We start from the raw sequence: 576,716 nt of genomic DNA, 5'->3' as shown, positions 1-576,716 counted from the left end.
ACTCTCCACCTTAATGAGGAATTCTATCATGTTATGGTCACTCTTCCCTAAGGGACCCCGCACAACAAGATTGTTAATTAATCCTTTCTCATTGCACAATACCCAGACCAGGATTGCCTGTTCTCTAGTTGGTTCCTCAATGTATTGGTCTAGAAAACCATCACGTACACACTCCAGGAAATCCTCCCCCACAGTATTATTCCTAATTTGGTTTGACCAATTTAATATGTAGATTAAAGTCGCTCATGATTATAGTTGTAACCTTTTTGCATGCGTCTCTAATTTCCTGTTTAATGCCCTCCCCTACATCTCCACTACTGTTTTAGGGCCTATTGACGACCCCCACCAATGTTTTCTGCCGCTTGGAGTTTCTTAGCTCCACCCATACAGATTCCACATCGTGATTTTCCGAGCCAATATCCTTCCTCACTATTACATTTTCCTCCTTTACTAACAACGCTACCCCACCTCCTTTCCCTTTTTGCCTGTCCTTCCTAAATATTGAATACTGTTCGGTTCCCATCCTTGGTCACCCTGCAGCCATGTCTCCATAATCGCAACTATATCATAACCGTTAATATCTATCTGCGCTGTTAATTCATCTACCTTATTGTGAATGCTCCGCGCATTAGGACACAATGCCTTTAGACTTGTCTTCTTAAGATTGCGAGTCATGGTTTTATTTTGCACTATGGCCCTATTTGTTTTTCGCCCTTGTTTTCTCTGCCTTCCACGATTGCTTCTTCCCTTTCTGTCTTTTTGTTTTTATGCTTGTTTCCCCCTCCTCTGTCGCCCTGCTCAGGTTCCCATCCTCCTGCCATTCTAGTTTAAACCTTCCCCAACAGCACTAGCAAACACCCCCGCGAGGACATCGGTCCCGGTCCTGCTCGGGTGTAACCCATCCCGCTTGTACAGGTCCCACCTTCCCCAGAACCGGTCCCAATGTCCCAGGAATCTAATCCCTCCCTCCGAAACCATCCCTGCAGCCACGCATTCATCCTGTCTATTCTCCTGTTCCGATACTCACCAGCACGTGGCACTGGTAGTAATTCTGAGATCACTACCTTTGAGGTCTTGCTTTTTAATTTATCTCCTAACTCCTTAAATTCACCTTGCAGGACCTCATCCCTTTTTTTTTACCTATGTCGTTGGTACCAATATGGACCACGACTACTGGCTGTTCACCCTCCCCCTCCAGAATGCCCTGCAGCCGCTCCGTGACATCCTTGACCCTAGCACCAGGGAGGCAACATATCATCCTGGAGTCAGGTTTGCGGCCGCAGAAACGCCTATCTGTTCCCCTTACAATTGAATCCCCTATCACTATAGCCCTGCCACTCCTCTTCCTCCCCTCCTGTGCAGCAGAGCCACCCGTGGTGCCACGAGCTTGGCTCTTGCTGCTTTCCCCTGATAAGCCATCTCCCCCAACAGTATCCAAAGCGGTATATCTGTTTGAGGGGGAGATGGCCCCAGGGGACTCCTGCTCTACCTGCCTAGTCCTTTTACTCTGCCTGGCGGTCACCGATTTCCTTTATGCCTGCGTAATCTTTACCTGCGGTGTGACCACCTCACTGAACGTGCTATCCTCGATAGTCCCAGCATCGCGGATGCTCCACAGTGAATCCACCCACAGCTCCAGCTCCGAAATGCGGTTAGCCAGTAGCTGCAGCTGGACACACTTCCTGCACACATGGTCACCAGGGACACCTGTAGTGTCCGTGACTTCCCACATAGTGCAGGAGGAGAATATCATGGGTGCAAGCTCTGCTGCCATGACTTGCCTTAGATTTACACTGCGTTCACCTCTCGGACTCTCTTCCCGCACTCGGGACTCTGCTTTCACACCGCTCTCCCACTCGGGACTCTGCTTTCACACCGCGCTCCCGCTCTCGGGACTCTGCTTTCACACCGCGCTCCCGCTCTCGGGACTCTGCTTTCACACCGCGCTCCCGCTCTCGGGACTCTGCTTTCACACCGCTCTCCCGCTCTCGGGACTCTGCTTTCACACCGCGCTCCCGCACTCGGGACTCTGCTTTCACACCGCGCTCCCGCACTCTGGACTCTGCTTTCACACCGCTCTCCCGCTCTCGGGACTCTGCTTTCACACCGCGCTCCCGCTCTCGGGACTCTGCTTTCACACCGCGCTCCCGCTCTCGGGACTCTGCTTTCACACCGCGCTCCCGCTCTCGGGACTCTGCTTTCACACCGCTCTCCCGCTCTCGGGACTCTGCTTTCACACCGCTCTCCCGCACTCGGGACTCTGCTTTCACACCGCTCTCCCGCACTCGGGACTCTGCTTTCACACCGCTCTCCCGCACTCGGGACTCTGCTTTCACACCGCTCTCCCGCTCTCGGGACTCTGCTTTCACACCGCTCTCCCGCTCTCGGGACTCTGCTTTCACACCGCTCTCCCGCTCTCGGGACTCTGCTTTCACACCGCGCTCCCGCTCTCGGGACTCTGCTTTCACACCGCGCTCCCGCACTCGGGACTCTGCTTTCACACCGCTCTCCCGCTCTCGGGACTCTGCTTTCACACCGCTCTCCCGCTCTCGGGACTCTGCTTTCACACCGCGCTCCCGCACTCGGGACTCCGCTTTCACACCGCTCTCCCGCACTCGGGACTCTGCTTTCACACCGCTCTCCCGCACTCGGGACTCTGCTTTCACACCGCTCTCCCACTCTCGGGACTCTGCTTTCACACCGCTCTCCCGCACTCGGGACTCTGCTTTCACACCGCTCTCCCGCTCTCGGGACTCTGCTTTCACACCGCGCTCCCGCACTCGGGACTCTGCTTTCACACCGCGCTCCCGCTCTCGGGACTCTGCTTTCACACCGCGCTCCCGCTCTCGGGACTCTGCTTTCACACCGCGCTCCCGCTCTCGGGACTCTGCTTTCACACCGCTCTCCCGCTCTCGGGACTCTGCTTTCACACCGCGCTCCCGCACTCGGGACTCTGCTTTCACACCGCTCTCCCGCTCTCGGGACTCTGCTTTCACACCGCTCTCCCGCTCTCGGGACTCTGCTTTCACACCGCTCTCCCGCTCTAGGGACTCTGGTTTCACACCGCGCTCCCGCACTCGGGACTCTGCTTTCACACCGCGCTCCCGCACTCGGGACTCTGTTTTCACACCGCTCTCGGGACTCTGCTATCACACCGCTCTCCCGCACTCGGGACTCTGCTTTCACACCGCTCTCCCGCTCTCGGGACTCTGCTTTCACACCGCTCTCGGGACTCTGCTTTCACACCGCGCTCCCGCTCTCGGGACTCTGCTTTCACACCGCTCTCCCACTCTCGGGACTCTGCTTTCATACCACGCTCCCGCTCTCGGGACTCTGCTTTCACACCGCGCTCCCGCTCTCGGGACTCTGCTTTCACACCGCGCTCCCGCTCTCGGGACTCTGCTTTCACACCGCTCTCCCGCACTCGGGACTCTGCTTTCACACCGCTCTCCCGCTCTCGGGACTCTGCTTTCACACCGCTCTCCCGCACTCGGGACTCTGCTTTCACACCGCTCTCCCGCTCTAGGGACTCTGCTTTCACACCGCGCTCCCGCACTCGGGACTCTGCTTTCACACCGCTCTCCCGCTCTCGGGACTCTGCTTTCACACCGCTCTCCCGCTCTCGGGACTCTGCTTTCACACCGCTCTCCCGCACTCGGGACTCTGCTTTCACACCGCTCTCCCGCACTCGGGACTCTGCTTTCACACCGCTCTCCCGCTCTCGGGACTCTGCTTTCACACCGCTCTCCCGCTCTCGGGACTCTGCTTTCACACCGCGCTCCCGCTCTCGGGACTCTGCTTTCACACCGCGCTCCCGCACTCGGGACTCTGCTTTCACACCGCTCTCCTGCACTCGGGACTCTGCTTTCACACCGCTCTCCCGCTCTCTGGACTCTGCTTTCACACCGCTCTCCCGCACTCGGGACTCTGCTTTCACACCGCTCTCCCGCTCTCGCGACTCTGCTTTCACACCGCACTCCCGCACTCGGGACTCTGCTTTCACACCGCTCTCCCGCACTCGGGACTCTGCTTTCACACCGCGCTCCCGCTCTCGGGACTCTGCTTTCACACCGCTCTCCCGCTCTCGGGACTCTGCTTTCACACCGCGCTCCCGCTCTCGGGACTCTGCTTTCACACCGCGCTCCTGCACTCGGGACTCTGCTTTCACACCGCTCTCCGGCTCTCGGGACTCTGCTTTCACACCGCGCTCCCGCTCTCGGGACTCCGCTTTCACACCGCGGTCCCGCACTCGGGACTCTGCTTTCACACCGCGCTCCCGCACTCTGGACTCTGCTTTCACACCGCTCTCCCGCTCTCGGGACTCTGCTTTCACACCGCGCTCCCGCTCTCGGGACTCTGCTTTCACACCGCTCTCCCGCTCTCGGGACTCTGCTTTCACACCGCGCTCCCGCTCTCGGGACTCCGCTTTCACACCGCGCTCCCGCACTCGGGACTCTGCTTTCACACCGCGCTCCCGCACTCTGGACTCTGCTTTCACACCGCTCTCCCGCTCTCGGGACTCTGCTTTCACACCGCGCTCCCGCTCTCGGGACTCTGCTTTCACACCGCGCTCCCGCTCTCGGGACTCTGCTTTCACACCGCGCTCCCGCTCTCGGGACTCTGCTTTCACACCGCTCTCCCGCTCTCGGGACTCTGCTTTCACACCGCTCTCGGGACTCTGCTTTCACACCGCGCTCCCGCTCTCGGGACTCCGCTTTCACACCGCTCTCCCGCTCTCGGGACTCTGCTTTCACACCGCGCTCCCGCACTCGGGACTCTGCTTTCACACCGCTCTCCCGCTCTCGGGACTCTGCTTTCACACCGCTCTCCCGCTCTCGGGACTCTGCTTTCACACCGCTCTCCCGCACTCGGGACTCTCCTTTCACACCGCGCTCCCGCTCTCGGGACTCTGCTTTGACACCGCTCTCCCGCACTCGGGACTCTGCTTTCACACCGCGCTCGCGCTCTCGGGACTCTGCTTTCACACCGCTCTCCCGCACTCGGGACTCTGCTTTCACACCGCGCTCCCGCTCTCGGGACTCTGCTTTCACACCGCGCTCCCGCACTCGGGACTCTGCTTTCACACCGGTCTCCCGCACTCGGGACTCTGCTTTCACACCGCTCTCCCGCACTCGGGACTCTGCTTTCACACCGCGCTCCCGCTCTCGGGACTCTGCTTTCACACCGCTCTCCCGCACTCGGGACTCTGCTTTCACACCGCGCTCCCGCACTCGGGACTCTGCTTTCACACCACTCTCCCGCTCTCGGGACTCTGCTTTCACACCGCGCTCCCGCACTCGGGACTCTGCTTTCACACCGCGCTCCCGCTCTCGGGACTCTGCTTTCACACCGCGCTCCCGCTCTCGGGACTCTGCTTTCACACCGCGCTCCCGCACTCGGGACTCTGCTTTCACACCGCTCTCCCGCTCTCGGGACTCTGCTTTCACACCGCTCTCCCGCTCTCGGGACTCTGCTTTCACACCGCTCTCCCGCTCTAGGGACTCTGTTTTAACACCGCTCTCGGGACTCTGCTTTCACACCGCTCTCCCGCTCTCGGGACTCTGCTTTCACACCGCTCTCCCGCACTCGGGACTCTGCTTTCACACCGCTCTCCCGCTCTCGGGACTCTGCTTTCACACCGCGCTCCCGCTCTCGGGACTCTGCTTTCACACCGCTCTCCCGCTCTCGGGACTCTGCTTTCACACCGCGCTCCCGCTCTCGGGACTCTGCTTTCACACCGCGCTCCCGCTCTCGGGACTCTGCTTTCACACCGCGCTCCCGCACTCGGGACTCTGTTTTCACACCGCTCTCGGGACTCTGCTTTCACACCGCTCTCCCGCACTCGGGCCTCTGCTTTCACACCGCGCTCCCGCACTCGGGACTCTGCTTTCACACCGCTCTCCCGCTCTCGGGACTCTGCTTTCACACCGCTCTCCCGCTCTCGGGACTCTGCTTTCACACCGCTCTCCCGCTCTCGGGACTCTGCTTTCACACCGCTCTCCCGCTCTCGGGACTCTGCTTTCACACCGCGCTCCCGCTCTCGGGACTCTGCTTTCACACCGCTCTCCCGCTCTCGGGACTCTGCTTTCACACCGCTCTCGGGACTCTGCTTTCACACCGCTCTCGGGAATCTGCTTTCACACCGCTCTCCCACTCTCGGGACTCTGCTTTCACACCGCTCTCCCACTCTCGGGACTCTGCTTTCACACCGCGCTCCCGCTCTCGGGACTCTGATTTCACACCGCGCTCCCGCACTCGGGACTCTGCTTTCACACCGCGCTCCCGCACTCGGGACTCTGCTTTCACACCGCGCTCCCGCTCTCGGGACTCTGCTTTCACACCGCGCTCCCGCTCTCGGGACTCTGATTTCACACCGCGCTCCCGCTCTCGGGACTCTGCTTTCACACCGCTCTCCCGCTCTCGGGACTCTGCTTTCACACCGCGCTCCCGCACTCGGGACTCTGCTTTCACACCGCTCTCCCGCACTCGGGACTCTCCTTTCACACCGCGCTCCCGCTCTCGGGACTCTGCTTTCACACCGCGCTCCCGCTCTTGGGACTCTGCTTTCACACCGCTCTCCCGCTCTCGGGACTCTGCTTTCACACCGCTCTCCCGCACTCGGGACTCTGCTTTCACACCGCGCTCCCGCACTCGGGACTCTGCTTTCACACCGCTCTCGGGACTCTGCTTTCACACCGCGCTCCCGCTCTCGGGACTCTGCTTTCACACCGCGCTCCCGCACTCGGGACTCTGCTTTCACACCGCTCTCCCACTCTCGGGACTCTGCTTTCACACCGCGCTCCCGCACTCGGGACTCTGCTTTCACACCGCTCTCGGGACTCTGCTTTCACACCGCGCTCCCGCTCTCGGGACTCTGCTTTCACACCGCTCTACCGCTCTCGGGTCTCTGCTTTCACACCGCGCTCCCGCTCTCGGGACTCTGCTTTCACACCGCGCTCCCGCTCTCGGGACTCTGCTTTCACACCGCGCTCCCGCTCTCGGGACTCTGCTTTCACACCGCTCTCCCGCACTCGGGACTCTGCTTTCACACTGCGCTCCCGCTCTCGGGAATCTGCTTTCACACCGCTCTCCCGCACTCGGGACTCTGCTTTCACACCCCTCTCCCGCTCTCGGGACTCTGCTTTCACACCGCTCTCCCGCTCTCGGGACTCTGCTTTCACACCGCTCTCCCGCACTCGGGACTCTGCTTTCACACCGCTCTCGGGACTCTGCTTTCACACCGCGCTCCCGCTCTCGGGACTCTGTTTTCACACCGCTCTCCCGCTCTCGGGACTCTGCTTTCACACCGCTCTCCCACTCTCGGGACTCTGTTTTCACACCGCTCTCCCGCTCTCGGGACTCTGCTTTCACACCGCTCTCCCGCTCTCGGGACTCCGCTTTCACACCGCGCTCCCGCTCTCGGGACTCTGCTTTCACACCGCGCTCCCGCTCTCGGGACTCTGCTTTCACACCGCTCTCCCGCACTCGGGACTCTGCTTTCACACCGCTCTCGGGACTCTGCTTTCACACTGCGCTCCCGCTCTCGGGACTCTGCTTTCACACCGCGCTCCCGCACTCGGGACTCTGCTTTCACACCGCTCTCCCGCTCTCGGGACTCTGCTTTCACACCGCTCTCCCGCTCTCGGGACTCTGCTTTCACACCGCTCTCCCGCTCTAGGGACTCTGTTTTCACACCGCTCTCGGGACTCTGCTTTCACACCGCTCTCCCGCTCTCGGGACTCTGCTTTCACACCGCGCTCCCGCTCTCGGGACTCTGCTTTCACACCGCGCTCCCGCTCTCGGGACTCTGCTTTCACACCGCGCTCCCGCTCTCGGGACTCTGCTTTCACACCGCGCTCCCGCACTCGGGACTCTGTTTTCACACCGCTCTCGGGACTCTGCTTTCACACCGCTCTCCCGCACTCGGGCCTCTGCTTTCACACCGCTCTCCCGCTCTCGGGACTCTGCTTTCACACCGCTCTCCCGCTCTCGGGACTCTGCTTTCACACCGCTCTCCCGCTCTCGGGACTCTGCTTTCACACCGCTCTCGGGACTCTGCTTTCACACCGCGCTCCCGCTCTCGGGACTCTGCTTTCACACCGCTCTCCCGCTCTCGGGACTCTGCTTTCACACCGCTCTCCCGCTCTCGGGACTCTGCTTTCACACCGCTCTCCCGCTCTCGGGACTCTGCTTTCACACCGCTCTCCCGCTCTCGGGACTCTGCTTTCACACCGCTCTCCCACTCTCGGGACTCTGCTTTCACACCGCTCTCCCACTCTCGGGACTCTGCTTTCACACCGCTCTCCCGCACTCGGGACTCTCCTTTCACACCGTGCTCCCGCTCTCGGGACTCTCCTTTCACACCGCGCTCCCGCTCTCGGGACTCTGATTTCACACCGCGCACCCGCACTCGGGACTCTGCTTTCACACCGCGCTCCCGCACTCGGGACTCTGCTTTCACACCGCTCTCCCGCTCTCGGGACTCTGCTTTCACACCGCGCTCCCGCACTCGGGACTCTGCTTTCACACCGCTCTCCCGCACTCGGGACTCTGCTTTCACACCGCGCTCCCGCACTCGGGACTCTGCTTTCACACCGCGCTCCCGCTCTCGGGACTCTGCTTTCACACCGCTCTTCCGCACTCGGGACTCTGCTTTCACACCGCGCTCCCGCTCTCGGGACTCTGCTTTCACACCGCGCTCCCGCTCTTGGGACTCTGCTTTCACACCGCGCTCCCGCACTCGGGACTCTGCTTTCACACCGCTCTCGGGACTCTGCTTTCACACCGCGCTCCCGCTCTCGGGACTCTGCTTTCACACCGCGCTCCCGCTCTCGGGACTCTGCTTTCACACCGCGCTCCCGCTCTCGGGACTCTGCTTTCACACCGCGCTCCCGCTCTCGGGACTCTGCTTTCACACCGCGCTCCCGCACTCGGGACTCTGCTTTCACACCGCTCTCCCGCACTCGGGACTCTGCTTTCACACCGCGCTCCCGCTCTCGGGACTCTGCTTTCACACCGCGCTCCCGCTCTCGGGACTCTGCTTTCACACCGCGCTCCCGCTCTCGGGACTCTGCTTTCACACCGCGCTCCCGCTCTCGGGACTCTGCTTTCACACCGCTCTCCCGCACTCGGGACTCTGCTTTCACACCGCGCTCCCGCTCTCGGGACTCTGCTTTCACACCGCTCTCCCGCTCTCGGGACTCTGCTTTCACACCGCGCTCCCGCTCTCGGGACTCTGTTTTCACACCGCTCTCCCGCTCTCGGGACTCTGCTTTCACACCGCGCTCCCGCTCTCGGGACTCCGCTTTCACACCGCGCTCCCGCACTCGGGACTCTGCTTTCACACCGCTCTCCCGCTCTCGGGACTCTGCTTTCACACCGCTCTCCCGCTCTCGGGACTCTGCTTTCACACCGCGCTCCCGCTCTCGGGACTCTGCTTTCACACCGCGCTCCCGCTCTCGGGACTCTGCTTTCACACCGCTCTCCCGCACTCGGGACTCTGCTTTCACACCGCGCTCCCGCACTCGGGACTCTGCTTTCACACCGCTCTCCCGCACTCGGGACTCTGCTTTCACACCGCGCTCCCGCACTCGGGACTCTGCTTTCACACCGCGCTCCCGCTCTCGGGACTCTGCTTTCACACCGCGCTCCCGCTCTCGGGACTCTGCTTTCACACCGCGCTCCCGCACTCGGGACTCTGCTTTCACACCGCTCTCCCGCTCTCGGGACTCTGCTTTCACACCGCTCTCCCGCACTCGGGACTCTGCTTTCACACCGCTCTCGGGACTCTGCTTTCACACCGCGCTCCCGCACTCGGGACTCTGCTTTCACACCGCTCTCCCGCACTCGGGACTCTGCTTTCACACCGCTCTCCCGCTCTCGGGACTCTGCTTTCACACCGCTCTCCCGCACTCGGGACTCTGCTTTCACACCGCTCTCCCGCTCTCGGGACTCTGCTTTCACACCGCTCTCGGGACTCTGCTTTCACACCGCTCTCCCGCTCTCGGGACTCTGCTTTCACACCGCTCTCGGGACTCTGCTTTCACACCGCTCTCCCACTCTCGGGACTCTGCTTTCACACCGCGCTCCCGCTCTCGGGACTCTGCTTTCACACCGCTCTCCCGCTCTCGGGACTCTGCTTTCACACCGCTCTCCCACTCTCGGGACTCTGCTTTCACACCGCGCTCCCGCTCTCGGGACTCTGCTTTCACACCGCGCTCCCGCACTCGGGACTCTGTTTTCACACCGCTCTCGGGACTCTGCTTTCACACCGCTCTCCCGCTCTCGGGACTCTGCTTTCACACCGCTCTCCCGCTCTCGGGACTCTGCTTTCACACCGCTCTCCCGCACTCGGGCCTCTGCTTTCACACCGCTCTCCCGCTCTCGGGACTCTGCTTTCACACCGCTCTCCCGCACTCGGGACTCTGCTTTCACACCGCTCTCCCGCTCTCGGGACTCTGCTTTCACACCGCTCTCGGGACTCTGCTTTCACACCGCTCTCCCACTCTCGGGTCTCTGCTTTCACACCGCTCTCCCGCACTCGGGACTCTGCTTTCACACCGCGCTCCCGCACTCGGGACTCTCCTTTCACACCGCGCTCCCGCTCTCGGGACTCTGATTTCACACCGCGCTCCCGCACTCGGGACTCTGCTTTCACACCGCGCTCCCGCACTCGGGACTCTGCTTTCACACCGCGCTCCCGCACTCGGGACTCTGCTTTCACACCGCGCTCCCGCTCTCGGGACTCTGCTTTCACACCACGCTCCCGCTCTCGGGACTCTGCTTTCACACCGCTCTCCCGCACTCGGGACTCTGCTTTCACACCGCTCTCCCGCTCTCGGGACTCTGCTTTCACACCGCTCTCCCGCTCTCGGGACTCTGCTTTCACACCGCGCTCCCGCACTCGGGACTCTGCTTTCACACCGCTCTCGGGACTCTGCTTTCACACCGCGCTCCCGCTCTCGGGACTCTGCTTTCACACCGCTCTCGCGACTCTGCTTTCACACCGCGCTCCCGCTCTCGGGACTCTGCTTTCACACCGCTCTCCCGCACTCGGGACTCTGCTTTCACACCGCGCTCCCGCTCTTGGGACTCTGCTTTCACACCGCACTCCCGCTCTCGGGACTCTGCTTTCACACCGCTCTCCCGCTCTCGGGACTCTGCTTTCACACCGCGCTCCCGCTCTCGGGACTCTGCTTTCACACCGCTCTCCCGCACTCGGGACTCTGCTTTCACACCGCGCTCCCGCACTCGGGACTCTGCTTTCACACCACTCTCCCGCTCTCGGGACTCTGCTTTCACACCGCGCTCCCGCACTCGGGACTCTGCTTTCACACCGCGCTCCCGCTCTCGGGACTCTGCTTTCACACCGCGCTCCCGCTCTCGGGACTCTGCTTTCACACCGCGCTCCCGCACTCGGGACTCTGCTTTCACACCGCTCTCCCGCTCTCGGGACTCTGCTTTCACACCGCTCTCCCGCTCTCGGGACTCTGCTTTCACACCGCTCTCCCGCTCTAGGGACTCTGTTTTAACACCGCTCTCGGGACTCTGCTTTCACACCGCTCTCCCGCTCTCGGGACTCTGCTTTCACACCGCTCTCCCGCACTCGGGACTCTGCTTTCACACCGCTCTCCCGCTCTCGGGACTCTGCTTTCACACCGCGCTCCCGCTCTCGGGACTCTGCTTTCACACCGCTCTCCCGCTCTCGGGACTCTGCTTTCACACCGCGCTCCCGCTCTCGGGACTCTGCTTTCACACCGCGCTCCCGCTCTCGGGACTCTGCTTTCACACCGCGCTCCCGCACTCGGGACTCTGTTTTCACACCGCTCTCGGGACTCTGCTTTCACACCGCTCTCCCGCACTCGGGCCTCTGCTTTCACACCGCGCTCCCGCACTCGGGACTCTGCTTTCACACCGCTCTCCCGCTCTCGGGACTCTGCTTTCACACCGCTCTCCCGCTCTCGGGACTCTGCTTTCACACCGCTCTCCCGCTCTCGGGACTCTGCTTTCACACCGCTCTCCCGCTCTCGGGACTCTGCTTTCACACCGCGCTCCCGCTCTCGGGACTCTGCTTTCACACCGCTCTCCCGCTCTCGGGACTCTGCTTTCACACCGCTCTCGGGACTCTGCTTTCACACCGCTCTCGGGAATCTGCTTTCACACCGCTCTCCCACTCTCGGGACTCTGCTTTCACACCGCTCTCCCACTCTCGGGACTCTGCTTTCACACCGCGCTCCCGCTCTCGGGACTCTGATTTCACACCGCGCTCCCGCACTCGGGACTCTGCTTTCACACCGCGCTCCCGCACTCGGGACTCTGCTTTCACACCGCGCTCCCGCTCTCGGGACTCTGCTTTCACACCGCGCTCCCGCTCTCGGGACTCTGATTTCACACCGCGCTCCCGCTCTCGGGACTCTGCTTTCACACCGCTCTCCCGCTCTCGGGACTCTGCTTTCACACCGCGCTCCCGCACTCGGGACTCTGCTTTCACACCGCTCTCCCGCACTCGGGACTCTCCTTTCACACCGCGCTCCCGCTCTCGGGACTCTGCTTTCACACCGCGCTCCCGCTCTTGGGACTCTGCTTTCACACCGCTCTCCCGCTCTCGGGACTCTGCTTTCACACCGCTCTCCCGCACTCGGGACTCTGCTTTCACACCGCGCTCCCGCACTCGGGACTCTGCTTTCACACCGCTCTCGGGACTCTGCTTTCACACCGCGCTCCCGCTCTCGGGACTCTGCTTTCACACCGCGCTCCCGCACTCGGGACTCTGCTTTCACACCGCTCTCCCACTCTCGGGACTCTGCTTTCACACCGCGCTCCCGCACTCGGGACTCTGCTTTCACACCGCTCTCGGGACTCTGCTTTCACACCGCGCTCCCGCTCTCGGGACTCTGCTTTCACACCGCTCTACCGCTCTCGGGTCTCTGCTTTCACACCGCGCTCCCGCTCTCGGGACTCTGCTTTCACACCGCGCTCCCGCTCTCGGGACTCTGCTTTCACACCGCGCTCCCGCTCTCGGGACTCTGCTTTCACACCGCTCTCCCGCACTCGGGACTCTGCTTTCACACCGCGCTCCCGCTCTCGGGAATCTGCTTTCACACCGCTCTCCCGCACTCGGGACTCTGCTTTCACACCCCTCTCCCGCTCTCGGGACTCTGCTTTCACACCGCTCTCCCGCTCTCGGGACTCTGCTTTCACACCGCTCTCCCGCACTCGGGACTCTGCTTTCACACCGCTCTCGGGACTCTGCTTTCACACCGCGCTCCCGCTCTCGGGACTCTGTTTTCACACCGCTCTCCCGCTCTCGGGACTCTGCTTTCACACCGCTCTCCCACTCTCGGGACTCTGTTTTCACACCGCTCTCCCGCTCTCGGGACTCTGCTTTCACACCGCTCTCCCGCTCTCGGGACTCCGCTTTCACACCGCGCTCCCGCTCTCGGGACTCTGCTTTCACACCGCGCTCCCGCTCTCGGGACTCTGCTTTCACACCGCTCTCCCGCACTCGGGACTCTGCTTTCACACCGCTCTCGGGACTCTGCTTTCACACTGCGCTCCCGCTCTCGGGACTCTGCTTTCACACCGCGCTCCCGCACTCGGGACTCTGCTTTCACACCGCTCTCCCGCTCTCGGGACTCTGCTTTCACACCGCTCTCCCGCTCTCGGGACTCTGCTTTCACACCGCTCTCCCGCTCTAGGGACTCTGTTTTCACACCGCTCTCGGGACTCTGCTTTCACACCGCTCTCCCGCTCTCGGGACTCTGCTTTCACACCGCGCTCCCGCTCTCGGGACTCTGCTTTCACACCGCGCTCCCGCTCTCGGGACTCTGCTTTCACACCGCGCTCCCGCTCTCGGGACTCTGCTTTCACACCGCGCTCCCGCACTCGGGACTCTGTTTTCACACCGCTCTCGGGACTCTGCTTTCACACCGCTCTCCCGCACTCGGGCCTCTGCTTTCACACCGCTCTCCCGCTCTCGGGACTCTGCTTTCACACCGCTCTCCCGCTCTCGGGACTCTGCTTTCACACCGCTCTCCCGCTCTCGGGACTCTGCTTTCACACCGCGCTCCCGCTCTCGGGACTCTGCTTTCACACCGCTCTCCCGCTCTCGGGACTCTGCTTTCATACCGCTCTCCCGCTCTCGGGACTCTGCTTTCACACCGCTCTCCCGCTCTCGGGACTCTGCTTTCACACCGCTCTCCCGCTCTCGGGACTCTGCTTTCACACCGCTCTCCCACTCTCGGGACTCTGCTTTCACACCGCTCTCCCACTCTCGGGACTCTGCTTTCACACCGCTCTCCCGCACTCGGGACTCTCCTTTCACACCGTGCTCCCGCTCTCGGGACTCTCCTTTCACACCGCGCTCCCGCTCTCGGGACTCTGATTTCACACCGCGCACCCGCACTCGGGACTCTGCTTTCACACCGCGCTCCCGCACTCGGGACTCTGCTTTCACACCGCTCTCCCGCTCTCGGGACTCTGCTTTCACACCGCGCTCCCGCACTCGGGACTCTGCTTTCACACCGCTCTCCCGCACTCGGGACTCTGCTTTCACACCGCGCTCCCGCACTCGGGACTCTGCTTTCACACCGCGCTCCCGCTCTCGGGACTCTGCTTTCACACCGCTCTTCCGCACTCGGGACTCTGCTTTCACACCGCGCTCCCGCTCTCGGGACTCTGCTTTCACACCGCGCTCCCGCTCTTGGGACTCTGCTTTCACACCGCGCTCCCGCACTCGGGACTCTGCTTTCACACCGCTCTCGGGACTCTGCTTTCACACCGCGCTCCCGCTCTCGGGACTCTGCTTTCACACCGCGCTCCCGCTCTCGGGACTCTGCTTTCACACCGCGCTCCCGCTCTCGGGACTCTGCTTTCACACCGCGCTCCCGCTCTCGGGACTCTGCTTTCACACCGCGCTCCCGCACTCGGGACTCTGCTTTCACACCGCTCTCCCGCACTCGGGACTCTGCTTTCACACCGCGCTCCCGCTCTCGGGACTCTGCTTTCACACCGCGCTCCCGCTCTCGGGACTCTGCTTTCACACCGCGCTCCCGCTCTCGGGACTCTGCTTTCACACCGCGCTCCCGCTCTCGGGACTCTGCTTTCACACCGCTCTCCCGCACTCGGGACTCTGCTTTCACACCGCGCTCCCGCTCTCGGGACTCTGCTTTCACACCGCTCTCCCGCTCTCGGGACTCTGCTTTCACACCGCGCTCCCGCTCTCGGGACTCTGTTTTCACACCGCTCTCCCGCTCTCGGGACTCTGCTTTCACACCGCGCTCCCGCTCTCGGGACTCCGCTTTCACACCGCGCTCCCGCACTCGGGACTCTGCTTTCACACCGCTCTCCCGCTCTCGGGACTCTGCTTTCACACCGCTCTCCCGCTCTCGGGACTCTGCTTTCACACCGCGCTCCCGCTCTCGGGACTCTGCTTTCACACCGCGCTCCCGCTCTCGGGACTCTGCTTTCACACCGCTCTCCCGCACTCGGGACTCTGCTTTCACACCGCGCTCCCGCACTCGGGACTCTGCTTTCACACCGCTCTCCCGCACTCGGGACTCTGCTTTCACACCGCGCTCCCGCACTCGGGACTCTGCTTTCACACCGCGCTCCCGCTCTCGGGACTCTGCTTTCACACCGCGCTCCCGCTCTCGGGACTCTGCTTTCACACCGCGCTCCCGCACTCGGGACTCTGCTTTCACACCGCTCTCCCGCTCTCGGGACTCTGCTTTCACACCGCTCTCCCGCACTCGGGACTCTGCTTTCACACCGCTCTCGGGACTCTGCTTTCACACCGCGCTCCCGCACTCGGGACTCTGCTTTCACACCGCTCTCCCGCACTCGGGACTCTGCTTTCACACCGCTCTCCCGCTCTCGGGACTCTGCTTTCACACCGCTCTCCCGCACTCGGGACTCTGCTTTCACACCGCTCTCCCGCTCTCGGGACTCTGCTTTCACACCGCTCTCGGGACTCTGCTTTCACACCGCTCTCCCGCTCTCGGGACTCTGCTTTCACACCGCTCTCGGGACTCTGCTTTCACACCGCTCTCCCACTCTCGGGACTCTGCTTTCACACCGCGCTCCCGCTCTCGGGACTCTGCTTTCACACCGCTCTCCCGCTCTCGGGACTCTGCTTTCACACCGCTCTCCCACTCTCGGGACTCTGCTTTCACACCGCGCTCCCGCTCTCGGGACTCTGCTTTCACACCGCGCTCCCGCACTCGGGACTCTGTTTTCACACCGCTCTCGGGACTCTGCTTTCACACCGCTCTCCCGCTCTCGGGACTCTGCTTTCACACCGCTCTCCCGCTCTCGGGACTCTGCTTTCACACCGCTCTCCCGCACTCGGGCCTCTGCTTTCACACCGCTCTCCCGCTCTCGGGACTCTGCTTTCACACCGCTCTCCCGCACTCGGGACTCTGCTTTCACACCGCTCTCCCGCTCTCGGGACTCTGCTTTCACACCGCTCTCGGGACTCTGCTTTCACACCGCTCTCCCACTCTCGGGTCTCTGCTTTCACACCGCTCTCCCGCACTCGGGACTCTGCTTTCACACCGCGCTCCCGCACTCGGGACTCTCCTTTCACACCGCGCTCCCGCTCTCGGGACTCTGATTTCACACCGCGCTCCCGCACTCGGGACTCTGCTTTCACACCGCGCTCCCGCACTCGGGACTCTGCTTTCACACCGCGCTCCCGCACTCGGGACTCTGCTTTCACACCGCGCTCCCGCTCTCGGGACTCTGCTTTCACACCACGCTCCCGCTCTCGGGACTCTGCTTTCACACCGCTCTCCCGCACTCGGGACTCTGCTTTCACACCGCTCTCCCGCTCTCGGGACTCTGCTTTCACACCGCTCTCCCGCTCTCGGGACTCTGCTTTCACACCGCGCTCCCGCACTCGGGACTCTGCTTTCACACCGCTCTCGGGACTCTGCTTTCACACCGCGCTCCCGCTCTCGGGACTCTGCTTTCACACCGCTCTCGCGACTCTGCTTTCACACCGCGCTCCCGCTCTCGGGACTCTGCTTTCACACCGCTCTCCCGCACTCGGGACTCTGCTTTCACACCGCGCTCCCGCTCTTGGGACTCTGCTTTCACACCGCACTCCCGCTCTCGGGACTCTGCTTTCACACCGCTCTCCCGCTCTCGGGACTCTGCTTTCACACCGCGCTCCCGCACTCGGGACTCTGCTTTCACACCGCTCTCCCGCTCTCGGGACTCTGATTTCACACCGCTCTCGGGACTCTGCTTTCACACCGCGCTCCCGCACTCGGGACTCTGCTTTCACACCGCTCTCGGGACTCTGCTTTCACACCGCTCTCGGGACTCTGCTTTCACACCGCGCTCCCGCTCTCGGGACTCTCCTTTCACACCGCGCTCCCGCTCTCGGGACTCTGCTTTCACACCGCTCTCCCGCTCTCGGGACTCTGCTTTCACACCGCGCTCCCGCTCTCGGGACTCTGCTTTCACACCGCGCTCCCGCTCTTGGGACTCTGCTTTCACACCGCGCTCCCGCACTCGGGACTCTGCTTTCACACCGCTCTCCCGCTCTCGGGACTCTGCTTTCACACCGCTCTCCCGCACTCGGGACTCTGCTTTCACACCGCTCTCCCGCTCTCGGGACTCTGCTTTCACACCGCTCTCCCGCACTCGGGACTCTGCTTTCACACCGCTCTCCCGCACTCGGGACTCTGCTTTCACACCGCTCTCCCGCTCTCGGGACTCTGCTTTCACACCGCGCTCCCGCTCTCGGGACTCTGCTTTCACACCGCGCTCCCGCTCTCGGGACTCTGCTTTCACACCGCTCTCCCGCTCTCGGGACTCCGCTTTCACACCGCGCTCCCGCTCTCGGGACTCCGCTTTCACACCACGCTCTCCCGCACTCGGGACTCTGCTTTCACACCGCTCTCCCGCACTCGGGACTCTGCTTTCACACCGCTCTCCCGCACTCGGGACTCCGCTTTCACACCGCGCTCCCGCTCTCGGGACTCCGCTTTCACACCACGCTCTCCCGCACTCGGGACTCTGCTTTCACACCGCTCTCCCGCACTCGGGACTCTGCTTTCACACCGCACTCCCGCTCTCGGGACTCTGCTTTCACACCGCTCTCGGGACTCTGCTTTCACACCGCTCTCCCACTCTCTGGTCTCTGCTTTCACACCGCTCTCCCGCACTCGGGACTCTGCTTTCACACCGCGCTCCCGCTCTCGGGACTCTGCTTTCACACCGCGCTCCCGCTCTCGGGACTCTGCTTTCACACCGCTCTCCCGCACTCGGGACTCTGCTTTCACACCGCGCTCCCGCTCTCGGGACTCTGCTTTCACACCGCTCTCGCACTCTCGGGACTCTGCTTTCACACCGCTCTCCCGCTCTCGGGACTCTGCTTTCACACCGCTCTCGCACTCTCGGGACTCTGCTTTCACACCGCTCTCGCACTCTCGGGACTCTGCTTTCACACCGCGCTCCCGCTCTCGGGACTCTGATTTCACACCGCGCTCCCGCACTCGGGACTCTGCTTTCACACCGCGCTCCCGCTCTCGGGACTCTGCTTTCACACCGCGCTCCCGCACTCGGGACTCTGCTTTCACACCGCGCTCCCGCTCTCGGGACTCTGCTTTAACACCGCTCTCCCGCTCTCGGGACTCTGCTTTCACACCGCGCTCCCGCACTCGGGACTCTGCTTTCACACCGCGCTCCCGCTCTCGGGACTCTGCTTTCACACCGCTCTCCCGCACTCGGGACTCTGCTTTCACACCGCGCTCCCGCTCTTGGGACTCTGCTTTCACACCGCTCTCCCGCTCTCGGGACTCTGCTTTCACACCGCTCTCCCGCTCTCGGGACTCTGCTTTCACACCGCGCTCCCGCACTCGGGACTCTGCTTTCACACCGCTCTCCCGCTCTCGGGACTCTGCTTTCACACCGCTCTCGGGACTCTGCTTTCACACCGCGCTCCCGCACTCGGGACTCTGCTTTCACACCGCTCTCGGGACTCTGCTTTCACACCGCTCTCGGGACTCTGCTTTCACACCGCGCTCCCGCTCTCGGGACTCTCCTTTCACACCGCGCTCCCGCTCTCGGGACTCTGCTTTCACACCGCTCTCCCGCTCTCGGGACTCTGCTTTCACACCGCGCTCCCGCTCTCGGGACTCTGCTTTCACACCGCGCTCCCGCTCTGGGGACTCTGCTTTCACACCGCGCTCCCGCACTCGGGACTCTGCTTTCACACCGCTCTCCCGCTCTCGGGACTCTGCTTTCACACCGCTCTCCCGCACTCGGGACTCTGCTTTCACACCGCTCTCCCGCTCTCGGGACTCTGCTTTCACACCGCTCTCCCGCTCTCGGGACTCTGCTTTCACACCGCTCTCCCGCACTCGGGACTCTGCTTTCACACCGCTCTCCCGCACTCGGGACTCTGCTTTCACACCGCTCTCCCGCTCTCGGGACTCTGCTTTCACACCGCGCTCCCGCTCTCGGGACTCTGCTTTCACACCGCGCTCCCGCTCTCGGGACTCTGCTTTCACACCGCTCTCCCGCTCTCGGGACTCCGCTTTCACACCGCGCTCCCGCTCTCGGGACTCCGCTTTCACACCACGCTCTCCCGCACTCGGGACTCTGCTTTCACACCGCTCTCCCGCACTCGGGACTCTGCTTTCACACCGCTCTCCCGCTCTCGGGACTCTGCTTTCACACCGCTCTCGGGACTCTGCTTTCACACCGCTCTCGGGACTCTGCTTTCACACCGCTCTCCCACTCTCGGGTCTCTGCTTTCACACCGCTCTCCCGCAGTCGGGACTCTGCTTTCACACCGCGCTCCCGCACTCGGGACTCTCCTTTCACACCGCGCTCCCGCTCTCGGGACTCTGATTTCACACCGCGCTCCCGCACTCGGGACTCTGCTTTCACACCGCGCTCCCGCACTCGGGACTCTGCTTTCACACCGCGCTCCCGCTCTCGGGACTCTGCTTTAACACCGCTCTCCCGCTCTCGGGACTCTGCTTTCACACCGCTCTCCCGCACTCGGGACTCTGCTTTCACACCGCTCTCCCGCTCTCGGGACTCTGCTTTCACACCGCTCTCCCGCTCTCGGGACTCTGCTTTCACACCGCGCTCCCGCACTCGGGACTCTGCTTTCACACCGCTCTCGGGACTCTGCTTTCACACCGCGCTCCCGCTCTCGGGACTCTGCTTTCACACCGCGCTCCCGCTCTCGGGACTCTGCTTTCACACCGCTCTCCCGCACTCGGGACTCTGCTTTCACACCGCGCTCCCGCTCTCGGGACTCTGCTTTCACACCGCTCTCCCGCTCTCGGGACTCTGCTTTCACACCGCTCTCCCGCTCTCGGGACTCTGCTTTCACACCGCGCTCCCGCACTCGGGACTCTGCTTTCACACCGCTCTCCCGCTCTCGGGACTCTGCTTTCACACCGCTCTCGGGACTCTGCTTTCACACCGCGCTCCCGCACTCGGGACTCTGCTTTCACACCGCTCTCGGGACTCTGCTTTCACACCGCTCTCGGGACTCTGCTTTCACACCGCGCTCCCGCTCTCGGGACTCTCCTTTCACACCGCGCTCCCGCTCTCGGGACTCTGCTTTCACACCGCTCTCCCGCTCTCGGGACTCTGCTTTCACACCGCGCTCCCGCTCTCGGGACTCTGCTTTCACACCGCGCTCCCGCTCTCGGGACTCTGCTTTCACACCGCGCTCCCGCACTCGGGACTCTGCTTTCACACCGCTCTCCCGCTCTCGGGACTCTGCTTTCACACCGCTCTCCCGCACTCGGGACTCTGCTTTCACACCGCTCTCCCGCTCTCGGGACTCTGCTTTCACACCGCTCTCCCGCACTCGGGACTCTGCTTTCACACCGCTCTCCCGCACTCGGGACTCTGCTTTCACACCGCTCTCCCGCTCTCGGGACTCTGCTTTCACACCGCGCTCCCGCTCTCGGGACTCTGCTTTCACACCGCGCTCCCGCTCTCGGGACTCCGCTTTCACACCGCTCTCCCGCTCTCGGGACTCCGCTTTCACACCGCGCTCCCGCTCTCGGGACTCCGCTTTCACACCACGCTCTCCCGCACTCGGGACTCTGCTTTCACACCGCTCTCCCGCACTCGGGACTCTGCTTTCACACCGCTCTCCCGCACTCGGGACTCTGCTTTCACACCGCGCTCCCGCTCTCGGGACTCTGCTTTCACACCGCGCTCCCGCTCTCGGGACTCTGCTTTCACACCGCTCTCCCGCACTCGGGACTCTGCTTTCACACCGCTCTCCCGCTCTCGGGACTCTGCTTTCACACCGCGCTCCCGCACTCGGGACTCTGCTTTCACACCGCTCTCGGGACTCTGCTTTCACACCGCGCTCCCGCTCTCGGGACTCTGCTTTCACACCGCGCTCCCGCTCTCGGGACTCTGCTTTCACACCGCTCTCCCGCACTCGGGACTCTGCTTTCACACCGCGCTCCCGCTCTTGTGACTCTGCTTTCACACCGCTCTCCCGCTCTCGGGACTCTGCTTTCACACCGCTCTCCCGCTCTCGGGACTCTGCTTTCACACCGCGCTCCCGCACTCGGGACTCTGCTTTCACACCGCTCTCCCGCTCTCGGGACTCTGCTTTCACACCGCTCTCGGGACTCTGCTTTCACACCGCGCTCCCGCACTCGGGACTCTGCTTTCACACCGCTCTCGGGACTCTGCTTTCACACCGCTCTCGGGACTCTGCTTTCACACCGCGCTCCCGCTCTCGGGACTCTCCTTTCACACCGCGCTCCCGCTCTCGGGACTCTGCTTTCACACCGCTCTCCCGCTCTCGGGACTCTGCTTTCACACCGCGCTCCCGCTCTCGGGACTCTGCTTTCACACCGCGCTCCCGCTCTCGGGACTCTGCTTTCACACCGCGCTCCCGCTCTCGGGACTCTGCTTTCACACCGCGCTCCCGCACTCGGGACTCTGCTTTCACACCGCTCTCCCGCTCTCGGGACTCTGCTTTCACACCGCTCTCCCGCACTCGGGACTCTGCTTTCACACCGCTCTCCCGCTCTCGGGACTCTGCTTTCACACCGCTCTCCCGCACTCGGGACTCTGCTTTCACACCGCTCTCCCGCACTCGGGACTCTGCTTTCACACCGCTCTCCCGCTCTCGGGACTCTGCTTTCACACCGCTCTCCCGCACTCGGGACTCTGCTTTCACACCGCTCTCCCGCACTCGGGACTCTGCTTTCACACCGCGCTCCCGCTCTCGGGACTCTGCTTTCACACCGCGCTCCCGCTCTCGGGACTCCGCTTTCACACCGCTCTCCCGCTCTCGGGACTCCGCTTTCACACCGCGCTCCCGCTCTCGGGACTCCGCTTTCACACCACGCTCTCCCGCACTCGGGACTCTGCTTTCACACCGCTCTCCCGCACTCGGGACTCTGCTTTCACACCGCGCTCCCGCTCTCGGGACTCTGCTTTCACACCGCGCTCCCACTCTCGGGACTCTGCTTTCACACCGCTCTCCCGCTCTCGGGACTCCGCTTTCACACCGCGCTCCCGCTCTCGGGGCTCTGCTTTCACACCGCTCTCCCGCTCTCGGGACTCCGCTTTCACACCGCGCTCCCGCACTCGGGACTCTGCTTTCACACCGCTCTCGGGACTCTGCTTTCACACCGCGCTCCCGCACTCGGGACTCTGCTTTCACACCGCTCTCGGGACTCTGCTTTCACACCGCTCTCCCGCTCTCGGGACTCTGCTTTCACACCGCGCTCCCGCTCTCGGGACTCTGCTTTCACACCGCTCTCCCGCTCTCGGGACTCTGCTTTCACACCGCGCTCCCGCTCTCGGGACTCTGCTTTCACACCGCGCTCCCGCTCTCGGGACTCTGCTTTCACACCGCGCTCCCGCACTCGTGACTCTGCTTTCACACCGCGCTCCCGCTCTCGGGACTCTGCTTTCACACCGCGCTCCCGCTCTCGGGACTCTGCTTTCACACCGCGCTCCCGCACTCGTGACTCTGCTTTCACACCGCGCTCCCGCTCTCGGGACTCTGCTTTCACACCGCGCTCCCGCACTCGGGACTCTGCTTTCACACCGCTCTCCCGCTCTCGGGACTCCGCTTTCACACCGCGCTCCCGCTCTCGGGACTCCGCTTTCACACCACGCTCTCCCGCACTCGGGACTCTGCTTTCACACCGCTCTCCCGCACTCGGGACTCTGCTTTCACACCGCTCTCTCCCGCTCTCGGGACTCTGCTTTCACACCGCTCTCGGGACTCTGCTTTCACACCGCTCTCGGGACTCTGCTTTCACACCGCTCTCCCACTCTCGGGTCTCTGCTTTCACACCGCTCTCCCGCAGTCGGGACTCTGCTTTCACACCGCGCTCCCGCACTCGGGACTCTCCTTTCACACCGCGCTCCCGCTCTCGGGACTCTGATTTCACACCGCGCTCCCGCACTCGGGACTCTGCTTTCACACCGCGCTCCCGCACTCGGGACTCTGCTTTCACACCGCGCTCCCGCTCTCGGGACTCTGCTTTAACACCGCTCTCCCGCTCTCGGGACTCTGCTTTCACACCGCTCTCCCGCACTCGGGACTCTGCTTTCACACCGCTCTCCCGCTCTCGGGACTCTGCTTTCACACCGCTCTCCCGCTCTCGGGACTCTGCTTTCACACCGCGCTCCCGCACTCGGGACTCTGCTTTCACACCGCTCTCGGGACTCTGCTTTCACACCGCGCTCCCGCTCTCGGGACTCTGCTTTCACACCGCGCTCCCGCTCTCGGGACTCTGCTTTCACACCGCGCTCCCGCTCTCGGGACTCTGCTTTCACACCGCGCTCCCGCTCTCGGGACTCTGCTTTCACACCGCGCTCCCGCACTCGTGACTCTGCTTTCACACCGCGCTCCCGCTCTCGGGACTCTGCTTTCACACCGCGCTCCCGCTCTCGGGACTCTGCTTTCACACCGCGCTCCCGCACTCGTGACTCTGCTTTCACACCGCGCTCCCGCTCTCGGGACTCTGCTTTCACACCGCGCTCCCGCACTCGGGACTCTGCTTTCACACCGCGCTCCCGCTCTCGGGACTCTGCTTTCACACCGCTCTCCCACACTCGGGACTCTGCTTTCACACCGCGCTCCCTCTCTCGGGACTCTGCTTTCACACCGCGCTCCCGCTCTCGGGACTCTGCTTTCACACCGCTCTCCCGCACTCGGGACTCTGCTTTCACACCGCTCTCCCGCACTCGGGACTCTGCTTTCACACCGCTCTCCCGCACTCGGGACTCTGCTTTCACACCGCTCTCCCGCACTCGGGACTCTGCTTTCACACCGCGCTCCCGCACTCGGGACTCTGCTTTCACACCGCTCTCCCGCTCTCGGGACTCTGCTTTCACACCGCGCTCCCGCTCTCGGGACTCTGCTTTCACACCGCTCTCCCGCTCTCGGGACTCCGCTTTCACACCGCGCTCCCGCACTCGGGACTCTGCTTTCACACCACTCTCCCGCACTCGGGACTCTGCTTTCACACCGCTCTCCCGCACTCGGGACTCTGCTTTCACACCGCTCTCCCGCACTCGGGACTCTGCTTTCACACCGCGCTCCCGCTCTCGGGACTCTGCTTTCACACCGCGCTCCCGCTCTCGGGACTCTGCTTTCACACCGCGCTCCCGCTCTCGGGACTCCGCTTTCACACCGCTCTCCCGCTCTCGGGACTCCGCTTTCACACCGCGCTCCCGCTCTCGGGACTCCGCTTTCACACCGCGCTCCCGCTCTCGGGACTCCGCTTTCACACCGCGCTCCCGCTCTCGGGACTCCGCTTTCACACCGCGCTCCCGCTCTCGGGACTCTGCTTTCACACCGCTCTCCCGCACTCGGGACTCTGCTTTCACACCGCTCTCCCGCACTCGGGACTCTGCTTTCACACCGCTCTCCCGCACTCGGGACTCTGCTTTCACACCGCTCTCCCGCACTCGGGACTCTGCTTTCACACCGCTCTCCCGCACTCGGGACTCTGCTTTCACACCGCGCTCCCGCACTCGGGACTCTGCTTTCACACCGCTCTCCCGCTCTCGGGACTCTGCTTTCACACCGCGCTCCCGCTCTCGGGACTCTGCTTTCACACCGCGCTCCCGCACTCGGGACTCTGCTTTCACACCGCTCTCCCGCACTCGGGACTCTGCTTTCACACCGCTCTTCCGCACTCGGGACTCTGCTTTCACACCGCGCTCCCGCTCTCGGGACTCTGCTTTCACACCGCGCTCCCGCTCTCGGGACTCTGCTTTCACACCGCGCTCCCGCTCTCGGGACTCTGCTTTCACACCGCTCTCCCGCACTCGGGACTCTGCTTTCACACCGCGCTCCCGCACTCGGGACTCTGCTTTCACACCGCTCTCGGGACTCTGCTTTCACACCGCTCTCGGGACTCTGCTTTCACACCGCGCTCCCGCTCTCGGGACTCTCCTTTCACACCGCGCTCCCGCTCTCGGGACTCTGTTTTCACACCGCGCTCCCGCTCTCGGGACTCTGCTTTCACACCGCGCTCCCGCTCTCGGGACTCTGCTTTCACACCGCGCTCCCGCTCTCGGGACTCTGCTTTCACACCGCGCTCCCGCTCTCGGGACTCTGCTTTCACACCGCGCTCCCGCTCTCGGGACTCTGCTTTCACACCGCGCTCCCGCTCTCGGGACTCTGCTTTCACACCGCGCTCCCGCACTCGTGACTCTGCTTTCACACCGCGCTCCCGCTCTCGGGACTCTGCTTTCACACCGCGCTCCCGCTCTCGGGACTCTGCTTTCACACCGCGCTCCCGCACTCGTGACTCTGCTTTCACACCGCGCTCCCGCTCTCGGGACTCTGCTTTCACACCGCGCTCCCGCACTCGGGACTCTGCTTTCACACCGCGCTCCCGCTCTCGGGACTCTGCTTTCACACCGCTCTCCCGCACTCGGGACTCTGCTTTCACACCGCGCTCCCGCTCTCGGGACTCTGCTTTCACACCGCGCTCCCGCTCTCGGGACTCTGCTTTCACACCGCTCTCCCGCTCTCGGGACTCTGCTTTCACACCGCTCTCCCGCACTCGGGACTCTGCTTTCACACCGCTCTCCCGCACTCGGGACTCTGCTTTCACACCGCGCTCCCGCTCTCGGGACTCTGCTTTCACACCGCGCTCCCGCTCTCGGGACTCCGCTTTCACACCGCTCTCCCGCTCTCGGGACTCCGCTTTCACACCGCGCTCCCGCTCTCGGGACTCCGCTTTCACACCGCGCTCCCGCTCTCGGGACTCCGCTTTCACACCGCGCTCCCGCTCTCGGGACTCTGCTTTCACACCGCGCTCCCGCTCTCGGGACTCCGCTTTCACACCGCTCTCCCGCTCTCGGGACTCCGCTTTCACACCGCGCTCCCGCTCTCGGGACTCTGCTTTCACACCGCTCTCCCGCACTCGGGACTCTGCTTTCACACCGCTCTCCCGCACTCGGGACTCTGCTTTCACACCGCTCTCCCGCACTCGGGACTCTGCTTTCACACCGCTCTCCCGCACTCGGGACTCTGCTTTCACACCGCTCTCCCGCACTCGGGACTCTGCTTTCACACCGCGCTCCCGCACTCGGGACTCTGCTTTCACACCGCTCTCCCGCTCTCGGGACTCTGCTTTCACACCGCTCTCCCGCACTCGGGACTCTGCTTTCACACCGCTCTCCCGCACTCGGGACTCTGCTTTCACACCGCTCTCCCGCACTCGGGACTCTGCTTTCACACCGCTCTCCCGCACTCGGGACTCTGCTTTCACACCGCTCTCCCGCACTCGGGACTCTGCTTTCACACCGCGCTCCCGCTCTCGGGACTCTGCTTTCACACCGCGCTCCCGCTCTCGGGACTCTGCTTTCACACCGCTCTCCCGCACTCGGGACTCTGCTTTCACACCGCTCTCCCGCTCTCGGGACTCTGCTTTCACACCGCTCTCCTGCACTCGGGACTCTGCTTTCACACCGCGCTCCCGCTCTCGGGACTCTGCTTTCACACCGCGCTCCCGCTCTCGGGACTCTGCTTTCACACCGCTCTCCCACACTCGGGACTCTGCTTTCACACCGCGCTCCCTCTCTCGGGACTCTGCTTTCACACCGCGCTCCCGCTCTCGGGACTCTGCTTTCACACCGCTCTCCCCGCACTCGGGACTCTGCTTTCACACCGCGCTCCCGCACTCGGGACTCTGCTTTCACACCGCTCTCCCGCTCTCGGGACTCTGCTTTCACACCGCGCTCCCGCTCTCGGGACTCTGCTTTCACACCGCTCTCCCGCTCTCGGGACTCCGCTTTCACACCGCGCTCCCGCACTCGGGACTCTGCTTTCACACCACTCTCCCGCACTCGGGACTCTGCTTTCACACCGCTCTCCCGCACTCGGGACTCTGCTTTCACACCGCTCTCCCGCACTCGGGACTCTGCTTTCACACCGCGCTCCCGCTCTCGGGACTCTGCTTTCACACCGCGCTCCCGCTCTCGGGACTCTGCTTTCACACCGCGCTCCCGCTCTCGGGACTCTGCTTTCACACCGCTCTCCCGCTCTCGGGACTCCGCTTTCACACCGCGCTCCCGCTCTCGGGACTCCGCTTTCACACCGCGCTCCCGCTCTCGGGACTCCGCTTTCACACCGCACTCCCGCTCTCGGGACTCCGCTTTCACACCGCGCTCCCGCTCTCGGGACTCTGCTTTCACACCGCTCTCCCGCACTCGGGACTCTGCTTTCACACCGCTCTCCCGCACTCGGGACTCTGCTTTCACACCGCTCTCCCGCACTCGGGACTCTGCTTTCACACCGCTCTCCCGCACTCGGGACTCTGCTTTCACACCGCTCTCCCGCACTCGGGACTCTGCTTTCACACCGCGCTCCCGCACTCGGGACTCTGCTTTCACACCGCTCTCCCGCTCTCGGGACTCTGCTTTCACACCGCGCTCCCGCTCTCGGGACTCTGCTTTCACACCGCGCTCCCGCACTCGGGACTCTGCTTTCACACCGCTCTCCCGCACTCGGGACTCTGCTTTCACACCGCTCTTCCGCACTCGGGACTCTGCTTTCACACCGCGCTCCCGCTCTCGGGACTCTGCTTTCACACCGCGCTCCCGCTCTCGGGACTCTGCTTTCACACCGCGCTCCCGCTCTCGGGACTCTGCTTTCACACCGCTCTCCCGCACTCGGGACTCTGCTTTCACACCGCGCTCCCGCACTCGGGACTCTGCTTTCACACCGCTCTCGGGACTCTGCTTTCACACCGCTCTCGGGACTCTGCTTTCACACCGCGCTCCCGCTCTCGGGACTCTGTTTTCACACCGCGCTCCCGCTCTCGGGACTCTGCTTTCACACCGCGCTCCCGCTCTCGGGACTCTGCTTTCACACCGCGCTCCCGCTCTCGGAACTCTGCTTTCACACCGCGCTCCCGCTCTCGGGACTCTGCTTTCACACCGCGCTCCCCGCTCTCGGGACTCTGCTTTCACACCGCGCTCCCCGCTCTCGGGACTCTGCTTTCACACCGCGCTCCCGCACTCGTGACTCTGCTTTCACACCGCGCTCCCGCTCTCGGGACTCTGCTTTCACACCGCGCTCCCGCTCTCGGGACTCTGCTTTCACACCGCGCTCCCGCACTCGTGACTCTGCTTTCACACCGCGCTCCCGCTCTCGGGACTCTGCTTTCACACCGCGCTCCCGCACTCGGGACTCTGCTTTCACACCGCGCTCCCGCTCTCGGGACTCTGCTTTCACACCGCTCTCCCGCACTCGGGACTCTGCTTTCACACCGCGCTCCCGCTCTCGGGACTCTGCTTTCACACCGCGCTCCCGCTCTCGGGACTCTGCTTTCACACCGCTCTCCCGCTCTCGGGACTCTGCTTTCACACCGCTCTCCCGCACTCGGGACTCTGCTTTCACACCGCTCTCCCGCACTCGGGACTCTGCTTTCACACCGCGCTCCCGCTCTCGGGACTCTGCTTTCACACCGCGCTCCCGCTCTCGGGACTCCGCTTTCACACCGCTCTCCCGCTCTCGGGACTCCGCTTTCACACCGCGCTCCCCGCTCTCGGGACTCCGCTTTCACACCGCGCTCCCGCTCTCGGGACTCCGCTTTCACACCGCGCTCCCGCTCTCGGGACTCTGCTTTCACACCGCGCTCCCGCTCTCGGGACTCCGCTTTCACACCGCTCTCCCGCTCTCGGGACTCCGCTTTCACACCGCGCTCCCGCTCTCGGGACTCTGCTTTCACACCGCTCTCCCGCACTCGGGACTCTGCTTTCACACCGCTCTCCCGCACTCGGGACTCTGCTTTCACACCGCTCTCCCGCACTCGGGACTCTGCTTTCACACCGCTCTCCCGCACTCGGGACTCTGCTTTCACACCGCTCTCCCGCACTCGGGACTCTGCTTTCACACCGCGCTCCCGCACTCGGGACTCTGCTTTCACACCGCTCTCCCGCTCTCGGGACTCTGCTTTCACACCGCTCTCCCGCACTCGGGACTCTGCTTTCACACCGCTCTCCCGCACTCGGGACTCTGCTTTCACACCGCTCTCCCGCACTCGGGACTCTGCTTTCACACCGCTCTCCCGCACTCGGGACTGTGCTTTCACACCGCTCTCCCGCACTCGGGACTCTGCTTTCACACCGCGCTCCCGCTCTCGGGACTCTGCTTTCACACCGCGCTCCCGCTCTCGGGACTCTGCTTTCACACCGCTCTCCCGCACTCGGGACTCTGCTTTCACACCGCTCTCCCGCTCTCGGGACTCTGCTTTCACACCGCTCTCCTGCACTCGGGACTCTGCTTTCACACCGCTCTCCCGCACTCGGGACTCTGCTTTCACACCGCTCTCCCGCACTCGGGACTCTGCTTTCACACCGCGCTCCCGCTCTCGGGACTCTGCTTTCACACCGCGCTCCCGCTCTCGGGACTCTGCTTTCACACCGCGCTCCCGCTCTCGGGACTCTGCTTTCACACCGCGCTCCCGCTCTCGGGACTCTGCTTTCACACCGCTCTCCCGCTCTCGGGACTCTGCTTTCACACCGCGCTCCCGCTCTCGGGACTCCGCTTTCACACCGCTCTCCCGCTCTCGGGACTCCGCTTTCACACCGCGCTCCCGCTCTCGGGACTCTGCTTTCACACCGCTCACCCGCACTCGGGACTCTGCTTTCACACCGCTCTCCCGCACTCGGGACTCTGCTTTCACACCGCGCTCCCGCTCTCGGGACTCTGCTTTCACACCGCTCTCCCGCACTCGGGACTCTGCTTTCACACCACGCTCTCCCGCAATCGGGACTCTGCTTTCACACCGCTCTCCCGCACTCGGGACTCTGCTTTCACACCGCGCTCCCGCTCTCGGGACTCTGCTTTCACACCGCGCTCCCGCTCTCGGGACTCCGCTTTCACACCGCGCTCCCGCTCTCGGGACTCCGCTTTCACACCGCGCTCCCGCTCTCGGGACTCCGCTTTCACACCGCGCTCCCGCTCTCGGGACTCCGCTTTCACACCGCGCTCCCGCTCTCGGGACTCCGCTTTCACACCGCGCTCCCGCTCTCGGGACTCTGCTTTCACACCGCGCTCCCGCTCTCGGGACTCCGCTTTCACACCGCTCTCCCGCTCTCGGGACTCCGCTTTCACACCGCTCTCCCGCACTCGGGACTCAGCTTTCACACCGCTCTCCCGCACTCGGGACTCTGCTTTCACACCGCTCTCCCGCACTCGGGACTCTGCTTTCACACCGCTCTCCCGCACTCGGGACTCTGCTTTCACACCGCTCTCCCGCACACGGGACTCTGCTTTCACACCGCTCTCCCGCTCTCGGGACTCTGCTTTCACACCGCTCTCCCGCACTCGGGACTCTGCTTTCACACCGCGCTCCCGCTCTCGGGACTCTGCTTTCACACCGCGCTCCCGCACTCGGGACTCTGCTTTCACACCGCTCTCTGGACTCTGCTTTCACACCGCTCTCCCGCTCTCGGGACTCTGCTTTCACACCGCGCTCCCGCACTCGGGACTCTGCTTTCACACCGCGCTCCCGCACTCGGGACTCTGCTTTCACACCGCTCTCTGGACTCTGCTTTCACACCGCTCTCCCGCACTCGGGACTCTGCTTTCACACCGCTCTCCCGCTCTCGGGACTCCGCTTTCACACCGCGCTCCCGCTCTCGGGACTCTGCTTTCACACCGCTCTCCCGCACTCGGGACTCTGCTTTCACACCGCTCTCCCGCACTCGGGACTCTGCTTTCACACCGCTCTCCCGCACTCGGGACTCTGCTTTCACACCGCTCTCCCGCACTCGGGACTCTGCTTTCACACCGTGCTCCCGCTCTCGGGACTCTGCTTTCACACCGCGCTCCCGCTCTCGGGACTCTGCTTTCACACCGCTCTCCCGCACTCGGGACTCTGCTTTCACACCGTGCTCCCGCTCTCGGGACTCTGCTTTCACACCGCGCTCCCGCTCTCGGGACTCTGCTTTCACACCGCGCTCCCGCTCTCGGGACTCTGCTTTCACACCGCTCTCCCGCACTCGGGACTCTGCTTTCACACCGCGCTCCCGCACTCGGGACTCTGCTTTCACACCGCTCTCGGGACTCTGCTTTCACACCGCTCTCGGGACTCTGCTTTCACACCGCGCTCCCGCTCTCGGGACTCTCCTTTCACACCGCGCTCCCGCTCTCGGGACTCTGCTTTCACACCGCGCTCCCGCTCTCGGGACTCTGCTTTCACACCGCGCTCCCGCTCTTGGGACTCTGCTTTCACACCGCGCTCCCGCTCTCGGGACTCTGCTTTCACACCGCTCTCCCGCTCTCGGGACTCCGCTTTCACACCGCGCTCCCGCACTCTGGACTCTGCTTTCACACCACTCTCCCGCACTCGGGACTCTGCTTTCACACCGCTCTCCCGCACTCGGGACTCTGCTTTCACACCGCTCTCCCGCACTCGGGACTCTGCTTTCACACCGCGCTCCCGCTCTCGGGACTCTGCTTTCACACCGCGCTCCCGCTCTCGGGACTCCGCTTTCACACCGCTCTCCCCGCTCTCGGGACTCCGCTTTCACACCGCGCTCCCGCTCTCGGGACTCCGCTTTCACACCACGCTCTCCCGCACTCGGGACTCTGCTTTCACACCGCTCTCCCGCACTCGGGACTCTGCTTTCACACCGCGCTCCCGCTCTCGGGACTCTGCTTTCACACCGCGCTCCCACTCTCGGGACTCTGCTTTCACACCGCTCTCCCGCTCTCGGGACTCCGCTTTCACACCGCGCTCCCGCTCTCGGGACTCCGCTTTCACACCGCGCTCCCGCTCTCGGGACTCCGCTTTCACACCGCGCTCCCGCTCTCGGGACTCCGCTTTCACACCGCGCTCCCGCTCTCGGGACTCTGCTTTCACACCGCTCTCCCGCTCTCGGGACTCCGCTTTCACACCGCGCTCCCGCACTCGGGACTCTGCTTTCACACCGCTCTCGGGACTCTGCTTTCACACCGCGCTCCCGCACTCGGGACTCTGCTTTCACACCGCTCTCGGGACTCTGCTTTCACACCGCTCTCCCGCTCTCGGGACTCTGCTTTCACACCGCGCTCCCGCTCTCGGGACTCTGCTTTCACACCGCTCTCCCGCTCTCGGGACTCTGCTTTCACACCGCGCTCCCGCTCTCGGGACTCTGCTTTCACACCGCGCTCCCGCTCTCGGGACTCTGCTTTCACACCGCGCTCCCGCACTCGTGACTCTGCTTTCACACCGCGCTCCCGCTCTCGGGACTCTGCTTTCACACCGCGCTCCCGCTCTCGGGACTCTGCTTTCACACCGCGCTCCCGCACTCGTGACTCTGCTTTCACACCGCGCTCCCGCTCTCGGGACTCTGCTTTCACACCGCGCTCCCGCACTCGGGACTCTGCTTTCACACCGCGCTCCCGCTCTCGGGACTCTGCTTTCACACCGCGCTCCCGCACTCGGGACTCTGCTTTCACACCGCTCTCCCGCACTCGGGACTCTGCTTTCACACCGCTCTCCCGCACTCGGGACTCTGCTTTCACACCGCGCTCCCGCACTCGGGACTCTGCTTTCACACCGCTCTCCCGCTCTCGGGACTCTGCTTTCACACCGCGCTCCCGCTCTCGGGACTCCGCTTTCACACCGCTCTCCCGCTCTCGGGACTCCGCTTTCACACCGCGCTCCCGCACTCGGGACTCTGCTTTCAAACCACTCTCCCGCACTCGGGACTCTGCTTTCACACCGCTCTCCCGCACTCGGGACTCTGCTTTCACACCGCTCTCCCGCACTCGGGACTCTGCTTTCACACCGCGCTCCCGCTCTCGGGACTCTGCTTTCACACCGCGCTCCCGCTCTCGGGACTCTGCTTTCACACCGCGCTCCCGCTCTCGGGACTCTGCTTTCACACCGCTCTCCCGCTCTCGGGACTCCGCTTTCACACCGCGCTCCCGCTCTCGGGACTCCGCTTTCACACCGCGCTCCCGCTCTCGGGACTCCGCTTTCACACCGCGCTCCCGCTCTCGGGACTCCGCTTTCACACCGCGCTCCCGCTCTCGGGACTCTGCTTTCACACCGCTCTCCCGCACTCGGGACTCTGCTTTCACACCGCTCTCCCGCACTCGGGACTCTGCTTTCACACCGCTCTCCCGCACTCGGGACTCTGCTTTCACACCGCTCTCCCGCACTCGGGACTCTGCTTTCACACCGCTCTCCCGCACTCGGGACTCTGCTTTCACACCGCGCTCCCGCACTCGGGACTCTGCTTTCACACCGCTCTCCCGCTCTCGGGACTCTGCTTTCACACCGCGCTCCCGCTCTCGGGACTCTGCTTTCACACCGCGCTCCCGCACTCGGGACTCTGCTTTCACACCGCTCTCCCGCACTCGGGACTCTGCTTTCACACCGCTCTTCCGCACTCGGGACTCTGCTTTCACACCGCGCTCCCGCTCTCGGGACTCTGCTTTCACACCGCGCTCCCGCTCTCGGGACTCTGCTTTCACACCGCGCTCCCGCTCTCGGGACTCTGCTTTCACACCGCTCTCCCGCACTCGGGACTCTGCTTTCACACCGCGCTCCCGCACTCGGGACTCTGCTTTCACACCGCTCTCGGGACTCTGCTTTCACACCGCTCTCGGGACTCTGCTTTCACACCGCGCTCCCGCTCTCGGGACTCTCCTTTCACACCGCGCTCCCGCTCTCGGGACTCTGTTTTCACACCGCGCTCCCGCTCTCGGGACTCTGCTTTCACACCGCGCTCCCGCTCTCGGGACTCTGCTTTCACACCGCGCTCCCGCTCTCGGGACTCTGCTTTCACACCGCGCTCCCGCTCTCGGGACTCTGCTTTCACACCGCGCTCCCGCTCTCGGGACTCTGCTTTCACACCGCGCTCCCGCTCTCGGGACTCTGTTTTCACACCGCGCTCCCGCTCTCGGGACTCTGCTTTCACACCGCGCTCCCGCTCTCGGGACTCTGCTTTCACACCGCGCTCCCGCTCTCGGGACTCTGCTTTCACACCGCGCTCCCGCTCTCGGGACTCTGCTTTCACACCGCGCTCCCGCTCTCGGGACTCTGCTTTCACACCGCGCTCCCGCTCTCGGGACTCTGCTTTCACACCGCGCTCCCGCACTCGTGACTCTGCTTTCACACCGCGCTCCCGCTCTCGGGACTCTGCTTTCACACCGCGCTCCCGCTCTCGGGACTCTGCTTTCACACCGCGCTCCCGCACTCGTGACTCTGCTTTCACACCGCGCTCCCGCTCTCGGGACTCTGCTTTCACACCGCGCTCCCGCACTCGGGACTCTGCTTTCACACCGCGCTCCCGCTCTCGGGACTCTGCTTTCACACCGCTCTCCCGCACTCGGGACTCTGCTTTCACACCGCGCTCCCGCTCTCGGGACTCTGCTTTCACACCGCGCTCCCGCTCTCGGGACTCTGCTTTCACACCGCTCTCCCGCTCTCGGGACTCTGCTTTCACACCGCTCTCCCGCACTCGGGACTCTGCTTTCACACCGCTCTCCCGCACTCGGGACTCTGCTTTCACACCGCGCTCCCGCTCTCGGGACTCTGCTTTCACACCGCGCTCCCGCTCTCGGGACTCCGCTTTCACACCGCTCTCCCGCTCTCGGGACTCCGCTTTCACACCGCGCTCCCGCTCTCGGGACTCCGCTTTCACACCGCGCTCCCGCTCTCGGGACTCCGCTTTCACACCGCGCTCCCGCTCTCGGGACTCTGCTTTCACACCGCGCTCCCGCTCTCGGGACTCCGCTTTCACACCGCTCTCCCGCTCTCGGGACTCCGCTTTCACACCGCGCTCCCGCTCTCGGGACTCTGCTTTCACACCGCTCTCCCGCACTCGGGACTCTGCTTTCACACCGCTCTCCCGCACTCGGGACTCTGCTTTCACACCGCTCTCCCGCACTCGGGACTCTGCTTTCACACCGCTCTCCCGCACTCGGGACTCTGCTTTCACACCGCTCTCCCGCACTCGGGACTCTGCTTTCACACCGCGCTCCCGCACTCGGGACTCTGCTTTCACACCGCTCTCCCGCTCTCGGGACTCTGCTTTCACACCGCTCTCCCGCACTCGGGACTCTGCTTTCACACCGCTCTCCCGCACTCGGGACTCTGCTTTCACACCGCTCTCCCGCACTCGGGACTCTGCTTTCACACCGCGCTCCCGCTCTCGGGACTCTGCTTTCACACCGCGCTCCCGCTCTCGGGACTCTGCTTTCACACCGCTCTCCCGCACTCGGGACTCTGCTTTCACACCGCGCTCCCGCTCTCGGGACTCTGCTTTCACACCGCGCTCCCGCTCTCGGGACTCTGCTTTCACACCGCGCTCCCGCTCTCGGGACTCTGCTTTCACACCGCGCTCCCGCTCTCGGGACTCTGCTTTCACACCGCTCTCCCGCTCTCGGGACTCTGCTTTCACACCGCGCTCCCGCTCTCGGGACTCCGCTTTCACACCGCTCTCCCGCTCTCGGGACTCCGCTTTCACACCGCGCTCCCGCTCTCGGGACTCTGCTTTCACACCGCTCACCCGCACTCGGGACTCTGCTTTCACACCGCTCTCCCGCACTCGGGACTCTGCTTTCACACCGCGCTCCCGCTCTCGGGACTCTGCTTTCACACCGCTCTCCCGCACTCGGGACTCTGCTTTCACACCACGCTCTCCCGCAATCGGGACTCTGCTTTCACACCGCTCTCCCGCACTCGGGACTCTGCTTTCACACCGCGCTCCCGCTCTCGGGACTCTGCTTTCACACCGCGCTCCCGCTCTCGGGACTCCGCTTTCACACCGCGCTCCCGCTCTCGGGACTCCGCTTTCACACCGCGCTCCCGCTCTCGGGACTCCGCTTTCACACCGCGCTCCCGCTCTCGGGACTCCGCTTTCACACCGCGCTCCCGCTCTCGGGACTCCGCTTTCACACCGCGCTCCCGCTCTCGGGACTCCGCTTTCACACCGCGCTCCCGCTCTCGGGACTCCGCTTTCACACCGCGCTCCCGCTCTCGGGACTCCGCTTTCACACCGCGCTCCCGCTCTCGGGACTCTGCTTTCACACCGCGCTCCCGCTCTCGGGACTCCGCTTTCACACCGCTCTCCCGCTCTCGGGACTCCGCTTTCACACCGCGCTCCCGCTCTCGGGACTCAGCTTTCACACCGCTCTCCCGCACTCGGGACTCTGCTTTCACACCGCTCTCCCGCACTCGGGACTCTGCTTTCACACCGCTCTCCCGCACTCGGGACTCTGCTTTCACACCGCTCTCCCGCACACGGGACTCTGCTTTCACACCGCTCTCCCGCTCTCGGGACTCTGCTTTCACACCGCTCTCCCGCACTCGGGACTCTGCTTTCACACCGCGCTCCCGCTCTCGGGACTCTGCTTTCACACCGCGCTCCCGCACTCGGGACTCTGCTTTCACACCGCTCTCTGGACTCTGCTTTCACACCGCTCTCCCGCTCTCGGGACTCTGCTTTCACACCGCGCTCCCGCACTCGGGACTCTGCTTTCACACCGCGCTCCCGCACTCGGGACTCTGCTTTCACACCGCTCTCTGGACTCTGCTTTCACACCGCTCTCCCGCACTCGGGACTCTGCTTTCACACCGCTCTCCCGCTCTCGGGACTCCGCTTTCACACCGCGCTCCCGCTCTCGGGACTCTGCTTTCACACCGCTCTCCCGCACTCGGGACTCTGCTTTCACACCGCTCTCCCGCACTCGGGACTCTGCTTTCACACCGCTCTCCCGCACTCGGGACTCTGCTTTCACACCACGCTCCCGCACTCGGGACTCTGCTTTCACACCGCTCTCCCGCTCTCGGGACTCTGCTTTCACACCGCGCTCCCGCTCTCGGGACTCTGCTTTCACACCGCTCTCCCGCACTCGGGACTCTGCTTTCACACCGCTCTCCCGCACTCGGGACTCTGCTTTCACACCGTGCTCCCGCTCTCGGGACTCTGCTTTCACACCGCGCTCCCGCTCTCGGGACTCTGCTTTCACACCGCGCTCCCGCTCTCGGGACTCTGCTTTCACACCGCTCTCCCGCACTCGGGACTCTGCTTTCACACCGCGCTCCCGCACTCGGGACTCTGCTTTCACACCGCTCTCGGGACTCTGCTTTCACACCGCTCTCGGGACTCTGCTTTCACACCGCGCTCCCGCTCTCGGGACTCTCCTTTCACACCGCGCTCCCGCTCTCGGGACTCTGCTTTCACACCGCTCTTCCGCTCTCGGGACTCTGCTTTCACACCGCGCTCCCGCTCTCGGGACTCTGCTTTCACACCGCGCTCCCGCTCTCGGGACTCTGCTTTCACACCGCGCTCCCGCTCTCGGGACTCTGCTTTCACACCGCGCTCCCGCACTCGGGACTCTGCTTTCACACCGCTCTCCCGCTCTCGGGACTCTGCTTTCACACCGCTCTCCCGCACTCGGGACTCTGCTTTCACACCGCTCTCCCGCTCTCGGGACTCTGCTTTCACACCGCTCTCCCGCTCTCGGGACTCTGCTTTCACACTGCTCTCCCGCTCTCGGGACTCCGCTTTCACACCGCGCTCCCGCTCTCGGGACTCCGCTTTCACACCTCGCTCTCCCGCACTCGGGACTCTGCTTTCACACCGCTCTCCCGCACTCGGGACTCTGCTTTCACACCGCTCTCCCGCACTCGGGACTCTGCTTTCACACCGCTCTCCCGCACTCGGGACTCTGCTTTCACACCGCGCTCCCGCTCTCGGGACTCTGCTTTCACACCGCGCTCCCGCTCTCGGGACTCTGCTTTCACACCGCGCTCCCGCTCTCGGGACTCCGCTTTCACACCGCGCTCCCGCTCTCGGGACTCCGCTTTCACACCGCGCTCCCGCTCTCGGGACTCCGCTTTCACACCGCGCTCCCGCTCTCGGGACTCTGCTTTCACACCGCGCTCCCGCTCTCGGGACTCTGCTTTCACACCGCTCTCCCGCTCTCGGGACTCCGCTTTCACACCGCGCTCCCGCACTCGGGACTCTGCTTTCACACCGCTCTCGGGACTCTGCTTTCACACCGCTCTCGGGACTCTGCTTTCACACCGCTCTCGGGACTCTGCTTTCACACCGCGCTCCCGCTCTCGGGACTCTCCTTTCACACCGCGCTCCCGCTCTCGGGACTCTGCTTTCACACCGCGCTCCCGCACTCGGGACTCTGCTTTCACACCGCGCTCCCGCTCTCGGGACTCTGCTTTCACACCGCTCTCCCGCACTCGTGACTCTGCTTTCACACCGCGCTCCCGCTCTCGGGACTCTGCTTTCACACCGCGCTCCCGCTCTCGGGACTCTGCTTTCACACCGCTCTCCCGCACTCGGGACTCTGCTTTCACACCGCTCTCCCGCACTCGGGACTCTGCTTTCACACCGCTCTCCCGCACTCGGGACTCTGCTTTCACACCGCGCTCCCGCACTCGGGACTCTGCTTTCACACCGCTCTCCCGCTCTCGGGACTCTGCTTTCACACCGCTCTCCCGCACTCGGGACTCTGCTTTCACACCGCTCTCCCGCACTCGGGACTCTGCTTTCACACCGCTCTCCCGCACTCGGGACTCTGCTTTCACACCGCTCTCCCGCACTCGGGACTCTGCTTTCACACCGCTCTCCCGCACTCGGGACTCTGCTTTCACACCGCGCTCCCGCTCTCGGGACTCTGCTTTCACACCGCGCTCCCGCTCTCGGGACTCTGCTTTCACACCGCTCTCCCGCACTCGGGACTCTGCTTTCACACCGCTCTCCCGCTCTCGGGACTCTGCTTTAACACCGCTCTCCTGCACTCGGGACTCTGCTTTCACACCGCTCTCCCGCACTCGGGACTCTGCTTTCACACCGCTCTCCCGCACTCGGGACTCTGCTTTCACACCGCGCTCCCGCTCTCGGGACTCTGCTTTCACACCGCGCTCCCGCTCTCGGGACTCTGCTTTCACACCGCGCTCCCGCTCTCGGGACTCTGCTTTCACACCGCGCTCCCGCTCTCGGGACTCTGCTTTCACACCGCTCTCCCGCTCTCGGGACTCTGCTTTCACACCGCGCTCCCGCTCTCGGGACTCCGCTTTCACACCGCTCTCCCGCTCTCGGGACTCCGCTTTCACACCGCGCTCCCGCTCTCGGGACTCTGCTTTCACACCGCTCACCCGCACTCGGGACTCTGCTTTCACACCGCTCTCCCGCACTCGGGACTCTGCTTTCACACCGCGCTCCCGCTCTCGGGACTCTGCTTTCACACCGCTCTCCCGCACTCGGGACTCTGCTTTCACACCACGCTCTCCCGCAATCGGGACTCTGCTTTCACACCGCTCTCCCGCACTCGGGACTCTGCTTTCACACCGCGCTCCCGCTCTCGGGACTCTGCTTTCACACCGCGCTCCCGCTCTCGGGACTCCGCTTTCACACCGCGCTCCCGCTCTCGGGACTCCGCTTTCACACCGCGCTCCCGCTCTCGGGACTCCGCTTTCACACCGCGCTCCCGCTCTCGGGACTCCGCTTTCACACCGCGCTCCCGCTCTCGGGACTCCGCTTTCACACCGCGCTCCCGCTCTCGGGACTCTGCTTTCACACCGCGCTCCCGCTCTCGGGACTCCGCTTTCACACCGCTCTCCCGCTCTCGGGACTCCGCTTTCACACCTCGCTCCCGCTCTCGGGACTCAGCTTTCACACCGCTCTCCCGCACTCGGGACTCTGCTTTCACACCGCTCTCCCGCACTCGGGACTCTGCTTTCACACCGCTCTCCCGCACTCGGGACTCTGCTTTCACACCGCTCTCCCGCACACGGGACTCTGCTTTCACACCGCTCTCCCGCTCTCGGGACTCTGCTTTCACACCGCTCTCCCGCACTCGGGACTCTGCTTTCACACCGCGCTCCCGCTCTCGGGACTCTGCTTTCACACCGCGCTCCCGCACTCGGGACTCTGCTTTCACACCGCTCTCTGGACTCTGCTTTCACACCGCTCTCCCGCTCTCGGGACTCTGCTTTCACACCGCGCTCCCGCACTCGGGACTCTGCTTTCACACCGCGCTCCCGCACTCGGGACTCTGCTTTCACACCGCTCTCTGGACTCTGCTTTTACACCGCGCTCCCGCTCTCGGGACTCTGCTTTCACACCGCTCTCTGGACTCTGCTTTCACACCGCTCTCCCGCACTCGGGACTCTGCTTTCACACCGCTCTCCCGCTCTCGGGACTCCGCTTTCACACCGCGCTCCCGCTCTCGGGACTCTGCTTTCACACCGCTCTCCCGCACTCGGGACTCTGCTTTCACACCGCTCTCCCGCACTCGGGACTCTGCTTTCACACCGCTCTCCCGCACTCGGGACTCTGCTTTCACACCGCTCTCCCGCACTCGGGACTCTGCTTTCACACCGCTCTCCCGCACTCGGGACTCTGCTTTCACACCGCTCTCCCGCTCTCGGGACTCTGCTTTCACACCGCTCTCGGGACTCTGCTTTCACACCGCGCTCCCGCACTCGGGACTCTGCTTTCACACCACGCTCCCGCACTCGGGACTCTGCTTTCACACCGCTCTCCCGCTCTCGGGACTCTGCTTTCACACCGCGCTCCCGCTCTCGGGACTCTGCTTTCACACCGCGCTCCCGCACTCGGGACTCTGCTTTCACACCGCTCTCCCGCAATCGGGACTCTGCTTTCACACCGCTCTCCCGCACTCGGGACTCTGCTTTCACACCGTGCTCCCGCTCTCGGGACTCTGCTTTCACACCGCGCTCCCGCTCTCGGGACTCTGCTTTCACACCGCGCTCCCGCTCTCGGGACTCTGCTTTCAAACCGCTCTCCCGCACTCGGGACTCTGCTTTCACACCGCGCTCCCGCACTCGGGACTCTGCTTTCACACCGCTCTCGGGACTCTGCTTTCGCACCGCGCTCCCGCTCTCGGGACTCTCCTTTCACACCGCGCTCCCGCTCTCGGGACTCTGCTTTCACACCGCGCTCCCGCTCTCGGGACTCTGCTTTCACACCGCGCTCCCGCTCTCGGGACTCTGCTTTCACACCGCGCTCCCGCTCTCGGGACTCTGCTTTCACACCGCGCTCCCGCTCTCGGGACTCTGCTTTCACACCGCTCTTCCGCTCTCGGGACTCTGCTTTCACACCGCGCTCCCGCTCTCGGGACTCTGCTTTCACACCGCGCTCCCGCTCTCGGGACTCTGCTTTCACACCGCGCTCCCGCTCTCGGGACTCTGCTTTCACACCGCGCTCCCGCACTCGGGACTCTGCTTTCACACCGCTCTCCCGCTCTCGGGACTCTGCTTTCACACCGCTCTCCCGCACTCGGGACTCTGCTTTCACACCGCTCTCCCGCTCTCGGGACTCTGCTTTCACACCGCTCTCCCGCTCTCGGGACTCTGCTTTCACACCGCTCTCCCGCTCTCGGGACTCCGCTTTCACACCGCGCTCCCGCTCTCGGGACTCCGCTTTCACACCTCGCTCTCCCGCACTCGGGACTCTGCTTTCACACCGCTCTCCCGCACTCGGGACTCTGCTTTCACACCGCTCTCCCGCACTCGGGACTCTGCTTTCACACCGCTCTCCCGCTCTCGGGACTCTGCTTTCACACCGCGCTCCCGCTCTCGGGACTCTGCTTTCACACCGCTCTCCCGCTCTCGGGACTCTGCTTTCACACCGCGCTCCCGCTCTCGGGACTCTGCTTTCACACCGCGCTCCCGCACTCGGGACTCTGCTTTCACACCGCGCTCCCGCTCTCGGGACTCTGCTTTCACACCGCTCTCCCGCACTCGGGACTCTGCTTTCACACCGCTCTCCCGCTCTCGGGACTCTGCTTTCACACCGCTCTCCCGCACTCGGGACTCTGCTTTCACACCGCGCTCCCGCTCTCGGGACTCTGCTTTCACACCGCTCTCCCGCACTCGGGACTCTGCTTTCACACCGCTCTCCCGCTCTCGGGACTCTGCTTTCACACCGCGCTCCCGCACTCGGGAATCTGCTTTCACACCGCTCTCCCGCACTCAGGACTCTGCTTTCACACCGCTCTCCCGCTCTCGGGACTCTGCTTTCACACCGCGCTCCCGCACTCGGGAATCTGCTTTCACACCGCTCTCCCGCACTCGGGACTCTGCTTTCACACCGCGCTCCCGCTCTCGGGACTCTGCTTTCACACCGCTCTCCCGCACTCGGGACTCTGCTTTCACACCGCGCTCCCGCTCTCGGGACTCTGCTTTCACACCGCTCTCCCGCTCTCGGGACTCTGCTTTCACACCGCTCTCCCGCTCTCGGGACTCTGCTTTCACACCGCTCTCTGGACTCTGCTTTCACACCGCTCTCCCGCTCTCGGGACTCTGCTTTCACACCGCGCTCCCGCACTCGGGACTCTGCTTTCACACCGCTCTCGGGACTCTGCTTTCACACCGCGCTCCCGCACTCGGGAATCTGCTTTCACACCGCTCTCCCGCACTCGGGAATCTGCTTTCACACCGCTCTCCCGCTCTCTGGACTCTGCTTTCACACCGCGCTCCCGCTCTCGGGACTCTGCTTTCACACCGCGCTCCCGCACTCGGGACTCTGCTTTCACACCGCTCTCGGGACTCTGCTTTCACACCGCTCTCCCGCTCTCGGGACTCTGCTTTCACACCGCGCTCCCGCTCTCGGGACTCTGCTTTCACACCGCTCTCCCGCACTCGGGACTCTGCTTTCACACCGCGCTCCCGCACTCGGGACTCTGCTTTCACACCGCGCTCCCGCTCTCGGGACTCTGCTTTCACACCGCGCTCCCGCTCTCGGGACTCTGCTTTCACACCGCGCTCCCGCTCTCGGGACTCTGCTTTCACACCGCTCTCCCGCTCTCGGGACTCTGCTTTCACACCGCGCTCCCGCACTCGGGACTCTGCTTTCACACCGCTCTCCCGCTCTCGGGACTCTGCTTTCACACCGCGCTCCCGCACTCGGGACTCTGCTTTCACACCGCGCTCCCGCTCTCGGGACTCTGCTTTCACACCGCGCTCCCGCTCTCGGGACTCTGCTTTAACACCGCTCTCCCGCTCTCGGGACTCCGCTTTCACACCGCTCTCCCGCTCTCGGGACTCTGCTTTCACACCGCGCTCCCGCTCTCGGGACTCTGCTTTCACACCGCGCTCCCGCACTCGGGACTCTGCTTTCACACCGCTCTCGGGACTCTGCTTTCACACCGCTCTCACGCACTCGGGACTCTGCTTTCACACCGCTCTCCCGCTCTCGGGACTCTGCTTTCACACCGCTCTCCCGCTCTCGGGACTCTGCTTTCACACCGCGCTCCCGCTCTCGGGACTCTGCTTTCACACCGCGCTCCCGCTCTCGGGACTCTGCTTTCACACCGCGCTCCCGCTCTCGGGACTCTGCTTTCACACCGCGCCCCCTCTCTCGGGACTCTGCTTTCACACCGCTCTCCCGCACTCGGGACTCTTCTTTCACACCGCTCTCCCGCACTCGGGACTCTGCTTTCACACCGCTCTCCCGCTCTCGGGACTCTGCTTTCACCCCGCTCTCCCGCACTCGGGACTCTGCTTTCACACCGCGCTCCCGTACTCGGGACTCTGCTTTCACACCGCTCTCGGGACTCTGCTTTCACACCGCGCTCCCGCACTCGGGACTCTGCTTTCACACCGCTCTCCCGCACTCGGGACTCTGTTTTCACACCGCTCTCCCACTCTCGGGACTCTGCTTTCACACCGCTCTCCCGCTCTCGGGACTCTGCTTTCACACCGCTCTCCCGCACTCGGGACTCTCCTTTCACACCGCGCTCCCGCACTCGGGACTCTGCTTTCACACCGCTCTCGGGACTCTGCTTTCACACCGCTCTCCCGCACTCGGGACTCTGTTTTCACACCGCTCTCCCACTCTCGGGACTCTGCTTTCACACCGCTCTCCCGCTCTCGGGACTCTGCTTTCACACCGCTCTCCCGCACTCGGGACTCTGCTTTCACACCGCTCTCGGGACTCTGCTTTCACACCGCGCTCCCGCACTCGGGACTCTGCTTTCACACCGCTCTCGGGACTCTGCTTTCACACCGCGCTCCCACTCTCGGGACTCTGCTTTCACACCGCTCTCCCGCTCTCGGGACTCTGCTTTCACACCGCTCTCCCGCACTCGGGACTCTGCTTTCACAACGCGCTCCCGCACTCGGGACTCTGCTTTCACACCGCGCTCCCGCTCTCGGGACTCTGCTTTCACACCGCGCTCCCGCTCTCGGGACTCTGCTTTCACACCGCGCTCCCGCTCTCGGGACTCTGCTTTCACACCGCTCTCCCGCTCTCGGGACTCTGCTTTCACACCGCTCTCCCGCTCTCGGGACTCTGCTTTCACACCACTCTCCCGCACTCGGGACTCTCCTTTCACACCGCGCTCCCGCACTCGGGACTCTGCTTTCACACCGCTCTCGGGACTCTGCTTTCACACCGCGCTCCCGCACTCGGGACTCTGCTTTCACACCGCTCTCCCGCACTCGGGACTCTGCTTTCACACCGCTCTCCCGCTCTCGGGACTCTGCTTTCACACCGCGCTCCCACTCTCGGGACTCTGCTTTCACACCGCTCTCCCGCTCTCGGGACTCTGCTTTCACACCGCTCTCCCGCTCTCGGGACTCTGCTTTCACACCGCTCTCCCGCACTCGGGACTCTGCTTTCACACCGCGCTCCCGCACTCGGGACTCTGCTTTCACACCGCTCTCCCGCTCTCGGGACTCTGCTTTCACACCACGCTCCCGCTCTCGGGACTCTGCTTTCACACCACGCTCCCGCTCTCGGGACTCTGCTTTCACACCGCTCTCCCGCTCTCGGGACTCTGCTTTCACACCGCGCTCCCGCTCTCGGGACTCTGCTTTCACACCGCTCTCCCGCTCTCGGGACTCTGCTTTCACACCGCGCTCCCGCACTCGGGACTCTGCTTTCACACCGCTCTCCCGCTCTCGGGACTTTGCTTTCACACCGCGCTCCCGCTCTCGGGACTCTGCTTTCACACCGCGCTCCCGCTCTCGGGACTCTGCTTTCACACCGCGCTCCCGCTCTCGGGACTCTGCTTTCACACCGCTCTCGGGACTCTGCTTTCACACCGCTCTCGGGACTCTGCTTTCACACCGCGCTCCCGCTCTCGGGACTCTCCTTTCACACCGCGCTCCCGCTCTCGGGACTCTGCTTTCACACCGCTCTCCCGCTCTCGGGACTCTGCTTTCACACCGCGCTCCCGCTCTCGGGACTCTGCTTTCACACCGCGCTCCCGCTCTCGGGACTCTGCTTTCACACCGCGCTCCCGCACTCGGGACTCTGCTTTCACACCGCTCTCCCGCTCTCGGGACTCTGCTTTCACACCGCGCTCCCGCTCTCGGGACTCTGCTTTCACACCGCGCTCCCGCTCTCGGGACTCTGCTTTCACACCGCGCTCCCGCTCTCGGGACTCTGCTTTCACACCGCGCTCCCGCACTCGGGACTCTGCTTTCACACCGCTCTCCCGCTCTCGGGACTCTGCTTTCACACCGCTCTCCCGCACTCAGGACTCTGCTTTCACACCGCTCTCCCGCTCTCGGGACTCTGCTTTCACACCGCTCTCCCGCACTCGGGACTCTGCTTTCACACCGCGCTCCCGCACTCGGGACTCTGCTTTCACACCGCGCTCCCGCACTCGGGACTCTGCTTTCACACCGCTCTCCCGCTCTCGGGACTCTGCTTTCACACCGCTCTCCCCGCACTCGGGACTCTGCTTTCACACCGCTCTCCCCGCTCTCGGGACTCTGCTTTCACACCGCGCTCCCGCTCTCGGGACTCTGCTTTCACACCGCGCTCCCGCTCTCGGGACTCTGCTTTCACACCGCTCTCCCGCTCTCGGGACTCCGCTTTCACACCGCGCTCCCGCTCTCGGGACTCCGCTTTCACACCACGCTCTCCCGCACTCGGGACTCTGCTTTCACACCGCTCTCCCGCACTCGGGACTCTGCTTTCACACCGCTCTCCCGCACTCGGGACTCTGCTTTCACACCGCTCTCCCGCACTCGGGACTCTGCTTTCACACCGCGCTCCCCGCTCTCGGGACTCTGCTTTCACACCGCGCTCCCGCTCTCGGGACTCTGCTTTCACACCGCTCTCCCGCACTCGGGACTCTGCTTTCACACCGCTCTCCCGCTCTCGGGACTCTGCTTTCACACCGCGCTCCCGCACTCGGGACTCTGCTTTCACACCGCTCTCGGGACTCTGCTTTCACACCGCGCTCCCGCTCTCGGGACTCTGCTTTCACACCGCGCTCCCGCTCTCGGGACTCTGCTTTCACACCGCTCTCCCGCACTCGGGACTCTGCTTTCACACCGCGCTCCCGCTCTTGTGACTCTGCTTTCACACCGCGCTCCCGCACTCGGGACTCTGCTTTCACACCGCTCTCCCGCACTCGGGACTCTGCTTTCACACCGCTCTCCCGCACTCGGGACTCTGCTTTCACACCGCTCTCCCCGCTCTCGGGACTCTGCTTTCACACCGCGCTCCCGCTCTCGGGACTCTGCTTTCACACCGCGCTCCCGCACTCGGGACTCTGCTTTCACACCGCGCTCCCGCTCTCGGGACTCTGCTTTCACACCGCTCTCCCGCACTCGGGACTCTGCTTTCACACCGCTCTCCCGCTCTCGGGACTCTGCTTTCACACCGCTCTCCCGCACTCGGGACTCTGCTTTCACACCGCGCTCCCGCTCTCGGGACTCTGCTTTCACACCGCTCTCCCGCACTCGGGACTCTGCTTTCACACCGCTCTCCCGCTCTCGGGACTCTGCTTTCACACCGCGCTCCCGCACTCGGGAATCTGCTTTCACACCGCTCTCCCGCACTCAGGACTCTGCTTTCACACCGCTCTCCCGCTCTCGGGACTCTGCTTTCACACCGCGCTCCCGCACTCGGGAATCTGCTTTCACACCGCTCTCCCGCACTCGGGACTCTGCTTTCACACCGCGCTCCCGCTCTCGGGACTCTGCTTTCACACCGCTCTCCCGCACTCGGGACTCTGCTTTCACACCGCGCTCCCGCTCTCGGGACTCTGCTTTCACACCGCTCTCCCGCTCTCGGGACTCTGCTTTCACACCGCTCTCCCGCTCTCGGGACTCTGCTTTCACACCGCTCTCTGGACTCTGCTTTCACACCGCTCTCCCGCTCTCGGGACTCTGCTTTCACACCGCGCTCCCGCACTCGGGACTCTGCTTTCACACCGCTCTCGGGACTCTGCTTTCACACCGCGCTCCCGCACTCGGGAATCTGCTTTCACACCGCTCTCCCGCACTCGGGAATCTGCTTTCACACCGCTCTCCCCGCTCTCTGGACTCTGCTTTCACACCGCGCTCCCGCTCTCGGGACTCTGCTTTCACACCGCGCTCCCGCACTCGGGACTCTGCTTTCACACCGCTCTCGGGACTCTGCTTTCACACCGCTCTCCCGCTCTCGGGACTCTGCTTTCACACCGCGCTCCCGCTCTCGGGACTCTGCTTTCACACCGCTCTCCCGCACTCGGGACTCTGCTTTCACACCGCGCTCCCGCACTCGGGACTCTGCTTTCACACCGCGCTCCCGCTCTCGGGACTCTGCTTTCACACCGCGCTCCCGCTCTCGGGACTCTGCTTTCACACCGCGCTCCCGCTCTCGGGACTCTGCTTTCACACCGCTCTCCCGCTCTCGGGACTCTGCTTTCACACCGCGCTCCCGCACTCGGGACTCTGCTTTCACACCGCTCTCCCGCTCTCGGGACTCTGCTTTCACACCGCGCTCCCGCACTCGGGACTCTGCTTTCACACCGCGCTCCCGCTCTCGGGACTCTGCTTTCACACCGCGCTCCCGCTCTCGGGACTCTGCTTTAACACCGCTCTCCCGCTCTCGGGACTCCGCTTTCACACCGCTCTCCCGCTCTCGGGACTCTGCTTTCACACCGCGCTCCCGCTCTCGGGACTCTGCTTTCACACCGCGCTCCCGCACTCGGGACTCTGCTTTCACACCGCTCTCGGGACTCTGCTTTCACACCGCTCTCACGCACTCGGGACTCTGCTTTCACACCGCTCTCCCGCTCTCGGGACTCTGCTTTCACACCGCTCTCCCGCTCTCGGGACTCTGCTTTCACACCGCGCTCCCGCTCTCGGGACTCTGCTTTCACACCGCGCTCCCGCTCTCTGGACTCTGCTTTCACACCACTCTCCCGCACTCGGGACTCTGCTTTCACACCGCGCTCCCGCTCTCGGGACTCTGCTTTCACACCGCGCCCCCTCTCTCGGGACTCTGCTTTCACACCGCTCTCCCGCACTCGGGACTCTTCTTTCACACCGCTCTCCCGCACTCGGGACTCTGCTTTCACACCGCTCTCCCGCTCTCGGGACTCTGCTTTCACCCCGCTCTCCCGCACTCGGGACTCTGCTTTCACACCGCGCTCCCGTACTCGGGACTCTGCTTTCACACCGCTCTCGGGACTCTGCTTTCACACCGCGCTCCCGCACTCGGGACTCTGCTTTCACACCGCTCTCCCGCACTCGGGACTCTGTTTTCACACCGCTCTCCCACTCTCGGGACTCTGCTTTCACACCGCTCTCCCGCTCTCGGGACTCTGCTTTCACACCGCTCTCCCGCACTCGGGACTCTCCTTTCACACCGCGCTCCCGCACTCGGGACTCTGCTTTCACACCGCTCTCGGGACTCTGCTTTCACACCGCTCTCCCGCACTCGGGACTCTGTTTTCACACCGCTCTCCCACTCTCGGGACTCTGCTTTCACACCGCTCTCCCGCTCTCGGGACTCTGCTTTCACACCGCTCTCCCGCACTCGGGACTCTGCTTTCACACCGCTCTCGGGACTCTGCTTTCACACCGCGCTCCCGCACTCGGGACTCTGCTTTCACACCGCTCTCGGGACTCTGCTTTCACACCGCGCTCCCACTCTCGGGACTCTGCTTTCACACCGCTCTCCCGCTCTCGGGACTCTGCTTTCACACCGCTCTCCCGCACTCGGGACTCTGCTTTCACAACGCGCTCCCGCACTCGGGACTCTGCTTTCACACCGCGCTCCCGCTCTCGGGACTCTGCTTTCACACCGCGCTCCCGCTCTCGGGACTCTGCTTTCACACCGCGCTCCCGCTCTCGGGACTCTGCTTTCACACCGCTCTCCCGCTCTCGGGACTCTGCTTTCACACCGCTCTCCCGCTCTCGGGACTCTGCTTTCACACCACTCTCCCGCACTCGGGACTCTCCTTTCACACCGCGCTCCCGCACTCGGGACTCTGCTTTCACACCGCTCTCGGGACTCTGCTTTCACACCGCGCTCCCGCACTCGGGACTCTGCTTTCACACCGCTCTCCCGCACTCGGGACTCTGCTTTCACACCGCGCTCCCGCTCTCGGGACTCTGCTTTCACACCGCTCTCCCGCTCTCGGGACTCTGCTTTCACACCGCTCTCCCGCTCTCGGGACTCTGCTTTCACACCGCTCTCCCGCACTCGGGACTCTGCTTTCACACCGCGCTCCCGCACTCGGGACTCTGCTTTCACACCGCTCTCCCGCTCTCGGGACTCTGCTTTCACACCACGCTCCCGCTCTCGGGACTCTGCTTTCACACCACGCTCCCGCTCTCGGGACTCTGCTTTCACACCGCTCTCCCGCTCTCGGGACTCTGCTTTCACACCGCGCTCCCGCTCTCGGGACTCTGCTTTCACACCGCTCTCCCGCTCTCGGGACTCTGCTTTCACACCGCGCTCCCGCACTCGGGACTCTGCTTTCACACCGCTCTCCCGCTCTCGGGACTTTGCTTTCACACCGCGCTCCCGCTCTCGGGACTCTGCTTTCACACCGCGCTCCCGCTCTCGGGACTCTGCTTTCACACCGCGCTCCCGCTCTCGGGACTCTGCTTTCACACCGCTCTCGGGACTCTGCTTTCACACCGCTCTCGGGACTCTGCTTTCACACCGCGCTCCCGCTCTCGGGACTCTCCTTTCACACCGCGCTCCCGCTCTCGGGACTCTGCTTTCACACCGCTCTCCCGCTCTCGGGACTCTGCTTTCACACCGCGCTCCCGCTCTCGGGACTCTGCTTTCACACCGCGCTCCCGCTCTCGGGACTCTGCTTTCACACCGCGCTCCCGCACTCGGGACTCTGCTTTCACACCGCTCTCCCGCTCTCGGGACTCTGCTTTCACACCGCGCTCCCGCTCTCGGGACTCTGCTTTCACACCGCGCTCCCGCTCTCGGGACTCTGCTTTCACACCGCGCTCCCGCTCTCGGGACTCTGCTTTCACACCGCGCTCCCGCACTCGGGACTCTGCTTTCACACCGCTCTCCCGCTCTCGGGACTCTGCTTTCACACCGCTCTCCCGCACTCAGGACTCTGCTTTCACACCGCTCTCCCGCTCTCGGGACTCTGCTTTCACACCGCTCTCCCGCACTCGGGACTCTGCTTTCACACCGCGCTCCCGCACTCGGGACTCTGCTTTCACACCGCGCTCCCGCACTCGGGACTCTGCTTTCACACCGCTCTCCCGCTCTCGGGACTCTGCTTTCACACCGCTCTCCCGCACTCGGGACTCTGCTTTCACACCGCTCTCCCGCTCTCGGGACTCTGCTTTCACACCGCGCTCCCGCTCTCGGGACTCTGCTTTCACACCGCGCTCCCGCTCTCGGGACTCTGCTTTCACACCGCTCTCCCGCTCTCGGGACTCCGCTTTCACACCGCGCTCCCGCTCTCGGGACTCCGCTTTCACACCACGCTCTCCCGCACTCGGGACTCTGCTTTCACACCGCTCTCCCGCACTCGGGACTCTGCTTTCACACCGCTCTCCCGCACTCGGGACTCTGCTTTCACACCGCTCTCCCGCACTCGGGACTCTGCTTTCACACCGCGCTCCCGCTCTCGGGACTCTGCTTTCACACCGCGCTCCCGCTCTCGGGACTCTGCTTTCACACCGCTCTCCCGCACTCGGGACTCTGCTTTCACACCGCTCTCCCGCTCTCGGGACTCTGCTTTCACACCGCGCTCCCGCACTCGGGACTCTGCTTTCACACCGCTCTCGGGACTCTGCTTTCACACCGCGCTCCCGCTCTCGGGACTCTGCTTTCACACCGCGCTCCCGCTCTCGGGACTCTGCTTTCACACCGCTCTCCCGCACTCGGGACTCTGCTTTCACACCGCGCTCCCGCTCTTGTGACTCTGCTTTCACACCGCGCTCCCGCACTCGGGACTCTGCTTTCACACCGCTCTCCCGCACTCGGGACTCTGCTTTCACACCGCTCTCCCGCACTCGGGACTCTGCTTTCACACCGCTCTCCCGCTCTCGGGACTCTGCTTTCACACCGCTCTCCCGCACTCGGGACTCTGCTTTCACACCGCGCTCCCGCTCTCGGGACTCTGCTTTCACACCGCGCTCCCGCTCTCGGGACTCCGCTTTCACACCGCTCTCCCGCTCTCGGGACTCCGCTTTCACACCGCGCTCCCGCTCTCGGGACTCCGCTTTCACACCACGCTCTCCCGCACTCGGGACTCTGCTTTCACACCGCTCTCCCGCACTCGGGACTCTGCTTTCACACCGCGCTCCCGCTCTCGGGACTCTGCTTTCACACCGCGCTCCCGCTCTCGGGACTCTGCTTTCACACCGCTCTCCCGCTCTCGGGACTCCGCTTTCACACCGCGCTCCCGCTCTCGGGACTCCGCTTTCACACCGCGCTCCCGCTCTCGGGACTCCGCTTTCACACCGCGCTCCCGCTCTCGGGACTCCGCTTTCACACCGCGCTCCCGCTCTCGGGACTCTGCTTTCACACCGCTCTCCCGCTCTCGGGACTCCGCTTTCACACCGCGCTCCCGCACTCGGGACTCTGCTTTCACACCGCTCTCGGGACTCTGCTTTCACACCGCGCTCCCGCACTCGGGACTCTGCTTTCACACCGCTCTCGGGACTCTGCTTTCACACCGCTCTCCCGCTCTCGGGACTCTGCTTTCACACCGCGCTCCCGCTCTCGGGACTCTGCTTTCACACCGCTCTCCCGCTCTCGGGACTCTGCTTTCACACCGCGCTCCCGCTCTCGGGACTCTGCTTTCACACCGCGCTCCCGCTCTCGGGACTCTGCTTTCACACCGCGCTCCCGCACTCGTGACTCTGCTTTCACACCGCGCTCCCGCTCTCGGGACTCTGCTTTCACACCGCGCTCCCGCTCTCGGGACTCTGCTTTCACACCGCACTCCCGCACTCGTGACTCTGCTTTCACACCGCGCTCCCGCTCTCGGGACTCTGCTTTCACACCGCGCTCCCGCACTCGGGACTCTGCTTTCACACCGCGCTCCCGCTCTCGGGACTCTGCTTTCACACCGCTCTCCCACACTCGGGACTCTGCTTTCACACCGCGCTCCCTCTGTCGGGACTCTGCTTTCACACCGCGCTCCCGCTCTCGGGACTCTGCTTTCACACCGCTCTCCCGCACTCGGGACTCTGCTTTCACACCGCTCTCCCGCACTCGGGACTCTGCTTTCACACCGCTCTCCCGCACTCGGGACTCTGCTTTCACACCGCGCTCCCGCTCTCGGGACTCTGCTTTCACACCGCGCTCCCGCTCTCGGGACTCTGCTTTCACACCGCTCTCCCGCTCTCGGGACTCTGCTTTCACACCGCGCTCCCGCACTCGGGACTCTGCTTTCACACCGCTCTCGGGACTCTGCTTTCACACCGCGCTCCCGCTCTCGGGACTCTGCTTTCACACCGCGCTCCCGCTCTCGGGACTCTGCTTTCACACCGCTCTCCCGCACTCGGGACTCTGCTTTCACACCGCTCTCCCGCACTCGGGACTCTGCTTTCACACCGCGCTCCCGCTCTTGTGACTCTGCTTTCACACCGCGCTCCCGCACTCGGGACTCTGCTTTCACACCGCTCTCCCGCTCTCGGGACTCTGCTTTCACACCGCTCTCCCGCACTCGGGACTCTGCTTTCACACCGCTCTCCCGCTCTCGGGACTCTGCTTTCACACCGCTCTCCCGCACTCGGGACTCTGCTTTCACACCGCTCTCCCGCACTCGGGACTCTGCTTTCACACCGCTCTCCCGCTCTCGGGACTCTGCTTTCACACCGCTCTCCCACACTCGGGACTCTGCTTTCACACCGCTCTCCCGCACTCGGGACTCTGCTTTCACACCGCGCTCCCGCTCTCGGGACTCCGCTTTCACACCGCGCTCCCGCTCTCGGGACTCCGCTTTCACACCGCTCTCCCGCTCTCGGGACTCCGCTTTCACACCGCGCTCCCGCTCTCGGGACTCCGCTTTCACACCACGCTCTCCCGCACTCGGGACTCTGCTTTCACACCGCTCTCCCGCACTCGTGACTCTGCTTTCACACCGCGCTCCCGCTCTCGGGACTCTGCTTTCACACCGCTCTCCCGCTCTCGGGACTTCGCTTTCACACCGCGCTCCCGCTCTCGGGACTCTTCTTTCACACCGCTCTCCCGCACTCGGGACTCTGCTTTCACACCGCTCTCCCGCACTCGGGACTCTGCTTTCACACCGCTCTCCCGCACTCGGGACTCTGCTTTCACACCGCGCTCCCGCTCTCGGGACTCCGCTTTCACACCGCGCTCCCGCTCTCGGGACTCCGCTTTCACACCGCTCTCCCGCTCTCGGGACTCCGCTTTCACACCGCGCTCCCGCTCTCGGGACTCCGCTTTCACACCACGCTCTCCCGCACTCGGGACTCTGCTTTCACACCGCTCTCCCGCACTCGGGACTCTGCTTTCACACCGCGATCCCGCTCTCGGGACTCTGCTTTCACACCGCGCTCCCACTCTCGGGACTCTGCTTTCACACCGCTCTCCCGCTCTCGGGACTCCGCTTTCACACCGCGCTCCCGCTCTCGGGACTCCGCTTTCACACCGCGCTCCCGCTCTCGGGACTCCGCTTTCACACCGCGCTCCCGCTCTCGGGACTCCGCTTTCACACCGCGCTCCCGCTCTCGGGACTCTGCTTTCACACCGCTCTCCCGCTCTCGGGACTCCGCTTTCACACCGCGCTCCCGCACTCGGGACTCTGCTTTCACACCGCTCTCGGGACTCTGCTTTCACACCGCGCTCCCGCACTCGGGACTCTGCTTTCACACCGCTCTCGGGACTCTGCTTTCACACCGCTCTCCCGCTCTCGGGACTCTGCTTTCACACCGCGCTCCCGCTCTCGGGACTCTGCTTTCACACTGCTCTCCCGCTCTCGGGACTCTGCTTTCACACCGCGCTCCCGCTCTCGGGACTCTGCTTTCACACCGCGCTCCCGCTCTCGGGACTCTGCTTTCACACCGCGCTCCCGCACTCGTGACTCTGCTTTCACACCGCGCTCCCGCTCTCGGGACTCTGCTTTCACACCGCGCTCCCGCTCTCGGGACTCTGCTTTCACACCGCGCTCCCGCACTCGTGACTCTGCTTTCACACCGCGCTCCCGCTCTCGGGACTCTGCTTTCACACCGCGCTCCCGCACTCGGGACTCTGCTTTCACACCGCGCTCCCGCTCTCGGGACTCTGCTTTCACACTGCTCTCCCGCTCTCGGGACTCTGCTTTCACACCGCTCTCCCGCTCTCGGGACTCTGCTTTCACACCGCGCTCCCTCTCTCGGGACTCTGCTTTCACACCGCGCTCCCGCTCTCGGGACTCTGCTTTCACACCGCTCTCCCGCACTCGGGACTCTGCTTTCACACCGCTCTCCCGCACTCGGGACTCTGCTTTCACACCGCTCTCCCGCACTCGGGACTCTGCTTTCACACCGCTCTCCCGCACTCGGGACTCTGCTTTCACACCGCGCTCCCGCTCTCGGGACTCTGCTTTCACACCGCGCTCCCGCTCTCGGGACTCTGCTTTCACACCGCTCTCCCGCTCTCGGGACTCCGCTTTCACACCGCGCTCCCGCTCTCGGGACTCCGCTTTCACACCGCGCTCCCGCTCTCGGGACTCCGCTTTCACACCGCGCTCCCGCTCTCGGGACTCCGCTTTCACACCGCGCTCCCGCTCTCGGGACTCCGCTTTCACACCGCTCTCCCGCTCTCGGGACTCTGCTTTCACACCGCTCTCCCGCTCTCGGGACTCTGCTTTCACACTGCTCTCCCGCTCTCGGGACTCCGCTTTCACACCGCGCTCCCGCTCTCGGGACTCCGCTTTCACACCTCGCTCTCCCGCACTCGGGACTCTGCTTTCACACCGCTCTCCCGCACTCGGGACTCTGCTTTCACACCGCGCTCCCGCTCTCGGGACTCCGCTTTCACACCGCGCTCCCGCTCTCGGGACTCCGCTTTCACACCGCGCTCCCGCTCTCGGGACTCTGCTTTCACACCGCTCTCCCGCTCTCGGGACTCCGCTTTCACACCGCGCTCCCGCACTCGGGACTCTGCTTTCACACCGCTCTCGGGACTCTGCTTTCACACCGCGCTCCCGCACTCGGGACTCTGCTTTCACACCGCTCTCGGGACTCTGCTTTCACACCGCTCTCCCGCTCTCGGGACTCTGCTTTCACACCGCGCTCCCGCTCTCGGGACTCTGCTTTCACACTGCTCTCCCGCTCTCGGGACTCTGCTTTCACACCGCGCTCCCGCTCTCGGGACTCTGCTTTCACACCGCGCTCCCGCTCTCGGGACTCTGCTTTCACACCGCGCTCCCGCACTCGTGACTCTGCTTTCACACCGCGCTCCCGCTCTCGGGACTCTGCTTTCACACCGCGCTCCCGCTCTCGGGACTCTGCTTTCACACCGCGCTCCCGCACTCGTGACTCTGCTTTCACACCGCGCTCCCGCTCTCGGGACTCTGCTTTCACACCGCGCTCCCGCACTCGGGACTCTGCTTTCACACCGCGCTCCCGCTCTCGGGACTCTGCTTTCACACCGCTCTCCCACACTCGGGACTCTGCTTTCACACCGCGCTCCCTCTCTCGGGACTCTGCTTTCACACCGCGCTCCCGCTCTCGGGACTCCGCTTTCACACCGCGCTCCCGCACTCGGGACTCTGCTTTCACACCGCTCTCCCGCACTCGGGACTCTGCTTTCACACCGCTCTCCCGCACTCGGGACTCTGCTTTCACACCGCGCTCCCGCTCTCGGGACTCTGCTTTCACACCGCGCTCCCGCTCTCGGGACTCTGCTTTCACACCGCTCTCCCGCTCTCGGGACTCCGCTTTCACACCGCGCTCCCGCTCTCGGGACTCCGCTTTCACACCGCGCTCCCGCTCTCGGGACTCCGCTTTCACACCGCGCTCCCGCTCTCGGGACTCCGCTTTCACACCGCGCTCCCGCTCTCGGGACTCTGCTTTCACACCGCTCTCCCGCTCTCGGGACTCTGCTTTCACACCGCTCTCCCGCTCTCGGGACTCTGCTTTCACACTGCTCTCCCGCTCTCGGGACTCCGCTTTCACACCGCGCTCCCGCTCTCGGGACTCCGCTTTCACACCTCGCTCTCCCGCACTCGGGACTCTGCTTTCACACCGCTCTCCCGCACTCGGGACTCTGCTTTCACACCGCTCTCCCGCACTCGGGACTCTGCTTTCACACCGCTCTCCCGCACTCGGGACTCTGCTTTCACACCGCGCTCCCGCTCTCGGGACTCTGCTTTCACACCGCGCTCCCGCTCTCGGGACTCTGCTTTCACACCGCTCTCCCGCTCTCGGGACTCCGCTTTCACACCGCGCTCCCGCTCTCGGGACTCCGCTTTCACACCGCGCTCCCGCTCTCGGGACTCCGCTTTCACACCGCGTTCCCGCTCTCGGGACTCTGCTTTCACACCGCGCTCCCGCTCTCGGGACTCTGCTTTCACACCGCTCTCCCGCTCTCGGGACTCCGCTTTCACACCGCGCTCCCGCACTCGGGACTCTGCTTTCACACCGCTCTCGGGACTCTGCTTTCACACCGCACTCGGGACTCTGCTTTCACACCGCTCTCGGGACTCTGCTTTCACACCGCGCTCCCGCTCTCGGGACTCTCCTTTCACACCGCGCTCCCGCTCTCGGGACTCTGCTTTCACACCGCGCTCCCGCTCTCGGGACTCTGCTTTCACACCGCGCTCCCGCTCTCGGGACTCTGCTTTCACACCGCGCTCCCGCACTCGTGACTCTGCTTTCACACCGCGCTCCCGCTCTCGGGACTCTGCTTTCACACCGCGCTCCCGCTCTCGGGACTCTGCTTTCACACCGCGCTCCCGCACTCGTGACTCTGCTTTCACACCGCGCTCCCGCTCTCGGGACTCTGCTTTCACACCGCGCTCCCGCTCTCGGGACTCTGCTTTCACACCGCTCTCCCGCTCTCGGGACTCTGCTTTCACACCGCGCTCCCGCACTCGGGACTCTGCTTTCACACCGCTCTCGGGACTCTGCTTTCACACCGCGCTCCCGCTCTCGGGACTCTGCTTTCACACCGCGCTCCCGCTCTCGGGACTCTGCTTTCACACCGCTCTCCCGCACTCGGGACTCTGCTTTCACACCGCTCTCCCGCACTCGGGACTCTGCTTTCACACCGCGCTCCCGCTCTTGTGACTCTGCTTTCACACCGCGCTCCCGCACTCGGGACTCTGCTTTCACACCGCGCTCCCACTCTCGGGACTCCGCTTTCACACCGCTCTCCCGCTCTCGGGACTCCGCTTTCACACCGCGCTCCCGCTCTCGGGACTCCGCTTTCACACCGCGCTCCCGCTCTCGGGACTCCGCTTTCACACCGCGCTCCCGCTCTCGGGACTCCGCTTTCACACCGCGCTCCCGCTCTCGGGACTCTGCTTTCACACCGCTCTCCCGCTCTCGGGACTCCGCTTTCACACCGCGCTCCCGCACTCGGGACTCTGCTTTCACACCGCTCTCGGGACTCTGCTTTCACACCGCGCTCCCGCACTCGGGACTCTGCTTTCACACCGCTCTCGGGACTCTGCTTTCACACCGCTCTCCCGCTCTCGGGACTCTGCTTTCACACCGCGCTCCCGCTCTCGGGACTCTGCTTTCACACTGCTCTCCCGCTCTCGGGACTCTGCTTTCACACCGCGCTCCCGCTCTCGGGACTCTGCTTTCACACCGCGCTCCCGCTCTCGGGACTCCGCTTTCACACCGCGCTCCCGCACTCGGGACTCTGCTTTCACACCGCTCTCCCGCACTCGGGACTCTGCTTTCACACCGCTCTCCCGCACTCGGGACTCTGCTTTCACACCGCGCTCCCGCTCTCGGGACTCTGCTTTCACACCGCGCTCCCGCTCTCGGGACTCTGCTTTCACACCGCGCTCCCGCTCTCGGGACTCTGCTTTCACACCGCTCTCCCGCTCTCGGGACTCCGCTTTCACACCGCGCTCCCGCTCTCGGGACTCCGCTTTCACACCGCGCTCCCGCTCTCGGGACTCCGCTTTCACACCGCGCTCCCGCTCTCGGGACTCCGCTTTCACACCGCGCTCCCGCTCTCGGGACTCTGCTTTCACACCGCTCTCCCGCTCTCGGGACTCTGCTTTCACACCGCTCTCCCGCTCTCGGGACTCTGCTTTCACACTGCTCTCCCGCTCTCGGGACTCCGCTTTCACACCGCGCTCCCGCTCTCGGGACTCCGCTTTCACACCTCGCTCTCCCGCACTCGGGACTCTGCTTTCACACCGCTCTCCCGCACTCGGGACTCTGCTTTCACACCGCTCTCCCGCACTCGGGACTCTGCTTTCACACCGCTCTCCCGCACTCGGGACTCTGCTTTCACACCGCGCTCCCGCTCTCGGGACTCTGCTTTCACACCGCGCTCCCGCTCTCGGGACTCTGCTTTCACACCGCTCTCCCGCTCTCGGGACTCCGCTTTCACACCGCGCTCCCGCTCTCGGGACTCCGCTTTCACACCGCGCTCCCGCTCTCGGGACTCCGCTTTCACACCGCGTTCCCGCTCTCGGGACTCTGCTTTCACACCGCGCTCCCGCTCTCGGGACTCTGCTTTCACACCGCTCTCCCGCTCTCGGGACTCCGCTTTCACACCGCGCTCCCGCACTCGGGACTCTGCTTTCACACCGCTCTCGGGACTCTGCTTTCACACCGCTCTCGGGACTCTGCTTTCACACCGCTCTCGGGACTCTGCTTTCACACCGCGCTCCCGCTCTCGGGACTCTCCTTTCACACCGCGCTCCCGCTCTCGGGACTCTGCTTTCACACCGCGCTCCCGCTCTCGGGACTCTGCTTTCACACCGCGCTCCCGCTCTCGGGACTCTGCTTTCACACCGCGCTCCCGCACTCGTGACTCTGCTTTCACACCGCGCTCCCGCTCTCGGGACTCTGCTTTCACACCGCGCTCCCGCTCTCGGGACTCTGCTTTCACACCGCGCTCCCGCACTCGTGACTCTGCTTTCACACCGCGCTCCCGCTCTCGGGACTCTGCTTTCACACCGCGCTCCCGCTCTCGGGACTCTGCTTTCACACCGCTCTCCCGCTCTCGGGACTCTGCTTTCACACCGCGCTCCCGCACTCGGGACTCTGCTTTCACACCGCTCTCGGGACTCTGCTTTCACACCGCGCTCCCGCTCTCGGGACTCTGCTTTCACACCGCGCTCCCGCTCTCGGGACTCTGCTTTCACACCGCTCTCCCGCACTCGGGACTCTGCTTTCACACCGCTCTCCCGCACTCGGGACTCTGCTTTCACACCGCGCTCCCGCTCTTGTGACTCTGCTTTCACACCGCGCTCCCGCACTCGGGACTCTGCTTTCACACCGCTCTCCCGCTCTCGGGACTCTGCTTTCACACCGCTCTCCCGCACTCGGGACTCTGCTTTCACACCGCTCTCCCGCTCTCGGGACTCTGCTTTCACACCGCTCTCCCGCACTCGGGACTCTGCTTTCACACCGCGCTCCCGCTCTCGGGACTCCGCTTTCACACCGCGCTCCCGCTCTCGGGACTCCGCTTTCACACCGCTCTCCCGCTCTCGGGACTCCGCTTTCACACCGCGCTCCCGCTCTCGGGACTCCGCTTTCACACCACGCTCTCCCGCACTCGGGACTCTGCTTTCACACCGCTCTCCCGCACTCGGGACTCTGCTTTCACACCGCGATCCCGCTCTCGGGACTCTGCTTTCACACCGCGCTCCCACTCTCGGGACTCTGCTTTCACACCGCTCTCCCGCTCTCGGGACTCCGCTTTCACACCGCGCTCCCGCTCTCGGGACTCCGCTTTCACACCGCGCTCCCGCTCTCGGGACTCCGCTTTCACACCGCGCTCCCGCTCTCGGGACTCCGCTTTCACACCGCGCTCCCGCTCTCGGGACTCTGCTTTCACACCGCTCTCCCGCTCTCGGGACTCCGCTTTCACACCGCGCTCCCGCACTCGGGACTCTGCTTTCACACCGCTCTCGGGACTCTGCTTTCACACCGCGCTCCCGCACTCGGGACTCTGCTTTCACACCGCTCTCGGGACTCTGCTTTCACACCGCTCTCCCGCTCTCGGGACTCTGCTTTCACACCGCGCTCCCGCTCTCGGGACTCTGCTTTCACACTGCTCTCCCGCTCTCGGGACTCTGCTTTCACACCGCGCTCCCGCTCTCGGGACTCTGCTTTCACACCGCGCTCCCGCTCTCGGGACTCTGCTTTCACACCGCGCTCCCGCACTCGTGACTCTGCTTTCACACCGCGCTCCCGCTCTCGGGACTCTGCTTTCACACCGCGCTCCCGCTCTCGGGACTCTGCTTTCACACCGCGCTCCCGCACTCGTGACTCTGCTTTCACACCGCGCTCCCGCTCTCGGGACTCTGCTTTCACACCGCGCTCCCGCACTCGGGACTCTGCTTTCACACCGCGCTCCCGCTCTCGGGACTCTGCTTTCACACCGCTCTCCCACACTCGGGACTCTGCTTTCACACCGCGCTCCCTCTCTCGGGACTCTGCTTTCACACCGCGCTCCCGCTCTCGGGACTCTGCTTTCACACCGCTCTCCCGCACTCGGGACTCTGCTTTCACACCGCTCTCCCGCACTCGGGACTCTGCTTTCACACCGCTCTCCCGCACTCGGGACTCTGCTTTCACACCGCGCTCCCGCTCTCGGGACTCTGCTTTCACACCGCGCTCCCGCTCTCGGGACTCTGCTTTCACACCGCTCTCCCGCTCTCGGGACTCCGCTTTCACACCGCGCTCCCGCACTCGGGACTCTGCTTTCACACCGCTCTCCCGCACTCGGGACTCTGCTTTCACACCGCTCTCCCGCACTCGGGACTCTGCTTTCACACCGCGCTCCCGCTCTCGGGACTCTGCTTTCACACCGCGCTCCCGCTCTCGGGACTCCGCTTTCACACCGCGCTCCCGCTCTCGGGACTCCGCTTTCACACCGCGCTCCCGCTCTCGGGACTCCGCTTTCACACCACGCTCTCCCGCACTCGGGACTCTGCTTTCACACCGCTCTCCCGCACTCGGGACTCTGCTTTCACACCGCGATCCCGCTCTCGGGACTCTGCTTTCACACCGCGCTCCCACTCTCGGGACTCTGCTTTCACACCGCTCTCCCGCTCTCGGGACTCCGCTTTCACACCGCGCTCCCGCTCTCGGGACTCCGCTTTCACACCGCGCTCCCGCTCTCGGGACTCCGCTTTCACACCGCGCTCCCGCTCTCGGGACTCCGCTTTCACACCGCGCTCCCGCTCTCGGGACTCTGCTTTCACACCGCTCTCCCGCTCTCGGGACTCCGCTTTCACACCGCGCTCCCGCACTCGGGACTCTGCTTTCACACCGCTCTCGGGACTCTGCTTTCACACCGCGCTCCCGCACTCGGGACTCTGCTTTCACACCGCTCTCGGGACTCTGCTTTCACACCGCTCTCCCGCTCTCGGGACTCTGCTTTCACACCGCGCTCCCGCTCTCGGGACTCTGCTTTCACACTGCTCTCCCGCTCTCGGGACTCTGCTTTCACACCGCGCTCCCGCTCTCGGGACTCTGCTTTCACACCGCGCTCCCGCTCTCGGGACTCTGCTTTCACACCGCGCTCCCGCACTCGTGACTCTGCTTTCACACCGCGCTCCCGCTCTCGGGACTCTGCTTTCACACCGCGCTCCCGCTCTCGGGACTCTGCTTTCACACCGCGCTCCCGCACTCGTGACTCTGCTTTCACACCGCGCTCCCGCTCTCGGGACTCTGCTTTCACACCGCGCTCCCGCACTCGGGACTCTGCTTTCACACCGCGCTCCCGCTCTCGGGACTCTGCTTTCACACCGCTCTCCCACACTCGGGACTCTGCTTTCACACCGCGCTCCCTCTCTCGGGACTCTGCTTTCACACCGCGCTCCCGCTCTCGGGACTCTGCTTTCACACCGCTCTCCCGCACTCGGGACTCTGCTTTCACACCGCTCTCCCGCACTCGGGACTCTGCTTTCACACCGCTCTCCCGCACTCGGGACTCTGCTTTCACACCGCGCTCCCGCTCTCGGGACTCTGCTTTCACACCGCGCTCCCGCTCTCGGGACTCTGCTTTCACACCGCTCTCCCGCTCTCGGGACTCCGCTTTCACACCGCGCTCCCGCACTCGGGACTCTGCTTTCACACCGCTCTCCCGCACTCGGGACTCTGCTTTCACACCGCTCTCCCGCACTCGGGACTCTGCTTTCACACCGCGCTCCCGCTCTCGGGACTCTGCTTTCACACCGCGCTCCCGCTCTCGGGACTCTGCTTTCACACCGCGCTCCCGCTCTCGGGACTCTGCTTTCACACCGCTCTCCCGCTCTCGGGACTCCGCTTTCACACCGCGCTCCCGCTCTCGGGACTCCGCTTTCACACCGCGCTCCCGCTCTCGGGACTCCGCTTTCACACCGCGCTCCCGCTCTCGGGACTCCGCTTTCACACCGCGCTCCCGCTCTCGGGACTCTGCTTTCACACCGCTCTCCCGCTCTCGGGACTCTGCTTTCACACCGCTCTCCCGCTCTCGGGACTCTGCTTTCACACTGCTCTCCCGCTCTCGGGACTCCGCTTTCACACCGCGCTCCCGCTCTCGGGACTCCGCTTTCACACCTCGCTCTCCCGCACTCGGGACTCTGCTTTCACACCGCTCTCCCGCACTCGGGACTCTGCTTTCACACCGCGCTCCCGCTCTCGGGACTCCGCTTTCACACCGCGCTCCCGCTCTCGGGACTCCGCTTTCACACCGCGCTCCCGCTCTCGGGACTCTGCTTTCACACCGCTCTCCCGCTCTCGGGACTCCGCTTTCACACCGCGCTCCCGCACTCGGGACTCTGCTTTCACACCGCTCTCGGGACTCTGCTTTCACACCGCGCTCCCGCACTCGGGACTCTGCTTTCACACCGCTCTCGGGACTCTGCTTTCACACCGCTCTCCCGCTCTCGGGACTCTGCTTTCACACCGCGCTCCCGCTCTCGGGACTCTGCTTTCACACTGCTCTCCCGCTCTCGGGACTCTGCTTTCACACCGCGCTCCCGCTCTCGGGACTCTGCTTTCACACCGCGCTCCCGCTCTCGGGACTCTGCTTTCACACCGCGCTCCCGCACTCGTGACTCTGCTTTCACACCGCGCTCCCGCTCTCGGGACTCTGCTTTCACACCGCGCTCCCGCTCTCGGGACTCTGCTTTCACACCGCGCTCCCGCACTCGTGACTCTGCTTTCACACCGCGCTCCCGCTCTCGGGACTCTGCTTTCACACCGCGCTCCCGCACTCGGGACTCTGCTTTCACACCGCGCTCCCGCTCTCGGGACTCTGCTTTCACACCGCTCTCCCACACTCGGGACTCTGCTTTCACACCGCGCTCCCTCTCTCGGGACTCTGCTTTCACACCGCGCTCCCGCTCTCGGGACTCCGCTTTCACACCGCGCTCCCGCACTCGGGACTCTGCTTTCACACCGCTCTCCCGCACTCGGGACTCTGCTTTCACACCGCTCTCCCGCACTCGGGACTCTGCTTTCACACCGCGCTCCCGCTCTCGGGACTCTGCTTTCACACCGCGCTCCCGCTCTCGGGACTCCGCTTTCACACCGCGCTCCCGCTCTCGGGACTCCGCTTTCACACCGCGCTCCCGCTCTCGGGACTCCGCTTTCACACCGCGCTCCCGCTCTCGGGACTCCGCTTTCACACCGCGCTCCCGCTCTCGGGACTCCGCTTTCACACCGCGCTCCCGCTCTCGGGACTCTGCTTTCACACCGCTCTCCCGCTCTCGGGACTCTGCTTTCACACCGCTCTCCCGCTCTCGGGACTCTGCTTTCACACTGCTCTCCCGCTCTCGGGACTCCGCTTTCACACCGCGCTCCCGCTCTCGGGACTCCGCTTTCACACCTCGCTCTCCCGCACTCGGGACTCTGCTTTCACACCGCTCTCCCGCACTCGGGACTCTGCTTTCACACCGCTCTCCCGCACTCGGGACTCTGCTTTCACACCGCTCTCCCGCACTCGGGACTCTGCTTTCACACCGCGCTCCCGCTCTCGGGACTCTGCTTTCACACCGCGCTCCCGCTCTCGGGACTCGGCTTTCACACCGCTCTCCCGCTCTCGGGACTCCGCTTTCACACCGCGCTCCCGCTCTCGGGACTCCGCTTTCACACCGCGCTCCCGCTCTCGGGACTCCGCTTTCACACCGCGCTCCCGCTCTCGGGACTCTGCTTTCACACCGCGCTCCCGCTCTCGGGACTCTGCTTTCACACCGCTCTCCCGCTCTCGGGACTCCGCTTTCACACCGCGCTCCCGCACTCGGGACTCTGCTTTCACACCGCTCTCGGGACTCTGCTTTCACACCGCTCTCGGGACTCTGCTTTCACACCGCGCTCCCGCTCTCGGGACTCTCCTTTCACACCGCGCTCCCGCTCTCGGGACTCTGCTTTCACACCGCGCTCCCGCTCTCGGGACTCTGCTTTCACACCGCGCTCCCGCTCTCGGGACTCTGCTTTCACACCGCGCTCCCGCACTCGTGACTCTGCTTTCACACCGCGCTCCCGCTCTCGGGACTCTGCTTTCACACCGCGCTCCCGCTCTCGGGACTCTGCTTTCACACCGCGCTCCCGCACTCGTGACTCTGCTTTCACACCGCGCTCCCGCTCTCGGGACTCTGCTTTCACACCGCGCTCCCGCACTCGGGACTCTGCTTTCACACCGCGCTCCCGCTCTCGGGACTCTGCTTTCACACCGCTCTCCCGCACTCGGGACTCTGCTTTCACACCGCGCTCCCGCTCTCGGGACTCTGCTTTCACACCGCGCTCCCGCTCTCGGGACTCTGCTTTCACACCGCTCTCCCGCTCTCGGGACTCTGCTTTCACACCGCTCTCCCGCACTCGGGACTCTGCTTTCACACCGCTCTCCCGCACTCGGGACTCTGCTTTCACACCACGCTCCCGCTCTCGGGACTCTGCTTTCACACTGCTCTCCCGCTCTCGGGACTCTGCTTTCACACCGCGCTCCCGCTCTCGGGACTCTGCTTTCACACCGCTCTCCCACACTCGGGACTCTGCTTTCACACCGCGCTCCCTCTCTCGGGACTCTGCTTTCACACCGCGCTCCCGCTCTCGGGACTCTGCTTTCACACCGCTCTCCCGCACTCGGGACTCTGCTTTCACACCGCTCTCCCGCACTCGGGACTCTGCTTTCACACCGCTCTCCCGCACTCGGGACTCTGCTTTCACACCGCGCTCCCGCTCTCGGGACTCTGCTTTCACACCGCGCTCCCGCTCTCGGGACTCTGCTTTCACACCGCTCTCCCGCTCTCGGGACTCCGCTTTCACACCGCGCTCCCGCACTCGGGACTCTGCTTTCACACCGCTCTCCCGCACTCGGGACTCTGCTTTCACACCGCTCTCCCGCACTCGGGACTCTGCTTTCACACCGCGCTCCCGCTCTCGGGACTCTGCTTTCACACCGCGCTCCCGCTCTCGGGACTCTGCTTTCACACCGCGCTCCCGCTCTCGGGACTCCGCTTTCACACCGCTCTCCCGCTCTCGGGACTCCGCTTTCACACCGCGCTCCCGCTCTCGGGACTCCGCTTTCACACCGCGCTCCCGCTCTCGGGACTCCGCTTTCACACCGCGCTCCCGCTCTCGGGACTCCGCTTTCACACCGCGCTCCCGCTCTCGGGACTCTGCTTTCACACCGCTCTCCCGCTCTCGGGACTCTGCTTTCACACCGCTCTCCCGCTCTCGGGACTCTGCTTTCACACTGCTCTCCCGCTCTCGGGACTCCGCTTTCACACCGCGCTCCCGCTCTCGGGACTCCGCTTTCACACCTCGCTCTCCCGCACTCGGGACTCTGCTTTCACACCGCTCTCCCGCACTCGGGACTCTGCTTTCACACCGCGCTCCCGCTCTCGGGACTCCGCTTTCACACCGCGCTCCCGCTCTCGGGACTCCGCTTTCACACCGCGCTCCCGCTCTCGGGACTCTGCTTTCACACCGCTCTCCCGCTCTCGGGACTCCGCTTTCACACCGCGCTCCCGCACTCGGGACTCTGCTTTCACACCGCTCTCGGGACTCTGCTTTCACACCGCGCTCCCGCACTCGGGACTCTGCTTTCACACCGCTCTCGGGACTCTGCTTTCACACCGCTCTCCCGCTCTCGGGACTCTGCTTTCACACCGCGCTCCCGCTCTCGGGACTCTGCTTTCACACTGCTCTCCCGCTCTCGGGACTCTGCTTTCACACCGCGCTCCCGCTCTCGGGACTCTGCTTTCACACCGCGCTCCCGCTCTCGGGACTCTGCTTTCACACCGCGCTCCCGCACTCGTGACTCTGCTTTCACACCGCGCTCCCGCTCTCGGGACTCTGCTTTCACACCGCGCTCCCGCTCTCGGGACTCTGCTTTCACACCGCGCTCCCGCACTCGTGACTCTGCTTTCACACCGCGCTCCCGCTCTCGGGACTCTGCTTTCACACCGCGCTCCCGCACTCGGGACTCTGCTTTCACACCGCGCTCCCGCTCTCGGGACTCTGCTTTCACACCGCTCTCCCACACTCGGGACTCTGCTTTCACACCGCGCTCCCTCTCTCGGGACTCTGCTTTCACACCGCGCTCCCGCTCTCGGGACTCCGCTTTCACACCGCGCTCCCGCACTCGGGACTCTGCTTTCACACCGCTCTCCCGCACTCGGGACTCTGCTTTCACACCGCTCTCCCGCACTCGGGACTCTGCTTTCACACCGCGCTCCCGCTCTCGGGACTCTGCTTTCACACCGCGCTCCCGCTCTCGGGACTCCGCTTTCACACCGCGCTCCCGCTCTCGGGACTCCGCTTTCACACCGCGCTCCCGCTCTCGGGACTCCGCTTTCACACCGCGCTCCCGCTCTCGGGACTCCGCTTTCACACCGCGCTCCCGCTCTCGGGACTCCGCTTTCACACCGCGCTCCCGCTCTCGGGACTCTGCTTTCACACCGCTCTCCCGCTCTCGGGACTCTGCTTTCACACCGCTCTCCCGCTCTCGGGACTCTGCTTTCACACTGCTCTCCCGCTCTCGGGACTCCGCTTTCACACCGCGCTCCCGCTCTCGGGACTCCGCTTTCACACCTCGCTCTCCCGCACTCGGGACTCTGCTTTCACACCGCTCTCCCGCACTCGGGACTCTGCTTTCACACCGCTCTCCCGCACTCGGGACTCTGCTTTCACACCGCTCTCCCGCACTCGGGACTCTGCTTTCACACCGCGCTCCCGCTCTCGGGACTCTGCTTTCACACCGCGCTCCCGCTCTCGGGACTCTGCTTTCACACCGCTCTCCCGCTCTCGGGACTCCGCTTTCACACCGCGCTCCCGCTCTCGGGACTCCGCTTTCACACCGCGCTCCCGCTCTCGGGACTCCGCTTTCACACCGCGCTCCCGCTCTCGGGACTCTGCTTTCACACCGCGCTCCCGCTCTCGGGACTCTGCTTTCACACCGCTCTCCCGCTCTCGGGACTCCGCTTTCACACCGCGCTCCCGCACTCGGGACTCTGCTTTCACACCGCTCTCGGGACTCTGCTTTCACACCGCTCTCGGGACTCTGCTTTCACACCGCGCTCCCGCTCTCGGGACTCTCCTTTCACACCGCGCTCCCGCTCTCGGGACTCTGCTTTCACACCGCGCTCCCGCTCTCGGGACTCTGCTTTCACACCGCGCTCCCGCTCTCGGGACTCTGCTTTCACACCGCGCTCCCGCACTCGTGACTCTGCTTTCACACCGCGCTCCCGCTCTCGGGACTCTGCTTTCACACCGCGCTCCCGCTCTCGGGACTCTGCTTTCACACCGCGCTCCCGCACTCGTGACTCTGCTTTCACACCGCGCTCCCGCTCTCGGGACTCTGCTTTCACACCGCGCTCCCGCACTCGGGACTCTGCTTTCACACCGCGCTCCCGCTCTCGGGACTCTGCTTTCACACCGCTCTCCCGCACTCGGGACTCTGCTTTCACACCGCGCTCCCGCTCTCGGGACTCTGCTTTCACACCGCGCTCCCGCTCTCGGGACTCTGCTTTCACACCGCTCTCCCGCTCTCGGGACTCTGCTTTCACACCGCTCTCCCGCACTCGGGACTCTGCTTTCACACCGCTCTCCCGCACTCGGGACTCTGCTTTCACACCACGCTCCCGCTCTCGGGACTCTGCTTTCACACCGCGCTCCCGCTCTCGGGACTCTGCTTTCACACCGCGCTCCCGCTCTCGGGACTCCGCTTTCACACCGCTCTCCCGCTCTCGGGACTCCGCTTTCACACCGCGCTCCCGCTCTCGGGACTCCGCTTTCACACCGCGCTCCCGCTCTCGGGACTCTGCTTTCACACCGCGCTCCCGCTCTCGGGACTCCGCTTTCACACCGCTCTCCCGCTCTCGGGACTCCGCTTTCACACCGCGCTCCCGCTCTCGGGACTCTGCTTTCACACCGCTCTCCCGCACTCGGGACTCTGCTTTCACACCGCTCTCCCGCACTCGGGACTCTGCTTTCACACCGCTCTCCCGCACTCGGGACTCTGCTTTCACACCGCTCTCCCGCACTCGGGACTCTGCTTTCACACCGCTCTCCCGCACTCGGGACTCTGCTTTCACACCGCTCTCCCGCACTCGGGACTCTGCTTTCACACCGCTCTCCCGCACTCGGGACTCTGCTTTCACACCGCTCTCCCGCACTCGGGACTCTGCTTTCACACCGCTCTCCCGCTCTCGGGACTCTGCTTTCACACCGCTCTCCCGCTCTCGGGACTCTGCTTTCACACCGCTCTCACGCACTCGGGACTCTGCTTTCACACCGCTCTCCCGCACTCGGGACTCTGCTTTCACACCGCTCTCCCGCACTCGGGACTCTGCTTTCACACCGCTCTCCCGCACTCGGGACTCCGCTTTCACACCGCTCTCCCGCACTCGGGACTCTGCTTTCACACCGCGCTCCCGCTCTCGGGACTCCGCTTTCACACCGCGCTCCCGCTCTCGGGACTCCGCTTTCACACCGCGCTCCCGCTCTCGGGACTCCGCTTTCACACCGCGCTCCCGCTCTCGGGACTCCGCTTTCACACCGCGCTCCCGCTCTCGGGACTCCGCTTTCACACCGCGCTCCCGCTCTCGGGACTCTGCTTTCACACCGCGCTCCCGCTCTCGGGACTCTGCTTTAACACCGCTCTCCCGCTCTCGGGACTTCGCTTTCACACCGCGCTCCCGCTCTCGGGACTCTGCTTTCACACCGCTCACCCGCACTCGGGACTCTGCTTTCACACCGCTCTCCCGCACTCGGGACTCTGCTTTCACACCGCGCTCCCGCACTCGGGACTCTGCTTTCACACCGCGCTCCCGCTCTCGGGACTCTGCTTTCACACCGCTCTCCCGCACTCGGGACTCTGCTTTCACACCACGCTCTCCCGCAATCGGGACTCTGCTTTCACACCGCTCTCCCGCACTCGGGACTCTGCTTTCACACCGCGCTCCCGCTCTCGGGACTCTGCATTCACACCGCGCTCCCGCTCTCGGGACTCCGCTTTCACACCGCGCTCCCGCTCTCGGGACTCCGCTTTCACACCGCGCTCCCGCTCTCGGGACTCCGCTTTCACACCGCGCTCCCGCTCTCGGGACTCTGCTTTCACACCGCGCTCCCGCTCTCGGGACTCTGCTTTCACACCGCTCTCCCGCTCTCGGGACTCCGCTTTCACACCGCGCTCCCGCTCTCGGGACTCTGCTTTCACACCGCGCTCCCGCTCTCGGGACTCCGCGTTCACACCACGCTCTCCCGCACTCGGGACTCTGCTTTCACACCGCTCTCCCGCACTCGGGACTCTGCTTTCACACCGCTCTCCCGCACTCGGGACTCTGCTTTCACACCGCTCTCCCGCACACGGGACTCTGCTTTCACACCGCTCTCCCGCTCTCGGGACTCTGCTTTCACACCGCTCTCCCGCACTCGGGACTCTGCTTTCACACCGAGCTACCGCGCTCCCGCACTCGGGACTCTGCTTTCACACCGCTCTCTGGACTCTGCTTTCACACCGCTCTCCCGCTCTCGGGACTCTGCTTTCACACCGCGCTCCCGCACTCGGGACTCTGCTTTCACACCGCGCTCCCGCACTCGGGACTCTGCTTTCACACCGCTCTCTGGACTCTGCTTTTACACCGCGCTCCCGCTCTCGGGACTCTGCTTTCACACCGCTCTCTGGACTCTGCTTTCACACCGCTCTCCCGCACTCGGGACTCTGCTTTCACACCGCTCTCCCGCTCTCGGGACTCTGCTTTCACACCGCGCTCCCGCTCTCGGGACTCTGCTTTCACACCGCTCTCCCGCTCTCGGGACTCTGCTTTCACACCGCGCTCCCGCTCTCGGGACTCTGCTTTCACACCGCGCTCCCGCACTCGGGACTCTGCTTTCACACCGCGCTCCCGCTCTCGGGACTCTGCTTTCACACCGCTCTCCCGCACTCGGGACTCTGCTTTCACACCGCTCTCCCGCTCTCGGGACTCTGCTTTCACACCGCTCTCCCGCACTCGGGACTCTGCTTTCACACCGCTCTCCCGCACTCGGGACTCCGCTTTCACACCGCGCTCCCGCTCTCGGGACTCTGCTTTCACACCGCTCTCCCGCACTCGGGACTCTGCTTTCACACCGCTCTCCCGCTCTCGGGACTCTGCTTTCACACCGCTCTCTGGACTCTGCTTTCACACCGCTCTCCCGCTCTCGGGACTCTGCTTTCACACCGCGCTCCCGCACTCGGGACTCTGCTTTCACACCGCTCTCGGGACTCTGCTTTCACACCGCGCTCCCGCACTCGGGAATCTGCTTTCACACCGCTCTCCCGCACTCGGGAATCTGCTTTCACACCGCTCTCCCGCTCTCTGGACTCTGCTTTCACACCGCGCTCCCGCTCTCGGGACTCTGCTTTCACACCGCGCTCCCGCACTCGGGACTCTGCTTTCACACCGCTCTCGGGACTCTGCTTTCACACCGCTCTCCCGCTCTCGGGACTCTGCTTTCACACCGCGCTCCCGCTCTCGGGACTCTGCTTTCACACCGCTCTCCCGCACTCGGGACTCTGCTTTCACACCGCTCTCCCGCACTCGGGACTCTGCTTTCACACCGCTCTCCCGCACTCGGGACTCTGCTTTCACACCGCTCTCCCGCACTCGGGACTCTGCTTTCACACCGCTCTCCCGCACTCGGGACTCTGCTTTCACACCGCTCTCCCGCACTCGGGACTCTGCTTTCACACCGCTCTCCCGCACTCGGGACTCTGCTTTCACACCGCTCTCCCGCTCTCGGGACTCTGCTTTCACACCGCTCTCCCGCTCTCGGGACTCTGCTTTCACACCGCTCTCACGCACTCGGGACTCTGCTTTCACACCGCTCTCCCGCACTCGGGACTCTGCTTTCACACCGCTCTCCCGCACTCGGGACTCTGCTTTCACACCGCTCTCCCGCACTCGGGACTCCGCTTTCACACCGCTCTCCCGCACTCGGGACTCTGCTTTCACACCGCGCTCCCGCTCTCGGGACTCCGCTTTCACACCGCGCTCCCGCTCTCGGGACTCCGCTTTCACACCGCGCTCCCGCTCTCGGGACTCCGCTTTCACACCGCGCTCCCGCTCTCGGGACTCCGCTTTCACACCGCGCTCCCGCTCTCGGGACTCCGCTTTCACACCGCGCTCCCGCTCTCGGGACTCTGCTTTCACACCGCGCTCCCGCTCTCGGGACTCTGCTTTAACACCGCTCTCCCGCTCTCGGGACTTCGCTTTCACACCGCGCTCCCGCTCTCGGGACTCTGCTTTCACACCGCTCACCCGCACTCGGGACTCTGCTTTCACACCGCTCTCCCGCACTCGGGACTCTGCTTTCACACCGCGCTCCCGCACTCGGGACTCTGCTTTCACACCGCGCTCCCGCTCTCGGGACTCTGCTTTCACACCGCTCTCCCGCACTCGGGACTCTGCTTTCACACCACGCTCTCCCGCAATCGGGACTCTGCTTTCACACCGCTCTCCCGCACTCGGGACTCTGCTTTCACACCGCGCTCCCGCTCTCGGGACTCTGCATTCACACCGCGCTCCCGCTCTCGGGACTCCGCTTTCACACCGCGCTCCCGCTCTCGGGACTCCGCTTTCACACCGCGCTCCCGCTCTCGGGACTCCGCTTTCACACCGCGCTCCCGCTCTCGGGACTCTGCTTTCACACCGCGCTCCCGCTCTCGGGACTCTGCTTTCACACCGCTCTCCCGCTCTCGGGACTCCGCTTTCACACCGCGCTCCCGCTCTCGGGACTCTGCTTTCACACCGCGCTCCCGCTCTCGGGACTCCGCGTTCACACCACGCTCTCCCGCACTCGGGACTCTGCTTTCACACCGCTCTCCCGCACTCGGGACTCTGCTTTCACACCGCTCTCCCGCACTCGGGACTCTGCTTTCACACCGCTCTCCCGCACACGGGACTCTGCTTTCACACCGCTCTCCCGCTCTCGGGACTCTGCTTTCACACCGCTCTCCCGCACTCGGGACTCTGCTTTCACACCGAGCTCCCGCTCTCGGGACTCTGCTTTCACACCGCGCTCCCGCACTCGGGACTCTGCTTTCACACCGCTCTCTGGACTCTGCTTTCACACCGCTCTCCCGCTCTCGGGACTCTGCTTTCACACCGCGCTCCCGCACTCGGGACTCTGCTTTCACACCGCGCTCCCGCACTCGGGACTCTGCTTTCACACCGCTCTCTGGACTCTGCTTTTACACCGCGCTCCCGCTCTCGGGACTCTGCTTTCACACCGCTCTCTGGACTCTGCTTTCACACCGCTCTCCCGCACTCGGGACTCTGCTTTCACACCGCTCTCCCGCTCTCGGGACTCTGCTTTCACACCGCGCTCCCGCTCTCGGGACTCTGCTTTCACACCGCTCTCCCGCTCTCGGGACTCTGCTTTCACACCGCGCTCCCGCTCTCGGGACTCTGCTTTCACACCGCGCTCCCGCACTCGGGACTCTGCTTTCACACCGCGCTCCCGCTCTCGGGACTCTGCTTTCACACCGCTCTCCCGCACTCGGGACTCTGCTTTCACACCGCTCTCCCGCTCTCGGGACTCTGCTTTCACACCGCTCTCCCGCACTCGGGACTCTGCTTTCACACCGCTCTCCCGCACTCGGGACTCCGCTTTCACACCGCGCTCCCGCTCTCGGGACTCTGCTTTCACACCGCTCTCCCGCACTCGGGACTCTGCTTTCACACCGCTCTCCCGCTCTCGGGACTCTGCTTTCACACCGCTCTCTGGACTCTGCTTTCACACCGCTCTCCCGCTCTCGGGACTCTGCTTTCACACCGCGCTCCCGCACTCGGGACTCTGCTTTCACACCGCTCTCGGGACTCTGCTTTCACACCGCGCTCCCGCACTCGGGAATCTGCTTTCACACCGCTCTCCCGCACTCGGGAATCTGCTTTCACACCGCTCTCCCGCTCTCTGGACTCTGCTTTCACACCGCGCTCCCGCTCTCGGGACTCTGCTTTCACACCGCGCTCCCGCACTCGGGACTCTGCTTTCACACCGCTCTCGGGACTCTGCTTTCACACCGCTCTCGGGACTCTGCTTTCACACCGCTCTCCCGCTCTCGGGACTCTGCTTTCACACCGCGCTCCCGCTCTCGGGACTCTGCTTTCACACCGCTCTCCCGCACTCGGGACTCTGCTTTCACACCGCGCTCCCGCACTCGGGACTCTGCTTTCACACCGCGCTCCCGCTCTCGGGACTCTGCTTTCACACCGCGCTCCCGCTCTCGGGACTCTGCTTTCACACCGCGCTCCCGCTCTCGGGACTCTGCTTTCACACCGCTCTCCCGCTCTCGGGACTCTGCTTTCACACCGCTCTCCCGCTCTCGGGACTCTGCTTTCACACCGCTCTCCCGCTCTCGGGACTCTGCTTTCACACCGCGCTCCCGCACTCGGGACTCTGCTTTCACACCGCGCTCCCGCTCTCGGGACTCTGCTTTCACACCGCGCTCCCGCTCTCGGGACTCCGCTTTCACACCGCTCTCCCGCTCTCGGGACTCTGCTTTCACACCGCGCTCCCGCTCTCGGGACTCTGCTTTCACACCGCGCTCCCGCTCTCGGGACTCTGCTTTCACACCGCTCTCCCGCACTCGGGACTCTGCTTTCACACCGCTCTCCCGCTCTCGGGACTCCGCTTTCACACCGCTCTCCCGCTCTCGGGACTCTGCTTTCACACCGCGCTCCCGCTCTCGGGACTCTGCTTTCACACCGCGCTCCCGCTCTCGGGACTCTGCTTTCACACCGCTCTCCCGCACTCGGGACTCTGCTTTCACACCGCTCTCCCGCTCTCGGGACTCTGCTTTCACACCGCTCTCCCGCACTCGGGACTCTGCTTTCACACCGCTCTCCCGCTCTCGGGACTCTGCTTTCACACCGCGCTCCCGCTCTCGGGACTCTGCTTTCACACCGCGCTCCCGCTCTCTGGACTCTGCTTTCACACCACTCTCCCGCACTCGGGACTCTGCTTTCACACCGCGCTCCCGCTCTCGGGACTCTGCTTTCACACCGCGCCCCCTCTCTCGGGACTCTGCTTTCACACCGCTCTCCCGCACTCGGGACTCTGCTTTCACACCGCTCTCCCGCACTCGGGACTCTGCTTTCACACCGCTCTCCCGCTCTCGGGACTCTGCTTTCACACCGCTCTCCCGCACTCGGGACTCTGCTTTCACACCGCGCTCCCGCACTCGGGACTCTGCTTTCACACCGCTCTCGGGACTCTGCTTTCACACCGCGCTCCCGCACTCGGGACTCTGCTTTCACACCGCTCTCCCGCACTCGGGACTCTGCTTTCACACCGCTCTCCCGCTCTCGGGACTCTGCTTTCACACCGCTCTCCCGCACTCGGGACTCTCCTTTCACACCGCGCTCCCGCACTCGGGACTCTGCTTTCACACCGCTCTCGGGACTCTGCTTTCACACCGCGCTCCCGCACTCGGGACTCTGCTTTCACACCGCTCTCGGGACTCTGCTTTCACACCGCGCTCCCACTCTCGGGACTCTGCTTTCACACCGCTCTCCCGCTCTCGGGACTCTGCTTTCACACCGCTCTCCCGCACTCGGGACTCTGCTTTCACACCGCGCTCCCGCTCTCGGGACTCTGCTTTCACACCGCTCTCCCGCTCTCGGGACTCCGCTTTCACACCGCGCTCCCGCTCTCGGGACTCTGCTTTCACACCGCTCTCCCGCACTCGGGACTCTGCTTTCACACCGCTCTCCCGCTCTCGGGACTCTGCTTTCACACCACTCTCCCGCACTCGGGACTCTCCTTTCACACCGCGCTCCCGCACTCGGGACTCTGCTTTCACACCGCTCTCGGGACTCTGCTTTCACACCGCGCTCCCGCACTCGGGACTCTGCTTTCACACCGCTCTCCCGCACTCGGGACTCTGCTTTCACACCGCTCTCCCGCTCTCGGGACTCTGCTTTCACACCGCTCTCCCGCTCTCGGGACACTGCTTTCACACCGCGCTCCCACTCTCGGGACTCTGCTTTCACACCGCTCTCCCGCTCTCGGGACTCTGCTTTCACACCGCTCTCCCGCTCTCGGGACTCTGCTTTCACACCGCTCTCCCGCACTCGGGACTCTGCTTTCACACCGCGCTCCCGCACTCGGGACTCTGCTTTCACACCGCTCTCCCGCTCTCGGGACTCTGCTTTCACACCACGCTCCCGCTCTCGGTACTCTGCTTTCACACCACGCTCCCGCTCTCGGGACTCTGCTTTCACACCGCTCTCCCGCTCTCGGGACTCTGCTTTCACACCGCGCTCCCGCTCTCGGGACTCTGCTTTCACACCGCTCTCCCGCTCTCGGGACTCTGCTTTCACACCGCGCTCCCGCACTCGGGACTCTGCTTTCACACCGCTCTCCCGCTCTCGGGACTCTGCTTTCACACCGCGCTCCCGCTCTCGGGACTCTGCTTTCACAACGCTCTCCCGCTCTCGGGACTCTGCTTTCACACCGCTCTCCCGCTCTCGGGACTCTGCTTTCACACCGCGCTCCCGCTCTCGGGACTCTGCTTTCACACCGTGCTCCCGCTCTCGGGACTCTGCTTTCACACCGCGCTCCCGCTCTCGGGACTCTGCTTTCACACCGCGCTCCCGCACTCGGGACTCTGCTTTCACACCGCTCTCCCGCACTCGGGACTCTGCTTTCACACCGCGCTCCCGCACTCGGGACTCTGCTTTCACACCGCGCTCCCGCACTCGGGACTCTGCTTTCACACCGCTCTCCCGCACTCGGGACTCCGCTTTCACACCGCGCTCCCGCTCTCGGGACTCTGCTTTCACACCGCTCTCCCGCACTCGGGACTCTGATTTCACACCGCGCTCCCGCTCTCGGGACTCTGCTTTCACACCGCTCTCCCGCACTCGGGACTCTGATTTCACACCACGCTCCCGCTCTCGGGACTCTGCTTTCACACCACGCTCCCGCTCTCGGGACTCTGCTTTCACACCGCTCTCCCGCTCTCGGGACTCTGCTTTCACACCGCGCTCCCACTCTCGGGACTCCGCTTTCACACCGCGCTCCCGCACTCGGGACTCTGCTTTCACACCGCTCTCCCGCTCTCGGGACTCTGCTTTCACACCGCTCTCCCGCACTCGGGACTCTCCTTTCACACCGCGCTCCCGCTCTCGGGACTCTGCTTTCACACCACGCTCCCGCTCTCGGGACTCTGCTTTCACACCGCGCTCCCGCACTCGGGACTCTGCTTTCACACCGCTCTCCCGCACTCGGGACTCTGCTTTCACACCGCTCTCCCGCACTCGGGACTCTGCTTTCACACCGCTCTCCCGCACTCGGGACTCTGCTTTCACACCGCTCTCCCACTCGGGACTCTGCTTTCACACCGCGCTCCCGCACTCGGGACTCTGCTTTCACACCGCGCTCCCGCACTCGGGACTCTGCTTTCACACCGCTCTCCCGCTCTCGGGACTCTGCTTTCACACCGCTCTCCCACTCTCGGGACTCTGCTTTCACACCACGCTCCCGCTCTCGGGACTCTGCTTTCACACCACGCTCCCGCATTTGGGACTCTGCTTTCACACCGCGCTCCCGCTCTCGGGACTCTGCTTTCACACCGCGCTCCCGCACTCGGGACTCTGCTTTCACACCGCTCTCCCGCTCTCGGGACTCTGCTTTCACACCGCTCTCCCGCACTCGGGACTCTGCTTTCACACCGCTCTCCCGCACTCGGGACCCTGCTTTCACACCGCTCTCCCGCTCTCTGGACTCTGCTTTCACACCGCGCTCCCGCACTCGGGACTCTGCTTTCACACCGCTCTCCCGCACTCGGGACTCTGCTTTCACACCGCTCTCCCGCACTCGGGACTCTGCTTTCACACCGCTCTCGGGACTCTGCTTTCACACCGCGCTCCCGCTCTCGGGACTCTGCTTTCACACCGCGCTCCCGCACTCGGGACTCTGCTTTCACACCGCTCTCCCGCTCTCGGGACTCTGCTTTCACACCGCTCTCCCGCACTCGGGACTCTGCTTTCACACCGCGCTCCCGCACTCGGGACTCTGCTTTCACACCGCGCTCCCGCACTCGGGACTCTGCTTTCACACCGCGCTCCCGCACTCGGGACTCTGCTTTCACACCGCGCTCCCGCACTCGGGACTCTGCTTTCACACCGCGCTCCCGCACTCGGGACTCTGCTTTCACACCGCGCTCCTGCTTCGGGACTCTGCTTTCAAACCGCTCTCCCGCACTCGGGACTCTGCTTTCAAACCGCGCTCCCGCTCTCGGGACTCTGCTTTCACACCGCGCTCCCGCACTCGGGACTCTGCTTTCACACCGCTCTCCCGCTCTCGGGACTCTGCTTTCACCAGCAGCAGTGAAGGAAGTGGGGGATGCACAAAAGGCCAGAATTGGATGAACACCGAGATCTCACTGGGTTGTCGGGCTTTAGAAGGTTCAAGGGGGCGAAGCCTTGGAGGAATTTGAACATGAGGATAAGAATGTTAAAATCAAGACAGTGGGGGACCGGGAGCCAATGTCGGTCAGAGAGCACAGGAGTGATGGGTGAACGGGACTTGGTGCGAGTTAGGATACGGGCAGCAGAGGTTTTGATGAGCTCAAGTTTATAGAGGGTAGAAAATGGGAGGCCGGCCAGGAGAGCGTGGAATAGTCAAGTTTGTCGATAACAAAGCATGAATGAGGGTTTCAGCGTCAGATGGACTGAAGCAGAGGCAGGGACGGTTGATATTACGGAGATGGAGGTAGGAGAAAAGGGGAGTTCTCTGTGACCTGGCTAACATTTATCCCTCAACCGAGATCACTAAATCAGATTATCTGGTCATTATCTAATTGCTGTTTGTGGGACCTTGCTGAGTGCAAATTGGCTGATGCACTTCCCTGCATTCCAACAGTGAAGACATGCCAAATGCTACTTCATTGGCTGCAAAGTGCTTTGGGACATTCTGAGGTTGTTAAAGGCGCCTATATTAATGCAAGTTCTTTCATTCTTTCTATTTATCTTTCAGCTGCTCCTGGGACAGAGGCATGCCTTCTGCTCTGCAGGAGTTACCAGCCCAAGCCCCAGTGCCAGGTTTCTTTATCCATCCCTCTGCATGGATGCCTAATGAGGCAGGAGACTGGGAATGCCCCACGCACTTCATCCCCATCTTAAACTGCATCTGTACCTACTCCAAGTGCAGGCTCAGTAATGTGCTATTGGGGAAGTCCTGGAAACTCCAGATTAGTACAGCGGGGGTGGAGACCTGATTTAACAGGTCTCTGCCCCTTTTTCCTCTTGGGAACTCAATGTTCACCAGATGCAAGGAAGAGGAAAATCTTTTGTGGGCTCTTGCTCACTCTAGAACTTGAACACATAATCTAGCCTAACATTTCAGTGCAGTACTGTGGAAGTGTGAAAGGGGCTGTTCTTCAGATGAAAAGTTAAACCAAGACCCTGTTTGCCTGTTCCGGTGGTTCAGGGTGGCTGTTCAAGGTCCCATGTCCCCATCCAAAGCAAAGTTGAGAATTCTCCAAAGCTCTGGCTTAACATTCTTTCCTCAACAAAAAACACAACTAGTCATTCAGTGCTGGTTGTGGGAAGTTGTTGGGTTGCTGTCTTTGCTTAAATAATAATAATCACTGCATTTTGGTGTATTTAATTGCATACTTGGAAAGATTTCTTTGAGACATGATGAGGTGCTTTACAACTGCAAGTTTTTCTTTATCTCTGCACCCAATTGTAGATAACCAAACGCATGCAGCCAATAATAATACTGATTTGTAAGTTGATACCTCAATGTTCTGTACTGAGGTGCACTTAATTTAACTTAACCCATTGACATTCATCCTTACCAAATGATTCCAACTATAATGAACATGGAAAGTAGAGGTGAAAGTGTTTCTTCTAAGCCTCCCTTAATTGCTTTTAATAGTTTTGGGCTAGTTTGATAAGCGAGAGGAATGTGGACCAATAGTACATAAGCTTTGTTTTAACAAAGAAAATTGGATTGAAAATTGAAATTTATATGATGATGAAAGGAACTAACAAAGTTAATCGGCCAAATTGTTCATTGCAGAGGCCAAATAGAAAGGGGCACAAATTAAAATTTGGAAGTTAAGAGTAAGAGGGTATCAGCATTTTGTTTTATACAAAACAGTATGGATCTGCTCTAATCAAGCCCAGTTCTGATGAAAGGTCATCGGCCTGAAACGTTAACTTTGTTTCTCTCTCCACAGATGCTGCCTGACTTGCTGAGTTTTCCAGCATTTTCTGTTTTTTATCAGATTTCCAGCAACTGCAATATTTTGCTTTTGTTACAGATCTACTCTAGCTTTATAGCCTTCATGGGCCAATGTCTAACTATATTCCCTGCAGTACAGTTTCTTTTCATGGTACTAGTGTCTGGCATACACTTAATATATAATATTATCAGAACACAACAGACTGCATCGCTCCTTTTTGACAGCCTATGACAAGTTAAATGGTATGATTTCTTTTGTCTGATGGACTAACCATTTCAATGTCAGATTTTACTTTGTCAACATATTCGTCCTACATATGCAGTGTTTCACTTCATAAAACATTTCTCTGTGAAAGCACTTTGTTTAGTATTTTTGGTTTAACATCTGTTTAGACAGTCTAACAAAAGTTTAGACTGCTTTATCTTCAAAAGCCTTCAGATATGTCAAATATATATACATTCCCATTGTTGAACATTGAGAGCTTCAATGGAAAAAGTTGCAAAACAAACACAACAGTGTAGCTTATATCATTAGAAGAATCATAGAATCATGGAAAATTTACAGCACAGAAGGAGGCCATTCGGCCCATCATGTCTACGCTGGCTGAAAATGAACCAGCCACTTCAGGTGCACATCCAGGTACTTTTTGAATGAGATGAGGGTTTCAGCCTCTACCACTCTTTCAGACGGTGAGTTCCAGACCCCTACCACCCTCTGGATGAAAATGTTTTTTCCTCAGCTGCCTTATAATCCTTCTACCAATCACTTTAAATTTATGTCCCCTGGTTATTGACTTCTCTGCTAAGGGAGATAGGTACTCTATGCCCCTCATAATTTTGTACACCTCAATTAAATCACTCCTCAGCCTCCTCTCTTCCAAAGAGAACAACCCCAGCCTATCCAATCTTTCCTCACAGCTAAAATTCTCCAGTCCTGTCGACATCCTCGTAAATCTCCTCTGTACCCTCTAGTGTAATTACATCCTTCCTGTAATGTGGTGACCAGAACTATACACAGTACTCAAGCTGCGGCCTAACCAGTATTTTATACAGTTCCAGCATAACCTCCCTGCTCTTTTTTTTAATTTTCTATGCCTCGGCTAATGAAGGAAAGTATACAGTATGCCATCTTAACTACCTTATTTACCTGTCCTTCAGGGATCTGTGGACATGCACTTCAAGGTCCCTCATTTCCTCTACACCTTTCAATATCCTCCCATTTATTGTGTACTCCCTTGCCTTGTTTGCCCTCCCCATATGCATTACCTCACACTTCTCTGGACTAAATTCCATTTGCCACTTTTCTGCCCATCTGACCAGTCCATTGATATCTTCCTGCAGTCTACAGCTTTCCTCCTCACTATCAACCACAAGGCCAATTTTTGTATCATCTGCAAACTTCTTAATCATGCCCCCTACATTTAAGTCCAAATCATTAATATTTATCACAAAAAGCAAAGGACCTAGTACTGAGCCCTGCGGAACCCCACAGGAAACAGCCTTCTGGTCACAATTAATATGGTCACCATTCACACCATATATGGTCCATAATTAATAGTTTGGACAAAGTAACAAAGATAAAGATAATGCGGTCCCCATGAATAAATAAATTATTGATGATAACTACTTTGGGAAATTTCCTCAACCAGTTGATGGATCTTTGTACATTTTTGTTGCTGCTTTTTAAATATAATGATTGTTTATTGTCAGGAAAAAGTTCAATCATTCCGAAAAATCGAGACATCAAACTATAGACAGGGATCCAGAGCTTTTTATTGCTTGGAGGGAAAGGTGGGATCATTTCTCAAGTGTTTTGTAATAAAGATTAAATCTTCACTTTCAATTTAGTGTTTAATTCACAAATTCTTTGAGTCATGAATAAAATGTGTAGCTTGAAATTTAGCAGCACAGTTTCACTGAAGCACGATGGACTGAATGGCCTCCTCAAATGCTGAAAATTCTAACATTCTATGGAAAGTTCTGCACAAAAAAAGTATTTTCTTAAAATAAAATGCATTGTGTAAGTTCGCAAATGAAAGACAGTGGATAAGTGCACTGCATAGCATAATGAAGTTGGATAACATTTTGGATGAATTCAGATGCAGCAAAAAAGACATATTTGGATTTCAGCTATTATCCATTCACTGCAAAGGCTGTGGCACAATATTAGTGAAAGTAGACAGGCCATTTTTCCGGTTGGAGATCATTATGTTGGAAGTTCTGTGCAGAGGTATATTCATTTTAACAATAAAATCTGCATCAGAGGTGTTTTTTTTAAACTGCCAATTATTTATTTTGCATATTGTAATTTGATAGTATATCCAAAAGAGACTCCAAATATGCAAATATTTTGTGTTCTGTTGAGTGAAATGTGTTTGAATTCTGTTTATGTGATGTCTTCTAAAGAAGTGCCAGGTTTGTGATCTTCAAGTCATTGAACATTGTGTTAAGGAACATCAAAAAAAATCTTAGAACTGTTATAGTACTTCAATATATTAATACTACTGTATAGCAATCTGTTATACTGAGCACTGACACTGGTGGGTAAGATTAATGTTATTTCAGTATTTACAGGAGTTCAAGATCAGAACTTGTCAAAAACAGGAATTGGTAGCAAAATATATATGTATAAACATGAATAATATTCTACAGTTGCCATAGAAAATTCAAAACAGGCTAACAATCATCAGAGTGCCAGTGAAAAGTTCTTAAAACTTCAAAACTATATACAAATAACTGAGTCAAAGCAAAGTTTCCAGCTATTATTTGATATTTAAACAATAAAATTGTCAGGTAGTTTGATCTTAAAAGAATTAACTCCAAAATGTTGTATACAAGATGAAAAGCTTGCTTTTTTTTCTTCATCTGGATCTAATTTGTATAGTACCCTTTTTGAAACTCATAATTTGAAAATTTAAATCTGCTTATTGGGGTTTTACCTTGTGAATCAAATACATCTATTAGAGATTTTGGCCTGAATTTAAAAAAAAATAAATGCCCATTTTCAAGCAGTCTTCAGGATGCTTGGCAAATAAAATGGCGAAGAGACTGTCTACCAAAACTCCACCACTAGAAATGGACTGCACGATTTCCCTTCTGTCACCTGATGTGACACTGGTCTATCCACTGGAAGCACTCCCCACCACATTTAAATGAAACGTAAGGGTGTGGATAAGTGCCAATCACCACCACTGTAAAGGTGGCAGCACTGAGCTCGTATGGTGCATAACAGGCGGGAAGAGATCAGGAAGGTGCAAAGTCACACGGTAGTGCAATTCTATTTTGGCTGGTAGTCACTTCCATGCTTTGAAGCCGCAGTTTCTGAGCATTTAAATGCATTTTGTGAAATGTGCTGCAAATCTAAAGGGAACTGTGCAAAATGAAATAATGGATTTCCCTCTGGAGATTCCATTGTTCCTGTGCGTTGAGGAGGAGAACGAGGAGGAAAGATGGAAGCCAGAAGAGTGTGGCATAATGGATGTAGGCAACACCTGACCTGCAGGTATCCATGTCTCCTGACCATGAAAGACCAATTTTGTATTTTTCCTATAAGCAGTATCTGAGAAGGCTAAGTTTTTCCCCTGATGCCAACAGAGAAATGCCTGCTGATGGAAAGAGGCTGCAAATCAGGTTCCATCAGGGGCACTGTCTTGGCTGTGGAGGTGGTGACAACAGCACTTAACTTTTATGCTTCCAGGCAGCCTCTGGTGATATAAGTCACAGCAGGCAGTCAGCAGTTTATCGCTGCAGTAGATACATAACAGCACTCCTCTGAGTTCATTCAATCCCACATGGACCCAGAAAAGCAGAGAAAGAGCCATCAATTTCTTCCAATTGGCTGGATTCCCACAATTGCACAGTGCCATTAATGCCACCCATCCAGCTACAAAGATCCCGTCTGAAAGCCCCATCAACATCATGAACAGGAAGGGATTTCATTTTCTAAATGTCCACGTAGTGAGTGATACTGGCCATCTCATTATGCGTGTCAATGTATGCTACCCTGGAGGAGGCAAAATTTGTTTATTCTCAGGCAATGCAGGATACCTGCACTGCTCAGCCAGAGCAATGTGACAGGGTGGCTGATTGGTGATCAGGCTATCTGCTTCAGCCTTGGCTGTTAACACTTTTTCAGAATCCAATGACAAGAGGCTGAAAACAGGCTCAATGAGGCTCATGGGTGCTACCAGGATCACTAGGCAACAGACCATCGGCATTCATGTCCTGCTCCCGGTGTCTGAGCAGGTCACTGGGAGCCCTGCAGCATAGTTTAGCAAAGGTTTCCAGAATTGTAGTGGTTTGCTGCATCCTCCATAATTTGGCCATTACAAAGGGGCTGGGCCTTCCAAGCACAGAAGCTAAAGAGAAAGGTGGTGCCAGAGCCCAATCCCTTGCTCGTGACTAAGAAGCTGTTTCTGATATTATAGAGTCGGCACTGACGGTCAGAACTATGTTGCTCCTACCATCCTGTGCTTCATTTTTTTTGGAGCATAACAAAGAGCTTTTGTCTTCCTGCCCTTACCTCTGCCAGCATTATCTCTACCACTGCTTCTGAGATTGTTGCAGCCTTGGTCATTGCAAACCTTTCACTTGGTGCTCCTCCTCTCAATGCTCATCTCTCCTCCTCTCCCTCCCCCACCTCTTTGGGTCACCTACTGTGCTTCTGGCCATTTCAGTGGCTGCAGCTCTTTAACTGCTTCAGCTAGTCCTGATTTACCTCCCTCAAAACAGTGGTCACACAGTCAGGTGTGGGATTCTGGTTGAAATCCTGCCCTGCATATGAAATGAGGCCCTCCAAGGAAAATGAGATCAAGTGCTGGTGGGATCGTGAGGGCAGGTGGAAGTCCGTGTTTCCCCCTCCCCACCCCCCATTTTACCACCAATCTCTGGAAAATCCAAAACTTTAAATTAACCAGAAATTTATGATTAACCAGGTTCCTTTAAAGTGCAAAGGTTAAATGAAGACATGTTAAAATTTGGGACCTGCTTACATAAGGATTACATAAGATGGCATGAGAGAGCCATAAAGGCTACTTGGTCTATCAAGCCTGGCCTTTGTATAGGTAATATCCTATTATGTTTATTCTTTGTTCTGTTTATGTTCCGTCCAAATACTCTCTGATCCTAAAGTTAATCACGTGAAATTCCAGAATGTCTACACACCTCCACTATCCAGTCACACTTGAGACTTCTTCTGCATATACAGTCTAAGTCAAATAGTAGGTTCTATCTACATCATCTTTGCCTTTCAGTATTTTAAAGCCTTCATCAGATTCCACTGCCCAATTTGTTTTTACTAAAGAGAACAAGTCCAACTCTAAATCTCTCCTTATAATCATGTTGGGCACCCAGTGGCAGCATCAAGCACCCACATTAATACTATAGCGCAGTTAGATTCCTATAATATGCCCTAACAATATGCCTCAGCCCTATCCTCAGAAGAGTACTCCTACTGGACCAGTGTAACATTTTGCGTTTCCTACAGCAGCCATCCTGTGGCCTCCTTGAGTGAGATAGCGAATCAGTACCAATTTTGTTGTGTGGGTCTATTCCTAATAGAAACTGGGTTGGGACCATTGGCGCACTCACTGCCTGGGACAATCCCAACCTACATTTAGCAGGAGCCAATTTGTCTCTCTCTTTTAAAAAAAATCTCTCTCCTGTGTCTCCTGTCCTGCTCTCCCATGGTCTTTTTGAAAACCCAGAGGCTGATTGAGAGACCTGTCTGGAACCCTTATCTCCCTCATGTTGCTCCCCACATGGCAGCTTCAATATTGTGGGAGGTCGAGTGAAAAGAAAACTTTTGAGAAGACAAAAAAGGAGAAAAAAAAGTAAAAGGAAACAAAACTGAAGGACAAGAGGGGAAAACAGAGTGAAGGAGAATACTAAAAATAGAATTCAAGACAAAATTGTCAGCAAAATTGAAGCCCATGGAATAAAAAAGGCAGTTGCAGCATGGATACAAAATTGGCTCAGTGGCAGGAAACAGAGAGTAGTGGTGAACGGTTGTTTTTCGTACTGGAGGAAGGTATACAGTGGTGTTCCCCAAGGGTCAGTACTAGGACCGCTGCTTTTTAAAAATATTTATTAATGACTTGGACTTGGGTGTAAAGGGCACAATTTCAAAATTTGCAGATGACACAAAACTTGTGAGTGTAGTAAAAAGTGGGGAGGATAGTAATAGGCTTCAAGAGGACATAGACAGGCTGTTGGAATGGGCGGACACATGACAGATGAAATTTACTGCAGAGAAGTGCAAAGTGATACATTTTGGCAGGAAGAATAAGGAGAGGCAATATAAAATAAATGGTACAATTCTAAAGGGGGTGCAGGAACAGAGAGGCCTGGGGGTATATGTGCACAAATCTTTGAAGGTGGCAGGACAGGTTGAGAAAGCGGTTGAAAAAGCATATGGGATCCTGGACTTGATAAATAGTAAACAATTTTACAACACCAAGTTATAGTCCAGCAATTTTATTTTAAATTCACAAGCTTTCGGAGGCTACCTCCTTCCTCAGGTGAACGATGTGGAGGCATGGAGTACAATAGAGGCATGGAGTACAAAAACAAGGAAGTTATGTTGAACCTTTATAAAACACTGGTTCGGCCACAGCTAGAGCATTGTGTCCAATTCTGTGCACTGCACTTCAGGAAGGATGTGAAGGGCTTAGAGAGAGTGCAGAAAAGATTTATTAGACTGGTTCCAGAGATGAGGGACTTCAGTTACGTGGATAGACTGGAGAAGCTGGGGTTGTTCCTCTTAGAGCAGAGAAGGTTGAGAGGAGATTTGATAGAAGTGTTCAAAATCATGACTGGTTTAGATGAAGTAAATAAAGAGAAACTGTTCCCATTGGCAGAAGGGTCAAGAACCAGAGGACACAGATTTAAGGTGATTGGCAAAAGAACCAAAGGCGATGTGAGGAGTTATGATCTGGAATACATTGCCTGAAAGGGTGATGGATGCAGATTGAATTGGGTAAATATTTGAAGGGAAAAAATTTGCAGGGCTATGGGGAAAGAGCGGGGGAATGGGACCAACTGGGATTGTTCTTAGAAAGAGCCAGAACAGGCTCGATGGGCCGAATGGCCTCCTTGTGTGCTGTAACAATTTTACGATTCTATGATTCTAAAAGTGGAGGAAAGAGAGAGCAAAATATTCAAAAAGGTGAGAGAGAAAAGCAGAAGTGAATAAGACCGAGGGAAGTGGAGGGGAGGGATGTCATGGAGGAGAGAGACACGTTTCTATACAGACTTACTACTACCAGTATCCTTACATGGGCATAAGATTTTTTGATGGGGTTCAGCTTGAAAAAGTTAGAAAACTACAGAATCAAATAATGTTATTCAACTTTAGAGGGTGATCTGTTACAAAATTGGGCATTTAATAATGTCCTTGCTCTGATGCATGACCTTAAACAACGTGGCACATTTTGCTCAGCGAGATTGGGGTCAAGACAATTCCCCTGACATCTGCTGGGTCACATCAATCAATAGTCACCCACAACCAGCATCATGCACTGTTCCCATGTCAAGCAATATTTGCCTTTTCCTTTCTCCAGCTGAATCTTTTTATCACTCCAAGAACATCCTAGAAAGTAAGGACAATCCCAATTCTTTTCCTGCTTAGCCACCTCCTTCAATCTCCTTCTCCATCCTCACCTCTAACACAAAGTGTGAGGAAATCATGGATTTCTTCATTAAAGATAGAATGAACTTGCATTTATATGGTACCTTCATGACCTCAGGATGTCCCAAAATGCTTCACAGCCAATGACATACTTTTTGAAGTGTTGCCACTGTCGTAATGTAGGGAAAAGTAGTGGCCAAATTTTGCGCACAGTTTGTCCTACAAACAGCGATTGAGCTGTCATGCCCTGTTTTGAGCTGTAATACTAAGGTGGTAGTACTTCTCCATATTGAAACCTCTTTCAAGCAGTTTTTCAATAGCAGCTACGTGAGTTACAGGCCTCTGGCAATCTAGCATTTGTCACTGTTTGAGGACAGGATCTGGCATGGCCTCAAGTCCATGGGTTGAAAACCCTGCAAACACAAACTGTCTAGTTCACATATGGAATTGCAACTTGACTGATTGCTGTCATGAAAATGAGTTGGCGCCTTCAAGGAAAGGATGTAAGAAAATTTGAATGGGGAGAAAAAGACTAGATCAGCCATCTTCATGGCAGGTCTAAAGCAAGGACGAAACCTGTTCCCAGACAGCACATATCTTGGTCAGTGCAGATGCTCTGAATCATTGCTTTGGCCTATTTTGACATTTCTTGCCATCACTTATTGGAGCCCTCCCTTGTTGTGATTGCTTCTCCTTTTAAACATGAACAGAGGAAATAGAGTGGAAGTGTCAAACAAAGTCTAGCCAAAAATAAAATACAAAATAGAAACTTGCTAGCTAAATATAGAATGAGGAAAAAGCTACAGGACATACAGACCTGGAGCAGAAGGTAGGAATGATGACTAACCCTTGTATGTAATGGAAAACAGTTTACTCATTCATAAGTTCATAGTAAACTCAGTGTATCCTGGACTTCAACGGCAAAATAACAGTTTAAAACAGGGTGAGGCAGCTCAAATTTCCTAACACTAATCTGACAGCCATTTTCCAAAGTGAAACCTCTTTTGGGCAGGTCGCCAATATAATTTTTGTAAGGTTCAGGCCTGTGACAGTCTAGCAGTTGTCAGAAAGTTGGGTTGAGAGTTGAGAAGGCCCAAGCTGGCTGATTTAGTGAATGTATCTGCTCTAACTGAATGTGGGTCATATTTGTATCATTAGTCACTATACTTGTTAGTACAGATTTAGTATAAGAACTAATAATACTTAAAAGATCATTCTACCCAGCTGGATGAACTGCTGACATATATCTAGGAAATGCAGGAAATAGAGCTAGAGTTCTGGATAATTGGTAAAATATTTTTAAAAATCAGAACATTAAAAAACTGAGCCTTGGATCTCCTTGCCTGAAGGAACTAAATACCTAAACTTTTTCTTGAATCCGAGTTTAACTAGGTCAAACCACAACATTCTTGAGGGAAAAAGTATGTTGGGAGGTTATCTGAACAAAGTCTCTGATTGAGAAGGATAAATCACTAACTGGAAATGTAAAGTGACATCCCAGAGACCATTTTATTTAGGACCAACTCAGCAAAATCACGTGATGAGGCGATTAAAATTAATTAATGGGCCATTGAATCCATTCCTGTAGCAATAAAAAGATGTTATGGGAAAGGTATAGGTCTTGACAGTAAAGATTATGGCACCCTCTGAGATTCTACAATTAGGGAATTCAGGATGGCATAGTTAATGGAATTTGAAGATTTTAACCGTCCCATAAAAGTGCAATGGATTTTTTTCCTGCATTTCAGGATAACGTGAACAGTTTCCATGAAAAATCCAGAGAAAGGAGGCTTTGGAGATGAGCCATTTAAGCAGAGCTAAATCATATGCTGCATCCACGTGGTCTTGAAATGAGGCATCTTCTACTCAGTTGGGTGTTATCCACAAGTAGGGATGGCAGTGGTTGGGACATGAGCAGGATGGCTTGTTGGAAACTATATAGGATTCTCTTACAAAAGGTATCATTTTGAAACTTAGCTAAGGATATGTGAACAATTTGAATCGGGAGAGAAATGCACTTGGTCCAAGTTATCGTCAAACTATTTTAAATGGGAAGTTTGTGGGATGAAGCAAATCTCTAAACTTTGGCATGGAGTTAAAATATGAAGAAGTCCCTTCAGAGATACAGATTTGAAAACTAAGAGCGAGGGAATTCTTTCAAAGATCTTTTCCCTCGGAAGTAGCATTTCCTGAGTTTTGTTTTATTGGAATATAAACTGTAGAGATGATTACTTTCCTTTTCTGGGATGGAGACTACTTTGTGGAATAGCTGGACATATGCTGCTCTTCATTTAGATATAAACAGACATTTACCTCTTGTATGATCAGATATAAAGAACGGTGCTTTTAAATAAAAATGTATTCTCAGCATGAGTTGCTGCAGTGTATCTTAGACGTAGTACTTACTGCAGACATAGTGTGCCAGTGGTGGAGGGGGTGGATATTGAACCTTGTAGATGGTGGAGAGGCTTTGAGGCTTACAAGGTGAGCACTCTTAGCACAATACCAAGTCTCTGTCCTGTTCTTATAGCCATATTGTTGATATGGCTGGTTCAGTTAAGCTTCTGGTCAGTAGTGACTCCCAGGATGTTAACGGTGGGGAACTCGGCAATGGTGGTGTAGTTGAAAATCAGAGAGGTGTAGTTGAGCCTTTTTTTTTGTTGGAGATGATCAGTACCTGTCAGTTATGTTGTAAACAATTTTACAACACCAAGTTATAGTCCAGCAATTTTATTTTAAATTCACAAGCTTTCGGAGGCTACCTCCTTCCTCAGGTGAACGATGTGGAAAATATCAGGTGAACGATATTTTCCACATCGTTCACCTGAGGAAGGAGGTAGCCTCCGAAAGCTTGTGAATTTAAAATAAAATTGCTGGACTATAACTTGGTGTTGTAAAATTGTTTACAATTGTCAACCCCAGTCCATCACCGGCATCTCCACATCATGTCAGTTATGTGGCATGGTGTTACCTGTCATTTATCCAGGTCCTGCTTTGGGCTGGCATGGTTGCTTCATTACCAGAGGAATTGTGAATGGAACTTAACACTGTTGAACCATTAGTGAACAGCCCCACACCTTATGATGAAGAGAAGGTCATTGATGAAGAAACTAATGATGGTTGGGCTGAGGACACTTCCCTAAGGTATGCCTGCTGCAGTCTCCTGGGACTGCGATGATTGATCTCCAACAACCATAATGAAGATGAAATTTCACCAACGGACCATTCCTGAGATCCTTTAAAGTCTAATTAAAGTGTTTGGCTTTTGATTCCATTGAACAAATACCACTGAAGTTTTTCAAACAGCAAATAATGCAAAGGAAAAGAATGGGGTCACAGTGTTACTTATGGGATGTTGGGACCTTTATGCACCCAACACAAGCCATGACAATGGAACCAATAAAGCCTTTCAACATTAGAATAAATTCTTCCTGAATTGGCACTGAAGTATTGATAATAGCACTGTTAGTAAGTTTTGTAAACTGAAAGTGCTCTCAGACCTGACTGGTAGCTGGAAATAATCCTGTTTCTGAGTCGGAGGATTATGAGTTTGAGCCCCACTCCAAGATCTGAGTGTGTTATCTATGTTAACACTCTAGTACACCACTGAGGGAGTAATGCATTGTCAGAGGCACTGTCCTTCAGATGGGCTTTCTCCCAAAACTATGTCTTGTGTCCATGGCTGAAAGGCAGTTTCCATAAGCAGACCAAATCTCCCAGGAACCAAAATCTGCACCTTTGTACATACCGCAATATGGGTTAGTATCCTCTAATTTAACAATGAACCTCCAATCACAAAGTCCTGGTCAATGTAGAAAACATGGTATTTCCATCATGTTCTTTTGTCTCTTACGAAATGTATAAAATAACACACTGTCAAATATATATATATATACACACTAAACTACATTGTCAGATTTATTTACAGATTAAATGATGCAATAAGATACTAAAAACAGCACAATAGTCAAAAATGATAACATTAGAATTTATCCACAAGGGGTTGATATCCTCTCTTTTTGGAATGTAGAATATGAATCTTAGAATCTGACAAGCAACAGAACTATTACATTAAGCAGTCTTTCATAGGCCTTCATAATTAAAAGTTGTATATGGCTGATGTGAATTTTCAGTTCGCCCACAGAGTTCAGATTTTTTCCAGAACTAAAGCTAATTAACCAGAGGAATGGATTAAACTGTGGGTATTTTTCATATTACAGCTATTTCCTTGATGTAAGCAAACAGGCTGAGAGTTTAACAAATCTTAATACTTGCAAAGTGAGGTGATAATTGTTGCTTGTTATTTCACTTGATGGTTCAGCATTTGGAGAGTTTAGAATCATCTATTGCACTGTCTGTCAATCCACTTATTTTTTTTTTAGCATTTCAAATAAGCTATTCCAGCTACTAAGAAACTTTTTTAACTGAAGAAGGTTTCTGAACAAAGCCTTGAACGACAAAGAAAATCCATTTTAGGACAGATGTTTCCCACTGACGGCCAGTTATGTACATTGGTTACTACACACACACAACAATGGGGACATCCAGAGACACAAATGGCTGAAACCATTTTTAAATTGGATTTACCCTAACTCTCTAACATCCTTAAAAGCTACAAGTAAAAGTAGGGTCAGTATTTTACAAGATGAGATTAAATGTGCCGAAAGGCCTTCCTCCTCTAAACGTAATTTGTGAGAAGACTTAGCATCCCTAATGAGTTTGTGTGACAAAAGTGAAAGGATTTCACTTTGTTTTGGAGTCCCTTTAAAGGACCACTTCTGTTTGAAACAGTACTTTTGAATTCCATAACCTTTAATTTTATGTCTAATAATGAATATGCAGATCTGAAATATTCACATCTGAAATGTAACCCTACTGTCTGTTTTGGTAAGTTGATCAGTAACTGGAAGCTGAACATCAGATGCTTTACAGTTAGTCATACTTGCAATTATAGAAACAGGTGCAAGGGAATTATTACAGAGCAATCTGTAGACTCATAGGTTGGGAAGTGTATTAGTGACTATGTGCCCATAGTCTGGTGGCTGGACATTTGCAGGTTAATAACTACCTTAAATCTTCTAATATACCACAGTGTACAATACATATCTTTCACATTAGGCTGTTAATTTTTAGAGAAATGTAATGTATGTATAATATGCTGTCAGCTTGCTGCCCACCTTTTGGCTTTTGAAAATTTTTGACCATGTATCCTTGCCAGTGTGACAATGCGGCAGAGAAGCTTGAGAGAGTTTAGTCTATTTGGGTCCATGTCAATAACATTTTACTAGTTTAATTCAGGTGTTGCACTTTAAGTAGTTCACTAAAGATTTGTTCCATCATTCTTGGGTCTCTCTTAAATAATACTCAATTTAATATCTGTATAATAATTCACCACCTCCCCCCACTTTATGCATTCTTTTAGGGGAGTAAAAGCACATTATATATTAAGATTTACAGTAGTTAGTAAATGGAACTTCAAAGATTAACTATTTAGGAATGTATTGCCCAATTTACATTACCAAACATATTCACTGAACTGTTTTACAAGTTTGTGACACTGTGACCTATGAATTATGACACCACAATGGCAGGCACAGGAGCTAACAAATACCTTTCTCATACCAATTTAATTTGTTTTAAAATTCTGCGGACGTTTTTGAAGTTACTCAGTACGAATGTGCATTTTTGCTGGAGATGAAATATAAAATTTAGAAGTAAAACCGCATGGCAATCTAAAAGGATACTTCTCCAACATATGGGAATAAATTTACTAGTGTGGTAGCAAATCAGATACTTGGGGAAAACCAGTCCTTTTCTTCGGACAAATGACACCATTTCCAGTGATCGGCCACAAATTACGGGCCCTGTTAAGTTTTTTTATTGTTTTACTCGGCTCGGGTAAATTATTTTTCTTCTTCACATGCTGACACAGACAACATTGCTATATCTACCTCATACGTCTCGAAGGGTCGAGTCACTTTGACACGGCCTGTTTAGGCTGTGTTGAACTGGACCAAATCCAATCTACCAACTGTTTACATTACACCTTTTCTGTAAACTAGGACATGTCCCAAAGAGTATCAAATGGCGAATCAGATAAACACACGGGCATGTTCTGTGGGATAAGAAGTCAGCGAGCATTTTAATCCGGTTACATACACCAGCTCGATTTGTATGTACTTGGATCTAAACTCGTTTCAAGCTGGCGAAAGGAGGTAAGAGGTTTTCTTTTCTTTAAATGAATGTGTACAGCTCAGTTAATGGTTTTGATTGGGGAAAGTTAGTAAAACTTAAAACAAATTCAGTTTCAAATTTTGGGCTATAGTTTAAGCCCTTACCTAGAAAGCTGAAAATACCTAGCAGATACAGTTCATCTGATAAAGGTGTCCTAAACATAGAAAATAATTATTAAATGGTAGGTTGTTTTTTAATTGAGTAACCTAGCCAACTATGAATCCAATTACAAAGGCTATCTGGATTTGGTTTCCTTGTGTTAGGAGATGAACTTATTTTTGATTTAAAGGTATATTTCTGACTAGATTCAAAACAAATTTCAATTTTGTGAAATGAGTGAATTATGATTCCAAAAGGGTGTTGAGAATGACATTATGTTCTCCATGAAATCTGAGAAGAGGTGTGTACAATCAGTGTTAACTAACAGGTGATATTGATTGTTGATATATAACCTGATATCGAACTACAAAAAAAAATTGTAATGCTATAGTACCAGCCGTATGATCCAGTATCATGTTTATTGTAGCTATCTCTTTTAACTGTTAATGACCTTTTGAAGTGCTTTGCATGCAAATCCGTCAACTGAGACATGGATATTTTGCAATCTTCTGTGTAAAGTTTATAGGAGCATAGTTTTAAGTTGTAATTAAACTTAACCAGGATGGTCATATCAAACTTATTCCAGATAAATTTGTTTCATGGCCTGAAGTTTTCACTCATTTACCTTGGAGAAGATAAGGCAAGGGAGAAATTTAACAGAACGGTCACCTGGAAGTTTGATTATTTGCCTCTCAAGAGAGGACAGTTCCGATCAATATAAATTGAGATTAGTCCATTGGAAGGAGCAGATTCAGTGCACTGAGTGATCTCTCCTTTTTCGAAGATTTTTGGAGGGTTAATTTGTTTATTTAATGAAAATGAGGTATTGCCTGTTTTTCTCAGTAATCAACAACCCACTAATGAAATCACACCATCTGAATCCACCTGCTTTTCCACCCAACATTTGACTGATAATAATTTGGATTTCAGCCATTATCAGGTAGAATGGCAAGCTGGTCTTGAACAGTTAGTTGCGATATGTTGATTAGCACACCAGCAGACACTGCAGGGGGACAGTTGAGGACTTGGATGAAGTGTTGGCCCAGCGTTTCAGGATTTCCGCTTGGTCAGCTAGCAACTTTGTATTTTGGGTCCATGCACAGTCTTTAGCTTGTCACAGGAGCGTTTCATGTCCTTTTGGTCAGCAGCTGATTGCAGTAGCTCAGCCTTCACCTGCCACCATTTTCCCTTCACAGAGTGAAACTTAATTTGAGCTTGCTGCTTTAATTGCTGGTATGTAGCCTGTTTGGACAGTATCCCCGCTGCAATCTACAAGCTCGGGGCCCACAAGCTTAAGAATAGACACTCCACCCTCTACAAGAAAATCTGGGAACATGAAACTGCACTGCAAGATTTCAAAGCTGTGGAAGCTACATCATTAAATAAATTTAAAACAGAAATAGACAGTTTCCTAGAAGTAAAGGGAATTAGGGGTTACGGGGAGCGGGCAGGAAATTGGACACGAATTTAAATTTGAGGTTAGGATCAGATCAGCACTGATATTGAATGGCGGAGCAGGCTTGAGGGGCCGAATGGCCTACTCCTGCTCCTATTTCTTATGTTCTTATGTTAAAGAAGCCAACATTGTGCACCTCTACAAGTGAAAAGTTGATCTCTTGTGATTTGATCGAAGTCACCGAGGAATTTTGCTTTCAGTAGCAGATAAAATTCTCGCCTGCATCACCCTGCATCATGCTTTGGTGAGTGAATGAACAACTAGTGGAAAAAATTTTCCCAGAAAGCCAGTGCAAATTTCAGTCTTGTGGCAGAACATCTGACATGATTTTTCTCAGCTGTCAAACCCAGGAAAAGTGTAGAGATGAGCACCAGAACCTCTGCAGGGTATTTATTGACTTGACAAAGGCATTCGATTCTTTGAATCGTAATGCAATGTGGGAGATTCTTCTAAAATTTGGATTCCCTGGCAGAGTTGCAAACATTGTTCGGCAATTACACATTGAAATGATGGCCCAAGTAATTGATCAAGGTCACGTGTCATCGCCATTTGTAGCCAGTAACGGTGGTGTCTTCAGCTTTCATCGGCTGCAAGTTGGAAGTAATGCAGATAACCGTTCTTTGCCGATGAATGTGCTTTAATTGCCGACATTCTTGAGGATATGCTATTTGACTGCTTTGCTCAAGCAGCACAGCATTTTGACCTCACAATCAACTTAGTATAATAATATAGTAATATACTGGCATGGATTGAGAATTGGTTAACAGACAGGAAACAGAGGGTAGGAATAAACGGGTCTTTTTCCAGTTGGCAGACTGTGACTAGTGGGGTCCCACGGGATCAGTGCTTGGGCCCCAGCTATTCACAATCTATATCAATGATTTGGATGAGGGGACCAAATGTAATATTTCCAAGTTTGCTGATGACACAAAACTAGGTGGGACTGTGAGTTGTGAGGAGGTTGCAAAGAGACTTCAAGGGGATATAGACAGGCAAAGTGAGTGGGCAAGAACATGGCAGATGGAATATAATGTGGAAAAATGTGAAGTTATCCACTTCGGTAGGAAAAACAGAAATGCAGAGTTTTTTAAATGGTGAGAGATTGGTCAATTTTGGTGTTCAAAGGGATCTGGGTGTCCTTGTATATGAGTCACTGAAAGCTGACATGCAGGTGCAGCAAGCAATTAGGAAGGCAAATGGTTTGTTGGCCTTTATTTCAAGAGGATTTGAGTACAGGAGTAAAGATGTCTAACTGCACTTATACAGGGCCTTGGTGAAACCGCACCTGGAGTATTGTGTACAATTTTGGTCTCCTTACCTAAGAAAGGATATACTTGCCATAGAGGGAGTGCAACGAAGGTTCACCAGACTGATTCCTGGGATGGCGGGATTGTATGAGGAGAGATTGAGTAGACTAGGCCTGCATTCTCTAGAGTTTAGAAGAATGAGAGATGATCTTATTGAAACATACAAAATTCTTACAAGGCTCGACAGGGTAGATGCAAGGAGGATGTTTCCCCTGGCTGGGGAGTCTAGAACCAGGGATCACAGACTCAGAATAAGGGGTAGGTCGTTTAGGACTGAGATGAGGAGAGATTTCTTCACTGAGTGGTGAATCTTTGGAATTCTCTACCCCAAAGGGCTGTGGAGGCTCAGTCATTGAGTACATTCAAAACAGAGATCGATAGATTTCTAGATATTAAAGGCATCAAGGGATATGGGGATGGTGCAGCAAAATGGCGTTGAGGTAGAAGATCAACCTTGTTGAATGGCGGAGCAGGCTCGAGGGGCTCCTATTTCTTATGTTCTTACGTTTTTAAAAAAAAAGACTGAAGTCACTGTTCAGTCCACACCTAGTCATCCAATTACACTTTCTGTAGTTACGATCAATAACATACTAATTATGGTCACGGACAAATTCTGCTACCTGGGGTAACATTCACAGAATGCCATAATTGCTAACATTACTCACCAGATTGGCAGGGCCTGCTCCCCCTTTGGCAAAGTCTGGCAACAAAAGTTACTATTTATCAAGTTCTGATTCTCACCTTGAAGACATGAATTTGTTACCACTGTCACATAAAGTGACTTAACTGTTTCTGCTTACACTGTCTACGACGTATTGCTGGCATCAAGTGGCAGGTTGGGGTGCCCAACACTGATGTCCTCAAACACTGCAATATAACTGGAATTGAGGCCATGATAAAAGGTCTAGTTGCGTTGGTCTGGACATGTTGTTCACATGCCTGATTGTAGAATTCCCAGAGCCATTTTCTGTGGTGAGCTGCAGTCCAGATATCATAATAGAGGTGGGCAGATGAAACTCTACAAAGACACACTAAATGCCACCTTAAAATCTTGCAATATTAGCCCCGACACCTGGGAAGACACGGCCACCAACAGACCACGGTGATGTCACATCTGCCAAGATGGTTTAAATGAATTTGAGGTTGTGAGGTTGCGGGATCTGGCACGCAAGGTAATTCAATTACCTGCTTCATCTTGTTTCCAATGTGATATTTGCGTTCGTAAATGTTTGTCCAGGATTGGGCTCTTGACTCATCAGTGCACCCACAACAACTGACTCATCCATCGACTTGAGGGGAGACTCCATCAATGAATGCATAGCTTTGAGTTTTCTGACTTCTGAGACTATGGGGGTGATTTTAAACCCCAAGAACGAGTGGGTTGGGGGCGGTTGGGAGTTGAAAATAGTTTTTTTTGGGTCATAACTGCAAAATTTTCGGACTTTGCATTCCCTGTGGGAAGTCTGTACTTTTACGCCTCGACGTTAAACCCAGAAATAAAGCCGGGTTGCGGTCGCAACCCAAAAAACAACTAGTTTCAACTCCCACCCACCCCCAACCCACCCTTTCTCGGGGTTTAAAATCACCCCCTATGATATTGTTAATTATGGACGAGAAAAAAGCATTCTGCCATTTTTCATTAAAAGTGGAATTTCCTTACCTTTGCTGTCGCAGTAGAGTCTAGTGTTGAGGAATGGAATGTATCAGAAGTATTAATAAATAAACATAGACATCACACTTCCGGACTATGGGAACATTCTCTCCTCTGTGTCCTGACATGGTAATAAGATGCATTTCCTCTGATAGTGCCAGTATTTTTATTTGATCCCAGGGCATAGTACTTGATTTGGTGCCTTTCTCACTGACAAACCTAATTTAATCTCTCCCGTCTTCTCTGCTAGAAAAACAGTGCAGTTTGACAACTCAAGAACTATTCCTTTATGTATAGAAACTCAGACTATATTTCCAAAGACTGTGCTGAAGTGTGAGTGACAGGATAATACCATCAAGAAAAAAACGGAACAAATGTCGTGAACTATATTTTTCCAGTTTGGAAAAAAATAAGTATGAACGTGAAAAGTTCAGTCCTACAAGGATTATTAACAGTACTTGGATGGAATGGACCATTTTTGCACTGTTTTCAAACAAGAGAGGGAAGGTAGATTTTGACTTTGCGCGATCGTTAAAACGGGTGATAGCGAATCGGCAGCCCATTTTATATCACTTCCAATTTTTATTTCCATTTAAATAAATGGAAACAAAAAACTGGGAGAAATGTAAAACTGGTTGTTGATTCACTATCACTCTTTTTACACTATCGCACAAAGTCAAGATCTACCCCAGGGTCTCTTAACTTAGGGCCAAAATATTTCACTACCTTATTCAATTTAGGAGACATGCACATCTCATGAAAGTCTTGAGTTTTGTCAAAGACTTTATTTGATTGTAAATTGAGGAAGATGAGTGGAATTAATAGGAAGAGTATCAGGATGACTCAAATTAATTGGAAAAGCCTCCAGTTAGGTAATATTGTAAACTTTTATGGTCACAAAGTAAAGGTTTGCATTTGTCCTTTAGTTTTTTTAACTGCTTCAACCATTACTGTCACTTTTTTAAAGAAAAAATCTTTGTCCAATAAGCCAGGTTATGTTCTGGGAAGATCAGGCTTTGTCAGTGGTGTTTTTCATCTTTGGAGTAGAACAGAAAGGTTAGCAATGGGAATAGTATTCCAAAGATGTTCTAGTTGACACCCAGGTTATCTAAATTTTAATGAAGAGCCATTTCCACTTTAAGAGAATGAGTTGGAGAGAGTATTGTAATCAGGATGAAATGCTTGTTTACTCGAGCAGTTAGGTAATTTTAAGCAAGTTGTAAGAGGTAACGTTAAATGCCATTAGTGCCAGGTGAATCTTCGCCTGAAGATCAACTGCTCAATCTGTGAAGCACTGCAACAAAATTGGATTTTGTCTGGATTACCTAAACTGGACTTTTTAAACTTATAGGGCTCGAAATTGGGCCATCTAGCGCCTGTTGTTTCGGTGCTATGCGGCCTCTTGAAGTGCCAAGATGGCGTCTTGGCTGCGCGTGCACGTTTCTAGCGTGACGTGCCCCTGACACCACCTTGGTATAGGTATTAGCGCATGCACAAATAACGAACGCCGGCTGTGTAAAGTCAGGAGAAAATGGATACAATCAGTGTGCAACGCTGATTTAAAGTGATAGACACCATTTTGGAACTTATCACTTTGCTCAACGCACAGTCTTAATCATGACCACCTGTTTTATAGAGACTTGGAGGACCCCCCCCCCCCCCCCCCCCGCCCTACCAACAGCGCTATTTAAAGGGACCATGCAGGGCTTACAGGTTAGTTGCTGGATTATTGCTTTTAGCTGCTGATGCATTTGTACCTGTTTTTGGAGATCTCCTATACTTGAATACTAGGACAGGGGGACATAGCCTAACATTTAGAGCCAGGACATGCAGGAGTGAAGTTAGGAAATGCTTCTACACGTAAAGGGTGGGAGAAGTTGAGAACACTCTTCTGCAAATGGCAGCTGATGGTAGCTCAATTGTGAATTCTAAATCTGAGATTGATAGATTTCTGTGAACCAAGGGTATTAAGAGATATGGGGCTAAGGCGGGTACATGGAGTTAGGTCACAGGTCCACCATGATATTAGTGAATGGCAGAACAGGCTCGATGGGCTAAATGCCACTGCCACTTGCTGCCTCCTGTTATGCGCCACCTTCTCCTGCAAGAAAGCGGGACGTGTGTCTGGATGATGTGCCTGTCATGGTTGAATAGCTGCCAGTGGGTTTGGCCTGTGAGTTGTGGGTGGGTGGCTTGCAGCAGTGGTAATGTGTAAGGGTGAGAGGAAGCATCTGATTGTAAGAGTTGAGTACTGATGGAAAGAGTTTGTTGGTATGTGGGGGATGGGGATGTCGTGTGTGGTGCAGTGGATGACAGTTGACCTCACTCACCTTGACCACTCGTGTCAAAGTATTGAACTTCTTCCTGCACTGCATCCATGTTCACGATGATGTGCGCCTGGCATTGACTTAACCCTCGTTGCCTCCCACTGCCTTTTGGGCATTTGTCTGGAGGTCCTTTTATCCACCACCCACCACCAACCCCCTGCCCCCCACCGCGGATATAGGATGTCCCTCCTTCTGTCTACCTTTTGCACCAAGGCCTCTACTGCATCAGCAGTGAACCTTGGTGCACGCACTCTCGCAGGCCTGGTACCAACTCAGATCAGCAGATTGGTGAGGTCTGGTGTGCAGATTGGAGCATGCTGCATTTAGTAGTGCGCAACCTTTATTCAATGTTTTAACATAAGTCATCAGTTTGTAAACATAGTGACGGGACCTGCATCTGCATTTTACATGTGTGTTGTCTGATCTCCGTTTAGTCTCCGTGCAGACAGCAGACTGTATTTTTTGCAAATAACAGGTACCGGCTACCTTTTAAGAGATTTAAAGTGACATCCACCCGTTAAGAGATTGGGGCTCCCCCTGCTGGTGAAAAGTGTGCATTTCCTTGAATCATCGTGTCAGGCCTAGTTTTTAACGCTGCTGTCAGGTAAGTCCTCAGACCAGACAAATGTCTCGTCTTGCCTGCGCAGGAAGCAACGGGCTAATCGCAGATTGCAATAATCGGGCCCGGTTTTGGGGGTTAACCAATTTAATCCTCATAATATTTTTGGTAATACTGGATTCAGCATTTTTTCAACCGAACTAGCAGCCTGGGATTAGTCTCAACAATAGTAATTTGAAGTGTTAATTACCTATTCAGAGGGAGGATCATTGTGTACAATCTCAAACATTTTGGACTATTGTGAGAAGATTGTTCCCTGCAACAGCTGAGGGTTCAGGTGTCATTCTATTCTATTTACACAGTGGGAGGCTTAGCTAAACCAGGTGCTGGGGAGCCTCCTATTCACACATTAAAGGATAAGCATTTATCACAGGGTAGGAAATGTGATTGACAGTTCAGTGGTCTGAGTCCTAAATCATTGACAAGGAAGGACAATTCATAGATGGATGTCTGCTGGTCTTTCTCTCTCTTTTGTCTCTTTCTCATTTCTTGCTCCCTCTGTGCGTGTCTCTCACTCACTCTCGGACAAGAAGCTGTCTGTGTTTTAATAGTCTGAACCAGTTCAGCATATGTTTAAGAAGACAATGAGTTATGTGTTTATTATTTTTCACAACCAAGGAGCATAAGGAGGTTGATTGCTCTCTTTGTGTAAACTGTATACTATTCTTTCATGTATTTTATGTAAATAAACCTGCTAATGGTCCATAGCTGTTCCTTGTCTTGATTAAAGTGCTTTTCAGTCTGTCTTCCGTAAAGAGAGGAGAATTTACATGGCGGTATGTGTCATATTTCACTCGCCAGTATACGGGCAGAAAAAGAGGCACTCTGGATAATAGGGGTGGGTGGGGAGACGAGGTTTACTTACAGGAGTGACCAGAGGTGCAAAATACAAGGGAATTATTTAGCATAAAACCCAAAAATTGTGACGAGTGCCTTGGGATGCCCTTTATGTTAAAGTTGCAATATAAATGCAAGTTGCTGCTGCTACTTCCACTCTGGGTGTTACTGTTGCACCAGTATGAACACAAAAACATCAAAACTTGAAGTGAGAACAATTGTGAGCAAACAAACTTATTAGAGAGGATAATTAGCTAATTAGACCATAAGAGACCATAAGAGATAGGAGCAGGTAAAAGGCTATTTGGCCCCTCAAGCCTGCTCCGCCATTTAATGAGATCATGGCTGATCTGATTTTTACCTCAACTCCACTTTCCCGCCCTTTCCCCATTTCCTTTGACTCCCTTGCTGATCAAAAATTTGTCCAACTCAGCCTTGAATGTATTCAGTGACTCGGCCTCCACAGCTTTTTGGGGTAAAGAATTCCAAAGATTCACGATCCTCTGGAAGAATAAATTCCTCCTCGTTTCCGTCTTAAACGGGCGACCCCTTATTCTGAGACTATGCCTCCTAGTTTTAGATTCCCCCATGAGGGGTAACATCCTCTCAGCAACTACCCTATCGAGCCCCCTCAGAATCTTGTATGTTTCAATAAGATCTCCTCTCATTCTTCTAAACTCCAATGAGTAATAACACTAAACTGCTGCAGTGGAAGAATAGCCCCTTATTTATTGTCAAACCCCTTATCTATGCTTTTGTCACCTTTTCTCTGATGTTCTCTTTGCCGGCCTCCTGTCATCCACCCTCCATAAACTCCAACTCATCAAAAATGCAATTGATGTATCCTGCCTTGAACTAAGTCCCGCTTTCCCACCACCCCCAACCTTGCCGATCTACACTGGCTCCCTGCCCCTCAGTGTCTTGAATTTAAAATCCTAGTCCTTATCTTCTGATCAGTCCATGCCTCACCCTACCCTTTGCTCTGCAATTTCCTCCAACTTTGCATCCCCTCCCTCACTCCTCAGTTCTCTCACGCTTACCTTCTGAGTATTCTCTATCCTTTTGTTCCACTACAAGTGCCAAAGTGTTCAGCCACCTCATTCCGCACTTCCCACTTGCATGCTGCATATTCTTGCACTCTTGTTTACGTAACTAAATATACTGTATCTGTAACTGGTAACGACTGTAATGCAAGGAGGCACCCTAGGGTACTATGAACTGTATTTACAATGTATGATGCGTAACTATTGATTGTACCGAGACCGTTGTTTTGTACTGTATGTACCATTGCAAATTCTATGACCTGTATTGTATTGTTTGAAGCGTGACTTGAATTGCATTCTATGCACCTTTACAAATTTTATGAATAAAGTTTATTTTGAAATATAAAAAAAGCTCTTGCACTCTTGTTTAGGAAAACACAGTTGACCAGTTTATATAACTGTGATGGGCAGGAACCGGCCAGCATTTTATTCATGACTGTATCATTGCGAGAAAAGGAACCCCACAATAGAAGGGAGCGGGTGAAAATTGGAGCTATTGACATGCTTCAAAAAATTGGCCCTGGACCACCACACCGTTATCATACCATTGAAGAGTGGCACACATTTGACAAACCTAAATCTTCAGGCAATCTTCCATCTTTTTCTTCACTCAAGAACTTAGTCCTTCATTCATACATTCTGCTAATAGGCACCTAGACTGGTGCTACTACATCATAGCAGTAGCTTCTGAAAACGTGTTCCGAGGAGTGTCTTCCAGCCTTCAATATGACTTTTTTTTCCATTGCGTTTCTCTTGGGCCATCTGAGGAGCAGCAGCTTGCAGTGCCGGAGGCAGAGGGCCCATCCACTTCTCAGCTCACTGTGTCACTCGTTCTACTTCCTGTTAGCATCATCCCAGGAATATTCATTCTGAATGAAAATGCAATTTAAAGTTCGTGCAGGAAGCGCTAGCTGAAGCACGCAGCACAAGTGAGGAGGAGCAAGTGCAGGAGGCAACAGAGGAGAAGCTGGAAATAGGCCTGAGGGCCCACTTCACATCGCCCTCAGAAGATGAGAACTGGGATTGGTGGCGTCCAGGATCTGCTTATCTGCTTTCTGAGCACCGTCAATCCATTGAACCCTTTGAGAGTTTGCAAAGAAACCTCACAATACAACAGCCAATATGAAGCAGTCCACTACCTGTATCTGTACAGTGCTCTTTGACTGCATCTCAGAACTGCAGTCCATCCTGGAGCGCTTGGCACCTCCTGGGGATCAGAAGGAGCTCCCCTTCAACAAAGGTCGTAAATGGGACTGCAAGCTCTTGGGAGCACCATATCTTATACTATGGAGACCTTGGGCTCTAATCTCTGTGAGTCGGTTCTTATGGGACTTTCCATGCTGGAGGATCATCTAGAAGCAGGGCTTCCATGACCATACAGCAGCACTTTGGCTATCTGCATACGGACAGACCAAACAGTCAGAGGGACTGCCCAGCAACAGACTATCTCTCAGGACAACTCATCATCCATGCCACCCAGGTGGCCCATTCAAAGGACTTGTTTAGATCCAATGGTGAGCAGGCCCAGGTAATCACCACAGCGGCACAAGTGGTGCCTGCTGACCCTGCTGAAGAAGGCGATGAGCCACTTCTATCCCAGGAAATCCCTGGAGAAAGCCAGCTGAAGCCAAATCACTTCCTTCTCCCTCTCGAGTAGGGTAGTGTGTAGAGTCTTGTTATGCATTATCACCAAGAGGAAACACTGGAGGAAGAAACATCAGAGACACAAAAATCTAATTTTCCTCGATAATAAATATGCCACTTGACCTTAGTGTTGTGTTTTTTTAAAATTCATTCATGGGATGTGGGCGTCGCTGGCGAGGCCGGCATTTATTGCCCATCCCTAATTGCCCTTGAGAAGATGGTGGTGAGCCGCCTTCTTGAACCGCTGCAGTCCATGTGGTGAAGGTTCTCCCACTGTGCTGTTAGGAAGGGAGTTCCAGGATTTTGACCCAGCGACGATGAAGGAACGGCGATATATTTCCAAGTCGGGATGCTGTGTGACTTGGAGGGGAAAGTGCAGATGGTGTTGTTCCCATGTGCCTGCTGCCCTTGTCCTTCTAGGTGGTAGAGGTCGCGGGTTTGAGAGGTGCTGTCAAAGAAGCCTTGGCGAGTTGCTGCAGTGCATCCTGTGGATGGTACACACTGCAGCCACAGTGTGCTGGTGGTGAAGGGAGTGAATGTTTAGGTTGGTGGATGGGGTGCCAATCAAGCGGGCTGCTTTGTCCTGGATGGTGTCGAGCTTCTTGAGTGTTGGAGCTGCACTCATCCAGGCAAGTGGAGAGTATTCCATCACACTCCTGACTTGTGCCTTGTAGATGGTGGAAAGGCTTTGGGAGTCAGGAGGTGAGTCACTCGCCGCAGAATACCCAGCCTCTGACCTGCTCTTGTAGCCACAGTATTTATATGGCTGGACCAGTTATGTTTGTGGTCAATGGTGACCCCCAGGATGTTGATGGTGGGGGATTCGGCGATGGTACTGCCATTGAATGTCAAGGGGAGGTGGTTAGACTCTCTCTTGTTGGAGATGGTCATTGCCTGGCACTTATCTGGCACAAATGTTACTTGACACTTATCAGTCCAAGCCTGGATGTTGTCCAGATCTTGCTGCATGCGGGCACGGACTGTTTCATTATCTGAGGGGTTGCGAATGGAACTAAACACTGTACAATCATCAGCGAACATCTCCATTTCTGACCTTATGATGGAGGGAAGGTCATTGATGAAGCAGCCGAAGATGGTTGGGCCTAGGACACTGCCCTGAGGAACTCTTGCAGCAATGTCCTGAGATGAGGGGCTGAGATGATTGGTCTCCAACAACCACTACCATCTTCCTTTGTGCTAGGTATGACTCCAGCCACTGGAGAGTTTTCCCCCTGATTCCCATTGACTTCAATTTTACTAGGGCTCCTTGATGCAACTCGGTCAAATGCTGCCTTGATGTCAAGGGCAGTCATTCTCACCTCACCTCTGGAATTCAACTCTTTTGTCCATGTTTGGACCAAGGCTGTAATGAGGTCTGGAGCCGAGTGGTCCTGGCGGAACCCAAACTGAGCATCGGTGAGCAGGTTATTGGTGAGTAAGTGCTGCTTGATAGCACTGTCGATGACACCTTCCATCACTTTGCTGAGGATTGAGAGTAGACTGATGGGGCGGTAATTGGCCGGATTGGATTTGTCCTGCTTTTTGTGGACAGGACGTACCTGGTCAATTTTCCACATTGCCGGGTAGATGCCAGTGTTGTAGCTGTACTGGAACAGTTTGGCTGGAGGCGCAGCTACTTCTGGAGCACAAGTCTTCAGCACTACAGCTGGGATGTTGTTGGGGCCCATAGCCTTTGCTGTATCCAGTGCACTCAGCCATTTCTTGGTATCACGTGGAGTGAATCGAATTGGCTGAAGACTGGCTTCTATCGGGAGGAGGCCGAGATGGATCATCCACTCGGCACTTCTGGCTGAAGATGGTTGCAAACGCTTCAGCCTTGTCTTTTGCACTCACGTGCTGGACTCTGCCATCATAGAGGATGGGGATGTTTACAGGGCCTCCTCCTCCCGTTAGTTGTTCAATTTTCCACCACCATTCACGATTGGATGTGGCAGGACTGCAGAGTTTTGATCTGATCTGTTGGTTGTGGAATCACTTAGCTGTGGTGAGATATTTTATTGCTTGAAGATGTGACTGTGCAATCATGGTGGGTCTGGTCTAGTAAGTGGCCATGATGTTACATGAGGTTGGTGTGACAGTTCATTGGGAACCTGATGCGGGAATGCTGGTGTTGGGACCTTTTCAAATTGTAAGCAATTGTTTTTTTATTAACCAATGACAGATTTTCCAGGTATGTTGCTGCTCAAGTGAATCCACAGGCTCTGCTTCATCTCCATTTCCCTTGGTCTCCTCATGACCCTTTTCCTGCCCCTGCTGATTCTTGCCCAGACAGCAAAACTGTGCAGCTACGATATGAGATACTTTTTTGGGGCTGTCAGCAGCATCCCCGGAACCAATTCAGGTGGCTCAATCATTTGAGCAATCCGGTAGTGTGTTCTATTTGGCTTCTGCTGGAGCCATGTGCCTCATTATGTTTTCTTTCAGCTGCTGTTCTGGAACAGAATCCCATCTTATTCAGAAATGCGATAGCTTTGGTGAGAGGAGCCCATATGCACACATAGTTGGCATTGATGAAGCCTTGCACCGTCAGGAATATTGCCACTCTGAAAAAGTAAAGAGGACACTCCTGCTGCTGTTCTTCATCATTAGGGAAAGTTATGGACTCGGTGGCCCTGGCAAACAATGCCAACGCGCCCTTCATCCATATGCAGCAGTGCACAACATTCTGGCTGACTTGGCATATGTGACACCCTGATAGGAACCAGTGGTGTACAAGTTTAAGGTGATTGTGATTTTCACCATTTATGAGCAGAGCAGTGCCAGTCCTAGAGGAGGCTTGGAGATATTACTGCAGGAGATGACAAGCAACTGCACAGCTGTTGAAATGTGAGTGACGAAGACAAGCTCCTCTGACATGTACAGGAAACAATGGCATGGTCTATACATGTGGGTTCTTGGATAGGCACATGCCTGCTGAACCCTGCCCTGCTCTTGGTTCTTAAACTCCTCTTCATCCTCCATCTCCCTCAGGTTAAGGGGAATTACAAAAGGAGAACCTAAGCTAACCAAAGGGTGCTGTTGCCAATTTCTGGCAAACCAGTCAAATTAAAACCAAAATCAAGTAATGCATTAAAGTTCCAATTGACTAAAATGAATAGCCAACATTAGGAATTACTACTCTCAATCCTTTTAAGAAATAAAGAATGCAAGAAATAGATCATTTGCCCATAAATCCCAGTCCTCCTGCAGACCATATCTATATTATCATAGGCTGCATCTCAGTCATTTACTAAGCAAAGATTCCCCATTAATACTCCCTCGGTATAGAGGGTATAATTTCAAAGTTTGTAGATGACACAAAACTTGGAAATGTAGTAAACAATGTGGAGGATAATAACAGACTTCAGGAGGACATAAACAGACTGGTGAAATGGGCAGACACATGGCAGATGAAATTTAATGCAGAGAAGTGTGAAGTGATGCATTTTGGTAGGAAGAATGAGGAGAGGTAATATAAACTAAATGGTACAATTTTAAAGCGGGTGCAGGAACAGAGAGGCCTGGGGGTGTATGTACACAAATCTTTGAAGGTGGCAGGACAAGTTGAGAAGGCTGCTAAAAAAGCATATGGGATCCTGGGCTTTATTAAGAGAGGCATGGAGTACAAAAGCAAGGAAGATATGCTAAACCTTTATAAAACACTGGTGAGGCCTCAGGTGGAGTATTGTGTTCAATTCTGGGCACCACACTTTAGGATGGATGTTAAGGCCTTAAAGAGGGTGCAGTGGGGATTTACTGGAATGGTGTCAGGGATGAGGGACTTCAGTTATGTGGAGAGACTGGAGAAGCTGGGATTGTTCTCCTTGGCACAGAGAAGGGTAAAGGGAGGTTTGATAGAGGTGTTCAAAATCATGAAGGGTTTTGACAGAGTAAATAAGGAGAAACTGTTTCCAGTGGCAGAAGGGTCAGTAACCAGAGGACACAGATTGATCGGCAAAAGAACCAGAGACGACATGAGGAAACATTTTTTTTTACGCAGTGAATTGTAATGATCTGGAACGCACTGCCTGAAAGAGGGTGGAAGCAGATTCAACAATAACTTTCAAAAGGGAATTGGATAAATACTTAAAGGGAAAAAAATTACAGGGTTATGGAGAAAGAGAAGGGGAATGGGACTCATTGGATAGCTCTTTCAAACAGCCAGCACAGGCACGATGGGCCGAATGGCCACTTCCTGTGCTGCACCGACAATGATACTATGATCCCAAAGGTAATTGAGCAGAACTTGTTTGTTCATCTCTATATCTCCACTATTCAACTCTGACCTGCTGCCCTCCACAAACAACAATGCTCCCCCCTAGCCACATAGTTGCTGTCATGTCATGTGGAATATTGATCATATGAGTCAGTACTTAGCATTATAACTTTCAATATTATTCTCAAACAATTAGTTATCCAACACTTTTCTTCTTTTGAAGGACTTAATTGACATTGGATCAACTATCTTACCGATTCAGTATGTTGTGATTGAATCTCTAGCCTGACTTGATGCTTATTATTTTTGAACCTGTTCTGTTGTTCTGTGCTCCCATTCCATGTCAAAGGGCCTGCGTATATCTATACTTTTTAGACCTTTCAGGAGGTCCCTCTTCTGTCTTTTCTGAATTAAATTGAGTTCAACTCTGTCCTCATAACGTACTCCTGAAATCATCCTTTCACTGAGCTACAATTTGAGGTACAAAAACAATATACATGATCCGGACTTCAGCCTAAACCTTGAAGCTGGCTAAAGGCTGATGGATGATCTGATGGGCGTATGGAGCCACTGAGAGAAATGGTGGGTAAGATTACAAAAGGGCTCCACTGGAGATTCAACAACAACAACAACTACTCGCATTTATATAACGTCTTTGAAATAGTAAAGCATCCCAAAATGCTTCACAGGAGCGATTTTCAAACAAAATTTGACACCGAGCCACATAAGGAGATATTGGGACAGGTGGCCAAAAGCTTGGTCAAAAAGGTAAGTTTTATGGAACATCTTAAATGAGGAGAGAGAGGCGGAAAGGTTTAGAGAGGGAATTCCAGAACTTAGGGCCTAGGCAGCTGAAGGCATAGCCGCCAATGGTGGAGTGTTGAAAATCGGGGATGCGCAAAAGGCCACAATTGGAGGAGCACAGAGATCTCGGTGGGTGGGGGGAGGGGTTGCAGGACTGGAGGAGGTTACAGAGATAGGGAGGGGCAAGGCCATGGAGGGATTTGAAAACCAGGATGAGAATTTTAAAATCGAGGTGTTCCTGGACCGGGAGCCAATGTAGGCCAAGCACAGGGGTGATATGTGAACTGAACTTGGTGCGAGTTAGGGTACGGGCAGCAGAGTTTTGGATGAGCTCAAGTTTATGGAGGGTGGAAAATGGGAGGCCGGCCAGGAGAGCATTGGAATAGTTAAGTCTAGAGATAACAAAGGCATGGATGAGGGTTTCAGCAGCAGATGAGCTGAGGCAGGGGCGGAGACGGGCAATGTTACGGAGGTGGAAGTAGGCGGTCTTAATGATGGAGTGGAAATGTGGTTAGAAGCTCATCTTGGGGTCAAATAGGATGCCAAGGTTGCAAACAGTCTGGTTCAGCCTCAGACAGTGACCAGGGAGAGGGATGGAGTCAGTGGCTAGGGAACAGAGTTTGTGGTGGGGACCAAAGACAATGGCTTTGTTCTTCCCAATATTTAGATGGAGGAAATTTTTGCTCATCCAGTACTGGATGTCGGACAAGCTGTGTGACAAATCAGAGACAGTGGAGGGGCCGAGGGGTGTGATGGTGAGGTGGAGCTGGGTGTCATCAGCATACATGTGGAACCTGACATCGTGTTTTTGGATGATGTCATGAGAGGCAGCATGTTGATGAGAAATAGGAGGGGGCCAAGGATAGATCCTTGGGGGACTCTAGAGGTAACTGTGCAGACGCAGGAAGAGAAGCCATTGCAGGTGATTCTCTGGCTACGACTGGATAGATAAGAATAGAACGAGGCGAGCGCAGTCCCACCCAGCTGGACGACGAAGGAGAGGCGTTGGAGGAGGATGGTGTGGTCAACCGTGTCAAAGGCTGCAGACAGGTCAAGGAGGATGAGGAGGGATTGTTTACCACGGTCACAGTCACATAGGATGTCATTTGTGACTTTGATAAGGTTTGTTTCAGTACTGTGGCAGGGATGGAAACCTGATTAGCGGGATTCAAACGAGGATAACAGGTAGGAGGGCTACTCCTCAATGGAGCTGGGACCAATGTCCTCGCAGGGAGGTTTGCTAGTGCTGTGGGAGGGGGGGGTGGTTAAACTAATTTGGCTGGGGGATGGGCACCAGGATATAGCATTGGAAAGGAGAAACAAGGGACACAAAGAATCGGGAGAGAAAGATAGCACTAGAGCAAGTAATAGTATAGTATTAGGTGGGATCAGACTAAGAGAGTACAAGAAAGTCTTGGGCTGGTTTGCTGTGCATGTGTGTAAATGCACGAAGTGTGGTAAACAAGGTTGGGGAGCTGCAGGCGCAAATAGCCACATTGGAATATGATGTTGTGTCAATAACGGAGACCTGGCTCAAAAAAGGGCAGGATTGGGTACTAAATATTCCTGGATACAAGGTGTTTGGGAAAGATAGGGAAGGAAAGAAAGGAGGAGGAGTGGCAGTATTGATCAAGGAGAATATTGCAGTGCTGGAGAGAGAGGATGTCCTGGAGGGGTCAAGGACAGAATCTATTTGGTTCGAGTTAAGAAATAAAAGAGGCACCATTACACTATTGGGTGTATTCTATAGGCCACCCACTAGCAGGAAGGATATAGAGGAGCAAATTTGCAGGGAAATTACAGAGAGGTGCAAAAGCTATAGAGTAGTGATAACTGGGGACTTCAACTATCCTAATATAGACTGGGATAACAATGATAATATAAGGAGCAAAGAGGGGGAGGAATTTTTGAAATGTGTCCAGGATAACTTTCTTAACCAGTATGTTTCCAGCCCAACGAGCAAGGAGGCATTGCTAGACTTGGTTCTAAGAAATGAGGCGGACCAAGTGGAGCAAGTGTCAGTGGGGGAGCATTTAGGGAGCAGCGATCATAGTATCATAAGGTTTAGAATAGCTATGGAAAAGGACACGGCCCACTCTAAAGTAAAAATACTCAATTGGAGGAGGGCCAATTTCAATGGGATCAGAACAGATCTGGCCCGGGTAAATTGGAATCAAAGATTGGCAGGGAAAACTGTAATTGAACAGTGGGTGGCCTTTAAAGAGGCGATGGTTCGGGTACAGTCGAGGCACATTCCCACGAGGCAGAAAGGTAGGGCAACTAAAGCCAGAGCTCCCTGGATGACAAAAGAGATAGAGAGTAAAATGAAACAGAAGAAATGGCGTATGACAGATGTCAGGTTGATAATAAGTGAGAACCAGGCTGAATATAGAAAGTTCACAGGGGAAGTGAAAAAGGAAATAAGAGGGGCAAAAAGAGAGTATGAGAATAGACTGGCGGCCAACAGAAAAGGGAATCCAAAAGTCTTCTACAGGCATGAAAACAGGTAGTAAGAGAAGGTGTGGGGCCGATTAGGGACATAAAGGAGATCTACTCATGAAGGCAGAGGGCATGGCTGAGATACTAAATGAGTGCTCTGCATCTGTCTTTACCAAGGAAGAAGATGCTGTCAGAGTCTCAGTAAAGGAAGATATAGTTGAGATACTGGATGGGCTAAAAATTGATAAAGATGAGGTACTGGAAAGGCTAGCTGTATTAAAGTAGATTACTCACCCGGTCCGGATGGGATGCATCCTAGGTTGCTGAGGGAAGTAAGGCCGGAAATTGCAGAGGTACTGGCCATAATCTCCCAAAATACCCGTAGATATGGGGGTGGTGCCAGAGGACTGGAGGATAAACCCAGCAACTACAGGCCAGTCAGTTTAACCTTCATGGTGGGGAAACTTTTAGAAACGATAATCCGGGACAGAATTAACAGTCACTTGGACATGGTTGGATTGATTCGTGAAAGCCAGCACGGATTTGTTAAAGGCAAATCGTGTTTAACTAACCTGATAGAGTTTTTTGATGAGGTAACAGAGAGGGTAGATGAAGGCAATGCAGTTGATGTGGTGTATATGGACTTTCAAAAGGCGTTTGATAAAGTGTCACATGGTAGGCTTACTATCAAGATTACGGCCCATGGAATAAAGGGGGCAGTTGCAACATGGATACAGAATTGGCGAAGTGACAGCAAACAAAGAGTAATGGTGAATGGTTGTTTTTCAGACTGGAGGGAGGTGTACAGTGATGTTCCCCAGGGGTTGGTGCTGGGACCACTGCTTTTTTTGATATATATTAATGACTTGGACTTGGGTGTACAGGGCACAATTTCAAAATTTGCAGATGACACAAAACTTGGAAGGTAGTAAAGAGTGAGGAGGATAGTGATAGACTTCGAGAGGATATTGACAGGCTGATGGTATTGGTGGACACGTGGCAGATGAAATTTAATGCAGAAAAATGCAAAGTGATACATTTCGGTAGGAAGAATGAGGAGAGGCAATATAAACTAGAGGGCAAAACGCTAAAATGGGTACAGGAACAGAGAGATCTGGGAGTACATGTGCACAAATCATTGAAGATGGCAGGGCAGGTTGAGAAAGTGGTTAAAAAAGCATTATGGGATCTTGGTTTTATAAATAGAGGCATAGAAAAGTATGGAAGTCTTTCACCTTTTGTAAAGGATTTTATAAAATACTGGCTCGGCCACAACTGGAGTATTGTGTCCAGTTCTGGGCACCGCACTTTCGGAAAGAAGTAAAGGCCTTGGAGAGGGTGCAGAAGAGATTTACTGGAATGATTTAAGGAATGAGGGACTTTCGTTACGTGGATAGACTGGAGAAGCTGGGGTTGTTCTCCTTGGAACAGAGGCGGTTGCGAGGAGATTTGATAGAGGTATTCAAAATCATGAAGGGTCTAGACAGTGTAGATAGAGAGAAACTGTTCCCATTGGCAGAAGGGTCAAGAACCAGAGGACATAGATTTAAGGTGATTGGCAAAAGAACAGGAGGAAAAACTTTTTTACACAGCGTGTGATTAGGATCTGGCATACACTGCCCGAGGTGGTGGTGGAGGCAAATTCAATCATGGCCTTCAAAAGGGAACTGGATAAGTATTGAAAGGAAAAAATTTGCAGGACTACGGAGAAAGGGCGGGGGAGTGGGACTAGCTGGATTGTTCTTGCATAGAGCCGGCGCAGACCCAATGGGCCGAATGTTCTCCTTCCGTGCTGTAACCTTTCTATGATTCTGTGTTCAAGGACTTTCGAGAGGAAAGGGAGGTTGGAGATGGGGTGGTAGTTTGCAAAGGCAGAGGGGTCAAGGGTGAGTTTTTTGAGGATGGAGGTGCTGACAACAGATTTGAAGGGGATGGGGCCAGTACCTGTGGAGAGGGAACCGTTAACAATATCAGCTAACATGGGGGCCAGGGAGGGAAGTTGGTTGGTCAGCAGTTTGTTGGGAATGGGGTCAAGGGAGCAGGAGGTGAGTCTCATGGTCAAGTTGAGCTTGGAGAGGGTGTGAGGGGAGATGGGGGAGAAACTGGAGAAAGATACAAGTTCAGGACTAGGGCAGGGGGAACCGTCGGGGAAGTTTGGCTTGGTGAGCTAGGGGTTGGGACGGAAGCGGCAAAGACAGCTGAATGGATTGTCTCAATCTTAGTGACAAACTAGTCCATGAGCTCCTCGGACTTGTTGGAGGTGAGGGTGGAGGAGGCAGGGGAGAGGGGTTTAAGATGGCTTGTAGTGGAGAAGAGAAGCCAGAGGTTATCTTTGCATTCCAGGATGATCCTGGAATAGTGAGCAGTTTTGGCAGAGGAGAGCAGGACCTGATAGTGCTTTATGTGGTCCAGCCAGATCTGGCAATGAATGGCTAAACCAGTTGTCCGCCATAAACGTTCAAGTTTGTGTCCCTTGGACTTAAAGGAGTGGAGATGAGGTCCATACCAGGGGGAACAACCAGGGTGGGAGAGAGTATTGGTTTTAATGGGGCCAAGTGCATCAAATTAGAGGTGAGGGTGTGATTGAGCAGATTGGTAGCTGCAGAAACATCATGGTGAATGGAGGGTCAAAGGCTGGACAGTAGGGAATTTGAAAGTGCCATTGTAAGTGACTTGGGGTAGAGTTTTTTCCAGGGGTGGACACAGAAGGAAGTGGGGTTGGGAGGGGAAAGGGGAAAGGGGGATGTGGGTGGAGAGGGATACAAGGAAGTGATCAGAGATGGCCTTATCTGTGATTAACACGATGGGAGCAGAGAGGCTGCATGAGATGGCAAGGTCAAAGGGGTGGCTGTGAATATGGGGAGGGGAGTTTATATGGAGGGAGAGATTAAGGGAGGTTAGGAGGCCAGTGAACTCAGAGGACAGAGACCATGATGAGTTAAGATGGAAGTTGAAATTACCGAAGATGAGAATTCACTCGGTGCAGAGGCTGAGGGAGGAAAGCAGTGAAGGTATCTCAGTAAGAATCTTGGTGTGGTACTTGTGTGGGCAGTAGAGAACGAAGATTTTAAAGGATTCACCATGTGTGATAAGGGTGGTATGTAGGCAGGTAGTTTTTAGGAAATAATTATGAGGATCACAGTCTGGATCCACCTGTTAAAGAAATAGGGTTTAATTGGTAGGTTAAGCACACACAACATATTAGCAAAAATTCTGATCCATGTTTTCTGTTTAATTTGTAAAAAATGTTTAAATTTTGGACTTCTGATTTATTATTGTGTGAGCTACCTATCTAAACATATCATCATACAAAATCCAACTTGACATTTATTGATTTCTATTTAAAGTCAATAATAATACTGAAGAAACATTTTATTGTGCTAATGATGAAGTTTATGTTCATGAACTGCTCCTTAGAACAGGGAAGTTCTGCATAAATTGTATCATTTTATGGTTTTACATCCTGGCTGAACTTGCAGAAATCAGTTTAATTCAGCCCTGAAAGATTTACTTTTGGCACTATTTACCTTTCATTCAGTACTACAGTGACATCATTGTACTACAAGCATTGGACGTTCTCCCCTGGAAAACAGTAATTTCCCTCTCGTAGAGTTTCCAGCTTTCTTTTCACAAAGGCCCCTTTTACACGCTACCTCCTCTGTGGCTGACTGTTTTGTAAAAGCCTGTACCTGCATATCACTGGCTCCTTTCTCTCTTCAGTGTCAGATTCCTCGCCAACACCAGAGACTTGCTCCATCAACATTCTGTATTGATGTATTTACAGTAACCTCTGATTATACCTTGCTCACTTCTGCATCCTGTGTTCACAACAGAAAGCCCAGAGGTCTTGTGCCAAGAGGCATGACTCAGTGCATTGAAATTAACCTGAAAGAAACCAGGAGACAGGACGCTGGTTATCTTTAGCAGCAGCCCCAAATCTGGCAAGTAGTTAAACTTCAAAACTCCAAACATTCCCAGCTGCTGGTGATATAAAACTTATCTGTGAACTGCAGCATTTGCTGTCTTCAATTAGGTTTCTCAATTGTATCAAGATAGTAGCAAAAATTACATTGATTCATTCTGGCTAGATTTGCATATACTTGTGATGAATTATCAGTGGAACTGCAATGAATCACGTGCAATGGCTTCTCTTCCACTCCCACACCGTTACCTCAGGAGTCCCCGAAGGATCTGTCCTTAGCCCCTCCCATTTCTCATCTGCATGCTGCCCCTTGACGACATCATCCGAAAACACGACGCCAGGTTCCACACGTACACTGACGACACCCAGCTCTACCTCACCGCCACCTCTCTTGACCCCTCCACTGTCTCTCATTTGTCACAAAGCTTGTCCGACATCCAATACTGAATGAGCAAAAATTGCCTCCATCTAAATATTGGGAAGAACAAATCCATTGAATTTGAATGTGGTGTATCATATTGTGAGTGGTTGATTTTTCAAGTTTGCGCTTTTATCTAGTTATCTGAGTGACTAGACGACTGCTTAATTTGTAACAGAAGCACTTGGATAAATGGGAACAATTAAAATATTTTGCGAGCCTGTGCCAGGGCTGACCCCGGGCTATTTAAATGGCTCTGACCGGGAAATGCAGGTGCTCTCTGGAGTGGCCAGGTGCAGCATATTTCAGGTGTGCTGCTCCTGTGTAGTGCCCAGGCGGGGGGCACCCAGGAAAATGAGTCCTTAAATTGACTACTGGGCCCCTCTCCCTCCAAAAGGGACACCAGTGGGTCTTCCACCACCACAACCCTAAAGACTACTGCCACCCTTCTGCTGGCAGTTCCTGGGGGTGGCAGAAGGCATGGAAATGGGGCAGCTTGCTGTAACTTACTTGCTATGGTGTGGAAAGGGCAGATGCAGCTGTCACAGCAGGGGTGTGGACAGGAAAATTGAGGTTGGAGCAGGAACAAAGTGGTAGACCTCACACATAACATGGTTGCTTGTTTTCTTGTTAGACCAGTTAAGCTATGTTGACATGAACTCATAGTTGGTCCATAGAGTTGCAAAGATGGGATTAGTCAATGAGTCACCCCTTTATCCAACTGGGTACAATAGAGCCCTTGCAGAAAACTGAGACTTTTGTTTCATTATGTAAAGAGGTGTATATTCCCTATAGAACATCAAGAATATATATAGGATTAAAGGATACTTGCTACTTTGAACCCACAGAATGATGCTGCAATTGTAATGATGCTACAGACTGACTGTCCAGTCACATAGAGCCTGCCAAGTCTTTTGTCTGTTCCCATTCGGTTTCCTATCTGCAGGCTTGATATAAAATCACTGGAGCTACTGCAATGCTTTCTCACAATTGGACTGTTCACACTGTGCCGAGACCTCACTTGGAGAACAGAAATGTTGAAGTTGTGGGGCTCAATTTTCGGGTGAAGGAGCGGGTGCGTTGGCAGTTGGGGGGGGGGGGGCTCCAACCCGCCGACTTCCGGGTTCCCCAGTGATGCATCCAGATGTGCACGCGCCTCCCGAATGCAGAAGTCCCACCGGCAATTAAAGCCAGCGGGATGATAATTTGCATAGTTTGTCCGATAGTTGAAGTACTTGAACTACTTGATTGACTAGACATTTTGACGGGTGCAATTTTGAAGCATTCTCAGTGTGTTTCCCATGCTGTGGGAAATGCTCCCTGTTGCAACAGACGTGTTTCAGCCAGCAGCCAGTGGGAGATGCAAATGCTTATTTGACAGGTGGGGAGAAAACCTCATTTATTGCAGCAGGGCACTCTGTCACTTCAGACAACGTTTTGGCTGCAAGACAAAATTCTCACTTTCCACCCAAAATTCTGCTGTTCAAACATATTTAACTACTTTGTGGACCCCCTCAAACTCACACCGTCAGGATGGGGGGGTGTGGGGCGCCATGGCTGCATTCACCACTACATCTGAGGACGAGCAACATCACCAGCCTCACCAGGCACAGCGTCCACCTCTGACATGTGGAACAACACAGTGCTGCGCCACAGGCACCTGCACAAGATTACGGAGGGCAACAACAGAGAGAGCGACATCGCAGGAAGCACTACCCTCGCAACAGGGTCCACAGATTGAGGCTCAGTTTCCTGGAACTCTCTGAGCAGTAGTGCATACGGAGGCTCAGAGTCGGTCGCCAGGTAGTCCCAGTGGTGGGGTGACTAATGGGGAGGTGAGGAAGTGCAGGTAATTTGAGGATGAGCTTTAAGTGGGTGTGAGGATTGATGTGATAGAGTAGTGTTGGCAGCGCAGAATGAGTTGGGGGGTGGGGGCAGCGATGTGGAAGACGGAATGTAGAAGAATCAGTGAGTGTACTCACTTTGGCTGACCTAGTCAGGTCATTGAAGCGCTTCCTGCACTGGATCCAGGTGCAGGAGATGCTGCTGCTGCTGGTGACCTCCTCTGCCACCTTGAGCCAGGCTGCCTTGGTGGCAGAGGCAGGGCTCTTCCTCCCATCCGCCGGGTAGAACACATTGCTCCTCCTCCTCACCCCATCCAGTAGCACTTGAAGTGAGGCATTGTTGAATCTTGGAGCAGCCTTTCCCCTCTGCTACTCCATTGTGGTGTGTGGGTGTTTGCTCCAGGAGCAGCCATTGGAGGACTGCCCCATTAAATAGAGCTCCACCAGCTGACAGCCTGCTCAGTCCGCCCTCTGTGCAGCTTTCGGACGGCAAATCCGGAAGCCATGTTCAGTGGCTCCAATTGACCCGCAATCGCATGGGAAACGGACGGATTTTATTGGGCGGGTTACCCAGGGGCCCAATCACCACCCCCCTCCCCCACCCCACCGCTGCCATCCCACCTCCCCGCTAATATCGGGGCCGTGATGTCTGATTAAGATATATCATACTTTTGTTTTACTGAAGTTGGATTGCATTAAGTATACCTAAGCATTGTGTTATATTTTACAAAAGTTTGATCATAAATCAATCTTCCACTAATTTACAATAGATTGCACTTGTTCAGTAAATTCTAAAAATTGCATTGTTACCATACCTTTTATGGGCTTTTATTTATGAATGATGTATGGGAAACATCGATTTCTCTTTTAAATGCAATGGTGAATCAACATTTAGGTAAAGTTGTTTCAAACTTAAGTCTTATCAACATTTGGTGTATGCTTACATCAGGACCATTAGCTTTTCATGTCCAGACATGGGCTCCTCATTCCATAAAGCTTTTTGGATCTGTGCAACAATAACGAAACAATGTGTCTTGTGGATAAGCAAATAAATCTTTAGTCATGAGGCCTGAGGCCATTTCATCGAGACCAAAATTTAATTGCAAAATTGTCAATGGGATATTTATCGCGACCTTTGTTCCAACTGAAATTCAGCGCAGCTAACACAAAAACATCAAATGAATTATAAGGTGCTGAAACACTAATGATATAGACCTACAAGTGAGCACCCGTAATTAACACTCTGGCAATTTCAGCTGCCTATTTGCAGATTATTCATTAAAGACTCCGAAATGAGCCGAAGTGTCTTTAATGAGCACAGCTCCTGAGTCTTTCATTTGAAGGTTTCAGTCAAGATATGTGACTGAACTTCAAACTGGATGAATACACATTAATCAAATTAAGTTACCAGCTGAAATATTAAATTATCTTTGAAATTTGCAGCGTACAAACATTTTTGGTCTAGGCTTGAACATGCCAGTGGAATCTGAAGTTGAGATCCGGAGCTTTTTCTCCAGAGTTCTAAGTTCAAAACCTGGTTTCAGAACGTTGTTTTTCAGCGTTTCAACATGCCTGATAATTTTACAGTAATGCCAGCGATCTAAAATGTGCATGAGATGAGTCATTCTCTGTGTGGTCAGTTTGTACTGGGTCCTGTTGGTTTTCAAGTGCAGCTGAGGCCATTGTGGGACACAGAGCATGAGGCATTCTCTCATAAGCAGCACCGTGTGCTGTCGCACGAGATATTTTTAAGTCGTACTTTCGGACATTTAATACAGGCAAATAGTTTGTGTGATGAAATGTTTTTAATGTTTTTTTCCTCTTCCCTTTTAATAAAATTTAAGTGCTTAGAGCAAAGTAATAATTTCAGTATGAACTTTAATCATATAGTGTGGCAATTAGAGTACAGTGGTGCAAAGCAATTCAGTTTTTAAAAAAATATATCATGCTGCCTAAAGACCACACCTATTATATAAAATTATATTTAATAATATAAATTAATAAAGTAAGTTGTCAATATGAATAAATGATACATTGCTTTTACAAGTGAACAAAATAGCCAAATTTCTAAACAGAATTCTCTGAATAAAGTGAAAGGATACTGGCTGGTACAGTTGGTTTGAACACTGCACTTTCAATTCTGGGACTGAGTTTTGAAAGCAGGCCAGATGGATTAGATGAAAGTTTCCTCTCTTTGAAGGCTATTAATGAGTGGGACAGTCTCAATTTAATCTCCAGTAGTTAGCAATGCACAGCACAAAAGAGTCCGTAATGTGGCATCAATTTGTACTAATTGAGCAGAGAAACTGAGTGAGAGAAGCTGATAGATGTGGGAGATGGAAATGTCACACTTGTCCAAGTAGGGAATGGTTACTGAAATTGTAGTTGAGGTGGTTCATTGCAGTGATGATGAAGGAAACTCTGCCATGTGTGCATAGTCCTTTCTATGACTGAACCATGGTGCTTGATGCTATCAGTGTGCACAAGCAGTAAAAATGATCCATTCCCCTCTGGTTCTGACGAAAGGTCATAGACCCGAAACATTAACCCTACCTTCCTCTGTCCACAGATGCTGCCTGAGGCGTTGAACGTTTTCAACATTTTCTGTTTTTGATATATGGTATTAAAAGCTCTTCAACGATACCAGCTTGGGGGAAAAAAACATGCAAAATTTCCATCTGCTGAGAAAACGGGAATAGAGTCATAGAGTTATACAGCACGGATAGAGGCCCTTCGGCCCATCGTGTCCACGCCGGCCATCAGCCCTGTCTACTCTAATCCCATATTCCAGCATTTGGTCCGTAGCCTTGTATGCTATGGCATTTCAAGTGCTCATCCAAATGCTTCTTGAATGTTGTGAGGGTTCCTGCCTCCACAACCCTTTCAGGCAGTGAGTTCCAGACTCCAACCACCCTCTGGGTGAAAAAGTTCTTTCTCAAATCCCCTCTAAACCTCCCGCCTTTTACCTTGAATCTATGTCCCCTTGTTATAGAACCCTCAACGAAGGGAAAAAGCTCCTTAGTATCCATCCTATCTGTGCCCCTCATAATTTTGTACACCTCTGCTCCAAGGAAAACAAACCCAATCTTCCCAGTCTCTCTTCATAGCTGAAGCGCTCCAGCCCTGGTAACATCCTGGTGAATCTCCTCTGCACCCTCTCCAAAGCGATCACATCCTTCCTGTAGTGTGGCGACCAGAACTGCACACAGTACTCCAGCTGTGGCCTAACCAGTGTTTTATACAGCTCCATCATAACCTCCTTGCTCTTATATTCTATGCCTCGGCTAATAAAGGCAAGTATCCCATATGCCTTCTTTACCACCTTATCTACCTGTTCCGCCGCCTTCAGGGATCTGTGAACTTGCACACCAAGATCCCTCTGACCCTCTGTCTTGCCTAGGGTCCTCCCATTCATTGTGTATTCCCTTGCCTTGTTCGTCCCTCCAAAGTGCATCACCTCGCACTTTTCCGGGTTAAATTCCATTTGCCACCGTTCCGCCCATCTGACCAACCCATCTATATCGTCCTGCAGACTGAGGCTATCCTCCTCGCTATTTACCACCCTACCAATTTTTGTATCATCAGCGAACTTACTGATCATACCTTTTACATTCATATCCAAGTCATTAATGTAGACCACAAACAGCAAGGAACCCAGCACCGATCCCTGTGGTACCCCACTGGCCACAGGCTTCCAGTCACAAAAACAACCTTCGACCATCACCCTCTGCCTTCTGCCACTAAGCCAGTTTTGTATCCAAAGTGCCAAGGCACCCTGGATTCCATGGGCTCGTACCTTCTTGACCAGTCTCCTGTGCGGGACTTTATCGAAGGCCTTACTGAAATCCATGTATACCACATCCACTGCGTTACCCTCATCCACACGCCTAGTCACCCCCTCAAAAAATTCAATCAAATTAGTCAGACATGATCTTCCCTTGACAAAGCCATGTTGACTATCCCTGATTAATCCTTGCTTCTCCAAGTGGAGACTAATTTTGTCCTTCAGAATTTTTTCCAATAATTTTCCTACCACTGATGTTAGACTCACTAGCCTGTAGTTCCCCGGTTTTTCCCTACTCCCCTTCTTGAATAATGGTACTACATTAGCAGTTCTCCAGTCCTCTGGCACATCCCCTGTGGCCAGAGAGGTTCTGAATATATGTGTCAGAGCCCCCGCAATCTCCTCCTTTGCCTCACACAGTAGCCTGGGATACATTTCGTCCGGGCCTGGGGATTTATCCATTTTTAGGCCTGCTAAAACCGCCAATACCTCCTCCCGCTCGATGTTAATATGTTCGAGTATATCACAGTCCACCTGCCGTATTTCTATGTCTACGTCGTCCTTCTCCATAGTGAAAACAGATGCAAAAAATTCATTTAGAACCCCTCCTACATCTGCCGGCTCCACACACAGATTGCCATTTTTGTCCCTAATGGGCCCTATTTTTTCCCAAGTCATCCTCTTACCCTTAATATACTTATAAAACATCTTAGGATTTTCCTTTATTTTGCTCGCCAGTGTTATTTCATGGCCCCTCCTTGATCTCCTAATTTCTTTTTTAAGTATCCCCCTGCACTTTTTGTACTCCCCTAGGGCTTCCTCCGTCTTTAGCCTTTTGTATCTGCCAAAAGCCCTCCTTTTTTTCCTAATCCATTCTCGTATATCCCCTGACATCCAAGGTTCCCTGGAGTTCTTGGAACCACCCTTGACCTTTACGGGAACATGTTGCCATTGTACGGTCCCAATCTCCCTTCTGAAAGACTCCCATTGCTCCGATGCGGATTTTCCTACAAGCAGCTGATCCCAGTCCATTTTGGCCAGATCCTGCCTTATCCTATTAAAATCGGCCTTCCCCCAATTTAGAACCTTTATTTCCGGCCCCTCCCTGTCCTTTTCCATGACCACCTTAAATCTCACCGAATTATGGTCACTCTCACCAAAGTGCTCACCTACTAGCATTTCTTCCACTTGGCCGGCCACATTCCCTAGAATTAGGTCCAGTACCGCCCCCTCTCTTGTAGGACTTTCTACATGCTGGCTCAAAAAGCTCTCCTGGATGCACGTTAAGAATTTTGTACCCTCTAAGCCTTTTACACTCTGAGTATCCCAGTTAATATTGGGGAAGTTAAAATCCCCCACTATTATTACCCTATTATTTGCACAATTTTCTGAGATTTGCCTACATATCTGTTCCTCTATCTCCCCCTGACTGTTTGGGGGCCTATAGTACACTCCCATCAAAGTGCTTGCCCCCTTTTTGTTTTTAAGCTCCACCCATATGGCCTCATTAGAGGAACCTGCTAATATATCATCCCTCCTTATGGCAGTAATTGATTCTTTAATTAATATTGCGACCCCCCCTCCTCTTATACCTCCCCCTCTGTCTCGCCTGAAGATTCTGTACCCCGGAATATTGAGCTGCCAGTCTTGCCCCTCCCTCAACCATGTCTCTGTGACAGCAACAATATCATGCTCCCATGTGTTTATCAACACCTTCAGTTCATCCACCTTATTCGCAAGACTCCTTGCATTAAAATAGATGCCATCCAGCCTTGCCCTCACATATTTGCCCTGTCTTCCAAGCTGACTTGTTTTTTTCTCTATATTTGGCTGCACATCACCCCCTATTGTAGCTCCACTCTGTATCCCATCCCCCTGCCAAGTTAGTTTAAACCCCCCCCAACAGTGCTAGCAAACCTCCCCGCAAGGATATTTGTCCCGCTCTGGTTCAGGTGCAACCCGTCCGACTTGTACAAGTCCCACCTTCCCCAGAAGCAGGCCCAGTGATCCAGGAAACTGAAACCCTCCCTCCTGCACCAACTCTTTAGCCACGCATTCATCTGTTCTACCCTCCTATTTCTATACTCACTAGCCCGTGGCACTGGGAGTAATCCAGAGATTACAACCTTTGAGGTCCTGCTCTTTAATCTGCTACCTAGCTCCCTAAATTCTTGATGCAGGACCTCATCTCCCTTCCTACCTATGTCGTTGGTCCCAATGTGGACCACGACCTCTGCCTGCTCACCCTCCCCCTTGAGAATGCCCTGTAGCCGCTCAGTGACATCCATGACCCTGGCACCAGGGAGGCAACAAACCATCCTGGAGTCACGTTTACGGCCACAGAAACGCCTGTCTGTTCCCCTTACGATAGAATCCCCTACCACTATAGCTCTTCCACTCTTTTTCCTCCCAGCCTGTGCAGCAGAGCTACCCCTGGTGCCAGGAAGTTGGCTGCTGCTGCCTTCCCCTGATAAGTCATCCCCCTCAACAATATCCAAAGCGGTATATTTGTTTGAGAGGGGGACGGCCACAGGGGACCCCTGCACTGCCTGCCTGCTCTTCTTACTCTGCCTGGTGGTCACCCAATTACTTCCTGCCTGTACAACCTTTACCTGCGGTGTGACCATCTCACTAAACGTGCTATCCACGACGTTCTCAGCATCGCGAATGCTCCTTAATGAATCCATCCGCAGCTCCAGTGCCGCAATGCGGTTTGTCAGTAGCTGCAGCTGGATGCATTTCCCGCACACATGGTCGTCAGGGACACCGGAAGGGTCCCTGATTTCCCACATAGAGCAGGAAGAGCATAACACGGGGCTGGGCTGTCCTGACATGACTTACCCTTTAACTAATTAATTCAAATTAAATGAATCCCACCAATTTCACTTCAATTAAAAAGGTATACTCAAGGGCCCTTGCTGAACAGCAGTCCCCCACTACACAACAGAGACCCGAGAATCCACAAACTCTCACCTTAGACAAATTCAGCAGGAAAATACTCACCAGCCAATCACTTACCTCTTCCTTGGTGACGTCCCACTTGGATTACTTTTTGCTTCTTATTTATCTTAGGTCCAGGAGTTAAGTCCCTGTGATGTCGCACAGTAGTTGTCTCTTGGTGCAGGTCTGCTGCTGCTTTTATTCCACAATCTCAGTCTTCTGCTCTCAGGTCCACTGCAGGAAAAGTTTGGAAAAGCAAGGCAAAGCAGAAACCTCCTTCCCCCACTTCACCAAACTCCCACACTTACCGAACTCTCAGCACACTGTGTAATATCCGCACACCGTGCAGTCCGCACTGACAGGCCCCTGTATTTCTACAGTTGAGACTCAGATGAGTCAGGCCTGCCCCACCTTCAGGTACCAATTGAATCTAGCTAACCAATTAACTTGCTACAGCAGCTCTCTGCTGAAGCCTGACAGAAACTTAGAAATTTAAACTTTTAAATTGACCTTAAACAGTTGAAGCAATATGCACTAGATTTAAATCATTCTGTATTTTACCATAAACTATAATGGATTCACGAGGATCTTGTTAACTACAATCCTTTGACATATTATTGATTATACAATTATTGTTCTGAAACAGATAGGAGTATAGTAATGTGTTGAAAGTTAACCTTCAACAATAATAACATAAAAAGGTGGAAATACACAGCACATTTATCACACATCAACAGAGGCAATGATACATTAATATTTGGGTATGGACACTTAACCTATTCTTCATCTTTATAAGATACTGATGGACCTGTGCATTTGCACCTCTTCCTGTTCTTATTTCACTTGAATTTTTTTATTTATCTTTAAATTTACATTACTGTGTATTTTTGATTTGAGAAATTGAATTATATTGCCTTTCAGCCTCTGCATGAAGATCTCCCCATTCCCCACTGTTGATTCAATCAAGTGGTATCTAGGTCTGGATTTTCTGCCTCTCCTGCACCTATTTTTTCGGCAGAACTGGGGAGGGTGGAGGCAGAAAATGAATCAGAGACCACATCAGAGGCCAAATCCCTGCCCACATTTACATATGTGCGATTACCCACTGGAAGTGACGTGTGGCATGCAATGCATGGTACGCCCTTATACAAGCAGGCTTATTATAATACTGTGGACAGGACGCAAATACGTTTCCCAAGGTATTTCCTATCATTTCCAAAGAGCAACAATAGCTGCAAGGGACGCCTGTTTGTTCCTGATATAAAGCATTGCCATGGGCAGCAGAGGGGCCATTTAAAGTTTAGAGTGCCAAAAACCTATGCAACCGATTGCAAAGTGATCAATTGTATGTGCCTAAAAAAGTTTTTACAATTCGACTGGCAGCACAGAGGTCATCGGCCACATCGGGCTCGATTTTAGAGGTAAATTGTGGGTGCGTTGGGGGCAGGGGGGCTGTGAAAATTGCAGAAATGCAGAGCGGGTTCAGAAGCCGGCTCCAACCCGCCGACTTCCGAGTTCCCCACGGACACACCTGTGTGCACGCGGGCGTCCCGAATCTGGAAGTCCTGCCGGACAAAATTGCTGGCGGGATGATTGTTGAAGAGCCAAATGTACCTCATTGAGGTACTTAAGGCACTCTACTTGTGACATATTAGGTAGTTAGAACGATTTTTAACCTACCTGGGCAGCTTTCCCATGGCTTCTGATGCGTGCCTGGTGAAACCAGTTGTGAAGGGCCAGATCAGGCAAAAAGAAACAAAATAAATTAAATAAAAAACCACTGCACGAAGTTAAAATGCAAAATCAACCTACCTTTCCACCCTGCTCCGATGTCCGATGTTTCCTTCTCTGATCTTGCCCTCTTCACCCCCCCCCCCGATGTCCCCCCGATCTCCCCTTCTTCACTCTGCCGATCTTCCTCTTCCCCCCGATCTCCCCCCACCCCCCCCCAACCGATCTTCCGTTCCAGCCCCGGATGATGTCTCGCTCTCTCTCTTTCTCGCCCCACCCCCCTCACGTTGCAGCTCCTGATGGCAACCAGCCTGTCAATCAGGCTGGCTGCCGGGCACGAAACCCAGAAAGCAAATTAATCACCCTCAATTACGATGCGATTGCGTCCGAAACGGTAAGTTTTGTTTACTCGGGTTTGCCACGCGCACCTTTACCCACCCCCCCCCCCCCCCGCCAACCCGCCACCATTTCAAAATTGAGGCCATTGTGTCAAGGCCTGCCACAGCCAAAATTATTCCCATTCTCTTCCAAGCAGACTCTCAACTGAAGCCAAGGAGCCTACTGTAATTATTCAAAGGACCTTGACCACAGAAAAACAGCTAGGGATAAGGGCACGTCCTTACAGCAGGGAGACATTCTGCCCTGTCGACCTCCACTGATGTTAAAGCTGAGCGGAAGATGCAGGTTGTACATCTAAACTCTGTTTGAAAATTGGCTTAATTTCTCGGCGTTTGCCTGAGCATACAATGATGCAATGAATCTGCTGCATTGTTCTATATACTGCTTTAGTTGTATTGCACACTTTGAGATCAAGCTGCTTTGGTGGCGGATTTGGGAGTGGAGACAGGGGAGCTCAGAGTTTACTCTACTTTCCAAGAAGTGTAGGTGGGTTGGGTTGCTAAATTTGTGACACCTAAAGCAAGTTTAGGATGACAATTCTGCTTATGTGTGGTTCTAATTTTTTCACATGTACAACCTATGTTTATTTTTTTTTAATTCGTTCATGGGATGTGGGCATCGCTGGCAAGGCCAGCATTTATTGCTTTCTCCTGGATTTTTATATTCATACAAAGTAATTAGATTCTTGTTTTTTTTTACTGGCATGTTCTGAGGTAGCTGAACAGAATCAGTGTACCTTATCTGTCTGAATTGAACTAGCTCCAGTCTAATATTTCATGCAGTGTGGTGCCTTGCTTATTCTGAGTTTAGAAACTAACAATCAGTGAAGAGATCCCTCAAAAGAATATGATGCAATTCCATTTATTGGAATGCCTGCTTAGCACTTTACTGGGTTTGTCCAGTCTATTAAATCCAAGCGTTGATCAACAAGAACAACTTGCATTTATATTGCGCCTACAATCCCAAAGTGCTTTACAGAAGGAGGTGGGGGAACAAAAAAACCAAATAAAATATCTAAAAGGAATAAAGGAACAGATAATGAGTCATTGGCTAATTGTTAGGAGAGCTGTGCAAAAGCTTGGTTTTAAAGATAGAGATAATAATGAAGGGCTTTCGAGAGGCAATTCCAGAGAGTAGGGCTGCAGCTGCCACCAATGATGGGGCAAAGAGAGGAGAGAATGCACTAAAGGTTGGAGTCAGGGGATCAAAGTGTGTGGGAAGGGACTTAATGCTGGAAGCGATTGCAGAGTAGGGTAGGGTGAAACCATGGAGTGATTTGAGGATGAGGATTTTGAATTCAAAGCGTTGGGAAATGAGGAGCAAGTCAGCCAGGATGAGAGTGATAGGAGACTAGAACTTAGCGCAGGACAGGAAACACGGAGCTGAGTTTTGAATAAGCTGAAGTTTATGGAGGGTGGAGGATGGGGAGCCAGCATAGAAGGCACAGAGAAACCAATTCTAGAGGTAACAAAAGCATGGATAAGAGTTTCAGCAGCAGAGGTGGTATGGTACAAGTGGACATAAGTGGTCTTAGTGAGGGAAAGATGCCAAGGATTGAAGCTCCACTCTGGCTGGCATACGACACCGAGGTTTTGCATAGTCTGGTTCAGCCTGAGCAAGTGATCTGGGGTCAGGCGCGGAGCCCGTGAAGTTTATGGCAGAGACTGAAAATTTTTGTTTTGGTCTCGCAATGTTCAATTGGAGGAAATTTTGGCTCAGCAATGACTTGATGTCACACAGGCAGTTTAACAACGCGGAGGTTGTCATGGGATATGGGGAAATGGTGGAGAGGTAGAGCTGGGTGTCATCAGCATACGTACAGAAGTTCATCTCGTGCCCGCGGTGAAGTTACCAAGGAACAGCATATAGATGGTGAAGAGAAAGGGGCCGTGGATAGATCATTGGGAACTTCAGAAGTGACTGTGCAGGGATGGGAAGAGAAACCATTGCTCGGAATGTACTAGCTGCATTCAGACAGGTAAAACTGGAAACACTGAGCTGGACAGTGGATGAGAGGTGATGCAGGATGATTTAGTAAAAATAAATGAAATGAAACACAGTACATTCTGACATAATTTTTATGAGAAAGTATCATCAAAGCAATACGGCTCAAAGGGCAAGAAATTAATGCTTGAGATCATAAACTAAGAATGCTTACTTTGACCTACCATTCCATACAGCTGGTAGTGCAAATATGCTTTCAATTAAAGAAAGTTTGAATTTTTTGTGAACAATTGCAGAAATGGAAGTAGAATTGTGATTGAAGAGCTGTTTTAACTGAATTCTTTATAACCGTGCAAGGAGCAGATAGTGATTATGTACTTTCAGCTTCCTGTGGTATATTCATGTAATTTTGTTCACGTAAAAATGCCAACGTTAAGCTGAGGTTTATGTGTACTTATGTATTGGTGTGACTCTTTTCCATAATAGACACAAGGAGCAGCTCACGGCGTATTCCATTAGTTAGACCTTTTCCTGCACCTTCAGCTTAAAATGGTAATGGGGCATCTGGGACCTTAGTGAACGGCAGGACCAACAGTGCATCTCCATAACCAATGAGATTTAAGGATTGAGAAAGAAACAGAGGAACTACTGAGAAGGAGGGTGAATTAGAATCAAATCAGGTACTGAAATAGAAATAAAGACAGGGAAAGAAAGTTTGGATTAAAAGGCAGAGAAAAAAGAGACAGAAAGGAAAAGTAAGAAAAAAATGTAAAAATTTTAAATTTGACATTTTAAAAATCACCAACAACAATTTAGTACCTAAAGAAATGAGACACCACAGTTTAAATTGTTCACTTTCTAGACCAGAGAGGTTGATTGGCAGTCTTTAACAATTATCACATAAGAACATAAGAAATATGAGCAGGAGTAGGCCGTACAGCACCTCGAGCCTGCTCCACCATTCAATAAGATAATGGCTGATCTTCGACCTCAACTCCACTTTCCCGCCTGGTCCCCATAATCCTTGATTCCCTTAGAGTCCAAAAATCTATCTATCTCAGCCTTGAACATATTCAATGATTCATCATCCACACCCATCTGGGGTAGAGAATTCCAAAGATTCATAACCCTCTGAATGAAGAAATTCCTCCTCTTCTCAGTCTTGAATGGCCGACCCCTTATCCTGAGTCTATTCCCCCTAGATCTAGACTCTCCAGCCAGAGGAAACAACTTCTCAGCATCTACCCTGTCAAGCTCCCTCAGAATCTTATATATTTCAATGAGATCACCTCTCATACTTCTAAACTCCAGAGAGTATAGGCCCATTCTGCTCAATTTCTCCTCATAGGACAATCATCTCATCCCAGGAATCAATCTAGTGAACCTTTTGTTGCACTGCCTCTTAGGCAAATATAGCCTTCCCTAGATAAGGAGACCAAAACTGTACTCAGTACTCCAGGTGAGGTTTTACCAAAGCCCTGTACAATTGTAGTAAGACTTCCTTACTCTTATACTCCAACCCCCTTGCAATAAAGGCCAACATGCCATTTGCCTTCCTTATTGCTTGCAGTACCTGCATACTAACTTTTTGTGTTTCTTGTACCAGGACACCCAAATCTCTCTAAACATCAACATTTAATAGTTTCTCACCATTTAAAAAATAGTTTGTTTTTCTATTCTTCCTACCAAAATGAATAACCTCACATTTCCCTGCATTATACTCCATCTGCCACCTTCTTGCCCACTCACCTAACCTGTCTATATCCCTTTGCAGACTCTTTGTGTCCTCCTCACAGCTTACTTTCCCACCTAGCTTTGTATCGTCAGCAAACTTGGATACATTACACTCAGTCCCTTCATCTAAGTCATTAATATAGATTATAAATAGCTGAGGCCCAAGCACTGATCCTTGTGGCACTCCACTAGTTACAGCCTGCCAACTTGAAAATGACCTGTTTATCCCTACTCTCTGTTTTCTGTCCATTAACCAATCCTCTATCCATGCTAATATATTACCCCCAACCCCATGAGCCCTTACCTTGCGTAATAACCTTTTATTTGGCACATTATTGAATTCTTTTTGAAAATCCAAATATACTACATCCACTGGTTCCCCTTTATCTACTCTGCTAGTTACATCTTCAAAAAACTCGAATAAATTTGCCAAACACAATTTCCCTTTCATAAAACTGTGTTGACTCTGCCTAATTGCTTGCAGTACCTGCATACTAAGAGCCCTGTTTTCTAAGAGCCCTGTTACCACTTCCTTAATAATGGATTCCAGCATTTTCCTAATGACTGATGTCAGGCCAACTGATATGTCGTTCCCTGTTTTTTTTCTCTCCCTCCTTTCTTGAATAGCAGTGTTACATTTGCTACCTTCCAATCTGCTGGGACCGTTCTAGAATCTAGGGAATTTTGGAAGATCACTACCAATGCATCCACTATCTCTGCAGCCACCTCTTTTACAACCCTAAGTTGTAGGCCATCAGGTTCAGGGGATTTATTGGCTTTTAGTCCCATTAGTTTCTCCAGTATTTTTCTCTACTGATATTAATTATTTTAAATTCCTCACTCTCATCAGCCCCTTGGTTCCCCACTATTTCTGGTAAGCTTTTTGTGTCTTCAACTGTGAAGACAGATACAAAATATTTGTTTCACGTCGTTAAAAGTGTACTTACGCTATTAATTACTAGGCTTGACTTTCCGCGACAAATTTAATGTTCAATTAATGTGCAAATCCAGCAAGTTCTTAAAAAATAATAGGGAGGCTGTTTGTGCAAAGCAAACGGTGGAGTGACATAAATCAACCAGCAAGTTCTGGAGATCCGCAACTCATGGCATATCTCTTCATCCCCTGAATTTGCTGGTTGATTTGCTCATTAAGAATGGCGTGCGTTGTTAACACACTGTTACTTTTTCAGCAAGTTCTGGATTGTTAATCTGTTCAAAATTGTCCAAATTTGCTATTGATACATATGCACAAAATTCTGCTATCGATATCGCTGAAGAATGGTTGCATTTTTTCATGCCTATGTGACAAATGTTTCTTGGAGATAAATTCAGTAGCAGTTGTTTGCCTTTGAGAGTGTTACCATTTAAAATATTCTGTCTTTCGGTATTATTATTGAAGAGATCTCACCACCATCAGCCCTTTCAAAGAATTGGATCGTTGCAAAGAATTATGATCAATGACCTTTGCTTTTAAACACTCTCTTTAAAACCTGACACTGTAAGGGAGCTGAATTCAAACATATAATCGCGCTGAAGCCGCCTGGGGGTAATGACTGGGTATTAATTTTAACACTGTCAGACTTAGCAACTCCTTCATCCAAGTATCCATTATCCTCAGCACTGGTCTAAAATTTCTAAATCATAGAAATGGACATAACAAAAATGTTGATCATAAATCTTTGCATTTTATTTGTGACTGTTTGATTTTGAGCGATGCACTGCTGGTGGGATTCCTTTAATACACATTTCTGATCAGTACATCAGCAATTAATACCTTTCCATAGCAGGTTCCTTGTAAGTTTGATTCCTTTATTCCAAGTTGAAAGATAATTTGAGTGGGATTTTAAAACGCCTCAATTTTAAAATTCTCATCCTTGTTTTCAAATCCTTCCATGGCCTTGCCCCTCCCTATCTCTGTAAACTCCTCCAGCTCTACAACCTTCCGAAATTTCTCCACTCTTCCAATTCTGGCCTCTTGCGCATCCCTACTTTTCATTGCTCCATCATTGGCGGCCGTGCCTTCAGCTGTCTAGGCCCTAAACTCTGGAATTCCCTCCCGAAATCTCTTGCCGATCTACCTCTCTTTCCTCCTTTTAAGACGCTCCTTAAAACCTACCTCTTTGACCAAGCTTTTGGTCCCCTGTCCTAATATCTCCTTGTGTGGCTCGGTGTCAAATTTTGTTTGTGTGAAGCACCTTGGGACGTTTTATTATGTTAAAGGCACTATATAAATGCAAGTTGTTGTTGTTGGCATTTGATCTCAACAGAGATTTCTTTCAGTTTTTACTGGGATAAAATAAATGCTGTTTACCATAAGATGTTGTTCATTTGTCAAATAAACAACGTATTGTGTTGTGTTTTTAAAGTTTGATGACACCTAGAGCTGGGTTTTTCAATAAGTAATTAATTTACTGCTGGAGTTTCCTGTAGGTTTTTCCTGTCAGTATAAATGGCCACTGGGTAAAACTATTTACTGCAGTGCCTATGTCTATGGGAAGGAGTTAGCAGCACTGGAGCACTCTGGGCAGGCCTAGGAAGAAGTGGATCAGAAGCAGGACAGATTGGATAAAATGTTTGGCATGGAAAATTGATGAAGGACGAGGAACAACAGGCAATTGTCATGGCAGCTGAAAATGGGATGTAAATATTTTTTCAACAACAAAGTTGTCTGTGGTGTCAGATGGGCCAGTTTTGGGATCTAATTCAACTGTGGTGTTGAATGTTTAGCTTAGACTGATCAACATTGTGTGTGCGCTATTGTAGTAAGCCTCTTGCAAACAAAATTTCTAATACTTTAAATAGATTTTGTTTCCCTATTGAGATTGCCACCTTCTCACTGTTTCTGAAGCAATCAAAATGTTACGTTCCATTAATGCTCCCTGACTTCGAGCTTATTTTAAAGCAGGGGCAGGAAGTTGTTTGAAGCCAAGGTTAGTGAATAATGTGACAAACATGTCACCAAATGGGACTGATAATACAGTAGATTAGCCCACTGTGCTTTTTAGCACTTGCACATGAATTTGAATGCAGCCTAAAATGAGGGGATGAATGTCTCCTCCAGCTGTAAAAGTCCTTTTTGAAATTAGTTTGGACAATCTCAATGCAGTTCCTATTAAACAATGGCCGACAGCATAAAACTGGATATAGTTTGCCACCATTCAAACCAAATAATGTCAATCTCTTTCAAACCGGCTGTTGTGGGAAATACTAAGATTCACATGGGGTGGGGGTGGGGGCATACTTCTGAGAATGGGAAAGTAAAAGGAGCTTCTGCACCTGGCCCATACTGCGTCTAAATTGAAAATGCTTCTTGCTGACCCTCAGCACTGAAATGAAAACGCATTCTCCATTACTGATGGTCACATTGAGGGAGCAACAATTTTTTTTTAACTGAAACCAAACTGCTAGCTAAAAGCAAACAGGAATTTTTAGCCTACTCAAACACATGGCATCTAAGCTTCAGAGGAAAAGGATGAGCTATTGAGTGCTTTTTAAACATAACGATAATGGTTAATCATCCAAATTAGATGCACATTCATTCCTAAGATATTGGCCCAGAAATTGCTGAAAAAGTAATTGGCCAGCAATTTGTGGCGAGGAAGAGATATCCATAAATTGCAAATTGCCAAAAGTTGCTGGCCGACTTCTGCTGGTCCGCTGGTCTTCTATTAGTTTCTTGAAAACGGAATCTCGCCCTTAACTTCTTGTGATTTTCATGAAGTTATTGCATTTGCACATTAATTGCCCATTCAACTCGCCCCAGAAAGCTAAGTCTAGTACTTAACAGCGTAAGTACCCTATTAACGATGTGATAATTGTTAATGACTGCTAATCAACAGCTCTTGCCCAGAAAGTGAACAATTAAAAGTGTGGAGTCTCATTCCATCAGATAGTGAATTGTTGGAGATTTTAAAAATGTCAAATATTTAATTTTTAATTTTTTTTCTTACTTTTCCTTTCTGTCTCTTTTTTTTTCTCTCTCTTAATCCAATCTTTATTTCTCCTTCCTCTGTTTATTTCTCTTTCTGTACTTGATTTGACATTGAATTCACCCACTCTAATTTACCCTCCTTCTCAGTCCTTCCTCTGTTTATTTCTCAATTCTTTAATCTCATTGATTGAGGAGATACACTGTTTGTCCCGTCTTTCACCAAGATCCCAAATGCCCTATTGCCCTCACATAGTGACACAACGTTATCAGCTGGCACTTCCAGCAACTTTGTGGACAAAAAATTTTAAAACCAAAATGTGCATGAACAAGCCTAACTAACAGGGCATGCCACGAGATGCCGCGCTCCAGCAAAATCTGGGCCATTAAAATTCATTGCAGCAAAACTTCTCCTAATGCCATACCTGCTCCTGACAAGCCCTTAGTGTGGATGGGGGTGAAACTTTCCTGGTGGTCTCAGACTCCCAGAAACTAGGCCATGACTGTGTAGGCAGAATGCCAAATAAAACAGCCCAAAGAGTTGTTCCCAGATGCAGAACTCAGTAGGCAAACTCTCCTCACTCCAAAACTCCTCACTTCTGCCCATCTCAGATGATCCTAGCAACAGTTGCATTTTATATCTCTCATACTAACTTACCCTCAGTCCATAGTGAGTGTAAAACCAGGAAATTCAGGGGCTTCGGCTCCACCGGCCCTCTTTTACTTATATTGTATTTATATGTAAATGAGGGCCTCGGCAGGTGGATCACAGGGAAGGTCAAAAAGTCCGAGGAAATTCAGGCAGATTGAACCTGGGGCAGAAAATGGTGGAAATGGATTCTGCCCCATTTTGCTGACGATCAAAGAAGAAACGATTTTATACTGAAAGTATGCCAAAAATGGCGTGGAAATTTGGGGCACTGTAATTTAGGAGTTGATTAACTTTTTTTTAAAGTAATATTTGACATAGAACTATGTTAAGTTTTTACCTCAGTTATACTTTTGTACATATTGTGATATATTTTGATTTTTAATGCTTATAGCAAGAGCTTGAAGGAAGAGATCAGCAAGAAGCAAAGCACATTGCTTGAATTCTAGGCATTTTGAATAGTCAAAAGTGCTATAGATACTGTGTTTCCAAAACTACTGTTAACAACAGGAAGTTTAAATCTTAACTTTACAATTTATTGACCAAGGAATGTATTCTTTAATCTCATGTTTAGTTGTGCTCCAGCATGAATTATTCTTGCAGGAGACGCAGAGTAATCTGTGGGTGATAGTTAGTTTACAATTGTCTACATTTAGCGTACAAAATAAAGCATAAAATTATAGAACAAAATCTAGTTGAAGGCTGAAAATATTATTTTCGCATCAAAATAGGCAATGTAAAACAGTACTTTGAAAGTCAGCAGAGACATTTGTTGGATTAATGAGTAGTATATTTCATGACTACAGTCAAATATTTTCACATCCTGATGTTCAATTATAATGTTTTTAATGAACATTAACATTAGCTAAAATGGTCTCCTGGGTTCTAAGTTATTTAAAAATGAGTAGAGGCTTGTGAAACAGATACAAGCCTTTGGCAGTAATAGAGCACATGGAGTCGTTGGAGCTGGTGAGAAGCCACAAAAAGGTCATCTTACTGCAACATGTTGAATTGGTTTATTAATGAAAAATATATGATACAGATCTTCTGCTTCACAATAGCCAACCACTTAAATAATCTTCATATGTAATATCAATCTCCCTTGAATGAGAACAAGTAAGTCTGAACCAAACTATCTTCCAATGGTGGTGGGAGTATGATACTATCCTTGGAAAATTAATACATTTTATATACATTTTATTACTCTGTCAAACATCTTCTATTATGTGAAATGCAATGCAAACAAGTATCCTTGTAAGAGAGGTACTGAAATTTTAGCCCAGAATTTCCTATGATCATTTTTGGGCGATATTCAGCTGGGCAGGAATGAGGCAGAGATATATTGCACCAGGAGGATCATTTTAACCTTGGGCAGTGAAAATCATTGATTTTTGTAGTGTGACTGCAACGTGCCCACTTCCAGGCTTAACTCAGGCGCGTTTAATGCACGCGCGCAGCCGAATAGCACGTTCCCAATTAGTGCCGGTGGGCGTGTCATTAGTAGGGGAATTAACCGCTTTGAAATAGTTACGGGAGGTTTTTTATTATTCATTGTTACTCACCTTTAAATTTAACACCTCCAGGACGGCTTTCCGTGAATCTCGCCAGATGAAAGGCGGCAAGAAGGGCTGGATCCATGAGGTAAGTACCTTTATTGCACTGCTTGTGGGCCAGGGGGAGCAAGAGAGCTTCATCCAGGCCCAACAAGTTCACCTACAGTGATCAGACCCCCGTAATCGGCCTCCCCTCCTTCCTCCCCCTGGTGTTCGACTCTTCCATCAACTCTTCTCTTGAACTCCGATCTCCGACTCTTCTCCCAAACTGTCACCTCTGACTCTTCTGAAGATTTTGTGACTGGTTTGACTGGAAGCATTTCTATTGATTATGGGATCAGACCCTCTCACAATCTCCACCTAATCCCCTTCCCCACCCGATCTCTATCTCCGGCATCCGACCCCCCCCTCCCACCTTTGGCATCAGACCACCCCCACTCCCCACCCCGATGTCCTCCAAAGCCCACGATCTCTCCCTCTCTCACTCCTCTCTGATCCCCGACCTAACCGTCAGCCAGCCCGTCAATCCGGCTGGCTGGCGCACGAGAAACCTGGAAGAAAAGATAATTGCCTTCAATTGAGTTGCGATCACAGATTCCGACGCACTCACTTCATTTCCGGGTTTCCCACATGAAAATCTACCCACCCACTCTCTTCCTGGCTCCAAGTAAAAATCATGCCCCAGATCTCTCTGCCCATTTTGGCACCTGCACCCACAGTCATTTCTAGTTGACAGTCAAACGGTCAGTCCTAAGTTGGGTTCCTAAAATGGGTAGCTGTATTTAAATGATGGGGTAATGGCGAGGTGACATATACCAAAATTTCCATCATTGCCAAGCACTTCGATTCAGCAGCCTTCATGCCTGTATGAAACAGCCATCCAGCATTATTAGGTGCTATGGAAAGGGAGAAGTGGATTTAAAAGGCACAGCTTTGCTATCCAAGGATTCACAGATAATTTAATTTGTTTTTTTCTTCTCACTGCTGAAGTCTCTGAGTGGGTGTTGGGAGATAAAGACTATCCTCTGCAGCCATGGCTGATAACATCTGTGCACTTTACTCGGACTCCAGCCAAACACCTTTATAAGGAAGTCCATACATTCACCAATGTTGTCATAGAGCACACAATTGGAATGTTGAAGGCGCCCTTCAGCTATCTGGATTGATGTGAGGTTGCTCTGCAATACAATTGGGGTCTCAAAGATTGTAATAATATATTACATACTGCACAACTTTGCCTCACAAAGGGGTCTCACATGGAAACCCTGATGATGGAAGAAGCCTAGAACAGCAGCAGGATTAACGAGAGGAGCAGCAGCAGATGATTCAGAGGAGAACCTGTTAGTGCAAGAGACATTCATACAACTCTTGTAACAGAGGCTTAATCGACTTCTACATCTACATTTGGGGTATGCAATAACCGTTCTGTCTAATCTTCCCCTTTCCTCCATATATATGCCATTATCTAAAAACCCTTCTTTGTGTACATCAACTCACACAGCTCCCATTCGAAATATTTGATGAAAAGCACTTCCAAATCTTGCCAAGAACAATGTCTGCATGCATAACAACTTTACTGCAACCATAATATTAATGAAAACCCATTGGGTATGCATGTGCTGAGGGCTTCTTATCACAGTGCTCTCCTTGGTGTGGATATGTGAAGTGTGAACTCATCCCTAATCTACTATTCCTCCGAGGTGCTACCTGAGTGGCAGGCTGGCTGATGTGTTTCAATGTGAACATCTTGGGATTGAGGCGGCCCTCATCACATGGCAACTAAATCCTAAGATGGACCTGCTCCAGGCTGCACCTCTTGGGGAACTGCATGGGAAACCTGGCTGTGCTTCCTTTCTGTCACATATGCCAGCATCTCAGGAGGCTGAGAGGTCAAGGATACTGCTCCGCTGAGAGACAGTACCATCATCTGAGCACATTCCTGCCATGCCGCTAACACTGGGCCCTGGCAGTGCATAGTCATTGGTCTGCTGGAAAACAGACATAATGTTACCAATAAGATCAGTGAAGCCCCATGAGCTTGTTGTCTGTGTCCCAATCCTGATCATTTGGAGGCTGGAAGAGACAACTTTCTCCACTCTGGCGCTCCACTGGCCTCTATGGCAGGACTTTGAGCTTCATGTCAGAAGTATAGACTGCCCTGTCTGTTGATGCCCTCCCCCTCCACCTGCAGATAGCCCTTGAGCTGTTACATGTTCCAAGATGGACTACAAAACAGCTAAGCCGTCTATTAGGGTACTGCAGATGCATGTACAACATTCCTTCAATTGACCCACCATCTCCTGAAATGTGTCGCCCACCACCCCCAATGCCTCAAGGTATTTTTGACATTCTGCAAGCAAGACCCATAAGATCTGGGTACCCAGGCTCTTCACTGAAGAGAAACATGTCCTGACCTTCCATCTCCTATTGCGCAACAATGCCCTGTGTGTCATTCTGTGCACTCCCATTTGCCTTGGGTGGATGTCTTTGGACTGATGGTTGGACACAATGGTATGATGACAGCATATGTGATAAATTACAAAAAACAGGGAAGCCTGATTGTTTTTCTTCCTCCTCTGCTTCTTCTTCATTTGGCACAACTAGAGAAGGAAAAGAACAAGGGAAGTTAGGATGGGTTGCTGAGTAGCAGAGTTCACTTGTCACTTTCAGTAGGAGTCATATGAGGATTTCATGATACAGTTTGCAGGTCATGTGAGGTACAAAAGTATGAGAAGGAAGCAAAGAAGAATGTTATTACAAACCTACAGCTGGTACCTGTCATCATGCTCTTCCCCCCCCCACCCCCTCTAATTCCCTCAGTCCCCAGGAGCTCCGATGCCTCCTCCTTATAGGAGGTGAGAGGTCAGAGATTTGGGTTCCATTACCTGTTGCTGATCTCTCTCAGCTGTCTTGCTCCAGTAGAAGAAAGACCAAAAATCCAAATTTGCTTGAGTAACAATGAGATGTAGTAAAACCCAATTGCCCGCATGAAGCTATTGACTGATCAGTGCAACAATTATATTCCATGTGAGGCTTTCAATAAGGTGATTCCACATATTGATGTGAGTGAAGCCATATTTGCATGTGAAGGTTGGGGTTTAAAGTGTCCTGCCTCATCAACATTGATGGTAAGCTCTTCTGACACCTTAACACAATGAGGGGGAAATGGTTGGAAGTAGCAGATATGTTTAGCATGGTGCATTTTTGGAAGATGCGGCTAGCTCTTCTTACCTTACCGGACCTGGAAAGGTCATTAAACTTCTTACAGCACTGAGCGGCTGTGTGCCAAATACTGGAATTAGCAGCATGACTGCTCTAACCACCTGCTTCCAGTTCTCTACGGCTGGCCCTCCACCTGTTGATACTAAAAAAAAATGCCTTCCTCCTGTCTTTGACCTCCTGTAGAGCACTTTGATATGTGCATCTGTGAAATGGGAAGGAGGTGGAGGGGACTCTATGTACTCTGCCACAGACCTGTGTGGCATTTTCCATCAATAAATTTCCCAGTTTGCAGCAAAAAGTATTTTGATGATGCCCTGCTCTGTCAGCTGCTGAAGGCATTTAAATCCTGCAGCAGCATGCTGCTTCCTGCCCCAGAACCAGCAAGGTCTCAATGAAAGCATTTACCTCACTTGGTGTTTGCCCACAAAATACAAATTAAGCTGACCCCAGAGAATACAGTAGTGCAGTTAGGCAGGCGGAATCCTTACTTTATCACATGGCGATTGTGCAGCTATGGAAAATCCAGGCTTTGGACTCTTATCCTAAATTCTGAATAATAACAAAATCTAAAAAACAGCAAAATGAGAAATCAGTGCATTATATTAGGTCTCCTTATTTTCCAGATAGAATGCATATAACTCTTTGTATCTGGGAATTATCACTTCTTTATTATGTTAGTCATATTACGGGGAGGGTACAGATTAGTAATCCAGTCAACATGTGTTCAAATCCCACCATGGTAGTTTGAGAATTTGAATTCAGTGTTTAAAAAATCTGGGGAGAAATAAAATTGATTTGGATTGTCATAAAAATCCAACTAGTTCACTCATGCTCTTTAAGGAAGGAAACCTGCTGTCCTTACCTGGTCTGGCCTAGATGTGACTCCAGTCCCAGTCCAATGTATTTGGACAATAAACTGCCCACTGAAGTGACCCAGTGAACCACTCCGTTGTATCAAACCTACAAATGACTGAAGCGATTCAAGAAATAAAAACATTGGGCGCTAAATTGGGCCATGTAGTGCCCGTTGTTGCAGCGCTACGCAGCCTCTCCAACATCCAAGATGGCGTCTTGGTTGTGCATGCATGTTTCCAGCGTGACGTGCACCGGATGCCATCTTTGTACAGGAGTTAGCGCATGTGCAAATACCGAACATCGTAAGCATACAAAGTAAGGAGAAAATGGATACAATCAGTGCAGCGCTGATTTAAAGTGATAGACACCATTTTGGCACTTAACGCTCAACCCCACGCACAGTCTTAGCCACGACCATCTGAACGTATCTTAGAGAGCCTGGAGAACCCCCACCAGCACTATTTAAAGGGATTTACAGGTTAGTGGCTGGATTATTGCTTCTGGCTGCCAATACATTTGTAACTGTTTCTGGAGGTCTCCGATACTTGAATACTAGGACGCAGGGATATTGTCTAACATTTGGAGCCAGGACGTGCAGGAGTGAAGTTAGGAAATGCTTCTACACGCAAAGGGTGGGGGAAGTTTGGAACTCTCTTCTGCAAACGGCAGTTGATGCTAGCTCAATTGTGAATTCTAAATCAAGGGTATTAAAGGGTATGGGGCTAAGGCGGGTATATGGAGTTAGGTCACAGGTCCAGCATGATCTCATTGAATGATGGAACAGGCTCGAGGGGCTAAATGCCACTGCCACTTGCTGCCTCCTGTTATGCACCCCCTACTTCTGCAAGAAAACAGAAAGAGGGTGATGTGCCTGTCATGGTTAAATAGTTGCCATTGTGTGTGGCCTGTGAGTTGTGGGTGGGTGGCTTGGAACAGTGGTAATGGGTAAGGGTGAGAGGAAGCATCTGATTTGAAGAGTTGAGTACTGATTGAAAGAGTTTGTTGGTATGTGGGTGATGGGGGGGTGTAGTGCGTGGAGCAGTGGATGCGGCTAGTGGTGCAGTTGGTAGGAGATGCCACTTGACAGTTGACCTCACTCACCTTGACGAGTAGTGTCAAAGCATTGAACTTCTTCCTGCACTGCATCCATGTTCTTGGTGCTATGCACCTGGCATTGACTTTGTCCCCCGCTGCCTCCCACTTCCTTTTGGCCATATGTCTGGGGGGCCTCTTGCACCCCCCTCCCCGCCTCCGCGAATATAGGATGTCGCTCCTTCTGTCCACCTCTTGCACCAAAGCCTCTAGTGCATCAGCAGAGAACCTTGGTGCACGCACTTTCGCAGGCCTGGTACCAACTCAGATTGGCAGATTGATGAGGCCTGGCATTCGAATTGGAGGATATGCGATTTAGTAGTGTGCAATCTTTATTCAATGTTTTAACATAACTCATCAATGTGTAAACATAGGGACAGGACCTGCATCTGTGTTTTACATGTGAGATGTCTGATCTCAGTTCAGACACCATACAGACAGCAGACTATTATTTTTAGCAAATAACAGGTACCGGCTACCTTTAAGAGATTTTAAGAAACATCCTCCCTTTAAGAGATTGGGGCTCCCCTGCTGGTGGAACGTGCGAATTGCATTGAATCGGTGTCCAAAGCCTGGATTTCAACACAGATTGACGGTGAGTCCTGAGGCTGGACAAAGTTCTCGTCCTGCCTGTGCAGGGGCCATTGGCGCGGGTTAATAGCAGATCACGCTACCTATGCCCAATAATAGGCCCTATCGAATTTTTTTCCCCATTAATTCCAAAGGTTGGAATGTGACACAATGTGAACTTTATTATCTAGATCAGGTACAGAGTGAAATGGTTTGATCAATTTCTCTATTTGTTTTTTTTTGTAAATTTTCTAGATGATTACCATAATCTCCATTTTGATACCCTGACCACAAAATACAGTATTGGAGAATTTTTAATCCCTAAAAATTCCAGTGATGCCATAGAAGCAAACCTTTCTCCAGAGGTCAGATGCATTCACTTAATCTCCCAATTGCTTCCTAGAAGCCATTCTGGCTCTACACAGAATGTGAATTTGCCCTCATACATTTTCAGTCGATTGTTCAAATATCTATTTGATTGGAAGAATCATATTCACTTATACCTCATGGATCATTTCCAGAAACAAGCCCTTTCTATAATAATCTCTCAATTGCGGTAGAGAATATCACCCTCTGCATTGATACTAGAGGGACAGGTCGGGCATCATTTGCATGAAGAATTTTGAGATGCGGCACAAATCTACAGGGTTCAGTCTCGTATTTTTTTCCCTTATTTTGTTCCTTCATTGATCACTTGGCTCCAATCCCAAGGCTTATGTTTTCTACGGCTGAGAGGACAAGATGCTCCCAGGTTGCAAGGAAAGCTTCTCTTAGCTATTCTCCAGGAGTGGCTCAGTGAAGATTTCCCAACTGGTTTTCCCTGCCTACCCACTCCCATAGAGAAAATCCTTGCTTCTGGCTGAAGTTGGGAACAATGGAATAAGGGATTGAACTTGTACCCCACCACTCCATAGTACAACATACTGACACTCCTAAACACTGTGCTCTCGTGACATGGAGGATCTTTGTATTAATTAGATTTTTATGCTTTTCCACACCTACAAAATTGGTGCAAGACTTCCTCTGGTTGTTCCGTGTGGTGATATTGTAAATGAGCTCATGAAGATTTCAGGGCAGATTTTTCTCTTAATTCTCTTGGGCATGAAGAATCACCTGGACCCAGTGCATTGAAAAAAATTGGGTGGGAGGATCACACGCTCGTATGGGAGCCCATCCGATTTTCTGTCACTTTAAATGAATGGGTGAAAAACCTGATGGGCTTTGTTCCATGCATGCTGTCTTCCCACCCGATTTTCCTCTGCCCTACGCCCAGGCAATCCTTTATGCCCAAATGCAATAAGAGGAAATTCTGCTCCCTTCCTCTGTTCAGTATTTCTAATAAAATCATAAACACATTCTTTCTTTTAGAATGTGTTCACGAATTTGCTGGAGATAGTGAAAAGAGGAAATCTTCACAAATGCATTTACAATGTTGGGGCAAACAGAGGAATTCTTTCCCTTAATTGTTAGAAGGTTAAGTACTTGAATATCAATAACTTGAAGGTACCATACAATTTGGAGAGTCACCTTAACCACCCTGTCCTCCTATATTTCTCAAACTGTTTAAATGCATAAGATATGTATCCAAATTATACAGAACTTGTGTAAATGTGCAGTGATGTTATATATTAGATATTGGTAAATACATACTCTCTGGTTAATTTAAATGAATATAAACAATAATATATTATTTTAGGAACTGTGCAGGTAGCTGCTTTTTATTGTTGCAAGAGCACAAGCACTATGGCATATCTTTTATTGAAGAGTCCTAGGTAACTCTCCTAATTTAAAGCATTCACCTTAATTAATAATTAATAATTGCTTTCAAGTGTCCACATTTTTCAGTTTTCCCCATAAGATTCAATTAGTACTTGGTGGCCGAGTGATGCAGAGGATTATTTTCTAAAGATGGAAGATCAAACGGGACAGAGTCGCTCTGTGTGATTTTGGTATCGACGATTTCATGAAACACAATTTCAGTAATGGGAATGAGAGAACATTTGTCCAGTATGGAGCACCTGCAGCAATGATCCTTTAAGACTTTTCTAGCCTCTAAATAGCTACTTAAATGAGAAAAAAAAGCTTGGTAATCCATCTGTGGTATGTGCAATTGTGTTTAATGGCTCAATAGAAAGTGAGCAATCCTAATTTGGACACAAGGTACTGTATGTAATAAGAATTGCAATCAAACACAAAACGGATGATTGGATAATTCACTTCTCGGAAGATAAACATGATCTGAAAATAAATAAGTTACTAAGAAAGGAAATTTGCATGTTTACAGATATAAGAAGTTTTTGAAGACAAGTAAGGTTTTTATTCTTCATAGACCCTGCTACGGTGAAGGCATCAGTCCTATGTATCCTAATATTTACATTACAACAGTGGCTACACTTCAAAAGTACTTCATTGGCTGTTAAGCGCTTTGGGATGTCCTGAGGTCATGAAAGGCGCTATGTAAATGCAAGTTCTTTCTTTAATATGTAGAGTTTTCAGGAAATAGAGCCATAAGAGTTAAATCAACAGTTTTTAACAGCAAAACAAATTTACAAAAATTGACACTTGTGAAAACATAAATATCTTCATCTGCTTCAGTTCTCCAGGATATGTAGTTGCTCTGGTCATACACTACAGTCCATGCACAGGTTACAGAATACAGAAGCAACAGCACTGTTGCCATTTCTTCTGCCCTGCAGGACACAAGCTGTGTTGATGGTTCAAAATCTTCCCATTTATTAAGCTGACAAAGGCTGGGAGTGACCTGGAGTTTAATATTAACTTTCTTTTTACTCCCTTGACACCATCTAGTCTTGCATAAACTTCTTGTGAAAGGCTTTTAACATTTTCTTAACAAGCAAAAAAGCTGTTTATTACCTCTAATTTCTTGTGAATTTACTTTGCGATGGGATCGTTACTTAGAATAGCATTACAATCAAAAGTCTTGTACACATATAATTTTTAGTAAACTTTACCAAAGTTAAGTGGTGCAGTGGGGGAGGGTTTAAACTAATTTGGCAGGGGAATGGGCACCAGGATGAAACATTAGAGAGGAGAAACAAGGTGCACAGAGGAGTGGGAGGGACAAATAGCACTAGAGTAAAGAATAGTTCAGAAATAGGAGGGATCAGACAGGGGGCAAATGCGAGGCAGTCTATGATGAGTTTGGAATGAATGTGCGTAACTGCACGAAGCGTGGTAAATAAGATTGTGAGCTGCAGGTTCAAGTCGTCACATGGGACTATGATGCATTGGCAATAATAGAGACCTGGCTCAAAGAAGGGGAAGGTCAGGTACTTAATATTCCTGGCTACAAAGTTTTCAGGAAAGAAAGGGGGTGGTGGTGGGGGTGGTGTCAGTGTTGATCAAATAAACTATTAAAGCACTGGAAAGGGTTGATGTAGTTGAAGGGTCAAAGACAGAATCTAGTTGGTTAGAATTAAGGAACAATAGAGGAGCTATCGCTACTGGATGTATTCGAAAGGCCACCAAATAGTGGGAAGAAGATAGAGGAGCAAATTTGTCGGCAAATTACAGAAAGGTGCAAGAGCTATAGAGGAGTGATAATGGGGGACTCGATTTAGCCCAATATCGACTGGGATGGTAACAGTGCAACGTGCAGAGAGGGGGAGGAATTCCTGAAATGTGTTCAAGAGAACTTTCTGGAACAGTATGTTTCCAGCCCAACCAGGAAGGAAACAGAGCTGGATCCAGTTCTGGGGAATGAAGTGGGGCAGGTGGAGCATGTTTCAGAGGGGGAGCATTTGGGGAACAGTGATCATAAAATAGAATAGCTATGGAAAAGGACAAGGAACAATCAAATGTGAAAATGCTTAATTGGAGGAGGACAAATTTCAGTGAGTTAAAAAGGGATCTTGCCCAGGTGGATTGGAATCAAAAATTGGTAAGCAAAACAATAATTGAACAATGGGAGGCCTTCAAGGAGGAGTTGGTTCAGGTACAGAGTAGACACATCCCTATGAGGGGGAAAGGAAGGGCATCAAAGCTAGAACCCCCTGGATGTCTAAAGATATAGAGATTAAAATGAAACAGAAAAAGGAGGCTTATGATGAATGTAAGGTTCAGAACCAGGCTGAATACAGAAAGTACAGAGGAGATCTAAAAGAGGGAATAAGCGGGGCAAAAAGAGAGTATGAGAATAGATTAGCAGCTAACAAAAAGGGAACTCAAAAGTCTTTTATAAACATATAAATAATAAAAAGGTCATCAAAGGAAGGGTGGGACTGATTAGGGACAAAAAAGGAGATCTTCTTGTGGAGGCAGAGAGTATGGATGAGGTACTAAATGAATACTTTGTATCCGTCTTCACTAGAGAAGAGGATGCTGCCATTGAAGCAGTAAAGGAGGAGGTAGTAGCGATATTGGATAGGATAAAAATAGATAAAGAGGAGGTACTTCAAAGATTGGCAGTACTCAAAGTAGAAAAGTCATCCAGTCCAGATGGGATGCATCTCAGGTTACTGAGGGAAGTAAGGGTGGAAATTATGGAGGCTCTGGCACAATCTTCCGAACCTCCTTAGATATGGGGACAGTGCCAGAGGCCTGGAGGATTGCAAATGTTGCACCCCTGTTCAAAAAGGGGGAGAGGGATAAACCCAGCAATTACAGGCCAATCAGCCTAACATCGGGGAAACTTTTAGAGACAAGAATCCCGGACAGAATTAATTGGCACTTGGAAAAGTATGGGCTAATAAATGAAAGTCAGCATGGATTTGTTAAAGGAAAATCATGTTTGACTAACTTGATTGAGTTCTTTGATGAAGTAACGGAAAGGGTTGATGAGGGTAGTACGGTTCATGTTGTGCATATGGACTTTCAAAAGGCATTTGATAAAGTACCACATAACAGACTTATTAGCAAAATTAAAGCCCATGGGATTAAAAGGGCAGTGGCAGCGTGGATACAAAATTGGCTAGGGGACAGAAAGCAGAGAGTCGAGGTGGATGGTTATTTTTCAGACTGGAGGAACGTATACAGTGGTGGTCCCCAGGGTTCAGTATTAGGACCAGTGCTCTTTTTGATATATATTAATGACCTGGACTTGGGTATAGAGGGTATAATTTCAAAGTTTGCAGATGACACTAAACTCAGAAATGTAGTAAACAATGTGGAGGACAGTAACAGACTTCAGAAGGACATAGACACATGGCAGATGAAATTTAATGCAGAGAAGTGTGAAATGATACATTTTGGTAGGGAGAATGAGGAGAGGCAATATAAACTAAATTGTACAATTTTAGAGCGGGTGCAAGAACAGGGAGACCTGGCGGTGTATGTACACAAATCTTTGAAGGTGGCAGGACAAGTTGAGAAGGCTGTTGATAAAGCATATGGGATCCTGAGCTTTATTAATAGAGGCATAGGGCATCATTTTAGCACCCGCTATCGGGTGAGTTCCTGGCGGGGGGGCTCCGAAAATCGGAGAATCCCGGAGTGGGTCGGGAGCCCGACTCCAACCCGCCCACCTCCGGGTTCCCCGCTGGTGGGAATCCCGCAGGCAATTAAAGCCAGCGGGATGCCACTTGAAGCTATTTACTTTGCTTGTTCAGGTCATTAACTGACCTGTTTATGGGATTATGGGAGGAGGGGTGGGATTTTAAAGCAAACTGGGACTGTTTCCCACACTGGGGGAAACACTCCCAGTTCAAATGGACCTGTTGCAGCTGTCAGCCTGTGGCAGCTGCAAAGGTCCATTTGACAGGTAGGGGTGGGGGGAGACCCTCACTCATTGCAAGAGGCCACTCTGTCACTTGGGACAAAGTTTGGCCTCCACCACCCTCCTCCTGACAATCAAAGTCACCAACCTGCACATTTACCCCGGGGTCCAGACACATGTACCTACCTTGCGGACCCCCTCATCTTCCGGATGGGGGCCGCCGTAGCTGCAGTCATGACCTCCTCGGAGGGCGAACAGCATCACCAGCCTCACCAGCCTCGCCATCCACACCGTCCACCTCTGACATGTGGAGCTCCACAACACAGTGCTGTGACACATCCAACTGTACAGCAGGAGGGAGGGCTACCGCAGAGAGAGATGCGTTGCAGAGGGCACTACCCTCGCCACAGGGTCCACAGGCCGAGGCTCAGCTTCTTGGACCTCTCTGAGCAGCAGTGCACACGGAGGCTCAGAGTCACTCGACATGTAGTCGTGGACATCTGCAGCCTCCTTCATGCCAAGCTGCTCCTGGCTGGCCCGAGCACCATCTTCTTGCCTGTCGCTGTCAAAGTCACCACTGCCCTCAACAACTTCTCCTCCGCATCCTTCCAGGGTGCCACCGGGGACATCGCCGACGTCTCTCAGCCGTCTGCACAAAAGAGCCCTGCAAATACACCTACACTCACTCTGCAGTGACACAATGGGTGGCATCAGTTGTGGGTCTTCATAGTGATCCTCAGGAAAGGGCATTATTGCACAGACCAGACAAGATTCGCGAAGACATGGCAGTAGTGGTGCCAATATAATATGTAATGTGAGTGGGTCAGAAATTCAATATAAGTAACAACCATGACAAACCCTCAAACACCCTTGTGCATCCCCTTCATGCTCACGACACGTTTGCCTTACGCTGCCTACTGCACATATGTGATGCATGCCCTGTGGCTGCAGCACAGGTAGTGGCAAGTTGAGTGAGGCTGACTGTGAAAGAGATGCACGAAAGGGTGAGTATGAGATAGAGCCATGAGATTGTTATGAGGATTGGGTTGAGTGGTCGTGGTGGGATGAGTACTGGCGAGGTGAGTAGGTGCAGGTAAGATGAGGATGAGGTTTGAGTGGGTATGAGGGGTGATGTGACAGAGTAGCGTTAGCAGTGCACAAGGAGTTGTGGGGTGGGGGCAGTGATGTGGCAGACGGAGTGTAGGGGAAAGAGTAAGTGTACTCACTTCGGCTGACCTACTGAGGTCATTGGAGCGCCTCCTGCATTGTATGCAGGTGGGCGATATGTTGGTGGTGCAGGTGACCTCCTCTGCCACCTCGAGCCAGGCCTTCCTGGTGGCAGAGGCAGGCCGCTTCCTCCCGCCCGCTGGGGGGAAGATCTCTGTCCTCCCTCTCCTCCTCACCCCGTGTATTGATACCTGGAGTGAGGCATCATTGAACTGGGAGCAGCCTTCCCCCTGGGCTGCTCCATGCTGTAATTTTTTCTATTTGTTGCAGCATCTGTCAGTGGAGGACTGCCCCTTTAAATAGAGCTCCTCCAGCTGACAGATCTTACTGCTCATGCGCAGCCCGCCCGACGCGCAGATCAGCAGTGGGGAACCCGGAGGACAAGGTAAGTGGATCCAATTGGGCTACGATCGCGTGGGTGGCTGACTGATTTCACCGGGCACGTTACCCACGCGCCCGATAGCCCCCCCGCCGAGAACCCGCAGCCCTGGTAACATCGGGCCCATAGAATACAAAAGCAAGGAAGTTATGCTGAACCTTTATAAAACATTGGTTAGGCCGAAGCTGGAGTACTGTGTTCAATTCTGGGCACCACACTTTAGGAAGGATGTCAAGGCTTTAGAGAGGGTGCAGAAAAGATTTACTGGAATGGTACCAGGGATGAGAGACTTCAGTTCTGTGGAGAGACTGGAGAAGCTGGGATTGTTCTCCTTGGCACAGAGAAGGTTAAGGGGAGGTTTGACAGAGGTGTTCAAAATCATGAATGCTTTTGATAGAGTAAATAAGAAGAAACCGTTTGCAGTGGTGGAAGGGTCGATAACAAGAAGACACAGATTTAATGTGAACGGCAAAAGAGCCAGAGGTGACATAAGGAAACTTTTTTTTTACGCAGTGTGTTGTAATCATCTGGAATGCACTGCCTGAAAGGGTGGTGGAAGCAGATTCAATAGTAACTTTCAAAAGGGAATTAAATAAATACTTGAAGAGAAAAAAATTAAAGGCCAAGGGGAAAGAGCAGGGGAGTGAGACTAATTGGATAGCTCTTTCAAGTACGATGCGCTGAATGGCCTCCTCCTGTGCTGTACCTACTATGATACTATAAAGAGACTTGAGACTTACCGAGCTTTCAAAATGCCCCTCATCTATATCCCTTGTAATAACAGCACACTGAAACTACCATAATACCTTGAGGCCCCCCTTCACACTGACAGAGTATGTACCAACATTCCCATCCCAATTTCTACAATCTCTATCAATATATCTGTTACCTGTAGGCCCTCCAAAGACATGCTGTTTCAGTACATTTTTTTTAATAAGAAGTAGATTTAGTTGATTGTCTTTAAACATTGACTCCGTATAGTGTTACTTCATTCTTTGGAAAAGCATTATTCACATTTCTAAAGTCTATGATATCCTGAAGTATCTTCTTCTTTTGTGCCAAAATGTCTTGGTGCAAACCTTTTCATGATGATTGGAATGAGGAGTTGTAACTGAAGTCCCCTGTCATGACTTTTGGGATCTTAACCCACATACCCACATGATAAATGCGATTTCATTTAGAGGATTTCATTTCCAACAACGTTCCAACAACGTTCACCTGAGGAAGGAGGAAGCCTCCGAAAGCTTGTGAATTTGAAATAAAATTGCTGGACTATAACTTGGTGTTGTAAAATTGTTTACAATTGTCAACCCCAGTCCATCACCGGCATCTCCACATCACACATACCTGACCCCAGTTCAGATTTCTGAAATAAGTCCCGATTTTTAACTTGGGTCGGGAGGCTTGCAGGCAGGCAGCAAACCTGCGGTGTCTCCCGCCTGAATCCGGTGGGAAGTGGCAGCTGGCTGGTGGGCGGGAATGGGAAGTTGGGCGGCAGCAGGTCGCCACTGACAGGAACCCGAAGGAAAGCTGCTCGACACCTAGGTAAGTGGTTGGGAGGGGGTTCTGGAGGGCCGTGTGGTTGAGGGAGGAGGGGTGGGGGGAAGTCCAGTGCAGAGGAGGCCTAAACTTACCTTGTGAAGCATGATGGAGTAATCTTGCTCCTCTTGGCCCCACAAGGAAAGTAAAAAAAAAAGATCCACTTACCTTTTTGAGCCTCTTCTGGCCCCACCTCCCCTTGGCCTGGCAGGGAAGCCACAACAGCATTAAGTTCCATGGGCCATTTTAACTGCCACCCGTCATTTTACACCAGGCAGGCAGGGTTAAAATTGACCCTATACTGCAGACAACTGAAAATGCAACACTTAAGGGTGCTTTGTTTTTAAGAAGAACAACTTATGCCATTAGTTTGAAAGTAGTTCTACGTATGTTATGTTACAATCTCTGCATTATGCCTGCTTGGGATGTTCGGTGTGTTCTCTATCCTCATATGAACCAGCTCCAGTTAAAGTTACAAGTCTGAAAAATTAAACTGCAAAGCAGAAACAGACATTTCATCATTACTTTATGGTAGAAATCCCACCACCGCTCCCCATCCCAAACCAACTAACATTAAAAGCATTTGCCCAGTATCCTGCTGTGTGTTAAATCTAACACATGGGGGTAGGGTCTAATTATTTTATAACTAGAAAAGAACATATGATCCTAATCAGATCAAGTTCTAGCATCTTACGATGCTACATGCTATCCAGGCTTCACTGTTACAAGACGTGAATGTTGTATTTTCAGATATGGCTTTCCAAGGTACTAATTAATTTAAAAAGGTACAAAATGTACAATCCTCCTCGGATGATATTTTACCCCAAACTTATGCTCTTATCTTTCTCAATCAAAATGTTATGGGGCTTCGGAAGATAATTAACATTCCTTAAGTAATATGATGGATATTGCAAGAAATGTAAAACAAATGTTGCTATTAGTGTATAAACTGTAACATATGGAGCTGAAGCTTAAAAAAATAGCATTGTCCCTGTGTTTGGTCCACACATGATGAATTTGGAAAAAAGAAATCCTGCAGATTCTTTTTGATAAATTGTATGATAAAATTCAACGGCCCCAATTTTAACTCAACCCACCCGGTGGGAAAGGATCCTTTGAGCAGTTAAAATTGCGAAAATCGGCTTTCTTCCCGTTTCCATTAAGCGCCATTTTAACTCAGAAGGTGCCTCATTAATAAATGCAAATCGGTTCCTATAACATTATTAGGACTCTTAACTGGGTGGGTCAAAAGTCCTAGCGGGTTTGGCTGAGTAAAACCTAGCGGGATTGGCTTCCCAAACTGGAAGTTGACTGGAAGCTGGATTTAAAGAGGCACTCACCTGCAAGCACTAGGTTCTGTGTGTTATTGTGAGTCGTGGATTTCCAAGATAGTTCTAAGCTTGCACTTTGCTTCTTTCTGATCTTTTTTACCCTCATTAAGCACTCACTACTTACTTGCTGTTTTTACCTCTTTCCTTTGGCTGGAAGAACAGTTGGTGGAAGAGGAGCAGCAGGACAAACAGCCTGTTAGAAGTCAGCAGATGAGGGGTGCTGCTCGTGGAAGGCCCTATCCATCCATAAGGTCTATAGGCCAAGATTCAATTTCTTGGATCTCTCTGAGCAGTGGTGCATGAGGAGGCTGCACTTCAGCAGGCAGACTATGATCTGTGCAGCCTGCTGCAGCAGGACCTGCTCCTGCTGGACCAGGGGGTCATGCTTTGGCAGTGGCCGTCAAAGTCACCACTGCCCTTAACTTTTTAACCACAGGTTCCTCCAGGCTGTCACAGCGGACATCATCCGCATCTGCCAGTCTGTAGTGCGTAGCTGCATCAAGCAGGTCACCAATGCCCTTCTTGTGAGAGCAAACCAATGGATGTCAACAGCCGGAATGAAAGAACTCTGGGGTTTGCAGCAGTGGTCGTCTTCCCTCGTGGACACTGCAGACTACACTCGTACCTTATCAGTACGACTAGAAGAAGAGCCAGCAGCTTTTGTCAACAGGAAGGGCTTCTACTCCATCAATGTACTACTGGTGTGTGATCACCTCAGAAGGATATTGCAAGTCTGTGCCAGTTTTGCTTGCAGCTACCACGACGCCTTCATCCTACAACACTCATCCAACCCCCCACTTTTCCACCCATCTAGGAATGTCAGAGGACAGGATACAAGGAGTATCCCCTACAAACATGACTGATGACACCCCTCCACTTACCCCATTATGCCTGGACAACACGGGTACAATCAGAGCTATGGGACCACCAGGCACATCATAGAGCAGTCCATTGACATTTTGAAGCAAAGGTTCAGGTGCCTTGATCATTCTGGGGGCTTCCGACAATATGGCCCAGACAAAGTGGGCTGCATCATTGTAGTTTAATGAATTCTACCCGGCATTGCAAAGAGGAGGCACAGCAACAAGAGATATCATAAGATGAGGAAGAAATGGATGAATGCGAGGGAGAACCACAAGAAGGAGGGCTAGCACAACACATTGTAGCTGGAGAGGCCAGGGAGCAGTTGATAGAGCAGCACTCTCAGTGACTTGCTTAATCCCTTTGCCTGAAAGGTGACTCAAAGCCCCTCAACATCAACAGTCCTTGTTATCCCTTCACTGTTCCCCGAATCCTGCATTAATAAACATTGAAACTCTTCATACAACCTCTATATCAATGACATTTTGACAATGTGCACTAATAAGCTGCATTGAAAAGAAACTATAGACCAATGTGACAAATGTGATAACAGTGATCATTTTAGTCTCAAATATAATATTGTAATGAATTCTTCTGTCACCCAAGAGGTCAACCCATAGTTCTTTACTTAAAAGAAGATTTACTAACTTGACTCCTCCTGCGAGGTACTCCCCCAACGGCTTCAGTAGAACAGGTGGAAGGCTGCTGTTACTCATGTGGGGACCCATGTGGGGATGCTGGTGGTGGCAGCTTCTGGGAGTTCGAATTTGAGAGGGCCCAGCTGCAGACTACAGCATTTCGGCTGCTGCCAGGGCAGTCTGACCCACCTGGCTTTCTGGCACCGTGGTTGCTATTGGTTGAGGGAGCAGACTGAGCGAGGGCAACTCATTCCACTCCCATAGCACCACTGACACTCCCATGCAGCCAGGGCTCATCACTTCCACTGATCTGCGGAACAGCAGACTGCAGAAGATGCGACTCCTTGAAAGCTTCCATCTATTCGGCCCACCAATGGACCCAAAGTGAATCGCAGAGCATGCATGGTAGCCATTTGAGCTTCAAAAGCTGTAAACATTGACTCCTGTTCTGAGGGACTGGCAGCAGCATGTCTATAGGTGGCCACACTCTCCAAGGTAGACCACAGAGTGCTGATGCCATGCGAGATGAAACCACACAGGCTGGAAGCAGACTCCTCCATACTTTCAGCCATGGTGCTTTAACTCCTTGGTAGGCCTTCCAATACCTGATAACTGCTTGCCTCATGCAAGTAGCTATTTCTTTTCATGGCTGGGTCAATGAAGTCCTCATCTCTGAGCTCTTCAGAGCTGGGAGAGGACCTTGCCCCTCCAGCAAGCTGTCTCTTGGGCTGTCCCTGCCAGCAATAGCTGCTGCTGCTCACTAGTGCTGGATGCTTCACCACATGCAGACTTCTCTAATTCTCTCTCTAACCCAGCCAGGGTGCCATTCTCTGTGCTGGTGCTTGGGAGTGATGTAGCACATGACTGTGCCTCCTCAGAAGGATTCTCCTCTTCTAAGCTGTCTTCTTCCACTGGCTCTGGCTGCTGAGAAGGATAAAGGAAAGAGAAAAGGGTTAGGATGGCACTGAGAGGCTGGACAGTAGCAAATGACAGGCATCACAATGCAACTTGATGTAGTCAAGTTGCCTGATTGTGCAGTTTTCTGAGGTTCATGAAGGGGTGCAATAGTCGGAGACCCTATTCACATTAGCCCCCAGTCTTAACATCTCCAATTCTCACCGTTCACGAGAGGCCAATGATTTCCAGCACTTGCTGTTCCAGCTCAGAGAGGTTCATGATGTTGACTGTTCCTGCCCCAGTCTTACTCCTTTCCCTTGTGCTGTGTGCCATTTTGTCTTGCAGAGAGAGAGGGTGAGGAGACACTCACTACAAAGGAAAGTACACATCTATGGAGCTTCTGCACATGTGCACATGCTGAGAGGGAGAAGAAACAAGATACAAGCAGGATGGACAGGTGTTGAATGACAAGCATGAGTCTGGATTGTGAAGTGAGGAAGGAGCCATGAATTAAGTTGTTGATTCTACAAGGGCTACTAAGTGAGAAGAGAATGCTATTAGTGGCTGTTGTGATGAAAGCAACAGAGAGGTGAGTGTGTATTTGTGATGAGAATGAGAGGTGGCACAGTGTGCCAATGTGCTGTGTGGTGAAGAATGTGATGGAGATAAGGGTATTATTCAGAGTCCTGGTAGTTGCGGGGGGGAAGACTGTTGCCATTTGTTATTGAGAGAGATGGAAAATTAAGAGCTGTACTCACCAATGATACTCTTGTGAGGTCTTGTGAGCACTTCCTGCACTGGATCCTGGTCCTGGGGGTGATACTCCTGGAGCTGACAATCTCAGCAATCTCTCTCCATGCCTATTTCAGGATGATCCTTCCACTGGCTGGAAAGAGAAATTCCTCCTCAATCTGAACTCATCCAGCAGGACCTCCTGGGAGGTTTCAAAGAACCTGGGGGTTTGCCTGCGAATCATATTGAATCAGTTTCTTGCTCCATCACTCCAACATTGAAATCTTCCAGAAGAAAATGCAACCTTGCTTTAAGAAGTGCATTCCCACTTCAAATAGGCCTCTGGTTAACCGACTGGAAATTGCACAAAGTAGGGCAGGATTCCCATTGTGTCAGCGAATCAGGCGGGAACCCTCCAACTCCCACTGGAGTTTAAATACCCCAGACTTGTGTTCTCATGCAGTGGGTGAGTTTCCAACACATCTCACTACCAACCTACCCAAAACACACTCGTAGTTAAAATTGGAGCCAATATTTTTTTTATTCGTTCATGGGATGTGAGCGTTGCTGGCAAGGCCAGCATTTATTGTCCATCCCTAATTGCCCTTGAGAAGGTGGTGGTGAGCCGCCTTCTTGAACCGCTGCAGTCCGTGTGGTGAAGGTTCTCCCACAGTGCTGTTAGGAAGGGAGTTCCAGGATTTTGACCCAGCGACGATGAAGGAATATATTTCCAAGTCGGGATGGTGTGTGACTTGGAAGGGAACATGCAGGTGGTGTTGTTCCCATGTGCCTGCTACACTTGTCCTTCCAGGTGGTAGAGGTCGCGGGTTTTGGAGGTGCTGTCGAAGAAGCCTTGGCGAGTTGCTGCAGTGCATCCTGTGGATGGTACACACTGCAGCCACAGTGCGCTGGTGGTGAAGGGAGTGAATGTTTAGGAAGGGGGTGCCAATCAAGCTGGCTGCTTTGTTCTGGATGATGTCGAGCTTCTTGAGTGTTGCTGGAGTTGCACTCATCCAGGCAAGTGGAGAGTTTTCCATCACACTCCTGACTTGTGCCTTGTAGATGGTGGAAAGGCTTTGAGGAGTCAGGAAGTGAGTCACTCGCTGTAGAATACCCAGCCTCTGACCTGCTCTTGTAGCCACAGTATTTATATGGCTGGTCCAGTTAAGTTTCTGGTCAATGGTGGCCCCCCCCAGGATGTTGATGGTGGGGGATTCGGTGATGGTAATGCCGTTGAATGTCAAGGGGAGGTGGTTAGACTCTCTCTTGTTGGAGATGGTCATTGCCTAGCACTTGTCTGGCGCGTATGTTACTTGCCACTTATCAGCCCAAGCCTGGATGTTGTCCAGGTCTTGCTGCATGCGGGCACGGACTGTTTCGTTATCTGAGGGGTTGCGAATGGAACTGAACACTGTGCAGTCATCAGCGAACATCCCCATTTCTGACCTTATGATGGAGGGAAGGTCATTGATGAAGCAGCTGAAGATGGTTGGGCCTAGGACACTGCCCTGAGGAACTCCTGCAGCAATATCCTGGGGCTGAGATGATTGGCCTCCAACAACCACTACCATCTTCCTTTGTGCTAGGCATGACTCCAGCCACTGGAGAGTTTTCCCCCTGATTCCCATTGACTTCAATTTTACTGTGGCTCCTTGGTGCCACATTCGGTCAAATGCTGCCTTGATGTCAAGGGCAGTCACTCTCACCTCACCTCTGGAATTCAGCTCTTTTGTCCATGTTTGGACCAAGGCTGTAATGAGGTCTGGAGCCGAGTGGTCCTGGCAGAACCCAAACTGAGCATCGGTGAGCAGGTTATTGGTGAGTAAGTGCCGCTTGATCGCACTGTCGACGACACCTTCCATCACTTTGCTGATGGTTGAAAGTAGACTGATGGGGCGGTAATTGGCCAGATTGGATTAGTCCTGCTTTTTGTGGACAGGACATACCTGGGCAATTTTCCACATTGTCGGGTAGATGCCAGTGTTGTAGTTGTACTGGAACAGCTTGGCTAGAGGCGCAGCTAGTTCTGGAGCACAAGTCTTCAGCACTACAGCCGGGATGTTGTCGGGACCCATAGCCTTTGCTGTATCCAGTGCACTCAGCCGTTTCTTGATACCACATGGAGTGAATCGATTTGGCTGAAGACTGGCTTCTGTGATGGTAGGGATCTCGGGAGGAGGCCAAGATGAATCATCCACTCAGCACTTCTGGCTGAAAATGGTATATTTAATGTAACATTTAATTTATAATGTTGACAGCATTTATCAACGTGTCAAAATAACTTTTAAGTTCTTAAAAAAGTATGCATTTAGTGTATATAACATTTTAAATATGCTAAGAGATGTGCAGAACAACAAAAGTATACCTGCAGCATTTTTCACCAAGTTGGTTCAGAAGCTAATTATTGGTTGACTGTCTGCACCTTCCAGACTGTTCAGACAGTAATTTCATATCTTCAAGCTGTAGCTCAGATAAAATATAGTATTTATATAGGAGAGTAAATCAGTAGCATTTTGCCATGCGAGAAATCTCAATGGTATTTTATTCTGTGGAAAATATGTGACTACTAACTGTGTTTTTGTTACAATTGTAATAATTGAATGTTGCATTTGAAATAGGTGGAATTATTCTCAACCCTTTAAACATGCACTTTATTTCAACTTCGACAACATCTCAGAATTCCCATTATATAAGAACCAGAAGCAACTATTAGACCCAACAAGTCTGTCCGAACGCCATCTTCTTGTCTACATCATAGCCCTCAATCTGTTCTCTCTCCAGAAATAGTTCTCTTTAATGGCTTTCCCTGGTAACTTATGCCACAAGTCTGTTTCTGTTTGTGCAAAATAAATCTGCCTGACTTTCCATCTTACTGGTAACTTCCTCATTTTTAACCTCCACGTATTTGTAGCATAGTTTGCCTGGATTTTCTTTGTCAAGTCACCTTCATGATGTTGAAAACTTCAATTAGGCCACCTCAAAGTCTCTTTTCCAAAGAGAACAAGCCCATTTTTCCTTAACCGTTCCTTATTGCTTAACACGCCTGTTACAATCTTGGATGCTGTCCTCTGTCGTCCTTCAAGGCAATAATGGGCCAGAAATCGCTCCAAGCGTCAAGGCATCAGTCACCGCCGCCCCTACGAATTAAATTAACAAAACTACTTACTGCAGGCTCCATGGTGTCGAATTGCTTGAATTTGAACTTTAAAAAAATTGTGCGCTATCAACCCAGCATCTGAGCAGCGTGAGTTGCTGCGGCTGGAAAGGTCTGTGAGAGGAGAAGACACGCCCACAAAATCTGTCAGGCAGAGAAGTCATGCCTACTGATTCAGCCTGCATTGTTGAAGCAGGCAAGCAGACTAGCAGACTTCATTCATTGGAAGTTCATATTCTCTGTGTAATTGTAAATTAAATAAAAGAGACAGAAGTAAAAAAAAAAGTTTAATTTTTTAATTTAAATTTTTTTTAATGACCAGAAATTATTAAAATAAGGAGTAATATGAAACTCTACATTTTTAAAACTTAATTTTTAGTTGCTTGGCAGTCATTAAGACTTACCGTGCTGTTAAAACTTAGTTTAGACCTCTATTTTTAAGTGTATCTGTTTGGTGGCATAATTAGTTACTTTCCAGCTTGGCAGATAAGCAAGTTGGCTCTTTTTCAATGATTTCTCTGATTGTAGCATGCGATGGCCCTTTGATTCGAAGCTGACATGTTGCCGGCGAGACACTTGGAGCAAGTTCTGGATTTTCGCGTTTCACTGCGCATGTGCAAACACGGGAACTCGCTCCTTCAATTTGCCACTAACAGCAGCGAGCGCTTTTGAGCTCCTCCATTATTTCGGAAGTGATTTGTGCCCCATTATGATTTGGTGGTCAGAACCGCACACAATACACTAAATGAGATCTGACCAATACAATGAGAACTGTGTATTATGCTCTTGAACTCTGGATCTGGCCAGATGGACAAAAATGGTCTTTTGCAATCCGGTACATTCCTATGTTCCTAACGCCTTGTCCGTCAACAATACAACCTTTTTGATTTGTAATCCATCCCTTTGCTAATGCCTTCCCAGAGGGAATGTGTCTTTTTTTGTTTGCTCGCAGCAGCACTAGACTGATGATTCCACGGGGTTATCCGTATTGATTCCTTGGATCGCTTTTCTGATCTGCAAACTCTATGACTTCAATTTAATACATATGTGCTCGTTTGGTACTATATTTATTTAAAAATGGGGCAAATGACCTTATTTCCAGATTTCACCCACTAGCAAAATGGTAGAAACACATGATTTTGAAATGTGCAGTTTAGTTGAATGTGATTTAATAAGCGGGAGCTAGAAAAAACTAAGCCAATTAGTATGCACCTGAAATGATAATTCTTTAACACTTCTCAAGCAACTAATGAGCCAGTTGACTGGTATAAATTCATTAATCCAGCTGTGAAGAAAGAAACTTGCATTTATATCCAACCTTATGTTTTCAGGGCATCCCAAAGTGATTCACAACCAATGAAGTATAGACTTGCTGTTATACAAGAAAACTAGGCAGCCAATTTGAGCACAACAAGGTCCCAACAGCAGATGAACTGAATAACCAGTTGATCTGTTTTTAGTGGTGTTGCTTGAGGGAGGAATTTTGGCCAGGACACCAGGAGAACTGTTCTTCTTTGAATAGTGATACGAGATATTTTATGCACAATATAGCAGCAACAGGCATTGCAATGTGTCTCAGAGAATGTTAACCAGATATTCACCACCGAGGACCTAAGTGGCGTGGGGTGGGGGGGGGGGGGGCTGCAAGTGATGGGTCTGGGGACAGGGCAGGAGGGCCAGGAGCTAGAGTTGTGGCACAAGAAGCACAACTTAAAAAGAGCACAAAGGTAAGTCAATGTAAAGTGGCAGCACAGGATATATATGGAGATGAAGAAAGTCATAAGCCTAGAAATTACTGCTGGCAATTATTAGCAGACATATGCTGAACACATTCATTTGATGTTATTTTGTCTGCTATTTTAGTGGGGCCATTAACCAGTTTAAAATAGAGGACAGAGGAATGTCATACCAATATGTTAAGTGTGCTCTACTGATATCGCCAATTTCTAGGTTATATTTGTTAAATATATTTGTCCTCACTCAGAAATGTTTGCAAAATTGTAGCGAGTTCGGTAGTTCAAGTAAAAATAGCAGGATTATGTAAATTCCACTATACAAGTCGTGAAAGCAAAAAGAATGTACCCACAAGAAAGCTTTAGATGAAGAAGGACCTTCACCGCACATGATCTCATCCGTCAACAATACCAACCCTACCTTTTTCCATTGCTGTACTTATTTGTTTCTTAATAGTCCAGTGTCCTGGCCTCCCTGGAAACCCCATTCCAGTGTTAATCATCTTCCTAACATCTGTCCTAAATTTACTCTTCACAATGCTGAACATGTGGGGGGATTAAATTGAATAAGACCTGAATCTGGGCGCGGGCATTGCAGTGTGCGATTAACTCGCACCCGGTGGTTCTGATGCAGGCAGCACGAGACATTCATGATGCCTGATCACTTACCTCATCCAAGCGCAGCAATCAAGCCTTGCACCAGGTTTGCACTTCTCACCAGCAAGGGTGGCCCAAATATCACGTGATTTGCTAGCACCTCTTAAAGGCAGGCTGCACCTCATGTTTGCAAAAAAATAAGATACGGGTCTGCACGGTGTCTGAATGGAGATCAGACATCGCACGCGTAAAACACAGATGCAGGTCCCATCCCTATGTTTACAAACTGATGACTTATGTTAAAACATTGAATAAAGGTTGCACACTACTAAATCCCACATCCTCCAATCTGCATGCCAGACCTCACCAATTTGCTGATCTGAGTTGGTACCAGGCCTGCGAGAGTGCGTGCACCAAGGTTCTCTGAGGATGCACTAGAGGCTTTGGTGCAAGAGGATGACAGAAGGAGGGGCATTCTATATCCACAGGGGAGGCAAGAGGCCCTCCAGACATATGGTTAAGAGGCAGTGGCAGTGGTCAAGGTGAGTGAGGCCAACTGTCAAGTGGCATTTCCTACCAACTGGACCTCTCGCTGCATCCACTGCTCCATGCACTACACCCCCCATCATCCACATAACAACAAACTCTTTCAACTAGTACTCAACTCTTCCAATCAGATGCTTCCTCTCACCATCATACATTACCACTGTTGCAAGCTGCACACCCACAAGTCACAGGTCACACACACACTGGCAGCTATTCAACCGTGACAGGCATATCACCCAGACATCCTGCAGGACACTCACCAACACACTTCTCGCTTTCTTGCAGGTGAAGGTGGCGCATAACAGGAGGCAGCACATAGCAATGGTATTTAGCCCCTCGAGCCTGTTCCGTCATTCATTGAGATCATGGTGGACCTGTGACCTAACTCCATATACCTGCCTTAGCCCCAAATCCCTTAATACCCTTGGTTCACAGAAATCTATCAATCTCAGATTTAAACTTCACAATTGAGCTAGCATCAACTGCCATTTGCAGAAGAGCATTCCAAACTTCTCCCACCCTTTGCGTGTAGAAGCATTTCCTAACTTCACTCCTGCAAGTCCTGGCTCTAATTGTTCGGCTGTGGCTAGTATTTAAGTAGAGGAGATCTCCAAAAACAGGTACAAATGCATCAGCAGCCAAAAGCAATAATCCATCAACTAACCTGTAAATCCTGCGTGGTCCCTTTAAATAGCACTGGTCGGGGGTCCTCCAGACCACCTAAGACATGTTCAGGTGTTCATGGTTGAGACAATGCATTGAGTTTTGCATTAAGTGCCAAAATGGTGTCTATCACTTTAAATCAGTGTTGCACACTGATCTAACGCATATTCTCCCTACTTTACATGCTGCTTGCATTCGTTATCTGCACATGCACGAAACCCTTCACTAAGGTAACGTCCGGTGCACGTAACACTAGAAGCATGCGCACGCATCCCGGACGCCATTTTGGAACTTCGGGCTCCGAAACAACGGGTGCTACACGGCCGAATTTCTAGCCTGTGCTCTCTTATTCTGCCATATCTGAAAGTATTGTTTCAGGTTCCCTGTAGGAGTTGTGTATTTCATTTATTACTTTAAACAAATTTGACACTTGTATGTTCAAATCAGCTGTTCATTTGAAGAGGATAGACATATTTGGCCCATGGGACAGCTTTGTCATGCACGACTTTGTGTGTCATTGGCTTTGCACAGCATATTGCAGAGCTAATAGAATGTGGAGCCTGTGCAAGCTCCACATCGGAGCTATCTATTCTCAACCCATTTCCCACGTCCAATGATAATATTTGCCCACCCAGCTGATTTTCAGTGTGTGCGCTCCATTTAGTAGTTTGTCAATTATATACTTTCCTAAGCTGAGGGTGGACATTTGGGCTGTATACAAAATGTCATTTACCTCAGATTCAGGAAGTTGGGTCAGGCAGAGAATGCCAGTTTGAAAACAACAATGGCATCATTACCCACATCCCCCTAAATCTACCACGTTTCTTCTGACTGTTTCTACTAATACTTTCACAATTTCACCTTTGTTTGTAAATTATCATCAGCCCAGAATAGAAGGTACTAACCTTTTTTCTTCTTTATGCTTTCCTCTGTGGAATGCTGCACCTATGTCTTTCTATTTCAATGTAACTTGGCCCTTTAGGCATTAATGTTTTTTTGTCTCACTTTTTCATTGTTTATAGTGGTGTTAATAATGGGCCAGGAATTGCTCGCATCAGCATGGCAAATTCCGCAGCAACCCCTCGGAATAAAATGAATGAATTAACTTACTTTGGATCCGTGGAGTAGAATTGCTTGAATTAAAACGGTGGAAAGAAATCGTATTATCAGCCCAGCCTTGAACAGCGTGGGCTGATGCGCAAGGGAAATGTCTGTGAGAATGAAAGCCCCGCCCACAAGCAGGCAAGTAAAACTCATTCATTTAAAGTGAACCTCTCTATGTTAGTGTAAATAAAAATTTAACATATCATTATAAAAAGCCAAGGAAATGATTTAATCTAATGAAACGTACAGAAGTTAAAAGTTTAAAAAAAAATTAATTTGTAGTTTTTCCGTTTTTTTTAATGATCAAAAAATATTAAAATAAGAGTAATTTGACATTCCACATTTTTAAAATTTAATTTTTTGTTGTTTCCCAGTCAATAACAGTCACCGCGCTTTCAAAAAGTAGTGTAGGGCTGGTATTTTCCAACGTATCTTTTGGTAGCGTAAGTATCTTCATTCCAGCTGGGCTGATGGGTAAGTTTTTGAATGTTTTCAGATTGTGTTTGATTGTAGCGTAGGTGGCCCTTTAATTCGTAACTGTCAAACCGCCGGCGAACCAATGGGAGCAAGTTCATGATTTCAGGGTTTTACTGCAAACTTATTCCATCGATTCGCCGACGGAGAGGACACCGGTTGCAAAATGGCATCCTCCGTGAGTAATTTGTGGCCCAATGGATTTTGCAGTCTCTTTACAATGAAGACCAGCATTCTACACCACTTCACTCACACTTTGTTTTTCAATACTAAGGATAATACACCCCATTGTATGCAAGTTGCTGTATTAGAAGATTTCACTCTGTAACCGTAGATCACAACAGTAGCTTGAGGCTTCTTCAGCACACAGGAGATTAATATAGTTTCATACTGTCAGGAATGAAATTAGTTAAATTAGCCCCTTGACAGTAAAAGTGTCCAAATTGCAGTAATGCCTTTGAGCTTTCCATTATGTTTAATAAAAGATTATTTTAACTTCAACTTACTGTGTACTGTGAAATTTAAATGCACTCTAAATGCGTGAAGGAGTAAAAGTATATTGAATGTTGCTTTCAAATGAAGGTTACTGTAATTGTTTTGCTTATTGCAAAATTGCAATTTATATAAGTATTTGGCAGTCGGTAAAGTTTATTGAAAGCATATTGAAATCTTGAATGCTAAACTTCAGGCAACACGATTCTTAATCATGAATCATGTTTTCATGTTTTGTCATTTTGTAAACATTTTTTACTGGAAATGTCAAGGCCCTTCTTTTACAAAGCGCATCGATTGGCTCAAAGTATTCAACAAAATATTTTTAAAATATCAGTCAACACAAACATTGACTACTGGGAAATTAAAAGAACATTAAGCTATTCTCATTTTTCTAACAAGGGTACAGCAATGAACTAATGCATATATTTGCATAAATTACCTGAGTATTCAAATTACCCATCTGGACTGGATGAATCAAAATTTCTTCATTTAGTCAGAGCCGTTAATGGTGATGTGATTATCTGAACTAATTTCCATATCTTCCCATTCAGTAGAATTAATACAGTTGAAATGAATATTTTGCCCTGATTATTGTAATTGTTCCAAATGTTTCCAGTTCTGGTACAAATTTTTATTGAAAAGAAAAAAAGACAAGAATTAAAATTACCAACTTAAATTGCCTAAAAAAAGGCCCTGAAATTGCACCAATAAATTTGCTTTAAATGCGTTAGCAGAGAGAGGGTTTCGAAACATACAGGTTGAGCATATTTACACTAAGAACCCACCGTATAACTTCAATGCAAAAGAGTTATCCATTTTTAAATTGTAAATGATTATGAGGCAGCAGAATTCAAATTCACTTTCATGTCATTTGATGTCCCAGATCACCAGAGTACATTTTGCTTAGAACTGAATCAGTGAGTCATCAGCTATGACTTGTTCATGTGCCTTTTCTGGTATGAATAAAAAGGAAGCACCTGAAATTTTAATAGGTCAATCTCGCTCATTATAATAGGTCTTAATGACTTTGAAAATGTTTTTTTATCATTGGCAATCCTGAGAGAAAAGAAATAAATTAATTGCATTTCCAGTGCACCTTATCACAACCTCAGGACAGCACAGAGCATTTTACAACCAGTAAGTACAGCTTACTTTTGAAGTACAGTCACTGGTGTTACATAGGCAAAGCTTCAGGTGAGAGAAACTTGTCGGGCAAGTCACCCTAGTCTGCTCTGTAGTGTTTCTTGGTGTCCATCTTGCATTTAGTTGGCAGAGACTTTGAAGCAGGCTTCCTGCCTACCATGAATGGTGCATGGCCCAGGGGACGAAGAGAGAGAATTTACAACAACATCAACCACTTACATTTATATAGCGCCTTTAATGTAGCAAAACATTCCAAGGCGTTTCACAGGAGCATAACACCAAAGAAGGAGATAACAACACAGGTGACACTTGGTTTAATGTCTCAAATCAAAGATGGCATCATCGACAATGCAGTACTTCCTCAGTGCTGCACTGAAGTGTCAGCCTAGATTATGGGGGTAATTTTAACATATCAGGACGGGTGGGGATAGGGTTAAAAATTTAAAAATGGGAAACCCGGCTCCAACATGCCGACTTCCGTTTTTAACGGAGGCGGGTTGGGGGGGCGGGCGGACGAGCGACCAACCTGTTCTCCGAGGTAGGTCCCTCATTTAAATATTTTAATGAGGCTGCAAACCTCAGATTTTATCTGAGTTTCAGGTTTAACGCTGGCTGGCCGGGTATCCCAGACTTCAGGACACCCAACAGCTGAAGGGAGGTGAGAACTGCTGGATCGAACAGGAAAGTGCCTTTCCAGCACCATTTGTGGACCAGGAGGATCAGGACTGCTTCCCCCCAGCTCCCAACCTAACCTGCTTCCCTCCCCACGATCGGAACCATCCCCCCCAGCATGATCGGACCCCCCCACTCCACGCGATCGGACCCCCCACACCCTGCACGATCGAACACCCCCACCCCGCACGATCGGACCCCCCGCCCACCCCGTGTGATCGGCCGCCCTCTCACCCCGCATGATCTGAACCCCCCTCTGCGAACTCTCCAACCCCAAACATACCTCTTTGGCCCCTTCTGTGTCTCCAACCTCCTCCCCCAAGTCCACCCCAACCCACGATCTCTCTGGACCCCCCTCCATAAGTCTAGCTCGACCCACGATCTCTCCGGACCCCCCTCCACAAGTCCACCCCGACCCACGATCTCTCCGGACCCCACCCCAAGTCCACCCCAACCCACAATCTATCCAGAACCCCCTCCCACAATGTCCCCCCATTAACCCACGATCTCTCTTTCCCTCCCTCCTCTCCGCTCCCCAGCTGCGGCCGTGTGTCACTAGCCTACCCGCCCGACAGCCAGCCTCTCAATCTGGCTGGCTGCGACTGGGAAATGGAGTCCAAAATTGTTAGTCAGGTCTTGCCGTTAGTTCCCCGGGCGCTAAATCTCCTCCCATCCCTCCCCGCCTCCCTGTAAATATCGGGCCAGTGTGTCAAGTCCTGGAGTATGGCTTGAACCCACAGCCATCTGACTCAGAGGCAAGCTGAACCAAGTTGGTGTGAAAGAAATGTGGAGAAGGTTTAGAAATAAATAAGTGGGAAGGGGAAAAAAGTTAGCAATTTTTTTTTCCATAAAGCATTGCTTTTTGCAGTGATCTGGATCAATCATGGTTTAATGCATAGTATTAACACTCAAGAATTCAGAATGTACTATCAATCATTTAACCTACTTCATTACAGAAATATGAAGACTTTTCAGCAGATGTGAAATGCAATCCTTCAGATTTCTCCAGGTATTAAATTATTTGCCTTCTGAATTACCCTCCTGCTTTCTCAGCCTCACTCCATCTCTTTAGAATCAGTTTACACTACAGTACTAAAACTTATCTACAATGTTTAGAATCCGCTCCAAACAATGACTTCAAAAAATATATATCCTATAAGAAATATTTAGAAAATTGGACAGCCTGGACAAACTCTATTGATTGAAAAAACAGTGTTTCTCACTAACAATGGAAATTCAACACCAATTCAGCTTTATTTTAATATGCAAGCAATGTTGACTTCGAGATTTACAATAATTGACGTCCTTCTTATGTTTCCTTTTTGGTATGTTTCTTGCTTCTTGACTATTTTCTCCCTGGATAATTTTAAAGAAAAGCAGTGTCAGTGCTGGGAAGTGTGTCCACTAGATTAGAATGAGAGGGAAGAACTTGTAGATCTTTTTCCAAGTTCGAGTTAAAGGTAAACCATTCAATTCAACCAAAACTTTTATGTTAAAGATATTATCATCAGTGTTGTACTGTGTAAGAGTTTTGTTTTCTGAGCCTTTATTTATGGGTACATTGGACATTACCAGGGAATTTCCCTATCCAGCAAGATACTTAATTTTGCAGCTGCAAAGAACAGATCACTGTGCAAATTTCACTGATAAAACCAAACTCAACTCAACAGCAGCCAGTTCAGTTCAGCTTGACTTCATCATGACAGGCCACAGAATAAATGAAATCTACCTTGCTTTGAACTGCACAATTTCTTCCATTTCTCTAAAAGATTTTTTAAAAATATGGTGCAAACAACATTTAACAGTAGTGATCAAGAGAATATTTTCTTTACTCTGCTTAAATGCAAGTCACTTCTTTACAACTTATATTACTACCTACTATATTTTTAAACTTAATATACTTTCTTCCATCTTCGTACGTTATCTCAGTTCCTTTGTGACTGAACGGTTTGCACAGAGAATTGGCACTCATTATGTTTTTTTGGCTTTACATCTGATGTTTCTTTACAAACCATAAATTCTATCTGCTGCTTATAGTTCTATAAGACTTCAAAGTCATTTTGGCACCTCTTTGTGTATGACTGTCAAAAATCTGTTCTCAACATTTGTGGCAGAGGCTCAATACTGTCTTCCTGACTGATAGGTTACAGTTATATCGGAGATGAGCATTAGCTGCACAAATAATTTTTACAGAAGACTACCACTGTCCAGTACAAGGGTGTATCTATCAAACCTAGTGCCAATAATAGCATCTGGCCTCTAGATTAATGTAGCTTCTTTTGAGCATATGTGGGAGGAATTGCTGTTGAATTCAAGAATCAGTTGTCAGAAGATGCATCATTCCTTTACCTTGCAACCAGGATAGTAAATGGAAAAGTAATGAGTGCATTATTGATATACAGGGATACACTTTCAACTTGTCGCTCGGACGCAAAACTGGCTTTGTGGGTCAGTCGCCCTTTATAGAAACTGCCCAATTTTCATTTCCATTGAAATCAACACGTAATGCCAGTTTTAATGCCCTGTCAGCAAGTTGAAGACTTACCTCCATAGTCAATGGCAAAAAATGTCAAAGGAAAAAGTGTCTTTTTTTTCAGAGAAATTTATTTTACAAGTTTTTTGTCATTGTAAACCAAGGAGGATGATTTTCAACTGCCAGCCACCTGTTTCTCACCTGGAAAATGAGCAACCAGCAAAGGAAAACTTGGTGGGCACCTTGGAAAGCCATTTCCCCAACCTGATTCAATTTGCCAGCAAACCTTTAAATGAGTGCCCAAAACAGGTAAGAGGCTGTTTAAATATGCAAATCAGGGTCCTATGCTGATTGTAGGACTCCAATTGCAATTTTAATGATCAAATGGAGCAGAGTTCGCTCAGGAAAAGGTATGTTTTTATAGTTTCATTCATGCTCCCCCCTTTCTCTTAAATAAGGGTACTCTTTATCTGCTTATACTACTATTATTTTAATTTAAAAATCTTGGCGTAGAATTTCCTGGAGATTGGATCACTTTTCCATCGCAAAAGTTCTGGGAAATTATGGTGTAAGTGAGTTACGACATTATTCAAAACTATTGCCGAAACCGTGAAATTTGATTGCCATTGACATGAATGGCAGACCTATGATAATCATGAATTTCCTGGATTTACACTAGTTTTCTCACCACAGCCACATAGGCTGAAAAATATTGGCACAGATGGGTCCTTGGTCACCTGGCGGCAGCATGATTTCTGGTGCTTACATAATTCTCACCCCAAAAGCATTATTCATAGATGTATATTGCAATTGGATGGATAAAAGACTTACAAGTTGGATAATGCACAGGTTTCAGAGTTCCGTTTTGTGAACATATATCCCTGTTTATAAAATATGTTATCTGCTAGTTTCTATTTAAATATGGGCTGTTTTCTCTTTTTGTTTTTCCCTATCCTGTTAAAGTGTTCAGATAGTACTGTCAACAATGTAGTTCAGCACATTCCAGCAAATTTACAGTTTTATTAGGTTCAAATATTAATAGTTTTACAGCGACATTTATACTTATTTACAAATATGAATTGTTAGTTGATGTATGTGGGAATTAAATGATGGACTTTTTTGTGTCTGAATTCATTTTTTCAGTTCAGTGAAAAACATTGAAGGGTGTTTGTTTTGCAATTTCTGACTGAGAAAAGTGCCAGTAAATTTTAACCTAATACATGAATTACTGCTGAATTATTTGTGGGATCTTTATTCTCAAACTTTTGTGAACACAATTTTCCCCTGCAGAGAATCAAACATTTACAAAAGCAAAAGCACAGGTGTAAACCGGATACACAACAGAAGCTGCATCGCTTCTGAGCTCTGTGATTGGCCACTATGCTCGCTACAGTTTATTCAAGTGACGTTTTCAAGAAATTTTGGAGTAAGTTCACAATGGAAAGATCTGCGCAAAATGACGTAAGTTATGGTGTATGGCACCGATCACACTATTTCAGGAAATTCTGGGCCAGTATTTATAATTTACTTTATTAAATACCAATGAGTATTTTCAGAAGCCGTCGTTTCATGTAAACCATAACTCATCGAACTGCATATGTGGCATAAGATTGAATCTTGATTGAATTATCTATGGGCTAGAAAACAAAGCAAACGACGAGTGGAAAAGATCAAACATTTCTACACTGATAACTTTCAAAAGGGAATTGGATATATACTGGAATATGAAAAATTTGCTATGAGGAAAGAGCAGAGAATGGATAGCTCTTTCAAAGAGCCAACACAGGCACAATGGGCTAAATGGTATACGATTCTATCAAAACTGAGGTACATCAATAACTTACAATTCTGCAGCACCCCTCATATTTAAAAGTGCTTTACATTACAAATGAAAAAAATGGTTAATGTCAAGCCAGCGGGAAAATGTTGGGGGTTGGGTTAAGGTGAGGGGTGACAAAGGTATGGTTGAAGAGGAATGTTTTGAGAACGTCTTTGAAAGCAGGGAGAGAGGTGGCAAGACAGAGGGAACTTGACAAGAAGTTAAAGAACAGAAGCACAGACCTTGATTTTCACGAAGGAAGGGTGAAAGGGGGGCAGGGCCCGGTAGTGGGCGATGAACCCGGCAAGGCCGGGGATGTGGAGGCCCTACCGATCTTAATGGTAGAACCTCAATCTATGCAGAGTTCTGCTCGACAACCAGCCAGATTGACTACTTGGCTGGTGAGCGGGATTGTGCCAGTACCAGTCACTGACAGCACTGACACCAAATAGACTAATATGTCATACAGCCTATTCCACCACACTCTCATGTTTATACTGTCTATTAGAAATTGTGGAAAATCAGTTCTACACCAAAGGAGAGTACACTGAATTATACTTTTTGTCTTCTGATATTGACTGTCAGCAGGCATGTTATGTTAATGACTTCTACACAATAGGACAACCATGTGTAACCTTTTACAAATATTACATTTATTTTTGGTATTTCTTATACAGCAAATGCTTCAGAAGAGAGATGTGGTTTTTTCAAGACATTTCTCCACAAGAAGAATTACCTTTGGTACTGATTAATTCCTGACATACTGATAAGATTTGCTGAACGGGGATTATTTGATGATTAACAGGATGGTCTAATCTTCATTGGAATGTCCTATTAAAAAGCTTCATCTGTATTCCAATTTAGTATTCTAACCACTTTTTCTTTTTTTTTTGTTGTTCCTCTGTTGGACACTTTTGTGTCTATTGCCAATTTGCCTATGTCTGGCACACAGTTTACCTTTCAACTATCTACAATTCTACATATCAACAAAGAGATCTTGTAATTCTGCAAATCTTAGCATTTCTTTTGTATAGTCTTGCCTATTTTCCTGACCAGACGTATGCCTGCATACTTTCCTGACACCAAGATGCTGTGCGATGAAGAACTTTTGTAATTTGCATGATGTAGAAAAACAGATCAGCGATGGAATATAACTTCACAATATTTTGGCTGGTGCATGTACTGCTTAGGTAACTCTATAACCTTTGAACATGTCCATATGCATATTTTCACAAAGAATGTCCTGTGATCCGTAGTCTTCCTCGGGTAATTTATTAATTAAATATTTTACCACTAATTCTCACAAGCTAATGCCATAAAAGTGATCTAAATTATCATTAGAATCATTGGACTCAGGAGTTTTCACCAGCAGTATCCATTGTTCAGTAATTTTATAAAACAGAGGGTGCTCTGATGGTATACAAAGGGGCATCATGCAATAGCCCAGTTGCTTGATATATTGTCCTGGACCTTCTGCCCCCCCCCCACCAATTTTTAGGTGGATCTTGGTTTCAAAAATGTTTGGAGATGCACTCTGCCATGTCCCGCCTCTTTGCGCCTCCCCCCCCCCCGACCTTTCCAGATGCCAAGTCTGATGACAGAGAGTACACCTGGATATATGTGGGTACATATATTGATAGCAAATGGGGGAAATTCATCCTCCTACGTGTTTCCCATGATTTGGGTTCTTTGAACGCTGGACTTAAAGACTACCTATTAGGCCCGAGCATTTAACATTCTCCTTAAGGTAGTGGGGCCCCAAATGCTCTTTTTGGCATATGTGCCTGTGCAAGCACTCAGAGAGCATGGCCTTATGCAGGCTGAGAAGGAGGTTCCATAATTGTTTTAAAACAAAATTTAGCTGCCTGGATCCCCACAGTACAGCAGACCTGCCATGTCTGCCACCATCCCCCTGCGCCCCCCCCCCCACCCCCACCCCCACCATTTCAGTGGAATTCCCTGGTAGAGGCCTGAGACTCTTACTCCTGTATTTAAATAATCTTGAGGTAGGAAAGTTGGCCAGAGACAGAGGTTCACCTCTGTGGTGGGTGGATGTTCCACCCCCAACCTCCAGGAAATGCACCCCAATCATTGGTGAGTGGGTATGTGGAAAGTCTAAGCCATTGCATCCAAAATGATGAAATGGCCATGCTGGAGCAAAGTCAGGTGATTTTTAAAAAAAAACAAAATTACACTTACGGCAATTCTGATGAAGGGTCTATGCCCAAAACATTAATCAATCTTTTCACTCTACAGATGCTGGCGGACCTGCTGTACATTACCATCACTTCATGTCTTTATTCCTGATTCCCTGAATTTTCAATTTTTCTTTTTATCTGTACAATTATTGTAAGGATTCCTTTCAAAAGAAATGTCACAGATTGTTCAGGCAGAATTTGGACATTAAATTTGTAAAAAAAAATGAATGATCTCTAATAGCTCTGTTTGCATCATTAAGCGATTGACTTTGGGAGTGACGATGTAATGATACAGGTTTACAGTTTTTCTCAACATACTACAATCTTATTCAAATTCTCCTGCATGATAATTTTATTTTGCTTTAGCAAGAAGAACAGGGAACATCCTAGCAACATCTTCCAAAGGAAGGTTTCATTGTTTAATCACAGTGCTTTTCAAGGCAGATTTTCTTGTTTTGAGATAGGATGGATACTAAGGAGCTTTTTCCCTTCGTTGAGGGTTCTATAACAAGGGGGCATAGATTCAAGGTAAAAGGCGGGAGGTTTAGAGGGGATTTGAGAAAGAACTTTTTCACCCAGAGGGTGGTTGGAGTCTGGAACTCACTGCCTGAAAGGGTTGTGGAGGCAGGAACCCTCACAACATTCAAGAAGCATTTGGATGAGCACTTGAAATGCCATAGCATACAAGGCTACGGACCAAATGCTGGAATATGGGATTAGATTAGACAGGGCTTGATGGCCGGCGCGGACACGATGGGCCGAAGGGCCTCTATCCGTGCTGTATAACTCTTTGACTCTATGAGATATCGCACCTATCATTCCAGATGAGAACCGAGAAAATTCAGTCATAAATGGGCTTCCAGATTTTAATTTATTATACTGAGTAGTACTTTGGGGCTGATAATGGATTGTGGACTTTTGTGAAAGCACAACCAAGTTCTTTCTTCATCTACTCAGTCAGAAATATCACTCGGTGCCATCATAATTATAATACACCTATTTACTTTTTACAGGAAGAACAAGGTTTCCATGTTGAAAAGTAGGCAAAATGTATTTTAAAGATAACTAATTTGTAGAACATTTGTTTGCTTTTTGAATAGACTGCACAATATACTCAATAGGTTCTTTTCTTCCCCATTGAAATGATGAGAACATCAGTTTATGTCGAATTCATTCTGCTAGAGCCAGAATATCACAGAATCATAGAAAGATTATGGCACGGAAGGAAGCCATTCAGCCCATCGAGTCCACGCCGGCACTATGCAAGAGCAATCCAGCTAGTCCCACTCCCCCGCCCTATCCCCGTAGCCCTGCAAAGTTTTTCCTTTCAAGTACTTATCCAGTTCCCTTTTGAAGGCCGTGATTGAATCTGCCTCCACCAACCTCTCGGGCAGTGCATTCCAGATCCTAACCACTCACTGTGTAAAAGAGTTTTTCCTCATGTCACCTTTGGTTCTTTTGCCAATCACCTTAAATCTATGCTCTCTGGTTCTTGACCCTTCCGCCAATGGGAACAGTTTCTCCCTATCTACTCTGTCTGGACCCTTCATGATTTTGAATACCTCTATCAAATCTCCTCGCAACCATCTCTATTCCAAGGAGAACAACCCCAGCTTCTCCAGTCTATCCACGTAACTAAAGTCCCTCATCCCTGGAATCATTCCAGTAAATCTCTTCTGCACCCTCTCTAAGGCCTTCACATCTTTCCTGAAGTGCGGTGCCCAGAACTGGACACAATACTCCAGTTGTGACTGAAGCAGTGTTTTATAAAGGTTCATCATGGCTTCCATACTTTTGTACTCTATGCCTCTATTTGTAAAGCCCAGGATTCCATATGCTTTTTTAACCACTTTCTCAACCTGCCCTGCCATTTCCAACGATTTGTGCACATATACCCCCAGATCGCTCTGTTCCTGTACCCCTTTTAGAGTTGTGCCCTCAAGTTTATATTGCCTCTCCTTGTTCTTCCTACCGAAATGTATCACTTCGCATTTTTCTGCGTTAAATTTCATCTGCCACGTGTCCGCCCTTGCCACCAGCCTGTCTATATCCTCTTGAAGTCTATCACTATCCTCCTCACTGTTTACTACCCTTCCAAATTTTGTGTCATCTGCAAATTTTGAAATTTTGTGCCCTGTACACCCAAGTTCAAGTCATTAATATATATCAAGAAAAGCAGTGGTCCCAGCACCGACCCCTGGGAAACACCACTGTACACCTCCCTCCAGTCCGAAAAACAACCGTTCACCACTGCTTTTCCTTACCTCGTGCATTAAGTGTCCGACTGGCTCAGTTGGTAGCACTCTTGTTTCTAAGTCAGTAAATTGTGAGTTTGAGCCCCACTCTAGCTTTTGAGCACTTCATCTAAGCTGACACCTGAGTGCACTACTGAAGGTACTGCATTGTTGAAGGTGCGAGCATTTAGATAAAATGTGAAACCAATGTCCTGTCTGCTTGTTCAGGTGGATGTTGAACACCCCATTACACTATTTGAACAAGAGCCTAAAGTCCTGGCCAACATTTCTCCCTTCATTTTGCTATGTGAAAATTGACCGCCACATTTGCCTACATAAGAACAGTGACTGTACTTGGGGAGGGATAGGGAAACATTTTTTGGAATGTTCTGTGATAAGATGCTGTATGAAATCAAAGTTTTTTTTTCTTTCTTTAATAGTTCAATACTCAGGGCCAACCCCATGCCGGTTCCTTTGAATGGGAATGAGAACATGTGACTTAAAGATCTGAAGTATTATACCAGCAGAAACTCTCAAATAAATAACAAGTATAGGTGCATGCACCTGGCTGAAATAATAGATAATGTTAACTCTGTTTCTTTCTCCACAGATGCTGCCTTACTTACTGAGTATTTACAGCATTTTCTGCTTTTATTTCAGATTTCCAGCATCCACAGTATTTTGCTTTTGATAAAATGGGTGATGTTTAACCTTAACATAATCGCATAAGCATCCAAGAGGTATGACTCATTCTTCATGCAGTGCAACGGGTAAAGTCACGTCAAGGGGAAGCATTGTTTAAATGCCAGTCTGCAGGGGATGGTTACGGCTGAACTGTGATGTTAGTAATAAATGACTAGTTGAGCTGTCGAGTGAACTGTAACATTGTTTCCATACTATCTGGAATATAGAAGGTTCCTAAAGCACAGGATCCTACAAGATGTACATTTAAACTGTACAGGGATTGCTAGGTATTGTGGAAAAGCCTCACTTTCTAAATGGAAGACTGTAAGCTTTTGCAGAATGCATTTGTGCTTTAATTTAACAATGATATTATTCATGCAATATAAAAGTTCTGGCAACTAACAATGGCAATTGCTCATTGATATATTCAATGCTGAATGTATCAGCGTTCAAGTGGTGATATTTAAGTGAATATAACTACAGGTGAAATAAAATAAATCATGACTTTAATGATAACATTGCCTTTAAATTATCTGCAAAAGTCACGTACACTACATTACCTTCACAATGGTACGTTCTGTACTTTTCATCCAAAAAATGTCAGATTAATTGTTTGTTTACATCTTTTAGAACATTAGATGTAAACATTGAACCATTTTTTATTGGACATGGATGTGTATTGATAGTCCTCTTTCAGTGCTGGTCCTTTAGGTATCAGATATTAGCAGCTCTGTGTACAAATGAGAAGAAAGCTAAAAATTCACAAAGGAGTGAATTTATAAAGGAGTAAAAACATTATGAATAGTGGGAAAGAAAGAAAATTGTGAAACAAAATGACAAGGAAATAAAGCCGTAAATTTCTGTTGGGATACAACGGTGTAGAGGCGTGAGCCCCGGGTACTGAATGGGGAAAGCTCTTCTTGGGAAAATCCAGAGGCATTGCATTAAACAATGTGGAAGAAGGTGCTGCAAGTCAACTGTATTTAGGAGGGAAAACTCTGAATCCAAACCTGGGCAGACCATGCTCGCTCAGCCTCCTCAGGTCCTCTGTCTGGACGAAGGAAAACTATGATTTCAAACCTGCGCTGCATGATGCCATTCGCTTTGATAGGTAACCATCCTAGGTGATCATCACGGATATACCACATCAACTCAAAAAGTTGACTGGGAAATTCCTTGTCTAATTAATTGTTGGATTGGTCATATACTGACATTATTCCGCAACGCCTGTCACGCTGGTCACCAAGGGGAGCAGCTTCTGGTGCTCTGCTAGCCAGAGGTAATAAGTTAACTATAGCATTGGGCACACCTTCCAGTGTTCTGCTGGCCAGAGGCATCTCGATGGCTACAGCAACGTCATCTAAAATCGATTAGGATTAGCAGGAAAGGTGTTAACATCCTCTGAGATGGAGATCTACAAATGTACATGTTCAATGTACACATCATGGACGATCCTGTTGTGGCTCTTCCTTTCAGGGCTTCGCAAGAGGTTAGGTGGCCAGGCTCCGGGAAGCTGCAGGTGGGGGGCATGTCATACCTGTGGTCTGGTACATCAGATGGATCTAAAAACAGAGGGGGTAGCTTTGGTCAATGCCTCTAGATACACATCTGCAGTGTTAAACTGGACTCGTTATCACAGCGACTGCTTAAAGTAACTCTCATACCTAGCTATATGCCTGCAGTGGTTGCTTATACATCAACTAAGGAAGTTGATGAATTGATTGAAGACCATTTCTACAGTTCCCTTGATGACTGTATGTCAACTATCCAGAAAGAGGAATTGAAGATCTGTCTCAGTGACTTTAATGCAGTTAAGGAGTGTGACGGGCTGTCACAAGATCAATTCCTAGGGCCTCATAGGAGTGGAGTCCCACATCCCACATGAGTCAGCTGTGGCTCAGTTTGCAGCACTCTCGCCTCTGAGTCAGAAGGTTGTGGATTCAAATTCCACTCCAGGGACTTGAGCATAAAATCCAGGCTGATACTCCAGTGCAGTACTGAGGGAGGGCTGCACTGTCGGAGGTGCGGCTTTCGGATGAGTCGTTAAAGAACCGAGGCCTTCTCAGGTAGATGTAAAAGATCCCATGGCACGATTTCGAAGAAGAGCAGGGGAATTCTTCCTGTTGTCCTGGACAAGATTTATCCCTCAACCAACAATATTGAAACAGCAGAGTTTCCCAATGTCTAGAATTTGACTCTGATCACAGACCTGTAGTTATGTCCATTTGTCCATACCTGAAGAAAGCTCCAACTACGAAAGCATCAGGAAGAAATTTTGACCTCCATAAACTGCATTGCTTTAATGTCAATTTTGCATATTGGCAACGTGTTGTGTCGGGTTTAACGGGATCTTCAAATCCCTCATCACAGAATAGCATCAAAAAAGAATTACTTCTTTTTAAAAATACATTGTATGACACTGCCAAAGAGGCTCTTGCATCAAGAAGATCAGCTAAGAAGGAGTGACCTCCTTCACATACTCTTGACATCATTGAAAGAAGGTGTGCTGCCTGCCTTTCAGGAAATATGACTCTCTACAGACACCTTAACTTGCAGAGAAGGCGAGCAATAAGGAACGATTCAAGAGCCTGGGCTGATAAAATCGCAGACAAGACTGAGGATGGTTTCTGAAATAACAGAACCAGAGATGCATTTGTAGCATTTAAAACACTAAGACATCAAGGCCCCCATATTTCTACCTCTATCGAAGTCTCAGATGGATCCCTGCTGGCTTATCAGAACGTGCAGATGTTGTGATGGAGACAATATTTCAGCAGCCTAGTTAATCGTCTATCTGCTCCTCCTTCTGAGGTGCTGCCCCAGGCAGCTTCTGTGGTAATACCTGATCTAAGTATTTCAATCTCTGTTCCATCACAAGAAGAGGTTGCTAAGGCAATTACAAGTATGAAGCTGAGCAAGGTTCCAGGTCGTTGTAATATACCAGCAGAACTGGTGGGGATCCAGTGATTGACTGCCAACACCATCTCTTTGCTGGGGTTTGGGAATTCATAACTATTCCTAAGAATTGGCTTCATGGGGTTATCTATCTGATCTATAAGGGCAAAGGAAGCAGAGATGAGTGAGGTAACTAACGAGGCATCATCCTTCTTTCTGTCACAGGAAAGGTGTTTGCTCATATACTTCTCAGCAGATTAGGATCTCTTCTATATAAGAGAAGACAGCAAAGTGGCTTCACGCCTGGCAGATCGACAGTTGATCAGATACTGACTCTCAACCTGCTTGCACACACAGCGAGATTATCATCGCCCGCTCTATCTGGCCTATGTTGATCTTAAGTCAGCGTTTGACTCTGTGTACATCCCTGCGCTTTGGGAAATATTCTCCATCCTTGGGGTCCCTGACAATTTCATATGATTAGTCTCTGCCTTATACTCGGAAACTAACGGCTCGGTGAGGAGGGAAGGGATCAGAGTTTGTCTTTTCCAATCAACTCTGGTGTCAGTCAAGGGTGTCCAATCATTCCAGTTTGCTTTGGTATAGTCACAGTTTGGATTCCAGAAAAAAGCACTCATTGCTTAATGAATACTGTGAGCAGTTCTGGACACCGCACCTTCGGAAGGACATATTGGCCTTGGAGGGAGTGCAGCGTAGGTTTACTAGAATGATACCCAGACTTCAATGGTTAAGTTACGAGGAGAGATTACACAAATTGGGGTTGTATTCTCTAGAGTTTAGAAGGTTAAGGGGTGATCTGATCAAAGTTTATAAGATATTAAGGGGAACAGATAGGGTGGATAGAGAGAAACTATTTCCGCTGGTTGGGGATTCTCGGACTTGGGGGCACAGTCTAAAAATTAGAGCCAGATCTTTCAGGATTGAGATTAGAAAACACTTCTACACACAAAGGGTGGTAGAAGTTTGGAACTCTCTTCTGCAAACGGCAATTGATGCTAGCTCAATTGCTAATTTTAAATCTGAGATAGATAGCTTTTTGGCAACCAAAGGTATTAAGGGATATGGGCCAAAGGCAGGTATATGGAGTTAGATCACAGATCAGCCATGATCTTATCAAATGGCGGAGTGGGCTCCAGGGGCTGAATGGCCTACTCATGTTCCTATGAATGGAGTCTGCCTCTATTGGTGGTGATTCCTTCACAGACCTATTTGGCAGGCGATGTTGCCCTATTGGCAGAAATGATTGCCTTTCTTGTTTCGATCCTTGAAATCTTCACGGAGGAAGCTGGACCCTTGGGCTTGCAGGTAAACTGGAAGAAAACAAAAGTTCAGTCACTCAGTGACTTTCTCCCGCATCCACCTAATATAGAGATTGCAGGTGAAACTGTAGGATGCGTGGAACAATTTATGTATCTGGGATCACTGATCGATGAATCATGTCAAAGCACCCCAGAAATGCGTCACAGAATTGCACTGATGCACCAGGCAGTAATCGACCTGGACAAAAACATAAGTTTATCGCATCTCCCGTTCCCAAAACATCGCCTATATAATACCTGAATCACTCCAATTCTCCAGTATGCATCAGAGACTTGAACTGTTTCGCAAGCTGACCGGGCAAAAATCGACACAGTATCTTTGCTGCATTCGGTGATGTGACCGTGTCACCGATAGTGAGATCAGAAAGATGACCACCAAACCTCCCCCAGGTGTCACAATTGCCAAAAGGTGTTTACCGCTGTTTGGGCAGGTGGCCAGCCTCGACACCACCAGGACACTTGGAACCTGTCCTCCGAAGCCCCATGGAAGGCCAAAAATCACCTGGCTCTCAACCGTTGCAGCTGACCTCAAGTCCCAGAATATAGGGATCTTCTCCGCCACGAGGAGTGCCGAGGGCCGTGAGAGATGGGGACAAACGATCCACCAAGCAATGCTCTGAAGAAGCATCCTTCAACAATGATGAGAAATTAGGATAAAGCAGAAAGAGGGTGGCAAGAACAGGAAAAGGATTGGATCAAGTGTAAACGAAATCATAATTGTTTGAAAAGAAACGACTTACGTCATGTTTTTAAAAATTTGTTCATGGGATGTGGGCGTCGCTGGCAAGGCCAACATTTATTGCCCATCCCTAATTCATTAGGATTATTTGCAAATGCCTCGATATGTTTCATCACAATTTAGCTTTTAGTATTACATCTGCAACTTTTCTCACCTATTGACTGTTCTTTTTAATGCAAAAGTTGAATGAACCCTTGGAGAGAACATAACCAAAACGTCGAAGGACTGAAGAAACTGCTTAACCGAAGAAACAAATCAATACAACTTGCTTTGCGGTAACACTTGGGTGCAGTCCTTCCTTGATAACAGTGTTTCAGTTGAATTGCGGGTCGCCGCCACGCACGACCTCCAGCTTTGCCCCGGGTGTTGAGCAGTCGCGAGCTGTGCGCGGGGGCGGAGAGGGCCGGGTGCGCGCGGCGAGCGGAGCTGTCAATCAGTGCGCGTCACTCACTGGGCTCATTCAGAGCGGAGCGCGCGGCTGGCCCAGGAGCACAGCTGGAGAGAGAGAAATAGCGACAGGATCGAGAAGCGCATTTGCAGTTTGCTTCACTAAAATCGCACAGCCGCGGCTATTTTGACAGTGCATTAAAAATAAGGACTGGAGCTCCAGAGTCAGGGAGGGGGTGGGAGGGGAGGAAAAAAAAAACCTAGTGAGAATTTTTTTCTTTTATTGTGGGGCAGGGAAAAACTAATAACATTCTGGTTTTAAATGCGCATTCGTGGAACACTGGGAACAACCTGGGGAGCTTTAAGTGTCAAGGCAAAGGGGAAGTGACCTTACGGTTCTGCAGTTCAGACACCTTTTAAAAAGTTTATTATAAATATCGTCTCTTTTGGGGTTGTCATGTTGAGGAAGCCGTGTGACGGCGCCGGATTGCTTGCGGTCTGCTTGTTGTGGTCCAGCTGTTGGCGCGCCGTGAGTGGACCGGCACGCGACTGCCAGCCATGCAACCGGGAACGGTGCGAGGAGCCGCGAGGTTGCCCCGGTGGGAAGGTCCTGGACGCCTGCGACTGCTGCCTGATGTGCGCCAAGCAGAAGGGGGGTACGTGCGGCGACCTGGACGCTGAGTTCGGCAAATGTGACACGGGACTGTGGTGTGTGACTGAAAGCCTGCCCGGTATTGAGGAAGGGGAAGACGGGGATAGCAGCTCCGGACTTTACCGAGGGCCGTTAATAGGAGTCTGCAAAGGTGAGCAACCAGTTTCAGGAACTCATTTTCTTTCACACTTTATTCGGCTATTTTCGGATTGCATTCGCACAGATTTAAATTAGCAAAATATAGTCAAGTGCATGAATGTTGATGGTGGGTTTTGGATGCATCTATGCGTTTGATTTAAAGAGCTGCAATAAGGCGGATTAAGATACCTGGCTGTCAGTTTGCTCACCTGAGAGAAAATGTTGTTCCAGGATAACGCCACCAAACGGTGCAACTTGTTAAAAACAAACCAAACTTAAACTTGCTACGGAATTCTATCACGATTTAGTTTCAAAGGTGTAATCTATGTTACTGTGCTAAGGAGACGTGATACATCTATCAAAGCTGTTTTGAAAATTGTGAATGCCGGATACCGTTTTAAAAACAATTAATCGCAAGCTGGTGAATGATTGATGCAGTGCCACCGATCTTTTGATATTTGTTAGTGGTCGGGATGAAGGCTGAAGAATCAGCAAAGAATTTACTTAAAAATAAGAAATGGGGCAATTTGTAAATTACGTGTGTTTAGTGCACTGGCTATGTGTAACACTTAACAGTAGCAGTGTGGGCTGTTCAACTATGCGTTTATATGTTTACATTAAAGTTGTAGTCAAGGATAAACACCCTTTCAGCCAAATTAATGTTTTGAAAGTTTCACGAATGTTGTTTGCGATGGCAGTTTCAACGTAAGCATTTTACTTGGTGAGTTGCGAATCGCCACAAATTGCTGGACGATTTGTGCCGCTCCGCAATTAGCCTTGCAAAAACAGAATCTTGCTGTCAACCTCCCCATGAGTGTCAAGAAATTGTTGGATTTGCAATGTAAATACGAATTAAACTCGCCGCAGAAAGTTAAGGCTGCTATTTCACAGCGTAAGGACCCTGTTAATGGGGTGATTTTTGTTCAAGTAACATAACTCAACTTCGGAGGCCCAGAAAGGGAATGGTTGAAACTGTGGAGTCTCATTCCTGCGGATAGTAAATTGTACCTTGAGGTTTTTTTAAATGTTAAATTTATTTGCTTACTTTTCTTTCTGTCTCTTTTTTCCCTCTGACTCTTAATCTAATTTTTCTTTCCCTCTCATTATTTCTCTTTCTGTATCTAATTTGTCTGTAATTCACCCTATTTCCTTCTCCGTCGTTCCCTCTGTTTCTCTATCTTTAAATTTAATCGGTTAAGGAGATCGTGTTGGTCCTGTCGTTCTCCAAGGTCCCAGATGCCCCGTTGACCTTGCCGCGCCGTTATCAATTCGCACTTCCATAAATTTGCGATGCAAAAAAATAAATGGAGCTGAAGGGTGAGGAAGAAAATCCAACTCACGGCGCATGCCACGCGATGCCCTGCTCCAGCAAATTCTGGGCCAGTATAAAAACATGTTTGAAAATTGCATGAATCTCAAACAGCTAGGAATTGTGACTCATGATTTGTCTCAACTGAGCTGTAGAGGGGGCCATCCACGATGTCCTTGTGAGGCAGTCATTGCAATTGCAACCTTTTTAATTGACAAAAGTGCACAACAATACAATGTAAATTTGTTATCAAAAGTTAGCTGCTAAATGGGCAAAAAAGCACAACACTTGAAAGTTGAGAATTGACAAATAATCAGCTCTTCTCTATGCTAAAGCTGCCCAATATTCATTTTTGTATGGCAGCTGGTAAATTGATTTTAAACCAAACCTGCAGTGGTTCTAGAATAACCATTTGAGAATTGTACAAAGACAGAAATCAAAAAAGAAAATTACGTCAAGTTTTTGATGTTTCCTAAGAGTGTTCTGAGTGAAGTAACATTCTGTTGATTTGCCAAATTCCACTGTCGTGCACAACATTGGAAATTTGCGGGAAGTAAATTTTCAGATGTTAAGTTTGAAAAAAGTGAACGTTTAAAAAGATTTGAAAAAAGTATGCAGTGAAAATATTGCATATAATTTTTTTAACTGTTATTGCAGGATTAAAGGAGCCAGTTTCCACTGCTGGCTCTTTTACGATAGGGTGCTCAGAGATTAAAATCAGACTGTGGTGCAAACTGGGTATTAATAGCTACATGATTGTGAAAGCTTCATTTTATTTAAGAACTACAGTTCTATTGTATGATATGTAGATTTTGTTTAGAATGATTTGAAATTATATGTCTTTTAAAGTTTTTTTTTCTTTTGAAACGAAATGAGGATATTTCACCAGTCATTTTAAGTTGCAGTAATTCTTTCATAAACACCATGGGCATGAATTAGAACTTTCACAGGCACGAGTGAGTTGCATTGTGCTTTAGAATGAATGAAAGAATGTCTGGGATTCAGTACAACTAGCGGGGAACAATTCTCTGGGTGCACAGCTCCTAGTGGAATCTTAAATATTACTTTGATTCTAAGTGTGGAACAACATGTGATAACTGAGTATTATTTAACATAAGTTACCACTTTAGTTACTCATTTGTGTGAAATAGTCTTCTATTATCTAACTGTACAAAATCTAGGCTGACACTCCAGTGCAATGCTGAGGGAGTGATGCGCTGTCGGAGGTGCCGCCGTTTGTATGAGATGTTAAGCCAATGCCTGCTCTGTCAGATGGACATGAACAATCCCATGGCACAATTTCAAAGAGGAGCAGGGGAGTTCTCCCCCCATGTCCTGGCCAATATTTATCGACCAACCAACATCATTAAACAGATTACCTGATCATTATCACATTGCTGTTTGTGGGGCTTTGCTGTGTGTGCTGCAGTTTCCTGCATTACAACAGTGACTACAAATCAAAAGTACTTTTGACTGTAAAGTGCTTTGGGACATCCTGAGGTCATGAAAGGCATTATATCAATGCAAGTCGTCTTCTTTTTAATAACTATTCCAGTTACCATTTGCAACCGTAAAATACACAAACTTCTTGTGTTGGTCAACAAAGCTGCCTTTTTATTAGGTTATAAATCAAGATTGAAATGTCGGCAAAGACCTAGTTGTGCATTCTTTAAAGCGTATACCAGTAGAATTTTGACAGAAGAATGTTCATATAACACGGCGGTTCTCCCTGAAGCCAGACATTCTTCAGTTCATCCACATCTTCCCTTGATGTGTTTTACTCACCTTTTTACAGTAAGTCAATAAGATTTCCAGCTGTCAAGTTCAACTATTTCCAAAGTTAAAAGAGATTTTGCAGGCATGTCTGAATGATTCCCAGTGATAGTGATTTAACTCACCTGGCAATGACCTTTTTCATTGCTATCTTAACCTATTTGTTTCTGACTTTAAATATTTTTGGGTTTAAGTTGCAAAGAGTGGTGAAACAAATCATGCCTCATTGACGAAAAAGAACATACCAGTGGCTCTACTAATAGTAATGGTGGGGTATGAAACATTTCTAAAGATTTAATAGCAGGTTGAGTGACTAAACTGGATTATTTGGCTATAGTGGATTCATGGAATCATACAGTACAGAAGGCCATCGTGCCTATGCAGGCTCTTTGCAAGAGCTATCCAATTAGTCCCGTAGCCCTGCAAATGTTTCCTTTTAGTTCAGTTTAAAGGAGAAAACAATTACTGTAGACCTGTTTTAATGGGATTAGCTCAAACTATCATAAAACAGAAAAAAACACTTCAGGAAGCTCCAAAAAGTCTCAACAAGCTGGGTTAGATCCAAAATAAATACAGGCTGTTACACATTAGTGAGTAGGATCTAGGTTCTATTTCACTTGAGAGAGACTGGATCTTTATCACAACTGAACTGAAATACAGACTCCACTTCCTTGTTTGTAATATTCTGTTTTGTCTTATGAAGAAAGCAAGTATGGCCCAATTCATATGGGTAAAACCAAGTAACATTCAGGCATTATGATATCATTGTGATGTTTTCATTCTGTGCTTTGTCCATTTGGTTTTAATGCCAATGTTTTCTGCTTAATGGTACTTTTCAAAAGAATGCATTTAATTTCGTATTTAACGTTATTGGGATGATTCCTCTGGCTCTGAGTTGAACTTGCTATTATCTTAGCGATACAGACCACAAAAATGAAAGGTTTGAACATAAGAACATAAAACAAAATAGGAGCAGGAGTAGACTATACGGCCCCTCGAGCCTGCTTCGCCATTCAGTAAGATAATGGCTGCTCTTTGACCTCAACTCCACTTTCCCGCCTGACCCCCATATCCCTTCATACCCTTAATGTACAAAAATCTATCGATCTCAGTTTTGAATATACTGAATGACTGAACATCCACAGTCCTCTGCGGTAGTGAATTTCAAAGATTCACCATCCTCTGAGTGAAGAAATTCCTCCTCACCTCGGCCCTAAATGGCCGATCCCTTATCCTGAGACTATACCCCCTAGCCAGGGGAAACAACCTCTTAGCCTCTACCCTGTCAAGCCCTCTAAGAATGTTATACATTTCAATGAGAAACCCCTCTCATTCTTCTAAACTCCAGAGAATATAAGCCCATTTTACTCAATCTCTCCTCATCCCAGGAATCAATCTAGTGAACCTTTGTTGCATCACCTCTAAGACAAGTATACCCTTTCTTAGTTAAGGAGACCAATACTGTACACAGTACTCCAGGTGTGGTCTCGCCAAAGCCCTGTACAATTGCAGAAAGATTTCCTTACTCTTATACTCCAACTGCCTTGCAATAAAGGCCAACATACAATTTGCCTTCCTAATTGCTTGCTGTACCTGCATGTTAACTTTGTGTTTCATGTACAAGGACACCCAATCTCTCTGAACACCAACATTTACTAGTTTCTCACAATTTAAAAAAAATCTTCTGTTTTTCTATTCTTCCTACCAAAGTGAATAACCTCACATTTCCCCACATTATACTCCATCTGCCACCTTCTGGTCCACTCACTTAACCTGTCTATATCCCTTTGCAGACTCTCTGTGTCCTCCTCACAGCTTACTTTCCCACCGAGCTTTGTATCATCAGCAAACTTGGATACATTACACTCGGTCCCTTCATCTAAGTCATTAATATAGATTGTAAAAAGCTGAGGCCCAAGCACGGATCTTTGCGGCACCCTACTAGTGACAGCCTGCCAACCTGAAAATGATCCATTCATTCCTACTCTCTGTTTTCTGTCCATTAACCAATCCTCTATCCATGCTAATATATTACCCCCCCCCCATCCCATGAGCCCTTATCTTGTGTAACAACCTTTTGTGTGGCACCTTATCGAATGCATTTTGAAAATCCAAGTATACTACATACACTGGTTCCCTGGTCTGTGCTGGTTTTAGCTGCTACGGCAATAGGCTGCTATCGTTGGCCTCCTAACCCTTGGTATAGGGAGAGAAAAATCATCCAGAATCTACAAACCTGATTAATATCCATGGGAGTACGCAAATGCGAACATCAGAGGAAAGTGGGCACAACTATGATGTCTCCACCTGCGGTCAAACAGGCTGGTGACACACGCTGTTGTCGGCTCATACGTGGCTGGTGCAAAAAAAAGAGAGCAACTGGCACCGTGGTAGCACAACCCCAGCCGGGGATCAGTGCTGTCAGGCAATGCAGGGTCGGAGGGTGAAATTATTCAGGGGGAAATAAAAGTAAGAAACACTGTAGAATTGATCTCAATGTGAGCTTATTCTCCTTTCTCCCCCATCTCTGGGTTAGGTAGAGTGACAAACATTAATGGTAAGCCTACTGTTGTGGTATCATTTGGAACCTTATGACACAAGGCCATGGTGCAGGTGGTCAGCAATGCATAACTACATTGCAAATGGCAGGATTGGTGAGATAACAAATTGCTACCAAACTTAATTCTTAGTTTTTTAAGGTAGTACATATATACTGATTTTTTTTTTGTGCAAAAATTACACTGAAGAATACATTTAAATCCAAATATACTCATGTAAATAGAGCAGATAAGTAGCCAGACAAACCACTTTTACAGTGTATGGAATATTTGACTACTCTCAGGTAACACTAAAATTATTCTTAGTGCCATTCCTCATTACAGCCTTGGTCCAAACGTGGACAAAAGAGCTGAATTCCAGAGGTGAGGTGAGAGTGACTGCCCTTGACATCAAGGCAGCATTTGACCGAGTGTGGCACCAAGGAGCCCTAGTAAAATTGAAGTCAATGTGAATCAGGGGGAAAACTCTCCAGTGGCTGGAGTCATACCTAGCACAAAGGAAGATGGTATTGATTGTTGGAGGCCAATCATCTCAGCCCCAGGGCATTGCTGCAGGAGTTCCTAAGGGCAGTGTCCTAGGCCCAACCATCTTCAGCTGCTTCATCAATGACTTTCCCTCCATCATTAGGTCAGAAATGGGGACGTTCGGTGATGATTGCAGAGTGTTCAGTTCCATTCGCAACTCCTCAAATAATGAAGCAGTCCGTGCCCGCATGCAGCAAGACCTGGACAACACCCAGGCTTGGGCTGATAAGTGGCAAGTAACATACACGCCAGACAAGTGCCAGGCAATGACCATCTCCAACAAGAGAGAATCTAACCACCTCCCCTTGACATTCAACGGCATTACCATCGCCGAATCCCCCACCATCAACATCCTGGGGGTCACCATTGACCAGAAACTTAACTGGACCAGCCACATAAATACTGTGGCTACAAGAGCAGGTCAGAGGCTGGGTATTCTGCAGCGAGTGACTCATCTCCTGACTCCCCAAAGCCTTTCCACCATCTACAAGGCACAAGTCAGGAGTGTGATGGAATGCCCTCCACTTGCTTGGATGAGTGCAGCTCCAACAACACTGAAGAAGCTCGACACCATCCAGGACAATGCAGCCCGCTTGATTGGCACTCCATCCACCACCCTAAACATTCACTCCCTTCACCACCGGCGCACCGTGGCTGCAGTGTGTCCCATCCACGGGACGCACTGCAGCAACTCGCCAAGGCTTCTTCGACAGCATCTCCCAAACCCGCGATCTCTACCACCTAGAAGGACATGAGCAGCAGGTACATGGGAACAACACCACCTGCACGTTCCCCTCCAAGTCACACACCATCCCGACTTGGAAATATATCGCCGTTCCTTCATCGTCGCTGGGTCAAAATCCTGGAACTCACTACCTAACAGCACTGTGGGAGAACCCTCACCTCACGGACTGCAGTGGTTCAAGAAGGGGGCTCACCACCACCTTCTCAAGGGCAATTAGGGATGGGCAATAAATGCTGGCCTCACCAGCGACGCCCACATCCCATGAACGAATAAAACAAAAATATGCTGTGTTCTTGTTCTTAGCTGTACTATTGAGGGGAGATTCGGAGCTTGTCACTATGTGCTCTCCGCCCCCGCACCCACCCCCCTCCCCACCCCACCATCATCCCACAAGTAATCAAGTTGATGACTGGTACACGAGTCACCATGTGCTGCTCTAATGTACTTCTTGGGAGCCGGTTACAGAGAGCTATTAGCAAAATCCTCCAAGGAAGCTACTTCCTTTCTTCCCGACAGGGAATTGGTGAGATCAAAGAAGAATTTAACTTTTTCTTTCCCCCCTTTTCTCCGCGCGCCCCCCCCAAAGGAGAATTAACAACTTGCATTTATGTAGCAACTATAATGTCGAATAATGTCCCAGGCCGCTTCAGAGAAGTACAGTCAATCTTAAAGGAGGAGAATGTTCATTTAAACAAGCTGCATCTGTATCTTTGGAACAGAAAAGGGATGAAATATAGGATCTGGGCAGGCTTGGTAGATCTGCTTACACTGCTCTTACTTCAGATACCTTTTCCTAGAAATATTATACATTCGGATACTAAATTCAATGTACATTTGGTACATGAATTAATTGTGCCAGATTCCTTTCAATTAGGAATCTGTACTGTACTATGATAAAAAGACTCTTATTTCAATCTTTGTTTCTTACGGGGATAAAGGGCAGTGGCTTTTTTTGGCTTTGAGGCACGCCACTAAATATTATTTCCTTTTTTATGATCAGCTATTTTTTGAATAATTTGGAATAACTGGAACAGCAAGAAATGTTATTTCCTCGTGCTCCAAAGTTGCAGTACCTCTGATGCACATGTTCAAAACTTTGGATGGCGTGGAAAGGAGGGCTGCCAAGGAGGTTAAAGGAAAGGTAGTTAATGCCAAAGGAAAAATAAATTTATTAGTAATGGGAACAAACCTTTGCAGCAAAAATATTCCATACTGGGATTTTCAGCCACTAAAGCTTTTGTCTCTTGTTGTAACCTCAATTTGAAAACAATTTTCCCCTAATTTGCAGTTGCAAAACTTTGATTTGATTCTGGAATCAACAACTATTTGTGGGTCGAAAAAAAAACCATGTCAATAACCATCAGTGATCTATTCACTCCAAATTTTAGTAACAGGAATCTTGTCTGGTTAGGAAAGTTGATTTATTCTGTTCAATGAAGTTGTGCATATTTCACTTTTCTTACAGTCTAAACTGTGTTCAGTTGTGCGCTGACCGTGTCAATTTATCAAATTGGACTCTCAATTAAAATTTATTTTCACCACTGTAAATAAAAATAGTCAAGTGAAATGTCTGCAGATATTCAGATTTATAACATTATTTTGTTTTGTTAATCCTGTCTGACGTCATCAGCAGCTAAGTTCATGATAGAACCTACACCTGTCAATGAATTATTAATATGTGGTCATTTTGTTCTGATTTATACTGAGGAGTGGCAAGCAATTTAATTATCACAGCAGTAAAACACTTAACAGTAGGATGCTGGCGACCAGATTCTAGATTTTAGCAATGCTGCACTTGATGCCGACTTTACTCCTATTTCTTTTTGCATGTGTACTAATTACTAAGTTTATACAAAGCCTGCTCTTTTTGAGGCTTGTTTGTTAACATTTGTTTAACAGCTGACCTGATTTGCTACAGTATTTCACACACTTGTATATTTCTAATAAATTGTAGAAAAATGTCATGAAAATCCACAAATGTTTAATATTCATCCACTTATTCAAGATGCAATGTATTCACCCATGTATCTGACAAATGTATTCCTTGTTATGAAATCAACAGAAAGCCTCTGTTTTCATGTAAAAATTCAAATGAATTGGTGCAACTTTTATAAATAAGCAAACTGCAAATGATCTATTTCATTTTAGTGTGGTGGTTGGAAATAAACTGTTGGATTGTGTTTTGGTTTTGAATTGCAATTACAGTGTTGGAAAATGCAAGATGCTGATTGGTTGAATGCCAAACTTTCAACTCCAGCCTCAATGGAATACAATCAGGCCAACTGAAGATGTCCTCATAAGATATGTTATTAGAGGTTATGTTAACCAGTGAACATTATTGGTAGCATTGGAGCAATCCTGCTATTACCTGATATGTACGGAAAGTATACAACAAGGTGTAAGCAAATTGGGGAGGGAATTTCTTTTTGACATTCATTGAATAACATTAACGAACTTACCTGAACACATTACTGAGAGTTGAGTCTAGGTAATTCAGTCAGAGGTCTCAAACTGCTTAGCCTTTTCAGTTTGCTAAGTTTCTCTTCTAGAATGTTCAGTTAAACAGTCTAGACTCAATTTTTCATGTTATAATGTGTACAGGTGTTGTTTATTGCTTAAATATGTTGGTTAGATTCCAGCAAAAAGTGATTCGTTTTCTGTAATACTAATTGAAAATTTTCATTTGGTCATGGTAATAGTGCACTGAAAGTGTGTCAAACTTCATAAAATGAATATGTGACTTGTCACAGTACTTTCACAATCTTCAGATGGTTTGATTATAGAGATATTTGATTCTGATGAAAAAAAATAGTTAGCTGTTACACTTCTGAGTAATGTTATCCTTCCAAGATAAGGATCTGACTAGGGGGTGGGGGGAGGGGGAGGGGGAGGGGGAGGAAGACTTGTTCAGCCATTTTAAGCGTGATGAGCATCCACGAATAGAAGATGCATTTAACCCTTTGATTTTTTGATCTTCTCATTTTTTTTGGGGGGGGGGCGTTTTGGCTTTTATTTTTCAAGCAATTTTCAGGATGCACTTTTTTTTTTCAAACACCCAGTAAGCAGTAGGGGCTTAGTTGCAGGAAGGACTTTTTTATTTTGTTCATTTGTTAATCCCCCTCTTGGCGCGCACGCACAAAAAAGGTCTGGAGATGGGTTGGTTAATTCCATTTCTTTGGTGGTAGCTCATTGCAGCCGATAGGAAAATATTTTCACCTGGCAGTTGATGTTGCTACCAAATAAAAGTATGTTTAAAAATTGGCTGGTAACCTAACTGGCAAGAGAAGGTGCAGGTTCATATTTTTATTGAGCTTTTTACAATGTGTACAGTTCAGTCTTACACTGAAGACTTAAACAGCCCAATGTCATAATTCAACGATATAAGTAACATGGATCCTGGACATTTGTATTGATAAAAGATTAAAATGGAATCCTTAAATTGCCATTTCACCTGAATATAGTCATGCCCCAGCTCCAGACCCATAATAAGTTCAGGTGACTAGATGAACAGCACCATGAAATACCAACCATTCATTGAGTTTGCCATCAGTGACCAGTAGGGTTAGTTGTTTTCTACGAATGTCTCTAAAGTGGACAATCTTTTGAATAATGCAAAGCCAGGTGATGAAAGCCTTGCCATGTGTCCACAATTAGATAATACATCCTCATGCTACAAGCATACCTTGGATCAGTTTGTTGTAACTCATTACTTCGTTAGTAGCTTGAGTAAATTAAATTGCAAGAGTAGGACAAGGGGTCACCGGTTTAAGCTGGTAAAAGGCAAATTTAGGACTAATATCAGGAAGTTTTTCTTGACACACAGTGATCAACATATGGAATGGACTCCCAGATAGAATAGTGGAGGCAAAATCCCTAGAATCAACAACAACTTGCATTCATATAGTGCCTTTAACATAGTAAAACATCCCAAGGAGGTTCACAGGAGCAAACAAAATTTGACACCGAGCCATACAAGGAGATATTGGGACAAGTGACCAAAAGCTTGATAGGTTTTAAGGAGCGTCTTAAAGGAGGAGGGAGATGTTTAGGGAGGGAATTCCAGAGCTAAGGGCCTAGGCAGCTGAAGGTACGGCCGCCAATGCTGGAGCGATGAAAATCGGTGATGCATAAGAGGTCAGAATTGGAGGAGCGCAGAGATCTAGGAGGGTTGTATGGCTGAAGGAGGTTGCAGTGATCGGGAGGGGAGAGAAACCAATTGGATGCTGCAGTGGGGGCGCTTTAGGGCTATTCTGAATGGATAAGCTAAGATGGTCTGAATGGCTTTCCTCATCCATAATCACCATGCGGCCTCATGAGTAGATGGTAAATGGGACCATTAACAGCTTTCTCTGGGATTTTGTGCAACATATTTAATGGCACTTCCAGATGAATCATCTGTCTCTACAATGTCTCCTATAAGCATAGAAAGGTTACGGCACAGAAGGAGGCCATTCGGCCCATCTCTGCAAGAGCAATCCAGTTAGCCCCACTCCCCTGCTCTTTCCCCGTAGCCCTGCAAATTTTTCTCCTTCAGGTACCTATCTAATTCCTTTTTGAAAGCCAAAATTGACCCTGCTTCCACCACTCTTTCAGGCAGTGCATTCCAGATCCGAACCACACGCTGCGTAAAAAAGTTTTTCCTCATTTCATCTTTAGTTCTTTTGCCAATCCCCTTAAACCTGTGTCCTCTGGTTCGTGACCCTTCCACCAATGGGAACAGTTTGTCTTTATTTACTTTGTCTGGTCCCTTCATGATTTTGAACACTTCAATCAAATCTCCTCTCAACCTTCTCTGCTCTCAGGAGAACAATCCCAACTTTTCCAGTCTGTCCACATAACTGAGGGGTCTCATCCCTGGAACCATTATTGTCAATCTTTTTTGCACCCTATCTAAGGCCGTCGCATCCTCCCTTAAGAGCGGTGCCCAGAATTGAACACAAGACTCCACTTGTGGCTGAACTAGTATTTTATAAAGGTTCAACATAACATCCTCGCTTTTGCACTCTATGCTTCTATTTATAAAGCCCAGGATCCCGTATGCTTTCTTAACTGCTTTCTCAACCTGTCCTGCCACATTCAACGACCTGTGTACATATACCCCCAGGTCCCTCTGTTCCTGCACTCCCTTTAGAGTTGTACCATTTAGTTCATACTGCCTCTCCTCATTCTTCCTATCAAATTTACCACCTCACACTTCTCAGCGTTAAATTTCACCTGCCACGTGTCTGCCCATTCCACCAGCCTGTCTATGTCCTTTTGAAGTTTATCACTGTGCTTCCAAGTTTTGTGTCATCTGCAAATTTTGAAATTGTGCCCTATACACCCAAGTCCAAGTCATTAATGTATATCAAGAAAAGCAGTGGTCCCAGTATCGACCTCTGGGGAACACCACTGCATACCTTCCTCCAGTCCGAAAAACAGCCGTTCACCACTACCCCCTGTTTCCTATTATTTAGCCAATTTCGTAACCATGCTGCCACTGCCCCTTTAATCCGTGGGCTTCAATTTTATTGACAAGCCTATTATGTGGCACCTAATCAAACGCCTTTTGGAAGTCCATATACACAGTATCAACCGCATTGCCCTCATCAACCCTCTCTGATACTTCATCAAAAAACTCAATCAAGTTAGTCAAACATGATTTGCCTTTAACAAATCCGTACTGGCTTTCCCCTATTTATCCACACCTGTCCAAGTGACTCTTAATTTTGTCCCGGAATATCATTTCTACATCATTGCCAGGCAATGACCATCTCCAACAAGGGAGAGTCTAACCACCTCCCCTTGAGATTCAACGGCATTGCCTTTGCCAAATCCCCCGCCATCAACATCCTGGGGGTCACCATTGACCAGAAACTTAACTGGATCAGCCACATAAATACTGTGGCTACAAGAGCAAGTCAGAGGCTGGGTATTCTGCGGCGAGTGACTCCCCAAAGTCTTTCCACCATCTACAAGGCACAAGTCAGGAATGTGATGGAATACTCTCCACTTGCCTGGATGAGTGCAGCTCCAACAACACTCAAGAAGCTCGACACCATCCAGGACAAAGCAGCCCGCTTGGTTGGCACCCCATCCACCACCCTAAACATTCACTCCCTTCACCACCAGCGCACTGTGGCTGCAGTGTGTACCATCCACAGGATGCACTGCAGCAACTCGCCGAGGCTTCTTTGACAGCACCTCCCAAACCCGCGACCTCTACCACCTAGAACGACAAGGGCAGCAGGCATATGGGAACAACACCACCTGCACGTTCCCCTCCAAGTCACACACCATCCCGACTTGGAAATATATCGCCTTTCCTTCATCGTCGTTGGGTCAAAATCCTGGAACTCCCTTCCTAACAGCACTGTGGGAGATCCTTCACCACACGGACTGCAGCGGTTCAAGAAGGCGGCTCACCACCACCTTCTCGAGGGCAATTGGGAATGGGCAATAAATGCTGGCCTCGCCGGCGACGCCCACATCCCATCAACGAATATATAAAAAAAAAAGCTTCCCCATCTCCGAGGCTAAACTGACTGGCCTGTAGTTGCTGGGTTTATCTTTACATCCTTTTTTGAACAAGGGTGTAACATTTGCACTTCTCCAGTCCTCCGGCACCACCCCTGTGTCTAAGGAGGAGATTGGAAGATTGTAGCCAGTACTTCCGCAATTTCCACCCTTACTTCCCTCAGCAACCTTGGATGCATCCCATCTGGACCGGGTGACTTATCAATTTTAAGTACAGCCAGCCTTTTTCATACCTCCTCTTTATCTATTTTTATCCAATACAGTATCTCAACTACCTCCTTTTATTGTGGCTTTGGCCGTATCTTCTTCCTTGGTAAAAACAGATGCAAAGTACTTAATCAGTACCTCTGCCTCCATGTGTAGATCCCCTTTTTGGTCCCTAATCGGCCCCACCACTCTGCTTACTACCTGTTTACTATTTATATGCCTATGGAAGACTTTTGGATTCACTTTTATGTTAGCTGCCAATCTATTCTCATACTCTCTCTTTGCCCCTCTTATTTCCTTCTTTACTTCCCCTCTGAACTTTCTATACGCCGCCTGGTTCTCACTTGTATTAACAATCTGACATCTGTCATATGCCCCCTTTTTCTGCTTCATCTTGCTCTCTATCTCTTTCGTCATCCAGGGAGGTCTGGCTTTGGTTGTCCTACCTTTCCTTCTCGTGGGAATGTATCTCGACGTACCCAAACCATCTCTTCTTTAAAGGCCACCCGTTGTTCAATTACAGTTTTGCCTGCCAATCTTTTAATCCACTTTACTCTCAACCCACTGAAATTGGCCCTCCTCCAATTAAGTATTTTTACTCCAGATTGCTTTGTTTCTTTTTCCATAAATAATCTAAACCTTAAGATATGATGATCACTGTTTCCTAAATGATCCCCCACTGACACTTGCTCCACGTGACCCACCTCATTCCCTAGAACCAGATCCAGCTCTGCCTCCTTCCTCATTGGGCCGGAAACATACTGATCAAGAAAATTCTCCTGAACACACTTCAGAAATTCTTCCCCTTCTTTGCTGTTTACACTATTAGTGTCCCTGTTTTCTTTTACCAGGGACAGTCATAGTTTATTGGTTTTGATGTACGCTGTCTACTTCTCAATTGATACCAGGAGTAACCTCTGCTACATATACAGGTTGCATCTGCATGCCTGTTTTCCAGACAGGCAGTATTTGTGTACATTTGCGTTCCAGTTTTGCTCAAAAACTGCCTTTCAGATTCTCTGAGAACACAATTCTAATCATGTTATTTTAAACTTTGGTGCAAAATACAAATTAAACTTCTGAAAACATTGCTGCTTGTATTGAAGTTGCTTGAGCTCATAGTTGTATTGGTGGAATACTTCAGTTAAATTGGAAAATTGAGCAAAAAGCATTTGTTGAAAATTCACTAAATTCCTAAGATTTTCAAAACTAAATGTTAATACTGGGAGTGTCATGGCTCAGTTGCTGTTGGTTGTCTGGGCTGCTTACGAGAAGGCTTGATCTTGCATCCACCCCATGCCTAAAGAGACAAATATTTACATGCTGAAGGCTCCCTCTTTTTAACATAGTGACGCTTCCCTTCAATCAGTCTCTTGTTAAATTTGGCTTTCTGGGGCAATATTAGTTGGCCAGACCCCAGTTTACAAACCTTAGAATTTAATGTTGAATCTGGATCAATTGTAATCTACTTCATACTATTCCCCACTAATCTTATCCAACACATTTCTATCCTTTAGTACAGGTCACATGGTGCTGCTGTTCAGCTGAAGTTCCATAACCTCTGTGATATTGTTATAATTACATAATTTTAACACACACAACTTGTCTTGTTGACATTACCAACGAAGTTACCATATTAAAGGAACTTGTCCAACGCAAGAATATTGACAGTGTGACCGAGTAAGACATTTAGAGTACATTATACCATTCGATTTAAAAAGTATAGTCGTGAAATATGTTTGTGTACCTACTTAACAAAATGATTTATAGCTCTTTTGTTTTGTTTGGTTCTCCTCCATTATGTTTTGATTCTTAATCTCTCAAGCTCTATTATAATATCTATATAAATCACAAAGATAAATACAGATGAGGGATGCCCTCCTCTTCTCTATCCTTCATGGCATCTAACTGTCTCCAGAGTTTTAGCCTTCACTACCTTACCTGAAAGATTAATCACTTGGTATGAAAGAGCATTTCCTGAGTGAATTTCTTAACTTGCCGTTTACCAGTTTGTCCGTGTCCTCTTGTCCTGCAGTCATGGTTTAACTTGAAAAAGTGCTCAGGATTAACATATTCTTTGTAATATTTTAAATACCTAAATATAAGGTCTTTTGTCCTTTACTCTCCTTTCAAAGAAGTGTTGAAGTTTTTCTAACCTTTTTCTAACCTTTACTCGTACCTCAACACTCAAGATGTGGAGGAGGATGCTCAGCAGGCAGAGTGTGCAACAACAACTACTTGCACTTTTATATAGTGCCTTTAACGTAGTAAAACATCAAGGTGCTTCACAGGTGCATTATCAAACGAAATTTGACGCAGCGCCATATAAGGAGTTATTAGGACAGGTGACCAAAACCTAGGTCAAAGAGAGAGGTTTTAAGGAGCATCTTAAAGGAGGAGAGAGAGGCAGAGGGGTTTAGGGAGGGAATTCCAGAGCTTGGGGCTTAGGCAGCTGAAGGCATGGTCGCCAATGGTGGAGCGATTAAAATCGGGGATGCGCAAAAGGCAAGAAGATCTCGAAGGGTTGTCGGGCTGGATGAGATTGCAGAGATGGGGAGTGGCGAGGCCATGGAGGGATTTGCAAACAAGGATGAAAATTTTAAAATCGAGGTGTTCCAGGACCAGGAACCAATGTTGGTCAGTGAGTGTAGGGTGAACGGGACTTGGTCCGAGTTTGGATACAGGCAGCAGAATTTTGGATGATCTCATGTTTATGGAGGGTGGAAGATGGGAGGCCAGCCAGGAGACCATTGGAATAGTCGAGCCGAGAGATAACAAAGGCGTGGATGAGGGTTTCAGGAGCAGATGAGCTGAGTCGGGTGGAGACGGGCAATGATATGGAAGTGGAAGTAGGCGGTCTTGGTGATGGAGCGGATATGTGGTTGGAAGCTCATCTCGGGGTCAAATAGGACCCCAAGGTTTCAAATGGTCTGGTTCAGCCTCAGAAAGTGTAGTGGAGGTTCACTGCACCTGCTGTAGCACCAGAGCTCTCACATTTCCTGGTCCAGATCATTTGTTTTTGAAGTCTGAAGATAATGCTGTAGAGAGGCAGATAAATTACTGACCGCCTGTCGTCTTCAAGATGCTTCTGGTACCCCTGCAGACCTTCTGATCTGCAAATGGTCCCAGCACAAGCCCGACTACTGGCTTTTTTGGGCCCCCCACGAGCACACACACAAGAAAGTGAGGTCGGAGGGCAGGGAATACACACCTCATTTACATGCTTACACGGCATGCCTGCCTCTACTGAAGCCCAGTTACACTATTTTGGGGAATTGCTGGAAAGCCCAGGCAGCTTTGCGGAGGTGGAAATCTGATGCAGTAGGGTCTGTCCCCATTTCCTCTTTGCGACCCCTGAAAACTGAACATTCCCCAGTCATAAGGGAGGACTATCTCCCCTATAGTTGATTGCTCTGATAGACTTCACGACCAATGCAAAACTGCATTTCTTTTTTTTTAGAAAGAAGAGAGAAAGCCAGATGTTTCAGCCTGACTTGGAGCCTGAAATATATAAGCAATTTACTGATCTCTAATTGGACTAAGCAACTTTGAATTCCCCCCCACAACTAATAGTTGAGCAGTGGCCTTAAAGAGACATAAGAACTTAAAAAATAGGAGCAGGGTAGGCCATACAGCCCCTCAAGCCTGCTCCGCCATTCAATAAGATCATGGTTGATCTTCGACCTCAACTCCACTTTCCCGCCCGATCCCCATATCCCTTGATTCCTTCCATGTCCAAAAATCTATCGATCTCAGTCTTGAATATACTCAACAACTGAGCATCCACAGCCCTCTGGGGTAGAGAATTCCAAAGGTTCACAACCCTCTGAGTGATGAAATTCCTCCTCATGTCAGTCTTAGTCCTGAGATTATGCCCCCTAATTCTAGACGAGTTCTAGACTTTCCAGCCGGGGAAACAGCCTCTCAGCATCTACCCTGTCAAGCTGTCTCAGAATCTTATGTTTCAATGAGATCACCTCATTCTTCTAAGCTCCAGAGAGTATAGGCCCATTCTACTCAACCTCTCCTCATAGGACAACCCTCTCATCCCAGAAATCAATCTAGTGAACCTTTGTTGCACCCCCTCTAAGGCAAGTATATCCTTCCTTAGGTAAGGAGACCAAAACTGTATGCAGTACTCCAGGTGTGGTCTCAGCAAAGCACTGTACAATTGTAGTAAGACTTCCTTACTCTTGTACTCCAATCCCCTTGCAATAAAGGCCAACATACTATTTGCCGTCCTAATTGCTTGCTGTACCTGCGTGTTAACTTTGTGTTTCGTGTACAAGGACACCCAAATCTCTCTGAACACAACATTTAATAGTTGCTCACCATTTTAAAAATATTTTGCTTTCTACCTACCAAAGTGAGTGAATAACTTCACATATCCCCACATTGTACTCCATCTGCCACCTTCTTGCCCTTTCACTTAACTTGTCTATATTCCTTTGCAGACTCTGTGTCCTCCTCACAGCTTACTTTCTCACCTAGCTTTGTGTCGTCAGCAAACTTGCATATATTACACTCAGTCCCTTCATGTGAATCATTAATACAGATTGTAAATAGCTGAGGCCTGATAGCTGAGCACTGATCCTTGCGGCACCTCACTAGTTACAGCCTGCCAACCTGAAAATGACCTGTTTATTCCTACTCTTTGTTTTCTGTCCGTTAACCAATCCTCTATCCATGCTAATATATTAACCCCAACCCCATGAGTCCTTATCTTGTGTGACAACTTGTTGTGTGGCACCTTATTGAATGCCTTTTGAAAATCCAAATATATTACAACCACTGGTTCCCCTTTATCTGCCCTGCGAGTTACATCCTGAAAAAACTCCAGTAGATTTGTCAAACACTTTCCCTTTCACGAAACCATGTTGACTCTGCCTAATCATATTATGATTTTCTAAGTGCCCTGTTACTATGCCCTTAATAATGGATTCCAACATTTTCCCAACTATTGATTGTCGGGCTAACTGGCCTGTAGTTCCCTGTTTTCTCTATGCCTCCTTTCTTGAATAGTGGTGTTACATTTGTTACCTTCCAATCCACTGGGACTGTTCTAGAATCAAGGGAATTTTGGAAGATCGCAACCACTATCTTTTGAAGCCACCTCTTTTAGAACCCTAGGATATAGGCCATCAAGTCCTGGGGATTTGTTGGCTTTTAGTCCCATTAATTTCTCCAGTGCTTTTTCTTTACAAATCTTAATTACTTTATGTTCCTCACTCTCGTTTGACCCTTGGTCCCTCACTATTTCTGTTATGTTTTGTGTGTCCTCTACATTGAAGAAAGATGCATAATATTTGTTTACTGTCTCTGCCTTATTCCCCATTATAATTTCTCCTGTTTCAGCTTCTTAGGGACCCATGTTTACTTTTGCTACTCTCTTCCTTTTTACAGGTAGAAGCTCTTACAATCTGTTTTTATATTTCTTGCTGGTTTACTCTCATATTCTATTTTCTCCCTCCATCAATTTTTTGGTCATCCTTTGCAGGTTTCTAAAACTCTCCCAATCCTCAGGCTTACTACTCTTGGCAACATTATAAGCCTTTTCTTTTAACCTAATACTGTCTTTAACTTCTTTAGTTAGCCACGAGTGGATCACTTTTCCCCTGGAGGTTTTATTCCTCAATGGAATGTATATTCGTTGAGAGTTATGGAATATTTCTTTAAATGACAAACCAGATTAATGGACAAACATCTCAGCCATACTTCAGAACCCAGACTACCCATGAGCAACATTTTTGGAGATTTATTGCAAAAATGCAAGTTACATACGCATCGAGGGATATGATAGCAGGTTCCTTTTGTTGTGTGTACATACAACGACACACACACGGGCATATGATTGCTGGTTCCTTGTGTGCCACACGCGCAGGTGTGTAGCAAACTGAGGCAGTGTATGCCTTGCAGAGGTCCTGTGCAAAGGATTGGTTTGGGGCTCCTACGTTTTATTAGACAAGGATACTGAATACTACTTAATTAATCTGTCGTCAAATCTGCATCAGCATCTAAGAAGAGAAATGGATTCTCTGGAAGGGTCTCTGCTTAAAACATTAATCTGTCTCCTCAAACACTGACCGAGCCACTGCATAAATTCCAGCATTTGTTGCTTTTACTGCAAGGAGTTGAGTTCAAACTAGCCTGTATTTTTTTTAGTCTGTTTCATTTTTAGACACATTCCTTAAATGAATGGGCCTGAGTGTAGTAAAGGAGGAGAGATAGGCAGGGAAGTCCCCAGCAGCATCGGATGGGTGGAAAACTTCACAGCAGCATGGGAAGGTGGAAAGGAAGGGTAAAAAGATGAAGAGAGGAATGAGAGTGGGGGGGAAGGGCGGAAAACTCCCCAGCTACCAGGGGCCTACTCCCTACCCTTAACTCTTTTCAGAAAATGAATCTTATTCCATGTTAGTGATTGTGAATTATGAATGAGTGAAATGGAGAGGAGAGGAGAGGCGAGGGGCAGGGGAGCAGCGCACTGACAACTCAGCCCCTGCATCCCTCCAGCATGTAGCCAGGATGTGAGCAGCATGTACCATCTGGAATGCATTAACTTTACGTTTTATATGCGGACTGATGGCAGCGCTTGCTTGTAGGTGAGTTAGTCGGCGAAGGTAAAGAGTTGCTGGGCCGTGAGACCATCCTCAGGCACGTCGCCTGTGCCGCCGCTGATCAGATGCCAAGGATCCGCTCGGGGCCTCGTGCAGTTGCATGGCCCTAATGCCTCCCCTCGTAGCAAATTGGACAGAAGAGAATTTTAGTCAAATATAGTCTAATATATACTCAAAATTATCAACCAATTTTGTAGTTAGAGATGGTCATTTCAGACAACCTAGAAAAGTGGTTGCGTTACATACGTGTACCGATCCTTTGGGAGCTATTTTTAGTTGACTGCTTGTAATGTTAAAACAATCTCTTGTATTAAATTAACAAACATTTAAACTTTGCAATCACTGATCTGTTTGATAAGCAACTATGAAATGTTAACAATGAGGTTGTAATACTGCTGAACAGCTGAATGTTGTGAAAGATTAATAGTTTAGAGGTCATTCAAAATTTGTGCGTGTGTGTTTTGGTCCCACTTGGCTAAATTGCCAACTCTGGTTAGCCTTATTCCTGGAAGTTTCATCATGTCATAGTCCATCATGTGACGTCTGCTACAGTTTGCCAAATATTATTCCATTTACCTGATCAAGTTTGGTTCCCTGGTAGGTTTTCATGCTCCAGTTTCAACTTAGCTAACCTGCTTTAACAATTCCCACATCCAGCTCCTCTTTCTATTGACTGCCCCCTTACAATATCCAACTGCTCCTTGAACGATACCAGTTTTCAAATCCACTATCCTACCTTGAACACCATTCCAAGTATTACTCATTGCATGAGTTTCAGGCTGAACTTATCTTTTATCAGTTCAGCCCCAGTTACTTTTGTATCTTTTGAGAGGTAGAGGGGTTTGGGCATTGAAGTTTCCAAGGAATTTTCATCAGCACCAGAAACAACATCAGGGCTGTGAAGGGCGTTTTCTTCCGACATTTCAAAGTGTCTCAGCCTGTAGACTTGAAAAAGTGTGCCTCCTATTGGGTTTTGAGCTGTGTGAAAGTGGGGGATAACCCTACTTAAATGCAACTGAATATTTTAAGTAGTCAGGCCACTCACCCATCTGTTGGGGGGTATGGCTGGGGTGTTTTGCCATGGTTCAGTTTGACTTCATTTGGAGGGTGGGGCCGGGTTCAGGTTTGCGTTCTGGTCAGGGTCCGGGCCGCTGCTGTGTGGGGTTTCTGGCCGGGTTAGTTAGCGCTCGGTGGAGGCAGGAAGATGCTGTTGGGTACAAAAACCTTCCTGCAGCTAGCGTATGGCCAACTCCTTGGCCATGGGGGGGAAGAGCAGCCAGGGCAAGATCGTCTGAAACCACGGCGCCGGGAAAAGCCTCGGGGGCCCGGAGCTGGTAAGATGATGTAGTGCTAGATGATGGAGGCTCACCAGCTCAAACCGCGTGTACAAACTGTCTTTCTCCCGGGTCACCAACAGCAGCGCCTGGGAGATCAATCCTTAATTCCATGAGTCTCCCGAGCAAAGCCAGAGTGTTGGCAACCTGTGACTTAGCATAAGCAGAGAAGTACTTGCAAATGGGGGAAAAAAAAACCTGGGGGTCAATTGTACACATGCTTCTGAGCATCCGGTTAGAGCGGCAGTGTCTTGGGAACAGGCTGCCCCATGTTAACTGGAGCACAGTGCATGATGTCAGAATCCGGAAAAGGGAGGGCAGGCTGGAATAAAACCATTAAAATAGTGTGAGAAGTGTAATTTACAAAAATAACACTGTTCTCAGCAGAGATTAAAAAAAAATCCTCCTCAGGACCATAATATACTGGCAAGGAAAAAGACAATGAGTTATAAATTTTGCAAGAATTATTAGTAGTATTGTGTGAATGAATGTATTTGTACGCGATTGTACATTTTTCCTCCCATAAAATTACTACGGTTACTTAAATGTCTGCTGCCAATCATAATATATAGCATTTTTACAAATTAAGTGCAGTTTCAAAGATCTGCTGTATGATGTCATTTAGAAAAACCTAAAGCGGGACTGAGTGCATTGCCAAGTAATCCATGAATTAAACAGAGACCGATTTGTAGAAGGGTAAGGCTTTGAATGTTTATTTTGAAAACCTCGTGTGACCAGACTTACGATGTAGGCTTAACATTTTTTTTGTGAGGAGTATAATGCTGCATTATAGCTATGGTCATATTTAGTTATATGTTTAGAAAAAAAAAGGAGCTCCTGCTTCAAGGATCTATCTTTTCCATATGACCAGCTTGAAAAAATAGTGAGATTTCTTCTTCATTTCACTGAATAACAGAGATTGCTGTTACATCCAATTAAACTAAGTGGAAGCAAAATTAACCTAGAATTTACTGTTGGCGATATAAGCGGACAAATGCATTTTCATACGGCATTCCTCTGTCTGTTTTAATACTGGCCATAACCCATTTAGTTTAAATTCCACCATTGCCAGTGGGTTATTTTCTGAAAGTGAACATTTAGAATTAAAATAAACTTCTTTGCAATGCTCTCCTGGCCGGCTTCCCCTCTTCCACTCTCCATAAACTTAAGCTCATCCAAAACTCTGCTGCCCATATCCTAACTCTCACCAAGTCCCGTTCCCCATCACCCCTGTGCTCGCTCACCTACATTGGCTCCCAGTCCAGCAATGCCTCGGTTTTAAAATTCTCATTCTTGCATTCAAATCCCTCCATAGCTTGCTCCTCCCTATCTCTGTAACTTCCCCCAGCCCTACAACCACCCAAGCACTCCGCATTCCTCCAACACTGGCCTCTTGTGCATCTCCCAGTTCCTTCGCTCTATCGTTGGTGACCATGCCTTCAGCTGTCTAGGCCTTAAGCTCTGGAATTCCCTCCCTAAACCTTTCTGCATCGTCACCTCTTCTTTAAGACAGTCCTTAAACCTACCTCTTTAACCAAGTTTTTGGTCACTTGTCCTAATATATCTGGTGTCAATTTTTGTCTGAATACGCTCCTGTGATGCGCCTTGGAACGCTTTACTATGTTAAAGGCACTATATAAATGCAAGTTGTTGATCATCCTCTTTGAGTAGCTGAGGCAGAGATCATTATATTTTTTTAAGAGAACAGTAGATAAATATTTCAAGCAGATGATGCTACATTGGAATGGGGAGAAAGCAGGCAATGGAATTAGTTTTGGATTGCTCTGTGGTGCTATGATTATTCTATGGGTTAATGCCCCCATGACTAAAGCAGTGGACAAACAAATGTCATGGGGTAAGGTAAGTATTCACCTGTTAATAGCCTGGAAAATACTGCTGCAGATATTGTGTTTTACAGTTTTGAGGAGATATGGTTTATATAACTAGTCACAACACAACAGCTCAGTTCTTCAATGCACAAAGTACTTTGGGAGAAGAATTAAGGTCCAGGTTTTAGTGTGGTACAACCCACCAATGCTAAGCTATACTGCCAACTCTGACTAGGTCGACTAGGCCTGTATTCACTAGAGTTTAGAAGAATAAGAGGGGATCTCATTGAAACATATAAAATTCTGACAGGGCTAGACAGACTGGATGCAGGGAGGATGTTTCCTCCAGCTGGGGGGCGTCCAGAACAAGGGGTCACAATCTCAGGATACGGGGTAGGACATTTAGGACTGAGATGAGGAGAAATTTCTTCACTCACAGGGTGATGAACCTGTGGAATTCTCCACCACAGAAGGCTGTGGATGCCAAGTCACTGAATATATTTAAGAAGGAGCTAGATAGATTTCTAGACACAAAAGGCATCAAGGGGTATGAGGAGAGAGCGGGAATATGGCATTGAGATAGAGGATCAGCCATGATCATATTGAATGGCGGAGCAGGCTCGAAGGGCAGATTGGCCGACTCCTGCTCCTAGTTTCTGTTTCTATGTTTCTAACTCCCCATTGTCTGACCAGGCAAAGCAGAGTTCTGTGCTTGTATGCAAGCTCAGCTCACTAGTGTCTAAGTGCCAGTTTAGATTTCATTGTTAGTGAAATACAGACAGGAAATTTAGCTTTTTGTTCAAGTTAGAAACCTGGAAAATTAATGTTATGATGTTTCCAGATTATCATTGGATCAGCTGGGAACTTTTTAATTTCACTTTGTATCAATTGTAATTACACTGAAGCTGGAGCAAGCCAAACTAGAATGATGCTACCTCTTCAGTGTCTTGCAGCACTTGCCTAAATTCGAATTGGATGACTTTCCACCAAAGTTGCATTGCACATTTTGGGCGAGATTTTCTGTCCATTGACTGCAAATGGGCAGCATTGTGTTGAGGTGAAGCTGAAATTGCTTTGCATCAATGCACAAAGTATAGTACAGTACACCCCATTGATAAAACTCTCCCTAATTTTCTTCTTCACAGACTGAACAAAATTATTTGAAAACAACACTGAAATTAGGATGATTTGGTTTCCCTTCACCTCATCATTTCTATTCAGCTAAACATGCACTACGCACGAGCCTAACTGGGAAGTCATATACCATTGCATTGCAAGATGAATAAAACGTGTCACTCCTTCAACATCTTTTATCTGGTGCTGCAGTCTGATGCAGATATATTTCGAAAAACAAATGCACAAAAGGCTTTAAGACTATCCACATGACTTGATAATTTGGTCCACTTCTGTAATTCTTTACTGCAGGCTCTTATGCTGGGGTAATATTATCCTGAAGTTCTTTTAAATTTCTTCATAAACTATGTGCAATACAATAATTTGGTTAATGCCTCCATAGAAATTGATACGAACACTAAGTGTTCTTTCAATATTATAGACAGTAATATCTAGAATGAACTTACAATCAGCCAAGTTTATTTTAAAAGAAACATTTTTTGAATGTGCTGTTTGTGTTGGTGCATATAATGCAAAAGCAGCTTCCTGTAAATTGTTTTTTTAATGGCGGGGAGGGTGTTGCCATTTCACAGGGCCTCTTATAACGCAACAGTTTTTTCACATAATGGACAAATTCAACTTCCACCCAGACTGACCACGAAGTCGGCAGAGCCGGCGTTGAGGGCCAAACCATGTTCGGGTTTGAGCCTCTTATAAACATTGCCGACAAGCTGTGGGTGACAGCAATTCAGCAAGACATGTTTTGAATGTACTGTATGCATATCATTGCAAAATTAAAGACCTTCCAAAACAATGTAAATTATTGGAATGGCTGAGTAAGACAGATGAATGTTTGTAGTCCAACCTTTCATACTGTCAGCATCCTCAGTTTTTCTGTTAGTTTGGAGACCTGTGATCTATCTGTCAGCTGAAGGATAGATGTCCCCATTTGGTGGGGGAGAGGAAAATGGGAGAGAAAATACCCCATATTGTTTTTGTGCACCTTCCAAGGTCTCAAGAGGTTACTTTCTTGACGATGGAATCATCCGCGGTGTGGGGAGTTCTGATGGTGAGCTTGTTTTTGGGGGTTTGGAGTAGAGAATGATGCAAGAACCTAATAAAGCAGCTACTTAGCAGTGCATTATAAATTATTCAATGTCTGTGAATCACTAAGAAAATTAATGTGAAACAATCCAGCTGCACCAACCTGCCTTAAAAAAAAAGTGCAAGACTATTAGCAGCTCTAAAATAGATTTTCCCAACCCCACACCCCCCAAAAAAATTCAGAATTAAGTAACATTTTTACATTGCTGCAATTAATGCTAGAAATGAGTCTAGTGGAGAAATAGTGATTAGGATACAAAGACGTCCATGTCATGATCTCGATATTGAGTAAGCAGTGAAAATAGTTATATTTGCATAATTAATGAGCGCAAGAGGATGAAATCCAAAATAATTCTGTCCACTGATGTAAAGGTCTGAGGACAGGGTCTGAGAGCTGAAAGTGCAGCTAAACCTCTCAAAGGAGAATAATTTTTCTGAGGTTCATAGTTTCATAAACAACTTGTCTCTTCTTCTGACACTTTGTAAACCCCAGTGTCAAGTCTTCCATATCCTAAAGATATGAATTTATGGTTGTGTCACAATGCAAATTGGTTATATTTTACATCACCGATTTCTGTGAGTAATGTAACACGTATAAAATCTTGTCGTATAAAACGTCGATAGCAAAATTGATCTTAATTTGTACTGCGATAATTTTCTGTATATTTTTAAGTTAAGACACTCAGCTGACCTGTGAAAATGAAATTAAGGCAATAATATAAACTTGATACTAAGTAGGAGCCCAGATAATTGGGCTGCATAATCTGTGGAGAGACCAGGTGCTGGGCACCGTCTGTATGGAAAAATCTAATTTAATGCTCCCCACTCTCTCATTTTCTCCCTTTATTCCCTCCTTTTGGGCATCTCACTATTGCCTCATCAAACTGACCATTTATGAGTGCTTGGGGATAATTTGGTGAGGCCACCAACCTTCTTCTCACCTGGGCTGTATGTATAACTTTTTCCAGCAGGGGTTACTGGACTGTTGGGCAGCAAACCGAGCCAGTGTTCTCGCCAAGAAAATCAAGATGGTGAACTAGTGTTTACCTGTTTCTTTTAAAGACTTAAAGAATAGTGATCCCAACTAACGAAGTGTTAACTCAAGTGAAATAGGAAGTTCTGAAGCCGACACAGGACCGCTCCGTTGCAAGTCTTACATCTGTAGCTTGTGTGATAGTCCTGAACATCAAATCCAGATTGCCACTGTCTGCTGGATTATGAACATCTGTTTGCTGTCTGCAACAAAAATGTCCACCATTGTGAATTAGTTATGAGCAGTCTTGTTATTCCAGTAGCCTTTGAAACCAATTGCATTTATAAAAAAAAGTACTGACCAACCATATAAAAACAATACTCTTTTTTTGCAGTATTATAAGCAGTAGGTATTATATTTGCATTGGGATGGCTGCTAAAAATACCATTTTGTTATTTTTGTAGTTAACTATACCTCCAACGACTTGAGCTCATCTTGGAATTGAAAATCATTTTCTTAAAATTTTTAATAGTTTTTAATTTAAGTTTTGTTATTACGGTGTTATTATAACTGTGTCCACAACAGGCACTGAATCTCATTGAAGACTCTTGAACTATCAAGCAGTCAGAAGGAAATTCTTATGAGGTAGAAAATATGGTTTAATTTTAATGGCAATGCTTTATGAAGTCATTGGTGGCAAAACAAGATGAATTGGATTTGTTTTGCTGGAAGCTGTCTAATACCTATAAATTATAAATGAAGAAAAAAAAATGAAGGGAACTCCACGTCTGTCATCCTCCTAGTTGACTATGTAACTTAAATGTCTTAGCTCTGACGTACGATCGGGGTTCTTCTGGCCTCTAATCAGAAACTGCAGAAATCTGGTGTAAGACGTGGGCAGTCACCCAACTTCGTCCGCGTGGAACAACCGAGCTGCCTCTGGACACCCAATTGGCATTCGCAACTCACCGGCAATACGCTGATGAGGCCCAAGGCCGAATTTTGAGTGAGCCACAGGCCTCCGGCTTCTGCAAACACATCACCTATTTAAGGCCCAAAAACGGGCCAAAACGCATTTTTGGACAAAACATTGTGATTGACTCATAGCCACTTACCTGTTACTTTGCCAATCAAATATCCAATTGACTAAAGGTGAATGAATCAAAAGCAGCCAGAAATACCTATGAGGAGTGCAGAACCTACAGGAAACGGAGCAATGAAATCCCTCATGAGCTAGGTAGGGTACGGTAGCATAGTAGTTATGTTACTGGTACTAGTAATCCAGAGGCCTGGACGAATAATCCAGAGTCAGGAGTTCAAATCTCGCCACGGCAGCTGGGGAATTTAAATTCAATTAATTAAATAAAAATCTGGAATTAAAATACTAGTATCAGTAATGGTGGCCATGAAACTACCGGATTGTCGTAAAAACCCATCTGGTTCACTAATGCGCTTTGGGGAAGGAAACCTGCCGCCCTTAACCGGTCTGGCCTAAATGTGACTCCACACCCACTGCAATGTGGTTGATTCTTAATTGCCCTCTGAAATGGCCCAGCAAGCCACTCAGTTGTACAATCTCGCTTCAAAAAAAGTCAGAATAAGAATAAAACCGGACGGACCACCCGGCATCGGACCATGAGGCACCGGACACGACAAAGGCAAACCAAGCCCAGTCGACCCTGCAAAGTCCTCCTCACCAACATCTGGGGATTTGTGCCAAAATTGGGAGAGCTGTCCCACAGACGAGTCATGTAACAGCCTGACATCGTCATACTCACAGAATCATACCTTTCAGCCAAAATCCCAGACTCTTCCATCACCATCCCTGGGTATGTCCTGTCCCACCGGCAGGACAGACCCACCAGAGGTGACGGTACAGTGATATACAGTCAGGAGGGAGTGGCCCTGGGAGTCCTCAACATTGACTCTGGACCCCATGAAATCTCATGGCATCAGGTCAAGCATGGGCAAGGAAACCTCCTGCTGATTACCACCTACCGCCCTCCGTCAGCTGATGAATCAGTCCTCCTCCATGTTGAACACCACTTGGAGGAAGCACTGAGGGTAGCAAGGGCACAGAATGTACACTGGGTGGGGGACTTCAATGTCCATCACCAAGAGTGGCTCAGCAGCTCCACGACTGACCGAGCTGGCCGAGTCCTGAAGGACACAGCTGCCAGACTGGGCCTGCGGCAGGTGGTGAGCGAACCAACACGAGGGAAAAACTTACTTGACCTCGTCCTCACCAATCTACCTGTTGCAAATGCATCTGTCCGTGACAGTATTGGTGGAGACGAAGTCCCGTCTTTGCACTGAGGACACCATCCAACATGTTGTGTGGCACGACCACCGTGCTAAATGGGATAGATTCAGAACAGATCTAGCAGCTCAAAACTGGGCATCCATGAGGCGCTGTGGGCCATCAGCAGCAGCAGAAATGTATTCCAGCACAATCTGTAACCTCATGGCCTGGCATATTCCTCACTCTACCATTACCAACAAGCCAGGGGATCAACCCTGGTTCAATGAGGAGTGTAGAAGAGCATGCCAGGCGCAGCACCAGGCGTACCTAAAAATGAGGTGCCAACCTGGTGAAGCTACAACTTAGGACCACATGCACGCTAAACAGCAGAAGCAACATGCTATAGACAGAGCTAAGCGATTCCACAACCAACGGATCAGATCAAAGCTCTGCAGTCCTGCCACATCCAGTCGTGATGGTGGTGGACAATTAAACAACTAGCGGGAGGAGGAGGCTCTGCAAACATCCCCATCCTCAATGATGGTGGAGTCCAGCACGTGTGTGCAAAAGACAATGCTGAAGCGTTTGCAACCATCTTCAGCTAGAAGTGCCGAGTGATGATCCATCTCAGCCTCCTCCCGATATCCCCACCATCACAGAAGCCAGTCTCCAGCCAATTCGATTCACTCCACGTGATATCAAGAAACGGCTGAGTGCACTGGATACAGCAAAGGCTTTGGGCCCTGACAACCTCCCAGCTGTCATGCTGAAGACTTGTGCTCCAGAACTAGCTGCGTCTCCAGCCAAGCTATTCCAGTACAGCTACAACACTGGCATATACCCGACAATGTGGAAAATTGCCCGGGTATGTCCTGTCCACAAAAAGCAGGACAAATCCAATCCAGCCAATTACCGCCCCATCAGTCTACTCTCAATCATCAGCAAAGTGATGGAAGGTGTCGTTGACAGTGCTATCAAGCGGCACTTACTCACCAATAACCTGCTCACCGATGCTCAGTTTCGGTTCCGGCAGGACCACTCGGCTCCAGACCTCATTACAGCCTTGGTCCAAACATGGACAAGAGAACTGAATTCCAGAGGTGAGGTGAGAGTGACTGCCCTTGACATCAAGGCAGCATTTGACCGAGTGTGGTACCAAGGAGCCCTAGTAAAATTGAAGTCAATGGGAATCAGGGGGAAAACTCTTCAATGGCTTGTGTCATACCTAGCACAAAGGAAGATGGTAGTGGTTGTTGGAGGCCAATCATCTCGGCCCCAGGACAATGTCGCAGGAGTTCCTCAGGGCAATGTCCTAGGCCCAACTATCTTCAGCTGCTTCATCAATGACCTTCCCTCCATCATGAGGTCAGAAATGGGGATGTTCGCTGATGATTGCACAGTGTTCAGTTGCATTCGCAACCCCTCAAATAACAAAGCAGTCCGAGCCCGCATGCAGCAAGACCTGGACAACATCCAGGCTTGGGCTCATAAGTGGCAAGTAACATTCGCGCCAGACAAGTGCCAGGCAATGACCATCTCCAACAAGAGATAGTCTAACCACCTCCCCTTGACATTCAACGGCCTTACCATCGCCGAATCCCCTACCATCAACATCCTGGGGGTCACCATTGACCAGAAACTTAACTGAACCAGCCATATAAATACTGTGGCTACGAGAGCAGGTCAGAGGCTGGGTATTCTGCGGCGAGTGACTCACCTCCTGACTCCCCAAAGCCTTTCCACCATCTACAAGGCACAAGTCAGGAGTGTGATGGAATACTCTCCACTTGCCTGGATGAGTGCAGCTCCAACAACACTCAAGAAGCTCGACACCATCCAGGACAAAGCAGCCCGCTTCATTGGTACCCCATCCACCACCCGAAACATTCACTCCCTTCACCACCGGCGCACAGTGGCTGCAGTGTATACCATCCACAGAATGCACTGCAGCAACTCGCCAAGGCTTCTTCGACAGCACCTCCAAAACCCGTGACCTCTTCCACCTAGAAGGACAAGAGCAGCAGGTACATGGGAACAACACCACCTGCCCGTTCCCCTCCAAGTCACACACCATCCCGACTTGGAAATATATCGCAATTCCTTCGTCTTCGCTGGGTCAAAATCCTGGAACTCCCTTCCTAACAGCACTGTGGGAGGACCTTCACCACATGGACTGCAGCGGTTCAAGAAGGCGGCCCACTACCACCTTCTCGAGGGCAATTAGGGATGGGCAACAAATGTTGGCCTCGCCAGTAACGCCCACATCCCATGAACGAATTTTTAAAAAAGTATCACAAAGTTGACCAATGAAATAATTCAAATAATTTATTCACACCTCTTTCAACTACCATTTTTTTCTTCCTTGCTCCAGTCCGTGTACAGAATTAAAATGAAATTAAGCACATGTAAAAAAAAAATTAAGATAATCTTGAAATAAAAAATCATCGAACTTAAAATTGGGTTTTAATATTAGGAACATTAGCAGGGGGTATCCCCTTCATAGATCTGCTCTTGTGTCAAAGGCCGGAGGTCCGGAAATTTCATCTTGCCCTTGAAATTTCTAGCTGCTATGCACAAATTCTCAAGTCTGCTCTGGAGTGGGTGATCCACCCGGATCAGACCTATGCTGTACCTGCCAGGAAAGTCTCTGATAGCCTTTCGCTGCTTAGATCGCCTGTGTGCAGGACAGGGGGGTGAACACCTGCCCCATCAGCCTTGACCAGGAACAGGCCTTCAACAGAATATTCCACGAGTACATGATGGAAGTGCTCTCCAAAATAGGTTTTGGGCAGGGGATCAGTGATTGGATCCGACTGCTCATCCTTAGCGACAGGTGGGAGTCAGAGAGCTTTTTGATCAGATTTGGAGTTAGGCAGGGCTTTCCTCTCTCCGCGGTCTTGTTCGTATGTTGAATCGCGCCGTTTGCCATGTCCATCAGGAAGGATGCAGGTAATCGGGGGTGACGACCCCAGGCAGCAGAGGCTCTCCGGTTAAGACCTCCCTGTACATGGACGATGTTACCGTCTTCTGCTCCGATCAGCAGTTAGTCCACACGCTGATGGGCACCTGCGACCGTTTCTAGCTGGTTTCGGGGGCCAGAGTGAACTGAAGTAGGAGTGAGGCCATGTTCTTTGGCAGGTGGGAGACCCGATCCTTTGACCCCTTCACCGTCAAGTCCAACTACCTGAAGGCGCTGGGGATCTGGCTCAGGGGGCCCCTAGCCTGCACGAAGAACTGGGAGGAGCGGATCTCCAAGGCCAAACAGAAGCTTGGTGTGTAGTTGGGGCGATCCCTCTCCATAACTGGCAGGAACCTGATGATAAGGTGTGAGGTACTCGCGATGTTGCTCTACATGGCCAGGGTCTGGCCCATTCCCCACAACTCCGCTGTCACCATCATCCGGGAACACTCCTGCAGGGTCACCACGTGCAAGCCCCCAGACAAAGGTGGGGGGGGAAGAGCATCCCCAATGCCGTTATGATCTTGATGGCCCTCTTTGTGTGTGGCTGCCCCAGCACGCAAACACAAAGTATCACTATGTGCTGAGTTTCTACCTGTCCAACACACTGAAAAGGCAGGTTCTGGCCAAGCAGGCACAGGACGTCCCTTCCAGCTGGACCATCCCCCCGTCCCATATGGAGAAGTTCCTGAGGAGGAGCCCCTTTGACCACAAGGCCATCAGATAGTGGTCGACACGAAATGTCCTGAGAGTCCTGCAAGGAAAGGAGAAGGTGGACTCGATCGGGCTTTTCCCCGATCAGACGGTCGATGCAATTTGGCAGAACGTCTCATTGCCAGAACTGACCAACAGGTAACAGGATGTAGCCTGGATGCTGGTGAGAAAAGCCCTCCCAGTGCGGTCCTTCTTGCATGCATAGAATCTCAGCACCGCCTCGAGCTGCCCTCGAGGCTGCAGTGGGGAGGAGACCATTTTCCACCTCCTGATGGGCTGCCCCTTCGCGCAGATGATGTGGAGAGACATGAATTGGTATCTGTCCTGGTTCAACCCAACAGCTTGGTAACACAGGGCACTGTGCTCTACGGGCTGTTTCCCGGGACGCACACCGAGGCAGATACCAACTTTATTTTTTATTTGATCATGGGATGTGGACATCGTTGGCAAGGCCAGCATTTATTGGCTGTCCCCAATTAGAGAAGGAGGTGGGTGGTGAGCCGCCTGCTTGAACCACTGCAGTCCGTGTGGGGAAGGTTCTCCCACAGTGCTGTTAGGTAGTGAGTTCCAGGATTTTGACCCAGTGACAATGAGAGAACGGCGATTATAATTCCAAGTCGGGATGGTGTGTGACTTGGAGGGGAACGTGCAGGTGGTGGTGTTCCCATGTGTCTGCTTCCCTTTTCCTTCTCGGTGGTAGAGGTCGCGGGTTTGGGAGGTGCTATCGAAGAAGCCTTGGCGAGTTGCTGCAGTGTATCCTGTGGATGGTACACAGTGCAGCCACGGTGCGCCGGTGGTGAAGGGAGTGAATGTTTCGGGTGGTGGATGGGGTACCAATGAAGCGGGCTGCTTTGTCCTGGATGGTGTCAAGCTTCTTGTGTTGTTGGAGCTGCACTCATCCAGGAAAGTGGAGAGTATTCTATCACACTCCTGACTTGTGCCTTGCAGATGGTGGAAAAACTTTGGGGAGTCAGGAGGTGAGTCACTTGCCGCAGAATACCCAGCCTCGGACCTGCTCTTGTAGCCACAGTATTTATGTGGCTGGTCCAGTTAAGTTTCTGGTCAATGGTGACCCCCCCCCGGATGTTGATGGTAGGGGATTCGGTGATGGTAATGCCGTTGAATGTCAAGGAGAGGTAGTTAGACTCTCTCTTGTTGGAGATGGTCATTGCCTGGCCCTTGTCTGGGGCGAATGTTACTTGCCACTTATCAACCCCAAGCTGGATGTTGTCCAGGTCTTGCTGCATGCAGGCACGGACTGCTTTGTTATCTGAGGGGTTGCGAATGGAACTGAACACTGTGCAACCATCAGTGACCATCCCCATTTCTGACCTTATGATGGAGGGAAGGTCATTGATGTAGCAGCTGAAGATGGCTGGACCTAGGACACTGCCCTGAGGAACTCCTGCAGCAATATCCTGGGGCTGAGATGATTGGCCTCCAACAACCACTACCATCTTCCTTTGTGCTAGGTATGACTCCAGCCATTGGAGAGTTTTCCCCCGATTCCCATTGACTTCAATTTTACTAGGGCTCCTTGGTGCCACACTCGGTCAAATGCTGCCTTGATGTCAAGGGCAGTCACTCTCACCTCACCTCTGGAATTCAGCTCCTTTGTCCTTGGCTGGACTAAGGCTGTAATGAGGTCTGGAGCCGAGTGGTCCTGGCGGAACCCAAACTGAGCATCGGTGAGCAGGTTATTGGTGATTAAGTGCCGCTTGATAGCACTGTCGACGACACCTTCCATCACTTTGCTGATGATCGAGAGTAGACTGATGGGGCGGTAATTGGCCGGATTGGATTTGTCCTGCTTTTTGTGGACAGGACATACCTGGGCAATTTTCCACATTGTCGGATGCATGCCAGTGTTGTAGCTGTGCTGGAACAGTTTGGCTAGAGGTGCGGCTAGTTCTGGGGCACAAGTCTTCAGCACTACAGCCAGGATGTTGTCGGGGCCCAAAACCTTTGTTGTATCCAGTACACTCAGCCGTTTCTTGATATCACGTGGAGTGAATCGAATTGGCTGAAGACTGGCTTCTGTGATGGTGGGGATATCTGGAGGAGGCCGAGATGGATTACTACTCTGCAATTCTGGCTGAAGATTGCTGCAAACGCTTCAGCCTTGTCTTTTGCACTCACTGCGACTGGATGACCATCAACTCGGTGAAGGAGGCCCTTTTGGACCACCCAAAAGCTGCTGGTCTTCCTGCTGAAGGAGCCGCCCACAACTGAGTGTTGCCGACTGGCACAATCCAAGGTCCAGGAGAAAGTGCTGCGTGACGCACTGAAGCGAGGTGCGGCCTGTGCAAAGGCCCTATGTGGAAAGGCCACTGTATAATGCCATCCCACCTTGTCGTGTACAGAATGTATTAGAAAATATGTACTGTGTTTTTAAAATTATAATTATGAGATCATAATGTGTACAATCTGTACTGTATTGCTTTGAACTGCTGTGCTGCATTTTGTGCCCTATATTTGAACTGTGTGTAAACCGTGTGTATTTTTAAATTTTATGCAATAAAATATATTTTGAAATTTAAAAAAAGCTATGCACAAATTCTCTGTTTCTGTGTGATGTGTATCATGGGAGTTGTAGCTTCCACATGCCCCTTTGAACCAAAATGTACAGAGTGCACCAGAATAAAGCACATCACATAATCAGGTAGAAAAGGACTATCGAGTCATAGGGGGTGATTTTAAACTCCAAGAACGTGTGGGTTGGGGGTGGGTGGGAGCTGAAAATAGTTGTTTTTTTGTGTCGCAACATTTTTGGACTTTGCATTCCCAGTGGGAAGCCTGTACTTTTACTCACCGACGTTAACCCCGGAAATAAAGCCGGGTTGCAGTCGAGACCCAAAGAACAACTATTTTCAACTCCCACCCGCCCCCAACCCACCCGTTCTTGGGTTTTAAAATCACCCCCATAGTGTTTGTTTGAGAGAGAAATTCTGGGACATTGTTTTGCATGAGTGGTGGGGGAGAAACAAACAAAAAGTATATCAAAAGTAATAAGATTTCATTCCCCCCCCCCCCCAGTGTTTTATGCCGTTTCAACCAGGGTTACACAAATGGTCCACATTTGCATCAAGAAGCTGTCAAAAATGGACAAGGCATAAGGTATTTGCCATTTCCCCCCATGAAAATTCTTTCACACCTCAATTTGCTACTTATCACAACTCCTGACTCCCTTCTAGCTTTACTACTTTGCTCAGGGATTCAACTCTGCTTCATGGTGTGGGCATGAATTTTTGGTTTTCTTCATTTTGAGAGATTAGGAACTTGCGACCCCAGGGTGAAGCAGATCTGAATCGCAGAGCAAAGCAGCAGTGGTTGAGAATGGTGGTGAGTGGTGAATTGGTCAAGAGTGATGCTTCGTTGAACTGGGTAAAGGAGGGAAGAGTGCCTGTTTATTGAGAGGGAAGTAAAGAAGGCAGCCTCTGTGAATGGGGTTTAGGGAGGAGAAAAAGAGTGAGGCAAGCAGAGGAGGCAGCATGATAGAATGCAAGCAGCGAGGAACTGGAGGGGAAAGACTGTGTTTTTCATTGTGAAAAGCACCTGCCTTTCACATCATTGCAATTCTGAATGAACTCGGAACTATTTAAAACAATATAACTTTATTTGTTGGTTTCAGTCTCCTGGCACTTTTGTCCTTTGCTTTGACGCTTGAAATTGTGCCAAAGTGTTTGTCGCAGTTTAAAACTTCGCTGCTAATCTTGCATAGCACAGCTTCATCAACCTGTTTGTGTCTGAAAAATTAAAGATCTCCCGCCAACCCTGGCAGCACCAACTAATGCCCAATCATAGGAATGATGCTCAAGGCCACAATGAAGAACCCAAAGGAAAAGAAAATCAACCTCCCTGGAGTAGCAACTGAAGAGTGAGGCAACCAAAACACTAGAAGTATGTAAAATCAGCAACCTACAAGGGAGAATACCAGCGAAATGAAGATGGAAAGGTTTTGAAGTGCAGACTCCCGGAAGGCCCTGAACAACGCCGACTATTCAGGAATCAAATCAAATCATATATAGTCTGCAGGAACAACCCATAAACATTTTTATGTAGTGAGTTGTGGTGATCTGGAATGCACAGCCTGAAAGGGTGGTGGAAGCAGATTCAGTGGTAACTTTCAAAAGGGAATTGGATAAATACTTGAAGGGAAAACATTTACAGGGTTATGGGCAAAGATTAATTGGAGAGCTCTTTCAAAGAGCTGGCACAGGTACAATGGGCCGAATGGCCACCTCCTGTGTTGTACCAACTATGATACTGTGAAACTGAAGAAAGCTCATCCCTGTTATGAGAAAAAGGTCCCATCACCCCTTGCCATCGCCATTTAATCCCCTGCCCTCAAACCCTATTTGACCTGAAAAGTGCCCTTGTTCTTGATTCCCCATGAGCAACACCCTGGGATATCGACTATTAGCGAATAATTCTGAGCTGACAAAGTTACTTGGAAGGAAGTGTCTTTTTCATGTCACTGAGGGGGACTTGTGTTTATGCTAAGAGCCTTACTCGGAATGTTTGGGAGGCTTTTTGATGCTGACCTTGGACATTGCTATTTAAGTTGTTTGGTCAGTCAATTCGACTTAGACTTGCCAGACATGGTGCACTGCCATCTGGTGGGGAGGGTGCTCTCGAATTCCAAACTGGGCAAACCCTCATACATGGAGTGGCACATCATCAAACAAATGGCCAGGGGCTGCATCACTCTACCAGTTACCCACAGCCTCCATTTCATACCTCAAAGTTGGGTTTACCTTCCCTCGTCATCACCTCTTTACTCCACATTCTCCTCCTCCTCCTCTCCCTCCTTCATCACCACCCTCCCACCACCCAATATTATCTGTGGCAAGGCTGTTAAATATTTAAATCTACTTTTTTGATTAATTTTTGCTTTTCTCTTTCTTCCCCCCGACCCCCCCCAATGCTGCCAAATGCCCGTTAAATTTTCCTCGAAGCCCTGAAGTCTATTGCACCTCGGGCAAGATCGGGTTAGTAAGCGACTGACGTGCGCAACGTGCAATCATCCTGCCACCACTGTGATGGGACCACAGAATCGGCCCATATTTCTGAAGCTCTCTATCTTTTCGTACTAGTAAGATCTGTTTTTAAAAAAAATGTTTAGCATCATGCCGATTGTGTGATATGTTGCTTCAGTAAATCTGCTGTATTACAGCGATGGGCAAACTACTGCTGTGTTCAGGTTATACCGGGATTGCGGTACCTATCAGTAACCACACTCCAGGCCTTGGACTATCTGTGAACATTGGGAGACCTACTGGTTTTGGATTGTGTGGCATCATTTGTGTTTTGTGCACCATACTGTGCAGTGTAAATTCCTGGCCATCATTGTTCTTGCCATTTCAAAAACTACTAATTGTTCCTTCTCCAGACCTTGACATTGTTTTGCTGTGAATAATACAGTGAGCCAAGCCAAGCTTCAATTGTTACTTATTAAAAATACACAGGAGTGTGCCTTAATGATTTACACAAAAAATTTGTAACCTATCCCACGATGCAGCCATCTTGGTGAATAAGTTAGCCCCTTTTGAGTTTCCGAATATGCTTACAAAAAATATATATAATTACAGGTATACATTTGTGCACTGAGGAAAAGAAATAAAGAATTGATGTGCTTCCAGGAAATTACTTCCAGGAAAAGTAACGGTGAGGGAAATCTGAGATGCCACTTGCCTCTAAATGCACTGTGTGTAATACAGGATTGAGGAGTTCAATAGGCTTGCTTGAAACCTACTGATTCAGCTTTATCCTTGAAGACCTTTTTGTGGTTCATCAGATTGAGAGTAGTGGTGTTGAAGAATATATTTTCTGACATTGTTCACGTCTTCAACTTATTGTTTTCTGTTACTGTTCCAATTTTTTTCTTAAATATTGTACTTTTATAAAAATCCAGATATTTCCCTTAATTGTTTGACAGATGGAACTCCATATGTTCTGATTGACAGCAAAGGTTTCACATATGTTAAAGTTGAAAGTGATCTCCCCGTCCCATGCGTGATACTGGCATTCTATATGAACACGAATAAGTGCACTGTATTGCATCATTTAATTTGTCTTTTTTCATTTACATGTTATAAGTGGACCTTAACTGACAACTTGAAACAAACTATAAGAACCAGTGTCACATCTATTTTGTAAACAAGTTCCTAATCCTGGCTGACATGTTGAGGGAGGCACTGAGCAGAGTCCAAGTAAACTCCACAGGGAGAGAGAGAAAAATTGGCAGACATTTGGAACATTTTTTTTTTGTGGCCAATTACAGAACACCAGTGGCAGACACCCAGGGGAAAGTTTTGTCTGTCTGCGCTCCATCTTGCCCAAGAATTGTACCTGGCAGGATGGACTTAAATTTGCAGGAGGGACACTTTAAAAAGGGGGAAATATGCGTCCATTTTTTAAGTGACTGAAGAGCAGTAATGAACTTAAAAGGTTTTCAAGATTCATGGATTCTCCATTGCCAGAATGTTTTTTTTTGCACTCAGCTTTACCTCATAGCATAATAGCTACTGTTATCGGAAAACTCTTGCCTTATATACTCGCCTTCAGATTCAGTGTTGCATACTTTTTTGTTTCACAAATCTGAAAGAGTTCACTAGAATAATTATCTTCTGTTTGGCAAGATATTAGAAAAAATGTTGATCCGTTTTCTCATTTCATGTGTAATTATTTAATCTAGGATTTGGCAATGGTTGTTTCTCAATGGGAAAGAAACTAGGCAATGTCATTGGGCACACTGTTGTTTAATCGTCTTTGGGACCTTGGGTTTGGATCTATTCGTAGGTGAGAGGTCAAATTAATTAAAATGAGTCTGGACATGCTTGGCCCAGATTCTCGTGGGCACAGGTCCACACAAAACTATATATGTATTTGGTAGTCTTAGTCAGAGGGGCCACGAGGAAATGGAAATGTAGAAGTTGATAATGTGGAGTTAAGGGATATTTGCTTGGGCACAGTAAAGGGAGTTTTACCCTCTGCCTAATTCATGCAGTACCAGATTAAGGAGTGTTTGATATCAACACGAGGACCAAAAGTTGAAATTTCATCCAACCACTGACATCAACTCAATTTGATTATATAATTCATTAAAAATGTTAAAAAAAAACACTACTTCATAGCATTTCTGTTCAGGTATGCATTGTAGCTGCATTTGTACCCATGTGTCACCTACTGCAGCAAATCCACCCAAATCCTGGGTAGGACTGTCTTACAAATTTGATAGTTATAAACCAAAACTTAAAGGTAGGTTTTTAGTATTGGCTCACATATGTTTCGAAACCTGACTGAGATGCACTAAAAGTTACACTTCAGTTAAGTAAATTGCTTATAAAGCAAAAGGTCAGATGTGAACTTGCAAAAACCTTTGTTTCCAGCATTTTATGTTTTTATTAATCAAGTCAGGCAGCACCTGTGGAGAAAGGAACGTAGGGTTAGAGTTTCAGGTCTATGACCCATTGTCAGAACTGGAAGATATTAAAGATGAACAGCTTATGAGGAGGAAAAGGGGGCGGGGAGAAAAAAAGCCACTTAGACAAAAAAAACAATAATTTGTAAAGCGATTAGCTGGAGGTCAGGAGATGATTAAATGACAAAAGCAATAATGATAGAAATGAGAGAAATAAAAGCTATGTCTGAGTCCCAGAGGATGTATGAATGGTTACAACAGAAGAGCAGAGAGGGAGGGAAGCTTGGAAAATCTAGCCAAGCAGAGTAGATCCAGTGGTCAGGAAGTGTGGTGGAAGAAAAAGTTAGGTAGACACCAGGGGTGCAGAGTGGCCTGCTGGTGATGTACCTATAGTGGATTTCCACCCAAAGAATCAGCCCACAACCTCCCCCATTCTTGCAAGCGCTGGTGCACCCATCCTAAATTACCAGCATCTGCTGCCTGAGAAAATGGGAGCTCTGGTTAAGATTTGACCTTGTTAAAGTCAATGTAAGGCCAGAGAGCTGTAAGGTGCCTCGTGAAAAGAAGTGCAGTTCCTTGAGCTTCCATTGAGCTTCATTGGAACAGTGCAGAAGACACAGAGATCAGAGTGGGAATTGGATGAAGAATTAAAATAGCAAGTAATCGGGAGCTCACAGAACGGAGATGCTCAGCAAAGTGATCACTCAATCTGTGTTTGGTCTCCCCGATGTAGAGAAGACCACATTGTGAACAAAGAATCCACCATACTAGGTTAGAAGAAGTATAAGTGAAACATGGTCTCACGCGGAAGGAGTGTTTGAGGCCCTGGACAGTGGTATGGGATGAGGTGAGAGGGCAGGTGTTGCATCCCCTGAGCTTGCATGGGAAAATGCCAGGAGAAGGAAAGCAGGTGTTAGGGATGATGGAGGAGTGAACCAGGGCGTCACGGAGGGAACGGTCCCATCAATACTGAAAGGGGTAGGGAGGGGAAGATGCGTCTGGTCGTGGGATTGCCTTGAAGGTGGCGGAAATGGTGGAGTATGATCCGTCAAATGCAGAGGCAGGTGGGGTGGAAGGTAAGGACAAGAGGGACCCATATAGGAGGGAGGAGAAGGGTGCAAGTCTGGGAAATGGAATGGACACAGTTAGGGTCTTTGTCTGCCACGGTGAAAGAGAATCCTCAGCTGAGGAAAAAGGACATTTTGGAAGCTCTGGTGTGGAAGATGGCATCATCAAAGCAGATGCAACGGAGACTGAGAAACTGGGAGAAGACAATTAAATCCTTTTGGGAAATTGAGTGGAAAGAAGTACAATTGCATTAGCCGTGGGAGTCGGTGGGTTTGTAGTAGATATCAGTCGACCATCTATATCCCCAGAGGTAGAGAAGTCCAAGAAAGGATTGGAACAGTCAGAGATGGACCACGTAAAGGGAAGGGTGGAAATTAAAAGCAAAATTAATGAAATTCTCCTGCTTGTGACGAGAACAGGAAGCAGCATGGACACAGTCATCTATATACCGGAAGAAGAGATCAGGAAGGGGACTGAGTAGGACTGGAACAAAGAATTTTCAACATATTCTACAAAAAGGCAGGTAGGTATGCACCAGGGGTGCAGAATACCCTGCTGGCCATGTACCAATAGGGGATCTCCACCCAAAGCATCAGCCCACAATCTTCCCTATGCAGGTTTCCATAGTGACTTTTATTTGGAGAAAGTGAGTGGAGTTAAAGAACAAGTTTCCTTTTTGCAGAAAAATTTGTTATACTTCTGTTAACTTTGCTGTAATGTGTTAAATACTGACTAAAAGTGATGACCATTATTTGCAAAAAACATCTCCATATAGTTCAGAGTTTTGATGTGTAATCACTGTGTACGCAAACACCAAGTGTCAGTACGTCCTGGGTTTCTACCTGTCCAACGCACTGAGAAGGCTGGGCCTGGCCAAGCTGACCGAGCAGGCGCAGGACATCCTGTCCAGCTAGACTGTTCCCCACCCCACCCCCACCCCCACCCCCCACCTGCCCCAGGTGGAGAAGTTCCTGAAGAGGAACCTCTTCAACCCCAAGGCCATCAGACAGCGGTCGACACAAAACATTCGAAGAGTCCTGTAAGGAACGGAGATGGTGGACTCGATCGGTTTCTTCCTCAACCAGATGGTCGATGCCATTTGGCAGAACATCTCGTCCCCAGAACTGACATACAGGCACCAGGATGTAGCTTGGATGGTGGTGAGAAAGGTCCTCCAAGTGCAATGCTTCCAACTTGCACAGAACTTCAGTACCACCGCAAGCTGCCCTCGAGGCTGCATTGGGGAGGAGACCATCGTCCACCTCCTGATGGGCAGCCCCTTCGCACAGAGGGTGTGGAGAGAGATGAATTGGTATCTGTCCCAGTTCATCCCAAACAATTCGGTAACACAAGACGCTGTGCTCAACGGGCTGTTCCACGGGACGCACACCGAGACAGATATCACCTGCAGCTGGAAGACCATCAACTCGGTGAAGGAGGCCTTTTGGTCTGCCCGAAACCTGCTGGTCTTCCAGCTGAAGATGTTCACGACTGAGTGTTGCTGAAGTCCAGGAGTACGAGCTGCGGGATGCACTGAAGCGAGGTGGGACCGACACAAAGGCTCGATGAGGAAAGGCCACGGTGTACAATACAAGATGGGGTGGCCTTACACAATCAGTCAAAAAATACTGTGATTGAATTGTAATATTGAGATCGCCTTGTGTACAATCTGTAGTGTTTTTGTTTGAATTGTACTGTTTTGAAATTGTGATATTTACATTGAACTGTGTGTGTCTTTAAATTCTATGAAATAAAGTATATTAAATTTTAAAAATGTCACTGTTGCTAATGATTTGACTTAAGTTACGCACGAGTTCGACAGGGTAAAACTCTCTCTGCTGTGTTCAAGCAATATGCCTTAACTCCACATCAACTTCTGCTGCCCAAGTAAGAACATAAGAAATAGAAGCAGGAGTAGGTCATGCAGCCCTCGAGCCTGCTGCTGCATTCAATCAGATCATGGCTGATTTTCTACCTCAATTCCACTTTCCAGCCTGATCCCGATATCCCTTGATTTCCCTAGAGTCCAAAAATCTATCCATCTCAGCCTTGAATATATTCAATGACTCAGCATCCACAGCCCTCTGGGGTAGAGAATTCCAAAGATTCACAACCCTCTGCGTGAAGAAATTCCTCCTCATATCATCCTTGAATGGCCGGCCCCGTATCCTGCGATTATGCCCCCAAGTTCGAGACTCTCTGGCCAGGGGAAACAATCTCTCAGCATCGACCCTGTCAAGCCCCCTCATAATCTTATGTTTCAATAAGATCACCTCATTCTTCTAAACTTCAGAGAGTATAGGCCCATTCTACTCAACCTCTCTTCATAAGACACTACATTTTCCTTATGGCCCCTCTGACTAAGACTAGCAAATCTGCCAAACTTTGCCATTTATTGATGTTAATATAGTGATGTCTTGTATTAGTAACATGGTTAAAAATATCATAATGGCTTATTGGTTGTACAAACTCATTTCATGGTACATCTCCAGGCCTGTCAGACTAAACATGAAGGATATATATTTTAACAGAAGAAACTTTCCATTACTTTACTGTAAATGACTTTGACCTTAACCCCCAAGCCCACTTTGCATTCAAGATAAACACCATGTGCACATTGATAATACCATGAGCAGCTTGGACATTAGCTCAGGGCATCATATGTTCACTTAAATTGAGTAATCCTGGGTGTCCAATTATGAAGGTATCAGAATAAAATCTCCAGATGAGCAAAATAGAATTTGTAAATATTATTGAGAATGTGAGAATGCTGATTTGAACATGAATCCTTTAAACCCACTACTTCTTGCATTTATTGTGCTAACAGTAAGGTCTTGATCCATTGTACAAATGAAATTCTTCCTTCTGTTGCTATTCAAGTGTCAATCATTGAAAATCGTTAAATGTAGACTGTATCCTGAGAATCTGCGGAAAGGTCCTTGTGTAAAAAGGTAGTAAAATTAGTTTTTTATGGAGGATACTGGCACCTGAATCATCAGAGACCTGGGTTAGGGAACAATGCTCTCATGGAACCATTATTAAGACAAACCGCATTGCGGCACTGGAGCTGCGGATGGATTCATTATGGAGCATTCGCGATGCTGAAAACGTCGTGGATAGCACGTTTAGTGAGATGGTCACACCGCAGGTAAAGGTTGTACAGGCAAGAAGTAAGTGGGTGACCTCCAGGCAGAGTAAGAGGAGCAGGCAGGCAGTGCAGGGGTCCTCTGTGGCCGTCCCCCTCTCAAACAAATATACCGCTTTGGATATTGTTGAGGGGGATGACTTATCAGGGGAAGGCAGCAGCAGCCAACTTCCTGGCACCAGGGGTAGCTCTGCTGCACAGGCTGGGAGGAAAAAGAGTGGAAGAGCTATAGTGGTAGGGGATTCTATCATAAGGGGAACAGACAGGCGTTTCTGTGGCCGTAAACGTGACTCCAGGATGGTTTGTTGCCTCCCTGGTGCCAGGGTCATGGATGTCACTGAGCGGCTTCAGGGCATTCTCAAGGGGGAGGGTGAGCAGGCAGAGGTCGTGGTCCACATTGGGACCAACGACATAGGTAGGAAGGGAGATGAGGTCCTGCATCAAGAATTTAGGGAGCTAGGTCGCAGATTAAAGAGCAGGACCTCAAAGGTTGTAATCTCTGGATTACTCCCAGTGCCACGGGCTAGTGAGTATAGAAATAGGAGGGTAGAACAGATGAATGCGTGGCTAAAGAGTTGGTGCAGGAGGGAGGGTTTCAGTTTCCTGGCTCACTGGGCCTGCTTCTGGGGAAGGTGGGACTTGTACAAGTCGGACGGGTTGCATCTGAACCAGAGCGGGACAAATATCCTTGCGGGGAGGTTTGCTAGCACTGTTGGGGGGGGTTTAAACTAATTTGGCAGGGGGATGGGATACAGAGTGGAGCTACAATAGGGGGTGATGTGCAGCCAAATATTGAGAAAAAAACAAGTCAGCTTGGAAGACAGGGCAAATATGTGAGGGCAAGGCTGGATGGCATCTATTTTAATGCAAGGAGTCTTGCAAATAAGGTGGATGAACTGAAGGTGTTGATAAACACATGGGAGTATGATATTGTTGCTGTCACAGAGACATGGTTGAGGGAGGGGCAAGACTGGCAGCTCAATATTCCGGGGTACAGAATCTTCAGGCGAGACAGAGGGGGAGGTATAAGAGGAGGGGGGGTCGCAATATTAATTAAAGAATCAATTACTGCCATAAGGAGGGATGATATATTAGCAGGTTCCTCAAATGAGGCCATATGGGTGGAGCTTAAAAACAAAAAGGGGGCAAGCACTTTGATGGGAGTGTACTATAGGCCCCCAAACAGTCAGGGGGAGATAGAGGAACAGATATGTCGGCAAATCTCAGAAAATTGTGCAAATAATAGGGTAATAATAGTGGGGGGTTTCAACTTCCCCAATATTAACTGGGATACTCAGAGTGTAAAAGGCTTAGAGGGTACAAAATTCTTAACGTGCATCCAGGAGAGCTTTTTGAGCCAGCATGTAGAAAGTCCTACAAGAGAGGGGGCGGTACTGGACCTAATTCTAGGGAATGTGGCCGGCCAAGTGGAAGAAATGCTAGTAGGTGAGCACTTTGGTGACAGTGACCATAATTCAGTGAGATTTAAGGTGGCCATGGAAAAGGACAGGGAGGGGCCGGAAATAAAGGTTCTAAATTGGGGGAAGGCCGATTTTAATAGGATAAGGCAGGATCTGGCCAAAATGGACTGGGATCAACTGCTTGTAGGAAAATTCGCACCGGAGCAATGGGAGTCTTTCAGAAGGGAGATTGAGACCATACAATGGCAACATGTTCCCGTAAAGGTCAAGGGTGGTTCCAAGAACTCCAGGGAACCTTGGATGTCAGGGGATATACGAGAATGGATTCGGAAAAAAAGGAGGGCTTTTGGCAGATACAAAAGGCGAAGGACGGAGGAAGCCCTAGAGGAGTACAAAAAGTGCAGGGGGATACTTAAAAAGGAAATTAGGAGATCAAGGAGGGGCCATGAAAAAACACTGGCGAGCAAAATAAAGGAAAATCCTAAGATGTTTTATAAGTATATTAAGGGTAAGAGGATAACTAGGGAAAAAATAGGGCCTATTAGGGACAAAAATGGCAATCTGTGTGTGGAGCCGGAAGATGTAGGAAGTGTTCTAAATGAATTTTTTGCATCTGTTTTCACTATGGAGAAGGACGACGTAGACATAGAAATACGACAGGGGGACTGTGATACACTCGAACATATTAACATCGAGTGGGAGGAGGTATTGGCGGTTTTAGCAGGCCTAAAAATGGATAAATCCCCAGGCCCGGACGAAATGTATCCCAGGCTACTGTGTGAGGCAAAGGAGGAGATTGCGGGGGCTCTAACACATATATTCAGAACCTCTCTGGCCACAGGGGATGTGCCAGAGGACTGGAGAACCGCTAATGTAGTACCATTATTCAAGAAGGGGAGTAGGGAAAAACCGGGGAACTACAGGACAGTGAGCCTAACATCAGTGGTAGGAAAATTATTGGAAAAAATTCTGAAGGACAAAATTAGTCTCCACTTGGAGAAGCAAGGATTAATCAGGGATAGTCAACATGGCTTTGTCAAGGGAAGATCATGTCTGACTAATTTGATTGAATTTTTTGAGGGGGTGACTAGGCGTGTGGATGAGGGTAACGCAGTGGATGTGGTATACATGGATTTCAGTAAGGCCTTCGATAAAGTCCTGCACAGGAGACTGGTCAAGAAGGTACGAGCCCATGGAGTCCAGGGTGCCTTGGCACTTTGGATACAAAACTGGCTTAGTGGCAGAAGGCAGAGGGTGATGGTCGAAGGTTGCTTTTGTGACTGGAAGCCTGTGGCCAGTGGGGTACCGCAGGGATCGGTGCTGGGTCCCTTGCTGTTTGTGGTCTACATTAATGACTTGGATATGAATGTAAAAGGTATGATCAGTAAGTTCGCTGATGATACAAAAATTGGTAGGGTGGTAAATAGCGAGGAGGATAGCCTCAGTCTGCAGGACGATATAGATGGGTTGGTCAGATGGGCGGAACAGTGGCAAATGGAATTTAACCTGGAAAAGTGCGAGGTGATGCACTTTGGAGGGACGAACAAGGCAAGGGAATACACAATGAATGGGAGGACCCTCGGCAAGACAGAGGGTCAGAGGGATCTTGGTGTGCAAGTTCACAGATCCCTGAAGGCGGCGGAACAGGTAGATAAGGTGGTAAAGAAGGCATATGGGATACTTGCCTTTATTAGCCGAGGCATAGAATATAAGAGCAAGGAGGTTATGATGGAGCTGTATAAAACACTGGTTAGGCCACAGCTGGAGTACTGTGTGCAGTTCTGGTCGCCACACTATAGGAAGGATGTGATCGCTTTGGAGAGGGTGCAGAGGAGATTCACCAGGATGTTACCAGGGCTGGAGCGCTTCAGCTATGAAGAGAGACTGGGAAGATTGGGTTTGTTTTCCTTGGAGCAGAGGAGGCTGAGGGGGGACATGATTGAGGTGTACAAAATCATGAGGGGCACAGATAGGATGGATACTAAGGAGCTTTTTCCCTTTGTTGAGGGTTCTATAACAAGGGGGCATAGATTCAAGGTAAAAGGCGGGAGGTTTAGAGTGGATTTGAGAAAGAACTTTTTCACCCAGAGGGTGGTTGTAGTCTGGAACTCACTGCCTGAGAAGGTTGTGGAGGCAGGAACCCTCACAACATTCAAGAAGCATTTGGATGAGCACTTGAAATGCCATAGCATACAAGGCTACGGACCAAATGCTGGAATATGGGATTAGATTCGACTGGGCTTGATGGCCGGCGCGGACACGATGGGCCGAAGGGCCTCTATCCGTGCTGTCTAACTCTATGACTCTATGACTGCTGATCCATTATGATCTTTACTCATTACCTGTAGCTTTATGCAGAAAAAAAAGTGCCGAACCAACCTTAAACGCCCAATTTTGGGTTTGGTATAAATGTACATAGTTGTGATGCAATGGGAGATAGAGGGATACAGACTTGTGGGGAGGAAAATGATCTAAGTGCGACCTCTGTGTTGTGTTGAAACCAGTGAAGCAAAGATGGAAGGCCATAAAACTGTGTTTTGTTTTATATTGCTACCTTGTACTGCAGGTTGTCATGATGCACCAAGATTACAAATACATACTCTGATAATACTTGAAGGAATATTCAGCTAACACTTACACCGAATCATCTTTCTTTGTGCTTGCTTTCTCACAGCTAACAATAATTTCTATCATGTTTTGCTTTAATTATGTTAGGGTTCAATTAAATGGCCATTGTCCAAATTTGGGCAAGTTTTCTTATCATCCAACTTGAACCCTGATCCCAACTATTGAATTTGAGGAGCTAAATTACATTTTTTGTAGAATCACTTACATTTTTGAGGAGAGCAGCAAACTTCTTTTGGTAGTTCAAATTGAAACTCTTAAGGCCAACCTAGTCATAGTTTGCCCTTTACCAAATCAGACTATTTCAAGGTGAGCAAAAAAGGTTCTAACTTTACAGCCTAGTAGTGCGCTGCACAATAGAACTTGTTTTTCCATGTGTTCAAATGAGACAGATTTCTGCAACAATGAAGCTTTCTTCGTTTCACTTCACTTTATTTAATTTTATTTGAATGCATACATTACAGCAGCTGGAACAAAAGTTGTCATAAAATAATTAAAAGCTGGGGAGGAGGAAGGTTGCCGACTGAGAGAGTGGTGAGTGGAGCCTTGGATTATACTTTCAACCATCAATCAATCTGGAGTCAGTTTCTGCAGGCACAGTTCATTGCCAGTGTTAACCGCCTGGTAGGTACCCATTCTGGATGTCACACTTTGAGATAAATTAGCACTGGGCCTTAGGTTCTTTGGAGAATTGTTTTCCCCTCTCTTGCATCATTGGATATAGTTTCCATTGATCCCCTTTGCTCAAGTTAGCATGCAGACCACTCATTCATACTGTTGGTCTTATTAAATTGGTTAATTACTCAATTCTCATGAATTTTAATGTAAATTTCCACTCCAATTTCCAAGAATTATGTCTTTTAACACTTCAAAATGTTTATCGGGGGTATTTACTGCTGTTTTGAGACTATAGCTTGAAGACTGTTTTCGGGCTTTAAGGCTGTGTAACTGAGCAGTTCCTTGAATCTGAGAAAGTTGAGTCTCTTTTAAATTAAAGGACTCCCACAACAAATGTTCTTTTTGCCAAAAAATGTCTTGCATAATTCCTACCTAGCCAGCTAAAGTAATTAATTATTTTTCCAAATTCCTGCAACCTCTTTTTTTTAAAAAAATGAACTGTTTTGAGCCTGCAGTCACTGAGATAATGTCTGCAGGGGTTGCTAAGCAATAGAATGTGTAGTTAGTGACACTGAGGTTTGTTAATTCTTTTATTGAGGGTGTCATTTGGGACCCATCTCTCAACAGGTTCTTCCACAGATAAAATTATTCCTGGTGTAACCATCTTTAAAGCTATAGAAATTAGTTCACTTATAAAGCTGACAAAATATAAAGAGGCTTTGTAGGAAGAATGACCTTTTGGGTAGCATAGACCGTCTACTTCAGAAATTAGTAAGCCGCCTACAATAGCTGGCTTGCTCTGTCCCACTCGTGAAAAATAGACTAGTTCTTCTCTTAACGTTGCTGCAGTGCTTTATGCAGCAATTTTACATCAACAGTTACTGAATTCTGAAGTAAATTTGTCAGCTTTTTGCCAATGAAAATATTAGTCTCTTTCAACGTAAAAAGTGCCACAAGTGACTCTCTTCTGTTTACTTTCCCAACACTCCACCCACACATTGGCAGCTGTTAGGCCATTTTATCTACAGCCTTACCTAAATAGCCTAAAAAGGCTATTTGTATATTTGTGTGAGTAATTTTGAATAGAGTACTGTGCAGACATGGCGCTATAGCCAGAAGTTTACAAAAGTTCAGCTCCCTTCAGCCAAACTGAACACTCCTCTCAAAGCAATTGTGGGACAGTTATTATATGTATTCTGGACCCCTTCCTGTTTGATTCTTTTTGCTATTTGCAGCACATCTTATGTCTACAAAGTGTTCATCTATCAAGTATCCAGGGTTAGTGGCCAACTTTGTGCCCCTTTACATCACAGCTCTTCCATGATTGGCGACCCCATTTACTGTAGCAATGCTGCAATATAAAGGGGGTGACTGGAAAAGTCGAGTCTCCCCTCAAGAGGCGGTGTTTACTTGAAGTTCTGCTGGCAGTAGTGCCACCACCAATAAGTGTAAATAGCAGCACTGACTACCATTTGTTTTCCGACCATTGGGCATGCTGAGTTCTCAGGCCACTAATCAGGACAGCTGTGTAGTTTTCACATTGCAGGCGTATGCAAACCTTCCCCAGCCAATGGGATTGTTACTTTTCAACAACTGCACGTATGCAATGTATTTTCTCCACTGGTACTATGCAACCAGCTGTATATGTAATGCTAGATCCATAGCAACAGGAGCTCCAGCACAGAGCAATTCATATGATATCAATGTAAAAGGGGCATTATTTGTAGCAAAAAAAAGTTTGAATTTTTGGGGGGTGTTCTTGTACCTTTTTGCTATTTAGAGCAGGTTTTGGTGGCATGGGCACCTTTTTTGTCAGTTATCTGCTACCCCCACTCTACACTCCGCCCCCCCCCCCACCTCCCCCAGCCAAAAATGAAATAGGAGAATCAGACACACATGCGATACAAACAAAGGCTGTTTATTTTAACAAGAAAATTAGCTTTTCAATTTCTTAACAAAAAACTGCTATCACGGACTGGAAGGAAATTCTAACTCAAAACGATGAAATTGCAATAGTATTTTCCCCCACTGACAGTTCAAACTGATGCAAAATTAATTAAACAGAGGATTAAAATAATTCTCTGTGATGTGAGAACATAACAGTTACACAATTCATGAAGTATAATCTCATTTATCCTATTATATTTTGCACATTACTGGAAAATTCAAAGGTCAATATTTATATTTTCTGCAATAATATCTGTAGGTGCATACTGTAAAAGCATTCATTCATGCGTTTTGACACACTGCAAATGAAGATGTATCACATATCAAAAAAACCTCTGAATCAAAACATTTGTGTTGTCATTGGGCTGCCAGTTTGTTTTGTCCTTCTTGGTAACCCAACCCATACTACCTCTTTTTATCTTCTTGTTTGTTCCTTTAATGATCACAAACTAAGGTGTAACCTTTACTGCTAAAATTAAATCAAAGCCATTTCCAAATACTGTATAATTAAAAGGAGATTGTATTAACTTGTATTTAAAGCCGAGCAAAATGTTCACTCAGCAACTATGGTTTTCTTCCATCTTCCCTTTTCCAAACAATAAGATCTGGCGTGGCAGGATGTGGGAATATAAGTGGCACATCACTGAGATCAAGGATGCAAGTTTGTGCCTGCATCCCCCAAGTGATCTCAGCTAGGCTGTTGAGAGTAGTTGCTTCTGTACAGGGAGGTAAGGTGGGAGAGTAGAAGTCACCCTTGAACCGCACAGCAGCCAGTTGCAGAGCAGCAAACAGAAGTGTTGCCCACTTTCTAATCATGGGAACGGTGCCTCATGATTTTTTAAAAATTTGTTCATGGTATGTGGGCCTCGCATTCATTGCCCATCCCTAATTGCCCTTGAGAATGTGGTTATGAGCCGCCGCCTTGAATTGCAGCAGTCCGTGTGGTGAAGGTTCTCCCACAGTGCTGTTAGGTAGGGAGTTCCAGGATTTTGACCCAGCGACGATGAAGGAACGGTGATATATTTCCAAGTCGGGATGGTGTGTGACTTGGCGGGGAACGTGCGGGTGGTGTTGTTCCCATGTGCCTGCTGCCCTTGTCCATCTCGGTGGTGGAGGTGCTGTCGAAGAAGCCTTGGCAAGTTGCTGCAGTGCATCCTGTGGGTGGTACACGCTGCAGCCACGGTGCGCCGGTGGTGGAGGGGGTACCAATCAAACGGGCTGCTTTGTCCTGGATGGTGTCAAGCTTCTTGAGCGTTGTTGGAGCTGCACTCATCCAGGCAAGTGGAGAGTATTCCATCACACTCCTGACTTGTGCTTTGTAGATGGGTGGAAGGGCTTTGGGGAGTCAGGAGGTGAGTCACTCGCCTCAGAATACCCAGCCTCTGACCTGCTCTTGTAGCCACAGTATTGATATGGCTGGTCCAGTTAAGCTTCTGGTCAATGGTGACCCCCAGGATGTTGATGGTGGGGGATTTGGCGATGGTAATGCCGTTGAATGACAAGGGGAGGTGGTTAGACTCTCTCTTGTTGGAGATGATCATTGCTTGGCACTTGTCTGGCGCAAATGTTACTTGCCACTTATCAGCCCAAGCCTGGATATTGTCCACGTCTCGCTGCATGTGGGCACGGACTGCATCATTATCTGATGTTATGGTGTCTCAGCTGGAAAAGGAGAAAATAGTGTATTTTTTTTAAAAAGGGCTATATCATTTAAATATCATTTTTAAAAAATATTTTGGTATGTTATGATAATTTATGGTTTTCCAGTACTTTACATTTTGCACAGACTGGGGACAAGATATTTTGGTTCGTTGGAAAACTTTGAAATAGGAAGCAGGCGTGAATTTAACCTGGGCAAAGCAGGGACCAAAAAAAAACTGCAGACTATTCCATTCTATTATCCCTTTGTTATGTGCTATGAATTGCTGGAATTTTGTACAGAATCTTTTTGGTACTTTTTTGAAGTATAAGTGTTGCTAATAAAGAATTACCCACTGCCCTCATTTACAATGTCAGAAGAGCAAAATTTCATGAAGCGATTTTTTTTTTTTCTCTCTGCACAAAATGTCTATTCTCAAGCTGCATAAGACAACTGATTAAGTACAAAACAAATAAAGACAATGTGTCCTTCCTGAAACAGTTCTTCAGCACTGTCTTGCAGCCCTGCTCCTTTAGAAAGTGCCTCATTGATATTGCAAGGCTGTTTCTGTAGCAGCTGGTTTGACTTTAAAACAATGGGGGTGTGTGTGCCAATACAACTGTCGAGGCCACTAAGTACCACATACAGCACCACAAAATTGGCTGCTGCCACCACCAGACCAAGTGAGGGTACGGTAGCATAGTGGTTATGTTACTGGACTAGTAATCCAGAGGCCTGGACTAATAATCCAGAGTCATGAGTTCAAATCCTGCCACAGCATCTGGGGAATTTAAATTCAATTAAATAAAATCTGGAATTAAAATACTAGTAATGGTGGCCATGAAGCTACCGGATTGTTGTAAAAACCCATCTGGTTCACTAACGCCCTTTAGGGAAGGAAACCTGCCGTCCTTACCCGGTCTGACATATATGTGACTCTCGACCCACAGCAATCTGGTTGATTCTTAATTGCCCTCTGAAATGGCCTTGCAAGCCACTCAGTTGTAAAATCTCACTTTAAAAAAACGTCATAAGAATAAAACCTGAAGGGCACTGAACATGACAAAGGCAAACCAAGCCCAGTCGACCATGCAAAGTCCTCCTCACCAACATCTGGGGACTTGTGCCAAAATTGGGAGAGCTGTCCCACAGACGAGACAAGCAAAAGCCTGTCATAACTATACTCACAGAATCATACCTTTCAGCCAACGTCCCAGACTCTTCCATCACCATCCCTGGGTATGTCCTGTCCCTCCGGCAGGACAGACCCACCAGAGGTGGCGGTACAGTGATATACAGTTAGGAGGGAGTGGCCCTGGGAGTCCTCAACATTGACTCTGGACTCCATGAAATCTCATGGTATCAGGTCAAACATGGGCAAGGAAACCTCCTGCTGATTTCCACCTACCGCCCTCCATCAGCTGATGAATCAGTCCTCCTCCATGTTGAACACCACTTGGAGGAAGTACTGAGGCTAGCAAGGGCACAGAATGTACTCTGGGTGGGGGACTTCAATGTCCATCACCAAGAGTGACTCAGTAGAACCACTACTGACCGAGCTGGCTGAGTCCTGAAGGACATAGCTGCCAGACTGGGCCTGCGGCAGGTGGTGAGCGAACCAACACGAGGGAAAAACTTACTTGACCTCGTCCTCACCAATCTACCTGTCGCAAATGCATCTGTCCGTGACAGTATTGGTAGGAGTGACCACCGCACAGTCCTCGTGGAGACGAAGTCCCGTCTTCGCACTGAGGACACCATCCAACGTGTTGTGTGGCACTACCACCGTGCTAAATGGGATAGATTCAGAACAGATCTAGCAGCTCAAAACTGGGCATCCATGAGGCGCTGTGGGCCATCAGCAGCATAATTGTATTCCAGCACAATCTGTAACCTCATGGCCCGGCATATTCCTCACTCCACCATTACCAACAAGCCAGGGGATCAACCCTGGTTCAATGAGGAGTGGAGAAGAGCATGCCAGGAGCAGCACCAGACGTACCAATAAATGAGGTGCCAACCAGGTGAAGGTACAACTCACGTCTACATGCATGCTAAACAGCAGAAACAACATGCTATAGACAGAACTAATCGATTCCACAACCAACGGATCAGATTAAAGCTCTGCAGTCCTGCCACATCCAGTCGTGAATGGTGATGGACAATTTAACAACTGCAAACATCCCCATCCTCAATGATGGTGGAGTCCAGCACGTGAGTGCAAAAGACAAGGCTGAAGCATTTGTAACCATCTTCAGCCAGAAGTGCCGAGTGGATGATCCATCTCGGCCTCCTCCCGATATCCCCACCATCACAGAAGCCAGTCTTCAGCCAATTCGATTCACTCCACGTGATATCAAGAGTGCATTGAGTGCACTGGATACAGCAAAGATTATGGGCCCCGACAACATCCTGGCTGTAGTGCTGAAGTTTTGTGCTCCAGAACTAGCAGCACCTCGAGCCAAACTGTTCCAGTACCGCTGCAACACTGGCATGTACCCGACAATGTGGAAAATTGCCCAGATATGTCCTGTCCACAAAAAGCAGGACAAATCCAATCCGGCCAATTACCGCCCCATCAGTCTACTCTCAATCATCAGCAAAGTGATAGAAGGTGTCGTCGACAGCTCTATCAAGCGACACTTACTTACCAATAACCTACTCACCAATGCTCAGTTTGGGTTCTGCCAGAACCACTCAGCTCCAGACCTCATTACAGCCTTGGTCCAAACATGGACAAAAGAGCTGAATTCCAGAGGTGAGGTGAGAGTGACTGCCCTTGACATCAAGGCAGCATTTGACTGAGTGTGGCACCAAGGAGCCCTAGTAAAATTGAAGTCAATGGGAATCGGGGAAAACTCTCCAGTGGCTGGAGTCATACCTAGCACAAAGGAAGATGGTAGTGGTTGTTGGAGGCCAATCATCTCAGCTGCAGGGCATTGCTGCAGGAGTTCCTCAGGGCAATGTCCTAGGCCTAACCATCTTCAGCTGCTTTATCAGTGACCTTCCCTCCATCATGAGGTCAGAAATGGGGATGTTCGCTGATGATTGCACAGTGTTCCGTTCCATTCGCAACCCCTCAAATAATGAAGCAGTCCGTGCCCACATGCAGCAAGACCTGGATAACATCCAGGCTTGGGCTGATAAGTGGCAAGTAACATTCACGCCAGACAAGTGCCAGGCAATGACCATCTCCAGCAAGAGTGAGGCTAACCACCTCCCCTTGATATTCAACGACATTACCATCGCCGCATCCCCCACCATCAACATCCTGGGGGTCACCACTGACCAGAAACTTAACTGGACCAGCCATAGAAATACTGTGGCTACAAGAGCAGGTCAGAGGCTGGGTATTCTGCGGCGAGTGACTCACCTCCTGACTCCCCAAAGCCTCTCCACCATCTGCAAGGCACAAGTCAGGAGTGTGATGGAATACTCTCCACTTGCCTGGATCAGTGCAGCTCCAACAACACTCAAGAAGCTCAACACCATCCAGGACAAAGCAGCTCGCTTGATTGGTACCCATCCACAACCCTAAACATTCACTCCCTTCACCACCGGCGCACAGTGGCTGCAGTGTGTACCATCCACAGGATGCACTGCAGCAACTCGCCAAGGTTTCTTCGACATCACCTCCCAAACCCACGACCTCTTCTACCTAGAAGGACAAAGGCGGCAGGCACATGGGAACAACACCACCGTTCCTTCATCGTCGCTGGGTCAAAATCCTGGAACTCCCTTCCTAACAGTACTGTGGGAGAACCTTCACCACACGGACTACAGCGGTTAAAGGCGGCTCACCACCACCTTCTCAAGGGCAATTAGGGATGGGCAATAAATGCCGGCCTCGCCAGCGACGCCCACATCCCATGAACGAACAAAAAGAAACGTAACCAAATATTGGGGTTCAGTAAAAAATCTTGCCAGGTAACTCATTAATTGGAGTTCCTTAGATGCAGGGCAGAGGAAAAAGGGGCAGTTCTGTTGCATTAGGTCTCCGCCCCATTGCATCCCACCGAAATCTCCTGCGGCTTCTCCACAGGACGCGAATAGGTCTGTACCTGTCGTCGTCACAGAGACAGTGCAGTTATTGGAACGAGTCAGGAGGATGCATTTCCACCTGTTTCTTCTGGTAAACCTCAATGGGTACCCTTGTACTCTTATTTCCTCCCAGTTTACTAGATGCACAGTTCATCCAGAAAGTGGGTCTGCGCCTATAGTCCACCTGAGCAATTCAAATGGGCTTGGGGAGGAAAAACGGTTTGCTACCTCCTCATGCACCTGTTTGGGCCATTGGGTACTCATAGAGGAAAATGTCACCTCTCTTTTTTTCTACATTTGAAGCTAAGATACCACACTTAAAAATGTTTGAAAAAGCACCCTAGTTTACAGTGCAGGAATGACCACTGAGAAGTAATCCATTTGTTCATAAGAGCTTTGGGAGCAAGTTGCACAGAAGACAAGGGACGAAATAGTGAACCATCAGCATCCATTAGAAGAATGGAATAGTTTGCAGTTTTTTTTGTTCCCTGCTTTGCCCAGGTTAAATTCACGCCTGCTTCCGTTTTAACCGCAGCGGGTTTGGGGGCGTCCAAGTAACTCATCTGGAGAGGCGGGTCTGTGATTATAATATGTAAATGAGGCTCCGTTCTTGCTATTTTGGCAGCCATTTAAATTTAACTCTGGTTGGCTGGGTTTCTCAGGGCTCGGAAAACCCTGCAGCTGAAGGAAGGCGGGAGAAGCCGGTTCCAGCAGGTAAGTGTTTTTTTGTCGCACTGCTTGTGGGCCAGAAGGAGCAAGAGTGCTTTCCCTGGCCCCTCAAGCAAATCTTCTGCCGACCACTGTTAACTATATCCATGTGATTTATATCAATTAGTGTTAATTGTATTCAGGTGGTGCGTATCAATTGGGAACTCTCTTGTATCCATTTATAAGAGAGCTGATCTTGGATGTGGTGGGGTAATATCGATCTCTGTGAATAAAGGCTTGGAAGCAACTGAAGATCAGGCTGTAGTATTCTATCCTTCACCACCTGGCTATCCAGCTTATAACAACGACCCCCTCCAAACCGACAATGTTCCCAGTCCCCAGCTATGGCCTTCTACCACTGGCTTTCCCGCCCACCTGTCAATCTGGCTGACTGATGGGTGGAAAATGGAGTAAAAGAATGATCATGAGATCCTGCCATTAAATGCGGCAGGACCTCCACGTTCCTGGCATTTCTGGGTGGTTCTTCCCCGCAAACACGCGTCCCCGCCTGCCTGTAAATATCGGGGCCTATAACTTTTTTCTCCTGCCACTGCTTTCTTAAATTCTTCAATAATTGGACATGACCGTAATGTGTTAATGTACCTAGATGCTGAAGCAGCCCTTTTGTGGTCCAGTTGGAGTCTTTCCTACTGTGTATAACATTTTCATTTGAATTTCTTGGCTGCAGTATTAACTTTCTCCAGACTGCCTCCCAATTATATGCCTATAGCAGAGTTTTTAATTTCCTAACACCTGGCTTCCTGGTGCATGGTAGCTTGAGAGAAAGACAGAGACTTCACACAGGACCTTCAGGAAGCTCTTGGCATAAACTGAATTAAATGTTTTTGATAGACCGAGATTTTAAAGGAGCACTGTTTTCATGAAAAATTCTTTCGCAATTTTTTTTTGGGGAGGGGAAGAAAGCTGTGACGCAGGAAGATGTTGAGTAGTTCATTTGATTACGACACAATATATTTGCGAATAGATTCATGTGTGCATTTTGTCCATTGTGTTATCAATTGGTTTGAGATGACATCAGGTATCCTGCAGAAGTGTGCAATCTCATTGTCCTTGTTTGATGTCGTCATATTATATCATCTACCTGGTGACACTTTGTTCAATCAGTGCAATTATATTACAGGTCTCAAATATGCAGATGATGCTGGTTTTATCAAGGCACTCATCAAACACCAATCAATGCACTATTCTGCCTTGAAAGGGAAGTAAGCAAAGTTGATATCTCAATGTACAGCAACATTGAACATCTTTGCTTTGGATTTAACAATGGGTAAGACCCAGATACATCTTCCAGGTGTGTCTGGTGAATGGGTATTCAAATTTAGATATTTGCGCAGTATCATCACTGAAGATGAAAGAGGTACCTAAATCTCAAATTGAGGATAGGTGCAGCACAACTCATCATTCGGGATCTTTGAAGGTTATGAAACTGCATATCTAGTTTCTCCTACATCAAAATTTGGTTATTCGTAAACCTAAGCTTGACTGAGGAGCAGGGATAACACTCCAGGCTGGTGAAGATTAGTTGAACGCATGATGTATCACAGGCCTATACAAAATCCAATTGAATTATGAAACTAACTGGACAATCAATACCAACAAAATAATTCTGAAAATTTAAGCAGTAACCAATAATAGTTGCATTTTTCTGCAACTATAGTATGCAATCACTTTTCAGAAAAACATCGATTACAAAAGTTCATAGGCCATTTTAATCTCCAGTAGAGATGGGCCTGTAATTTTCCAGTTCTGACTTGTTACCTTTTTTGAATATTGGCACCACAAGGACTGTTAAATATATAAGCAAGGGGTTTGCTGAGCACAGCTCCCATTTCTTTGGGTGAATACCTTCAGGACTAGCAACCAGATATGTTTTGAGACCCCTTTATTCTATCCAGGACCATATCTTCATCCACTTTGACACTTACAACTTTAGTCAACTGAACACACAGCATTGTACTCTGAAGTGAAGACTGATACAAAGTAGTCATTTAAAACCTGCCCTATCCTGGGTAATCTGAATAAGTGATTAATTTGGTATTCATGTATATCACAGATATTTGATACACAAGCAGAGAGTTGTTGGCATGCTCAGTTTTGCGAAGAACCCAGAATATTTCCAGGAATTGAGGAAATTACTGCTCACGTTTAATAAAAAATCAAATGAAAGCAACAAAACTCACAATGTACCGTTCTATGGAACTACAAACAGATGCAGGAATTGTTTGCTATGGAACTACAAACAGATGCAGGAATTGTTTGCAGCACACACTTACTACTTCAAAGGAATCAAAACTTTAATTAGAGGAGACAAAGTTGCTGAAAACCTAAGGATGCGTTTTTAAAATGGACAATAGATCTGAAGACATTGGAATCTGTAAAATGTAATTAAAACTGATGCCGGAATGTCTATGGTTTGATGCTATGTTGCACAGCAATGCAACAAGAACTAATTTTGTGAGTCCTAAATGTACTGAGACACCAGTACAGTGTAAAAGGAATAATGGGCACAAACCCATGTTCCCAGAACTCTATATTTGCTGAATTAATTCATGAATACAAGTTTAAAAAAATGAGTTCCATTTCACCTCAACCTGGTTTTCATCAACAATCCATATACTTTCATATTTATTTACTCACAAGGGTATCCTGGCTCTTCACAACTGGTGCAGCCATCATAAGCACCATGGATAGCACTTGCTGGGGAGCAAGCAACTCTCTCCTTTCCCACTCCAGTTTCTTAATGAGTTCACCAAGTTAGCCCTTCTGGAAAATCTAAAAAAATACTGATCCTTGTCAGTGTAAACTGTGGTAATTCAATTATGTGAAGTACAAGCTACAGTTCAAAGGGGGAATAATTCTCTTATAAATTCAAATCAACTCAAAAACTTTGAATGGATACATAGAACTTTGACTTAATAATGTTTAAGAAGGTGCTCTAATTTCAACATCATGGATCACTTCCGCATCATGAGTGCTACAAAAAATTCTGTTTTTTTCTTCATTGTATATGAATCTTTTTCATTTGTACATGTATTCCATATGAACAGATGTTCCACATGTTTTGTACAAGAAATACTACTTGGACTTTAAAGACAAAAATTTCAAATTGAGCAAAAATTCATCTAGCTTTAAATAATTACAACAAATTCAGACAGAGTATGAATAGGCTCTTCAACAGACCTTGGGAAACTACCTCTCTGCAGTCTGACACTGTGGCAGGTCATTAGGCTTTTAAGATGACAAGTTACTGTTCAAGGATAGTCATGGGCTGAAACAAATGCTCCACATGAGGCTCTGGACAAAATCTTTCTTCTTCTCAACCCCATCTCCAATTTGTTTGCAGCTAAAATATGGTGTAACTACGACCTCATTTTGTTTACATAAGAACATAAGAAATAGGAGCAGGAGTAGGCCAATCGGCCCCTCGAGCCTGCTCCGCCATTCAATAAGATCATGGCTGATCTGATCCTAACCTCAAATCTAAATTCATGTCCAATTTCCTGCCCGCTTCCCGTAACCCCTAATTCCCTTTACTTCTAGGAAACTGTCTATTTCTGTTTTAAATTTATTTAATGATGTAGCTTCCACAGCTTCCTGGGGCAGCAAATTCCACAGACCTATTCCCCTCTGAGTGAAGAGGTTTCTCCTCATCTCAGTTTTGAAAGAGCAGCCCCTTATTCTAAGATTATGCCCCCTCGTTCTAGTTTCACCCATCCTTGGGAACATCCTTACCGCATCCACCCGATCAAGCCCCTTCACAATCTTATATGTTTCAATAAGATCGCCTCTCATTCTTCTGAACTCCAATGAGTCGAGTCCCAATCTACTCAACCTCTCCTCATACGTCCACCCCCTCATCCCCGGGATTAACCGAGTGAACCTTCTTTGTACTGCCTCGAGAGCAAGTATGTCTTTTCTTAAGTATGGACACCAAAACTGTATGCAGTATTCCAGGTGCGGTCTCACCAATACCTTATATAACTGCAGCAATACCTCCCTGTTTTTATATTCTATCCCCCTAGCAATAAAAGCCAACATTCCGTTGGCCTTCTTGATCACCTGCTGCACCTGCATACTAACTTTTTGATTTTCTTGCACTCGGACCCCCAGATCCCTTTGTACTGCAGTACTTTCCAGTTTCACGCCATTAAGATAATAACTTGCTCTCTGATGTTTTCCTGCCAAAGTGCATAACTTCACTTTTTCCAATATTGTATTGCATCTGCCAAATCTCCGCCCACTCACCCAGCCTGTCTATATCCCCTTGTAGGTTTTTTATGTCCTCCTCACTCTCCACTTTCCCTCCCATCTTTGTATCATCTGCAAACTTTGATACGTTACACTCGGTCCCCTCCTCCAAATCGTTAATATAGATTGTAAAGAGTTGGGGATCCAGCACCGACCCCTGCGGAACACCACTGGCTGCTGGTTGCCAGTCCGAGAATGAACCATTTATCCCGACTCTCTGCTTCCTGTTAGATAACCAATCCTCCACCCATGCCAGAATATTACCCCCAATCCAGTGATTCTTTATCTTGAGCAATAATCTTTTATGTGGCACCTTGTCAAATGCCTTCTGGAAGTCTAAATACACTATGTCCACTGGTTCCCCTTTATCCACCCTGTACGTTATGTCCTCAAAGAACTCAAGCAAATTTGTCAGACATGACTTCCCCTTCGTAAAGCCATGCTGACTTTGTCCTATTGTTTCGTTTAGCTTAAAGTATATTTTGCTTCTTATTGCCAAGTTAGCCACAGGAAGCTGTATGTCCAACCATCTCATCTATAATCTGCAGCCATTTCTCTTATCGTTGACCACCCAAGTTCAAGAAGCAGGTAGCTCCCTATCAATATGCAAGACATGTCCAACCAGCTGCCTGTGACAGACAGACATACCATCACTGGAGAGTCACAGGCATGTTTGAACGTCGCACAGCTTCAGATGAACAGTGATCTAATTTTACCACTGATGATTTCTTGACTGAAGTCTTGCATTGTTGGAAACCACAGTTTATGCGTCCAGAGGTTTACCCATTAGAACACCCTATATTTGCAGGCTTGAATTCAATTTAACACTTTTCTGATAACGTGTCCCTATGTATAATTTGGTTGCTGATTTAATATTGAGATAAACTGGCATGGTATCCCTGTGCAACAAATTCAAAAGGTTTGCAAACTGAAATGACTTTTAACAAAATGTGACAGGACATATTTGCCTGATTTGTTTTTTCTTACATTTTGTTCTTTAGTTGATAGTTGAAAATTTTGAGCAAAGTGTTGAATTCTTATGACTTCTGTCCTAAAACATTGGCCTTGTAAAGATTGACTGATGCTTTAACATCTATGTTGCACTGTGTATCTGTAATTATAATAATTTCTTCCTTCTGCAGAGATAGAATTCATTGAGGATGTTGTGCCAGAACATGACCTGTGCCCTGAGATCTCTGGCTGTCATCTGCTAAATGGGCAGTGCGTCTGTGAAACTGTACGCTCTTGTGTCAGCCAGTTCATTTACCCTGATCTGGACGCCTGTACCGCTACCTCAGGACATGTCCCAGGTACAGTAAATTGGTAACTGGATGAACATTGAAGGTAGAAAAGGACAACTGTGCATGTGGTAGTGTATGCTGGTGAATATAATTTGCATATGAATACATTTAAAATCAATTGTGCGCAAGATATGTGGATAGATAATCGTACCAATATAGAAACATGAGTACATATAATAAACGCTGCATATTGAAAATGGGCCACTAAATATATTGGCCCAGAAATTGCTCGGTGCAGAAAACCAACAGTGCTCGCGAAGTTAAGACCCATGGGAGAAGCGAGAGGATCACTCTCCCCTCGACCAATCAGATTGCAGCATTTTTGACATGCTGCGAAGAGTTTCTGCAAGCTTGGAATCATAAAATCCAGGAAGTGAAAGGTTCAACACTAAAATCATTTGTAAAACAGTTATAGAGCAAAAAAGGGGTAAGAAATAATTAAATTAAATAAAGACAAATGGGAAAAGTTTGAAAAAACATTTAAAAAATTTTTTAGTAAATTCAAAAAAGATTTTTTTTATAAGAACATAAGAAATAGGAGCAGGTGTAGGCCATACAGCCCATTCAGTAAGATCATGGCTGGTCTTCGACCTCAACTCCACTTTCCCGCCCGATTCCCATATCCCTTGATTCCCCTGGAGTCCACAAATCTATCAATCTCAGCCTTGAATATACTCAATGACTCAGCATCCACAGCCCTCTGGGGTAGAGAATTCCAAAGATTCACAATCCTCTGAGTGATGAAATTTCTCTTCATCTCAGTCCTAAATGGCCAACCCCTTATCCTGAGACTATGCCCCCTAGTTGTCGATCCTCCTGCCAGGGTTAACAGCCTCTCAGAATCTTATATGTTTCAATTAGATCAACTCTCATTCTTCTAAACTCCAGAGAGTATAGGCCCGTTCTACTCAACCTCTCCTCGTAGGACAACCCTCTCTTCCCACGAATCAATCTTGTGAACCTTTGTTGCACCGCTTCTAAGGCAAGTATATCCTCCCTTAGATAAGGAGACCAAAACTGTGCACAGTACTCCAGGTGAGGTCTCACCAAAGCCCTGTACAATTGTGGTAAGACTTCCTTACTCTTTTACTCCAACTCCTTTGCAATAAAAGCCCACATGCCATTTGCTTTCCTAATTGCCAGCTGTACCTGCATGCTAACTTTTTGTATTTCTTGTACCAGGACTCCCGAGTTTCTCTGGACACCAACATTTAATAGTTTCTCACCATTTAAAAAAATATTCTGTTTTTCTATTCTTCCTACCAAAGCGAATAACTTCACATTGTACTAGTTAATGACCAAAAACTATTAAAATAAGTAATAATGAGATTTCACATTTTTAAAAGTTAATTTTTAGTTGTTTGGCAGTCATTAAGACGTGCTGAGCTATTAAAACTTAGTTTAGACCTGGTATATTTAAGCCTACCTGTTTTGTGGTGATATTAGTTACTTTCCAGCTGGGCAGATGAGCAATTTGGCGCTGGTCCCTTGTTTCCGCTAATTCCAGCCAGCAATATCCTTTTCATTCGAAGCCATCATATCGCCAGCGAACCAAGAGGAGCAAGTTCCGAATTTCCGCGTTTCACTGAGCACGTGCGAACGTCGACACTTGCTCCTCGATTTTGCCACTAACAACGGTGAGCGCTGTTGAGCACACCGTTCTTTTCTAAGCAATTTCTGGGCCAATGTCTTAGTCAATCCCTTCTGGGCATCCATTGTTCCATGTATAATCTGCACAAGAAAATAAATATCCTGGTGAAAAATTTGGCAGTGGGATTGGTGCTGTTTTGTCTTTCTTTTTCTGATGCATATTTGCCTTTGAAGGAGTTCATGCTAAATAGACAGAGGTAGAGCCAAATGAGCTTCATTGCCAATTAAGTTGTCAGCTTTAATCAGTTTGTTTTAGTTTCCTTTGTTGTGATAGCTTTATGGAATGACTAGCGAAAAATGTTAGTGAACTTTCTCGCTCCACTCTTAAGAAAAAAGATGAAAATCTTTCCATTTTCTTATCTCTCACTAGTTTGTCTGCGATCATTAACTGTTTAAACTACCATAAGTATGTGACTATCCAACTTTATTTACTGGCTAATTGAGGCATTAAGGCTACCTTTTAAAATATAATTTGCAGAATAGAGAGTGTTCTTTCTGGTGTTTCAAAATAACACATTTAGCTTTTAATGCTACAATATTAAACATCCGCTATCCATGTCCAGCACTAATATGGAGCCACTTAAATATCAACATAAAGCACAATACTGCAGATGCTGGAAACTAAAATAAGAAATGCTGAAAACACGAAGCAGGTTAGGCAGCACCTGTGGGGTGAACAGACAAGTTAATGTTTCCGGTATGGATACTTGATCAGAACTAGAAGATATTATAAAAGAACAACATTTAAAAAGGAACAGAACAAGGGGAAGAGGGAGGGGAAAATACGCACGCAGACAGACGCATGCCCGCCGCAAGGGATCGTCTTGTTGATAGGGAAGCATGAAAAACCTCCACTTTAAATATCTATGTCTGGATCTTGGAAGCTTTTTGAATATCGGTTTGTTAATTGTGACACAACCTGTTGCATTTACATGAACCGTTTAGTTTCCTCCTGTAAAGAATAATGAAAAGAATGTCATGTTACAGTTTCTGTTGTTCCATTAAGTGTTTGGCCTGCTTCAACTTGATGCACAGAATGAAATATGTTTAAACATAAGACTGACTGGGGTCTGCAGGAGGCATTAGTTCAGGGGAGACATTTTCATCCACAATTTGAGTGTAGTTATGCATGGAACACCCACTGTGAGATTCCTGTAGACAGATGGTGCAACAGAAATTCTCAATTCATGCATGCAGAGTAACCTTTCTCAGCACCAGTTCAGTTCTCTGCTTTTAATTCCACTCTACATTTATATCAGACCTGATCGTATAATCCCCATGAAATATTAACAATTCAGAAAAAGTGGCATTGTAAAAAAAACACGTTTTTATAGCAACATCATCCAAACCATTCCACAAAATGCTTATTAATGTATTGTCATTTAAAGTTAAAATTACATGTAACTTTTTAAATCATTTTTATTACTTACCAATTGTATGGTATAAGCAAATTACATGAGAAGCCATGAGATATGATCAGTACCTACTTGTGCACCTCTCCATGATTCTTTTGCAACATTGTACGTAATTGGGTTATTTCTGTTACGATCTGACTTACATCAGTATCCAACTACTTCTCATATATCCACTGTTTATCAAAATGGCGCCTCTTAAAATATCCAAGGTTTTGATCTTTAAAGCATCTTGTTTTCTGTCACCTACAAATTTGAAAAACTTAAAGGGGAAGTGTAGTGTATTGAATTTCTCCATGCTTCTAGCTGTTGTAGAGGGAGATACCTTTACACCTAACAGTCTCTCTCAGTCACACGTTGTGTTTTGTGCACTAGAACCACTGATGGGAGGCAACCTGAGAACAGACATTTTGTGCAGCAGTCCTGCTGAGACGTCAATTTTAGTTCTGATGATGACATGAATGAGACATGGACTCAAAATCAAATGTTTTGTCACCGGTTTGAAACTATTGTTATAGGAGGGAGAATTTTACACACTGTCTGCTCCAGCCTGACTCTAACTTTATGGCGCAAAACAGGGTCTCTCAAAGTGCATGCATGAAAGCAAAGCAATCTCCAGTTAATATTTAAGAGCACAATAGTTATTAGGGAATCCCAGAAGGCTTTTAGAAATGGAGGACCTATCTTAGTAAGTTGGTTGAATTCTTTGAGGAGGTTGGTGGATGATAGTAGCCCATTATATATGTATACTGTATATCGATTTCCAGAAAGTCTTCGATAAAATGCCAAATCTCGAAATGGCTGTATTAAGAGAACGCTATTAAGTAAGGTGTTGAAATGTGGGGTAGGTGAGCAGACTTTAAGATGGATAGCAATTTGGTGCATTCTCGTAGGCAGAGGGTAGTAATTTATAGAAACAGCTCTGCATGCAAGCGGTCCACTCACTAGTAGAGTCCGGCAGCAATCAGTGTTGAGATTGTTGCTGTTCATCATCATTACCAATGATTTAAAGGAAGGAATTTTCAAGTTTTGATGATAGAATTGTGCATGCAGGAGTTAGGAAAGTAGATGAAATAAATAAGGTACAGGCTCATTTGGGTACATGTGTTGCAGATGCCCATCAATATGGATAAATGCAATATGATGTAATTCCGGGTATGTATACCAAGCAGGGTTAGCGACTGAAGTGTCAGCCTTGGCTCAGTGGTAGCATTCTCGTCTCTGTATCACTCCAGGACTTCAGCACATAATGTAGGTTGACGTTTCAGTGCTGCACTAAGTGAGTATTGTCGGAGGTGCCAACTTTTGGACAAGGTGTTAAACCAAGTCCCTGTTGGCCAGTACAAGTGGATGTTAAAAATCCCACGACACTAAGAGCAGGGAAGTTCTCCAGTAACCTGGTTAAAATTTATCCCTCAACCAACATTAACTAAATGATTATAGATTAACTGGTTGTTCCTCTAGTTGCTGTTTGTAGGACCTTGTGTGCAAATTAACAGCTGCGTTTGATTGCAAAATCACACTTCAAAAGTAATTCATTGCCTCAAGTGTCCTGAAGAAGCAAAAGGCGCTATGGTATAATTTCCTGGTGGGAAACTGATTAAGTTAGTTTCTTGCCAGTGAAAAGTGTCCTTCAAAAGAGAGCTGAACAAGTTCGTTCGAGTCGAAGATGTCTCAAGTTATAGAAGGTTAGGATTATTGCAGTCTCCAGGAGCTTGCTTGATTGCCTTCAGGGATAGGAGAGGAATTTCCAAGAGTTTTTTCCTTATTTAGCCTGAAGTTCTTCTGTCTCTCTCAGGAGTTTGCACAACTGGGATTGGAGTGTGGGTGGTGGTTGATGGTACACACAGGCGGCATCATGTCTGAATGCTGGACCAGTTGGTCTTTTCCTCTATGTCCATAGATCATGGAGCAATCATGTGAACTCGACTTCCCTGTTTAAGCAAAAAAAATGTTTCTGACCGAATGTTTGTTTTTCCTCTAGATATAGCACAGCAGTAACTGTCCTATTTCAAAAACAAGCATGCACCTGCCAAAATCACAGACTTGTTTATGTTTTTTGCAAGTTTATGAAAACCTAAATGGGACATTGTGTTCCACCTTGTATTTTAGATGTGTTCCAGAAATTTTTGTTTGTCGTAGAATTTGCATAAAAGATGCCTTTTGCCAAAGACATATGTTAGATCATGTCCTGAATTATTAGTTTATCAATTGGTGAATATCCATGTATTAATGCTAATCTATCCTGATTGTGTAACTGCACACCAGAAAAGAGACCATCATGGAATGCGACCATGATGGATGGGCCCCACCTTTGGCGACCGTGCCTTCAGCCGTCGAGGCCCGAAGCTCTTGAATTCCCTCCCCAAACCTTGGTGCCTCTCCACCTCGCTTTCCTCCTTTAGGATGCTCCTTTAAAACCTACCTCTTTGGCAAAGCTTTTGGTCACATGTCCTAATATCTCTTTCTTTGTCTCGGTGTCAATCTTTGCCTGATTACGCTCCTGAGAAGCGCCTTGGGACATTTTACTATGTTAAAGGCGCTATATAAATGTAAATTGTTGCGTAACTCCCATATGACAGGGATGTGTCACAAATGGTATATTTTACACAATCATCACCGTCCTAAGATGTACGTTGCTTGTGCCATTGTGAAGCTGATCACTTAGTGGGGAAAAAAATCAAGAAAATGCTGGGTTTCTTTTAGAAAATCAAGAAATGTAACCTTATGTAAGTGTCAGTTTAATGGAACTGCTATGTCCACCAGAGCTATTTGAAATAGCGGTGAGAATGATGGGACAAACTGGAAGAGAGGCAGGGAGGGGAAAGGTGAGGGGCAAGCCAAAATGAAAGTGGAGAATGGAAAAAGAGAAGATTGGGTAAATGTCAGGAGGCAGACATATATGAGGAAACTGGGGAACATTAAAAAGTAATTACAGCAGTGGCTATAAATCCCCTGGTTGTGAATAACTGCTGGTAAACCTATACATGTGGCTTAAATTACATTTATAGTCAAATTTCATTTGTTAGGACTAGTTTAATTTTACAAAGGGATAATGTGACATAGTAATTACAACACGGAAACTGACCATTCAGCCCAACCAGTCCGTGTTGGTGTTTATCCTCCGCACAGTGGGTAGTCCTAATCTTATGTAGACACCGGGTTCCCATAGCCCTTTACCCTCCTCTCTTCCTTTCCTTCAACCACCTATCTAACCTATTCTTAAATGTTGACACATGACCTCTGCATCAATCACTAGTGCATTCTACAGTTTCAGAGCCCTCTGTGTTTTAAAAAAAAGTTCATTGTGCTTTGTGTCCTAAATCAATGACAGTCATGTGAAACCAAATTCAGAATATTTTTTTTCTATCATTGGACATGTTCACTTCTTCAACTTAGCAAAATTTGGCTTCTTAATTTCACCAAAAAAATAAACAAGTACAATTTTATTCACCAGGCTGGATCTACTAGAACATCTGCTTATTTTTCAGTGGTAGATTTTGTGGGGTATATTTCACAGATCTTTGTGAAAATGTCCAACGAAGATTTTAAGTGCTGTTATTAAGTCAAATGCAATACATTTGCATTTTGTGCCCAGTGTTGCACCACTTTCAAACTGTTAAGTTTGATTTATGCAGATTGTATTCCACCTGTGCAATGCAGTCAAGTTAATTATTGCATACTTCAATTTTGCACATTTAAAGATTTGTGTGCTGCAAAAGAAAAGGTGTAGTTAATGTAGATAAAATTAAATTTAGAAGAACAGTATGCCATAAATTGTACCCAAGTCATAAATTTGCCATACTGGCAATTCTAAAATTAACCATAATTTGGCTGTAAAGCACTTCGGAATGCCCTGAGGTTGTGAAAGGTGTTATCCACATGTAAGTTCTTACCATGGCACAGAAACATTGGCAAATGTTTTTTTCTTCTTCTGCCCTCCACCGGGCCAAATAAATGTTGCTGATATTTATTGAGCTACTGTCCCAAGTTCAGCGAGATAAATCATTCAGTTTAGCAGTTGAGGCCGGGATTGTGATATCACTGATACACAAGGCATGATCACTCCAATTGCTGGATTCAGCTATCTGGTGGGAAAGTTGAGTTGAGGTCGAAGATCAGCCATGATCTTATTGAATGGTGGAGCAGGCTTGAGAGGCCGTGTGACCTAGTCCTGCTCCTAGTTCTTATTAACTACAAGCTCTTCAAACACACCGACAAAAATGTAGCATTGGAGTGAATGCAAGGCCAAATAGAAGAGTCCAATGGTTTGAGAAACTGATAAAATCAAAAATGACTAAAATGGGAATGCTATAGTTGAGTTTTGGAGAGTTACAAACTTCACCCACAAGCTTTCTTCTTTCTTGGTCATGTGGAAAAAACGTTAACAGTGGGAAGGATCTGTTTCAGGTGTGATGCATCAAGCACGTTTTCTTCAGGGTGCAAGTTTGCATCAATAGAAATATTCCCTTATGGTAAGCAAATGCTGAAGTCTAAATACGAACAAAAGCCTATCTCCAGTAAGCTATGCTGTGGATGTTATTCAACAGGGGCTAGGCTTACAGTTTTGCAGATGACCATTATCCAATCATTGGCAAAATTGAGACGCTATCAACTGATAGCATATTAATCAAACAAGTGGTGAGAATGTAGACCTCACTTTCGCATGGAGTGGTTGAGGCATAGATGCATTTAAGGGGAAGCGAGATAAGTACATGGAATGAGTGACCATAACATGGTTACATTCCATATCCAATTAGAGGGTGAGAAGGTTGGTTCTCAAACAAGCGTACTGAGCTTGAATAAAGGAGACTATGATGGTATGAGAGCGGAATTGATTAAAGTGGACTGAGAAAATAGATTAAGGGGTAAGACGGTACATGAGCAGTGGTGTTCATTCAAGGAGTTATTGTACAACTTTCAAAACAAATATATTCCACTGAGGAAAAAAGGGTGTAAAAGAAATGACAGCCATCCGTGGCTAAGTAAAGAAATTAAGGACAGTATCCGACTAAAAACAAGGACATATAAGGTAGCCAAACTTAGTGGGAGGATAGAAGATTGGGAAGTCTTCAAAAGACAGCAAAAAGTAACGAAAGGATTGATTAAGAAAGGGAAGATAGATTATGAAAATAAATTAGCAAAAAATATAAAAACAGATAGCAAGAGTTTCTATCGTTATATAAAAAGAAAAAGGGTGGCTAAGGCAAACGTAGGTCCCTTAGAGGATGAGACCGGGAAATTAATGGTGGGAAACATGGAGATGGCAAAAATGCTGAACAAATATTTTGTTTCAGTCTTTACAGTAGAGGACACTAAGAATATCCCAACACTGGACAAACGGGGGGCTCTAGGGGGGGAGGAGCTAAATACGATTAAAATCACTAAGGAATTGGTACTCAGTAAATTAATGGGACTCAAGGCGGATAAATCCCCTGGACCTGATGGCTTTCATCCTAGGGTCTTGAGGGAAGTGGCAGTAGGGATTGTGGATGCTTTGGTAATAATTTTCCAAAATTCTCTGGACTCGGCAAAGGTCCCGGCAGATTGGAAAACTGCTAATGTAACACCCTTATTTAAAAAGGGTAGTAGACAGAAGGCTGGAAATTATAGACCAGTTAGCCTAACATCTGTGGTGGGTAAAATTTTGGAGTCTATTATTAAGGAGACAGTAGCAGAACATTTGGACAAACATAATTTAATAGGACAAAGTCAGCATGGCTTTACGAAGGGGAAATCATGTCTGACAAATTTGCTTGAGTTCTTTGAGGACATAACGTACAGGGTGGATAAAGGGGAACCAGTGGACGTAGTGTATTTGGACTTCCAGAAGGCATTCGACAAGGTGCCACATAAAAGATTATTGCTCAAGATAAAGAATCACTGGATTGGGAGTAATATTCTGGCATGGGTGGAGGATTGGTTATATAACAGGAAGCAGAGAGTTGGGATAAATGGTTCATTCTCGGACTGGCAACCAGCAGCCAGTGGTGTTCCGCAGGGGTCGGTGCTGGGTCCCCAACTCTTTACGATCTATATTAACGATTTGGAGGAGGGGACCGAGTGCAACATATCGAAGTTTGCAGATGATACAAAGGTGGGAGGGAAAGTGGAGAGTGAGGAGGACATAAAAAACCTGCAGGGGGATATAGACAGGCTGGGTGAGTGGGCGGAGATTTGGCAGATGAAATACAATATTGGAAAATGTGAGGTTATGCACTTTGGCAGGAAAAACCAGAGAGCGAGTTATTTTCTTGATGGCAAGAGACTGGAAAGTACTGCAGTACAAAGGGATCTGGGGGTCCGAGTGCAAGAAAATCAAAAAGTTAGTATGCAGGTGCAGCAGGTGATCAAGAAGGCCAACGGAATGTTGGCTTTTATTGCTAGGGGGATAGAATATAAAAACAGGGAGGTATTGCTGCAGTTATATAAGGTATTGGTGAGACCGCACCTGGAATACTGCATACAGTTTTGGTGTCCATACTTAAGAAAAGACATACTTGTTCTCGAGGCAGTACAAAGAAGGTTCACTCGGTTAATCCCGGGGATGAGGGGGCGGACATATGAGGAGAGGTTGAGTAGATTGGGACTCGACTCATTGGAGTTCAGAAGAATGAGAGGCGATCTGATTGAAACATATAAGATTGTGAAGGGGCTTGATCGGGTGGATGCGGTGAGGATGTTCCCAAGGTTGGGTGAAACTAGAACTAGGGGGCATAATCTTAGAATAAGGGGCTGCTCCTTCAAAACTGAGATGAGGGGAAACTTCTTCACTCAGAGTGTGGTAGGTCTGTGGAATTTGCTGTCCCAGGAAGCTGTGGAAGCTACATCATTGAATAAATTTAAAACAGAAATAGACAGTTTCCGAGAAGTGAAGGGAATTAGGGGTTACGGGGAGCGGGCAGGAAATTGAACATGAATTTAGATTTGAGGTTAGGATCAGATCAGCCATGATCTTATTAAATGGCAGAGCAGGCTCGAAGGGCCGATTGGCCTATTTCTGATGTTCTTATGTTCTGGGTGTCCAGAGCCAGCTAAAATCCACTTGCCAGGCTACATGATTATACCCAAATCTGTCACTGTGGTATTCTGGCTCTGATGGCAGTTGTCACTTTGATGCAAACCTTCCTGAGAGTCCTGCACCAGATTCTGTTTTCCATTTGTTGTCCTGCATTTCTGGGAGCACATCTGGAGAGCAGTTAACCTGGGGATCTGGTCACAATGCCAGAAAGCATTCTGCATAAACAGATTCGAGCTAACTGTGGTCTTGCTGGATTTACAGTTTTTCCTGCCATAAATGCAAGTCTTTTCTACAGACAGACTTCACCACAGTAGTCAAATTCATAAACAATCAGGAAATGATGACCCTTTGTCAGAATGCGTTAGATTTTGGGCACTGCTGCGGAATGACTGGCAGCTGAACACTTGGCAGCGACATAGAACCTAGGATTAGATATTCATGAAATGTGGGTACTGCATCTTGAGATGGATCTTTTTATCACAGATGAGAGCGCACATTTGACAGTGTTCTGCTATAAGTTAGGGACTTACAGGTATTATCTGGAGAAGTTCCTATATACATTCCCACTGCTGACTACAAAGATGAGATAATTAAAAGGATTACTATGTCCTGCAAATCATGATTGTGATGCCTCCCTTCTCACTTGAAGCCTAACTCTTTTGCTCTGTCAGACTTTCCTAAAAGAGAAGAAAGGTTTTTGATCCCTGTGCGAAGAAAATGCTAGGCTGCTGAAAATAACAGCCTTGATGCTTAATATCATCTACTATTACTCTACGTAGTATAGTAATGGAAGTCTTTTTTTTAAAAAAAAAGATACTCAACTTATTTTACTGAATAAGAACATGGGCTAAGCCTATAACCAAACAAAGAATGGATTATTGGTCAATAGTATATTCAGCTGGCAGGGACATTTCCTTCTGATGTGAGAGCAGGGACTTCAAAGCATGATCTGGAAAAGTTGAAGTGTTAGGCAATAAAGGAACCTGCAATATAGGCTAGTCTTAAACCCGTTGCATTAGAATGTTGGCAGGACAGCAAACCAGAATGATCATATTTTTTACCAGACATTGTTTTTGTAATTGGCTGCAAAGAATCATAGAATCATAGAAGTTACAACATGGAAACAGGCCCTTCGGCCCAACATGTCCATGTCGCCCAGTTTATACCACTAAGCTAGTCCCAATTGCCTGCACTTGGCCCATATCCCTCGATACCCATCTTCCCCATGTAACTGTCCAAATGCTTTTTAAAAGACAAAATTGTACCCGCCTCTACTACTGCCTCTGGCAGCTCGTTCCAGACACTCACCACCCTTTGAGTGAAAAAATTGCCCCTCTGGATCCTTTTGTATCTCTCCCCTCTCACCTTAAATCTATGCCCCCTCGTTATAGACTCCCCTACCTTTGGGAAAAGATTTTGACTATCGACCTTATCTATGCCCCTCATTATTTTATAGACTTCTATAAGATCACCCCTTAACCTCCTACTCTCCAGGGAATAAAGTCCCAGTCTGTCTAACCTCTCCCTGTAAGTCAAACCATCAAGTCCCGGTAGCATCCTAGTAAATCTTTTCTGCACTCTTTCTAGTTTAATAATATCCTTTCTATAATAGGGTGACCAGAATTGTACACAGTACTCCAAGTGTGGCCTCACCAATGCCCTGTACAACTTCAACAAGACATCCCAACTCCTGCATTCAATGTTCTGACCAATGAAACCAAGCATGCTGAATGCCTTCTTCACCACCCTAAGTGAGTGGAAAATGCGGGCATCGATCCCGCTACTTCTCGCATGCTAAGCGAGCGCTCTACCATTTGAGCTAATTCCCCTACTTAGCTTTAACTAGTTTAACATAGTTTGACATAGTTTAACTAGCCACTGCTACAGATATTACCGATCTCTCTTCTGAAAATGTACTGTTTGGGAAGAATTTTTCATGTTTCATGAAGGATAAAAAAAATGAATGAGCAAGTTAGGTAGACAATTGACCTTGAGACCTGATGTCCATTATTATTTTCATTGTGGATACCAAACTTCATACAGTGAGACTAAATTTCTTTGGAGTTTCTATATTGTCCAATATCAATATGCATATGTACACATATATAAAATTAATAAAATGGGATGGAGACACAGCTATGATTGTTGGGTGTAATATGTTTAATCCTTGTTATTTAAACAGGTTGTTTATTCACAGTTGGAGGAAAAAGGCATGAACATTTTTATTTTGGGGTCTCCGACATAGTCCTGTGCCTCTTTGGTCTTATAAAAATTGTTAAAATGGGGTATGGGGGATCTAACATAACATAGAAGAGAAAATCCTGAGGATTATGATAAGTGATATGTTGCAGGGACAGACTTCATAAGTGATTTTTCTCTTTAGACTGTCTGACAAACTGAAAGGCCAATATTTTCAGGTCGATGTTTGATCAGCCAACCAGAGGCACATTTGTAATGAGGTGATGGGAACAATTTTTCCTCTCTGAGACACAACATTTTGCTATTGTACTGCAGACCTGCTAAGAATTGACTAACTATTTCATCTGATGGTTGGAACTTGGGAACCTGGAGTGCAAACAAATAGATGATTGGACTGACAATCAAACTGTACAGGTTTTATTAAATTGCTCAGTGTTTCACCTAATCATGGAAACCTTGCTAGCACAAGCCCTTGGGGGACTACTAGTGCAAAATTTCTATTCAAGGAATTGCCTCATTGAGGTTTGAATTCCTTTCCTGACTAGTGTGAAGCTTTCTCAAGGAAAAGGAAAATATTTATTATGATGAGAATATTGTAGTAAGAACAAACTTCTACTTTATTCGTTGCACATAACATGCAAACTCTCAGAACAAACCATCATTTATAGTCCATTGAGACAGAAGTTTAGAGACATTTCTATGTTTGCAGTATTTCTGTAAAGAAATCAAATGCCTATTAAATCTTAAAGGTATTTATTATACATATTTACTAAGAAGAGTCAAAATGATTTAATGTAAAATTCCATTTGAGTATTCTATTTCATAGAGTCATAGAGCACGGATAGAGGCCCTTCGGCCCACCGTGTCCGCGCCGGCCATCAGCCCTGTCTACTCTAATCCCATATTCCAGCATTTGGTCCGTAGCCTTGTATGCTATGGCATTTCAAGTGCTCATCCAAATGCTTCTTGAATGCTGTGAGGGTTCCTGCCTCCACAACCCTTTCAGACAGTGAGTTCCAGACTCCAACCACCCTCTGGGTGAAAAAGTTCTTTCTCAAATCCCCTCTAAACCTCCCGCCTTTTACCTTGAATCTATGTCCCCTTGTTATAGAACCCTCAACGAAGGGAAAAAGCTCCTTAGTATCCATCCTATCTGTGCCCCTCATAATTTTGTACACCTCAATCATGTCCCCCCTCAGCCTCCTCTGCTCCAAGGAAAACAAACCCAATCTTCCCAGTCTCTCATCATAGCTGAAGCGCTCCAGCCCTGGTAACATCCTGGTGAATCTCCTCTGCACCCTCTCCAAAGCGATCACATCCTTCCTGTAGTGTGGCGACCAGAACTGCACACAGTACTCCAGCTGTGGCCTAACCAGTGTTTTATCCAGCTCCATCATAACCTCCTTGCTCTTATATTCTATGCCTCGGCTAATAAAGGCAAGTATCCCATATGCCTTCTTTACCACCTTATCTACCTGTTCCGCCGCCTTCAGGGATCTGTGAACTTGCACACCAAGATCCCTCTGACCCTCTGTCTTGCCTAGGGTCCTCCCATTCTGAGACCACAACAGATTAACAATTTTTATAAGACCAAAGAGGCACAGGACTATGTCGGAGAACCCAAAATAAAAATGTTCATGCCTTTTTCCTCCAACTGTGAATAAACAACCTGTTTAAATAACTCAGGAGGGCAAAAAGGGGACATGAGATTGCTTTGGCAGATAAGGCAAAGGTGAATCCAAAGAGCTTCTACAAATACATAAAGGGCAAAAGAGTAACTGGGGAGAGAGTAGGGCCTCTTAAGGATCAACAAGGTCATCTATGTGCGGAACCACAAGAGATGGGTGAGATCCTAAATGAATATTTCACATCGGTATTTACGGTTGAGAAAGGCATGGATGTTAGGGAACTTGGGGAAATAAATAGTGATGTCTTGAGGAGTGTACATATTAGAGAGGGCGGTGATGGAAGTCTTAACGTGCATCAAGGTAGATAAATCTCCGGGACCTGATGAAATGTATCCCAGGACGTTATGGGAGGTTAGGGAGGAAATTGCGGGTCCGCTAGCAGAGATATTTGAATCATCGACAGCTACAGGTGAGGTGCCTGAAGATTGGAGGGTAGCAAATGTGCCTTTTTTTAAGAAGGGCGGCAGGGAAAAGCCTGGGAGCTACAGACTGGTGAGCCTGACATCTGTAGTGGGTAAGTTGTTAGAGGGTATTCTGAGAGACAGGATCTACAGGCATTTGGAGAGGCAGGGACTGATTAGGAACAGTCAGCATGGTTTTGTGAGTGGAAAATCATGTCTCACGAATTTGATTGAGTTTTTTGAAGGGGTAACCAAGAAGATAGATGAGGGCTGTGCAGTAGACGTGGTCTACATGGACTTTAGCAAAGCCTTTGACAAGGTACCGCATGGTTGGTTGTTACATAAGGTTAAATCTCACGGGATCCAAGGTGAGGTAGCCAATTGGATACAAAATTGGGTTGACGACAGAAGACAGAGGGTGGTTGTAGAGGGTGGTTTTTCAAACTGGAGGCCTGTGACCAGCGGTGTGCCTCAGGGATGGGTGCTGGGTCCGCTGTTCTTTGTTTATATTAATGATTTGGATGAGAATTTAGGAGGCATGGTTAGTAAGTTTGCAGATGACACCAAGATTGGTGGCATTGTGGACAGTGAAGAAGGTTATCTAGGATTGCAACGGGATCTTGATAAATTGGGCCAGTGGGCCGATGAATGGCAGATGGAGTTTAATTTAGATAAATGTGAGGTGATGCATTTTGGTAGATCGAATCGGGCCAGGACCTACTCCGTTAATGGTAGGGCGTTGGGGAGAGTTATCGAACAAAGAGATCTAGGAGTACAGGTTCATAGCTCCTTGAAAGTGGAGTCACAGGTGGATAGGGTGGTGAAGAAGGCATTCGGCATGCTTGGTTTCATTGGTCAGAACATTGAATACAGGAGTTGGGATGTCTTGTTGAAGTTGTACAGGACATTAGTAAGGCCACACTTGGAATACTGTGTACAGTTCTGGTCACCCTATTATAGAAAGGATATTATTAAACTAGAAAGAGTGCAGAAAAGATTTACTAGGATGCTACCGGGACTTGATGGTTTGACTTATAGGGAGAGGTTAGACAGACTGAGACTTCTTTCCCTGGAGAGTAGGAGGTTAAGGGGTGATCTTATAGAAGTCTATAAAATAATGAGGGGCATAGATAAGGTAGATAGTCAAAATCTTTTCCCAAAGGTAGGGGAGTCTATAACGAGGGGGCATAGATTTAAGGTGAGAGGGGAGAGATACAAAAGGGTCCAGAGGGGCAGTTTTTTCACTCAAAGGGTGGTGAGTGTCTGGAACGAGCTGCCAGAGGCAGTAGTAGAGGCGGGTACAATTTTGTCTTTTAAAAAGCATTTGGACAGTTACATGGGTAAGATGGGTATAGAGGGATATGGGCCAAGTGCAGGCAATTGGGACTAGCTTAGTGGTATAAACTGGGCGACATGGACATGTTGGGCCGAAGGGCCTGTTTCCATGTTGTAAACTTCTATGATTCTATTCTATAGTAACACACTTTCCAGTTTAAACCCAGTAATACCCTAATTCAGTTAGATACTGCAATCAGAACAAATGCAGATGGCTTTTCTGGAGAAGTATGGCTAATTGTCAAATAGGGCTGTGCTTGGATTAGGAATTAGTAAACTGGGATAAATTTGTATATCATTATAGAGCAGCTCATTTAATTATTCATTCGGCAATATAACATTTTTTTAAAAATGCTATACTTGCAAAAGTAAGTACACTTCCACATTCAGTTGCCTCTTCTCGGTGACAGTTGACATGTTTGGTTGGACATCTGAGCATTTAAAACCAGATAATGAGGGGGACATTTTATACTTAAATGTTTTGCTTGGATGGTGGATTCTGTAAAATGGACGTGAATGCGAAGTGGTTTGGTACACTGGAATTCTATGCATGGTTAAATCCTATTTGCATCAGTATATCGTTAGTTAAAAGTACAAACTACAATAATTAACTGTGAACAATTGAGAAGTATGAGAAAATAACAGTTGAAAAGCACATTATTTAATACATCTTCATGTATGCATGCTTCTTGTCTCACCTTTACATACACACATACTAGAGAGCTTAAGAGTCAACCATTTTCTTTCGTTAAAGCTGGAGAGAAATTGAAACTCTGTGCCTATCCCTATATACTGACCAGCAGATGTGATGACCACAAAGAGGCCCAAATCAACATATATCCCAGCAAGTCTTGATCCAATTTATTCAGAACTGGATCATCTAAGACATACTTATTGGTGACAACTGGACACCAATTTCATTTGGAAAAAATAGGTCTGAAGAGATGGGGAGAGGAGAGGGGAACACCACCAGTCATCTTGATGAAGATAAAAGAAACTGATACTTTTGACGAGGTGAAGGTGAAAGAGATATTTTAAAAAGCCAACATGCCACACCATATGTATACTTTGAAAACATGAATGAGGGATTGGAGTACATCATCTCATATTCAGATAATTTTCAGTCGTCACAGATGAATTCTGATGAATGTATTTTTCTGCTGTTAGAAAAGAAAATGCTGAATGGGTTTTCCTTCTCCCTCAAAACCAATTGAACTCCACCAAAAGTGGCCTTCCTGCCAGCAGCCTGGAAGATAACATGCAAGAGTTTTCATGACATTGAATGATTCCAACTTAAGCACTGTAACATGCAGAGTCTCATTTTATTGAAGGAAAAGATTGTTGGCAATTCATATTTCCTTTTGGTTAGGAATTAGCTATATTTTGCCAAGAAAGGCTCATTAGAAAGTCACCTTTGTTTCTATTCAAGATCGACTGCCTTTTGCTGGATGGAGAATAGGAGTTCTGTTCCAGATTATAGTGAATGATCCCATTAACAAATCGAATGCCAAAAATGTTATAAATTGAAATAGGCACTGTTTGCAGTTATCACTCAGTTTATGAATTATGATTTTCCACTATTAAGTAGTTAGAAATACCATAAGAACTGTAGCGTTCCTTACTTGCCTCATGATTTGATTTTTTTTATTTGTGAAGCATGAAATTCGTGACTTCACTAATGGCAAAAAAAGGAAAGTGAGTAAAAACCTCAACTTTTTAAAAGTTAGCAAAGACAAGAATTTCAGCCTCTTAGGGGCTAGGGGCTGAAGACACCTACATATTAAGAAATGTGCCCATTGCAATTCCTTCTGACGGTATTCATTTTTTTTGCAACTGCCCTTGAATTCTGGTCATGTGGCTTGCAAAAGTTCCAGGGTGAAGAACAGGTGAGCCACATGTTACATGCTCCTGAGTCCAATCTCTGCTGTATAGCAATATTAAAATATCTACAAGGGAATGGGACTGGGAAATATTTTAAAAGTAATATGTATGTACTTCAAGAAATAGTTTAACAGTGAACTTGCTCTCAAGGATTTGTCTGAAAGGGATGTGTTTTTCTTTAAGAAACTCAAGGAGTTTGGTGTCCTGATTTGAAGCCTCCACTAAGCTCTCTCTGATGCTCGGCACAGAAGGTTGAGATTTTATCTCCCAACCTCAGCTCCATCAGCCCCCACTGCTCAGTGCTTTCTGTGGAGTAGCAGGTAGTGTGCTGCTCGCCAAGGCAACAGCATATTTCTCCGGCTAATCCTGTAATTCCTGAGTGGTGGTGGTCCCTATTTGGTGGATGAGTTCTCTTGTGAATTTATTTTTGAAAAAAAATTACTTATACATCCTATCTTGGAGTATTTCTTCATCAAGAGAGGCTTCTTCAGGCCCTGTCTAACCATCACAAAAAACTACTGTATAAGAACTACTGCTCTAAATGAAACTGCACAATAGTTGTAACAGCCAAGTGATTTGGGAATAATGACATGCTTGAAATGATGCACAAGTACTATTCTGCTTGGAACATGAGCAAGTCAAGCAAAGGGAGAAACTGCAAAGTTTCCAAATTCTGATTGAATCCCAATTAAAAGCAGTTCCTCTCATGGGGAGTTCTTTTCCTGAGAAGCTTTTTCTAAATGTGTTGATATTTTTTCTATAATGGTTAACTTGTACTCATTTATGATTCTATGTTGACTTGTAATTATATGATAATTGCAAGCATGTAGATAATGTGCAGTAACTTTGTCATACATTGCAAGATCTGACCGTTTTATCAGTGCTCTCTGTTTTATGTAGTTAAGCTACCAAGTTGAACAACCACGTGTTAGAAAATGTAATTTGATTAAACTGAACTCTGAAATGCCCCATAGACTTGGGGAAAAATAAATTCATAACGCTTAGAAATAGATGGGCCATGCTTGATTATTGCAACCATTACTTGATTAAAAATGAGACTGCTGCTACTGAGAGGTTTGCGGTTGTTCAGAGAACATAAATCATATGCAAGTCTTCACTTGTACTTCATACATACCTAAATTTTAAGGTAAAGCTGACCTACTTTATTGCAATTTTGTGCTGGTTGTTCTGAGAAAATCCTAATTTAATTAACCAAAATAGTTTTTAAGTATAAAAAGCCATTGATCTTCTGACTTTCAGAATTGTTATTGGCTTTTATAAACTTCAAGGTAATTTTTTTTTTAAAGTGAGAAAAGAAAATATTTTGCATGTTAGGTTTATTTTTGATGTTTTGCAACTTCCAAACCATAGCTTGCGGAAAATCCTTTTAGGGATGTTCATTAAGACCAAAGAATAATAGCTCAGTTCATTGCCTGATTTATTTAAATTGAAATACATTGTGTTATATTACTAATACCACACAAGGTCTTCGGCTGCAGTTATATTACGCTGCTGGTTGAAACTGGTACCTGTAGAGTATGAGGTGCAGATGGCAAGACCACAGTTATACTATGGGCTGAGCCTAGTTGTGATTTGCACTCTATGCATCTGTAGACCTTTGCTGCAGGTTGTTTTTTTAAATTAATGTTGGGAGAGCACATGTGGCAGCATTTTTAAAATTCATTGATGGGAAGTGGGTGTCGCTGGCAAGGCTGACATTTATTGCTCATCCCTAGTTGCCCTGCGATGATGGTGGTGGGCTGCGTTCTTGAAATTTTCCAGTCAGTAGCGATTTGATACAACCGACCACTTCAGAGAGCAAATAAGGATCAACTGCATTGAGGTGGGACAGAAATCACATACAGGCCAGACTGGGTAAGGGCGGCAAGCGGACATTCATGAACCAGTTGAGTTTTTAACGACAATCCGATAGCTTCATGGTCACTTTTTTTTACTGATACCAGCTTTTTTCTTTCCACATTTTTTTTAAACTGAATTCAACTACCATGGTAGGATTTGAACTCGCACTCATCAGGATTATTAGTCCAGCCGTCTGGGTTACTAGCCCAGTAACAAAACCACGACACTACCCGTTAAATCCTCTTTCCCTTAACATAAAAATGACTCAATACTTAAGTTCTGAAGTGCCAAGGAGGTCTATTAGACTATCCGGGTGCTACTTAAACCTGGCTTCTCACTGGTCTGGAGTTAGTGTGACACGGCCAACTGGAGGGACCTCACATCACTTGACTTTAATGTGTTTGGAGTCTGATCTGAACCCATCTCCTGAGTTAACACTGCTCTTTTCGCATTGAAGCATACAATATAGTATAACTGCAGCCTTCATTTATAAGTTGAAGAGAAAAGTTACATAATATTATAAATAACTGCATTTATTAAGTTTGACCATATAAAGTAAACCCCTTACTTTAACAGTTGGTTGGAAAATTCCAACAAAATGCCAACACCCCATGAGTTGCATTTGTAGAAGGAATTTATCCTGCAATATGTTGCTGTTTTTCTGTAAGGGAGTCAATGTTAAATATGAAGGTGCTGAGAGAAGTGCATTGCTTCCATGTTTTACAAACACCTTCTATCTTTTATCAGTATTCTTAATATTAGATGTATTGAAGCTTTATTTGGCACACCACAAATCAGATAAGAACTGTGTTTAAAAAAAAACCACACAGATAAATCTCCGGTGCAGTTTTTGTAAAACAAGAATAATAATACTGGCCTTTTCCCAGGACTAATCTTTGCTGCTGCAAAGGCCTGGTCTGCTTCATACCAAATCCAGGGTAAAATCAGAAACAAAGAATAGAGTGTAAACAGAGAGTCTGTGTGATCTTGCTGCAGTTCTCATGACTTCAGACCAGATTAGTTCTATATCTTTTTAAACAATCTGCAGCCAGGCATAGTGTTGGTACTTCATGGATTGCTGATTTACGTGGGCAAGGAAGTTTTAAAAAGCAATTTTCCTATACTTGGGATTGTTGTTTTTTTAAAGGCTTGTATTTTATGTAGTCTACTGTTTTTTTTGTTTAAAAAATGCAATTACTAACAAATTGAAGTGCTTTAAATTCATTGAAATGTTGACTCTAGTGAAAGGGGGAGCAAATGAATTCGATAACAATGAATGAAAAGTTATGTCATTATCATAGTTTTACCAAACCTGGTGCTGATTGGCTTTATGCAAACTCAAATGCTGAAACGCCTTGAATATTCTGAAACCTACATAGACATAACTTTTGAATTCGTTATTGTCACCCGATTGTTGTGAGCACAGATATTTTGGATTTGTTTTGCAAGTGTACTGATTCTTTTGATTTTTATTCGGCAGTTCTAACTTATAATAATAATAGACAGTGAAATGTTCAAAGATTGTATTAAACTGGAATGAACTGAGATGTTTTCCACACTCTGCACGTGTACAAAGAAGGGGCATCAAAATTTAATCATCCTGATAGATGCTTAACCTCTTTTTCTCCCCCTCCCTCTTCTGCCCAGCCCCCAAGTTTTGTCAAAGGCATAGCGCAACAGTAAAAAAGGACCGGGATTCATTTTGGGCCTAGTGCAAATCCCTTGTGGTCCTAGTGCCTTTCTTCTTTTATAACAAGTTGATCTAATGAACTGGAAAGACCTTTTCTTGTTGAAGCACCTTAACAGTTGTGAGTGGGAGAAGCAGAACATTTACATTTTGAATGTTCGAATAATTCCCCAGTGCATTAAAGCAGTTCATGGAGAACATTAGGTTTCGACAAAAAAAAATTGGAGTATTTGTTAATCTTTTCTTCCTTTAAGTGGTTAAGTGAAGATATGATAGTGGTGTTCAAAAGGATTTTATTAATACCAATAGGGGAAAAACTATTTCCACTTGTTAGTGAATCAGTAACTAAAGGACATAAATTTAACATCATCACAAAAAGAACAAAGGGAGAGTTTTGGAGAGGTTTTTTTGTACAGAAGGTTGTTTGGACATGGAAGCATTACCAGAAACACTGGTGGAAGCATAGTTTATCATAACTTTCAAAAGGGATGTAGATAAGTATTTGAAAAATAAACATTTAATAGTGTGTGGGGAAGGGGGAATGATATTAGGTGTTAGTTCTTTCAGAGAACTAGTACTGGTCTCGGCACAGCCTCCTTATGTGCAATAAAATTGTATGATTTCAATGCTCATTTCCTTGGGCCAAGCAACACCTATGTCTGAACAGGCAGGCACCCTGTACTGAAGCCACAAGGCCCATGTCTGTTGGGATATATAAAGCCAGAAACGTGGGGTGTTTCATGTCTGTCGTGTCACACTTTTTGTGTCATGCTTGGGCCAATGGATTTAGGTGTCACACTTTTTTTATTGATTGATTCAAATTAAAAAAGTCAGAACTCTGTAACTGAGAAGTGATGAATGATGACAACAACAACCAGCAACACATATAGCACCTTTAATGTGGAAAAAACATCCCAAGTCACTTCACAGAAGCATAATCAGGCAAAAATTGACACCAAGCCAAAGGAGGAGATCTTAGGAGGGGTGACAATAAACTTTGTCAATGAGGTAGTTCTTAAGGAGGGTCTTGGAGGAGAGAGAGGTGGAGAGGTTTACATAGAATTACCTGGAATTTACAGCATAGAAACAGGGCTATGTTAGTGTTTATGTTCCACACCAGCTTCCTCCCACCCTATTTCATTTCACCCTACCAACATATCCTTATATTCCTTTCTCCCTCGTGTACTTATCTAGCTTGATCTCAACCACTCCATGTGGTAGCAGGTTCCATATTCTAACTACTGTCTGAAGATTTTCCTCAATTCCTTAATGGATATATTGGTGAATATCTTATATCAATGGCCCCTAATTTTGGACTGCCCCACAAGTGGAAACATCTTCTCCACATCTACCCTCCCGAACCCCTTCATAATTTTAAAGACCTCAATCAGATCACCTCTCAGCCTTCTCTTTTTTTTCCAGAGAAAAAAGCCCCATCCTATTCAGTCTTTAAGGAGGGAATTCCAGAGTGTGGCACGACCACCAATGGTGAGGCGAAGGGAGGGAGGATGCGCAAGAGGCCAGAATTGGAGGATTGCAGATTTCTCCGAAGGTTGTAGAACTGGAGCAGGTTACAGAGATGGGGAGTGGCAAGACCATAAAGGGATTTGAACACACAGATGAGAATTTTAAATTGGAATCATTGGGAGACCATGAGTCAAAGTAGGCGATGGGCGATTGGGACATGGTACAGGTTAGGATATGGCCAGCATTGTTACACACGTGCAGAAATTGAAAGTTGCGTCCATTGTATGTTTCCTGGCATAACACCCCTATTATTCCAAAACAGCATATCCTCCAACACACCATGGACAATCTCACTGGAGATCTACTTATTTATTTAAAATGATAGGTCAATGCATTGAGATATCATACTGCAGATGTCACACTTTGTTACAGATGCAAAAAAACTTGCTGCTTCTGTGCTGCAATCTGAAATTGAACGTATTTCGATCTGCAGAGTTCCCTGATCAATAATAATTGAACACTAAATGATCTTGGGACATGTTTACTTACTGATGTTCGGCTTTTTGAAAGGGACAGGCCAGATGAAACACTGGTCCACCTTAACAGCAGATATGTACATTGCAAACCGTATGGTATAATGCTGCTGCCATGTGAAAACAGTTCATCATCCGAATTATAGTAAACAACGTCACAAGAGAACCAACCAAAAGTGTGTGCCATAATTTAAATTGTGGTATCCCCAAAATAGCTTCACTGACTGACTGCCATAGATGCTGGGCTCAATTTTGAAATGATGGCAGGTTGGCAGTGGGGGGTGGGGGGTGGGGGGGTGGTGAGGTTGAAGGTGCGTGTGGCAAACCCGAATTTTTTTAAAAACGTACCTTTTCCGACACGATCGCGATGTAATCGATGGTGATTAAAGGTCTTTCCAGATTTTGCGCCCGGCAGCCAGCCTGATTGACAAGGCTGGCTGCCGACAGGAGCTCCAACGCCGAGAGGAGAAGGGGTGGGAGGGGTGCGGGGAGAGAAAGAGAGAGAGAGCGAGACATCATCTGGCGTTGGAACAGAGTGTGGAGGGCGCTGAAGATCGGAGGGGGCGATCGGAGGGGGACACATCGGGGGCTGAGAGGGAGACATAGGGGGCTGAGAGGGACACGGAGAGGGAGACATCGGGGGCTGAGAGGGACATCGGACATTGGAGCAGGGTAGAAAGGTAGGTTTATTTTGTTTTTTTAACTTTGTGCAATGGTTTTTTATTTAATTTATTTCGTTTATTTTTGCCTGATCTGGCTCTTCATGCCTGGTTTCACCAGGTGTGAATCGGAAGCCGTGGGAAAACTGCCCAGGTAAGTTTAAAATCGTTTCAACTATCTACTACATCAGAAATACGTCAATGAGGTACGTTTGGTTCTTTAAAGCCAACGGGACTTCCGGATTTCTGTGTGCAGGCGCGGACGCAGGCACGTCTGTGGGGAACTCGGAAATTGGCGGGTTGGAGCCGGCTTCCGAACGCGCTCAGGATTTTCGCAGCCCCCCCAACGCACCCGCAATTTGATTTTAAAATTGAGCCTGATGTCTCTGGGCTGAAGCCCCAGTAACCATTGATCCCAAGTTTAGCAAATTCTACGTTATCTGGAATGCATTGCATTTCAAAAGGGAATTGGATCTCTACTTCAAAAGGAAAAAATTGCAGGGTTATGGGGAAAGATCAGGGGAATGGGACCAATTTGGTAGCTCTTTCAGAGAGCCGGCACAGGCATGATGGGCCAAATGGCCGCCTTCTGTGCTGTATGATTCGATGATGAGGTGGTATTAATTGTCATAAACAGATTGTTAGATGCCTTCCTGGCCTCTGCTCATACTTTATCCACCAAAATGTTGTTAAATGGTTAACATTTTAATTGCCTAATCATTGGGAAGAACTTGTTTGATAATCAAAGAAGACTCTGTATATCTTTAATTCACAAGACAATCCTCGCATTTGCTGAATTTGCAGACTTATCTGACATTATAAATGCAATACAATCTAACACAGCACACATTTCTTTATATATATCTTCATTTTATGGGACATTTATTTAAGGCTTTGTTTTACTCTCCAGAAGGGTTTGTGTTATTTTAAAGGAAAGTGATTAAAGTTGGGCTGCTGCTTTAACGGCACAGTTCTTAGCCAGTGCTGAAACTGAGTTTTATTGAATTAACAGTGAACAAATGCAACAGTCAGTTCAATTGACGTAGTTATTGTAGTCCTGAGACCAATGTTCCCTCTAATTTTTTTCGGCCATGTCCTGAATGAATTTGGGTTTGTGCACCGATATAAAGGGTGCGTGCACCACCGTGACAAAAGATCATAACTTTGAACAGAACATCTTTTTAGAAAACATTATTCAGGGGATATAACAAATGGAGCAAATGTGCAAAATAATGGATAATTGTAATAAGGCGAGCTGTCAAGGATTTTTAATTAAACAAAACTGGTTATAGAAATTTCAGAAATAAACGTTGCCATCAGAGGAATGGGGACGTCCTTATTGAGACCCAGAGTCTGTAGGTGACAGGCCAGATGATGGAGAAGAGGGTGACTGTCTCTGGTTCCGATGTTTTTCTCTTCTGTCTCTCCCTCTCTTTCAGTGTTTATATATTTTGTCCTGGTTTGCTTCCTTACCACTTGACAGATAAGATTTGATCTGAATAAGGATATCAAGGTGATATTCTTTCAAGCCATTTTGTGATTTCGTTTTTATATTATTCATAAGGCTGAAGCCACACTCACAATCAACACTTGAAGCTTGAAACATGAAATTATCCACTTTGGGAGAATAGAAAAGCAGAATATTTTTTAAAAGGTGAGAGACTAAGAAATGTTGGTAGTCAGAAGGATTTAGGTGTCCTTGTACACAAATCACAGAAAGTTAAACATGCAGGTACAGCAAGCTATTCGGAAGACAGATGTTTTGTTCGCGTTTATTACAAGGGGGTCAGAGTATAAGAACGAGAAGGTCTTGCTGCAATTATATAGGGCTCTGGTGAGACCACACCTGGAGTACTGAGTACAGTTTTGGTCTCCTTACCTAAGGGAGGATATACTTGCCTTAGAGGAGTGCAACAAAGGTTCACTAGATTGATTTCTGGGATGAGAGGTTTGTCCTATGAGGAGAGGTTGAGTAGAATGGGCCTATATTCTCTGGAGTTCAGAAGAATGAGAAGGGATCTCATTGAAACGTATAAGATTCTTCGAGGGCTTTACAGAGTAGATGCTGAGAGGCTGTTTGCCCTGGATGGATTAAAAGAAGAGGCCTATAACGTTGCCAAGAAGAATAGTAAGCCTGAAGATTGGGAGAGTTTTAGAAACCAGCAAAGGATGACCAAAAAATTGATAAAAAGTGAGGAAATAGAATATGAATGTAAACTAGCGAGAAATATAAAAACGGATTGCAAGAGCTTCGACAAGTATGTAAAAAGGAAGAAAGTAGCAAAAGTGAACATTGGCCCCTTCAAGGCCGAGACAGAAGAAATTTTAATGGGGAATCAGGAAATGACAGATGCGTTAAACAAATACTTTGTATCTGTCTTCACAATAGAAGACACAAAAAAATACCAGAAATAATGAGGAACCAAGGGGCTAATGCGAGTGCGAAGTTAAAGTGATTATTAAGTCAGGAGGGAGTGGCCCTGGGAGTCCTCAACATCGACTCCGGACCCCATGAAATCTCATGGCATCAGGTCAAACATGGGCAAGGAAACCTCCTGCTGATTACCACCGACCGCCCTCCCTCAGCTGATGAATCAGACCTCCTCCATGTTGAGCACCATTTGGAGGAAGCACTGTGGGTAGCAAGTGCACAGAATGTACTCTGGGTGGGGGACATCAATGTCCATTACCAAGAGTGGCTTCGTAGCACCACTACTAACCGAGCTGGCCGAGTCCTGAAGGATATAGCTGCCAGACTGGGCCTGCAGCAGGTGGTGAGCGAACCAACACGAGGGAAAAACCAACTTGACCTCGTCCTCAACAATCTACCTGTCGCAGATGCATCTGTCCATGACAGTATTGGTAGGAGTGACCACCGCACAGTCCTTGTGGAGACGAAGTCCCGTCTTCACACTAAGGACACCATCCAACGTGTTGTGTGGCACTACCACTGTGCTAAATGGGATAGATTCAGAACAGATCTAGCAGCTCAAAACTGGGCATCCATGAAGCGCTGTGGGCCATCAGCAGCAGTAGAATTGTATTCCAGCACAATCTGTAACCTCATGGACCGGCATATTCCTCACTCTACCATTACCAACAAGCCAAGGGATCAACCGTGGTTCAATGAGGAATGTAGAAGAGCATGCCAGGAGCAGCGTACCTAAAAATGAGGTGCCACACAGGACTACATGCATGCTAAACAGTGGAAGCAACAGTCTATAGACAGAGCTAAGTGATTCCACAACCAACGGATCAGATCAAAGCTCTGCAGTTCTGCCATATCCAGTCGTGAATGGTGGACAGTTAAACAACTAACAGGAGGAGGAGGCTCTGTGAACATCCCCATCCTCAATGATGGCAGAGTCCAGCGCGTGAGGCAAAAGACAAGGCGTTTGCAACCATCTTCAGCCAGAACTGCCGAGTGGATGATCCATCTCAGCCTCCTCTCGATTCCCCCACCATCCCAGAAGCCAATTCGATTCACTCCACGTGATATCAAGAAACAGCTGAGTGCACTGGATACAACAATGGCTATGGGCCCCGACAACATCCCGGCTGTAGTGCTGAAGACTTGTGCTGCAGAACTAGCCATGCCTCCAGCCAAACTGTTCCAGGTTAGCTGCAACACTGGCATTGACCCGACAATGTGGAAAATTAACCAGATATGTCCTGTCCACAAAAAGCAGGACAGATCCAAACCGGCCAATCACCACCCCATCAGTCTACTCTCAATCATCAGCAAAATGATGGAAGGTATTGTCAACAGTGCTATCAAGCGGCACTTACTCACCAATAACCTGCTCACCGATGCTCAGTTTGGGTTCCGCCAGGACCACTCTGCTTCAGACCTCATTACAGCCTTGATCCAAACATGGACAAAAGAGCTGAATTCCAGAGGTGAGGCGAGAATGACTGCCCTTGATCTCAAGGCAGCATTTGATCGAGTGTGGCACCAAGGAGCCCGAGTAAAATTGAAGTCAATGGGAATCAGGGGGAAAACTCTCCAGTGGCTTGAGTCATACCTAGCTCAAAGGAAGATAGTGGTTGTTGGAGGCCAATCATCTCAGCCCCAGGACATTGCTGCAGGAGTTCCTCAGGGCAGTGTCCTAGGCCCAACCATCTTCAACTGCTTCATCAATGACCTTCCCTCCATCAAAAGGTCAGAAATGGGGATGTTCGCTGACGATTGCATAGTGTTCATTTCCATTCGCAACCTCTCCGTAAATGAAGCAGTCCGAGCCTGCATGCAGCAAGACCTGGCTTGGGCTGATAAGTGGCAAGTAACATTTGTGCCAGACAAGTGCCAGGCAATGACCATCTCCAACGAGAGAGAGTCTAACCACCTCCCCTTGACATTCAATGGCATTACCATGACCGAATTCCCTACCATCAACATGCTGGGGGTCACCATTGACCAGAAACGTAACTGGACCAGCCACATTAATACTATGGCTACAAGAGCAGGTCAGAGGCTGAGTATTCTGTGGTGAGTGACTCACCTCCTGACTCCCCAAAGCTTTTCCACCATCTACAAGGCACAAGTCAGGAGTGTGATGGAATACTCTCCACTTGCCTTGATAAGTGCAGCTTCAACAACACTCAAGAAGCTCGACACCATCCAGGACAAAGCAGCCCGCTTGACTGGCACCCCATCCACCACCCTAAACATTCACTCCCTTCACCACCGGTGCTCTGTGGCTGCAGTGTGTACCATCCACAGGATGCACTGCAGGAACTTGCCAAGGCTTCTTCGACAGCATCTCCCAAGCCACCTAGAAGGACAAGGGAAACAGGCACATGGGAACAACACCACCTGCACGTTCCCCTCCAAGTCACACACCTTCCCGACTTGGAAATATATCGCCGTTCCATCATCGTCGCTGTGTCAAAATCCTGGAACTCCCTACCTAACAGCACTGTGGGAGAACCTTCACCACACAGTCTGCAGCGGTTCAAGAAGGTGGCTCACCACCACCTTCTCAAGGGCAATTAGGGATGGGCAATAAATGCCGGCCTCGCCAGCGACGCCCACATCCCATGAACAAATTTTTTTTTTAAATGATTAGCAGTAGAGAAAAAGTACTGGAGAAACTGCTGGGACTAAAAGCCGAAAAATCCCCTGGACCTAATGGCCTCCATCCGAGGGTTCTAAAAGAGGTGGCTGCAGAGATAGTGGGTGCATTGGTTTTGATCTTCCAAAATTCCCTAGATTCTAGAATGGTCCCAGCGGATTGGAAAATAGCAAATGTGACCCCGCTATTCAAGAAGGGAGGGAGAGAGAAAAGAGGGAATTACAGGCCAGTTAGCCTGACATCAGCCATCAGGAAAATTCTGGAATCCATTATTAAGGAAGTGGCAACAGGGCACTTGGAACATCATAACATGATTAGGCAGAATCAACATGGTTTTCTGAAAGGGAAATCGTGTTTGACAAATCTATTCGAGTTTTTTGAGGATGTAACTAGTAGGGTAGATAAAGGTGACCAAATATACTACATTCAAGGGTGAATGTAGTATGTTTGGATTTTTAAAAGGCATTCGAAAAGGTGCCACATTAAAAGTTGCTGTGCAAGTAAGAGCTCATGGGGTTGTGGGAATATATTAGCATGGAGAGAGGATTGCTTAATGGACAGAAAACAGAGTGCGGATAAACGGGTCATTTTCAGGTTGGCAGGCTGTAACTAGTGGGGTACTGCAAGGATCGGTGCTTGGGCCTCAGCTATTTACAATCTATATTAATGACTTGGATGAAGAGACCAAGTGTAATGTATCCAAGTTTGTTGACGATACAAAGCTACGTGGGAAAGTAAGCTGCGAGGATGACAGAGTCTGCAAAGGGATATAGACAGGTTAAGTGAGTGGGCAAAAAGATGGCAGATGGAGTAAAATGTGGGAACTCTGAGGTTATTAACTTTGGTAGGAAGAATAGAGAAACAGAATATTTTTTAAATGATGAGAAACCATTAACTGTTGGTGTTCAGAGAGACTTGGGTGACCTCGTACAAGAATCACAAAAAGTTAGTATGCAGGTACATCAAGCAATTAGGAAGGCAAATGGTATGTTGGCCTTTATTGCACGGGGTTGGAGTACAAGAGTAAGGAAGTCTTACTGCAATTGTACAGGGCTTTGGTGAGACCTCATCTGGAGTACTGTGTACAGTTTTGGTCTCCTTATCTAAGGAAGGATATACTCGCCTTAGAGGCGGTGCAACGAAGGTTCACCAGATTAGATTAATTCCTGGGATGAGAGCGTTGTCCTGTAAGGAGAGATTGAGTTGAATGGGCCTATATTCTCTGGAGTTTAGAAGAATGCGAGGTGATCTCGTTGCAATATATAAGATTCTGAGAGGATTTGATAGGGTAGATGCTGAGGTTGTTTCCCCTGGCTGGAGAGTCTGGAACTAGGGGGTATGGTCTCAGGATAAGGGGTCGGCCATTTAAGACTGAGATGAGGAGGAATTTCTTCACTCAGAGGGTTGTGAATCTTTGGAATTCTCTACTCCAGAGGGCGGTGGATGCTGAGTCATTGAGTATATTCAAGGCTGAGATAGCTAGATTTTTGGACTCTAGGGGAATCAAGGGATATGGGGATCGGGCAGGAAAATGGAGTTGAGGTTGAAGATCAGCCATGATCTGATTGAATGGCGGAGCAGGGTTGAGGGGCCGTATGGCCTACTCCCTGCTTCTATTTCTTATGAGTCCTAAGTAATAAAACAGTATATAACCTACTGTAAATCAGTGGTCTTGATAATAATACATTCCAACATCCCTACCGCTATTTAAAAATACTATTGCAGGAATCCTTAAAAAAAATACACTTGCTTCTTGAATGAACAAAAGCGAAATCACTCAAGTTGTTTGACAGCTTTAAAAGGGGATGTTGTGCCTTTCAAAGAGGCGTTTTTTGTTTGCAGAGATTCGCATATGCACAGACACTTTCATTAGCTGCTGTGCGGCAGCTGCAGGGGGAGGGTGGGTTCGGAGCTGGAACAAGGCCAACGGGCATGTGCCCCTGGCTATCATTCTGGAGTGAGGCGCGAATGAGCTCGTAGCTCTTTCTGCAGAAATAGAGAGCACAGCCTCCCTCAAACAGCTGAAATTGTTCAATGTTTTATTTGATTTTTAAAAAACATCAGACGTAGGATTTTCCCATCATGTGCAGACTTGGACCTCCTGGCTATTACCGCTGTCCCGCTGCGTAGCAGACACAACCTGCAAGAATGCAAGGTCGCTGAGGACCCTTTGCTCGATTCACATTGATTCCAACTCAGTCTTTTTCTCGGGTTCGCTCTGCTGTTTGCAGCCGCCACTTTAACCTGTATAGAATTCAGATTGTACAGAAACCCCCCTCTCACCCATCCCCCCCCCCCAGCCACCTAACACCAACAGCCGCCGCCTCACCACCCCCCTCCACTTCCTCCCAGCTGGGACTCCTTGGGATTGCGCGTTGAATAAAACACTATCTCGTCCCTCGGAACAGTAGAGGACTTTGTGTTTATAGAGAAAAAGTAAAAAGAAAAGCCGCTCAATTAGATTGGAGTGGTTTCAGGTAAACCATGCGTTAGGTCCCGAGCTTTAAAACGTCTGCAAAAGTCAAAGAAGATGTGTTGAGAGCAATAACAGAACACACAGGCACGGGACAGCGCGGACGGAATGAGGAATTGCGGGCACACAACAGACTGCTGCGGGGCCGCACACGCATGCAGCTTCGAAGGAACAGTACCTGAGACCCTTTGTGATGAATGCTGATTGGATTTTATAATCCAGTGAAGTTGTTAACCTGAATGTTGGAATAGATTTTGCGTAACTGCGTAGTTTTACATACAATGAAACGAAGCCAATTTTACCTAAATATCTAATGAACGTCTGTTGTTGGAGATGAACAGATTATCCTTCAGATCTTGCATTTACGTACAGCCTCATCATGCCCTCAGGACATTCCAAATGCCTTACTTTGGAAGTGTAGCCATTGTTGTTATTTAGGCAAACTTGACAGCCAATTTGCACACAGCAAGTCCTCAAATAGTAAAGAAATAAATGACCAGTTTTTTTTCGGTGGTTTTGGTTGAGGGTTGGGAATGCTATCTACTAGCATTGAAGAAAAATGTGAACAGAACTGATTTCTCAGCATTTTTGCAGACGTTCAAAAAGAGTTTAAATGTACAAGTTTTTGATTTATTTGAACAGTACTGTAAACCTAGAAATTTTCTGTAGTTCCACGTATTCCTGGTCATAAGATTGGACCTTCAGAACTCTTAGTCGATATTACCGCTGTTCTTCGGGCTCTCTGCATACCGCCAGGGCTCCTTGCTGACCTCGTGCTTTAAGGCAAGGTCAGCTCATTCGCCTAACATCTTGGCGCTCCTGGTGCACAGTGCATGATGTGCTGGGAGCATCCCAGGATCAAGGCAGCATTCTAGGATTAAGGGAACTTACTTGGACTGGAGGGATGCCCACCAGTGAAGAGCAACCTGAATGGAGGTAGCTGAAAGAGTCAGTGCTGTCTTACCTGTGCATCGATCCTGGGAGCAGGCAGAAGGAAATTTGCTGGTCTCCCCAAAATTTCCAAGATGAGAGGTTTGACCAATGGTTGCTTGGAAAGAACCTGTGGGGAGAAAAAATAGCCAGTAGTCACCTTGCCAGTAAGTGACTTTGTCTGTCCTCAAAGTGGTTTTATGTTCTGGTTGCAGGAGATTGCACAATACAGTCAATGGACTCCCTCCTGTATCATTGTCCCTGTATACAGATGTCCTAAGACAATGTCCAGGTATGATTGCCTTGGCTTGTATCCATGGATGACAACGCATGGACAGTTCTGCACTGAGTACCTAAGGTGTAAACGCAGATGCCTTGCAAGGGTCCTTTTCCTCCTCGACGCTTGGAGGCTTTTCCCAATGGAGTTACTGAAGTATGAACAAATTAGAGTTCCTTTGGGATCTGGGTGCAATTTTAAGAAAGTTAGAATTGCTTCAGTGGTAAAACTTTTTTAAAAATGCAGTAAATAACCAATCATTGGGTCAATATGAAGCAACTTTCAACATCTGCCAAGTCGACTCCCTTTTAAGAAAGAGAACCTAACAATGCTGAATGGGCCTACGAGACAGTGTCCATCTTACATGGATGCTGATCAACTGCAGTGCTGTTCAGGTGCTGTGAACACATTATGGGGCCAGAAGTTAATTTGAGTGACTTTCAGGGCCATAATAAGCCTGGAGCACACCATGTGTCCAGGCCCTCAGTGCTCGAAGGGTATCCTGAGGTGTGCAATTTGCACCAGGCAAACATGCCTCAATGGCTGATTAATATGGGTCACCCGTGCCTGTGCACAGCTATACTACGATGCCAACCACCCCGTTACTGAAATTTTAAAATAAGGAAAAGTAAATATTGCTGGAGTGAAAAGTTAGGCATTTACCATTGTATTTGAGCTGCATGTGTACTTAATGACGCATATGTATACAAAGTGAAGCAAAACAAAAGTTATGATAAATGTTCAGTTTTGCTCCTGCTGTGTTTTCTGTACTATCAAGGTTTTTAATAGAATAGGTGCTGGGGATTGGAAATCACCCGTGCCCCCCAAGACTAAACTTGAGTATCTCAAAGAATCTATTACAGGAGTTAAACCAAGTCAGATCATGCACTAAATTTATGTTAGAATTTATTCCCAATTCTTAAGTGGCCAGACTTTCATACTTCAAACTGAGAAGTACTGCCATTCTTTCAAAAGCAAGATTTTAAAGAATTTGAGTTGGTTACCCTGATTCTCAGGGCCCTGAAACGGATTGCTGTAATTTTTAGCACAAGTGTACATGAGCATGTTTTCATTTTTTTTCCCATATTGCTTTGTCAAGCGAACATCTGTATGTGGCAGCGGAGATTCTGGCTGTTACAATAGTGAGAGAGCGGACTTTAGTGCACAACCAGAGTTTACTAATAACCGCAGCCACTGTTTGAATGTGACTGAAATAAGTCAAATTTTATTTTTGTTCCACGTGATTCTGGACTTTTATAGTTGTTTTGGGGATCATATTCTACAGTTCTGTCGGTTTATAATTAGTGGCATTGGTTTTTGTTGCCCAAATAAATCCAGTTCTTTTTATTATGTGAGATCATGGAACTTTTACTGGTGTTTTGAGCCCATAGTCTGCAATCTCATCGATCTTTCAGTGAAAAGCACAAATCAGTGGCCTTTTAGGTAACCTTATGTTAGCTTGCTTTTGATTTTAATTGTGCAGTAATTCAGTGTAAACTCCATCAGAGATATGTAAAATTTGGCATAATGTGCATCTACTGCTAGTCAGATATGTATTTTTTTAACAAGATGAACCAACATTATTATTCACCAACAAATATCGAGACATTTCATTTTAGCCACTTAGCTCACCTTTTTTTAATTTTGCACTGAAGGTTATCTAGGCCAGTTGATAGTGGTACTTCTGTCTCAGTCTGGACCTAATTGGATTCCGGACATAGTCCTTTCAGGCTCACTTCCTGCAAGACTTGCGTAACTCGCACCTCTGACAGAAGCTTCTGTTTGAGGCATTGCCCACTCTCTCAACTCAATAAATAGAACATCTTATACACGACACCAACAACAGGACTGTGATTTCAACAGCTGCCTTCTAGATCAATCTATTTACAGTAAACACTGGGTGAGTGCCACTTTCTAATCCTTAAAGCTAAACAGACAGATTCCAGTCCACACAGCACAGCCATGCAGCAACAGTTGTAAACAGCAAAGGTATTGAGTGGCCCTATATTTTTCCAGTGTTTGTATGTAAACTTTGAGCAATTTTTTTTTTTAAATTAAGATTTGCACTGAATATTGGTTTTAATTTCTTTTCAAATCAAGGCAAATAGATACGAGTCTTTTTAAATGTTTGAAATATAGAAGCTATTATAAATTTGGGATTAAAACCCTGGCAGGCCCATCACATCACAAGCAGGATGTACTACTCTTATTGAGTTTAATTGAAAGTGGTGAGAAAGTGGAGGAAGGGGAAATGAGAAGAAGCAAAGTTAGAAATTTTGAACAGAAATTATTAGGATTTGATTTCCCTTAAAATTAAACCACATTCCCTATTTTTTAGTTCTTGTGTATCTTAGCTGCAAACAGCTCTCATTGGTACAAAAATTGTCGTAATACAAATTTGTGTCTGCAACAGCATGTATATATTGGGAAGTTTGAAGTATGAAGCTAAAGGCCATCCTAAAGTGGTAGTCTAATGCTGCTTGCATTACACTGGATTTATGGGACCTTGCAGTAAAAAAAATGGCTGTGCTTTCACTAACATAACCTTGCCACTGAGTTCTCAGATTGCTCAAAACGCTTTCCAAATCAAAAATTAACTTGCCTTTTTTTTTCAGTAACTGAAATTATTCATGTCCAAAATAGTTTTTTTTATTCATTCATGGGATATGGGTGTTGGCAAGGCCAGCATTTATTGCACATCCCGAATTGCCCTTGAGAAGGTGGTGGTGAGCCGCCGCATTGAACCGCTGCAGTCCATTTGGTGAAGGTTGTTCCATAGTGCTGTTCGGCAGGGAGTTCCAAGATTTTGACCCAGCGACTATGAAGGAGCGGCGATATATTTCCAAGTTGGAATGGTGTGTGACGTGCAGGTGGCTTTGTTCCCCTGTGCCTGCTGCCCTTGTCCTTCTAGAGGTAGAGATTGCAGGTTTGGGAGGTGCTGTCGAAGAAGCCTTGGCGAGTTGCTGCAGTGCATCCTATAGATGGTACACACTGCAGCTACGGTGCGCCGGTGATGAAGGGAGTGAATGTTTAGGTGGTGGATGGGGTGCCAGTCAAGCGGGCTGCTTTGTCCTGGATGGTGTCGAGCTTCTTGAGTGTTGTTGGAGCTGCACTCATCCAGGCAAGTGGAGAGTATTCCATCACACTCCTGACTTGTGCCTTGTAGATGGTGGAAAGGCTTTGGGGAGTCAGGAGGTGAATCACTTGCCACAGAATACCCAGCCTCTGACCTGCTCTTGTGGCCACAATATTTATATGGCTGGTCCAGTTAAGTTTCTGGTCAATGGTGACCCCCAGGATGTTGATGGTGGGGGATTCGGCGATGATAATGTCATTGAATGTCAAGCGGAGGTGGTTATACTTTCTTGTTGGAGATGGTCATTGCCTGGCACGAATGTTACTTTCCACTTATGAGCCCAAGCCTGGATGTTGTCCAGGTCTTGCTGCCTGCAGGCACGGACTGCTTCATTATCTGAGGAGTTCCAAATGGAACTGAACACTGCAATAGTCCGCGAACGTCCACATTTGTGACCATATGATGGAGGGAAGGTCATTGATGAAGCTGCTGAAGGTGGTTGGGCCTAGGACACTGCCCTGAGGAACTCCTGCAGCAATGTCCTGGGGCTGAGATGATTGGCCTCCAACAACCACTACCATCTTCCTTTGTGCTAGGTATGACTCCAGCCACTGGAGAGTTTTCCCCCTGATTCCCATTGACTTCAATTTTACTAGGGCTCTTTGGTGCCACACTCGGTCAAATGCTGCCTTGATGTCAAGGGCAGTCACTCTCACCTCACCTCTGGAATTCAGCTCTTTTGTGCATGTTTGGACCAAGACTGTAATAAGGTCTGGAGCCGAGTGGTCCTGGCGAAACCCGAACTGAGCATCGGTGAGCAGGTTATTGGTGAGTAAGTGCCGCTTGATAGCACTGTCGACGACACCTTCCATCACTTTGCTGATGATTGAGAGTAGACTGATGGGACAGGGCATATCCAGGGATGGTGATGGAAGAGTCTGGGATGTTGGCTGAAAGGTATGATTCTGTGAATATGGCTACGTCAGGCTGTTGCTTGACCAGTCTGTGGGACAGCTGTCCCAATTTTGGCACAAGACCCAAGATGTTCGAGAGGAGGATTTTGCAGGGTCGACTGGGCTTGCCTTGCCTTGCCTTTGTTGTGTCCTGTGCCTAGTGGGCTGACAAAAAATTACAGTAACAGGATTAAATTTATCCATTGAATTGTCTTTTGTATATTTTAATGTGTTCATTAAAGCCTTTACTTGAAGGCCTGTCTTAACAAGTTTGGGTTTGTCCAAAGCTGTAATTCTGTGAGTTGAACTTGGATTTTGCAGTCTGAGCATGTACTTGTGTCTAATTCCCCAATATGCATCAATACTGTTCAGTCATCTGTACTAGTGGAATATTTTTCTTTAGTTTCTAACAGTTTTATTCACAAGTTTTTCCAAAGTTACTTGAAGGGAAAGCTAGATGGCAAGCATTATTCAGGTAAAATTTATATTAAGTGATTATTTTTAGACAAAGAGGGTGTGTAGGAGCGCATTAGAGGCTGAGGTCAGAGCAATGGAAATTCCCGGATGGGGGAAGGGGTACGAGGTTCGTGTGCTGGAGGATTCAAATAGTGATGGGTAGGAGAGAGGACACGGAGGGATTTAAACGTGAGGATGAGACTTAAATCTGAGGCATTGAGAGCTCACGAGCCACTTTCGGTCATTTTGGACCTGGGTTATGGGTGAACAGGACTTCCTGTGGGATAGGATGTACAGCAGAATTTTGAATGAATTGAAGTTTAATGAAGTAGAGGATGTGAGGCCAGGAGAATATTGGAATAGTTAAGTCTGGAGGTGACAAAACAGCAACAACATGCATTTATATCGCGCCTTAAACATAGTAAAACATCCCAAGGCCCTTCACAAGAATGTTATCAAGCAAAATTTGACACAAGCCACATAAGGAGGTATTAGGACAGGTGACCAAAAGCTTGGTTAAAGAGGTAGGTTTTAAGGAGTATCTTAAAGGAGGAGAGAGAGGTAGAGTGGAGGGAATTCCAGAGCTTAGGGCCTAGGCAGCTGAAGGCATGGCCGCCAATGGTGGAGCAATTAAAAACGGGGATGCGCAAGAAGCCAGAACTGGAGGAGTACAGAGATCGTGGAGGATTGGATGGTTGGAGGAGGTCACAGAGATAGGGAGGGGCAAGGTCGTGGAGGGATTTGAAAACCAGAATAAGAATTTTAAAATTGAGGCGTTCCTGGACCGGGAGCCAACGTAGGTCAGCGAGCACAGGGGTGATGGGAAAACGGGACTTGAGTTTAGATACAGGCAGCAGAGTTTTGGATGAGCTCAAGTTTATGGAGGGTATAAGATGGGAGGCCAACCAGGAGAGCATTGGAATAGTCGAGTCTGGAGGTAACAAAGGCATGGATGAGGGTTTCAGCAGCACATGAGCTGAGGCAGGGGCGGAGATGTGCGCTGTTTCAGAATTGGAAGTAGGCAGTCTTGATGGAGCGGATATGTGGTCAGAAGCTCATCTCTGGGTCAAGTATCGATCCTTGGGGGACTTCAGAGGTAATGTTGCAGGAGTGGGAAGAGAAGCCATTGCAGGTGATTCTCTGGCTACAACTGGATAGATAAGAATGGAATCAGGCGAGCGCAGTCCCATCCAGCTGGACGATGGAGGAGAGGCGTTGGAGGAGGATGGTGTGGTCAACCATGTCAAAGGCTGCAGACAGGCCATGAGGGATAGTTTACCACAGTCACATAGGATGTCATTTGTGACTCTGAGGGCTGTTTTCGTACTGTGGCAGAGGTGGAAACCTGATTGGAGGATTCAAACTTGGAGTTGCTGGAAAGATGGGCTCAGATTTGGGAGGCGACAACACATTCAAGACTTTGGAGAGGAAAGGGAGGTTGGAGATAAGGCGGTAGTTTGCAAGAACAGAGGGGTCTAGGGTGGGATTTTTGAGGAAGGGAGTGACTATGGCAGATCTGAAGGGGAGGGGGACAGTACCTGAGGAGAAGGAACCATTAACAATATTGGCTAACATGGGAAGTTGGGTGGTCACTAATTTGGTTGGAATAGTGTCGAGGGAGCAGGAGGTGGGTCTTGTGGTCATCTCGTGGTCAAGATGTGCTCAGAGAAAGCATAAGGGGAGATAGGAGAGAAACTAGAGAAAGATGCAAGTTCTGGGCTAGGGCAGGGGGGAGCCTTGGGAGAAGTTTGACTTGGTGGGCTAGGGGAAGGGAGGGAAGCAGCATAGGCAGCTGAACGGATTGTCTCAACCTTAGTGACAAAGAAATCCATGAGCTCCTTGCTCTTTTCATTGAAGGGGGCAGGTGTGTGGGGTTTAAGAAAACGGTTTGTAGGGGCAAAGAGAAGCTGGGAGTTATCTTTGCATTCCAGGATGTTCCTGGAATAGTGAGCAGTTTTGGCAGAGGAGAGCAGGATCCAATAATGCTTTATGTGGAAGGCATGGATAAGGGTTTCAGCAGCCTATGGGCTGAAGTAGAGGTGGAGACAGATGATGTTATGGAGGTGGAAGTCGGCAGTCTTCATGATGGAGGAGATATTATTAAATCATAGAATGCTTACAGCACAGAAGGAGGCCATTCGGCCCATCGTGCTCTTTGTAATAGCAATCCAGTTAGTCTCATTCCCCCGGTCTTTCCCCGTAGCCCTGCAAATTTTTTCCCTTCAAGTATTTATCCAATTCCTTTTTGAAAGCCACAATTGAATCTGCTTCCAGCACCCTTTCAGGTAGCGCGTTCCAGACCATAACTACTCACTGTGTTTAAAACAAAAAGTTTTTCCTCATGTCGCCTTTGGTTCTTTTGCCAATCACCTTCAATCTGTGTCCTCTGGTTACCAACCCTTCCAATGGGAACAGTTTCTCCTTTTAACCTTCTCTGTTCTAAGGAGAATAATCCCAGCTTCTCCAGTCTATCCACTTAACTGAAGTCCCTCATCCTTGGAACCATTCTCGTAAATCTTTTCTGCACCCTCCCTGAGGCCTTCACATCCTTCCTCAAGTGTGGTGCCCAGAATTGGACACAAATTTCTACTCCAGTTGTAGCTGAACTAGTGTTTTATAAAGGGTCAATATAACTTCCTTGCTTTTGTACCCTGTCTCTATTTATGCTTTTTTCAACCGCGTTCTCAACCTGTCCTGCCACTTTGTGCACATATATCCCCAGGTCAAATCGGGTGCCAAGATGCAAAAGTCTGATTCAACCTGAGACGGTGGCTGGGGAGGGAGTTGGTGGTGAGGGTATGGAGTTTATAACATGGGCTGACAGTGTTGGTTTCGATCTTCTGAATATTTAGCTGGAGGAAATCATGGCTAATCCAAGATTGCATGTTGGATAAGTAGTTTGAAGCAGTAAATTCAGAGAGAGTGTCTTTTCCTCATTTTAGTTGTTAATTTTTTTAAATTTTGAAGCAACTTGTCATTATCTCAGCTGTGTTGTGTTGACAGAAAACGTAAACATTCTAATTGCTGTCAGGTAGACACAGAGAAACACAGAATGCCTTTCCTCATAATTCATTATTGCTAATAAAATGCCTTTAATTTACCATTTCAAATGAAAGAGAAAAATCTTGAATTTCAAAAGCTCTAATTACCAGCTGTGTTTTGTTGATAATTAGAATCTTCACACTTTCTTCGTTGACATGTGAAAGAGAGGGATGCCTGCCCAGGAGCCAATCACAAAACACCAAATTCACTCACCTTTTTTATACCACTTCTAAAACACACTTACTTTGGTCACTTGGATATCACATAACCATAGCAGCATATGCAATTTTCTTCAAACTGACCAGAATAAATACAGTTCCACCTTAGCAGCAGAATAATAGATTGTTGCATGTTGTAACACTCCTGTCATTGTAAGTCAGAGGAGATAATATTTTACAATGAGCAACGCCACAGGAGATTTACCGGCGTATTCGTTAAAATAGACTAAAGAAAATGCAATGTATTAAGCAGATGGGTCGCACATGTAATGAATTACATTACATAGAGTTTTACAGCACAGAAAAATGCCATTATGAGCACTTATTTTCTAATCCTACACTGGAACAAAATTTCAGGCCAATGTATGAATTGGTTCTTTAGTGAATCCATTTCAATTTAGTCATATTTAACTGCATGGCTTGTGAATCACACTGAAGTAGAAAATTATAGTCCAGGATATGATTAAATCCAGCGACTAAAGCCAGTGAGACATCAAGGTTTAAATCTACAAATCCATTGTCAGCATCTGACAAAATCTGCCCAGACTCTTGTAAAATTGTTGGTGGTTATGCAACATCCTATTCTGAGTTGAGGAATACAAATAAAAGAATTTAAAATTACAGAATTTAAATAAGTAACTTGGAAAAAATGTTTTTAAAAAAATGTGTACAAAGTTAGTTAAATTGCCATTTATGCACAGTTACTGTTCTGACGTTTTTGTTAAATAGTAGTTTAGTGAAAGAATAATTAATAATGGTAAAATTAGGCCCATTATTTTAATAGAAACTGAGTCATATTTTAGTTTATTATTTGGGATCCCAGGATTTTTAACCAGTGTGACACTATTGGGAAACTATTAGTGTCCCAATAGTTTAGTAACTGAATAAGTCAAATTTTGTTTTTATTATATTGGATTTTGGAATTACTTTGATTTTTATTAGTGTTTTGCTGATCATATTCTGCTATTCCACCCTTTTTTTGTGAAAATCGCAAAGCAGCACCCTTAATATTACTTTTACAATAATATTTTTCACTCGCCATAATCTTGCCCAAGTCTGTCATGACTCCTGGTTTAAAAGCACATTGCAATTAGAAATGTTTTGCCTTGAGTGAGGCGGTACAAATATTAGCATGAGTGTTTGATGGATTCGTATGAAATTCCCTTGCTTCAAATAAACGGGTTCATGACTCCATTAAAATAGTGGACAAAGGAACTTTGCTAATATTCAAAGAACCCAATTTAAAGACGTTCATTACCACTGAGGAATTTGACTTTCGTGAATGTAAATAAAACTTCTCTTGGTCTTATCCAACTTAGAATCAAGTTCTCTTCAACTGTCTGTTTCTGCAATGATGACAAATGTTCAAACAAACTTCAGAAAGAAATCTCAGTCCGTAAGTTCTGACATTAAAGCATTGTGCGGTGTCTATTGAAAATGCTAGAAGTCCTGTTGCTACTTATAAATGCCTTGATGGGATGACTGTCACTTTTTAGATGGAGTATGATTAATAATATGATGAGAAGACTTTGTTAACAAAATAAATTTGAGGTTAGTCATATTTATTTGTAGCTATTTATTTGTCTTAATAATAAGGCCTTGATGGTGAGAAACTCTAACGTTTTTAGTGTGATAGCAACGTTACTGTGCTGGTTGTATGCGGATCATGTGGTTTTAAACAATACCATTTCACTCTAACATGGGATGCTACAGAGCAATGCACAGTGGTCTTCAGTGTGTTCAGTGTCTACTGTGCGTGTACACAGTTCCTTCAAGTAATCTGGATATTGGCAAGAGTCAACCGGCCAAATGGGATCAAACTTACTTTGGGGACTAAGTTGACTTCCATTCATCTACTTTTGTATCCAAAATAGAAGTTATCACAATGTGGTTACTTTTTTCCAGTTTTCTCCCCTCCTATCCCGATGGTACTGAATCTCGCTGGAGCGTTGTGTCACAAGTTTTGGCCACTTTCTGGTACCTTGCCCAATTGTCCACCATTCATGAGTGTTGGTGGACTATTCCTCCTGTGGAGGGCATCGCAGCCAAGCCCTAACCTGCTTTCCATTTCACTCACCATCCACACAGCGCTACTTTCTAGTAGTGTTCAACAGCAGAAACCTAGCTGATATTCTCTGTGTAGGAAATTTATACTATTGATAATTTGTTTATTTGTCACCAACATGCTGCCATGGCACATCATTCTTTTGGTGTTGGGGAAAACCAGCCAGTTGTGCAATTAATCCGAAATGGAATTCTGCAGCAACCTGCGAATGAGCTGATAACGCAAGTGTCATTTGCAAAGGTTTCTGTTGGTGACGTACACTGGAAGACAGCAGATTATTAATTTTAAAAAGTGAGTGAGCCATGTTTTAAAGCAGCGGGTAGATCTGGTGAGTGGAGTCTGAAATGTTGTCTCAAACATCCAGCAAGGTGAGAATGACTGCAGAATGATATGAAAAGTGGTGGCAAGTACTGTTTACTTTAACTGGCACTATTGATGTGAAAATGGAGAGGGAATAACCATCTTATAAATCACCGACCACTGCACAGCCTTTCTGATTGACAAGGAAACAGGAGATTCAGATTGGCAACTGAAACTACAGGGATTCAGAAGATTTGCTAAATTGATTAAAAGCTTAATTGCACTTCAGTTTTCACCAAATACTGGTTATTGTGTGACTCCCCCCACCCCCCCCCCCCCCAATCATAAACATTATTGGCTTTTATTGCCATTTATTGGCTTTTAGTGACATTGCAGAGAACAGTCTTTAATAATATCAAACACAAGCTTCAAATTTATGGTTCATAAGCTTTGTATGAAAGAAATGTCACCACTGAATTTAAATCTGGTAGATTACTACCGCGCGTAAGAAAATCTAGGCCATTCTAATGCTAATTATCTGAATAGGTTTAATGTGGTTTGAATGAATGCCCAAGAATCTTTTCTGCTGCAAGAGGAGGCAAAAGGTGTAGAGGTTTGAGCTCCTCCTATTGCATGACATAAAGCATGCTGGAATTATTCTTTTTAACTATTCGCAGGTAGGACAAAAGCAAGCACATGCCACTTGTGATAGTTTAAGACCTCATAGTACTGCTTTTGATATGCAAAACACATTATAAGAATGCTTCCTTTTATTAAGCATTAATGTCTATTCTCTTGATCAATTGGATGATTTATTTATAATCTACTATTCCTTCCAGTTTAGTGAAGTGGAAATGCATTTTGGTTTTTTTCAATATGTAAACAGATTTTTAAACAGAGCAGCTTTTAAAATGTATTGCACTTTAACGTACACAAAAGGTTTGTTTTTGAACTTATCTGTACTTTGTATTTCAAACCACATCAGAATCCGGTTTCAATTTCAAACAATTGGCATCAATGTTCTGCTTTGATAAAAGCTTTCTACTTTAATTTAAACATAAGCCTATACAGAGCCAAAGTTTAGGTAACTTTAAAAGGTACTTCTTTCTCAAACAAGTTTTTAACTTCTGTGTCAATCAGCACAGTATTGTGCATATTCCTGCATATCCACCTTTCCTATATGTATTCAAATAATGTATTGAGTATTTGAATAATCCTGTTTCAAATTCTTGCTGTTAAAAAGTCGTACGTCTGATTTTTTTAATATATATTTATAATAGGAACAATGAATGATAAAAACGCATCCTTCAGATTTGTATTCTTTGTTCTTTGTTATTCTTCGTTTCAAGTTATTATTGATTCTGCTTTGTGCTTGGGCTGCCATAAATGAGGCAAGTTGGATGGTGTCGGTCTTATCCCACTCAGAGTTGGAAAGCCTACCTTCTGCTTACCTAAACTAGACTGCTAAATGTCCTCATAAGTGTTTTCAATCATTTTGTACATTGAATCCTTTAGAAATTATTTTTAACAAGATCAGTATTAAGTAACATTTGTAGTATGATCTGCAGCACCCACAGTGAGGAGCAATCTGCAGTATATATTTTTCCTGTATGGGCAGAGGCATCAGCAATGGGAAAAATTAGTGTTGTTTATGATCAGCCAGAGTGGCATGTTTGCTAACCCAATCAAATGTAAGCAACTCTTTTTTTAAAGAATGATGTTCATCACAATTAGTAATTATTTTTTAACTGAAATGAACAATTGTGACTCCAACTGAGTGGCACTTGGCAGGTCTATACTGGTGGCAGTGCAGGTAGTGTACTCATATGGAAGGAAGGAGATGGGGAAACACTCATTAATATGTTCGTCAAACATTATGACATCACACTGGTTTCACTGTAGTTTATAAAGTTAATGTTGTCAGACCACCATTACACTGGTGCTACACTGACAACCTAGTAACATATTTCAATGACCTTGTCAGGACAAGGATTCCATATACTCCATAATTTATTTTTTCTCAATCTTGTTTTAATATTATGTCATCAGAGGCAGGGATGGTCATTTTAATTTATAGTGTCATACTGTATTCCTTTTGTTGTTTCTATTATAGTATGGAAATGGTATTAAGTGTTCTGAGCTTTTATTTAAAACGTAAACCAAATCAGTCAGCTCTGAGTGAAAAATAAAGCAATGCCTGTCTCTCGCTCTGGGAAAAAAAAGCTTACCCTAATGGATACCAACAGGTAGATGTTTCTCAATGGGCACCCGCTGGGCAGCTGTGAGGAAGCATCTGGCCATATACTCCAGGCGGAGGCCTGTCCACCTGCCCAGGCCTTGCACTGAAACATCGGGGAGGGAGTTGGAGCGCAGCTGCAGATCTGAGAATCTCCTGTTGGGGACGTGCATCGCTTGTTGCAGAATAGCATTCAGAAGCCGCCCCCCCCACCCTCGTAACCAAGAACATGTCTGCTTCTTCGGCCTGCCCCTATGGCCCTACTGACACTCCGATCCACTGGGGTCCAGAAGTAGGCCCCCACACTGGGACATCCACCAGTTACAGCCATCACAGATGAAGCAGGAGGCCAGCTGCACCCCTCCTGCTTCATTATAATAGGAATGCTGGACCTGTGCCTAATGCCAGATCTGAGATGATATACTTATCAGGAAAGGCTTTTATCTCGGAAAGAGAGGGCTGAGGGATGACCTGATAGACGTCTTTAAGATAATGTAAGGGTTTGATAGTGTAATGTAGAGATGATGTTTCCACTTGTGGGGGAGTCCAAAACTAGAGGTCACAAATATAAGTTAGTCACTAATAAATCCATTAGGGATTTCAGGAGAAACTTCTTTATCCAAAGAGTGGTAAGAATGTAGAACGCGCTACAACAAGGAGTTGTTGAGGCAAAAAGCAGAGATGCATTTAATGGGAAGCTAGATAAACACACGAGGGATAAAGGAATAGAAGTTATGCTGATAGGGTTAGGTGAAGAGAGAGGTAGGAGGCTCATGTGGTGCATAAATGCCGGCATAGACCACTTGGGCCAAATGGCCTGTTTCTGTGCTGCAGACTCTATATAACTGGATGTATTACAGGCCCAGTTATGTACATTAAAGAAACTTCAGGATATCTTGGTGGGGGGGCGGGGGGGGGGGGGGGGGGGGAGAAAGGGTAGAGATGTGCTATAATGGATCTCCACCCCTTATTTCTCTTCACTGCCCAGGGCAAAACTTCTAATGTCTGGTTGTACATTTTCTTTGATGCATCCTCTGCAGAAATTGAGTTCCTGACAACATGCCCAATACAAAGTTGCCCCTCAGCAACATCATTCGAAAACAAAACGTCAAGTTCCACATGTACACTGACACCCAGCTCTACCTCACCACCACCTCCCTCGACCCCTCCACTGTCTCTCATTTGTCGCATTGCTTCTCTGACAATCCAATATTTGATGAGCAAAACTTTCCTCCAGCTAAATATTGGGAAGACCAAAGCCATTTTCTTCAGTCCCCGCCACAAACTCCGTTCTCTAGCCACCGACTACATCCCTTTTCCTGGCCACTGTCTGAGACTGAACCCAGACCGTTCGCGACCGTGGAGCCCTATTTGACCCTGAGATGAATTTTCGACCACATATCTGCTCCTTCACCAAGACCGCTACTTCCAATTCTGTAACATCGCACATCTCCACCCCTGCCTCAGCTCATCTGAAGCTGAAATCCTTACCCATGCCTTTGTTATCTCTAGACTTGACTTCCAATGCTCTTCTGGCTGGCCTCCCATCTTCCACCCTCCATAAACTTGAGCTCATCCAAAACTCTGCTGCCCGCATCCTAACTCACACCAAGTCCCATTCATCCATCATCCCTATGCTCGCTGACCTACATTGGCTTCCAGTCCCGGAACACGTCGATTCTTAAAAAAAAGTTCTCATCCTTGTTTTCTTATCCCTCCATGGCCTTGCCCCTCCCTTTCTCTGTGACCTTCTTCAGCCCTACAACCCTCCGAGATCTCTGCGCTCCTCCAATTCTTGCCTCTTGCACATCCCCAATTTTAATTGCCCCATCACTGGCGGCCGGGCCTTCACCTGTCTAGGCTAAGCTCTGGAATTGCCTCCCTGAACCCCTCTGCCTCTCTACCTCTCCTCATTTAAGCCGCTTCTTAAACCCTACCTCTTTGACAAAGCTTTTGGTCACCTGTCCTAATATCTCCTTATTTGATTCTGTGTTAAATTTTGTTTGAAAATCGCTCCTGTGAAGCGTGTTGGGATGTTTTATTACGTTAAAGGCGCCATATAAATGCATGTTATTTGTATTACAGGCCAAATTATGTACATTGAAGAATCGCCGGGATATCTTGGGGCAAAAAGGGTAGAGATCTGCTGTAAGGTTCTCCACCCCTTATTTCTCTGCACTGTCCCAGAGCAAAGCTTCCAATGTGTGGTTGTACATTTTCTATGATGTATCCTCTGCAGAAATCAAGTTCCTGTCAATATGCTCAATACAAAGTTGATACAAAGAAGACATTTGAAAGAATAACATTTGTGCACTGAGTTACCAACATCAAAAAAAACTCTTCTCACACTTTTTAGAGAATAATAATTTAAGGACGGTATTGTAATGCAGCATTTGACCGAGTGTGGCACCAAGGAGCCCTAGTAAAATTGAAGTCAGTGGGAATCAGGGGGAAAACTCTCCAGTGGCTGGAGTCATACCTAGCGCAAGGAAGATGGTAGTGGTTGTTGGAGGCCAATCATCTCAGCCCCAGGACATTGCTACAGGAGTTCCTCAAGGCAGTGTCCTCGGCCCAGCCATCTTCAGCTGCTTCATCAATGATCTTCCCTCCATCATAAGGTCAGAAATGGGGATGTTCGCTGCTGATTGCACAGTGTTCAGTTCCATTCGCAACCCCGAGCCCGCATGCAGCAAGACCTGGACAACATCCAGGCTTGGGCTCATAAGTGGCAAGTAACATTCGCGCCAGATAAGTGCCAGGCAATGACCATCTCCAACAAGAGAAAGTCTAACCACCTCCCCTTGACATTCAACGGCATTACCATCGCCGAATCCCCCACCATCAACATCCTGGGGGTCACCATTGACCAGAAACTTAACTGGACCAGCCATATAAATACTGTGGCTACGAGAGCAGGTCAGAGGCTGGATATTCTGCAGCGAGTGACTCACCTCCTGACTCCCCAAAGCCTTTCCACCATCTACGAGGCACAAGTCAGGAGTGTGATAGAATACTTGCTTGGATGAGTGCAGCTCCAACAACACTCAAGAAGCTCGACATATCCAAGATAAAGCAGCCCGCTTGATTGGCACCCCATCCACCACCCTAAACATTCACTCCCTTCACCACCGGCGCACTGTGGCTGCAGTGTGTACCATCCACAGGATGCACTGCAGCAACTCGCCAAGGCTTCTTCGACAGCACCTCCCAAACCCACGACCTCTACCACCTAGAAGGACAAGAGCAGCAGGCACATGGGAACAACACCACCTGCACGTTCCCCTCCAAGTCACACACCATCCCGACTTGGAAATATATCACTGTTCCTTCATCGTCGCTGTGTTCAAAATCCTGGAACTCCCTTCCTAACAGCACTGTGGGAGAACCGTCACCACACGGACTGCAGCGGTACAAGAAGGCGGCTCACCACCACCTTCTCGAGGGCAATTAGGGATGGACAATAAATGCTGGCCTCGCCAGCGACGCCCACATCCCATGAACGAATAAAAAAAAAATTTTAATTTCCCTGCAAATTTCTCTTTCTCTCTACTATCAACCACCCCACTGGAAAATATCTCTCACTCATGGTATTCTATCTGGAACCCTGGCTGAAAACCAACAAAATGTACATTTTAGCCAAGTGACCTGCAGGGCTACAGACCAAATGCAGGAAAGTGGGATTAGGCTGGGTGGCTGGGTAGCTCGCTTCTCAGCTGACGAGGACGCAATGGGCCAAATGGCGGCCTCCTGTATCGTAAATTTTCTATGATTCTGTGGGGATCTTTGGAACTTGAGTGCAGGGCCATGGGGCTCTGGATGCCAGCATTGCAATTTTTTGATTACCAGGATGCTGTACCCAGTTGACTTCTAGACAAATGGGAAATTAAACTTTGTTTTTTATTAGTGGAATGATTTTTACCAATTTACTATGGAAAAAATTCAAACATAATCATTGTTTAACAATTATCTGATTCCTTCCCCAAATGCTTTCCAAGTAAGAACAGTTGCTATTATTTCTTTTGAAATGCTGTTCATTGTTATTAGTGATCATATAGATAAGAAAATTCCCAGGTAACGCGAGAGAAGTGAAGATTACAACGAGAGGCTATCATCCATCAATTCTTTTCTGTGGCTGTGCAAAGAATTCTTATATTGCACTTAATACTAAAACAAAATGATTTGTTTCCTTCCTCCTTATTTTTCATGCCAATGACCTCGGATAAACTGGAGGCTTTTTAAGTCTGAACATTGTTTACTACGTTTTGTACTATGTGGAGGATAGTAACAGACTTCAGGAGGACATAGTCAAACTGGTGAAATGGGCAGACACTTGGCAGATGAAATTTAATGCAGAGAAGTGTGAAGTGATGTACTTTGGTAGGAAGAATGAGGAGGGGCAATATAAACTAAATGGTACAAATTTAAAGGGGGTGCAGGAACAGAGAGACCTGGGGGTGTATGTACACAAATCTTTGAAGGTGGCAGAACAAGTTGAGAAGGCTGTTTTTAAAACAAAATGCATATGGAACCCTGCGCTTTATTAAGAGGCATCGAGTACAAAAGCAAGGAAGTTATGCTAAACTTTTATAAAATACTGGTTAGGCCTCAGCTGGAGTACTGTGTTCAATTCTGGGCATCACACTTTAGGAAAGATGTCAAGGCCTTAGAGAGGGTGCAGAAGAGATTTACTAGAATGGAACCAGCGATGAGGGACTTCAGTTATGTGGAGAGACTGAAGAAGCTGGGTTGTTCTCCTTGGAACAGAGAAGGTTAATGAGAGACTTGATAGAGGTGTTCAAAATCATGAATGGTTTTGACAGAGCAAATAAGGAGAAACTGTTGTGGCAGAAGGGTCGGTAATCAGAGGACACAGATTTAAGGTGACTGGCAAAAGAGCCAGAGGCAACATGAGGAAACATTTATTTATGCAGCAAGTTGCAATGATCTGGAATGCACTACCTGAAAGGGTAGTGGAAGCAGAATCAATAGTAACTTTCTAAAAAAATTGGTTAAATACTTAAAGGAAAAACATTTACAAGGCTATGAGGCAAGAGCAGGGGAATGGGACTAATTGGATAGCTCTTTCAAAGAGCTGGTACAGGCATGATGGGCCGAATGGCCTCTTCCTGTGCTGTACCTGCTATGATACTAAGATTATGGCCCCTGTGCTGACACCTTGTTTTGGGTGATTATTAATAATACGTTGCATTCACCAATCTTACCAACCATGCATAAGACTTTGGAACAAATTTTATAGGATACCTCAAAAGATCCTGTAAAAAGTACATGTTTCTAAGTTACTCTGAAGGATTTCATAAAAGACCCCTTGACACCAACCAACATCATGAAAACAGATTATCTGATCATTATCACATTGCTGTTTGTGGGACCTTGCTAATGCAAATTAGCTGCCGCGTTTCCTACATTACAACGGTGACTACACTTCAAAAATACTTCCTTGGCTGTGAAGCACTTTAGGACGTCCTGAAGTCGTGAAAAGTGCTATATAAATGCAAGTCTTTATCACATAGAATGTACAGCACAGAAACAGGCCATTCGGCCCAACATGTCCATGCCAATGTTTATGCTTCGCACAAGCCTCCTCCCTACTTCATCTAATCCTATCAGCATATCCTTCTATTCCTTTCTCCCTCATCTGTTTATCTAGCTTCCCCTTAAATGCATCTATGTGAGTAGCCTCAACTACTTCTTGTGGTAGTGAGTTCCATATTCCAACCATTCTTTGGGTAAAGAAGTTTCTCCTGAATTCTGTATTGGATTTATTAGTGACTATCTTTGTATTTATAGTCCCCTGCAAGTGGAAACAGCTTCTCTACGTTTACCCTATCAAACCCTTCCATAATCTGAATGACCTCCATCTGGTCACCCCTCAGTCTTTTTTCTAGAGAAGAGCCCCAGCCTGTTCAATCTTCCTGATAAGTATAACCTCTCCGTTCTGGTATCATCCTAGTAAATCTTTATTGTACCTTCTCCAGTGCCTCCATATCATTTTTATAATATGGAGGCCAGAACAGCTCTCAGTACTCCAAGTGTGATCTAACCAAGGTTCTGTACAAGTTCAACATAACTTCTCCGCTTTTCAATTCTATCCCTCTAGAAATAAATCCCAGTGCTTTGTTTGCTTTTTTTATGGCCTTACTAACCTGCACCGCTACTTTGTGATTTGTGTATCTGTACCCCCAGATCCCTCTGCTCCTCTGCCCCATTTAGACTCTTATTATCCAAGCAGTATGTGGCCCCCTTATTCTTCCTACCAAAATGTAGTACTATCTATACATTTATCTATTTTGAAATTCATTTGCCAATTACGCGCCCATTCTGCAAGTTTATTAATGTCTTCCTGTATTTTGTCGCAATCCTCCCCAATTTGGTGTCAATTTTGAAACTGTAAGCAAATATCATGAAGACTGTGACATATGTCTATTGATGCAAAGAAAATGTTAAACAATTAAAACCAATTGGGGTGGTTGGTACTTGGTGATCTTGAGATACTTTTGTATTGGTCTGAGCTGTGGAATCCAACTCAAAAATGACACCTACTGCTTTACGAGCATCTTAAACTTTGAATTTGAAAGCTGAACTCAAACCCATATACTGAAGGAAATGGCATTCTCACAACTAAAGTATGTATCTCAGTAATTAGTTTCGCCAGCCCAAGCATTGTTACTGTTCTTTCGCTTTAAGTTTGTGGAAAGGTAAGGGATAGAAATAATTTCATGTAATTTGAACCATTGATTGACATACCATTTTGTTGCAGTAGAACTCTTTTAAATAAATGGTTGTCAAGTCTCCCAAGTTTTTTAAACTTGCTAGAAACACAAAATGTAGCATATTTTCATGAACTTTTTGGTATAATTGAGTTGTGTCGGGAATAATGATCCATAGAAAGATTAGGTTTGGACCAAATTGCTTTCCTTATTCCATGCTTATGATCTTAATTATGAAGACCAAGCGAGCCAAAGAACAATACACCTGCTGACACAAATGTGAATTGTACAGTGTGTTAAGATACTGAACTCAATTGGCACCGTTTTTTAACATGTACAAGGTGTTTTGTTTGCATCTTCTTCCTAAAAAGAGAATGCATTGCATTACATTAAGTTCACTACACAAATAAACAAGTAGTTTGTAATTTACAACCATGGAGATATGATATTTGAAGGGGAATTAAAGGAAAACTGAGCTGCACTTTTTCACATCATAACATACAAAAGTATCTTTGTACATAATTTTATTTTTGTTTTCTGGAAGTAGAAGCAGTTCGTTTTATTTAGCTGAGCTGCCGTCTGGAGATAAGTTTAATAAGAGAGCTTCAACATAAGTCTGTTAGTTCGCCAGCATTCTGTGTTGATGAAAGTGTTTTGAACTGAATAGGGAATTGAGAGTTGATTATGGATCATATACAGATGTTCTTTCTCTCTAAATTAGAAGTGTGTTTCTTTAACTGTATTAATTCCCAGTATTAGTCCAAGTCTGAATCATCTTCATATGCTTGAGTCTGTTAATTTGCTATCTCTATTGCTTTTTGTGAGAAATGTTCAAATCGGTCTTTCTGTTGCAGCTGAAGATTAAACTTTTTTTTAAAATGAAATATAAAAAAAAGTAGGAATGCAAACGGCAACACAGATGTGAAAGATTGTTCACTACTGAATATTTTTCAGGGATCAATAAACAGTTATTTTAAATCAGTTAATTTTTGGCACCAGCATGAATTGAACAGTTGCATAGATTTTATTTTGGCAGTAACAAGGAACTGTGTTATTGCCAACAGCACCAATAGAATCATAGAAGTAAAGAAAGGTTACAGCATGGAAAGAGGCCATTTGGTCCATTGAGTCCATGCCGGCTCTATGCAAGAGCAATTTAGCTGGTCCCACTCCCCCGCCCTTTCCCCATAGCCCTACGAATTTTTTCCTTTCAAGAACTTATCCAGTTCCCTTTTGAAGACCACTATTCAATCTGCCTCCACCAGCACCTCTGTCAGTGCTTTCCAGATCATAACCTGATTTGCTGTGTAAAAAAAAAGTTTTCCCTCATGTCACCTTTGGTTCTTTTGCCAATCACCTTAAATCTATGTTCTCTGGTCCTTGACCCTTCCGCCAATGGGAACAGTTTCTCTCTATCTACTTTGTCCGGACCCCTCATGATTTTGAATACCTCTATCAAATCTCCTCGCAACCATCTCTGTTCCAAGGAGAACAACTCCAACTTCTCCAGTCTATCCATGTAACTAAAGTCCCTCATCCCTGGAATCATTCTAGTGAATCTTTTCTGCACCCTTTCGAAGGCCCTCACATCTTTCCTGAAGTGCGGTGCCCAGAACTGGACACAATACTCCAGCTATGGCCGAACCAGTGTTTTATAAAGGTTCATCATAACTTCCATATTTTTATACTCTATGCCTCTATTTATAAAGCCCAGAATCCCATATGCTTTTAGAACTATAGAAAAGATACGGCACAGAAGGGGGCCAATCGGCCCATCATGTCTGCGCCGGCTCGAAGAACAACCAGGTGCCCATTCCAGTCCCACCTTCCAGCACCCGGTCCGTAGCCCTGCAGCTTACAGCACTTTAGGTGCAGGTCCAGGTACTTTTTAAAAGAGTTGAGGGTCCCTGCCTCTACCACCAATTCGGGCAGCGAATTTCATACACCCACCACCCTCTGGGTAAAAAAGTTTTTCCTCATGTCCCCTCTAATCCTTCCGCTGATCAGCTTAAATCTATGTCCTCTAGTTCTTGAACTCTCCGCTAGGGGAAACAGTTACTTCCTGTATACTCTTTCTGGGCCCCTCATAATTTTGTACACCTCAATTAAGTCACCCCTCAGCCTCCTCTGCTCCAAGGAAAACAACACCAGCCGATCCAATCTCCTCTCGTAGCTGCAATTTTCAAGTCCTGGCAACGTTCTTGTAAATCTTCTCCGCACTCTCTCCAGAGCAATTACGTCCTTTCTGTAATGTGGTGGCCAGAACTGCGCACAATATTCGTTCATGAGATGTGGGCAACGCTGGTGAGGCCAGCATTTATTGCCCATCCCTAATTGCCCTTGAGAGGGTGGTGGTGAGCTGCCTTCTTGAACTGCTGCAGTCCGTATGGTGAAGGTTCTCCCACAGTGCTGTTAGGAAGGGAGTTCCAGGATTTTGACCCAGCGACGATGTAGGAACGGCGACATATTTCCAAGTCGGGACGGTGTGTGACTTGGAGGGGAACGTGCAGGTGGTGGTGTTCCCATGTGCCTGCTGCTCTTGTCCTTCTCGGTGGTAGAGGTCGCACAATACTCTGGTTGTGGCCTTACCAGCATTTTATACAGATCCATCATGACATCCCTGCTTTTGTATTCTATACCTCGTCTAATAACGGAGAGCATTCCGTATGCCGCCTTCACAACCTTATCCACCTGTACTGCCACCTCAGGGACCTGTGCAAATGCACTCCAAGGTATCTCACTTCCTCTACCCCTCTCAATATATTCCCGTTTACTGCGTATTCCCTTTTACTGTTTGCCCTCCCTAAGTGCATTACCTCACACTTCTCCGGGTTGAACTCCATTGGCCACTTTTCCGCCCACTCCACCAACCCATTGATATCATCTTGGAGTCTACAGCTATCCTCTTCACTATCAACTACACGGCCAATCATGCCCCCTACATTCAAGTCCAAATCATTAATATATACCACAAACAGCAAGGGACCCAACACTGGATTTCCATTCGCAAAGACATCCATTGACTTTTATCCTTTGTTTCCTCTTACCGAGACAATTTTGGATCCAATTCGCCACATTTCCCTGTATCCCATGGGCTTTTTTAACCACTTTCTCAACCTGCCCTGCCACCTTCAATGATTTGTGCACATATACCCCCAGATCTCTCTGTTCCTGTACCCCTTTTAGAGTTGTGCCCTCTAGTTTATATTGCCTCCCCTTGTTCTTCCTACCGAAATGTATCATTCGCATTTTCTGCGTTAAATTTAATCTGCCATGTGTCCGTCCATGCCATCAGCCTGTCTATATTCTCCTGAAATCTATCACTAGCTTCCTCACTGTTTATTACCCTTCCAAGTTTTGTGTCATCTGCAAAATTTGAAATTGTGCCCTGTATACCCAACTCCAAGTCATTAATATATATCAAGAAAAACAGTGGTCCCAGCACTGACCCCTTGGGGAACATCACTGTACACCTCCCTCCAGTCCGAAAAACAACCGTTCACTACTACTCTCTGTTTCCTGTCCCTTAGCCAATTCTGTATCCATGTTGCTACTGCCCCCTTTATTCCATGGGCTGCAATTTTAATGGTAAGCCTACCATGTGGCACTTTATCAAAATCCTTTTGAAAGTCCATATACACCACATCAACTGCATTGCCCTCACCTACCCTCTTTTTTTTATTCATTCATGGGCTGTGGGCGTCGCTGGCGAGGCCGGCATTTATTGCCCATTCCTAATTGCCCTTGAGAAAGTGGTGGTGAGCCGCCTTCTTGAACCGCTGCAGTCCGTGTGGTGACGGTTCTCCCACAGTGCTGTTCGGAAGGGAGTTCCAGGATTTTGACCCAGCGACGATGAAGGAACGGCGATATATTTCCAAGTCGGGATGGTGTGTGACTTGGAGGGGAACGTGCAGGTGGTGTTGTTCCCATGTGCCTGCTGCTCTTGTCCTTCTAGGTGGTAGAGGTCGTGGGTTTGGGAGGTGCTGTCGAAGAAGCCTTGGCGAGTTGTTGCAGTGCATACTGTGGATGGTACACACTGCAGCCACAGTGCGCCGGTGGTGAAGGGAGTGAATGTTTAGGGTGGTGGATGGGGTGCCAATCAAGCGGGCTGCTTTATCTTGGATGGTGTCGAGCTTCTTGAGTGTTGTTAGGGCTGCACTCATCCAAGCAAGTGGAGAGTATTCCATCACACTCCTGACTTGTGTCTTGTAGATGATGGAAAGGCTTTGGGGAGTCAGGAGGTGAGTCACTCGCTACAGAATATCCAGCCTCTGACCTGCTGTCATAGCCACAGTATTTATATGGCTGGTCCAGTTAAGTTTCTGGTCAATGGTGACCCCCTGGATGTTGATGGTGGGGGGTTCGGCGATTGTAATGCCATTGAATGTCAAGGGGAGGTGGTTAGACTCTCTCTTGTTGGAGATGGTCATTGCCTGGCACTTACCTGGCACGAATGTTACTTGCCACTTATGAGCCCAAGCCTGGACGTTATCCAGGTCTTGCTGCATGCGAGCTCGTACTGCTTCATTATTTGAGGGGTTGCGAATGGAACTGAACACTGTGCAATCATCACCGAACATCCCCATTTCTGACCTTATGATGGAGGGAAGGTCATTGATGAAAGCAGCTGAAGATGGTTGGGCCTAGGACACTGCCCTGAGGAACTGCAGCAATGTCCTGGGGCTGAGATGATTGGCCTCCAACAACCACTACCATCTTCCTTTGTGCTAGGTATGACTCCAGCCACTGGAGAGTTTTCCCCCTGATTCCCATTGACTTCAATTTTACTCGGGCTCCTTGGTGCCACACTCGGTCAAATGCTGCCATGATGTCAAGGGCAGTCACTCTCACCTCACCTCTGGAATTCAGCTCTTTTGTCCATGTTTGGACCAAGGCTGTAATGAGGTCTGGAGCCGAGTGGTCCTGGCGGAACCCAAACTGAACATGGGTGAGCAGGTTATTGGTGAGTCAGTGCCGCTTGATAGCACTGTCGACGACACCTTCCATCACTTTGCTGATGATCGAGAGTAAACTGATGGGGTGGTAATTGGCCGGATTGGATTTGACCTGCTTTTTGTGGACAGGACATACCTGGGCAATTTTCCACATTGTCTGGTAGATGCCGGTGTTGTAGCTGTACTGGAACAGCTTGGCTAGAGGTGCAGCTAGTTCTGGAGCACAAGTCTTCAGCACTACAGCTGGGATGTTGTCGGGGCCCAAAGCCTTTGCTGTATCCAGTGCACTTAGCCATTTATTGATATCACGTGGAGTGAATCGAATTGGCTAAAGACCGGCTTCTGTGATGGTGGGGATATCGGGAGGAGGCCGAGATGGATCATCCACTCGGCACTTCTGGCTGAAGATGGTTGCAAACGCTTCAGCCTTGTCTTTTGCACTCACGTGCTGGACTCCGCCATCATTGAGCCTCCTCCTCCCGTTAGTTGTTTAATTGTCCACCACCATTCACGACTGGATGTGGCAGGACTGCAGAGCTTTGATCTGATCCGTTGGTTGTGGAATCGCTTCGCTCTGTCTATAGCCTGTTGCTTCCGCTGTTTAGCATGCATGTAGTCATGAGTTGTAGCTTCACCAGGTTGACACCTCATTTTTAGGTACGCCTGGTGCTGCTCCTGGCATGCTCTTCTGCACTCCTCATTGAACCAGGGTTGATCCCCTGGCTTGTTGGTAATGGTAGAGTGAGGAATATGCCGGTCCATGAGGTTACAGATTGTGCTGGAATACAGTTCTGCTGCTGCTGATGGCCCACAGCGCCTCATGGATGCCCAGTTTTGAGCTGCAAGATCTGTTCTGAATCTATCCCATTTAGCATGGTGGTAGTGCCACACAACACGTTGGATGGTGTCCTCAGTGCGAAGACGGGACTTCATCTCCACGAGGACTGTGCGGTGGTCACTCCTACCAATACTATCATGGACAGATGCATTTGCGACAGGTAGATTGGTGAGGATGAGGTCAACTAAGTTTTTCCCCCGTGTTGGTTCTCTCACCACCTGCCACAGGCCCAGTCTGGCAGCTGTGTCCTTCAGGACTCGGCCAGCTCGGTCAGTAGTGGTGCTACCGAGCCACTCTTGGTGATGGACATTGAAGTCCCCCACCCAGAGTACATTTTGTGCCCTTGCTACCCTCAGTGCTTCCTCCAAGTGGTGTTCAACATGGAGGAGGACTGATTCATCAGCTGAGGGAGGACGGTAGGTGGTAATCAGCAGGAGTTTTCCTTGCCCATGTTTGACCTGATGCCATGAGATTTCATGGGGTCCGGAGTCAATGTTGAGGACTCCCAGGGCCACTCCCTCTTGACTGTATATCACTGTACCGCCACCTCTGGTGGGTCTGTCCTGCCGGTGGGACAGGACATACCCAGGGATGGCGATGGAAGAGTCTGGGACGTTGGCTGAAAGGTATGATTCTGTGAGTATGACTATGTCAGGCTGTTGCTTGACTAGTCTGTGGGACAGCTCTCCCAATTTTGGCACAAGTCCCCAGATGTTAATTACCTCATCAAAAAACTCTATCAGGTTAGTTATAACGATTTGCCTTTAACAAATCCGTGCTGGCTTTCCCTAATCAATCTACACTCATCCAAGTGACTGTTAATTTAGTCCCAGATTATCGTTTCTAAAAGTTTCCTCACCACTGAGGTTCAACTGACTGGCCTATAGTTGCTGGGTTTACCTTCACACCCTTTTTTGAACAAGGGTGTAACATTTGCAATTCTTCAGTCCTCTGGCACCACCCTGTATCTGTGGATGTTTAGACGATTATGGCCAGTACATCCGCAATTTCCACCCTTACTTCCCTCAGCAACCTTGGATGCATCCCATCCGGACCGGGTGACTTATCTACTTTAAGTGCAGCTAGCCTTTCTCGTACCACCTCCTTTATCAATTTTTAGCTTATCCAGTATCTCAACTATATCTTCCTTTACTGAGACTCTGGCAGCATCTTCTTGCTTGGTAAAGACTGATGCAGAGTACTCATTTAGTACCTCGGCATCCCCTCTGCCATCATGAGTAGATCTCCTTTATGGTCCCTAATCGGCCCCACTCCTCCTCTTACTACCCATTTACTGTTTACTTGCCTGTGGAAGACTTTTGGAATCACTTATGTTGGCCACCAATCTTTTCTCATACTCTCTCTTTGCCCCTCTTATTTCCTTTTTCATTTCCCCTCTGAACTTTTTATATTCTGCCTGGTTCTCACTTGTGTTATCAACCTGACATCTGTCATACACCCCTTTTTTCCATTTCGTCTTACACCCCTTTTTTCCATTTCGTCTTACTCACTATTTCTTTTGTCATCCAGGGAGCTCTGGCTTTAGTTGCCCTACCTTTCTGCCTCGTGGGTAAGTGCCTCGACTGTACCCGAACTATCTCCTCCTTAAAGGCCGTCCACTGTTCAATTACAGTTTTGCCAATCTTTGATTCCAATTTACCCGGGCCAGATCTGTTCTCATCCCATTGAAATTGCCCTCCTCCAATCGAGTATTTTTACTTTAGAGTGATCCGTGTCCTTTCCCATAGCTATTCTAAACCTTATGATACTATGATCGCTGCTCCCTAAATGTTCTCCCACTGACACTTGTTCCACTTGGCCCACTTCATTCCCTGGAACCAAGTCCAGCAATGCCTCCTTCCTCGTTAGGCTGGAAACATATTGGTTAAGAAAGTTATCCTGGAAATATTTCAAAAATTCCTCCCCCTCAGTGTCCCTTACATTATTGTTATCCCAGTCTATATTAGTACAGTTGAAGTCCCCACTTATCACTAGTCTATCGCTTTTGCACCTCTCTGTAATTTCTCGTTTGATGAAAATAAAATTGGCAGAGTTTTAGATAATTCTCATTCTCTCCTTCTCCCCCCATCTCTCTCTTTCTCTCTCTCCTTCTCTTCCCCCCCCCATCTCTCTCTCTCTCCTTCTCTCCCACCATCTCTCTCTCTCTCTCCTTCTCTCCCTCCCCATCTCTCTCTCTCTCTCCTTCTCTCCCTCCCCATCTCTCTCTCTCTCTCTCTCCTTCTCTCCCCCTATCTCTCTCTCTCTCTCTCTCTCCTTCTCTCCCCCCCCATCTCTCTCTCTCTCTCTCTCTCCTTCTCTCCCCCCCCATCTCTCTCTCTCTCTCTCTCCTTCTCTCCCCCCCATCTCTCTCTCTCTCTCTCCTTCTCTCCCCCCATCTCTCCTCTCCCCCCCCCCCATCTCTCTCTCTCACCTTCTCTTCTCCCTCCCATCTCTCTTTCTCTCTCCTTCTCTTCCCCCCATCTCTCTTTCTCTCTCCTTCTCTTCCCCCCCCATCTCTCTTTCTCTCTCTTCCCCTCCCCCATCTCTCTTTCTCTCTACTTCTCTTCCCCCCCCATCTCTCTTTCTCTCTCCTCTTCCCCCCATCTCTCTTTTTCTCTCTCCTTCTCTTGCCCCCATCTCTCTTTCTCTCTCCTTCTCTTTCCCCCCATCTCGCTTTCTCTCTCCTTCTCTTTCCCCCCATCTCTCTTTCTCTCTCCTCTTTCCCCCCATCTCTCTTTCTCTCTCCTTCTCTTTCCCCCCATCTCGCTTTCCCTCTCCTTCTCTTTCCCCCCATCTCTCTTTCTCTCTCCTCTTTCCCCCCATCTCTCTTTCTCTCTCCTTCTCTTTCCCCCCCATCTCTCTTTCTCTCTCCTTCTCTTTCCCCCCCATCTCTCTTTCTCTCTCCTTCTCTTTCCCCCCATCTCTCTTTCTCTCTCCTTCTCTTCCCCCCATCTCTCTTTCTCTCTCCTTCTCTTCCCCCCCCATCTCTCTTTCTCTCTCTTCCCCTCCCCCATCTCTCTTTCTCTCTACTTCTCTTCCCCCCCCATCTCTCTTTCTCTCTCCTCTTCCCCCCATCTCTCTTTTTCTCTCTCCTTCTCTTGCCCCCATCTCTCTTTCTCTCTCCTTCTCTTTCCCCCCATCTCGCTTTCTCTCTCCTTCTCTTTCCCCCCATCTCTCTTTCTCTCTCCTCTTTCCCCCCATCTCTCTTTCTCTCTCCTTCTCTTTCCCCCCATCTCGCTTTCCCTCTCCTTCTCTTTCCCCCCATCTCTCTTTCTCTCTCCTCTTTCCCCCCATCTCTCTTTCTCTCTCCTTCTCTTTCCCCCCCATCTCTCTTTCTCTCTCCTTCTCTTTCCCCCCCATCTCTCTTTCTCTCTCCTTCTCTTTCCCCCCATCTCTCTTTCTCTCTCCTTCTCTTTCCCCCCATCTCTCTTTCTCTCTCCTCTTCCCCCCATCTCTTTCTCTCTCCTCTTCCCCCCCCATCTCTCTTTCTCTCTCCTTCTCTTCCCCCCCCCATCTCTCTTTCTCTCTCCTTCTCTTCCCCCCCCCCCATCTCTCTTTCTCTCTCCTTCTCTTTCCCCCCCCATCTCTCTTTCTCTCTCCTTCTCTTCCCTTCCCCCCCCCCATCTCTCTTTCTCTCTCCTTCTCTTCCCCCCACATCTCTCTTTCTCCTTCTCTTCCCCCCCCCCATCTCTCTTTCTCTCTCCTTCTCTTCCCCCCCCCATCTCTCTTTCTCTCTCCTTCTCTTCCCCCTCCATCTCTCTTTCTCTCTCCTTCTCTTCCCTTCCCCCCCATCTCTCTTTCTCTCTCCTTCTCTTCCCCCCCCCCACATCTCTCCTTCTCTTCCCTTCCCCCCCATCTCTCTTTCTCTCTCCTTCTCTTCCCCCCCCCATCTCTCTTTCTCTCTCCTTCTCTTCCCCCCCATCTCTCTTTCTCTCTCCTTCTCTTCCCCCCCCACATCTCTCTTTCTCTCTCCTTCTCTTCCCTTCCCCCATCTCTCTTTCTCTCTCCTTCTCTTCCCCCCACATCTCTCTTTCTCTCTCCTTCTCTTCCCCCCCCCATCTCTCTTTCTCTCTCCTCTTCCCCCCCCCCATCTCTCTTTCTCTCTCCTTCTCTTCCCCCCCCCCCATCTCTCTTTCTCTCTCCTTCTCTCCCCCCACCCCCATCTCTCATTTTGTTTCTATTCTGTCTTTTAGCTTCTTGTATTTTACATTGCTTTTTTTTTGTTTAGCTTAAGTTTAGTTTTCTTTTTACTGGTTCTGGCCCTTCTCTTTCCTCTTGTCTTCTCTTCTCTTTCTCTTCACCCTCTCCCTTCGTGAGAAAATCCTCAAAAGAAGTTCCTTCTACCTGCCTCCACCAACAATTTGTGTTTGGCCTCTTAAAGACTTTTGATAGCCATTTTTAGCATCTAAAGGCATTTTCATTGTACATTGACATCCTGTAAATCCTAGAGAAACAGGTGTTCATAGGAATTCTTTCCTGTATCTGTATTATGAGTAGATTACCATAGAGTATGGGAATATGTGTGGAATGGTAGTCTTGCTGTAGCAACAACAGTAGGCAGCATTCTTTGGGCTCAAGGCAAGGACCAGGGGCAGCTTGTTGAAATTAAATACTAGCTTCATGATGTTATTTTTGTCTCTTATATGACATGGGGAGCAGCAGCGGAAGCAAGACAGGCGAATGCTGACGTTTATTTTACCTCCATATTTAGATTTCCTGGGACCTCACAGTTTAACCAGCTTTGTGTTTGTGAACTGTTTGTTTGTCTCAGACTAAGCTGTGCCTTCGCAGAATTCTAATGGAATAATCTGTATCTGCATATGGAGTAACAAGCCTTACGTTAATTTTCGAAAAGCTTCACCAACTAGTGACGCGTTACTTCACAACTTTGTCTTCTGAACTATTACTTCATTCCCATCAGTCACACACCACACAGTAATTGCTGATGCAAGTGATGGTTGATTTGGTTCCAAGAAGGCCTCCGGTGAAGACTGTGTTCTAAGGCTAAAAGTTTGATTCTTGAAGAAAGTGGCACTGAACATTTTGCATTAATATCTGTTTTGTGGGCCAGTTGTGCTACTGTTTTACATTAGTGTAAAGTAGATTTGGTTGCATATTGACATGAAACAGCAGTTGCTGATCTGATTGCCAATCACACTCAAGGTAAGAGATGTGAACCCACTTTTAAGAGGTTGTCACATATTGAGTCTTGCACTGGTTGAGGTATAACTGCAGTCCAGTGTGAAACCAAGTCTGAAGAATTACAAGCAGTCTATTAGGCTACCTGGGAACTTTTTAAAACTTAATTTAAAATGTTTGTGAGAGAGCTAGCATTCCCACTAACTTTCTCCGAACCTAAAATTTTGACATTTGGAAGTTGATGAGTGGAAAATGTGGCTGGCCTCTTGACATTAGTGGAGGAAAAAGGGATTAAATAACACATTTAAGCAGCAGTCAACAGCAGCAATACAAACCAATATGCAGTCTACTGAATTCTTTGCATTAAATTATTCTCAGAGTTGCCTTTATGGTCCTCTGGTTAGGCCATGTGTTGACCATGTTTCCCTGAATGCAGCTGGCCTGGCACAAGCATCAGATCCCCTATTTGGAAATGCAAAAGACCCAATGCCTGTTTCAGGCCTGGGCCATGGATGCCTCTTTTTCTGCCTTTACCAATATGGCTGGCGGCGCACTTCTGGCATGTAATGAATGTGCATACCCCGCCCACCATATTAGATGCTTAGACGCCCCCTGTGCATCTGAAAAACAGGTGTGACACCATTGAATTGCTCGGCCAAGGTGTCCCCACCATGTGGGTAATGCCATTATGAATCATTTATGTAGATAAGAAATTTCTGGCTTACAGCCCAGAAGTTGATGATGACCATGTCCCTTTAAATCTTAAGAGGCAAATGTGCTGGAATTGTTGGAGGAAAATTAAATTAATACATGCAGTTGACTCATAGTATACAGAGTAATCCCCCCTAAAAGCTGGCACAAAACATAAAAGCCCCCATCTGTTTTTATTTTTTAAATATAATTTTATGGCATAGTGTTCCCAAAATATTCCTCGATTACATCATTTAATTTTCCAAGATTAATATTTAAGAAATATATTTGTATGAAAAATTTGAAAGTTACTTTTTTCCCTCCCAAGTACTTGCAAATCCGATATTGTATGACTTAGGACAGAGTAAAAGTCCCAAAAATGTGCTTTAGTCCCAGCGTTAAAACAACACTCCCACTGCAGGAGTGAGACATTTTTATCTCTGTGTGACTCTTCCAAATTGGACTGTAAATTAATGCCAGTTTGTTTCTAGTTTTGTGTTAGAGTCACAGCCACTAGGAACAGGGTCAAGACTGCTCTCACCAAATCCATGTGGGACCCTTACAACCAGCAGACCAAGAGACTTTCATCCTTTGCAACCAGCAGACCAAGAGACTTTCATCCCATTAGTCTCGGCTGAATTGAACTCCAGATTCAGAAATAAAGCTTCTTATTATCCATTGCACCATCCAGTCTTTCTCAGTTCCCAATTAAAGAAACTTAGCCCTGCCTTCTAGTTTCTTTATATCTTGTACCATTACTCACCCAAACAGGTGAACAAATAGCAGACCGCTGGGCCTTTGCTAAAGATGTTCATAGGAGAGATGCAAAAGAGATATGAGGTAACTTATCTCCTTGTATAGAAGTGGCTAATGCATACTTTCTATTATCAGCCTTGCCCAGGTATCACAGTGAAATCTCCCTTCTTTTTCCCCAGTCTCCCACCCTTCAACCCTCAACACCAAAGTCAAAATTAGGAATTCAGTGTTTGGGGAATAGCTGGTATAATGCTATACCATTGTTGCATGATCTTGCTTTCCTTTTGAAGTTCGGCTAACACAGTGTCAGATGGAGATTGGAATTCTTTTTATTTGATTCTACCCACTTATGAAATCTGGTGGATCTCCAAAAATATTTGTAATCTAGAAGATATAAGTGAGCCCATCCAGTGCCGCTCTCCCTTTCTGCACTTCAAAAGCCACTAATATCGTCCATATTGTAAAATCATAATCTGTTTCAGCAGGTTTCTGCCATGTAGTGACCTTATTTCATTCGTATGATAGCAAACATCTGTGACTGTCTTTAGATACGGAATGGAGCTGAAGTTTAATATCTCGGAAATAGTTTCTCAACATATGCAAGCAGATAACTAACTGGGTTACCAAATGCTTAAATGTAGAAACCCAACCAATATTGTAGTATCGTACAGCAATCACATTCCAGTGAATCTTGATGCTGTCAGGATATCATTTAAGAATTTATTTTCAAGAAAAAACAATTTCAACTCTGTTTCCCCCAAAATAAGGGTACCACAATCAAGACTAATGGTTTTGGAGTGCGTTCTAGCTCCATTTACTTACCATTTATCTAATGGTCCAGAAGTCCATGCAAGATTGAATTTCATCAGGAATAGTCAGGAAATCACTTAACAGTCTCTGGGAGATTGATTGTCATTGATGGGGGAAGCAACATGCAATTTAATTTTCTAGATATATTTACTTGTGCAAAGAAAATGCTGAGATGATGTACATAAAATGAATGGAAACAATAGGCAATTACATTCATTCTTTAACTATGCTGTATTATATTACACAATAGCTTTAGTATATGGTTGCCAAATGAAAGATTGTTAACATTGTATTTTTTCATTGCCTTTACAATTACATCATTTTTCAAGACTTGCTTTTGTTTCCTCCCATTACACAGTTTCTCTCCCATGGAGCCTCTTGCCTCCACGCAACCTTTCTGCCAGTTGTGAGATCCAGCCCACAGACTCAACAGCTGTCACAATTGCTGGCAAGATGCACTTGTCCAATGGGGTCAAATTAACGATGTCAGCTTTTCCTGTCCCAAGATGGAAAGCTGCATTCCCACGAGGCTCTCCATCTACTGGTGTAACAGAGAATTGGCAAAACTCATCCCAATTCTGGTGGGCAGATTTGAGTGTCAGCCAACTTCAAGGCTTCACTTACCGTCTGGTTGAGAAGCTAGTTTTGCAAATTTGGCTATTGATCTGTTTTTTTTAAAAAGGGACTTTTGTCTTAACACATTCTTAGTATAAATTGTTGGCTTTGCCTAACTCCTTGCACAAGAAACCATTATTTAATTGAAGCATGGCCTCTGTAGATGTGCTTATTTGGATTTGAAAGATTAAAGTCACAATGTCTGGATTTATGTCTGCAACTCTGCCTTTTTACACCTTGGAAGTATTTAGTTTAAAAGAGGTTACGAATCACCACAATTTTAAGATTTTAAATGATTTGCAATTCTGTTGGTGTGTAATTTTATGTAAATTAAACATTCATTCAGGGCTTTAAATTTGAGTTGACAGATGTAAAATTCATTTAATCTAATTAACTCAGACATTTTGCTATTGACAAATGTAAATACTTTTCCTTGCTTTTCCAAATAAAACAATAAGTTATGGTAGGTGAAATGCTACCATGCGGTAAGTATCAATCTATAAAGGAAATAACGGTTGTAATTGTGTAGGATGTTGAAAAATCATTCATGTTGCAAACTGGAGTTGTAGGGTGCAATTTTGTAACCATAATTTCCCACAGTGATTTCTTCTCCGATAAATAAGGCATTTGGAAAAGGCACATCCCCACAGAAGCAGAAGTCGACTTGCCAACTCTGGCTGGATGTATTTCTGGAGGTTTCATCACATGACCTCCTCCCTCCAACTGCCCCGCCCCTGTGCAACCACCACCCCCCGCCCCCCCCAAAATTGGTCGCCCAACATGTCCATTCTCACAGCGTAACACCTTCCCATGCCAATTAGAAAGCAGGCCCCCCCAAAATTGGTCGCCCAACATGTCCATTCTCACAGCGTAACACCTTCCCATGCCAATTAGAAAGCAAACAGACTCTTTGTTACCTGGTTGGATGATTCTTGACTGTCAGTCAAACATCCTTTTCTTTCCCAACTCCAACATTTTTATAACTAATAAACAAAAGTGTTGAAAGAAAACAACCCTAAGCAGAAAGAAATTCAGATAGTGAGACACCTTCTGGGAGCCATGTTGGGAGCAGGATGGGTATGTAGTATTAGTTGCTAGGAAGAAAACAAGCTTGACTTTTCTGTGAACACGGAGTGAAAGAGTGTGTGGGTGGGTGGTCAGAATGACTTTATAAGAGCTGCACTCCATGTACTGTTGAAGTTGTTATGAAACAACTGTAACTAAAATATTGTGTCTGACCAAATCTTTGTACAGGCAGCTGCCTTGAAGCAAATTATCTGTCTGTCCATTTGGTCAGGGAATCATGCAAATATATATAAAATTGATGTAGTTTTCAGCCCTTGTAATGGGATATTTGGTCCATGTTCAGGATTTATAGACCATTTTTTTGCTTTTTGCGACTTGAGTCCATAATCTTTGCACTTGCTGGCAGTCTATTTAATCTATCAACTTGTTTCTTAAGTTGTGTCCCATGGTCTATACAAACGACGTTCTCTCCTTCCCTCCTCCATGAACTCTATTAATTCGTCTCAAAGCATGGGTTATGTCTCATGTCAGTCTTTTGTCAATGAAAACTGGTTCCATTAACTTAAGCAGTGCTTATAATTCAGTGATCTAAGAACTAGAGCCATCTTTGCTCCTCTGCTTTGAACCATTTTCAATGTCTCTGTTTATACAAGTACAGTGACCAATGAACTATATGAACCATGCTTCACATGAGACTTTACCGATGCATTACAGAACCTCAGCAGCACTTTTATGAACCTGCATCCTGTGCAATAGCATTCAATTCAGTTTGGTAATTGCTGTCATGTGTATCGCAATACTTTTGATGTTTTATCTGCCAGTGGGATTGTTGTATGAGGAGAGATTGAGTAGACTAGGTCTGTATTCTCTTGAGTTTCGAAGAATGAGAGGTGATCTCATTGAAACATAGAAAATTCTTACAGGGTTCGTCAGGGTAGATGCAGGGAGAATGTTTCCCTGGCTGGGGAGTCTAGGACCAGGGGTCACAGTCTCAGAATAAGGGGTAGGCCATTTAGCACTGAGATGGGGAGAAATTTCTTCACTCAGAGGGTGGTGAATCTTTGGAATTCTCCACCCCAGAGGGCTGCGGAGGCTCAGTCATTATGTACATTCAAAACAGAGATCGATAGATTTCTAGATGTTAAAGGCATATGGGGATAGTGCAGGAAAATGGCGTTGAGGTAGTAGATCGGCCATGATCTTATTGAATGGCGGAGCAGGCTCAAGGGGCCGGATGGCCTACTCCCTGCTTCTATTTCTTATATTCTTATATACTCCTTTTTTAAAAAAAATCATCCTCTTGAAATGAAGCTTGCTGGACTGCTAACCTGCATGTCCAGAAGGTAATAAATGTTTCCCGTGTACAGAACAAAAATCACTTGTTCAACAATTTAATATAAAATAGATGTTTATTATCTAAATGTTGGCAATCCTGCAGATTTTCTCCTTTTCATTCTTCTTGATTAAAGGAAAGAACAAACTTGCATTTATACAGTGCCTTGAATGTCCTCAGGACATCCCAAAAGCTTCAACTTTTAAAATACGATCACTGATATAATGTAGGTAATGCGGCAACTAATTTGCACACAAGGTTCACAAACGGCAATATGATAAATGATAAGATAATCTGTTTTTGGTTCGGTGAGTTGAAAAATGAATGTTAGGGCACCAGGAGAACTCCCGTGCTCCTCTTCAAATAATGCCATGGGATATTTTATATCCACCTGTGATGCAGATCGGGCTCTGTTTAATGTCTCATCTAAAATATGGTAGCCCCAACAGCACAGTACTCCATCAGAACTGTATTGAAAAGCCAGCTTAGATTATGTGCTCAAGTCTCTAGAGTGGGGCTTGAACCCACAACCTTCTGACTCAGAAATGAGAGAGTAATCACTCAGCGAAGGTTTACCCCTTCTCTTGCTCATTAAATGCTTGACTCTGGTTTACTGTACTAGATTGCATCTTTCAAAGATTGCTGGTAGTGCAGAATATTCTAGCAACAAGTAAGTGAACTGAGCCAAGCACACGGAGTAATAAAATGGACCCGAGAGGAATGGGAGCTTGTACAAAATTTCAGACTTAATTAGGGAACGTATATAAATGTGCAGACTCCATTTATGTTCATTAATGATCATTAGCTAAAATACAAATGGACCAGGCTAAAAAAGAAGTCTGTTCCAAAACCGCTGAACTTGTTGTAATGAGAACCTGGGCGATTTTCAGCCCCGATGCCCTTCATTGAGTAAATGTTATTTTTCATACCAATGCACATTACCGTACATTTATTTATATTTTTTTTGTCACTCATCTGCCTGGTTTTACTTGTTGTAGATCTCTTTAAAATATATCCCTCTCCTTGCACCCTCTGTTTTCCGATACAACTTAATGTCATCTGCAAAATTAGATTCCACTTTCAATATTCTCATTGAGTTAAAGAAAGAACTTGGATTTATATAACTCCTTTCATGGCCTCAGGATGTCCCAACGTGCTTTATATCCAATTAAGCACTTTTGAAGTGTAGACACTGTTGTAATGTAGGAAATACAGCAGAGAATTTGAGCACAACAAGCTTCCACTAACAGCAATGAGATAAATGACCAGATAATCTTTTCTAGTGATGTTGGTTGAGGGATAGTGCCATATGATCTTTTATGTTCATCTTTGAGGGTAGACGTGACACCTCCAATGGTGCAGCACTGAGGTGTCAACCGAGATTATGTGCTCAAGGCTCTGGAGTGGGATTTGAACCCACAACTTCTGACTCAGAGGCAAGCATGTTAGCACGGAGCCTGGACTGACAATTAGTTGAATGATATCGAAGTCAAGGATTCCAGGACTTGGCTGATTACAGATGTGAATTAGAGCTGTTAACTTTGAAAACTAAGTTCTGTTTCCTATTATGTAGGCAATTCATTATCCAATTTACTACTTCCTCCTTGATCCCATGAGCTTTCCCTTCAACCAAATGTCTCATTAATGCTTAATTATTTAAATAATTAAATGTTTCAAAAATACATTGATTATTTGCTATGAAATTTACATTCTAAAATTCACTTATTTAATGAGTGTGTTGTTAATAGTGTGGAAGTTGGATTCACAACAGAACTGCTGCTTTTATTAAGTATAAACTTTATAGACACCTGAGGCACTTAGCTATTTTACATTACAAGGCTATAAAATCCATGCTGAGTGCCTCAGCTGCCTTCAAACTATAGTCAAAATCTCAGACTAAAGACGAAGACTAAGAAAGATATTACAGCACATGTTTGGAACACAATTGTTTAAGTGTTAAAAAAATCAACAGGCAAGCAGTCAGAAGAAATTAAACTGCAGTTATTTTATCTGTCTGCCTCATGAATTTATTTTGAAGTATTGCTATATACTGGAGTCCCAAGTTATTACTCGTTTTTAGGCAGAGTGGGAATGGTCTGCTTTTTTGGAACTAACCATTAAAATGGGAAGATGTGGCTCACCCTTATAGTTACAATAGAATTCCTCATAATCCCTTAAATTTGAGTGCAGTTTATTTATATTAAATAATAATCTTTTGCTGAAGTTTCAAGTTTTTTAGTGCTGACGTTAGAAAAATATGATTGATTTATCTTGCTATTGTGCCATTGTCATTCCTTTGAAAGTAATCTCCTAAATAGAGGACAGCTCCAATGCATGACACTTAATAAGTATTGAACTATGTAACATGGATGTGGTTCGAGTAAGAGACCTAACACCCATCCAGGATTCTTATGTAAACCACCTGAGTGCTGAGAAGTGGCAGCACTTTTGTTGACTGCTTCAGAGACGAGCAGGAGACACCCAGTCATGGAGGTATGCATTGTTAGGAAGCCAGGTCTTTATTTTCCACTGCACCCTCCCCCTGAGGCATTATATCTCAGATTGTTGAGATACTATCATTGCTTATACCACATGTGTTGATGGTAAAGCGGTGGTTTATTTGCAACTGTTTATTTTGCTGCCGGGTTGACTTTTCAAGGCTTGTGCACCAGCAAATAGAAGTTTCTGACAGTTAAAGTGTTCATTTCAGGAAGCAAGGGGAATTAATCACAGCACACTCCCAAAATTCTCTTTAATAAAGCATTAACGTATAAACTAAATGAAAGAGATCCTAGCCGTTGCTTGCCTGTCCCTTTTTCATGCTCTCTTTCTTATTTTCTCACTTGCCATAGCTTCTATACATGGAATGGTTGGATCCCATGCCTCCTGTGATGTAATGTTTAACTTCCACAACTAGTGTGGTTTTATATATTAAAAAGTCACATGATCGGGATCTGCAATTTATCGAAACATTAAAGTAAGAATGAGCTGGTTCTGCAAGCTAACACCTGACAGGCTTATAAGTTATTTTTCATAAAGAGTAAAGAAAATAATGTATCCTTTATAGAAAATGCTTGGTTTTCTTTTCATAGTGTCAGCTGTGGCTCAGAGATAGCACTCTCTCCTAACAGTCAGAAGATTGTGGGTTCAAGTCCCACTCCGGGGACTTGAACACAAAATCTAGGCTAACACTTCAGTGCAGTACTGAGGGAGTGCTGCACTGTCGGAGGTGCCATCATTCGAATGAGATGTTAAACCGAGGCCCAGTCTTCCCTCTCGGGTCGACGTAAAGATCCCATGGCACTATTTCAAAGAAGAGCCGGGGAGTTCGCCAGGTGTCTTGGCCAATATTTGTCCCTCAACCAACATCAAGAACAGATTATCTGGTCATTTATCTCATTGTTATTTGTGGGACCTTTCTGTGTGCAAATTGGCTGCTGTGTTTCCTACATTGCAACAGTGACTACACTTCAAAAGTATTTCATTGTATAGTAATGTTAAACTTGTAAAGTTATGTTAAATTTGTATAGAACCTTGGTTAGACCACACTTGAAGTACTGTGCACAGTTCTGGTCTCCATACTATAGACAGGATATAGAGGCAATGGAGAGGGTGCAAAAAAGATTCACAAGGATGATACCAGAACTGAGAGGATATCCTTATTAGGAAAGACTGAACAGGCTGGGGTTCTTTTCTCTAGAAAAGAGAAAGCTGAGGGGTGATCTTTAAGATAATGAAAGGGTTTGATAGGATAGATGAAGAAAAAATGTTTCCACTTGTGGGGGAGTCCAAAACTAGAGGTCATCAATATAAGATACTCACTAATCCATTAGGGAATTCAGAAGAAACTTCTTTACCCAAAGAGTGGTAAGAATGTGGAATGCGCTGCTACAAGGAGTAGTTGAGGCAAATAGCATAGATACACGTCAGGGGAAGCTAGATAAGCACATGAGGGCGAAAGGAATAGAAAGGTACGATGAAGTAGGGAGGGAGGTTGTGAAAGGTGCTATATAAATGCAAGTTATTTCTTCATTAGGAAACCCACTGTGAAGTGCAGCGAGGGAACTAACAAACAATGCAGTTTGCCGATTACTTGAGCAATAGTATTGTACTGGGGAATTGAGGTTTTGAAGGAAAAGACTTGCCTTGCATTCCCCAGAACTGTACATTACATGCACAAATCTCACCGTCTAAATGCAAATTCAAACTGTAGAAGAAAAATTCTACTGTAGATGAACCACTCATGTTGTTGTGTTCCAAACCATGCTGGCCTCATCCACAGCTGGCGACAGTACAGTGCAAGGCACGGCAGCAGCATATCACACATTGTCCTACAACTGAGCTGAGGTTCTTTGATCAGGTGCCAATCAAGATATATGATTGCCCAGTGGCATGATTGAAATGCAGTTGAAAATAAGTAAAGGAATGAAACTAGTTATAGGACCACCACATGAATGAGCATTGCAGTATGCCCTTTATATTACCCACAAGAAAGACCCTGAGTAACATGCCCTCTTATGTGAAAACAGCCAGATTACACAGATGACTGCTATATTCTGAAGTCGAGTGACATTTTTCTAATAATGTTCATAAATTGGTTGCAAATACGTCAGTGAATGGTGTCCCTAGAGAAGTGCCAATAGAAACCATATTTTGGCATAGTGCTTGGGAATGACACATGCTCATGTTATGTTTGGCAAGCTATGGGTGTTAAAGTGATGCGACACTTACTGCAAAGAAAGGAATGCCTACCATGTGCCTGTGAGAAAATGTTCCTTTTTCAAGAAGTGGGGTTGATTGCAACATAAATGTTTTTCATTCGAAAGGTGCTGATAGGTCACTAAATGGCCAAAACCGTGGTTTCTGGGTATGGCCAATAAACCCATTTTGGTTATTGTTTGTTTTTCCTCCTCTTTGGGAGGAAAAAAAGAAAAGAACTGGGCTACATTTCAAAGGTCAAGACGTAAATAGTATTGTTAACTGTTATTATTTGAAACCCAGAAAAAAAAATTCTAGTAATGTTCAGAATCTATTCGGTGTACTTCATAGAACTTTTTAAGACTTACTTTTAATATCCATTTCCCCATTTCATTTTATAATATTCCTTCCTTCAGTGTTGGGGCAAAATGGATTGATTGCTCCAAAGTTGTGACGAAAGTCCTGATATACAAGCAGTTAACAGCTATGGAATGCAAAAATATTACAGAATTTAAATTTCTGTGCATTCCACTTCACTTGAAAGATTAAAGAATGGTTACTGGCCTTAGTTGAACCCATACCGAAAGACTGAGCATTGACTAATTTTGCTGCAGTCATTTAAGAAGAGTAATCTCTTCTTGCCAGGTAACTTAGCAGCTTAACAAACAGGAGAGTGCAATATATTCTAACTTCGCCAGGATCAAGCCAGGGACAGGAAACTTTTGCTACGTGTGTAAACTTGAGATACTGGGTCTATTTCCCCTGGAGCGGAGAAGGCTCGGAGAACATTCAATAGAGGTTTTTGAAATTATGTCTTGACAGGGGCAAGAGGATTTTCTCTGCTTGGGGAGTCAGTGGCAATGGAAAAATGTCTTTCCAGTGAGGGTTGCTGGAGCATGGAATGTCTTACTGCAATGAATGATTGAGGTTCAGTCCATTGTATGTTTTTAAAAAAAGTTGATTAATATTTGGAGAGAAAAATACAGGGCTATTGGAAGAGAGAGCAGGATAATGGGATTAGATTTGGATTGCTGTAGCAAAGAGTCAGCACAGACACGATGGGCTGAATGGCACCCATCTCTCCTGCAAACACCACCAGCTATTAAAAAAAAAATGATGCCTTAATTGCAGTGTCACTTATACTTGTCCAATAACGTTAATATTTTTTCATAGTTTGGATAAAAATTTTGATAATATTTGTACAATGTTGTGTGGCATACAAAGAATCTGGTACAGTGTGAGCTTTCAATGGCAACCAGTTTGGCAACTTGCTTGCAGTGTTCATAACTGGTCATTTCTGGTGTTAAGAGTACCCAAAACTTAAATATTGAGAATCCTTCCAACCACTCTGCATTTGCAAAATTAATTTTCTGTACCTATCAGGAAAGATTGATAATACTGGATATTATAAAGTGGAACTGAAAAAGTATAGCGAACTGAGTTTTTTTTTAATGTCTAATGTTTAATCTTGTAAGAATGTAGTAATCACATCCTTCAAAGAATTTGAATGATTATTGCTAACAAATTGATGCTTGCTTGTATGGTTAAGGGTTATGTGAGGCAAGTTGTTTCTTTCCACCAATATAATTTTATTCATCATTAGGCTTTCCAGTTGCAAATGATGGTAGGAAACTGTGATTTAAAATAAATACATTTGAGCAGCATAGTCCATTCCTGTTAACTGTATAACCAGTTTCCATTAATAGGAATTCATAGTGAAACATTAGTGAGAATATTCTGTTGACCCTTTGAATTGTAATGGAAGAGTTTTTCCACAGTGCAAAGTATATCCACTGTCACTACTTTGCTTGGTAGCATCAGGTAGATTTTTGAAATAAAAGAAATTGTGGATTATATTATGCCTCAATCAATTCTGGTGTACAAACAGGTGTAATTTGAAAAGAAAGAAGTTTACTGAACAGGGGTTAATAGTTAAAATTATTCCCTTAGCAGGACCAAATTCAGTGGGTCTGGGATTGTCAATTGCTACTTGGTAGAAATATATACATAAATATGATTGACTTTATCAGCATGATCATGGAGATGTGAATTTTCATTTTCCTCTGATTTAATTTCCTCTTACTCCCTTCAAAGGGACATAAAAATATTAGCTAAGAAAATTTTAGCTGCTTTATGGTTCTAGTGTGTCGAACTTGCTAGTGACACAAAAGCTCTTTGGGATCTAAAATATAGTTTGCACGAAAAGTAAATCTGTTGATTTCACTCACTGATTGTGTAGAAAGTTCCATGCTGAGAAGGGACTGCATTTGATGACGTGCTGAACTCAGGAAACGTCTGGAGGCAAAAGGTCTGTACTTAGTTACTCTTTAAAAGCAGCTGGATTTGAAATTCTTTCTGATTTTTTAATAGCAGTAAAATATGTTCAGTTTCAAACAGTGGCAATCCCATTACAGTTGTAATCTCAGTGATCGTTTGGAAACTTTCTGAGTGTCAGGAATCTCTGAGCTATACCTCTGCATAAATGTACTTGGTTTACTTTGTTTCTAAGGCAGGCAGTGAGGTCTGTCTTGGTTTTCCTTTGGGAAGCTTGGTGTACACTCCATAGTTGGAAAAAGAGAGTGTGAAATTCCGGAAGTTTGCATCAGCTACCTAATGCAGAACAAACCCTTTCTATTCCGAGCGCCCCCTACGAGGACCAAATTTGAGTAGAATACATAATCACTACATTCAGAAAGAGTGCCAGCACTGCCTATGACTTCTGACTTAATGAGTAATATCGCTGACACCTCTTCGGGAGAGTATGCTGGCCAACGAAGAAAGAACAGTTTGTACTGTGACCTGCAGTATATCTAAAATGCAAATAGTAGTGTCGTTCAAGTACACATACGCATCACTGACTCAGGTAACTGATCTCAAGCTGTCCATCTCTTTAACCCTATGTTTTCACACATTTATTAAGATTTCTGTTTGACTGCCGCCCTTTGGATTAAGGCGAAGCATTAGTTGGGATGAGTCACATTCGGGGAAGATTTCTACAGTTTGTTGTTTGTGGTGAAATTGTGCATGCATTCTTTATACATGTATTGACAATTTCACTGGAAATAGCAAAATGAAGGAAAAAGGGTGTCGAGGTGATTCCCAGTATGTGTGGGGCAACAACATGTTACTCTGTAGGATTGCCACCTCCAAAGTTGGACAGTGTAGGGTTCTGAGTATAGCTCAAGGAACAATTACATAGAATGCACAGCACAGAAACAGGCCATTTGGTCCAACAGGTCCATGCTCGTGTTTATGTTCCACACAAACGTCCTCCTGCCCTCCTTCAACTAGCCCCATCAACATAGCCTTCTATTCCTTTTTTCCTTGTTTATTTATCTAGCTTCCCCTTAAATGCATCTATGCTAGTTGCCTCAATTACTCCTTATGGTAGCGAGTTCCACATTCTAACCACTCTCTGGATAAAGAAGTTCTCCTGAATTCCCTATTAGATTTATTAGTGACTATCTTATATTTATGGTCCCCTAGTTCTTGCCTCCCCTGCAAGTGGTAACGTCTTCTCTATGTCTACCCTATCAAACCTTTTCATAATCTTAAAGACCTCCATCAGGTCACTCCTCAGTCTTCTCTTTCCGAGAGAAAAGAGCCCCAGCCTGTTCAATCTTTCCTGATAGGAATAACCTCTCAGTTCTGGTGTCTTCCTAGGAAATCTTTTTTGCACCTTCTCCAGTGCCTCTATATCCTTTTTATAATATGGAGACCAGAACTGTTCACAGTACTCCGTGTGGTCTAATCAAGATTCTCTCCAAGTTTAACATAACTTCTCTGCTTTTCAATTCTATCTCTCTAGAAATGAGCCCCAGTGCTTGGCTTGCTTTTTTATGGCCTTATTAACCTGCGTCGCTACTTTTAGTGATTTGTGTATCTGTACCCCAGATCCCTCTGCTCCTCTACCCCATTTCGACTATTATTTTCCAAGCAGTATGTGACCTCCTTATTCTTCTTACCAAAATGTACCACCTCACCCTTATTTATATTGAAGTTCATTTGCCAATTACACGCTCATTCGGCGCCTGTCGCTCATTAGATTAAACTTGCCCATAAACAATCCATGGGCTTTAGTGCGGGAACTTCCTCTAGTGGTGAGCTGCAAAAAGTGCAGCGTCCTCTCCCGGGCATCTGTGAGCTGCGGGAACAGAGAAATGATCCCGCTGTCCCCTTAACCGATTAGCTTGAAGTATCCTGGACAAGCCGTGCAGAGTCAGAACCAGGAAGTGAAAGCTACAGCAGTAAATTCAATGTAAAATGTAGAGAAAGCGAAATAAAGAGAGGGTAAGAAATATTGAATTAAAAGACATGAGAAAAAAATAAAAAGTAAAAAAAAACTTTAAAATGTTTTTGTTAAATCTCCAACAACAATTAAAATCAGAAGGAATGAGACTCCACATTTTTTAAAGTTCATTTTCAGTGCCAGAGAGGTTATCTACCAGTCATTAAGACTTACCACACTGTTAAAAGTTAGTTTAAACCTTAACAAAAAACTCCAGCATACCTGTTTCTGTGTAGATTCGTTCGTTTCCAGCTGGGCAGCGCAGCAACTTCGCGCTGGTCCGTTCATTTCACCGGCGAGAACTCCTTCCTGCACAGTTTTCAAATGAGCAGGGAATCTTGTAGAGCAGCTTCCGGATTCACGCGTTTGCACATGCACGCTCATTGGAAGTTGCTCTACTATTTGCCCTTAAATAATGGTGAATGCTGTTCGGCTCTCTTGTTATTTTTGGAGTGAATTTCAGGCCATTGTTTACCTTTTCTTGTCGTACATTATAAAATTATTAATTCACTTGGCATTTAAAGTTAGCCCCCTAATCTTAAAGAAAATTCTATATAGGGGAGGTTGAAATATTGAAAATGCATATTTGAAAATGAATTACATTTTCTTCTCACTTTGCAGTTGTCTTACAATTTACTTGAACAGATATTGATAAGCCAGTATTAATGGTGTAGTGAACTACAAACAGGTAGAGGATAAGAGGTAGGATAGCGTTGCCAAGGCTTTTGAAATATTACAACAATAACTTGCATTTATACAGCACCTTTAACGTAGTAAAACGTCCCAAGGCGCTTCACAGGAGCGTTATCAAACAAAATTTGACACCGAGCCACATAAGGAGATATTGGGACAGGTGACAAAAAGCTTGGGCAAAGAGGTAGGTTTTTAGGAGCGTCTTAAAGGAGGAGAGAGAGGTAGAGAGGGGGAGAAATTTATGGAAGGAATCCCAGAGTTTAGGACCTAGGCAGCTGAAGGCACAGCCACCAGCAGTGGAACGATTAAAATTGGGGATTTGCAAGAGGCAAGAATTGCAGGAGCGCAGAGATCTCGGCAGGTTGTAGGGCTGGAGGAGGTTACAGAGATAAGATAGGGCAAGATCATGGAGAGATTTGAAAACCAGGACGAGAATTTTAAAATCGAAACGTAGCCGGGCCGGGAGCCAATGTCGGTCAGCGAGCACAGGGTGATGGGAGAACGGGACTTGGTGCGAGTTAGGATATGGGCAGCAGAGTTTTGAATGAGCTTAAATTTATGCAGGGTGGAAGATGGGAGGCCGGCCAGGAGAGCAATGAAATAGTCAAGTCTCGAGATAACAAAGGCATGGATGAGGTTTTCAGCAGCTGAGGCAGGAGCGGAGACGGGCGATGTTACGAAGGTGGAAGTAAGCGGTCTTGGTGATATGTGGTCGGAAGCTCATCTCAGGGTCAAATAGAACGCCACGGTTGCATCCTATTAGATTAGTCTAGGACAAATATTAGACATCAGTTAAGCTGGAACAACTATTTCTGCGGGCATTTAACTGCTCCGAAGCCTGGTTAGCTTGTAATTGAAAAGGATGTGGCTAAATCATTAACTTCCTTGTATTTTTTCTATAAGGTGAGGAATTTTGGAAACAAAATCATCAACTTCTGACACCACTTAGGAGGCCTTTCAGAAAAGGTATCAGTTAACAGGATGTATCGTCTGTCTTGACGTCAACTTAATACTGAGCAGTATTGCTGACTGGTTGGCACTGCCTCCGTGAACAGACAACTGCAAAAGGACAAAATATCACCTCTAGTTTTAAAACATCTAAATTTACATGTTTTATATTCCTTTTCAGAAAACATCTGAACAAATCTAAACTTGTAACATTACGAGCTTCTTATATTTTGACAGATTAAGGGAACTGTTTAAAATCTGCATGGCCAGGCACCATTGGGGAAAAGGTCCTGACGTGGTCTTGAATATGGATTTGGCATGGTCTCAATCAAGCATACAAACCATGAAATATTTACATGTATGCAAAGTCTGCTCGGAAGTAGTGAAATTGCACTGTGCCAAATATCACTGATTTCTGGGGAGCAGGGCCCAGCGCCCCCCATTTAAAAAAAAAGAACCATATGCATTCAGCACACTATCTCCTTCATAAATTCCCCAATCTGCTGCTGCGTGGGCGCGCGTGGGCGCCTGTGCCACGTGCGCCCATGCATGTCTGTGCGTGTTTGTTTGCTGAAAAAGACATTATTGTTTTGCAGGCTTCAGAGTGACACCAGCTGTCCACTTCTGAATCGTATAGTAGGTTGAGGTGACCTTTTGTAATCTCAGCATTAAAAATGAAAGAATGTGTTATGGCATAGGTGCTCTTTCAATCTGATTCTGTATGCAAACTGTGAGACGCTGTCTTTAATATTTGTTTTGCTGCTATTTTCTTTTCTATTGGTAAGTCTCGATGCTAAAAGTTTAGAATCAACCCCTCATCCTAAAATGCCTTTATAGTCTGAACTTTTACAAGCATAACATTGAATAGAATTGTGTTATAACTTATCATTGGCAGTCATTCAATTTGGAATGACTTACATGAGAATTAGCTCTGAGGTCCCTATGTGTACTGACCATATAATACCAGAGGAGTTACCAAACCACAGGGAATGGCAGCACTGAAGCTGCTTTGTTCTTTGCTGATCTTGTTCCAAAGGCAGTTAGTGAACAGAACGTACATTGTACGGTTTCTTGTAGAAGGGTAAACCTGAACTGACAGTGTGTCCTCTCAGACCACCAGACAGTGGGTAACAGCACAGCTCTTCAGTTGCAGATTGTATGCCTAATAGACCATGGGCTTAATAAAACTGGGTGCAAGGAAGATCTTTTTAAACTGCTGTCGCTTGTCCATCCATTTTCTAATGATGACAAAAATTGCTGCTGCACATATGGAGCAAATATTCATTTATCCCTTTGGCTGCACCAGTATGTCAAACCCCATGTAAATTGTATAGATTGCTCACAGTTAAGGTCTCCTGGTAACTGAGACACCAGCTGGAATATTCCCTTTTCTGTTTTGTGCCAGAATTTTATTACACATTGAACTTCAGCAGCCGCAACAGACACTGAGTGGCTCCCATTGACGCTGTTCACTATATTCTGCCTCTCTGAGGCAACTGTATTTAACTTGATTTTAGTCATTGCGGTGAAATAAACAATTTGCAATTTAATAGCATTAAAACACAAACCCCAAGGAGAATACTTGGAAATACCTCTCACAGCTAAATGATGAGAATATTGGTTTATTATTACTTTCTTGCTTGAGGGTGATGATGATGCATATACTTCGAAAGGCATTGTGGTTTGATATCTTTCTTTAGTCAATCTTATTAGATTCAGAAATAAGCAGCAAAAGATGCTATATCAATTTGATCCAAAGCTGCTTTTTTTAGTAGGATTTATGGGTCAGATCATGTGACTTTGATTTGTTGTCATGGTCACATGGTTGACTATCAAACTTTTTGAAAACTTCCCAAGTTCAATTTCAAACAAAGTTTATAAATTATAAATCACTGTTCAGCATAATTGAGCTGAATTCAAACTGTAGTGGGAACTAAAATCGTTAATTTTAATGTTTTCTGGAATATATTCTGATTTAAAGTGTATCTATGGTTCCTTCACATGAATGACCTGTGAAACACTGTACCATTGGTTGGTGAATACACAAAAAAAGGCAGTCAATTAAGGATATAATTACTAAGAGTTTAGCTTTATTCTACTCCAGACAATTGATTGTTTTGCACTTATTCTTTTGATTGAATTCTGCATCCAATTTTACAAACACAAGAATAGGTGTGGAACAAATGAAATTAAACATAAAGAAATGTTTGCATTTCAGCTTATTGGCTAACAAAATGCAAAACTTTCTACAATTTTCAAAATCCACTGCTCGGCTTCTCGCCATTAGTGCTATGTTCAAAAGTAAAACCATTTTTTAAAAAATGAACCTAGAAATGATTCTCAGCTACACATCTAATGCAGTGGCATAAAACACTTGGGGCTCGATTTTACAATGGTGGCAGGTTGGCAGCGGGGGGTGGGGGTGGGGGGGGGGTGAAGGTGCGCGTGGCAAACCTGCATGAACAAAACTTACCATTTCCGACGCGATCACACGTTGATTGATAATGACGATTAACGTCCTCTCTGGGTTTCGTGCTCGGCAGCTAGCCTGATTGACAGGCTGGCTGCCATCAGGAGCTGCAACGCGAGGTGGGGTGGTGGGGGGTTGCGAGAAAGAGAGAACGAGTGAGATGTCATCCAACGCTGGAACGGAAGACTGGGATGGGGGGGGAGAATGGAAGATCCAGCGCTGGACTGGAAGACTAGGGGTGTGGTGGGGTGGGGTAGGGAGGAGAGAGGAAGATCGGGGGCGAAGAGGGGGTCATTGGGGGGGGGGGGTGTGAAGAGGGGGTCATTGGGGGGGGTGTGAAGAGGGGGTCATTGGGGGTGTGTGAAGAGGGGGTCATTGGGGGGGGGTGAAGAGGGGGTGTGAAGAGGGGGTCATTGGGGGTGTGTGTAAAGAGGGGGTCATTGGGGGTGTGTGTGAAGAGGGGGTCATTGGGGGGGGTGTGAAGAGGGGGTCATTGGGGGGGTGTGAAGAGGGGGTCATTGGGGGGGTGTGAAGAGGGGGTCATTGGGGGGGTGTGAAGAGGGGGTCATTGGGGGGGTGAAGAGGGGGTCATTGGGGGGGTGAAGAGGGGGTCATTGGGGGGGTGAAGAGGAGGTCATTGGGGGGGTGAAGAGGGGGTCATTGGGGGGGGGTGTGAAGAGGGGGTCATTGGGGGGTGGGGTCATTGGGGGAGTGTGAAGAGGGGGTTATTGGGGGGGGTGTGAAGAGGGGGTTATTGGGGGCGGTTGTGAAGAGGGGGTCATTGGGGGTGTGTGAAGAGGGGGTCATTGGGGGGGGTGTGAAGAGGGGGTCATTGGGGGGGGTGTGAAGAGGGGGTCATTGGGGGGGGTGTGAAGAGGGGGTCATTGGGGGGGGTGAAGAGGGGGTCATTGGGAGGGGGGGTGAAGAGGGGGTCATTGGGGGGGTGTGAAGAGGGGGTCATTGGGGGGGTGTGAAGATGGGGTTCATCGGGGGGGGTGTGAAGAGGGGTTCATCGGGGGGGGTGAAGAGGGGGACATCGGGGGAAGACCGGGGGGGGGGGTGAAGAGGGGGACATCGGGGGAAGAGGGGGACATAGGGAGAAAATCGGGGGGACGTCGGGGGAAGACCGGGGGGGGCGGGTGAAGAGGGGGACATCGGAGCAGGGTGCAAAGGTAGGTTCATTGAGTGTTTTCACTTCCTTCCGTGGTTTTTTATTTAATTTATTTAGTTTCTTGTTCACTAATCCGGCCCTTCACATCTGGTTTCACCAAGCATGAATCAAAAGTGGTGGGCAAGCCACCCAGGTAAGTTTAAAAAATCTTTCTAAGTACTTAATCTGTCACAGGTAAAGTGCCTTAAGTACCTCAATGAGGTACATTTGGCTCTTTAACTGCAATTAAAGCCGGCGGGACTTCCGTTTTCAGGTCGCCCGTGCACACACAGGTGGGTCCCTGGGAAACTCGGAAGTCGGCGGGTTGGAGTCGGCTTCCGAACCCAAATGGGATCTCTGCGATTTTCAGAGCCCCCCACGCACCCACAATTTCCTCCTAAAATCACCCCCTTGATGCATTCATGTGACATTCCTTTGTTTGCTATTTTAATGAATTTAGATACAAAATATGTGGAGTAGCACTTTCTATTTGATGTTTTTGGATATTTTTATTTATGCATTGGCCAAACTGTGTTGGAGAAAGACTTAGTCAGATAGTCTGAAGATGGTGAAATTGACTTGAGCAGATTTGTTCATGACCCAAGGGGCTACAATAATGGTATGATCAAACTTGTATGTTAACTCAGCTCCCTATCACCCTGGAGCCCAATCAACCCTCCAAGACAGTTCTACTGATGTTATCAGGACTCCCTGTTTAAAACGAAATAAAACTCAACAGTATCAAGAAAAAAACAAGATTGAGATTTATAAGTAAGTTTTTAGCAGTTGGGTCCTGCTTATGTAACTCTATATTTAAAAATATATGTCCTTAAAATGAATTTAAGGACAGTATAGCTTCTTTCAAGGATAAAACGGTGTTTGAACCTTGCAGCTGCAGCACCCTACAAGTTCATTGAAGGGCCACTATCTCCATGAAATATTTATTTGACAAACTTTTTTTTGTTTCTTCACAAACACATAATATAGTGATGTGATTTGCATCAAAACGCACCATTGTGTCCCTTCTCGAACAAAAATTGGATTGCCAAACACTTCCGTTTTATGAACACTGCGTCCCTTTGAAAGTTTTTGTTGTTGCCTACAGCACTGTCGGACTGCCAGTTATGCAGTAATGACTAAGGCCATTGGGCGTTGTCCTAATGGAGTGGAATTTCATACCCTATCAACTAGCAGCCCTGCAGATGGTGCAAAGCGGCAAAGCAAAAAAAGTGATGGTCGTGCCAGAAAAGATCGTGCGCGTCACCAAAAGTGGTGATGGAGCTCCAAAGACGACATAAACATTTTGGGCCTTGATTTTAAGGGGGGGGGGGGGGGGTGGGTACGGTGTGCACGAGCCCTGAAGCATGCAGCATAGCCGGGGAGTCCGGGAATGTGGAGGCCCGGCCGGACCTCATCACCATAACTTTCATCAGAGTCCTGCCCAAACCCAGCCAAATGCACTACCTGGCCAAGTGGGCGGAAACAGGAGATCACAGGCAGGAGGACACAGCCGGGGACCCATGCGATTGGTCCCCGGCATTTAGGTAGGGGGGGGGGAGGGGAGATCGGAGGGGGGGGTACGGTGTGCACGAGCCTTGAAGGGTAAGGGAGGACCAAGGATTCCTTGTGGGGTCCGGAGGAGCACTTATTAACCTACAATTCTTAATAAAATTAAAAAGCTGATAAGTTAGGCTTATTTCTGCAATTCTGGCAACAGGCTATTATGCATCATTTGTACAGAAGAAATCCAGTGGTACTTAGTTAATGAGTCCAAAACAACAAGAATTTGCTTGGTTATCATTCAAAACTTGCTCTTGTATGCAAATTCCTTTCATGTTAAGAATGTTACGTTTCGATCTGGGTTGCTTTTGCAAACATACAGTAACATGAATAAGTAGCCGACAGGCTTTTCTTTTTCCACAGAATAATAGTACGTTATCTTTGTTACCTGTGAGAATTCTGCATTGCAAATTGAATACTTTAAATTGCTATTTTTAAAAAATAATTGTTTCCCTAAAATTCCATGTGAGGCACCTGAGGGAAATGCTTGTACTTTCTTTTTGAGAGGACAGGCTACTGCATGCCAGGGCAAGAGTCCTATGCATCACAGCTGGCAAACACCACAATGCAATTTCAACATAAACCTCACTGCAAGGTAAAAAAATAATGACTAAAGCTTTCTTCATCCTAATAAATTCGACTTGTCACTTTAGTGCCGTAAAATAAAATTGAGGCACATTCTGTAACCAGCTGAAAAAAAAGTCCTTGTGCTAACAGAGCTGTGCCTAATGTCATGGAAGAGTGCAACTGAATGGCACTCTTCCAAGACATTAGGCAGCATTCAGGACAGACATTTATTGTTATAATATTGATGTCTGGAAAGAATATAGTTCAAGCTTTATGGAGCCAGGGTCAACTTCATTGTGAAATATTTACTGTTGCTTTTTACTTCAACTAAATCTGCAACATTTTGCTCCAGCTTTTCAGAATTTTTCATGTATCAGTTGAACTATTGAATACTATAAACACCACTGAAGAAGAAATGTATTCATAACATCTGTCTAGCTTTCCTGATGGCTTAGTAGATTTATGGATTGCATGGTGTAGTACTAACCCATACAAACCAGACCGTCCCAGGCTGGATCGCCAGCCTTTGCTAAATTAACCTCGTCCTTTTATTAAATATTAAATATATCACATCTTACGAACATACAAAATTTGACTCGGTCCTTCAGGGCTAAAGAGGGGAGTAAAAAAAAAATCATACGGGGTTCCCAGTTCTGAGCACTATCTAGTGACTCAGCTGTGTTTCCCTCCAGACTTGTCACTCATTGTCTAGTTGTGCTACTGGATGGTTGTCGGCCCCTGTGGAACCATAACACAGCAGAATTCAGCACTGTTAGGAAAAGAGTAAAGAAAGAGGAAAGAACCACTGTCTTCAGGCAGCCCATTTATTTTATTTATAGATTAGTGTCTTGTGATGAGAGTCACCTCAAGTGCTAAGGAGGTGAATGTGTGAAAGGGTTGCTGGCAGTCCGCAATGGTTAGCATCCAGTCACTGAGCAATCATACATGCTGTTAATCTCTGCTGTCTATTTCATGGCTAATTAATCAAATACCAGATCATCAGTGTGACTGTTACTGTGCTAATGACTAATCCTTCCCCAAATAGTGCTCATTCTGATGCATTTCAAGCCCCCTAGCTGGTGTAGGAAAGAAAGTAAAGAAAGAACTTGCATTTATATGGCGCCTTTCACAACCTCAGGACGTCCCAAATAGCTTCACAGCCAATTAAGTATTTTTGAAATGTAGTCACTGTTGTAATATAGGAAACGTGGCAGCCAATTTGCACACAGCCATGTCCCACAAACAGCAAGATGATAATCACCAGATAATCTGTTTTAGTGATGCTGGTTGAGGGATAAATGTTGGCCAGGACACTGGGGGGAACTCCCCTGCTCTTCGAATAGCGCCATTGGATCTTTTACGTCCACCTGAGAGGGCAGGCGGGGCCTCATTTTAACATCTCATCCAAAAGACAGCACCTCCGAAAGTGCAGCACTCCTTCAGTACTGCACGTGCTGTTTTCTGTGCAGTGGCACAATTTACATCTGACAGTGAGCTGTTCTGTGGTGGGAAAAGTCAATACTATGCAATGTAAGTGGGTTCATAATATTAAAAATGAGTCAGTGAGAAATACATACAGAAATTATGTATTTAAAAAAGAAACTTTATTTTGTCACATTGATCAGCTTTTCAAACTTCATGAGCAAGCCTGTTGCGGAATTAGAAGAACATTAGTGTAACCGAATCATCTTGGCCTGGAGTCCAGATTTATAATCATTTTGCAAACTAAATAGAAAACAAAACTCGAATTTGAAGAAATTTCTGTATTTTTTCTTTGTGTGACAAATGTAAATCCAAGATTTAATTATTAAAAAAATAAAAATAACTTTAGGTTTTGGAAATCTGAAATGAAAACAGAAAATACCAAAAATCCACAATAAGCCCATTAGCATTTGAAAAGGGAAAAGACAAATTTTTGAGTGTATAGCTCTCAACAGAACTGGTCACTGGAAGATAAACGAGCCTTTTCTAAGACTGAACAAGATGAAGAAGGGAGGGGAGACTAGCAGTTAAAAGTCAAGACTCCTGTCACAACAAAGCAGTTAATGAATTTATTAGCTAAGAACCAGTTATTTAAAAAAGCTGCAAAGAGGTGAAAAGGTGTTAGGTGTTAAACAAAAATCATCTCGAGCAACAAAAACTGTTGAGTGTTTTCAGTATTTTCTGTTTTTATCAAGGTTGCTTTAACTTGATTGCATTTCGTCATATTAAATAGCCCTTCAAAACTCACAATCAAATGTATATGAAAGTAGTTGATTATCAGTGTTACTCTAATTGTAAACCTATCGAGATTGGTTAAGCCAAAGATTTTGTTGCCACTGATAGAGACTGGAGGCATGGAGAGTTCCACTTGACTTGTTTTTTGCTCAAGATAATGGGCACCCACATCTATTTCTGAAAGCTCTTTCAGTTCACGTTAACATCAGGTGATCTTCATCACGATGATGCACTGATACATGCGTGGAACTCAAAACATCTGCTGCAGATGCATACCTGCATAAAATGCACTACCTGCATCTTCATCAGATCACACCTTCTGGGAGGTCACAAACAAAATTCACCTGTTTAACAAAAATGCAGTTGGAATTCAGAGCACATAGTCCAAGGCGAAATGGGGCATTTCCTTTAGAGTGGGAAAATTATTGCTCCGATCCATCGCAAAAACAACTAAGTAAGATGTACGGTAATAGATGGGTTCAAGTGAATTAAAAGGCATTTACACAATCAGGAGGTTCAAAGCATGTCGTAAACTGGAAGAGCATAGCTTGCATGATTTACAGTGTTGCCTAAAATAATAGATGGTCATTTATCCATTATATAAAGGATACTTTGCGTTATGACCATTTTTTTCTGGAGTGCTAATGGGCGACTTGTCAGTTATGATGCTTTTTGGTGCAAGTGAAAGAATGCACAGAACTTGCCGATGAGATGTTCAATTTGAATGGCCATGTAGTTCCTGGTGGAATCTTAATAATATATCTTGAATCAGTTCTGGAATAATGCAAATCACTTAAGACTATTAAACATCAATTTAAATTTTTGGATCGTTGTTTTGGATATAATCTTTGATGCTGTGAATAGTAAAATGACCAGTAGGGAGGAAGAAAAGATATACAAGTGGTCTGAAAGGGTTTGGGAGATGGTTTGAACAATTGTAGCACAGCATTTAGGTACAACAAGCTGCTCATGTTTTGTCTGTCCAGTGAGTGCCTGTCACTTTTTGGAATTTTTTGATCAATCTTCTACAGAAGATTTGGACAAGCGTTACATTTCAATTTTGTTTATTTTTATAAAGCAAAGTATATTCACACTATTTCAAAACAAAGGACTCAAGTAAAAAGTGATTAAAATGCTAATGAGCCAGGCGTTATAATTGTTTCCCCAAAGATTGTAAACAAGCAATTTGTTTGTTAGCCTGTCTTGGTAAAAGATAATTCACACCCATTCTGTTGGCAGGCCCCTGGACCCGGGAGCTCAGCTCAGGTTGTTTGGCACAAGCCCTCGCCTCAAGCTGTCAACACAGATGAGAACAGACACTGACAGTCAGGTTATTAAACAGAAAGTGGTGATGCCAAGCTTTCACCAGACTCCAAGGTAGAATATAGGAGAGTAGTGAGAAGCTTGTTTGTCCAGCAAGACTAATATGGGGAAGTATAGCACATTCATTATTGTCTATTATTATGTGAAGAAAAGCAATTGAACTAAAAAAGAAAGGAAGATTTATATAACGCTTTTCACAATCTCAGGACATCTCAAACCACTTCTAAACCAATGAAGTACTTTTGAAACGAGGTCACTGTTATATAGGAAATACGCCAGCCAATTTGCTCACAGCAAGCACACACAAACAGCAATGACCTAAAATGACCATATCATCTGTTTTAGATGTTGATTGAGGGACAAATGTTGGCTGGAACACTGGGAGAATTCCCCTGCTCTTCTTTGAATAGTGCCATGGGATCTTTTACTTCCACTTGAGAGGGAAGACCGGGCCTCAGTTTAACAACTGATAAATAAAACAGCTAAACAATTTCTAGCTGGCTTTGTCCTACCAGGTATTTTCTCACTCCGCGTTCAAAAAGACAGGTGCACATTGGAGGATATGCAAAAGGCATAAATATCCAGTTCAAATCACAATGGGGTCCTATCATTACACCCCTGGGGTTACACTATCATATATTTAGATAATGGGCAGTGCTAAACATAAGATCTTCAGACTGCTTATGGGATTGGCTCGGCCTGCCGTACCTGAGAGAATATCTAAGGCAAGTGCCTATTTCAACAATCAGGAGATGCATTAGGTTTTCTCCTTGTCTAACAACTCCAGTTTCCACAAGTTGAAAGGGCCAGAAGTTACTTTTTTTTGTGAAAAATAGGGAAGATGCCTTTTTTAGTGTCAATATGAATGAACAGCTAACTCAGATCGAGGGAAAGTGCACTTTTTCAAAACATGCAGTTCCTGAGAATGCAATTTTTTTGGCAGTAACAACAGAAAATTAGCTCCCAATCATAACAAACCTGCAATTAGATTTCTTTTGTGCTTCTCAAGCAACTAACAGACTATTTAAACCAGAATAAATGTCAAAAGGGTCATTAATATCGCTGGGGAAGGCATATATTTAGACAATGGTTGAAGGCAGGCAGAGAAAATCCCAGTTCACCCGCAAGACCCTGCAGTCCTGGCTTTTCGCTTCAAGAATGGCTTGAGGTGGAGCACAGATAAAGATGTTAATTATGGACACTGTAATTTCTGCTAAGCAGCTTAGTCAAAATATTTTGATTTACTAGATTATTTTTTGGATTTTTATTTTTGAAGTTTTATCATTTATTTTGCAGCACATTAAAAGTATAGTACAAAACCTTCATGTGCATTTTACATAATCAATGATTCCTGGACACTGGCAGATGAAAACAAAAATGTATTTTCAAAATTCCTGAACTGGATACAATGCCCTTAGAAAGATTCTCATTTGCTGTTGTCAAAATCTGAAAACTATTGACTATCTTCACATGCTCCAGAATTTTCTCACGAAAAGAATTTATTTGAAAGGGAATGTTGCTTGGATAGGATACCAGAAGTTTGCACCCTATGTATATAGTTTCCATATTAATGTACTCCATGGAGTACTTGGATGGAATGGCGATCAACTTTTAAAACTTTAATATTCAAGTTTTGAAAAGCTGGCCTTGCACAAGTTGTAATTATATCAGAATCAAGGTGAGACCAGTGTTCACACACCACTTCCAATAAAATGATTCATGCTTGAGTCACTTGACATATCCTACCGGTTCTGCATCAGTGTAAAGTAGAAACTGCATCAAATAGATACAAAATGTGCAGTACAGCTGTCGAAATAGATTACGTGTGTTGTGATCATTAGGGATGTTTCCTGCATTACATAAAATTACCTTTTGAGTCACATTTTATACTTGCCATGGGAACAGTTTGATTTTCAGTTGATGAATGGCGCAGGTGCACGTTTTGTTGGAATTGTTACATGAAAATATGAATCATCTTGACTGCCTAAGCCATCTGAGAAAGCTACAATCTGTCACAAGGACTAAATGGGACTAACTTCTTGTCAGTGAGTGGCTGTTACAAATTACGGGTCTGTAAGAGATAGTCTCTTGGGTTCAGTGTCACCGGGACCATTGTAAGCAAACCCCACATCCCCGAGGATCACGAGTTTTTCTTCACTGCCCATTAGCTAATCATACAATAGTGCGGCCTGGGGGCTAAAATAATGAAAACCCCTGTTGTGTGTGCTGGATACCATAATCTTGCACGTATACCTATGTGCACGTCTCTTACCTAATAGAAGATGGGCTATAAACATTCTAGTGACACAAGGTCAATTGTAAACCAAGAAACTGTTTGGTTTGACACAAAATAGAGGACTGAATAGACCACAGTTTTCAGTGGAATTCAAGATGTTTTATATCACTCCTCGTAATATGGAAATGAAGATGGACTAAATTCACTTTACAGATGAGCACACCTTAAGCTAATCAACAATAACCTTAGGAAAAGGCAGAGTTCTCCTCCTGTCTACCTGTTTTCCAATTCAAACTTAATTCAGATTGACTTCTTTTCCAACCAGATAGGAAGCCAAAGACTTGACCTTTGACCTGCCTCAGCTCTCCATGTTGGAGATTGGCTAGTTAAAATTGTCAGACAAACCTGCCACTTTGAATCGTTTCTCCCCCCCACCCCCCACCCCCCTCCGACACACACAAACACATGGGGCTCGATTTTCGCACCCGCAATCGGGTGCGTTTGTGGCGGGGGGGCTGCAAAAATCGGGGATTCCCGGGGCGGGTCTGGAGCCCGGCTCTAACCCGCCCACTTCCGGGTTTCCCACTGATGCGCTCACATGCGCGCGCAGCCCCCGCATGTGGGACTCCCGCCGGCAATTAAAGCCGGCGGGGTGTCACTTAAAGTACTTGAACAGGTACTTCAGGTTGTTTACAGACCTGATTGACCTGTTATTTTAGCAGGGATGGGATTTTGCAACTGACTGAGACTGTTTCCCATACTGGGGGAAACACTCCCAGTTCAAATGGACGTGTTGCAGCTGTCAGCCTGCGGCAGCTGCAAAGGTCCATTTGACAGGTGTGGCGGGGGGAGGGACACCCTCACTCATTGCAGGAGGCCACTCTGTCACTTTGGACAAAGTTTGGCCTCCACCACCCTCCTCCTAACAAAATTCACTACAGACCGAGGCTCAGCTTCCTGGACCTCTCTGAGCAGCAGTGCACACGGAGGCTCAGAGTCACTCGACATGTAGTCGTGGACATCTGCAGCCTCCTTCATGCCGAGCTGCTCCCGGCTGGCCCGAGCACCATCTTCTTACTTGTCGCTGTCAAAGTCACCACTGCCCTCAACAACTTCTCCTCCGCATCCTTCCAGGGTGCCACCGGGGACATCGCCGATGTCTCTCAGTCGTCTGCACAAAAGAGCCCTGCAAATACACCTACACCCACTTTGCAGTGACACAATGGGTGGCATCAGTTGTGGGTCTTCATTGTGATCCTCAGGAAAGAGCATTATTGCACAAACCAGACAAGATTCGCAAAGACGTGGCAGTAGTGGTGCCAATATAATATGTAATGTGAGTTGATCAGAAATTAAATAGAAGTAAAAACCATGACAAACCCTCAAACACCCTTGTGCATCCCCTTCATGCTCACGACACGTTTGCCTTATGCTTCCTACTGCATATATGTGATGCATGCCCTGTGGCTGCAGCACAGGTCGTGGCAGGTTGAGTGAGGCTGACTGTGAAAGAGATGCATGAGAGGGTGAGTATGAGAGAGAGCCATGAGATTGTATGAGGATTGGGTTGAGTGGTAGTGGCGGCATGAGTACTGGCAAGGTGAGGAGTGATGTGACAGAGTAGTGTTGGCTGTGCAGAAGGAGATGTGGGGTGGGGATGATGATGTGGCAGACGGAGTGTAGGGGAATGAGTAAGTGTACTCACTTTGGCTGACCTACTTGGGTCATTGCAGCGCCTCCTGCACTGTATGCAGGTGGGCGACATGTTGGTGCAGGTGACTTCCTCTGCCACCTCAAGCCAGGCCTTGGTGGCAGAGGCAGGCCGCTTCCTCCCGCCTGCTGGGGGGAAGATCTCTGTCCTCCCCCTCCTCCTCACCCCATCCATTAAGAGCTGGAGTGAGGCATCATTAAACCTGGGAGAAGCCTTCCCCCTGGGCTGCTCCATGCTGTAATTTTTCCTATTTCTTGCAGCATCAGTCAGTGGAGGACTGCCCCTTTAAATAGGTCTCCTCCAGCTGACAGACCTTACTGCACATACGCAGCTTAGCAGCGGGGAACCCGGAAGAACAGGTAAGTGGATCCATGCGGGGCAGACTGATTTCACCGGGCGCGTTACCCACGCGCCCAATCTACCCCCCACCGCGAACCCGCCACCATGGTAATATCGGGCCCATGGCATCTGCATGGCCTATTTATTCAGCTAAGACCCCACATTGTGCTCAGTGAGGAGAAGTCATTCTAATATTACATCCAATTTCCTCTCTGGAATGTGGCAACAAACTGATTCTTTAATCTCAAACTGATCTATAGTATGCAAGAAACTCACTAATGGATCAAAACTTTTTCCCCCCTCCTCTTCACCCTCCTTGTCCTGCATCTCCCCCTTCCCTCCTTCCCACCCTCACCATCCCATATACCTCCCTTCCACCCCCTCACTCTTTGTCCAATTATTTCCCCCATCCCTCAACTGTGGTTGACTTAAATAGGGCCCTTGGTTTTGACTCCCTGTGTGCGCTACTACTGAAGATTAACTAATATTATAATTTTAGTTCAGATTTCAGAGAAAAGCAGATTTTTTTTCCACCAAGAGTGTAATATAGAGAAAAGCCTCCCTGAAATAGCTGCTAACATTTTCAGAAGTGTTTTAGTGCAATCCTCTTTGACTATGTTTTTAATAATTAAAATCTGAAACACATTTATAAAAAAAGACTTGCATTTTTATAGCGCCTTTCACAACCTCAGGATGTCCCAAAGTACTTTACAGCCAATTAAATACTTTTGAAGTGTAGTCTCTGTTGTAGTGTCGGAAACTCAGCAGCCAATTTGCACACAGCAAGCTCCCACAAACAGCAATGGGATAACGACCAGATAATCCATTTTAGTGATGTTGGTTGAGGGATAAATAATGACTGGAAGGCACTCCAAGCTTCTTTTACGAAATAGTGCCGTGGGATCTTTTATGTCCACCTGAGAGGTCAGACGGGGCCTCAGTTTAAGTCTCATCCAAAAGATGGCACCTCCGACAGTGCAGTGCTCCCTCAGTACTGCACTGGAGTGTCATCCTAGATTTTGTGCTTAAGTTTCTAGAGTGGGACTTGAGCCCACAAACTTCTGACTCAGAGACAAGAGTGCTACCACTGAGCGACATTTTTTTTGAGTCCCATTGTTGATTAATTGTTATTGAAAGCATCTCATCACAAAAGGAGATTTTCTATTGGGATTGTAAAATCAAACAAGTGGTTTTCAGAATAGTTGCTGCACATGTGATCTTTGTTACAAACTGAAATAGTGAATTACGATCGAATGATTGTCGCTGATGTGTTTTACAGTTTCAGCCTTGAAATTAGTAATTATGTTGAGAAAAGTGATTGCAGATGTCTTTCAGAATATAGCCCTGGGTGAATTTCCATTCTCAACACTACTAACCAAAAATTGGATTGTAAAGTTCAAAAGGTTAGTTCTGTAGAGCCAGCAGATAAAGTTGCTATTTTACTATACGGGTGATGTCACTAAATTTTGTGCAACAAGCCTGAAATCTAAGACTCTTAAATATTTGGGATAAAAAGTGCAATGGAAATTTTCAGGGCTAATTAGAACATTTGATTGTTGTCGTTCTACAGAATTACTGTTGGTTTTGGCCATTTACATGGCCAAGTAAAACCACTTATTTTACAGTGTGCTCTAGTGTCTATGAATGTTAGCCATTATGTTTTATTTGGACCAAAGATTTTTCAACACGATATAGCAAATGCATTGATTTTGTAACAAAGAATAGGCTTGGGACAGGCAAAGAGTTCCAATATGGTAAAAATTACAAGTAAAGATTAAACAACAGTTTTGATTTGAGTGCTGTTTTATTTATGTAAAGTGTGTTTTTTATTCATGCTGAATTATACTGATGCAAACCAATCCCACCACACAGACCAAGTATAATGATTTGTGGTTTTGGTGCAGACTATGTGGCACTTGGAACCAGGATCTTTTCACAATCCATTCACTAACTTGTATATTTGTTCATTCATAGAATAGAACTTCCCATATGATTCCTGTTCAATACTTTTTCACAGCATTTAATTCTTTGTATACTCTCAATCCTTTGCAGCTTTCAAAGTACTGTACTTGTGTTTTCTGTAAGCTCTCCAAAGAGAGTTCTTTGCAAATTTGTACTGCTGAATATTGACGAGTGAACATTATAGAATTGTGTTATTTTTCTTGATTAACAGCTTGTATCTATAAGTTTTAACCCATAAACCAATATGCCCCTACCATGAATTTTTTAAACATTTAAAAAAAATACACAAAATGTCACCACTGTAAACTGTTACCACCAGATATTAGTGTCTGTGCTGGTGAAATTACTGGACTATTTAAAACCCAAGAAACTGAACAATGTGTAACATTGGTGTGATGGTTATTTTTCCACTAACGAGGACTTGTGTTGCCATCTGCCGGCCTCTTTGTTTCTCCCTCCAAAAAATAGAAAAAGCTCCAAACAGGAATAATATGAAAAGTGCAAAATCTGATTTATTATATTATTATTACTCTGAAATAAAACATAAAATGCTGGAAATACACAGCAAGTCAGTCGGTATCTGCAATATCTGCAAAGAGAAAAGAGGGAGGTTAGAAGTTCGAATGCGTACCCTTCATCAGAAGACTTATTAACCAATCTGGAGGGAAAAAAGAGCTAAAACATCTATGGTTATCACTTCAGATGAACGTGGGTGTGGAGACAGCTTCAACCAACCTCAAAGCCCACATGTGCACTCGATTAAGGGTGGAGTTATATTACTACTTTTTATATCAATGCAAAATGGTTCTGGGTGTGCACCAAAACAAAAGTGGCAGTATTACTCAGAAGACTGCAGAGTTCACAAACAAAGGAGATGTGAAACCTCCTCCAGGAGGTCATCTTGCACAAATTTTAGTTTGCTTAGATTGCAGTGTAACAAATTTAGTTTGCTTAGATTGCAATGTATCTTAGTGACACATCAGTAGGCAGATGGGATGGTCAAATGAATGGTTTGACAGGGGAATCTGTTTCCAAGAAGTCTCAGCCCATCATCCTGTAATAAAACACTGATGGCAGTGACATGATGGACCGTTAGGATGTCAGAAAAAAATCATGGTAGACTTATAAAGTTTGAAGCTAAAGGCCCGAGTTGAATTGTTTCCCATGGGTCCACTCAACTGAATTTCCTCATGTGGAAGATACATAAAAAAGCACCGTTAAATAGGGCTTCTATTGATGTTACAATAGGACACAGTTTAGTTCAGGCAACAACAACTTCCATTTATATAGCGCCTTGAACGCAGAAAAACATCCCACAGTGTTTCACAGAGACATAAGAAAAAATGGATGCCCAGTCAAAAAAGGAGATATTAGGGGAGGTAACTAAAAGCCTGGTCAAGGAGGGTGTTAAAGGGGCAGATGGAGGTTTAGGGAAGGAATTCGAGTGTGGGCCACAGGTGGCTGAAGGCACAGTTGCCATTGGTGGACAAAGGAAGGAAGATGTGTAAGGAGTCAGAGAAAGAGAGATTGGCGTGGGGTTTGTCGAGCCTGAGGAGATTAGATATAGGGAGGTGCCAAGTTATGGAGGGTTTCAAAGACTAGGACAGAAATTTTAAATTTGAGCCAGTGTAGGTCAGCCAAACCTAGATGATTGACAAGTGTGACTTGGCATGGGAATGATCTAGGCAGTAGAGTTTTTAATGAGCTGAAGTTTATGGAGGGTGGAAGATAGGATATCAGATAGGAGTGCATTGAAGTAATCGATTCTGGAAGTGATCAAGGTATGGATGAGGATTTCATAGCAGATGGACTGAAGGAGGGCTGGAGGCAGGTGATATTATGGAGGTAGATGTAGGTGGTCTTGGTGATGGAAGCTCAGCTCAGGGTAAAATGGGACATTGAGGTTGCATACAGTCTGGTTCAACCTGAGACAGTGGCTGGGGAAAGAGATGGAGTCAGTGATGAGGGTACGGAGCTTGGGGCAGGGGCTGAAGATGATGGCTTCATTCTTTCCATTGTTTATTTGGAGAGAATTGTGGCATTTCCGAGACTGGATGTCTGATGTGTAGTCTGACAGCATAGAGGCAGTGGAGTGGTCGAGAATGGTGGTGGAGAGGTAGAGCTGGAGGAGGTTAGAGACGGGGAGGGGGGAGTCCATGCACAGATTTAAAGATGAGGACAAGGTGTCTGTGGACAATGTTGCCAAGCAGCAACACTGACTCAGAGGATCTGATCATCATCCCTTATATAGACGAGCATGTCTAGATCAATAGTGACCATAAAACCCTCGAGGGTGTTTTCTTTCCCTTTTCTTCCCTCATGACCTGAAAGTGCCATTACTGGAATGTGCCTGCAGCCCTTTCATACCTCACCCAGGTGGCTCGTCTTCATAAACGATAATGGGCGTTGGTGGGTTATTTGACAGATCATCACAGCTGAGAATGATTCTATCCTCTCTTAAAACACACACACTTCTGATAAAGGTGACTCAAGTAAAGGCCCATCACAACTCCAACTGAGATCAGCTAACAACACAGATCAGAGGTGGAACCTTGAACCATCCTCATCTTTGTGGCATAGTACCATGCCATAAGGTGAATTTACCAACTGAAACATCTAGAAGCCTCTTTAAGGTGTAATTTTTATGCTATTGTTCAGTTGTATACAAATTTAAATCTCATTTATATTTTATTGCAGCTTTTGTCAAAGGGTTAACTGTTAAATCAATGTTATTTTGTTCCAGAAATACTTGTGTAGATGATTCTTCTGATGTCACAATGTGGCACAGAGAGGTTTAAGGAATTGACTCCAATGTTTTTATCAGTGGCATGTTTTATAGCAAGGGTGTGTAAGTCGTTGTCTTTATGGGCTGATTAGGTGCATACCATAGAGCCCTGGAGGCCACACTAAGTTTAATTCCATGTTTCCATTAATTTGTATATCTCAAATGGTGGCTATTGACCTTGGTGTTCTGATTGAGGAGTTATCCATTAATTTGTTAAAGAAATGGCCCTTTCAAACCTTCAGGCCCACAAAATTCAAACAGGTTAAACACAGCAAATAATAAGCCCAAATAGGGCTCAATTACTTGGGCTTCAAGGGGCAGATTGCCAGGTCTTGGGAGCCACGATTTGGACATGCTGCTTTATAGCACTCACTGCTGAGATGTTATCCAGCGGTCTAATGGAAATTTATGCCGCTCTCCTAAATTCATATGGAGTGTAATCGCATTTTTAACAGGGCAGTCGATTTTCATTGTTTCTTACAAATCCCCTTCTTTCCTCCCTATGTTATGAATTAAGTCAATATCTAAACATTTTATTAATTAAAAGTGGTTAAGAAATGGAAGTGGTGCCAATTCTCAAAGCCAGCACTTCCCTCGTATAACTGCTAAAATTGTAGTAAGTTCATGCCCCTTTAATATGTTACTGAAGCTTAAGATTGTTACAGTGCCCCTGGGAATTCAATTTATGAATACTTTGAATCTAGTTCGGGTGATGACCAGCTCTGTAAAGAAAGCAAGGTCTGGGTTTGGCCAGGGTTCACTACAGATGCTTTACACATTCAAGCATAATGTTAGTCAAAGCAGAGGATTTATCAATGGGCACATTGTATGGCATATGCAAGCAACAGCAGCTCATATGCTGAAGCATGTTTGCTGGTTAGCGGATGTCATGTCAAAGTTACAAGCCACGGAAATGCTTTCTTCATTATTGTACTTACTAAACTCCGAAGCACATAAAATGGTTCCTTTATCTTTTTACCTTGGTAAATGGCTAGTACTCCCCTTGCCCCATGCAATTTGCTCTTATTCAACAGTTCAGCACATAATTTAATTTGAGCACTTTATACCCCCATAACTAATACATTCAAATAACTGGGAACTGCAAGGATATATAGACGGAGCATGAGATTAGCAGCTGACATAGAAGATGAGCTGGGAACTTAGAGGAGGGGAAGAAAAACAGCAGGCCTCTGAATGCAGCTTCACAGGGGATCTTCATCCATGCTGAAATTGATAAAGGGAGAGGAAAAACTTCTTTTTTTCCCCAAACTTGTCAAATGATCATGAAAACTACAAAACTATTTTGTGCACTGGCACCAGACGTCTTGTTGCTATGCCGCACCTGCCAGAGGAATTTGACGGTCCAAAAGAAATTGCCTTGTGTATATGTAAGGCCCTATACTCCATACACCACAAATAAATAGTGTGATCTTCAATGAATGTGGGTTAAATTCTCATGACCTACCTTTTGAACCTTTTGTCACTTTTCCATTTTCCAAACCCACATCTGTTTGGCTCCAGAATTCCATATTAACCATGTCCAAGGGAAATGCCACATGGATACATACCAAATAGCTAAAGATTTGCAGTATTCTGCATTATTTTTCTTCCACGCAAATGCATCGTTTGCACTTAAGCTACAGCTTTTGTTCTAAATTATTAGAAATTTATTACCATTTATTGCTTTAAGATAAATTGTTCTAGTTGATAATGTGTCTAAGATATCCTTTAAGACAGAGTTAATTTAAAAAGAATTTCATTCAGTGGAGGATATTTATTATGTTTTAGTGCAACTCAATAGAACTTGAACTTGAACATGTACAGCTAGGAGGGGTCCATGTCCACTATTTTGTATACAATAAGCTCCCTGGTCTCCGTTGTTGCGGAGAAGTACTCAGTCGAGGACTGACACTTCCCTGGGTTGAGTGCCTCCTAGTGGCCAATTAAAGAGTGGGATTGGCAGAGAGCTCGAAACTGGGTGCCACTTGCAATCTTGACCAAGGATGGTGGATGAGACAGGAATGTCATGGAGAGTAAGAGGAAAAAGTTATAACTCTAATTGAATAGCTTATGCATTACATCAAGCTATTAGGCATTAAAATTTTAATTTGAGCATCACCAAATGACTGCAAAATCTAACCATGTTCAGATTGTATTGTGTTTTTTTTTTAAAGGGCAAATTTCATCGAAGGAGATGAAGCATTTTTAACAAATCTGTATATTTTTCCCCTTTTCTTTTATTATACAAGCTATATTACATTGAAGTTTCCTCACCACCCCCCACCACCCCCCCCCCCCCGGCCCTGGAAAAAACAAGCTTTCTTTCACTCCACCAGCACCACATTGACCGTGAAGTTGTTCTTGATGCAGAAGCAGCACTGAAGTGCATCCATCCTAAGCTTTTTCATAATTTTTTGGAAAGAGACCATCCATTCGGCTGATTCCACTGCTTCTCCCCTTCCCCTTGCCCACAAAGCCAAACCCCCAGTCCATCTCCCACTCCCAGTCTAGTCCTGAACCCCTGTCTCTCTCTAGTTTCTCCTCCATCTCTTCCCCACCCCAATCTTCTCCAACTCATCTCATCCATAAGACCCACTTCTTACTCCCTTGATCCCATTCCCACTAAACTGTGAAACACCCAACTTCCCTTACTGGCACATATGCTAGCTGACTTTAAATAAATGGTTCCCTCTCCTCAGGCGCTGCCCCCCTCCCTTTCAAAACTGCCCTCATCATACCCTCCTCCAAGTAAATCACCCTCAAACCGTGTGTCTTTGCTTACTATCACCTAATCGCCAACATCCCTCTTCTCTCCAAGGTTCTTGACCAGGCTGTCTCCCAGCTCTGGACCCAGCTCTCCACAACTCCCTGTTTGAGTCCATCCAATCTAGCTTCCACAGCACCGAAACAGCTCTAACCAAAGTCAGGAATTACATTTTCCGTGACTAACCATGGTGCATTATCCCTCATCATCCTCCTTTCTGCAGCCTTCAACATGGTAGATCTCATTATCCTCTTCCAACACCTCTCCTCTGTTGTCCAACTTGGTGATACTGCCCTTGATTGGTTCCATTCTTAATTATCCAATCATAACCAGAGCTTCTCTAGCAGTGGCTTCTCTTCCCACCCCCACGCTGTCACCTCTGCATCCTTCAAGGATTTATCCTGCACCCCCTGGTCTTTGTCATCTTCATGCTGGCTCTTGGCGACATGATTAGCAGACATGAGGCCACCTTCCACATTATGTTGATGACCCAGCTCTACCTCTCCACCACCCCTCTTGAATGCTCCACCATCGCTTTGCTGTCAGGACTGCTTGTCCACATCCAGTCTTGCATGAACTGTAATTTTCTCCAGCTAAACATTGGGAGGATCAAAGCCATTGTCTTTTGCCCCTGCCCCGTGCTCAGTACCCTTGCCACTGAATCTGTTCCTCCACCCCAGCCACTCAGGCTGAACCAGACTGTTCACAACCTCAGCATCCTGTTTGAACCTCAGCTGAGCTTCCCACCCCACAGCATCTCCACTACAAATACCATCTACTTTTACCTCATCCCATCTCTCACTGAAACCCCATATCTGCCTTTGTCATTCCAGGCTCAATTATTCTAATGCTTTCTTTGCTGGCCTCCTATCTTCCATTCTCCATAAACTTTAGCTTATCTAAAACTCTGCTGCTCGTATCCTATTCTGCACTAAGTTCCACTCATCCATCACCCACATTCTTGCTTACCTACATTGACTATTGCCTTCTAATACCTCAAATTTTAAATTCTTGTCCTTGTATTTTAACCCCCACCATGGTCTCACTCATCCCAATTTCTGTAACCTCCTCCGATGCCACAACCCCCCACCACCCCCGTCCCAATTCAAAACTCTCCATTCTACTGACTCTGGCCTCCTATGCATCCCTTCCTTCCTTCGCCCAACAGAACCCACACCTTTGACCAAACTTTTGGTCACCCTCCTAATCTCTCCTCAGCTCAGCATTCATTTTCCTTATTGCCCGTGTGAAGTGATTTGAGGCGTTTTTCTAGTTAAAGTCGCTGTAAGTTGTTTTGTTTGTATGTTTGCACAGGAAATGGAAATTCTGACTTCCTGCAAGAAGTCTTGTGGAAGTTTATACAAGTGGAAAATTGCCATGATTTCTACCTGTGATTTTCTGGTTCGAACAGTGAAGGATGCACATTAAATATTTATACTTCTCATGAGCAATATTTGGTTATGAGCAATATTGCTGGTAAAGAGGGAAAAAGTGTGTCCACGCAGCAGTGAAGTGAGGAATGGATGTTGAAAATGTAAAAAAAAAATTATGAACCCCAAATTCTGAGCTATAACTAGAATTCTGCTCAGTTGTGGGCACAACCTCACCTATAACAAAGGGAAACATGAGCTCCCCCTGGTGACCCATGGGGTAAAGGCCTGTTGTACAACAAAAATTAAATTATCTGAAGGTGGCAAGTTCAATTCCTGCTCTGTTCTGAGTTAGCTATTTTCAGTCTGGGCAACAGATGGGGAAAATAAACCATGGTTTTGGCTCTTGATCATTGTTTAGCAATTCCTACAAGTGAGTGGAATTTGAGTAAGAACAAAATTGGGCTTGGGTTCCACTATCCAGACTCACGTGATGAATGGCAACTTGGAAAAGCTGCTGCCTCTTGTGGAACCATACCCCAGCTTTAGGGAGAAAATTAGATGGGGGTTGGTGGGAGAGAATAGGGAGGACTTCTCTTTAAAGCAAATTTTATTTTGGAATTGAGGATCTGCACCTATCACAACACCAGAAAATCAGGATGATTAGCAATTATTGGTGACTCACCCCAACTGAGAACAATACACCCAAAGAAATCACCAATTGTTGCTGTTTGAGGGCTAACATTTGAAAATGAAGTACGGTTGAGAGACTAAATCATACCATCAGTAAGTCACATGCCATTACCATGGAAGGCCAGTTCATCGCAATAATAAATCAGACAACCCCACTGAGAGGCCAACTTGTGCCAACAATAAAGCAGCCAATGCCACTACCGTACTTTGGATATTTCCTTTCTCCCTCACTTTCCACCCACCGCCCCCTGCCCCCCACCTCCGAGAAAGCTTACGCTACGGCACAATTTTAGCAGATGCAAATAATTTTTATTTCACTTTCTTGCATCTTTAAAATATTCCTCAACTCTGATCTACATTTTGTGTCTGGTTCTTCCCTGATAGTATTACACAGCTGAAAACATCTGACACATAAATGAAGTGTGTGACTGCTCATGAGGAAGGCATGAATTGGAATTCCAGTCATGGCTGATAATTCGGATCCAGTTTCCTTCCGATATCAACTTTGGATGCCTATTCTGAGGGATGGAAGAAAAACCTTTTTGGGGAGAAAGGGGACAAGGAAGAGAGGTCAATTTCCATTTGCCAAATGCACTTCCTAGTGGATTGGCTGGGATTGGGATTGATAGTGTCAATAAAATATATATATAGGTTGATGCAGGTTATATGGAATTGATAAAGTGTTAACTTGGAGAGAGGGAGAACAGAACAAGAAGTACACATTTAATAGTGCAAACTGTGAAATTTCACAGATAACAGAGCAAACCTAAACTTGAGTTAATATAATTACAAACTGAATTTAGGATAAGCTCACTGTTATTGTAAATTTAGGAGCTAATCATATGCTCGCAGAAATGTCTGTTTTGAGCTTATTATGTGACATGTTTAAGATGAATTCTTAGCTAACTTGAAATTTAAGCTTGGCTTCAATTTCCTGCCCCTTCTGTCTGCAGTAGGCCCTATCAGGGGGTAGGCATGTACCAGGTCTGCCCTCGAGCCATCTTAATGGGCGAGCACAGAAAATCCAGATGCCTCTGGGCCTGAAGAGGAGCAGTGCACTTTGGATGTGCTATTCCTGTCTCATGTTGGGGAGAAGGTTTGAGCCAAGAGGGAGGGGGAAAGCCGGAAATCATACTCTTAACTCTGGAAAAGAGAAGGCTCAGGGGAGATAAGTATTCAAGATCTGGAAAGCAACACAATCAACTCCGAATGATTCAGTCATTTTTTGTGCTAAAGAATTGAATCATCCAATAATTTATATTCAGCAATGTCAACAACACAGCAAATTACAAATTCAGTGCTAATAAAATTGAATTGTCAGATCATTTGAATTAAGCACCTTTTGAATAAAATATGCCACAAACTCTAGAAACATGGGGCATGGCCTCAACCTTAGAAGAAGGAAGGTGCACAGACAGTTTAAATTTAACTACTTTATGCAGAGGCAGGTGAATGTGTGGAATGGACAGCCCAGGGAGGCATATAGTATGGGTAAATTGGAGAGATATTTGAGCGTAGGCTTGAGGAATTGCAGAGTACTTTCTGTTCCTGTACTTAACTATAACATTCTCCTTTTTAGAATAAACTACAACTGAACATTCTTTCTTCAACAACAAACAGCATATTTTAAAAATCTATAATAAATAGAAATGTACAATGAAAGTTTTTAATCAGCCGAGCATAAAATAGGAGTGCACGTTATGGTCTGGATTTCATGGTACTTGGATGCCGTTGAAAAGGCAAATGGTTTTACTTTGCAGCAAGTTAATTTACTGTAAGTCGTCAGTACTTTACAAGCATTTATATAAAATTGCCCCTATTTTTTGTGGCTTATGAGCATGAGCTTAGTAATCATAAGATGAGCCAACCTAGGCCCTGTGGATCTAATCCGTATGGAAAATTGTAAATTTCAGTAAACAATGTCTGCTCTCTCTCTGAAATTGGGTCATTTTATGATATTTGGATGACTTTTTCTAACAATTACCAGCGAGTTTTCTCAAATCATTCTGGTATCATGCCATTAAATCATTCTGACCTTATGGAGATGGTGTTTAATAGATTTTCTTGTAGCTTTCAGTCAGGAGCCAGATCTGTTAAGCTCATTTTGATTATTTTTACAATATTTGTTTAGATAACTCATGAAAATACAAGATAATTTGGTAATCCTACCTCTTGTGCTGATTGTGACATTGTTCTGTAACTTTCTTAATTCTGCTCAGTATATGTCTGCAGTGCATTAGCTGAAGTTGGTTGTGAAATAGATGTTGTAGTGGACTCCAGGTGTCACATCATATACTATCTGTAATTAATTTGTGTAATAATTCCACTCATTGAAGTTGGTGGGTGAGACGGCTGACTTTCTTGGACAAAAATAACACATGGTAGGATTTAAAATCTGACCTCTCCCCAATAATTTCCGCACACACCAACACCTCTTGAAAGGAAGTGAAAGCGTTTTTCCTCCCTCAACCTGTCATGCATCTGTCTTTCACATTTCTTCTTTATCTGACATTTCTCTCTCACTGCTTTTGCTTAATTTACTTAATGTTTGTGCAATGGTTCTAGAATCCTATTCCTTGTATGCCATGGTACAGTTGAGTTTTTACCCCCTCACCAATTGCTCTTGCAAACCTACTTAATGCCACAAATTTTGGTTTGAAAAATTTTAGTCCAGTGATACGAGGGCCTCACTGCACTGTGCTGTTGTCATCCATTCAACTTCTCTCTGTATACTAACTGTAACAACCAGCTAGCAAGGCAGGATTTAAAAGTAATTTCTAACATCTGGTCTAGAAATAATCATTCAGAGGAAGATGCTGCATATGTTTTCCATAATCTTTGCTAGTATTCTCCCATTGGTCCTGAATTACCAAAATAACCCAGTTCTGGGGTGCACCATTTTTAAAAAAAATGTGTGTGTGTGTATTTATTTTTTTATATATATAAAACTTTCCTTAGAAGGATTCTGTCTGCAAGGGACACATCCTCTGAGATGTTACCTATATTGAATATTTTTTAAATATTGAAATGGTCTCTTGTAAATGGTCATATCATATTTTCCAACTGACAAACCTTATATATATTCCTGATGGTCTGTTGACCTCCATGTTTGTATTCTCCCAGTGGGTAGAGCTCTGTGCCAGGAATGCAAATTTGTGAAATTACCCTTACAGGATTGTGCCAGTTGCATGCCAAAAGGCAACAAATGTACATAAGACTTAGGCAAATATCCACTGGGCAAAAAAAGCTTGATTGGTTCCTGGGAGACTTGAGGCAATCAAAAAAAACTTCAGTACTGAATGCATTGTCCCCGAGGACTTCTTAGCTTCTTTCTGTGACCAGGTTGCTTCCTTACGTAGCCAACTACATGCCCTCAAAATACAACTTATAACTTTATAAACATCTCAAAAATCAAATCTCAAAGATATACTAAACCTACCAATGCATTGACCTATAGGATATTAAAAATTCCTCACACCGTCTTTGCTATGCCTCCCGTTCCCTGTCCGGCCTGCTGCTCTCATCGGAGCCTTAGTTTTGTGTATTCTCCCATTGCTGCACCTCCAGTGTTTTGCTATGGCTGCCATTGGTCATCCTCCCACTTCTACACATGCACAAAATTTCTGCCACTTACTGCTGCTTTTGTAGTTTGCACGTTGCTCAATGCTCTGTACCCTGAATGCTTCTGCCTCTCCCCCTCCCTATCTGACAAAATAGCTCACGGACAGCTTTCCTATCCCCACATCCTTCCTCTGATTGCTTCCAGCAGAGCTCTGCATTTTACCATCCCAATATTTCCAGTCTTTTCATTTTGGATGAAAGGCATGTCATACTTCTAAAAAAAAAAAATGTTGGTTCCAATTCTTTCATCATGCCCCTGTTATTTTCACCCCTGCCAGGCTCATCACACCCAGTTCTTTCAACCCCAGTTCCCCTGTAGTGCTCCAAAGCTCCAACTCTTTTTATGGTGCTGCCGCATTACACATCTATAGCCTAGCTTTCCCTTTTCCTGTGCCACGGTTCTCCCACACCCCAGACCCTCCTTTACTGTAGCAATGTACAACTGATTCACAGTGAGCAACATCATGGAGATCCACGACTAACACTACATAACACGGTGTCAGCTATGGCTCAGTTGATCGCACTCTCGCCCCTGAGTCAGAAGATTGAGGCTTCAAGCCCCACTCCAGAGACTTGAACACAAAATCCAGGCTGACACTCCAGTGCTGCACTGTTGGAGGCGCTGTCTTTTGGATATGTTAAACCGAGGCCCTGGCAGCCCTCTCAGGTGGATGTAAAAGATCCCATGGCCTTCGAAGAAGAGCTGGGGAATTCTCCCTGTGTCCTGAACAATATTTACCCTCAAGCAAGATCACTAAAACAGATTAGCTGGTCATTATCTCATTGCCGTTTGTGAGACCTTGCTGTGCGAAAATTGGCTGCTGTGTTTCCTACATTACTTTTGAAGTGTAGTCACTGTTGTAATTCACTGGATGTAAAGTGCTTTGGGATGTCGTGAAAGTCGCTATATAAATGCAAGTCTTTCTTTCAGTCTTTCTTTTATAACTGACATTGCTGGTCTGATGTTGCTGCATGACCAGAAGACTACATAACTGCAATCTTAGTACAGTCAGCGCTGAGATTATGCAACAAGAAAGAACAGGATGGGATGTAGGGATGGAATTACATGTACGTACTTAAAGTAGCCAGTTACTTGGCAGTGACCCCTTCATGTATATTGAAAGTGCTCAGACTTATAATGCCTGTGTGTTTTTGCAGGTGTGGTATTTTACATCCTTTAATTTGATCATGTTTTTGATAGTTGGCGTAGTAATGTTTTACTGTCCAGACAAGCAAAGAACTTAACATTATTTAAGTAGACTCTCAAAGCAGTAAAACTACAGCTTCATTTTGCATGTTCAATAGCTTCATGTCACAAAGCACTTGTAGGAATGTTTCTTTAAGGCATAGTGCTAGAGTTCAGATTCAAATGGATTTAAGATTCAAATCTTCCAAAGAATGTACGTTCTCTAACTTTCTCCTTATTTGAACTTCTGTCTCTGCAAATTAGAGAAATCCAGAATAGTGTGCTGGCCTTCTTACACAGTTGCACAAAGAGTTCTGTGCACAGTATTAGTTCCACATGGCTAATGAAATAGGTTCTTATTGCTGCTTCAGTTAATGAAATAAGTAAAACAATTGTCCAGATTGGATTAGGGCAACATTATATTACCCTCTTTTTCAAATAAATGAACCATCTCCCGAATATGTAAAATGATTTCAAGTGCAAAAAAACCCATATGCGAATCTAATGCAGGGTAAAAATGTAGTGGTATTTTTCATTAAGTTGCAGTTTATTCATGAATGTCTTCATTGTAGACATCCAGGGATAGCACCAGATCTGGTTATAAGGAACTCGTTTGGAACTCCTATTACATTATGTCTAACCTGATTACACTGCATTACTCAAAAGCCAATTAATTAAGGCAATAGTCAGCAAGAGAGTTGAGTTTGAATAAAGTCCTTCCTGCTCTTGAATTTAGATTTTAAATCCAGCCCAGACTCTTGGAATGAAAGCCTTCTCCCTCTAATGTTTGTGGATGAGATCAGTGTGGGCCCAAGAGTTTGAAGGAAGCATGAATGAACAAAACAAAACTGGCAGAAATTGACCATTTTACCCCAATAACCCAAAAGGGGGAAATAGAATTGTTATACCGTAGGTGTGCGTTTACATGGGGTGAAAGCACATTTTCACATTGGACCTGGTTTTACGCTGCATCCAAGCAGTGCATTGCCTCTCCACCTCTCGTCCTTCAAGACCTTCCTCTTTGAGCAAGCTTTCAGTCACCCCTCCTGACATCTCCTCCTTAGGCTGGGTGTCAATTTTTGTCTGATTACGCTCCTCTAAATCGCTTTAGGACATTTTCCTCTGTTAACTATGTAAATGCAAGTTGTTATGATTACTAACTTTGGATGGTGACATTTGGATGCAAGAGTGGAAACGTTTCTCATCTCGGCAGTGAAATATTCCTCTAAATAAACACAAAATTCACTGACACTTGAAGCAACATTTTAGATTCTAAACACAATACACAGAGCACTAAATAATGACAACAACTTGCATTTATTTAGCGCTTTAATGTAGTAAAACGTCCCAAGGCACTTCACAGGAGCGTTATCAAACAAAATTTGACACCAAGCCATGTGAGATATTAGGACAGGTGGCCAAAAACTTGATCAAAGGGAGGGAATTCCAGAGCTTAGGGCCGAGGCAGCTGAAAGCATGATGCCAAGGGTGGAGTGATGAAAATTGGGGATGTGCAAGAGGCAAGAATTAGAGGAGCGCAGAGATCTTGGAAGGTTGTGGGGCTGGAGTAGGTTACAGAGACAGTGAGGGGTGAGTCCTTGGAGTGAGGAAAACAAGGATGAGAATTTTAAAATCGAGGTGTTGCTGGACCAGGAGCCAATGTAGGTCAGCAGGGGTGATGGGTGAATGGGACTTGGTGCGAGTTAGGATACGGGCAGCGGAGTTTTGGATGAGCTCAAGTTTACGGAGGGTACAAGGAGGGAGGCCAGCCAGGAGAACATTGGAATAGGTGAGTCTAGAGGTAACAAAGGCATGGATGAGGGTTTCAGCAGCAGATGAACTGAGGCAGGGACCGAGAAGTGAGATGTTATGGAGGTGGAAGTAGGCAGCCTTGGTGATGGAAAGGATATGGGATAGGAAGCTAATCTCAGGGCCAAATAGGATTCCACAGTTGCAAATGGTCTGGTTCAACCTCAAACAGTGGCCAGGGGGAGGGATGGAGTCAGTAGCTAGGGAACGGAGTTTGTATCGGGGACTGAAGACAATGGCTTTGGTCTTCCCAATATTTAATTGGAGGAAATTTCTGCTCATCCAATACTGGATGTCAGACAAGCAGCGTGACAAATCAGAGGCAGATGAGGGGTCGACCCCACCATTATATAGTTTCCAGTACTTTGTAAAGGCAGATATGCATGTGGCATGTGCATGGGTCGCAACCATCCCTTTCCAAAGTTTACAAGTTATATAAGTACTGTGTGAAGATCCAATTGCCATAATAGCTTTTCCACAATTTTTTTTATCAGTTCATCTGCATAATTTAATTTTCATTTTTGCATATTAAAGTTGTGGTAATCTTGTACCCTACTTCAAGATGGCATAATGACTTTCAGGATGAGACAGGTGTACGCCCTTAATTCTAATAAAACAATGAAGCTGACCTGTAATTTACTTGCTTGATATCGCTAGCTCTTCAAAAATGCGACACCAGCCTTTTGCATTGCAAGTGGAGGAAGGAGTAGTTTATTATCAATTATGCAAGTGGTCCTCAAAATGGTAAAATGTTAATGGAACTTTGTCTTTTTATCACAATTGACAGTTTGTCTCAATCTACATTAGTGAAATGCATTTTAAGATGTATTTGACAATGATATATTGTACTGCAGTTACTCTGCAGTTCAGTTGGGTTCAATATCTTACATTGTTCCTTTTTCTTTATTCAGGGGAGGGATTGGATTGTTCCAATGAACGCTGCCCAGTACAGTTTGAATCTCTCTGCCCTGCGGATTCTGTACTTATCAAAGGATACACGCCACCAGGCAAGTGCTGTCCATCACCCAGCGCTTGCCAGTGTGACAAGGAAGCCTGCAAAGAAGAGAACTGTCCTTTTGCTCATCAACAAGTTCTGGTTTCAGAGGCGACAGGAATACCAGGAGAGTGTTGTGACGTGTATGAGTGCAGACCAGGTATTGTTTAAAAAATATATAAAAATTAGCTTTTGTGCATTTCATATTAGTGCAGTTAAAATTGGATCATGGTAGTTTATAGAGAAGATGCAATATATTGAAATTTAAGGCAATGATACTTATTTAAGATTAACTCTGATTAACTTACATTATATTAAGGGCCCGATTTTCCTCTTGTACGGTACATCTGTTATGTATTAAGAAAAATCAAGAACAAGATAAAGCCATCAGCCCATTGAAGTTCAGCCATCTGGTACCCTAACTTTTCTATCACAGCACCCAATAGTATCTTGAATAACTCCAATATATTTTTCTCCACTACCCTGCTTGGTTGTTAACCAATGGTAGAAATGAGAAGGCATTAATATTATTTTTTGAAATCTCAATATTTTATATCATCTGTACCCATTCATGAATTACAGCCTCCTTGTTCATTCGCAGTTATCCATTTTTACAGGTTAATTCGAGATCAAAAGCACTAGTTGCATACTGAAAATCCACTGATGCACCAAGTTGGCTAATCTACAAAACTAATCTACAGCAAGTTTAGAGAGGTGTAAAACATTGACATGATTGTTGGAGTGAGTTGCCAAAAACAGAGTTGGGTGTTTTAAAATAGTAGCTCTGATCTCATCTGGAACCATGCCATTCTAGTGGAGATTCATTGTTGCTATTATTAGATCAAAGCTCTTTGGAGTTTAAATTGGGCAAATAGCACAAACCAATTACCATTACCATTATTCTCAATTACAAAGTCGCCGCTTACAGCATGTTAAGGACATCAGCTATTTTGGGCAGAAACAGGTGTTCAGTATGTAGTTTGCACCTCGTTAAGGTGTACTTAGTAAATTAAATGATAACCCAACCAAGCAGGTACAGCTAATCCAACCAGCTTTTTATAATAGACAGTGTTTGTCTAAGTTTTTGTCTGTCATCTGCTACCAAGCTTCAGTGAAGTTCAACTTCCTGTGCTGCTGCTACTGCCTCTGCTCTTTTGCAGGCCATAATTGTGAGAAGAAAGTCAGGGCAAACAAGCAATACATATTGAATCAGCGTATGCCTTTTCTATGCGAAGTACCAATGACACTATGATCTCTTGAAGGAATTTTGTTTTGGCCATTTCAAGGTTTAATTAATGTCAGAATTTTTTGATCATGTAAACCGTCCAATGCGTATTGCAGACAAATCACGTTTGGACCAACACGCCCATTATAAGCAGTGGAGATTGTATAAAGATTTATCTCTAACAATATACTAAACAAAAAGATAACTTAGCTATATTGAAATATTGTACGATGAAATGCAGAAATTACACATAAGTATATAGAAAACTAGTTAGTTATTAGTTATATCTCATTTATATATAATATAAATTTATATAATGTCCATACGCACACATAAATACATTGGTGCTATTTCATGTTAAACCATAACTGAAGGACAAGGAGACATAAGGATAAATTGGTAAAAGACAAGTTCAGGATTCATGTCAGGAAGCATTTCCTCATGTAGCGTGATACATTCAAAAGCTAATTTTATGAGGATGAGCGTGGAACTAAGGAAGGTAAAGTGGGAAAAAAATTTTTTGACAGACATAGAACAGCAGTGGGAAACATTTAAAACAGTGATCAATAGAGTTCAGGAGAAATATATTCCTCTTTTTTTAAAAAAAAAGAACAAACTAGCTAATAATGAAACACCATGGATGAATAAAGAACTATGAGTAAAATTGAAACTAAACAAAAAAGGCATACTCAAAGTACGTAGACAATAAAGGAGAGGATGACAAAAGGGAATACGAAGAGATTAGGAAAGAAGTCAAAAAAACAATAGGAAAGCAAAGAGGAACTACGAAATTAAATTATCAAGGAATATAAAAAGAAATCGTCAAGTATTCTACAGACACATGAATAACAAAAGAAAAATGGTGGTGCCAGAGGACTGGAGAATTGCAAATGTTAGATCCTAGTTCAAAAAAGGGTGTAAGGATAAATCCAGCAACTATAGGCCAGTCAGTTTAACCTCAGTGGTGGGGAAACTTTTAGAAACGATAATCCGGGACAGAATTCACAGTCACTTGGATGAGTGTGGATTGATTAGTGAAAGCCAGCACAGATTTGTTAAAGGTAAATCGTTATAACTAACCTGATAGAATTTTTTGATGAGGTAACCAGGGGGTGGGGGGTAAAGGGGGAGAGAAATAAGTTCCCCCCAGGGGGTGGGGGGTAAAGGGGGAGAGAGATATGTTCCCCCCAGGGGGTGGGGGTAAAGGGGGAGAGAGATAAGTTCCCCCCCAGGAGATGGGGGGGTAAAGGGGGAGAGAGATAAGTCCCCCCCCCAGGGGGTGGGGGTAAAGGGGGAGAGTGATAAGTTCCCCTCAGGGTGGGGGGGGGGTAAAGGGAGAGAGAGATAAGTCCCCCCCAGGGGCTAAAGGGGGAGAGAGATAAGTCCCCCCCCCCAGGGGGTGGGGGTAAATGGGGGCGATAGATAAGTTCCCCCCCCCACCCCAGGGAGTGGGTGCTGGTAAAGTGGGAGAGAGATAAGTTCCCCCCAGGAGGTGGGGGTAAAGGAGATGGGGAGATAAGTGCCCCCCAAGGGGATGGGGGGTTAAAGGGGGAGAGAGGTAAGTCCCCCCCAGGGGCTGTGGTAAAGGAGGAGAGTGATAAGTCATCCCCCCCAGGGGGTGGGGGCCATATGGAATTGGTCCTGAAGCCCATTAAACATGGGGTCAAAGGTGGTGGAGGGGTCACCTACATCATTAAATAAATTTAAAACAGAAATAGACAGTTTCCTAGAAGTAAAGGGAATTAGGGGTTACAGGGAGCAGGCAGGAAATTGGACATGAATTTAGATTTGAGGTTAGGATCCGATCGGCCATGATCTTATTGGGTGGCGGAGCAGGCTCGAGGGGCCGATTGGCCTACTCCTGTTCCTATTTCTTTTGTTCTTATGTTAACAGAGAGGGTAGATGAGGGCAATGCAGTTGATATGGTGCATATGGATTTTCAAAAGGCATTTGATAAAGTGCCACATGGTAGGCTTATCATCAAGATTGCAGCCCATGGAATAAAGGGGGCAGTAGCAACATGGATACAGAATTAGCTAAGGGACAGGAAACAGAGAACAGTGGTAAACAGTTGTTTTTTGGACTGGAGGGAAGTGTACAGTGATGTTCCCCAAGGGTCGGTGCTGGGACCACTGCTTTACTTGATTTATATTAATGACTTGGACTTGGGTGTATAGGGCACAATTTCAAAATTTGCAGATGACACGAAACTTGGAAGGGTAGTGAACTTTGAGGAGGATAGTGATAAACTTCAAAAGGATATAGACAAGCTGGTGGCATGGGCGGACACGTGGCAGATTAAATTTAACGCAGAAAAATGCAAAGTGATACATTTCGGTCGGAAGAACAAGGAGAGGCAATATAAACTAGGCAATATAAACTAGAGGGCACAATTCTAAAAGGGGTACAGGAACAGAGAGATCTGGGGGTATATGTGCACAAATCGTTGAAGGTGGCAGGGCACGTTGAGAAAGCGGTTAAAAAAGCATACAGGATCATGGGCTTTAAAAATAGAGGGAGAGTACAAAAGTAAAGAAGTCATGATGAACCTTTTATAAAACACTGGTTTGGCCACAACTGGAGAATTGTGTCCAGTTCTGGGCACCACACTTCAGGAAAAATGTGGAAGTCGTAGAGAGGATGCAGAATAGATTTACTCAAATGATTCCAAGGATGAGGGACTTTAGCTAAGTGGATCGACTGGAGATTTGATAGAGGTATTCAAAATCATTAAGGGTCTAGACAGAGTAGATAGAGAGAATCTGTTCCTATTGGCGGAAGAGTTAAGAACCAGAGGGCATAGATTTAAGGTGATTGGCAAAAGCACCAAAGGTGACGTGAGTAAAAACTTGATACACAGTGAGTGGTTAGGATCTGGAATGCACTGCCTGAGGGGCTGGTGGAGGCAGATTCAATCATGGTCTTCAAAAGGGAACTGGATAAGTACTTAAAAGGAAAATATTTGCAGGGTTATGTGTAAAGGGCGGGGGAGTGGGACGAGCGGGATTGCTCTTGCATAGAGCGAGTGCGGTCTCGATGGGCCGAATTACCTCCTTCTGTGCTGCAGCCTTTCTATGAATCTATGATTCCATGAAATCAGAATAGGGATAGTGCCACTAAGGGGTGCACAAGGTAAACTCACGGGTAATGTCAGCAGAATGGCAGAAATATTGATTAAATAGTTACTTTGCCTCAGTATTTACCAGGGAGACTAACATGGTCATCATGACGTTAGAAGAAGAGATCAAAAAGATATAAAAACATTTAAGATGGAATGGGGAGATAATTGATAAATTAATCAAACTTAAACAGGATAAAATCCCTGGTCTGGATGGATTGCATCCGGAAATATTAAAAGAAGTTAGGGATGAGATTGAGGCACTATTACATATATATAAAAATTCATTAGAAATGGGAATAGTGCCAGATGACTGGTGAGCAGCTAATGTTGTTCCTATATTAAAAAAGGGAGATAGAACAAGTCCAGAGAACTATAGACCAGTTAGCTTAAGGTCAGTGGTAAGAAAGATAATGGAATCTTTACTCAAAGATGTAATAGAAAAGTATCTAGAAAATGAAAATCTAATAGAGTAGTCAGCACGGATTTCAGAAGGGAAAGTCATGCTTTACCAACCTTGTTGAATTCTTTGAAGAAGTAACAGAAAGGGTAGACAAGAGTCATGCAGTAGATGTAATATATTTGGATTTTCAAAAGGCCTTTGATAAGTTATCGCATAGTAGACTCATGACTAAGGTCAATGCATGTGATTAGTCAGGGAGCAGAATGGATAGCAAGTTGGCTACAAAACAGAGTGTAGGGGTTAAGGGTAGCTACTCAGACTGGCAAAAGGTGGGAAGTGATGTTCCACAGGGATCAGTGCCGGGGCCACTATTCACAATTTACATTAACAATTTGGACTCCGGAATCTGAAGTACAATTTCAAAATTTGCAGATGGCACAAAATTGGGGATGTAGTTAATACAAATGAAGAATGCGTTAAAATGCAAGAAGACATTAATAAACTTGCAGAATGAGCGTGTAATTGGCAAATGAATTTCAATATAGATTAGTGTGAGGTGGTGCATTTTGTTAGGAAAAATAAGGAGGTCACACACTGGTTGGATAATAAAAGTCTAAACGGGGTAGAGGAGCAAACAGATCTAGAGGGACATATACACAAATCACTAAAAGTAGCGACCCAGGTTAATAAGACCATAAAAAGGCAAACTAAGCACTGGGGGTTCATTTCTAGAGGGATAGAATTGAAAAGCAGAGAAGTTATGTTAAACTTGTATGGAATCATGGTTGGAGCACACTTGGAGTACTGTGCATAATTCTGGTCTCCATATTATAAAAAGGATATAGAGGCATTGGAGGAGGTGCAAATAAAGATTCACAAGGATGATATCAGAACTGAGAGGATATACTTATCAGGAATGGTTTAACAAGATGGGGCTCTTTTCTGCAGAAAAGAGAACGCTGAGGGGTGACCTGATAGAGGTCTTTAAGATTACAAAAGGGTTTGATAGGGCAGATGTAGAGAAAATGTTGAAAATGTTTCCACTTGTGGGGGAGTCCAAAACTAGAGGTCATAAATATAAGATAATCACTAATAAATCCAATAGGGAATTCAGGAGAAATGTCTTTACCCAAAGAGTGGTAAGAATGTGGAACACGCCACCATAAGGAGTAGTTGAGGCAAATAGCATTGATTCATTTAAGGGGAAGCTAGATAAGCACATGAGGGAGAAAGGAATGGAAGGATATGTTGTTAGGGTTAGATGAAGGAGGGAGGGAGGAGGCTCATGTGGAGCATAAATGCCAGCATAGACCTGTTGGGCCGAATGGTCTGTTTCAGTGCTATAAATTCGATGTAACTTGATTCCTGGGGAGGTCCTCTGGGTTGGGTTGTGAGGCAAAAACTCTGGAGTCATTCAAGAGGTAGCTGATGGGGGAGGGGCTGTTAGGTTTTGTGAAAGGATGACCTAGCTGAGCCAAATGCATACATACCAAATTAGAAACTAGCAAAAGCTGACAACTGAAGAACAGCCTCGACGTGTGAAACCAAGTAGTTACATAGGCCATACAGAGATGGCAATCACGGATATTAGCGCTGAGGGGAGAATGGGACCTGCCCAGTACATTAGCCACAGGATACAGGAGGAGTAGTTCTGCGAGGTAGTGTGAGCACAGCTGCACTGCCTTTTGTCAGGAAATGCTGACAAAATGTGGGAGCCCCAAAACGCTGGCTGTTGGTGTGAAATGCTGGCAATGGGCATGTATGGAAATAGTCTCTCTTGTCTGTACTTATGTTTGTGATTTTCAGAAAATCCAAATGTGAATTTGGTTTGATTCAGATTTGGCCTCATCTGTCACTTTATAAACAAATGCTTGTTCATACTTGTACAGGGATAAGGTGCTCCCTATACAAGTGTGATGCTGCTTTCAGTGGCAGCAAAGTCTTTGCAAGGTGATTGGTGTGTGCTGCTGGATGTAGAAGCTGCACCTGCAAAGGTCGATGTTTGGTTTTTATTTGCTGAATTAATTACTGTATTGATTGCAGTAATTTTTTTTCAAACTTTTCATTACTAGTTTGTTTTTCTGCACAGTGACCCTTAGTACTGCGAAAGATGCATGTGTCATTAGATTCCAGTTTTGGCAGAGGTTATGCACCTAATCTTTGGAAGTCTAATGGTGGTTATGAATTAGAGCAGCAGTAGCAAACAGGCATCTCATGAGCTCCATGCAGCCCTCCTGTGACTAATACTTTATTTAGCGTCCTTGCTCACGTACTCGGTCCTTATGTGAGAATAACAACCACACAAAATACACAGCCTTCTTTCAATACTGACCCAGCTAAGCTATATCATTCGAATTTTTTTGTTATAGCTTTACTATTTACTACTAAGTGTGCTGTAATAATTTTTTTAAAAGAGTTTGATGTGTTAATTGCTGTATTGTTTATCTTCAATTTCTATCAAAAGTATGCACAGGCATCTCCCTAATTATAGCAAGGATTCATGAACTGGTCAAGGATAGCTGCAGACAGTGACATAGAAGTTTACAGCACAGAAACAGGCCATTCGGCCCAGTAGGTTAATGCCAGTGTTTATGCTCCATCGACCAAGAAGGCCTTGTGCTAAAAGTCACTTGTCTACTCTTCAGTTTGCGACACTTGAAAACGACCAGTGAACAGTTCATGGCATTAATTTTAAACTAATAATGATTCCAGAGTGGAATTGCCAGAAATTAAACTAGTTTGTATGTTTGTGCAATCATTTTTGATTCATCTCATTTTAGTTGAAAAGTACCACCATATCCAGTAGGGGGTATGCTGCACACACCAGCCCTTGAACGACCAGCTGGGCCCAGCAAAGGAAGAAACAGGGAGCCACACAGCTGCTTCCACTACAGCTTGAACCTTAAACACTAACAGGTGGTACGCTGGACTGAAAGAAAAAGAGAGTGGAAGCTTCTGCATGGCTGATGTAATATGGAGCAAATAGTCGTCGTCTTCCGTAATTATCATGTGATCTTGAGAGAGAGAATGAGAGAGAAAATCAGGGACTGAGAATGATAGGCCAAAGAGGGATTAGGGGAATGGAAATTCAATGGAGACAGGAAGAAGAATGAGAGTCAGACAGGGACAGAGAAAGAAGAAAAATTGAATCTGGGAGAGAAGAAATGAGAGAAAGTGAGAAAACATGAGAAAGTCTTGGACAACGGGAATGAAAGAAGAGAGAAGGAATGAACAAGGGAGAGATGGAACATAAGAACATAAGAAATAGGAGCAGGAGTAGGCCATAGGGCCTCTCGAGCCTGCTCTGCCATTCAATCGGATCATGGCTGATTTTCAACCTCAACTCCACTTTCCTGCCCGATCCCCATATCCTTTGATTTCCCCTAGAGTCCAAAAATCTATCTATCTCAGCCGTGAATATATTCAACGACTCAGCATCCACCGCCCTCTGGAGTAGAGAATTCCGAAGATTCACAACCCTCTGAGTGAAGAAATTCCTCCTCATCTCAGTCTTAAATGGCCGACCCCTTATCCTGTGACTATGCCCCCTAGCTCTAGAGAAGAGAGAGGGAATAAAAGACATGGAGGGATTGAGAGGCAGATAGAGAGAATGGGAATGAGAGATAGAAAGAAATAGGATGGATGAATGAATAACCACAGTAATGAGAGGTGTTGAGAGAAAAATGGAATACATGAACGAGAAGATTGAATGAGACCAGGAGAGCAGGAATGAGAGAGAGAAAGATAAAGACCAAATTTGAAGTAAATACATGGGAACCATTTACTTGATGAAACAAGTTTTAACATTTCTTGCATATTAAACTTGTAGCTACAATGAAAATATCAGTGATCATACTGGTGCATTGTATTTCAAACAATTTGTTTTTTTTGGTCTTGCACTTTGAAAGGTTGGCCACCCTAAATTAGAGTGTTGTTGATCTAGTAGGGGCGGTGTACAAATAGCCCCTCAGAGTCCATTGGCAGCATTTATCTCGCTACTCGAGCTGGGAAGAACACATGTCTATTTGAGTTCTAGTTTTGAAGGACCTAAGTTTTTTTTAAATTGAATTTCAAACGTATCAGCAAACATACTCATGAATAGCATTGATCAGTTCAGCAAATTTAATGATGTTTAGTGAAATTTAGTGTAGCTCATTTATAAATGAAGGAATGGCTACCTTTGGAAACAGATATAGTGAATTGTGAGACTGCGTTTGCTTTTGTGCAAGAGGAATATTTGTAAGAAGCCAAGACTAGCTTTTGATTTGAACCTTGGCATAAAAGTAATTAACTCTTTTCAGCTAATTGTCTTTTTTACTGTATTCCAAACTTCTCATACAGTTTCATTGCAAGAATATTCTTACAATGTTCCAAACTGTCTTTAGTACTTGCTTAGAAAAAAAAAAGATTTTTTTTTCCGTGAATTACAATACAGAAGCATTACCATCAATCATTTTTCCCTATTCCGTCAATTGATCTGGAGTCTCACATCCTCAGTGTTGTTGCCGTGACATTTGTCCCTTATGTACAAAAATTCAGCTGCTTGCATGTTGGTGCCCAGGACAAATTCTGCAGGTGTTGATAAACTTGCAGAATCCACCAGAGTCAACTTCGTAATTGTCCTTCTCATTGTCCTTGTGCATGTTGCCTCTGGCTGTATCTGTTGTTTAGTGTATAGTATGGACTGTCTGCACCTGTTTTCCATGGATTTGCCCCCTGCTCTATTTTCAGATCAGGCCTGGGGTGGGCATTGGAAGCTCCCATCTGAAGCAGGTGGGAGCTTTATGAAGCTATGCAAAAGAAGATTTGGGAACACGTGACTCTTTCCCGGCCCACAGAAGTCATGTGCACAGCACTCCCAACAAAGCTGGCAGGAGGGATGGCTCGGTGAAATTTTAGGCTGGAAGCTCTCTAAAAGGCCCACAGGTTTTAAAGCTAAGTGCTTTTAGAACTTTTGGGCAGCTCTGTGATTTCTTTTTTCTGCTGGCACTTAGGCATTCATAAGCCTTTGTGGTAATTGGTTTTTTTTGCCCTGCTTCCTTTACTGGCTGTAGGGGATCCTCGTAGCTGACTCGTTCATAAAAGGGTGGAGGACCTGTGGAAGGATGCCCAATCGGTGCTTTGTGCCTCCTTTGCCAGCACGCAGTACCCACCCCACATCTGCAGAGATAGGTGAAATAACCTTACTTTGGCAGATGTGCTGGTGGAGGCTCCTCTTTCCAAACAAAACAGTACCAGCAGACCCCCAGTGACATTACAACAAGATGTGCACCTGAGTTAACTGTTAGAAGATCTTCAGATGCAACCCAATCACAGCATGCTGTGCTTAACACAGTATTGCATGAAAGAAGACATGTCAGGGTAATCAAGAGCTAACCATCTACTTATTTTCCACTTAAGCATTTTACCTGTGTGTGCGTGCAAGTGTGTTTTCTGTTATTTTCTCCCCTCCTACTTCACCTTGTCCTGTATTTAAATGCTGTTCATCTGTAATATCTTCCAGTTCTGACAGAGCTTGCACACTTGCAAAACATTAACTTGTTTGTTCTCTCCACAGATGCTACCTGACCTGCTGAATGTTTCCAGCATTTTTCTGTTTTTGTTCCAGATATCCAGCATTTGCAGTATTTTATTTTTGTTCTAAGGGTTTGGTTCAACAAAGACACAGATGCAGAACTGTAGGCATTTGCTGCAAGGGCATCTGTGGTTACCTTGCAGCATAGGGCTGGCACATACAGGGACAGTGACAATTGGCTGTGGCCTGAAACTTGGCTATGCCTCATGCTGGCGTGTTGCAATGTGGATGGTACAGTAGAGCAGCATAGAGGGCAGCCCTCTTCGCAAACACTTCATGCAGCACCACCTCAACTTCAGCCATCAAACAAGAGAATGGATGCTGGGCTGCTCCACCACTTCTCTGCCAATTTATGCCAGCACTTGGAGTTCCCGTTCCCTTTATTTTTGCCTGCCACTTCTTAATCCCCTGCTTCTTTGACTTGGCAAAAACTATTCCTGTGTTCAGATCCACTTTGAGGTTTGCCAAAAGCTTGCCGAATTTTTACTATTTGCTTCCCATTGTGACGCCCTCCTTTAATTGGACCCATTCCCTTCAATTTTCACTGAAATGCAGTTTTCCTGTCCCACTGCAATTCTCTTCCCTAGACTCGTCTGAGTTTGCACATGGAATTGTGAATAATCATTCCATTAAGTGTAGGTTAGAAAATTGAGTGCTATTTGCCTTTGATTTTTCAGACGAGTAGCACCAGTTCTAAACAATATAGAACTGACCTATATCAGCCCCAATGCCTTTTAAAAGTAGCCAAAACCAAGTATTTAAGGATTTTAACAGGAAAATGAAAGTTCTGCAATAATTCATGTGGTTTACTGAAATTGGCAAATTTGCTCGAGTTACTTATATAGGCTCGCTTGATTTTAAATTTGAATTAGTTTACAGGTTGAGTTGGCATATCATAAACCTAACAAAAGTAGTTGTGCAGTCTCACCAGCTAGTACAAGAAAATCAAAACTGGATAGAGAGGAGTTTCAACTTAAAAAGCAAGAAGTATGATTTTTTTTTGAGGCTGCCAACTATGAGAACAAGTATAGAATCATAAAATGGCTACTACACAGAAGGAGGCCATTCGGCTCATTGAGCCCGTGCCAGCTCTTTTAAGAGCAATCCAGTTGGTCCATTCCACCGCTTTTTCCCCGTAGCCCTGCAAATATTTTCCCTTCAAGTATTTATCCAATTCCTTTTTGAAAGCCACGATTGAATCTGCTTCCACCACCCCTACAGGCAACGCGTTCCAGATCATAACTACTCGCTGCGTTTAAAAAAAAAAGTTTATCTTCATGTCGCCTTTTGTTCTTTTGCCAATCACCTTAAATCTGTGTCCCCTGATTCTCGACCCTTCCGCCAATGAGAACAGTTTCTCTTAATTTACTTTATTTAAACCCCTCATGATTTTGAACACTTCTGTCAAATCTCCTCTCAAACTTCTTTGCTCTAAGGTGAACAACCCCAGCTTGTCCAGTCGATCCACGTAACTGAAGTCCCTCATCCCTGGAACCATTCTAGTAAATCTTGTCTGCACTCTCTCTAAGGTCTTCACATCCTTCCTAAATTGCAGTGCCCAGAATTGGACACAATACTCCAGTTGTGGCTGAACCAATGTCTTATAAAGGTTCAACATAACTTCCTTGCTTTTGTACTCTATGCCTCTATTTGTAAAGCCCAGTATGCTTTTTTTAAACTGCTTTCTCAACCTGTCCTGCCACCTTCAAAGATTTTTGTACATACACCCCCCAGGTCTCTCTGTTCCTGCACCACCTTTAGAATTGTACCATTTCATTTATATTGCCTCTCCTCATTCTTCCTGCCAAAATATATCACTTCGCACTTCTCTGCATTAAATTTCATCTGCCATGTGTCCGCCCGTTCCACCAGCCTGTCGATGTCCTCTTGAAGTCTATTACTATCCTCCTCACTGTTTACTACATTCAAGTTTTATATCATCTGCAAATTTTAAAATTGTGCCCTGTATACCCAAGTCCAAGTCATTAATATTTATCAAAAAAGCATTTAAAGTATTTAATATTGTCCATCTCTTGTTGATCTAGAGCGGTCTTGCAGATCTGCCCAAACATCAGTGTCCACATCCGTTATCAGGTCCATCGTAGATATTAATTTGCTCTGGACATTTGCAAATGTGATGCAGAAATCTCAGTATCAAGTTTCTAAATTGAATCCAATCTAGATTGTCTTATCTCCACCAAGACTGGTTTAGTGGTGGATAAATGTTGAGTTGGCTCCATAGTAGCACAACACAACACCCCATAATCGAATGCATGTCATGATGTAACAATATCACAATGTGTAAGAATTAAAGTTTTACCTACAATATCTAAGTCCTTAGATTAACAGGTAATACCAATGGCTCGAATTATATGCCGAGTCTGCATTGGTAACTTTATTTAGCGGATACAGACTCGGCATATAATTCCAGTCACTTTAGAGCCATTGGTAATGCACTGGTGGCAAACGTGGGTATTGCAGCTTCCAGCAAAGCCTGCAACACATCCACATCGGGTAAAAAACATTACATAATGACTCAGGATTTGTGCCAGCATGCAATGACTAAGAAACCACATAAGGAAGGTACAAATGAGCTGGACTAATGCCCAACAGGAAGGGTGTCATAAAAGCAAGGGACACTTGCCAATTCTCCAGTTGGAGATGAAAGAGCAAAAGGTGTCCATAACCACTGGCATAAAGTAGAACAGTGGCTTCATTTTTATTATAACCAATGACTTGCATCTTCATGGAATGGTGTTATTTTCTAAAAAAATGTTCTGATTGAAATTTTACAATCACATTTATGGTTTCAAGTGAATCGAGGACATTTGCAAAATTCTTGTTTATTCGAAGTTAAGTTTGACCTGTTGGTCGTGGACTGATCCAAGGAATGAAATTTATCACCTGAACACAGGGTAAGATGGATGGCTGGTAGAGTTGAACTAAACCCTCTGATGGCATCTTAAACAAATCTGAGACAAGTTAGGTTAGTGGTGATGTGATTTCTACATGTACAGGTACAGCATACTTCTGCCAACATTAGACTCCAGAGCTTTGAGCTGACCCCAGGCATACAGCATAAGATGCTGAAATTAATCATTGTCTCCTGACTTTTCTCTGGGATGCTGACATCTCTCACCTTGCTGCTTTCTGGACATTGGGAAAGGAAATGCAATTTGATTTTTAGATTTGTGGCTCAGGATCGAAAGTTTGGTTATCATCTTGCCTTACTTCCAGCAGAACGTGGTTTTCCATAGTTGACGTTTATATTTGCAAGTCTACAGGTTGCTTCAGCTTCAGGCCCTTGATCTTTTTGAAAGGAAGAAATAATTTTTTTTATTTGAGTGGATGATAAGTTGAAGGATGATGTGGAACTCAAGAACAATTCAGCCATGGTATGGATTGAACCGATGCTGCTGTAGATGCTGCTGCTCTGGGAATTCTTCCACAAACCCCAAGATTTCAGCAGCGAACCCAATGAGACAATCAACGATCCGTAACAGCAGACAGAGGGATCCGCGGTACAGCAACCGAAGAGGAAAGAGTCACACTGGACTCCTCCGGAGGGTCGCTGCCCTCAGCTTGACATGTATGCTCAAGCTGTCAGGAAATGCGTCGATGCCAGATTCATCAGCCGCACTCAGAAGACAGTCCAGAATGTCACCCGAGCAAAACGCAACGCCATCAACGCTCTCAAGACCAACCGCAACATCGTCATCAAACCAGCGGACAAAGGAGGAGCCATCGTCATACAGAACAGAAGGGACTATTGCAAAGAAGCATACCGACAACTGGACAACCAGGAACACTACAGACGGTTACCCGCAGATCCGACCAAAGAACACACCCACCAGCTCAACAAACTGGTCAAGACCTTCGATGCAGACCTTCAAAGCATCCTACGCACTCTCATCCCACGTACTCCCCGCGTGGGAGACTTCTACTGCCTCCCAAAGATACACAAAGCCAACACACCCGGACGTCCTATCGTATCAGGCAACGCAACCCTGTGTGAGAACCTCTCTGGATACATCGAGGGCATCCTGAAACCCATCGTTAAGGGAACCCCCAGCTTCTGTCTCGACACTACAGACTTCCTACAAAAACTCAGTACCCACGGACCAGTTGAACCAGGAACACTTCTCACCACGATGGACGTCTCTGCACTATACACCAGTATCCCCCACGATGACGGCATCACTGCGACAGCATCAATACTCAACACCAACAACAGCCAATCTCCAGACGCCATCCTACAACTCATCCGCTTCATCTTGGATCACAATGTCTTCACCTTCAATAACCAGTTCTTTACCCAAACACACGGAACAGCCATGGGGACCAAATTCGCACCCCAATACGCCAACATTTTCATGCACAAGTTCGAGCAGGACTTCTTCACTGCACAGGACCTCCAACCAACACTATACACCCAGATACATCGACGCCATTTTCTTTCTATGGACCCACGGCGAGGAATCACTGAAGAGACTACATGATAACATCAACAAGTTCCATCCCACCATCAAGCTCACCATGGACTACTCCTCAGAATCAGTTTCTTTCTTGGACACACAAATCTCCATCAAAGACGGGCACCTCAGCACCTCACTCTACCGCAAGCCCACGGACAACCTCACGATGCTCCACTTTTCCAGCTTCCACCCTAACCACGTCAAAGAGGCCATCCCCTATGGACAGGCCCTGCGAATACACAGAGTCTGCTCAGACGAGGTGGAACGCGATGGACACCTACAGACGCTGAAAGACGCCCTAGTAAGAATGGGATATGACGCTCGACTCATCGATCGACAGTTCCGACGGGCCACAGCGAAAAATCGCATAGACCTCCTCAGAAGACAAACACGGGACGCAACCAACAGAGCACCCTTCGTCGTCCAGTACTTCCCCGGAGCGGAGAAACTACGCCATGTTCTCCGCAGCCTTCAACATGTCATCAATGACGACGAACACCTCGCTATGGCCATCCCCACACCTCCACTACTCGCCTTTAAACAGCCACCCAACCTCTAACAGACCATCGTTCGCAGCAAATTACCCAGCTTTCAGGAGAACAGCGTCCACGACACCACACAACCCTGCCACGGTAACCTCTGCAAGACATGCCAGATCATCGACACAGATACCACCATCACACGAGAGGACACCACCCACCAGGTGCATGGTTCATACTCCTGTGACTCGGCCAACATTGTCTACCTCATACGCTGCAGGAAAGGATGCCCCGGAGCATGGTACATTGGCGAGACCATGCAGACACTGCGACAACGGATGAACGGACACCGTGCAACAATCGCCAGACAGGAGGGTTCCCTCCCAGTCGGGGAACACTTCAGCAGTCAAGGACATTCATCCACCGACCTTCGGGTAAGCATACTCCAAGGCGGCCTTCGAGACACACGACAACGCAAAATCGTCGAGCAGAAATTGATAGCCAAGTTCTGCACCCATGAGGACGGCCTCAACTGGGATCTTGGGTTCATGTCACGCTACACGTAACCCCACCAGCGAACAAATGTTAGCTGTTTTTAATATAACGGGTCATTTGCTTTCTCTTCCTTCCGGATGTTTCTATGTTTCTGCCTCTTTTTTTTGGTGGTTTGTATATTCGGTGGCCTTGTAGGTAACACCTCTCTGTCTGCACACTGTGATTGCCTTGGCAACGGGCAGTTGGAAAGACTATCTGTAATCACCAGGTATTGTTCTGTGATTTATAAATGCGAAGGGTTCGAGGATTTCATTTCCACAACATTCACCTGAGGAAGGAGGAAGCTTCCGAAAGCTTGTGAATTTCAAATAAAATTGTTGGACTATAACTTGGTGTTGTAAAATTGTTTACAGCTGTAGAAAGAGATTGAGATCACACATGAAGCAGCGCATAGTGGAGTTTGTAAATTCCTTGAAACACTGAGAGCAGTGCTCAGATGAAATATCACTGAGATGTTGGTGATCATAAGTGGCAGGGGAAAACTGGAATCAAGTTGGAGCTGGAGGCAAGTGTTCAGAAAAGAAATGTGGCTTTGAGAAGAGGTTCAGGCAAATTCAGTCATCAAGGTAGGCATTTCTGGAAGCCCCTTGTAATTGTGGGTTCAAAGCTGCAGGTGCTTTTTGAACACCAGATAGTGAGGGAGCTCATTTAATGTGGAAGAGCAAAGGCAGAAATATCAAAAATTTAGAATGCAAGACTGAAGATCAAAGTAATCAATTAGGGATACATGATAGCAGCCCCCATTATGTTTTCTTGTCTGTGGATACAGATGTATTGACTTGCTAAGCTTTATTAGGTCAGTCACTGTAAAACTGCTTAGACTGTAAAATATCTTCAAATAAAGTGCAAAGTTAAACAGTTTTTTTTCTGGTCACATGTTTGAGCTGAAAAGTTCAACAGTTCAATGTTGGGAAAGGTTTTAAATTTTTGTTCCATTCGAAGGGTGAAAAATAATTCCCTTCAGCGCTTGGTACTAGCTTGATTGTGGCTGACAGGAAAGGGATCAGTGTTTTGATAATAAATGTCTGCTGTTCTTTTCTGACCAGTGTTGAAGTCTTTTGTGTTGGCCTTTTTGAGCCCACTGCAGATTAAACCCACATGAATGCACTGACAGCAAGCTGACATCAAACGCCGCTGGTTTGGAGAAGATGGTTTTCACTCGGAGTAGCTCAGGCACTCATCCACAAAAAGCTTTCATTGCCACGAATGCGGTGAGAAAAACTGAATAGAGCAGATTGACGGGTTCATCAAACATTTTACACAGAATTACACAGTTCAAAAGAATTGTGAATTTTCCACTCCTGAGAACTGCCTGGAATTTGCACACTAACGCTTTTCAATTAATCGCCACAACTTTTAATTTTTCATAGAATTTCTTCAGAGTTGTACGAGTCAACACTTTGAAGATTTGTGATCTTCCATTTGTGCCATTTTATGAGGGTCATCTTTTGCATGCAATTTGACTTTTGCTTTCTGTAAAGAACCAGGATGTACATTGGCATTATGTATCTTTTCAATTCTGAAGCCTCAATAACTACAATAGAAAATTTAATTTCTATAAATTGATTTATTTATTGTAGTGCTTTACTCAAAATACCACAGATGGAGCTTGCAGCTGGTGCTATAATTTTTTTTTAATAAAAAGCAAAACGCTGCAGATGCTGGAAGTCTGAAACAAAAACAGAAGCTGGTTCTGCCCAAAATGTCATGCTGTCTTTTCTCCACAGGTACTGAGTGACCTGTGTGTGATTCCAGCACTTTCTACAAATATTATTATTGCTGTATAAAGCATACCGAAGGAGGAATCCGACTTGGCGGACTGCAATACAATTAGAGAGTTACACTAACTTCACATTTCTCAACAAATCAAATAATTTCTATCTGGCTTGATCCAGCTGTAGACATGGAGCAGCTATGTCCATTTTTTTTTGGTGAATTGCCTATGTTGCATTTTCAAATTTGAAGAGTAGGTTATAAAATGCAGCCTTGCTTTTGGGACCAGATGTGGATGGTCGATTGACAGCAAACTTGCTTTGCAAAGATTAATAGACCAACTCTTGCTTCAGTGCATGGTGTTTGGAGATGACTTGGATTTGTTTATCAGCAGTATAATTGCAGGAATTGAATCAGTTCTGAAAGTTTATGAAAACTCTTCATAAGATGTAGTAACCCAACATCTGTTCAACCCCAGTCCATCACTTGAACCTGGATATGAATATTGTAGATTTTCAGTGTTTGTGGCATGAAACTAAACTTCAGGTTGCAACAGCATAAACTGAGAAAATCACAGCTGGTCAATCCAAAGCAGTCAAATTCAGGTTGTTTAAATGTGCTTGGATCTCTATTTCCACGTGGTCATTAAAATGTTTGCACTGAACAGTTGTACTAGAAATCAACGCGCTAGATTTATTTACATCAATACCATCTTTGTGCACAAATATGTTAAGTTTTTATGACTGTGGAGAATGTTTCTAAGTTAGTTGCAATTTCAAAGAAGTTGTTGGTATGATTTTACTGATTCAACTTCACTGTGCTCTCTTAGCTGCAATAAGCTGTCAGAACAGAGTAGTGCGTTACACATGGAAAATGAACATATCAAGGAAATACTGTAAACTATACATTATACTGTTCTGGAGACCTCTGTTGACCAAACATTGCATTTCAAATGAAATCTTAGAGTCAAGGACATAGTGCTTGATCAAGATTTGAGGAAAAATTGTTACAGGTGAGCCCTTATAGTTAAAGTATTCTATTTTTTTTCAGAAACCACTCGCAAATGTGTTTACAATGGCACTGAATATGCAGGCGGAGAGGTGTATCGCATGGAGGCTTGCTGGTTCTGTCGCTGTCGAGGTGGCATCTCATTATGTTCGAAAGCAGAATGTGGAGAGCTGAAATGTGAAAACTATTACATCCCTGAGGGAGAATGCTGTCCAGTTTGTCAGGGTAAGTCTCCACAGACAAGACTGAAGTTTCTAGATTATAACTTGGTGCCTCCAGCTAAAAAAAAATTAAGCAATAACCCGCCGTGTACGTTGCATTTAAATTACATTGCTCTTATATGATCTAAGCCATTGTCTTGCGCCAGCAATGATTTATGTCATGGCCACTGGCTATAGTTTTTAAAAATGAGCAGATGGTATAATTCACTGAGTAATTTAAAATAAGTCCACATTAATACATAGCCAGTGGAACAACCATGAGGGAGACCTTCATACTGTATTTTTGTTGATAAAAGAAAGGAACAGTGTTATATTTAAAGGGACAATGTTGTCCTGTGGGAATGTGGGATGGTAACACAATAGAGAGCATAAGCTGGTTCCTGTGTGACTGTCTGCGTGGAATCATCTGCATGTTTGGTATGTGGAATGTATTGAATACAGCTGATTACCCCACAGCAATATCACAGATGGCTAGAATTTATGTTGCGATATGCCTCAGTCTTTAACTAGAAGTAGATCATTTCTGACCATTTCCAAAGCAAGCTTTAAACAAAAGTTCCTGCCGCAGAACTAAAAACTGATGGTGTTGATGTCACATGCATTAAAAAAAGGAGAAAGAACAAAGTTTACACGATAACTTTGTGTCTTAATATTTCAAATTCATTTCGGGAACAGTGTTTGTAGCACATAAATTTCATTTTATCAAATCTCGCTTAGTAGAAAAATAAATAGCCAAATATTTCTGGCCTATTGTGGTGGTATAATTATGTTGATTAACAGAATGGCCCTGATTTGCAAGCCTGAATCTGCTGTTGATACAGCCCCTTTAAGGTGGCAGGCATAAATGGTTGTTCAACCATAGTGTAATTGTGTTTGATTCAGGTTCAGGAAATCATAAATTATGCTAATTTTAGCATATCTGCATTAAATGTTACGGTAGTATTACAACTTGGTGATTTACTTTAATAAAATTGTAATGTTCCCTTGAGAATTGGACAGTGATTGAAATTGTCATATCATCGATTTGAAATCCTGGAATGTGTCTGCACCCTAATTACCAGAGATACATTGCTCCGCTTCCTAAGTGAACTGTTGTGCTTCTGTCTTGGATTGAATTGTAGCTTGGTCTTATCTTGGTCTTGTTTTATCTTTGTTATCACAGTTGACCATACCATCCTTCTTCACCACCTCTTCTCCGTGATCCACCTTTGTGGCACTGCCCTTTTTGTACCATTCCTACATTCCTATTTGTCCCGATGTTGCCAGCACATGCCTTGCAATGTCTTTCCTCCAATGTTCACGCAAGCACTGCCAAAGTGCCGAAGTTTCCGTCCTTTGTCCCCTCCTATTTCTGATCTATATGCTGCCCATTGGCAACAGAATCTGTAAGCATGGGGTTAGTTTTCAAAATGTACACCAGTGATACCCTGCTTTACCTCTCCACTTTCACCCTTGATTCCACAGCAACTCTGACATCAAGTTGTGATTGAGCCAGAATTTTTTTTTAATTAACAGCTCAACATCGGCAAAGCCATCCTATTTGGTCCCACCTAGAAACTCTGCACCCTAGCTCCTGATCCTCTCCCCGACTGGATGACTGCTAAAACTCAACCCAACTGTATGCTACCTCTGTGTCCTGCTTGATCCTGAGCAGTACATCTCCAAGACTGCCCACTTCCACATCCAAAATATTGCCTTTCTCTACCCCTACCTTAAATCCACTACCGTTGAAATTCTCATTCCCGATTTTATCATCTCCAAGCCAGGCATTTCCAGTGCTCTCCTTGCTGGCCTCCCGCACTCCACTTTACATAAAACCCAACTCTTCCAGAATTCCACTGGCCACATCCTATCATATGAACATACAAATTAAGAGCAGAAGTAGGCCATTCGGCCCCTCGAGCCTGCTCTGCCATTTGATAAGATCATGGCTGATCTGATTGTGACCTCAACCCTACTTTCCTGTCTACCTACTATACCCTTTGACTTCCTTGTTAATCAGGAATCTATCCAACTCAGCCTTAAAAATATTCAGTGACCCTGCCTCCACCGCTCTCTGGGGAAGGGAGTTCCATAGACTCACGACCCCCTGAGAGAAAAAAAATTCTCCTCATCTCCGTCTTAAATGGGAACCCCCTTATTTTTAAACTGTGTCCCCTAGTTCTAGTCTCTCCCACAAAGGGAAACATCTTCTCAGCATCTACCCCTTCAAGTCTCCTCAGGATCTTATATGTTTCAATAAGATCATCTCTCATTCTTCTAAACTCCAATGCATACAGACCCAACTTGTCCAACCTTTCCTCATGAGATAACCCCCTCATCCCAGGAATCAGTCAAGTGAACCATCTTTGAACTGCCTCTGAAGCAAGTCCTGTACAAAATGCAGCTCACCTATCATCCTGATCTTGCTGACCTCCTCTATCCTCAGTGTTTTGACTTCAAGATCATCATCTTCACCTTCAGATCACTTCATGGACTCCTCCTTCCCAAGCCTTTACAATCTCCACCTGTCCTACATTCCTGCCTACCACCCCTCCTTTTCCAGTGCTGGACTATGTGCATTTCCCTCCCTTCGCTCTTTCATCAGTGGCAGAGCCAACAATCTGGAACTCTCCTCCCCAAACCACCCCACCCCCCGCCATGCTTAATTCCTCCCCATTTTCAAAAACATCCTTAGAATCTGCCTCTTCAAATCTGCCTTCGGCCACCTCCCCAAGTCACCCTCTAGCTTGGGTTTGTCCACTCTTTGGAACCTTTTGCTATGTTAAATGCACTATTTAAATGTAAGTTGTCATCAACATCATACAGGAGAATAGTTAAATTATAATGGGGGCTGACCGCATTTTGGCAATGACACTTAAATGGTTGATTCAGGAATCTGAGCTTTTGAGCCTTGGGTTTTAATAAGAGACTGACGTGACAAAAAGAATTTAAAATGCATGATAGGTTAGGGATTTACAAAATAGACAGCTAAACTTTTTATTTATATATTTATATATATATATATATAACTAAAAATTGACCATCATGAGAGGTAAGTTTGTAGTCCATCAATGGTGATATATATATATATATCACCATTGATGGACTACCTCTCATGATGGTCAATTTTTAGTTTTTAATCTGATGCTGGAAACTGCATGAAATTCATCCAAGTATTCTTTAAACTTGGCCACTTTCATTGGTTTCTTCATTAAAATTGGATGATGCGACTGAAAACAGGATGTTTTCTGCAAACACTTGTTCTGATAAGAGATGAGAATTCCTGTTTACTCTTCCATTTTACTTAATATAAAACACATCTTGATTGCTACAAAACACATGGTCTGTCCTTTGTGGTTTGAACCAATGCATTTAGAGTGGATGAATGCTGGTATTTTTCCCAAACACTCGGATTTGCTGATAGCATGCAATGAAATTTAGCAAATTGTAGGTCAGGAATTTGCATGCAGTGTCACCATGATTTAGAACTGCAAGCAGGTAAGTCCACCTTTTTCATAGTAAAAGTCCCAATAATCTATTATTCGATTGTTTGTCAAACCCACCCAAAAAAGGCATACTACAAGTGAGGAGTATTTATTTAAGTAATTTAATTTATAATTTTTAACTCTACAAAGTGAGAGCTTATGAAGCAATGGTAACCCCCATATTATTATGTGGATCAGAGTGTGAGAACATGCGAAATGTTGATCAGCAAGATACTAACAGCAGAGATGAGAGGAATGCCTGGAGTATCCAGGATGCAAAGAAACAAGATGGTGGTGGGCAATTAAACAACGAATGGGAGGAGGAGGCTCTGCAAAGAACCTCATCCTCAATGATGGCAGAGTCCAGCACATGAATGTAAAAGAAAAGGCTGAAGCGTTTGCAACCATCTTCAGCCAGAAGTGCCGAGTAGATGATCCATCTCGGCCTCCTCCCGATATCCCCACCATCACAGAAGCCAGTCTTCAGCCAATTCGATTCACTCCACGTGATAGCAAGAAACAGCTGACTGCACTGGATACAACAAAGGCTATGGGCCCCGACAACATCCCGGCTGTAACGCTGAAGACTTGTGCTCCAGAACTAGCCGCGCCTCTAGCCAAACTGTTCCAGTACAGCTACAACACTGGCATCTACCCGACAATGTGGAAAATTGCCCAGGTATGTCCTGTCCACAAAAAGCAGGACAAATCCAGTCAGGCCAATTACCGCCCCATCAGTCTACTCTCAGTCATCAGCAAAGTGATGGAAGGCATCGTCGACAGTGCTGTCAAGCGGCACTTTTTTTTATTCATTCATGGGATGTGGGCGTCGCTGGCGAGGCTGGCATTTATTGCCCATCCCTAATTGCCCTTGAGAATGTGGTGGTGAGCCCCCTTCTTGAACCGCTGCAGTCCGTGAAAGTTCTCCCACAGTGCTGTTAGGAAGGGAGTTCCAGGATTTTGACCCAGCGACAATGAAGGAACGGCGATATATTTCCAAGTCGGGATGGTGTGTGACTTGGAGGGGAACGTGCAGGTGGTGTTGTTCCCATGTGCCTGCTGCTCTTATCCTGCTAGGTGGTAGAGGTCGCGGGTTTGGGAGGTGCTGTCGAAGAAGCCTTGGCGAGTTGCTGCAGTGCATCCTGTGGATGGTACACACTGCAGCCACTGTGCGCCGGTGGTGAAGGGAGTGAATGTTTAGGGTGGTGGATGGGGTGCCAATCAAGCGGGCTGCTTTGTCCTGGATGGTGTCGAGCTTCTTGAGTGTTGTTGGAGCTGCACTCATCCAGGCAAGTGGAGAATATTCCATCAGACTCCTGACTTATGCTTTGTAGATGGTGGAAAGGCTTTGGGGAGTCAGGAGGTGAGTCACTCGCCACAGAATACCCAGCCTCTGACCTGCTCTTGTAGCCACAGTATTTATATGGCTGGTCCAGTTAAGTTTCTGGTCAATGGTGACCCCCAGGATGTTGATGGTGGGGGATTCGGCGATGGTAATGCAATTGTGGTTAGACTCTCTCTTGTTGGAGATGGTCATTGCCTGGCACTTATCTGGCGCGAATGTTACTTGCCACTTATGAGCCCAAGACTGGATGTTGTCCAGGTCTTGCTGCATGCGGGCTCGGACTGCTTCATTATTTGAGGGGTTGCGAATGGAACTGAACACTGTGAAATCATCAGCGAACATCCCCATTTCTGACCTCATGATGGAGGGAAGGTCATTGATGAAGCAGCTGAAGATGGTTAGGCCCAGGACACTGCCCTGAGGGACTCCTGCAGCAATTTCCTGGGGCTGAGATGATTGGCCTCCAACAACCACTACCATCTTCCTTTGTGCTAGGTATGACTCCAGCCACTGGAGAGTTTCCCATTGACTTCAATTTTACTCGGGCTCCTTGGTGCCACACTTGGTCAAATGCTGCCTTGATGTCAAGGGCAGTCACTCTCACTTCACCTCTGGAATTCAGCTGTTTTGTCCATGTTTGGACCAAGGCTGTAATGAGGTCAGGAGCCGAGTGCTCCTGCCGGAACCCAAACTGAGCATCGGTGAACAGGTTATTGGTGAGTAAGTGCCGCTTGATAGCACTGTCGACGACACCTTCCATCACTTTGCTGATGGTTGAGAGTGGACTGATGGGGTGGTAATTGGCCTGACTGGATTTGTCCTGCTTTTTGTGGACAGGACATACCTGGGCAATTTTCCACATTGTCGGGTAGATGCCAGTGTTGTAGCTGTACTGGAACAGCTTGGCTAGAGGCGCAGCTGCTTCTGGAGCACAGGTCTTCAGTACGACAGCCGGGATGTTGTCGGGGCCCATAACCTTTTCTGTATCCAGTGCACTCAGCCATTTCTTGATATCACGTGGAGTGAATCGAATTGGCTGAAGACTTGCTTCTGTGATGGTGGGGATATCGGGAGGAGGCCGAGATGGATCATCCACTCGGCACTTCTGGCTGAAGATGGTTGCAAAGCCTTCAGCCTTGTCTTTTGCACTCATGTGCTGGATTCCTCCATCATTGAGGATGGGGATGTTGACAGAGCCTCCTCGTCGCGTTAGTTGTTTAATTGTCCACGACCATTCACGACTGGATGTGGCAGGACTGCAGAGCTTCGATCTGATCCGTTGGTTGTGGAATCACTTAGCTCTGTCTATAGCATGTTGCTTCCACTGTTTAGCATGCATGTAGTCCTGTGTTGTAGTTTCACCAGGTTGGCACCTCATTTTTAGGTCCGCCTGATGCTGCTCCTGGCATGCTCTTCTACACTCCTCATTGAAACAGGATTGATCCCCTGGTTTGTTGGTAATGGTGGAGTGAGGAATATGCCGGGCCATGAGGTTGCAGATTGTACTGGAATACAGTTCTGCTGCTTCTGATGGCCCACAGTGCCTCATGGATGCCCAGTTTTGAGCTGCTCGATCTGTCCTGAATCTATCCCATTTAGCAGGGTGGTAGTGCCACACAACACGTTGGATGGTGTCCTCAGTGTGAAGACGTGACTCTGCCGGCGGTCACTCCTACCAATACTGTCATGGACAGATGCATTTGTGACAGGTGGATTGGTGAGGATGAAGTCAAGTAAGTTTCTCCCTCATGTTGGTTCGCTCACCACCTGCCACAGGCCCAGTCTGGCAGCTATGTCCTTCAGGACTTGGCCAGTTCGGTCAGTAGTGGTGCTACTGAGCCACTCTTGGTGATGGACATTGAAGTCCCCCACCCAGAGTACATTCTGTGCCTGGCTTCCCTCAGTGCTTCCTCCAAGTGGTGCTCAACATGGAGGAGGACTGATTCATCAGCTGAGGGAGTACAGTAGGTGGTAATCAGCAGGAGGTTTCCTTGCCCATGTTTGACCTGATGCCATGAGATTTCATGGGGTCCGGAGTCAATGTTCAGGGCTCCCAGGGCCATTCCCTTCCCTCCTATCACTGTACCGCCACTTCTGGTCGGTCTGTCCTTCTGGTGGGACATACCCAGGGATGGTGATGGAAGATTCTGGGACGTTGGCTGACAGGTATGATTCTGTGAGTATGGCTATGTCTGGCTGTTGCTTGACTAGTCTGTGGAACAGCTCTAGCAATTTTGGCACAAGTCCCCAGATGTTAGTGAGGAGGACTTTGCAGGGTCGACTGGGCTTGGTTTGCCTTTGTCGTGTCCGATGCCTAGTGGTCCTATCATGACTTTTTTTAGCGAGATTTTACAACTGAGTGGCTTGCTCGGCCATTTCAGAACCAACCACATTGCTGTGGGTCTGGAGTCATATATTGGCCAGACTGGGTAAGGATGGCACGTTTCCTTCCCTAAAGGGCATTAGTGAACCAGATGGGTTTTTACGACAATCCGGTAGTTTCATGGTCACCACTACTGATACTAGTGTTTTAATTCCAGATTTTTTATTTAATTAATTGAATTTAAATTCCCCAGTTGCCGTGGCGGGATTTGAACTCATAACTTCAGATTATTAGTCCAAGCTTCTGGATTATTAGTCCAGTAACATAACCACTATGCTACCGTACCCTTGCACCAATAGCCTGCTCACCAATGCTCAGTTTGGGTTCCGCCAGGACCACTCGGCTCCAGACCTCATTACAGCGTTGGTCCATACATGGACAAAAGAACTGAATTCCAGAAGTGAAGTGAGAGTAACTGTCTTTGACATCAAGGCAGATAATGAAGCAGTCCGAGCCCGCATGCAGCAAGACCTGGACAACATCCAGGCTTGGGCTCATAAGTGGCAAGTAACATTCGCGCCAGACAAGTGCCAGTCAATGACCATCTCCAACAAGAGAGAGTCTAACCACCTCCCCATGACGTTCAACGGCATTACCATCGCCGAATCCTCCACCATCAACATCCTGGGGGTCACCATTGACCAGAAACTTAACTGGACCAGCCACATAAATACTGTGGCTGCAAGAGCAGGTCAGAGGCTGGGTATTCTGCGGTGACTGACTCACCTCCTTTCTCCCCAAAGCCTTTTCACATCTGCAAGGCACAAGTCAGGAGTGTGATGGAATACTCTCCACTTGCCTGGATGAGTGCAGCTCCAACAACACTCAAGAAGCTCAACACCATCCAAGACAAAGCAGCTCGCTTGATTGGCACCCCATCCACCACCCTAAACATTCACTCCCTTCACCACCGGCGCACTGTGGCTGCAGTGTGTACCATACACAAGATGCACTTCAGCAACTCGCCAAGGCTTCTTCGACAGCACTTCCCATACCCACGACCTCTATCACCTAGAAGGACAAGGGCAGCAGGCACATGGGAACAACACCACCTGCACGTTCCCCTCCAAGTCGCATACCATCCCGACTTGGAAATATATCGCTGTTCCTTCATCGTCGCTGGGTCAAAATCCTGGAAATCTCTTTCTATCAGCACTGTGGGAGAACCTTCACCACATGGACTGCAGTGGTTCAAGAAGGCGGCTCATCACCACCTTCTCAAGGGCAATTATGGATGGACAATAAATGCTGGCCTTGCCAGCGACGCCCACATCCCATGAATGAATGAAAAAAAAGAATTATCTAATAAGAACATGGGCTCGGACAAGAAACAACACTTATACAGAAGATCCAAGCAGGATGCCCGTGATGGCTTAGGTTCATCTCGAGAACGGAAACAGCTAGAATACCTTTTCTGGCCCTGCACACAGTGGTACGTGGAATAAGAAGCTGAGGAAGACCAAGGAAGCTCTGGACAGACAATGTCAAGAGTGACTTGTCACAGAAAGGGATACAGATGGCTGAAGCAGGCAGGCTGGTTCAGAACCGACAACAATGGAGTGAATTCATTCAGCCCCATCTTTGCTGCTGAACTGACAGATGGGAATTTAATAGCAGTAGTAGTGGTAACTCTCGAATAGCTTCAGGGAGTAGCTCAGAAAGAGACTTTCAAAACATATCAATAAAAAATAATAAATTATTTCTATTTACTTAACCTAATTTAATAAAAAAAATCTTAAACTCAATTGAGTTAAATATATAAATAGGTATTCGAGGATCAGAGTCTAAAGTGATATGTTCCCATGCATGATGTGGATCTGCCTGAACTCACATACCATACATGGTGACTATACATATATGAAATGTGTAACGGTTGCATTCTGTGAGCAGAAAGTTACACAGATTGAAAGTCAACTGGACACACACCGCAACATTCGGGAAGGAGAAATATTTCTGAAGCAGATGTTCGAGGGTGTCACCCCACAGGTTGCTCGGAGTAGTGAAGCTGTTATGGGAGACTGGATGACCATCAGCAGACAGGACAGGAAGCAACAGGTGCCGGTAGAAAGGGGAATCATCTGCGGAGCTCGATTTGTTTAATGGGTCTGCCTGCTTAGGTACCAGTGATGTGGACCAAAAGGGTGACATGGAAGAGATTAATCATGATTGACTATGAGGCACTGAGGAACAACATACCATGAGGGAAACAGTACAGGTGGTAAGAATCAGTCGATGTGATCCAGAATCCCAAATGGTACATTATTTCCCAGGTGCCAGGGTTCAGGACATTGTGGAGAAAATACAAAAGGTTCTGGAATGGGAGGGCAAGCAGGCAGTGGTAATGGTTTATGTGGGAACCAATAACATAGATAGGAGGAGGTTTGAGATTCTGCAAAGGGATTTCAACAAGTTAAGATCTATTTGAAGGAGCATGACCTCCAGAGTAGTAATCTCTGGATTACTCCCAGTGCCACGTGCTGGACCAGACAGAAAGAGAAAGATTAGAATTGTCAGTGCGTGGCTAGAAGGATGGTATAGAGAAGAGGTTTTCAGGTTCCTGGGACACTGGGACCACCTTTCCAGCCAGGAGTGGCTGTACAGACAGGATGGCCTTCACCTAACCAGAGAGACACCCATGTTCTTGTGGAAAGGATAAATAGGGCAGTGGGGAAATATTTGAACTAGTTATGGGGGGTGAGAAGGAAAATATATGTCAATAAGGGTGGAGATAGTTACTCAAATAAGAGTTCTATACATAAATGCATATTGCAATAGAAATAAAACAAGTGAGTTACAAGCACAAATTGAATTTAAATGGTATGATGTTGTAGCCATTACAGAGACCTGGCTACAAACTGAGCATGAGTGGGAGCTAAATATTTCAGGCTATGGAAACTTTAGAATGGATCGGGAAAGCAGGATGAGTAGCAATATTGATAAAAGACACAATTATAGCAGAAGAAAGAGAGGATTTCAGAAAGGGTGTTCAGGCACTTAAAGCACTATGAATAGAATTAAGGAACAGAAAATGATGCAAGACTCTGGTAGGAGTTGTCTACAGACCTCCCGATTGTTAGTGATGTAGTGGAGGATGTATAAATACATCAGGGAAGCATGTACAACAGAAACAACAACTTGCATTTGTATAGCATCTTTAACATAGTAAAATGACCCAAAGCGGGAGCGATTATCAAACAAAATTTGACATCAAGCCACATAAGGCAATTTTAGGACAGGGGACCAAAAGCTTGGTCAAAGAGGTAGATTTTAATGAGCGTCTTAATGGGTGAGAGAGAAGCTTAGGGAGGGAATTCCAGAGCTTTGGGCATAGGCAGCTGAAGGCATGGCTGCCAATGGTGGATCGATTAAAATCGGGGATGGGCAAGAGGCCAGAATTGGAGGAGTGCAGAGATCTCGGAGGGTTGTAGGGCTGGAGGAGGTAACAGAGAAAGGGAAGGACAAAGCCATGGAGGGATTTGAAATCAAGGATGAGAATTTTAAAATCAAGGCGTTGCCGGACCAGGAGCCAATGTAGATCAGCAAGCACAGAGGTGATGGGTGAACGGAACATGGTGCGAGTTAGGGTACAGGCAGCAGTTTTGGATGATCTCAGGTTTATGTAGCAACAACAGTGTGGTTATAATGGGAGAGTTTAATTATCACAAACTGGGAGAAGCAGAACAACTCAAGTAGTAAAGGCAATGAATTTCTAGAATTTTTCCGAAGAGTTTTCTAGAACAATATGTTTTAGAACAAACAAGGGAATAGGCCACACTAGATTTAGTGACGAACCGGAATTAGCTAACAATCTGACTGTAAGGGAACATCTTGCGAATAGTGGCCATAATAAGATTGAATTTGATATTAGGTTTGAGAAGTAGAAGCAAGAGTCCCCCCAAAAAGGCTGTAGATGCTGGGTCAATTGAAATTTTCAAGACTGAGATAGATAGATTTTTGTTAGTTAAGGGTATCAAGGGATATGGAACAGAGGCGGGTAAATGGAGTTGAGGTACAGATCAGCCACGATTTAATAGGCGGAATGACGGAACAGGCTGAATGGCCTTCTCCTGTTCCCATAAAGCTTTAACTTAGTATTATACAAGCAGAGATATGGGGATCGTTTTACATGTGGCATGTGTTTGGTACAAATGGTAGCACCTTGCTTTTGCAGCAGTATATTGACTTATGAATTTAGTCTTTATTGAATTATACTTCGAAACACTGTTGAGCAACAGCCTCCATATAATACTGAAGTTCCACGAAGGAACATGGCACTCGTATTTAAAAGGGTTACTTCCACAGCAATCTGGGAGGGTAAGTGATGTTATGGTGTGCCGAATAATAACATAGCACAACACATTGTGGCAACTGTAGCACCTGACTGCTGAGATGCTTTTGGCTTTTGACCTCTGGGTTTTGGGGACCTCGCAAGGTCCCACACCCACAATTGTCTGCTGACCAATTAGTCATTATTCTCTTTGCAGACATTGGGTGGGGAAAGGATTTTGAGCAGGATCTCTTGAGGGCTTAAGGTGGCTCCAAGTCAAACCTTTGTGGCAGTCTTGGTAATATAATACTTGAGCCAGGTAGGTCTGCAGCACTCCGTTAATGATCGACCAGCCTGCTTGGCTCACTAATGGAACCTGGAGGAGTAGACCTATCACTGGAGCTGAGATTCTTCCCACTTGGCTCCAGATAGCCCGACAAGCCAGTGCTTTTATTGGTCGGGTCCCTGGCTGGGGAAGCTTACCAGTGCTCTCTGCTGGTAGGCGGTGTGCTTTTCGCTGGTTAAACTCCAGCAGTACCCTGTTCACACTTGAGGATCCTTCTGTCTAAGTTCTCTGGACTTGGGTAAGTGGGGTATGTTCCTATGGATACTAATGTGGGTTTCTCATTATTTTGATTTGGTGTTTTTTAAACGTGGTGATACATATCCGACACCTCACTAACTTTAAAAAAAACGTATGGCAATGCAATAAGAGTGAATTCTTGCTCTGCTTCATTTTTAAAAAAAGTTAATCATTCCAAAGGCTCTACATAACATTTTCACACATTCACCAGCAGTGAACAAATGTTGTTCTAGTATTTGTAGCAGTTTTGCACTTATTTCTTGTTCAACTTAAAACAGAGCAAAAAAAAAGATAATATCCAAACATTCTCCTTAAAAAGAAGTCAAAGATTTGGATGCACTTGCAGAACAGGAAGTACTTGTAACTGGCTCCATATAACCACCCCTATATCACCACCCCTTAAGGTGCACAAAGATAACCGTTAGTGGCATTTCAGGTGGGCCAATATTAAAATTTGGATTTTGTTGTTTTTGAACTTAATGATGAATATTATCACGGGTGGTATTTATTCATTTCGCTCTCAACTATAAATAACTGTGAAAGTTTTCAGAAAGCAAACTACAAGGGGGAATTTTAAACCCAAAGAACAGGTGAGTTGTGGTCGGGTGGTAGGTTAAAATATTAGACATTGGAAGCAGGACCGCATCTTGGCTTCAACGCGCCCACTTCCAGGTTTAACCCAGGCGCGTTTGGACCCGCACATGCAACCGAAACCCGAAAGTCCCGTCCCCACTTAATGCCGGCGGACGGATTGTTAAAGGGGCAATTTAGGTAATTTAAACAGTTGAGGTACTTAATTTTTTGTGGATTCTGCAATAGAAACGGATGTAACTTCTCCTGCGCGGGTTTCCCTTTTGAAACGAAGGTGAGATACAGCCCAAGCTCAGTTGGCCCTTTAAACCAGTGATTGAAACATCTCAATAAAGGTTCAGGTATTGCAGCTGGTCACTCAGTTCTCTCAGGCAAATGATTGGCTGGGAGTTCTTTGTGTTTAGACTAAGAGTTTTTTGAGACTGAGAATTCTTGTGTTCAGACAAATTTACCAACATTTTGGAGCCTCTCAAAGATCAGGATGGGGGGGGTGCAATGGATCTAATCCACAGTACGTCTGAGGAGGAGGAAATCACCATTCACGGCAGGCACGATGTGCTTTTCTGGGAATTGCAGGTACACAAGACAAAGGTGCGCAACAAGGACCTGAAGAACAGCAGAGAGGACACCAACAGCGGGGCCAAGGTCGCAGGAGGCACTACCCACATGAGAGGGTATACAGGTAGAGGCTGAGCTTCCTGGACCTCTGAGGACCAATGCCTACGCAGGATTAGGTTGAGTCAGCAGATGGTCACAGACATCTGCACGTTTCTTCAAGAAGAGCTGCCCTCTGCTGGACCTGGTGGCCAAGCATTGACCGTCAGTTAAAATCACCACTGCCCTCAATTTCTTAGCCTCTGGATCCTTCCAGGGCGCCACCAGTGACATCTCCAGTGTGTGTCAATCATCTGCACTTAAGTGTATAAGGCAGGTGACGGATGGGTTGTTTGCCAGAGCATACGATTACCTGAACTTCCCCCGTGACAACAACAGCCAGAAGGAGCGGGCACTGGACTTTGACTCTGGCTGGCATCCCACGGGTGCAGGGAACAATTGATTGCGCACATGTGGCAATCCAAGGAGCACCACATGAACCAGGAGTATTCATTAACTGAAAGGACTATCACTCCATCACTGCACAGCTGTTGTACGACCACAACAAGAGATTTCTGCAGGTGTGTGCCAGATTCCCTGGCGGCTGCCATGATGCCTTCATTTTGCACCAGTCAAACATTCCAGACCTCTTCCAGACAGGAGACAGATTTAATGGCTGTCTCCTTGGGGACCAGGGATAACCCCTGCAAACGTGGGTCATGACACCTGTGAGGAATCCCACCAACGAAGCACAACAACAATATAACCAGAGCCACATGACCACCAGGTGTGCCAATGAGCAAGCCATAGGCATGTTAAAGATGTGCTTCAAATGCCTCGACAGGTCTGGGGGAACACTTCAGTACTGGCCAGCGAGGGTCTCCAGGATAATCGTGGTGTGCTGCGATCTGCACAACATAGCACTGCAGAGAGGTTTAGAGGTGGCCGAGGACAATGGCGTTCGTCAATCATCTTCTGTTGGCGACAACATTGAGGAAGAGGAGTAGGAAAATGACAATGGTGTACTTATCACTAGATCATCTGTGCACATTGATGCCAGGGATAACCTCATCTCTCACAGGTTCTCATACTGACAATCCAAAACTAAAGATATTTGAGATACTCATGCCGCCTGGCACAATTAACACCATGACCACCAAACCCGACCCCCCTCCCTTTGAACAAAACAGTCCTTCGACAACGCTTACACCGATTGCACAGCTGCCCAAAGGGTGTCATCATGTATTGGCATTCATCATGAAGCAAATGACAGGTCCACTTGAAAGTCTGGAAGCAATAATAGCCAAGGTTTGGAAGTGTTGATCAGGAATACATTTTATGTGCCAACGTAAAAAGAAATAGAATCAATGCTATGTTGTGATTTCTAACACCCTTGTGCGTACCCTTGGTGAACTACAAGTGCTTAAACTTATGCTTTCTACTGCTTCTATGTGGTGCAACCCCTGTGGCTTCAGCAGAGGTAGAGGCTAGTTGCTCAGATCCCTGCCTTGACTACTGAGTTGCTTTTGGCTTATGACCCCTGGAGCCCGTGAAAGCCCCACCAAAGACTGCTCCACCTGCACCTGTGCAGCGGCAGACTCGGCCATCGGAAGAGGAGGCACTATTTTGGGTACTGGTTGGGTTGGGCGGGGCAATGGGTGAAACGTGGGAGCGCTCTGTGTCGGGTTCCCACTTCTACGTTCCCTTTCACCATTATTGCTCTCCTGGGCCAGCGTCACATCACCCCTACCACTCTGCTGGAGAACAACTTGGTGAAGATCAGTGACACATTGAAATACCACTGATAAGGTATCTGTCATCTTGTTTAAGGCAGCAGACATGCTGGCTTCCAAAGTCTGCATTGCCATGCTAATGCCATGCATAGACTCATTTGTGAGCCATGGTTGAAGCTCAATAAAGGTGCCTGATCTCTTCATTGCAGACATTCTCGCACTTACCTGCGACATCACTCCACTAATGCTGGAGTTGGACTTTTCCAGCCTCTCGGCTATTGTGGAGAGTGTGCGTGACACATTTTCCAATACCTCGCAACAGTACACCTGTACCTGAATCATTCTCCTTCTCAACGATTGCCCCCGGGGTTCAGATCTGTGACCAGCTGAGCAGAGCTGGGACAGGAGTACACCTTCCGACGTGAACCGTCCACAGTTGCCCCTGCCACCAGTGTCTGCCCGTGCTCACTTGTGAATCACCAGGTGACAACCCAACTATCTGGCCAACAGGACCCACCGAAGTGCCATTTTTTGGGCTGGTGCAGGCTGTATATCCTGTGACGGTGCACCTTCAGAAGGAATGAGGTCCTCTGAGGAATCAACATCATCCATATCCGCAGACTGTAGGCGTGAAGGCCCTAGAAAACAAAAGAAAGCAAAATGACTTGGTCTTGGCACAATAACAATCTTGCCAATCTCCAAACTCGGGCTTCTCGTACTTCAGGCACTGATTATATAAAGTCAGAAACTTTGTGAAAGATGTTTTAGATTGTGTCACCAGCCAGCTGTGAGCTCCCAGTCTCTCCACCTCCAATTGAGAGGACCGCAGATGTCCCACGTATCTCCATTGCGTCCTCCTCCACATCAGTTAGTTCCACAATTTGTGGAGGTCCACTGCCAGCCCTCGCCCCCTCTCTTGCGTTTTGTGCTCTTTTCTCCTACAAGGAGCAACAGAACAGACCTGTGAGTGGCTGAAAGTGCCGTCTTCACCCGATGGATGCAGTGCATTGGGTGAGCATGACTGTCAGACAGATGCGTCAGAGGGTCACTGTCACACAGATGCATCACGTTGCAACAGGGCTGGGATGAGTGACAGTGTTGGTTGTATAAATGGGGAGGTGAGCAAGTGGATAGAAAATGAAGGATGGTTCCTGGTGACACTTAAGTGGGTCATAGAATCATAGAAGTTTACAACATGGAAACAGGCCCTTCGGCCCAACATGTCCATGTCGCCCAGTTTATACCACTAAGCTAGTCCCAATTGCCTGCACTTGGCCCATATCCCTCAATACCCATCTTACCCATGTAACTGTCCAAATGCTTTTTAAAAGACAAAATTGTACCCGCCTCTACTACTGCCTCTGGCAGCTCGTTCCAGACACTCACCACCCTTTGAGTGAAAAAATTGCCCCTCTGGACCCTTTTGTATCTCTCCCCTCTCACCTTAAATCTATGCCCCCTCGTTATAGACTCCCAGTACCTTTGGGAAAAGATTTTGACTATCGACCTTATCTATGCCCCTCATTATTTTATAGACTTCTATAAGATCACCCCTTAACCTCCTACTCTCCAGGGGAAAAAGGTCCCAGTCTATCTAACCTCTCCCAAAAAGTCAAACCATCAAGTCCCGGTAGCATCCTAGTAAATCTTTTCTGCACTCTTTCTAGTTTAAGGTGTGAGGAGTATTGTTATGGAGTAGGCTTGCCAGGACATAGCGATGAAAGGGGGTGTTGTACACAACAGGATGTGGGTGAATCAGTAAATGTACTCACTTTTCCAGACCTTAGCAAGTCAATGAAGCGCTTCCTGCACTGCAGCCAAGACCAGGGCACCGTGCTTCTGCTTGTCACCTCTTGTGATACCCCTAACCAAGCCTTCTTGGTGACAGAACCAGGTTTCTTCCTGCCATTCCTTGGATAAAGAACCTCCCTTCTGGCTCTCACTGTGTAGCCAGTAGCACATCCAGGGAGGCATCAGTAAATCAAAGTTCAATTCAACTTTCTCCAATTTGCTCCTCTCCTGGACTCCAGTTCTCCTTTATTCTCAAATCCATTTTTGAACTGTTCCTTTGAATACTGAGCTCCGATCCTGTCATTCAGGTGCGCAGTACGCCCGCTGCGCAGCTTGGAAATTCGAAACCTGGAAGCAAAGATGATTGCCTGCAATCGAGTTGCGATCGCAGATTTAAACGCACACGCTTGACTTCTGGGTTCCCCATGCACAAATCCACCCACCTGCTGAGTTCCCAGCTCCAAGTTAAAATCCAGGCCCAAGTCAGTGACCATGTTCAAGTTTTGTAGCTTGGAGGCAGAAAGAGCCCAAATTCTACATGAATGTATTATCTGCAGAGAATGCAGATCAACCGGTGAAAACACCTGTTATCTCACAATGAATGTCCTTTACAAAGGATTCGGACTTTGGTAAAATTATGTTCTTGCAATCTGCGAGCTGTGGGAGCTAGCTAAACTCTATCTGCCTTTCTGTGGAGATTTCAGTTTGTTCAATTCAACTTTCTCTAATTTGCTCCTCTTTATACCCCTCAATGTGTAGCCAAGCTTCTATAAACTCACAACCTGCCTCATCTTAAAAAAAAGCATGCTGTCAGTTCTATGACTGAACCAGTTCCAAGTCTGTATATATTTGAACTCCTGAATTTTACCTTCTGTCAAGCCTGTTACCAAGGAGACAATAATGACAAACTTTCCAAATATGTAATAATACACGCTGAGGCTTTGCAGGTGTCTTTATAAACTCTCATGTATTGTGCATGATTTCAAGGAGCAGCTAATAGACAAAATAAGATAGAACTGCTTCATATTTGTCAGTGAGCATGGCTCAGTAGTTAGGAAAATACATCTCCCCTCCTCGAGACAGGCAAAAGAGGAAAAATGATAGTAAATCATTAACCCATTGAACATTTTTTACAAGAATTCCTGTTCAAATAAATTATTTCTCTTTCCCTCTGTTGAACTTGCACTGAAATCAATATTATAACCAAAGTTATTTTTAGTTTTATTCTGAGAATACTGAAAATTAGGAAATGAAAATTCAAGTAACTTTAGTCCATAATTGCAATGTTTACATTATTGCACTGCAACAACAGAAAGAACAACTTTACAGACTTTGGAGGAGAAAAAAGCTGGGCATTTTGAAAATGAGAGGATGTTTCAGAAATCTACAGAAATCTACTGGCTGTAAGGGGGTTTCTAAATCCCACACTTGAACATGACATAATCAATGACTGACTGATTTTTAAAATAATTTTCTCCATTTCTTGTCTTATATTGATTATTGTAGGAACTTTTATTCATTCTCAAAATAATATCCAGGAAGACAACGAAATGTAATTCTTTCCATTCAAGAAATACAAAAGCCTTTCTCCTGAATCACTATAAAATGCAGTTTAGGGTTACACAATGTTGACACCAGTGCTTTTTTGTTACGATTTAATCTCATTCAATCGTTATAACTTTGTTCTGTGCAGACCCAGTTTTTCCAGCTGCAGGTGGCCTTGGATGTTTGGCTAGAGGTCAGATTCGAGCACATGGCGATCAATGGCGAGAAGATGACTGTACTTTCTGCCAGTGTGTCAATGGGGAACATCACTGCATGGCCATGGCTTGCAAGCAGACCTGTCAGAATCCAGTCAAAATACCAGGGGAGTGCTGCCCTTTCTGTGAAGGTAAGACTGACTTAAATAAGCAGTGAGAACTTGAGTGTTCTCATTTTAAGAAGTTGTGCTGCTCAAGTAAGGAAAGTTCTCCAATTATTGAACATTGTTTAACTTAAATATAGAATTATGACTTCAAATGAAATATCATAAAGTGCAGTCACAGTTTGTATATGGGTGCCCTGATATACCCACAATTTTTTTCTAAGCGGTGTTATGGAGTTATCATGAATCTGCATCGGTAAAGCAATCCTGGCAGCAATCGCTAGTTATTCCAAGGTGGATTGATTCAGACTCAACTTTGGAATACCATTTTATATTGTAAATTCTTCTGAGGCCTACACTCTGAAATAGAAGTGATATAGATTTTGCCCCAGGAGTCTTGAGTTCAGTGTTGGTCCAGTCTTGTGCTCCTGACAACATAAACATTGGTTTGGCAGATCGCAAGTGTAACAATTTCACCAACTTTTGGCACTGCCTGACGCGATAGAGGCCTTCTAGTTGACAGCACTGCTTATCATCATGACGTTACCTGCACATCAAGGCCCGAGATCTCTCGGAGCGTGACTTTCCAGTAAGCAGGGTGGATCTGAAGCTTACCCGGCCAGTACTGGACTTGCTTCAGGTTTTCATTGGTTCAATAGACGGAAAGTAATTGGTATGTTTTTGTCAGAATATGGATATGTTTATTAATTAGGTTTAGCTCCTGTTTCTGCTTAACTCAGGCTTCGCTGTAGTCTGTAGAAGAGGCTTTAATTGAACAAATACCAGGAATTATCAGCTGAATAATTTACCAAGTCACTAAGCTGTCCTCAACAGTCTGACTGCACTTTGTGCTCCATTTATTCTTCTCCAAGGTCACAATGTGCTAGATGAAAAGAATATGACCGATAGTTACAGAAATTACCAAACAATGAAAAAGAACTGAAAGGATAGCTCTTTGTTTCAATGATGACCGTCACTGTGAATTATATATTTTTAAAAAAACAAAAACACACAAGACCCTGAGAAAACAGAACACCGTATCATTGTGAATTTTTACCATACAAAGAAAAGAATGAGCTTTAATAATGTACAATCAATCTATAGAAAACCATATTGATAGGCTTCATATCTTCATCGAGGTGAAAATTGCACATTTGGATAGTAATGTACTCACTCCTCTGGATGAACACATTTCTCAAAAATGAAAATAAAACAGAATGTTTTTTTTTAACACCAATGGAGAAAATCTATTGACAATTAGAGATTGGAGTGAATCATAGGTTTCCATTCTGTAAACATATGTCACCATGACCATACCACAGCATAATACATTTTGTTCCTGGGGAACTGATGGGTAATCAAAAATTAAGCATATCTGTTTTCCTGGTCCTGTACAATGTGAGTCTGTGGTTTCAATTTCAGTTGCTGATTGGAAACCTCAGTAATAGCGAAGAATATAATTGGCTAAATGATTTGTTTAAATCATAGTCGTCAATGCATCTATTCTGCTTCTTTTTCATGGTAATTAATTAGCTAATTTATATTACCCTAATTTGAGTAGGCTTTTTAATGTTGGACACAGCTGCTTAAGTTTCCTTCTATGTGTTGTATATATGTTGATGGTAACTGAAGTTGCATATTTAAAGGTAAGTGGATTGAAGTCCATTTGAAATAAGAAAATAAGATTCTAGAGCGATTAAAGATTTAGTTGGGAAGAACCATGTATTCCGGTGTGTACAATTCTTCCCAACTAAATTCACAAACAACAAGCACTACTTCAGTGAGAAGGTGGTCGGTTTTTGGAATAAATATCAAGTCTTATCAAGGTCAAATTGGATGAGTATCTTGAAGGGGAAAAAAATCATCTGTTACAACTGCCAAGACAGTAGGAGGGCAATTTAGATGGATCTCTTGCCCTTTCCAGCTTTGAGATTTATATTTCCGTGCAAAGACCGGACATCTCTTCTGATCCCCATCGAATCATATAAGTTCACAGCACAGAAGCAGGCCATTCAGCCCATTGTGCCTGTGCTGGCTCTTTGTTCGAGCAATCCAAATCGAAACCCTGTCCCGCTCTCTCTGCATAGCCCTGTATCTTCTTGCTCTGCTTCAAATATTTATTCAATTTTCTCTTTAAAAGATCTCTGCCTCAACCACTCCCCGTAGCAAAACATTCAACACTCCAACGACTCTCGGCATAAAGAAATTTCTCCTAACTTCTCTCTTCGCTCTTAGTGATCAATTTAAATTGATGACCCACCGCACTCATTCCCCAACCAGAGGAAATAATCTTATTCGCTCTATTGGAACCCTTCATAATTTTAAAATGTCTATTACATCTCCTCTTAGCCTTCTCTGCTCCAGATATCTCATGTCTCTCTTGTAACTATAGTTCCCCATTCCTGGCATCACCATGGTGAATTTACGCTGTTCTCTGTGACTTTAATGTCCTTCCTATAATGGGACACGCAGTACCCCACACACGACATGCTTTTTTAATCATGTTCTCCCCAACCCCCATGATTGTGCTGCAGTTGTGCACCATATTAATGCACTGATGTATTTTGCATGGCAGTAGGTGTGAGCAATCAGAAATTTCCCACATAGTAAATTCCCAGTCTCAGCTGGGACAACTGTGGAACTGAAGTCATTCTCTCAAGAAATGGAACATAAGAATCATTCTGTACAGCTTCCATACTACACCTGATAGCCTTTCCCATGCCTACCAACCTGAAAAACTAGTAAAAGTTGTTCAACAGCTTCAAAAGGCTAACACAAACCCCAAAAAGCTGACAAATCAAGAATGGCCCTGATTATAAGCCTATGACTTGAAAACAAGTAGGTACACAGGCTTTATGACTCAAGCTGTAGATTTACCCAACATTCTGTCACTTGTATTGGAGTCAGCATCACTCTACTTGAGTCCTTCTACTGATGGAAGTGATTGCACCCACTGCATACTGTGAGTGCGAATTCCAGTTCTTCACTATCTTCCAAAGAAAAAGGAAAGAACTTGCATTTATACAGTGTCTTTCACATCTTAGGGACGACCCAAGGTGCTTCACAGGCAATGACTTGCATTTTGAAGTTAGTCACAGTTGCTATGAAGACATGCATGGCAGCCAATCTGTGCACAGCAAGGATCCACAAACAGCAATGAGATGAATAAACAGTTAATTTGTGCTTGGTAGTGTTGGTTGTGGGATAAATATTAGTCAGGGCACCAGGAGAACGCTCCTGCTCCTCTTCGAAAAGTGCCATTGGATCTTTTACCTCCTGAACATGCAGATAGGGCCTCAGTTTATCCGGTACATCCAAAATACAGCACCTCCAACATTGTAGCACTCCCTCAGTGCTGCACAAAAGTGTCAGCCTAGATTATGTTTTCAAGTCCCGGAGTGGGACTTGATCTAACAACCTTCTCACTCTGAGGGAAGAGTGCTATCACTGAGCCAAGTGAACACTGAAGAAAAGGAGAATGAGGTGGGACTTGATGGAGATCTTTTAAGAATTTCATGTGCATAGAGAAATTGGCAAGTTCTACTTTTGGGCACAAGATTGAAGGATTGTGGGACACAGTTGAAGTATGTATGCCAAAGGAAAATAGGAAATTTGGGGAATATTTTTAGCAAAAGATGATAGAATTGTGGAACAGATTACCAGTGGAAGGTGGAACAGAAAGTTTAAAAAGGAACTTGGTGAATTGCTGGTAGGAAAAGGGATACAGAGCTATTAGGAACCTGTTGGGAGATTTGGAAGGGTAGGCTGGATGGACCAATTGTCTTTTGTTGCCCAATGCATCACTGTTATTATGTAAAAGCTATGTTTTTTTATATATGTAAAAATGCAGCAGAAAGGTTACTAGTGTAATATACAACTATTCTTCAAATTGTCAATTACCACTATTAAAATAAAATTGCAATTATTTTACACAAGTTATGATCTGGAATAAAAACAGAAAATGCTGGAGCAGTTCAGCAAGTCAGGCAGCATCTGTGGAGAAAAACAGAGTTAACGTTTCAGGTTGAAGACCTTTCGTCAGAACTGGAAGATGTTAGAGTTAAATGTTTTTAAGCAAGTACAGAGCCAGGTGAAGTTGGGGAGGGGAGGAAAGAAGAAAAGAAGAGGTCTGTGATAGGGTGGGGAATAAGAGTGATTAAATGACAAAAGAGATGATGGTGCAAGGCAAGGAGGGTGGTAATGATACAAGTTAAAAAACAAAAGATGGGTCTAGAGAAGCTGTAAATGGCAACAGCAGAACTATTATCAGCAGCTGCAGTGCCACACAAAAAAAATAATGGATGTAGTGGTTATGATCTGAAATTATTGAAATCAGTGTTGAGTCCGGAAGGTTGTAAAGTGCCTAAATGAAAGATGAGGTGCTGTTCCTCGAGCTTCCGTTGAGCTTCATTGGAAGAGTGTAAGAGGCCAAGGACAGAGAGGTCAGAGTGCGAGTGGGATGGGGAATTACAATGGCAAGCGGCAGGTCAGGGTCACGCTTGTGGACTGAGCTGGAGGTGTTCAGCAAAGCGATCACTCAATCTGCGTTTGGTCTCCCCAATATAGAGGAGACTACATCGTGAGCAGCAAATTCAGAATACTAAATTGAAAGAAGTACAAGTAAACCGCTGTTTCACCTGGAAGAAGTGTTTGGTGCCCTGGACGGTGGGAAGGGAGGAGGTGAAGGGGCAGGTGTTGTATCTCCTGCGCTCACGCGGGAAGGTACTGTGGGGAGGAGAGCGGGTGTTGGGGGTGATGGAAGAATGGACCAGGGTGTCGGGGAGGGAGCGGTCCCTTCAGAATGCTGAAGGTGGGTGGGGGGAGGGGAGATGTATTTGGTGATGTGGCGGAGGATGATATGTTGAATATGGAGGCTGGTGGGGTGGAAGGTGAGGACAAGGGGGACCCTATCCTGGTTCTAGGAGGGAGGGGAAGGAGTGAGGGCAGAAGTGCGGTAAATAGGACGGACATGGTCGAGGGCCCTGTCAACTACAGTGGAGGGGAATCCTCGGTTGGGGAAAAAGGAAGACATATCTGAAGCACTGGTGTGGAAGGTGGCATCGTCCGAATGGATGCGACAGAGATTCCAGTTATGATCTGGAATGCACTGTCTGAAAAGGTGATGGAAGCAGATTCAATAGTAACTTTCAAAAGGGAATTAGGTATATACTTGAAAAGGAGAATATGTAGGGCTATGGGGAAAGAGCAGAGGAGTGCAACTAATTGGATAGCTCTTTCAAAGAGCTGGTACAGGCACAGTGGGCCAAATGGTCTCCTGTGCCATATGATTCTGTGAATACTTGTAGATCTGTTGCTTGAAGGGTCGTTTCTGCCAACACATACTTTTGATCATGCTGGTTGGGATCTGTCATTTAGAAGTAATTCTTATGTTTTACCACATTTTGTGCATGGAAAAAGCAAAATAAGCCATTATCCTCTGTCACCTTCATCCAACCAGGAAAGGGGACAATTGTGGAGTAGGTGGCTACTCCATGGTACCTGAAGTTCACTGTACCCTGAATTGGCCATCAAACCATCAAATATATAGGATATCACCATTGTCGTGTACCCAGTTTAGTTGCTGGCAGAAAAAAAACAAAACCAGTATACAGATACTAGTAAATAACTTGAGAACATTGGCAAAAGGGATCCTAAAAGAGCAATGAACAAATATAGCTATTTCTCAAAATCATAGTTACAATTATTTATTAAAAGTTGCTGGTGAACTGTTTGAATCATTAATTTGTTTTTCACTACAGAGAGTTTTCTCTTGTCTGACTTTTAATGTACATACAATACGTACCAGTATTCAAAGTGACTTCTACATCTTCTACATGTAAGTTAAATGTGCCTTGCTTCTGTTTGATCCATTAAGAAGCTTATCTCCCGAAAGTTGGATGATGCAATGAGTTAGAACATTGTTCGTTCACCTTTAGGAATCTGGGTTTGAATGCAATTCAGTGGAGAGATGAGTGTCCTCTGTCTTGCTTTAGTTCGCTCTGTCATGCCCTCTCGCACTCTCACTCTCCTTTTTCTCTCTCATTCTTGTTCTTTTCCCCTCTCTCTTTCTCTCACTCTCTCTCTGACTGGAAGCATCCAAAGTGAAGTGTGGATGGTATATTTTCTTTGTACCAATAAATAAGGACTACCTTATGTTAAATTGACAGTGTTATTTTGACAAAAGGCTGACTGGTGCAGGAAATAGAAATATTAGACAGGTGCAGGGAGGTTTTCCGTTTGCGAAGTTGGGGTTGAATGTTTGAATCTAATCCATCCAGATTACAACTGAGTTGAGGGCACTTGATGCTGATTCTGGGTGGGAAAAATTTCCCAATTTCCCAGAGAAATTATATAGTGGGGAATCAGGAAATGGCAGATGCGTTAAACAAATATTTTGTATGTCTTCACAGTGAAAGACACAAAAAAACATAACAGAAGTAGTGGGGAACCAAGGGTCTAATGAGAGTGAGGAACTTAAAGTAATTCATATCTGTAGAGAAAAAGTACTTGAGAAACTAATGGGACTAAAAGCCAATAAATCCCCTGGACCTGATGGCCGACATCTGAGAGTTCTAAAAGAGGTGGCTGCATTAGTTATGATCTTCCAAAATTCCCAAGATTCTAGAACGGTCCCAGCGGATTGGAAGGTAGCAAATGTAACCCTGCTATTCAAGAAAGGAGGGAGAGAGAAAACAGGGAACTACAGGCCAGTTAGCCAGATATCAGTCGTCGGGAAAATGCTGGAATCCATTATTAAGGAAATGGCAACAGGGCACTTAGAAAATCATAACATGATTAGGCAGAGTCAACATAGTTTTATGAAAGGGAAATAGTGTTTGACAATTTTATTAGTGTTTTGAGGAAGTAACTAGCAGGATGTCATAATATATGGATTTTCAAAAGACATTTGATAAGGTTGTTACTCAAGATAAGGGCTCATGGGACTGGGGATAACATATTAGCATGGATAGAGGATTGGTTAACAGACAGAAAACAGAGAGTAGGGATAAACAGATCATTTTCAGGCTGGCAGGCTGTAACTAATGGGGTGCCGCAAGGATCGGTGCTTGGGCCTCAGCTATTTACAATCTACATTAATGACTTAGATAAAGGGATCGAGTGTAATGTATCCAAGTTTGCTGATGATACAGAACTAGGTGGGAAATTAAGCTGTGAGGAGGACAGAGACTGCAAAGGGATATAGGCAGGTTAATTGAGTGGGCAAAAAGGTGGCGGGTGAGTATAATGCAGAGAAATGTGAGGTTATTCATTTTGGTAGGAAGAATAGAAAAACAGAATATTTTTTAAATGGTAAGAAACTATTAAATGTTGTTGTCCAGAGAGACTTGGGTGTCTGGTATAAGAAGTCCAAAACGTTAGCATGCAGGTACAGCAGGCAATTAGGAAAACAAATGGAAAGTTGGCCTTTATTGCATGTTGGAGTACAAAAGTAAGGAAGTCTTACTACAATTGTACAGGGCTTTGGTGAGACCTCACCTGGCGTACTGTACAGTTTTGGTCTCCTTATCTAAGGAAGGATATACTTGCCTTAGAGGCAGTGCAACGAAGGTTCATTAGATTAATTCCTGGGATGAGAGGGTTGACCTAAGAGGGAAGATTGATTAGAATGGGCTGATACTCTCTGGAGTTTAGAAGAATGAGAGGTGATCTCATTGAAACATATAAGATTCTGTGGGGTTTTGACAGGGTAGATGCTGAGAGGTTGTTTCCCATGGCTGCAGATTCTAGAACGAGGGGGCATAGTCGCAGGATAAGGGGTCAGCCATTTAAGACTGAGATGAGGTGGAATTTCTTCACTCGGAGGGTTGTGAATCTTCGGAATTCTCTACCCCAGAGGGCTGTGGTTGCTCAGTCATTGAGTGTATTCAAGGCTGAGATAGATAGATTTTTAGACTCTAGGGGAATCAAGGGATATGGGGATCAAGCAGGAAAGTGGACTTGAGGTTGAGGATCAGCCATGATCTTACTGAATGGCAGAGCAGGCTTGAGGGGCCATATGGCCTACTCCCTCTCCTATTTCTTATGTTCTTACTAAGAGAGACACCCCAGATCGGTCATTACAGCTTTATCCCTTTATCCCTGCCCTTTATCCTTTTAAAAACTGAGTTTAAAATAGATTTAAAATGCTAGCAGATTCTAAAAATGCCTACTAACATCTTCAATAATATTTCCCAATTCTAATATGAAGGCAAAGTTCACTCAAGAATAAGAAATTGTAATTTAAACAGATTATGAAAATCCAAAGAGAAGTAATTTTATGTTAACTTAGTGAACATGCACAGAGACCTAGGGCTCGATTTTAGGGTCGGGTTACCTGCGGGTTTCCAGCGGGGGGGCCCCGAAAATCCCGATCTCCGATCACGTGACCGGATTCAGACGAAATCCCGGCCACTTCCGGGTACCGCGCTGACGTGCGGGGCTGCGCGCGCAAGCCCCGCTGGTGGGAATCCCGCAGGCAATTAAAGCCAGCGGGGTTCCACTTGAGAGCACTTAACTTGCTCGTTGTGGTCAGTTAATGAGCTGAAGCAGCTGTCAAAAGAGGAAGTGTGGGATTTTACGGTCAAAGCAGTCAGTTTCCCACACTGGGGGAAACAGGACCCTTCAAACCAGGCGTGTTGCAGCCAGCAGCCTGTGCCAGGTGCCAAGGTGCGCTCCACGGGGGAGCGCCCTCACCCACGCAGGAGGCCACCGCGTCACATAGGGCAACCCCTGCCCTCCACCAACCCCCGCCAAGCCAGAGGACAGACCGACACGAAACCGCAGCCCCAGTCCGAGGACCCACCCACCTACCCTGCACAACCCCTCACACCAACACCTGCCAGATGGGTGGTGCGTTGACATCGTCGGAGGACGAACAGCATGACCAGCCCCAGCAGCCTCACAGTCCACGCCGTCCGCCTCGGAGAGGTGGGGCCCCCCAACACGGTGCTGCGGCACACCCACCTGCACAGCAGGAGGGAGGGCAACCGCAGAGAGAGATGCGTCGCAGGAGGCACTACCCTCCGCACAGGGTGTACAGAGCGAGGCTCAGCTTCATGGACCTCTCCGAGGAGCAGTGCATACGGAGGCTCAGAGTCAATCGCCAGGTAGTCGCCGACATCTGCAGCCTCCTTAACGACGAGCTGCTCCCTGATGGACCAAGCAGCATCTTCTTACCTGTCGCCGTCAAAGTCACCACTGCCCTCAACTTCTTCGCATCCGGTTCCTTCCAGGGTGCCACCGGGGACATCACCGGGGTCTGTCAGTCCTCTGCACACAAGTGCATAAGGCAGGTCACCGATGGGTTGTTCCGCAGGGCCTCCCACTACATCAACTTCGCCATGGACGAGCGCAGCCAGATGGAGAGGGCGGTTGGATTCCATGCCATGGCCGGCTTCCCACGGGTGCAGGGTGTAATCGACTGCACCCACATCGCAATACGGGCACCTCCGCATGAGCCAGGGCTGTTCATCAACAGGAAGGGGTATCACTCCATGAACGCCCAGCTCATCTGTGACCACCGCCAGAGATTCCTACACGTGTGCGCCAGATACCCCGGCAGCTGCCACGATGCCTTCGTCCTCAGGGAGTCCGCCGTCCCGCCCATCCTGCAGGCACCCAACGCCGGCAACGGCTGGCTCCTCGGCGACAAGGGGTATCCCCTCCACACGTGGCTCATGACACCTCTGAGGAACCCCATCACCGAGCCGGAGCGTCGGTACAATGACAGCCACACTGCTACCAGGTCTACAATTGAGCAGACCATAGGGCTTCTCAAGATGCGCTTCAGGTGCCTTGATCGTTCTGGGGGAGCGCTCCAATACACACCATTCAGAGTGGGACGAATCATAGTTGTCTGCTGTGCCCTGCACAACATGGCCCAACAGAGAGGGGTGCCGCTGGAGGAGGCCCCATCCACACCCGCCACCCACATTGAGGAAGGCGAGGGCGAGGAGGAGGAGGAGGAGGAGGAGGCGGAGGCGGAGGAGGAGGAGGAGGACGCGCCCGAGGATGTTGGACGACCCATGCGCCGAGCCGCGACTCACCGGGATGGTCGCCGGGCCAGGGACGCACTCATACGTCAACGGTTCTCCTAGAGTCAGACACTGCGAGGCGCTCGCATCTCCTCACCTGCACATGCGAGCGGCCATACCAGCCCCCTCCACTGAAGAGTGCTGCCAGTAATCCTGCACCCACAGCAGTGTGCCCAATGGGTGGCAGCAGGTGTTCGCCGTCATGATGGCCTCCACGGAACGCAACTACTGCACAAGCCGCGGAAGAATGGACGAGAGGTGGCAGGAGTGGTGAGAATAGACTATTTAATATGTGGAATGTGACATCATTTAAGAAACAAAGTACAAAATAATAAACACCCTGGTGTATTCCCTTTGTGATTATAAGGCCTTTGGAATTCTTCTCCGGGAACCCCTACGTGGTGCTACCCCTGTGGCTCCAGCAGAGGTAGTGGCAGGTTGCTCGTCTTCTTGCCTTGACCGGGTAGATGCTTTTGGCGGACGGCCCCTGGGTTTCGGTGCCCGTGAGGGCACCTCCACAGACTGCTCCTCCTGCACCGGGGCAGGGGCAGACTCGGCCACCTGGAGAGGAGGCACCATTGCGGGTGCTGGTTGAGAGGTGGGCGACGGGTGGGACGTGGGGACGCCTTGAGAGGCGTCCCCGCTTCCATGTCCCCGGTCACCATCATCCCTCTCTTGGCCTCGGCCCACATCACCCCTTCCACCCTGCTGGACGGCAGTTTGGATGGCATGTGTGAGGCCTTGCAAGGCCACCCCTAGTGTATCCCTCAGCCTGTTGGTGGCGTCGGAATGTTGCTCACCCTGAATCCGTACAGACGTTGTGAGGGCCTGCAAGGACTCGAAGTGGAGCTGTGCGTGACGCTCGAGGGAGGCCAGCCTGTCCTCCACCGCAGACAGTCCCGCACCTACCTGCGACACTGTGTCGTCGGTACCCTCCTGTGCCTGCGCCACCAATGCCCACATGCAGGAGGTGGACTCCTCCATCGCCTGCGCTATTGTGGACAATGCGCGCGGCACCTCTGCCAGCACCTCAGCAATTAGCTGGTGGCCCTCGACGACTCTCCTTTTCTCTGGTGGCCCCCTGGGTTCAGCATCTGGGTCCGGCTGAGCAGAGCCTGGAGATGAGTGCTCCCTCCGTCGCGGACCCTCCGCGGCTGCCCCTGCCACCAGGGTCTGCTCATGCTCACTCGTGCGCAGTGACTCACCAAGTGCTACCCCAACTAGTTGGCGAGGGGGACCCACCGAGGTGCGTGTCTCTGCGCTGGTGGATGGTTGGCTCTGATGTGACGATGCACCCTCAGAGACCGCCATGTCCTCTGAGGAATCGCCCTCCATGCTCGCTTGATCCAAAGACGCACCTGCAAGAGAACAGAGGGCACTTTGAGGCATGTGGACCAACTTGACAGTGCGCCTGATGGCAGGTGATGATACGGTCACTCGCGATCATGGGTGTTGAGTGTCAGCTTTCCCTTACCGCCCATTTCGGCAGCGACACACTCGCCATCGGCCACCGACAGGCAATGTCGCGTGCGGGCGAGGTCGAGCGCCTCCACCTCTGCGTCGGTAAGCTCCACCACTTGCGGCGGCCCACCTCCGGTGCGTGCCCTTTCGCGGTTGTTCTTGCTCCTCTTCTCCTGTGAAGGCAAAACACAGATGTGTGAGTGGGTGCGTCTTGCATCGTGAGACGCATCGAGCATCGGTGTGGTTGGGTTGAGCGTGGCGCGGAACGGATGGGAGGAAGTGTGGGCCATGTGCCCATCCCATTGCATGGGGATTGGGGTGTGTGGTAGTGTTCGGGTGGGGTCAGGGACGGTGGGTACTTGCGTGCACGGCGAGGATGGTGAATGAGTGGCTGTGAGGATTGCTGATGGAGCGCAGTGGTGGCTGTGCAGGAGGGGGTTGTGATCTGCTTGGCGTGATGGTGGGGACGGGATGTGGGAGGGTGCGTTGGTGTACTCACCTTGCCAGACCTAGTCAGGTCATTGAAGCGCTTGCGGCACTGCTCCCAAGTCCTTGGGGTGTTGCCCCTGCTGCTCACCTCCGCCGCCACCTCTGCCCATGCCTTCCTGGTTGCGGCGGCAGGGAACTTGCGCCCATCCTCAGGGAAGAGTGTTTCCCTCCTCCTCCTCACGCCCTCCAGCATCAGCTGCAGTGCCAGATCTGAAAAACGGGGCGCAGCCTTTCCCCTTGGTTGAGCCATTCTCCCAGACCTCTTGCTTGCAGCAGGAGGGGCTTTGGGAGACTGCCCCTTTAACTGGAGCTCCTACATCGCGTCGACGGTACTGCGCATGCGCAGCCGGCCGGCACGCAGCTGGGGAGCGCAGAACCCGGAAGCAGGCCTTAATGGGTCCAATTATCCCGCGATCGCGTGGGGGACGCGAACAATTACCCTTCCGCGTTTTCGACGCTCCCGGAGGACCACCCGCTGGGAACCCGCAGGCCTGCTAAATTCGAGCCCCTAATGTCAAATTTGGCCTTGGTGCAAGTTAATTTTGGGCAACAACACTTCTTGAACCAGTCTACATTATATTGGTTTCTTTGTCAATTCCTTTTTAATGGGGCTTCAATCAGCTGACAGGAAGAGATACTCAAAATAACAATATTCATATTGTTTGTGGTCCAAACGCAAAGCTCTGTGACCTTTAGAACATGTTGCACAGTTGGTACCGTTGGCTCAATAAGTGTTACGAGCTGCCAAATGATATTAGTTGCAGTCATGTTTGGACTGTGCTTAGTGGAAATGGTAATGTGTTGACTGATACCCTTGTGTGCTGTTCAAGTAACTGGACAGCAGACAGAAAGATGGAGATGTATTTATTTGGAGAATTGCTGCTTATAGAAGAGGAAACATTGTTATAGAATTCGTAAACTAAAATTTCCATCTGTTGTGCACTATGTTTATATTTTGCTGTAGGTGCATATGATGTAATTTATGTAAGTGAACTGTTTCATAGTAATTTTTCATACATCTGTTCTGCCTATCCTAAAAAATGACCATTTTTCTCTGATTTTTCTGCCGCATCCTCCTTGCCTTCTTCAATCAAGGAAACATTTGGGCTTTATAATGTATAACAGTCATCACTCCTGCTCTGTGATCAGACAGGAGGATGCAGCAAATGATTTGTGAGAGTCTGCCATATTTTCCATTGCACTTCCTCCCTCCCTTTCCCTCCAAAATTGACCAGTCTTCTGCCTGCAGCTCTTGATTTTTAGCCAAGAACTGGTAACACTTGGCTAGCAAAGAAAAAATGTTAGTCAAAGTTCTGCGATTCAACATGACTTCCATTTAGTTAGAACTCTGGTGCAAGAACTATCAGTGAACACATGAAATGTAGACACCAAGACACCAGAATAACAGACGACATCCAAATATATTCTCATAATATTGCTTACATTTTGTGCCAGATTGATATTTGCTATTTTCAACTTTTCTATTATATTATGATTGAAATTCTGCAAATATTGTGCAACCTTGACTTGTGTAGTATTTGCAGGGTTGGGAAACAAACTTTTGAAAACAGTTCTTTTTGTATTTAAGTTCATAACTATTCAGACCACTGCAGCACTAAACCAACTTGTAACAATACAACAACAGTCAACCAGGGTGGTAGAAGGTGAACTCGATGGACCTTGGCCCTTTCTTGTCCAGCAATTCCAATATTCCAATACAAGAGTAAAAACTGCTGAGGTTGCTGTGTATAGTGAAATTATACCATCGTTCCTTGTGAATTTTTTTTAAAAATCAATTATTTTTATGTACACACTTTTCCAAAGGCAAAGAAGGAGTAGTTTGAACAATACCAGACTTTCCATGCCCTTTAAGCACTATGTATAGAATATTCATATAATGATTCTACTTCTTTGTAGCAATTTAGAGATTTATGAACCCTATTTGCTTTGTATTGGAAGAGATCATTTAAAATGTGAAGTACAGCTCTACTGTTTGCAAAAAAAAAAGCTATATAGTAGCTAGGCAACAATGAGCTCGGCATAAATTATTGCAACAGTCACTCGCTGCCTCAGTGAGGTTAGCATTTGAATGGATACAGCAGCCAGGCCAATAGTAGTTATTTGACATTGCTTACTGCAGATGAGGCAAGTAATAAATCACAGATAAGAAACTCTTCCCTTGCTATATCACTGTGTCTGTTAAACAGTTCAATAGGTTGAATTACCTTGTTCAAAGTGCTACAAGTATAAGATGCAGATGTTCCACAATGGTGACTTAATCTGAAATCTAGTAGAAAGCTGAAATTCCCTGACCTACAGCAGTTGCTTCTTAAGTTCTGATGCCAGAAATATGAACTCTGTTTTGAACTCCTACAGGCATTGCCAGATCTCCTACTTTTCAAAGCATGGTTCTCTAGAGGGAATGTTGCTGTTTTTCTGCACTGTGCCAAACACCAGTTCAGACCAACTGAAGAAAATTAATCAAGCATGAAATTAGTTACTTGTTGTTTAATCAGATGGGAAATTAAAATTAGTCTGGCTTATTGGAGTATAAATCTGTAAACTCGTAATGTAATACAAATATTTTAATCTACCGACTGTATTTGACACAGTGCATTTTGTGATGTTGAGCCAGGTATTATCAACTCATTAAAATCACCAGTATCTTTATCTCATTAAAAAGTTATGTCTGTTTAGCGAAACCTGATGAAATTTGTAAATGTTTTACTGGTTCCAGTGTGATTCATTCAAATGACATCCACTTTAGCCAAATCTTATCTAAAGTGCAACAAATTGCGGTTTTTTTGGAGGAGAAAGTAGCAGTGAACTATGAAATGCACCCAGTTTTTTTCAGGATATGGTTATTTTAATGTATTTGAGGGTGTTCTCAGAACTTGGAAGAAAAAGCAAGTGGAATCCTCCTTTCCTTGAAAGCAGGGAGTAATTCAAATCGGAAATAAAGGTAGTCCTATCTTTTAAAATCACTTTCTCTAGTCAAGATGACCTTTTCCTTCATTTTGCTTCCATTACATTCAGATTTTTGTTTTTGCCCGTCCTTTTTGTGTTTCTTTCTGTGTCTAGTTTCTGTATTTTTGTCTTGGTTCTGTTCAGCTGTATTTATCTTTCTGCCTTTCTCCACCTCCAACTTCTTCTTTGGGTTTTAATTCAATCTTGGGTTTCTTTGGGGCTCTCTTCAAGCTCACTAAGAAGATATGGAACACACTGAGGAAATGACCTATTTGGTTGAGATGTGTTTCTTTCCCCATTAAGGATTATTGATCTGGCTGGTAAAAATAACATTTTCACAGTGATACATTTTTGTGTAAGAGAAGCATACTTTGGAAATAGCCCTGAACGTAACTTGGGATATAACTAGCATCTTTTGTTTGACCGGTCAGACTCACGCTGAGAGAAAAACAACACCTGTGTTTCTAAGTTCCGCACAGTTTTTAACCGCTCCCCTGTTATTCTATTTCTAATTTTTCTATCTTTGGGATTCCTCCAACCACCTTCAGGCTTTGTATCTCATCTTCATCCTGAGCATTCTTCAGCCTTATGACAATTGAAGGCCATTGCTCTTTCCCCAGTTTTCCTGTTGGATATATTCTGCTGCTTTTTCTTCCATGCTTAACTCGCTCTTTGTCTTTCCAAGACCTTTGTGTGTCTGACTGAGAGGACCTTTGTGTGTTATACAGTACTTTACACCACTCTCTGGTATTTTAAAATCTATTTACAGGCTGTTAAGCCCATTAGCTGCCTTTTTGTTAAAATGCTTAGCGTGTCTAAACTTTTGAATTCCCTTGTTCTGTTTTAGTCAGTCCTATAAAGAGACTTATCTGAAACAGACCATTCCAGTTCACCCAAAACATTATCCTGTCTTTCTCTTAGCTGCCGATTGAGCTTCTGTGCATTTCCAGCAAAGGAACACAGGAGCAGGAGTCAGCCATTCAGCCCCTCGAGCCTGCTCCGCCATTCAATTAGATCATAGCTGACCTGTATCTTAACTCCATCTACCCGCCTTGGTTCCGTAACCCATAATACCCTTGCCTAACAAAAATCTTATCAATCTCAATTTTGAAATTTTCAATTGACCCACCCTCAACAGCTTTTTGGAGGCAGTTGTTCCAGATTTCCACCACCTTTTGTGTGGTGAAGTGCTACCTAACATCACACCTGAATGGCTTAGCTCTAATTTTAAGATTATGCCCCCTTTCTCCCCCACCAGAGGAAATAGTTTCTCTCAATCTAGCCGATCAATTCCTTTAATCATCTTAAACACCTCAATTAGATCATCCCTTAATCTTCTATACTCTAGAGAATATAAGCCTAGTCTGTGCAACCTGTCCTCATAATTTAACCCTTTTAGCCCCGATATCATCCTGGTGAATTTGTGTTGCACCCACTCCAAGACCAATATATCCTTTCTAACGTGCGGAGCCCAGAACTGAACGCAGTACTCTAAATGTAACACAACTTCCTCCCCTTTGTATTCCAGCCCCCTTGAGATAAAGACCAACATTCCATTAGCCTTTTTAATTATTTTTTGTACCTATCCACTAGCTTTGTGATTTCTGTACTTGAACTCCTAAATCTCTCTGCTCCTCCTAGCTTCTCACCATTCAGAAAATACTCCAATCTCACTTTCTTGGGGCCGAAGTGAATGACTTCACACTTCCCCACATCATCTTCATCACCAAGACCACCTATATTCACCACCGTAACATCGCCCGTCTGCGCCCCTGCCTTAGCTCGTCATCTGCTGAAACCCTCCTCCAGGCCTTTGTTACCTCTAGGCTTCGACTATTCCAATGGTCTCCTGACCAGCCTCCCACCTTGCACCCTCTGTAAACTCAAGCCCATTCAAAACTCTGCTGCCCGTATCCTCACTCGCACTAAGTCCTGTTCTCCCGTCACCCCTGTGCTCGCTGACCTGCATTGGCTAATGGTCCGGCAGTGCCTCGATTTTAAAATTCTTATCCTTGTTTTCAAATCCTTCCATGGCCTCGCCCCTCCCTATCTCTGTAACCTCCTCCAGCCCTACAATCCTGCGAAATCTCTGAACTCCTCAAATTCTTGCCTCTTGCGCATCCCCGATTTTCTTCGCTTCACCATTGGCAGCCGTGCCTTCAGCTGCCTAAGCCCGAAGCTCTCTAAACCTCTCCGCCTCTCTACCTCACTCTCCTCTTTTAAGATGCTCCTTTTAAACCTACCTCTTTGACCAAGCTTTTGGTCAGCTGTCCTAATATCTCTATGTGGCTCGGTGTCTAATTTTGTTTGATAACACTCCTATAACGCGCCTTGGGACGTTTTACTACTTTAAAGGTGCAATATTAACGCAAGTTGTTGTTGAATTCCATCCGCCGCAGTTTTGCCCATTCACTTAATCCATATCTGACCCTTTGCAGCTTTTTGCTCCCATCTACACTATTTACTGTGCCACCTAACTTGGTGTCATCAGCAAATTTGGATATATGGCTCTCTATTCTTTCGTCTAAGTCATTTATAAATATAATGAAAAGCTGAGGTTCCATTACAGATCCCTGGGGGACAACAATAGTCACATCCTGCCAATTTGAGTACATACCCATTATCCCTACCTCCTAACCAACTCCCTACCCATGTCAGTAGGTTGCGCTCTCATTTTTGTTCGCATTTTCTGTATTTTTTTTTAATTTCAGATTTCTATCATTTTGTCTCTTTTTGTGTAATCATAGTCCATGACTTCAAATGAAATAGATTGATGTCTCAAAAAATCCGGTCGGCATCCCTTCAATTTCATTGCTAGTTAACAGACAGAACTATAGGTGTTAAACTTAGATGAACAAATAGGATGGTTAACAGCCCCATTTCCATAGACTTTAATAGGAGAGACATTTTGCCATTTAAAATGTCAACACTTAAGGTGAATTGTTAGCACAGATTGTTTTATTTTCCCACAGGAAAGTAAATGTGAAGAAAGAGATATAAAAAAAATGCCTTTTGTGAAAAGGGCATGGAGACAAAGCTGGTTGGGAAGTATCCCCGGAAACTGGGAGGAAATTATTTTTTTTTAAATCTCTCAAAATAATCATAATAACAAATGATTCTTACTGGAACATCCTGATGTCTAGCCTTTTGCTCATCCCCAGCTGCCTTTCGAAGAGCAGCTGGTTCCTAGTATTATATCTCTATACAATTTATGTGCAAGTGTCCTGTTCCCTGAGGAACCAGAATAAAAACTCTATTGTCCACAAATGTGGTGGTACAATTGAAGAAAAAGAGTAGATGAATTTAACAGTGAAATAAAAAGAAACAAACTGCAAATTCTGGAAATACATAGGATCCAAAACTCTGACAACGCCATTGTGCCATCAGAACTGAGGCAGACCGGAACTTCTGTCCACCTTTAGGGCATGGTGCTGCCCTCAGCATAAATTTAAATACTGAGGGGTGTGCAGGCTGCGTAACCATAGCCTGCAGCGTCTCAGATATTCTGAGGGGGAGGGGGAATAGGCAGGAGTTAGGCTCAAAATTGGTGTTAACTGGCTGGTAGGGAAGGGGGAAAAACCTGAGGGAACTAAAAATTCCTGAGGAGAGGCAGAAACCTGGTGCAGCAGCAAGCTATAAAACCTGCTGCTGCTTAAAGGGGCAATGATAGCACTGCAAGAAGCAGGGTACTTGCTAGAGGTTGCAAAAATAGTAAGAAGACAGCACTAAAAGCTTTGTATCTGAGTGCGTGTAGCATTTCATAACAAAATGGATGAATTGACAGCTCAAATAGAAATAAATATGTATGATCTGATAGCCATTACAGAGACATGGCTGCAAGATGACAAAGGCTGGAACCTGAATATTCAAGGGTTCTTAACATTTCGGAAGGACAGGAAGCTAGGAAACGGTGGAGGGGTAGCTCTGTTAATTAAGGATGACATGAGTATAATGGAGAGAAATGACTTTAGTTCTAAAGGCCAAGATGTAGAATCAGTTTGGGTAGAGATAAGAAATAGTAAAGGCAGGAAGTCACTTGTGGGAGTAGTTTATAGGCCCCCTAACAGTAACCACACTGTGGGGTATACAGGAAGAAATAATGGGGGCTTGTGAGAAAGGAACAGCAATAATCATGGGTGATTTTAGTCTACATAGAGTGCTTTCGGGACAGTTTCTTAGAGCAGCACATTCTAGAGCCAACCAGAGAGCAGGCTATTCTAGATCTGATAATGTGAAATGAGACAGGATTAATTAATGACCTCATTGTAAAGGAGTCTCTAGGTAGCAGTAATCACACTATGATTGAATTTCGCATTCGGTTTGAGGGAGAGAAGAGTAGATCTAAGAGAAGTATTTTAAACTTAAATAAGGGCAATTATGAGGGCATGAAGACAGAGCTGGCTAAAGTGAACTGGGAAATTAGGTTAAGGGATAAGTCAGAGATTCAATGGCAGACATTTAATGAGATATTTCATAACACTCGGCAAAGATACATTCCAGTGAGAAAGAAAGACTCTCGGGGAAGGACGTACCATCCGTGGCAAAATAAGGAAGTTGAAGATAGTATCAAATTGAAAGAAAAAGCATATAATTCCGCAAAGATTAGTGGCAGGTCAGAAGAATGGACAGAATATAAAAAACAGCAAAGACTGACTAAAAAAATAATGAGGGAGAAATTAGAGTACGAGAGAAAGCTGGCTAGAAATATAAAAACAGATAGTAAGAGCTTCTATAGGTATTTAAAAAGGAAAAGAATAAGTAAAGTGAGCGTTGGTCCTCTCGAGAGTGAGTCTGGGGAATTAATAATAGAGAACAAGGAAATGGCGGATGAATTGAACAGATATATTGCATCCGTCTTCACCGTAGAGGATACAAATAACATGCCAGAAATAATTGTGAATCAAGAGATGAAAGCGGGAGAGGAACTTAAAACATTTACAATCACCAGGGAAAGGGTTCTGAAAAAATTATTAGAACTAAAAGCTGACAAGTCCCCAGGTCCTGATGGACTTCATCCTAGGGTCTTAAAAGAAGTGGCTGCGGAGATAGTAGATGCATTGGTATTAGTTTTCCAAAATTCCCGAGATTCTGGAAGGGTCCCATCAGATTGGAAAATAGCGAATTTAACTCCTCTATTCAAGAAAGGAAGGAGACAGAAAGCAGGAAATTACAGGCCAGTTAGCTTAACATCTGTCATAGGGAAAATGCTAGAATCTATTATTAAGGAGGTTATAGCAGGGCACTTCAAAAATCTCATTGCAATCAGGCAGAGTCAACACAACTTTGTGAAAGGGAAATATCGTTTGACTAATTTATTTAAAGTTCTTTGAGGAAGTAACAAGCAACGTGAATAAAGGGGATCCTGTGGATATGGTGTACTTGGATTTCCAGAAGGCTTTTGACAAGATGCCACATCAAAGGCTATTACACAAAATAAGAGCTCATGGTGTAGGGGGTAATATATTAGCACAGATAAAGGATTGGTTAGCTAATAGGAAACAGAGAGTAGGCAAGAATGGGTCATTTTCAGGTTGGCAAGATGTAATGAGTGGAGTGCAACAGGGATCAGTGCTTGGGCCTCAACTATTTACAATCTATATCAATGACTTGGATGAAGGGATCGAATGTATGGTTACTAAATTTGCTGATGACACAAAGGTAGGTAGGAAAGCAAGTTGTGAGGAGGACATAAGGAGTCTGCAAAGGGATATCGGTAGGTTAAGTGAGTGGGCAAAAATTTGGCAGATGGACTATAATGTGGGAAAATGTGAATTTGTCCACTTTGGCAGGAGGAAAAGAAAGGAAGTACATTTAAATGGAGATTGCAGAACTCTGAGGTACAGAGGGATTTGAGTGTCCTCGTACATGAATCACAAAAAGTTAGTATGCAAGTACAGCAAGTGATTAGGAAGGTAAATGGAATGTTGTCATTTATTGCAAGGGGAATGGAATATAAAAGTAGAGATGTTTTGCTACAGTTGTATAGGGCATTGGTGAGACCACATCTAGAATACTGTGTGCCGTTTTGGTCTCCTTATTTAAGAAAGGACATAATTGCTTTAGAGGCGGTTCAGAGAAGGTTCACTCGACTGATTTCTGGGATGAGGAGGTTATCTTATGAGGAAAGGTTGGACAAGTTGGGCCTGTATACACTGGAGTTTAGAAGAAAGAGAGGTGATCTTATTGAAACATATAAGATCCTGAGGGGAGTAGATGCTGAGAGGATGTTTTCCCATGTGGGAGAGACTAGAACTAGGAGCCACAGTTTAAAAATAAGGGGTCTCCCATTTAAAACGGAGATGAGGCGAAATTTTTTCTCAGGGTCTTGAGTCTGTGGAACTCCCTTCCCCAGAGAGCGGTGGATGCAGGGTCATTGAATATTTTTAAGGCTGAGTTAGATAGATTCCTGATTTAACAAGGGAGTCAAAGGTTATAGTAGGTAGATGGGAAAGTAGGGTTGAGGTTGCAATCAGATCAGCCATGACTTATCAAATGGCAGAGCAGGCTCAAAGGACCGAATGGCCTACTCCTGCTTTTAATCGGTATGTTCGTATGTCTTTGTCCCTCAGTCATTTCTTCTTCCTCCACGAGAGATGGGTGAAACCTTAAAGTGTTGAAAAGTAGCTTGCAGAATCTTAGTTGCATAGATGAGAAAAGATTTTTTTAAATTACTTCAGTCAAAGCTGATGCTTCAAAGCTTGCGGACATTCGAAACCTGGGAACTCAACCATTTCCTGATTTGACAAGGTGTGCAGGTGACTTACTCGTCTTCTACAAGTGTAAATCAGGTACAGTTCTGATGTGAATGTTGGAATTTCTGGGACAGCAGCTTTGGCCCTCATTATCCTGTCATTTGTATACGTACACCACTTTGCAGACACATCTTGTGCCAGCGACCGATTCTACCAGAATTTAGTATGTATTTTAGAACAGGTATAACTCTGTTGTATCTGACTTGTACACCAAATTGCAGTCCCTGACACCAGAACTACACCATTTCTGTACCAAAAAAAAATTTGGGGGGGGCCACATTTTTTTCTTTTTTATGCGTCATCATCATCCTACTAATCTTTTATATCATCTTAACAGGCTTCTATTAAGCAATTTGCAGATCATTCAACCTTTCAACTCCCTGTCTTGTGATTGGAGTACCTGTTGATTCTCTCTCCCCTTCTCTTTTTCCAACATTGTTTCCCTTTCAGTCTTCAGTTCCGTTGAAGGGTTACATATCCGAAAAGATCAATAACTTTTCTTCTCTGTACAGGTGATGACTGACCTACTCTGTATTTCCAGCATTTTCTGTTCTTTGAATTTAACGGTGATTGTTTACCAAAAAACGGTGTAAAAATTTACTGAGCAGGTAACAATGGGAGGACAATAGCCACTTCACGAATCTTAATTATCCATTTTATTTATTGCACTTCGGATCAAACACCTGGCACTACACTGTCTCTGCAGCCCTCTCTTGCAAGGGCTGTAACTGTCTTAATTCCTGTTGGACATAACCTTTTTACTGTCAATGAAATCTCACGTTTTTTTTCCTTTTCATTGGTTAAATTTTTCAGTGCTCTTTCAGGTGAGAGTCTTTCCAGTTATTAGAAGAAAGCTTCAAATTCAGAAGAGGCATACTTGCCGTGATTTTTTTCAATGCACAGCAGATGTGCATTCCATCTGACAAACTGGATTATAACCTTGCAATCAGTGCCGTTTTGACAAACATTTCAAACAATAGTGGTGGATCAAGCATAACAAATATTCGACCCAAGTCTCATCTGGGTGCATTTCATCATCTGAGTGTCAGTTTCACAATGTGCAAATCCAGATCCCTTAAAGGAGCACTCCTTTATAAATCGGCTTCCAGACATTGGAGCTGTAAATTAATTTGAACAATATTACCATACAGGCACTTAAAAGTTCATACCAAATTTCTCTCTGCTACTTCAACTGAGGCTTTCACCCATTTAAAATAAACGGCTTAAATACCTCCATCGAAATAGCAGAGAGATACACAAGAGTGTTAAATGTTTGTGTGGTAACCTTGCTCACAGTAATTTTCAGGCTCGGAATTCAGCTATATTTTCCTACAGCTGCTAATATGAGCAAGTATAAAAGGGGGATACCTTTTTCACTCATACTAATGACCAGAGAAATTAAACCCAATTTTTTTAGTATATAGGTAGCAATTTGGAGGCAAAAGTACAATATAATTAACCACATTACTCTTACTGTGACAGTTTCTACATTTGTAACAACACGTGCAGAAGAATAACCCGAGTTCCCAACCACACATCATTAGGCCCTTGTTTGAAGCACAGCTGTCTGGACAAGGAAGGGGAGGAATCACATAACTGACATAGCATTATAGCTGGTGTTTGAGTTTTTACATATATTCTATCAGTGTCGGTGCTGGTGGTAGTTAATTCGTAAATTTGATAACTGGGTGAGAGAGGGTGCCAGAGGTGCTGTACAGGACAGACTTATGTACTTTGTTTTAATGGGTAAGTATAGATCTTCCTTCAGGGTTCCACACAAAGCCTGGTAAATGAGGAATATTGTCCAGTATTTATTTAAATTAAATGCATTTTTAGTGAAGCCAAAGAGGAGTTCACCTTTCATTAGTAACTGTGAAGCTGCACCGCAGCAACTCGCCAAACTACTTCAACAGCACGTCCTAGCTCTGTGTCCTTTCCCTGTCAAGAGCAGTAAGATCATAGGTACACCATCACCTAGAAGTTCTCCTCCAAGTCACACATCATCCTGACTTGGACATCGATCACTGTTCCTTCATGGGTCAAAATCCTAGAATTCCCTGCCCAACACCATTGTGGGACCACCATCGCCACAAGGACTGCAACGGTTCAATGAGAAGGCCCATAGCAGCTTTTCGGGGCATCTAGAGATGGGCAATAAAAATGCAGGTTTGCCAGCATCGCCCACATTGTGAGAACAAATAATTTTATAAGTGCTTTGATAGCACATATGGCAGATAACCTGGTGTATGTACAGTATTGAAGATGTGTGTTATGATTTTGTGGAGCCATACGGACCAATATTCATTTAGAAAATAGCTTTCTTTTTTTCAATTCCAACAGAGCCGAGCTACGGGACCGTTAGTCCCACACTATGCGAGAGACTGATAAACTGTACCTTGACCGAGAAAGACTGCCCATATGGCTTTGTGCAAGATCAGAAGGGATGTTTGATGTGCCATTGCCTACCTAGTAAGTGTTCCAATCATTTCAGAATGCCAGAAAGGTTTGAGTTACCAAGTACTGAACCTCTTGAGTCCATAAATGTAATCTTCTGACATGATTGTTATACGTAGAAACATAGAAAATAGGAGCAGGAGTAGGCCATTTGGCCCTTCGAGCCTGCTCCGCCATTCAATATGATCATGGCTGATCCTCGATCTCACTATCATATTCCTGCTCTCTCCCCATACCCCTTGATGCCTTTTGTGTCTAGAAATCTGTCCAGCTCCTTCTTAAATATATTCAGTGACTTGGCCTCCACAGCCTTCTGTGGTGGAGAATTCCACAGGTTCACCACCCTCTGAGTGAAGAAATTTCTCCTCACCTCAGTCCTAAATGTCCTACCCCATATCCTGAGACTGTGACCCTGCGTTCTGGACCCCCCAGCCAGGGGAAACATCCTCCCTGCATCCAGTCTGTCTAGCTCTGTCAGAATTTTATATGTTTCATTAAGATCCCCTCTCATTCTTCTAAACTCGAGTGAATACAGGCCAAGTAGACCCAATCACTCCTCATACGACAGTCCTGCCATCCCAGGAATCAGTCTGGTGAACTCCCTCTATGGCAAGTATATCCTTTCTTAAGTAAGGAGACTAAAACTGTACACAATACTCCAGGTGTGGTCTCACCAAGGCCCTGTATAACTGCAGTAAGACATCCTTGCTCCTGTACTCAAATCCTCTTGCAATGAAGGCCAACATACCATTTGCCTTCCTAACTGCTTGCTGCACCTGCATGTTTGCTTTCAGTGACTGGTGTACAAGGACACCCAGGTCCCTTTTGTACATCAACATTTCCCAATCTATCACCATTTAAATAATACTCTGCCTTTCTGTTTTTCCTTCCGAAGTGGCTAACTTCACACTTATCCACATTACACTGCATCTGGCATGTATTTGCCCACTCACTCAACTTGTCTAAATCGTCTTGAAGCCTCTTTGCATCCTCCTCACAACTCACGATCCCACCTAGTTTTGTGTCATCAGCAAACTTGGAAATATTACATTTGGTTCCCTCATCTAAATCATTGATAAATATTGTGAATAGCTGGGGCCCAAGAACTAATCCCTGCGGTACCCCACTAGTTACTGCCTGCCACCCCGAAAAAGACCCATTTATTCCTACTCTCTGTTTCCTGTCTGTTAACCAATTTTCAATCCATGCCAGTATATTACCCCCAATCCCATGTGCTTTAATTTTGCATACCAACCTCTTATGTGGGACTTTATCAAAGGCCTTCTGAAAATCCAAACAAACCACATCCACTGGTTCTCCCTTATCTATTCTAGCAGTTACATCCTCAAAAAACTCCAGTAGATTTGTCAAACATGATTTCCCTTTCATAAATCCATGTTGACTTTGTCTAATCCCATTGATAATTTCTAAGTGACCTGTTGTCACATCCTTTATAATAGACTCTAGCACTTTCCCTACTACTGATGTTAGGCTAACTAGTCTGTAGTTCCCTGTTTTCTCTCTCCCTCCTTTCTTAAATAGTGGGGTTACATTTGCCACCCTCCAATCTGCAGGAACTGATCCATAATCTATAGAATTTTGGAAGATGACAACTAATGCATCCACTATTTCCATGGCTACCTCTTTTAGTACTCTGGGATGCAGATTATCAGGTCCTGGGGATTTATCAGCTTTCAGTCCCATTAATTTCTCCAGCACTATTTTTTTTTACTCGTGCTAATTTCCTTTACTTCCTCCTTCTCACTAGTCCCTTGGTTCCCTAGCATTTCTGGGAAGTTATTTGTGTCCTCTTCCGTGAAGACAGAACCAAAGTATTTGTTTAATTGCTCTGCCATTTCCTCGTTCCCCATTATAAATTCTCCCGTTTTTGACTGTAAGGGACCTACATTTGTCTTCACTAATCTTTTTCTTTTTACATATTTGTAGAAGCTTTAACAGTCCACTTTCATGTTCCTTGCAAGTTTACTCTCATACTCTAATTTTCCCCTCTTAATCAATCTCTTGGACCTGCTTACAATTATAAGCATCCTGGCAAAACTCTGGCAAAATGCAGTGGAAATTTCTTTGGGAACTGTTCACCAGCTCCCCATCCACCCCCATCGCTTTTGGTATTACTCACCAGCAATGGTCTGAGGCGTATAATACATCAGCCTAAATATGGGTGGATGTTTTATAATTAGCCACAAATGACGGTGAATACATCATTGCAATGGACAGCGGAGGGTGGATTTATAAACTAATGGGCCAGAAAACCTATACCTCAGGTCTGCCACAGCCAAACTACCCGCCACCCTCCCACCCCCCGCCCCCCCTCCCCCCGCCCCCCCAAGATAAAGGCTGAGCAGCCCAGCTAAAATTACAGATGACCTTAACCCCAGATAATCGGCTGGGGTCAGGGGGATCATCCTTGTGATGGGTAGAACTCCCGCCCAGCTGAAGATGCACCGGGGTTCCCCTAAAGTGGAAAATCCTGACCCTGGTCAGTATCTGCGTTGATACCCAGTGAAACGAAGCTAACGAAAGAGGTGTTATGGTTTTACTGCAGCATAAAAAACACAACCACTAGGAATTTCCTTGCCGTTCCTCCCTATCTACTTGCCGTAACTTAGAATTGTTACAGCACAGAAAGCAGCCATTTGGCCCGTTGAGCCTGTACCGGCTGTTTGTTAGAGCAATCCAGTTAGTCCCATTCCCCCGGTTCGGCAGAAAACCTGTTTACCGAACCTCCGCAGAAGTTACAGCGGCGGAATGGGTGAGGCCTCAAGGAAATTCCCAGCAATCATCCTTTGTTAGCTTTGCATAATTATTCAAGCCTTTGAATAGAAGATCCCTGTCCAGGATGCTGAAATTTTAAAAGTTTCATAAATGTTTTAACGCACTGCAGAATGGAACAGAATTGAAATGTTATGTGTAAGTTGCACTTCCCCCACCCATTCTGCGTAACACAGAGCAGAATCTGGCTCTACATTTTAGAAAGGCCAGTAGTGCAACAGTTGCACAGATGGCAAATCTTTCCTGGAAACTAACAATTCATAATCTAGGGTTGACGTAAGTCCATCAAGCAGCTGAGGATCTTAACCATTAGCATGGCATTTGTTACCTCTTTCCAGGAAATATTAGCATTGTGAGCATCTTTTTCTGTGTCTGCCTCCAAGTTTCCATTTGTCGGCCACTTTTTAAACTTTGTCCTTTCTTGTTAATCATGTGTCTTCACAAACATGGCTGCTTACATCAGAGGAGGCATGGCCCATGGGGGGAGGGATTCTGAGGCAGATCTGGTCTGGGTTATCTCAGCTGGTCAGAACGCTAGGTTGAACTAGATGTACCAGCCTGCACAGTGGAATAATTGAGGACCATCTGGGCGTCCTAGCTTTGATCCTCAAAGGAAAACTGTATCAATAGAGAGAGAAATCTAGGTCATTTGACAACTGCCACTGGGGCTAGCGCTGCTAGTAAGAAATGAACAGACAACTGCCCAATACTGCATTACCACCCCCCCCCCCCCGGCCCACCTCTGAAGTTCTGGCAGGCACGAGATGCGTCCATAGTGGCGCGGGTGCCCCCCCCCCCCCCCCACAAGTATAATCAAATGAAAGAACCTCTCCCCGATACCAGATACATTAGCATGGTCAAGAACACATTTCCACCAAACTCCATCTTGCCTTCCATCAATATCCATGCATACATTTTCAGCAGCTCCTGTTGGAGGGCAATTGGGAGTGGACCCTACCCAGGGCCGCTGAGGCTGATTGGGGAGGGGAGAAGATCCGGGATAATTCCAGTTATTTGGAGCAGAGGAGAGAGGGAGCATATCCCATGCTAAAACCCAGTTGTATTACACAAATTTACATTTTACTATGTCTAAGAACAAGAACAATCCTGCCATCAGTCAAGCATTCTTACACATAAATAAATGCGTACTATAACCTTCCACTGAAAAAGTATGCAATACTGTTTAAATATTGGTGTATTTTTAAAATTCATTCACATTGTATGTGAGTTATGATATCTGCACACATTGAACATTATTGGTTTTGCGTACTTTGGTGTATACGATTCACGACATGTCTCCCAGTCATGTCTGTAATTTCCAGAGTTCTGGGCAGAACAACAGTTGTTAATTTCTGAGTTCATAATAGTAAAACGCTCTACACACGCGATCCCCACATTCCAGCAGCCTGGAGACAACAGCTGGAACTGGAAGAGATGCAGTGCTAAGATGGAACAGGGGTTGCTCTGTTTGCTGCTCATTCAGTGAATACACAGCTTTATTGTAGTGTTCATGATGCCTCATACTACAGTCATCTCTCAGGAACAGTCTGCTAATGATGAACAAAATATTTTCAACCTGGTTAATTATTTCATTTGTATTAAAGGGGTTTCAAAAATAAATCACTACTTCTATAAATTAGCTGCGAATAAGAAATTGGATTTGCAATGGCACACTTTTATTGGCAGTTAATTACTGTCCAATGCAGAGTGGTAAGCTATGGATTTGCTCTTATAATTTGCAGTGGGCTGACCCCTGCCATTAGTTGGCACTATTGAGCAGAGCCCAGGTACTTGCAATTCATCCAGGCTGCTTTCACACACATTCTAAAGGCCGAATCCAACAAGACACAGGGAGCAGCTTGGCCGTTTGCCTTCTCAAGTGAAGAATGGTACAGGCATACCTAACGAGAAGGGAGGGAGTGAACCCTTTGGTCAACAAGGGTTTATTGTTTTGTAACCTGATTAGTAAGTTTTGTACTTAGTTATGACTGATATTGAATAACGTCTTTCTGTTCCAGAGGAACCCTGTCCAGATTTGACATCATATTGCTCCTTAGATTGTCCCCATGGTTACCTGATGGATTTGGATGACTGCAGCATCTGCGAGTGTCGGCCACAGCCGCACAAATGCCGAAAGCTTTCCTGCAACAAGCATTGCCCCTATGGTTATATGTAAGTACAGCAGATGAACACAGAGCAATTTAACGAGCTGCATGGCCTTTCCTCATTGATAACAAATCCAAATTATTTGGTAGTTTTTCTTCAAATGTTCTACACATACATGTCACTCAACTCCATGTCGTCGGGTTGCCAACCCTCCAAGATTGTCCCGGAGTCACCAGGAAATTAAGTTTGATCTCTAGGGCACTGCTGCAAGTAATCCTGGAGAAAAATCATCACGACATTAAAAAAAAATTGTTTTTTTTTAAATTTCCTTGAACACTTTTGCTTATTAGTTATAAAAAAAACATTGGCGACGGGGAAAAGGGCTGTTTGACTGAAGTTGAGAATCATCCAGTCGGGTCTTATGAAGAGTCTGTCCACTTCTCAATTGGTGTAGGAAGGCGGTGTGCTCTGAGAATGGATGTTTTGGTGGACCATTGGCAGTTGGAGATGGGAGGTCATGTGATGCAGCCTCCATGAATACGTCCAACCAGATTTGGCAACCCTACCATGTAGAGATTGTCGAGTAGTTTATATGGAATTCAACTCCAGATGTTAAGAATCAAAAAATGAATATACAATATGAATTTTTTTTTCATTTCTACCACTTCTATGTTGCAGGTACCAGTTTGAGATTGGCACCTGCAAAGAGAACTGCAGAATTAGCGTTGCTGAGTTATAAAACCAGCCCTGCATTGCTCTCTAGTTAGGCACATTACCTTATGCACATGGATGGTTACAAACCTAGAGAAAGCTTCACTCATCAGTATCCAAATGACAAGAGAGTTGGCCTTTGCTGAGATCAAAAAGTGGACCGCCCCAAGTTTCCTTCACACTTGTTTCAGTTGTACTGCAGCTAGTTTGAAGCTGAAGCAATGTGAGACCACCTCCTCAAAGTGCTGTTACAGTGCTTGCTGAAATGCAGTGCAACTTCAATTCAGCCACTTCATTTACCAAGTATATTGATATTCAAAGATTGCCTTGCACTGTGCAACAAAAGCTGCAGTACGAAAGTCAGCTTGCTTGTTGGTTACACTGTGCCTCTCGGTCTCGAGGTTAGTTTGAAGCCCACCCCAGGACTTATCCATATAATCTTGGCTGCACTCGAGTGCAGTTCTGAGGGAGTGCTACATTGTCACAGGTCCTCTCCTTCAGAGGAGCCATTAAACCAAGGCCCTGTGTGCCAATTTAGGTGGACATTAAAGGTCTCATGGCACTATTCGAAGAAACGCCATGTTTTCCTGGCCAGCAATCCTCCTTCAGCCAATACGACGAACATCATTTCCCTGCTCTTTGTGGGAGCTTGGTGATTGCAAAATAGTTTATCAACGTAACAGTTGCTGCACTTCAAAAGTAATTATTGAATGTGAAGTGTTTCAAGATATTTTTGAGAGATATGACAAGGCTATATAAAGGCAAGCCTGCCTTTCTTTTAGTATACTGGACCATGAACATTTCCGGAATGAAGCCAGTCTCACTTGGCATTTGCTAATTTTTTTTTAAATATTATTTTTAGGAGAAACAAGCATGGTTGTGAGATGTGCCGCTGCGTAAAGTGCCCACCGTTTACCTGCGACAAATATTGCCCAGAAGGATACGAACAAAATAAGAAAGGGTGCTCCATATGCCAATGTAAAGGTACCAGAACATTAACTCATTTCAGGATGTATTTTGCCAAAATTTGGAAACAGATTATTAGGTCAGGGGTGTCAATGATCCATCAAATCTTGGCATGGTTATTTGCCTTGGGATAAGGGACATTAAAAAAATAAAAACCGTTTAGTAACTATATTATATCTGTCTTCGGTACAGTTATGGATCTGTCCCCTGTTTAATGCGTATAATGCTCAAGAATAGCAAAGGCAAAGAATTCTTTTTTTGAATTTGCATTCGATGAATTTAACAAAAGAAAGTATTTTCAGCCACCTCCTGCCCCTCTTAGTATTATATTTTTTTTAAGTTACCTAAATCTCCACCTGCCCCATCCCATCTTGTAGGAAAATGCACCAGGTAGTGTGAGTTTGAGGCATGCATACCACAGAGGTGCCAACTTATCATCTTTATAATGTGTCTGAATTTTTCAGTCCAATCCAACTGTATGAATTTTCTCACCCTTTCTCTGGTGAAACTTGGAGAGAATTCGGACTGCCAGACTTAGTGTGAGACTTGGAGTGTCTGCATTCATGATCGGTCAAGTTGGTATCTTTGGTACCAAAGAGAAGCTGCAAGCGACACTGACTGGGACTGTAGTCATCATGGTCCCCTGAGAGTCCATGGAGACAATGTAAGAAGCAGTGTGATGTCAAACCTGGGCGTGATTCCTCTGGAACAGAAAGACTGGCTCAATCGCTGGCTTGAGCTGAGTTATCTAACCTTAGCTGGGTCAACACAAAGGGTTCCACAACTGACCCCAGCTCCCCAGGGCTCCTCCGTCTGTAAAGAACCACATGATTGAATGCAGCTACTGGACTATCTACGAATGGCTCATTTGGAAATAGTGCTGGTCAGCATCCTTTCCTTTCCTTTCCTGGATTCCAATCAGGAAAAGGCAATCTCCAGGAAATTTCAGTACCAATTGTGTACTCTGTGGAAAAGAAATAACGTAAAATATCAAGTGCCTCCTAACTGGATAATTAACTTTTTAAGTGTCCTTCTTGCATTTCCATCTCCTTTACATGCTATTTATTTTAATACAGTTAAAATAACTAGTTGCTATATATCCCTGTTAAAGTACATAGCAAAGTGGATAGCCAGCTCCCAATGGAGGAGCCTGTTATACCGGTCGCACATAACAGACCCATAGACATCTGCACAACACATTTGAACAGTATGCATTAACATTTAAACCAAGTTAAACCCAGCATTTGAAATCCAAATTTATTGAAGTATCTCAAATCTTTGGAAAGTTGAGTGTTAAGATACAAAGTCCTTCAAGAAAATAACCAATTTATGTTATGTTTGCTTTCTTGAAAGTGGTAAGGGATCCAACAACAGTTTTAGCAAATATAGTTGCATAAAACCATCTGAGAAAACTCTTAAATAAGGATATTTTAGGATTTTGGATGGTTATTTATTGCAAGTTAGTTTCAGATTGTTCTAACACAGACCCAGGCTTATAACAAAAAAACAATTGTCTTATTTGGGAGTTATCAGAACGGCTGCCATTTGAGCAAACTGCTCTGAAAGTTCTGCTGCAAAGCAGCTATGTGTGGAAAGCCTGCTGACCGTACCACCCCCTTATTAACCCAGCACAGGATTCTTTTTTCCTGGATTTGATTTTAACTTGAATTTGCAGGAGCGAAACAGGACGATGGGTCTGCCCAGTCCAGTCCAGCACCTTGCCCTTATATTGATGCATTCTGCATGTTTTGATTATAATCATATGCAGTACGTATTAACAGAAGTACTTAGGTGTCTTCTTTCGGAGAACCTTTCAAATGTTCATTAAAGCACACAAAACACTTGTGTCAATAAGTGAATCTTTTCTACAAGGGAGTCTATGCTCAGAGACCAGCTAACTGTATTTCATGGGGAGCTGACCTATCAGTACTTTTTCTCTCTCAGACAAGCCCTCCAGGCAATGCAATTGATAGTGCTCAGCAGTAACATTGCAGAGCTGGTCATTGTGACCTTACGCAGGCATCTAGCCACTTTATTTTAGGCAGCTTGCCAGTCATACCACAGGCACGTGCCAAAGTTCAGGCATCACGTTGATGCTACAGGCTGCGCACTGCCAGGCATCCTGCCAAACTTGAACAGGCATCCCACTACCAATAAAGCAGGCTTGCTGCCAGCCTTTTTTCTGACTTTTGTACCTCACACTGGGTGTGTTTCTAAATTTGGCCCATGAGAATAGGAAAGGATAACAATTACTGAATCTATTGAGTAGAACCTGAAGAGGGAACTATGGCTGCATTTTGCCGATTGATGGTTTCTTCGTAGACAAACCCTTCCCCCAGGTAATTCCTCTTCAAGGGATCTAATACAGCTCTTGAGTATCAAATGATGTTCAAGGGCCATCTTGGTGTACTGAGGTCAAAACATATAATGTGTTCTAATCAATTTCTGGTTCTGGGTGAGTGAAAGTGATGTGAGTTTTCCTCTCCCTGTCGAGAGTGCCCCAGGAAATACTTGCCACTTCCTCAAGTGCTCAAGTTCAGGAAGTCTCAATGTGGGAGATCATGGACAGAAACCCACATTGTACCATTCTTCTTTCTCTCACTTTTTCAAAATTTCCTTATCTCATTCCCATTCTCCTTTCTTTGTCCAGTTTTCCTTTGTTTCTTTCTCGTTTCTCATTCTCCTTTTTTTTTCTCTGATTTCTGATCATTACTATACTGCGTTGTGTTTGTTTCTGTGATAAGCGAATGCCTTTGGTTTTGATATACAGGTAATCATTCCCAGGTTAGTTATTGTGTATTACAATTTGTTTACATGTTACATAACATAGGGCAAAAATCAAATATAATCACAGCCAAAGGCTGGTTTAACTTTTCTCATAGCGTGCAATAGTTTATGTTGCAAAATAGATCTGAAACATAGGTACATATTGAACAGTCTAATCTTAATTTGAAGTTGCATAATTTGAATTATCTGTTATAAACACCCCCTGTACACACTCTTATTCAATTTTTTCAAGTAAAATCAAATTTGTATGAGTAGAAGTAGACTGTATATAGAACTTTTATTTTAGAAACACAAAAAATGATGATTATGCTTACTTATAGATTTAAAATTACCCACATGTAATTTATTAAAAAAAAATTTAATTCTCCCAGTTATCATGGAAGATATCTGTAATCAGTCGGGCTTTTTAAATGCACACTGTTGTCTGTTATTGAGTTATTCAAACGCGCAAAAACAATATGTAAAAGCAAAACAAAAAAAAAAATCATAACAAATAAATGCTGATCAAGCTGAATTTCTTTCTGTCTCTGTGTTTGTGTGTTTGTCTCTGTTCTTCTGTGTCTTATCTACCAGGGAGAGAGAAGTGGGTAGTGCTCTTTTTTAGAGCAAGGTGGACTACAGTAAAATATCCACCTGAATGTAAATAAGTCAGGTGTGTGTGACTGAGTGTGTATATATTTTTTTATATATATATCAAGGTAAGAGTGATCGGAGTCATTTACCCAATACTGCTACTAACACTTCTGGAACTATGGATTACAATAAAGTGAGCCAAAAAGTTATTTTGATGGTACAAAAATGTAAGAAAATACCGTAACCGGTTTCCCACTAATGGCAATTACAAATTTCACTATTATTAGAAGTTTCAGTGTGCCTTCTAACGGTTCTTCAAGATTCTTCCATATAACAAAATAAAGTTACCTTGCTTTTTGTTTGTAACTTTGCAGTGTTTTATGCCCCTCATTTTAGAGTTTGACTTTTTTTTAATTAGCCATTTATTATAATTTCTTCCTCCTTTAGGCCCCCCTACAGCATACACTACTGCTGAGAGAGTGGATAAACAGCCTGTTATAAGGACATTAGAAATAGGAGTAGGCCATATGGCCCCTCGAGCCTGCTCCGCCATTCAATCAGATCGTGGCTGATCTGTTCCCAGACCTGTGATCACCCACTTAGTAATGTGCCGGAGTGACTCGGGGTGATCCACCCTCTGATTTTCCTTCTCTCGGTGCAAAAAGTTGCCATCCTTCCTTTAATGCATTCTTTTGTCATCCAGGCAGAAGTCATAAAATCGGCACTGTAGAAAATCACAGATGCAAATCCACATCCCAGCACTCCTTAGCACAGTGCATCACCACAATGGCAACGCCTGGAGAGTACACAACAAATTATATTCAATCAAAAGTAGATTATCATGGGACTGGTTGATGTTGTAGGTTAACACACTGACCTTTCTCTGGGACCTGGATCCAACCTAGACTGATCAGATGAAAGTCATCTCCATTTTTTGGCTGGAGAGATCCTGTGTAATTAGAGTTTTTCCAGTCTCATGAACATAGCCCAAAACTAATTGGCAATCTCACTTAGAAAAGACCTGAGAATGACTGGTGTGAGTTAGAAAATCTAACACTTGGGGATGATTTTCTGAAATTGGGGCTGAGATGAATTGACAGAGTAGAGGAGTTATATTCTGCAGCTAATCATTGCTACACCTAACCTTGGTATTGGTACCAGGTGATGAAATCAAGAGCTCCAATTCCCAGCTCAAATATCCTATCTTGCCGAGTATTTAAAAAAGTAGATTTTAAAAATGGTGCAGATTGATGCTTGAGCATCTAAAATAAAGAAATATTAAAGGCTAACATGATAAAAGTTTAACTGAACCTTGATGAGTTTTGTGTTGAGTGCGCTAAAATTTTGTTACATTGTCATGCCTGGTTGCTTTTGCAGAGACTGATACACATCTTATCACTACTGCTCCTCCGCCTCAAACCAGTTTTTGCCTGACTGCTAATGGTCGTCGCTACGAGGAAGGAGAAGGCTGGCATGATGGATGCAGGGACTGTTACTGTTTTGGTGGAAGGGAAATGTGTGTGCTCATTACGTGCCCTGTTCCAAACTGTCTGAGCCCACTGGTCAGACCTGGGCAGTGCTGCCCTACCTGTCAAGGTGAGTTACAACTTAATCAGACTAGGTTTAACAGTAATTATTTCCTGTAGTGAGTATACCAGTGAGTACAGCATGGCCTTATTAGCGTTCAAATTAAGAGCACACTATCTGTTTTTAGAAATAAAAAAAATTATCGGGTAAATTTTAAGAGGCTGCACTCCTGGTGGAGCAAGAAGCCTTGATAGGAGGGTGGATCAGAGAATCAGCCCCAGAGGTCAGATTAATTTTAGTCAGTGGAAAATCAAGAACTAACCTCTGTGCCCAATTTTTTATTCCGTGCTCCTGTTGAGCAACATAAAATATTATAATTAATGGGAACTGTTAATAATAAGAACACTGCCCTTTTACATGTGACACCTAGGTTCCTTTCCAGCCCAGACTGATGGGATGGAAGATTCCTCTCTCTGCTGACTATCATGATCCTTGTTGAAGTAAATGTGGTGGAGCAGTCTCAATCTAATTTTTAGTGGACATGGCACAACAGCAAAAATGTGCCTGTATTCTGCACTGATAGTCTATATTACGGCAATCACTTAGAAAAGTCATAAGACTGACTGGTGTTCAAAGTGGAAATGTTATACTTGAGCAGTGGAAGGTGCTTTGAGCTTGTGGTTGAGACCCATTATTGGGATAAAGTAAGTTTTACTCTGCACTTTATCTTTGCTAAACTAAGCCTGACCTTGCTTGACACTGTCACTGAATAAAACATGTAGAAAAGCTCCTCCGTTCCTTGCCTTGGGAATTAAAGTGATGATTCTGATGTTAAATACTGTACTGAAAGTTATAACATGAGAATTAAAGGGGAAGGAAAATTTAGGAGGAAGTACACTCCACGTGTATTAATTCAAAGATAAATGAAACATTTATCTCTTTACCTTCAATTCAATGACATAATTTCCTCCTAAAGGAAACCCAGCATTTCAAGTCTCCATTTGCTCCCAGAGCCAGTCTGATGTTGGTCCTTCGATGATTGTGTACGTCCCAGAGCAGCTCCGTTCATTTACATTTAGTTGGTGCTTCGGACCAGCCTGGACGGTGATCTGAAGATGTCCCCCTAGTCAGTATCCAGACTAGATCAATCAGATTATTGAATAGAACGGCTCTGGACCACTGCTGTAATTGGTTTGGCTTTGGGTCCGTGAGTACAGAAGTTCAAAATGTAAAGTGTTGCATTGAATTGTTGCCATCTGAGGTTTGGTAACTTTGTACTGTATCATTGCTCATTGCAATCACACAGATTTGACTTATTCAGTTTGAATTATAGGTAATTCCCCTAATTCACATTGATTCTCCCAGCGTACTACCGTAATTTTTTTGCATGTAATGTTTGCCATGCATAACACACTTCTCCATGTCTCTCTAAGAATTCTTGCATTTAGTCAACCCTTGATTTTGGGAATCTTTTGGGAAACAGTGTAAATTATAGGGATAGTCTAACGACTTTACACTCCTGATAGGGAGCTTCACCTGCTGGGAGTACTTATCAAGAACTTGATTGTGGAGGTTGGTGGGCCCCAATTCAAAATACAAGGTCACTGAGCAACCATTAGGAACAGAAAATCCTGTGAGAGTGCTGGCCTCTGCACCCAAATTCCCAACTGGCAAGCAAAGCTCATGCTAGGAGTGTAAATTTGGAAAATTTATTCTTGTATACAAACATAATTTGCAGAGAATATTAATTCATTTGTAATGTGCACGGGCCTATTTTTCAATGTAAAATGGCATGTTTTATTTGCAGAAAAAAATTAGAACAATTAGATGGCTTATCTCCTAAAAATACTGTTCTCATTGAAGGAAACGGAAAGCCTAGGAAAAGCATTCATTACAAAATACTCCGGTGGTTTATTTTCTTTTAAATTAGAGAATGTGGAGTCCAAATTCCTATAGTCCTGCTCCAGCAATAGAAGTGTGGCAGAGCATGGCCTAAATCCACAAATTCAGAGGCCTGGTTGACCTGGTCCCAAATTGTGAGGATGGAGTTGTTATGATGTTTGGGGAGAGCATATTAGCGACACTTGCAATTACAGAGGCCCAGATGCAGCAGAGTGTACCCGGGCGGGGTCTAACAGAAAAATAGATCCTTTGGGTTCTGAAGAGTCATGCAGCAATCAGGCTGTTTCTCTCAAGGTAACTAGATCCTCTCCAGGATCGATTACCTTTTCCCTCAGGCATTTTAGGTGCTCTGAAAGACCCACAACAGAACCTTTGCCTGCTGTGGGTTCAATTGGCCCCATCAGATTGTGTGCTGAGCTGTATTTCCTGAGGAAACCAAAGAATTGCCCCAGCTTGATCCCCTTCATTTATGGTCGAGCAAGCAGAAGATCCAACCCCTCCTCCCAATATACCAGAATTTCCTGGCTTCCTCGCCATGGGACGGAATTCCAAAGGTTCTGTCCCATTTTCCAGCTCTTTTTCCCCCCCACCCCGGCAATTACACCAGAGATGCGGCCTGGGTGCAAGTGGAATTCTGGGCCCTCTATTTACCACTTTGTAGAAGATGACTTTCGCTTTTCTTCCCATGGAGCATCACCAGTTCAGATCTCCATTTTTGCCTGGAACTACACCAGTGACATGGCTTACAGCGATGACCAGGATTTGTTCCGTTCATTAACATGGAAATTAGCACTTCAGACCCTGCCTGGAACTGACTCAAGGACCTGAGCTGGGAACAAGTTAAGAGAGGTTGAGAACACACCAGTATCCAACTCATTTTTTCCAATTTAGGGACATTCAGATTCTCTTCCAGGGAAAACCAAATCACCAATTTAGGTGCATGTAAATAGAGAGCCTTTGGGATTGGCTCCCTTGATGCTTTAGCAGGTTTACATTATAACTGACCAAATAGATCAGCAAAGTCCCAGATTCAATGTCAGTCTATGCTGAGTTAACTGGTCATAGCCAGGGCAGCTGTGGGGCACTACAGTGGCTTTCAGTATCCCTGGGTCAGGGAAGAGAAGATTAGCTTAGTTGTCCTGCTCCAGATTGGAATCCAGCCATACCGGACAGAAGATTGTGTGTGTGTGGTGTGTGGTGTGTGTGTGTGTATTTTGGATGAGGACAGGATCAGGCTAACTTGGTCCCTACCCTCACCCCGTGGTCAACAGACTTCTGACATTCACCGTCAAAACTCACAAATGAGTAACAGCCACATGAACGAGGTACGAGGTGGTGACCTGCATATGTAGAACTGTACTCCAGCAAGGAGCTGATGCTGTCCGGAGAAGATTAGGATGGTGGAGTTAAGAGATGCTCTCGGATGTGTGTATCATCAGGGTGGCTCCAAGTATAAGTGGAGACCCTAAGTGGTGGGTAGGAACAAGTAGTGAGAGAGGGGAATGAGTTGCTGAATCGAAGAGATACATTCTTCAATAACTTTTGAAATAATCCACGTGGAGGAGTATTTCCCCAGGCCTTGCTGTTCCATTGATACTTATAGTAGAAAGCTTTCAGTATTTTGCATCACATACAATTCTGTAATCCCCAAACACTCAGATTATTACTGACCATCACCATCTCAGATAAGAATCTGTCTCTATCTGTCTTTCATCTATCTCATTCATTTCGCTCTGGATTTTCTGTCCCATTGTTAAGCAGTCATCTTCATTTTAACCCCGGACATGCAGCTTAACTCAGACTTTTAATCTTTGTAGGGAATTACCTAAATTCACGCAGGGTTTTCTGTCGTCTTGATGCCTGTGGTTTGTTTATCTCCCTGAATTCTGCTCTTCATCTACAGCATCTCATGCATCATTTCACATTGACTTGATCTGGTACTGATTGTTCTTTCTCCTGTATTGTGTCTTCAATTTTAATTTTTATCTTGTCTCTCTTACTTTGGATTGATCACTGCTGCTCATTCTCAGTCTCTTTGTACTTAATATTTTCTTTATTACTTTTTGCCTTTCCTCTTTTTTTGCCTGTTCTAGTTCTTTTCTTCTTTTCTTGATTTTCACCCCATCCCCCACCTCCAAACCATTTCTCATCATCGCTGCTTCACTCCCTGGTTTCCCTCCTCCCATTGTTTCTGCTTTGCACTAGTCCTCTTCACCTTATACCTTACCAGATTTAGGTGTTTCAACCCCTTTAAAATATCCATTCCAACCTCCTCCTCTCCCCTTCCGTATTAGCATAAAGATTATTTTTCAAACCCCCACTGCTGTGCAGTCTAGAGGCTGCCATGCCGTAATATTCACAAAACCACTTTTAAGTACTAGAAGTGATATTGTATGTGAATGTATCTATCTATAAATATGCATCCACGTTCACTTCCTGTCAACTTTTTCTATTATAGGTTCCTATGTCCAAATTTATAATGGAAACTCTCCATGTAAACTTGTTATACAATAATTACTTTCTCCTTCTGCTGGAGACACTGCAGTGCCTCTACTGGCAGAAGGGTGCAATTACATCATGACAAGTTTACATTGGCAGTTTCTATTAGAAATTCCTACATCCACATTTATAACAGAAATATAAAAATAAGGGCAGAATGTATGTTGAAACAGGGGTTGAATTATATCTAAGGGCCCCTGTCCACTTATTCACCCATCCTATTTATATTTCTGCTTAAACTGAGTGTTGTATAATTCTTTCTTCTGTATTTTTTTTAGTATTATGCTACGTCTTAGTCCCTTAATTTCGTGTCCTATTTCCTGGCTGAGGGAGTAGGCAGGCCACCTGCTCACAGAGCTCCATTGCTGCTGCTGCTGCTGAGGTGATGGCTACCAAGCTGATTTGGCATTATTTGCTGTACAATATCTCTACCCTTCCTATAGGGAGGGAAGCTTCCATCTTCTGCCTTCGACTGATTCCATGACTGAGATTGGGAATTCTTTCTGTGGGAAATTGGACATGACCCCTCATTTTACTGCTCAGTGGCAAAACATGCTGGAACACCAATGTATCATACAACCATACCAACATTTTATTTTTCCAAGTGCAAATTATTCACATCCCAGAAAGTTTTATTCCTCTTTGCCTTTAAAACTGCAAATCTACTTAAAACTTTCATTTCACTAAATCTTGTGACAATGTAAGTGTGCAAATCTTTCTTTTATTCAATTTATATTCAAATCAAAATGCCATTCTGCACCAGTGCTGTTTCTGGGTAAAATGATACAAAACATTTTGCAGGATATGTCATAGCCAGTCATGATATGACACAAGACTTCACAAGTGACACCAGATAATTCACAAGTGGAGATATCACGTGGATGTTCACAGAAGCTTTAATTTTGTGGTTTTCAATTGGAGGGAAATAAATTGGTTTTTGTTTTCTTTTTGGTGTCTGTGACCTAAGAAAATTGGTTGTCACATGCATTTGATGTCACTTTGCCTTTGTGATTTCTCAACTATATCTAATTTTTAATTCCGCTGGTATTTTTTTCCCCACAGATATCCTGAGTGTTGAAACCTCACTGTTCTCGTGGAGATTGTAAAATTTTTGGTCTCAATAACATTGATTTGATCAACTTCAAAAAGTGAAATATCCATGAATTTATTTTGATAGTTTGATTTCCTGTTCATTTTGAAAAGCAAAATATAATTTTAAAACTCGCACACTTGGTTTAAAAAAACCAATTAAATTTACATCTGAAAATAAATTTACATCTTAAAATTGAAGTAACTTGCAATAAATACAGTTATTGCTAAAATTAACAACTGCTTCCTCTTCTCCTCCCCCCGCCCCCGGGCAAAATTGTCATCAATCACCCTGTAAAAAGCCTAACCTCAACCCCTCTGCCCTCTCCAACTAACATCCCATCTCTAACTTCCTCATCCTTTAGGACCTTAAAGGTCATGGCCACCCAATCTGCGCCCACCTCCCAACACTTTCTGTTCAAGTCCCTCAGTCTGCTTGTCCATAACACAATATCCTCTGTGACAATAGCGTGTTATCCTTCATCATCCTCCTTAACCTCTTTGCGGCTGTGGATAGGGTCAACCACTCGGTCCTGCTCCTCAATATGCCATCTCTGTGGCACCACTCTTCTGCAATTTCGTTCTAACTTGTCCCAACGTGACCAGTGCATCTACAAGGGCTTCTCCACCTGTGGCTGCACAGTCACCTGTGGCATGCCTCAAACTTCCATCCTTAGCTGCTTATATTTCTCATTTATATGCACCTCTCAACAATATTCTTTAGCACAGGGGCATCTTCCAAATGTATGCTGACACTCATCTTTCTTTGCAAGCTACCCAACACAAGGTCATTTGGAACTCCACTGCCAACATCTTACCATGTACTAGGTCCTACTCTTCAATAGCACATATATTCCTGAGTGCCACTAGCGCCACATTGATTTCAAAATTATCTTCCTCATTGACAAATCCCTCATGGCCTTGATATCCTCCCTGTGGAACCTCCTCCAGCTTCATGTCCCATCTCACACCATCTGATCTTCCAACTCTGCCTACTATACATTACCTGCTTTCTGCTCACTGCATTCATCTATCAAGCATTAGACTCTCTACTTCTCAAACCAATCTGCCTTTGTACATCTTAGCCCATTTTGGAAATCCTCCTCAAAACCTACCTACCTTAATCACACCCTCAGTCACTTCTGCCGACTCTTCTCCCAACTCATCCTGATGTCTAATTGCCCCTTTGTGAAATGTCTTTGGATATTAAAGGAAGAAAAGAAAGAACTTGCAATTAAAAAGCACCTTTAATGACCTCAGGACCTCCCAAAGCACTTTACAGCCAATTAATTATTTTTGACACGTAGCCACTGTTGTAGGAAATGCGGCAGCCAATTTGTGCATGGCAAGCTTCCAGATAATGTTTTTTGGTGTAGGTTGAGGGATAAATATTGGCCAGGATACCAGGGAGAACTCCTCTGCTCTTCAAAATAGTGCCATGAGATCTTTTATGTCAACCTGAGAGGGCAGACAGGGGGCCTAGGTTTAATGTCTCATCCAAAAGATGGCACCATCTGACAATGCAGCATTCCCTCAGTACTGCAATGAAATGTCAGCGTAGATTTAGTCTCTGGAGTAGCATTTGAACCCACAACCTTCTGACTCGGAGGCAAGAGTGCTACCCACTGAGCCACACCTGACAGCAATAAAGGTGCTATGCAAGTGTAAGTTGTTGTGGTTGTTTGCTGTAAGTTCTCCGTTACAAAACTATGTTGTTTTTTGTTTCCACAGATGAGGCAGGCAGTGGGCAGCCTGATACAGTTGACCTCACTGTATGTCAAGCTCCAGGAGGAGAATACTATTTGGAGGGCGAGACTTGGAACCTTGACACCTGCACGCAATGTACGTGTCACAGTGGACGTGTGCTCTGTGACACTGAAGTGTGCCCACCTCTCCTCTGCCAAGCGCCAATCAAAGAATCAGGTGCTTGCTGTCTGACATGTCCAGGTACGAGACCCCGGGGGGTGGGGGGGGCGAAGAGCTGCTTTAGGATGTAAACATCACTTGTATTATGGGTAATCTTAACAGAAAGTTATGAAATAACTAGTGCTAAACCATCATGGGAAATTTTCAGCATTAATCCCCATGTAGATGAATTAATCCATTACATGTGTTTTTTTTTTAGTGTGACTTTTAAATCTCTGCACCATTTAATCTTTGAGGGAGACGTTTTGATTAACAATTTTAATTATATAAATCCATATGTAGAGGTTTGGTGCACTTACTCTGTAGGGGACTAAATGCTTTTGTGTCATTCTGTGTACACATGTAACATTTCATTGTGCTTTCCACTGTAATCCACAATAACTTGTGGAGTGAAACAGTCACAGAGAAAGATCTATTTATAACGCCATCTGTAATCATTTTGCCAAATGTAAGCCCATTTTAAAGCACATGAAAGAACCCTGTGATTGCAGTGCAGTGATGGTATTTTTTTTAAAATCTGAAAGTGTTTGTTGCTGAACAACAGTGCTTTCATGAAAGCAGGTGTGCCTCTTCGGAAATGTATTGCAGCTGTTCCTTCAAATCAAATCATATTGTTACTTCTATGAAGCTTCTTGTGAGGCCAAATTGTCAGTAAATTATCTTGAGCAATTTTATTCTCTCTAATATATTGTGCTTTAGAACAATTTTTTAAAAACAATTTTTGGATGGATTAGTTTTTCAAATGCTAATACTCGTCCAACGTGTTCAATGAATGTACATGTTAGAAAGGAGGCAAGGGCTGTCCGGAACACAGACAAATCAGTACCTCGGTTTAATTTTGAAATACTCAGGTGAAGAGCCAACATCCACAGTATGTAGGATTTCACTGCAGTTGAAAAGAGTCAGGAGAAATGCCTGGATTTTCCTTCCGAATACAGGGGTGATGTAGGGGGTGGTGGTGTGTGTCAGCTTCACCTCTGACTACTGAGCGGTCCGAATCGCTCCCACTCCCTGGGTTCTAGACCTTGGACTTATTTGGGGGTTGTGACAAAAAAATGCAGCAGACAACTGGGGCTCGATTTTAGGAGCGTGTTTCCGGCGGGTTCCCAGCGGGGTGGCCCCGAAAATCCCGATCTCCGGTCACGTGACCGGATCGCGCCGAAATCCCGGCCACTTCCGGGTACCGCGCTGACGTGCGGGGCTGCGCGCGCAAGCCCCGCTGGTGGGAATCCCGCAGGCAATTAAAGCCAGCGGGGTTCCACTTGAGAGTACTTACCTTGCTCGTTGTGGTCAGTTAATGAGCTGAAGCAGCTGTCAAAAGAGGAAGTGTGGGATTTTAGGTTCAAGGCAGTGAGTTTCCCACACTGGGGGAAACAGTCTCCCTCCAACCAGGCGTGTTGCAGCCAGCAGCCTGTGGCAGGTGCCAAGGTGCGCTCCACGGGGGAGAGCCCTCACCCACGCAGGAGGCCACCGCGTCACATAGGGCAACCCCTGCCCTCCACCACCCCCTGCCAAGCCAGAGGACAGACCGACACGAAACCGCAGCCCCAGTCCGAGGAACCACACACCTACCCTGCACAGCCCCTCAGACCAACACCTGCCAGTTGGGTGGTGTGTGGAGACCCTCGGAGGACGAAGAGCATGACCAGCACCAGCAGCCTCGCAGTCCACGCCGTCCGCCGCAGGGACGTGGATCCCCCCAACACGGTGTTGTTGCACGCCCACCTGCACAGCAGGAGGGAGGGCTACCGCAGAGAGAGACGCGTCGCAGAGGGCACTACCCTCGCCACAGGGTCCACAGACCGAGGCGCAGCTCCCCGGACCTCTCCGAGCAGCAGTGCACAGGGAGGCACAGATTCGCTCGACATGTCGTCGTGGAGATCTGCAGCCTCTTTCATGCCGAGCTGCTCCTGGCTGGCCCCAGCACCAACTGCTTACCTGTCGCTGGCAAAGTCACCACTGCCCTCCACACCTTCTCCTCCGCATCCTTCCAGGGTGCAGCCGGCTACACCGCCGATGTCTCTCAGTCGTCTGCGCGGACGAGCCCTGCAAATACACCTGCACCTACTCTGCAGTAACACGATGGGTGGCATCAGTGGTGGGTCCTCATAGTGATACCCAGGAGCGGGCATTATTGGACACAACGGACAGGATTCGCGGAGACATGGCAGTGGTGGTGTCAATATAATGTGTGCTGTTTGTTGCTCTGAAATTCAATATGGGTAACACCCATGACAAACCCTCAGACACCCTTGTGCACCCCCTTCATGCTGACGAGACGTTTGCCTTACGCTGCCTACTGCACATATGTGATGCATGCCCTGTGGCTGCAGCACAGGTGGTGGCAGGTTGAGTGAGGCTGGCCGTGAGGGAGATGCACGAGAGGGTGAGTATGGGATGGAGCAATGAGATTGTATGAGGAGTGGGTTGCGTGTTAGTGGCAGGGTGAGTACTGGCGAGGTGAGTAGGTGGAGGTAAGATGAGGATGGGGTGTGAGTGGGTATGAAGGGTGATGTGACAGAATAGTGTTGGCGGTGCCGAAGGAGATGTGGGGTGGGGGCAGTGTTGTGGCAGACGAAGTGTAGGGGAAAGACTTCGTCTTCTCACTGCGGCTGACCTACTGCGGTCATTGCAGCGCCTCCTGCACTGTATGCAGGTGGGCGATATGTTGGTGGCGCAGGTGACCCCCTCTGCCACCTCGAGCCAGGCCTTCTTGGTGGCAGAGGCAGGCCGCTTCCTCCCGCCCGCCGGGGGGAAGATCTGTGTCCTCCCCCTCCTCCTCACCCCATCTGATGATACCTGGGGTGAGGCATCATTAAACTGGGAGCAGCCTTCCCCCTGGGCTGCTCCATGCTGCAATTTGTCCCATTGGTTGCAGCATCTGTCAGTGGAGGACTGCCCCTTTAACTAGAGAGCCTCCAGCTGACAGATCGCACTGCGCATGCGCAGCCCGACCGACGCGCAGGCCAGCGCCGTGGACCCCGGAAGAGCAGGTAATTGATTCCTATTAGTGGGTTGCCTGCTACGATCGCGTGGGCAACCCACTAATTTCGCCGAGCGTGTTGACCACGCTCCCGGAGGACCACCCGCTGGGAACCCGCAGGCCTGCTAAATTCGGGCCCCTGGTTTTGGTACAAGAAAAGAAACTGGGTTTATTGAAGTCACAAATGAACTTATAACATTAGGATAATACTGAGATACAAAGTACACTTAGTTAAGAATGGGGAACACACGGCATAACGACGGAAAATCACCATACTAATCCCCTTACTCTTGTCCCACCCCCAAAACCTAACTAAATTGAACTAGGAGAGGTCAGGAATCATGCTCACCAAACCAGGGTTCCTTGACAGTTCGAAATCCAGCCAGGTAAGCCGGTTGCAGTTTTGGGGTACGCTCTTTGTGTCCTCTGGGCCCTGCCGTCCCCACGTGGTCCTGGTCTGTGGAATCTGCGAAGGTTCTTCAGTTGGATAGAGTCTGTTGGTACGGTAAGGCGCAGTTGTGGGTGGACGACCTTCGTGTAGGGCTGCGGTTGCCTTGTTGCTGCTTCAAAACTGCTGTTTAAAACTGAACTGCTTAGAACCTGCTCCAAAACCAATCTTCCTGCTTTGTAACTGGTCCCCAGTTATACTGTTTTTCGAATTTCTTATCTGATTCCCAAAACAAGGTTAGTTCTTTGTCTGATTATGGTGGGCTTCTTCCGGTGATTGTTGGTTTCCTGTCCCCATAACTAGGCTTGAATGGAAAGCCATTGTATTGATGGGTTTGCATAATTGCATTGATTGATTTATGCAAGGTTTTGATGGGCTTTAGTTTCGTGTAAGCTGAAGTCTTTCTCTGGGTTGATTGTTTTAAACGGCTACTCTCATTGTCTGGTTTTCAGGAACAATCCACACTGTCCCAACAAGCCCAGGCATGTCTGCAGGGATCCATTTTTAACCCAGCAGTTGGGTCCTCTGCCATAAAAGTCTAAAAGGTCATATCCTCGTTGATATGAAAAATGTGGGAATTTTGAGAACCCTTCAGTGATGCCAGGGGAAATAACGTGGGGCGATGTGGTGAGATTACCTCCCGCTGAGTCACCACCCCAAAAAAATGTCCACATAAATTTTTCTCTGCCTGCCGCTTGCTCCCCCCAACCACCGCCGCTTGTAAATGACCTTGAAAAGGCAGGGCTGGTTCCAGTGGCCCATTTCCCTTGGTCAGTGCTGCAATGCCACCTCCTGGGAACAACACCCTGTATGTAAGAGTTATTCAGAATCTTTGGGTGGAAGAGCCAGGCGGTGTATAAGCTAAGGATTTTTAATTAGTTATTTTTTGTTGTGCTCTTCTACTTGAAGACCCTGCACATTCCGACTTTTTGCAAAGCAGCTTTTCACTTGGAAAGTTGTTCAATTCTGTCCAGTTGTGGGCGTGCCCCTTTAAGCAGTAGCAGCAAATGAAACACTTCAGCTGTGCAGGATATGTCTCTCGTATAGTGTGACACACGCAACACTGGAAGCCTGCCTTGATACTTAATCAGCCCTGGCCCAGAGAAATAGGATAGCGTCACAGCAGGGTCAGATGATGGCCAGGTTTCCTGTCCCATTTCCGGCAGGAACCTTATCACTGAGGAAATGCAGGCCAAGGTGACACAGATCAGGTGGTAGTAATTAGTTGATTTATTTTAATACTATGCATTTCCCATTTGAGCAAGTTAATATTTAGTGTATTAAAATTCAACTGTATTTTGGAAAGATTTCGTCTTCACTGTGCGAGAGGTAATCTGGCAAAGCAGATTGTCCTCCTGTTGTAGGACCCACCTGGTTTTCATTGCTTTGATTTCAATGGAATTAAAATTGGACGGCTTCTACAATGGACGGGCAATCCGATCGCCAAATTACAGCCCAGGTAGCAAAGATAAAAAATATATCCCGTTGTGTTGTGAGATATTAAGAGAAATACATATTTACCCAGCGAAACGTGCGCGGTTGCTTTTGCTAGTTGCATCGATGAAGAGATTTGCTGTCATTCAGGTCTGCGCCAAATGCTTATGACAAAGTTTTTAGACTTCCTCTTGGAAATGAGCACCATGTTGCTTGTGTGCTCTTCAATCAGTTCTGCTCCATCAGTCTCAACAGTGAAAATGTAATGATCACACGCCTTAACTATTATTCCTACCTGTAACTTAAGAATAATTAAGAAAAGGAACAAAGGCTTATAGTAACTGCATATGAATCAATTTCTGATCATTACAAATTTACTTTCCAGTTATTACAATTGTGTATTGGATTTTAAAGCTGTATATTTGATGACATTTCTAAGATGCGGTACCTGGTAGTGTATGGATATCTGCAGATTCCATATTCAGCTATTTCTGTAACTAATGTTAGTTGATATTTGATTCACATCTCATCTTACTCCAAGTGACGGCTCGTTTTTTTTTAGTGTTCTTATGCTGTTTGATGAGTTGCAGTGAAATATAATCTTATTCATGTAACAATGTAACCTTGCAGAGGGTTTCGAAAATCCCGTTGTGGTGTTGGATGGTTGAGATTTACATATCAAATCAAAAGAAAAAAAATGATTGGATATTTTTATTTCGAAAGAGAGAGATTCTCCACTGCTAGGATCAGCTGTTGTAGGGCATACACAATGTAAACTTTGTTCCTCAAGTTTTGAATTATAGTTTGCCAAGTACTCAAATGACATCTGAAAATACACAAGTGAAGTTAGAGGAAATCAGGGCAATTCAGAAAAGAACATCCAAAATCAACAAAAATTCTAATCAAACTACCCCCTACATGTACAGTATAGTGTAATTCACCACCAAATATCTAATTTTGTTTTAAAAAATACATTGCTATATTAAAAAACATCAGATCTGGTCTGGGTCAAAGAATTTCTGCAATATCGATGCACTTTTTGCTGACATAATCGGGGTAATTTTCTGAGTGTGTGCCGGCGGTGAGAAGAAGCCTGCCCACTGTCAGTCGTATTGAGGACAATTACCTTCAGGACTTTAGAAATACTGTATTTTGGAAAAAATATATATAGTGCTTATATTTACAAGAAATTTGTAAAATTGATGAGAGTACAGTACATGCACCTCAGCAATTTGCACAATAAAGTTTTATGGCATGTGGGTAGCTTAATGGTTATGTATTTATTGGTTGCCTGAAATAATACAGAAGGACCTGCGGGACGTCTCCCAAAGCTTGGAAGGACGTTGTATGGTTTAATTACAGCCAAGATGAATTTTTAGCAGGCAGCTTCATCTATTACACTGCAATTTGAGAGCGGCGCCTAGAAATACCACAATGTTTATGTTAGTTTCATATTGAATTTATCAGCCCTGTGATTTAATTAGCAGTTGTTCTTGTGTCATATTTGAACATCACATAATGAATTTCATAGGTTTTAGGTTCCAAAGCACTATATATATTTGTATAGGTTCAATATGTATTTCCACAAACCTTCAGAAAGCATTCTACTACTGAACAAACAGTAGCTTGATTTTTATATTATTAGCATTTCTCGAACTTCATGTGCCTCTTGTATCTAATTATTTTGTATCCGACTATTCAGTACACGTAAATGTCAAGTGTTTATTCAGAGAGTTTGTTCTTAGTGTCTGAGACCTAACGTGTATTTCTTAACATTTTCATGACAGAAGATCAGTTGAAAGCCCTATTGCCTACCAATAGCAGTGAGTCTGGATATTGCATGTCCAGTGATGGGGATATTCTGTTAGTTGGAGAGTCTTGGAAGCCAAATGCCTGCACGAGCTGTATGTGTGGTGATGGTGCCATTCAGTGTTTCTCTCAGACCTGTTCACCTGCCTTGTGTAGGCTGCCAGTTCTACGGAAAGGGCAATGTTGCCCATATTGCTTGGGTGAGTAAATGATTGTTTCCGTACCATGAAAAGTTGCCTCACAAATTGGAAAGATGCTTTCTTGGATAAATATTTTTCCCCATCCTGTAAAAGCTTAACAAATGTGCTTATACCTTGTGGAATGTCAGGCTACAGAGAACATATTTATCCACTTTCAAAAACTGGTGTTGCTTATCTGTGCAGTGCAGTCATGTATTTATCTTTGGTGGTTACATTAATGTCTTGTAGTGAATCATCTAACAATCCATCTAAGTGAAGCATAGAGTAATCATGCAGCCTAGTCATAAAAAAAGAGTCGAAAAACAGGATGTGTCTTTAAAACCTCTAAATAACTTCTCACAAAGGTTGGTTCATGTATGGATTCTTCAATGAAAATAACTAATAATCTTTGCTAACTTAAGGCTTTGGTGCTACATCTTGCAAGTGCTCCAGGAAAGGGATTTTGAAGTAACACTGTTCATGCTTTATGTTACACAACCTTGAGAAACAGGCAGATTTAAGAGATCTTTAAATCATCACATGGCATATACTCAAAGTGAAATAGACTGGGAAGGAAAGACTTTTCTTTTAACCATCTTTTTATTCTCACTTTCATTTCAGAAGATATGTTGAGAGTGGAAGGGAGCAATCCCAGTTTTCTGTATGTTGTAATGATACATAAGAACAGAAGAATATTGGGAAAAATTAGGAATAGTCCATATATTTTAAGAGATAAACTTTGCTTCAGCAAATGTCACAATTCCTTCTTTCTCTCCAGGGGAAAATACTGACTTTTAAACCAATTTATACTTTTCCTTCAGTGTCCCTTCCTGCCAACTTATTCCACAGACCTGCTATCTTTCAGATAAAAAAGTTTGTCTGACTTCCTTCTGACCTCTAAATTCCTAAGTCAATTAGGAATTGATATTGTAGCCTGTGCTTCAGTGGGTATAATGAGAAAGTTACAGATGCATTTGCAGTTATATTCCACAGGCAGTAGAATATTGCTTAAATATTTTAATAGTATAGTTTTGTTTTAAAATGTTTTAGTATCAGTGCACTGAAAACTTACGTTTAATTTTGTCCTCATCATTGTCGAAACTTGATTTAGGAAATTTGACAGTGAGCATAAAATCACCTCTGACCTACCTCTTCATTTAATGCATTCTGCCAATGTGTGGATGGTAGGTCATAACTACGGTTTGGGCCCCCAATAAGAAATAGATTTAACAGCTGGAAGCCAGATGAACTCATTGAAAAATCAGGCAATACAACTGCAACCCACTGGAAAAGTATTCCACCTCTCAACCCAGTAAATTTGAGAGAGTATTCTTTATCAATAGTAAATTCACACAGAAAAATGTAGAACTTGCAAATGCTCTTTATGTGGAGATTGTTTCATTTATTGCCAACTTTTCTATGTCTTAAGATGTGCCAACAGTTTCTTCACCCACAACAGAGGCTGCTGATGTTTTACTGGAGAAATCAACTGAATTAAAGGGCAAAGAGTTACTCACACCATCTGTTAAGCCTGACCTGTCTTTATTCACAGGTAAAGGGAGAGCTCATTACATTTCTAGATTATTGTTGCGTCGATGTAGAAACTGTTTATATCCCAGACAGGTCCAATCTACCCTCAATAAAAAGAACACAGAACAGATGTCTCTTGAAATGTTCCTGAAGTGAACAGCTGACCATATTGTTCCAATTATTGACTCTTAAATGTATCATTAATCTGTCTGGCCAAATGATGATTTGACCTTGGCAAATTTATTTATTTATTCCCTTCCACTTTTAAAAATATAATTCCCCTTCCCTTTTTTCTTTCTTTCACTGTATGCCCTGTGCAATTATCCAGTGAATGTAAAGGGAAACAAACTTACTACACCAGCCATAAGATGGCATTTAAAAGTGGCACAGATTGACTTGCTGTTCACCTGTTTCCATTTGTCCAAAGGAAAGTCCACTCCCCCGTTCTGTGTCTCTTCAGATGACCTGATCAGAGTCAGGAATTAAGAAATTGCAGGACAAAATTAATATTGAAGGGATTTCTCTGAATGAAGGAGATTCTCTGAAAGAGGGAGAGTGAGGGTGAGCTGAGCATTCCCTCATGCAACCAAGTAGCAAGACTCTAGTTTGTACTCGCACTTCCTTGTATGACATGCTCTTGATCTCAGCGGCGCTGTTGTACTGTTGGAGGGATATGGTAATGAGAAGGTGGCCATTGAGGCCAACTCCTAAGTTATTTAGCTCCTGGCAATTAGGTCAAGAGTGATATTGTCAGAGGTCTAGCAACAAGTGACCTGCTCAGTCTGTCAGCTAGGAAATGGTGTGTGATGTGCAGCAAACAATTAAATGTACAAGAAAACAAGTTATTAAAATAGTTGAGGAAAAATGCCACATACAATAACAATAATTATGTAGCTGTAGTATTAGTTATTAGCGTCCTTGACTAATACCAGCCATTAATAATCTTGAGCTGTTGATGACTTTAATATCCAAAGAAGTGTTGCAATTACTGCAAGTTTTAAACTGAACTGAAATAATTTATAGTTGAGCCAGAAAAAAATTATAGAAAAACCCATATTACAGTTAAATCCAGTTAATTTAATTACCTTTCCTATTATATACTGAGTGCTGATGTATTTAATGACTCCATGTGTACCTTGAGATTGGGTGACATGAATATGGAAATCATATCAGACTAATTCCATTGAAGGTGAATAAGCATCAATCTTGATCCTCTGAGAAACATGACAAATGTAGTTTGTTTTTAAATGAAGATGTTTGGTATATATTTGCAGGATTTTGCAAATTATTTTTATACACTTAACTGAAATATATGCTCATTCACAATCAGCTGTATGAGACGTCATAGGAATTTGATTGGAATTCTGAAATTTTGCCTTTATTGTTATGTTAGAGCTTTCAGTAACATTGCAACTGCATCATTTAAAAATGTTTTTATTGAAGTCAGCTACACACTAGCTGTAATCTTTTGAATCAGATATTCTCCGTTTATCAGGCTTTTAAAACCTGATCTGCAGGGGTTTCACCCAATAATTAGGGTACCCAGACCTACTTTTCTTTTAATAGTTTTCCCCCCAACCAACAAATTTATGGTCAAGTGATTTCAGGACTCTGGCTGCAGCCTACACGCCATGTTTATTTTCCATGGTGGGATAGTGGATGGCATGCAGTTTCAGGCATTCTCCCCATCCCACCTCCCCAGCCTGTTTACTTTCCCTGGTGGTAAATGGGCTGGTCTTGAACTTACCATCTTGGATGTTGCGACTCATAACCCTTGACCCCTCCTTCCCCTGGGAGCTTTCCTCCTGGTGACATTTCATTAAACAAGAATTAATTACAAGCACTTAAATTCAGTATACTGTATAAATATATAGTAGTAACTATGTAAGTGCCATAGCAAACTAAAAGCCTCTTTTTATTTCATATCAGAGACCTCAATTATTTTTTCAAACTTACCTTAACAGTCAGCAAATCTATTATAAGTGCACATAATGCTTTGAAAAGTAAGCAACAACTTGCATTGAAATAGCGCCTTTTAATGTGGAAAAATATCCCAAGGCACTTTACAGAGGCATATTCAGACAAAAATGAACACCAAGCCAGAGAACAGGATATTAGTGGGGGGGTGGGAGGGGGGGGGGCCTAAAACTTGGTCAAAGAGGTGGGTTTCAAAAAGAGAGGAGTAGAGGGAGATAGAGAGGTGGAAGAGTTTACAGAGGGAATTCCAGAATGTGGGGCCTAGATGACTGAAGGCATGGCTGCCAATGATGGGACGAAGGTAGGGTGGGATGCCCAGGAGGCCAGAGTCAGATGAACGCAGAGTTCTTGGAGATTGTTGGCTGGAGGAGGTTACAGAGATAGGGAGGGGCGAAGCCATGAAAGGATTTAAACGGAAGAATGAGAATTTTAAATTGGAGGCGTTGGGGAACTGAGAGACAATTTAGGTCAATGAGCACAGGGGTGATTGGTGACCGGGACTTTGTGCGTGATAGGATACAGGCAGCAGAGTTTTGGATAGGATACAGGCAGCAGAGTTTTGGATGAGCTGAAATTGATAGAGCGTAGTGGATGGGAGGCTTGTCAGGAGAGCTTTGGAATAATCGAGTCTGGGGCTGACAATGGCATGGATGAAAATTTCAACAGCAGATGGGCTGAGGCAGGGACAATCTTGGAGGTGATGGAGAGGATATGGAATCGGAAGCTCAACTCAGGGTTGAATAGGACACTGAGTTAATGAACAGTCTGGATCGACCTGAGACAGTGGTCGGGGAGGGGAAATAGAATCGATAGCAAGGATACGGAGTTTGTGCTGATGGTTGAACATGGCTTCAGTCTTCCCTATATTTAACTGGAGGAAATTGTGGCTCATCCACAACTAGATGTCGGACAAGCAGTCTGAGAACGCAGAGACAGTGAAGGGTAGAGACAGGTGGTGGAGGGTAGAGCTGGGTGTCATCAGCATACATGTGGAAGCTGACCCCTTGTCTTCGGATGATATCGCCAAGGGGCAGCATGGAGAGGAGGGGGGTCAAAGATAAATTCTTGGGGAACTCGGGAGGTAAGGGTGCAGGTCCAGGAAAATAAGCCACTGTGAGAGACATTGCTCTGGTTATAATTCAATGAGTAAGAGTGTGGGACCAAGCAAGAGCAGCCCCACTGACCTGAACAATGAAGGAGAGGCTTTGGAGGAAGATGGTGTGGTCGACCGTATCAAAGGCTGCAGAGGATAGTGCACCCCAGTCATCAAAGATGTCATTTGTGACTGAGTAGGGCTGTTTCAGTGCTGCATAGGGGCAGAAACCTGATTGGAGAGATTCAAACATGGAGTTGTGGAAAAGATGGGCACGGATTTGAGAGGTGACAACACGTTCAAGGACTTTGGAGAGGAAACAGAGGTTGGAGATGGAGTGATAGTTTGCAAGGACAGAGGGATCGAGGGTGTTTTTTTTGAGGAAGGTATGATGGTAGTTTTGAAAGGGACACGGCCAGTACCAGAGGAGAGTGAACCATTTACAATGTCAGCTAGCATGGGGACAAGAATGGAAGTTGGATGGTCAGCAGTTTAGTGGGAATGGGGTCAAGGGAGAAGGAGGTGGGTCTTGTGGACAAGATGAGCTCGGAGAGGGCATGAGGGTAGATAGAGAAATTAGTGAAGGGCACAGGATCAGGGCTAGGGAAGGGGCGAGATTTCACTTGGTGGACAAGAGGAGGGGGGGAAGCAGCAGAGGCAGCTGAATGGATTGTCTCAAGTAATGTGTCAGTGAAAGTCAGTTCATGGCCATGAAGGGTGGGGCAGCAATGAATAAGGTAGGAAGGGGATATTAATTCACTGGGATACCATTTGATTTATTCAGGTGCCCTTATTGATTTGTTGGTGTGCCTGCTGCTGTATAAATTTATTAATTCACTGTTGCCTCCTGTTTAATTCATTGATTTCTTGTTGTGCGAGCTGCAATATGAATTAATTAATTCTCTGGTGCCTGCTACTTCATTACTTTATTGATGTGCCCACTGCTCCATTAATTCACTGCTAACTGTTGCTGTTCTACTTCGTTAATTGGCTGGTGCCCGTTGCTCTATGAATGTATTGATTTCCGTGGTAATCAATGCTCTATTAATTTGTTAAATCGCATGCCTGCGCAGCTGTGTTGTATTGTTTATCAGTAACATTTTGTTGTTGAGTGAGAGAGCATATATACAGTTTGTGTTGGTTTCTGTAGGTGGAGTTTTCATATTGCAATTGTACAATGTCAAAAATACAATAGCCTGTTTTGTAATTTAAGGGTTCCAGTTTATTTCATCAATTTTCACTCTCCATGTCATAGTGGTAGCAGCTTTTGTTCGTTGTTTTAACATGTATTGTCATGGGAACATCGAAATGAAACTGTTTAACACTGTGCACACCTTGACTCCCGAAGTACAATGCCACAGGAGATTATTACCCTATTTTTTAAAATTCATTCTGGGGATATGGGGGTCGCTAGTAAGGCCAGCATTTATTGCCCATCCCCATGTGCCCTTGAGAAGGTGGTGGTGAGCCTTCTTGAACCACTGCAATCCATGTGGGGAAGATACTTCCACTGTGCTGTTAGGTTAGGAGTTCCAGGATTTTGATCTAGCGATCATGAAGGAACAGCGATATATGTCCGTCGGGATGGTCTGTGACTTGGAGGTGATGGCGTTCCCATGCACTTGCTGCCCTTGACCTTCTCGGTGGTAGAGGTCACGGGTTTCGGAGGTGCTGTCGAAAAAGCCTTGGTGAGTTGCTGCAATGCATCCTGTAGATAGTACACCAGTGGTGGAGCAAGTGGATGTTTATATTAGGAAGAAAAGATTTGGGAAAATCTAGACACAGCCAAAAAGTGAAATAATTTTTGCTTCTTTGCTTTACCTATACTTGGCTGGCACTATTTTGTTCACAGTGCAGCAAGCATGATTTCTTATTACTTGTGTATTTGTTTCTTCTTGCATCATTATAGAAAGTACTGACGCACCTCCCCAGCAGACTGAAATGGCTGTAATCTACCAGTCAGCAGCGTGGGTCCTGGCAGCCATATTACTTGCAATCATCATCTTCTTAATAGCCACCCTTGTAATAAATAGAAAGAAACAGTGGTTCCAGATGCCTTGCTATCATGCACCAACTAAGGTAAGATGAACACATTAAAAGTTAGAATTAATACAAAGTTAGTGAACTGGAAGAAAATCTCACCTTGCACCTGTAAGTACTTACTTGGTGGCCATAATTTGGTAAAGCCACCTATTGTGTTCCTCCCTTTATGAATAATCAGTAATATCAAAAGGACAGTACCACAATGGTATAGATACATCTTAAGCATTCATGGAGAATGGTGCAGTGATATTAATCGTGATGCAGTGACATCACTTTGCTCACCATGTTTGCTGTTAATTGATTTTTGTTTTAAAAATTAAAATTAAAAATGCTGAAACTGGGTTGAAGAAATTAATGCTACAAAAGTATAATTCTTTCAGTGTTGCGAATTTTTCCTAACAGCCAACATGGCAGATCTGCTGTAGAACATTCATCGCCTGAACCTACTATTGAAGCAATCATATCCTTTAAGTAACAAAATGGATTTGCCTTCAGCTTTCCGAATTGCTCATTGTGTAAATGCACCATGTACTGTCGTGCTAAGCCATAGAGATCAGAAGGTCCCAGAGTTCAATCCCGGGTTGTATTGAGTTAGTTGATCACTGTGTACGGGCATAGGCAATACAATTGGTTTCAACATCTCTGAGCTAGGGAAGGGAAAAATTAGTCAGAGTTCGCAATTTTGATCAATAGCTAGTGATCCCTGGGAGAAAGTGCATGTGTGTGGCAAGATCCAGCTCGAGTCTGCTGTCCCCGCCACCCCTCCCCCGACAATGGTAGAATAGCCTGCAGCCACTCACATTTTAGGTTCACACATTGAAGATTGACCACTGGGGAAGATTCCAGAGGGTTGCTGGCACCCATAAAGCCATACAAAACATCAGTCTTTGGGAGAGAAGGGGAGAAAGTGGGAAGAATAAATGGATTTGCCCATACAAGCACAGATGATGGAGACTATAACCATACTTGTGATGTGGTCATATAAACATTAATGCAAAATTATTAATTGTTCTGGTTTTCTGAAACAAACGAGTGATTCAGGTCAGCAAAAATCCTTGCCTGGAGATGGTCAAATCATGTATGTGATGCCTCAGTGATCCTTGATGTGACTTGCAATGTTGCTGGTTTTAATGTTCAGCTGTACTGTCAAAACTCTTGTAATCTTTATCTTCAGCATGTTCAAAAAAGAAAGACTTGCATTTATATAGCGCCTTTCACAACCTCAGGACATCCCAAAGAGCTTTACAGACAATGAAGTACTTTTGAAGTGTAGTCACTGTTGTAATGTAGGAAACACAGTAGCCACTTTGTGCACAAGGTCCCACAAACAGCAATGTGATGTTTTTATAGAGATGTTGATTGAGGGATAAATATTGGCCAGGACACGAGAGCGATCTCCCCTGCTCTTCTATGAAATAGTGCCATGGGATTTTTTACGTCCACCTGAGAGGGTAGATGGGGCTTCCAAAAGACAGCATCTCCGACAGTGCAGCACTCCCTCTGTTGACTAGAGTGTCAGCCGAGATTTTGCGCTCAAGTCTCTGGAGTGAGGTTTGAACCCACAACCTTCTGACTCGGAGGCGAGAGTGCTAACACTGAGCCACGGCTAATACCGAAGCATAAGAAGATAAGCTTATGCATAAGCAGATAAGTTAAAATAAATCAGTACTTGTACAGACATATTTGAGTTCAAACAATGTAGGACAGTTGGATGAATCAAAGGGAACCTTTGTCAGCTTTTGATTGTATTTTTAATTTGTGTGAATAAAATTCCTGCTTTATTGAGAGTGGAGGAAAATATTCAGTGTTTTGATTCTAAAATAATCCCTACTTAAGCACTGTATAGAGAAAAAAATTGATTAGAACATTTGTGACCTGAGAGAAGTATCCTTCACTGGAGTTTGCGGGGTCAGTGGGAGGGCGCCTCATTTGTATGGATCAGGAAGACACAAGTACCACTTTAGGCGCATCTCTGGTGCCTGCTCGCCCCAGGTGCCTGGAAGCTCAGATCCCCGCCTGCTCATGATGCTACTCCAGTTGGCACCAATACAGCAAATGGGCCAATACAGGATTTTTTTTTAAATGTTCCTCTGAGGTCCAGGTCAAACCTGGATCCCATCAGTGGGGCCTACATGTAGTCTTGTGGGAGCTGATATGCATCACCTCAATGGTTGTACCAGCCCCAATGGGAAGCCAGGTTCCTTTCCATGGCTAGGGCCAGGAACTCCCAGTTTAAGAAGTCCTTAGCCCAGCCCAACATTTACTTTGTAAGGGGCAGACAACATAAGAACATAAGAAATAGGAGCAGGTGTAGGCCACATGGCCCCTCGAGCCCGCTGTGCCATTCAATCAGATCGTGGCTGATCTTCGACCTCAACTCCACTTTCCTGCCCGATCCCCATATCCATTGATTCCCCTAGAGTCCAGAAATCTGTCGAACTCAGCCTTGAGCAGCATTTCTCCCATACCTTGCCCATGTGGCCATTGATGTGAAAGCCGAGATGGTGCATGACATCGGTCGGTTCTCCCATGGGGGCATCACAGCCCAGTCTTTATCCTGTTCTCGCCCTACATTCACACATGCAGTTTCCAGGATTCAGTGGATTGTGATCAAGAGTTGGAACTCTTGCTGATATATATTTTCCCTCCTTAATTCACACTGCTGAGACCCACTGTAGCACCCAGTTGAGCTCAGCTAACTCTCCATAGACTAGGATTAAAAGAAAGAAGTTTCATTTATATAGCACCTTTTCACATCCTCAGGACGTCCCGAAGTGCTTTACAGCTAATTAAATACTTTTGAAGTGTGGTCACTGCTACAATGCAAAGCAAGCAGCAGCCAATTTGCGCACAGCAAGGTTGCACAAACGGCAATGAGATAAATAACCAGATAATATGTTTTAGGCGTTGGTTGAGAGATAAATATTGTTCCAGGACACTGGGAGAACTCACCTGCTCTTCAAGAAGTGTCATGAGATATTTTACATCCAAAGGAGTGGGCAGATGGAGCCTCGATTTAACTTCACGTAAAAAAGACAGCACCTTCGACAGTGTCAGCCTAGATTTATGTGCTCAAGTTCCTGCAATAGGAACCTGGGACCTTTTGGTCTTTATGGCTTTTTGCTGCGCCTTTCAGTCCATTTATCGACCACGCCACTGGAGAGTACCCATGTTGTCGTTTCTGAGCACCATTTCATTTGGAGTTCTTAAGAACTACTGTAGGTAAAGCAGATGTAGATGCAACAGTTCTTTAGCACTCAGCAGAAAAGTGCAGAAGAGCAATCTTCTACAATTGTTACAGTTGTATTGTGGGTGCCACAGATTGGCGGAATTGAATTTTGATTTCCACACTCTGCTGAATCTCAAATCTCCATTACACTTTCACAGATATCTCCCTGCAAAGTGTGGAAGGGGAAGCTCCATGGCTGGAAATGAAAGTCACAGCCACATCTTTTAGACAGCTATGCACATGCAAGTTTGCACATAAGGAATTGTTTTTTTATTTTGTGGGTGGTGACCTGAAATCCACTCCACAAAGTAAGCAATGTAGATCCCAAGTCAAGACAAGCAGAACTGCTTCTATACAATATTGATGAGGTATAATGGGGCAGAGGGGGGGTGACTGATTGATTAAACTGGGGGGCGAGAAGCAGGCAAAACAAGTACTCCTTTCAATTGGTTTAAGAGGTTTGTCACATTTTAACCAATTATTGGCCTGAATTACCACCCCCAGATATCACACTGTCATACAATAACATGGTGGAAGTTGGACAAAAAGTAGCCATTTTACATGTCACAAAATGGTTTTGCACCACCCAACTTTGAAAGTGAGGACCAAAGCTCTGCTTTTTGTAAAGATACCTATGAAAACCACTTTTGACTGTTGTTCAAATTGTAACTGTGGTTAATTAGGGATGAATAACATCTGTTTTATGTCTTTATTCAAAAAAAATTAGCATCAAAGCACTGAGACAGAATTTTTTTTGAACCTGTAGAATTAGTTGTGGCAAACCTAAATAGTTTTATACTAGCCAAGGAATGCTTTCATAAAACTGACTTTTATCTTTTTTTATAACAGACGCAGTTCTTGAAAAATCCAGTTGACAAACAAACTGTGGTCTACATGGACTCTGCGAAAGGAAACAAAATGCACAATGTTAATAACTGCTGCAGAATGGATCTAATGACAGAAACAGATTCCCAATGCAATGAGAAATACAGTGTGCGTGCAGAAAAACAAAGCAACAGCCAACAAAACAAACTGCTTGGATAGAAACATGAAAAAAGTTGGCTTATGAACTGATGGAGTATTGGCAGTAATTCAAAGAGTGTGCTCCATTCAACAGCCTTGCTTCTTCTGGTTTCCATTATATTACGAGTTAATGATTCCAGCTTGTTATGTGTGTATGATTCAGGTACTTGCAAAATAACTATTACTTTTTAAAACCATATGTCTTTATTGACTTTCCTGTTCATTTAAAATGCCCAAAAGAATTAAGAGGGAAACTTGCCAAAAGGAAAAAAAGTTACAAAGCCAGCGAATAAATACCAAACGTTTCATTAATTTTGTATGGAACGGTACAACATGGGAAAAAATGTGTGGGGACAACACAGGGGGAGGAGTAGGCCTTGCAATCATTTACTGTAACCACTTTATTCCAGGAGAGTTTAATCAAGCAACGCCTTCATTTAAACTGTTCTAAATGTTATGGATTTAGCATTTTCAAGCCCAGGCAGATTTTATTTTGTTTAAAATTGATTTTTTTTGGAAATGCTGGGGATAATAATAGAATATATATTTCTTAATGTCCTATGCTAAAAGACTAAGAGAATAAAGTAATTTTCTTTGGAAGGAGAGACCTTTAAAGATTATTTTTCATTGTGAAAATTTTCGGCACTAAATTAGTAAGACAAATAACTCGAAAATAGAGAATAGCTAAGAGCTGAGCAGGGCAGTCATTTTATTCCACCTTCTTTAAACACCTAGGTTAAAGTTGTTAAAATGTTCAGTAGGTATTTGTGTGGTAGAATTTCTCATCATCTAAAGATCACAAGATGACACTGAAAATACCAAGTTAGACTTACAAATGCTGAAAGAGGAAGATGAATGGTACCAGAATAATCTGGCTTTGCTGTACAGCATTATTACTGCAGAAAGATACATTTAACTGTAGCATTATTAATATTGCTGTTAACATTCGCTATGGCAGTGGTTTACGTGTTGTATCAATTCCTATACCTGTACTCTGTATATGTTTTCATTGTGTTGAATGTATCCACAATTTTTGTTTGTGGGCAGTTTGTCATTCCAGTTTTTAAAAAGAATTCAACTGAGCATTGCTGCTTTATTCAGCTGGCTAAAACAGAGCTCAATACAAATGCCAAATGCAGGAAAAGCCAACATGGAAACAGTGTATTATCAGCTTTAAGTTAAAGGTGTTGTCTGATTTCTGAGGTAAAAGGAGCCCCTGTTCGCACAACATCGAGGATAGAGGGGCCATAAAATGAGATACAGTGCTAAAATATTTTTGGGGAGTGGGGGAAGGAGGAGGTGGTGGTGAAGAGTCGGATATAAGTAGTAAATCAATGATGAAGAGCACCTACATGCCTCTCTAAGCAGTTCTAGCTACACCCAGGCTTAAAATGCAGGCTTAACCCATTTACAGTGCTCTAGATGGCTAAGATTGAGGATAAAAAGACTGTCAAAATATTAACAATATTTTGAGGTGTCAAGCGAGGGTGAAATGTCGTAACTACTCTAGTAGTTTAAAATAAGTGGGAGCGCAGGGATTATGTTGGTAAGCTGTGGCACTTTGTAGTCAATGTTACTATTAACATTAAGGATTTTAAGAATAGCCCTATTGATACCAGGCTGTGAGCGTATAAATTCTTTTAAGTTGTAAGAAGTTTCAAGTATTTTTGTAGATACTTAGTTTGCAGATAATTGAGCAAAAGGGAGGAGAGTTTCTTAATTTATTTTTTCAAATAGCTTAATTTATTAATCTAAGTAGAATCTGTATAGAAGAATAGCAGAGGGCTTAAAGATTCTGTTTACTCCTAGTTGTTACTGTGATCAGTAGTCCAATAAGTTGAGACGATGTGGCAGAGCTCTTATACTGAGATAATGCTGTTGGCTGATAATATACCTTTTAAACAAAACCTGTAAACCCCTTTGCTGTACTTTTTACGTAAGTTCTTAATAGATTTTTCTTTGTTTAATTCTTTACAGTTGAAACATAGAGATCTAAATTGCTTATTTATTTACATCAATGTGTAGTAGCAGTTGTAAATGCACATGGCCTAGCAGCTGGGTTGTAACTAGTAAAAAGGCTTTTACTCATTTAAATAAATTTTGTTGTGGAAGTCCTATGAATCTGTGGTAACATGTTTTCCAAATTTACTATGAGAAGCTACTTGCAATGAAACCTTTATGCCACCTCTTGTTGACAATTTGAGAAAATGCTTCACCCTTGCCTCTGACCCAAGAAAATGTATCAAGTGATGAGAAAAAGATGTTTACATAGAAAGTAGGAGCAGAAGTAGGCCATTCGGCCCTTCGAGCCTGCTCCGCCATTCAATATGATTATGACTGATCCTCTATCTCAATACCATATTCCCGTGATCTCCCCATACCCCTTGACGCCTTTTGTGTCTAGAAATCTATCTAGCTCCTTCTTAAATATATTCAGTGACTTGGCCTCCACAGCCTTCTGTGGCAGAGAATTCCACAGGTTCACCACCCTCTGAGTGAAGAAATTTCTCCTCATCTCAGTCCTAAATGTCCTACCCCTTATCCTGAGACTGTGACCCCTCGTTCTGGACCCCCCAGCCAGGGGAAACATCCTCCCTGCATCCAATCTGTCTAGCCCTGTCAGAATTTTATATGTTTCAATGAGATCCCCTCTCATTCTTCTAAACTCCAGTGAATACAGGCCGAGTTGACCCAATCTCTCCTCATATGACAGTCCTGTCATCCCAGGGATCAGTCTGGTGAACCTTCGCTGCATTCCCTCTATGGCAAGTATATCTTTTCTTGGGTAAGAAGACCAAAGCTGCACACAATGCTCCAGGTGTGGTCTCACCAAGACCCTGTATAACTGGAGTAAGACATCCCTGCTCCTGTACTCAAATCCTCTTGCAATGAAGGCCAACATACCATTTGCCTTCCTAACTGTTTGCTGCACCTGCATGTTTACTTCCAGTGACCTGTGTACACGGACACCCAGGTCCTTTTGTACATCAACATTCCCCAATCTATCACCATTTAAATAATACTCTGCCTTTCTGTTTTTCCTTCCAAAGTGGATAACTTCACATTTATCCACATTACACTGCATCTGCCATGTATTTGCCCACTCACTCAACTTGTCTAAATCGTCTTGAAGCCTCTTTGCATCTTCCTCACAACTCACGATCCCACGTAGTATTGTGTCATCAGCAAACGTGGAAATATTACATTTGGTTCCCTCATCCAAATCATTGATATATATTGTGAATAGCTGGGGCCCAAGCACTGATCCCTGCGCTACCCCACTAGTCACTGCAAGCCACCCCGAAAAAGACCCATTTATTCCTACTCTCTGTTTCCTGTCTGTTAACCAATTTTCAATCCATGCCAGTATATTACCCCCAATCCCATGTGCTTTAATTTTGCACACTAACCTCTTATGTGGGACTTTATCAAAGGCCTTCTGAAAATCCAAACAAACCACATCCACTGGCTCTCCCTTATCTATTCTAGCAGTTACATCCTCAAAAAACTCCAGTAGGTTTGTCAAACATTGTCAAGGGCATCATTCAGCAAGAAAGACTTGCTCACTATCAGTTTAGAAAAGCAAAATCTGAAGAGTTACCAAGTGCTTGATAAACAACACCTCTCAATAAACAAAATTTAGGACGTTGAATATCACCGTGTAACTTTTAGTGTGATCAGGCCTTGTTTTGGAGTATGTTGCAATGTGAGATGTATAACACCTTTTGATATTTTTCAGTCAATAATGGAATGCTAAAATAAATGGTCAACGCCCTCCCATTCCAAGATTGTCATCTTGGAAATTCACTTCATTTCAACCCTGGTTCAAGGAGTAAAGGTTAGCTCTACATCTGAACTTCTGCAGACAGGAAAAAGACGTGTTTAGACTGATACTGAACATTGAGGTTCAGTTGGTGGTACAAAAGGGAGCCTGCTGAAGCACCAATGACCCCATTTAAAACATTTTTTAGTTAGAAGGATCAGGTAAACTTTAAGCAGTCAGTCTCCAATGAAAGTGTTTGCAGCTGAATGACATGCGCCCACAATTGGGGGTGGGGGGGGGGGGGAAGAGGGGTGGAGGTTAAGAAAGCAGATCAGAAAATAAGGTAAGGGAGGACAGATTGAGAAAATATATCACCCTCCAGAAAGAGGTCAATGTCACGTTTTGAATACAGAATGTTGAAAGCTCTGCCAATTTGTCCTTTAGCAAAAGGTGCTGATAGGGTTAGATGAAGAGGGGTGGGAGGAGGCTCGTATGGAGCTTAAACTCCAGCATGGACCAGTTGGGCCAAATGGCCTGTTTCTGTGCTGTACATTCCAAGTAATTTTCCAGAACATTCTAGTTCTCCGTCTTTTATCTTTTGATAATTTTCCTGCTCAGTGTTATTCTCTGCATATAAATTAGTGAAAACAAACTAAGTTTCAAAAACAATAACATTGTTTTGATAATTAGTAGATTGTTCTGCTACTCATTAGTAAAAGAAAAATCCACAACAGGGAAGCCAGTATAAAATCTCATGTACGATATGACATGCCAACATTTTATATCAACCTTTGAAAAATGGAGTGAAAATAGCTTACGATTGTTCACCTCCCTGCCCCACACAGTCCCTTTGTACTATAAAAATAAATTTCTATCGTGCCTTTCGTGACCTCTTGTCGTCCCAAAGCACTTTACAGCCAGTGAAGTACTTTTGAAGTGTAATTCCTGTTGTAATGTCGGAAATGCAGCAGCTAAATTGTGTCAGCAAGGTCCCACAAACAGCAATGTGATAATGACCAGATAATCTGTTTTAGTGATGTTAGTTGAGAGATAAGTATTGGCCAGGACACGGGGGAGAACTCATCTTCAAAATAGTGCCATGGGATTTTTTACATCCACCTGAGAGGGCAGATGGGGCCTTGGTTTAATGTCTCATCCGAAAGATGGCACCTCCGATAGTGCAGCACTCCCTCATGACTGAACTGGAGGGCATGAATTTGACATCGAAGAACGGGTGGGTTGGGGGTGGTAGGGCAGTAAAAAATGTTGAAGTTTGGAGCGAGAACGAGCCCCGGTTCCAACGCGCCGAAAAATGAGTTTCACTCAGACGCATCTGTGTACGCATGCGCTTCGGAAACCCGGAAGTCATTTAATGGGGGAATTAACATCGTTGAAGTGCTTAAATCAGTTAAGTTTGTGGGGAATGAGGCAGAGAAACTGTTTTAACTCTGTCAGAATATATCTCCTGTGGCCTCTGAAACACGCCAGGGAAATAGAGGCGAGTTGCAGCCGGCAGCCATTTGGACATTTAAACCAGTGATTGACAAATGGGGATAAAAGGTGAGTATTTGCAGCAGGACAAGCAGTTCTCTCAGACAAACCTTTGGCTGGGAGTTCTTGGTATTTAGACTCGCATTTCTTTGTTCACACTCAGAATTCTTCTGTTCAGACATACTTGCCTGCATTTTGGACCCCCTCAAACTGACACCATCAGGATCGGGGTGGGGGGGGGGCGCGATGGATGTAGTGAGCGCTACATCTGAGGAGAAGGCACATCACCATCCGCACCAGGCATGGTGTGCAGTTCTGGGAGTTGAAGCTCCACAAGACAGGTGCACCACAAGGACCCGCAAAGGAACACAGAGGGGAACAACAGAGGGGCTGACATCGCTGGAGGCACAACCCTCATGAGAGGGTCGACAGGCAGAGGCTGAGCTTCCTGGACCTTTCTGAGGAGCAGTGCCTACGAAGGCGAAGAGTGAGTGGGCAGGTGGTCACAGACATCTGGAGGCTGCTTCACGCAGAGTTGCTCCCAACTGGGCCTGATGGCCATGCATTACCCGTCACAGTTAAAGTCACCACTGTCCTCAACTTCTTCACCTCCAGATCCTTCGAGGGCACCACCGGTGACATCACCAGGATCTCTGTCGTCTGCCCATAAGTGTATACGACAGGTCACGGATGGCACGTTTTCCAGGGCATCCGACTACATCAACTTCCCCAGCAACGACATCAGCTAGACTGAGACGGCAGTGGGTTTCCACTCTCTGGCTGGCTTCCCATGGTCACAGGGTTCAATTGATTGCACACACGTAGCAATCTGAGAACCTCCACATGAGCAAGGAAAGTTCATCAACAGAAAAGGATATCACTCTTTCAATGCACAGCTGGTTTGCGACCACCTGAAGAGGTTTCTGCAGGTGTGTGCCAAATTCCTGGGCAGCTGCCGCGAATCCAACATCCTGGCCCTCTTCCAAGCACAAGACACATTTAAGGGATGGCTCTTTGGAGACACTGGATGCCCCCCTGCAGACGTGGCTCATGACACCTGTGAGGAACCCCACCAGTGAGGCACAGAAGCGTTATGTTGATAGTCACAGCACCACCAGGTCTGTCATGGAGCAAGCCATAGGAATGCTGAAGATGCGTTTCCGGTGCCTGAATCGATCTGGGGGCGCACTTCAGTACTCACTGGCAAGGATGTGCAGATTAATAGTTGTGTGTTTCGTTCTGCACAACATCGCTCAACAGGGAGGGTTACCGGTGGATGAGGTCCCATGTGCTCCAGAAGCAGCTGCACCTGCCTATCAAGATTGAAGAAGATGACGAGGAGGAGGATGAGAATAAGAAGGATGACGATGGGCAAACCATCGGCAGAGCAGCGTCTCACCCGGCTGCTCGTTATGCCAGGGAGTCACTCATATTTGATATGTGGTGCATCCCCTGTGGCTACGGCAGAGGCAGTGACGGGTTGCTCAGATTCATGCCTGGACTGCTTAGATGCTTTCGGCCTACTTCTGGGTTTTGGAGCCCATGAGGGCTCCTCCAAAGACTGCTCCACCTGCAATTGCGCAGGGGCAGACTCTGTCATCTGGAGAGGAGACAGCATTGCGGGTACCGGTTGCGGGGGGTGGGGGGGTGCAACGGGTGATACGTGGGAGCACTTTGAGTGGCGTCCCCACTGCCATATCCTCTTTCGCCATCATCCTCTCCTGGGCCAGTGCCACATCGCTCCTACCACTCTGCTGGACAACAATTTGGAGGACATTGCCAGGGCCTGAATGGACTCATTTGTGAGCCGTGCTTAAAGCTCAATGGAGGCTGCCATTCTCTCCATCGCAGATATTACCACACTTACCTGCGCCACCATTTAGCAATGGAGTTGGACTCCTTCATCCTCTCCGCTATTGTGGAGTGTGCGCGTGGTACTTTTTCCACTCCCTCTCAAAGTTGCTCCTGTACCTCTATCATTCTCCTTTACAAGCATAGCTCCCGGGGTTTAGCATCTGTGCCAAGCTGAGCAGAGCTGTCCACCACTGCCCCTGCCGCCGTGCTCACTGTGTGTTGATTCACCAGATGACAACCCAACTACCTGTATATTGGAACCCACCGAGGTGTGAGTATCTGTGCTGGTGGATGGCTCGCTAAGATGTGATGGTGCACCCTCAGGCAGGGAGCTCCTTTGAGGAATCGCCCTCGACCACGTCTTCAGTCCGTGACACCCCTGGAAGTGAACATACAGCAATATTAATAATCATCGCAGAAGTAATGTTGCGATGAGCTTACTGAGGTATGCAACAGATCAATCATTGATAACATCAATCCATGTTGAGTGTGAGAGATGTTAAAGTTCTGTCACCAAATGTTTGCGGGGTGCCAGTCTTGGCATCCCCGACAGCCAGGTACTCCACCGACCGTCTTATCTGCAATGAGGGTCACGATTTGTGGAGGCCCCCCTCCATTCCTCGCCCCTCTCCCTTGCATTTTGTGCTCTCTTCTACAAGGGGAGAAAGTACAGATGTGTGAGTGAGTGAGGATGAAATGGTCACTCGATGGATGCATTGCTGTGGGTCAGGATGACAATGAAGCAGATACATTAGAGGGTGACTATCAGACAGATTGATCACATTGGATCAGGATTGGGGAGAGGTGGGTGCACAAATTGGGGGGTGGAGGGAAGAAGTGCACAGAATGTGAAGGTAACTTGATACTGAGCCTTAAGTGGGTATGAGGAGTGATGTGATGGAGTAGGCTTTGCAGGGCAGTGTGAGGGGGGGTAATGTTCACCACAGAATGCAGGTCAATCAGTTACTGTACTCACTTTTCCTGACCCTGTTAAGTCATTAAATCTCTTTCTGCATTGCAGCCATGACTGGGGCACCGAGCTCCTGCTGCTCACCTCGTTCGCCACCTCCAGCCATTCCTTCTTGGTGACACGACCAGGTTTCTTATTCTTGACTGGTGGATAAAGCACTTCCCTCCTGCTTCTCACTGTGCCCAGCAATGTCTCCAGGGTGGCGTCAGAGAACCTAGGTGCTGCCTAAATGCTGGCCTTTATATCTAGAGTACAAGGGGGCAGAAGTTATGCTGCAGCTGTACAAAACCCTGGTTAGACCGCACCTGGAGTACTGTGAGCAGTTCTGGGCACTGCACCTTTGGAAGGACATATTGGCCTTGGAGGGAGTGCAGCGTAGGTTTACTAGAATGATACCCGGACTTCAAGGGTTAAGTTACGAGGAGAGATTACACAAATTGGGGTTGTATTCTCTGGAGTTTTGAAGGTTAAGGGGTGATCTGATTGAAGTTTATAAGGTATTAAGGGGAACAGATAGGGTGGACAGAGAGAAACTATTTCCGCTGGTTGGGGATTCTAGGAGTAGGGGGCACAGTCTAAAAATTAGAGCCAGACCTTTCAGGAGCGAGATTAGAAAACATTTCTACACACAACGGGTGGTCGAAGTTTGGAACTCTCTTCCGCAAACGGCAATTGATACTAGCTCAATTGCTAAATTTAAATCTGAGATAGATAGCTTTTTGGCATTAAGGTATTAAGGGATATGGGCCAAAGGCGGGTATATGGAGTTAGATCACAGATCAGCCATGATCTTATCAAATGGCGGAGCAGGCACGAGAGCCTGAATGGCCTACTCCCGTTCCTATGTTCCTTGGCTGTGGAAAGTTGCATAGTCTTGTAGCCTCCTTTCTCCTTCAAAATGCATTGTTAGAGTGGCCCTTTAAATCGTGGGCTTTAAACGTGCCATGCGGGTGCGCAGTCCACCTGCTGCATAGCTTGAGAACGTGAAACCCGGAAGTTGGGTTAAGTGGCTTCAGTTGAGTCGCGATCACACGGGAAACCGCATGATTTTTTTTCTCCGGGTTTCTCACCCGATTATTGATTCCCCCCCCCCCTGCTGAGATTCTGCCTCCGAGTTAAGATTTAGGCTGGGGTGTCTGCCTAGATTTTGTGCTCAAGTCTCTGGAGTGGGACTTAAACCCACAACCTTCTGACTCAGAACTGAGCACAAGTCTGAGAGAAGCATGGTCCCTGTGTTCAGCAAATCAAAGAGAAAATCTGATGACGTGCTTTTTTCCAGTGCTGTACTATGTGTTTGATTGTTCAGCACAACACATCATTTGAACAGTGCATGCAACATTTGCGATTAGTTGAGAGTCAAAATGTGGCAATTTCTTTTCAGGTCTGCAGGAGCCAATAAGGCCAAATACCTTCCCACTTTTTGGATGAAATTAGTCTGCCCTTTCTCTCCAGTAGACTCTTATATCTTGGAGGAGAATATCTGTGCAATTGTTGGCATGTCATACCAGCCATGTGTAGCTGCGAAAAAATTCGAAGTGACTGCAGAAGAGCCCGGGTTATAAGTGCTAGAGATTTATATGATTAATTACAAACTAGTTCCTGTGCAGCTGATTTTAAAGAAAAAAAATGGCAACACTGATTAAAAGAAGGTGTTAGCATTGAAATGATTTCAGTATAAATTATGCTTCCCCTGTATATCACACTAGGAAGCAATATCCTTAATTTCATTCATTCCCATCTTATGAGGTAAGTAATTTCAGATCACAAGACCAGGGTGGTAATTTTGACTTTGGGTAATTGTGTAATACAGTTGATACAAGTTCAACCAGCTGTTGAACATCTGCCCAATTTTCATTTCCTTTGAAGTCAATGGCTGTATTGATATCTCCTGTTTTTACACCATCACCCAAAGTCAAAATGACTCCCCAGGAGTATGAGGGCTAAGCTTGGTAGTATAGATTGGAAGTGGGTGTGCTACTGAAGAGCAAATCTGTTCAGGATATTATGCAGACTTGCAGGGCAGGTATATACCTGAGTCCTGCAGGGATGAAATAAACATGTTCCAAAATGGATCAACAGGGAAATTAAAAGGGACATCAAATTTTTTTTAAAAAGGTTTACAAAAGTTGAAGGGCGAGGGCGACCATTGGGTGAGTATGAGATTATACAGAAGCAGGTTAAAAAGAAGATTGGGATGCCAAGAGAGAATTGTAAAAGGATATATATAACAGAAGATGCAAAGCAGAACAAAAATATTTTAACAGCAAGAACATGATTAGTGAGGAAGTTTAAAAAAAACCGAAAGGACTGAAAGGAAAAGTAAAAAAAAATGTAAATCTTATATTTTAAAAATCTCCAACAATAATTAAAACCTGCTTGTAATATTTTCAGTGCCCGAGAGATTAATTGGCAGTAATTAACACCTACCACATTGTTAAAAGGGTACATAGATTGGAATGGACAAGACTTAATTTTCTGTGGCAAGTTTAGTTCGTACCTACCGTGCAAATACAGCACTTCATGCCAATTAATGCATTTCAATGGTGAGCCAGCCAGTAAGATGCCATTTTCGTGAAGCAACTGGGACAGCAACTTTTGGATATTTGTGTTTAATCGTGCATCTGCCCCTCACCTGCAGTTGCTGTACCATTTGCACATAAACGGCGAGCCCCGTTAGCCTCACCATTATCTTGACAGGAAAATCTGGGCCATTAATGTTATCTCATCTAATGTCAAAATGTTTCTGGACTTTGACATTTGCAAATCGAAGATTCAAGATAGATCCTGGGAGCAGACTACCGATCAAACCTCCAAAAGAGGGGTGGGTGGAGGCACAGACCAGTTGGACCGAATGGTCTGTTTGTGCTGTACAGTCTATGTATTAATGTAAAACTGATGAACTGTACCCCAGAGTACATAGAAGTACAAGGGAAACACTGTCATATTGAGAGTGCTAATGAGGTTCCAACAGACTGGAGGCAGGCAAATGTAGTGACGACCCCATATTTGGAAACTATGGACTTAATAGCCTGATCTTAATATTAATGAATTAATATTGAAATTAATGAATCAGTAATCAGAAGTAAATGGAACAATTTGTTCCCATTTTTGCTACTGGGCAGCTAGCAAAAATTTCTTTGGAATCCTACTTTATTTCGCCTATGTGGAGGAGGAGGAGAAGTAGGAAAAAACAGGTAAAGTATGTTGGAGAAAGACGGCTCAGACACAACCCTACCTTCTCAAGTGTGCATGCAGGCCACGGCGAACATTCCTGCACATAACAGAATACCAGTGTTAGCGGAGGTCATACTTCAACACACAAGTGATGACACATTATGTCACGGGCTGTAAGGTGACCTGAAGTCAACCTCCAGGACAAGCACAGTACTGCTTGTTGCAGTAAAGGCCGCAACAGCTTTGAGCTTTTTTGCCTCCGGTTCCTTCCAGGCTGCCACAGGACATATCTAATATTTTTTTGCTAAACTATAATCCATGCTACTATTAAGCCAGAGCAAACTTTCATCACCTTCTCCATGGTTATCCAGACACAGCAGCAGAAGATCAAGCTTTTTCTTAGACTGCTGGATTTCACAAAGTCTTAGGGCATCCTAGCTTGCACATGCGTTGCCGTGCATGCTTTGCTCACACTGGTGGACGGCAAGTGTTTTCACTCCAGCAATGTGACTGTTAGAGGGATGAGCTACGAGGAATGAATCAATAAGCTGCGGCGCTTTGCCCTTGGGATCCATTTCAGAGAGGAACTTATACAGGTGTTCACAAGACCCTTAACAGGATAGTGAAAGTAAATCCAGAACTATTCTTTCAGATACACCACAGTGGTAGGGCAAGAGAGCACAGGTTCAAGGACAGATGGCAGAAAGTATTTCTTTACTATTTACGTAGAGGATAATCACCAGCTGGATTGTGTTGACAGGGATGGTTAAGACCAGGACCCTGGATTAGGAACAAGAGTGGGCCTCTATCCTGCTCCACCATTCAATTAAATCATGGCTGATCTGCAGCTTAACTCGATTTACCTGCCTTTGCTCCATATCTCTTGATACTCTTACCTGACAAAAGTCTATCTAAGTCTTGAAAGTTTCAGTTGCCAGAGCATCCACAGCCTTTTGGGAGAAGAGAGTTCTGGATTTCAACCAATCTTTGTGTGAAAAGGTACTTCCTGATTCTGCTCCTGAATAGCCAAGCTGTAATTTTAAGATTATGTCCCCTTGTTGTTGATTCCCTCACGAGAGGAAATAGTTTCTCCGTATCTACCCTATCAAATCCTTTTAACATTTTAAACAACTCGATCAGATCACCCCTCAATCTTCCATACTCAAGGGATTCTTTTGACATAGCTGGATGCTGAAAGGGAAGGTCTGGAGGCGTGAAATTCTACAAGAATGAGATGAAATGGCTTGAAGGCCCTTCTTCATCTAAACCTATCTTGAGGTGTAGCACATGCAGTGTGGATTTCTGCACAGATTTTTTTTAAGTTTGAAGCACACACCCACTCTCAATAGAACTCTGAAATATAATTCTAGGTTCTCTGATATTTCACCTCTCATTTCCCTCAGGATGTATCCCGTCAGCTCCCAGCACTTAGTCCCCCTTTAGCTTAACTGCTTGAAGGGATTGTAAGAGATGCCCTTTATGATCATTGGGAAAGGGAAGGGGCCTCTAGAAATTCACAACATGGCTTCCGAAAAAATAGGTCGTGCCTAACAAATTTGATAGAGTTTTTTGAGTAAGTCACTATGGTAGTGGATGAGGGTAATCAGGTAGACAGTGTCTACCTGGACTTTCAGAAAACCTTAGGTAAGGTGCCTCACACTAGATTACTTCACAAGAAAGAATCTTGTGGAATCAGTAGAAATTTGAAACGCTGGATTAGGAATTGGCTCCAATCCCGCAGCCAAAAAAGTAGTTAACTGATGTGGTTCAGCCTGGAGTCATGTTACTAGTGCTGTCTCCCAGGGATCGGTCCTAGGCCCGCTATTCTTCACTGTCTTTATTAATGACCTGGACAGTGGTGTTGGGAGTATGGTAAGTAAGTTTGCAGATGACACCAAAATCTGTGAAAGGGTTAAGACAGTAGCGGAGCGCAATCAAATCTAAAAAGATTTAGATGTGCTAGAAGAATGGGCCACATATTGGCAAATGGCATTTAATTTAGACAAATATAGTGTTATGCATGTTGGTAGGGCCAACACAGAATACACGTATCATTTGCAGGGAACAATACTGAAAGAGGTTGAGAGAGAAAAAAGTCTTGATGTTATTGTACACAGATCAGTAAAGGTTAGTGACCAATGTAGAGGAACTGTAGCTAAAGCTAACAAGGTATTGGGTTGTATTAATAGAACCACTCAGTATAAATCAAAGGACACCATTTTGACACTATCCTGGTCAGACCGTATCTAGATTACTGAGCCCAGTTTTGGTCCCCCAACATGGTGAGTGATATAGTGGCCTTGGAAAAGGTCCAGAGGAGAGCTATAAGAATGATTCCTAGCTTAAAGAACTCAGATCGTCTCAAGGACCTTGATCTATTTACTTTAGAGTAGCATAGACTTAGGTGATCTGGTAGAGGTCTATAAAATAATTAAAGGGCTGGATAATGTCCCTATTAAGACTATTCCAGTTTAACAGATTGGGGAGGACCGGGGGACATGAGTTTAAACTATATATGAGTAGGAACAAACTGGATGATTAGGCGGTTCTTCTTTTCCCAGAGAATTGTGAGCCTCTGGAATATGTTGCCGGCTGGTGTGGCGGGTGCTGACTCTCCGCCTTCAAGAGGGAGCTGGACCAGTTCCTGACTGGGGCAGAGATTGCATCATATAGAAGGTAAGTGTCTTTACAGATAACACTTGATCCATGAGATCTCCTGGAATGGTTTTGATTGCCTGAGGGGGTTGAAGAGGAATATTCCAGAGTATTTTTTCCCTTATTGGCTCTGAGTTTTTTCTCTTTTTTTTTGCCTCTCCCAGGAGAAGAGGTGGGTGGGAGGCAGGAGGTGAGAAGAAGTGTTTAGCCATGATGGCCTGGCCATTAGGGTGTGTGGCCGGTTTGATGGACCAGCTGTTTTTTTCCTGCCTATCAATTTCGTATGTTCGTATGTATCCATTTGCCAGTTCATTAGCTCCTTTCCCGTTCAGATGTAGCCCATCCTTGTACAATAGCTCCCGTCTTCCCCAGGACTGGTGCCAGTTCCCCATAAAACAGAAACCATCTACTTGACACCACCCCTTTCGCCATGTGTTAAACAGCCTAATCTTCCTATTTTAGCACGTGGCTAGGGAATAATCCAGAGACTACCACCCTTGAAAGCCTGCTTCCTAAACTCCTGCAGGACTTCAAGCCTTTCCTATATTGTGGACCACAATTATTAGCTGTTCTCCCAGCCCCTCCATAATCTTTTCCAGTCTTTCCAAAATGTTCCTTACTCTAGCACCCAGGAGGCAACAAAGCATCTGAAAAGCTCGGTCTGCACTGCAAAAAATAATGTCCAGTCCTCTTAACTACCTTGTCCCTTATTACTACTCAATTCCTAACTGAATTGCTAAGCTTCCCATAACCTTGAACCATCTCATGTCTCTTGATGCTATTGTAATCTACTTGATGGTCCTGCCCAGGGTCTGTATTCTCCCCACAGGAAGCCAATGCTTCAAACTTGTTAGAGAGGGTAATTTGCACTGAATGTTCCTGCTTCAGCCTGTCCCCTTCCCCGATGTGTTTTTCCCATTTGTATCCTCCAAAACTACATTTCCTACAGTCTGGCTGAGAGGATAACTGAGTGCTCACAACATTTACACAGATTCTGTCAATTATGCTTGTCACCAACCAATTGGGAAGGACAATTAACTCTCGTAGGCTCAGTGCTGTGCCTGATGATCAGTACTTTCACAGATTTCTCCTGTGTATCCCACAGACTTCCTGCATTTTCTGCCTGTTCTTCTTATATATTTCCCAGGGTAAATGTACCTGTGCTGGTACTCAACAACAGATAGAGTGAGTGGTGCACAGTGCTGCCTCCTTTGATCTCATGGGTGCTCTGGCTCGTTCTTGGGAGATGCCAATAGAAACAGAAAAGAAACGTGCAAAATGATGGCTGCAAAATAGTATTCACATTACAATGTATGTCGTGGTGTTGTGCTTGAGTGTATGTCAGTGAGCGAGTAAGAGAGAAAAAGATTAATATGGAGAGGATGGTACTAGCTCTGAGTTTGTTTAGGCCTCTGGCTCCACCCACTTTCTATGCTCTCAATCCCTGGATCTGAACAGTGGCTTCTTCAAGGGAACTAAAGACAGCAAGTTTCAACACCAACATCACTTATGGGTTTGGCTCCTTCTGTGGTGTGCTGTAAAGAAGTAGTGTTGAGATGTTAGAAGTTTGACAAGCACATACTATGACACCCATGTACCCATCCCGCATCCCAGTACATGTGAATAAATGAACATGTGTCATGTCACTCTCATACCTATATTTCGGCAGTCAATCAAGTACCAGAGTTGAGCAATTATCTGGGAAAGAGATTGAAACAGAAAAGCTATTATGGGACATAGGGAATGTGAAACAGGAAACGCCTGAACTTTCAATGCTGCCATTAGAACCAACAGGGAATGGGACTTCCAGCCGCCTTCAGGTCATGGTAGTGACCGTGCCAGAAATTATGAGATCTGCTAAATGAAATAGGCAGAGGCATGCCAGCAATGTATATGCAGCCTGCAATGCCTCCCCTATACTGGGAGGCTCAGACAATAGTCCAGAGACAGGAGTTTGGCCGTGAATGGATACAAGAAGGCAGCACAGAAAATACATGGAGGGCAGTGGGGAGGAGTGAGTGGGGTGAGAGGAGGAGGAGGAGGTGGTGGAGGGGATGTGCCTGGAAAATACTTAGAGGAGAGGCAGAGACCTGGTGCAGCAGGATGTAAAAATTGCTGCTGTATAAAAGGGCCATGGTAGCACTGGGTGGCAGCCAGCTCAAAGAAATGAGCAACAAATTTCAGGGAGCCAGATCTGCATGTTCATGTAATGGAGATGCAAAGTAGGAGGGATGGTATGTTTGGGGTTGGGGCCAGAGACCCACCAAGAATGTGTTACTCACATTGTGGAGAGAGGTGGCTATGGCAGTGAGTGCCACCTTGAACCCCAAGATACCTTTGCGGTGCAGGAAGAAATTTAATGACCTCACCACAGTAGCCAAGGTAAGCTATCTGCTTCCCCTCATTCTTGCTTAAATTATATGTAAGTCACTCCTTCATTCATTACCACTATGGTGCCAGAACTTAGTGAGATCAGACAGTGGGGAACGGAGGCTCCGCGGAAGTCAGGGAACTCAGATCTTTGGGTCTTGCTATAAAAATGCTGGATGAGCATCACATTCACTTGGAGGTATTGAGGACCATCTCAGAAAACCTGAGACATATGGCAGGGGTGGATCCTAATAGCCGAGAAAGATTCAGCACAATGCAGTGCTACACGAAACGAGTAATAGCACTGTGAACATCTGCATCTGTCTCACAAGAGAGCCCTCCATATCAGTCAGTGCATCTAAAGTGGATACTTTGACCACTGGCCTTCAGGCCTTGGAGGACTTTTTGGAGAGAACAATGGAAAGCAGCTTTACAGAGCTTCTGAGCAGGATCTAACTGACACCATCAGGTCTGCCCTCTCCCTGATTAGTGAGTTTTCAGATTCAGGACCCAGCACAACTGGCATGTCTAGAGTCCATCTTTATGATGCCTTCCTTTCTCCTGATGACAGCTCCTGTGAACTTTCGAGCCTGTCCCCTCAGATGCCTGCTCATGTAGGTGTCAGTATACAGAACCGGGATCCCCATGCACCGGCAATGGCAACGTAGCCTGCTGAAGAAACTTCATTGGACTCAAAAAACCCAAGATGAGGGCAACCTCGATCCCAAGAGGCTCATGATACCACAATATCTAATTATGTATTCACCGACATAACAACAGCAACTGCACTTCATTTATTGTATCTGAACTTTGGGAAGTTTTTTGAGAAACATGATAAGACACTATATAAATGCAAGTTCCTTTTTACTCTCCTCAGACATAATATCAGGTTCTTAGTCTGAAGAGTCCGGCATTTGTTTGAATATAGATGAGTTATCAGTGAAGATATGAATGTAGAAATTATGAATTTTTAATTTTGCACTTTGCATCATCTAAAGAAGATAGCTCAAAACTGAAGAATTTTAAGAATGCAGGCCCAAGTGGATAAAGCACGATTTAATTACTAGCTTTGTGCTATATAACGTGAAATTTGTATGTGTATTTTGTGACTTCTATCCACATATGTTGAATGAAATAATAACATAGGAAGGAACATGGGAACAGGGGTAGGCCATTCAGCCAATCAAGCCTGTTCCGCTATTCAATTAGATCATGATTGATCTGTATCTTAAGTCCATTTACCCGCCTTGGTTCCATAACCCATAATGCCCTTACCTAACAAAAATCTATCAATCTCAGTTTTGACATTTTTAATTGACCCCCAGCCTCAACAGCTTTTATGGGGAGAGAGTTCCAGATTTCCACTACCCTTTGTGCGAAGAAGTGATTCCTGACATCACCCCTGAACGGCCTAGCTCTAATTTTAGGGTTGTGTCCTTACTGTATGTAAGATTTGAACACCACTGGATTCAAAAGAATCAGTACTATTGAAAATGTATTACCCTATTATTTTTGTCTGCATGTTACTTTTAACAAATTTCTGAATGCATTTACAAATGAATTTAAACTAATGCACAAAGAAAAACAACTGGGGGTAATTTTAACCTAGCTTGACGGGCATGAAACCCACGGGATCGGGTAGAATGCCGGTTTTACACTGCCCAATATTGACTTTAATGGAGAGTAAAATCGGGTGGGGTGTAAAACCAATCAATCAGTTTCCCGACGGGTCTGTTAAGTTAAAGTTGACCCCAATATCGCTCTTCTACTATAGGCAGCTTTCTTAGCCACGTCTTCCTATTTAAGCTTCATTTTAAGACCTCCATCTCTAACCAAACTAAGAAAACACTGTAAATGCTGCTTATCTGAGTTTTAAAAAATACAGAAAGTGCTGGAAATACACAGCAGATCCATCGTCTCTAAAGATGGGTTCATGTTTTGTGAGTAAACTTTTCATCGGGACTTAAACAAGCTCCTCCTTCAAGTCATTCATGCCCTTAGTCTTCAGCATCCCTGGTTAGATGGGGCACTTTACTGACTTTCTGGATTTATTTTAACCCAACCATTTGGGCATCCAGAGTTTGGTGGAAGTTTTGTTGGATGACCTAAGCATGTCTTCTCTGAATATAAGGAATTAGTCGACCAATATTTGTTGTTGGAAACTTACCATCTAACAATACTCTTCCTATGGTTCAGAATACACTAAGGTTTCAGTGTATTTACTGTAGGCTAAAGTGCCTCAGCAGTTGTGTAGAGGATCCAATTCCCCCCAACATTGTCTTTCAATCTATGTATATTTTTTAATGGAACTTTCCCATTTATACAATGTATATCTTGCATTGTCACTCATGAGATGTGTATATCACTTGTTCTCTCTCTTGCTTTGAATTTCTCATGCAGGCACAATTCAAGATAATATTACAACATTGGGTGAAAAAGTAAAGTTTGACACTGTATACATTGAAGATAATTTCAGAATACACCAAATGTTTGGATTCATTGAATTAATTTAAGGTTTGTGGAATTTGAATTTTTCACTGTGAAAACACAAAAAGCATACCAGAAATAGTAGGGTACCAAGTGGTTAAGTGAGTGAGGAACTTAAAGTAATTATTCTCGGTGGAGAAAAAGTAGTTGAGAAACTAATGGGACTAAAAGCCGATAAATCCCCTGGGCCTGATGGCCTACATCCGAGGGTTCTAAAAGAGGTGGCTGCAGAAATAGTGGATGCATTAGTTATGATCTTCCGAAATTCCCTAGATTCTAGAACGGTCCCAGTGGCTTGGAAGGTAGCAAATGTAACCCTGCTATTCAAGAAAGGAGGGAGAGAGAAAACAGGGAACTACAGACCAGTTAGCCTGACATCAGTCGTCGGGAAAATGCTGGAATCCATTATTAAGGAAGTGGTAACAGGGCACTTAGAACATCATAATATGATTAGCAGAGTCAACATGGTTTTATGAAAGGGAAATAGTGTTTGACAAATTTATTAGCGTTTTTTGAGGATGTAACTAGCAGGGTAGATAAAGGGGAACCAGTGGATTTGTATATGTGGATTTACATAAGGCATTCAATAAGGTACCACATAAAAGGTAGTTACGCAAGATAAGGGCTCATGGGGTTGTGCGTAACATATTAGCATGGACAGAGGATTGTTTAACGGACAGAAAACAGAGAGTAGGAATAAACAGGTCATTTTCAGGTTGGCAGGCTGTAACCAGTAAGGTTCGGTGCTTGGGCCTCAGCTATTTATAATCTATATTAATGACTTGGATGAAGGGACACATTTGCTGATGATACAAAGCTAGATGGGAAAGTAAGCAGTAAGGAGGACACAGAGGGGCCAATTTTCGGATAGTGGAGCAGGTGCATTAGGGGCGGGAGGGCTCCTAAAATGGCGGAATCCCAGAATGGGTTCAGAGCCCGGCTCCAACCTGCTGACTTCCGGGTTCCCCAGTGATGCATTCGGGTGCACGCGCAGCTCCCGAAGCGGGACTCCCAACGGCAATTAAAGCCGGCAGGATGCTGCTTTAGATAGTTAGGTAGATAGTTGAGGTACTTAAGAGATCTCGTTGAGTGGAGATTTTGGCAGGGGTGCAATTTTGAAAGATCCTCAGTGTGTTTCCCACGCTGTGGGAAACGCTCCCTGTTGTAGCAGACATGTTTCAGCCAGCAGCCAGTGGGAGATGCAAAGGATTATTTGACAGGTGGGGGGAAAACCTCATTTATTGCAGCAGGGCACTCTGTCACTTCAGACAAAGTTTTTGCTGCAACACCTTTGTCTTTCCACTCAAAATTCTTAATTTATACCCAAAACTCTGGTGTGCAAACACATTTACCTACTTTGCAGATCCCCTCAGACTCACACCGTGAGGATGGGGGAGCGCCGTAGCTGCGTTCATCACTTCATCCGAGGACGAGCAACATCACCAGCCTCGCCAGGCACGCCATCCAGCTCCACCACGTAGAGCTTCACAACACAGTGCTGCGCCACAGGCACCTGCACAACAGCATGGAAGACAACAACAGAGAGAGCGACGTCATAGGAGGCACTGCCCTTGCAACAGGGTCTACAGACCGAGGCTCAGCTTCCTGGACCTCTCTGAGGAGCAATGCGCAGGCTCAGAGTCAGTCGTCAGGTAGTCGCGGACATCTGCAGCCTCCTTCATGCCGAGCTGCTCCCGGCTGGCCCGAGCAGCATCTCTTTACCTGTCGCTGTCAAAGTCGTCGCTGTCAAAGTCGCCACTGCCCTCAACTTCTTCACCTCCGGATCATTCCAGGGTGCCACCGGGGACATCGCCGGGGTCTCTCAGTCATCTGCACACAAGTGCATAAGGCAGGTCACCGACGGCTTGTTTTGCAGGGCCTCGCACGACGTCAACTTCCCCATGGATGACTTCAGCCAGACGGGGAGGGCAGTGGGATTCCACGCTGTGGCTGGCTTCCCACGGGTGCAGGGTGTAATCGATTGCACCCATATAGCAATACGAGCACCTCCACATGAGCCAGGACTGTTCATCTACAGGAAGGGCTAACACTCCATCAACACTCAGCTCATCTGTGACCACCGGAAGAGATTCCTTCACGTGTGCACCAGATACCCTGGCAGCTGCCACGATTCCTTCATCCTCTGGGAGTCCAACATCCCGCCCCTCTTCCACACACCGAACACCCGCAAGGGCTGGCACCTCGGGGACAAGGGATACCCCCTGCACACATGGCTCATGACACCTCTGAGGAACCCCACCACCGAGCAACAGCGTCGATATAATGACAGCCACATCGCTACTAGGTCTATAATTGAGCATGTTATAGGGCTGCTCAAGATGCGCTTCAGGTGCCTTGATCGTTCTGGGGGAGAGCTTCAATATGCACCAGACAGAGTGGGATGCATTATAGTCGTCTGTTGTGCCCTGCACAACATGGCACAACAGAGGGGGTGCCGCTGGAGGAGGCCCCATTCACATCTGCCACGCATATTGAGGAGGAGGTGGAGGAGGAGGACGAGGAGGAGCAGGAGCAACCCATGGACAGAACAGCGGCTCACCTGACTGCTCGTGAGGCCAGGGAGTCATTGATATGTGAACGGTTCTCCTAATATCAGTCCAGTCCTCACCACCTGGACCGAGCAGCGGCCACACCAGCACCACTTCCCCCCCCACCCAACCTCCCGGCCCCTGCACAAAATAGTCCTGCAACTACACATACACCCACTGTAGAGTGACCCAATGGGTGGCATCAAGTGTGGATGTTCATGGTGAACCTCATGAAAGGGTCTTATTACAGAAGCCAGTCAAGAATGGCCAAGACGAGCCAGTAGTGGTGACAATAATAAAATTTAATGTGAGTTTAACAAAAAGCTAATATAAATAAGAAACATGACCAACCTTCAAACACCCTTGTGTATCCACTTTGTGCTCACAAAAACTTCACCTTACGTTTACGATTACTCCTACGTGGTGCGTCCCCTGTGGCTGCAGCAGAGGTAGTGGCAGGTTGCTCTTGTTCATGCCCTGACCAATTAGATGCTTTGGGCCTACACCCTCTGGGTTTTGGAGCCCATGAGGGCCCCTCTAAAGACTGCTCCACCTGCACCTGTGCAGGAGCAGACTCGGCCACCTGGAGAGGAGGCAGCATTGTGGGAACTGGTTGAGAGGGGGGCAACGGGTGTGATGTGGGAGCGCTTGGAGTGGCGTCCCCACTTCCATGTCCCCTTTCACCATCTTCCCTCCCCTGGGCAAGGCCCACACTACTCCTACCACTCTGCTGGACGACAGTTTGGAGGACGTGTGTGAAGCCTTGTAAGGCCAGTGTCTGAGCATCTGCCTGCCTGTTTAAGGCGGCAGAATATTGTTCACCGTGAGTCCGAAGGGCCGTTGTCAGGGCCTTAATGGACTCATTGGTGAGCTGTGCTTGAAGCTTCATGGAGGCTAGCCTTCCCTCCATCACAGATATTCCAGCACTTACCCGCGACACTATCTCAGCGATGCCCCCACATCCCTCAGAGATTCTCTCAGTATCTCAGTATCTCAGAGATTCCCTCCAGTACCTGTGCCACCATTCCACTCATGCAGGAGTTGGACTCCTCCATCCTCTGCGCGATTGTGGAGAGTGCGCGTGGCACCTGTTCCAGCACCTCGCAAATGTGCTGCTGCCCCTCGATCATTCTCTTTTCATGGATGGTCCCCAGGATTCAGCATCTGTGTTCAGCTGAGCAGAGCCTGGAGAGGAGTGCTCCCACCGACGCGGACTCTCCACAGCTGCCCCTGCCACCAGTGTCTGCTCGTGCTCAGGTGTGTGGTGACTCACCATGTGACCCCAACTAAGTGAGGATGGGGACCCACCGAGGTGTGTATATCTGCGCTGATGGATGGCTCACTCAGATGTGACGGTGCCCCCTCAGAGGCCAGCAAGTCCTCTGAGGAATCGCCCTCCGCCGTCACGACGGTCGCTGAAGGCCCTGTAAGAGAACAGAACGCAATATTAAGCATGATGAAAGATGTTGAGGTGCTGAAGATGGCAAGGCATGTTAACATCAATTGCTATTGTGTGTATTGAATGTTAAAGTTTTGTCACCAGCCGTTTGTCGGGTGCCAGTCTCGGCGTCCCCAACGGACAGGCATTCGAGAGTGTTCCAGAGCCTCCTGCTCCGCGTCTGTGAGGACGACTAGATGTTGCGGCCCCCCTCCAGTCCTCGCCCTCTCCCGTGCGTTCTGGGCTCTGTTCTCCTATAAGGGGAGAAAGTAGAGAGATATGAGTGAGGGATGGTGACATGGCCAACCGCTGAATGCATTAGTTTGGGTGAGGCTGACTGTGAAAGAGATGCATCAGAGGGTGAGTGTGAGATAGAGGCATGAGATTGTATGAGGATTGGGTTGAGTGGTAGTGGTGGGATGAGTACTGGCGAGGTGAGTAAGTGCAGGTAAGATGAGGATGAGCTTTGAGTGGGTGTGAGGAGTGATGTGATAGAGTAGTGTTGGCAGTGCAGAAGGAGTTGTGGTGTGGGGGTGGTGATGTGGAAGACGGAGTGTAGGAGAATAAGTAAGTGCACTCACTTTGGCTGACCTAGTTAGGTCATTGAAGTGCTTCCTGCACTGGATCCAGTGTGGGAGACGTTGCTGCTGCTGGTGACCTCCTCTGCCACCTCGAGCCAGGCCTTCTTGGTGGCAGAGGCAGGCCACTTCCTCCCTTCCGCCGGGTAGAATATATTCCTCCTCCTCCTCACCCCATCCAGTCGGACCTGGAGTGAGGCATCAGTAAATCTGGGAGCAGCCTTTCCCCTGGGCTGTCCATTCTATAATTTTAGGTGTTTGCTCCAGCATTGGAGGACTGCCTCATTAAATAGGGCTCCTCCAGCTGATAGCCTCTGATGCGGGTGCGCAGTCCGCCCGCTGCGCAGGTTGACGACGGGAAACCAGGAAGCCACGGTAAGTGGCTTCAATTTACCCGCGATCGCGTGGGGAACAGACGGATTTTATTGGGTGGGTTATTAATGCGCACAGTCGCCACCCCCCCCCCCCCGCCCCCCTCCGCTGCTATCCCACCCCCCTGGTAATATCGGGGCCAAAGAGTCTACAAAGGGATATCGACAAGTTAAGGTGAGTGGGCAAGAAGGTGGCAGAAGATAGGAAGAATAGAAAAACAGAATATTTTCTAAATGGTGAGAATCTATTAAATGTTGGTGTCCAGAGAGACTTGGGTGTCTGGTACAAGAAACACAAAAAGTTAGCATGCATGTACAGCAGGCAATTAGGAAAACAAATGATGTGTTGGCCTTTATTGGAAGGGGGTTGGAGTACGAGAGTAAGGAAGTCTTACTACAATTGTACAGGGCTTTGGTGAGACCTCACCTGGAGTACTGAGTACAGTTTTGGTCTCCTTATCTAACGGAGGATATACTTGCCTTTGAGGCAATGCAACGAATGTTCACTAGATTAATTCCTGGGAAGAAAGGGTTGTCCTATGAGGAGAGGTTGAGTAGAATGGGCCTACACTCTCTGGAGTTTAGAAGAATGAGAGGTGATCTCATTGAAACATGTGAGATTCTGAGGGGGCTTGACAGGGTAGATGCTGAGAGGTTATTTCCCCTGGCTGGAGAGTCTAGAACTCGGGGGCATAGTCGCAAGATAAGGGGTCGGCCATTTAAGACTGAGATGAGGAGGAATTTCTTCACTCGGGGTTGTGAATTTTTGGAATTCTCTACCCTAGAGGACATACGAATTAAGAGCAGGAGTAGGCCTTTCGGCCCCTCAAGCCTGCTCTGCTATTTGATAAGATCATGGCTAATCTGATTGTGACCTCAACCCTACTTTCCCGTCTACCTACTATAACCTTTGACTCCCTTTTAATCAGGAATCCATCTAACTCAGCCTTAAAAATATTCGATGACCCCCCTCCAATGCACTCTGGGGAAGGGAGTTCCACAGACTGTGGATGCTGAGTTGTTGAGTATATTCAAGGCTGAGATAGATAGATTTTTGGACTCTAGGGGAATCAAGGTATGTGGAGATCGGGCTGGCAAGTGGAGTTGAGGTTGAAGATCAGCCATGATCTGATTGAATGGCGGAGCAGGCTCAAGGAGGTGTATGGCCTACTCCTGCTCCTATTTCTTATGTTCTTATGTTTGGATTCATTAAATTCATTTAAGGTTTGTGATAGCTGAATTTTTCACTGTGCTTTTCATTGGCCTTTACACCAAGCAGGGAGTGTTACTTTTTTAAATTATTTGATATTTTTTCTCCCACTTCTATTCCTGTCAGAACCTTGCACCTTAACTGATTCTCATGCCCAGCCATCCAATCAGGAGAACTAATGCTGTGTGACTTAAATTGTGCAGTATCATACAAATAATATTTTAAAACAGATCTCATACATGTCATGGGATAAGCTTGACTGGGAGCTGTTTTACTTCTGTTGTATTCCAATTTTGAATACACTCCAGCTGCATTAAAAAAATGCAAATGTTCTTTGTAATTAACTGATATCTTGGATTGGCCATTTCAAAGCATGACTGATGTTTTTCCCCCGAGTGTGCTTAGATTGGCCAGATTAACCTGTCTATATTCATCCATTTCTGCTTATGTGTATAACTGTAACCATAATTTGCCTACCCATATTTATTGTTACACAATTTTCCCCACAGTTGCGTAAACATATCGGCATAATCTGCACTAGATAATTACCCCCACATATCCAGTTCTGTTAGGTTTATCATCTGCATCGAATTTCCATCAATAATTGCTGAAGTTTAAGTTGAAACAGGTTGGTGCTGGGGTGAGAGTACATTTTACAGCCTCCTCCCTCAACCTTTGTATCATTGCATCAAAACAAAAGAAATTCAAAATCTAAAGTTCAGCACTGCTAAATATAAAAATTATACTGATATTGCCTGTTTCTGCTGTCGTTGTATAGTATCTTCACACTCTTCCCTGCCACAAGGCTACGCAGCCCTTGGCATTATCTTTGTATTTGGCAAGGCCGGTAACATTGCAGGACTCAGGTCAGGAGTTGTCAGCGAAGCGGATGGTCCATTGTTTGTGGCTCATCACACATTCCCGCATCACTGGGTTACTGTCACTGAAATACCCATTTCCCGCATCATTACTTTTCAACGACCGTGCGTAGGCGATTGAGACATTTCCAGATTGGCAGAGGTTCAGAGGCTCCAGCTGGGAGATGCTCATCGGGTTCGATATCAAAACGTTTTGGCTTATTCTGTAGATGTGTTCTCCAGGCATTAATTCTCCACTGGAGTCCTGAGAGCATGGCATCAGTCAACATTACACAACCATAGTTACAGTGGTTTGTTTTAGTGCAGTAACTTGTGACTATGATTCTCAGCAATGGCTGATATCAATAGTGGGCCATCTTGGAGTCAAAGAAAGTTAAGTTCTAATTTTACTACAACTCCAGCTCACTAGAGCAGAGAGAGAACAAGGGAAGGTCAAGAAGAGGGTAAGATAGGTGATGAAGAAACACAGAGGGAGATAAAAGAATGAATAAAATTGAGAAAGAGAAATGTGACAAGATAAAAGAAGAGACAACACAGAAGAGAGTGTAAAATGAAGCAAGATAATAGATACTCTTTACAATGGAAGAAGACAACAGGAAGTAAGCCTGAATTCAGGTAGACAACTGAGGATGAAAAGAGAGAAAAACAACAGAGGGGTTTGAAACGGAAGGAGAGACTAACAGAGGGTGATAATAACAAAGATGGAAACTTAAAAACAGAGGGGACCAAAGAGGAAATATTAGAGACAGAGAAAAATGAAGCGAGACCATCAGCAAAAGCAAAATAGAAAGATGATAAAAGTAGGCAAGTACGCAAATTAGAGGGTAACTGCTTGGGACATCCTTCCTCAAGAACACAACTTATTTAATGATCACCATTGTTACCAAACCAACCATTACAATAGTTCACACATTCATCTCGTCATTTATACTGAGGACGTGGTAGTTGTGGGAGATGAGTCATGCTTTTAGCATTCTTTCAGGATGTGCATGGATGCTCATTGCCTTCACATACCTTGGCCGGCCTCGTGAGGTCATTAAACTGTTTCCAGCACGATGTGACCTTGCGTGAAGTGGTGAAGGTAGCAATGATCACTTGTGCCACCTCCTTCCGTAACACCTGCACTACCTTGTGCTCAGTCCCCAAGAAACATTCCCTCCTTGCCCTTATTTGCGAGTAACACGTCCACAGAGTCATCTGAAAACCTGAGGGGTTCTTTCAACAGGTGAGCTCCCCCACCGCCCCCCCTCCCCCCTGGTTTCTCCTCCTTTGTGCCCTTCTTCAAAAGTTCCTGCTTCGTCTGCTATATAGATTTTTTGAAGTTGACTGGCCCGTCAACATAGATCATATATCATAGAATCATACGGCACAGAAAGAGGCCATTCAGCCTATCGTGCCTGTGCTGGCTCTTTGAAAGAGCTATCCAATTAGTCTCACTCCTCTGCTCTTTCCCCTTAGCCTGTAATTTTTTCCCTTTCAAGTATTTATCCTTTTCCCTTTTGAAAGTTATTATTGAATCTGTTTCCATCACCCTTTCTCCTCATCTGCCCTCTGTTCTTTTGCCAATTACGTTAAATCTGTGTCCTCTCGTTACTGACCATCCTGCCTGTTGAAATAGTTTCTCCCTATTCAAACTAACAAAATCCCTCATAATTTTGAGCACCTCTATTAAACCTCCCCTTAACCTTCTTTGCTCTAAGGAGAATAATCCCAGCTCCTCTAAGGAGAACAACCCCAACTTCTCCAATCTCACCACATAACTGAAGTCCCTCATCCCTGGTACCATACTGGTAAATTTCCTCTGCACCCTCTCTATGGCTTTGCCATCCTTCCTAAAATGTGGTGCCCAGAATTGGACACAATACTCCAGCTGAGGCTTAAAGGTTTAAACAACTGCAGCATTTTATACTCTACAACTGTGCAGCATCTCCCTCTCTCCCAGTGGTGGTAAGCCAGTCGGGAGTGCAGAAACTGCTCCAAACTCACCCTGCATAAGAAATTGGACTGGCTCCAGAAAACTGAGGCAGGTTTCTGGCTGTGACATGTGGGTTGACAGAATTCCCACTGCATTTCCAGCAGGGGGAGGAAAACCCAGCCCAGTACTGTCTTCACTGAAGGTTGCAACTGCACAGGATTTATGTCTTTGAGCATTTTATAACTTTAAAACAACAACACACTAATGATCACAGAATTCCAAGTGTTTAGACCAACACTTTTTAATTTTTTTATGGTTTTGGTAAATGTTATGCTATATTGACATACATATTAATGACGTGGACTTGGGTGTACAGGGCACAATTTCAAAATTTGCAGATGACACAAAACTTGGAAGTGTAGTAAACAGTGAGGAGGACAGTGATAGACATCATGAGGACATAGACAGGCTCGAGGAATGGGCGGACACGTGGCAGATGAAATTTAATGCAGAAAAGTGCAAAGTGATACATTTTGGTAGGAAGAACGAGGGGAGGCAATATAAACTAAAGAGTACAATTCTAAAGTGGGTGCAGGAACAGAGAGACCTGGGGTTATATGTGCACAAATTTTTGAAGGTGGCAGGACAGGTTGAGAAAGCGGTTAAAAAAGCATTTATAAATAGAGGCATAGAGTACAAAAGCAAGGAAGTTATGATGAAACTTTATAAAACACTGGTTCGGCCACAACTGGAGTATTGTGTCCAGTTCTGGGTACCACACTTTAGGAAGGGTATGAAGGCCTTGGAGAAGGTGCAGAAAAGATCTACTAGAATGATTCCAGGGATGAAGGACTTCAGTTATGTGGATATACTGGAGAAGCTGGGGTTGTTCTCCTTACAGCAGAGAAGGTTGAGAGGAGATTTAATAGAGGTGTTCAAAATCATGAGGGGTCTAGACAGAGTAGATAGAGAGAAACTGTTCCATTGGCGGAAAGGACACAGATTTAAGGTGATTGGCAAAAGAACCAAAGGTGACATGAGGAAAAACATTTTTACGCAGCAACTAGATATGACCTAGAATGCGCTGTCTAAGCGGGTGGTGGAGGCAGATTCAATCATGGCTTTCAAAAGGGAATTGAGTAAGTACTTGAAGGGAAAAAATTTGCAGGGCTGCGGGGAAAGGGCAGAGGAGTGGGACTAGCTTGTTTGCTCTTGCAGTGAGCCGGCATGGGCTTGACGGGCTGAATGGCCTCCTTCATGTGCTATTAAATGTCTTTATAATATTTTGATTCCTGGAACTTAATGAAAAATTCAAGAAAAACACTACCACTAACAGCCAACATTTATTTTCTTACCATATCTAAAAGGATTGCCAGTTAGCGCTTTGCAGTAATTCGGCAGGACATCAAACACATTACTGCACAAGATGCTGAGCAAGCAGTCAACCAGGAAGTTTTGCACATAAGCCTCGGCTTGTTCAGATTGCACTTGGCAGGCAAATAACATCTGCTGCTACCCTTCTAATAAACCTGTCCAAGGATACATTAGAGCGTTTAATGCATCACATCAGCAGCGCCTTTGGTAGAATAGAATCTGAACACCAGATCAATCTGTGTACAGTGCTATACAATGGCCACACCATGTGGTTCAGTGGCAGAACAATTGTTCTTTTTGCTTTTCTTCAGTCAAACTGCCACAACCACATGATGGTTGGGGATCGTTTTAATATAGATTTGCACTGCCACCTAAAGGCTGAAACAGAAAAGAATGCAAACTTTGCTGAGTGCTGAAGGAAAGTCTGATAATGGCAACAATTCATAGACTGAAGGATTGTTAGTACAGTTGGATATAGTTTATGACCTGTGGAATGTGGCACAAATTAAACTGTTTCACAAAAATGCTAACATTTTAATTATAAAACTATTAATGTGTTACTAATTTCTATAAATTGATTAACTTGGTGCAATTGGTTACAACTTTAATTACAGGATACTGCATTTCCATGAACTATTCCTTGGTAAATATGCTGCTCATCATATCCATCCTTTCCGCAAAGACATGGGAGCCGAAATTTCTGGGAGCTGGCTCCATCGCCAAAAGTGCGATGGATCATGACTTCTGCCAGCCAGTTTGCCCTAGCCCTGACCCAATCCTGGCGTCAAGGTCATTTACATAAAAGAGTGGGCACCCGTGCTACTTCCGGTGTTCCTTTGGCTTCTGCCCGATGGTGGGTGGGTTCCTTTGGCTTCTGCTCGATGGTGGGTGGGTTCCTTTGGCTTCTGCCCGATGCTGCTGCTTCGGGGGAGGGGGAGTGGGCCGTTCCTGATGAAGAAGTGTGAAATATTCAAAGCAATATGCAGTTTTTCAGTTTGAGCTTTCCTAACAGCAATCGATTGCTCTATCTCTTCTGACTTCAGCACAGGGGGGAGGGAGAGGTAGACACAATAGACACCTGTACTCACTTACGGCAGAATTTTTCAACCCAAAGAAAAAGGGGCAGAGACATGCCAGAACATTGTTCCGCCACAAATTCTGGGCCTGCACGCCTACCTGATAAATGCTGCCGCATTGCCTTTCCAGGCCCAGTAATTTCGGAGACATGAAATTCAACTGTCAGAAGGAGAGCTCGGGGAGTTAGTGCCAATCTCATGAGTTTCCACCAAACTTTGCAGCCTATCTGACGTATCACACAGTTTGAAACTAACCTCAAATTTGGGAGACATCAGTATTTGCGAAACGGAGCACAGATTGGCCATTGTGGTCCATCTTATTGGTACACAAAAACAAAGCACAAAGGGCCAATTTTCTTGGGCCTCCTTCACCCATGCACTAAATCTACAAAGTGCACCAGAAGTGCATTCAGCACAGAAGCTGTCCAATGTGTCCCTATTCCCTGCTATTGCTTATTTAAACATGGTGTGCGGTCTGCAGGTGAGCGCTGAATGTCGTTACTGAATGGGAGGAGTGAGGAAATAGGACACTGCTGCAGGCCTTAAAGGTGTGCAGCTTAAAGGGACTACTACATTTGGGATTAGTTCCTGAGCCTTTTATAAAGAAACTACTTTAGCAACATTGATTTTCCTGGGTCGCTCTGTTTATAGCAGCATTGTAGCACTCTTTGTTGATAAATTGATCATATTAACATTGCCTTGAAAGGCCTGCTATTTCCCTGTAGAGGAAGCTGCAATGTTTCTTAGGAAAGCTGAAAGAATCAGAACACTGCTTTGACATTAAAATCACTGAGCAATTGTCTCTGGAAATGGAGCAGAGGAGATCTTCTTTCACTGCTGTGACCTTAAGGTCCCTAAGTCTGTAGGCCAGAGAGCATGGCAAGAGGTGGCAAAGTGGTTAACACGAGCAGCACTGTTCTCAGGACTTGGTTACAGTGTAGGAAAAAATTCAATGGCCTCAACAGGAGGAGAAAGGTGGGCCACCCACATTTCACTTCTGACATTTTATGTGACATATCTGGTACTAACATGATCCGCAACCTCCCAAACATGAATTTTCTCTCCTTACCCACATCTTCATCTGTATGTCCATCAGAACCCACAGAGTCGATCCACAAGTCCACCCTTACTCTTTACAATTATGGGCAAGAGCAACCTGCTGGCTTCACCATTCCTTAACCACTACCTGCATGGTCCAACCACTATCCATTGTAAACCCTAGCGTGACCCCTTTCCAACATAGGGTGTGTAATTTGACATACATTCCTCATCAGTTCATGAATACTTGCTTCAATCTCAGCAGGAGAAGGCAGCACACAACAGGGGACGGACGACTGCCATCAGATGGGGTCAAAAACAGTGCATGAACTAACAGCATTCAAGGAGATGACTGTACAAACTCAGGGAAGAAACATTAAGGAGCAGGAAGGAATTGGGGAAGCAGGAGGCTTTCTCCTTGTTCAGAGTTGATGCCAACTGATCCTAGCTCCTCTATCACTTTTATTCTTTCCCCAAAACCCAGACCTGCATGTTGACATCCTACAATAACTTAAACAGGGTGTTTAGGGGAAGAGAAAGTATGTCCCTCTTTATGTCGTTATCAAGCAGCTCAACTTTGTACAGTCCTCTGCTTGAATGCTGTCACATCATGAAGTTGTGTTGGCCCCTCTTCGGTGGCAGTGGTCTGACTCCTGTTGTCACACCATCGCAATTTGTCAAGAAGCAGCCAACTACATCCACCTGAAGGGATTCAGAGAATGAGGATAGCACAACGGGTGATGCACAGAGCACAGGAGAGCAAGAGCAGGGAATAGAGGGAAAGGAAGTAACTCACCAGAGGGGAAGCTTGCCACCTTTTACAGCTGAAAATCGGCCCTATATACTTTTGATGTAGTCTGACAGGCAAAATTTTATAGTGCTAAGCTCCAGAGTCCTGCAGTGGACCAGGCTAAAATATTTAGCTGTTCATTGCAATAGACTGGGCCATAAAATGGCTGCTGGCTGCTGGGGTTTCTTATAATTCTTGTCCTAGCAGGGAATCATGGAACCTCAAATAGTGTCCTTGCTCTAAATAGCATATCCATCTTCCTCAGAATAGATGAAGCTACTCAGAGTGATTTTATCTATGCAATATAGCATGGAAAAACTATCACTGTTTGGATATGCATTTCATGGGCTCTTCAGTGTCAGTGAGTTACCTGTGCAACTAATGTACTGGTCTGGACTATCCTGAAACGTATTGGCCCAGATTTTGCTGGAGTGCGGCCCCGCTAGTTACGCTTTTTCCCCTCACCCTTCAGCTCAAAATTTTTCTGCCCTGTACGTTGCTGGAAGTGCGAGCTGATAGTGCAAGGGCAAGGGACCTAAGTGAACGAAGGGACCAACAGGCTATCTCCTTAACCAATGAGATTTAAGGATTGAGAAAGAAACAGGAACAACTGCGAAGGAAATAGGGTACATTAGAGTCAAATCAGGTACAGAAAGAGAAATGAAGAGAGGGAAAGAAAGATTGGCTTAAGAGAGAGAGAGAAAAATGGAAAGGAAAAGTAAGAAAAAAATTTAAAAGTTTAAAATCTAGAAAACAAGTTACTACCTGCAGGAAAGAGACTCCATAGTTTCAACTGTTCCATTTCTGGGTCGAAGAGCTAAAGCGGCATTGCTGGAACATAAATCTCATCATTTAAAAGGTACTAACTGTTGGTACGTGCTAGACCTAATTTTCTGCGGCGAGTTTAATTGGCAATTAATGTGCAAATGCAGCAATTTCATGAAATTCACGGGGTGGTTGAGGGCGAGCTGCCCTTTTCGCGAAGCTAATGGCAGAGGGGCACATATCATCCAGCAACTTGTGGCGATTCGCAATTCACAGGGTATCTCTTCTTCGCCACAAGTTGGTGGATTTACACATTAATAACTGCCTGCGCATTAAATTTGGCGTAATTTTGGCAGCAAAATAACCAATGTTGAGGAGTCTGGGCTGAGTCAGGCTCTGAACATTTGGTCTGTGACAAGCTTTGCCAGGTCATTTTCTCCACCACAATTTTTATAGCAGCATTTTTGAACAGTTTAAAACCGCAATTATTACGAAAACTATAACAGACTGTTGCATTGCGACCACATTAGCTACTCCAGACCTGACCCTGTGTAACTTTTCTTCTTGTGCAAAGTGATAGACCAGCAGCGCATGAAAAAGAAGTTGAGCATTTGGAATGCTTGCCTTGTGTCGGAAATTAACCTGAATGTGGCATGGTGTGAATATACATCTTATTTGGCTCGAACAGAAGTGCAGGTATGGAATTGATATACAGAAGCAGACAGGCATTGCTTTGATTTACGACCCAGACTAGTCTAACGACTCAAACATGCAGCTGCGGGTTTTGTGAAGGTTTAATTGCAGGTTAGAATTGTAAAGAAAGTCCAAAAGTTTCTTATACTGTAATTTATTTTTCCAGCAGTTCCTTTTATCTTCACAGAACTAAAGCTTCACATGCGACCACTTCTGAGTCACGGTTGTCAAAAACAAGGCTATAAATCACTAACTGTTACAAGCTCCGTATCTCCAAATGCATATTTGTTACCATTGTGAGCCATGGGGAAAGAGGTTGTAACTGGAGCTCAGACTGATTTTCTTTTCAGTTCTACTGTAGTAAGGTTAAGTATGGGGACGTCTTTTAGAAGGGTGGGGTTTAAGGTAAAAGGATAAATTGGTGTCAGGTATAGTAGTGGCAGAGGACGGTTTGAATGAAAAGTCAAGGGTAGGAGAACTACAATGCCTAAGTAAGAGAAAGTGATGAGGGTTTATTCAACATCACGTTAACTTTTTAAAAAGGAAGTGAAGTCTAGAGGGGATTATTACATTTTTGGGTTTTTACACTGGATATTCTACACGGGTTCAGCGTTAAAGGCCAGTCCTGTAAGCTGATCCACTATCCGCTATGACACTTATCTGCCCAATATCTAGGTAAATGTAACAAGACTCTGTGATCAAATCCTGCCACTGTATTTTGGCTTACTAGAATATATCATGTGCTGCCATGTGACCTCCTCATCTTCTGTGGGCAGATAAATATTCACCAACAGAATGAGGCTCAGGTTATAAACCAGCAAATGTTTTTAACATGAGTTGATTTCCCGCGTTATTGCACACGGGCAGTCAAAAAAAAAAGAACTTGCATTAATATAACGCTTTCCACAGCCTCTGGACATCCCAAAGCGCTTTATAGCCAATTAAGTACTTTTCTGAAGTACAGTCATTGTTGTAATGTAGGAAATGTAGCAGTAAGGGCCCACAAGCACCAATGTTATAATGACCAGATAATCTGTTTTAGTGATGTTGGTTGAGGGATAAATATAGTCCAAGACACCAGGGAGAACTCCCCAGCTCTTCTTCGAAATAGTGCCATGGGATCTTTTACGTCCACCTGAGAGGGCAGACGAGACATGGGCTTAACAGCTCATTCAAAAGACAGCACCTCTGACAGTGCAGCATTCCCTCAGAACTGCTCCGGAGTGTCAGCCTAGATTATGTGCTTAAGTCTCTGGAAGCAGAATTTGAGGGTGGGGATAATTCAACCAATGTGGAGTGCAGAGAATGGGAAGGAGGAGGAGGCAAATAACAAGGGGTGAAAGAGAGAGGAGGACAGATGGGCAGGCGAGGAGGGGTAAAGGAGAGGAGGCAGGAGAGGAAGGTGGATAGGGGACGAGGGGAAGAGGGGAAAGGGAGGGAGAAGACAGTGGGACTGGAGGGAGAAGACAGTGGGAGAGGAGGGGAGGGGGAAGGAGAAAGGGGAGCAAGAGAGGATGGAAGGGGAGTGCTGTGGAAAGGGAATTCAGATGAGCAGAGGAAGGGAACAGCCAGACCGTCAGGGGAGGGATGCTTTGCATAAGAAATACAGTGGGCGGTTACAGTAAAAGGAGAAATGAAGTGGGTAAGAGTAGCCTATGAGGAGGGGGGGGTTATGTAAATGATCCCATGACCAGGATTTGAGACAGGATCAACATTGGATGAGACTGGCAGGCAGAAGTTCCGCCCCACTGCACTTCCAGCAGCAGAGTGGGGCTCAAGAAATGTTGCCCCCAGTATATTTACAGTAATTATACACTTTACCAATATCCTCAATGTCAAAACAACACGGGCACTTTTGCTCTACCTTTCAAAACAACACTGACCCTTGAAACATGATCACTCATTTCATACACAGCCAAACGCTTTACATTCCCTGGCTGGTGACTGAGAAAACTAACCACAAATATACCATTCACAATTTTTTGTAGAATATCTCTCAGCCTGTCTGAATCTGACATTATCAAGCTGACCAAATTGAATAGAATGATGGTTAAGCAGAAACTAATCAAAAATGTTTCTAAGGAATAATGCATCTTAAATGACAACTTTTGCATCCCAGACTGTGAGGTATATTCCTTTGGCTTTTCGAAACAGCCAACAGAAACCAATATTAACCCTGTGTGTACATTGTGGGAAGCAATAAAGAAACTAATAGATCATCTAAAGCATACAAAAATGCTTCATTTTTGTCACATCTGGGGAATACTTTTTGTTCAAAGTACTCTCCTTTTTATCATTTAAAATAAGACTGAGTTTTTACCCATGGCCCTTAGAATAGGTAAAGTGACTCACAAGGCAAGTGCTGACAAAGAAATGATTTGGGCCTATCATAACTCATTTGTCCAGATTTTTTAAAAACCCTGCAGATCCTTTATTAAAAGATTCAACTGGCTATTGAATGGCCCTAAGGTTTGCGCCTCCCATACACTACCTAGAAGTCTGGTCCAGGTGTTCATTACTCTTTGGCTGAAGAAATTTTTCCTGACATCAACACTAAATTTGCTTTTCAGCAATTTGAATTTGTGCCCTTTATTCTACTGTCATGGCTTGCCTTGCAGTAGTGTTCTGTTCTTAACCTTTCTGTATCATTTAATATCTTATATATCTCTTAAATGTCCTTTTCAGTCACCTTTTTAGCTGTTTTAATGTTCCTTTCAAGTCTCATTGTTTGTGACTCTCGTACCAATCCTTTTTGTCCTGAAAATTTATGTATCTAATGTAGAGATTGCCTGCCACTTATTTACATCCTTATTTTCTTAAACAGTAATTATACAAGAGAATATTACCTTGCATCCCCATCTTTGAATACAATCTATGTGACTTTTAAGGCTCCTATATTAGTTCTTCCAATTTCTCCCATTGTCATTTACCCCTTTAGACTACCTCTACCTCCTCCTATCCTCTACTAGAGCCCTGCTAACCATCCTTCACTGTCCACTGTTGTACCTACAGATAAGCAGCTCTACAGTATAGGATCACAAGATAGTTACAGATGAGGAAGACCTATTGCCCCATGTTAATACATCCATCCAGAACAACCCTACACTCTCCTCATTGCATCATCAAGTTGTTTCCTAACAATGGGAATCAGGGGGAAAACTCTCCAGTGGCTGGAGTCATACCTAGCACAAAGGAAGATGGTAGTGGTTGTTGGAGGCCAATCATCTCAGCCCCAGGGCATTGCTGCAGGAGTTCCTCAGGGCATTGTCCTAGGCCCAAACATCTTCAGCTGCTTCATCAATGACCTTCCCTCCATCATAAGGTCAGAAATGGGGATGTTCGCTGATGACTGCACAGTGTTCAGTTCCATTCGCAACCCCTCAGATAATGAAGCAGTCCGAGCCTGCATGCAGCAAGACCTGGACAACATCCAGGCTTGGGCCCATAAGTGGCAAGTAACATTCGCGCCAGATAAGTGCCAGGCAATGACCATCTCCAACAAGAGAGAGTCTAACCACCTCCCCTTGACATTCAACGGCATTACCATCGCCGAATCCCCCACCATCAACATCCTGGGGGTCACCATTGACCAGAAACTTAACTGGACCAGCCATATAAATACCGTGGCTACGAGAGCAGGTCAGAGGCTGGGTATTCTGCGGCGAGTGACTCACCTCCTGACTCCCCAAAGCCTTTCCACCATCTACAAGGCACAAGTCAGGAGTGTGATGGAATACTCTCCACTTGCCTGGATGAGTGCAGCTCCAACAACACTCAAGAAGCTCGACACTATCCAAGATAAAGCAGCCCACTTGATTGGCACCCCATCCACCACCCTAAACATTCACTCCCTTCACCACCGGCGCACTGTGGCTGCAGTGTGCACCATCCACAGGATGCACTGCAGCAACTCGCCAAGGCTTCTTCGACAGCACCTCCCAAACCCGCGACCTCTACCACCTAGAAGGACAAGGGCAGCAGGCGCATGGGAACAACATCACCTGCACGTTCCCCTCCAAGTCACACACCATCCCGACTTGGAAATATATCGCCGTTCCTTCATTGTCGCTGGGTCAAAATCCTGGAACTCCCTCCCTAACAGCACTGTGGGAGAACCGTCACCACACGGACTGCAGCGGTTCAAGAAGGCGGCTCACCACCACCTTCTCGAGGGCAATTAGGGATGGGCAATAAATGCCGGCCTTGCCAGCGACGCTCACATCCTGTGAACGAATAAAAAATAAAAAAAATTCCAGAGTTTTCACCTTCACCATTTTGCTCAGAAGTCTTTCAACTTCATCCTTTGTTATTTCAACAGCACTCATGAAGTATGCATGTTGCCTATTTTTCCTTCCTATTTCCATAACTTTATACTTGTCTACATTAAATTTCATCTGCCATTGTTTGGCCTACTCACATATTTTATTTAGCTCATTCTGCAGTTTCTGGGATGCCTCCTTCGATTCCACTGCTCTTCCTTGTTTGATATTATCTGCAAATTAAATAAATTTGCATTGAGTTTCAGAATCCAAGTGATTTTATATAAATTAGAAACAGTAGTGGTCCCAGGATATAAATGATATGTAGTCCTGGACAAGGTGAAAGGGCTCAAAACAAAACAAATCACTGTGGATTGATGATATTTATTCCTCAGTGCTAAAGGAGAGTGAAGAGGAGAAGTAGTAAACTCTACACTAAACATGTCCAACCAATGCAATCAACAAAACCAATAGAATATTGAACTGCACATCAATTGAATACAAGTCAGAGGAAGTCATCATCATACTGTACAATGATTTGGTCAGAACACATCTTGAGGACTGAATCCAGTTCCGGTCGCTGAGACACAAGGGAAACATTCAAGGACTGGATGCTGTGCAGAGATGAGCCGCAAGGCCGATCCCCGGTGTCCGGGGTCTAAGACCATGAAGAAAGACTGGGGGGATTCAAGCTTTTCAGCCTGGAAAGGAAGTATCTGAGATGTGATCTTATAGCGGTATATAAGATAGTAAATGGTATGGAAAAGATGAAATATTACTTCATATTAAATTGTTGGAGTAGGACAAGGAAGCGAGTAAAAGGTAACTTTAGGACTGATATCAGGAAATTCCTCTTCACGCAGAGAGTAATCAACACTTGGAATGTAGTTCTTGGGAGAATGGAGGGAAAAATCCTGGATACAAAACATAGGAACATAGGAACAGGAGTAGGCCATTCAGCCCTTTCAGCCTGTTCTGCCATTCAATTAGATCATGACTGATCTATTACTATTACTTAACTCTATTTACCCGCCTTTGTTCCATATCCCTTAATAGGCTTACCTAACAAAAATCTATCAATCTCAGTTTTGGTTATGATATAAAAAACTAGATACAATAATAAGAGACTGTAGGATGCTTCCAGATGAACATGGGTCAAATTGTCTTCCTCATCCATAGTTATCACTGAGCCCCAGGGCACCTCACCAAATACTCCCCACCCACCCTGACATTACCCCTTGTTTTCTACCCTACAGCCAATTTCTTATCCATACCCAAGTTTCAACCTGAGTCTCCAGAGCTTTGAGCTTAACTAATAATCTTTTGTGTGGAACTTTATTTAATGCCTTTTGTAAGTCTTAAGTACACATGCCGTGGGATTTACCAGTCAACTTGAGTTGTCACTTCAACAAAGAAGTCAAATGGGTTGGTCAAGCAGGAACTTCCCTGTTTAAAGCAGTGGTGACTGCTGTTTACTAAGTTGTTTCACCGTACAGATAATCGTCAAATTTACTCGTGATAATTGATTCCATTATTTTTCATTGCGTTGAAGTAATACTAATGGGTCTGTAGTTGTTTGTTTCGTCACCCTTTTTTAATATGGGCACCAAGTTAGCGTGTTTCCAACCCACTGCTACCTTCCCAATGTCCACTGACTCCCTCAAAATGATTGTCACTGCTTCACAGATCTTCTCAGTACTTTCCCTCAACACTCTGGGATAAATACCGTCTAACCGTACTATTGTCCTCATCACACAAATTGCTCAATAGTCACTAAAAATTAATTGCTGTAATCCAGTGGCTTGACTCATACCCATCATAAAGGAAGATGGTTGTAGTTGTTGGAGGCCAATCGTCTCAGTCTCAGGACATCGCTGCAGGAGTTCCTCAGAGCAGCGTCCTGGTCCAATTATCAAGCTGCTCATTGATGGCCTCTCCTCCATCGTAAGGTTAGAAGTGGATCTCTTCGCTGACGATTGCACAGTGTTCAGCTCCATTCCTCAGATAACGAAGCAGTCCATGCCTGCATGCAGCAAGACCTGGACAACATCCAGGCTTGGGCTGATAAGTCGCAAGTAATATTTGCACCACACAAGTGCAGGCAATGACCATCTCCAACAAGACAGAGTCTAACCACATCCCCTTGACATTCAATGGCATTACCATTGCCGGATCCCCCACCATCAACATCCTGGGGGGTCACCATTGAACAGAAACTCAACTGGACTAGCCACATAAATGCCATGGCTACAAGAGCAGGTCAGAGGCTGGGTATTCTGTTGGCGAGTGGCTCACCTCCTGACTCCTCAAAGCCTTTCCACCACCTACAAGGCACAAGTCAGGAGTGTGATGCAATGCTCTCCACTTGCCTAGATGGGTGCAACTGCAACAACACTCAAGAAACTTGATACCATTCATGACAAAGCAGTCCACTGGATCAACAACCCATCCACCACCTTAAAGATTCACTCCCTCCACCAACGGTGTACTGTGGTTGCAGTGTGCACCATCTCCTGGTTGCACTGCAGCAACTCGCCAAGGCTTCTTCTATAGCACTTCCCAAACCGGTTACCTCCACCACCTTGAAGGACAAAGGAAGTACATGGGAACCTTCAAGTTCCCTTCCAAGTCACACACTATCCTGATCTGGACATATATCGCCATTCCTTCATGATCGCTGGGTCAAAATCCTCGAACATCCCTCCCTAACAGCATCATGGAAATACCTTCACCACATGGACTGCAGCAGTTCATGAAGAAGGTTAATGACCACCTTCTCAAGGGTAACGAGCAATAAATGCTGGCCTTACTAGCGACGCCCATATGCCCAGAATGAATCTGTTTTTTTTTTAAATTGCTAACTTTGAGTAAATGCGCTTCCATGGGAAGGATCACTGAGAAGGTCACTTTAAAGGGAGAAGAGCAACCATCCGTGCGGGCATTGCATAACTTGTACGTCGCGAGGCACAGCCGAAGTTCAAGAGCTGCGTCCTCGCCACGTGCCGGCTGGGTCGGGATTCTTGGGGCACAGGCACGCGCCGAGGTTGGAGCGCATGCGCCCAGTGAAGCCAGGCAACTGACGCTGCTGCTGCTCGAGCTCTCTCTCTCTCTCTCTCGATGTTGTTGTTCGGCGGGGCAGGGGTGGCCGTGTCCCTCTTGAGTCGGTGTTGGAGCGGCCGTGGTCCCCTGTCTCACCGAGCCTGGATGGCCGTCAGTGTCCGGGTTCACCCCAGCCCCAAGTGCCTCTTCGATGAGCCGGTCCAGGTGCGGGTGAGCGGCCTGTCCCCGCTCCAACAGGTCACCATGAAGGCTTCGCTCACCGACGAGAAGGGGCAGGCTTTTCGCTCCTTTGCCTTCTACAGGGCGGACGGGCAGGGGGAGCTGGACCTGAGCCAGTCCCCGTCCCTGGGTGGGCACTACACCGGCACCGAGCCCATGGGTCTGTTCTGGTCGCTCACCTCCGGGACCCCCTTCACTCGGCTTGTGAAGAAGGACGTGGCCAGTTCTCCCCTCTATGTCAACATTGAGGTGTTTGATGGACACGGGACCCTGGGGCGGCTCCCAGAGCAGCCTTTGGCCGCGTCGATCAATGAACGGTGGTTCATGAAAGAAGGAGTGAGGAGGATTCCAGTGAGAGAGGGCAGGGTCCGAGGGACCCTCTTCGTCCCACCTGGTAAGAAAGCAGTCTTGTGCACTCGAGGTTTGCAGCTTTTGGGGGGGGGGGGGGGGTGTACAGATCCGTCGGTGGTTATTTATTTGCCTTAATTTTTTGTTGTTTGCTTTTACCTAAAACTATGCAATTTGAAGTTATTGTTTAACGCAGGACATTATTGACGCTCACTTTTTGGCATTGATCTGTTTACTAAACTGTCTCTGCTATGAACGAGTTTTGGATGAGGAATTGAGTTCATGCTTTTAATGTTGTCCTTTTTTACGGAGTAAATAGATCTCTTCCATGTGATGATTGATTTATAGGTTTGAGGATTTAATGGCTGATTATCGAATTTAAGCACAGAAACGGGCCGTTGGGCCCAATGAGTCCGTGCCGGTGTTTATGCTCCACATGAGCCTCCTCCCTCCCGACTTCATCTCACCCTATCGGCGGTTGCTGCTCTTCCTTTTCCCCTTCATGTTTATCGAGCTCCCCCTTACTCGAGGGTTCTGCGGAGAGGGACACTATTGAACAGGCGCACTGAAGTATTTTCCGGCCTAGAACTTTCAGCTGCGTTTAATCCACCTTTCGATTCCTGAACTCCTCACAACCAACCCCCTCCTGCCCAGACTCCTCCTAAACTCCAGCCCACTTATCGGCCCTGCTTCGCTCAGAGGGCTACACTAGGCCAGAAGTTGCTACGCCAAGTGCTAGCTGGCGGTCGGTGGAGTGCTGAAGTGCACGAAAACATTCCATTCACACGATCCCTCGGTCCCATCCAACACTTAATTTATCCGTGGAGTGCCTAACGGTGTCGTGCAAATGTCAGAGTGGCTCCTTTCCTCGCCGTTGACGGTTAGAAAGATCAGCGCTCTCTCGAGGCTGCATCGAAAGGCTCGCTCCCCAGCCGAGTCATTGGAACAAATCATTCCTCACTTTGGATATGCAGCATCAGATTCATTTTCGCTTGCTTACAAATGCAGTTACTTCCTCTGGATTTCTTGTGTAACTTTGTTACTTCTGAAATGTACAATTAAACTCATTCATGATCCCTCCTAATAGGAATTATACCTTAAGTATTATTTGACAGGGTAGAAGGCAAATTCCCACTTACTATTTCTCAGCACATTGACTTTAAAATCCTTGTTCTTTTTTATATCTTCGCTCTATATCCTACCTCTCCAATTATCTTCAGTGCTGTGTCTGAACATGATCCTCACTGTTCCAACTCTATTATGTGTCCCTCCCTTCTTCCCATTGGCAACAAAGCCTTCAGCCATCACCACCAGAACAATATGCTTCAACAGTGTGGAGGGAGGGAGGTAGAGAGGCTTGGAGAAAGAGTTTGAGAGTGGGGCTGAGATGACAAGACGAACCAGAGGGGTGGGGTGGTGAGATACATTGTAGACCATTGTCATCTCTCGACTTGACATTTCCATTGTCACCTTGTCTGCCTCCTGACTTCTGTCAATTGTCCAAAGCGCTGCTCCCATGTCCTGTCCTGCACTAAGCCTGTTTGCCATTCACCCTGTCCTTACTGCTCTACATTGGCTCCTTTATCCCCCAATGGATCAAATTCAGAATCCTCATCTGCAAATCCTTTTACAGCTTTGCGGCATTCTACCTCTGTAATCTTCTCCATCAAGTAATCCTGCGTAAGATTTACAACAACAGAAACTTGCATTTATATAGTGGCTTTAATGTAGAAAATTGGTCCAAGGCACTTCAGAGGCATAATCAGAACTAGACATCGAGCCAAAGGAGGAGATATTAGGAGGGGTGACAAAAAGCTTAGTCAAAGGGATAGGTTTTCAGGAGGGTCTTAAAGGAGGAGAGGCAGAGGAGTATAGGAATGGAATTCCAGAGCATGGGATCTAGATGATTGAAGGCACGGCTGACAATGGAGGGAGTGAGATGCACAAGAGGCGAGAGTCGGAGGAAGAGAGTTCTAGGAAGGAGGGGGGTGGGGGATGTTGTTGGAATACAGAGGGATTTAAACACAAGAATGTGAATTTTAAATTGCAGGGCTGGTATCTAATACAGGTTGGTAAGGACAGGAGTGAATGGGACTTGTTGCAGGATAGAATAGTGTAGCAAAGTTTTGGGTGAGCTGAAGTGTACAGTGTGTGGAAGATGGGAGGCCGGCCAGGAAAGCATTGGAATATATGCATCGGGAGGTGACAAAAGCATGGATGAGCGTTTCAGGAGCAGCTGGGTTTAAAGTTTCAGCAGCATTTAGCACTGGCTAGATTCTCTATACTATATTGATGCATCTTCGTCCTAACTTCAGAATAACATCTCTCCGAACGGCACTGGTTCTGTATTTTATGTAGGCCATTTTTGTGTCTTTTCTGAGTGTGACTTCCAATTTAGTGAGAACAAATGGCAACAAAGGCAGTTTTGTGCTGTGAGCTTGTGCTCGAGAAACTGGACTAAGACTGCTGAATCTCGGAATGATTGCAGCTGCACGAAATGTAGAAACAGTTCTCTCAACTCACTTCACTTTGCCCTCGCTCCTCTGAGCTCACTGTCCTCAAATAACCTCTCCCTCCATATAAACTCTCCTACCCATATTCACGGCAACCCCTCAACCTCTCCATCTCGTGGCCTCTCTCGTGGGGGGTTGGGGGGGGGGGGGGGGTGGGGGTGGGGGTGGGGGGGGTTGGGGTTGGGGGGGGGGGGGGGGGTGGGGGGGGTTGGGGTTGGGGGGGGGTGGGGGGGGTTGGGGTTGGGGGGGGGGTGGGGGTGGGGGGGGTTGGGGGGGGTGGGGGGGTGGGGGGGGTTGGGGTTGGGGGGGGGGGTGGGGGGGGGGGGGGTGGGGGGGGTGGGGTGGGGTGGGGGGGGGGGGGTGGGGGGGGTGGGGTGGGGTGGGGGTGGGGGGGAACTCACCCCAAGTCACTTACAACTCCCAACTGTCTAGCATTTAGCCCTCCGTTCGCCACAATACTTATGCTCAATCACACCCTCACCTCCATCATGGTCCCATTGTTCTCAGTAAGATTCTTACTCTTTCCCACCTTGGTCATTCCCCATGATGCAGCCCCCATCTTTGCTCCCTTAAGTCTAAGGTGCACAGACTTGAACATATAGGGGATAGGAATGGATTAGCTATTCATCGCCAGATTTGGCTGGATCATATCAAGTGCTATCGGGCCCTGCTGTCCTCTGCCAAAATTTCTTGCTATTCCAGGATCATCCTGGAATGCAGAAGTAACCTCTAGCTACTTTTCTCGAGTTGTCCCCTTAAATTCCTCTCCTCTGCCCCTTCCACCGTTTCCTCCAACAAAAAGTGCGAGGAGCGGAGCAGGCTCGAGGGGCTGTGTGGCCTACTACTCCTATTTCTTATGTTCTCATGGAATCCTATGTCACCAAGGTTGAGACCATCCATTCAGCTACCTCTGCCGCATCCCTCCCTTGTGCGAGAAGCCAAGGTTCCTGCCTGCCCTTGCCCTGAACTCGCATCTTTAGTTTCTCTCCTATCTCCCCTGATGTCCTCTCTGAGCTAACCTTGTCCATGAGACTAACATGCTGTGCTCTCGACCCTATTCCCACGAAACTGCTGACCACCCAACTTTCTTTCCTGGCCCATGTGCTAGCTCATAAATGGTTCCTTTTCCAAAGACATAACGTCAGGTTACACATGTATGCTGATGACAACCAGCTCTACCTCACCACCACCTCTCTTGACCCCTCCACTGCCTCTGTGTCAGACTGCTCGCCTGACATCCAGTGCTGGATGAGCACAAATTCCCCACTATCCCCCTCCCTCCTCCCTGGCCACTGTCTCAGGCTGAACTAGATCGTCCACAACTTCAATGTCCAATTTGGCCCTGAACTGAGCTTCCGACCTCACATCCTCTCCATCACAAAGCCCACCTACTTCCACATCTGTAACATCACCATTCTCTGCCTCTGATGCAACTTATCTGCTGCTGAAACTCTCATCCATGCTTTAGTTACTTCCAATCTCGACTATTCCAATGCGGTCCTGGGCGGGCACCCATCTTCCACTCTCCATAAATTTGAGCTGGCCCAGAACTTTGTCCATATTCTAACCTACACCAAATCCCATTCACACATCACCCCTGTACTCCCGTTGGCTGCCAGTCCCCGAACACATCAATTTTAAAATTTTCATCCTCGTGTTCAAATCCCTCCATAGCCTTGCCCACCTCTATCCGTAATCTCCTCTTGCCCCACAATCCTCGAACTCCACATTCCTCCAATTCTAGCCTCTTGTCCACTCCCTGCTTCCTTCACCCCCACCTTTGGTAGTGTCCATCAGCTGTCTAGGCTCTAAGCTCTGGAATTCCCTCCCTAAACCTCCACCTCTCCTTTTAAGACCCTCCTTCAAACCTACCTCTTTGACCCAGCTTGTTGTCACATATCCTAATATCCTTTGGCTCGATATTAATTTTTGTTTGATCACGCTCCTATGAAGCGCCTTGGGGCACTTTCCTACGTTAAAGGTGCTATATAAATGCAAGTTGTTATATTTTGTTTTCCCTCTGCTTTGAATAATGACAGCTTTATAGGAATATTCAATTGCTTTACAAATAGTCTTAACTATGTAGCACATTTTGGTAAAGAATCATTTATAATGTTTGAATTTGACAGGTGACGGTCCATTTCCAGGGGTTATTGATATGTATGGGTCAGTCGGTGGGGTGGTTGAGCACAGAGCTAGTCTCCTGGCAAACCATGGATTTCTGACGCTGACTTTAGGATATTTTGGGTATGATGACCTTCCAATGGATTTTACTAACCTTGATCTGGAATATTTTGAAGAAGCTGTGAACGTCTTGAGACAGCATCCAAAGGTAAGATGCTTTGCGTTTCATTTAGAAAATGGTTTTACTTATAAACGTATGAAAACGTAGGGGAAAAGACGAAAGTCCATCCAGTTAGAGGAGAGACAGATTTTAAAACTACATTGAGTGGCTTACAGAACTGAGTTTATTTTCGTTGGAGAAAAGGTAATTGAGAGGGATTTTAAATGCTTGATTAATGTAGATTTAAGCAGGTTCTTTAACTTGCATTATGATTGCAGACCCAGAGGACATAAGAAAATTGCGAAGAATCAAGTGAGACTAAAGAAAGAATTGAGTAGGAAGCAAATTTTGCAGTCTTTTATCATTTTGGAAATTTTACACATTTGCTTACCTCGAGATTAAGGGTGCATTCGCACTGCAGCTGTTTTGTCAGTGTGAAGCAGTTTTATTTCACACTTATTGTGTAAATGTAGCCTGAATGTGATGTCAGGATCCAACTTGACGATGGGGTACAGATTTCCTGGAGGAGGGAGTCTTGCGCTTAGCACCTGGGTTGGTTACATAGTAACAGGAGTAGGCTATTTAACTCCTTGAACCTGTTCCACCATTCAATTAGATCATGGCTGATCTGTACCTCAACTCCATTGATCTATCTTTTCTCCGCATCCCTTGATACCCTTACATAACACAAATTTTAAGATTGTTTCCACTTGTTCTAGATTCCCCCACCGGAGGAAATGGTTTCGCTGTATGTACCCTATCAAATTTCTTTATCATTGTTAAAGAATACATGTAGTAAACAGAATACGGTAGTCATCTTCCAATTAAAAGAAATGCTATCCTTTATTAAGTTCGGCATGGCGAGCAGTTGAACAAAGAGTGCAATCAAATGTAGATATGCGTTCTTTAATTGCAGTCTGCCTCTGGGTACAGTAGAGACAACCCTTTCAGTATTGTACTACCCTAAAGCAAAAAGTGTGGTCTTTTTATGCCACTTTTCCTCATATTTTGGACACGCCCATCAAAACCTATTTAACACACTGAGCGTCTCTGTTTGCCACTCAAACACTATTCAAAACAACTGGCTTTGAAACGGCCATTTCCTCACAAAGATTATTTTGTCTTTATTCACTCAAACCATGTGTGACATTCCTCCCATTCACTGATCTTATGCAGATTACTATGTCGTTGATTAGAGTGAAGTGTGACTTCCCTGTACTTGATTGATCTTTCTCTAGACTGACTGTCTTTGTTGGTTGTTTATCAAGTAACAAGGTCAAAGGCGCCCAAAGTAAATCAACAGTCAGCGAGACACCATTTGGATCTACACAATAGAAAGTCAATTGATATGTTTCGACTTTTGTTCCGAGGAACTCCCTATAATTTATACCAGTATTGATCATTTGTCTCACTTCCCTTTAATTGGGTGGCTATTCAATTCTCTCAGCCTTCACACTGTTTCCCTTCCCCTCCCCCTCATCCATGTCTCAACATACCTCACTTTTTTTATTTCATTACTCCCCTTCTTTTAAATACTTAACACAACATAAGGCAACAAACAAAATAATTAAAACAATTAATACAATTATTTAAAACTCAAGAAAACATGTGGCATTGGATGGGCAAAATCCAGAACTGCCTATAAGGCTTCTGTCTGACGGTTTTTTTTTGTTGTAATGTGGGGCCCAACAGGCACCAATAATCTATCCCCAATTTTGGTCATCCCTGGTTGGTGTGAGGTAAAATGTCTTGTTGATTGACAAACCATACATATGGTGTAATGCAATATCTTCCTCTCTCCAAATATGTCATGTCAGTTGTCTGAGTTCCATCGATCAACCTGTAGAGAGCAGTTAGGGGATTCTTCATCCAGGGTGAAGCCACCTTCTAGCGATGAGCTCTACAGCACATCACAGCCGAATAGCCATTCCTGGAATTTCAAAAGGTATCTGGGCTTTCCAGACTCCCTCGTTCCCACCAACCAATGTCCATAGATAATTCACAAACTCATGTATATCCTCTTCCAAAAAGTCTATCAAGTCCACTTTAAATATTTTCATCAGTCTTCCATCAACAGATAGCGGTAGCATTGCCACTGTTACAGGAATCATCCTTGAAATAATCTCATTTCACTTGCGTCTTCCCGGCATAACAGAGTCTTCGCACCTTACACCAAACCATATTCCCATCTAATTTCCAGATTTATTTTAATAAAGTTTGGGATCCAATTGTTCACTAATACCATTAACCCCTTTTTTGAATCGGATTTAAGTAAACAAAAAAGCTTCATACACAGTTGCCTTTGAGAGCAGTTGTTCCTTTCTAAAAAAAACTGTTTAACCATTACGGACAGCATCTGTTGGCAAAACAAAACCATTGGGTAAATGTAAAGATCAAGAATACAATACAGTGCCTGACTAAGTGACTTCCAGTCCATTTTTACTCAGATTATTCTCTATTCCCAGGCAGGTCATTTCCATATCCCAGTCACTCATACTCTGTTCAGTCTCTTTTTTTTCTCATTCGGAGTTCTGAGATGTTGCACCAATGCCATGCTTTTGCTGTTGTCAGACAGTCCACGTTGCATTGCCAAGATGAGGATGACAACTGCCTCCATGGTGTACATGTAACAAAGAAAGACCAAACGTTATATCTGTCCTTAAGCAGCAACCCCGCCCTTTTTTGTACGGCTTGCACTGGTCTCCATGATACCAGCTGTACTGTGTTTTCCTTCCCCGTTTTCACATGGCCAATTTCAAATTGGTTTCTCCCAATTTATCCATAACCTCATATGGACCTACCCAATTGGCTTCCCAGCCACACCCTTGTCTAAAAAAAAATGTTTCTGCATTACCTGATCTCCAACAGAGTAGCAGACCCTTCGAACAGGTAGAGGATCCTGTTGTGTATGCAAATGAGTTGTGGCCATTTTATTTGCAACCGATAGGAGAGTGGACTCAAAGGATTGCTGCAAATTCTGGAGGAATTGATCGTGGGTGTGGCAGGTAGTAATAGGAAGTGGTACACCTGTGGGATGAGATATCTGCATTTGGTGTCCCGTCATGAGTTGGAACAGACTGTGTCCTGTGGAACTCACGGGCATTGCCCTGATAGCCATGAGAACCCCGGATAATGCAGCAACCCAGTCAGTGTGGAGTCGGATCATGTCATCCGTTCCTTTAAGCACAGCCTTTTGAGAGCCGCTTTAAGGGTGCGATAAAATCGTTCTACCATCTCACTAGATTCGGGGTGATGGGGATTTGAAAATGCTGCTGCACTCCCACCAGGTGACACAATTGCTTAACGACATCCGCCATAAAATGTGATCCATTGTCACTCTATGCAGATAGGGAAGCCCCATTGGGTGAAAATCTGTTCCCATAAGATCCTGGTGGTTGTAACCGCATCATTTTTTCATGCTGGGAATGCTTCTATCCATCGGGTAAATATATTGATTACAACTAAAATATACCAATATCCACTCTTAGCAGTGGGCAGAGGGCTAATGTAATCAATTTGTAATGACTCCCAAGGGCCATTGTTAAGGTGGGAAGTACCCATGGGCATTTTCTTGGTTGCAGGGGCTGGATTCATCTGGGCATAGATCAAACATAGACTGAAGTGATGCTGTATGTCAACCCACATTTTTGGCCACCAGTAACAGCTGTGGAGCATGTCTAGGACCCGCTGGGTAGATGCATGACCTCCTACTTGGTGTAAAAACGCCATTAGCTCCTTGTGTAAGCTTAACAGTGTAACCCATTTGAGGTGTTGGTCATGCTGATAATACAATACATCATCCTTAACAATCAGTGAGACTTTGTGTGGTTGGAATAATAATGGCAGATCTGTCCCATTTTGAAGAGTACCTCTAGTAAGCTGTATGTCCGGATCGGTGGCCTGGCAGGCCTTGAGATCCATGAAGTCGGGCTTGGTCCTGACAGCAGCGGCCGGCAGTTCCACCAAGGGTACTGGATATGTCTGCTTTCCTGGCTAGCTGATCGGCCAGGTTACTGCGATCACCGTGCAAACTGGTGCCATCTTTTTGGTGTGCTTTGACCTTGCAGATGGCTATTTGACCAGATCACTCCTCAGCATATTTCCATGTGGCATCCAACAGCACCTGATGCACGAGGGGTTTGCCCGTAGCTGTACAAAAACTCCTTTTCTGCTATATTGGCAGATACTCAGAGAATTGTACACAAATGAACTGTCGGAATAAATAGTCGCTTTTCCAGTGAGGCTCCGTGATGCAGTAAGTAGTGCAATGCAGCCTTTTGGACCGAATACTGAGGGGTACATTTAATTAGTATCCCCTGATTGGCAGAGGCTGACTGCGGATCTTGTTGAGGGATCCCGCGGGCTGCTCCAGTGTGATACTGGTCTTGGTTGTAAAACTGTGAACTATCAATATAAACACTGATCAACCCCAGTATAGGTACAGTTCCTATGGACTGGTTAAAGCAATCTCCTTTACTTCACATGTATGTGGTTCCCATCATATTGCAACATATAGGCCAGCCGATAACTCTGGGAGTGTCTCCAAGTTATCCCCTAACTCGGAGACCCACCTTACCCATCAGGCTGGTGAGATACCTGACCCTTCACTAGAAATGCCATGGGGGTATGCGGTGTATGGAGAATGACTTGAATAAATCCAACTAACTATTCGGTGTGTTTAATGATCCAATGCACTTCCAAAATTTGCTTTGTGCAGCGGTCGAAAGATGGTTCCACTGGAGTACGGGTGCGGGAAAAGTATCCTACCAGAATACATTAACTGTGCACATCCTGCATCACCACTGCAGAGATACATTGTTCTGACACTGCTACTTCCATGATGAAGGGCTTTTCTGGGTCCAGACTACACAGAGCAGGGCCCTGTGTAAGGGCCTTTTTAATGCTATCAAAGGACTGATGTGACTCGGAATCTCATTCCATCAATGCATCGTCCTTCCTGGGATTACTCTGTAAATGCTGATACAGTGGGGCTGCTATTTCACCAAACCCTTCTATTAATTCCTTGCAGAATCCAACAATTCCCAAAAAGGACCATAATGCCGTTACCCTGTGGAGCCGTGGCAGATCGGCTATAAGATTAAGCTTAGTGGGGTCAGGTGCCTTACCGCCCTCCTCGATTTATTTTATTTTTTTTACCCCAGAAATGTAAGGGTTCCATGCTAATGCTGCCTTTTGAGGGTTGATTTTAAACCCAGCTCCTTGTAGAAGACCCAAAACCTCTTCCAGGAGGAGATAATATTCCTCCATGGATTCCAACTGAAGTAATAGATCATCTACGTACTGAATCACGTCAGTCAGTTGTGAACAGGATCGCAACACATCCGCCATACACTGATGAAACAGTATAGGTGAATTGTGGAATCCCTGAGGCAATCTTCCCCCAGATGTACTGCTGCTCTCCGAAAGTAAATGCAAATTTATATTGGCTATCTGGATGCACAGGAATACCCCAGAAACCATTAGAGATATCTAACGTGGAATATACGTGGCAGTCCCCCTTAGCTTGGACATCATTTTGGGGTGGCTAGCCACCAGCGGAGCCACTGGCGGGGTATACTTATTTAGCTGACGGTAATTGATAGTCAGTCCGGCTTTTGTACTGGCCAAATAAGAGCACTTTTCAGGGACACACAGGTCCACAAAATTCTCTGTTTCAGCAATGATTCTATGACTTACCCTGTCCTTTGCTCTGCGCCTTTGGGATAGGAGTATTGTACTGTGGCAGAGTTGCTAATATGGAGGTAGCAATAAATGGATCATCCCCATTTATTGCTACCTTCATATTAGCAACTCTGCCACAGTCATGCTTGTATTGTGCCCAGACTGTGTGATGCCTGCAGGTGATGTCTGCAAGGCGATCATCGGATGTTCGTAATAACTGGTGCATATCATAATCCCCCTTTCCCTTAACTGTATATATTGAATGTATGTCAGAGATTATAGAGGGTACATGGGTATCATGGGGTGGATCGGGTCCCTGCCAAATCATGTGGTTGGCTACATCGATAATCTCCCTTTCCTAATTCCATCAGCTCCCAATATTGACCCCTCGTGAGTAGAGACCATATAACAATAACTCAAATGCTGCCTCTCCGATTGTACCTCTCCAGTTAACAGTCATCTCAGCCGAGATGCTGCTTCCTCCGACCCCCGTGAGGTGGAGGTGCTGCCCACGGGTTGGAAGGTCTTTGCGGTGAGTAATGGAGCAACTTGCACCGATGTCTACTAAAAGGTGTCCTGGCAGCCTCGACCCAAGATAGGGACACACTGGGTCTATCCTCTTCATTAAAGCTGAGCCGATTTACCGAGACCACGCTCAGTCATTGGGGTTTGAAGGGGTTAAGGGGATTGTCCTTGCCCTCCTTTGTCAAAGCCATCATCCCCTGGAAGACTTCCCATATCTTCTGGTAGGACTTGCTGTCCATCACAGGTGGGGCTGAGGAGGTGGCGAACTTCTGTTTCTTGGATCCCTGCCCATAGGCCCCACCTTCCTTAGCCCAGCACTGTCCTTTTGAGTGGCCTGGTTTTCTACAATTATTGCACAGCTTTTTCTGCCAGAACTAGGGAGCTAGGTAGCAGATTAAAGAGCAGGACCTCAAAGGTTGTAATCTCTGGATTACTCCCAGTGCCACGGGCTAGTGAGTATAGAAATAGGAGGGTAGAACAGATGAATGCGTGGCTAAAGAGTTGGTGCAGGAGGGAGGGTTTCAGTTTCCTGGATCACTGGGCCTGCTTCTGGGGAAGGTGGGACTTGTACAAGTCGGACGGGTTGCACCTGAACCAGAGCGGGACAAATATCCTTGCGGGGAGGTTTGCTAGCACTGTTGGGGGGGGGGGTTTAAACTAACTTAGCAGGGGGATGGGATACAGAGTGGAGCTACAATAGGGGGTGATGTGCAGCCAAATATAGAGAAAAAAACAAGTCAGCTTGGAAGACAGGGCAAATATGTGAGGGCAAGGCTGGATGGCATCTATTTTAATGCAAGGAGTCTTGCGAATAAGGTGGATGAACTGAAGGTGTTGATAAACACATGGGAGTATGATATTGTTGCTGTCACAGAGACATGGTTGAGGGAGGGGCAAGACTGGCAGCTCAATATTCCGGGGTACAGAATCTTCAGGCGAGACAGAGGGGGAGGTATAAGAGGAGGGGGGGTCGCAATATTAATTAAAGAATCAATTACTGCCATAAGGAGGGATGCTATATTAGCAGGTTCCTCTAATGAGGCCATATGGGTGGAGCTTAAAAACAAAAAGGGGGCAAGCACTTTGATGGGAGTGTACTATAGGCCCCCAAACAGTCAGGAGGAGATAGAGGAACAGATATGTCGGCAAATCTCAGAAAATTGTGCAAATAATAGGGTAATAATAGTGGGGGATTTCAACTTCCCCCAATATTAACTGGGATACTCAGAGTGTAAAAGGCTTAGAGGGTACAAAATTCTTAACGTGCATCCAGGAGAGCTTTTTGAGCCAGCATGCAGAAAGTCCTACAAGAGAGGGGGCGGTACTGGTCCTAATTCTAGGGAATGTGGCCGGCCAAGTGGAAGAAGTGCTAGTAGGTGAGCACTTTGGTGACAGTGACCATAATTCGGTGAGATTTGAGGTGGCCATGGAAAAGGACAGGGAGGGGCCGGAAATAAAGGTTCTAAATTGGGGGAAGGCCGATTTTAATAGGATAAGGCAGGATCTGGCCAAAATGGACTGGGATCAGCTGCTTGTAGGAAAATCCGCATCGGAACAATGGGAGTCTTTCAGAAGGGAGATTGAGACCATACAATGGCAACATGTTCCCGTAAAGGTCAAGGGTGGTTCCAAGAACTCCAGGGAACCTTGGATGTCAGGGGATATATGAGAATGGATTAGGAAAAAAAGGAGGGCTTTTGGCAGATACAAAAGGCTAAAGACGGAGGAAGCCCTAGAGGAGTACAAAAAGTGCAGGGGGATACTTAAAAAAGAAATTAGGAGATCAAGGAGGGGCCATGAAATAACACTGGCGAGCAAAATAAAGGAAAATCCTAAGATGTTTTATAAGTATATTAAGGGTAAGAGGATGACTTGGGAAAAAATAGGGCCCATTAGGGACAAAAATGGCAATCTGTGTGTGGAGCCGGCAGATGTAGGAGGGGTTCTAAATGAATTTTTTGCATCTGTTTTCACTATGGAGAAGGACGACGTAGACATAGAAATACGGCAGGGGGACTGTGATATACTCGAACATATTAACATCGAGCGGGAGGAGGTATTGGCGGTTTTAGCAGGCCTAAAAATGGATAAATCCCCAGGCCCGGACGAAATGTATCCCAGGCTACTGTGTGAGGCAAAGGAGGAGATTGCGGGGGCTCTGACACATATATTCAGAACCTCTCTGGCCACAGGGGATGTGCCAGAGGACTGGAGAACCGCTAATGTAATACCATTATTCAAGAAGGGGAGTAGGGAAAAACCGGGGAACTACAGGCCAGTGAGCCTAACATCAGCGGTAGGAAAATTATTGGAAAAAATTCTGAAGGACAAAATTAGTCTCCACTTGGAGAAGCAAGGATTAATCAGGGATAGTCAACATGGCTTTGTCAAGGGAAGATCATGTCTGACTAATTTGATTGAATTTTTTGAGGGGGTGACTAGGCGTGTGGATGAGGGTAACGCAGTGGATGTGGTATACATGGATTTCAGTAAGGCCTTCGATAAAGTCCCCCACAGGAGACTGGTCAAGAAGGTACGAGCCCATGGAATCCAGGGTGCCTTGGCACTTTGGATACAAAACTGGCTTAGTGGCAGAAGGCAGAGGGTGATGGTCGAAGGTTGTTTTTGTGACTGGAAGCCTGTGGCCAGTGGGGTACCACAGGGATCGGTGCTGGGTCCCTTGCTGTTTGTGGTCTACATTAATGACTTGGATATGAATGTAAAAGGCATGATCAGTAAGTTCGCTGATGATACAAAGATTGGTAGGGTGGTAAATAGCGAGGAGGATAGCCTCAGTCTGCAGGACGATATAGATGGGTTGGTCAGATGGGCGGAACAGTGGCAAATGGAATTTAACCCGGAAAAGTGCGAGGTGATGCACTTTGGAGGGACGAACAAGGCAAGGGAATACACAATGAATGGGAGGACCCTCGGCAAGACAGAGGGTCAGAGGGATCTTGGTGTGCAAGTTCACAGATCCCTGAAGGCGGCGGAACAGGTAGATAAGGTGGTAAAGAAGGCATATGGGATACTTGCCTTTATTAGCCGAGGCATAGAATATAAGAGCAAGGAGGTTATGATGGAGCTGTATAAAACACTGGTTAGGCCACAGCTGGAGTACTGTGTGCAGTTCTGGTCGCCACACTACAGGAAGGATGTGATCGCTTTGGAGAGGGTGCAGAGGAGTTTCACCAGGATGTTACCAGGGCTGGAGCGCTTCAGCTATGAAGAGAGACTGGGAAGATTGGGTTTGTTTTCCTTGGAGCAGAGGAGGCTGAGGGGGGACATGATTGAGGTGTACAAAATTATGAGGGGCACAGATAGGATGGATACTAAGGAGCTTTTTCCCTTCGTTGAGGGTTCTATAACAAGGGGACATAGATTCAAGGTAAAAGGCGGGAGGTTTAGAGGGGATTTGAGAAAGAACTTTTTCACCCAGAGGGTGGTTGGAGTCTGGAACTCACTGTCTGAAAGGGTTGTGGAGGCAGGAACCCTCACAACATTCAAGAAGCATTTGGATGAGCACTTGAAATGCCATAGCATACAAGGCTACGGACCAAATGCTGGAATATGGGATTAGAGTAGACAGGGCTGATGGCCGGCGCGGACACGATGGGCCGAAGGGCCTCTATCCGTGCTGTATAACTCTATGACTCCTTAGAGAAATGCCTGGATTTACCACAGTCGTAGCAATTCCTTTGGCTTGCTCCTTCGTTGATAACATTTGGGTCCGCCTTTTTTGTGGCACCTCCTTTTGGCGGCAGGAGGCCCTGCTTGGCCTCATACCAGGCCACAGGAGAGGTTTGAATGTCCTGGTGTTTGTCGGTCCGAGGTTGGGTGGCTGTCAAGTCTATTGCATATTGTCGAAGCGAATGGCCACAGGCGTCACTAACCACCTTATATTTACGAACAACCAGACCCCAGAACGTGAGATAATTTTCTTAGGGGAAATAACCCACGGGCTGCCCTTATTACGATTATATACCTCCAAGAAGGTCCTGCGGTATTGAGTGGGATGCTCGTCTTTTGGCTTATGATCTGTTATCTTCCCCATGTCGGCCATCACACAATATCCCTCTGCTTCACAGACTGATCACATTCATGCATCATGATCTGGCCTTAATTTGCACATTACTTCCCTGATCTTGTTATCTGGATAGATCCCTCACAACTCTCTAGGCTGTTTTAATGTTAGCAATAACACAAATAACCCTCATTACGAATCTATAGAAAAGTGCCAGGAAAGAAACAAAGCAGAAAAGAAAGACAAGTGCCAGACAAGCGAACCGCATCACAATGCTTCTGAGCACCTTCCATTGCCCATGTCATCCAGCCATCACTATTTCCTAGTACTTTTTCTGCCATCCTAGCAGAATAGCCTGTTCCTTCTTGGATTTGGCTTATTTGGAGGTGTTCAGTCTCCTTTCAAAGTTTTCCGTACAACAACCTCCTTCCGTGATATCTATAGAAGTTGAGGACTGCATAACTAGTGTAGTAGTATCCCAGCCACTATCACGTTATAAAACTATACAACTTTGTTAGGCTCTTGTTTATGTACGACTAACAAGTAAAATGTTTTTTCCTAAGTCCTATGGTTTCACGAAGCTGTCGCACGTTTGTTGACAGTAGGCCAGTTATCCCCCAGAGCTCGTCTAGCTCGAGTCTGTGGTGATGAAGGTCTTCGCTATCCATCCAGTGTCAACCACTCGGTGTTTCGAAAAACACACAAGAAAAGGCCAGGGGTCGGCTTGCCAATGTTAAAGAATACTGTAGTCGTCTTCCAATTAAAAGAAAGTCTGTTCTTTATGAAGTTCGGCATGGAGAGCAGTTGAACAAACTGAGTACAATTAAATGTAGATCTGCGTTCTTTAATTCCAGTCTGTATCTGGGTACAGTGGAGACATCACCTTCAATATTCTACTACCCTAAAGCAAAAAGCGTGGTCTTTTATGTCACTTTTCCTCATACTTTGGACATGCCTACCAAAACCTATTTAACACAGACTGAGCATCTGTTTTCCACTCACTTCAAGAACAACTGGTTTTGAAACTCCATTTCTCCACAAAGATTGCTTTGTCTTTATTGACTTGAACCATGTGTGACATTCCTCCCATTCACTGATCTTATGCAGATTACTGTGTCATTGTTTAGAGTGAAGTGTGACTTCCCTGCACTTGATTGATCTTTCTCTAGACTGACTATCTTTGTTGGTTGTTTATCAAGTAACAAGGTCAAAGGCGCCCAAAGTAATTCAACAGGCAACGAGATTATCTTTGATTCCTTTGTTTGATAAGACAGAGTAGGTCAAACTTCTTCTCGAGTGACACCATTTGCATCGACACAATAGAAAGTCAATTGACATGTTTTGACTTGTTTGTTCCGAGGAACTCCCTATAATTTATATTAGTATTGATCATTTGTCTCACTTCCCTTTAATTGGGTGGCTATTCAACCCAATCAGTCTTCATACTGTTTCCCTTCCCCTCAACCAAGGGTACGGTGGCATAGTGGTTATGTTACTGGGCTAGTAATCCAGAGGCCTGGACTAAAATCCAGAGTCATGAGTTCAAATCCCGCCACGGCAGCTGGCGAATTTAAATTCAATTAATTAATTAAATTCAATTAATTAAATAAAATAAAAATCTGGAATTAAAATACTAGTATCAGTAATGATGGCCATGAAACAACCGGATTGTCGTAAAAACCCAGGGAAGGAAGCCTGCCGCCCTTACCCGGTCTGGCCTATATGTGACTCCAGACCCACAGCAATGTGGTTGATTCTTAATTGCCCTCTGAAATGGCCTAGCAAGCCACTCAGTTGTAAAATCTCGCTACGAAAAGTCATAAGAATAAAACCGGACAGACCACCCGGCATCGGACCACGAGGCACCGGACACGACAACGGCAAAAAAACACCAAGCCCAGTCGACCCTGCAAGGTCCTCCTTACCAACATCTGGGGACTTGTGCCAAAATTGGGAGAGCTGTCCCACAGACTAGTCAAGCAACAGCCTGACATAGCCATACTCACAGAATCATATCTTTCAGCCAACGTCCCAGACTCTTCCATCACCATCCCTGGGTATGTCCTGTCCCACCGGCAGGACAGACCCATCAGAGGTGGCGGTACAGTGATATACAGTCAGGAGGGAGTGGCCCTGGGAGTCCTCAACATTGACTCTGGACCCCATGAAATCTCATGGCATCAGGTCAAACATGGGCAAGGAAACCTCCTGCTAATTACCACCTACCGTCCTCCCTCAGCTGATGAATCAGTCCTCCTCCATGTTGAACACCACTTGGAGGAAGCACTGAGGGTAGCAAGGGCACAAAATGTGCTCTGGGTGGGGGACTTCAATGTCCATCACCAAGAGTGGCTCGGTAGCACCCTGAAGGACATAGCTGCTAGACTGGGCCTGCGGCAGGTGGTGAGCGAACCAACACGAGGGAAAAACTTACTTGACCTCGTCCTCACCAATCTACCTGTCGCAAATGCATCTGTCCATGACAGTATTGGTAGGAGTGACCACCGCACAGTCCTCGTGGAGATGAAATCCCGTCTTCGCACTGAGGACACCATCCAACGTGTTGTGTGGCACTACCACCGTGCTAAATGGGATAGAATCAGAACAGATCTAGCAGCTCAAAACTGGGAATCCATGAGGCGCTGTGGGCCATCAGCAGCAGCAGAATTGTATTCCAGCACAGTCTGTAACCTCATGGCCCGGCATATTCCTCACTCTACCATTACCAACAAGCCAGGGGATCAACCCTGGTTCAATGAGGAGTGTAGAAGAGCATGTCAGGAGCAGCACCAGGCGTACCTAAAAATGAGGTGCCAACCTGGTGAAGCCACAACTCAGGACTACATGCATGCTAAACAGCGGAAGCAACATGCTATAGACAGAGCTAAGCGATTCCACAACCAACGGATCAGATCAAAGCTCTGCAGTCCTGCCACATCCAGTCGTGAATGGTGGTGGACAAATAAACAACTAACGCTGTGACACATCCACCTGTACAGCAGGAGGGAGGGCAACCGCAGAGAGATGCGTCGCAGAGGGCACTACCCTCGCCACAGGGTCCACAGACCGAGGCTCAGCTTCCTGGACCTCTCTGAGCAGCAGTGCACACGGAGGCTCAGAGTCACTCGACATGTAGTCGTGGACATCTGCAGCCTCCTTCATGCCGAGCTGCTCCCGGCTGGCCCGAGCACCATCTTCTTACCTGTCGCTGTCAAAGTCACCACTGCCCTCAACAACTTCTCCTCCGCCTCCTTCCAGGGTGCCACCGGGGACATCGCCGATGTCTCTCAGTCGTCTGCACAAAAGAGCCCTGCAAATACACCTACACCCACTCTGCAGTGACACAATGGGTGGCATCAGTTGTGGGTCTTCATAGTGATCCTCAGGAAAGGGCATTATTGCACAAACCAGACAAGATTCGCAAAGACGTGACAGTAGTGGTGCCAATATAATATGTAATGTGAGTTGATCAGAAATTAAATAGAAGTAAAAACCATGACAAACCCTCAAACACCCTTGTGCATCCCCTTCATGCTCACGACACGTTTGCCTTACGCTTCCTACTGAACATATGTGATGCATGCCCTGTGGCTGCAGCACAGGTAGTGGCAGGTTGAGTGAGGCTGACCGTGAAAGAGATGCATGAGAGGGTGAGTAGGAGTTAGAGCCATGAGATTGTATGAGGATTGGGTTGAGTGGTAGTGGCGGGATGAGTACTGGCGAGGTGAGTAAGTGCAGGTAAGATGAGGATGAGGTTTGAGTGGGTGTGAGGGGTGATGTGACAGAGTAGTGTTGGCAGTGCAGAAGGAGATGTGGGGTGGGGGTGGTGATGTGGCAGATGGAGTGTAGGGGAATGAGTAAGTGTTTTGGCTGACCTACTTAGGTCATTTCAGCGCCTCCTGCACTGTATGCAGGTGGGCGATATGTTGGTGGTGCAGGTGACTCCTCTGCCACCTCGAGCCAGGCCATCTTGGTGGCAGAGGCAGGCCGCTTCCTCCCGCCCGCCGGGGGGAAGATCTCTGTCCTCCCCCTCCTCCTCACCCCATCCAATAAGAGCTGGAGTGAGGCATCATTAACCTGGGAGCAGCCTTCCCCCTGCTCCATGCTGTAATTTTTCCTATTTCTTGCAGCATCAGTCAGTGGAGGACTGCCCCTTTAAATAGGGCTCCTCCAGCTGACAGACCTTACTGCGCATGCGCAGTCCAGCCACCGCGCAACTTAGCAGCGGGGAACCCGGAAGAACAGGTAAGTGGCTCCAATTAGCCTGCGATTCCGTGCGGAGCAGACTGATTTCACCAGGCGCGTTACCCACGCGCCCAATCGACCCCCCGCCACGAACCCGCCGCCATGGTAATATCGGGCCCTGAGTGTCCAAAACCAGCATTGACACAAAGATTCAAGGACATTTGCAATTTCCACCAGCAGGGGGAGCCCGAATCTCTTAAAGGCAGCCTGCGTCTCTTAAAGGGAGCCGGTACCTGTTATTTGCCAAAAATAAGGTACGGGTCTGTACGGAGATCAGACATCGCACACGTAAAACACAGGTGCAGATCCCGTCCCAGTGTTTACAAACTGTGGAGTTATTTTAAAACATTAAATAAAAGTTGTGCACTACTAAATCCCACACCCTCCAATCTGCATGCCAGACCTCTCCAATCTGCCGATCTGCGAGGTACCAGGCCTGTGAGAGAGCGTGCACCAAGGTTCTCTGCTGATGCACTAGAGGCCTTGGTGTAAGAGGTCGACAGAAGGAGGGACATCCTATATCCGCGGGGGCAAGAGGCCCTCCAGATATATGCCCAAAAGGCAGTGGGAGGCAGCAGAGGACGCAGTTAATACCAGGCGCACAGCACCACGTACATGGATGCAGTGCAGGAAGATGTTCAATGCTTTGACACGAGTGGTCAAGGTGAGTGAGGTCAACTGTTAAGTGGCATCTTATACCAACTGCACCACTAGCCGCATCCACTGCTCCACGCACTACACCCCCATCACTCACCTACCAACAAACTCTTTCCATCAGTACGCAACCCTTCCAATCAGATGCTTCCTCTCAACCACTGTTGCAAGCCGCCCACCCACAACTCACAGGCCACACACACAGGCAGCTATTCAACCATGACAGGCACAGTATCATCAACTGCTCTCCTTGCTGTTCAGTAAGGGATTGGAGAGAGAATGTGGAATTACCAATGAGCAAATTAAACAGGCCTTGCACTGGGGTGGGGGTGATACTGCTCACTGGGAGGGGAGTAGAGAGCTTCAGCAGCCCACCAGTGCCCGTTCACGGGGTGACATATTTGAAGGGGTCCGTGACTCAAGTGCTGGAGGGTTATCAGAGTCAAAGCGACGCGGGAAGCTGCTCAATGTGGAGGCCTCACTCCTCCAAGAGACGGGAGTTATTACAGATCATGTTGATAGCACTCGACGAGGTTCCACATAAGAGACTGTTAACAAAAGTGAGACCATGTGCAATTGGAGGGAACCTATTGGTTTGCCCTCCAAACCTGTCTCCGAACCTGGACAGCAGTTCGTCGATGCTCCAAGCTGACTCCACCCGATCTACGTCAACCTTATCCCACCACGGGACCTCTGACTTTAACCTTGGACTCCCTCCTATTGTCTCCTCTCTAGTCCCTGTTTATTACCAGGACATATCCTAATCTTGCTCTGTAACCACTCCTATGTAACTTGAGTTTCCTTGTTTCCATTCACGTGCGCGTTTTGGCTGCCGTTCCAGACCCGAGCCCATCGCTTCTATTCCCCCTTTTATCTTCTTTTCTCTTTACCCCTCTCTCCTGTTGTCCTGCCTCCTTTCATTTTTCCCTTCTCGAATACTCTGCTCCCCAAATCACTACCCCAACCCTTCAGCACTCCTCGACCTTCCTACTCTCCTGCCACTGTCCCAGGCTTGACTCCCTCTTGTATAAGCCTACAGCTTCCCTCTGTGCCTCCCTTGGCATTCTCCGAAGGGCCCATCGAGGCATTCGTCGCTTCCTCCTTACGGGCAGCAACCCCAACAGCCCCATCCTATTCTCTCACCGACGTTCCCGCCCAGCCCACCCGATGGGGGCTAATCTTGCCAATTTCCTTCACATCCCACTCACCCCTCCTAGCGCTGACCCTGTGGACTCAGCCAGCAGATCAGCTATCACCGCCCCTCTCTGCATCTCCCTCCAGAATGTCTGTTCACTTGTGAACAAGGCCCTTGTCATCCATGATCTTATCGTGGATGATTGCGTCGACATCATGGCCTTGATGGCAATCTGGCTGATGGGTAATGACACCTTCCCCCTTAATGAAGCCTCCTTGCCTGGCTATATCTTCAACCACTTGCCCCGCCCAGACCGCCGCAGTGGTGGTGTGGTCCTTATCACCAAATCATACCTTGGGGTCTGTCCCCCTACTCCTCTGGCCTCTTCTCCTCCTTTGAGCATATCATAGAATCATAGAATGGGGGTTCCAGCATGGAAGGAGACCATTCGGCTCATCGAGCCCGTGCCGGCTCTTTGTAAGAGCAATCCAGTTGGTCCTATTCCCCCACTCTTTCCCAGTAACCAACACTGTAAATTTTTTCCCTTCAAGTTGTTATTCAATTCCTTTCTGAAAGCCATGATTGAATCTGCTTCCACCACCCTTTCAGACAGCGCATTCCAGATCATAACTACTTACTGCAAAAAAGAAATGTTTCCTCATGTCGTCTTTGGTTCTTTTGCCAATCATCTTAAATCTGTGTCCTCTGGTTCTCGACCCTTCCGCCAATGGGAACAGTCTCTTGTTATTTACTTTATCTCTACCCTTCATGATTTTGAACACTTCCATCAAATTTCTTCTTAACCTTCTCTGCTCCAAGGAGAACAACCCCAGATTCTCCAGTCTATTCACGTAACTGAAGTCGGGAGTTCTAGGGTTTTGACCCAGCGATGATGAAGGAACGGCGATATATTTCCAAGTTGGGATGGGGAACATGCAGGTGGTGTTGTTACCATGTGCCTGCTACCCTTGTCCTTCTAGGTGGTAGAGGTCGCAGGTTTGGGCGGGTTTGCTAAAATCCATGTAGACTATATCAAAGGCGCGATCTTCATCGCCCCACCTTGTTACCTCCTCAAAAAATTCAATCAAGTTAGTCAGACACAACCTTCCCTTAACAAATCCATGCCGACTGTCCTTGATTAATCCGTGCCTTTCTAAATGACGATTAATATTGTCCCTCAGAATTGTTTCCAATAATTTACCCAACATCTAGGTGAGGCTGACTGGCCTGTCATTACTCGGTCTATCCCTTTCTCCCTTTTTAAACAACAGTACAACGTTAGCAGTCCTCCAGTTGTCCAGCACCATGCCTGTAACTAGAGAGGATTGGGAAATGATGGTCAGAGCCTCTGCTATTTCCTTCCTTGCTTCTCTTAACAGCCTGGCATACATTGCATCCGGGCCTGGCCATTTATCTACTTTCAAAGATGCTTTTCTCCCACACTATGTTTATCCCATCCAATATTTCACACTCCTCCCCCTTAACTACAATGTCTGCATTGTCACCCTCTTTTGTGAAGACAGACGCAAAGTATTATAAGAACATAAGAAATAGGAGCAGGAGTAGGCCAATCGGCCCCTCGAGCCTGCTCCGCCATTCAATAAGATCATGGCTGATCTGATCCTAACCTCAAATTTAAATTCATGTCCAATTTCCTGCCCGCTCCCCGTAACCCCTAATTCCCTTTACTTCTAGGAAACTGTCTATTTCTGTTTTAAATTTATTTAATGATGTAGCTTCCACAGATTCCTGGGGCAGCAAATTCCACAGACCTACTACCCTCTGAGTGAAGAAGTTTCTCCTCATCTCAGTTTTGAAAGAGCAGCACCTTATTCTAAGATTATGCCCCCTAGTTCCAGTTTCACCCATCCTTGGGAACATCCTTACTGCATCCACCCGATCAAGCCCCTTCACAATCTTATATGTTTCAATAAGATCGCCTCTCATTCTTCTGAACTCCAATGAGTAGAGTCCCAATCTACTCAACCTCTCCTCATATGTCCGCCCCCTCATCCCCGGGATTAGCCGAGTGAACCTTCTTTGTACTGCCTCGAGAGCAAGTATGTCTTTTCTTAAGTATGGACACCAAAACTGTATGCAGTATTCCAGGTGCGGTCTCACCAATACCTTATATAACTGCAGCAATACCTCCCTGTTTTTATATTCTATCCCCCTAGCAATAAAAGCCAACATTCCGTTGGCCTTCTTGATCACCTGCTGCACCTGCATACTAACTTTTTGATCTTCTTGCACTCGGACCCCCAGATCCCTTTGTACTGCAGTACTTTCCAGTTTCTCGCCATTAAGATAATAACTTGCTCTCTGATTTTTCCTGCCAAAGTGCATAACCTCACATTTTCCAATATTGTATTGCATCTGCCAAATCTCCACCCACTCACCCAGCCTGTCTATATCCCCTTGTAGGTTTTTTATGTCCTCCTCACTCTCTACTTTCCCTCCCATCTTTGTATCATCTGCAAACTTTGATATGTTACACTTGGTCCCCTCCTCCAAATCGTTAATATAGATTGTAAAGAGTTGGGGACCCAGCACCGACCCCTGCGGAACACCACTGGCTGCTGGTTGCCAGTCCGAGAATGAACCATTTATCCCAACTCTCTGCTGCCTGTTAGATAACCAATCCTCCACCCATGCCAGAATATTACCCCCAATCCAGTGATTCTTTATCTTGAGCAATAATCTTTTATGTGGCACCTTGTCGAATGCCTTCTGGAAGTCTAAATACACTACGTCCACTGGTTCCCCTTTATCCACCCTGTACGTTATGTCCTCAAAGAACTCAAGCAAATTTGTCAGACATGACTTCCCCGTCATAAAGCCATGCTGACTTTGTCCTATTAAATTATGTTTGTCCAAATGTTCTGCTACTGTCTCCTTAATAATAGACTCCAAAATTTTACCCACCACAGATGTTAGGCTAACTGGTCTATAATTTCCAGCCTTCTGCCTACCACCCTTTTTAAATAAGGGTGTTACATTAGCAGTTTTCCAATCTGCCGGGACCTTTGCCGAGTCCAGAGAATTTTGGAAAATTATTACCAAAGCATCCACAATCCCGACTGCCATTTCCCTCAAGACCCTCAGATGTAAGCCATCAGGTCCAGGGGATTTATCCGCCTTGAGTCCCATTAATTTACTGAGTACCAATTCCTTAGTGATTTTAATCGTATTTAGCTCCTCCCCCCCAGAGCCCCCTGTTTGTCCAGTGTTGGGATATTCTTAGTGTCCTCTACCGTAAAGACTGAAACAAAATATTTGTTCAGCATTTTTGCCATCTCCATGTTGCCCACCATTAATTTCCCGGTCTCATCCTCTAAGGGACCTACGTTTGCCTTAGCCACCCTTTTTCTTTTGATATAACGATAGAAACTCTTGCTATCTGTTTTTATATTTTTTGCTAATTTATTTTCATAATCTATCTTCCCTTTCTTAATCAATCCTTTCGTTACTTTTTGCTGTCTTTTGAAGACTTCCCAATCTTCTATCCTCCCACTAAGTTTGGCTACCTTATATGTCCTTGTTTTTAGTCGGATACTATCCTTAATTTCTTTACTTAGCCACGGATGGCTGTCATTTCTTTTACACCCTTTTTTCCTCAGTGGAATATATATTTTTTGAAAGTTGTACAATAACTCCTTGAATGAACACCACTGCTCATGTACCGTCTTACCCTTTAATCTATTTTCCCAGTCCACTTTAATCAATTCCGCTCTCATACCATCATAGTCTCCTTTATTCAAGCTCAGTACGCTTGTTTGAGAACCAACCTTCTCACCCTCTAATTGGATATGGAATGTAACCATGTTATGGTCACTCATTCCAAGGGGATCCTTAACTAGGACATTATTAAGAACCATACCCACATCTTCTGCTCCACACATAGTTTACCTTTTTGGTCTCTAATAGGCCCGATTCTTTCCTTAGTTATCCTCTTGCTCTTTATGTATTTATAAACATCTTTGGGTTTTCCTTGATTTTACTTGCCAATATTTTTTCATGCCCTCTCTTTCCTTTCCTAATTTCCTTTTTAATTTCACCCCTGCACTTTCAATACTCCTCTAGGCTTTCTGTTGTATTGAGCTCTCGGTAACTGATGTAAGCTTCCCTTTTTTGTCTTATTTTACCCTCTATACTCCTTGACATCCAGGGGGCTTAGACCTTCTCGTATTCTCTCTTAGTCTGATCCCACCTAGTACTGTACTATTTCTTACTCTAGTGCTATCTGTCTCTTCAAATCCTTTGTTTCTCCTTTCCAATGCTACATCCTGGTGCCCACCACCCTGCCAAATTAGTTTAAACCCTCCCCCACAGCACCAATGAAACTCCCCCCGAGGTCGCTGGTCCCAGCTTTGTTGAGGTGCAATCCGTCCATCTTGAACAGGTCCCTCCTGCCCCAGAACTGGCCCCAATGCCCCAAGAATCTGAAGCCCTCCCTCTTGCACCATGTCTCTAGCCACGCACTAACCTACCTCAGCTTCCTATTTCTGTACTCACTAGCACGTGGCATTTGGAGTAATCCAGAGATTACTACCTTCGAGGTCCTGCTTTTTAACTTCCTCCCTAGCTCCTGAACCTCTAGCTGCAGGACCTCATCCCTTTTCTTTCCTATGTAGTTGGTACCCACATGGACCATGACTTCTGGCTGTTCCCCTTCCCTCCTGCAGAATGTTCTGCACTCTCTCCATGGTGTCCTTTTCTCTGGCACCAGGGAGACAACACACCATGCGGGCCTCACGTCAAAAGTCACAGAAACGCCTGTCTGTCCCCCGACTATCGAATCCCCTATGACTACTGCATTTCTACACTTCACTGTGCCCCCTGTACAGTCCTTTGCCCCATGGTGCCATGCTCAGGACTGCACTCCTTCGAGGTGTCATCACCCTCAGTGGTATTCAATACTGGTTTGAAAGTGCCACACACCCAGACGATTCCTGCACTGCCTGCCTCTTCTTACCCTTTCGGATGGCCACCCACTTGCTATCTTGAACTCTCTGTGGCTGTGGGGTAGCCACTTCCTGGAATGTACGATCCAGGAAACCTTCAGCCTCCTTTATGCTCTGCAGTGACTCCAGCCATCCCTCATGCTCAAAAACCCTCGGCTTGAGCTCAAGCAACTGGACGCATTTCCTGCACATGTGGCCCTCCAGGACACATGAAGGGTCCTGAAGTTCCCACATGGCACAGGAATTGCAAGCAATTCGTCTCAGCTGCTCGTCCATTATATCACCTTGGTGAGCATCTCACCTTGTTCCACCCCTCTCACCTTCCCTTTAAAATCCTCATTCTGGACCGCTCACCCAAGTACCACGCCAAGTTTCTCACCAAAATGTCTTCACTGCTTTCCTCCCTCTGTCTCTGCACCGAGTGACTTCTCATCCTCGGTGATTTCAACCTCCATAACAACTCATCATGTCCTCTCTCCTCTGAGTTCACTGCCCTCCTATCATCCCTTAATCTCTCCCTCCATATAAACTCCCCTCCCCATATTCATGGCTACCCCCTCGACCCTGCCATCTCAAGTGACCTCTCTAGTCCCATCATGTCAATTGCGGATAAGGCCATCTCTGATCACTTCCTTGTATCCCTCTCCACCCACATCCCCCTTTCCCCTCCCAACCCCACTTCCTTCTGTGTCCACCCCTGGAAAAAAACTCTACTCCAAGTCACTTACAATGGCACTTTAAATTCCCAACTGTCTATCCTTTGGCCCTCCATTCACCACAGCATTTCTGCAGCTACCGATCTGCTCAATCACAACCTCACCTCTACCTTTGATGCCCTTGTCCCGATTAAAACCATTATTCTCTCTCACCCCGATCGTTCCCCCTGGTATGGCCCTCATTTCCGCTTCCTTAAGTCGAAGGAACGCAGACTTGAATGTTTATGGTGGACAACTGGTTTAGCCATTTGTCACCACATAAAACACTATTGGGTCTTGCTCTCCTCTGCCAAAACTGCTCACTATTCCAGGATCATTCTGGAATGCAAAGATAACCCCCGGCTTCTCTTCACTACAAACCGTCTTCTTAAACCCCTCTGCCCTGCCTCCTCCACCCTTGCCTCCAACAACAAGTGTGAGGAGCTCATGGACTACTTTGTCACTAAGATTGAGACCATCTGTCCAGCTGCCTTGCTGCTTCCATCCCTTCCCCTAGCCCACCAAGGCAAACTTCCCCCACAGTTCCCCCCTGCCCTAGCCCTGAACTCGCATCTTTTTCTAGTTTCTCTCCTATCTCCCCTCATGCCCTCTCCGGGCTCATCTTGACCATGAGATCCACCTCCTGCTCCCTCGACCCTATTCCCACCAAACTGCTGACCACCCAACTTCCCTTCCTGGCCCCCATGTTTGCTGATATTTTTTATGATTCCCTGACCTCTCTGTCCTTGCACATTACCTTCCAATCTCCAAAGTCCTGGAACGTGTTGTCGCCTCCCAAATCCATGCCCATCTTTCCTGCTTGTTTGAATCCAACCAATCAGGTTTCTGCCCCTGCCACAGTACTGAAACAGCCCTTATCAAAGTCACAAATGCCATCCAATGTGACAGCGACCGTGGTAAACTATCCCTCCTCATTCTTCTCGACCTGTCTGCAGCCTTTGACACAGTTGACCACACCATCCTCCTCCAACGCCTCTTCTCCGTCGTCCAGCTAGGTGAGACTACCCTCGCCTGGTTCCATTCTTATCTATCCAGTCATAGCCAGAGAATCACCTTCAATACCTTCTCTTCCCGCCCCCACACCGTTACCTCTGGTGTTCCCCATGGATCTATCATGGGCCTCCTCCTACTTCTCATCTATTTCGGATGATGTCCCCTTGGCGACATCATCCGAAAACACAATGTCAGGTTCCACATGTACGCTGATGACACCCAGCTCTACCTCACCCCCACATCCTTCAACCCCTCCACTGTCTCTGAATCGTCACAATGCTTGTCCAACACCCAGTACTGGATGATCAAAAATTTCCTCCAACGAAATATTGGGAAGACCGAAGCCATTGTCTTCAGCCCTTGCCACAAACCCAGTTCCCAAGCCACTGACTCCATTCCTCCCCCTGCCACTGTCTGAGGCTAAACCAGATTGTTTGCACCTTGGCATCCTATTTGACCCTGAGATGAGCTTCTGACCACATATCCGCTCCATCACCAAGACGGCCTAATTCCACGTCTGTAACATTACTTGTCTCCGTCCCAGCTCCTTTGCTGTTGAAATCCTCATCCATGCCTCTGTTACCTCTAGATTTGACTATTCCAATGTTCTCCTGGCCGGCCTCCCATCTTCCACCCTCAATATACTGGAGCTCATCCAAAACTCTGCTGCCCATATCCTAACTCGCAGCGAGTCTCGTTCACCCATCGCCCCTGTGCTCACTGACCTACATTGGCTCCCGGTCCACCAACACCTTGATTTTAAAATTCTCATCCTCATGCTGAAATCCCTCCATGGTCTCACCCCTTCCGATCTGAACTTGGTAGTGTCAGCGCTGTGCATTCTCTGGACTTGGTAGTGTTAGCATTGTCTGTTTTCTGAACTCGGTAGTGTCAGCGCTGTGCATTCTCTGACCTCGGTAGTGTTAGCGCTGTGCATTCTCTGACCTCGGTAGTGTCAGCGCTGTGCATTCTCTGACCTCGGTAGTGTTAGCGCTGTGCATTCGCTGACCTCGGTAGTGTTAGCGCTGTGCGTTCTCTGAAATCAGAAGTATCAGCGCTGTGCGTTCTCTGATCTCGGTAGTGTTATCGCTGTGCGTTCTCTGATCTCGGTAGCGTCAGCGCTGTGCGTTCTCTGATCTCGGTAGTGTTATCGCTGTGCGTTCTCTGATCTTGGTAGCATCAGCGCTGTACGTTCTCTGATCTCGGTAGTGTTATCGCTGTGCGTTCTCTGATCTCGGTAGCGTCAGCGCTGTGCGTTCTCTGATCTCGGTAGCGTCAGCGCTGTGCATTCTCTGATCTCGGTAGCGTTAGCGCTGTGCGTTCTCTGATCTCGGTAGCGTTAGCGCTGTGCGTTCTCTGAACTCGGTAGCGACAGCGCTGTGCGTTCTCTGATCTCGGTAGCGTTAGCGCTGTGCGTTCTCTGATCTCGGTAGCGTTAGCGCTGTGCGTTCTCTGTACTCGGTAGCGTTAGCGCTGTGCGTTCTCTGTACTCGGTAGCGTTAGCGCTGTGCGTTCTCTGAAATCAGAAGTGTTAGCGCTGTGCGTTCTCTGTACTCGGTTGCGTCAGCGCTGTGCGTTCTCTGTCCTCGGTAGCGTTAGCGCTGTGCGTTCTCTGAAATCAGAAGTGTTAGCGCTGTGCGTTCTCTGTACTCGGTTGCGTCAGCGCTGTGCGTTCTTTGAACTCAGTAGCTTTAGCGCTGTGCGTTCTCTGTACTCGGTCGTGTTAGCGCTGTGTGTTCTCTGAAATCAGAAGTGTTAGCGCCGTGCGTTCTCTGATCTCAGTTGCATCAGCGCTGTGCGTTCTCTGTACTCGGTAGCGTTAGCGCTGTGCGTTCTCTGTACTCGGTAGCGTTAGCGCTGTGCGTTCTCTGAAATCAGAAGTGTTAGCGCTGTGCGTTCTCTGTACTCGGTTGCGTCAGCGCTGTGCGTTCTTTGAACTCAGTAGCGTTAGCGCTGTGCGTTCTCTGAAATCAGAAGTGTTAGCGCTGTGCGTTCTCTGTACTCGGTTGCGTCAGCGCTGTGCGTTCTTTGAACTCAGTAGCTTTAGCGCTGTGCGTTCTCTGTACTCGGTCGTGTTAGCGCTGTGTGTTCTCTGAAATCAGAAGTGTTAGCGCCGTGCGTTCTCTGTACTCGGTAGCGTTAGCGCCGTGCGTTCTCTGTACTCGGTCGTGTTAGCGCTGTGCGTTCTCTGTACTCGGTCGTGTTAGCGCCGTGCGTTCTCTGTACTCGGTAGCGTTAGCGCCGTGCGTTCTCTGTACTCGGTCGTGTTAGCGCTGTGCGTTCTCTGTACTCGGTCGTGTTAGCGCCGTGCGTTCTCTGTACTCGGTCGTGTTAGCGCCGTGCGTTCTCTGTACTCGGTCGTGTTAGCGCCGTGCGTTCTCTGTACTCGGTCGTGTTAGCGCCGTGCGTTCTCTGTACTCGGTCGTGTTAGCGCCGTGCGTTCTCTGTACTCGGTAGCGTTAGCGCCGTGCGTTCTCTGTACTCGGTCGTGTTAGCGCCGTGCGTTCTCTGTACTCGGTTGAGAATGGGAGTTCAGCTGGGATATTATTGCAATAATCGGGTCCTGACAAGGCATGGATGAGGGGCAAATGTACTGAGTTTGGGCCCAGAGATGGGCGATATTAAGGAGGTGGGAGTAGTTGGTCTTAAAAAAAAAATACCACCCCCTATCATTTCATGATATTGTGTAATGATGCTCCAACATATTATTCCACTACGTCACTTGGGCTACTGAATTTGAGTACCGGCAGCTTTGGATTTTAAATAATTTCTTAGTTTAAACACTTCTTAATTTCACTGGTTTTAAGTTAACTTCTTCATACAGTTAGCTCCTAACAAGCCAAGAAAATAAAACAATCTGCTTTTCATTTCCTATCCAGAAAAAAGGACCATCACCAGTGGCTCAATGTGGCATAAAGTCTGCACCTTTGTGCTTTCCCCATCAATACTGAACAAGTCTGACTGGCTGGATGTAAAGTTAGAACTTGCTCTGCCAGTTAGGCCACCACCCGGTGAAGTGACTCTCTTATCTCATAATTCATGCTGCTTTCTCAGCATTTCATGGCAAGTGTGGAATTTTTAGAACCCTCAGGGCCTTTTTGTTAGTACTGAACTTGTGATCCTGCAGTCACATGTAGCAAAGGTTTGTCTCTAATCCAGGCACGAAGCCACCTCTTGAATGTCTTTGATGTCAGAGGTTCAGGAAGCAAGAGGCCGATAGACTTGGTTAGTCATAAGACTGGACTCTATAGATCAGGTTTCATTCAAAACAAAAGAGTGCGCTAACAGCATTTTCCTCAGCAATTTTGACCCACAGGCGCATGTTGACGTGGCAAGACACCACTTCAGTGAGGATGACATACTGCTTTAGAGGAAGCAAGGATGGAATTTTCTTTGAAGCAGAACAACAACTTCCATTTAGATAGAAAAATGTCCCAAGGCACGTCACAGGGGCATAATCGGACAAAAATGGTTGCTGAGCCAAAGAAGCAGATATTAGGAGGGTAACCAAAAGCTGGTCAAAGAGGTGGGTTTTAAGGAGGGTCTTAAAGCAGAACAGGGAAGCAGAGGAGCAGAGAAGTTTAGGGAAGGAATTCTACAGTGTAGGGCCTAAATGGCTGAAGGCACGGCTGCTCATGGTGGCATGAAGGGAGTGGGGGATTCACAAGAGGACAGAGTTGGAGGAACGTAGAGTTCTTGGAGGGATATAGGGCTGGAGGAGGTTACAGAGAAAGGATGGGGCAAGGCCATGAAAGGATTCAAACAGGAAGATAAGAATTTTAAATTGGAGGCGTTGGGGAACCAGGAGCCAATGTTGGTCAATGAACACAGGAGTGATGGGTTACCGGGACTTTGTGTGAGATAGGATACGGGCAACTGAGTTTTGAATGAGTTGAAGTGTATGGACGATGGAGGATGAGAGGCTAGCCAAGAGGACATTGGAATAGTTAAGTCTGGAGGCGACAAAGGCATGGGTGAGGGTTTAAGCAGCAGATGTGCTGAGGCAGGGGTGGAGGTGGGCGATGTGACAAAGGTAGAAGTAGGCAGTCTGTGACGGAGAGGATATGGGATCGAAAGTTCAGCTCGGGATCAAATAGGCTACCAAAGTTGCGAATGAAGTTCTCAGTACATGAACAGCGAATACCAGAATCATTAGTTACATGGGCTTACCCTTAGCTAGAGATACACCGGTCAGGAACCTGCCCCTCTCACAATTACCAAGCCTCTCCCAATGATGCAACAACAAAGGCTTAACAGGTAAGTTGTGCAACAGAACGGTTTATTTTCCTTGGCACACTCACTACTACTTCAATTGATTCATTTATCTCGCCTGAACAAGAGAGGGTCTGTTTTAGGGGAGGAGGATCTGAACTGTTCCATCTAAAATTGCTAAGAATGTTCACAACTTGTGAAACATTTAAATTGGACTTTTGATAAACATGTCATACATCTTTATTCTACAGATGTTAGCCTGGACTCCATGCAAAAACACTAATAGCAAATGTCCTGCTGGCTGTGTGCAGATTGTTAGGGACAATTATTCCATTTTATATTGTTTCATCCTATTAATACCATGTACTTATTAAAGCCATTTTGGAGAAGCTCAGACTTCAAGGCCTGTGTGCTAAGCGATGCACTGAAGCTTGGCTGCAAAGGTTAAATGGGGAATGGCCACGACCTAAGGCCCTCCTGCATTTGAGTACTGAGAAATTGAATTGTACCTAACATCCTTTCAGTCTGAATATTAGCAAAGAATGGAATGTAGCCAGGTGAACAAACAGATCTGAACACTGTACCTCCAAATTTACATGCTTTAAATAGAAAGGAGGTTTTAAAAAAATTGTTCATGGGATGTGGGCGTCGCTGGCAAGGCCAGCATTTATCGCCCATCAGAAAGTGGTAATGAGATGCCTTCTTGAACCGCTGCAGTCCGTGTGGTGAAGTTTCTCCTACAGTGCTGTTAGGTAGGGAGTTCCAGGATATTGACCCAGCGACGATGAACGAACGGCGATATATTTCCAAGTCGGGATGGTGTGTGACTTGGAGGGGAACGTGCAAGTGGTGTTGTTCCCATGTGCCTGCTGCCCTTGTCCTTCTAGGCAGTAGAGGTCACGGGTTTGGGAGGTGGTGTGGAAGAAGCCTTGGTGAGTTGCTGCAGTGCATCCTGTGGATGCTACACACTGCAGCCATGGTGCGCCAGTGGTGAAGGGAGTGAATGTTTAGGGTGGTAGATGGGGTGCCAATCAAGTGGGCTGCTTTGTCCTGGATGGTGTCGAGCTTGAGTGTTGTTGGAGCTGCACTCATCCAGGCAAGTAGAGAGTATTCCATCACACTCCTGACTTGTGCCTTGTAGATGGTGGAAAGGCTTTGGGGAGTCAGGAGGCGAGTCACTCGCTGCAGAATACCCAGCCTCTAACCTGCAATTATAGCCAATGTATTTATGTGGCTGGTCCAGGTAAGTTTCTGGATGTTTATGGTGGGGGATTCGGCGATGGTAATGCCATTGAATGTCAAGGGGAGGTGGTTAGACTCTCTCTTGTTGGAGATGGTCATTGCCTGGCGCAAATGTTACTTGCCACTTATCAGCCCAAGACTGGATGTTGTGCATGTGGGCATGGACTGCTTCATTATCTGAGGAGTTGCGAATGGAACTGAAAACTGTGCAATCATCAGCGAACATCCCCATTTCTGACCGTATGATTGTGGGAAGGTCATTGATGAAGCAGCTGAAGATGGTTGGGCCCAGGACAATGCCCTGAGGAACTCCTGCAGCAATACCCTGGGTCTGAGATGATTGGCCTCCAACAACCACTACCATCTTCCTTTGTGCGAGGTATGACTCCAGCCACTGGAGAGTTTTCCCCCTGATTCCCATTGACTTCAATTTTACTAGGGCTCCTTGGTGCCACACTCGGTCAAATGCTGCCTTGATGTCAAGGGCAGTCACTCTCACCTCACCTCTGGAATTCAGCTCTTTTGTCCATATTTGGACCAACGCTGTAATGAGGTCTGGAACCGAGTGGTCCTGCCGGAAGCCAAACTGAGCATCGGTGAGCAGGTTATTGGTGAGTAAGTGCCGCTTGATAGCACTGTCGACGACACCTTCCATCACTTTGCTGATGATTGAGAGTAGACTGATGGGGCGGTAATTGGCCGGATTGTATTTGTCCTGCTTTTTGTGGACAGGACATACCTGGGCAATTTTCCACATTGTCGGGCAGATGCCAGTGTTGTAGCTGCACTAGAACAGTTTGGCTAGAGGCACGGCTAGTTCTGGAGCACAAGTCTTCAGTACTGCAGCCGGGATGTTGTTGGGGCCCATAGCCTTTGCTGTGTCCAGTGCACTCAGCCATTTCTTGAAATCACGTGGAACGAATGGAATTGGCTGAAGACTGGCTTCTGTGATGGTGGGGATATCGGGAGGAGGCCGAGATGGATCATCCACTCGGCACTTCTGGCTGAAGATGGTTGCAAACGCTTCAGCCTTATCTTTGCACTCACGTGCTGGACTCTGCCATCATTGAGGATGGGGATATTCTCAAAGCCTCCTCCTCCAGTTCATTGTTTAATTGTCCACCACCACTCACGACTGGATGTGGCAGGACTGCAGAGCTTTGATCTGATCCGTTGCTTGTGGAGTTGCTTAGCTCTGTCTATAACATGTTGCTTCTGCTGTTTAGCATGCATGTAGTCCTGAGTTGCAGCTTCACCAGTTTGGCACCTCGTTTTTAGGTACGCCTGGTGCTGCTCCTGGCACGCTCTTCTACACTCCTTATTGAACCAGGGTTGATCCCCTGGCTTGTTGATAATGGTAGAGTGAGGAATATGCTGGGCCATGAGGTTACAGATTGAGCTGGAATACAAATCTGCTGTTGCTGATGGTCCACAGCGCCTCATTGATGCCCAGTTTTGAGCTGCTAGATCTGTTCTGAATCTATCCCATTTAGCACGGTGATGTGTCCCCCACCACGTTGGATGGTGTCCTCAGTGGGCAGACAGGACTTCGTCTCCACGAGGACTGTGCGGTGGTCACTCCTATCAATACTGTCATTGACAGATGCATTTGCGACAGGTAAATTGGTGAGGTCAAGATCAGCTCTCCCAATTTTGGCACAAATCCCCAGATGTTACTTTTTGTAGCGAGATTACAGCTTTGCCTGCCAATCTCTGATTCCAATTTACCTGGGCCAGAAGGTGGGAGCCCATTTCCTTTTTCTCCAAGAGGCTGCAACCAGCAGAGACGATGTATAGCACCTCTGGTCACGAGCTGTTGGCCGTCTACTTGGCAATGCGCAACTTCTGTTGCTCACTAGAGGGTAGGCAGTTCTGCGTGTACACCGATCACAAGCGCAGGACTGGGTACTAAATATTCCTGGATACAAGGTGTTCAGGTAAGATAGCAAAAGGAAAAAAAGGAGGGGGGCGATATTGATTAAGGAGAATATTGCAATGCTGGAGAGAGAGGATGTCCTTGATGGGTCAAAGACAGAATCCATTTGATTAACAAACAATAGAGGTGCCATTACACCACAGGGTGTATTCTATAGGCCACCAACTAGTGGTAGAGATGTAGAGGAGCAAATTTGCAGGGAAATTACAGACAGGTGCAAAAAGTATAGAGTAGTGATAATGGGAGACTTCAACTATCCTAATATAGAGTGGGATAGTAATAGTGCAAAGGGCAAAGAGGGGAAGAATTTCTGAAGCGTGCTCAGGAGAATTTTCTTCATCAGTATGTTTCCGGCCCAATGAGGAACGAGGCATTGCTGGATCTCGTTCTGGGGAATGAAGTGGGGGAACACTTAGGGAACAGTGATCATAGTATCATAAGGTTTGGATTAGATATAAAAAAAGACAAGGAGCAATCTAGAGTAAAAATACTTAATTGGAGGAGAGCCAATTTCAGTGGGTTGAGAACAGATCTGGCCCAGGTAAATTGGAATCAGAGATTGGCAGGCAAAGCTGTAATCTCGCTACAAAAAGTCATAATAAGAATAAAACGGTCAGACCACCCGGCATCGGACCACGAGGCACTGGACACGACAAAGGCAAACCAAGCCCAGTCGACCCTGCAAAGTCCTCCTCAGTAACATCTGGGGATTTGTGCCAAAATTGGGAGAGCTGTCCCACAGACTAGTCAAGCAACAGCCTGACATAGCCACACTCACAGAATCATACCTTTCAGCCAACGTCCCAGACTCTTCCATCACTATCCCTGGGTATGTCCTGTCCCACCAGCAGGACAGACGCACCAGAGGTGGCGGTACAGTGATATACAGTCAGGAGGGAGTGGCCCTGGGAGTCCTCAACATTGACACTGGACCCCATGAAATTTCATGGCATCATGTCAAACATGGGTAAGGAAACTTTCTACTGATTACCACCTACCACCCTCACTCAGCTGATGAATCAATCCTCCTCCATGTTCAGCACCACATGGAGGAAGCACTGAGGAGAGCAAGGGCACAGAATGTACTCTGGGTGGGGGACTTCAATGTCCATCACCAAGAGTGGTTCAGTAGCACCACTACTGACCAAGCTGGCCGAGTCCTGAAGGAAATCGATGCCAGGCTGGGCCTGCGGCAGGTGGTGAGCGAACCAACATGAGGGAGAAACCTACTTGACCTCGTCTTCACCAATCTACCTGTCGCAGATGCATCTGTCCATGACAGTATTGGTAGGAGTGACCACCGCACAGTCCTTGTGGAGACGAAGTCTTGTCTTTACAGTGAGGCACTACCACATGCTGAAGGGGTAGATTCAGAACAAATCTAGCAGCTCAAAACTGGGCATCCATGAGGCACTGAGAGCCATCAGCAGCAGCAGAATTGTATTCCAGCACAATCTGTAACCTCATGCCCCAGCATATTCCTCACTCTACCATTACCAACAAGCCAGGGGATCAACCCTGGTTCAATGAGGAGTGTAAAAGAACATGCCAGGAGCAGCACCGGGCAGACCTAAAAATGAGGTGCCAACCTAGTGAAGCTACAACAAAGGACTACGTGCATGCTAAACAGCGGAAGCAACATGCTATAGACAGAGGTAAGCGATTCCACAGCCAACTGCAGTCCTGCCACGTCCAGTTGTGAATGGTGATGGACAATTAAACAATTAACGGGAGGAGGAAGCTCTGAGAACATCCCCATCCTCAATGATGGCAGAGTCCAGCACGTCAGTGCAAAAGACAAGGCTGAAGCGTTTGCAACCATCTTCAACCAGAAGTGCCGAGTGGATGATCCATCTCGGCCTCCTCCCGATATCCTCACCATCACAGAAGCCAGTCTTCAGCCAATTCAATTCACTCCATGTGATATTAAGAAATGGCTGAGTGCATTGGATACAACAAAGGCTATGGGCCCCGGCAACATCCCGGCTGTAATGCTGGAGACTTGTGCTCCAGAACCAGCCGTGCCTCTAGCCAAACTGTTCCAGTACAGCTACAACACTGGCACCTACCCGACAATGTGGAAAATGGCCCAGGTATGTCCTGTCCACAAAAAGCAAGACAAATCCAGTCCAGCCAATTACCGCCCCATCAGTCTGCTCTCAATCATCAGCAAAGTGATGGAAGGTGTCGTCGACAGTGCTATCAAGCGGCACTTACTCACCAATAACCTGCTCACCGATGCTCAGTTTGGCTTCCGGCAGGACCACTCGGCTCCAGGCCTCATTACAGCCTTGGTCCAAACATGGACAAAAGAGCTGAATTCCAGAGGTGAGGTGAGAGTGACTGCCCTTGACATCAAGGCAGCAATTGACCGAGTGTGGCACCAAGGAGCCCTAGTAAAATTGAAGTCAATGGGAATCAGGGGGAAAACTCTCCAGTGGCTTGGGGTCATACCTAGCACAAAGGAAGATGGTAGTGGTTGTTGGAGGCCAATCATCTCAGACCCAGGGTATTGCTACAGGAGTTCCTCAGGGCATTGTCCTGGGCCCAACCATCTTCAGCTGCTTCATCAATGACCTTCCCACAATCATACGGTCAGAAATGGGGATGTTCGCTGATGATTGCACAGTTTTCAGTTCCATTCGCAACTCCTCAGATAATGAAGCAGTCCGAGCCTGCATGCAGCAAGACCTGGACAACATCCAGGCTTGGGCTCATAAGTGGCAAGTAACATTCGCGCCAGATAAGTGCCAGGCAATGACCATCTCCAACAAGAGAGAGTCTAACCACCTCCCCTTGACATTCAACGGCATTACCATCGCCGAATCTCCCACCATCAACATCCTGGGGGTCACCATTGACCAGAAACTGAACTGGACCAGCCATATAAATACTGTGGCTACGAGAGCAGGTCAGAGGCTGGGTATTCTGCGGCGAGTGACTCACCTCCTGACTCCCCAAAGCCTTTCCACCATCTACAAGGCACAAGTCAGGAGTGTGATGGAATACTCTCCACTTGCCTGGATGAGTGCAGCTCCAACAACACTCAAGAAGCTCGACACCATCCAAGATAAAGCAGCCCGCTTGATTGGCACCCCATCCACCACCCTAAACATTCACTCCCTTCACCACCGGCGCACTGTGGCTGCAGTGTGCACCATCCACAGGATGCACTGCAGCAACTCGCCAAGGCTTCTTCGACAGCACCTCCCAAACCCGCGACCTCTACCACCTAGAAGGACAAGGGCAGCAGGCGCATGGGAACAACACCACCTGCACGTTCCCCTCCAAGTCACACACCATCCCGACTTGGAAATATATCGCCGTTCCTTCATTGTCGCTGGGTCAAAATCCTGGAACTCCCTTCCTAACAGCACTGTGGGAGAACCGTCACCACACAGACTGCAGCGGTTCAAGAAGGCGGCTCACCACCACCTTCTCGAGGGCAATTAGGGATGGGCAATAAATGCCGGCCTTGCCAGCGACACCCACATCCCGTGAACGAATAAAAAAAAAAAAATCATTTTAAAGACCTCGATTGGATCATCCTTCAACCTTCTGAACTCAAGGGAATGCAAATAATGTTTATACTTGATGGTATATCCTTCACCCCAATTTACTCTAACTTTAGTGTTGATGCAAAGCCAATTAACACCAACACTAAATGTATGGAGTTTGAATGCACTGCAAATTATTGGAAGGTTTCTTGATGGTGCAATTTGTACATAGCTTTTTGAAAGGAGTGGGGTCAGTGGATTAAATTTACTTTCTTATATTTTGATATTCATGTGACAACTTGCTGTATATGGTATATTTGCACCCATTACTCTCCATATTCCAAGGGAGCAGAGGCTATTAAAAAAAAAGCAGCAGTCATGTTGGTACTGTGACTTTATGGTATGGTGGTAAAATGCTTTGGAATAAACATCCATAGAGTGGGAAAATGCTGTCTGATTTCCAACACACTGAACTCTTGATCTCCATACTGTCACAGAGGTACCAAATGAAAGTCAGGAGCTTCCCTACCGAAAATTCAAGGGACAAAAGCCTTAGGCTGCTCTTTGTCAACTAGCAACTGCATCAAAAGTAGTATTGGCAGAGACCTGAGTACAAGTTGCCTTCCAATATTCTTATCCACTGAATGCTGTTGGGAGTTATGGAGAGAAGAAAGGAAAGAAAATATTAAATGGCCACCAAAAAATTGTTCTTGCTTAATTTAGTAGAAGTATGTACAGTACAGTTGAGTTCTTACATGTGTGTACATTAATTTTTTTTGTGTTTAAGGTTAAAGGTCCTGGAGTTGGAGCAATAGGAATATCAAAGGGAGCAGATCTCGTTCTATCGATGATCACATTTTTACCACATGTGATAGCAGCCATTAGTATTGGTGGATGCAATGCAAATACTTTAGGTAATTTGCATTACAAAAACATAACTCTTCCTGGCTTGGGTGTTTCTATAGACCGAGTCAAAATTCTAGAATCAAAGCTGATTGATATCTCTGAGGTGACAAATAACCCAATGGATGAAGCTAACAAAGATTGCATTATTCCAATAGAAAAGGCTGAAGGGCATTTTTTGTTTGTGGTTGGAGAAGATGACAAGAATTGGAATACTCCACTCTATGTTCAGCAAGCTGTTGAAAAACTGAAAGAAAACGGCAGAGAGAACTATGAAGTTATCAGTTACCCTGAGGCTGGACATCTGCTGGAGCCCGCATTTTTTCCATTCTGCTATGCCTCTTTCCATCGGTTGGTGGGACTTCATGTGATATGGGGAGGGCAATTGAAGCCACATTCATTAGCCCAGGTCGACCTTTGGCCAAAGATCCAGACATTTCTACGGAAACATCTCGAAAAACAGAGCAAGTTGTGAAACTAACTAATGTTTGTATGCCAGTATTAAGATGTGCCTTAATCTAAGTTAATTTGTTAGCCAAAATTAGGGCATAAAATTCATTATCTCATGTGTCTTAATTGAAGTTAATTTGTTATAAACTACCATTTAGCAGTTTCCCCCTATTTGTATGTAATTGTATTTTACTGTGACAATATGATTGTGCGAAACCTCATTTTGCTATGTAAAAATTTGTAATTTGTTCCTTATTCTCTTCCATATCCATGTTGTAATTTTTACCTGCTAATTTCATTTTAGCAATAATGCTTTGCTGTACATTTTAATTTTGGAGGAAAACATTTTCTTTTAAATATAAAATTTTCTGCATGAATATCTTCATTTTTGGTTTGCTTCAGGATCAACTGAAATTCAATGTTGGTACTTGAGAATACATGAGCCAAAGGATACAGGTTTGGGATTGGCAAAAGCTCGTGACATTCGGTCTGTTAAAATGAATGAGCGGAAAATCACAAGCTGGGGAACATAGAAGCAGAAAATCTCAGCCGTGGACCTGTAAAATCATAATTTGAAAGCATTAATTGTAAAAAGTTCACAATTCCAGTGTAGTCTATATTGGTTGAAGTTTCAGATGAATCTTCCCTACCCCTCTCCTCCTTTGACCAATATTCATTATAATTTACATCGAAACTACAGCACAGAAACAGTTCATTCGGCTGAACTGGACTATGCCTGTGTTTATGCTCCACACTAGCCGCCTCCCTCCCTACGTAATCTAACCCTACCAGCGTACCCTTCTATTCCTTTCTCCCTCATGCTTATCTAGCTGCCCCTTAAATGCATCTATGCTTTTTGCCTCAACTACTCCTTGTGGTGGTGTTCTTACTACGCTTTGGATAAAGAAGTTTCTCCTGAATTCTCTTTGGATTTATTAGTGACTCTTTTTGATACACTTGTGGGACAACTTCCCATTGAATGAGTGCCTGTTTTGAGTCTTTACATGGCTTGTCCACGTTGCAATATCCAGCTTCACCACAGACCAAGTTGGGCTGGCCATTAGTGAATCGCAGGTACTTAAGGTAAAGAGGAGGGGTTGCTCTGTGATTGGGAAAACAGACGTTATCGCCAGGTTCACTTGGCATGGAATCCACCATAACAGAGAGACGCGACTGAGCTAGTGTCATTTGGTTAGCGGCCTTGCTTGCCGATTACCTATGATCATCATCTGATGGTTGCGCTTTATTACTAACTATCACACATAACAACGGATTTAACATGTAACATATTTACAGAGAGTCGAGTTAGCGGCTCTTTAGTTGACCCATCAACTTTGTCATTTCAAAGTCTATACTGGCAGCTCTTGTTTCGGGGACCCCCTGTGGGGTTGCTTCTATTCAGGTTTCCATACCCACTGAACTGGGGATCAAACGGTGTATCGGCTCTCCTTTCAGAATGCTTTCCTTGAGGTTCTGTGGCGCTCTCTTGGACATCACCGGCTGAGAACTACTTTCGTGGTCCCTCGTCTTCGGAATTGACTGACAGTCTGTTCTAGTCCAGTCTTCCACGATTTGGTTTACAGCTGGGCACTTGTGGATCTTGACTTGTTGCCTTCTTCCTTCCAGATCTACTTGATGGAGGCTCATGATGCTAGTACTGCAGGAGTCAGTCAAGCGGTGCAGCTTTTGTATTTTGCGCCTTGGTTAGCTGCCACCATTCGGCGGGGAGGTTTTTTGCCCGGTACCAATCCCATCTGGCTGTGAGTGAACTTACATATTTTTGTTTTAGAAGGTTCCCCTCCTGAGGGAGTGTGATCTGTCAGATCATCCTTTGTGCATTCTTTGAGCAGTTGAAACAGCCACGTATCGTATGGAGGCTGGCGGGAACACGACTCACTGTGACCGAGAACACACAAGACAGTCATAGTTACAGTAACACGAAGACTTCACCAAATGAGTGCTAGTTTGGTTGCAATTTAACAGCAGAGCTGCACAACTACAGCTACCATCCTGCTGTGACTGGACTTACTAAAACACACACCTGTTGAGGGCAAGTCGTTCCCCCCAACTTTTGGCTCCACACCAGGCATCCACCTGGGCTCTTGCCTGAACAGGTCAAGAGAGAAATCGCGATCTACGCAGATCACCCTTCAAGCAAGTTCTTTGAGCAGCCCATTCAGCCAACGATGTTATGTTTCCAACGGGACCACGTGGAGGCACGGCTCGCTGTGACCGAGAACTTACAAGACTGTCATAGCTACAGCAACCAGAAGGCAAAACTCCGAGACCACCTACTATGGCCTCGAAGAGAGTCATAGTTACTCCCGCCCTCTTAAATTTGTGGTCCCTATTTCTGGTCTCCCCCGCAAGTGGAAACATTTTCTCTGTCTACCCTATCAAACTCTTTCATTATCGTAAAGGCCTCTATTAGATCACCCCTCAGCCATCCCTTTTCTAAAGAGAAGAGCCCCAGTCTGTTCAGCCTTTCCTGATCAGGATGATACCAGAACTGCGAGGATATACTTGTGAATCTTTTTTGCACTCTTTCCAGTGCATCTATATTCTTTCTATAATATGGAGATTAGAACTGTTCAAAGTACTCCAAGTGTGGTCTAACCAAGGTTCTTTACAAGTTTAACATAACTTCTCTACTTTTCAATTCTGTCCCTCGAGAAATGAATCCCAGTGCTTGATTTGCCCTTTTTGTGGCCTTGTTAACCTACATCGCTACTTTTAGTGATTTGTGTATCTGTACCCCTTGTTCCCTTTGGCCTTCTACCCCATTTAGACTCTTATTATCCAAGCAGTATCTAACCTCCTTATTCATCCTTCCAGAATGTAATACCTCACACATCTATATTGAAATTCATTTGCCAATTACACACCCATTCTGCAAATTTATTAATGTCTTCTTGCATTTTAACACATTCTTCCTTTGTATTAACTGCACCCCCCTCAATTTGGTGGTGTCCTCAAATTTTGAAATTGTACTTTTGATTCCCAAGTCCAAATCGTTAATGTAAATTGTGAACAACAGTGGCCCCAGCACTGATCCCTGTGGAACACCACTTCCCATCTTTTGCCAGTCTGAGTCGGTACCCTTAACCCCTACTTTCTCTTGTTTTGTAGCCAACTTGCTATCCATTCTGCTACTCGTCCCCTGACTCCACGTGCTTTGACCTTAATTGTGAGTCTACAATGCGGTACCTTATCGAAGGCCTTTTGAAAATCCAAGTATATTACATTATCTGCATTACCCTTGTCTATACTTTTTGTTATTTCAAAGAATTCAATAAGGGTGATCAAGCATGACTTTCCCTTCTGAAATCCATGCTTACTTTTTATATTTTCGTTCTCTAAATGTTTTTCTGTTAGATCTTTGAGTAAAGATTCTATTATTATTCTTACCACCGACATTAAGGTAACTGGTCTATAGTTCCCTGGACTTGTTCTATCTCCTTTTTTAAAATATTGGAATAACATTAGCTGTTCACCAACCCTCTGGCGCTATTCCCTTTTCTAATTGATTATATATATGTAATAGTGCCTCTGCTATCTTTTCCCTAACTTTTTTTAATATGCGCAAATGCAATCCATCCAGACCTGGAGTTTTAGTTTATCAATTATCTTTCCCCCTCTCCCCTTTCTATCTTAAATGTCTTTATATAATTTTTGATCTCTTCTGATGCCATGCCCACCGTGTTAGTCTTCCTGGTAAATACTGAGGCAAAGTATTCAATATTTCTGCCATTTTGCTGTCATTACCTGTGAGTTTATCTTGTGCATCCCTTCGTTGGCCCTATCCCTTTTCTGATTTTTCTTTTGTTATTTGTGTCTGTAGAATACTATTTCTTATATAATTTCGTAGTTCCTCTTTGCTTTCCTAATTTTTTTTACTTTTTTCCTAACCTCTTATTCCCTTTTGTCATCCTCTTTTATTGTCTTTCTGTGTAGGAGTCCACCTTTTCCTTATCTCTTTATTCATCCATGGTGTTTCATTATTGGCTAGTTTGTTCTTGCTTTTTAGGAGAATATTTCTCCTGAACACTCTTGATCACCGTTCTAAATATTTCGCACAGCTGTTCTATCTCTATCTGTCAAAATTTGATTCCCGTTTGCCTTCCCTCGTTCCATTCTCACCCCCTGCAAAATTAGCTTTTTTCTAATCTATTACTTTGGTCTTTGTCTTACCTATGTCTTTCTCAACCATTATTTTAAACATTACTATGTTATGATCGCCATGGGGTCTGCTCCTCACTCCTCTCTCGTTCTCTCCTCCCTTCGCCTCGCCTCCCGTTCTCTCCTCCTCCTCTCCCCGTCTCCCCCTTCCTCTCCTCCCTCCTCCACTCCCATCCTCCACCTCCTCTCCCCCTTCCCTCCCCCTCCATCTCTTCTCCCATGTTATGAGATGTTCCCCTTCGCTTACTTCACTTATCTGCTCTGGTTCATTTCCCATTACTAGATCCAGCAGTGATTCCTCTTTTGGGCTTCTCATATACAGGATAAGAAAGGAGTCCTGTACGCACTGTAAAAACTTCAGTCCCTTTTCCCCTTTCCCTACCTCTTCTTGCCAGTTTATTTGGGAGTAGTTGAAATCTCCCATGATTATTATTTGTTGCTTTTTAATCATTTAATTCATCTGTCTACATATTTCATCCTCCCCTCCCACTATTGGGTAATCTGTTGAATATGCCTATTAACGTGATCGATCCCTTCTTTTGTCTCAATCCATATGGATTCTGTTTCTATCTTAATGTTACTTATGTCCCTTTTTTCTATTGCTATTATGTTGTCTCTAATTAGTACAGCCACCCCACCCCCTTCCTTCCCTATCCTTTCTAAATACATTATATCTTGCAATATTTAATTGTCAGTTCTGTTCCTATGTGGCCATGTTTCAGTTATCCCTACCACATTTGGCTCCTTGCTATGAATTATTGCCTCCAGTTCCCCTGTTTTGTTTTGGATGCTGCACATTGCTATAGGGGCAATTTAATTTGTTTTTAGTAATTGTTCCTCTCACATTATTTTTAAGTCATTTTGTACTTGTGTTCTATGACTGTATTTGTTCCCTGGCCATTTATGTTACCCTTATACCTTATCTTGGTCTGACCTTTGCTCTCATTTCCTATTTCTTTTTTCTTCAGACTTATGTTATCTTCACCATATCTCCCCCCACTCCCTGCCGTCACTAGTTTAAAGTCCTTTCGACAGCCCTATTTATCCTTTCTGCTAGGACAATGGTCCCACTCTGGTTCAGGTGAAGCCCGTCTCAACGGCACAGCTCCTTTCTGTCCCAGTACTGGTGCCAGTGTCCCACGAAATGGAACACCTCCTTCCCACACCAGTCTTTCAGCCATGCAGTCACCTTCCTGATCTGCCTATCCCTATGCCAATTATCATGTGGCTCGGGTAGTAATCCCGAAATTACCACCTGTGAGGTCCTGTTTTTTTAATTTAGTTCCTAATAAATATTGTCTTAGCAGGTCGTCCTCCCTTTTCTTCCCTATGTCACTGGTCCCAATATGGACTATGACAACTAGATCCCTTTCCAAGTTCCTCTCCAGTTCCTCCGAGATATCCTTTACCCTTGCACCAGGTAGGCAGCACACCCTCCTGGACTCTCAGTCACAACTGTAGAGGACACAATCTATCCCTCTAATTATTGAATCCCCAATGACTACAACCTTTCTATTCTGCTCCTCTTTTCTCCCCCCCCCCCCCCCCCAACTCCTTGGACTGCCTCCTGCTCCACGTGCCATGGTTAGCATTCTGGCTGTCCTTCCTGCAGCCTACATACTTATCCTCATAGGTAGAAAGTACATTGTACCTGTTGGACAGGACCAGTGTCTGCGGGACCTCTCTCTACCTCCCCTTGGTTCCCTTTACCCTGCTGACTTATGTGTCGAAGTGTCTCTAACTCACACTCCAGCTTAAAGACTCTGAGCCATTGTGTCTGAAGCCCAGAGCCATTTACTGCAGATGTAGCAATCTTGGACAGTCTCACTGTCCAGAAATTCCCACATGTTACAGTCCTGACACATAGCTTGTACAGCCATTTCTAGTATTTATTTATTAGCAATTAATTTAATCCTAGAATAGAAACACTTATGGTCTAGATCATATTTAGTAGATGGATTTTAGCTTGATTTTAAATTAATTAGTAATTATTTTATTTAACTATTTATATTTTATAGTTAAAGATAGAATGTGTATAGTAAATTAAAATCTTAGTTTAATTTCCTTGGGCTCCCCCTCAATGCTGACTATGACGTTACCTTTTGAGATTTTTCCTTGAGTTTGTTTTTTTCTCCCTGCTGGTCTGGGTGCCGCTGGTCTTTTAAACTGCTCCGGTGTCCTGCTCTTCTTAAAAGACTTATTCTGCATGTACTTCTTGTCCATCCTACCTTACTTCTTGTTATGTTTTTTTCACTTTTTGTGAACTTTTTCCCATTATAAATACCTATGTCCACATTGATAATGGAAACTGCTTTTGTAAATATATCACACTGTATGTGCACCCTCCCACCAGTGGTGGTGCTGTAGCATCTTAGTTTTGCCTCTTCCTCAACTTGTACTGCAGAGAAACAACTCTGCTTCCTAAACTGTCGTAAGTTTTGCTACTATCCATCTTGTATTTAAAAAAACAAATAAGTGCATCACAGTTTTCTTTGTCAAAATGCACTGAAAATTTCTACATCAGACTCTGTGGGGCAAATCCATTTTAAATGTCAGTATTTGGATGCAGCACTAGTTACACCTGTAAGTGCTGCTGGGATGGGACTCTGCCATGTTAAATTGTCACATTTGGTCACAAAAGAAATGTTGCTAATTGATTAAGACATCTTGTAGTGCTATATCCAAAACACTGGCTGGCTGTACCCCAGAATTTTTTTTAAAAAACATTTTGGCCTGAAAGAGTTTGACGTCATTCATGAGGTATAAGGTAAATTTTGAGAGTTATGAAGAAATGAGCTTTGTTTTAAAACCCAACATCATTCAGTCTCTGGACTTTGGTATATTTCCCTTTCTGGCTGATTCTATGTTAAAATCTTCAATTCCTATGGAGCATCCCACAACCCTAAAACAATGTGATGTGCATATTCTTCCCCATTTCCCAATAAATTTGACAGACTTGGGTGCCCCTGCATCCTTATCTCTGGTTGTGTTCAGATCCTGCATGACTCTGTTAACTAAAATGTCAGTAGTCGGATGTCTGTGCTCAATGGCATATCGCTTAACAGAGTCTGGAAAGTATTAGTTGTATTCCCTCCCCCCACATGTCAGCAAAGAAAAATTTGCAGACGATGGAATGCTGTATTCCTAACTCCCTGTGGGGGGCTAAAATTAGTTTGCCAGGTAAGTTAATATGTGGGGACATTTGATCCCCACCCCCCACTTAGATGATTTTTCTGGGTCTCGCCACCCACCTGCTGCAAAAAATCTGAGCAGGCAAAATGAAGGAGGATGAGTCCTCCTTTCAACCCCTTATCCTTTCCCCCTCTTCCCTCTTCCCTCCTCCCCTCTTCTCATCATCATCTCCCATCCTCACTAAGCCCCTCTCCTCCATCCCAATCTAAATCCAAGGTTACAGTAGAAACATGGTAATATAACAAAGTAGCACTGGTATCCTTCCAGTGAGTCTGTTCTATTGTTATCAACTAAGGCATACAACCTCTCCTCAAGCAGTAGCCTTGATGTATCAATTCTGTTTTCCCTGTATAATGTGCTGATTTCAAATTCGGAGTATGACTTCAAGTCTGTGGTTGTTGTCTTTTTTTTGGCCATTATCTATTGAGACATTTTTACTAACCTTGCATATACTGTTAGCCATTGTACTTTCTCTATTTTGAAACTTAAGCTGTTGAAGTACTCTTTACATTCTGCATGAAACATTTTTGATCATTCATTTCCTTCTTTGCTTTGACTTCAGAGCACCTGAAGTGATTTTCCCTATCACAACCAAGAAATGCATTTTTATAAATCATTTTAGTTCAGCTAACCTGTCTTAGAAACTGTAACTATCAGGTTGAACTTTTTTTATATTAACCTTTTATAACGTGGAAATTTTTGGGATGCTATGTCGATAAGTCTGGACGCTCTAATACACAATGCCAGTATCTACTAGACGATCTTCATGTTTCTATCAAAGGTCATTTCACTCAAAGTTCTGCTTTGATAAAACAATGGGCCAGAATTTGCTGAAGTGGGACGTCTCGCAGTGAGTGCCGTGAGTTGGATTTTTTTCCTCAACCTTCAGCTCCAATTAATTTTGCACCGCAAATTGCTGGAAGTACAAATTGATAACGGTGAGGTCAATGAGGTATCTGGGATAAAATTAGAAAACGCTGGACCCAGCAGTTCAGGCAGCATCTGTGGAGAGAGAAACGGAGGTATCTAGGTCTATCTCCTTAACCAAAGTAATTTAAGGATTTGAATGGTTAGCAAAGCTCTGAAGTTACAGCTAGCACATCTGATATTTAAACGATGTTTATTAAAATATCACCGAATTACATGCAGGAAAATGTGTAGTTCTAAGATTTTTTGCCTATGGAACATAATACATGAACGTGAATAAGACAGCCTCCTGCCCAGAGTTCAGACTGTTTTTAAATTCATGAAATTCAGGAAGTAAAGGCAGCTGCTGCCTACACATGAAAGCTATATATTTTATAACAATTCACAACAAATCAAATTTGATGATCTTCCTCTCTGCTGGTCAGAAACATTTCTTGCTTTGACAGCCAGCTACAAGCCCACATATTCTCAATCAGCGACATTTGGGTTCAGTAAAGCACTTTCCAATCTGTGCTCTCTTTGTTTCCTTTCAGTTCTATCATTTAATCGTATTCTCTAATGCATTGTTTTTTCTCCGCGGAGGATTCATTTCCTTTTATAATTACAGCAGTTTAAGTAGCATCCTAGTTGTGTGCTTTATGTAGCATATGCAGAACAATTATTAATTGCTAACCGGTTTCAAAGTGGAAGGCCATTGAAAACATAAATTACACCATTAACAGATGTAAACAATTTTACAACACCAAGTTATAGTCCAACAATTTTTATTTGAAATCTACAAGCTCCTGAACATTTACCTGACGAAGGAGGAAGCCTCCGAAAGCTTGTAGATTTCAAATAAAAATTGTTGGACTATAACTTGGTGTTGTAAAATTGTTTACAATTGTCAACCCCAGTCCATCACCGGCATCTCCACATCATGACCATTAACAGAGTCCTTATGCCATGAAATAGCAGCTCTAACTTTCTGCGGCGAGTTTAATTAGTTTTTGCTTCGATTATGCAGCAATTTCTTGACACTCATGGGGAGGTTGATGGTGAGCCCCAGTTTTTGCGATGTTAACAGTAGAGCAGCTCAAATTGTCCAGCAATTTGTGGTGATTTGCAACTCAACGTATCTCTTCCTCGCCGCAAATCACTGTTTATTCTACGCATTAATAACAGTGTGCGTTTTAAATTCGCCATTATTTTTGCAGAAAATTCTGGGCCAATATCTCCCTCCCCTGAGGCCCTTTTAGGCCCAGCCCAGAATTCCAGTAAGTATAGAAACAGATTGAGTAAGCCACAGAGTTGTCTTTTTTTTTCAGTAGATTTTCACTGAGAATTCCTTCAACACAATTTAGTAACCGATAATCAAATAGATGCAAAGATTAGAACAATGCAATGGTTTGAATAAGAACATGGAAGTTTCGTCCTCCATACTGTTCAGTTTGTGATCGAGTGGGCAGTGCCGCAGGGTCCATGGTCTTCCCATGGGGAGGGAGGGAAAGGGGAAGATCAGAGAGGAAATCATCCCAGAGCTGTTGTGATGTGATCCGTATGACTGGCTCGGTGGTTTTGGTAGTCCATCATGTACTGTCTCTATCAGCGAGATGAGGAACTGATGAGAAAATACATAAATTTAACAACCCTAACAAGGAATCAGAAACCCATCAAAATACAGTATTGTCGTCAGAAATTTGCAAATGGCTACACCATTATGTTTTAAAAGACACAATCTATATTTCAATAGCAACAAGGAGGCCATATCTGAGAAAGATGAACTATCCCTCCAATAACTCCTTGTATTGGTTATACCTGAAGGGACTATATCTTATAAAATAGGATTTGTCTCACCTGTAACGTTTTATTCTGGTTCTCACTTAATGTTTTAAACCAAGTACTAAATGTGAGTCTCTGGATCTCTGTTTTGTTCTGCCTTTTACAGTCATTAACATGATTTTTCTCAATTTTCAGGAGTCACCATTTAAAAACTCCACCAGTAAGAGTCCAAGAAGACACTAGATGAGGACTTGAGCTATCTGGTCTCTGGCCATCAGGTAAATCTCTTGAATCTTATTCCAGAAGGTAGTTATTTTAGAATTGATTCTGTGAAGCTTTGGTCTCCACATTCTAACCACCATTAGAGAATAGATGATTCCAGGTGCAATGCAATAAAATTAGTACAGAATTTGAATACGTACAGTATCTTCTTTTACTATATACAATTCCATCAGTAGGGCAGTTCTCAGCCAGAAGTTTGTCAAAGGAATGACAGCATTATCTCCAGGATATGCTCCCTCTGCTGACTATTATCTGATACATGCATAATTACACAACACGGTCAATCTTTAGAGCCTAAATTCTCTGTATTCATGGATGTGGGGCATATCTCTGGTGGAGCTGGATTCCTGCTGCAGTGGAGATGTGTCCCTGGCCTTAAACCAATCTTCCAACCTCATAATGGTGGATGCTTTGGGCTAACGGATCTTCCTTAAGTCCCACAGTCAAAAAGTGTAAATAGAGTTATGTATTTCTCTCATTTGCATCTTTAAATAAATAAACAGGCCTATGTCACCAGGCTTTTGCAGCAAGAAATGGGAGGGAAGGTGGGGATGTAGTGGAGTACATCTCTGAGCAATTTTGCACCTCAGATCAACAGAAAAATCGGTCGGGTGACGACCAAAAAATCTAGTCCTATAAGTCTAAAGTTTATCAATGGAATATCTACTACCATAAAGGTAGATTTAATGGTTTCAACAGGACATCCACTTGATACGCTGTTGAAATCATTAAAGGCTGGGTCCCCTAAGTTGAGTATCTTTGCTCATAGTTTTGCGCCAGCAGCTGTTGTGCAAGATGTTCTGAGAACCAGGAGGCCACTCATGAGCAGGCAAAGAGAGGAAAGTGAGGGCAAGGAAGAGTGGAAATAAAGGTGGGGGAGCGATTCGCTTAGGGGAAACCAGAGGTGGAAGGAACTTTGATTCCACCAGTAACTAATAGTAACTCACTGAAATTGCAGCAATAACTAATAGTAACACTGGTAACACTCAGATTCCTCTCATAACCAACAATAGTACAATAACTCACTGATAGTCTGTATGTAACTGGTAGTAACTGGTGTAATGCCCCAAAAGCCTATCTGTAACTTAAGTAGTAATCCTATAACCTGTTGAGATTCACCTTGAAACTACAGCCAGAATCCCACTGCACTGCATAAGGTGCAGTGAGGCTCCCCAGCTGATGCCACTTTTAATAGGCTCCATCTCTCTTCCTGTCTCCTTGGACTCAGGTTCTGTGTGAAGGTGACAACTCTGAACTGGGAGCATCAGTCAGAGCCGATCTGTATTTGGACTTCACACTTCAAAACCGGCCAGTACAGACCGACCTGAACCAAACCGAGGGATTACATAAAGGGCAGCGGGCTCGGTGTTTGAGGAATCTCTCACAAGGCACATTGTCCTAAACTCAGCCCAGTGGTAACATTTCTAAACCATTTCTTGGGCTTGGACTAAATAAAGGAGTTTTCATAGAATGATAGAAATTACAGCAATCTGTAACCCCAATCCCACCCCGATCCTTTTACATTGCTCCTTTTCAAATATTTATCCCATTCCCTTTCAAATGGTGTTCTAGTCTCTACTTCAATAGCCACTTGTGGTGAAGCATCCCATGGTCTAATAGCACTCAGTTCAAGAACCTTCCTTCTCCTTTGGTTCTTCTAGTGAGAATCCACGGTCTTCGTCCCCTTGTTCCCCATTCGCCCACCAGCTGAAACAATCTCTTGCTGTTTACCCACAGTAAAATCCCCAGATTTCACTCACCCCTTCACTGGCTGCTCTTCTCTCTGTGCTGCTCCCACTCACTGCATTGCTACAGTTGCTGCTGTGGGATCTGCAGAAAATGCTGGCCCCCACACCCACTCACCCACACTCCAGTTGCCTTCTCTTCGCCCGACTCACGCTCCAATTATCTTGACCCCCATTCTCTTCTCCTTCTCCCTGACCCCCATTCTCTCTCCAACCCTCCATTCTCCCCAACCCCATTATTCCCTCTGCCCCAACCCCATGCCCCATTCTCCCTCTCCCGAGACCCCGACTCTCGAGCCATCAACTTCCGAGCCACCCCCTACTTTTGTGCCCACCACCCCGACTCCCAAATGTTCCCAGCTCTCTGCGATGGTGGAGGCAGGGGATAACGCTGCTTTGGTGGGAAATTTAAAGCGCAAAGATCTCCCAGGCTCATAATAGCAGTGCCTAGGAAATCCATGCCCCATTCTGGGAGACTCTAGTCCTGGCCAACATTTATCCCTAAACCGACAAAACAAAAAAACAAATTGGTCATTTATCATATTTGCTGTTTGGAGGTGTAAATTGGCAGCTGCATTTCCCTACATATCAACAGTGACTGCACTTCAGAAAGCAAATCATTGGCTGTAAAGCACTGAGGACATAAGAAATAGGAGCAGCATTAGGCCAAATGGCCTGCTCCACCATTCAATTCACTTTCCTGCCCGATCCCCATCGCCCTTGATTCCCCTAGATTCCAAAAATCTATCTATCTCAGCCTTGAATATACTCAATGACTCAGCATCCCCAGCCCTCTGGGGTAGAGAATTCCAAAGATTCACAACCCTCTAAGTGAAGAAATTCCTCCTCATCTCAGTTTTAAATGGCCAACCCCTTATCCTGCGACTATGCCCCCTAGTTCTGGACTCTCCAGCCAGGGGAAACAACCTCTCCGCATCTACCCTGTCAAGCCCCTCAGAATCTCATATGTTTCAATGCGATCACCTCTCATTCTTCATTAATGCACTGCCTCTAAGGCAAGTATATCCTTCCTTAGATAAGGAGACCAAAACTGTACTCGGTACTCCAGGTGAGGTCTCACCAAACCCCTGTACAATTGTAGTAAGACTTCCTTACTCTTGTACTCCAACACCCTTGCAATAAAGGCCAACATACCATTTGCTTTCCTAATTGCCTGCTGTACCTGTATGCTAACTTTTTGTGTTTCTTGTACCCAAGTCTCTCTGGACATCAACATTTAATAGTTTCTCACCATTTAAAAATATTGTTTTCCTATTCTTCCTACCAAAGTGAATAACCTCACATTTCTCCACATTATACCCCATCTCCCACCTTCTTGCCCACTCACTTAACCTGTCTATATCCCTTTGCGGACTCTTTGTGTCCTCCTCACAGCTTACTTTCCCACCTAGCTTTGTATCGTCAGCAAACTTGGATACATTACACTCGGTCCCTTCATCTAAGTCATTAATATAAATAAAGCTGAGGCCCAAACACCGATCCTTGCGGTCCCCCATTAGTTACAGCCTGCCAACCTGAAAATGACCAGTTTTTCCTACTCTCTGTTTTCTATCCGTTAACCAATCCTCTGTCCATGCTAATATGTTACCCCCAACCCCATGAGCCCTTATCTTGCATAACAACCTTTTATGTGGCACCTTATCGAATGCCTTTTGAAAATCCAAATATAATACATCATATAAGGTAGCCAAACTTAGTGGGAGGATAGATGTTTGGGAAGTCTTCAAAAGACAGCATGAAGTAACGAAAGGATTGATTAAGAAAGGGAAGATAGATTATGAAAATAAATTAGCAAAAAATATAAAAACAGATAGCAAGAGTTTCTATAATTATATCAAAAGAAAAAGGGTGGCTAAGGCAAACGTAGGTCCCTTAGAAGATGAGACCGGGAAATTAATGGTGGGAAACATGGAGATGGCAAAATGCTGAACAAATATTTTGTTTCAGTCTTTACGGTAGAGGACACTAAGAATATCCCAACACTGGACAAACAGGGGGCTCTAGGGGGGGAGGAGCTAAATACGATTAAAATCACTAAGGAATTGGTACTCAGTAAATTAATGGGACTCAAGGCGGATAAATCCCCTGGACCTGATGGCTTACATCTGAGGGTCTTGAGGGAAGTGGCAGTAGGGATTGTGGATGCTTTGGTAATAATTTTCCAAAATTCTCTGGACTCGGCAAAGGTCCTGGCAGATTGGAAAACTGCTAATGTAACACCCTTATTTAAAAAGGGTGGTAGGTAGAAGGCTGGAAATTATAGACCAGTTAGCCTAATATCTGTGGTGGGTAAAATTTTGGAGTCTATTATTAAGGAGACAGTAGCAGAACATTTGGATAAACATAATTTAATAGGACAAAGTCAGCATGGCTTTATGAAAGGGAAGTCATGTCTGACAAATTTGCTTGAGTTCTTTGAGGACATAACGTACAGGGTGGATAAAGGGGAACCAGTGGACGTGGTGTATTTAGACTTCCAGAAGGCATTCGACAAGGTGCCACATAAAAGATTATTGCTCAAGATAAAGAATCACTGGATTGGGGGTAATATTCTGGCATGGGTGGAGGATTGGTTATCTAACAGGAAGCAGAGAGTTGGGATAAATGGTTCATTCTCGGACTGGCAACCAGCAGCCAGTGGTGTTCCGCAGGGGTCGGTGCTGGGTCCCCAACTCTTTACGATCTATATTAACGATTTGGAGGAGGGGACCGAGTGTAACATATCAAAGTTTGCAGATGATACAAAGATGGGAGGGAAAGTGGAGAGTGAGGAGGACATAAAAAACCTACAAGGGGATATGGACAGGCTGGGTGAGTGGGCGGAGATTTGGCAGATGCAATACAATATTGGAAAATGTGAGGTTATGCACTTTGGCAGGAAAAATCAGAGAGCAAGTTATTATCTTAATGGCGAGAAATTGGAAAGTACTGCAGTACAAAGGGATCTGGGGGTCCGAGTGCAAAAAAATCAAAAAGGTAGTATGCAGGTGCAGCAGGTGATCAAGAAGGCCAACGGAATGTTGGCTTTTATTGCTAGGGGGATAGAATATAAAAACAGGGAGGTATTGCTGCAGTTATATAAGGTATTGGTGAGACCGCACCTGGAATACTGCATACAGTTTTGGTGTCCGTACTTAAGAAAAGACATACTTGCTCTCGAGGCAGTACAAAGAAGGTTCACTCGGTTAATCCCGGGGATGAGGGGGTGGACATATGAGGAGAGGTTGAGTAGATTGGGACTCGACTCATTGGAGTTCAGAAGAATGAGAGGCGATCTTATTGAAACATATAAGATTGTGAAGGGGCTTGATCGGGTGGATGCGGTAAGGATGTTCCCAAGGATGGGTGAAACTAGAACGAGGGGGCATAATCTTAGAATAAGGTGCTGCTCTTTCAAAACTGAGATGAGGAGAAACTTCTTCACTCAGAGGGTAGTAGGTCTGTGGAATTTGCTGCCCCAGGAAGCTGTGGAAGCTACATCATTAAATAAATTTAAAACAGAAATAGACAGTTTCCTAGAAGTAAAGGGAATTAGGGGTTACGGGGAGCGGGCAGAAAATTGGACATGAATTTAGATTTGAGGTTAGGATCAGATCAGCCATGATCTTATTGAATGGTGGAGCAGGCTCGAGGGGCCGATTGGCCTACTCCTGCTCCTATTTCTTATGTTCTTAACTGGTTCCCCTTTATCTACCCTGCTAGTTACATCCTCAAAAAGCTCTAATAAATTTGTCAAACATGATTTCCCTTCAATAAATCCATGAAGACTCTGCCTAATCATATTATGATGTTGTAAGTGCCCTGTTACCACTTCTTTAATAATAGAATTCCAGCATTTTCCCTACGACTGATGTCAGGCTAACTGGCCTGTAAGTTCCCTGTTTTCTCTCTCCCTTCTTTCATGAATAGCAGGGTTACATTTGTTACCTTCCAGTCTGCTGGCACCGTTCTCGAATCTAGGACATGATAAAGAAATGCAAGTTCCTTTCCTTTTTCTATTACCTTGGGTGGGAGTTAAAGTTCTTAGAAATATTCACCTGGTGCAATCAAACCAAATAGGGTCAGTGGTGGGGGGGGGAAAAGAAATCTAATTCAAACCCTCCCTCTCACCACCTGCACCGACGCCAGCGATTGAGTCTGGGTTTGATTGCTCTCTGGAGCTGCAGCCACATGTTGAGCAGACGTACGGAGTAAAGGTCACTGTGGCTGGCTGGGTGGGTGGGTGTGGCTGAGAGCGGTCGGCGCCTGTCGCAGTGATGTCGGGGTGGGTGCCGCTGTGTTTGCGGAGGGCGGCTCGCTGCTGGTCTTTGCCGGGCGGGGGCTTTTCGGTGCAGCCGGCGGGAAGCTGCAGGGGGGTCCACCTCGACGTGAGCCCCGCCAAGAGCATTGCGGACGAGAGCGTGTGCATCCGAGCGGCGGGCTTGTCCCCGCACCAGGACGTGACCCTGCGAGCCCTGGTGCTGACCGAGCAGGACCGCCTCTTCGACTCGTCCGCCCAGTACCGGGCTGACAGCCAAGGGCGGGTGGACGTGAGCCGCTCGCCCTCCCTGGGCGGCCACTACCGCGGGGTGGTGCCCATGGGTCTCCTCTGGACCCTCTCGCCCGCCTCCATGGAGGAGCCCTACCAGAAGCTGACCAAGTTCGACCTGATGGGCAGCCCCACGCTCATCGACCTGTGCGTCCACTCGGGGCACGCGGATTTCAGCATATTCCCCGGCCGGATCCTGGCCAAGCAGAGGATAGAGAGGTGGTACAGCAAGCCCGGGGTCAGGAGGATCAGGCTGAGGGAAGGCAACGTCAGGGGCAGCTTGTTTCTACCTCCAGGTGAGCCAAGATCTCAGGTGTGCAGCACTGCTGATGTTGCATTTTAAGGGAGGCTCTAAGTTTGTAAGTAAACGATCCGAGGTGGGGGAAGTGTTGAAGGGATGACATTTTTATTTTTTAAAAAAAAAAAAAATAAATTATGTCTGAAAATCATTTTCACTTTTTTTTAAATCGCGTAGCATAACAAAAATGGCATTTTGCTCTTCTTTCACCTAACAAAATATAGATTAGTGAAGTACTTTTTCATGAAGATGCTGGCCCTTTAAGTTATAACAAATGTATAAATAGCAACCGGAATTGTATAACCCATGAGTGACAAAGTTGATGTGTGATAATGAGCTGATTGTTGTATTCAATGTCTTTTCTGACATATTTATTTGTATGTATGTGTATATATACTACCAAGGTCACATTTATTCCTCACCCCGAGTTGACCTGACGTGGTTTTGGTAGGCCGCCTTCTTGAACTGCAGCAGTTTCGTAGTGATTTTTTTATTCATTCATGGCATGTGGATCATGTGGGCGTCGCTGGCAAGGTCAGTATTTATCGCCCATCCCTAATTGCTCTCGAGAAGGTGGTGGTGAGCCGCCGCCTTGAACCACTGCAGTCCGTGTGGTGTTACGTAAGGAGTTCCAGGATTTTGACCCAGCGACGATGAAATCAGAATGGTGTGTGACTTGGAGGGGAACGTGCAGGTGGTGTTGTTCCCATGTGTCTGCTGCCCTTGTCCTGCTTTTTATTGACAGGACATACCTGTGCAATTTTCCACTTTGTCGGGTAGATGCCAGTGTTGTAGCTGTACTGGAACAGCTTGGTTGGAGATGAGACTAGTTCTGTAGCACAAGTCTTCAGCACTACAGCCGGAATGTTGTCAGGGCCCATAGCCATTGCTGTATCCAGTGCAGTCGGCCGTTTCTTGATATCACATTGGAGTGAATCAAATTGGCTGAAGACTGGCTTCTGTGATGGTGGGGATCTCGGGAGGAGGCCTAGATGGATCATCCACTCGGCACTTCCGGCTGAAGGTGGTTGCAAACACTTCAGCCTTGACTTTTGCACTCGTGCTGGGCTCTGCCATCATTGAGGATGGGGATGTTAATGGAACCTCCTCCCGTTAGTTGTTTAATTGTCCACCACCATGCACGACTGGATGTGGCAGGACTGCAGAGCTTTGATCTGATCCGTTGGTTGTGGGATCGCTTAGCTCTGTCTATAGCATGCTGCTTTCGCAATTTAGCATGCATGTAGTGCTGTGTTGTAGCTTCATCAGGTTGGCACCTCATTTTTAGGTACGCCTGGTGCTGCTCCTGGCATGCTCTTCTACACTTCTTATTGAACCAGGGTTGATCCCCGGGCTTGATGGTAATGATAGAGTGAGGGATATGCTGGGCCATGAGGTTAAAGATTGTGGTGGAATACATGGATGCCCAGTTTTGAGCTGCTAGATCTGTTCTGAATCTATTCCATTTAGCATGGTGGTAGCGCCAAGCAACACGATGGACGTTGTCCTCAATGTAAAGATAGGACTTCGTCTCCACAAGGACTGTGCAATGGTCGCTCCTACCAATACTGTCATGGACAGATGCATCTGCGACAGGTAGATTGGTTAGGATGAGGTCAAGGTCTGGTAGCTATGTCCTTCAGGACTCGGCCAGCTTGGTCAGTACTAGTGCTACCGTGCCACTCTTGGTGATGAATATTGAAATCCCCCACCCAGAGTACATTCTGTGCCCTTGCTACCCTCAAGTGGTTTAGGAAGCCAATTCCATTAGTCAGGGACATAATGGTGGCAAGACTGCCCTCTGACAATGGAACTGATCTTATTCAAAAGTACCTACAAAGTTCTTTAAAATTTTAACATGCACCATAGAAGAAATCAAGAACTGCACAATGCACTACAATAATTGTGTGGTATGCAAGGAAAATTAAATTGACTACACCGTTCCAAACTGTAAGCTGACAAGCTACTATAAATGGCGATAAGAGTGAGAATAGAAAGTTGGAAGAGTTACTCAATGCAAAACATAGAAAATTATCTAAGGGTATTTTTGAAATTAGAATGTGGAACTTACTACTACATGGAATAGTTGAGGCAAACAGCATAGATGCATTTAAGGGGAAGCTAGATAAGTACATGAGGCATAAAAAAATAGAAGGATATGCTGATAGGGTTAGATGAAGTCGGGTGGGAGTGGGCCCATGTGGAATTTAAACACCGGCATAGACCAGCTTGGCTAAATTGTGGCAGGTCAGAATATAAAAAACAGCAAAGAATGACTAAAAGAATAATAAGGAGGGAGAAATTAGAGTATGAGAGAAAGCTAGCTAGAAATATAAAAAATAGACAGTAAGAGTTTCTACAGGTATTTAAAAAGGAAAAGAGTAAGTACAGTGAGCGTTGGTCCTCTAGAGGGTAAGTCTGGGGAATTAATGGAGAAAAAGGAAGTGGCGGATGAATTGAACAGATATTTTGCGTCCGTCTTCACTGTAGAAGATACAAATAACATGCCAGAAATAATTGTGAATCAAGAGGTGACAGGGAGGGAGGAACTTAAAACATTTACAATCACCAAGGAAAGGGTTTTCAAAAAATTATTGGAACTAAAAGCTGACAGGTCCCCAGGTCCTGACGGACTTCATCCTAGGGTCTTAAAAGAGGTGGCTGCAGAGATAGTAGATGCATTGGTATTAATTTTCTAAAATTCCCTAGATTCTGGAAGGGTCCCATCAGATTGGAAAATAGCAAATGCAACTCCTCTGCTCAAGAAAGGAGGGAGACAGAAAGCAGGAACTAAAGGCCAGTTAGCTTAACATCTGTCATAGGGAAAATGCTAGCAAATATTATTAAGGAGGGTAAAGCAGGGCACTTAGAAAATCTCAATTCAATCAGGCAGAGTCAATACAGCTTTGTGAAAGGGAAATCATGTTTGACTAATTTATTAGAGTTCTTTGAGGAAGTAACAAGCAACGTGGATAAAGGGGATCCTGTGAATGTGGTGTACTTGGATTTCTAGAAGGCTTTTGACAAGGGGCCACATCAAAGGCTATTACACAAAATAAGAGCTCATGGTGTAGGGAGTAACATATTAGCACGGATAAAGGATTGGTTAGCTAACAGGAAACAAAGTAGGCATAAATGGGTCATTTTCAGGTTGGCACGATGTAACGAGTGGAATGTCACAGGGATCAGTGCTTGGGCCTCAACTATTTACAATCTATATCAATGACTGGGATGAAGGGACCGAATGTACGGTTGCTAAATTTGCTGATAACACAAAGGCAGATCGGAAAGCAAGTTGTGACGAGCACGTAAGGAATCTGCAAAGGGATATCGGTAGGTTAAGTGAGTGGCAAAAATTTTGCAGATGGAGTATAATGTGGGAAAATGTGAACTTGTCCACTTTGGCAGAAGGAATGGAAAAGCAGTATATTATTTAAATGGAGAGAGATTGCAGAACTCTGAGGTACAGAGGGATCTGGGTGTCCGAGTACATGAATCACAAAAAGTTAGAATGCAGGTACAGCAAGTGATTAGGAAGGCAAATGGAATGTTGTCATTTATTGCAAGGGGAATGGAATATAAAAGTAGAGATGTTTTGCTTCAGTTGTACAGGGCATTAGTGAAACCACATCTAGAATACTGTGTGCAGTTTTGGTCTCCTTATTTAAGAAAGGACATAATTGCTTTGGAAGCAGTTCAGAGAAGGTTCGCTCGACTGATTCCTCAGATGAGGGGGTTATCTTATGAGGAAAGGTTGGACAAGTTGGGCCTGTATACACTGGAGTTTAGAAGAATGAGAGGTGATCTTATTGAAACATATAAGATCCTGAGTGGACTAGAAGGGGTAGATGCTGAGGGGTTTCCCCTTGTTGGAGAGACTAGAACTAGGGGCCACAGTTTTAAAAATAAGGGGTCTCCCATTTAAGATGGAGATGAGGAGAATTTTTTTCTGAGGGTTGTGAGTCTGTGGAACTCCCTTCCCCAGAGAGCGGTGGAGGCAGGGTCATTAAATATTTTTAAGGCAGAGTTAGATAGATTCCTGATTAATAAAGGAGTCAAAGGTTATAGTAGGTAGACAGGAAAGTAGGATTGAGATCACAATCAGATCAGCCATGATCTTATCAAATGGCAGAGCAGGCTCGAGGGGCCGAATCGCCTACTCCTGCTCTTAATTCGTATGTTCGTATGTAAATAGCCCGTTTCTGTGCTGTAAATTCACAATATTAGGAGCAGTTGCCAGAACCAAGTATTAATTGGAGTTTAGTGCCAGTACAATTCTCCCAATGAAGTGTTGTACTTTTATTTCAATACAGGACATTCCTGGTAATATTACAGCATCGGACAAATCTATTACTGTCCATATTTAAAATCACAAAAGAGCCAGACAGCTCAGAAAAAAAAGTGTCCAGCAATCAGTTGAACTTTATTATTTACAGATTGTGAAATTATCAAAAATGCGGCTTCATATATAATTGAGACAAATCACAGAAAAGACCTCTGCAGATGGCGCTGTTATTGGTGATATTTTCAAACCCATTTTAAAAACTTTTTCCTATATTTGTCAAGTGGTTTGTTATGAATCTCTTTTGTTCTTCTTTGCTGTTTCCTAAGGAGATGGTCCCTTTCCTGGGGTGATAGACCTTTTTGGAGATGAAGGCGGTTTGACTGAGTTCCGAGCCAGTCTCCTCGCATGCCGAGGCTTTGCTGCTCTTGCTCTCCCCTACTTCCGTTTTGAGGATCTACCGATGACAATGAAAGATTTTCGTTTAGAATACTTCGAAGAAGCTGTAAATTTTCTACAGAAATATCCCAAGGTAAATTCCACTGACTCAATCGAAGCCCACAGAATTAACCTATTGTGGAAAATGTATTTGCATAATTGACGTTTGCAATATTTCCCCATGAAGGGATTTTTTTGCTCTGGATATTTTCCTCTGTGTTCTCGAGTGTTTTCTCTTGCCCTAAGAGCTAGTTTAAATATTGTAGTATGTCTGGAATAATGAAGAGAGAATCCGTTTTTAGATTACTTCAGTAACTGGTTCAATTTCGTACCTCCACAGGATCCTTTTTGTCTTCAAAAGGCACCAGAATAACACTACTCTCAATGCTATTTTAGGCTTTAACTGTTAAACAAGTTGATCAAATAGCAATAGAACAAATAATAAAGCAAAAACATAACATCAAAGTTGTTACACTTTGCTAGCTCCTTGTATGTGGGGAAAAAAATTTGCAAAACAATGAATATAATTATTTTTTTATCCAATGGTTCGTTTTAATATTCTCATCAACTATAGAGGTGTCCTGCCTAATCTAATACTCTTTAAAGATTCCAGTTAAACAACCAGACTCAAAGATTTGAAAAGGAGTAGGCTAATAAAACAAAAAACACAGCCAGGCAGAATTTAAATAATTGCCTGTTCAATTCGAAACGCTGCTAATCAGACACATATCTGAACAAATCACACAGCATGTATGTATTTGAATTGAGTGACTAGGCTCCTCCCTCAAGAAACTGCCTGGAGACCAATCAAGTTGGGATACGATTTCTGTAACTGAAGCTGGTATTTAACACCTTAATTACTGTGATAGAATTAAAGGAGCTAATACTAAGTTAAAACTTAGATAAAAATGCATCATTTTGTCACAGGATCTTTATTTTATTATTATGCTGAGATCATTATCAGACAGACTTAGACTTTCTTTGGTTGAAACAAATTTGAGTTATGTTGTACTTTTAATTTTTTTCATTATTCGTTCATGGGATGTGGGCGTCGCTGGCATTTATCGCCCATCCCCCTAACTGGAAAACAGCTAAAGTATTAAAGCAGCCACTGAAATGCATGTGATTGAAACATGAGCACTGTACAAGCTGCGCAATGCAACTTCAGTCATTTTGCAAAATGATCACCTACAGTGGCTCACGGTTCCCCAACGCCTCACATTGAAAATTCTCATCCTAGTGTTTAAATCCATTCATGGCCTCACCCCTCCCTATCTCTATAACCTCCTTCAGCCCTACAGCCATCAAAGAACTCTGCATTCCTCCGACTCTGGCCTTTTGTGCCTCTCCCACTCCCCCTCAGCATTGGCGTCTTTGCCTTCAGTCATTTGGAATTCCCTCCCTAAACCTCTTTATTGCTCCAACTCCTGTTTTAAGACCCTCCTTAAATCCCACCTCTTTAACCGAGCTTTCAGTCACCCCATCTAATATCTTGTATGGTTTGGTGTTAAATTTAGTCTGATTACACCTCTGTGAAGCGACTTGGGCCATGTGATTGTGGTTTGCTTTCTGCTGACAGCACATTCATTCCCAAAGTATTTAGTGCATAGATTAAACAAGGTTAGCTGGTGAGTGTTCTTTTTCTGGTGAGTACTTTTTTTAAGGCGTAATTTATTTTTGTTGAGTTTAGTTAATGCCATGAGGCTAGCGTCACTGCAGTGCACCCACAAGGCTGAGATTTTCATGGCTAACAAGTTTCAGGGGGTGCTCACCCCACAGCTTAAGAGAGGGTCTCGGTGACTGCCAGACAGACAAGGAGAACCAAGCAGGGAGTGAGGACTCCCCTGAGGGCATCTCGCTCTCTAACCAGTATTCGTTTCTGAATACTGGTGAGGGAGAGGGTTCCTTTGTGGAGTGCAGCCAGAGCCAAGTTCACAGCACCATTGGTGGCTCAGTGTACGGGGTGGGGGAGGAGAAAGGTCAGGAGAGCAATAGTGATCGGGGATTCTATAGTTAGGGGAGCACACAGGCGTTGCTGCGGCCGCAGACATGATTCCAGGATGGTATGTTGCCTCCCTGGTGCCAGGGTCAAGGATGTCACTGAGCGATTGTAGAACATTCTGGAGGAGGAGGGTGAACAGCCAGAGGTCGTGGTCCATATCGGTACCAACGACATAGGTAGAAAGAGGGATGAGGTCCTGCAGGTAGATTTTAAGGAGTTAGGAAAGATATTAACAAGCAGGACCTCAAAGGTAGTAACCTCCGCATTTAGGGAGCAGTGATCATAGTATCATAAGGTTTAGAATAGCTATGGAAAAGGACACTGACCACTCTAAAGTAAAATCCTCAATTGGAGGAGGGCCAATTTCAGTGGGATAAGAACAGATCTGGCCTGGGTAAATTGCAATCAAAGATTGGCAGGCAAAACTGTAATTGAACAGTGGGCGGCCTTTAAAGAGGAGATGGTTCGGGTACAGTCTAGGTACATTCCCACGAGGGAGAAAGGTAGGGCAACTAAAGCCAGAGCTCCCTGGATGACAAAAGAGATAGTAAGTAAGACGAAATGGAAAAAAGGTGTGTATGACAAATGTCAGGTTGATAGCACAAGTGAGAACCAGGCAGAATATAGAAAGTTCAGAGGGGAAGTCAAAAAGGAAATAAGAGGGGCAAAGAGAGAGTATGAGAATAGACTGGCGGCCAACATAAAAGGGAATCCAAAGTCTTCTATAGGCATATAAATAGTAAACAGGTTGCAAGAGGAGGGTTGGGGCCAATTTAGGGACCATAGAAGAGATCTGCTTATGGAGGAAGAGGACATGGCCGAGGTACTAAATGAGTACTTTACATCTGTCTTTACCAAGGAAGAAGATGCTGCCATAGTTTCAGTAAAGGAAGATATAGTTGAGATACTAAATGGGCTAAAAATTGACAAAGAAGAAGTACAAGGAAAGCTAGCTGCACTTGAAGTCGATAAGTCACCCGGTCCAGATGGGATGCATCCTAGGTTGCTGAGGGAAGTAAGGGTGGAAATTGCGGAGGTACTGGCCATAATCTTCCAAACATCCGTAGATACGGGGGGTGGTGCCAGAGGACTGGAGAATTGCAAATGTTATACTTTTGTTCAAAAAAGGGTGTAAGGATAAACCCAGCAACTATAGGCCAGTCAGTTTAACCTCGGTGGTGGAGAAACTTTTAGAAACGATAATCCGGGACAGAATTAAGTCACTTGGACGAGTGTAGATTGATTAGGGAAAGGCAACACGGATTTGTTAAAAGGCAAATCGTGTTTTACTAAACTGATAGAGTTTTTTGATGAGGTAATGGAGAGGGTAGATGAGGGCAATGCAGTTGATGTGGTGTATATAGACTTTCAAAAGGCGTTTGATAAAGTACCGCGTGATAGGCTGGTCATCAAGTTTGCGACCCATGGAATAAAGGGGGCAGTAGCAGCATGGATACAGAATTTGCTAAGCGACAGGAAACAGAGTAGTGTTGAACAGTTGTTTTTCGGACTGGAGGGAGGTGTACAGTGGTGTTCCCCAGGGGTCGGTGCTGGGGCCACTGCTTTTCTTGATTTATATTAATGACTTAAACTTGAGTGTACAGGGCAGATGACACGAAACTTGGAAGGGTAGCGAACAGTGAGGAGGATAGTGATAGACGTCAAGAGGATATGGGCAGACACGTGGCAGATGAAATTTAACGCAAAAAAAATGCGAAGTGATACATTTCGGTAGGAAGATCAAGGAGAGGCAATATAAACTAGAGGGCGCAATTCTAAAAGGGGTTCAGGAACCAAGATCTGGGGGTATATGTGCACAAATCGTTGGTAGGTTGTTACATAAGGTTAAATCTCACGGGATCCAGGGTCAGGTAGCCAATTGGATACAAAATTGGCTTGACGACAGAAGACAGAGGGTGGTTGTAGAGGGTTGTTTTTCAAACTGGAGGCCTGTGACCAGCGGTGTGCCTCAGGGATCGGTGCTGGGTCCGCTGTTATTTGTTATTTATATTAATGATTTGGATGAGAATTTAGGAGGCATGGTTATTAAGTTTGCAGATGACACCAAGATTGGTGGCATTGTGGACAGTGAAGAAGGTTATCTAGGATTGCAACGGGATCTTGATAAATTGGGCCAGTGGGCCGATGAATGGCAGATGGAGTTTAATTTAGATAAATGTGAGGGGATGCATTTTGGTAGATCGAATCGGGCCAGGACCTACTCCATTAATGGTAGGGCGTTGGGGAGAGTTATAGAACAAAGAGATCTAGGAGTACAGGTTCATAGCTCCTTGAAAGTGGAGTCACAGGTGGATAGGGTGGTGAAGAAGGCATTCGGCATGCTTGGTTTCATTGGTCAGAACATTGAATACAGGAGTTGGAATGTCTTGTTGAAGTTGTACAGGACATTAGTAAGGCCACACTTGGAATACTGTGTACAGTTCTGGTCACTCTATTATAGAAAGGATATTATTAAACTAGAAAGAGTGCAGAAAAGATTTATTAGGATGCTACCGGGACTTGATGGTTTGACTTATAGGGAGAGGTTAGATAGACTGGGACTTCTTTCCCTGGAGAGTAGGAGGTTAAGGGGTGATCTTATAGAAGTCTATAAAATAATGAGGGGCATAGATAAAGGTAGATAGTCAAAATCTTTTCCCAAAGGTGGGGGAGTCTTTCACGAGGAGGCATAGATTTAAGGTGAGAGGGGAGAGATACAAAAGGGTCCAGAGGGGCAATTTTTTCACTCAAAGGGTGGTGAGTGTCTGGAACGAGCTGCCAGAGGCAGTCGTGGAGGCGGGTACAATTTTGTCTTTTAAAAAGCATTTGGACAGTTACATGGGTAAGATGGGTATAGAGGGATATGGGCCAAGTGCAGGAAATTGGGACTAGCTTAGTGGTATAAACTGGGTGACATGGACATGTTGGGCCGAAGGGCCTGTTTCCATGTTGTAAACTTCTATGATGGCAGGGGAGGTTGAGAAAATGGTTTAAAAAGCAGACTGCATTGTTAGACTCGAATTTTTGGAGCAAAACCAGACTGAGACGGAACTGCTGACAAAGTTAAAGTTTATTAGAAAGCTTTGTGCACAAAGGGAGAGTGGTAAGCTTCCTCAAGCTCGCACCTAACTCTCAAAGGAACATCAGCATTACAAGCATGTTTATACCTTTCAATAAGCAACACCCACCTGCTGTGAAAGGTGAGGGTACATGTTTACGTAACTACAGTGGGTTTCATTGGGTGGTATAGCCTGCCACTTACTTGTCAGGGGCTACCTTGGGTCGTCCCATGACATTAAACATCTCATTCCTGAGGAGGACCCTTATCAGTAAACACATAAGTCCCAGACATTGAGACTACACGGAGGGTCTTCACAAAGTCCTGATCAGCTCATCCCTTACTCCCTTTTGTGCTGGGGTGACCTTGGAGATATCCACCGCTCCTCCCTTAATCATCTGAAGTAAGCTGGTTAGGATAAACAATGTCAGCCTCGTCCTTGGGTAAACATTCCTTAATGTGTTCTGGAGATAAGTGAGGTGGTGGCCATAAATCCAACAGACCTGCCTTTGTCAGCTTTTACAGTGTGGGTTACAAACTGCTCCCATAATGGTTAAGTATCCCATCATGCTTTGCTGCTATCTAAATGCTACATGTGCAATTTAACTGTTTATGTATGTGAGGAGAGGAGTGGCTAATCATTCTTTAATATATATATATATATATATCAAGTTAGGTATGGGGTGGCTGGAGGTTTTGGATTTCTGTTCACAAGCCTATTTTTCCAGTCCAACCTGGGCTTTATAAATAGAAGCATAGGGTACAAAAGTAAGGAAGTCATTTAACGGCAATTGATACTAGCTCAATTGCTAAATTTAAATCTGAGATAGATAGCTTTTTGGCAACCAAAGATATTAAGGGATATGGGCCAAAGGCGGGTATATGGAGTTAGAGCACAGATCAGCTATGATCTTATCAAATGGTGGAGCAGGCACGAGGGGCTGAATGGCCTACTCCTGTTCCTATGTTTCTATGTTCCTATGATGAACCTTTATAAAACACTGGTTCGGCCACAACTGGACTATTGTGTCCAGTTCTGGGCACTGGATTTTAGGAAAGATGTGAAGGCCTTGGAGAGGGTGCAGAAGAGATTTACTAGAATGATTCCAGAGATGAGGGACTTTAGTTACGTGGATAGACTGGAGAAGCTGGGGTTGTTCTCCTTGGAACAGAGAAGGTTGCGATGAGATTTGAGAGAGGTATTCAAAATCATGAAGGGTCTAGACAGAGTAGATAGAGAGAAGCTGTTCCCATTGGTGGAAGGGTGAAGAACCAGAGGGCATAGATTTAAGGAGATTGGCAAAAGACCCAAAGGTGACATGAGGAAAAATATTTTTTACACAGCAAGTGGTTAGGATCTGGAATGCACTTCCTAAGGGAGTCATGGCCATCACAAGGGAACTGGATAAGTACTTGAAAGTAAAAAATATTTGCAGGACTACGGGGATAGGGCGGGGGAGCGGGACGAGCTGGATTGCTGTTGCATGGTGCTGGTGCGGACCCGATGGGCCGAATGGCCTCCTTCCACGCTGTATTTCTTTCTCTGATTCTTCTATGAAATTCTATCAGCATGTCATGCTATCAGGCTTCATTCTCCTCTGCCAAAACTGCTCATTACTCCAGGATCATCCTGGAGAACAAAGCTCAACCCCCCATCCCCCCAGCTTCTTTTCTCCACTATCAACCGGCTCTTTAAACCTCACTCCCTTGCCTCCAATAACTGCAAGGAACTCATGGACTAAGATTGAGACCATCCATTAACTGCCTCAACTTCTACCCTCCTTTGCCTTTCCCACCAAACCAAACTTCCCCCAGAGTCCCCCTTGTCCTTGTCCTGATCCTACACTTGTCTCTAGTTTCTCTCCAATCTCATTCAAAACCCTGTCAGAGCTCATCTTATCCATCAGACCCACTTCCTGCTCTCTTGACCCAATTCCCTCTAAACTGCTGCCCATCCAACTTCCCTTCCTGGCCCCCATGCTAGCTCACATTGTAAATGGTTCTCTCTCCTCAATTACTCTCTCCCTCCCTTTCAAAACTGCCATCATCGCCCACTGCTCAAAAAAAAAATACCCTCTGCCCTTGCAAACTACGGCCCCATTTCCAACCTCTCTTTCCTCTCCATAGCCTTTGATTGTGTTGTCACCTCCCATATCTACGCTCATCTTTACTGTAACTCCATGTTTGAATCTCTGCAATTAGATATTAACCCCTAATACGGCTCTAAATTGGCCCTAATCAAAGTCACAAATAACATCTTCTGTGACTGTGACCATGGTGCACTATCCCTCCTCATCCTTCTTAATCTCTCTGTAATCTTTGACACGGTTGACCACACCATCCTCCTGCAATGCCTCTCCTGGCTCTCTAGCTGAGTGGGACTGCTTTGGTTGGTTCCAACCTTACCTATCCAATCATAGCCAGAGCATGTCCAGCAAAGACTTCTCTTCCCACTCCTGCACTGTTACCTCAGGAGTCCCCAAGGATCCATCTTTGGCCCCCTCCTCGTCCTCATCTACGTGCTACCCTTTGACATCATCATCACATGGGGGTGGGGGGGGGGGGGGGTCAGCTCCCACATGTACCCTGACAACACACAGCTCTATCCCCACTGCCTGTGGTGTCAGAGTGCTTGTCCGACAATCGTTTTGTGGCCTCACCCCCTCCTTCCTCTTCCCTCCCCCCCCCCCCCCCCCCCAGAACTCTCCATTCTTCCGACCCTAACCTCTTGTGCATCGCACCTTCCTCCGCCCCACCATTAACAGTCATGGGCTCATCTAGGGCTCACGATCTGGAATTCCCTCCACAAACCTCTCCACTGCCCTCTCCTCTTTACAACCTACCATTGGTCACCCCTCCTAATATCCCCTTTTCTAGCCCAGCATCCACTTTTGTCTGATTGCTTCTCTGTTAAGTGCGTTGGGATGTTTTTCGATGTTTTTATAGATATATAAACATATGCATGTGTTTCTATACTATATGTTGCAAGTTGTTGTCTGGGATAGTTGTCAGCCACTTTGTGTCAATCATCAATCCAAACGTCAGGATTTCCTTAGCAACGCATAATGAATTCAAACCACATGGCTGGCAGTTGCAACAGAGAACTCATGTAGTCAGGCATGAGTTGGCCATCGGTGCCGAGTTGGCCAGCTGCAGCTGCTCCCTCTGCTGGTGGGATGACTTTACAGTTCTGAAAGCAGATGGCAATGGATTCTCCTTTTTCGATACAGGCATTTTGTGTGAGCCCCAGTTGTTAACTATCGAGGTGACTTTTTTCTGACTTGTGATGCTTTGGTCAAAAGAGCTGCCACCACTCCTCAAACAAAGAACCAGTCATTGACGCTTTTTTTTTTATGGGTTAAGGGTAGAGTAACAATACTATGGAAACATTACGAGGTTTTGGAATTCCCAATCATCAGGAATTTTATTACGCACCCAGTTGTCAACCTTTCCTGTGTTTGGACCCAGACTTTATTGCGTCGCAGTTTTTGAAGCTGATAGAAAGAACTTGCATTTGTATAGCGTCTTTCACGACCTCAAGAGGTCCCAAAGCACTTCACGGCTGATGAATTATTTTAGAACTGTTGTAATGTCGGAATCCACTATGTTGAAACAGAATTAATACCAAATTCTTTATCAAATTAATTTGCCTTTTCCAGCAAGGTGAAGTTGGATAACACGGGAAGTTTCGCTTCTCTGGCCTGCTTGAATTTGAATTAAGCCGCAGATTTCACTGATCAGGACCCATTTGGGCTGGGAATTCAAATTAAGAAGTTCAAATTAAGCAACAAATTTTCAGTACATTATTAATAGGAAGCAATTTGCACAACTTAAATTTGAATTAACAGATAATTTGCATTAAGCAACTTTGAATTAAGGGCAGAGTAGGGAAAAAATTGCATTATATCTATCCAAACACTGAAGGTTGTAAACAGTCCGGCTGATGTGGCATTACTTTTAATCAGTCAAGATATCACAATTTCTTGATGGCAATGTCATTATTTTAAATATTTTGGGTTATTCCACCTTCAGTGTGTATTGAGAAGACAATGCCGGCCTCTGTTTATCCACTTATTATGGGTAGGTTTGATGTCTCGATTATCTCTTCCTGTGGTCTGGCATCTCACTTCCACTTCTTATCACCTGCCCTCTTGCGATGCCTATTTGTCGTTATTGTTCGATGTTGGTATTCAAACCTGGCCTTCCCCAATCTGTGGCACAGTGCATAAACATACTGCAACACCATGTCACCACAATGTTATGATGATATATCACAGTGCAAGGTCACCCTTTAAGCACATATCTGTAAGATGCCCCAAATAAACAGCAAAATATTGATAATGGTAACACAAGGAGGAGCAGTTGATTCTGAGAATGAACGTTGTGTTTCACGGTGCTTTTCTTTGATTCAGAAAGGTGGGGCATCTTTGAAGGTTACTTTCGATCCTTTTTAATGTGGGGAGAAGATTGATATGAAACTAAAATTCCTCATGTCACATACTGAACAATACAGATTCCACTGTAATGTATAGAGGGTAATGTAATTTTTTTAAACAGTGATGCATTGATACTGAAGGAGACTGTACAGGATATATGTTGACTTAACGCATAGATTTTGAATTTTTGCAGGTGAAGGGGCCTGGTATTGGAGTAGTAGGGTCTTCAAAAGGTGCAGATTTGGCTCTATCAATGGTCACATTTATACCACAAGTGGTGGCATCCGTTTGTATCTCTGGCTGTAATGCAAACACTATAGCTGATTTGCATTATAAAGGTACGAAGCTCTCCAGCCTGTGTTATGATGTAGATCAAATCATTGTTTTGGAGTCAGGAATTCTAGATGTGTCTGAAACACTTAAAAACCCCAATACAGACAGCATCATCCCAGTCGAAAAAGCTGAGGGACACATCTTGTTTGTGGTAGGAGAGGATGACAAGATCTGGAACAGCAAGCATTTTGCTGAGGAAGCGATAAAAAGACTGAAAGAACATGGCAAAGACAACTATGAACTCCTCAGTTATCCAGGAACTGGGCATCGTATTGAACCTCCATGTTCTCCATTTTGTTCTGCCATGATTGATCGGTTGTTTGGAATTCCAGTGCAGTTGGGAGGAGAGGCAATAAAACACTGCTCTGCTCAGCAAGATTCTTGGCAAAAGATTCAGGACTTCTTACGTTTACATCTATGTTGAAGTGAAGTGCAGTTTTAATACGATTCCTCTTTACCCAACATATGTTATCTTGGGTCACATATAAAGTGTAATAAATTCTTCTGTAATAAATTGCATACTTTGTGAAGCACTGTGTGTAAGGAGGACAATCCAAGACCATCTGAAACTCGCATTCTTGATAACGTTACAGTTGGGGGGATATTTTTCCAAAAAGGTTTTTATTAAACAAAGTTTTCTATAATAACGCAGTGGTGTCATAAAATATTGCCTTACCAATACCCAGTACTGTTGTAGTGCAGTTCATGTTTGCACTAATGCTTGAGAACTGTTGATTGTAATTCTAAGCCACACAGTTTGTCTTCATAATGGCGCATTTAGTTTTCTTTCACCAGAATTGTATTAGTTTTCCTCCCCACTGCTCCTAAAGGTGCAAACTCATGTTAGGATTCCAAATCGACATTCTTTATATGTGACCCTAGACTGCGAATATTGATACTGACTTGATTGTGGTGGGGTAGGGGGGATGTATGGAGTTCACAACTGAGCCTGGTCTTGTCCTTATCAAACATCTACACAGTGCATTTTCCATCAGAGATAGCTGGATAGATAACAGGTGCAGCAACCATGGTTGTTTTTGTTTTTTGTATATTCTCCTCTTCCTTCCCTAACCCATGGACTTTGCTGCCCCCCCCTATCTAACCCCCTTTCCTCGTTGAGCTTAGGGAGATTTGTACAAACCAAGAATTGAACCTGAACCTTGCGATATGGCTCAGTATTGCACCAAGTGATGCATTCACCTACTAAGCCAGCAACCCCCTCTGTCAAACTGAGAAGTAATTTCATGATGTAAATATAATAGCGAATTGAAAATCATTTATTCATCTGGACTGGTTACCGATGCCTATAGTAGCCTTTGAACATGCACACACTCCCTAGGGTAGAATGAAATGATCAATAGGCAGTGTTAGTGGGTTGACTGACTTTCAGTGTCAAGAGTACTTCACAGCACTCTACCAAGTGATTTTGAATGAATACAAAGGCAATGATAAATTCAAATATGCATTAGATAATGACCAGTATTGTGCCATGGATTACTTGCTTACACTAATGTTGCCAGCATTATTCTAGCATCAAAATGACATTTGATTGTAATAGAACAAGTTTTTATATGGAATAGGTATAATTAAAACCTGAACTTGTTTAGATTGGATGATGTAGTTGTTAACGGGAACTTTCTGTTGGAAGCTCCTCAGAAAAAAGATGTTTGCCATACCGTGTAAATATTGGTGGACAAAAATAGCAATTTAAAAAACTGGAAATGAGTATCCCCACTTCCAAATAATTGGCAAGAGCCCTTTGTTTAGTGAGAAGACATTATCAAATTCTTTATACAAGTTGATAGCCAATATATTTAAAAAAATTGTAAGCATATTCTAAACCCATTTAATGTTTGGATGTGTTTATTAAATTTTACTGTCATCTATTTTGAATAAATGCTACATTTTTATTCTAAGTTGAATAATTAATTACTGCCTTTGTATTTTATTAATAAAAATATTTAAAATATGAAAATTCTTGCATCTGCTTCCTATTTACAAAACTTATTTCCTATTGCCGCATTTATGAAATGATAAGTTCCTGTGGTCACATTTATAATGGAAACTGCTTACGTAAAACTGAGATGCTGTAATTACACCTGCTCACCAGTGGTGTTGCTGTAGTGCAGAGTAACACCGAGCTGCCACTCAACTCTCTGGCTGGGTTTCTCTTCGGCAACTCCACCTGAAATTGGCCTACCACAGCCTCACCACCCTGACCATCATTTCCTTCCTCCTGCTCTGCTGGTGGCCATTCCTTTCCCAACAACCGGATACAAGTGGGGTTGAGTCCAGGTCCAGGTGGATTTCCCTCCCGTCCACCCCACTTTCCACTGGTTCCTGGCGAAGCCCAGTCTTTACCATGGGGAAGGTGGTGATAGCTCTGAGGTGCCTTTGCGGAAAGAGAAAACCTTGTAGTGGTGGCCTCTCTCCAATCAGCCCCCAATTACTTATACATGCAGGCGTCTTTGAGAGAAACAGTATTGGGGATAGAAGGAGGGAAATAGGGTGAGGAGGGGGTCTCTGCCCTTGGAGGGGAGCTAAGGGGATAGGGGTTAGTGGATAGAGTGTTACGGGTGAGGTGAGTAACGGTAGTGCAAGTGAGAAGGAAGATACAGGGGTTGAGTGGGTAGTTCAAAGGGGAGGAGATGAGAGTAGTGATGGGGACCTTGGTAAGGCAGGGGGTGAGCCTCATCGCTCTTTGCACTGCCTCCGGTGCTTGAATGGCTCCTTAGTGTTTCAGTGACCAGAACACAGTAGTCATGATATAGTCTGACCAGAGCACCATACAGTTTGATTGTGACATGACTTGTATGCTACTGTTTTGACTAAATTGTTCATTATTCAATTGGCTTTATTAATTACTGCTCTGCAGTGGTTAGACATTTTGATAGTGCCAACCTCTGTCTTTTTCACATTCGTATTTAACTATTTCAGTATTATTCATGGGGTGCATGCGTTGCCCATTTGCCTGTATTAAATGTCACTTGCTATGGTTATACCCACTCATATTTTGTTTGGCTCATTCTGTAATTTCAACCAATTCCACTGCCTCTCCTAATTTAGTATCATAAAATTTGACTGATTTACATTGGGTTTCTGAGTCTAAATCATTAAAGTAATTTAGATACAGTAGTGATCCCAACACAGATCACTGGGACACCCCTCTCAGTAGTTCTTCCCCCTCTTTCCCTGCCTCCCCCACCACCCTGCACCTCCCACCCTGACAATAGTCATTTAACCAATATCCATTGTTTATTTACTCAGCCAATTTCTTCTCCAATCCCAAGGTCTGCACTCAATCCTCACAGCTTTGAGCTTAACTACTAGCTTTTCATGTGGAAGTCAACGTACACCATGTCATAGGTTTACCACAGTTGACTTGGGTCATTATTTCCTCAGAAAAATCAGCGGTTCATCAAGCAGGATCTTACAGGAATAGGAGTAGGCCATTCAATTAAATCATCGCTGATCTGTACCTCAACTCCATTTACCTACTTGGATACCCTTATCTAACAAAAATGTATCGATCGCAGTCTTGAAAATTTCAGTTGACCGAGCATCAACAGCCATTTGGGGGAGAGAATTCCAACCTTCTGAATCCATGCTGGCTGTTAATTAAGTTATTACAATATGCATAATCTGTTTACATCTGATATTGATTTCATTATGTTATAGGGGATTGAAGTAAGACCAATGGGTCTGTAGTTGCCCACGTCTGATTTATCACCCTTTTTGAATATGACCCGTTTCCAATCCATTGATACTCCCTCGTGATGTCAGGAAGCACTACTTCTCACAAGGGATGCTGGCAATCTGGAACTCTTCCCCCAAAATTGAAAATTTCAAAACTGCGATTGATAGATTTTTCTCAGGCAAGGGCATGAAGGGATGTGGAACCAAGGCGGCTAAATGGAGTTAAGTTACAGATCATGCGGAGCAGGCTCGAGTGGCTGAATGGCCTACTCCTGTTCCTATGTTCCAGTGACTCTCATAATGAGTGTCAGTGATTCGCAAATTTTCTCCTAAGTCTCTCGCGACACCAGGATAAATACCATCCGTCTCTGGGGATTTATTGGCCCAGACGTTGCTGTCAAAATAACTGAGGCTAATGGCACTCGCTGTTATTTATGCGCAAATGGTACAGCAGCTTCAGGTGAGGGCAGATGCGTGGTTGAACGTGGATATCCAAAAATTGCTGTCTGAGTTGCGCCGCTCCACCGTTAGCTTCGCGAAAATGGCATCGCGCTGTCTGCCTCACCATTGAAATGCATTGAATGGCGTGAAATTGCTGTATTTGTGTGGTAGATACGGACTAAACACACCACAGAAAGTTAAGTCATTTCAAGTCTATGTACGATATGATGTGCCAATCAACATCTCTGACACTGAAAATTAACTATTGTAATGGAGGAGTCATAGAATGATACGACACAGAAGAAGGCCATTCGGCCCATCATGCCTGTGCCGGCTCTTTGAAAGAGCTATCCAATTAATCCCACTTCCCTGCTCTTTCCCCATCGCCCTTCAAATTTATCCCCTTCAAGTATTTATCTAATTCCCTTTTGAAAGTTACTATTGAATCTGATTCCACCGCCCTTTCAGGCAGTGCATTCCAGATCATAACAACTCGCTGCATAAAAAAAATTCTCCTCATGTTGCCTCTGGCTCTTTTACCAATTACCTTAAATCTGTGTCCTCTGGTCACTGACCCTTCTGCCATTGGAAACAGTTTCTCCTTATTTACCCTATCGAAGCCGTTCATGATTTTGAACACCTCTGTTAAATCCCCTCTTAACCTTCTCTGCTCTAAGGAGAACAATCTCAGCTTCTCCAGTCTCTCCACATAACTGAAGTCCCTCATCCCTGGTATCATTCGAGTAAATCTTCTCATACCCTCTCTAAGGCCTTGATATCCCTCCTAAAGTGTGGTGCCCAGAATTGGACACAATACTCCAATCTTTATAAAGGTTTAGAATAACTTCCTTGCTTTTGTACTCTGTGGGGGTAAATTTTAACCCCAAGAATGGGTGTGTTGGAAGCGGCAGGGAAGGTAAAAATGTAAAACCCGGCCCCAACCTGCCCTCTTCCAGTTTTAACCAAGGTGGGTCGAGGGACGGCGACCAATCCACTCTCAGGAGGCAGGTCAGACAGTACAATCTTTTAAGGAGGCTACGGGCCTCCATTTTAACAGCATTTTTAACTCCTGGGGGCCGGGATTCCTGGGCCTTCTGATTCTCGCCACGTAAGAGGAGGCGAGAAGACCCGGATCAACAGGTAAGTGCCTTTACTGCACTGCTTGTGGGCAAGGTGGAGCACGAGTGTTTCCTCCAGGCCCAACAAGCTCACCTGCCACGATCCCACGCAAGCAATAGACCGACCCTCCCTAAGACCTCCGACCGACCCTCCCCGAGACCTCCGACCCCCCCCCCCCACGATCTCCGACTACCCCCCACGATCTCCGACCCCCCCCATGATCTCCAACCCCCCCCCCCCCCCCACGATCTCCAAGCCCCCCACGATCTCCGACCTCCCCCAAGACCTCCGACCCACCCCACGATCTCCGACCCCCCCACGATCTCCGACCCCCCCCACGATCTCCGATCCCCCCCCCACGATCTCCGACATCCCCCCCCACGATCTCCGACCCCCCCACCCCCCACAATCTCCGACCCCGGCCACGATCTCCGACCTCCCCCATGATCTCTGACCCCCCCCCCCAAACGATCTCCGACCCCGGCCATGATCTCCTACCCCCCCCAAGATCTCTCACACCCCCACCATCTCCGACTCTCCGCAAGATTTCCGACCTCCCCACAAACTCTGACTCCTCTCATTCCTTCAGGTTTTTTCCTCTCTCTCTCTCTCTCTCTCTCAATCCAATCTTTCTTTCCTTCTGTTTATTTCTCTTTCTGTACCTGATTTGACATTGAATTCACCCAGTGAAAAATAAATAAAGATTTATTTAAACTTATCTGCTTACAGCTTCAGTTCCTTGCTATGCTTTGCCAATCTGTCCTTTAATTTTTATTTTCATGCCTCTATCTCCTGCTCTGCCATTCCTGCTGCCTTCCTCTTTGCCCCGCAGCCCTTTGTTTTTCTTTGTACGTTCGTGGCCCTGCTCTGCCACCTCACTGCTGTCCTCTTCGTGCCTTCATTGCCAGTTACAATCCTCCCACATCGAGCAGAGGGGAGTGAGAAGGCAGCACATTAGAGAAGATAAGGCTAAGGGGCCAGAGGGATTATGGAAAACAAATGGGAGCAGTTAGAACAAGCAAATAGTTCTGTGGAGCTGAAACTGACAACTGATGATTGACCTGCAGGTCAAGATACAGAGACTATTGGGACGTACAATGCAATAAGAGTACGGTAGTTTAGTGGTTATGTTACTGGACTAGTAATCCAGGGAATGTGACCACTTGAAAAAAAAACAAGCTAGTATCAGTAAAAGTGACCATGAAGCTGTCGGATTGTCATAAAAACCCAATTGGTTCACTCGTCCTTTAGGGAAGGAAACCTGCCATCCTGACCTGGTCTGGTCTATGTGTGACTTCAGTCCCACACCAACGTGATTGACTCTTAAGTGACCTAGCAAGCCACTCAGTTGTATCAAACATTTCCAGAGCAACTTGGATTGGGCAATAGATGCCGCCTTGCCACTGATGCCTTCATCCCACGAATGAATTTTTTAAAAACTGTGCTGCGTTTTACAGATGCTACAAAGAATACCACACGAAATACCTTCAGCCCTTCAAGAAGAAGGCCCACCATCATCATTTCAGGGCAATAGGGATGGGCAATAAATGCTGGCCTCGCCAACTTTAAAAACAAACCGCAGGAAAAGCAGCTTTCGTGTCAGGCTGCAGGGGAATAGAATGACCAAAGGGCCATTCAAAATAACAGAGCAGATAGGATTTGAGTGATCGGAGGTGGTGGGATGGGGTCATGTATAGGAGCTGAGGAAGAGGATGTGGCGTAAGGCGGTAACCTCCTGGAACTGAGGTAGATATACTTTGTTAGTGGTAGTTGCAAGTGGGCCAGCAAAAAGTGGCAGTGAGGAAGTGGTGGAAATAATGAGAATGGAACAACCAAGAGAGGTGGACATGAATGGACTAGGGAAGTGTCAATGCAACATCAAGTGGACGATACAGAGGGTGTAAAAATGATCAAAACGCAAATCACTGGCAAAGGCAATGGGACTGAATGAGCACTTGGAAACAGAAAAAGTAGAGGATGAGTGTATGTGTGTAGTGGATGACCCAATACAGAGATAGGAAAAATGCAGTGTATGAATAGTCAAACACACAGGCTATACGATGGGGGAAGCAAATGTTCAGCAACAAAGTTACAGCTCTACTTCAAAAAGCACACATATAATTTTAACTGTAGACAAAATATCTAAAGTGCTTTAAGCAATAGAACACGTTCAGACTGTATGCTGCCTGCAGAAAATCTGTCTGATTCAATAACTGCCATAGCTAGAACTTTGGTCAAAAGATGATTGACCCTTCTCATTCTTTACATAATAGAGCTGTGAACAAGTCTGTGGACAAGTAATCAAACTCCCTTCACATTGCTTTCCTGACCACTCTTCTCTCTTGCTGGATCCGGGCCCCTCCCCCCACCCCCCAGCTCATCTGCGACACAAAGCCCAGCCTATACGGTTGCACAGACACTTCCCAATAATCCACAACTTTAAAGCAAACCTCACTACCCCAATCCTAACCTACTACCCTGGCTAGATCTCTCTCCTCACCGGTGTCTCACAACCACCATCTTAAAATGGAGCCTGTCACGATCTGCCCATCTCTTCCCCATCCAACTGGCACCCCGCCCCACCACCGCAAAACATAACCTGCGACTTTTTCCACCTTCCTGCCCCCACATTCCTCACCACCCAACACATCACCGCACCACTGCCTCCGCAACACATCCCACCCAAAAGTTAAAAAATAACAAGAGGGAAACAGCAACACGTGAGCAATAGACAAGCTGAAAACAGAATCAGAGAAAAAAGTAAGAGATGAGAAAGAGAAGAGAGATAGAAAATCAGTGACACAAACATAACAGACACCATATGTTCCGACTTACCATGAGCAACACCAAAGTAGATTCACCAGTGTTTATAAAAAATGTTGAACAAGTGAAATGAGATCTAGTGCAGGTAAACTTGTAAGCAAGTCTGTTGACCAGTAATCAAACACCTTTTCCCTTCTATGTACTGGCATTTTGGTTGTCATTGTACTGAGTGTACGAAGACGACAACAAAGTGAGATGAGTGGTGAGTGGATGCCCCACTGTGTTATGTTATTTTCACTAAAGGCATTTGCCCTGATAGTAAATCGTATTCTGGTCTCTTAATATAATTTGGCTTCAGGCCTGTCAAATCAGACACGACCACATATATATGTATCTTAAATCAATTTAACTTTATTTATGGTAGACTTTAGTATACCAGCAAAGCAGTAACATGACCATAGCAGCAAGATGGAAGCAACTATGGGACAACCTTACCAACCAGGACACAGCGATTATCTCTGATCTGGGAGCTACGCCAACTAAGGTTTCTTTCATCTGTGGAAGATTTGCCATTGCACCCAGTCTAGATGTACACCCTCTCCCTTTATACCTTTTCTTATCACTGTTATGTGATAGCTTTAGCCACATCTCCCTTTTCTTTCCCAGTCTTTACATGAACTTTATTATGCTTGTCTGAACAGATGGCACCAGTTTGATTGACACCAGTAACTATCAACTATCTCTGATATTAGCACATTCTTTCCCTCGGAACTATTCAACCACAGATCCAATGGGTCTACAGACCCCATTAATACACCGAACTTCAGCACTTACTACAAGGGCATTTCTACACTATCTTGCTGGTTCCCACAAATTGCCCTCCCTTTTCCATTCCCATCCAGCGCCATCTTTTTTTTGATTCGGTCATGGGATGTGGGCGTCGCTGGCAAGGCCGGCATTTATTGCCCATTCCTAATTGCCCTTGAGAAGGTGGTGGTGAGCCGCCTTCTTGAACCGCTGCAGTCCGTGTGGTGAAGGTTCTCCCACAGTGCTGTTAGGAAGGGAGTTCCAGGATTTTGACCCTGCGACGATGAAGGAACGGTGATATATTTCCAAGTCGGGATGGTGTGTGACTTGGAGGGGAACGTGCAGGTGGTGTTGTTCCCATGTACCTGCTGCTCTTGTCCTTCTAGGTGGTAGAGGTCGCAGGTTTGGGAGGTGCTGTCGAAGAAGCCTTGGCGAGTTGCTGCAGTGCATCCTGTGGATGGTACACACTGCAGCCACAGTGCGCCGGTAGTGAAGGGAGTGAATGTTTAGGGTGGTGGATATATACCAATCAAGCCATCTGCTTTGTCCTGGATAGTGTCGAGCTTCTTGAATGTTGTTGGAGCTGCACTCATCCAGGCAAGTGGAGAGTATTCCATCACATTCCTGGCTTGTGACTTGTAGATGGTGGAAAGGCTTTGGGGAGTCAGGAGGTGAGTCACTCGATGCAGAATACCCAGCCTCTGACCTGCTCTTGTAGCCACAGTATTTAGTCCAGTTAAGTTTCTGGTCAATGGTGACCCCCAGGATGTTGATGGTGGAGGATTCGGCGATGGTAATGCCGTTGAATGTTAAGGTGGAGATGGTTAGATTCTCTCTTGTTGGAGATGGTCATTGCCTGGCACTTGTCTGGCGCAAATGTTACTTGCCACTTATGAGCCCAAGCCTGGATGTTGTCCAGGTCTTTCTGCATGCGGGCTCGGACTGCTTCATTATCTGAGGGGTTGCGAATGGAATGAAGACTGTGCAATCATCTGCGAACATCCCCATTTCTGACCTTATGATGAAGGGAAGGTCATTGATGAAGCAGCTGAAGATGGTTGGGCCTAGGACACTGCCTTGAGGAACTCCTGTAGCAATGTCCTGGGGCTGAGATGATTGGCCTCCAACAACCATCTACAGGGGAATCAAAGTGATGGAAGGTGTCATCGACAGTGCTATCAAGCGGCACTTACTCACCAATGACCTGCTCACCAATGCTCAGTTTGGGTTCCGCCAGGACCACTCGGCCCCAGACCTCATTACAGCCTTGGTCCAAACATGGACAAAAGAGCTGAATTCCAGAGGTGAGGTGGAGTGACTGCCCTTGACATTAAGGCAACATTTGACCGAGTGTGGCACCAAGGAGCCCGAGTAAAATTTAAGTCAATGGGAATCAGGGGGAAAACTCTCCAGTGGCTGGAGTCATACCTAGCACAAAGGAAGATGGTAGTGGTTTTTGGAGGCCAGTCATCTCAGCCCCAGGACATTGCTGCAGGAGTTCCTCAGGGCAGTGTCCTAGGCCCAACCATCTTCAGCTGCTTCATCAATGACCTTTCCTCCATCATAAGGTCAGAAATGGGGATGTTCGCTGATGATTGCACAGTGTTCAGTTCCATTCACAACCCCTCAGATAATGAAGCAGTCCGTGCCCACATGCAGCAAGATCTGGACAACATCCAGGCTTGGGCTGATAAGTGGCAAGTAACATTCGCGCCAGATAAGTGCCAAGCAATGACCATCTCCAACAAGAGAGAGTCTAACCACCTCCCCTTGACATTCAACGACATTACCATCGCTTAATCCCCCACTATCAACATCCTCGGGGTCACCATTGACCAGAAACTTAACTGGACCAGCCATATAAATACTGTGGCGACGAGAGCAGGTCAGAGGCTGGGTATTCTGCAGCGAGTGACTCACCTCCTGACTCCCCAAAGCCTTTCCACCATCTACAAGGCACAAGTCAGGAGTGTGATGGAATACTCTCCACTTGCTTGGATGAGTGCAGCTCCAACAACACTCAAGAAGCTCGACACCATCCAGGACAAAGCAGCCCACTTGATTGGCACCCCATCCACAACCCTAAACATTCACTCCCTTCACCACCGGCGCACAGTGGCTGCAGTGTGTACCATCCACAGGATGCACTGCAGCAACTCGCCAAGGCTTCTTCGACAGCTCCTCCCAAGCCCTCGACCTCTACCACCTAGAAGGACAAGAGCAGCA

At 46.3% G+C, this 576,716-nt stretch overlaps 3 protein-coding genes and 2 long non-coding RNA genes across 9 annotated transcripts; 4 read left to right on the top strand and 1 right to left on the bottom strand.

Moving 5' to 3' along the window:
* The first annotated feature begins 168,213 nt into the window (after positions 1–168,213).
* LOC137326110 (uncharacterized) lies at positions 168,214–171,188 on the top strand. The gene is made up of 3 exons (XR_010964106.1): positions 168,214–168,269; positions 169,898–170,042; positions 171,024–171,188. It is a non-coding gene; the product is annotated as an uncharacterized lncRNA (long non-coding RNA).
* Positions 168,442–182,023, bottom strand: LOC137326109 (uncharacterized). 2 transcript variants are annotated; one of them, XR_010964104.1, is made up of 3 exons: positions 181,797–182,023; positions 181,141–181,532; positions 168,442–168,616 (listed from the first exon to the last, which is right to left on the bottom strand). It is a non-coding gene; the product is annotated as an uncharacterized lncRNA (long non-coding RNA). The 2 variants fall into 2 exon arrangements; XR_010964105.1 differs by having other exon boundaries at positions 181,321–181,532.
* A 265-nt stretch (positions 182,024–182,288) lies between these two features.
* On the top strand, positions 182,289–455,003 carry LOC137326328 (cysteine-rich motor neuron 1 protein-like). Of its 2 annotated transcripts, XM_067991312.1 has the most exons (14): positions 182,289–182,832; positions 245,381–245,548; positions 354,625–354,867; positions 373,302–373,484; positions 391,928–392,125; positions 416,142–416,270; positions 421,067–421,220; positions 422,728–422,849; positions 427,569–427,787; positions 434,940–435,155; positions 441,787–442,008; positions 443,417–443,539; positions 448,497–448,666; positions 452,709–455,003. In XM_067991312.1, exons 1-14 carry the CDS (start codon positions 182,487–182,489, stop codon positions 452,901–452,903), a joined length of 2,688 nt encoding a protein of 895 aa, XP_067847413.1. In that variant the 5' UTR covers positions 182,289–182,486; the 3' UTR covers positions 452,904–455,003. The 2 variants fall into 2 exon arrangements, with proteins under 2 accessions (XP_067847413.1, XP_067847414.1); XM_067991313.1 differs by lacking the exon at positions 245,381–245,548.
* Positions 455,004–493,625: 38,622 nt separating this feature from the next.
* LOC137326327 (acyl-coenzyme A thioesterase 1-like) lies at positions 493,626–534,559 on the top strand. 2 transcript variants are annotated; one of them, XM_067991311.1, is made up of 4 exons: positions 493,626–494,253; positions 498,850–499,052; positions 533,617–533,743; positions 533,891–534,559. In XM_067991311.1, exons 1-4 carry the CDS (start codon positions 493,698–493,700, stop codon positions 534,205–534,207), a joined length of 1,203 nt encoding a protein of 400 aa, XP_067847412.1. In that variant the 5' UTR covers positions 493,626–493,697; the 3' UTR covers positions 534,208–534,559. The 2 variants fall into 2 exon arrangements, with proteins under 2 accessions (XP_067847412.1, XP_067847411.1); XM_067991310.1 differs by having other exon boundaries at positions 533,617–534,559.
* A 15,964-nt stretch (positions 534,560–550,523) lies between these two features.
* On the top strand, positions 550,524–567,595 carry LOC137326326 (acyl-coenzyme A amino acid N-acyltransferase 1-like). 2 transcript variants are annotated; one of them, XM_067991309.1, is made up of 3 exons: positions 550,524–551,113; positions 555,730–555,929; positions 565,525–567,595. In XM_067991309.1, exons 1-3 carry the CDS (start codon positions 550,546–550,548, stop codon positions 566,086–566,088), a joined length of 1,332 nt encoding a protein of 443 aa, XP_067847410.1. In that variant the 5' UTR covers positions 550,524–550,545; the 3' UTR covers positions 566,089–567,595. The 2 variants fall into 2 exon arrangements, with proteins under 2 accessions (XP_067847410.1, XP_067847409.1); XM_067991308.1 differs by having other exon boundaries at positions 555,727–555,929.
* The last annotated feature ends 9,121 nt before the right edge of the window (positions 567,596–576,716 follow it).

This window comes from Heptranchias perlo, chromosome 10 (genome assembly GCF_035084215.1).
Source record: "Heptranchias perlo isolate sHepPer1 chromosome 10, sHepPer1.hap1, whole genome shotgun sequence".
NCBI classification, from domain to species: Eukaryota; Metazoa; Chordata; class Chondrichthyes; order Hexanchiformes; family Hexanchidae; genus Heptranchias; species Heptranchias perlo.
This window is presented reverse-complemented; position numbering and strand designations above follow the sequence as displayed.

Excerpts from the sequence above, each read along its gene's own strand:
- LOC137326327 (XM_067991310.1), top strand. The coding sequence starts at position 493,698 with ATGTTGTTGTTCGGCGGGGCAGGGGTGGCCGTGTCCCTCTTGAGTCGG. Across the intron at positions 494,254-498,849 it reads GACCCTCTTCGTCCCACCTG|GTGACGGTCCATTTCCAGGG; the intron begins GTAAGAAAGCAG and ends TGAATTTGACAG. Across the intron at positions 499,053-533,616 it reads TCTTGAGACAGCATCCAAAG|GTTAAAGGTCCTGGAGTTGG; the intron begins GTAAGATGCTTT and ends TTTGTGTTTAAG.
- LOC137326326 (XM_067991308.1), top strand. The coding sequence starts at position 550,546 with ATGTCGGGGTGGGTGCCGCTGTGTTTGCGGAGGGCGGCTCGCTGCTGG. Across the intron at positions 551,114-555,726 it reads CAGCTTGTTTCTACCTCCAG|GAGATGGTCCCTTTCCTGGG; the intron begins GTGAGCCAAGAT and ends CTGTTTCCTAAG. Across the intron at positions 555,930-565,524 it reads TTCTACAGAAATATCCCAAG|GTGAAGGGGCCTGGTATTGG; the intron begins GTAAATTCCACT and ends GAATTTTTGCAG.
- LOC137326328 (XM_067991312.1), top strand. The coding sequence starts at position 182,487 with ATGTTGAGGAAGCCGTGTGACGGCGCCGGATTGCTTGCGGTCTGCTTG. Across the intron at positions 422,850-427,568 it reads CTCCATATGCCAATGTAAAG|AGACTGATACACATCTTATC; the intron begins GTACCAGAACAT and ends TTGCTTTTGCAG. Across the intron at positions 443,540-448,496 it reads TGACCTGTCTTTATTCACAG|AAAGTACTGACGCACCTCCC; the intron begins GTAAAGGGAGAG and ends GCATCATTATAG.